Source organism: Macrotis lagotis, chromosome 1 (genome assembly GCF_037893015.1).
Source record: "Macrotis lagotis isolate mMagLag1 chromosome 1, bilby.v1.9.chrom.fasta, whole genome shotgun sequence".
In the NCBI taxonomy this organism is placed as follows: Eukaryota; Metazoa; Chordata; class Mammalia; order Peramelemorphia; family Peramelidae; genus Macrotis; species Macrotis lagotis.
Genome location: NC_133658.1, coordinates 440,732,249 through 441,308,964, shown reverse-complemented (window position 1 = coordinate 441,308,964; position 576,716 = coordinate 440,732,249). Strand labels below are relative to the sequence as shown.

At 35.9% G+C, this 576,716-nt stretch overlaps 3 protein-coding genes and 2 pseudogenes across 7 annotated transcripts; 4 read left to right on the top strand and 1 right to left on the bottom strand.

Annotated features, from left to right (window-relative positions):
• Window positions 1-54,293: 54,293 nt before the first annotated feature.
• Window positions 54,294-57,181, bottom strand: CFL2 (cofilin 2). The gene is made up of 4 exons (XM_074213323.1): window positions 57,073-57,181; window positions 55,569-55,876; window positions 55,374-55,450; window positions 54,294-55,289 (listed from the first exon to the last, which is right to left on the bottom strand). The coding sequence occupies exons 1-4, from the start codon at window positions 57,073-57,075 to the stop codon at window positions 55,177-55,179; spliced, it is 501 nt and encodes a 166-aa protein (XP_074069424.1). The 5' UTR covers window positions 57,076-57,181; the 3' UTR covers window positions 54,294-55,176.
• Window positions 57,182-59,196: 2,015 nt separating this feature from the next.
• LOC141519004 (interleukin-15 receptor subunit alpha-like) lies at window positions 59,197-60,033 on the top strand. The gene has a single exon (XM_074231441.1). It carries the CDS (start codon window positions 59,197-59,199, stop codon window positions 59,962-59,964), a length of 768 nt encoding a protein of 255 aa, XP_074087542.1. The 3' UTR covers window positions 59,965-60,033.
• A 77,487-nt stretch (window positions 60,034-137,520) lies between these two features.
• PACS2 (phosphofurin acidic cluster sorting protein 2) lies at window positions 137,521-480,517 on the top strand. Of its 5 annotated transcripts, XM_074213318.1 has the most exons (25): window positions 137,521-137,539; window positions 138,005-138,143; window positions 228,580-228,667; window positions 259,975-260,064; window positions 282,011-282,136; window positions 295,518-295,680; window positions 316,888-316,961; window positions 320,049-320,129; window positions 329,616-329,675; window positions 352,254-352,411; window positions 353,032-353,122; window positions 353,479-353,544; window positions 368,669-368,805; window positions 390,378-390,510; window positions 394,672-394,776; window positions 395,883-395,989; window positions 403,094-403,248; window positions 409,241-409,351; window positions 413,909-414,017; window positions 444,461-444,503; window positions 447,765-447,807; window positions 448,901-449,036; window positions 462,346-462,572; window positions 471,998-472,111; window positions 474,029-480,517. In XM_074213318.1, exons 2-25 carry the CDS (start codon window positions 138,025-138,027, stop codon window positions 474,145-474,147), a joined length of 2,655 nt encoding a protein of 884 aa, XP_074069419.1. In that variant the 5' UTR covers window positions 137,521-137,539; window positions 138,005-138,024; the 3' UTR covers window positions 474,148-480,517. The 5 variants fall into 5 exon arrangements, with proteins under 5 accessions (XP_074069419.1, XP_074069421.1, XP_074069422.1 ...); XM_074213320.1 differs by lacking the exon at window positions 137,521-137,539 and having other exon boundaries at window positions 137,600-138,143; window positions 320,049-320,105; XM_074213321.1 differs by lacking the exon at window positions 137,521-137,539 and having other exon boundaries at window positions 137,601-138,143; window positions 320,049-320,105; window positions 353,482-353,544.
• LOC141506501 (NADH dehydrogenase [ubiquinone] 1 alpha subcomplex subunit 1 pseudogene) lies at window positions 327,345-329,609 on the top strand (annotated as a pseudogene).
• On the top strand, window positions 449,043-462,339 carry LOC141506500 (PDZ domain-containing protein 11 pseudogene; annotated as a pseudogene).
• Window positions 480,518-576,716: the final 96,199 nt, after the last annotated feature.

Here is a 576,716-nt window from a genome sequence, read left to right as displayed (position 1 = left end):
AAAGAGATTTGTACTTTGATATACAATCATATTTTTAATGTTACATAAATGTTTTATTCCACAAATTATAAATAAAATAATTTTTAAAAATTTAATGGCATTTATTTGGTTCTTTGGGTGGTTCAAAGAAATAAAGAAGCCATAATGGTGGCTGAGTGTGTCATCAGGATTTTTTAAAATATGAATCAGCTAAAAACAATGGACCAATGTGTAAATTGAGGGTTTAATTGTCATTAGTAATTATAAGAAAAAAAATTAATTGAGTTGAAAATTTTGTACTGAAGAATCTAATCAATCCTTATTTGTACAAAGAGGATAATAATAATAATAATAATAATAATGCTGATTACTGTTTTGGGATTTAGGATAAAATAACATTTTATCTAGTTGAATAGATAGTCTTTAGACTTCTAGTTTTCTTGTATTATAGAATTTGGAGAAAAATTAGCCATATAATTTGAAATGTGAATTTTTTTGGTTTTTGCAAGGCAGTGGGGTAAAATGACTTGCCCAAGGTCACATAGTTAGGTAATAAGTGCCTGAAGTCAAATTTGAACTCAAGTCCTCCTGACTCCAGAGCAAGTGTTCTATCTATTGTGAACAGATGAAATTCTAAATGAGATTTTGAAGATATGAAAAAATAAATAAATAACAGCAATAATCTAGCCCTAAGGTGCAAGTAGTGAAATTTCGCTCTCTGAGAGAAAGATCTCTTGAGTCTTGAATTTATTCCTGTTCTAAATCTTAAATTTAGATATGTGTCTGATCCTTCATAAATTTGTTAGCTTATCATTCAAGGGAAATATTATGTGACCCTCTAACTGTACCACTGTCTTAGGTGGATGCCTGTCTCTAGGAAAGTTGAGAGAATGACTTTGCAAAGGCAAAAGATAGGATTCTCTATCCCCACCTTAGTAAAATCATAACATTCTGTCTTACGACATTCTGCCTATGATGCATACCTGAAAGTAGACAGAAATAATGCTACTATACCCCTGCCTTTCTCCTCACATAGCAAATTTCATTGATAAGGGCAAGTATAAAATAAAATGAAATTATCAGTGATTTTTGATACAGTAATATTTACTGAGAGATCATTTTGAATTGTCATTTGAACCATAAAGAATAGAGACCATGAAGCTTTATAATTGATGGGTTAGTTTATAAGAGATCATTCTTTAATATTCTTTGTTACGTTAATAAAATTAGTGGGAAATGCCACTTAGTGAGAAATGTGTCACAATTTTCAAAATTGGATTAAGAATTTTACATGTTTGAAATATCTAACATGTTTTATTTGAAACATCTATCTAATAATATTGAAAGAAACAGACTCATTTTCCAATTCAGGCCCTGAATGTAACAATTAAAATTCGCTGGAATTATGTTTTCTTAATATAATGATTCTTCTCTTATGACTCTTTTACATTGAGTTTGTTATAAGTCTTGGAACTTGGGAAGCAGGTATAGAAGGAAGAAGCTCCTCTAGATCTGAACTAAAAAAACTGGTTTATGCCAACAATATACAATTACAAAACAGGCTGAAAGAATTCCACAGTATAGGGTTTCAGTACAATATAGACCTTTGAACTTTTTTTCATCTGTATCAAGGTTATGTGATCCTTAATAAATGAATTCAACTAAATCTTTAAAGCTATGCTTATTGGAACTTGCTGTTAAGATCTCATGGGGGGTGGCTAGGTGGCACAGTGGATAAAGCACCGGCCCTGGAGTCAGGAGTACCTGGGTTCAAATCTGGTCTCAGACACTTAATAATTACCTAGCTGTGTGGCCTTGGGCAAGCCACTTAACCCCACTTGCCTTGCAAAAACCTAAAAAAAAAAAGATCTCATGGGACTGAACTTTATATTATTTTGAGTCTGATTCCAAGAATGATCCTCAAGGAATTCTATTAGGTCAGTGATTAAGCCTGGATCAATACTACTGACTATCTATATGACTCTCCCCTGGGATTGACATGAAACTAGGGAAGCATCATTTCCCTTAATGTATAGTGTCCCTATTTTCTTTCCATGAAAAATTTCTAAAATTATAGTAGATTATCAGTATAAATATATATTCTATTATATCTTTATTTCACAGGTTAATATACTATAGTAATCTGACCTATTATAATAATATACAAGTATAAGATTTGATCTATTTAACCTAGAATTTTAGTCCTTTTAAAAATTATTGTTCAGGAGCAGCTAGGTGGCAAAGTGGATAGAGCACCAGCCCTGGAGTCAGGAGTACCTGAGTTCAAATTCAGCCTCAGACACTTAATAATTACCTAGCTGTATGGCCTTGGGCAAGCCACTTAACCCCATTTGCCTTGCAAAAACCTAAAAAAAAAATTATTGTTCAGATTAGGAGAGGGGGGTAAGAAGAGAGGGTGGAAGAAAATTGTCTAACAACAAATATACAAGTGGAAGAATGTTAGAAAACTTTCAAAAATATACAATTGGAAAAATAAAATATCAATAAAAAATCAATGTGAGAATAATTAGACAGTGATGAAACACTTGATGGGACCAAATTGTTCTATCAATTAGAAAGCCTAAAACAGAAACATCTTCAGATTTGGTTTGAAGAAAAAAAAGTTAGAATAAATTGTGTTACCTAAATGGGGTAAGCCAATTTTATTTAGATTTATTATTACTATTTGAATAATGAGTATGTCTTTAAAAACAAACATGTTGAATATGTGCTGTCTTAAAATTGATTATCGAATGTATTCATGCATACTATCCCAGAATCTTCTGCTACACCTCTCAACTCTTTCCAAATTCATTTTTGTATCCAAAGTCATCTTATGAAAAAAAGTGTTCTGTTGATAGTTCCCTAGCACAATCTCATACACCTAATATGGAAATTAAGGGAAGAAATAAGAGATGAATAAACAGCTAAAAGAAAAAACAGGAGGCAGAGTAAAGGAAAGAACTTATTTGAATTGAGTCCTCACATCCCTCCAAATATCCAAATAATAACTCTAAATAAATTCTAGGGGGAGACTAGGTGATGCAGTGGATAAAGCACTGGCCTTGGAGTCAGGAGTACCTGGGTTCAAATCCAGTCTCAGACACTTAATAATTACCTAGCTGTGTGGCCTTGGGCAAGCCACTTAACCCCATTTGCCTTGCAAAAGCCTAAAAAATAAGTAAATGAATGAATGAATGAATGAATGAATGAATAGATAGATAAATAGATAAATGAATGAATGAATGGATAGATAGATAGATAGATAGATAGATAGATAGATAGATAGATAGATAGATAGATAAGTTCTAGAGTGCCAAAAAGGTTGGCTGAAACAATTTTCCAGCCCAAGACAACTTGGAAGATGGAGGAATTTGGGGAGAGGATCTGCTACTCAAGAGTGAGAAAGGAGTGCAATATAGCAAGGGCCACACAGGAACTAACCAGCTCCAGCAGTCCAGGAACAGATCATGGGGAAGACTGGGTCAGTAGCAGCAGTGGTGGTTTCTAGATCTCTCAACACAGAAATTGCCAAGGACTACTTAGAAGGTCAACAGGAGAAATCTGTCACACCTGATGAAAATGGAGCATATTCCAGCAGACTAGAAGTAGACTTCAGAAGTCACTGAATCAGTGGCAGCTTCTTCTGGAGTTCTCAGTCCACAAATGGAAAGGGAATCAGAAGAAAATTACAGAGGCCTCTTTGCTTTTTACTGAGGCAGGACTCTTTGATCTGCCCATACTCAGATCTAGGTCACCATCCTGGGTCCTGATCCCAGGAAAAAGCCGAAGCACAACAGAGGTTATTGCCACAGTGGAGCAGGGACCTTCCTCTCACAATACCAGGGCAGAAAAGGAGTGTACTGAGAGATAGAGAAAGGGAAAGATAGAATGGGGTATATTGTTTTACTAAAAGAGGTGAGAAAATGGTTTTGCAATGGAGTGGGAGAGGGAGGAATTGAGGGGGAGGGATTGAGCTTTATTCTCCTTCAAATTGGCTTAGAAAGGGAATAACACCTACACTCACTTGTGTTTAGAAATCTATCTTACTCTAGAGGAAAGTAGGAGAAAGGGATGGGATAAACAGTAGGGGAGGGTGCATTGGGGTGGGGGTAGATGATAGAGAAGTTTGTGGGAGGAGGTAGTCAGATGCAAAACATTTTTGAGGAGGGGCAAGATGAAAGAATATGATAAGGTAAAAGGATTAGGATGGAGGAAAATACTAGCAACAAGAATAACTGAGGAAAAATATTGAAACCATTTCTCTGATAAAAGTTCTCATTTCTCAAACAGAGAACTGAGTCAAATTTATAAAAAATAGGAGCCATTCTCCAAATGATAAATGATCAAAAGATATGAACAGTTTTCAGATGAAGTTATCAATGCTAAGGACATATTTTTAAAATTGTCCTTTTGATTAGAGAAATGCAAATTCGAACAATTCTAAGGTACTACCTTATACAAACTATTGAATTAACTAATAGTACAGAAAAAGAAAGTGACAAATATTGGAGGAGATGTAGGGAAAATAAGACATTAATGCATTGCTGGAGGACTTGAAAAATGATTCAACAGTTCTGTGGAGCAATTTGGAACTATGCCCAAAGGGCTATAAAACTATGCATACCCTTTGACTTAGGAATGCTACTACCAGGTCTATATTCCAGAAGAAATGAAAAACAGAAAGGAAAAGGACCTATAGATATAAGGATATTTATAGCAGCTTTTCTAGTGACAAGAAACTGGAAATTGAGAGGGGTGCCCATCAGTTGAAGAAAGGTTGAACAAATAGTAGTATGTGATTATTATGGAATACTCTTCTGCTATAAGAAATGATGAACAGGTTGCTCTCAGTAAAACTGAAAAAGAGCAGATGCAATAGGAAATGCACTATATAAAATAACAACAATATTGCAGGATGATCAGCTGTGAATGACTTAGCTTTTCTCAGTATTTCTGTGACACAACTCTGAAGGACTTATGATAAAGAATACTATCTATCTCCAAAGAAAGAGTTGATGATTTCTGAATACAGATTGAAGCATACATTTTTTTACTTTATTTTTTCTGAATTTCTCTTTTTTAGTAGGTAGAAATTATGTTTACTTTCACATTATATATGACTATTATAGTAATGAAAAAAATCTTTAATGGCAAAATAAAAGCAGAAAAATCTAGAAAATAGACTGAAAATTTTCAGGGGTTTTTTTTTTTTACAAAATTAAGTAATTACATATGCCAAATATAAAATTTGTGTTTAGAATTTTCTAATTTTTCCAGATATTTGAATTTGACAACCTAAAAATGTAAATTCTCTGGTCTGGTGATGCTATTAGAGTTTTCTGCTTTGATCTTACTGCCTGACCTGATTATTGGCCAAACAACTTGGAGGAACTTTGCTAAATTGCATTAAGAGATATGTTAGAGATTTTAACTGAAAAGGGGATCTCTGCAAGTGACTTGAACTAAAGAAGCAAATGCACTAGAATCTGTTCTGAAACCCCACTCATTCCAGTATGCCCAAGAAGAGAGATCTCCAGAAGACCAACACTACTGCATCAGTTTCAAAAAACAGACATTCATGAGATGAGATGTCTAAACTTTATGTTATGATGGGCTATGATGAAAGAATGGGCTATTTACAAACAAATTGTGTTACTATCTTCTATAAGGCCTACTTGGCAAAGGGAACTGCATACAGTGGCTTCAGTCAAAACATTGACCAATCTCAATCCTCTTTCCCTTTGCATTAAGTACCAACTCTGATTTTGCATAGCCATTAGAAAACTGCTCTCTGTGCATTTGGATTGTGATGATCCACCTTTGTGTAGAACACATCCTAAAGTGCAAGCAATATCTAGGTATACAGCTCATTTGAAATATATACTACTCTTTATATACAATTTGAGATTGAGTTCTAAGCATATTTATATAGGAGGCAGCTAGTGGTTTAGGAGATAGGGCCTAGAACCTGGAGTCAGGGAGACCTGTGTTTAAATCCAGCCTCAAATCTTCACTAACTCTAAGACCCTGAGTAAGCCACAACCTCTATTTCCTTAATCTACAGGAGGAGGAAATGGAAAACCATTCCAGCATTTTTGCAAAGTAAACTCCAAGGACAGTATTAACATATGGTATACATGGTCACAAAGTTCGACGAGACTGAATAATACCACCATATACTTTCATATTCTGTCTTTTGTTGTTTATTACAGTTGAAGTTAAATAAGTACCTTTTACATAAGTCCATTTGTTAACCAGTGAACACAGTTATGAAAGTCATCTACTTATGTATTCATGTTTAATATTAGATTTCTAAAGTATCTCATCCTCCTAAGGGGGATAATTAGCTGTAGTAGGAAAAAGTCTGAGAAAGCAACAAGAGCAGACATGCATCAGACAAGATATATGTCAAATGAAAATGACTTTACTGGAACATATAGGCCTTGATCATGTTCTAATAATAAATTCTAAAACTATTGGGTTTACCATTATAAAATGCAATATGGATAATTTTGGTAGCATTAAATTAAAATTTTTTTGCACAAATAAAATCAATCCAACTAACATTAGAAGGAATGCAGAAAACTGGGAAACAATTTTCACAGTCAGTTTCTTATAAAGAATTCTCAAATATATAGAGAACACAAGTCATTCCACAACTGAAAAATGGTCAAAGGATATGAAAAGGCAATTTTCAGATGAAGAAATAAAAGTTCTATGAAAAAAATGCTCTAAATCACTATCGATTAGAAAAATCTAAATGAAAACAATTCAGAGGTATCACCTCACACCTATCTGATAAGTAATATGATAGAAAAGGGAAATGATAAATGTTGGAGGGGTTGAAGGAAAACTGGGACACTAAACCACTGTTGCTGAAGTTTTGGACTGATCCAACTATTTTGGAGAACAATTTGGAACTATGCCCAAAGGGCAATAAAACTGTACATACCATTTGATCTAGCAATACCACTACTAGATCTATATCCCAAAGAGATCATAAAAGATAGAAAAGAAACCAAATGTACAAAAATATTTATAGCAACTCTTTGTGGTGGCAAAGAAATGGAAACTGAGAGGATGGCCATCATTTACAAAATGGCTGAAAAGGTTGTGGTATATGAATGTAATGAAGTAGTATTGTTGTGTAAGAAATCATGAACAGGCAGCTTTCAGAAAAATCTGGAAAGATTTGCATGAACTGATGCTGAATAAAGTGAGCAGAATCAGGAGATGCTGTACACATTAACAACAACAATCAACTATGACGGACTTTCAGCAGTGAACAAGGACAAATCTAAAAGTCTTGCAATAGAAAATGCCATCCACATCTGGAGTCTGAATGCAGAACAAAGCATATTATTTTCACCTTTTAAAAAATGTTTTATGTTTTTTTCTTTTTCTCATGTTTTTTCCACTGAGTTCTGATTCATCTTTCACAACATGACTAATATGGAAATATGTTAAACATGACTGTACATGTACAAACGGTATCAGATTACTTGCTGTCACATGGAGGGAGAAGAAAAGCAAGAGAGGTAGAAAAATGTGGAACTCAAAATCTTACTAAAAGATGAATGTTGAAAACTATTTATGCATGTAATTGAAAAAATTTAGTTCAAGACATTTTATATATATATATATATATATATATATATATATATATATAATAATATTGTTTACTCTCTGAGTAATTCAGGTATGTTTTCATTTTTGTTTTATTTGATGCTTGAATAAGAAAATGAAGTTTTCTTATAAGTTCTCTCGAGCCTGTATGAGGATGTGCCTTCCTCATGAATTTACCTCCCCCCCCCAGACATTCCATAGGTGATTTGGCCACATTTCAAAGACTCCAGGAGCCAGCCACTCCTTGGAATACACAGGTAGTACTGGGGAGAACTGGCTATTCTCACAGTATTGACCTTATTCAAAGTAAAATCTTCTGGCCCCCTATGGCATTTCCTTGAAGTCTTCTAACTGCCAGACTTATAGGCTTTTCCCATATTACTGTTAAAGGAACTCCCTCCCAACTAAATTAGCATCTAGCCTTCTCTGTTCTCCACTGATAAATACTCTTAGGCTCCAAGCATTGGCAGGAATCTCACCCATGGAGAATTGATTCTGACTGGGACTTTTCTCTCTCTCTCTCTCTCTCTCTCTCTCTCTCTCTCTCTCTCTCTCTCTCTCTCTCTCTCTCTCTCTCTCTCCTTCTTTCTTCCTTTCTTTCCCAAACCAGGACTTAACAGAAAGGCTGGACAAGAACTTGGGATCCCACCAGCCACGGACTGTTCAGAGTTGGTGCTCCCCCGAATTGGTGATGTTATCTTTATCTTTTTCTTCTACTTTGATTATAGTATTACTAACCCATTGTCTTTAATGTATTAGTTGCTGTATTGGATGTTATTGTAATCAATCTATTCCTTGTGTTGTGTAATTAAAATACTTTTATTTTTTACGAGTGTCAGTGAGAATGTCATTTGCAGGAACGAATCTGAACCTCATTTAAAATCACAATACAATGCTTAATTTAAAAAAATTTACAAATTCTGTCTTCTATGGTAATATAAAATGCTTCATTTCTTAACTTAATTTCTATAATTCTCAACATAACAATTTACTAACTCACATTAGAGGACAGTTATAATTATAAAACTAAAGATTTTTGGGGCGGCTAGGTGGCGCAGTGGATAGAGCACTGGCCTTGGAGTCAGGAGTACCTGAGTTCAAATCTGGCTTCAGACAAATAATTACCTAGCCATGTGGCCTTGGGCAAGCCACTTAACTCCATTGCCTTGCAAAAACTAAAAAAAAAAAACAAAAAAAAACAAAAAACAAAACTAAAGATTTTTCTTGATTAGACTCAGATCTGAAATAATGAAATAAATGGATTCCATCAATTTTAGGTTAAAAATATACTATAGAAAAAACTTAAATTTTTAAATTTTTGATATTCTTTTATATATCCCTACTAATAGGATCAGAGTCATAACATCTGAGCTGGTTTTCCACATAAATTAATTATTGGAAAAGTAGAATTTAAGGGGCTGTCCTGAATTGTTTTGAATTTTGTAACTAGCAGATTTTTAAAAAAATATCTAGCAATCTCTGCAAATGACTTAGAATCAGAAAAGCAAACTACAGAAGAAAAGCCCCCATTTCAGAGTTGCCCTCAGAATGAGATATATTCAAGAATATCCAAGACATTCTAGGGACCAAACAACTTATATGGGACATCTGAGATCCAAGATGAAGTGTGCTAATTATACAGACATTGGGAGTGGGCTACCAGGTTACAAGGAGACTTGATATTAGTTAATATTGATGATTATTACCACATTATTTTGGCTTTTGGATTCATGGCATCTGTTTATTGAGTTTTCTTGGTTACATATATGGTGACATACATAAATAGTGATGTATAAATGACATATAAATGTCCCTTCTAAAAGTAGTCTTAATATGACTTGTGCTACGATTAATCAGTCTTATTGTTCTTACATTAACCAGTTAGTAGATACTGTGACAAGATTATATGACATCCAACACATTATAGCAGAAATGTAACTACCTCTCTCATGGGACCCTGGATAGAATCCTTCCTCTTGGTTCACTTGACATTAGGGAAACAGCTTGTTAACTTCTCTTGGTAAATGAACTGTTCTTCTTTTTAGACTTTATCCTAGTTACTGTATTAAAGCCTCTTCTAAACTTATGCCAGAAAAGTTCATGTTAGTGTTTATGCTTATGTTAAAAATCTTATAGAATTGACTTATAAATGTTTCATAGGAGTTAGGTTTCCCATTGATTGAAGGGGGCAATTAAGAAAATCAAAAATTGTATCAAGTATTTGATTCAACTCTGCAACTGATTCTATTCTGCAACTGCCTAAATCATGTTATTTTTTCTAAGTTAAGTGCAGATGTTCATGAGTCTGGAAACTCAAGTTAGTTTAAAATTCAATTGTCATATAATTCTCCATATCTTAAAGAAATATGCAATCTATATACATTCTTGAATACCCATGTACAATTAAGGGAGATCTATTTTCTTACTGAGAAGTCTTATAGAATGCAATTGCACCATGAAATCTATTGTCTCTCTTCAATAACAAGTAGATGGATTCCTATCAATCAACCTATCAATCAAAAGAAGGGGTTGTTGCTAGCTCCAAATGTCCTGTCAGTTATATTGCTTTGGCTCCTACAATACTCCAGACTTTGTAACCAATCATAATGTTTCCCATCTGTGATGCTTCCTGAGTTTTGTTATCTTCTACTTCCAAAAACTACATGTAAGCTAATAAGTCCCATCTTGTGGCCTTGGTTTATGAAGAGTCCAAGATCTATTTTGTTTTGATAACGATAAAATTAATATGTTCATGACTTTATTTCCTCAATTTACCTTAATTTTCAAATATAACACCTTTCCCCCTTCCTCAAGGGAAATGTAGCCTCCTTAGTTTAGGAGTCTGTTTCATTTTCATCTTTGTATTCCCAAAACTTACCAGAGCACATATTTGGAATTATGCTAAATTAATCACACGTACAAAAAGGATGACTAAAATATTTGACCTAAGGGGGTCAAAGATTAAAACATAAAACATGCAGCCAAATATTTATAGTGATCATTTGTCCAGTTACAAAAAACTTGAAGGGTGTTTAACAGTTGAGCAACAGATTAACAAATTGTGGCATATAAATAGATTACTACACCTTAAGAAACAATGGGAAAAATTCAGAGAAATATAATTTAATTTATATGTTCTAATAACAAAGAAAAAGAACTAGTACCAGGAAAACAATATGTATATAATCAACAATGTAAACATTATGAACAAAAACAAACTAAATGTTAATTATAAAGATTGAATTTAGTCTGAGAAAAGAGTTAATAAATTTCACCTCCCTCACTTCATTGCAGAGGTATGGAATGCTTTTCAACAGATTTTTGGGGGAGGGAGTATTGTTTTCAGTAATCTTTATTATAAAAAATGACTCACTGGGCAGAAAGAGTGGAAGATACAATATCTTTGAAAGCAATTATGAAATAAAAAGGAAAATTTAGTAATACGAATAAGAAATTTTAAGGGAGCACCATTAATGTGGAGAGTGGAGGAACAAATTGTAAAATATCAATATAATAGAATACACTAAAATTTAAGAAATGAACATAATTTTTTCAGAAAAACATAGATTTATTTGAATTGACACAGTTAAGTTAGACCAGAAAAAAGAACACATACAAAAATAAATAAATAGAAATATTAAAAACAAAAAGAAACTGACCTAAATAGAAGAAGTCAAGTGACTTGCTCAGGTTCACACAGAGGTCAAAAACTCAAGACTTCTTGACTACAGGCCCAGTGCTCTATCCACTTATATTATGCAGCTGGAAGAAATATATATACCTCCCTATCTTCATATAAAGAGTCCATGGAAAACAACTGTGGAGAATGTTGCTCAAACTGTCAGAGAAAATTATTGTCTATATTGGTTTTGTTCTTTGCTTCTGTTGTTAGAAGGAGACAGGAAATAAAAGATAAAAATAATAGTTACCAACAAAACAAAAGTTTTAGAATGTACCTTCATGTACATTCATGTACATCTGCTGGGTATCTAAATAACACAAAGGATAGAATGCTAGGTTTTGAGTCAGGAAGAACTGAGTTCAAATCCAGATTCAGACATTTATGAGCCGTGTAACTTATACACATATGCTTAATCTCTCCTAGCTTCATTTTTCTCATTTGGAAAACAGGAATAATAATAGTACCTATCTCATAGTGTTTCACAAGAACCAAATGAGATAACATATTCAAGTATTTTATAATTCTAATATTTTTAAATACCAAATTAAAATATCATAATTATCAGATTCCAGTTGTTGACATAGTATATCCCCTAAAGACCTGGTTTTAAGTTGATCTCTGATACAAACTAGATCAGTGACCAAATCATTAAAGTTCAAGGTCCTCAAACAAAATTCTAGGATTATAAATTACTCATCTGCATTGATTAGAGGGACTTTCCTCAACAGGAGCTTCCTATATTAATAAGACAACAGACTTCCAGCCAAGATGGCGGAGAGAAGACAGGCACAGTTCTAAAGTCTCCTGATCTCTTCCCCATCTATCACATGAAACAAACCTCTTAAAAGAATTTCGAACCAGGAAACCCAGAAAGAAAAGCCAGGAGAGGAAAATCTACCTCAGGATTTGTCTCCCTCAGCAGCCTTCGCTGAGTACCAGCAGGTGAGTCTGGGCTCCGAGGGAAGATCAGCCTGGGATCAGCCAGATTGACAGCTGAATTGGAACCAGGAGTCTGAGGGCCCGAGAGCCGGACCTGCTGGATCAGCTGTGGGGCTGTACGAGGGGGGCTTGGGTCTGAGGGGAAGCAGAGGCACTGGTGTTGGTGCTGTCCCCCTGGAGTTTGGGGACCAGGCTGGGGGAAGAGTTCTGGTGCAGGAGAGCTGTGGACACCATCCCTGGGCTCCTCAGGTCTGAGAAACTCTGAGTCTACACCTCCATTGCACAGAGGCATCCTCCCAAACAAATGCAAACTAATTCTGCCTCAGGCCCAGGTGTGTGAGCAGAAGAACCAGCCCAGCTGAGGAATGATCTCAGGCCAGGGTAAAGCCCACCAATGATTGAAGGCAAAAGAATTCAATAGTTCCAACTCCTCCCTTTGGGCAAAGGGAGAAGGCCTCCCAACCAAGGTCACAGACACTCCAGAGAGGGCAACCAGCATGTCCTACTGGCCAGCCAGAGAAACTGCACTCAGTAAAGCCTTTAGCGATCCCAAGCCCAGGTGAACCAGCCCCCCCCCCCCAACTCAAGGTCTTAGCATAATGAAGAAGGGTCAGCGAAAAGGTGGATCCATAGAAAAATTCCTGGAAGGGAAAGACCCCAACTCAGAGAGACCTGGAACCTCGGAGGAGAATACAATCTGGTCTCCAGCACAGAAAGACTTCCTTGAAGAAATAAGGAAGGAGCTTAAAAATTTGGGAGAGACAATTAATACCTTGCAACAAGAAAAAAAACCTTAGAAATTACAATTGGACAAACACAAAAGGAGAATAAATCTCTCAAATCCTCAAATGAGCAAATGCAAAAAGACATTAATTCTCTCAAAACCTCAACTGGTCAAATGGAAAGCTCTTTCAAAAGTAGAATAGACCAATTGGAAAAGGAGTTGCAAAAGGTTAATGAAGAAAACTCCTCCCCCCAAAAAAAGAACAGAGTCTACAGAAACTAATGACTCCATGAGACAGCAAGAGTCAGTTAAACAAAATCAAAAAATAGAAAAAATAGAAGCAAATGTAAAATACCTCATCAACAAAACAACTGACCTCGAGAATAGATCGAGAAGGGACAACCTGAAAATTATAGGACTTCTGAAAACATTGAAGAGAAAAAAAGCCTGGACTTAATATTACAGGATCTAGTGATGGAAAACTGCCCTGATATCATGGAATTGGAGGGCAAAGTAGTTATTGAAAGAGTACATCGATCCCCACCAGAAAAAGATCCTAAAATGAAAACACCAAGGAATGTTGTGGCCAAACTCCAGAACTATCAGATAAAAGAGAAAATCCTGCAAGCAGCCAGAAAGAAGCAATTTAAATATCAAGGAGCCACAGTAAGGATCATGCAGGACCTAGCTGCATCAACTTTAAGGGATCAAAAGGCCTGGAACGAGATATTTCAAAGAGCACGGGAGCTTGGAATGCAGCCAAGAATCTACTTTCCTGCAAAGCTAAGCCTTCTCTTTCAGGGGAAAAAGATGGACATTTAACGAAATGGAAGAGTTCCAAAAATTTCTAATGAAAAGACCAGAGCTAAAAAGAAAATTTGGATATCAAACAGGAGGTTCAAGAGACACATGAAAAGGTTAAAAAAAAAGGGGGGGCGGTAAAAGGAAAAAAATGCAATCCAGTAAGTTGAAACTGGCTATATTCCAGCATGGGGGGTGGGGGAGACTCTCATAAATCCTGAGAAATGTAACTCTAACAGAGAGAATATACCTAGCCAGAAATGATGGACATCCATGACCTATCCATGAGACTGCTATCCAATGGGATGTAACTGGCTTTAACCCCACTTGGGAGAAAGACTCTAATAACTCTCAGGAATTTTTACTATATCCAATAGAATATACTGAAATAGAAGGGACAGACACTCAGAATTTTCTATGACCTAGATAGAATGATCTAAAAAAATACACTACCTCCCTAAAAAGGGGGACAGGAAAGAGACAGGAGGAGGGAGGAGATTGAATGGGACAAATCTCATTACACTAAGAGGTACAAAAAAACCTATGGTAATAGAGGGAAAGAAGGGAGCAGAGGAGAAACACCTGATTCTTCTTCTTATCAGACTTGGCTTAAAGTCAACCTACACATACACAGTTAACTTATAAAACATCTAACCTTTCAAGTATTAAAAGGGGAAAAGGGGATGGGGGACAGAGAAAGGGAAGGGGAGTGGGGGAAATAAGGGGAAATAACAAAAGGAAGGAAAGGGAAAAGGGGAAAAAGGGAAAGGGGAAAGAAAGGGGAGGGTGTGATATAGGAGGGCAAAAACACTGAAGGGGGTGGTTTTCAGAAACAAAAGACTGGGGAATATGGATAAAAGGGGGAAAGGGGAAAAAATACAAACAGAGGGAAGATAGCACAGAGGGCAATAAAGAATTAGTAATCATAACCTTAAATGTGAATGGGATGAACTCTCCCTTAAAAAGTAAGCAAATAGCAGAGTGGATTAAAAACCAGAATCCTACAATATGCTGCTTACAAGAAACTCATTTGAAGCAGAAAGATACATATAGAGTAAAGGTGAAAGGTTGGAGCAAAATATATTTTGCTTCAGCTGAAGTAAAAAAAGCAGGGGTAGCAATCCATATCTCAGACAAAGCAGCAGCAACAATAGATAGCTTTAAAAGAGATAAGGAAGGAAGCTTTATTCTCCTAAAAGGTACCATAGACAATAAAGTCATTTCAATATTGAATATGTATGCACCCAGTGGGACAGCACCCAAATTCTTAGAGGAGAAGCTGAAAGATAAGCTGAAATTACAGGAAGACATAGACAGCAAAACTCTACTAGTAGGAGACCTCAACCTCCCACTATCAGATCTAGATAAATCAAATCATAAAACAAACAAGAAAGAAATTAGGGAGGTAAATAGATTGTTAGAAAAATTAGATATGGTAGACTTATGGAGGAAACTGAATGAGGATAGGAAGGAATATACTTTTTTCTCTGCAGTACATGGAACTTATACAAAAATTGACCATGTACTAGGACATAAAAACCTAATGATCAACTGCAGAATACATCTTTCTCAGATCACAATGCAATAAAAGTCATATGCAATACTGGGCCAAGGAGATATAGACCCAGAACAAATTGGAAACTGAATAACCTCATTTTGAAAAATGAGTGGACCAAAACACAAATTACAGAAAGAATTAACCATTTTATCCTAGATAATGATAGTAATGAAACAACATACCAAAACCTATGGGATTCATTCAAAGCAACTCTCAGGGGATATATTATAGCTCTAAGTGCTTATATGAATAAATTGGAGAAAGAGGAAATCAATGAACTAAACATGCAACTAAAAAAATTAGAGAAAGAACAAATCAAAAATCCCCAATCAAGTACCAAATTAGAAATTTTAAAAATTAAAGGAGAAATTAATAAAATTGAAAGCAAAAAACTATTGAATTAATAAATAAAACCAAAAGTTGGTATTATGAAAAAATCAATAAAATTGATAAACCTCTGGTCAATTTGATTTAAAAAAAGAAATAAGAAAACCAAATTGCTAGTATTAGAAATGAAAAAGGTGAACTCACCACCAATGAGGAGGAAATTAAAGTAACAATTCGAAATTATTTTGCTCAACTCTATGCCAATAAATTTGATAATCTAAGTGAAATGGATGAATATTTACAAAAATATAAGTTTCCCAGGTTAAATGAAGAAGAGATTAAATACCTAAACAACCCTATCTCAGAAAAAAAGAAATTCAACAAGCCATTATTGAACTCCCTAAAAAAAATTCTCCAGGGCCTGATGGATTCACAAGTGAATTCTACCAAACATTTAAGGAACAATTGGTTCCAATCCTATATAAACTCTTTGGAAAAATAGGGAAAGATGGAACTCTGCCTAACTCTTTCTATGAAACCAATATGGTACTGTTACCTAAACCAGGAAGAGTTAAAACAGAGAAAGAAAATTATATACCTATTTCCCTGATGAATATAGATGCAAAAATCCTAAATAAAATCTTAGCAAAACGACTACAACAGGTCATCACTAGGATAATACATTATGATCAAGTAGGATTTATTCCAGGAATGCAGGGTTGGTTCAATATTAGGAAAACTGTTAGTATACTCAATTATATCAATAACAAACCTATCAGAAATCATATGATCATATCAATAGATGCTGAAAAAGCTTCTGACAAAATACAGAATCCATTCCTATTAAAAACACTAGAGAGTGTAGGAATAAATGGATTGTTCCTTAAAATAATTAGCAGTATCTATCTGAAACCACCAACAAGCATTATATTCAATGGGGAGAGGCTAGAGGCATTCCCAATAAGATCAGGGGTGAAACAAGGGTGCCCATTATCACCACTACTATTCGATATTGTATTAGAAATGTTAGCATCAGCAATTAGAGAAGAAAAAGAAATCGAAGGAATTAGAATTGGGAAGGAAGAGACAAAACACTCACTCTTTGCAGATGACATGATGGTCTACCTAGAGAATCCTAAGAAATCATGTAAAACACAACCGGAAACAATTAGCAATTTTAGCAAAGTTGCAGGTTATACAATAAACCCCATAAATCCTCAACTTTTCTATATATGTCTAGCAAGAAACAGCAGGAAGAGCTAGAAAGAGAAATCCTATTCAAAGTAACCTCAGACAGTGTAAAATATTTGGGAGTCTATTTGCCAAGACAGATTCAGAATCTTTTTGAAAACAATTATAAAACACTTCTCACACAAATTAAATCAGATTTAAATAACTGGGCAAATATCAACTGCTCATGGATAGGGAGAGCTAATATAATAAAAATGACAATTCTACCAAAACTAAACTATCTGTTTAGTGCCCTACCAATCAAAATGCCAAAAATTACTTTAATGAGTTAGAAAAAAATTGTAAGTAAATTCATATGGAGAAATAAAAAGTCAAGAATTGCCAGGAGCTTAATGAAAAAAAATGCAAATGAAGGTGGCTTAGCACTACCTGATCTAAAATTATATTATAAATCATCAGTCATCACAACTGTTTGGTATTCGCTAAGAAATAGAGTGGTGGACCAGTGGAATAGACTAGGTGTAAAAGCAGGAGAAGAGTATAGTAATCTGCTGTTTGATAAACCCAAAGAGTCCAGCCATTGGGATAAAAATTCCCTTTTTTGTAAAAACTTCTGGGATAACTGGAAGTTAGTATGGAAGAAACTTAGATTAGACCAACACCTCACACCCTTTACGAAGATAAGATCCAAATGGTTACAGGACATAGACATAAAAAACAATATTATAAGCAAATTAGAAGATCAAGGACTAGTCTACCTGTCAGATCTATGGAAAGGGGAACAGTTTATGACTAAGGAAGAGTTGGAGAACATCACTAAAAACCAATTAGATGATTTCGATTACATTAAATTGAAAGGCTTTTGCACAGATAAAACCAATGTAATCAAGATCAAAAGAAAAGTAGCAAATTGGGAAACAATCTTTACAATTAATGATTCTGACAAAGGACTCATTTCTAAAATATACAGAGAACTGAGTCATATTTTTAAAACAAAAAGCCATTCCCCAATTGACAAATGGTCAAAGGATATGCAAAGGCAATTTACAGATGAGGAGATCAAAGCAATCCATAGCCATATGAAAAAATGCTCTAAATCATTAATTATTAGAGAAATGCAAATTAAAGGTTCTCTGAGGTACCACCTCACACCTCTCAGATTGGCCAGTATGACCAGGAAGGATAATGATCATTGTTGGAAGGGATGCAGGAAATCTGGGACATTATTACACTGTTGGTGGAGCTGTGAACTCATCCAACCCTTCTGGAGAGCTATTTGGAACTATGCCCAAAGGGCAACAAAAATGTGCATACCCTTTGACCCAGCAATACCACTACTGGGTCTATACCCTGAAGAGATGAGAAAAAGGGTAAAAACATTACTTGTACAAAAATATTTATAGCAGCCCTGTTTGTGGTGGCAAAGAATTGGAAATCCAGTAAATGTCCTTCAATTGGGGAATGGCTTAGCAAACTGTGGTATATGTATGTCATGGAACACTATTGTTCTATTAGAAACCAGGAGGGACGGGATTTCAGGGAAACCTGGAGGGATTTGCATGAACTGATGCTGAGTGAGATGAGCAGAACCAGAAAAACACTGTACACCCTAACAGCAACATGGGAGTGATGTTCAACCTTGAAGGACTTGCTCATTCCATCAGTGCAACAATTGGGAACAAGTTTGGGCTGTCTGCAAAGGAGAGTGCCATCTGTATCCAGATAAAGAGCTGTGGAGTTTGAACAAAGTACAAGGACTATTCCCTTTAATTTGGAAAAAAAAACAGATATCTTATTATCTGATCTGGTTACCTCTGAGAATTCTGTTCTCTTTAAGGATATGATTTCTCTCTCATCACACCCAATTTGGAGCAAGGTACAACATGGAAACAAAGTAAAGACTGACGGAGTGCTATCTGTGGGGTGGGGGGTGGGGGGAGGGAAGCAAGATTGGGAGAAAATTGTAAAACTCAAATATCTTTAATAAAAAAAAAAAAGGAAGGAAGGAAAGGGGGCAGTTAGTTGGCGCAGTGGATAGAGCACCAGCCATGGAGTCAGGAGTACCTGAGTTCAAATCTAGTCTCAGACACTTAATAATTACCTAGCTGTGTGGCCTTGGGCAAGCCACTTAACCCCATTTGCCTTGCAAAAAGAACCTTAAAAAATGTAGCATAGAATAAGGACCTGAACCTAAAACCAAAAGTCCTCAATTCTTTCACTCCCTAGTTAATTAACCTTTGAGAAGTTATCTAACCTTTCTCCAGGCATCAGTTTCCTTAGATCAAAATTGAAGGCACTATAGAAATGTGAGTTATGCCCAAGCATAAGGCAGTTCTGGAATAGAATCTTTAAAAAGTGAGACATGAGACCTCTAAAAAAATGAATAAGAATAGAAAGGACTGTATATTTTTCTAAGCACTTGAACAAAAAATGTGCATCTCTTTTAGGATGTAAAAACTTCACAAATCAATACAGAAAAGCAGAAAAATTAACACCCATTTCAACTCATAATTGAAACATTCACTATAGGGTCTTTGAAACATGGTTTAAAAATTAATTGTAAACTAATCTAATTCTAAAGAATGAGTGGATCAAAAGACAAATTATAGAAAGAATTAATAATTTCATTAAAGAGAATGACAATTAGACAATAGCAACATTTGTGAGATACAGCCAGAGAAGTACCAAGGAAATGTAAATAAGAGAAAAAAGGAATAGATCAATGAATTGGGCATGGAACCTAAGCAAACAAACAAACAAAACTGAAGAACAAATTTCAAAATTCCTAATTAAGGGTTAAATGGAAATAATGAAAAAAATCAAAGAAGAGATTAATAAAATTGAAAATATAAAAAATCGATAATAAAATAAAATTAGCAGTCACATTTATGGGAGAAAAAGATAAACCATTGATTAATTTGATTTCATAAAAAGAAGTAGAAAACAAATTAGCAGTATCAAAAATGAAAAAGGTAAATGTACTACTAATGATGATGAAACTAAAATAATTATTAGAAGTCATTTTGTCCAATTATATGTCAATAAAACTTACAATATAAGTTAAATGGATTAATGTTTACAAAACTATAAACTGCCCAGATTAATGAAAGATAAATAGAATTATTAAATAAGCCTAAGTTAGAATAAAAAATAAAATAGGCCATAAATTAGATGCCTAATAAAAGATTCTCAGGACTAGATGGTTTTACAGGTAAAAAACCATTGATTTACAAGTAAACATTTAAGGATTAATTCAATACTATATAAACTAATTGAAAAAAAATGTAAAAGTCCTGCTAAACTCATTTAATGAAATAAATATCATTTTGATAAGCAAACCAAGAGAGAGAAATCATAGAAAGAAACTATGGGCCAATTTCTTTAATAAATAGGATGGAAAATTTAAAATACTAGCAAGTTGATTATAGCAATAGATCACAAAGATAAGCTATTAAGTATATATAATCATATGAATATAAAAAACAACAAAAATCATATAATCCATATTGAAAAAAACCTTTGACAAAATTTAACTCCTATTCCTATTAAAAACACAGGAATCAACAAAGCCTTTCTTAAAATAAGCAGTATCTATCTAAAAAGAACAAGTTTTATCTGTAACAGGAATAAACTTTCTCTTCCAGTAAAATCAAGTATGAAGCAAGAATGTCCATTATTACCACTACTACTAATTATTATACTAGAAAAGAAAAAGAAATTGAAAGAATAAAAATAAGCAATATGGAAAGGAAGCCATCATTCTTTGCAAATGATATGATAGTGTAATTAGAGAACTAAAGAGAATCAACTAAAAAACTAGTGAAAACAATTAAAAACTTGAGCAAAACTGTAGAATATAAATAAACCCACATCAAATCATTAACATTTCAACATACTATGAATAAAATTGAGCAAAATGAGATAAAAAGAGAAATTTCATTTTTAAAAAAAAACCTGTACACAATATAAAATATTTGGGAATTTACTTTCTAAAACAAACCCAGGGACTACATGCACACAATTAAAAAACATTTTTCACATAAATATAAAAAAATTGGAGAAAAAAGAATGGGCCAAGCCAATATAATGAAAATGATACCTATTATTACATCTATTAAATTACTTATTGAGTGTCATACCAATAAAACTACTAAAATAATTTTATAAAACCATAAAAAGTAATAAAATTCATTTGAAAGGACAAAACGTCATTTTAAGATGATCAGTTGTGAATGAGTTAGCTATTCAGCAATACCCAAGACCAGTTCTGAAGGACTAATGAAAAATTTTATCCATCCCCAGAGAAAGATCTGATGGTGTCTGAATACAGATTGAGGCATACTTTTAAAACTTTATTTTTCTTGAGTTTTTTCTTCTTTTGGGGGGGCAGAGGGGGTGTTTTCTTTCACAATGTGACTATAGTAGGAATGTATACTACACATATGTATACCATATTGAATTGCCTGTTTTCCCAATGGGGGAATGGGAGAGGGGAAAGGTAGCTAATTTGGAACTCAAAGTTTCAAAAAGGAGCATTTAAAATTGTCTTTGTGGGTAGCAGTGCCAAGATAGCCAAATTAAGGCAGACAACTCACTCACCTGAGCTCTCCGCAAACCTCTCCAAATATCTTTAAATAATGACTGAGCAAACAGAACTCATAAAAAAAAAAAAAGACAGTAAAACAATTTTCCAGACCAGGACAGCTTAGAAGGTCAGCAGGAAAGGTCTGTTGAGAGGGTAGGGAGGAGTACAGTTTAGCATAACCCACATCAGCCCAGAGACAGCTCCAGAAAATCAGGAACAGACAATGGGGTTTCTGAATCAATAGCAGCAGTGGTAGTTTCCAGATGTCTCAGCCTATGATCTACAAATACAGCAAGAAAGCTTTGTCCCACCAGACTGAGAGTGGAGTTCAGCCCAGCAGAGGCTGCAAAGTCCCAGCACCAGCAAAAGTAAGAGCACTGAATCAGCAGTGGCTGCATACAGTTACCGGGGTCTCTTTGCTAGCACTGATGCAAGACTGTTGCTTTTCTCATATTCTGATCTGGATTGAAGTTCTAGGTGGCAGTTCAGGCCAAGGAGGAACAGCAAAGGGCTAGGGCTTGCTGCCACAGAGGAGCAGGGACTCTCCTCACAATTTCAGAAGGGAAAAGAATGCTAGTGGTCACTCATAGACTAGAACATGGGCCAGAAGAAGAGTACACATCTCTTCCTGGGCAGCTAGGTGGTATAGTGGATAGAGCACTGGCCTTGGAGTCAGTTCAAGTCCAGCCTCAGACACTTGGTACTCACTAGCTGTGTGACCTTGGGCAAGTAAGTCACTTCACCCTGATTATCTCACATCCAGAGTCATCTCCAGTTGTCCTGATCCATATCTGGCCACTGGACTTGGATGACTCTGGAGGAAAAAGTTGAGGATGTTGACTTAGCACAGACGCTCTTCACTAAATTCCAATCAATGTGCTTGTCATGTCATCACCTCCCTGATGTCATGGTCTTCTTTTAAAATGAAGGACAAACATCATCCTCAAACATCTTTCCTTATATCATTCCACCTTGGAAGAACTAAAAATTTGCAGAAGTATCTCTGAAAATAAATGCATAAAAGCCCAGAAACTTGGGATAGTGCACCCTACATCCTGAAAACAGAGTCCTAGTCTAGGACAATGGGCAAATAAAAGGAAAAAGAAATCTAACCACAGAAAGTTACTATGCTGACAAGGAAATCAAAACATACACTCAGAAGAAGATAACAAAGTCAAAGCTCCTTCATTCAAAGTCTTAAGAAAAAATATTAATTTCTTCATGGAAAAGTATTTCAAAAAGGATTTAGAAAATCAAGTAAGAGAGGTAAAGGAAAAATTGAAAAAAGTAATGAGAGGGTGGCTAGGTGGCGCAGTGGATGAAGCACTGGCCCTGGAGTCAGGAGTACCTGGGTTCAAATCCGGTCTCAGACACTTAATAATTACCTAGCTGTGTGGCCTTGGGCAAACCACTTAATCCCATTGCCTTGCAAAAACCTTAAAAACAAAAAGTAATGAGAATGATGCAAGAAAATCGTGAAAAATAAGTCAACAGACTGGTAAAGGAAAACACGAAAAAATACTAAAGAAAATAACACCTTAAAAGCCAAATTAGACCAAATGATACAAAAAGTCCATGAGAAAAATGCCTTTAAAGGAGAACTGGCCAAATGGAAAAATAGGCAAAAACTCATTGAAGAAAAAATTCCTTAAAAATTAGAATTGAGTATATGGAAGCAAATGAATTTATGAGAAATCAAAAAGCAATAAAAACAAAACCAAAAGAATGAAAAATAGAAAACAATGTAAAATATCTTAGTGGAAAAAGAACTGATGTAAAAAACAGATCCAGGAGAGATGATTAACAAGAATCCATTGATTATCCACTGAAGGAGATTCCCAAAATGAAAATTACTAGGAATATTATAGTCAAATTCCAGAGCATGCAGATCATGGAGACATTATTGCAAGACAGGATAAAAGACAGGATAAAACAAGATTTAGCAGCTTCTATGTTAAAAGATCAGGGCTTAGAATGATATTCTAGAACACAAAAGAGCTTGGCTTACAACCAAAAATCAACTACCCAGCAAAATTGAGCATTCTCTATCAGCGGAAAAGATGCTCAGTGAAATAGGGAACTTTCAAAAAGACTAGATGAAAAACCAGAACCAAACAGAAAATTTGATCTTCAAGTACAAGACTCAGGTGAAGCATAAAAAAGTAAACAGCAAAGGGAAAGCATAAGGAATTGAGGGTGAACTGTTTATATTATTACATAAGAAAATACTGAATAATATGAACTTTCTTCTTATTAAGGCAGTTTGAAGGAATAAATATTGAGAGAGGGCACAAGTTTGAGTTGAATATGAAGGGATGATCTCTAAAAATAAAATTAAGGGGCAAGAGAAGAATGAACTGGAGAAAGAGAAAGGGATAGGTGGCAGAATAGGATAAATTACCTCATAAAAAAAGATAAGAGAAAGCCTTTATTGTGGAGCAGAAGAGTTGGGAATTGAGGAGGAAGAGAGTGAATCTTACATTCATCAGAATTGGCTCAGAGGGAATGATATATACCCAACTGGGTATAAAAATCTTTCTTTTCCTACAGAAAGGTAGTAGGGGAAAGGTATAAAAGAAGAAGCAGGGTAGGGGTGATGAAAAAGAGAGCAGTTTGGGAGAGAAGATAGTCAGAAGCACCTTTAAGGAAGGATAGGGTCAAAGGCAAATTAAAATTGCAAATTTAAACAATTCTGAGGAACTTCCTTATGTATATTAGATTAGCTAATAGGACAGAAAAGGAAAATTGCAAAAGTGGAGGAGAAGTAGAGAAAATGAGATATTAATGCCTTGGTGGAGATGTGAACTGATTCAACCATTCTATAGAAGTTTGAACTATGCCAAAAGAGAATGCCAGTACTAGCTCTGTATCCCAAAAGAGATGAAAAACTAAAATGAAAAGGATATTTATAGTAATTCCTTTCTGGTGGCAAGAAATTAGAAATTGAGGAGATGGCCATCAGTTGGGGAATGGCTGAACAAATTGTGGTATGTGATTATGATGGAATGCTGTTCTGTTATAAGAATTGATGAGCAGGATACTTTTAGAAAGTAAAGATTTACAAGAGCTGAAGCAAAGTGAAATGTACTGTGTACAAAGTAATAATAATAATGTAGGATGATCAGCTGTGAATGACTTAGCTTTTCTCAGAAATAGAGTAACCCAAGACAACTCTAAAATACTTAAGATGAAGAATCCAACCCCAAAGAAAGAGCTGGGAATGTGGGAATACAGACTGAAGCATACTTTTTTACTTTATTTTTCTTGAGGTTTCTTTTTTTGGTGGGAGGGGGTAAAGGGGATCTGTGTTTTCTTTCACAACTTGACTATTAAGGCAATGTTTGTCATAACTATATATTTAGAACCTATATCAAATTGTTTGCTAAGGGAAAATAAAATACTAAATTAAATTTTATTTTTACATATAACTGGGAAAAGTAAAATACTAAATAAATTAAAATTCAAAAATTAAAGGTCAAGTATATCAAGAAGACAAATGGAAAAAATTGTAAAGGGAGGTTCTCTACCAGTAACAGATTCCAAACTATATTATAAAGTAATAATAATCAAAACAATCTGGTACTGGCTGAGAAATAGAATGGTAAACCAATGGAATAGATTAGGTACACAATATTGTTATTGCTATTCAGTTGCTTCAGTCTTGAAATTCCATTTTGTTTTGGGGTTTTGTTTTTTTGACAATGATACTGGAGTGGCTTGCCATTCATTTCCTTCTCCAGCTCATTTTACAGATGAGAAAACTGAGGCAAACAGGACTGAACGACTTACCCAGGGTCACATAGTCAGTATCTGAGGTTAAGTTTGAAATTAGGAAGATAAGTCTTCCTGATTCCAGGTTTGGCACCCATCCTCTGTGCTACCTACTTGCCCTAGATACACTATTTTTTGTTGCTTTTTTTTTTCAATCATTTTACTTGTGTTCAACTCTTCAAGACCTCATTTTGGGGTTTTCTTGGCAGAGATACTGGAGTTGTTTGCTATTTCCTTCTTCAGCTCATTTTACAGATAAGCAATCTGAGCCAAATGAGTCAAGAGACTTGCCCAGAGTCATACAGCTAGTAAATGTCTGAGGCCACAATGGAACTTAGAAAGATGAGTCTTCTGTATCCAAACCCAATACTTTAGCTGCTTAAGCACCCAATATATAATAATAATATTGTGCTTGACAAACCCAAAAATCCAAATCTTAGAGGTAAGAACTCAACATCTGACAAAAATTGCTGGAAAAACTTGAAAGCTGTTTAGTAGTAATTAGGTATAGATCAACATTTCACACTACCTACAAAAATAAATGATTTAGCTATAAAGGATGATGTTATAAGTAAATTAAGGGATCATAGAAAAATGTAGCAAATATATAAATATATGTTTATATTGACTTATTTATATATATCTAATTGTTTATGTTCAAAGAGATAGAGTATCATAGGAAGTAAAATGAATAATTTTCATTATATGAAACTTAAAAGCTTTTGGACAAACACATCTAATGTAGTCAAAAACAGAAGATAAACAGGAAACTAGGGGAATTTTACAAATTTCTCTGATAAAAACCTCATTTCTCAAATATACAGGGGATTCATATACATGTGTGTATACATATATATATGTATACATATATATATATATATGTATATAACATTTTTCCTTTATTCTCGAAGAAGAACATGACAACAGGGAGGTGATGCCCATGACAAGTACATGAATTGGATTTGGGTGAGGGGGTGCTGTGCTAAGTCACCAACCTCACTTTTTTCTCCAGAATGATGTGGTTCCAGTGGTTGGACATTAATCAGGATACCGAAGATGGCCCTGGATGTGAGGTAATCAAGAGACTTGCCCAAGGTCACACAGCTAGCGATTATCAAATGTCTGAGGCTGAATTTGAATGCTCATCTTCTTGTCTCCAAAGCCAGTGCTCTATCCACTACATCATCTAGCTACCCTTTTTATTTTCCTTATAGCTGCATTTGTAATTTCACAACTTTAAAATAAAAAATAATTTTGATACTCTAGAATTTAAAATTTTCTCTTATTTCTGTCTTTCTCTATATACCCAAACACACACACATATCTGAATCCAACTGTAAAAGGGTCAAAAGATAAAAATAATTGCTTATCAGAAAAAGCTATCAATAATTATATAAAAAAACTCTAAATCACAGAGAAATACAAGTTAAAACAATTCTGAAATACCATCTAGGAAAATGACAAATGCTGAAGGGATATGGAAAAATAGGGACATTAATACATTGTTAGTAAAGTTGTGAAATGATCCAGCATTCTAGAAAATAATTTGGAACTATGCTCAAAGGGTTGTAAAATTGCACACACCCTCTGACCAGAAATACCACTAACTAGATCTACATCCCAAAGAGATCAAAATAAAGGGGGGGAAAGAAGCATTTATACGTAAGAATATTTATGTATATAGATAATAGATTTCTGAGATGGAGCCAAGATGGCAAGCATGAAACGTGCTTCTGGAGCTTTCTCATCGTAATGTTAAAAGAAGCCTCTAGTAAGAGATTAAAAGTACAGATCCTACCCACCAAAAAAAGATTGAAACAAATTTTCAACTGTAGATGTCATGGAGGATGTTGAGTGAAGATTTGCCTCTGTGGGAGAAAAGGGGAAGTAAAGCCCAGCTAGGTAGGAGAGAGGAAAAGTCAGTGGGACACTTCAGTGCAGCCTAGGTTCTAGCAGTTAGTTAGCAGACCAGCAGAGAGGGACCCATCCCCAGACAAAGTTTGAACCCTGGGAACACTGGGGCAAAAAAAAAAAACAAAACAGGACTGGGGTGGGAACAACTGCTTAGGTAAAGCCTGGACATAAAGGAGGAAACAAACCTTTGGTTTGCTAAGCAATGCCTGTGCTGCAAAGGCAACATCTTGGCAAATGATAAGCCAGGGATCAGACCCCAGCCCTAGCAAAAAAAGCTCAGGACAATATTTCTATACCCCAGGAGCAAAACTCAACAATTCAAATGAACCAAAAAAAAAAAAAAAAAAATAGTGCTGACCATAGAAAGTTATTACGCAGACAGAGATTCAGAAGAAGAAAGCAGTGACGAATTACCTACATGGGAAGGAGTCTATGAATTAGACTCAAATCCAAAACCTCACAGAAGAGAGATTAAAAAGATTTTAAAAACCAAAGAAGAGAGGAAAAAGGAAAATAGAAAAAAAGGAAAAAGAATCATGCAGGAAAATTATGAAAAATTGATCAAAGAGATCAACTCCTCTAAAAGTAAAAATAACCAACTAGAAAAAGAATTAGCTCATCAGAAAATAAAATCGATCAAGTTAATTCAACTCATTTAAAAGTCAAATCAACCAACTGGAAAGGGAATACAACTCAGTAGTGTCAAATTAACCAAATGGAAAAGGAAACACAAAAGCCAGCTGAAGAAAATAAGACCCTAAAAATTATAAGTGGACAAACAAAAACTAAAGAATCCATGAAACACCAAGATGCAATCAAACAAAATCAAAAGGTTGAAAAACTGAAGAAAATATAAAGTGGTTTTTTTTTAGGATTTTGCCAGGCAAATGGGGTTAAGTGGCTTGCCCAAGGCCACCCAGCTAGGTAATTATTAAGTGTCTGAGACCAGATTTGAACCCAGGTACTCCTGACTCCAGGGCCGGTGCTTTATCCACTGAGCCACCTAGCCACCCAATAACCTAATTTTTTTTTTAGGTTTTTGCAAGGCAGATGGGGTTAAGTTGGCTTGCCCAAGGCCACACAGCTAGGTAATTATTAAGTGTCTGAGACTGGATTTGAATGCAGGTACTCCTGACTCCAGAGCCGGTGCTTTATCCACTGTGCCACCTAGCCGCCCCCTATAAAGTATTTTTTACAAAAAACAAACAACTTGGAAAATAGATCCAGGAGAGATAATTTATAAATTATTACCTACTAGGAAGCCTAGATCAAAAAAAAAAAAAGAGCCTGGAAAATATTTTTCAGGAAATTATCAAAGAAAACTGTAGATAAAGAAAATAAAATGGTCCTCGAAAGAATATTTAGGGGCAGCTCATTGGCACAGTGAATAGAGCACCACCCTGGAGTAGGAAGGACCTGAGTTCAAATCCAACCTCAGACACTTAATAATTACCTATCTGTGAGACCTTGGGAAAGTCACTTAACCCCATTGCCTCGCAATAATGAAATAAATATATATATATATATATATATAAAACACCTCCATATAGAGACCCCAGGATAAAAACTCCAAGGAATATCATAGCCAAATTCCAGAATTCTCAAATAAAAGAGAAAATACAGCAAGTGGCCAAAAAAGAAGCAACTTACATACAACAATTCACAATCAGAATTGCACAGGATTTATCCATTTCAACAATAAAGGATCAGAAGGCCTTAAATATGATATTTCAGAGGGCAATGGACTTTGCATTACAACCAAGAAATAACTACCCTGCAGAATTCAGCATATTTTTTCAGGGGGAAAAGATGGATTTTCAATGAAACAGAGGACTTCCAAAATTTTCTGATAAAAACACCAAAAAAAATTGATCTTCAAATACAAGACTCAATGGATGCACAAAAAAGGTAAATGGAAAGGGGGGGAAAAATGCTAGTCAAGCACATTAAATTGTAAAAATCCCTACAAGAGAAGATCACACTTGTAACTATTGAGAATTGTATTTCTTTTAGGATAGTTAAAAGGTTGAATACAGTTGAAGGGATTGTACTTAGAGGATATGGATATGGTAGGTTCTAGTCCTTAGTTATCAAAGAAAACCAAAATTCCATTACTATGATTGAGACAAATTATAGTGTGTTGGATTGCATCTGATCAGACCAAAACAACCTCAGAATGCTCTACCACAAATAGTCCAGGTGCACATCTGGGGAGTTTACTCTAAACTTACATATCTCATTTCCTTTGTTTCACTCTAATTTTGCTCACAGAGCTCAGCACTTTTTCTGATGAGAGCATCCTATGCTGGGTGGTCCTGTGTCTCCCATGCCTTACAATCAATGCTAAAGTTCTTAAGTGAAACCTTTAGGGTGTTCCAGTAATTAAGAGTGCTTAGAGGCCCTATACATAAATAAATCAGAAGTGACTTTATTTCACTAGATATCTAGGTTAAGGAGGGTTAGAGTATAATAGGGGCAGAAAGTGAGAAGGCATACTTAGAAGGGTCAGACATAAATAGGGAAGTGATTTTGCCTTAATCTGTACTTTAGTTAATGAGAGTTTTAGTACCATAACTGGGGTGCCAAAGGGACAGAGGGAGAGAGTGTACCCAAGACTTTGATTGCAGATGGTTGTAGGGCTATAGTTGCAAATCTAAGAGAAGGAGGGAGAGTATACTTAGAGGGACTGGACATGAAAACATCATGAAGAGATTTTGCTTTGTTTGGCACTTTGGCTACAATTAGAGGAAGTGTGCTGGGGGGGTGGTATAAATGGTTCATGATATGATTTCAGTCTGCATGATGCTTTGGTTCATGAGGATTATGTGTCAATGAAGGGTACTTGTAAAGGGTGTAAAATACAAAGTGATTATAATTTGATGTGATTTGTGATTCTTAAGAAATGTATTTCTAATGAGACAGAAGAGGGCAGGGTATGTAGTGACTATGAAGCAATGCTGCTTATCAATCAATCAAGCCATCCACATTTGGGAATAATACTTATATCAGATAAAAGGAGTATATTTTGAAAAAGGGGCTGTAAGTACAAGACAGTTCAAACAAAAATAAACAAACAAAAAGGTTATACTAGGAGAAGTTAGGCATTAGTGGATAAATAACACCAGGAGATGATGATGTTTGCCTTTGTTATCGAAGAAGGCTTTGAAATCAGGGAAGTGATGCCATGAGAATCACATGAATTAGATCTGAGTGGGGGGAGCTATGATAAATCACCAGCCTCAGTTCTCCTCCAGAGCCATATGAGTCCAGTGACCAGATATAGATTAGGACAACTGGAGACAGCTTTGGATGCAAGGCAGAGTCAAGTGGCTTGCTCAAGGTCGCTCACAGCTAGTAAGTGTCCAGTGTCTAAGTCTGGATTTGAATTTACATCCTCCTGACTCCAAGGCCAGTGTTCTATCAACCGCATCATCTAGTTGCCTCAACATCAGGAAAAGAAGCACAAAGACCTATTATAAAGAAGGGGAAAAGGGAGAGTGTGAACACTGAGTAAATCCTATTCAATAGGTTTGGCCCAGATAGGGACTAAACATACCCAAATGAGTTTAAAAATCCATCCAACCCTATAAGGAAGTAGGGGTGGAAAGTGAAAGAAAGGGGAAGAAAGGGCTGATAGAAGGGAAGGTAAAGGTAAAAGTAAAAGAAAAGTTAAAGAGAGCAAAAAAAAAATTTATAATGGGTCTTTTTGTCATGGTGGAAATCAAAGAGATACCCATCACCTGAGGAATGGCTGAACAAACTGCACTGTATTATTATAAGAGGATACTATTGTCAATAAGAAATATAAGCAGGATAATTCCAGGGAAAATTAACACAAACTGATATAAAATGAAGTGAGCAGAACAAAAACATTACACACACAGTAACAGTAATATTGAAACAATGATCAATTGTGAAAAACTTAGCTACTCTGACCAAGATAATGATTTAAGATAGTTCCAAAGGAACTCTGTAGATTGAATTACACATTTTTTAAAAAATCTATTATTCTTGGTTTTTTTGTCTGTTTTCTTTTGCAGCACTGCTAATATGGAAATGTTTTGCATGACCTCACAAGTATAATCTATTTCAAATTCTTGTCTCTCATAGAAGAGAGAGGGAAGAGAAAAATAAAATTTGAAACTCAAAAGAAAAACCTGATCAAGATGGTGGGTCATAATTTCATTTAGCTGGAAGAAACACCCATACACTTATCTGGTGCTCTGTCCACTGTGCCACCCAGTTGCCCCTCATACACTTTTTCAAATGCAAAGTTCTGCATATTTGGAATATCTGGAGTGATTCAGAAGTATCACAATAGCTATTTGTCTCAGAATCCAAATAAAATACATTTCATATAGCATGGAATAAACCAGGGTTGTCAAAAATGTGGCCCTCGGCTGCATATAGGGCCTGTAGTGCAAGTTTATATGACCTGCCTGTGGGCTTACTAAATGCTTTAGTAAACGAAGCCAAGCCACCACAGAGCTCTCACTAAAATGACAAATCAAAATATATTGTCTATTGTTTCAATAAAAACTTTTAAAAGTAAGGTTGGATAGGCTTTGGAACAACACCCCAAAAATATATTTTTTTCATTTATGATTTTAAATTGGGAAAAATTTATTCTGCATGACTTCAATTTTTTAAAGAAATCTCACTTTTTAAGTGATAGTAGGCTCTGGTTTAATGCAAAAAGTCTAAATCAAAAGATATAGTTCATTTTTATAGGACAAGATAACTAGTACATAATTAGTTTCATCCAAGTAAGTATTAGGAGGACTTCAGATAAGTCATAGCTTTTTTGAAATGCTTTTGTGAAATTATTTTTTTTAAATGAATGGGATGTATTGTGAAAGGAATGGCAAAATGATACAATGGTCAAAATGGAAAGGACCAGTAATTGATCATTGCTTTGAAAAAAATATAGAAGGAAGGACTTCAGGGGCAGAACCAAAATTGGGGCAAGAAGTTAGGAAGTATCTCAGATACTTAATAATTACCTAGCTGTGCAAAAAAAAAAAAAAAAAAGTTAGGAAGTACCCAGAGCTTTACCTAAACTAAATTTGAATGAAACCACTAAAGAGATCTTAAAGTATAAGAATCCACAAAAATGTAAAACACTTTTCACAGAGATATATCTTGGGGAAATTCATGTGGGTAAAAGTGGAGTGTAGCCCAGTATAAATGGGAGAACTGGAAAGTGAGGAAGGGCCTCTTAACTGCAAAAAAACAACTTCTCTAAAATAAAAATTAACCAATTAGAAAAGGAAACATAAAGGCTAATGGAAGAAAATGAATCCTAAAAATTGCAATTGAACAAATGGAAATGAATGATTCTATGAAACACCAAGATTCCATCAAAGAATAGCCAAAGGCTGGAAAAAAATACAAGAAAATGTAAAGTACTTCTTAGGTTCTTAGGTACTTAGGATCTTAGGAAAAAGATCAACCTGGGAAATAGATCCAGAAGACATAATTTACAAATTATTGATTTACCTGAAAGACCTGATCAGAAAAAGAGCCTGGACATTATCTTGCAGGAAATTATCATGGAAAATTTTTCTAAGATCCTAGAAACAAGAAGTTTAAAATAGTCCTCAACATGATCCATTGATCACTCCCAGAAAGAGATCCCAAAATAAAAACTCCAAGGAATATTGCAGCCAAGTTTCAGAATTCCCAGCTAAAGGAGAAAGTAATGTAAACAGTAAAAAGAAACAATTTAAATACCAGGGAGTCATAGTCAAGATTATGTAGGACTTATCAACTTCAACATTAAAGGATCTGAATCAACTAACCCGAAAAATTCAACAAATTCTTTCAGGGGAAAAGATGGATTTTCGGGGGGGGTTTGCTTTTGTTTTGTTTTTTACAAGGCAATGGAGTTGACTGACTTGCCCAAGGTCACACAACTAGGTAATTATTAAATATCTGAGGTCATATTTGAACTCAGGTCCTCTTGACTCCCAGGCTGTTGCTTTAGCTACTGCATCATCTAGCCACCCCTGAAAAGATGGATTTTCAAGAAAATAGAGTATTTTCCAACTTATCTGTAAAAAGAACAGAACTGACAGAAAATCTGATCTTCAATTATAAAAATCAAGAGATGCATAAAAAGGTAAACATAAAGGGGAAAAAATGTTAGACTAAATTGCATACTTTCCTACACAAGAAGACAATACTTGTAAAATATGAGAATTACATTTCTCTTAGGACATGAAAAAGGAGCATACTTAAGACAGATGGTATGGGTATAAATTGATTGTGATGTGATGAAACTTTTAGTTGAGTTATAGTTTTGCAGAAAGTATACTTGGAAAAAGGGTGTGGATATGCATTGATCGTGATATAAGGATGTTTATGGATCTTGGGAATTTTTTTTCTATAAGGACAGTTGAAAGGAGTACACATTGATAGAGGGAGTGGGGTAGAAGACAGCTATAAAAAAAATTAGGACATGGAAAAAACCAGATTATACTGGAAGAAAGCAGATAAATCATACTACATGAAGAGGCACAAAGGATATAAAGTAGTAGAGCAAAAGGAGGCAGGATGTGAACCCTGAGTAAATCTTTCTCTATATGTATTTGACTCAAAAAGGGAATAATATATATTCTCAACTAAATTTAGAAATTTATCCTGCAAGGGGGGGGGGGGGCTAGGTGGCACAGTGGATAGAGTACCAGCCCTGGAGTCAGGAGTACCCGAGTTCAAATCCAGCCTCAGACACTTAATAAGCTGTATGGCCTTGGGCAAGCCACTTAACCCCATTGCCTTGCAAAAACCTAACCAAAAAAAAAAAAAGAAAGAAATTTATTCTGCCCTACATGGAAGCAGTTAGAGAACGGGAAACAAAGGGGAAGAAGGGAGTGAATAAAAGGGAGGGGAAAAGTAAAAGTAAAAAAAAATTTAAAGGAGTAAAAGGAGAAAAGGAGAATAAAAAGGAAGTTGCTTGATAAAAGGGAAGGAATATTGAGGGAGGTAGCATTTAAAAACAAAACACTAGTGAGAAGGAACAAGGGGAAAGGGGAGAGAAACGTACCAACAGAGGTAGTAATCTTAACTGAAATGTAAATGGGATAAACTCTCCCAGAAAACAGAAGTCAATAGCAGAGTCGATTTAAAACCAGAATACCATAATGTGTTATTTACAAGAAATGTTTGAAGCAGAAAAATACATGCAGGGTAAAGGTAAAAGGATATAGAGAAGAATATGTTATACTTCAGCAGAAATTTAAAAAAGCAAAAATAGACCAAATTAAAAGGGATAAGGAAGGAAATCACAGCTTCCTAAAAGGCACCATAGCCAATGAGGCAATTTTTAAATTATTAAACTTATATGCATCACATGGTATAGCATTCAAATTCTTAGAGGAGAAACTAAAGGAATAAGACATAGACAGTAAAATTATATTAGTGGGAGACCTCCCTCTCTCAGAATTAGGTAAATATAACCATAAAATAAACAAGAAAGAAGTCAAGGAGGTGAACAGAATTTTAGAAAAGTTGGATGTGATAGACATCTGGAGAAAACTGAATAAGGTATTTTTCTGTGGTTATATGGCATCTACACAACATTGTCCAGTCTTTATCTTAGGGCCACATTAAAATAAAATAATTACTCAAGGGATGCACCCCGAATAAAAAAAATACAGTACACATTAATATAATAGGTAATTTGTAGTTTTACCTTAGATTTAGCAAGTTCTAGGAAAACTCATGATACTTTTAACTTCTTAGAAAGTAGGGGAATGTGCATCATCAGTATGACAGGGGAAAGCAAACACAAACAAAGCAACAACACAAAAGTATAAAGGTAGGTACAAACTGACTATTCTGCATTGGACAGATGAAAACCATCCCACAGATCAACTGAAAATTTCATGTAATATGTTCCATCTGTAATATTGTTTAATAACACCAAAGAAAATTAACATCAATGACATATTAGTGATGTAATTTAAAAATCTAATATGCATTCCATGCAAATTATTACTTTTTTACTTGTGAAAATTAATAACCACAGGTAGGTTGCATAAAATCACACTGAGGTCTGCAAGGAGTCCATGGGTCACATTTTGAACAGCCCTGTATTAGGGCATAAAAACCTCACAATCAAATGCAGAAAAGCAGAAATATTAAATATGCCATTTTTAGATCATAATACAGTAAAAATTATGTGTAAAAAAAGGATGGTAAGATAGACAAAAAATTATTTGGAAACTAAATAACCTGATTTTTTAAACACTTTATTTAAGACAATGGAAGTGACTTGCCCAAGCTCACACAGCTAGGTAATTAAGTGTCTGGGGTGAAATTTGAACTCAGGTCCTCCTGACTCCAGGGCCAGTGCACTTAATAATTACCTAGCTGTATGGCCTTGGGCAAGCCACTTAACTCCATTTGCCTTGCAAAAACCTAAAAAAAAGTGAGGGTTTTTTTTTAATTTTTCAAGGCAATGGAGTTAAGTGACTTGCCTAAGTTCACATAGCTAGGTCATTATTAAGTGTCTGAGACCGGATTTGAACTCAGGTCCTCCTGACTCCAGGGCTGGTGCTTCTATCCACTGTGCCACCTAGCTTCCACAAAACTATTGTTTTATACTATGAATACATTTAATTTACTTTGAAAAATCTAAAATAGTACAAATTTATAGATGTAGGTTAAATTTATTGAGACTACCATGCCTTCTGATGGCACATGAGAAAGAAGTCAATAGTCTCAGATCAACTGATATATTTTATAATTACATAGTTATTGTGTTTGCCAAATGTCAGTTGATAAACACTTTATAAATGTACTTCTATAAGTACATTGTATAAGTAAACTATCCACTGCAACGTACTCTTTCAAAAAAATATATCAAGGGGGCATCTAGGTAGCACAGTGAATAGAGCATCATCCAGGAGGACCTGAGTTCAAATCCCAATCTCAGACACTTAATAATGACCTAGCTGTGGGACCTTGGGCAATTCACTTAACCCACTGCCTTGCCAAAAAATAAAATCAGTAGGAATAAATTTCTTTACACTGTTTCTTTTGAGTCTCTAAAAAAACCGGAAAGGTCAGCACACATTTATTTTCAGTATTTCCTTCACAATATAAAAGAACATACACATGATTGGAGGCAGCATAGTACAACAGAAAGGACAATGGCTCTAGAGTCAGAAGACTTGAGTTCAAATTCTCTTAACTTCACTGGGTCCATTTCAACAACTGTAAAAAAAAAAAAATGGTTGGCCTACATGACCTGAAAGCAAGGTTCCATCCAAGCTCTTATGGTCCTATGTTTAATAACACTTCTGTCTTATGGAACTTAGCCAACAATTTCTCTTATCTGAACAAAGTAGAGTATCAAGAAGAAAACATAAAAGGTCTTTGGGCAGTCATAAAAAAAATATCAATCTATATTTTACAAATATACTTCACTAAAATTCCATTTAGTTTTTCAGTTATGAAGAATCCTAAGAATTAAATTCAATATACATTAAATGCCTGCTCTGTATAAAGTACTGCTTCAGCCACTGAAGACATAAAGAAGAAAACCAAGTCCCTGATCTCAAGGAGCTTATAGTCTACTGGGATGAGGAAAGGGGGGAGGGGGGAATAGAAAATGTCTGTGCTCAGTTTTCAGTTTAGCTTTAAGCTAAATTACTAGAAGGTATTTGTTTAAAATTACAAAGTGAATTTCATCAAATAATCCACTTAATTTTGTAACAGTTCTTTGAATATTTGATGGAATTCACTTGTGAATCCATTTGCTCCAAAAGTACTTTTCTTTGAAAACTTAATTTTATGCATTGTTTTTCCTTCCCCTGAAATTGGTTTGTTTAAATTCTTATTCTTTTAATTTGAATATCTTGTTTTTGTAAATATTTTTCTATTTCATTTGAGTTGGGTAAAGTAATGTCTAATAAATTTTTTTCTCCTTTAAAAAATAAAAAATAAAATTACAAAGTGAAAAATAGACTGCTTCTTACTTAAAATGTCAGACTAGTACAGTGAAACAATTCCCAAGAAAAAATAAAATAAAATTTGACTTTAAAATTTAATGTTACAAGATAAAAACTAAAAAAAAAAAGTAAAAGTACTAAAAAAAAAAGGCCACATTAAGAATACAGGCTTGGGGGCAACTAGGTGGTGCAGCGGATAGGGCCCTAGCCCTGGAGTCAAGAGAACCTGAGTTCAAATTTGATCGCAGACAATTACCTAGCTGTGTGACCTTGGGCAAGTCACTTAACCCCAATGTCTTACAAAATAGAAAAAGAACTGTGTGACCTTGGGCAAGTCACTTAACCCCAATGTCTTACAAAATAGAAAAAGAATACAGGCTTAGGACGAGTTCTAGTCTTAGCTTTTCCTAACTTTGAAGGAAGTCACTTTTTTTTTAGGTTTTTTGCTAGGCAAATGGGGTTAAGTGGCTTGCCCAAGGCCACACAGCTAGGTAATTGTCTGCGATCAAATTTGAGTGTCTGAGACCAGATTTGAACCCAGGTACTCCTGACTCCAGGGCCGGTGCTTTATCCACTACACCACCTAGCCACCCCTGAAGGAAGTCACTTTTAACACCTTTATATCAGTTTTGTTTTTCATCTGCCTTCCTCAGAATCATAGCTTTACAGATGTGAACAGGCTCCAGAAAATCTTGTCCATCTTACTCTCACTTCAATTTTAAAAGATTAAACTGGCTTGATAAAATAAGAGAAATTATGTCAGAGGACATGAAAAAATGTAAATACTATAGACATAGCAGTACACCTGGATTGAAATCCTGACCATAGAAAAGTCAATTAACCTCTTGGGGAAAGTTTCTTCATCTGCAAAAATGAGAGGAATTAGAAAAAAATTAGCTCTAATATAAGGTGTTTTCTATAACTAAAGGTATATAATGTGAGCTACATTACTATGAGTAATACAGATTACTAATGACCTATAGGCAAACTCATAAATTCATATCAAAAGATTTTTAAAAACTTAAAAACTCTGAAATACAGGGTTATAAGTGAAAAGTTTTAGAACTTCTGCATTTCCTGTGTGGAACCAAGATGGTAGAGAGAAGTTAGGAAGCACCTGGAACTTTTTCCAGCTTCTCTCTGAAATAACTTTAAATGAAGTCTCTAAAGTGAAAGAACCCACAAAAAGACAGAGTGAAACAACTTTTAAGTTCAAGATATCCTGGAGGGACTTCTGGAAAGGTTTGTCTCACATGGGGAAAAGGGGAGTGCAGTCAAACATGGGGGCAGGGAACTTGGAAGCCTTTAGGAGGTTCTTAGCCACAAAGCAATTCAGTAATCAAGAAAACAGGGTCCTACTTCAGCAGAAAGGGTCCCAGCCTCAAGGCATAAGGCATACTGAGAGCTGAATGCTGGTGCAGCAGGCAAAGCTGGGTCAGGCTAGCCTCTTAATACAGGAAGTAAGTCACAAGCACTGGAGAAAGCCAGGGACCAGACCTCAAGGTCCTAAAACAAAAAGCTAGGGATTGTACCCCTTGTGCCCAAGGAGCAGAGCTTAATTTTCAAAATGGGACCAAAAAAAGAGATCATGAATCATAGAAAGCTACTATGATGACAAGGAAGATCATAATATCATTTTAGAAGAAAAGTGACAAAATGTTACATATAGAACCCTCAAAGGGGATTTTGAATTAATCTCAAATCCAAAAGTCCTCTTGGAGGAGCTCAAAAAGGATTTTTAAAATCAAATAAGAAAAGTGAAAAGAAAAACTGAGAAAAGAAATGAAAGTCATGCAAGATAATTATGAAAAATTGAAAAAGAAAACATAAACAATGACTGAAGAAAACAACTTTAAAAGTAGAAACTGGTCACATGGAAAAAAGAGAACAACTCCTTTAAAAGCAAAATTGATGAACTGGAAAAAACACAAAAGTTAACAAGAATAATATAAATCCTCAAAAATTAGAACCAGGCCAAGTGGAAACTAATGACTCTATGACACATCAAGGCTCCATCAACCAAAATCAAAAGATGGGGAAAACAGAAGAAAATGTTAAGAAGCTCTTCAGAAAAATGACTTACCTGAAAAATAGATCCAGAAAGGATAATTTATGAATCACTGGTCTACTAAAAAGCCATGATCAAAAAAGAGCCTGGACAACATTTTACAGTAAATTATCAAGGAAACTTGCCCTATTATCCTTGAAAAAAAATTCACCAAGAACCTCTAAGAAGAGATCCTAAAATCAAAACTCCAAGGAATGGAAGAGGCAAATTTCAGAATTATCAGCTAAAGGAGAAAATACTGCTAACATTATTTGAAACAATTCAAATACCAAGGAGTAAAAGTCATGATGATGCAGGACCTAACAGCTCTAACATTAAGGGACTGAAGAGCTTGGAATATGATCTTCCAGAGAGCAAAGGAGCTTGGATTACAACCAAGAATCAACTACCTGGCAAAAATCAAGCAAGATTCAATGAAATAGGGGATTTTCAAACTTACATGATAAAGACAGAATTGAATAGAAAATTTTGTCTTCAAACACAAGACTCAAAAGATGCATAAAAATGTAGATAGAAAAGAAAAAAAGTCAGTCAATAAGATAAAAATCTGAGTATATCCTTACAAGGGAAGATAATACTTGTAATACTGCAACTTATTTCTATTAGGACAGTTGAAAGGAGTATATTAAGAAGGTTTGGGTATAATACAGGTATGAAACAAAACAAGAAAAAAATTATACTGGGAGAAGAAGGGGGAGGGAGGCAAAAGAGGGTAAATAATATCACAAGAAGAGGAACAAAGGGAGGGTGTGAGAGAAAGGGAAGATGTGAGCACTGAGTGACTCTTACTCTCAACAGACTTGGCTCAAAGATGGAATAACATATATTCCCAATTGAGTTTAGAAATTTTTCCTCCCCTACAGGGCAGTGGAGGGGGAAGGGGGAAGAAAAGGTTGGGCAGATTGAGGGAGAATACTGGTCAGAAGCAAAACAATGGTGAGGAAGGAAAAAGTATAAGGAGAAAGAAAAGCAAAAACAGAGGGAAAATAGGATGGAAAGTAATACAGAATTAGCAATCATAATTGTGAATGAGAATGGGTTGAATTATCCCATAAAACAGAAGCAGCTAGCAAGAGTGGATTAAAAAACAAACTCCTACAATATACTGTTTACAAGACATATATCTGAAGCTGAGAGATACACACAGAGTAGAGAAAAAAAGCTGGAGAATATATTATGCTTCAGCTGATGTAAAATAAGGAATAGCAATATTGATTTCAGAAAAAGAAAAAACAAAAATAGATCTAATTAAAAGGGATGAGGACAGAAGATACATCTTCCTAAAAGTAATCATAGACAATGAAGTAATACCAACACTAAACAAATGCACCATCTGGTATAGCATTCAAATTCTTAGTTACAGGACAAAAGATGGCAAAATTGTACTAGTCCCTGTTTGTACTTTTCTCTCTCCTTTCATCTCTTCCTTCCTCATCATTGTTGTGTTTCTGACCAGTGCCTCCCTCAATCTGCCTTCCCTTCTATCAGTTCCCTGAACTTTCCTTTCCCCTTTTCCCTCCACTTCCCTGTAGGGTAGGATAAATTTCTAAACCCAATTGAGAATGTATGCTATTTACTCCAAGTCAAATTTGTAGAGTAAGACTCACTCAATGCTTGCACCCTGCCTTCATTCCCTCTACTATAAGTCCTTTGTTCCTCTTTATTTCCTCTTTTGCCCTCTCCTTTTGTCCCTCTTTTGCCTCTCCTTTCTTCTCCCAGTATGTTTGTTTTCTTGTCTTGTTTCATACCTGATTTATACCCACACCCTCTATAACCTCAACCTCCCTCTCAGAATTAAATAAATCTAAGCACAAAATAAATAAAAAGGAAGTTAAGGAGGTGAATAAAAGTTTAGAAAGAAGAAAACAAAATTGCTAGTGTCATAAATGAAAAAAGTGAACTCACCACCAATAAGGAGGAAATTGAAGTAATAATTTCAAATTATTTTACTCAACTCTATGCCAATAAATTTGATAATCTAAATAAAATGGATGAATAGTTACAAAAATGTTGTCTAGGTGAAATGAAAAAGAAATTAAATACCTAAATAACCCTATCTCAGAAAAAGAAATTTCTCAGAAAAAGAAATTCAACAAGCCATTATTGAACTCCCTAAGAAAAAATCTCCGGGGCCAGATGGATTCACAAGTGAATTATATCAAACATTTAAGGAACAACTGGTTCCAATTCTATATAAACTATTTGGAAAAATAGGTGAAGATGGAACTCTGCCTAACTCTTTCTATGACACCAATATGGTGATGATACCTAAACCAGTAAGAGTTATAACAGGGAAAGAAAATTATGGACCTATCTCCCTGATGAATATAGATGCAAAAATCTTAATTAAATTCTTAGCAAAACGACTATAACAACTTATCACTAGGATATGACCAAGTAGGATTTATCCCAGGAATGTAGGGTTGGTTCAATATTAGGAAAACTGTCAGTATAATTAATTAAATCAATAGCAAACCTATCAGAAATCATATGATTATATCAATAATAATAATAATAATATCCTTAAAAAGCTTTTGACAAAATACAGCACCCATTCCTACTAAAAACACTAGAGAGCATAGGAATAAATGGATTGTTCATTAGAATAATAAACAGTAACTATCTGAAACTATCAACAAGCATTATATGCAATGGGGATAGGCTAGAGGCATTCCTAATAAGATCAGGGGTGAAACAAAGATGCCCATTATCACCACTACTATTCAATATCATATTAGAAATTTTAACTTCAACAACAAGAGAAGAAAAAGAAATCGAAGGAATTAGAATAGGAAAGGAAGAGACAAAACTCTCACTCTTTGCAGATGACATGATGGTATACCTAGAGAATCCAAAAAAAATCATCTAAATAACTATTACAAGTAATTAGCAACTTTAGCAAAGTAGCAGGATATAAAATAAACTCTCATAAATCCTCAACATTTCTATATATGTCTAGCAAGATGAAGCAGAAAGAACTAGAGAGAAAAATCCCATTCAAAGAAACTTCAGACAATACAAAATATCTGGGAGTCTACCTGTCAAGGCAGACTCAGAAACTTTTTGAAAACAATTACAAAACACTTCTCACTCAAATAAAATCAGACTTAAAAAACTGGGCAAATATCAACTGCTCATGCATAGGCCAAGAAAATATAATAAAAATGACATTCTACTAAAATTAAACTACTTGTTTAGTGCCCTACCAATCAAAATTCCAAAAAATTAATGAGTTAGAAAAAATTGTAAGTAAATTCACATGGAGAAATAAAAAGTCAAGAATCTTCATAGATTTAATCAAAAAAAAGTGCAAAAGAAGGTGGCTTAGCCCTGCCAAATCTAAAATTATACTATAAAGCATAAGTCACCAAAACTGTCTGGTATTGGCTAAGGAATAGAATGGTGGATCAATGGAATAGACTAGGTGCAATAGCAGGAAATGATTATTGTAATCTGCTGTTTGATAAACCCAAAGAGTCCAGCTATTGGGATAAAAACTCTCTCTTTAATAAAAACTGTTGGGAAAATTCAAAGCTAGTATGGAAGAAACTTAGATTAGACCAACACCTGATGCTCTATACCAAGATAAGCTCAAAATGGATACAGAATCTAGACATAAAAAAACAATACTATAAGCAAACTAGAAGATCAAGGAATAGTTTACCTGCCAGATGTATGGAAGGAAAGCAATTTATGACCATGGAAGAAATGTAGAACACTATTAAAAATAAACTATAAAATTTTGATTACATTAAATTAAAAAGCTTTTGAAGAGATGAAATTACTGTAACCAAGATCAAAAGAAATGTAAATTGGGCAACAATTTTTGCGACTAGTATTTCTGACAAAGGACTCATCTCTAAAATATACAGAGAACTGAGTCGTTTTTTTTTTAAAAAAGACAAGCCATTCCCCAATTGACAAATGGTCAAAGGATATGCAAAGGCAATTTACAGATGTGGAAATCAAAGAGATCCATAATCATATGAAAAACTGCTCCAAATCACTAATTATTAGAGAAATACAAAGTGCCACCTCATACCTCTCAGACTGACCAATATGACCAGAAAGGACAAATGATTAACGTTGGAAGGGTTGTGGGAAATCTGGGACAATAATACGTTGTTGGTGGAGCTGTGAACTCATCCAACCTTTCTGGAGAGCAATTTGGAATTAAGCCCAAAGGGCAATAACAATTTGCATACCCTTTGATCCAGCAATACCACTACTAGATCTATACCCTGAAGAGATTATGAAAAAGGTGTAAAAACATCACCTGTACAAAAATGTTCATAGCAGCTCTGTTTGTAGTGGCAAAGAAATGGAAACTGAGGGTATGTCCATCAATTGGGGGAAATGGCTTAACAAATTGTGGTCTGTGTATGTGATGTAACACTGTTGTTCTATTAGAAACCAGGAGAGATGGGATTCAAGAAAGTCTGGAAGGATTTGCATGATGCTGAGCAAGATGAGCAGAACCAGAAGAACATTGTACACCCTAACAGCAACATGGGAGTGATGATCAACCTTAATGGACTTGCTCATACCAACAGAGCAACAGTCAGGCACAATTTGGGGATATCTGCAATGGAGAATGCCATCTGTATCCTGAGAAAAAATTGTGGAGTTTGAACAAAGACCAAACACTTTCTATGTACCTTTAATTTTTAAAAACTTGTCTTATGTAATTCTGCTATATCTCATATTATATGTTTCTTCCTTAATGATATGATTTCTCTCTCATCACATTCAACTTAGATCAATGCATACTATGGGCATAAAGTAAAGCCTAACAAACTGTCTTCTGTGGGGGGTGAGGGAGGGAAACATGATTGGGGGAAAATTCTAAAACTCAAAATAAATAAACCCTTCCTAAAATTAAAAAAATTAAAAAAAATAAAAAACTGTGGTCAGATTTTAGAGAAGTATGGAAAAAATATACGAACTGATGCTAAGTGAAGGAAGAAGAACCAAGAGGACATTGTAGACACTAACAACAACACTGTGAGTTGACTAACTGTGATGGATGCTGCACTTCTCAGCAATTCAGAGATCTAGGACAGCCCTGGAGACCTTTTTATGGACAATGGTATCACATCCAGAGGAAAGCAAAAAACAAACAAAAACCCACAAAATCTGAATGGATATTATGCTCACCTTTCAAAAAAACCACTCTCTTATGTTTTTCCTTCCTATCCCATGGGTTTCTTTCTTTTTCCTTAGTCCCAATTCCTCAAACATAAAGTGACTAATATGTAAACATGCTAAACAAATGTATATGTACAACTTTTATTAGATTGTCTCTTAGGGGAAGGGGCCAGAAAGGGAGGGTGGTAGAAAAATGTGTAACTCATAAATATGCAAGGGGATAAAAGTTGCAAAACTTTCATAATATGTCACTAGAAAAATTAAGTTAAATTTTAAAAAATAGAATAAGTGGATCAGATAACAAATCACAGAAATAATAAGTTCATTCAAGACAATGACAATGATGAGATGTGGGATACAGCCAAAACTGGAGATCAATGAACTGGACAAAACTGGAGATCAATGAATTGGACATGCAATTTAAAAAGTTTTAAAATGTACAAATTAAAAATCCTTAATTAAATACAAATTAGAAAATCTGAAAATCAAAGGAGAAATTCATAAAATTTAAAGTGAGAAAACCATTGAACTAATAAGTAGTTGGTTTTGTGAAAAAACAATAAAATGGGTTAATTTGATTTTTTTAAAAAAGGGAGAAAATCAAATTACTAATATCAAATATGAAAAGGGTAAAATCACCACCAATGAGAAGGAAATTAAAGTAATTAATTCAGAGGTATTTTGCCCAACTTTATGTCAATAAATCTGATAATATAAGTGAAATGTATGAATATTTACAAAAATATATATTTCCCAGATTAACAGAAGATGAATAAAGTAATTAATAATCCCATTTCAGAAAAAGAAATCTAATGAGCCATCAGTAAACTCCCTAATAAAAAATCTCCAGGGCCAGAATGTACAAGTGAATTCTACCAAACATTTAAAAAACAATTAATTCCAATTCTATATAAAATATTTGAAAAAATAGGCAAAAAAAAAGGAATTCTGCCAAATTCCTTTTTTTGACACCAATATGGTACTGATAACTAAACCAGGAATAGTCAAAAGAAAGAAAATGATAGACCAATTTCCCTAAAGAATATTGATGTAAAAATGTTAAATTAAATATTAGCAAAGAGATTACAGCAACTTAACATTAGGATAATACATTATGATCAGGTAGGATTCATACCAGGAATGCAGGGATGATTCAATATTAGGCAACCAATCAAAATAATCACCCACATCAATAATAAAGCTAACAGAAATCAAATGATTATCTCAATAGATGCTAAAAAAGCTTTTGACAAAACCCATTCTGATTAAAAACACTAATAGAGATTAGAAATAAATGGAATTTTCCTTAAAATGACATGGAGTATCTAACACCATCAGCAAACATTATTAGTAATGGGGATAAAGCTAGAGCATTCCAAATAAGATCAGGGTTGAAACAAGGATGCCCATCATCACCACTAATATTCAATATTGGATTAGAACTCTTAGTTTTGGCAATGAGAAGAAAAAAAAAATTGAATAAAATAAGCATTGAGAAAACAAAAATCTCACTCTTTGCAGATGATATGTTATTATACTTAGAGAATCCTAGAAAATCAACTAAAATACTACCTGAAATAAGTTGCACAATATAAAATAAATCCCCATAAATCATCAGTATTTCTATATTATATCAACAAAATCCAGCAGCAAGAAATAGAGAAATTACATTAAAAATAACCGAAGACACTATTATAAAATACTTTTCACATAAATTTCTAAACAACTGGAAAAGCATCAATTGCTCTTGGGTAGGCCATGCTAATGTATTAAAAATGACAATTCTACCTAAATTAAATAACACATGCAGTGTCATAACAATCAAACCACCAAAAATTAGGAGCAAAATTCATCTTGAGTAACAAAAGATCAGGAAAAAAAAATGCAAAGGAAGGTGGCCCAGCCATACTAGATCTTATAAAAGCAGTAGTTATCAAAACAATTTGGTTCTGGCTAAGAAGTAGAGCCATGGATCAGTGGAATAGACTAGGTTTAAAAGAAATGGTAATAACTGACTATAGTAATCTGTTTAGTAAAGCCAAAGATTCCAGCTATTGGGATAAGAACTATTTCACAAAAACTGGGAAAACTGTCAAATTGTATGGCAAAAACTAACATCTCACATCCTATTATACCAAGATAAGGTTGAAATGGGTATGACAAAAAGGGAAAATGATTAGTGTTGGAGATGTGGGGAAAACTGGGACACTAATACACTTGTGGAGTTGTGAACTGATTTAACCATTCTGGAGAGCAATTTAGAACTGGTTTTTTTTAGGGGGGTTTTTTTGCAAGGCAAACAGGGTTAAGTGGCTTGCCCAAGGCCACACAGCTAATTCTTAAGTGTCTGAGACAGGATTTGAACCCAGGTACTCCTGACTCCAGGGCCGGTGCTCTATCTACTGGGCCACCTAGCTGCCCCTATTTAGAACTATGCTAAAAGAAAAAGAAAACTGCATATCTTTTCATCAGCAATTCTATTACTAGGTCTGCATCTCAAAGAGATCATTAAAAAAAAAGTTAAAGACTCATAAATACAAAAATATTTCCTCTAAGAAATCATAAGCAAATGGGCTTCAGAAAAGCCTGAAAGGACTTGCAAGCACTGCTGCTGAGTAAAATGAGCAGAACCAGGAAAACATTGTATACATTAACAGCTACATTAGGTGATGACCAACTATAATGGACTTAGCTCCTCTCAGCAATTTAGTGACCAAGAACAATTCTAAGACTGGAAAATGCCATTCGTGTCCAGAAAGAAAACTATGGAACCTGAATCCAGACAAAGTACTCTATTTGCAAGCTTTTTAAATCTGCAAAAATGAATGCTGAAAGCTATCTTTAAATATATAATTGAAAATAAATTAAAATTTAGAAAACTAAATATAGATCTTCCATTTTTAAAATTCTATCAAAAATTATTTTGAAGGGTATGGTTTATGATATGAACTGGTCAAGATGGACAGAGATATATAAATTATCCTCAAAGCACACACAAGAGCATCAATTTCTAGGGAATTCTACAATTTAATATGAGTCAATTATTTAGGATGAATTTATCATTTATCACAGCTTCTCTTACAGATACAAGGTAAAGTGAAGCAGAGCACTGTGCAGCAATATTGTAACAACTGTTAACTGTGAAATATTCAACAATGTAATCAATTCAATGATCCAAGACAATTCCAAAGGATTTATGATAAAACAATGAAATCCACTTACAGGAAGAAAACTGATCACCTGAGTACATTTTGAGGTATATTTTTTCACGTTCTTTTTCTTTCCTATTTTTTTTTGGTTACATGGTTAATGTTGAATTGTTTTACATAAATTAAATATGTAATTTATATCATATTCCTTGCCCTCTCAATGGGTAAGAGAAGGGATAAATGGGAGGATAGACAGGAATTTAAGAAAAAAATTTTAATTAACTGAAAAAAGTAAATAAAACCAACTATCACAAATGAAAATTTATCATTATTAACTTATCATAGGTCACTATGTAAAATCATCATTTAATGAAAGGCAGCATGGTACAGTAAAAAAAAAATAGAATCAGGAAGGTCCAGGGTCAATTCCTAACTTGATTATTTACTATGAGGCCTTGAATAAGTGATGAGTCTTTTTCCTTTTTTGAAATATGAGTTGGGGGGGTCATAAGTAGTATCTTAGAGCTCTGAATCCCATGAGGAAGGTAGTAGGAATCAAGAACAGGAGTCTAAATCTATGATAAGTATTTTTATGAGATGGTTGGCAGAAATAAATGGAAAAGCTTAGTCATAAATAGCTACCTAGTGGAAAATGGTTTAGGAATATTCCTGTGATTATTAGCCACACTGAAACTACTTCATGAATTCCCAACAAGTATTTTTTACAAAGGGAAACTACAAGTACCTGCTTCATTGAATGAAATCTTAAATCTTAAACTTTAATGCTCATCTTTTCCTAAAGTGTTCTAGGATTCAAATAGTAACATTTATATATAAAAATTTTCAAAGTATATACATAATTCTACACATGATCACAAAGTGATCTTCAAAAGTATAGCCTGCATTTCTTCTCACTAGATAAAGATCACCTTTTAAAATATTTTAAAATAAACTATAGAAAGAGAAAAAAAGCATTAATTTTCCTTTATATTACCAAAGGTTATCCTTTTTCCAGAGACAAATTTCAAAAGTGGTCAATTTTCCAAAAAGAACTCAAATTCAACCTGTCAATTTTAAGTCTACATGATAAGAGGAATTTTGAATTTGTAGTAAAATGGGAAAAGAACTACTTTAGGTACAGAAAGTATCTGATTTCGAACATATAGGTTCTAGGGTTTATCATAATCTCTCTAAACTTTGTATTTCCTTATCAATAGAATAGAAGATTCTTTTATCTACCCATTCCAACCTTTATCAATGGATTGTTATGAGTCAAAAAAGAAATATGTCAAAGAGTTCTGGAAATAAAAAGTGTTATTATTATCTAATATATTAGAATTCATGCTACATTTATTATTATTATTAATAAATCTCTTATTTCTATAAATTCTACTTTTCTCATTCACAAAAATAAATTTTCATATATTCAAAACTTTAGCATTTTATGCAACAGAAAAAATGCTGTTTTCTCAGTGTAAAAGGTAAATTATAGAAGCCCATATCTCTACTAAAATTTGACAGTTGCAAAAAAAAAGTGCTAACTACAGCAATAATACAAGGTACAAACACTGACAAAAAGGAGACAAAATTATCCCTCATTTGCAGCTGAAAGCTTATTACATGTTGTCTTCTCCAGTAGAATTTGAGCTTCTTGAAAGCAAGATCTTTGTTTACTGAGTGCTTAGTGCAGTACTTTACAGTATTTGATAAATGCTTCATTTGTTCATTCATTCAAACGACATTATGGTATACTCAGAAAACCCAAAATAATCAGGAAACTAAATGAAAAAATAAATCCACAAGTCATTAGTATTGCCAAAAAAAGTAACAAAAAAAAAAAAACCAAAACTTCCATTCAAAACAAATTATAGAATGCATAAAGCATCCTGAAGTTAACACACACACACACACACACATACACACAGAGCTTTGATAGACAGGTAGGTAGGTAAGATAAAGAGGAGAGTTGGTGACTCAAAAACCAAGAGAAAGGAGGGAAGCAAGGAAAAAAAGGTGATTAGTGTCAATGGCTGAAAAATTCAAGAATGAGGGCTGAGAAAAGGTCATTGGACTTGGTGATTAGGATATCATTGGTAATTTTGCTTGAAAGTTAAGGTCAGAAGTCAGATTTTAGGGTAATCTACAGAAGAGAAAGAGGGCACTCTACCTATTGTAGATGGCCATATTAAGAAATTTAGCCACAAGTGAAATAAGCAATTTATCTGAGATGAAAAGATCAAGTGGTTTTTTGAGGATGCATGTTTTTAGGCAGTTAAGAAAAGATGCAGTACACAGAAAAACTGAAGAGCAGAGATGAGGGCAGGAATTTGTTGGAGAGATAGAATAGGATCATTTGTATAGTAGTTTCCCTTGGTGGGAAATCAAGTTGGACCACCTCAGTGTGAGACAGGATTAAAGAGGAGACATTGGCAGAAGACATCTCAGGTCTATGAGAAGAGGGATAGAAAAGGGCAAAGTACCTCAACTTTAATAAAATATGAGGCAAAATTCTCAGATGAGAATTCATAAAGGATGAAAAAGTTTATTGAGTCACAGTAGAAACTGGGATAATAAGCCAAAAAAAGATTTAGGATCATCAAGCAACAGTGAGAGATCAGTTGAATTTTTGTCGTATAGATTTGTAGCAGACCAAATTAAAATACTTGTATGATTTCTTCTACCTTTCATTAAGCAACACCTGGGCAGCAGATGATAGGAGTGATCCAAGGTTGAAGCTTGGGAACTAGATAAACAATCAGTCAGCCTACAAAGTGTTTGATAAAGTCCAAAATGTTACTGAAGGAAGAGCTCCTCCTCAACCTTTTATTTATTTGTGAGTATTGCAAAGAAAACTGAAAAGCAATTTGGTGGAAATTAGATTAGGGTTAAGTATATCATACACCATAATAAATTCATAACCCAAATATAAAAGATGGTATTTTTTAAAAAATTTAACTCCAAATCTTTGATGACAACCAGTTATAAATCATAAAAGACAAAACAAATAAATTCAATTATACAAAAGATTCTGCATGAATAAAAATCAATGGAAGACAATGAAATTGTAGATCAGAAAAAGGTTTAGATCAAATAAAGTCTGATAAGCAAGGTATATGGGGACTTAGAGAAATATTCTAACAATCGTTTCAAAGAGTGCTGGGTCTAAGTGACAGGAAGACCATATTTTAAACTCAGCCTTGACACTTTCTATCTGTGTCTGCCTCAGCTTCCTCAACTATACAATGGAAATAACAGCACCTACTTCATAAGGTTGTTGTGAGGATCAAATGAGATATTTATAAAGTGCTTTGCAGGGGTGGCTAGATGGCGTAGTGGATAAAGCACCGGCCTTGGAGTCAGGAGTACCTGGGTTCAAAATCTGGTCTCAGACACTTAATAATTGCCTAGCTGTGTGGCCTTGGGCAAGCCACTTAACCCCGTTTGCCTTGCAAAAAAAAAAAAATCTAAAAATAAATAAATAAATAAAATAAAGTGCTTTGCACAATGTCTGGCGCATAGTAAATAATTATTCTTTTCTTTTCCCCTCATTCCCTAAATAGAGAGAAGGGTGGACATGAACAGCTTTCAAAAGAAATGCAAGCCATGAATGACATGAAAATATGCTCCAAATCATTAGTAAGAGGAATACAAATTAAAACAACACTGAGACTTCACCCCATACCCCAAACATGGACAAAAATTACCAAAACCAATTACCAGTTCAACCAATTCCATGTCAACTTATAATGAAAAGTGACTAGCTAGCCATATCCTCTGACCCAAAAATCCAACTCAAAAGACAGAAATAGAGGTATAATATATACCAAAATGTTCATAGTAAACTCTTTATAGAATAGCAGGAGTGTAAACAATAGTATCATTTGGGGAATAGCTGCAAAAATTATAATTAAATGTAACGGAATGATATTGTGCAGTGGGAAATGACAAAAAGCATTCATAGAAACACGTGAAGACTTTGCCATAGAAATAAACACCCAAAAGCTATTTGTAGTTTTGTCAAAGATTCTCTAGGAATTTCTATTTAAGCAGCACAGATGATAAATGACAGGCTTGGAGTCAGAACACTATCTCACATTTTCTAGTTCTGCCATTCACTCTCCAAGGTAGTTTCTAGCTCTAAATCTATGATCCTATAATTTATATGAAGTGCTTAAAAAGGAAACAAGCAGAATTAGGATATAATATACAGGTGATAGGGTCATAGATTTAGATTGACAGGGACCTTGAATACCATTTAGGGACTTTCAAGGTTTTATAATTGGCTTCACAGAAAGGATTTGAACCTGGGTCTTCTCACTTCAGTCAATGTTCTTTCCACTATACTGCACTGCTTTATTATTATGCAATATCAAATGAAAAGATAAATAACATAAAGTCTACCTCTGAGAACAGAAAATAAAAACATCTCCCTCTTTAAGGACACAATGTCATAGACATTGTTGGATATAATCAGGATATTGAGATTTTCTTTTGGCATAATTTTCTGTCATAAATGAAAAGTTCAATAGGGATGGGGCAAAGTTTAGGAAATGATTCATGTGGGGCAGCAAGGTGGTGCAGTAAATAGAACATGGGCACTTGAGTCAGAAGGAACTGAGTTCAAATCCAGCCTCAGATACTTAGTAATTGCCTAGATATGTGACCTTGGGCAAGTCACTTAATCCCTTAATCCATTGCCTTAAATAAAATCTTTTTTAAATGATTCATATAAGTTATCAATAAACTATATTAAAAAAACAATAAATATGATATATCAGACAATCCAAATATGATATATCAGACAAGTGGATATAAAAAAATCCCTATCTTCAAGAAGTTACACATACATAAGCTTCTTGATAGGGATGTTTTATTTTTATCATAGCTTTACTATTGCCTAACAGATTACCATGCATATAATAGGCACTTAATAACGATGTATTGGAGGAAAAAATCAATTAAATCCAACTATCAATATCCAAGTTAAAAAGCAAAACTTTTTAAAAAATAATTCTCTATAATTGCTATTTGTTTCTACAAAGCAGGAACCATTGTGCAAATGATGCTTACAAGGGGACACAAGACAGTGAAGGCTATTAACAAATTTTCAATACCTTGATTATACAATATCACAATGTAAGATTATTGCCATTTTAAAAAGGAAACAACTGACAGCCAGTTTGGGACAAGAGCCAAGCAGTATTTTCTTGATAATGCTGAGAAGCATAGTAGTGAAAACAGTACTGCCTTTGGAGTCAAGAGAATAAAAATTGAAATCCTATGACCTTGGACAAGTCACAACTTCCCCAAGCCTGTTTTCAAAATGAGAAGGGTGTCCAGATGGTTTCTGTGGATTGTTCCAGTTCAAGATTTATGATCCTATCAATTTTTCAAATAACTTCTACAACATACCCTTCCAAAAAAAACATCTAAGTCAGATTTCAAAGTAACCCTTCAAAACAGATTTTAAGATAGGCTATGCCTCTTGGATATGTTAGCTATTTAAGATATTTTTAATACTTTGAACCTTAAATAAGCACATTCCAACTGCTTTCTATATTATGTACAAAGACATGTTGTTCACGAGTGAAATGGCATGTTTTAAACATGCCAATTTTCTTGGTTTGTAACAAATCAATCACAAAACAGCATAAAGCAAAGATAAGCTAAAACTATCAAGTCCTTATATAATTCTAGTGCTAGAATGGTTAAAGAACAGAAATGAAGTCAAATGTAGCTACAGTACTTCTCTAACAGTCTCTTATTTTGTTTCAAGCAGAAAGAGGGAATTATTTATAGAAAAACTTCATGGTTACAATAACAGCTATATGATTTAAGCACATCAGTATTCAGATGCTCTTCTTAGGAGAGTTTAGCCCTGTCAAAAAGGCATTAAAAAATGACCAGAGTAATTCATAAAAATAGCTGAAAGCCTGAAATAAAATGTCTATATTAAAAAAAAGTTCCAAGTCATTCATGCAATTTAAAATTGATATCTGAGAATTAACCTTATAGTTTCCTTCTGAAAAAATTCCAAAATAAGGAAAAAGTATCTTAATTACACTCAGTCATCAGTTTTGCTTGATCATTGAAAAAAATTTTATATTTTTCAGTTTCTTCCTCTTAAAAATATTCTTTATAGCTATGTTTCAAGCCACAATCAGTCATGTCTTTTTTCATACCAGTAGAATCATGTCCAGTTTTGCCATTTGTGGATAACTATGACAAGATACAAAAGCATGTGTTTGCCATAAATAGCTCTGGCTAACAGTGAACTGCTCACACAAGGCAGATCAAATTCTCTATAAGGAGAATAGTCTTTGGAACTCTACCAAATTCCATTTCTAATGTGAAAACTTGATTATCAAAATCTTTTTCATTTAGTTTGCAGAATTTAATAACAGCTTATAAAAGAATCCCTATACTTAAAAAGCATTATTATACTCTTTAGAGAAAGATTGTTTTTCACAATCTCTGCCCATCGTAACAAAGGAAGACAAAGATTGCTTATTCACAATGTGAATACATGAAAACAGAAGTTGTAGCTACTATATTTTAACAAGAAATTAGATAAGAATTCATGTAAAAGAGCAAAAGTAATTTCTTATTTTCAAATTTAAAAATTTGAAATATTATACTATTACTGAATTAACAGTAGTATTCGTTAATTTAGTGGTTTATATGCTTAAAAGCAGGATTTCCAATTAAACCAAAACCTGTGGTCATGAAAAGTTACAATTATACAGAAAAATTTCAAATTAGCTCTGTTGAGATGAACAATTGTTTATCTTTACAATACTTTCCACATAACATTTTTTAAAAATATGCTTAGCAGAAGCATACTTAATATTTCCAAGGAAAACAAGGCAACATTCTGTAATAAGCCACAAGTTTTATTGCAACGTGGCCAATTTTGTGGGGGTGGGGAGTTTGATTTCAAAAACAATGTTCCATTTAAGGCTCTTTTCATACAGAAATTGTCATTATAACTACATTATTCAAAATATCTTTAGTGTTGCAAGACTTTACAGTAAACACTTAACTCCTATTCCTGTTCTGTAGTGTACATTCAATGGAAAATAAAAAGGCAGTAACTACTACTTCATTTAGGAAAATATGTAGATAAACAGGAATGAAATCGAGGTACAATAATTTGATGATGATATAACTTAATTGGCATTCCTTTTTGAGGGGGACCTAATTACATAAAAGTGCTTTCAATGCATAGTTACACATATAAATATATACATTTATGTGTGTCTACATATATGCGTGTATATATAAATATACATTTATATATATGTATATGCTGCCATGTCACAATAGGCATGTTAAAGGCAGGTTAGGTGTACAAAGCACAAGAACTCAGGAACTGCAATCAAGTGCAACTCTAAGTAATACTGAATGAAGTTTAGCATCTGACCAGTGGATCATACTTTCAAGGCATTCAATTAGCTAACCCTTTGCAGTTTTCTAAACTATTCATATTGACTATCATATTCATCTTAGTTCTGCAAGGGATGCATATAATGCCATTTGTTTTGGCTAAAATGTGATGTGAAGGCATTCCTCAAGTTCTACATATAACTACCAGGATGAAACAGTTTAACGGCAATCACTGGTAGGCTGTTTAATTTATTGACATCTTCTTTATGTTTTTTGGGAAGGTATGGTAAGGGACAAAATTCTAACACTATTCCAACTGATGGAGCTGCAGAAATGGAAGCTACTTCCGGATGGCACTTCATTGTCATTTTATAAAGGTCTTCCTTCAAGTGAAACTACTACATTGCCTCCCAATTTCTCTCCAAGCGTTGAACGATCCTTAATATCATCCAAGCCATTTACTTGCCACTCGTGTTTAATACCTAAAAAACAAGACAATCACAATGTCCATTACCTTACTGTTAAGAAGAAACAATAATTGCTTTATGTGAAATATTTGTTTGTACCTGTAAATTTCTTTTTAATGGCATCTTTAGAACTAGCATAAATCATCTTGCTTTTTAAAGGTGCACATTCTGGAGCCCTACAGAAGAAAAATAATTATTCAATCCCATTCATGTGAGAAACAAGAGCAAAACTACCTAAGTTAACAACAATCCTTGTATTTTAAAATGCTTTTTTTTTCTTTTGGTTTTACACACCAGAATATAAAAACTAGGTCTTCTTTCTTAGACTCTTTTGTCTCGTATGTGGCATCATACAAAGCATATCGGCAATCATTCAGAGGTAGCAACTTCACAAAAGATGTGTAGGGGTCCTCTACAGTGTCACCAATGTCACCCACCAAGATCTGCTTTGCTTCCTCTACAATTATTTGTTTTTTGTCATCACTCAAACAGAAGAGAACAGCTTTCTTTCTTTTTTTGATCTCCTCCTGTGTAGAAGATTTCCGTACTTTCATATCATTAAAAACTTTGATTACTTCATCATTCACAGTTACTCCAGAAGCCTGAAAATAAACAAAGAACAGCAAGTTAGAAAAAAGCATTTTGATTTTAAACAGCTATTTATTGGGGTATAACTAATGAAATATAAAATGAATGACTTCCCTAAGAGGGCAAGTTATTCATTATAAGTCTGAGCATCAAGTACTATCATAAAATTTAAACAGATGGTAAATCAGGAGGGCCAACCTATCTCAATCTGATTCTCTGCTTTATCAACTTTTTAAGGAGTTAAAAAAGGACAAATAAATCAAGAATTACTATCCCACTCGGAAAAAAATCTTATTTTACTTATTGATGTCAGGGCTGAAAAAGCAGCAGCAGAAATATGCTCAGTATTTACTATCAATTTTATATGTGTGTGTGCCGTCAATACCACTTAAATAAATTTTGGGTTACAATTAATGCATCCTACAGAAAAAGGGGAAGAAGGGGAGGGAAGAATCACCCTATGCAGTGCAGTTTCCTCATAAGGAGAGGGAATCAAAAGAGCAAACTTCCCAAGGCATGAGCCTCCTCCTTAAACCCAAACAGTCCACACTGGAGGCGGGAGGCTCGGCCAGGTTGGTGGGCGTTTTGGGTCCTTCTGCCCCTCTACCCTCGTCTTCTCCCCGGAGGGGATAGCGCAAGGGTCCTTTACACGTCGGGCTCTGTCTGAACGTGGGGTTGTCCGTTCTGATTGAGCACAGCGTCAAAGAGAAGCTGAAGGGCAGCGCCAGGGCTCCCGGCGGGTCCGGCTGCCACGCCCCGGCCCCAGGGCGGCGTCGCCAGCCTCCCTCCGGCCGGGGGCCAGGGTGCTGGCCCGGCGCCCGCGCCCGCCGCCGGCCTCAGTTTCCTGCTCTGAAAAACTGCTGCCCGCCCCTGTGGCGCGATCGCGGGGCCTCGGTCGCAACCCCGAGGCCGGCGGGCAGCCCTGGCCCGGGCGAGCCAAAGGGGGCCTGAGGAGCCCCTGCACCCCGCAGCCCCGCCTACGAGGCCGGGGGCCGTCAACTCGGGGTCCCGTCCGCTCCGCGGGCCCCGCGGGATGGGCAGGGCGGGCGAGTGGGGGATGGGACACGGCCAGGGGCTGGGGGCGACGACCCCGTGGGGGCTAAAATTAGGTTAAAATGGCGGCAGCGGGCCTAACGGGCCGGTCGGGGTCCAGGGGCCACGGCCGCGGGCCTGCCCCCCGGCCTCCAGCCCCCGCCGCCGCCAGCCTTACCATGGTTCCCGGGGAGGGAAGGTTGCAGCGGCAGGTCCTCGCTCAGTGGCACTGGCAGAGAGAAGGCGAGCAGGACGAGGAGAGACGAGCGGAGGAGGAGGAGCCGGAGGAGGGGCGGCGGGCGGAGGAGCGGGCAGCGGGGCAGAGGAGGGGCGGCGGCGGAGGGCGGCGGCCCCGGGGCGGGCCCAGGCCGAGCAGCTGCACGCGCGGGGCACTGTGGGAAGGCGGCCCGGGCGCTGGGGCAGGGGCGGCTGCCGGGCGCATGCGCGGTGCGGGGCCGGAGGCCGCGGCTCTGGGGGCGTTTCCTGTCGCCCGAGCTCGTGTCCATCCCGCTCGGCCATTGGCTCCCGTTTCCCCATTTCTATTTGGTGGCTGAGTCCTAGAGGCCGCTAAGTCCTCCCTCGCCGTCCCGGAGGGCGAGCTGGTCTGCGCGCGCACACACACACACACACACACACACACACACACACACACACACACACACACACGGACACGCACGCACACACACCACACACACACGAAGACACACAAACATTCACTCAATTTCCAATTCTTTGCCACCACAAGGACGGCTGCTATGAATATTTTTGTACAAGTGATGTTTTTTTACCCTTTTTCATCATCTCTTCAGGGTATAGACCCAGTAGTGCTATTACTGGATCAAAGCATATGCACATTTTTGTTGCCCTTTGGGCGTAGTTCCAAATTGCTCTCCAGAAAGGTTGGATGAGTTCACAGCTCCACCAACAATGTATTAGTGTCCCAGATTTCCCACAACCCTTCCAACATTGATCATTGTTCTTTCTGGTCATATCGGCCAGTCTGAGAGATGTGAGGTGGTACCTCAGAGGTGCTTTAATTTTCAGAATCTCACATTCTACAAAGGTATAAAATGATACACATCATCTCTAAGGCTAAATCTCATCTATGTACATATAGATACTCTATGTGTATCTATATGTACTCATTTAGCTCTTACATTAGAATATAGGCTTGTTAAATCCTTAGATACTTTTCAGCGTAGTCTTAACTCTGTTAGAATTCAACAAGCAATGCCTAATGTGGAAATGCAAAATTTAAGTAATTATGGGAAGATGGTGACATAGTAGGGTATAGAATGGTACAGATGTCCTAGAAGCAATCCTTTGGAGCTTAGAAATGCACCAATTTAAAAAGAATTAGGAATCACCTGTAGACCCCAAGATCTATAGAAAAAAAAAGCCACAGAATCCTGCAGAGACCCTAAAATAGACAAAACAGGGGAGGCAGAAAGTTTAGTATAGGTAAGCCCTGTGGCAGTTATGGTGGGATCTCCTCCATACTAGCAACAGTAAACCTTCTGGAAAAAGAGTCCAAGCAAAGAACAACCCAGTCATCCCTAAAGTCTATGGTAGAAAAACCTAGTACACAGGAAAGGCATAGGGAGTTCCACAGTCTAGCACAGAGCTCCATAGGAGTCAAATGTAGCTTCCCCAAAATTTGAGGCAAAAAGATCCAAGAATGCCAAGAACCTTCAGTGTCCCATATTCAGAACCAAAAAGACTTTGACCACATTTCTCATAGGTAGAGTCTGGCCCAAGCACATTCCAAATTCCACCCCCAACCCCATTCTAGATGATGAGATGGCAAACCCAAGGAAAATTTCAAAAAAATGATGAAAAAAATACCTCAAGAAAACTACGGAGAAGACAGTGACCCCACAGAAATTCCAGGTTAAGCTTCAAGGGGGAAAAAATGTCCTGCTATAAGTATTACTTAAGTCCTAGGAAGAAATGAACCAAAAGGAAAAAAGATGGAATTGGCAGGGAAGAAGCAGGGAAGAAAGATTGGAAAAGGAGAATTGATATCTTAGAATAGATGGTACAAAATCTCATGCAAGAACTAAATGCCCTGGAATTAAGAATGGCCCAGACATAAAACTCAACAAAACAATAATAAATATTAAATATTCATATAAAATTTATCAAATATTTGAGAAAAGATGATGTAAAAACATGATATCTAAAACATTGACTTGGAAAACAGGTCAAAAAGTGATACTCTAAGAATAATTAGAATATATGAATATCTAGACTCACCCCCATACCTAAAAAAATCTGGAAACCATATTTCAATAAAATGTAAATGAAAATTGTTCTCCTGCTGCTGCTGCTGCTGCTGCTGCCACCCAGCGCCGCACCAGAAGTAACATGTCCAACTCCCAAATCTGTTGAACATGCAGATATTCAGGTCAAGAGTCACAGTGTGAAATCCAGGGAGCACTATGTTTGTGTTTCAGGCTTCAAACGTCAAGCTGGGACATCCAATCTTATTCAGTGTATACTTGACCAGAAATTGAACACTGCCTACTGGACAGAAACCAATCTGAAATGCATCAGAGATCCTGCCCAAAAGTCACCTTTCTCAACAGTATCACCAAGGGAACTTCTCACCTTTCCTGGAAAAGACATCTCTCTAGAATCAGAAACTTCCAAGTCAGACACCACAGTGGCAACAGAGATACTCATAGTGACAAGCTCTATCTCCCTCTCATCATCCCCACACACAGCATCTCCAGAATTAACAGGTATGGTCTCAAAGCCAGTCTCCAAGGAGATATCATCTGAACCACCTTCTACAACAGTCATATTAACAACCCAAAACTGGTCCTTCACAGTCCTGGCTCAAACAACACAGACATTGGAACAGTCCTCCCCCAGTACCCATGGGAAAATATCAGGTAAACAACATGTTTTAATACCTGTTTCTGTTTTTGCGAGTTTCCTAATAGTTCTTTTGGAACTTTGGCTCTGCATCAAAAGAAGGAATTCAGTCCCAGAACCACTTGATGAGACGGAAGATATGCCAATGGCAGGGCAAACTGACAGCAAAGAAGAATTTGTAGGCAGCTAACTATAAAACCTGTATGGCAGAAACAGAAAAACAAATTCCTTCACTCCTATGAAGCAAATTCTGGGGTAAAGAAGCAAAAAAGAGCTTTCTTTGGCTTAAAAAAGGGAGAGAAAAACCAGAATGAAAACTGTTCAAAACAAGAGAACCAGAGGGCAGTGTGAAAACATAAAGAAGGGACAGCTAGGTGACCCAATGGATGGAGCACCAGCCCTGGAGTCAGGAGTACCTGAGTTCAAATCCAGCCTCAGGCATTTAATAATTGCCTAGCTGTGTGGCTTTGGGCAAGCCACTTAATCCTATTTGCCTTGCAAAAACCTAAAAAACAAACAACAAAAAAGAAAATATAAAGAATCCACTGGTAACTTGAAAGAAATTCTAAAATGGAAACTCCTAGGAGTCAAAATTCAAAGTTTCCAGGTCAAAGAAAAAAATATTACAAGGTGCCAAAATGAAAACGTTCATGTGCAAAGAAGGCACAAGCAGGATCACATAAGACTTAGTGACTGCTACTACAAAGAAGAGAAAATAGTAGGATACACAATTAAACCTGTATGCATGTTGGACTTCTTTTTCATTTTTTAGTCAGCAATTCAAAAAGCCTAATGTGAGATAATGAAAAGTCAGAATTAAAGAACTTGAGAAGTATACTAAAACAGAGCAGGATGTAGCAGATTTCTGTGGAGATGTGTTCAAACAAAGAGAAACATCCTCCGCTTGAGGAACTATACTGTAGCTTGAAACAAAAACAAGATCCTTAACTGCATTGATTGACATTAAGAATAAGGCAAGTTGGGCTATATAGACCTAATGTGTAAATCAATCAGCTGCTATCCCAAAAAATATTGGAACTCTTTCACAAGTGTCCTATTTAATGTGCTTGAATGAAGCAATACTTTCATTACTTTGTAATATTCTTCCAACAAAAGATGTTTGCTGCTATTTCCCCTATTCTATTCAAATTCAGAGGATATCCTTTCCAAGGTAAAGTGTTTTTTTCATAGCAGAGTAAGAAAAAGACCATTAAGACCATTCATAACACTGCCAAATCTAGAAAATAATGTTTACATTTATTTTTAAATATTAGAATGATAAGTAGTATAACTTGTATAGTTTCCACCCTGGTTGCATTATTTTAACTGAAATAAGCCTGTTTATAGTCCCTGCACTTTAATGCAGAAAGAGTGCCATTACTTCAAGATGTCTTTGCTGCACATTGACTAGTTGCATTTCATTAACTAGAAGCTTGGAATCTCTTGCATTTAAATGTGCACATTAGATTTCTTTTTTCATTATAAGCCAGAAAGAATTTTCCTTCATAAAACCTTTATTGAAAGGCATTACTTGCTGACAACTCAAAAAGTTTATTGAAACCTTATCAAAATTGGGATCCAGTAGGCAGGAGTCCCCAGGCATGGGTGCTGAGCCTAGGTAGAGGAATGGAGGGAGACTTCTGAGGTCTGTCCTCTGTCCCTGGAACAGGACTCTGGGGCTCTGACCACATTCAGATCCTGATCACAATCTAGATCCCCCATAGAACAGCAGCACCCCCCCACCTCAACCCCATGGCAGAGGGGTGCGCTTGTGGTCATTCACAGACCAGGAGGAAAGACAGAGCCTCACACACGGAGATCCTTGTGTGTGGGGGGGGGGGGTGTCCCAATAATACTCAAAAACTCAGGAAGCACCCCAAAACCATGCACAGGCTGGAGAAATGAGTAAGCAGAGAAAAAAGAGGAACACAATTGAGAAATACTTTGTCTATGATTCCAAGAAGGATCAAAGTACTCAATCTGAAAATGAGGACATAGCTCCTGCATCTAAAGACTCCAAGAAAAACAGAAATTGGGCTCAGGCTATGACAGAGCTCAAAAAAAGACTTTGAAAATCAAGTGAGGGAGATAGAGGGAAAATTGGGAAAAGAAATGAGAGAGATGCAGGAAAAACATGAAAAAGAAGTCAGCAGCTTAGTCAAGGAGATCCAGAAAAAATGCTGAAGTAATCTTATCAAAATTAAGGAACTCAAGAAGTGTGCTGAAACAGTGGAGGGTGTTCCAGATTTGTTTAGAAATGTATTCATATATAAGGAAACATCCTTTGCCTGTAGAGCTTTAGCATACCTTGAAAGTAAAGTCAGCTACTTAACTGCCTTGATTGACATTAAGATCAAGACAAGTTGGGCTCTTATAGCCCAAATAGGGTAAGTCAATCAGCTGCTATCTCAAACAGTACTGGAACTCTTTCAAAAAGAACCCTATTTGAACTACTGAAATGAAGAAATATCTTGATTGCTTTGTGATAGTCTTCCATCAATACAAATTAGCTTCTTTAGAAGGGAAACTCCCCAATATTCTTCCTATCATTCTCTTTAATACTAGAAGGAAACTCATTTTTGAAAATTTGCATTCTAATAAATATGCAACAATGTCTTTTGTCTTATTCTTCTATGAATATGCTATTTTTTGGACTCCTTAATTTAAACATACTTATGGTGATTGCAACTATCTTTGATGAAAGTTATTGCTTCATTTAAGTAGATCAAATAATATTCTTTGTGAAAGTATTCTGGGAGTGGTTGCAAAGGCTACTCATTGACTTATAATAAAGATATAAGCAAGAAATGTATTCTGTGATTTTGTGATTGTCAAATCCTTGGAAACCTGACCTGATGACTTCTGAGTATCTCATATCCTAACCCATGTTTACATATCTGATATATGACACTAGATGGTAAGGTGCATATTAGATCTTTTTCACTACAATGCAATCGAGGGCATCATTCTGAAAAAAATATTTGGGTGAGAAAGCTATTCTTTGTTTTTAAAAAGGAGGAAATTGTTTTTTTCCACTGAAATTTTTGAAAAATCAGATATTTGTCTATTAGATCCAAGGATGGATTTTTTTAGGCTTTTTGCAAGGCAATGGGGTTAAGTGGCTCTCCAAGGCCACAAAGATAGGTGATTATTAAATGTCTGCGTCTGGATTTGAACTTGGGTCCTCCTGACTCCAGGGTCAGTGATCTAGAGATTCACTGCAAAGCTGCCCCTAGTTCCAAGGATAGATTGACCAAAAAACCAACAGCATCCCCTGGGGTTGGCCAGCTTTTATCTATGGCAGGAGGCTTAAACTCAGATGTTAGATCCATCACCCTACCCTTCTGATATGTATACTTCCTTGATTAGAAACCAGAAAGACAGTGTATAATTTATTATCCTCTCCAGAGCATCAGTGTTTAGTTAAACATGGCAGTTCCTCATCAGCCATGTCATGATGTGATTCATCATATGGAACTTAGTCTATAGCAAGTTCTTCCCAAGGCAATAAGTGTCTTTTTACAATATGTCACCTGTCTAAAACACTAAAGCACAAACTCAGGACTAAGAAAGGCTCTCCATAAGGACAACTCCATGTGCTTTTTCTAATTCTTGCATAGAATTGTAGGTTTCTGGTTTTAGGGAAGGCAATCTTAGGGTCCTTCTAGTTCTATCCACTCAATAAAAAATGAGAACTCACAAGGTTTACCAGCAGAATAGTCCATTCATTTCTAAGAAGGCAGCATTTAATTCCATCAAAAGTTAATCCAAGTGAAGCTTAGAGTGATACAGGACTCTTGACTCAGTAAGAAGGCAGATGAAATTCACTTTTATATAAACAGTAACAAACCAAAATGCTTTTATGATGCCCTGAAGGCTATTTATGGGTCAAAGATATATGGTGAATCTCAACTACTCAAGTGCTGATGGATACGCATTGATTAACCACAGGAACATAAACCTTGAGAGATGGGCTAAGCACTTCCATAGTGTTCTTAATAGACCATCATCAATAAATGGAGAAGCCATTGACCATTTACTTGAAGTCAATCAGTTCCAAGCTGAAATTCTAACTGAAGAAGAGGGTTTTTTTATTAAAGATATTATTTGAGTTTTACAATTTTCCCCCAATCTTACTTCCCTCCCCCCACCCCCCACCCCACAGAAAGCAATCTGTCAGTCTTTACTTTGTTTCCATGTTGTACATTGATCCAAATTAAGTATGATGAGAGAGAAATCATATCCTTAAGGAAGAGACAAAAAGTCTAAGAGATAACAAGATCAGACAATAAGATATCTGGGTTTTTTTCTAAATTAAAGGGAATAGTCCTTGCACTTTGTTCAAACTCCACGGCTCTTTATCTGGATACAGATGGCACTATCCTTTGCAGACAGCCCAGAATTGTTCCCAATTGTTGAACTGATGGAATGAGCAAGTCCTTCAAGTGAACATCACCCCCATGTTACTGTTAGGGTGTACAGTGTTTTTCTGGTTCTGCTCATCTCATTCAGCATCAGTTCATGCAAATCCCTCTAGGCTTCCCTGAAATCCCATCCCTCCTGGTTTCTAATAGAACAATAATGTTCCATGACATACGTATACCACAGTTTGCTAAGCCATTCCCCAACTGAAGGACATTTACTTGATTTCCAATTCTTTGCCACCACAAACAGGGCTGCTATAAATATTTTTGTACAAGTGATATTTTTACCCTTCTTCATCATCTTGAAGAAGAGGTTTTGAATGCCATTAGACTCCTTTCAAGTGGCAAAGCACTTAGTGCTAATTCTATTCCTCAGATCTACAAGGTGGAGGGTCCATTGCTCATCCAAAAACTGACTGAAATTTTCCAGATTATATGGCATGAAGAAGTTATCCTCCAAGAATTCAAGGATGCCTCCATTGTCCATCTCTATAAAGGTAAAGAGAATAGGTTGCCCTGTGACAATCACAGGCAAGGTAGCTAGATGATGCAGTGGATAGAGCATTGACCCTGGAGTCAGGAGGACCTGATTTCAAATCTAACCTCAGATACTTAACAGTTATCTCACTGTATAACCTTGGGCAAGTCACTTAACCCTATTGCTTTGCAAAAAAGAAAAAAAACAATCACAGGAGTGTTTCTCTTTTGGTCATTGCTGGTAAGTAAGATTCTTGCCAGAGTCCTTCTCAATAGGCTGATCCTTCACTTGGAAGTTGGTCACCTTTCTGAGAGCCAGTGTGGCTTGAGAAAGGATAGAGGACTGGTCAATATGGTGTTTGCTGCCCAACAATTCCAGGAAAAATGCCAGGAACAGAAGAACAGAGGTTTGTATACATTTGTAGATCTGACCAAGGCCTTTGAAGCAATCAGTTGCAAGGGTTTATGGAAAAATATGGAAAAATTTGGTTGCCCAGAGAAGTTCATCTGTATTGTACATCATTGCCATGATGGCATGCATGCCCAGTTTCTGGATAGTGGACAACGCTCTCAAGATTTCCCAGTCACTAATGGAGTAAAACAAGGATGTGTCCTTGCTCCCATGCTTTTTAGCATGATGTTTTCAGCCATGTTGTCAAACACTTTCACTGAAGATGGATATGGCCTCAAGGTCAGTTACCTCACTGATGGCAAATTCTTCAACTTGAAAAGTCTGCAAGCCAAGTCCAAAGTGGAGGGAGTGTTGGTGTATGATCTGGTTTGCAGATGATTGTGCACTCAGTGCAGCCTCTGAAGCTGAGATACAACAAAGTATGGATCAATTCTCTGCTGCTTGTGATTGTTGGGAGCCAGGGTCTCTAAGCTGTTTGACACAGTCACAGCAAGAAGAGACTCAAGGCAGTCACACCACTTGATGGAACATTTCCTTCAATATATATATATATATATATATATATATATATATATATATATATATATATATATATATATGCATATATATATATATATGGATTCCATGCATACCAATATTTATAGGTCTATTATTGATTGCAATACTTACTCATCCTAATAGTGGAATGACTATAAAGGAAGGATTTCAGAGAAATTCCTTGAATAAAACAGATTGTGAACTCTGTCCAAATTTAACAGGACTGCCTCTCCCTGAGGCACACAAAAGGCTTCAACATTATGAAATCTTTGGAAAATACAGCTCTGGGAGTTCCAGGGAGACGTCAGTATATATATATATATATATATTTATATGGAAAACAGATACAAGATGGGTCAGATAGAATTCCGGGGAAATTAACAGTTTTGCCCCCTTCACCATACACAGGAATATATGAAAAAGATGGTGAAAGAATAGTTCGTATAGGTGACTGATATGTGAACTCTTAACAGCCTTAGTTTCTTGGGAAAGAATAAAAAAAGTCACAGTAACCGTGGTTTCTACCAACAAGGCCTGAAAGGAAAATTGGTTATTGTAAGAGTTAACGGATGGGTGGACAAGCATAACAATCCTCACTATAGATTGTTAAGGGAGTGTATTGAAGAACATTACTTACACAGAAAATATAAAAAACTTTCCATTAAATGAATTGATTAATTAATAACTTTAAATGAATTAATAATTTTATAATGCAGCAACAAACTAGGTAGCAGACAGGTTGAGGTCATCATGGCCTGAGCAGGGATAAAAATTAACTACATGATCAAACTTGTAGCCATATGAACTATATGATTGATAATGAAAATTGTACACTTTTGTAACCAAGGAAATGATCTTAGCTTGCTTGCTTGATGCATACATGATTCTGATACTATAAAAATAAATCCAAGCAGCTGACAGTCAGTCAGTCTGCTCCTGCCTTTAACCCCTGTGTTGATTCAACTCATTTTGCCAACTCTATCCCTCCTGTCAGGTTCCAATGACCCCATGGAGGCTGGACCCCAGCTTGTGATAATTTTGATCTACCAATTAACACTAAGAAAACACAGGTGGGGGCGGCTAGGTGGCATAGTGGATAAAGCACCGGCCTTGGAGTCAGGAGTACCTGGGTTCAAATCCGGTCTCAGACACTTAATAATTACCTAGCTGTGTGGCCTTGGGCAAGTCACTTAACCCCATTTGCCTTACAAAAAAAAAAGAAAGGAAACACAGGTGCTCCATCAGCCAGCACCACACTATCCATATGTGGAATCATTGATTACAGCAAATGGAGAAGTTTTGAGTACTATGGACAAGTTCACTTCCTTTGACAGTGTCCTTTCCAGGGAGGTACATTTTTGACAAGGAGGTTGACACATGCATTGCCAGAGCTATCTTAGTATTTGGGAGACTCCAAAAGAAAGTGTGAGAGAGAAGCAGTATTAGTCTGATTACCAAATAGAAGATCTACAGAGCCATGTGTTGACTTCATTGCTATATGCCCATGAAATTTGGACAGTCTAATAGCACTATGTCAGGAAACTGAATTGCTTCCATTTAAATTGTCTAGGAAAATTCTGAAGATCACCTGGCAGGAGAAGATACCAGACACTGAGGTCCTTTCTTGAGCTAAACTGTGGAGCATTCCAAAATAACTACAGAGAGTGCAACTATGATGGGCTGGATATGTTGTTAGAATGCCAGACATATGCTTGCCAAAAAAACCTATTTTATGGAGAACTCACACAGGACAAATGGTCACAAGGGGGTCAGAAGAAGGGATACCAAGACACCCTGAAGGTCTCATTGAAGAACTTTAGAACAGATTGTACAAGGGAGACACTGGCACAGAACTGCCCAGCATGGTGTGCCCTCCTCAGTGAGGGTGATGCACTCTTATGAGGAAGGCTGAATGGAAGCAACTCAAAGGAAACATAACATATGTAAGTCTAGAGTATCCACCCCAGATGTTCACATGGACCATTTGTGCCCAACCTGTGATTAAGCATTCTGAGACCCTATTGGTCTGATGAACCACAGCAGAACACACTGTAATTTGTCTCAAACATAATGATGTCATTTTGGTCTAATTTGATAATGAAGACAAGAAGAAGAAAATTCACTCAGTTGACAGAGTAGACCAAGCACAGGAAGAGTACGTGACTTGTTAAAGCCTAACATGCTAGAAAAGTGAGAGAACTGGAATTTTGTTCTCAGGCCTTACCCCAAATCTTCTGTTTAGTTCAGTAGGGGATTTCCTTCCCTGATCTGTGCCATGTTACCTCAAAGTCAAACCTCATCAGGGCAGCTAGGTGGTGCAGTGGATAAAGCACCGGCCCTGGAGTACCTGGCTTCAAATCCGTTCTCAGACACTTAATAATTACCTAGCTGTGTGGCCTTGGGCAAGCCACTTAACCCCATTTGCCTTGCAAAAAAAAAAAAGTCAAACCTCATCATGGGGCAAGGAAGAGGAATATGAGGGGCCTGAGTATGCCACAGTCCACTGAGGACAAATAGAAGAGAAGAGATGGGAGATTTAAGCCTGGGAGTAGAGCCACCCAGTTTTCCAAATTCCTGTAGTGCTATGTGGCCTGCCCATGTAATCAAAACAATGATAGAAAAGACCTAGGATTTTGGGTGGACCTCACTGTAATGAACAAATGTTAAAAGACACCTAGAGTGGCATATACATTGTAGCAATTCCACAACAGCAATTAGGTCACAGATACTTTCCATTTTAAAGCAGCTCCCCATGCACTGGTCCTGCCCTTCTCTAGTTTATCAAACAGGAGGGGGTCTTTTTTTTCTTGAGTTGGGCTTCAATATTTAATGTATGTTTATTTTTTATTAATATTTTATTTGTTTTCCAATTATATACAATAGTATATACAATTATATACAATAGTTTCTACCTATCATTTTTGTAAGGTTTTGAATTTTACAATTTTCCTCCTACCCTCCCTTTCCTCCTTCCACCCCTCACAGAAGGCAGTATGATAATCTTTACATTGTTTCCCTGCTATACATTGATTGCAATTGAAGAGAGAAAAATTATATCCTTGAGGAAAAAATATAATTTTAGAGAGATGGCAAAATTATATAGTACATAAGACATTTTTTTAATTGAAGGTAATGGACTTTGGTCTTCATTTAAACTCCACCTTCTTTCTCTGGATACAGATGGTATTCTCCATTGTAGGTACTCTAAAATTGTGCCTGATTGTTGCACTGATGGAATGAGCAAGTCCATTAAGGTTGATCATCACCCCCCATGTTGCTGTTAAGGTGTACAATGTTCTTCTGGTTCTGCTTATCTCTCCCATCATCAGTTCATGCAAGTCTTTCCAGGCTTCCAGGAGGAATCTTAAGGAACATGTGTGCCTGATGGTCATTTGCTTAGAGTAACACTGGTTACCTTACCTTCTCTTTTATAGGAGAGGGAAGAGGGAAGAGGGAAGACAGTGGATTCAAGATTGGGATGATTGGAGCAGCTTTCAACTGAAAGCATCAGTCATTGAATTATCACACCCTATATATCACAGTTCTTGAAGTCATACATTTCATTCTAGAGAAACTTGTCCAGAATTACAAGGGGTGGGGACTAAAGAGAAGCAAACATCTACCAATCACAACTGCAACTTAAGAGGTTTGGATACAGGCTTCCATGGAAAATGTCCCTATTCCTGATGTAGGCAAACTTCACTTATTTTTAAGGTTTTTGCAAGGCAAATGGGGTTAAGTGGCTTGCCCAAGGCCACACAGCTAGGTAATTATTAAGCGTCTGAGGTCAAATTTGAACTCAGGTACTCCTGGCTCCAGGGCCAGTGCTCTATCCACTGTGCCACCTAGCCACCCCTAAACTTTATTTTATGTTGGTGAGTGTCACTCATTTTTACAGCATTTCCTGAAAGAATATATTATTGAATTAAAAATTTTAATTTACTGCTTCCATTTTGTTGAATTCATCCCATTCATATTCTAAGTTATAATTACTTGTTTTATTTTCCTCTTTCCTATATTCCTCACTATACTTTTTCACCCTATCCTTATCCATTCATATGGTATCACCTCCCTGATTCCATGGTCTTCTTTGATAACTAAGGACAAATATAATTTATCCTCACTCCTCTGCTTTATCTCCACCTGCTATCTTGTCTACCTATTCCTCAACCTCCCTCCCTCCAAGAATCTTTCCTTTATCCTCTCCCCACCTTATCCTCTTGCCCTCTTGCTTTTATCTGAACTTGGAAGTCTTTTATACTTTTCCAAATATGTTGTTCCCCTTTTTTAAAGATTTTATTTATTTTGAGTTTTACAATTTTTCCCCTAATCTTACTTCCCCACCCCCCACAGAAGGCAATTTGCCAGTCTTTACATTGTTTCCATGGCATACATTGATCCAAATTGAATGTGATGAGAGAGAAATCATATCCTTAAGGAAAAAACATAAAGTAAAAGAGATAGCATGATCAGACAAGATATCAGTTTTTTGGGTTTTTTTTTTCTAAATTAAAGGTAATACTCCTTGGTCTTTGTTCACATTTCAAAGTTCTTTCTCTGGATACAGATGGTATTCTCCATTGCAGACAGCCCAAAATTGTCCCTGATTGTTGTTGCACTGATGGAATGAGCAAGTCCATCAAGGTTGATTATCACCCCCATGTTGCTTTTAGAGTACAATGTTTTTCTGGTTCTGCTCATCTCACTCAGCATCAGTTCATGCAAATCCCTCCAGGCTTCCCTGAATTCCCATCCCTCCTGGTTTCTAATTTTGCTAAGCCATTCCCCAATTGATAGACATTTACTTGATTTCCAATTCTTTGCCACCACAAACAGGGCTGCTATGAATATTTTTGTAGAAGTGATGTTTTTTTACCCTTTTTCATCATCTTTTCAGGGTATAGGCCCAGTAGTGGCATTGCTGGATCAAAGGATATGCACATTTTTGTTGCCCTTTGAGCATAGTTCCAGACTGCTCTCCAGAAAGGTTGGATGAGTTCACAGCACCAACAATGTATTAGTGTCCCAGATTTCCCATAACCCTTCCAACAATGATGATTGTCCTTCCTCAGAGGTGTGAGGTGGTACCTCAGAGATGCTTTAATTTGCATTTCTCTAATAAGTAATGATTTAGAGCAATTTTTCATGTGACCATGGATTGCTTTGATCTCCTCATCTATAAATTGCCTTTGCATATCCTTTGATCATTATTTGTCATTTGGGGAAATGGCTTTTTTTTTTAATTTGACTCACTTCTCTTTATAGTTTAGAATGAGTCCTTTGTCAGAAATACTAGTTGTAAAGATTGTTGTTGCTCCCTCTTTATTCCAATCCTGTTAATTAACAAACCTTTCTATGATTCCTGTTATATTCTCTCAACCCTCTTATTTCTTTTAGAAGTCTTTTATATCTTCCAAATCTAATGTAAGTAGGGTTCATTCTTTAAAAAAAAAACTCCCTTATCCTCTCCCCCCTTACTCTCTTATTTCTTTCTGCACTTAGAAGACTTTTATACCCTCCTGAATATATATATATATATATATATATATATATAGTTTCCTCTTTAACCCATTCCCAGTGAGAGTGAGATTCCAGAACTACCAACTCATCTGTATTATCTCTTCCAGTCTCACTTCATTTGTGATAAATAATTGCTCTTTACCTTTTCTTGAATCATTTTTCTTTTTAGAATTACATCATATTCAGCTCTACCTCAATCTTTCTTTTTTGGGGGGGGGGGAATGGGTTGTAATTCAAAAGTGAATTTATAAAAAGTTTCCTGATTAACTTCAGCCATAACAAAAGATTCAGGGATGGTATATATATATCAAGTAAGTTATTTAAAATATTCTCACCCTTTAGTCTTGTTTAAAATGAATAAAATCCCTAGCCAAAAATGAATCTCTCTTTAAGACATTTTCATCGTAGCCCACAGGTCATTCTTCTCTTGTTATAACTAACTTTGATGATTTTTCTTACTTTAACTTAAAGCAGAACTGAGACTGTTATGATAAAGAATCAAATCCTGATGTCACAAATATTAATTATTGGCCTAAATATTCCTGTAGCATTGTAAAAAATTGAAGAATTTTGATTAACATAGGAATATGTAGTTTGTAACAATCTTTCTTTCAAAGTACCTGATCACTGATGACAACTTTAGACATAGCTTATATATCTCTGTATTTTAAAAAACCCAACTAATTTGCCCTTGTTGAGTACTTTTTAATGATGTTTACCTTATATTTCTCTTGTATTTTGAATGTCAAATTTTCTATTAAATTCTGGTCTTTTTGTGACAAAATCCTGAATGTCTATCCACTTCATTGAATGTTCTTTTTTGGGGGCAGCTAGCTGGCCTTGTAGTCAGAAGCAACCTAAGTTCAAAACCAACCTCAGATACTTAATAATTATCTAGCTGTGTAACCTTGGGCAAGTCACTTAATCCCATCGCCTTGCCAAAAAAACAACAAACAAATTTTAAAAATGTTCTTTTTTGTTTTTTCAGAATTATACTCAACTTTGCTGAATATATTTTTGGCTTCAATTTTGACTTTTGCTCTTCAGTATATGACGTTCCCAAACCTGCTATCTTTAGTGTAGCTGCTACTAGGTCTTCTGTAATTCTAATTGTGGCATCAGAATACTTAAATTGTTTCCATAATGAGAATCTTTAACCTGTTCTAGTTCTGATGGAATCAAGAACAGGAAAAAGTCATGACTACTCAGTTCTATCAACTCCTGGTCCATGGAACATTCCCATCAGAACCAAGATACTTACTGCATTTTTGGTGGGGGGTAAGGGAGGGAGAGCAGGGTTAACTTGACCCTTGTTCAAAAGAAGAAGGGAACATTTTGTATCCTCCTTTTGGTTAAGGGCTAATTAGAAAAGGAGATAATCTGGATTGTTGACAGTGTGAACACCTGGAAATATTTATTACCCCTTATTAATGAATAAATTGATTTCTGGAACCAATTAAGTTTCTTACCCCTACTAACAGTTTTATTTTCTTCCCAAGCAAATGGGATGGTGAAATCCAAAGGCAGGACGCCATGCATGCAGAAAACCCTCTTGAGCTGAGTTAGGAATGGGCAGGGAAATATCAATCTCAGTCTGTACTTACAAAAGAGGGGGGCCATTCATGAGGCAGCCAGAAATTTGCCTCCAGACTCATTCCTGGAGGCTTCAGCTTAACTTGAGCATAGAGGATGCAGGCTAGCAACTACCCCTTAGTCATCATAAACACCTCCCTCCATCCCCTGGTGAGTGTCTCATCCACCATTTTTCCTCTTTAAGAAGTTGTACTCCTTTTTGGTAGAGAAGCTAAAAATCATATCTAGGAAGTTCTGGCTCTTTGATCACAGAATATGAACACAGTGCTGTATCAGTACAGTGTTGTATCTGTGTACATGAGGGGAGCATCCCAAGTAACCAAAGTCAGACTTTACAGAATTTTAGTATGACAATGTGAAGAAAAAAAATGGAAGGAATTTGTGGATACCCGAAGGATCTAGGCTATGGAGGTTTGGCAGTATATCTTAAGTTCAAAGGCATGCCTTAAGGTGACAAGCTCTTCTTTTCATTTTTGGACTCTCCAAGAAGCCTGCTCCTCTTCCTGAGGAGGGCCCTTTGTGGCAGAGTAAGGGTAAGTTTTCCATTGCTCCCCAGGCTTCCATATGTCCATAACATTGGAGTTTGTGTCACCATGATAAGCAGAGAAGGATGTCTGGTAGCACTTGAGGGCCACTCTCAACAGGGAAAAATTTCTTTTTTCCCCAAGACTTGTAGTCATTCTCTGATGAGCTCCCTGCTAATAAGATTGGTCATGATCCAGAGAGCCTGGGTATGTTCCAGGCTTGGCAGCAGGCAGCTTAACTTAAGGACATCAGAGATAACTAGGGCTTACCAAGGTTACCCCCCCTCATACTCACTGAAGATAGTTTCCAAATCTTTGGTTCACAGATCTGATGAGGCAGAGTATGTGCAGTCTTTGTCCAGAAAACTCAAGGGAGATAATCATATGGCTCTAATTCATATCCCCTGGACCTCTGATTTTTCCTAAAATCCCTCAGGAAGGTTGGGCCTAAAAATAGATCTCCTACTCCAATGGATGATGCATTGGGGGGGGGGGGCATCTCATAGGGAAAATAATAAAACAGTACTGACTATGTGGAGGCCTTTTGAAAGTCTGTTTGGAAGATGGGAGGAGAGGGATAGTCCTAGAAGCCTTGATCTTCTCTCTGGGGCTTGCAGCTCAGAGTGGCTCATAGAGTTTACTACAGGAAGAAGTCTTCTGTTCATTAGGAGTGAAAGTGAACTGTTCTCCAGTCTATGAGGACACCCAGACTTAGTTTCATTTTAGTCACTGGAGCTATGAAATAAACAAACATTTCTCTGATCTTTCTGTCTGCCATCTCAGGATAAAAAGGAGGGAACAATAAAGAAAGTTGCTGGACAGCTTTGGAGGAGGGTCATTCTTGGTTCTTCATGGAGGAAGAGTCAAGGATCCTTGGGTCCTCAGGCCCTCCATTAGGATTCCCCACCCAGGAGGTACCTAGTGTCCAGATCCAATTCCAAAGTCTCCATGGAAACTAAAGAGAATTTTCTTTTCAAGTAAAAACTAACAAAAACAGCTGGGCTCTAATCCACAGCAATAAAAGGATGAAGGAAATCTTGAGCCTGCACTCTGAGCCTTTTTTTGTAAAAAATGAGGATTGGGAAACATAGGAAAGAGGGAAAAAAGAACAGGGCATGGAAGTAGGATCTGGTCCAAGATTCATTCTTTAAAAATGGGAGGACCCTGTGTACCTGGCAAACACTGACCCTGCCCAGAGTGGGGGAAATCAGACTTTCATCCTACCCTGCTTAGCTTTCCATGCAGCAAAGATGAAATAATATTTAGATTTGTAAGAATAACCAAGACACATGCAAGAAAAGAATAAGCATTTATTAAGTGCCTGCTGTATACCAAACACTTTACTCATGAACTATTTCCATAAGAAGCACAAGAATACAAAATGATGCAGAGAATTATGAGAGAATTATAGATGTAGCAAAAACAAAATTATGTAATCTTAAATGCTGTTAAATCTTGTTAAATGGGTTGAGGTTCCTTGCTCTTGAGATGTAAATTGCCTCCCATTATTTCATTGTTTAATGTAAATTTTGTATCCAATCTTCTTATTTACAAATCCCAGTCTTCAACCCTCCACCTGAATGGGGTGGGGAGGTGGGGGGTTAAGGTAAGAGGGAAGGGAGTTCCCCTATGCCCACAGATAAATTGCAGGGCTATAAAACCTGAGTTGAAACTCCTCTGGAGGTCACTCCTCTCTTTCTGGCCCAGTCAACTCTGGTTGATCATTCCTTATCTCTGTCTCTCTTTCTCTCTCTCTCTCTCTTTCTTTCTTCACCTCTCTCTCTCTCTTTCTCTCTCTCACTCTCTACCAGGCAACTCTGCTACCTTTTGTTGTCTTAAGTGCTTGGTGACCCTTCAGGAGGAAGTTTTTAAATCTGTTTACTTTGTTATATTTCATAATAAAATCCTAAGCAATTTTAACATCCCAGGAAGAGCATGAAAATTCCTTTGCTTTTCAGTGGCCCCCAAATTCCTATGCTTTTCTGGTTACTCCAAATCCCAGCAGCTACACAAGGAAAACCTTTCCAGCCCCAGAACTTCTCATGGATTATCAGGTCTAACCAGCATGTACATCTGGGCAATCTTCTGCCAATTACAAGAAAGTCACAGTAGGAAATGACTGGTATTCAGACCTAAGTACATCAAGAAAACATTGATTTTACAAAAAAAAAACACTGAGGAGCAAGGATTTTCCTTTTACTCTAGTCTTTTTGTTTTTTAATTTTTTATTTATTTAATGCAATGGGATTAAGTGACTTCCCCAAGGTCACATAGCTAGGCAATTAAATGTCTGGGTCTGGATTTGAATTCAGGTTCTCCTGACTCTAGGGCCAGTGCTTTATCTACTGTGCCACCTAGCCACCCCTACGCTAGTTTTCTAAATGAATATGGGAGTAAGAAGCAAAAGTCAAACATAGTTCATTTAGAAACATCTTATAAAATAAACACAGAATCAGAGATCTCAGCCTAGAAGGGTCATCAGAGGTCAGATTGTCCCTTCATTTTTACTGCCAAGAAAACTATAGGTCAGAGCAGGTGAGTAACTTTTCAAAAATTCTATAGTCAATGGCCAAAGTGGAATTGGGACCCAAGCTCTCTGATTCTAGAGCCAGTTCTTTCTCCTCTGGATCCCAGTGGCTCCCTAGCACAGTGAACATTTCTCCACCCTGTATCATCAGTCTCTGGTTTCCTAGAATTTCACGGGGGCTCAGTCCTGATAACACCTTTCCTTAGCCCTAGGAATGAAAGGTCTTTCCTTCTTTCCCAAGAGACTTTATTAGGTTCTGGCAGCAGGCACTAGAAAGGTCAAATTTGGAAAGTAGCTCAGAATTCACTGGTTTGGGTTTGATGGACTTGATATCTGATCCTACCCATCTCAAGGGAAGATTGATCAAGGGGAATAAACTAGACCAAAGACATAGGCTGCTCCTGATGATTTCCCTAGAAACATGGAAGTTAAAGAGTTATAACCACCTTGATCTATGGAATAGCTACCTGTTCTCTAGAGAAAGTATGTGCCTGGTGATTTATTAAAACCTTGCTCAGAATGACTTTGTACATGTGCATGAGACCAGGCACCTCAGCTCCTAGAAATAAAGTCAACATGGAATTTTGCTATGCTCACCATCCTCAGTTTAAAGGAGCTAGAGTATGGCAGTGTATCAAGAGGGATGCTCAAAAAAGGTCAAGAAACTGATCCAGAACCCAAGAGTCCACTGCCTAAAGGCATTTGCTGCTTTCAGGTCAGTATAATTGCCACCGGAGAGTTCACAGGGAGACAATAAACACATTGAGGATTGCTCTAACTTTGTACCTCTTGTGGATATTAGCATTAAAAAGGAGCTTAATATTAGCTAGGTGAAAAAAAAAATCATCAAGAAAAAAAGGGAAGAATGATCAACGAAATATTACCCAATGCACAGAAATGACCCAAATGAATCTGATGACAGGCTTGAGCATGTGTGTGGAGATCGTATGTTCTGGTCTCTATCACGTCATAATAACAACTAGCATCCACCATGTTTTGGGCACCGTGCTAAATTCTTTACAATTATTATCTCCTTGAATTCTCATACTTCCAAAAATTAAGTTATCCCTATTTTATAAATGAGGAAACAGAGGCAAACAGATTAAGTGACTTACTCAGAGTCATATAGCTAGCAAGGACCTGAGGTCGTATTTGAACTCAGGTCTTCCTGACTCTACCACAAGACTGTCAAGATGTCACCTTCTTTCTACTCGAGCTTATAGATCAGAAACATCTTGTTTTGCTTTGTTTTGTTCTTTAAAAAATATTTATTTAATATTTATTTTCTCCCAGTTACATGTAAAAGCAATTTTAACATATGTTTTTAAAACCTGGAGTTCAAATTCTCTCCCTCCCTGCCCAGCCCCCTCATTGAGAAGGCAAGCAATTCAATACATATTTCCATATTACTCACGTTGAGGGGTAAAAAAGACCAAAATAAAAAAAAAACTTCAAGAAAATATAGTAAAAAAGTATGTTTCAATCTATTTTTCAGACACCATCAGTTCTTTGGGAATGGATAGCATTGTTCACATAAGTCCTTCAGAGTTGCCTTAGGTATTGCTAAGGATAGCTGTTATTCACAGTTTATCATCTTACATGTTGTACTTCACTTTACATCAAATCATGTAAGTCTTTCCAAATTTTTATAAGAGCATACTGCTCCACCTTTTCTGATAGTACAATAATATTCCATCACTATCACATAGCACAATTTGTTTAGCCATTCCAAATTAATAGGCATTCTCCCAATTTCCAATTCCCTATCACCAGAAAAGTGTTGCTATAAATTTTTTTTGTATATGTAGGTCTTTTTCCTTTTTAAAAATATTTTTGGATACAGAATTAGTAGTGACATTTCTAGAGTATACAAGGTTCTATAGCCCTTTGGGCATAGTTCCAAATTGCTCTACAGATGGTTGAATCAGTTCACAATTCCACCAGCAGCATATTAGTGTCTTATTTTCCTACATCCCCTTTAATATTTGTAATTCTCTTTTTATGTCTTCTTAGTCAATCTAATAGTACTTCAGAGTTGTTTCAAGATTTAGAGCTCCTCATTTGCCTATAAAGAGTTTTAATTACTTCATCTGAAAGGTTCATTTCTCTTGATAATTTATCAAGCCATTGAGGAATCACTCCTATTTTCTATAAATTTGACTCACTTCTCTATATATTTGAAAAATGAGCCTTTATCAGAGAAACCGGTTTCTAATTTTTTTCCAGTTACAATTGCTAATTGTATTTCCCTCTTTTTCTTCTATTCTCTCTCTCCTTGCACCCTTTCCCTCCTCAAAAGTGTTTTGTTTCTGACTACAGTCTCCCCACATTGACCTCCTCTTATCATTCGACTTACTCCCTTCCCCTCCTACTTTTATGTAACTCCAAATGTTCATTCATTTAATGTAATTGTTGAGTTTACTGTGTGGGGGATATAATAGTTTCTAATTTCCTTTGCTTGCCTTTTCATCTTGATACTAATAATTTGATTTTCACTCTATTAAAAATAGTTTACTTTTTAAAAGCAATTTATACTTTTGTAAAAATCATGGAAGAAGACAGAAATGAAAGAATTTTGATCTCTTATTTTTCTCTTTGCTTAAAAAGTTGAGAGAAAATTTCAATTATGCCATTCAGGGCATTTATGCCAAATATTGGTATTCATTTTCTAGCATACCTTTGAGAATCATTTTTATCTCTCAATAAGGTTATTTTTCCTATTGCTTTGTATAGATGATTGCTATGCCTACTTTTTCCTCTTTTCACTTGCTCTCCATGGAGATGGAGGCAGAGAGGATAGAATCAAGGCTTGATACCACACTCTAGCTTCTAATGTCAATTTGTACTGTCTAATTCTCCAGCTCATAACATGTCTTCTCAAGTGTCTTCTGCCTCACCTGACCTTCCTTGTGTATAATGTTCTCCATTTATCTTTAGTAGGGAAACCACTAAACTGTATTTCTATCAGATAAGACATATCAACATATAATTATTCCATAGTCCCAGAAAAGTCCTTTAATTCCTAATTTCCCAGTTCTATTTGGTATCGCCCTAAAGAGTCATGTAAAATAATTGCTTGGATACTATATAACAGTAGTCATGTATACTATCAGTCAGAGTTTTTGTTTCTGAGAGTTAGAAATTAATTGTATTAGGGTTAGTTTGAGTTTAAATTTACTCAAGTTTTCTCAAAAACTTTTTGTCATCAAACTGGCTTTCTGTCTCATCCCATTTAATAAAATAATATGCCCTCATTAGAAGAAAGCATTAATATAGATTAATCCTTTCTCCTCTCCTTGTCTTATCATTTGTGTATATTACATAATCTTACATTTTTTCTATTATCTTCAGATGGACATTTCCGTTTCAATCATTTTCCAATGCCTGTGGCTCCACACATTGCATAAAAATATCTAAGGTTCTGTATCTGAGGATTTTATTACATCAACAAGTACTTTATTAATTGTTTACTATTTATCAGACATTGGGATATAAGGAGAATAACAACAACAACAACAAAATCCCAACCTAAACCACTCCTTACTTGAGGACACAGTCTAAGTCAATATTTAAGCAAAAATTTCATTATTGTTTCTGTGTGAGAGATAATGTAGGGGCATAGCCAAGCTTGTTATCTTGTATCAGATTTCCCCAGTAGATAAATGGGCCTTCATCCAGAGATGGTTGACCATTATGGTCAATGATATTGATACCATGTCATATAAGGAACAGATGAAACAACTGAGCCTTTTAGCCCACTTAGAAAAACATTAGTGGAACATGAAAACTTTTTTCAAATATTTAAGGGGCATCATGTGGAAGAGGAATTAGTTGTGCCCTTATTTGCTCCAGAGGACAGAAGTAAGAGTTAGGAGGTGATGGAAGCAGAAGCAAATTTTAACTCAATTTTTACAAAATATTAGACATGTGAGTTCATTAGTGCATGTAATTCCTAATGAGAAAACTCTTTCTATCAATACTGTTAAATCCCTCACCAGTAACCTTCTGCAGTATCCTTAATGTGTAGTCATCCAACCTCTAGATCAATAGCTCCAATGACAAGATAGATGGAGGACACTGTTTCCTAGGAGTGCCTGCTCAACTAACTAACAAACCTTTCAATCTTCTTCCAGAACTAGGGTCCTCTCATATTGTTATCCATCTCATCTAGTCTTCCTAAATTAAACTGTGGATGCTTTGAGGATTGCCTCAGATTAAGTGACCATTATGTGTCAGAAGCAGATTTTAAAACTAGGCTTTCTGACTCCTATGACAACTCTAATCCTTTATAACAGAATGCCTCTAATTTAACTCAAAACAAGGGAGAATAATGACTCCACATCATCTTAAGAGAAGTTACAACTGTGAAACAGACTGACTTTTTTTTAACGTTATTTTATATTATTTTTTCAATTCAATTCAATTACATGAAAAGATAGTTTACAATATACATCTTTTTGTAAGCTTTTAAGTTCCACATTTTTCTACTCCCCTCCTTTCCCTGTTCCATCTCTTTGGCAGTGAGTAATCTGATATAGGTTATATATGTACAATCTGTTTAACATTTCTTTAATTGGTCATATTGTGAAAGAAGAATCAGAACTAAAATGGAAAAATCATCAGAAAAAGAAGTTTTAAAAAGTGAAAAATAGTATGCTTTGATCTGTATTCAAATTCCATAGTTTGTTTTTGTTTTCTGTGTTGTTTTTTTTAAATGTAGATGGCATTTTCTTTTACAAGTCTTTTGATTGCCACTCAGTTGCTACTCAGTGTACAGTGTTCTCCTGGTTCTGCTCATATAACACAGGATCTGTTCTTGCAAGCATTTCCAGACTTTTCTGAGTGTGCTGGTTCATGATTTCTTACAGAAGAATAGTATTCCATCACATTCATCAATACTTGTTTAGCCATTCCTCAATTGATGGTATCTCCTCATTTTCCAATTCTTTGCCACTACAAAAAAGAGCTGATATAAATATTTTTGTAAATGCATATCTTTCCCCCTTTTTTAGAATCTCTTTGGGATGCAGAACTTTTAGTAGTATTTCTAGATTAAAGGGTATGCCCAGTTTTATTGATCTTTGTACATAGTTCCAAATTGCTCTCCAGAATGGTTGGATCAGTTTGTAACTCCACTAACAATTCATTATTGTTATTTTTCTCTCATCCCCTCCAACACTGATCATTTTCCTTTTTTTGTCAGTTTAGTCAATCTGAGAGATGTGAGGTGGGACCTCAAAGTTGGTTTAATTTGCATTTCTCTAATCAATAATAACTTAGAGCATTTTTATATGACTATAGATAGCTTTAATTTCTTCATCTGAAAACTGAAAGGATTGACTTTGAAAGCAGTAAGCTCCCACCTCCCACTCTGGATGACTGCCTTGTCACTGCAGAGAGGCTTTTATGTAACTTAATGAAACTAGGAAGTATATTGTACAAGTTTAGAACAGGTCATAAATGGAGAGTTCGGGCAAAAGGTAATTAACTGGAGAAGGAAATAGCAAACCACTCCAGTATCCTTGCCAAGAAAACACCATAGACAGTTCACAGGATCATGAAGTCATACACAACTGAATGACTGAACAAAGGTCCCTCCTACTACAAGTATACATATAAAGGCTCAATAACTTGCAAGGATGTTATAGGAAAGATACCTGCATTAGTTGGGCAGTTGAACTAGTGGATCTCTAAGTAAAACCTTCTAGTTCAAAGCTATCATTCTACTCATGGAATTTAAGAATGGGTTGTTAAGTAATCTGAAACCAATGTTTATTTTTTTTTTCTTTTGAAAGATTTTATTTATTTACAAATTTGCCACTATTCTTGTTTCCCTCCCCCCACCCCCCACAGAAGACAGTCTGTTAGTCTTTACATTGTATCCATGGTATGCATTGATCTAAGTTGAACGTGATGAGAGAGAAATCATATCCTTAAGGAAGAAAAATAAAGTATACGAGATAGCAAAATTACATAAGACAACAGGTTTTGTTTTTTTTTTCGAAATTGAAGGTAATAGGTTTTGGGTCTTTGTTCAAATTCTGCAACTCCCTCTCTGGATATAGATAGTATTCTCCATCGAAGATAGCCCCAAATTGTCCCTGATTGTTGCATTTATGGAATGAGCAAGTCCACCAAGGATGATAATCACCCCCATGATGCTGTTAAGATGTACAATGTTTTTCTGGTTCTGCTCATCCCGGTCAACACCAGTTCATGCAAATCCCTCCATACTTCCCTGAATTCCCATCCCTCCTGGTTTTTTCTTCCTTCCTTCCTTCCTTCCTTCCTTCCTTCCTTCCTTCCTTCCTTCCTTCCCTTCTTTCTTTCTTTCTTTCTTTTTGATTAATATGACTTTATTTAAATATCACTAAAATATTCTTGTTTAAGAGTAAACATAATACCCCCTCCCCCACAAAAATATAGAACCTCATGAGAAATAAAGTAAAAGAAAGAGAAAGAAAATGTATTTCATTCTGTGTTCTGATACCATCAGCTCTGTCTCAGGTGGATCACATTCTTCATCATAAGTCCATCACAGAAGTGACTTCATATTTTTCCACAGTTGCTATTGCTGATTGTAATTCCCTCCATCCATTCCTCCCCAGTACCATATATTATATTTTCTCTCTCTCCTTTCATTCTGTCTCTCTTCTAAAATGTGTTATAGGGTAACGGACTGGTGCAATGGACAGAGCACTGGCCCTGAGGCCAAGAGGCCCCAAGGCCACATGCCACCCCAAAGACCCAGTAACCACCTGGACCCATCCATGGTCCTGGACAGGTCACCCAATCCCAGCACCTTGCAAAAATAAAAAAAGAAAATGTGTTATATCTGACTATCTTCTCCTATGATCTACCCTCTCCTCTATCACCCACATCCCCCCTTCCCCCTATCCCCCTTCTTTCCTTTTTACTCTAGATGTCTATACCCTATTGAGTGTGTATACTGTTTCCTCTCTGAGTCATTTCTGATGAGAGTGAAGGTTCTCTCATTCCCCCTCACCTTCCCCCTTCCATATCATTGCAAAACAATACCTTTTATATGAAATATCTTAGCCTATTCCACCTCTCCTTTCTCTTACTCCCAGTACATTTCCCTTTTAGCCAATGACTCCATTTTTACAATATATTATATCTTCCAATTCAGTTCTTTCTTGTGCTTCATCTATAAAAGCTCCTTCTACCCATTCTATTAAATGAGAAGATCCATATGAGTATTATCAGTATCATTTTTCTATGCAGGAATACATGCAGTTCATCATCATCAAGTCCCTCATAGTCTACCCTTCTCCTCCACTCTCTATGTTTCACCTGATTCCTGTATTTGAGGGTCAAGCTTTCTGCTCTGTTCTGATCATTTCAACAGGAATATTTGAAATTCGCCTGTTTCATTGAAAGTCTATCTTTTCCCCTGGAAGAGGATGTTCAGTTTTGCTTGGTAGTTGATTTTCAGTTGCATTCTAAGCTCTTTTGCCTCCTGGAATATTATATTCCAAACCCCACGAACCCTTAATGTAGTTGCTGCTAAGTCCTGTGTGATCCTGACTGCAGCTCCATGATATTTGAATTGTGTCCTTCTGGCTGCTTGGGAGCTGGGAACTTGGCTATAATATTCCTGGGTGTTGTTTTTTTGGATCTCTTTCTGGGGGAGATCAGTGGATTCATTCAATTTCTATTTTGCCCTCTACTTCTAGGATATCAGGGCAATTTTCCTGTAGGAATTTTTTTAAAATGAGGTCAAGGCTCTTTTCCTGATCATTATTTTCATGTATCCCTATAATTTTAAAATTATCTTTCTTGAATCTGTTTTCCAGATTAGTTATTTTTTCAATGAGATATTTCACATTTTCTTCTAATTCTTCATTTTTTTGGTGTTGAAGTATTTTGTCTTGATTTCTTGTAAAGTCATCAGCTTCCTTTAGCTCCATTCTACATCTTAAGGATTTTTTTTCTCAGAGAGCTTTCTTATGTCCTTTTCCATCTGGCCAATTCTGCTTTTTTTTAAAAGCATTCTTCTCCTCAATAACTTTTTGAACTGTTATCCATTTGATCTAAGCTAGTTTTTAACATATTATTTTCTTCAGCATTTTTTTGGATCTCCTTGACTAAGATGCTGTCTTTGTTTTCATGCTTTTCCTGCATCTCTCTCATTTCTTTTCCCAATTTTTCTTCTATCTCCCTTATTTGATTTTCAATATCTTTTTTGAGCTCTGTCATAGCTTGAGCACAACTTCTATTTTTCTTGGAGTCTTTAGATGCAGAAACTTGTACTTCCTCATCTTCAGACTGAATATTTTGATCCTCTTTGGGATCATACACAAAAGTATTTGTCAGTGGTCAGGTACCTTTTTTCATTTCTGAGTGTGGTTTTTGGGGTGCTTCCTGAGCTTTTGAGTTTTATTGGGACATCCCCACAAGGACCTCAGTGTGTGAGGCTCTGACTGTTCTCCTAGTTTGTGAATGACCACAAGCACATCCCTCTGCCATGGGGCTGAGGGGGGCGGGTCCCTGTTCTTTGTGGGACCTAGACTGTGATCAAGATCTGAATGTGGTCAGAGCCCTAGAGTCCTGTTTCAGGGACAGAGGACAGACCTCGGAAGCCTCCCTCCACTCCCCTACCTTTGATGGGCTGAGCACCCAGGGCACAGCTGCCTAGAGGCTCCTGCTTGCCAGCTCCATGAGTCTGCTTCGATTTACTGGATCTGAGCATGTGCCACAGCCATGCTGAGTGTCACAACTGGCTGAGGACCTGGGCTTCACTCTCAATCTGGCAGAGGTCTCCCTGCTGTTCATCCAAGTTTTGCTTTGTGTTTCCTGGGGTGTAGGTAAGGAAACTGTTTCTGCTGCTGGGAGCCACGGCTCTCAAGCACCCTGGGGCTGATCCAGGGAGGCTGAAGTTTCTTCACTCAGGCAGAGCTACCCCTCTAACCCCATGGAATAGAGTTTTCCCACTATTTTCCAGGTTACCTTGGGCTGGAGAGTTGCCTCATTGGATTTTTCTGTGGGTTTTGTCTCTCAAAAATTTAGTTAGTCATAATTTTAAGATTTTTGAAATATTTTTGAGAGAGCACCTAGGAGAGGCTCTTCTGTCACCATCTTGGCTCTACAGAAATTAATTTTTAGAACTAAGACCTCTCACCTGTGATCCCACTCCTATTCTCACATTTACTAAAGGAATACATTACTCTCTCCATGACTCTTTGATAACTACTTCTTCTGAAAGGATCTGGTAACTGATTTTTATAACTGAATATTGATATAACCTTTTTGTATATCATGAAACTCTCTGGGAGTCTGGAAATGCCCATGGACCCTTTCTCACAATAATTTGTTTTTAAATCATTAATAAAATGCAAAAGTTACAAAGAAAAACAATTACTTTGAAAGAAAAAATATACTTTTTTCTCCATTCAAGTTCACAAACCCCAACCTAAAATTTAAGAAACTTTGAGTTGAAAATCACCAAATTTTCTCTCCCAAGATTATTTGTATTTGTATCATTTGCTGGGATGAAAGGATCTGTCTACTGTTAAAGGTATTTCAGTCGGCAGCAAGCACATTGGAAATGTTTTTCTCTTTGGGAAAGGGTATTAATGAAGGGATAAAACAAAAATTAACTGGAAACTAATAACATAACTTTAAAGATTGAGGATCCAACAAGAAATCATAGAAATAATGAACCATTTCATTCAGGAAAATGATAATAATGAGACATCATACCAAAATTTCATGGGAAAATTTTATATTCCTAAATGCTTATATGAATAAAATAGAGAAAGAGAAGATCAATGAATGCAAGTAAAATAGTTTAAAAAAGAAGAAATTAAAGATTCTCAATTAAATACCAAATTAGAAATTCTGAAAGTCAAAGGAAAGATGAATAAGCAAGACAATCATTGATCTAATAAATAAAATAAGAGTTTTATGAAAAAATCAGTAAAATAGATAAACCTTTAGTTAATCAGATTAAGAAAAAGAAAGAATACCAAATTACCAGTATCAAAAATGAAAAGAGTGAACTCACCACTAATGAGGAAGAAATTAAACAGATAATACAGAACTATTTGCCTAGGTGTATGCCAATAAATTTGCTAATCGGAGTAAAATGGATAAATATTTACAAAAATACAAACTGCCAGATTAACAGAAAAGGAAATAAAATACTCAAATAATCCCTTTTCAGAAAAAGGCATTGAAGAAGCTATCAATAAATTCCCTAAGAAAAGGTCTGCAGGCCCAAATGGATTTATAAGTAAATTCTACCAGACATTTAAGGAACAATTAACTCCAATTCTACCTAAACTATTTTTTAAAAAATACGGGAAAAAAGGAGTTCAGCCAAATTCCTTTTATGACACCAATATGGTGCTGATATCTAAACCAGGAACAGTCAAAAACAAAAAAAAAATCATAGACCAATCTCCCTAATGAACATTGATGCAAAGATTTTAAATAAAATTTTAGCAAAGAGATTACAACACGTTATTACTAGGATAATTCATTGTGATCAGGTAGTATTTATACCAAGTAGACAGGGATAGTTCAATATTAGGAAAACATCCAACATAATTGAAAATATCAATAACAAAACCAACAGGAAATTATATGATTACCTCAATAGATGCTGAAAAAACTTTGCCATAATACAATATCTAGGGGCAGCTAAGTGGGGCAGTAGATAGAGTACCAGCCCTGGAGTCAGGAATACCTGAGTTCAAATCCAGCCTCAGACACTTAATAATTACCTAGCTGTGTGGCCATGGGCAAGCCACTTAACCCTATTGCCTTGCAAAAACCTAAAAAAAAAGTCTCAAAATACAATATCTATTCCTGTTAAAAACACTAGAGAATATAGGAATAAATGAATTTTTCCTTAAAATAAAATATATCAACAGGAATTCTATGTAATGCTATTAAACTAGGAGAACTTCCAATAAGATCATGGATGAAACAAGGATGCCCATTATCACCATTACTATTCAACAGAATATTAGACATATTAGCTTTAGCAGTAAGAGAAGAAAAAGAAATTGAAGGACCTTTCACTTTTTGCAGATGATATGCTGGAAAATCCTAGAATCTTAAATCCTAAAATCTTAGAAAATCCTGCAAAAATCATCTAAAAACCTACTTGAAAAAATCAACAACTTCAGCAAAGTAGTAAGATTTAAAATAAACTCACATAAATCATTAGCATTTCTATTTGTGAACTACAAAGCCCAAGGACAAGAGATAGAGGAATTCCATTTAAAGTAACTGCAAAAAACAAAATATTTGGAAATCTACCTCTCAAGACAGACTCAGAAGCTTTGTGAACTCAATTACAAAGCACTCTTCACATAAAGACAGACCTAAACAGCTGAATAAATATCAATTGCTCTTGGTAAGGCTAAGCTAATATAATAAAAATGACAATTCTATCTAAATTAAACTACTTACTCAATGTCATACTAATCAAACTACCAAATAACTAGTTTATAGCACTAGAAAAGTAATGGGGGTAAGGGGCAGCTAGGTGGCATAGTGGATAAAACACCGGCCCTGGAGTCAGGAGTACCTGGGTTCAAATCCGGTCTCAGACACTTAATAATTACCTAGCTGTGTGGCCTTGGGCAAGCCACTTAACCCCGTTTGCCTTGCAAAAACTAAAAAAAAAAAAGTAATGGGGGAAACTAGGTAGTGTAGTGAATACAGCACCAACCCTGGAGTCAGGAGGATGTGATTTCAAATCCAGCCTCAGACACTTAATAATTACCTAGCTGTGTGTCTTTGGGCAATACACTTAACCCCACTGCCTTGCAAAAACCAAAAAAAAAAAAAATAGAGTAATGGACCAATAGTTTAAGATAGGTATGAAAGACAAAGTAGTAAATAACTATAATAATCTATAATTTGACAAATCCAGAGACATTAGCTTCTGGAATAAGAATTCACTACTTGACAAAAACTACTGGGAAAACTGAAAAATAGTATGTTAAAAACTAGGCTTAGACCCAATCTCACATTCTTTACCAAAATAAGGTCAAAATGGGTATTTAGATACCATACAATCAAGAAGGATACCATAGAATACCATAGAAATAAAGGCAGATAGTATAGAATCAAGAAATACTCATCTGTTAGAACCATGGAAAAGGAGAATCTATGACCAAATAAGAAATAGAGTACATTATAAAAGATAAAATGGATGATTTTGACTATATTAAATTAAAAACATTTTGCACTAATAAAACCAATGTTGCCAAAATTAGAAGGGAAACAGAAAAATGGGAAACAATTTTCACAACCAGGGATTCAATTAGAGGTCTCATTTCTTTCTTTTTTATATTTTATTTAATATTTATTCCCATTTTGTACAAATAATGTTTTTTTACATTAATAAAATATTCTTGTTTAAGATTAAACGAAATACCCTCTCCCCCCATAAATATAGACTTGCTCGAGTGATAAAGTAAAGGGGAGAGAAAAAAATTAAAATAAAAAAAATAGTGATAATTGTAGGTATGGCCAGGGGGCACAATGGATGGAGCACCAGCCCTAGAGCCATGAGCATCTGAGCCCACATCTGGCCCCATACACCCAACAATCACCCAGCCTTGTGACAGGCAAGCCACCCAAACCCCACTGCCCTGCAAAAAAAAAAAAAGAAAGAAAGAAAAAGAAAAAAATACCCAAAATAAAATAAAATAGTAATAATAGTAGGGGTGGCTAGGTGGCAGACAGAGCATTGGCCCTTGAAACAGGAGCACCTGGGTCCAAATCTGGCCTCAAACACCCAATGATCACCCTGCTATGCGGCCCCAGGCAGGCCACCCAGCCCCATTTGCTCTGCACCCCCCTAAAATATTAATAATAATAATAAATATGCTTCAGTCTTTGTTCCAACACCAACAACTCTGTCAAGGGTGGATCACATTCTTTATGATAAGTCCATGGCAAAAGTTACTTCCATATTTTTCCACCGTTGCCATTGCTGATCGCAACTCCCTCCTTTCGTATTTCTCCACTACCATGTACTATATTTTCTCTCTCCTTTCACTCTGTCTCTGCTGTAGGGTAGCTGAGTGGTGCAGTGGACAGATCCCTGGCCCTGGGACCAAGAGGCCCTGAGCCCCCATACTACCCCTTAGGCGCAGCATCCACCTGGCCCTATGGTCATGGACAGGCCATCCAATCCCAGCCCCTTGCAAGAAGTAAAAAAGAAAATGTGTTATATCTGACCACTCTCTCCCCATGGTCCATCCTCTCTTCCATCACTCACATTCCCCCCCTTCCCCCTGCCCCACTCCTTCTTACTCCAGATGTCTATACCCCATTGAGTATATATGCTGTTTCCTCTCCTAGCCACCTCTAATGTGAGTGAAGTTTCCCTCATTCCCCCTTGCCTTCCCCTTCCATATCATTGCAATAGCTCATAGTAATAAAGAAAAATCTTATTATATGAAATATCTTGGCCTATTCCCCCTTCTCCTTTTTCTTTCTCCCACTACATTTCCCTTTTTTTCTATTGACTCTATTTTTATACCATATTTTATCTTTGAAATCAGCTTTCTCCTGTGCTTCAACTATAAAAACTCCCTCTACCTGCTCTATTAACTGAGAAGGTTCCTATGAGTATTATCAATGTAATTTTTCTATACAGGAATACATGCAGTTCATCCTCATTAAGTCCCTCATATTTCCCCTTCTCCTCCAGTCTCCATGCTTCATCCAAGTCCTGTATCTGAAGATCAACCTTCTGTTCAGCTCTGGCCATTCCAAAAGGAACATTTGAAATTCCCCTGGTTCATTGAAAGCCCATCTTTTTCCCTGGAAGAGGACATTCAGGCTTGCTTGGTAGTTGATTATTGGCTGCATTATAAGCTCTTATGCCTTCCGGTATATTAGATTCCAAGCCCTACGAGCTTCCAGTGTAGTTGCTGCTAAGTCCTGTGTGATCCTGACTGCAGCTCCATGATATTTGAACTGTGTCCTTCTGGCTGCCTTTAATACTTTCTCTTCGACCTGGAAGCTCTGGAACTTGGTTATAATATTCCTAGGTGTTGTTTTCTTGGTTGTCTTTCTGGGGGAGATCGGTGGATTCACTCAATTTCTATTTTGCCCTCTACTTCTAGGATATCAGGGCAATTTTACAGTAGTAATTCTTTGAAAATGATGTCAAGGTTCTTTTCCTGATCATGACTTTCAGGTATTCTAATAATTTTAAAATTATCTTTTCTAAGTCTGTTTTCGAAATCAGTTCTTTTGTCAATGAGATATTTCACATTTTCTTCTAATTTTTCATTTTTTTGGTTTTGAAGTATTGATTCCTGATTTCTGGTAAATTCATCAATCTCTCTGAACTCTATTCTTTGTCTGAAGGATTTGTTCTCCTCAGAGAGTTTTCTTATCTCTTTTTCCATCTGGCCAATTTTGCTTTTTAAAGCATTCTTCTCCATAACTTTTTGAACTATTTTATCCATTTGACCAAAGCTGGTTTTTAGCATGCTATTTTCTTCAGCATTTTTTGGGTTTCCTTGACTAAGCTGCTGTCTTCGTTTTCATGCTTTTCCTGCATCTCTCTCCTTTCTTTCCCCAGTTTTTCTTCTATCTTCCTCATTTGATTTTCAAAGTCTTTTTTGAGCTCTGTCATAGCCTGAGCCCAATTTCTGTTTTTCTTGGAGTCTTTAGATGCAGGAGCTTGTGCTTCCTCATCTTCAGACTGAGTATTTTGATCCTTCTTGAGCTCATTTGCAAAATATTTCTCAATAGTCTTCGTTTTGTTTCTTTGCTTGCTCATTTTCCCAGCCTTAGTCTGTTTTTTGGGGTGCTTTCTGAGCTTTTGGGACACTCCCACAAGGGTCTCAGTGTGTGAGGCTCTGTCCTCCCTCCTGGTCTGTGAATGACCATTTGTGTCCCCCATCTGCTACAGGGCTGAGGTGGGGGGGGGGGGCTGCTGTTCTATTGTGGGGCCTAGACTGGAATCAGGATCTGAATGTGGTCAGAGCCCCAGAGTCCTGTTCCAGGGAGAGAGATCAGCAGTCTCTCTTCACTCCCTTCTCTCAGCTCAATGGGTCATGCCCTGGGGGCTCCTGCTTACCCGCTCTGCCTGCTTCTGTTCCTGGATCTGGGCTGTGCTGGCCAGGATGCTCGCTGTGTGCCCTGAGGGCTGGGCTTCACTTGCTGGCTCTGGCAGAGGTTACCTGCTGTTCCCCCACTTTGTGCCTGGTGCTCCCCAGGGCGTCACTCAGGAGACTCCCCCGCTGCTGTGAGCTGCGGCTCTCAGTGCCCTGGGACTGCCTCCGGGAGGCTGAAGTTCTTTCATTCTGGTGGGCCACCCCTCTGGCGGTCTGCCTCTCCAACCCCAGGGAGCAGAGCCTTTCTGCTCTTTTCCAGGTTACCTTGAGTAGGAGAACTGCCTCACTGGGTCCCTCTGTGGGTTCTGTCTCTCAAAAGTTTAGTTAGAGTTCTCAGCTTATGATTTTTATGAGAGAGCACCTAAGACAGGATCCTCTCTTGTCGCCATCTTGGTTCCACCCCTAGAATTACATTGAGGTCCCATTTCTAAACTATGTAGAGAACTGAATCAAATTTATAAGATTATAAGTCATTCCCTAACTGATAAATGGTTAAAGGATATAAACAGGCAATTTTGAAATGAAGAAATTAAAGCTAAAAATAATCATGTGAAAACTGCTTCAAATCATTATTTATTACAGAAATATAAATTAAAACAACTATGAGATACCACCTCATATCTATCAGGTTGGCTAAGATTAAAAAAAAAGGAAAACAATCAGTATTGGAGAGATAGTGGGAAAATTAGGACATTAATGCACTGTTGGTGGAGATGTGAACTAATCCAACAATTCTGGAGAACAATCAGGAACTATGCCCAAAGAGCAATAAAACTGATCATAACCTTTGATCCAACAATTCCAATACTAGGCTTATATCCAGACAAAATCATAAAAAATGGGAAAAGTCCCAAAATATATTTAGCAGTTCTTTTTGTGGTGGCAAAGAATTGATGATGGTGTTTGTCCTTCATTTTTGAAGAAGACCACTACATCAGGGAGATGATTCCATGACAAGCACAACAATTGGATTTGAGTGAGGGGGAGGAGGGGTGTGCTAAGTCTCAAGCCTCACTTTCTCCTCCAGAGCCATCTGGATCCAGTAATTAGATATGAATTGGGACAACTGAGGTTGCCTTGGAGGAGAGGTAATCAAGACTAAGTCACTTGCTCAAGGTCACACACCTTATAAGTGTCTGACACCAGATTCAAACTCCTGTCCTCCTGATTCCAAGACTAGTGCTCTATCCACTGCACCACCTAGCTTGCCTGGTAAAGAACTGGAAATTGGGGGGGCAGAGCCAAGATGGCGACAAGAAGGGATCCAGTCTTAGGAGCTCTCTGATAAAATTCATCGGCTAAGGACTCTAACTAAACTTTCGAGAGACAGAACCCACAAAGGGACCCAGTGAGGCAGTTCTCCTACTCAAGGTAACCTGGAAAAGAGCAGAAAGGCTCTGCTCCCCGGGGTCAGAGGGGCGGCCCGCCAGAGAGGTGGCCTGCCAGAGCTAAAGAACTTCAGCCTCCCAGAGCCAGCCCCAGGGCGCTGGGAGTCTCAGCTCACAGCAGCGGGGGAGTCTCCTGAGCTGTGCCTGGAGGAGCACGGGACACAAAGTGGGGGAACAGTGGGGGATCTCTGCCACAGCCAGCACTTGGAGCCCAGCCTTCAGGGCACATAGGGAGCAGCATGGTCTTTCCCCAGCCCTGATGCAGGAAACAGAAGCAGGCGGAGCCTGTAAGCAGGAGCCCCCGGGGCATGAGCCCATTGAGCTGAGGGAGGGGAGTGAAGAGAGACTGTGAGCTCGGTCCTCTACCCCTGGAACAGGACTCTGGGGCTCTGAACACATTCAGATCCTGATCGCAGCCTAGGCCCCCCTATAGAACAGCAGGCCCCCCCACTCAGCCCCATGGCAGAGGGGGGTTCTTATGGTCATTCACAGACCAGGAGGGAGGACAGAGCCTCACACACTGAGCCCCTTGTGGGGAGTGTCTCAAAAGCTCAGGAAACACCCCCAAACCAGGCCCAGGCTGGGAAAATGAGCAAGCAAAGAAACAAAACGAAGACTATTGAGAAATATTTTGCAAATGAGCTCAAGAAGGATCAAAATACTCAGTCTGAAGATGAGGAAGCACAAGTTCCTGCATCTAAAGACTCCAAGGAAAACAGAAATTGGGCTCAGGCTATGACATAGCTCAAAAAAGACTTTGAAAATCAAATGAGGGAGTTAGAAGAAAAACTGGGGAAAGAAAGGAGAGAGATGCAGGAAAAACATGAAAATGAAGTCAGCAGCTTAGTCAAGGAAATCCAAAAAAATGCTGAAGAAAATAGCATGCTAAAAACAAGCTTAGGTCAAATGGATAAAACAGTTCAAAAAATGATTGAGGAGAAGAATGCTTTAAAAAGCAAAATTGGCCAGATGGAAAAAGAGATAAGAAAACTCTCTGAGAAGAACAAATCCTTCAGACAAAGAATAGAATTCAGGGAGATTGATGAATTTAACAGAAATCAGGAATCAATACTTCAAAACCAAAAAAATGAAAAATTAGAAGAAAATGTGAAATATCTCATTGAAAAAACAACTGATATGGAAAACAGACTTAGGAAAGATAATTTTAAAATTATTGGAATACCTGAAAGTCATGATCAGGAAAAGAGCCTCGACATCATTTTCAAAGAATTACTACAGTAAAATTGCCCTGATATTCTAGAAGCAGAGGGCAAAATAGAAATGGAGAGAATCCACCGATCCCCCCAAGAACAAGATCCCAAAAAACCAACCCCTAGGAATATTATAGCCAAGTTCCAGAACTCCCAAGTCAAAGAGAAAATATTACAAGCAGCCAGAAGGACACAGTTCAAATATCATGGAGCTGCAGTCAGGATCACACAGGACTTAGCAGCAACTACACTGGAAGCTTGTAGGGCTTGGAATACAATATACCAGAAGGCAAAAGAGCTTAGAATGCAGCCAAGAATGAACTACCCTGCAAGGCTGAATGTCCTCTTCCAGGGAAAAAGATGGACTTTCAATGAACCAGGGGAATTTCAAATGTTCCTTTTGGAATGGCCAGAGCTGAACAGAAGGTTTGATCTTCAGGTACAGGACTCAGGTGAAGCATGGAGATTGGAGGAGAGGGGGGAAATATGAGGGACTTAATGAGGATGAACTGCATGTATTCCTGTATAGAAAAATGACACTGATAATACTCATATGAACCTTCTCAGTTAATAGAGCAGGTAGAGAGAGCTTTTATAGTTGAAGCACAGGAGAAAGCTGAATTCGAAGATAAAATATGGTGTAAAAATGGAGTCAATAGAAAAAAAGGGAAATGGAATGGGAGAAAGAAAAAGGAGAGGGGGAAATGAGCTATTGCAATGATATGGAAGTGGGGAGGCAAGGGGGAATGAGAGAACCTTTGCTCTCATCAGAGATGGCTAGGAGAGAAAACAGCATATATACTCAATGGGGTATAGACATCTGGAGTAGGAAGGAGTGGGGACCAGGGGGAAGGGGTGGGGATGTGAATAAAGGAGGAGAGGATGGACCATGGGGGGAGAGTGGCCAGATATAACACATTTTCTTTCTTACTTCTTTCAAGAGGCTGGGATGGGAAGGCCTGCCCAGGACCACAGGGCCAGGTGGATTCTGGGCCTAAGGGGTGGTATGGGGGCTCAGGGTTTCTTGGCCCCAGGACCAGGGATCTGTCTGCTGTGCCACTCAGCTACCCTGCAGCAGAGTCAGAGTGAAAGGAGAGAGAAAATAGAGTACATGGTAGTGGAGAAATAAGAAAGGAGGGAGTTGTGATCAGCAATGGCAAAGGTGGAAAAATATGGAAATAACTTTTGTGATGGACTTATCATAAAGAATGAGATCCACCCACGACAGAGTTGTTAGTGTTGGAACAAAGACTCAAGCACATTTTTTGTTATTATTATTTGGGGGAGGGTGCAGGGCAAGTAGGGCTGGATGGCCTGCCTGGGGCCACATAGCAGGGTGATCTTTGGGTGTCTGGGGCCGGATTTGGACCCAAGTGCTCCTGGCTCAAGGGCCAATGCTCTGTCTGCCACCCAGCCACCCCTACTATTTATTATTACTATTTTATTTTATTTTGGGTCTTTTTTTTCTTTTTTTTTGGTTTTTGCAGGGCAGTGGGGATCGGGTGGCTTGCATGTCACACGGCTGGGTGATTGTTGGGTTTAAGAGGCTAGATATGGGCTCGGGTGCTTGTGGCTCCAGGGATGGTGCTTCGTCCATTGCGCCACCTGGACATACCTACAATTATTACTATTATTTTTTCTATTTTAATTTTTTTCTCTCCCCTTTACTTTTTTCACCAAAGCAAGTCTATCTATATTCATGGGGGAGGATGGGTATTTTGTTTACTTGTAAACAAGAATATTTTATTAATGTAAAAAAACATTTGTACAAAATGAGAATAAAAAATGAATTAAAAAAAACATAAAAAAAAAAGAACTGGAAATTGAGCAGATGCCTATCAATTGGGGAATGACTGAAAAAGTTATAGTATATGAATGTTCTATAAGAAACCATGAATAGGGGTGGCTAGGTGGCGCAGTGGATAAAGCACCAGCCCTGGAGTCAGGAGTACCTGAGTTCAAATCTGGCCTCAGACACTTAATAATTACCTAGCTGTGTGGCCTTGGGGAAGCCACTTAACCCCATGTGCCTTGCAAAAAACAATCAAAAAAAAAAACCATGAATGGTCAGACTATAGAGAAGCATGAAAAGAATTACAGGAATTGGTGCTAAACAAAGGCAGCAGAACTAAAAGAACAATGTGTACATTAACAACAACATTGTGAATTGATCAACTATTATGGTTGCAGCTCTTCTCAGAAGTTCAGAGAGTTAGGACAACCCTGGGAGACCTTTTATGAACAATGTATACATATACAGATGGGGGAAAAAAAACAGAATCTGAATGAACTATGTTCACTTTTTTAAAATTTCTCTGTTTTTCCTTCATATCATTCTTCACGATTTTATTCATTTCCCTTAGTCCTAATCCCAATTTTTCGCCCTCCTCCCTTCCCCCCCCCCACAGAAGGCTGTCTGACAGTCTCTACATTGATTCCATGCCACACATTGATATAAATCAAATGTTATAAGAATAAACATAAAACCCCTCTCCCCCAAGAAGATGGGAAACCTCAAGAATAGAGAGAGAGAAAAAAGTGTATTTCAGTCTGTGTTCTGATTCCATTGGCTCTGTCTCTGGGGTGAGTTGCTTTCTTTATCATAAATCCACCAGAGAAGTTGCTTCAATATTTTTCCCTCAGTTGCTATTACTAGCTGTACCTCTACTCTATTTCTCCACACTCTCATTTATTCTATTCTCTCTCTCTCTCTCTCTCTTTTCATCCCAGCCCTGTCCAAAAGTGTGTTGCATCTGAGTACCCTCTCCCTCAATCTTCTCTTCTATCACTTATTCCCCCTTCCCTCCTTCCATTTCCCCTCATCCCATCCCTTTCCCCCCATCCTTCTCCAGGGCAAGATAGATTTCCTCACCCTATTAAGTGTGTATGTCATTTTCTCCCTGAGTCATTTCTGATGAGAATGAAGCCTCACTCATTCCCCCTTGCCTACTCCCCCGCTCCACTGACAAAGCTTTTTCTTGACTCATGTGAAATCTCTCAGCTTCTTCTTCATCTCCTTTTCCTCCCTCCTAGTACTTTCCCCCATTGCCCACTGACTCCATCCCTTTACCATATCATACCATTATATTCCACTCCTTCCTATGTCCTATCTATATATGCTCCTTCTAACAGCTCTTATAAATGAGTTATCAAAATCTTCTTCCCATGCAGGAATACAAACAGTTCAACATCATCAAGTTCCTCATACTTAGTCCCTCTCCCACTCATTCTATGGTTCACCAGAGTCCTGTACTTGGAGATCAAACTTTTTGTTCAGCTCTGGTCATCTCGATAGGAAAGTTTGAAAGTCCCCCGTTTCATTGAAAGTCCATCTTTTCCCCTGAAAAAGGATGTTCACTTTTTGCTGGGCGGTTGATTCTCAGTTGTAAACCAAAATCTTTTGCCTTCTGGAATATCATATTTCAATCACTACTAGCCCTTAATGTAGATGCTGCCAGATCTTGTGTAATACTGACTATGGAGCCTCGGTAGTTGAATTGTCTGTTTCTAGCAGCTTTTAGAATTTTCTCTTTGATTTGGGAATTTTAGAATTTGGCTATGATATTCCTGGAAGTTTTTCTTTTGGGATCCCTTTCAGGGGGTGACAAGTGAATTCTCTCGATTTCTATTTCACCCTCAGCTTCTAGGATCTCAGGGCAATTTTGCTGTATTATTTCTTGAACAATGAAGTCTAGGTTCTCCTCCTGGTCATGGCTTTCAGATAGTCCAATAATTTTCAAATTATTTCTTCTGGATCTGTTTTCAAGATCGGTTATTTTTCCAATGAGATACTTCACATTTTTCTTCTAATTTTTGGCTTTTTTTAGAAGAGTTTTATTTCTTTCTGATTTCTTGCAAAGTCATCAGCTTCCTTTAGTTCTATTTTCCATTTGAAGGAGTTATTTTCTTCAAAGAGCTTTTTTTAATCTCCTTTTCCAGCTAGCCAATTCTGCTTTTTAAGGCATTCTTCTCCTCATTTGCCCTTTGATTTGCTTTTTCCATTAGGCCTAAACTTGTTTTTAATATATTATTTTCTTCAGTATTTTTTGTATATCTTTCACCAAGCTTTTGATTTGATTTTCATAATTTTTCTGCATCGTTCTCATTTCTCCCCCCCAATTTTCCTCCACCTTCCTTAATTGCTTTTCAAAGTCTTTTTTGAGCTCATCATAGTCTGAGCCCATTTTCTATTTCTCTTGGAGGTTTTGGATACAAAAGCTTCAATTTTGTCATCATCTGAGTATGTGTTTTGATCTTCCATGGGTTTAAAGTAATTCTCCATGGTCAAATCCTTCTTTTTCTTTTGTTTACTAATTTCCACAGCCCAAGACTAATTTACAGCACTTACAGGTTTTGGGGTTTGGGGGACACCCCACTGGTACCTTTATTCCTCCAGGGTCTTATGCTCTCTTGCCTGTGCTTTGATATGTAGATCAACACAGCACTTTCCTCTGCCCTGGGACTATAAGGCTGGATCCAGCTATCTTCCTATGGAAGCCCAAACTACAATATAGGAGTGTAGGCAAACAGGAGAGTCCCACCCCAGGGAGAGCAGAGAAATCTCTACAGACTTCCCTTACTGTCTCTGGAGGTGCAGGCTGCTTTCTCCCTCTCACTGCAATTTCTGCAGCCAAGCTTTTGCCGGTGATCTCTGGGCTGCACTGGGCTGGGCTAGAATTTTTCTTTTTTGAGGGAATTTCTTCTATTTGTTATATCCTGAATATTCTTTTCATAATATCAAGGGTAGTAAAATTCTAGTAACTCTTCAGTATGGGTGCACCAGAAGCAAATACATTGTCAATTTAGCAAAAGAAAAAAAAAGTCTCTCCGATCTACAAATGCAAGATACTCCACAGTCTTTAGTTATTGCAATGGACTGAATCCAATGACACAAAAAAGTCTCAAGATAATACCATCCTTTCAACACCTAATTTTTTTTTTCTTTTCAGTAAAAGATCCTTTTGTAGCAACTACAGAGAATCATGAATTGATCAGCAAAAATAAAAGACGGAGTGAAACAACAACCATTATGCTTGAAATCTTTCTTCTAAACACTGCTTTTAAAAATCATTTTTTTGATTCTCAGTTTAATTTTAAGGTATATTTGAATTCAATGTCTTTTAATTGATTCTGGTTTGAATATTGTATTTCATTGAAAGAATGACTTTTTCATTGAGCCTAAAACATAAAGATTGTAGCACAAATTATTTAGTCAAAGAATATTTTTTTTTAGGCTTTTGCAGGGCAAACGGGGTTAAGTGGCTTGCTCAAGCCCACACAGCTAGGTAATTATTAAGTGTCTGAGACTGGATTTGAACCCAGGTACTCCTGACTCCAAGGCTAGTGCTTTATCCACTGCGCCACCTAGCCTCCCCTTAGTCAAAGAATATTTTGAGGATTGTTTCCAGTAGATCAAATTGAGTTCCTATTCTAAACTTTCCAACAATGGTTGAAAAAGTTACCTATTAGTATTCAGTGTAAGACATAGAGTACCTAACCTGCCTTTATCTCAAAGCAAACCAATGCAGGTCAGTATCTTGGTTTCCTCAAAAACTAGGCAAAAGCTATGGAAGCAAAGAAGCAACATGATTCCACAGAAATTCAGAACTTCTTGTTTTTGAGGGCATTTTTTTTTCTACTCACTATATCCTGACTTATTCTTTTCATTGTACCAGTTGTAGTGGTTACAATACATTTTTCCTTCTAAAAAGGTTTTTTTCTTTCAGTATATGTGTAACCAAAGCAAATCATTTATATCAATAAGGGGAAAAGAGAAGTCTTTCTGCACCTCCAAATCAAGACATGTCCCAGGCTCTAGCTATTGTAATACATTTAAACCAATGAAATAAAACAAGTCAAACTAGTAACATCTTTTTGATACATTTTTTTTTCCATCTGAGAAAAGGGTTCCCCCCACTGGAATAATTAGAGATAGTCATGAATTGATAGGAAAAATAGAAGAAAAAGACAAACAGTACAAGTCATTCTTCCTATCAAACAATACTTTTCACCATCAACTTCTTGATTCCCACTTTAATTCTAATGCACCATTGCATTCATTGTTTTTACTTCAAATATTCTATTTCACTGAAAGAATTGTCTTCTTCATTGAGCCTGAATTTTTAAAAATTGACTTTAATGTCTTTTAACTGATTCTGTTATGAATATGCTTATTCATGGAAGAATATATTCTAATTTCAACCTGAACCATAGAGATTGCAACAAAAGGCCTTTTATGACAAAATATTCAAAAGTTATGAAGATATTGCTTCATTACAGTAGATCAAATATAATGCTCTTTTTAAAAGGTTTCAAATACATGCAGTATAACATATAAACTCGAAGTTGCCTTAGATTCAATGTAATTCAATTCCTTGCAAGCTAAGCAAAAGATATACAAGCAGAAAATGTTTCCTTATGAATTAACACATCACCATAGAAATCTAGAATATTTTATAGTTTTTGAGGGCATTTCTTTGACTTCTAGATCCTGATTATTCTTTTAATAGTATCATGTTAGATAAGATTTCTTTACACTCAATTTATTTCCAACAAACAATGTCCTTTGTTAAAAATTTCAATAAGGCAAAATGTCAATGAAGTGAAAAAGAACATCTTAAAGGATTCTAAATGAAAGATTCATAGACTCTAGCTATTAAAATGCATTGAATATAATGGAACAAATAATACATGAGGTAATAATATACTTTCAACTAAATGTTTTATTTGGGAAAGTATTCTCTTTTTTGTAATAACTACAGATAGACTTACTTCATCAAGAAAAATAGACTAGGGAATGAAACAACATGCATTATATTACATATGACTATTTTTATTTATTATTTTTATTTTTATTGAATTTCAAAATTTTCCCTAATCTCATTCCCACCACTGACCCCCACAGAAGGCAGTCTGATAGTCTTTACATTGTTTCCATGCTACATATTGATCAAACTTGAATGTGTTAAGAGAAAAATCATATCCTAAAGGGAAAAAAACAAAATATAAGAGATAGTAAAATTACATAATAAGATAACTTTTTTTAAAATTAAAAGTCATAGTCTTTGGTCTTTGCTTAAACTCCACAATTCTTTCTTTGGATACAGATGGTATTCTCCATCACAGAAACTCCAAAATTGTCCCTGATTGTTGCAGTTTGTACAAGTGAGGTTTTTACCCTTTATCATGATCTCTTCAGGGTATAGACCCATTAGTGATATTGCTGGATGAAAGGGTATGCACATTTTTATTGTCTTTTGGGTGTAATTCCAAATTTCTCTCCAGAAATGTTGGATGAGTTCACAGCTCCACCAACAATGTATTAGTGTCCCAGATTTCTCACATCCCTTCCAACATTAATCATTGCCCATTCTAGTCATATTGACCAGTCTGAGAGGTGTGAGGTGGTACCTCAGAGATGCTTTAATTTGCATTTCTCTAATAAGTAAAAATTTAGAACAATTTTTCATATGACTATGGATCTCTTTGATTTCCTCATCTGTAAATTTCCTCTTCATATCCTTTGACCATTTGTCAATTGGGGAATGGCTTTTTTTATAAATTTGACTCATTTCTCTATATATTTTAGAAATTAGTCCTTTGTCAGAAATACTAGTTGTAAAAATTGTCTCCCAATTTACATATTTTTTGGTCTTGGTTACAGTGGTTTTGTTTATACAAAAGTTTTTTAATTTAATGTAATCAAAATTATCTAGTTTGTTTTTAATGTTGTTCTCCCTTTCTTCCTTGGTCATAAACTGCTTACCTTTCCAAAGATCTGACAGGTAAACTATTCTTTGAACTCCTAGTTTGCTTATTATATTGTCTTTTATGTCTAAATGCTTTACTCATTTTGATCTTATCCTGATATAGGTGTGAGGAGTTGGTCTAATCCAAGTTTCTGCCATACAAACTTTCAAATTTCCCAACAGTTTTTATCAGAGATAATTTTTATCATCCTATTCACATTCAAAGTTATAATACTAACTCTTTATTGCCCTCCATGATCTCTTCCATCTGTTTGTAATTTTTCCCTTCTTTCACTTTATCCATATTCCCCAGTATTTTTGTTTCTGAATACCACCACCTTCAGTGTGTTTGCCCTCCTATATCATCCCCCCTCCCCTTTCTTTCTCCTTTACCTTTTCCTCTTCTTCCTTCCCTTCCTGCTATTAGTTCCCCTTTTTCTTCCCCTCCCCATCACCATCCCACCCTCCCCTTTTCCCCTTTTAATACTTGAAAGGTAAGATAAGTTTCTTAACTGAGTGTGTAAATTAACTTTAAGCCAAGTTGGAGGAGAGGAAGATTTAGGTGGTTCTCAGCCCCTTCCTTTTTCCCTTCTCTTACAATAGGTCTTTTGTACCTCTTAATGTAATGAAACTTAAACCCATTCAATTCTCCTCCATCCTTGCATCTCCTTACTGTCCCCCTTTTTAAGGAGGTATTGTTTTTAAATTATTCTGTCTGAGTCACCGAAAAGTCATGTGTCCATTATTTCTAAGTATAATCTCTCTAATAGATTTACAATTCTGAAGAGTTATGAGAATCTTTCTCCCAGATAGGGATATAGCCAGTTTCATCTTATTGGATAGCAGTTTTTATCTTTACCTTCTTTTTTTTACCTTTCCAAATTTTCTATTTAGCTCTGGTCCTTTCAGTAGAAAAGGATGCAAGTCTCCCATTTTGTTAAATGTCCATCTTTTCCGCTGGAAGAAAAGGTTCAGCTTTTCTGGATAGTGGATTCTTGGCTACATTCCAAGCTCCCTTGCTCTTTGGAATATCTCATTCCAGGGCTTTTAAACCCTTAATGTTTATGCAGCCAGGTCCTTCGTAATCCTTACTGTGGCTCCTTGGTATCTAAATTGTTTCTTTCTGGCTGCTTGCAGGATTTTCTCTCTTATCTGATGGTTCTGTAATTTGGCCACAACATTCCTTGGTATTTTCACTTTAGGATCTCTTTCTGGAGGGGATAAATATATTTTCTCAATAACTATTTTGCCCTCTGGTTCCATATCAGGGCAGTTTTCCATCACTAAATCCTGTAATATTAAGTCCAGGCTTTTTTTCTTTTCAATGTTTTCATGATGTCCTATAATTCCAGGTTGTCCCTTCTTGATCTATTTTTGAGGTCAGTGGTTTTGCTGATGAGGTATTTTACATTTTCTTCTATTTTTTCAATTTTTTTTTTGGTTTTGTTTCACAAACTCTTGCTGTCTCATGAAGTCATTAGTTTCCACAGACTCTGTTCCTTTTTTTTTAGAGAAGAATTTTATTCATTTACCTTTTGCAACTCCTTTTCCAATTGGTCAATTCAATTTTTAAAAGAGTTTTCCATTTGACCAACTGAGGTTTTGAGAGAATTATTTTCTTTTTGCATTTGTCTAATTGTATTTTACAAGGATTTGTTTTCTTGTTGCAAGGTGTTAGTTTTCTCTCCCAAATTTTCCAACTGATTTTTAAACTCCTTCCTGATTTTTTCAAGGAAATCTTTCTGTGCTGGAGACCAGATCATATGTTCCTCAGAGGTTCTAGGTCTCTCTGAGTTAGGGTCCTTTTCTTCTAGGAATTTTTCCATGGACCCTCCTTCCTGATAGCCTTTCTTCATTTTCCTAAGACCTTCTGTTGGGGAAGGGTTGGTTCACAAAAGAGACTTTATTCACTGGGTTCAGTAATTCCAAGAGAGCCAATCAATAGGCTGTACTATTTGCTTTCTCTGGAGTGTCTGTGACCTGGATTTGAGGCCCTTTCCCTTAGACTAGAAGGGGTGGGTGAAACTGCTGAATACTTTTATCTTTGAACAATGGTGGGCTTTGCCCTAGGGCAAGGTAACTGTTCTCCCTAGTCACAGCTGATGGGATACTACTGCTCACATCTGAGCCTGAAGGAGGGGGGAGGGGGGCTGTAATTGTGTTTGTTCTGGGAAGAGGCTTCAGCTGAAATAAAGGTATGGACTCTGAGTTCCTCCAGACCAGACGAGCCCAGGGATTGATGTCTACAACTCTCCTGCATTTGAACTCACCCTCCACCCCTGCCAGTAAGCTCCAAGCCATCAGTGCCTCAACCAATGCCTCTGCTTCTTAGTTGGTCCACATCCCTGTGGCCCATCAGGCTAGTCCCTCTCTCAGGCTCTCAGGCTCTCACCCCTCCACTGACCAGACCAGTCCCACTCTCAGGTTCACAGTCTCTTGTCCACCCTGCCATTGATCAGGTTAGTCCTGCTCTCCATCTCTCACACTCTCATTCTGTCCTATGCTCCTGTCAGAGTCTGCCCTATGCACCTGGGCTCACCCATGATCCTGGAAGACAAACCTTGAATTGATGTTCTTCTCCTAGCTTCTCTTTCTGGGTTTTGCAGATCAGATTTCTGTTAAGAGGTTTGTTTCATATTATATGAGAGGGAAGATAGGAGACTGTGCCTGTCTTCTCTCTGCCATGTTGGCTCAATATTCAGAATTCAATTTGGTATTTTATTGGATGTTTTTAATTTGTTCTTTCTCTAATTTTTTTAGTTGCATGTTTAGTTCATTGATTTCCTCTTTCTCTAATTTATTCATTTAAGCATTTAAGGATATAATATATGCCCTGACAACTACCTTGGCCGCTTCCCTTAAGTTTTAGTATGTTGTCTTGTTATTGTTATTATCTAAGATGAAATTATTAATTCTTTCTATAATTTGTTGTTTGATCCACTCATTCTCTAAAAAGAAGTTACTTAGTTTCCAATTAATTTTAGGTCCATCTCTCCATGTCCCATTATTGCATGTGATTTTTATTGCATTATGATCTGAGAAGGATGTATTCACTATTTCTGCATTTCTGTATTTGATTATAAGGTTTTTATGCCTAGTATATGGTCAATTTTTGTATAAGTGCCATGTATTGTAGAAAAAAAGTATATTCCTTTCTATCTCCATTCAATTTCCTCCAAAGGTCTATCATGTCTAGGTTTACCTCCTTAACTTCCTTCTTGTTTATTTTATGATTAGATTTATCTAAATCTGAGAGCGGGTAGTTGAGGTCTCCTACCAGTAGAGTTTTACTGTCTATGTCTTCCTATAACTCATTCAACTTCTCCTCTAAGAATTTGGATGCTATACCACTACATATTTAGTATTTAAATTGCTTCATTGTCTATGGTACCTTTTAGGAGGATATAGTTTCCTTCCTTATCTCTTTTAATGAGATCTATTTTTGCAGCTGCTTTGTCTGAGATAAGGATTGCTACCCCTGCTTTTTTCACTTCAGCTTTTTTACCTTTATTCTGTATGTATCTCTCTGCTTCTAATGAGTTTCTTGTAAGCAGCCTATTGTAGGATTCTGGTTTTTAATCCAGTTTGCTATTCACTTATATTTTATGAGAGAGTTCATCCCATTAACATTCAAAGTTATAATTACTAACTCTTTATTGCCCTCCATGCTATCTTCCCTCTGTTCATAATTTCCCCTTTTTTCACTTCATTCATATTCCCCAGTATTTTGTTTCTGAATATCACCACCTTCAGCGTGTTCACCCCCTTGTATCCAAACCACCTCCCCTTTCTTTCCCTTTGCCCCTTCTTCCTTCTGTTGGTTCCTCTTTTCCTCCCCCTTCCCCTTTCCTCTTTTCATATTTGAAAGGTAAGATAAGTTTTTCAACTTAACTGTCTTTAGGTTTAATCTGATTAAAGTAAGATTCACGCAGTTCTCACCTGCTCCTTCTTCCTCTCTATTACAATAGGTCCTTTGTACCTCTTTATGTAATGTGATTTACCCCAATTAATCACCTCCATCCTCCTGTCTCTTTATTGTCCTCCCTCTTTAAGGAGATACTGTTTTTAAATCATTCTATCTAAGTCACAGACAAGTCATGAGTCCCCATTACACCTGGCTAAGTATATTCTCTCTAATAGAGTTACAATTCTTGAAAATTATTGGAATTTTTCTCCCAGGTGGGGATATAGTCAGTTTAATCTTATTGGATAGCAATTTTTTTCCTTTTCCATTTTTTTACCTTTGTTATGTTGTCTCTTGAGTCTCCTGTTTGAAGTTCAAATTTCCTATTTAGTTCTGGTCTTTTCATCTGGAAAAGCTGGAAGTCTATTTCATTGAATATCCATCTTTTCCCCTAGAAGAGAAGGCTCAGTTAAATTGTTTCTTTCTGGTTGCTTGCAGGATTTTTCTCTTTTATCTGATAGTTCTGGAATTTGGTCATAACATTCCTTGGTGTTTTCATTTTAGGATCCCTTTCCAGAGGGAATCAATGTATTCTTTCAATAACTATATTACTCTCTGGTTGCTTGATATCAGAGCAATTTTCTATCACTAAATTCCATAATATTGATCCAGGCTTTTTTTTGACTCTTCAATGTTTTTGGGAAACCCAATGATTATTAAGTTGTCTCTTCTGGATCTATTCTTGAGGTCAGTGGTGTCAATGAGGCATTTTACATTTTCTTCTATTTTGTTGATTTTTTTTATTTTGTTTAACAGATTCTTGTTGTCTCATGAAGTCAGTTTCCACAGATTCCATTCTTTTTTTTAAGAGAAGAATTTTCTTCATTTACCTTTTCCAACTCCTTTTCCAATTTGTCAATTCTATTTTCAAAGTAGTTTGGTTTTGAGAGAATTATTTTCTTTTTGCATTAGCCTAATTGAGATTTTGAGAGAATTATTTCCTTTTTTGCATTTTGCATTTTGCAATAGTCCAATTGTATTTTCTAAGGATTTGTTTTCTTGTTGCAAGGTGTTACTTTTCTCTTGAGTTTCTTTTCCCAATTTTTCCAATTGATTTTTTTTTAGTTTTTGGTTTTTGTAAGGCAATGGGGTTAAGTGACTTGCCCTCGTTCACATAGCTATATAATTATTAAATTTCTGAAACCAGATTTGAACTCAGGTCCTCCTGACTCCAGGGCCAGCACTCTATCCACTGTGCCACCTAGCTGCCCCGCAATTGATTATTAATTTCCTTCCTAATATCTTATCAGAAGTCTTTCTGTGATGCAGACCAATTCATATTCTCCTCAGAAGTTCTAGTTCTCTCTGAGTTAGCCTGGGAGTGGGGTGGGGAGGTTGTTAATGTGTTTGCTCAGAGAATATTCTCTTTCTCTCACAGGGATGGGGGGGATCAACTGGAAACACAAGGACTCCACTGAAAATACAGGGAATATGGCTCTGGTCTTCCCAGCCAGTGGAGCTAACTAGATTGATGTCTAGCCACTGCACTGGAGCTCTCCTACCTACTGTGCTGTTCTCCTACCTGCTCACAGAGCCAAAACTTCTAAGGCTGCCCCTGGTCTAGCTCTCTGCTCTCTGCCTCCAGCTCATGCACTTCCTCTGAGACAGACTTTGTTGGTTGATGTTCTCCCTTGCTCTTTCGGGATTTTGTGGATTTGAATTCTGTTAAGAGGCTTGATTCATATTAATTCTGCAGGAAAATCAGGGGACCTTAGCACAATTCCTGGCTTCTCTCCAGCATCTTGGCCAGAAGTATCAACTCCCCATACCATTCTTTTTAACACTGGTTTTAAACATCATCTTCTGGATTTGAATGTTAATGAATATGCATCATTGACTTCATTATATTTATGTTTCTTTGGACCAATGTCTTCTCAATTCAATTAGAGCCATGAGGATTGCAGCAAATTAATTTTTATGAAAGAGTATTGCAATGCATTGAAGTTATTCCTTAATTCCAGTAGATCAAATAAAGCTCTTCTTGGGCACTTTCCTTCTTTTATTTTTTGCAAGGCAATGGGGTTAAGTGAATTGCCCAGGGTCACACAGCTAGGTAATTATTAAGTGTCTTAGGCAAGATTTGAACTCAGGTCCTCCTGAGTCCAGGGCCAGTATTCTATCCACTGTACCACCTAGCTGCCCTGACATTTTCCAATTCTATTAGGAAAGGTTTCTGATTGACTTACATTATAAGACCTATAGGTCTTGGTGTCTATGGGAATCAATATAGTTAAGAAACTAGCTGTTCTCTCAAGAAATCTAGAATATTGGGTTGTCTTTGAGGACATTTCTTTGATATTTTAGAATCTGAAGATTCTTCAGATTTTATCAAGCTTAATAGAGTTTCAAAAGACTTTTTTTATTTCCAACAAGTAATGTCATTCATTAAAGGATTTAGTAATACATATCCTTTTTGTTAATGAAGGTAAATAGAACTTATTAAGTGCATCTTTAAATTCAAGAGAGTCACAGACTGTAACTATTAAAATGTATTGAATACAAAGCAACAAACAAGTCTTGAGATTATACTGTTCTTTCTACTGCACCTTTTTAAGGATTTGTTTTTGACCTTAATGTATGTTGACTATTCTTTTCATTGTATCAAGTGTAGTAAACTTGCAAGAGACTTTTTTTCATTCTAAACAGGTTTTTCTCTTTCAATATAGGTGTAACTGAAGCAAATCATCTTTGCAAATGCAGGGGAAGAGAAGATTCTATTTTTCCCTTGTATTTTATTTATTTATTTTAAAATTTAATTTATTATTAATTTTTTAAAATTCTAGCTACATGCAAAAGCAAGTTCCAACATTTACTTCCAAAATCTTGAGTTCCAAATTCTCTCCCTTCCTCCTATTCCATTCCCTCCATTGAGAAAGCAAGTTACTTGGTGAGGGTTAAAAACGTGCAGCCAAGAATCACATTACTACAGTAGTCATGTTCTTTTTTTTTAGGTTTTTTGCAAGGCAATGTGGTTAAGTGGCTTGCCCAAGGTCACACAGCTAGATAATTATTATTAAGTGTCTGAGGCTGGATTTGAACTTAGGTACTCCTGACTCCAGGGCTGGTGCTCTATCCACTGCACCACCAAGCTGCCCCTGTAGTCATGTTCTAAAAATAGATGTAATACACTCTTACAAAGAAGGAGAAACCTGAAGAAAAACAAAGTGAGAGAAAGAAAAAAAATGTGCTTCAGTCTGTATTCAGACACCGTCAACTCTGTCTTTGGGATGGATAGCCTTCTATATCATTAATCCATCAGAGAAATTGCTTCAATATTTTTTCCCACAGTTACTATTGCTAGCTGTATTTCCCTTCATCCTATTCCCCCCACCTTATTTTATTCTCTCTCTCTCCTATCACCCTATCCCTCCTCCAAAATTTGTTGTATCTGACTACTGTCCCCACAATCTTTCCTCTCTTCTTATCACCTACACCTCCCCTCCCCTATCCCTGTCCCCTTTCTCCTATCCCTCTCTTCACCTATTTTCCTCTGGGGTACATTAATTATAAAAGCCTATGAGGATTCATTATACTGTCATCTCCAGACAATGAAGGGATGGAGTGTTGCTATTCACACATCATTCTTGGAATATTTCTAACTCCTACTTCTAACAACACACAGGAGAAGGGTGGGGGATTTCTAAACACAAAATGTCACAATATGACAGAAAAGGAAAATGATCACTGTTGGAGATTTTGTGGTAAAATCAGAACTCTGAAACATTGTTGGTGTAGTTGTGAACTGATATAATAATTCTGGAAAGCAATTTGGAACTATGATCAAAGAGCATACCCTTTGAATACTATTAGAGTGTCTATATCCCAAAGATAGCATAGAAGAGCCTAAATGTACAAAAATATAAATAACAGTCCTTTTTCTGGTGGCAAGGGAATGCTGAACAAGTTGCAGCATGTAATTGTAATGGAGTCCTTTTGTGTTATAAGAAATTAAGAGATGGTGGATTTCTGAAAAAAATTGGAAAGATATGAACTGAGGCTGTGTGAAGTGAGCAGAAGCAGAACATTGTACAGTGTAACAGAAATATTGTCAATGATCTGACTTATTCAGTGACACAATGTTACAAGACAATTCCAAATTATTCATGATAGAAAATTCTATTCACATTCACTCCAGTCTTGTAACTGCTTCAATGCATTAAATTCAATGAAACAAACCAACAAAAAAAGTCTAGAGTAATACTATCCTTTCCACTCTGAGTTTTTCCTTCTGAGTGTAGCAACTCCAGATAGGCAATCAGCAAAAATTAGAAAGGGATTGACATAACAAAAATTTTCTTTCATATCAAAATTCCCAGCAATAGTTTTAAATGTCAATTACTTGTTTCTCACTTTAATGTCATTTCATCACTAAATTCAATGTCTTTTACTTGATTCTGCCCTGAATATGTTTTTATCTTTAAAAAGTTTTCTTCATTCCACCTGAACTATGTAGATTGCAGCAAAAGTCTTAATGTGTAGAGCATTTCAAGGTGGTGCAAACTATTTCCTTCCAGTCAAATCTGATTCTTCTGAAAAGCTTTCCAATATTATTTAGAAAAGTTGCCTGTTGATATCCAGGCCCACAGTTGCCTTAGTCTCAATGTAAATGCAGTATCTTGCCTTGCTCTGAAGATATACAAAGGCTATGCAAACAAAGAATATTTCCTTATGGATAAACACAACTCAACAAAAAGTTAGAAGTTTTTGTAGTTGCTGAGGGCACTTGTTCAGTCAACACCATTAATGGGCATCCCCTCAATTTCCAATTCTTTACAACTACAAAAAGAATTGCTATAAATATTTTTGTACATGTGCGTCTTTTGCCCCCTTTTAAAGATCTCTTTGGGATATAGACCTTGTAGTTGTATGGTTGGATCAATTCACAATTCCACCAACAACACATTAAATCTCTTAAACTCAAAAAGTTACCTCCAAACTTTTAAACATCTCTCTCAATATAAATATTCCCTCATAGTACTATTCTTCTGTAAGAAATCATGACTTCATGTGGCTGGTAAGGCTTCCATGAAATGATGCTAAGTGAAGTGAGCACAATCAAAAGAACATTGTACACATTAACAGCAACATTGTGTGATGATCAACTATTATGGACTTGTTCTTTTTAGCAGGACAATGATCAAAGACATTTCTAAAGCAGATATAATGGAAAAGGAACTATAGAGTCTGAATGCAGACTAAAACATACTATTTCTATTTTTAAAATTTGTCTTATGTTTTATGACTTTTACTCTCGTGTTTTTTCGCTTTTTAATGTTTTAATTTAATTTTTTTTAATTCTGATTTTTTCTTTCATGATTAAAATAGAAATATGTTAACATGGCTATACATTTTTTACTTATATTAGATTACTTACTATCAAGAGGAGAGGAAAGGGAAGGGAGTGAGGGAGAAAAATATGGAACTCAAAATCTTACCAAAATCGATGAATAATTGAAAATTATGTTTGCATGTAGTTGGTAAATAAATAAAATTATTAAATAAATAAATTAATAATAAATAAATAAATGCTCCCTCACTTAAAATCAGGAAAGAGGGGCAGAAAGGCAGATTGGGGTCCATATGCAATAGGCCTAGTTGAGCATTACTTTGCTAGTTGCCACATGGGTGCACCATGATGCATGATGAGAAAAGTCAGCTCTTTTCTACCACTTACTATGGTAGAAACTGTGATTTTGCTACCTAGAAAGCTAAAGGAAGACCAGGGTTCACTAACACCAATGGCTTGCACTAGCTAAACAAAACACTAAATATTTTCAGTGCTAGTTCACCATATGGCTAGAAATAGTTTCTGAAGTTCCTGTATGGGAAGACAACTCAAGCATGATGCACCTGTCCTGCAGAAATGATGGTAAATCATTGCCAGGTTAAACTTACCAGAGAAATAGAGTTTGCCCTCTAGTGTTCTCAAGAATCATTTGAAGAACAAAAATAAAACTCAGGTTTCTGGTGCTGGGGAAACTTAGTTATTTAGTCTCTCACAGTTGAGGAGGGCATCCTCAGATTAAACTAAGAATTAAACAAAAAACCATTGCCTTCTTTCTCTCCTTGTTCAGATGAAAGGCTGATGACAATATAGAACTTTGGTGTCTATATAAAAGGAAAAGATATAAAGAAATAGAAAGGAAAGGAAAGGAAATGTCCTCAACTTGATTTGATTTCCAGAGGAGAAGAGAGCAATTATGAGGTTTTGGAAACAAAAAGAAAAATCATTTTATGATGCCATGGATGACCAAGGCACAAACCTAGAAGAAGTTTTACTAATTAGAGAAACATAAAGTAAAGCAATTCTGAGATTCTGTCTCATTCCCATTAGAATGATGAAAATGACAAAAAAGGAATATGATAAATATTGATTTGGCTTTGTAAAAGCCAGAACAATGATGGTACAATCATTGGAAAAAGCAGTGTGGAATTATACACAAAAATTTACTAAATAGTACATGCCCTGTGACCAAATTATAACACTAGTAGGCCTCTATCACAAAGAGATCAAAGAAAGTGAAAAAATCCTATAAATACAAAAATATCTGCAGCAACTCTACTTGTATTGGCAAAAAAAATGGAATACTAAGGAAATGTCCTTCAAATGAGGAAAGACTGAATAAGTTTTGGTATATGGATTTGACAATAGTACAGTTATATGGTAAGAAATTAGAAAATTGATGATTTCAAAAATAAATGTAAAGACCTATTGAAGCAGAAACAAAAGAAAAACTTAAACAATAACAACCACAATATAAAAAACACTATTTTGAAAGCTACCAGAACTTTAATCATTCACTATTACAGAGGACTAATGAAAAAACATGAAAATTATTTTATAAGAGGTGATTGATTTAAGATGCAGAATGAGATAGGGGTGTAGGGTATATTCAAGGAAGACAAATATCTCTAGTGAGTACTGCCAAGCCCTTTTGGGGGTTGCTTTCCACCTCTGATGTCCATCTGAGTCATCTAACTCTCACCTGTAGCTCCAGCAAACTGCACAGTAACCAGACCCTGTAAATTCTTTCAGCAGAAGGGCTAAACAGGATTGAGGATAAAATCAAGCAGTTTCAAAACCTTTGGTGAGTTACTGGGGGTGTCAACCCCAAGCACTTCCCCTGGTGGAATTGATAATTGAGAACAATTTGTTCCAATGGTCATGAAGGCAGTGGAAACAGGCATTGTAGAGTGCTCAGAGTTTGGCTCTACATCAAAGATGCTAAGGTCATCCAAAGTACCTCAAGCCATCACTAGTTGTCTTCACTCTGTCTTTCCACTGAACTGTGATGACTTGGAAGAAAAAGTGAGACCAATGACTTTGTGCAAGTTTGCCTAAATTAAAGTTCAATTTATACAAAAATCAAAAGACATCATTTATATTATTTTACCATTATTACCTATCTCAAAAGTCTGGTAGCAAGTGATGAAGTATTAGGTGCAGATACCCTAGGAGTTGAAGTCACAACCCTGCACATAGTTGGCCCAGGCCATAGGTTCATCTTCTTACTGGAAGCAGTGTCTAAGCAGCCCTTTTCAGGATTGTACTGCTCACTCCTGAAGAAGAAGGAGCTAGAAAAGATGCCCTAAATATTGTCTGCTTACCTAATCCTAGTCTGATTACACAGCAGTTGGGGATCCCATCTAAGATCAAAACACAAAAAATGTATAAAAACTTCTTCAAAGATGATTTTATTTATCATCAGTATGTGCAATGTATGTAGCATGCATAAACAACACAAAATCCAATAGAACTGAAAGGACAAACAGTTCTTATTGCACAAAAATTCAGCAGATATCACATCCCAATAGTAGCCCTCAGTGAAATATGGCTGATAAATGAAGGCCAGCTTAATGAAGTCAGTTTTTCTGCAGTGACCACAATTAAAGGAAATGGGCTTTTTTTGCAACTAAAACTAATCTAGTCAACAAACTTGTATGCCTATCAAAAAGGAGAAAACAACAGACTCATAATAATGTGATTGCCACTTGGAGGAAAGCACCAAGTCATCATCATCATCAGTGTCTAGGCTCCCTCCATGATGAAACCTGTTGAGGTCAAAGAACAATTTTACGAAGACCTGGAGATACATCAATGTGCCAAAAGAGGATTAATTTATAATTCAGAGTGACTTCAATGCTAGAAAAGGCTCAGACTACCAGACATGGCAGGAAGTTTTTAGGAGGAATGAAGCTGGAAACAGTAACAACAGTCTCTTACTACTGAAGACTTATGACCTTCTCATCATGAACACAGTTTTCCTTTTATCTAAATGCAATAAAACTTCAGGGATGCAACTTTGCAGAAAACTATGTGATTGTAAGGGAATCTTACAGCATCTAATAGACTGGGATTGTAAGGGAAAAGAGAAAGGATGTGAGAGGGATGAAGGTAAAGTGTTAGACATCAGTTCCAAGCTAAATATTCACATTCAACTGAAGTGGCTTCCCAAGGCAAAATAATTACCAAAAGAATTAATTCCAAGAGATTAGAGTCCTTCTCTGAGTGGAAGTAGTTTCTTGTTAACTTGGAGGGAAAGTTGAGCCAAAACACAGCTTGCAACAGTGGAGTAGAAAAGGAATGGGCAGTTTTCACAGATCTGGTACAATTTGCTCTTCTAGATTAGAACACTCACAAACATCAAGATTAGTTTGATGAAAATGATGAGGAAATACAGAAGCTGCTAAATGAAAAAATGAGAACTCCACAGGATTTACCAGCAGGTCAATTTATCCATTTCTAAGAAGGCAGTATTTAATTTCCAAAGAAAGTAAAAGTGAAACTTAGAGAGCTGCAGGAATCTAGGCTCAGCAAGAAGACAGTTGAAATTCAGTTTTATGCAGACAGTAACAATCCAAAGTGCTTTTATGATACCCTGAAGCTATTTATGGACAAAAGATATATGGTGTATCACAACTACTCAGTACTGATAGAGCCACATTGATTAGTGATAGGGATATGATCCTAGAGAGATGGGTTGAAACACTCCCATAGTGTTCTTTTTTTGTTTGTTTTTGTTTTTGCAAGATAAGAGGGTTAAAGGGTTTGCTTCAGTTTGATGATCCACTGCTCTACCCACCTAGCTTCCCCTATATTGTTATTAACAGATCATCATCAATCAATATGGAAGCTATTAATCCTTTACTTCAAGTGGAAGTCAATTCATCCCTGGCTGAAATTCAACTGTCATTAATTAGACTCCTTTCCTGTGGAAAAGCACCTTATACTGGTTCTATTCCAGTTGGAATTTACAAGATGTGTGTGTTGGGGGGAGCATTGCTCACACAAAAGCTGATTGAATTTTCCAAGTAATATGGCATGAAGGGATTATCCCTCAGGAATTCAAGGATGCCTTCATTGTCCATCTCTAGAAAGGTAAAGGAAGTAGGTTGTCCTGTGACAAATCCCAGGGTTGTTTCTCTCTTAGTCATTATGGGCATGATTCTTATCAGAGTTCTACTTAATAGGCTGATCCATCACCTGAAAGATGGTCACCTCCCTGAGAGCCAGTGGGGCTTCAGAAAGAGTTGAGGAACAATAGAAATGGTGTTTGCTGCCTGAAAATTCCAGGAAAAATGCCTGGAGCAAAACAAAGGTCAGTATACAATATTTGCAGATCTGCCCACTGCCTTTGATACTGTCAGTAATGAGAATTTATGGAAAATTATATCAAAATTTGGTGACCCAGAGAAGTTCATTATTATTTTTTAAGATTTTATTTATTTTGAGTTTTACAATTTTTCCCCTAATCTTGCTTCCCCCCCACCCACCCACAGAAGGCAATTTGCCAGTCTTTGCATTGTTTCCATGGTACACATTGATCCAAACTGAATGTGATGAGAGAGGAATCATATCCTTAAGGAAGAAACATAAAGTAAAAGAGATAGCAAGATCAGACAATAAGATATCAGGTTTTTTTCCTAAATCAAAGGTAATAGTCCCTGGGCTTTTTTCAAACTCCTCAGTTCTTTCTCTGGATATAGATGGTATTCTCCATTGAAGACAGCCCCAAATTGTCCCTGATTGTTGTACTGAGCAAGTCCATCAAGGTTGATCATCACCCCCATGTTGTTGTTAGGGTGTACAATGTTTTTCTGGTTCTGCTCATCTCACTCAGCATCAGTCCATGCAAATCTCTCCAGGCTTCCCTGAATCCCCATCCCTCCTGGTTTCTAATAGAACAATAGTGCTCCATGACATACATATACCACAGTTTGCTAAGCCATTCCCCCAATTGAAGGACATTTACTTGATTTCCAATTCTTTGCCACCACAAACAGGGCTGCTATGAATATTTTTATATGAGTGATGTTTTTAACCTTTTTTCATCATCTCTTCATGGTATAGACCCAGTAGTGGTATTGCTGGATCAGAGGGTATGCACATTTCTGTTGCCCTTTGGGCATAGTTCCAGACTGCTCTCCAGAAAGGTTGAATGAATGCACAGCTCCATCAGCAATGTATTAGTGTCCCAGATTTCCCACAGCTCTTCCAACAATGATCATTGTCCTTTATGGTCATATTGGTCAGAATGAAGTTCATTATTACTGGATGTCAATTTCATGACAGCATGCTTGCCTGGATTCTGGATAGCAGATAATGCTTTTGTAATTTCCTAGTCACCAATGAAGTAAAACAAGGCTGGATCCTTGCTCCCATGTGTTTAAGCATGTTTTCAGTCATGTTATCAAATGCCTTCACTGAGAATGATCACAGCATCAAGGTCAGCCACCACACTGCCAGTAAATTGTGGAACTCAAAATTCTTGAACTCAAAAAGAACAAGACCAAGGTGGTGCACTGGATAGAGCACCAGCCCTTGGAGTCAGGAGTACCTGAGTTCAAATCCAGCCTCAGACACCTAGCTGTGTGGCCTTGGACAAGCTACTTAACCCCATTTGCCTTGAAAAAAACCTAAAAAAAAAAAACAAGACCAAAGTGAAGGCAGTGTTGGTGTATGGTTTTCTGTTTTCAGATGACTGTACCCTCAGTGTAGCCTCTGAAGTTGAAATGCAACAAAGTCTGGATGAATTCTCCGCTGCTTGTTCTAATTTTGGCCTAAAAAGCAAAACCAAGAAAACACAGGTGCTCTGTCAGCCAGTACCACATCATTCATATATGGAACCATTGGTCCCAGAAAATGGAGAAATTTTGAATAATAAAGATAAGTTCACTTACCTTAGCAATATACTTTCCAGTGAGATACACACTGATAATGCAATTGCATTTGCCACGTGTTTTGGTACACATTGATAATGACACATGCTTTGCCAGAGCTATCTCAGAGTGGGGGAGGGTGTGTGAAAAAGTATGGAATAGAGATAGAGTGATTACCAAACTGAATTTCTATAGAGCTGCTGTGCTGACCTCATTGTTGTATATCCGTGAAACTGGATAGTCTACCAGTGCCAGGAAACTGAATCTGTTCCATTTAAACTGTCTTAAGAGGGACAGTTAGGTGATGTGGATGGAGCAGAGGCTCTGGAGTCAGGAGGACCTGAGGTTCTTTCTTGAGAAAACTGCCAAACATTCAAACATAGAGCACAACTACAATGGACTGGCCACAAAATTTTGAATATCAAACATATGCTTGCTAAAAAAAGACTATTTTATGGAGAGTTCACACAAGGCAAGCACTCACGGCAGGATCAGAAAAAGCAATACAAAGACACTTTGAAGGTCTTTCTTAAGAACTTTGGAATTGATCTTGCAGAATGGGAGATACTGGAACAGAACCACCTACCATAGCATGCCCTCATCAGAGAGAGTGCTGTGCTTCACGAGTAAGGCAAAATTGAAACAGCTCAACAAAAACATGAGATGTACAAGTTTAAAGAATGCCTAGTGTTCACATGTACTATTTGTGACTGAGCTGAGGGCTAGATCATTTTGAGCTCACATTGGTTTGATAAGTCACAATCTGACACACTGTAATTTGTCTTTAACTGAATTGTTATTTTGGTTTTCTTCAATAATGAAGGATAAGAATCAGAATGAGACGTATATTTATATAAAGCCATATAGAGAACTTATTTTGCTTGGCTGAGCACATTTGTCACAAGATATTTTCCCTCCTTTTTTAGGGTTGGGGGATGGAAGGAGAAAAAATATATTTTCTTTTAAATTTTTTAAAATAGAGAAGTCAGGGGCATACTACATATATGAAATGTTGCTTTTTTTTTTAATTCAGCATTCTTCCCTCTAATGATGAAGTCATTAGATCTCTTATGAAGTGGGAACAGAAGCAATATATAAATGAAACTTTTAAAAAGTATTCCTAAAAATATATATGCATATTTGTAGAGTCCCACTTCCTGGACTCTCTCAATCTTCCCTAGGGAAGGGAGCATTGGAGGGATAGGAGACAAGGATTACAAATTCTCCAAATGCTCCATTTATTCACCAGAATAAAAGTGCTTAAATACCTTTCCAGTCTCTAATCCACTCCCACCCCTGTGGTAATTAGGAAAATAACCTTCTGATGCTCAAAGGCACAAGGTGATAATAATAATTTACAACAGTTCCCAAAACATATTAGCTGCAACAAACTTTAATATATAGGTTGAAAATGAAAAAAATTCATTATTAATGATTCCTGTTTCTCCTATGCTAAAACTTAGATAGTAAAAACATTTCTAATTTATCATTTTGACAGTCCTATCTATCTTTTTTTCCTTATTTTCTTTTGTCTTTCTTTGTTAATTCTTTAACCTTTAGATAATGATGTTTTTTTCTAGTGATTATACCTACATTATATATTTAGATTTTTTTCCTTTTTTATTTTTGAATGTTTATTTTTGTTTTGACAGCATAATGTCAATTACTGCTTTTTTTGAATTTATTTGAACCATTGTAAATTTTTTCCATTCCCCTCAGTTCTACTTTGTGTACATGCTTTTAAAATGCTTTTATTTTAAGCAACAGATTGTAGGGTTTGGGTTTTTTATCCAATCTGCCACTCTTTTCTGTTTCATTGGATTTTAAAAATCCATTTACATTTAAAATCATATTTTCCTCTAAAATTATTTTTTCAAGTTATATTTTTTCCCTGTTGTAAACATATTATATTCCTCCAGTTACTATACTTAAATCATGCTTTAAAATGACCCTGTTCCTTAAAATGACACTCTTCCTTTCACCTATGATCTCCTCTTCTTATTTGTTCCCCATTTCTCTTTAGAGTTTTGTTTGTTAGTTCTGCTCTCCTGCTTTTATTTGGTTATATTTTGCTCCCTACATTTTTTACTCTTAAATAGGTAAATACCCACTTCCTCTCCTCCTTTTTTAGTTATTCCTGTTTGTTAGGGTTTTTTGTATTTCATCTTTTTTTGCATTCCTTTCTTTAAAGATTTCTTTCATTTTCTCATTATTCATCATCTCTTTCTGTTTACTACAGACCATCATTCTCTGATCCCATAGTCTTCATTCAATCAAAGCTTCTAGAATATTCATTCTTCCCTCTAAGCATTTTTTCTTTATTTGCCTGGAAATCTCTCTTCAGGTGCTAATTGCCCAACTTTCCTCCTTCCAGAACAAGTGGATTTTTCAGTTGCCAAATTCCCTAGGCTTTATCCAGTGTAAGGTCTTTTATCCAGTCTAAGTATGCATCAGTGGAACCCCCTCCTACCTTCAAAGGAAGGCCTCCTTCCTTTTCTTCCTCTTTTTAATATTTTCCCCCTTTTCTCTTCACCAACAGACCCTGAGATCACTAGTACCTCCCCCTTATCCTACACTACCATCTACATTAGTAAAGTAAGAGATATGACATTGTGTGAGTACAGAGGTCATATTCCATTGAATGCTAGCCCTTGATTTGAACCCAGTGTCTCTTCTGTATTCCACTGTCCCCCCACCCTTTTATGTTCCTTCCTATGTTGTAATATAGACCCACAAAAGAAGTATTCACTTTTGGCAAAATGTTGACAGGTTCTGTGCTGGGATAATGGTCCTTGTTTGCCTCTTTAATTTTATATCTACCAGATTTCCATCTTCACCCCTATCTTCTTGGGAACATTTAGAAATGTTTTACTGGTCTTTCTATTGTCACTCTGTTGCTATTGTTGTCTGCATTTATTCATTTATTCCTATAGTTTAGGATTTTTGAGAAGCAAATAATTTCTTCAAGTCTGTTTTTCTTTCTAAAATTATTTCAAACTCAAATTCTTAATGTCCATCTTTTGTCCTGAATGCTTAAGCTTAGATTAAGTTAGCCTGAGTTGTCCTTTATTTATGTCTTTTCCTTTGTAATTGAAGATCTTTCTCGGGGCAGCTAGGTGGCGCAGTGGATAGAATACCGGCCCTGGAGGCAGGAGTACCTGAGTTCAAATCCGACCTCAGACACTTAATAATTACCCAGCTGTGTGGCCTTGGGCAAGCCACTTAACCCTATTTGCCTTGCAAAAATCTAAAAAACAAAACAAACAAACAAAAAACCGAGATCTTTCTCCTGATGGCTTGCAGTACTTAGCTGCAAGAACTGTTAAATTAACAACTATGTGTCTGTAGCTTTCAGGTTTTTTTTTCCTGGAAGTGAGCTGTAAATTCTTTCAGATTTTAATTCTTGAGATTGGAATTTCATTTTCTGTGTTCAATAGTTTTGGATAGTTCTTTATCTATTATTGCCTTCAATTTGCTGTTAGGGTTTCCTGGTATGTCAAGATATTCTGGTAGACCTGTGATCCTTAGGTTGTCTATATGAATCCTGTAGTCAAGATCTATATACAGTGCTTGCATAATGATAATCTTTTCTTTTAATGTTTTGAATTTTTTGGCTTCTCTTATTCCAGGTTGTCTTTCAATTCTGTATATTTGCATTTCTAATCTAATGTTCTCTCTTTTGTTTCTTTGGTGAGACTAGCCACTGAAGATTCCATTTTTTTCTATTTTTTTTTTAAGGTTTTTGCAAGGCAAATGGAGTTAAGTGGCTTGCCCAAGGCCACACAGCTGGGTAATTATTAAGTGTCTGAGGTCCGATTTGAACTCAGATACTCCTGACTCCAGGGTTGGTGCTCTATCTACTGTGCCCCCTAGATGCCCCACCATTTTTTCTATTCTGTTCATTATATTGTGGGTAGGACATATATTCTGTTTTCATAATTCTCATTTCTCTTTTGAACTACTCAGGAACAGTAAATTATGGTTCCATATTCTTACATTCTACAGGATCCTGTCTCATCAAGTATTAAATCTTTTCCTTCCTTTTGTAATACTTATATGTGAAAACTTGAGCTCATTGAGTAGATATGAAGATCTTATTTCCTTCTATTTTAGGTTGTTGTTGCTATTTTTTTTCTGCTGATTTATATAATTTTTTAATGTTTTTGAGATTTTTTTTTTCTGGAATCTTTGGTGTTTTTAGATTTTTCTCCCCCAATTTCTTTATTACTGACTTCTGATTCTCTCCCTTCTGATTTTGGCTTCATGAGGGTCTAGATCTCATATTGTCTCAGCTTCCTTCTATTCTGGATGATTCATGGTTCACCAATCTAGTCCCTTCCCCATTTGACTTCTGGGTGCTCAGAATTAACCTAGCTGGATGCTGTGCTCCTCCCTCAGGCTTGGTAGAGGGCTATGCAGTTCTCACACACAGTGTCTTTTCCCCACTCCCTTGTTTCTTTTCTCCCCCCTCCCAGTTTCTTACTTCTCTGGCCCAGTACTAATAAATTAGAATCTGATGTCCCTGGCATTAGCAGTTCAGAGCTTTGCCGTATTAGTGCTTCCAGGTGGCAATCCCAGGAGACTTTTGTTCCTTGAGGACTGTGACAAAACTGGCTATTGAGGCCTGATGAAATTTTCAGTCTGGAACTCTCTATAATAATAGAAAGAGGGAGAAGGGGAAAACAGAATGCAGCATGAATTTTAAGATAAATCTGTGTCATATCTTAGTCTGCTAATACAGATGGTGGTATGGGAGGTAAGGGAGAGGTGCTAGTGATCTCAGGGTCAGTGAGCATCAGTACCTGGGTTTGGATTATTTTTTTCAACTTTCTCTTGGACTCCAGGTGTCTTACACCATAGAAACAGATGAAGTTGTTTCATCTTTGGCATATAATGTTTTGGAGAGATTGGAGAGATTGGAGAGAAAAATGACCAAACCACCATCATTTTGCTCATGATCAAGAAGTCTTCTTTGATCTTTTCCTTTTTTTCTTTTTTTGATTTAATATATTTATTTATTTTTCCAACTAAATGCAAAGAGCTTTCAACATTCACTTTTTTGAAAGGTTTTCAGTTCTAGATTTTTCTTCCTCCCTCTGTTTCCTTCCCTCCCTCTCCCCTTCCCTTGACAGAGAGTAATCTAAGTATGTTATAACAGTATAAGCATGCTAAATATATTTGCATAATAATAATGTTGTTAAAGAAGAATAAGAACAAAAGGTAAAAACATGAGAGGGAAAAAACTTAAAATTTAAAACATATTAAAAATTGAAAATACACCAAAAAAATTGAAAATAGTATGCTTTGGTCTGTTTTCAGACTCTATTGCTATTTCTCTGTAAGTGAATGGTATTTTCCATTACTTGAATTTTTTTTCTTAAAAGAATGAATTTGATAAAGCACCAGCCCTGGAGTCAGGAGGACCTGAGTTCAAATCCAGCCTCAGACATTTAATAATTGCCTAGCTTTGTGAACTTGGGCAAGTCACTTAGCACCATTGCCCTAAATTAAAAAAAAAAGATATGACTAAAAAAATAGGAAACATGTGATCTGCTGTAGAATCATAGTAGTATATCATAAAAAATAAAAAGTTAAGGATATTTTTTCATTTGAGTTTTGGGCAATAATTATTTTATTCTTTAAATTATGAATTTAATTATCAGCATGAACATTTTCATATGTAAAAGACAGGAAAAAAGGATTGCATACATAACCATGACTCATTTATAGAGCTTGTTTTTAGTTTGGTTTTTTTGGTTGTTGTTTTGCTTTGCAAAGCAATGGGATTAAGTGGCTTGCCCAAGGTCACACAGCTAGATAAGTATTACCTGTCTGAGGCCAGATTAGAACTCAGATACTCCTGACTCCAGGGCAGATGTTCTAGTCACTGCGCCACTTAGCTGCCCCTATAGCTTGTTTTAAAAGAATATATACATTTTAAGCAGTTAATAACAAAATCCTTATTATCCTTGCTCTCACTTATTTTTTTTTCATGATTCACTGATGTTTTTCTTTCTTTTTTTTCCCATTGCTTTGGAACATATCTATCACAATTAATTTTCTGCAATAAAGAAGTCCTGATGACATTAATAGAAATCAGACCAGAAACTCATGTGGTTCTTATAGGACAAAGAAAGGTCAGTTCAATTCCTTTGCTTGAACAATTAATCAATAGTTTTAATTGTAGCATCAAAAAAAATTATAAAAGACTATGACAAGACCATAAAAGCAGCCTGGAAAAGAATTTGAAAACTCAGAAAGTGCTGTGGCAGCACTTTATTTTTTCAATTAGGAAACTGAAGCTTTCAAATATCAAAATAACTTGCTGTAAGTTCCTGTATTTACAATGTACTTGAATGTAAGTACTTCAATGTACTTTCTGTAATAATAGCAGGATCTAAATTCCGGATATTCATAGTACTATGAATCAGAATAGAAAAATTCTCAATTCCACCTCAAAATATACTAGAAATTATATCTGAAGAGAAACAAAAGATTAGGAACTGGAGTAAAAGCTGTCAAGTTGAATGCTGTCTCTGTTTCTTTGATTTCTTTGACAAAAATATTTTCATAAAGATTTGAAACAATACCTTATTCTCCCTTTCCCCAAATTATTTGAATGTTGAATTTTTATCTGTTTTTGACACAGGATGTATTTATTTATAACACCTAGTGACAGTATGAAAAGAAAAAAATCAATTTATCTTTAGATGTAAAATCTATGTCAAATAAACATTTATATAATATTTACTATATGGTTTACAGGTATTTTATAGTTCTTTTTCTTCCTTATGACAGTAGAGAAGCCATGTACTATAGTGGATATGAAACTACCTTTAAAATCAGTACAACCAAGGCTCACAACCTCCCTCTGACACAAATACTCTGAGACTCTACACAAATCACTTTCCCCTCTAAGTGACACAGGCAATTCTCTAAAAATTCGAGTTGCAGATATGCCTTGTTAAAGGGAGTTTCTTGTCGTGAAACTCCTTACACTGATGCATAGGTACAAGGAAACAAAAAATGTGACCTGACACGTTTCCAAGACCCAGAAATGCATTTAGATGACTTGTATTTTGTGGAACTTAGATGGCTATGCAAAATGATGGCATATAACTGTGGAATGTGGGAAATGTCAAATCATGCATAAAAAATAAAAAAAATCAAAGTCTGTGAAAATAGTCTTTGCCTAAAGTAAAGGCATAATTTATTCATCTACAACCATTTATTAAATCCTGCCATCATGTATCTAGCACTATGCTAGGTACTGGGAATATAAAGACAAAAATAAAATAGTTCTTGATCACAAGGAGTTTATAGTCAGTCAACTGGGAGCAGTAATATGGAGGAGGCACTAATAAAACGAGGGATCAGAAAGATTTCATGTAGGAGTAGTGGTTGAGATGAGCTTTGAATAAAATAAAATACTAGAGGCATAAATAAGGAGGGTCCCGCTTTCCAGGCCTGCCAAGGACAACTTGAACAAAGACATTGCTATGTGGAATGATGTATTTGGGGAATAATAAGAATGAAAGCTTGATGGAAACACATGGGGAATAATGTATAATAAGACTGAAATGTTAGACCAGAGAGTAAAGGGTAAAGACTTTAAAATATCCATTAGATGAGTTTGTATTTGATCCTGGGAGTAATAGAGAGATACTTGCATTTATGTGTGATTTAGGAATGCCACTATGACAGGCATGTGATGGGGGCTGGCTTGGTAGATTAATGGCTGAATGGAGAGAACTGAGCCAGGGAGAATGGAAGAAAGTAGAATTATACCAAGGTGAAGATATCATTGGAATGTTATCTCAAAATATATGAGGTTAGCTAAGTGGAGCAATGGCTTTGGAGTCAGGAGGACAGGAGTTCCAATCCAATCTCAGAAACTTGACCCGTACTAGTTGTGAAACCTTGGGTAAGTCACTTACCCCAATTGCCTCGCATCCAGGGCTCTCTCCAGTTGCTCTGATTCATATCTGTCACTGGACCCAGATGGCTTTGCAGGAGAAAATGAGGCTGGGGACTTAGTACAGCACCCCCTCATTTAAATCCACTTCATGTCAAGACAGCATCTCCCTGATGGTCTTCTTCAAAATTGAAGGACAAACATTATCATAATATGGTTGTTGGGTTGGTTGGTTCTTGTCCTTCATTATCAAAGAAGACCAAAAAAATGACATCACTATGTTTGAGAAAATTATAGTGTGTCCTACTGTGGTTGATCAGAACAATTTGAACTCAGAATGCTGTACCATAGTTGGGGTACAAACCGTTCATGTGAATAGCTGGGATGGGTACTCTAAACTTACAGATGTCACATGTCCTTTGAATTCCTTTAATTCTGCCTTCCTCATAGAGTGCAGCAGCTGGTCCTGTGCCGGTGTCTCCCATGCTGTACAATCAATTCTAAAGTTCCTCAGTGAGACTTTCAGGGTGACCTGGCATCGCTTTTCCTGAACCCCTTGTGAAAGCTTGCCCTGTGTGAGTTCTCCATAAAAATAGTTTTGTTTTGTTTTTTTGGCAAGCGTGCATTGGCATTCTAACAATGTCTCCAGCCTATCATAGTTGCACTCTCTGTAGTAATGTTATAATGCTTGGCAATTTAGCTTGAGAAGGATCTCAGTGTCTGGTATCTTCTCCTGCCAGGTGGTCTTCAGACTCTTCTAAGACAATTTAAATGGAAGCAATTCAGCTTCTTGACATGGTGCTGGTAGACTGTGCAGGTTTCAAAGGCATGCAATAATGAGGTCAGCACAATAGCTCTGTAGACTTTCAATTTGGTAGTCAGTTTAATACTCCTCTCTCCCATGCTTTCTTTTGGAGCCTCTCAAATACTGAGATAGCTCTGGCAATGCACATGTCAACCTCCTTGTCAATGTGTACCTCCTTGGAAAGGATACTGTCAAGGTAAGTGAACTTTTCCATAGTACTCAAAACTTCTCCATTTGCTGTGATCAATGGTTCCACATATGGATGGTGTGGTGTTGGCTGATGGAGCACCTGTGTTTTCTTTTTTTTAAAATTTTTATTAAAGATATTATTTGAGTTTTACAGTTCCCCCCCAATCTTGCTTCCCTCCCCCCACCCCCACCCCACAGATAGCACTCCATCAGTCTTTACTTTGTTTCCATGTTGTACCTCAATCCAAATTGGGTGTGATGAGAGAGAAATCATATCCTTAAAGAGAACAGAATTCTCAGAGGTAACCAGATCAAACCATAAGACATCTGTTTGTTTTTTTTTTTCTGAATTAAAGGGAATAGTCCTTGTACTTTGTTCAAACTCCACAGCTCCTTATCTGGATACAGATGGTACTCTCCTTTGCAGACAGCCAAAAATTGTTCCCAATTGTTGAGCTGATGGAATGAGCAAGTCCTTCAAGGTTGAACATCACTCCCATGTAGCTGTTAGGGTGTACAGTGTTTTTCTGGTTCTGCTCATCTCACTCAGCATCAGTTCATGCAAATCCCTCCAGGTTTCCCTGAAATCCCATCCCTCCTGATTTCTAATAGAACAATAGTATTCCATGACATACATATACCACAGTTTGCTAAACCATTCCCCAATTGAAGGACATTTACTGGATTTCCAATTCTTTGCCACCACAAGCAGGGCGGCTATAAATATTTTTGTACAAGTAATGTTTTTACCCTTTTTCCTCATCTCTTCAGGGTATAGACCCAGTAGTGGTATTGCTGGGTCAAAGGGTATGCACATTTTTGTTGCCCTTTGGGCATAGTTCCAAATAGCTCTCCAGAAGGGTTGGATGAGTTCACAGCTCCACCAACAGTGTAATAGTGTCCCAGATTTCCCACATCCCTTCCAACAATGATCATTATCCTTCCTGGTCATACTGGCCAATCTGAGAGGTGTGAGGTGGTACCTCAGAGAAGCTTTAATTTGCATTTCTCTAATAATTAATGATTTAGAACATTTTTTCATATGGCTATGGATTGCTTTGATCTCCTCATCTGTAAATTGCCTTTGCATATCCTTTGACCATTTGTCAGTTGGGGAATGGCTTTTTGTTTTAACACCTGTGTTTTCTTAGGTCAAAATGAGCACAAGCAGCAGAGAATCGGTGCATACTTTGTTGCATCTCAGCTTCAGAGGCTGAACTGAGGTCACAATCATCTTTATACAGATGATCATGCAACAATACTCCCTCCATTTGGGTCTTGGCTTGTAGCCTTTTCAAGTTAAAGAATTTGCCATCAATGTGGCATCTGACCTTGAGGCCATGTTGATCCTCAGTGAAGATGTTTGATAATATGTCTAAAAACATCATGCTAAAAAGTATGGGAGCAAGTTCACATGCTTGTTTTACTCCATTGGTGACTGAGAAATCTTGAGAGCATTGTCCTCTATCCAGAACCCAAGCATGCATACTATCATGGAATTGATGTACAATATTGATAAATTTCTCTGGGCAACCAAATTTTGACATAATTTTCCATAAACCCTCACAACTGACAATATCAAAGGCCTTGGTCAGATCTACAAATATATTCAGGCCTATGTTCTATTCCTGGCATTTTTCCTGAAGTTGTCAGGTAGCAAACATCATATCAACTGTTCCTCAACTCTTTCTGAAGCCATACTGGCTCTCAGGAAAGTGACCCCCTTCCAGATGAAGGATCAGTCTATTGAGAAGGACTCTGGCAAGAATCTTACCAGCAATGAGTAAAAGTCCTGTGATTGTCACAGTTGTTTGAGAGTGTTCTAACCCAGATGAGCAAATGCTAAACACCAGATCTCTGAAGGCTGCCCACTCCTTTTTTGGCTCCACTGTTACTGAAATACAATAGCAATGTTTGTGAAATTCCTGTATAGAAAGGGGTTCCTGACATCCTTCTGGGCTTGGAGAAATTCCTTAGAAATATAACTTTGGCTAGGCGCCTTTGGGTCTGAAAATAGTCTGATAGGACCCAAGGGGTCATGGATATACCATAAAGATTTACAAAGCACCCTTGTTAGCCTAATTATCTTGCTGTATCTGTTAAATTCCAGGACTGCCTCCCCCTTCCCCAGGTGCAGCTGGAACCATAAGATAGTAAATTCCTGACTCCCTCCATCTCAGAAAATACGTTCAAACATTACACAAAGACCCTGACCCCTTCCCACCCCTATCTATATGGAACCCTATGTTTACATATGTATATGTCAACATAATATATCTAACTGCTGTCTTTGCTTCTCTGTATCCTGTTTGTTCTCAGTACCCCCTCCCCAAAACACTATAAAAACCCTATCCCCTGAACACTCAGGTACTGTCTGATTTGGGTACTCAATCCCCAGTCAGTCTCTAGGAATAAAGATCTCCAACCTTATCAAATTCTGGTCTCCCTCTCACTCTTTGGGTGTGTTTGCTCAGTTTTCCCTCCAAGTTAGCAACAAACTTTTCCCACTCAGAGAGACACCCTTACTTTTTGACTTAATTCTTCTAAGTATTCATTTTTCCTTGGGATCTTTGCTTTGGCTGAATATGAATAATTAGCTTAGAGAGGATGAGCCTATGATCAGTCCAGCATTCTGCACCATTCAATGCCTTTGCCATTCTCATATCCTGTCTGTCTCTTCTCACAATCATATAGTCCAATAGATGCCAATGTTTGCTACAAGGATGCATCTAGGAAGTTTTATTGTGTTTAGATAAATGGAAGTCAGTGTTTGTGATGAGAACGTCATGAGATGCACAAATATTCAGCAGTAGATATTCATAATATATGAATATCTCAGAATCATATCATTTAAAATGGAAAGGAATCTTTGGAGAGACCCAGAAAGTATAAAAAGGTTTCAGGGTCATAAAGGTGTTAAGTGACAGTGCTGTTATTCATGCACACACATATCTTCTAGCTCATTTCTAGTAATTTTACATATTTCTTTAGAAGTCAAAAAGATTTGGGCATTTTTAAAAATCTTATTTTTCTTATGTGTTTCCTTTGCATCTGGTCATTTTGGCCAAGAATTTAGATAGCTAATTGGAAGAAAGCAGTTTGACTGCTAATATATGACAAAGAACATTCTGGTGAGCATAGAGCAAGGTAGTTTAGGCTTCTTTGAGGGAATACGCATGTACAATACTTTTGAGGCTTAGCAGTGTTGTACCCAAAGAGTGAGATGGAGACCAGGATTTGACAAGTTTGGAGATATTTAATATTCCCGGGGACTTTCTGGGGATAAAGAATACCCAAATCAGACAGCACCTGAGTGTTCAAGGGATAGGGTTTTTATAGTGTTTTAAGGGGAGGGGGTACTGAGAGCAAGCAGGATACAGAAGAAAAGACAGCAGTTAGATATATTATTATTATGTTGACATATACATATGTAAACATAGGGTTCCATATAGAGAGGGGTGAGAACTGGTCTGGGTTTTCCTGTAGTGTTTGAACATATTTTCTGAGATGGAAGGAGTCAGGAATTTACTATCTTATCATTCCATCTGGGGAATGGGAGGTAGTCCTGGAATTTAACTGATACAGAAAGATAATTAGGCTAACAAGGGTGCTTTGTAAATCTTTTTTTTTTTTTTTTAGGTTTTTGCAAGGCAAATGGGGTTAAGTGGCTTGCCTAAGGCCACACAGCTAGGTAATTATTAAGTGTCTGAGATGGGATTGGAACCCAGGTACTCCTGACTCCAGGGCCGGTACTTTATCCACTGCGCCACCTAGCCGCCTGTTGCTTTGTAAATCTTTAGATGATTTATGGTATATCTGTGACCCCAGGGTCAAGCATTTGGATCCAGTCAGCCTATACATAAATATTGATATTGCAAATTAATGGAATATCTGTGACCCCCAGAGTCAAGCATTTGGGTCCTGTCCGGTTATTTTCAGACTCAGAGGCGCCTAGCCAAAGTTATATTTCTAAGGAGTTTCTCAGGGCCCAGAAGGATGTCAGGGACCCCTTTCTATACAGGAATTTCACAAACATTGATATTGTATTTCAGCAGTACTGGTATTTTTCTGATATTTGTGATACAGAGGATCTTAATTCTTTACTGTTTGGAATGGAGTTTGTGATTTCTTCTCTGAAGAGTGAATTACACTCCTTTGTTGGAATATAATAATTAGTCATATGGAACTACCCTTTTGAAGACTATCTTTCTATGTTCCTCTGGGGAGAAATTGCTTTTCCTTCTTTGAATCCTGTACAAAACTTTGGGCTTCTATTCATTTCTCATATCCTCTTCTATATTATACCTCCTATATAATCGTATAAGTTTTTCAGTATGCCTCATAGTTTATAATCTTCATAAAGGACAGGTTTTTTTCCCTTTCTGTCAGTTCATAGTAAGTGCTTGAAAAATCAATGAATGAATGATTTTCTTATAAAAATCATCAGTTTAAATACTAAATTTTTTAAAAAACTAGTTTAAATAACTTATATTTTTGCTTATGAAAACTGTTCATATTGCTCTTGTATTTGCTCAGTCTGGCAGTCTTTTCTTAATCTTTGTCTTTCTTAATCATTTTGTTTCATTTGACAATGTAGACTACCTGGATAATTTCTCCCTTCTAGATTTTTCTTACATAGCTCAACAGCTGTCTTCTAAATGAAGCCTTTCATGATTATCCCAACTATTAAAATCCTCCCTCTCAAAGTACTTTACATATACATATATACTTTATATAAATTTATATTTTTTATGTGTATTTGTTATTATGACCAGCTTTAAGTCTGGTATCTCACAAAATTGTCCTTGGAGATCAGTCCAATCCCTGTATAAACAAGAATTTCCCCTTAGAACATTCCCCAACTAACAGTCAATATCCCTCTATTGAAAACATAAGTGGAAAAGGAATTCACTACCTTTTGTGTTAAAATAAGTTTTATTTTTCCTCTTCTTTTTCATGTATCATCAGAGTTATGTATTCCTTCCACTCTCCTTCCAGAGAATCATCCCATTTAACACATAGCATTTTTTAGAGAAGGGTAGTTAGGTAGCACATTGGAGAGAGTACCAGATCTAAAGTCCAGAAGACTCATCTTCATATAAATATAAATATAAATATAAATATAAATATAAATATAAATATAAATATAAATATAAATATAAATATAAATATATGTATGTAGTCTTAACCAAACAAGGGATCAAGGAAAATACAAAAAATAAAATACATAATTACATTTAACTGAAATGTTTCTGCATAGATAAAAATTAATGCACCATAAAAAGGAAAATTGTCAGAGGGGGGAAAATCTTTTTTCTAAATTTCTCTGAATTTTTAAATCAAAGATATATATAAACTATTAATAAATATATCATACTAATAGCCAACCTTTAATAGTCAGAAAACATGAACAAATAAATTTCACAGGAAAAATGCTGACAAAACACTAAAAATATGGGAAATGCAAGTCAAGACAGTTGTGAAAATCACATGCTGAAAATAGGCAAAAATGACAAAAATGGCAATAGTCAATTCTGGAGGGTTTAAAGAATGATAGACAAGGGGCATCTTGACTTGGAATCAGGAGGACCTTAATAATAACCTAGCTGTGTGAACTTGGGCAAGTCACTAAACCCCTCATTGTCTTGAAAAAAAAAGATAGGTACACTAATACATTGTAGGTAGAGCTGTGAAAAAAGTAACTGGGATTAAAAAATTTTCATAGCTTTTGAATTTTATTTTATTTTTTTATTTTTTTTGTTTTAAATTTATTTTATTCTCATTTTGTACAAATTTTTTTACATTAATAAAATATTCTTGTTTACAAGTAAACAAAATACCCCTCCCCCCATGAATATAGATAGACTTGCTTGGGTGAAAAAAGTAAAGGGGAGAGAAAAAAATTAAAATTAAAAAAAATAATAGTAATAATTGTAGGTATGGCCAGGTGGTGCAATGGACAAAGCACCAGCCCTGGAGCCACGAGCACCCGAGTCCATATCCAGCCTCGTAACCCAACTATCACCCAGCCATGTGACATGCAAACCGCCCAATCCCCACTGCCCTGCAAAAACCAAAAAGAAGAAAAAAAAAGACCCAAAATAAAATAAAATAGTAATAATAGTAGGGGTGGCTGGGTGGCAGACAGAGCATTGGCCCTTGAGCCAGGAGCACCTGGGTCCAAATCCGGCCCCAGACACCCAAAGATCCCCCAGCTATGTGGCCCCAGGCAGGCCACCCAAAATAATAATAACAAAAAGTGTGCTTCAGTCTTTGTTCCAACACCAAGCTTTTGAATTTTAAAACTAAGTTTGAAGTTTATGCCCTGAGCACATCATCGATGTTAATAATGGTAATGATGTCTATAACAATAATAATGAACATTTTTGTAGTGTTTACTATGTTCCAGGCATTGTGCTAAGCACTTCAGAAAATATTGGTTCATTTAATCCTCACATCAACATTAAGGTAGGCGCTATTATATCTATTTTACTGATGAGGAAACTGAGGTAAATCTGAGGTTAAATGACTTGCTAAGGTTATACAGTTTGTGTCTGAGGTCTGATTTGAACTCAAGTCTTTCTGACTAGAGATTTGGTGCTTTATTTTCTGTGCCACCTAGTTGTTTCATGCTAACAAAATTTCCCATACCCACCAAGTAATTGTAGCAGCATTTTTTTTTTTGTGATAACAAGGAACTAGAAACAAGTCAGATATTTATTAACTGGGGAATGTCTAAACAATGAATTTAACAATATTATTGCGCTGCAAGAAATTATATATGTAATGAATATAGGGAAGCATGAAAGATCTTCATAAACTGTTGCAGACTGAAGAAAACAACAGACACAACTGCAAAAAAGCAAAATGGAAGGAAAAATCATATACCAAAAATTTAAGTGAATGCAATGAAATTGTAAAGATCAAGCATAACTTGAGTGAAGAGGTATGAGAAGGTATGTGAGAAGACACTGTCTGGGAGATGGGAAGTCTACAAATTGCACATGTTTTCAAACTTGATCATTCTGATTTTTTTTCCCTTTAAAAATACTATTAAAAATATAAGATGGCTCTCTAGGAAGGGTAGGGGAAAGAATAATGGGAATAACTGTGATAATGTAAAAAACAAGGTATCAATTAAATATATTTTTAAAAAAAAATTTTAAGAGGTAAAACTTCTTAGTTTCTAATAAACAGCTTCCCTGTTTTATTAGCAATTTTTGTAAAATAGTGATTTCTTGACCCAAAAGCTTGGATCTTTGGTTTGCTAAATACTAAATTACTGTGACCATTCACTATATTTACTGTATATTGTGTACTTAATCTATTCCACCATGACTCTACTTCTAAGCCAATACCAATTACTTTGAAAATTATTACTTTATAATATAGTTTGAAATCTGAGTGTCAAGTCACCTTCTTTCACATTTTTTCCCATTGAATTCCTTGATATTTTTTTACATATTTTTCTTCCAGATGAATTTTGCTGTTTTTTTTAAAGCTCTACAACATATTTCTTTGGTAGTTTGCACTGAATAATTAAATTAATTGAAGTAGAATTATAATTTTTAATATATATTGACTTGACCTACCTATGAATAAACATTATTCCTCCAATTGATTGTTTCTATCTGTATGAAAGTAATGTGCATATATTATATCATATCATAACACATCATGTTACATTATATTATAATATTAGGTATTATTTATGTTAAACTGTATATATGTAGTTCCTGAGAATGTATTGATATTTCCCAAATATTTCATATTATCTGCAGTTATTTAAAAAAGTATTTTTCTTTAACTTTCTATTGGGTTTAGTTGGTAATATATAGAAATACTGATGATTTATGGCAGGTTATTTTTATATCCTTCAGCTTTGCTAAATTTATTGCTTCAATTAATTTTTTAGTTGATTCTCTAGGTTCTCTCTAGGATCCATCACATTTTAAAATAGGGATAATTTTTGTATCCTTATTGCCTATTCTTTTTCCTTCAATTTATTTTTTTTTTGTTATAGCTAAAGCTAGCATTACTAGTATAATAATGAATAATGGTGAAAATAATGGGCATCCTTGATTCTCCCCTGATCTTATTGGGAAGGTTTCTTTTATTACAGATAATACTTACTGTTCTTTGTTTGAGATACTATTTTGAGTAAAAACCCATTTATTACTATATTTTCTAATGTTTCTTATAGGAATGGGTATTGTATTTTGTCATCTATTGATTTGTCAATCTATTGTATTTCTGCATCTGTTGAGATAAAGATATGCTTTTTGTTTTTATTAATGATACAGTTAACTAGTCTTACAGTTTCCCTAATATTGAACTAGATATGTATTCCTCGTTTAAATGTCATTTGGTCAAAGTATATGATCTTTGGAATATATTGCTCTAGCATCCTTGCTAATATTTTATCTAAATGTTATTCATTAAGGAAATTGGTCTTAAATTTTCGCCCTCTATTTTTATTCTCTTTAGTTTACATATCAAAATCATATTTGTATCACAAAAGTTAATAGGTTGAACTTTAGCTTTATTTAATTTTTAAAATAGTCTATATAGTAATGGAGTTAATTGTTCTTTAACACTTGTGGTTCCATCTGGTCCTGGGAATTTTTTTCTTGGGTAAGTCCATTGATTGCTTGTTCAATTTCTCTTTCTAAATATTTTACTTCCTTTCTTGTTATGTGGGTAACTTATAAACATTTGTCCATTTCACTAAGAGTATCAGTTTTATTTGCATGTAATTGGACAAAATTACTTATAATAATGTCTTTAATTTCCTTTTCATTAGTGATGACTTTTCCCTTTTCATTTTTGATACTAGTAATTTAATTTTCTTCTTTCCTTTTAAAAATAAAATTAATCATAATTCTGTTTTTTTATAAAACCAACTTTTAGTTTTATTTATTAGTTAAATTTTTTTCCTATTTTAGTATTTATTGGAGATTTTAAATTTGTTCTTTTTCCAATTTTTTTTAGTTGCACACACAATTCTTTGATCTGTTATTTCTCTCTTCTATAAGTATTTAGAAATATAAATTTTCCCTTATGTATTGCTTTGGCTGCATCCTATAAAACAATGTAATATTAGTTGTCATTATTTTAATTAAATTGTTTCAATGAATTGTGCTTTGATCCAGTTGTTTTTTAGATTTAGATCATTTCCAATTTTTTTTTTTTTAGTTTTTTGCAAGGCAATGGAGTTAAATGGACCAATTAGTTTTTAATCTAAGCTTCAAGTCCGTTGTTGAATGCAATTTTTATCGCATTGTGGTCTGAAAAGTGGGCATTTAATATTTTTACTGTCAATTATGATATTATTAGTAACTGGAGAGAGTAGTTTCAATGTAATGATGAGGTTGGAAACTAGATGCAAGGTGTTAAAAAGAGACAAAGTGGGGTGGCTAAGTGGTGCAGTGGATAGAGATATAGGATGACAGTAGGGAATGGAAGGATCAGGGATTTTTGAGATTGGTGAAACAAGTAGATTAGGGTAGCAACCAGTAGACAGACAGAGACTGGAAATAAATGATAGAGTGGGGATGACACAGGTGATAATCTATTTGAGGAGATGGGATGGAGTGGGATCACTTGTGCAGGTAAAGAGGTTAGCTTTGATAAGGAGTAAGGTCACCTCTTCATGTGAATCAGAGGTGAAATATGAGATAGTGCCAGTAGGTTGTGATAGGAAAATGAGAGAAGAGCAAGCTCAAACACATGACCTAATTTTTCCTGTAAAATATGAGGCAACATTCTCAACTGAGAGACTAGGAAGAAGGGGAATCATTGAAGATATGATAAGAATTGGATGAATTGAATAAGTTGATAATGGAATATGATAGAATTGCCTGGCAACAATGAAGGTCTAGCTGAGGTTATATATCAGAAATTTGTAGTGGATCCAGTATGAATGGTCATTATTTTTTCTACCTAATTAAGCAGCAAGTATGTGGGAGTGAAGATGGCAGATGGCAGGAGTGCCTTGGCAGGCACAATTGGCAAAATCAGAAGAAGGGTAGGGGCTCAAGACAAGAGGACCATTTATAGGTCAAAATGGAGAAGAAAGTGGTTAGTGCAAGTTTGATAGCTTAGGAAAGAACTGAGGGGTTAAGGGTACAAAGGTCATGGTGTGGAGGAAGTTTGAGTAGAGTTTGAGATTTGGTAAAGGAACACAGAGGGAGGGGTGAAAATCCAATCGATATAGTCGGACTAGGAGACTTCAAGATGGCAAGATCAAAGGTGTGACTATCTCTGAGCATAAAACAGTTGTTTAGAGAGGAACTGGTCACAGGAAATTAGTCCAATGTAGAAATGGGAAATTTTTAAGTTTTTCATGAAGAATAAAGTTTTCTAGTATAAGAGCAGGAGATGCAGAGGAAAGACAGTGAGTCAGGTACTGATTTCACTGAGGATGAACTAATAGAGGTCTACAGACAACATTTATCAGAGTCTTGATTGGTTTAGAAATATGGATTGAATAAATCTCAAAAGGAAGAGAGGTTGAGAGATGGTGTAATGGAATTCCCCCATCACAACCTGTGAGACAGGAGTAGAGGTAGAAGTTGAAGTGCAATCCAGTGCAGGAAATGGTAGCTAGGGCAACTTGATCATCAGGAGGGTGCCAGGACTCAGTGATTTCAAGTAGTATGCGCAAAAAAAAAAAAAAAAGAAAAACTTTAGCACGAAATCTGGTTTATCTGTCCAGAGAACAGAGTGGAAGAATGGGAGATCGGTTTGGAGTGCTCCTTTGAAGGGAATAAGAATAACAGATTAGTCAGTGGGGGATGGAGATTGGGGTTTCAATAATGTAAGGGAATGTTCAGAATCCTTTGGAAGGGATGGGAGAAATGAATTCAGGTAGATTTACCCATATCCACAGAGAGTATAGGCTCAGGAGTTGTCCCAGGTCAGGCAACTGTTTATGTCAAGCAAGGGGGTGAAATGTGGAAAAATTTTAATTATGGGGAAAGCAAGCTTTGTGAACCTATAGGTGACTGGAAAGTGTGCCTTCAGCACATGGTCAGCCTCAATTATCCGAAAAAACTATTATTTTTCCTTTTTTCCAACACCCTAACCATGTGAGGATGGATCTTTTTCACCGACTTCCACCAAAACAGTCTTGCAACAGACTGAATTCAGAAATTCAGTTGTCTTCTTTGAGACAGACATTAATGAGATTTGCAAAAATATAAAACAACACCACTCTTCTAAATTCTTCTGTTTTGGAAAAATAGTGATTTTTCATGAAAATGTTGTGATAAAATGTAATGGATTTATCATTTTAAATAATATTTTTTAAGATGGAGACGTGTCTCACAGCGCTAAGGGAGGCAATAAATCAAAATCAAAAAATAAAAATAAAGAGGCAATAGATCAAACACTCCCTTATCTTCAAAAATTTCACAGTCTAATGGGGAAAAACAAATCCAAACAAACAATATACAGGATGAATAGGAAATAAAAATTAACAGAGGGAAGGTACTGGAATTAAGTAAACTCAATCAACCTATCGTTAGATATATATCACAAGTTAAAAAATATCTTTCAAGTCCTCAGTCAATTTATTAAAAGCAAAGGTCTGCGACCAAAAAATTTTAAGAACAGCTGCTCTAATTAGTAGTGATTCGGTTTGGATTTCTCCCCTTAAAATCAGTCTGTTGGTATTCCTGGGCCATTTGTCATTTCAGGAAGTCATCTTCTAATTGTTTTGGGGCACGCTTTTGGTGTAGACCTCACTACACCCGATACCTAGCGCTGCTTCAGGCTCCCCCATAGCTCCGGATGGGGCTTTCCTGATCCTGATGGCCAGCGTAGGCCTCCTCTGGGCTCCGAGGTCCGTCCCGCTTTCCATCTCCGCTCCAGCTCCAGGCATGTCTAAATCTCGGTAATTTTGTAAATCATAAATTACCGAGGCTGCCAGGAGCTGTATTTTCTGCGAAATGTGCCCACAGGCAGCCTTGTAGGCACGCACGGCCCTCAGGGGCGTAGCTCGGCCTGGGGCGGGGGCAGGTCAGGGGAAGGCCGGAGAGGGGCCGGCCACGGAGCGTAAGGGAGGGATTATTGGAGACTGCTGAGAATAGGTGCTAGAAGGGGGAGGGGGAGAGAGGCAACCAGCCCTTACCTCATTTCCGGCGGGCGATCACTTTGTATCTCGATTGGTGCATTGGTTCGGCCAGCTCAAACTGGGTTCGGCCAATCGGTCGACGCCGAGGCGGCTACCAAACAACCGAGGAGCTCGGAGTAGGTTGCTTATTCTCATGTTGGGAGTCCCCCCCTCCGCGAGTCCGAGTGCGCAGGCGCTTGCGGCCGGTCCAGATTTCGGCTCTCCAGTAGCTAGTGGGGCGGGGCTCGGAGCCTCGACCACTGCTTAGTCTGGGCTGTTCCGTCCCTGTTGTGACTGAGGGAGCGGGCGCGCGCCGAGCGGCCACTGCCTTCTTCCACCAGCTGTGTGGATCCAAGTGCCTTTCTCCCCCCCGAAGCCCCTCCGCTGATCCGCAACCACCCACAGCCATGTAAACCCCTTTTCTCTGCTCCCCCTTGCTTCGGGCCACAGCCCCCAGCCTAGGGCCGTCGCCTCCCCTAAACCCCCACCCAGGCCGCGGCGAACGAGGGCCTCACCAGCTGGCCGTCCCGGCTCCGACCTCCCCGCCTCCTCCCCTCACCCCCTGGCTCAGGCTGCAGCTGAAACAGGGACTTGGCCCACAGAGTCCGGCCCCGCTTGCACCATGGCGGAGAAGAGCAGGCTGAGCTTCCCTGCGGGGCCCGGCGCCCTGAACACGCCTGTGCCCATGAACCTGTTCGCCACCTGGGAGATCGACGGCTCTAGTCCCAGTTGCGTTCCCAGGTAAGAGCTGCCGGGACACGGAGGGGCCATGCCATCACCCGGCCCGGGCCTAAGCGCACGACTCAGCTGGAGTCTAGGTGGGGCCGGGGGAGGTGAACACTGGCCGAATTTGTAAAGCGCCGGGCTAGGGGTGGGGGGTGGAAAGCCTCTGGAATCTTTAATGCACTTGAGTGATGGTGGGAGGCGGGGAGAGGGGTTTTTCCTCCAAATTGAAAGTATAAATTTCATGAAAAAGAATTTAATTCCTTTCTTCTTCTTCCCCATCTTTGGGAGGAGCGCTGTAAAGCTTCTGCAGCACATTAGCTCTAGACTCAATTGTTAAAATATACCAAGAGCTGAGATGAGATCACGGAGGCCAGATAATCTTAGAATTTAAAGGCAATGGACTTGTTTGGTAGATCATCTCAAGATCAGTGATGAAGTTGTTTCTCGATTGCAAATGATTAATTGTTTAGAAATCTGTAATCTATGTGCGTGGCTTCTTCAGATGTTCCATCACTAGGAACCAGGGTTATTTTCCTAGATGATATATTACTTAGTAACAGCTTAGTTTTTGCTTCTCAAAATTCAGCTTCCAACGTTACAGATAAGCTTCTTTGTAGTAAGACTTTGTTTTTTCTGTGCTTTTGTTTAACTGTGCTGCAGTTAAAAAAAACTGCAGCAATTGTCACAATCCATTTAAATATTTATTAAGCCCTTGGTATGTTCAAACACTGTGTCAAACATTAGGGATGTGAATAGACAGTCAATAAGAATTCATTAAGCACCTACTATGTATCAGGCTCCGTGCTAAGTACTGGGAATACAAAGAAAGGCAAAAGACATTTGCTGCCCTAAGAGCTCACTATCTAATGAGGGAGTCGACTTGCAAACAACTACATACAGCATGGTAGATATAGGAAATAGAAAATAATCATCTGAGGGACTAAGAGAGACTAGGAAAGACCTCCAGCAGAAGGAGGATTTTACCTGGGTCCTGAGGGAAGCCAGAGAAAAATAGGAAGCAAAGATGAGAGAAATCAATCGAGGCATGATGAAAATGCTCACAGCAGGAGTATCTTGTTCATGGAATTGTAAGGAGGCCATTGCCGCTGGATGCAAGACTAATGGAAATGCTAATAGGATATGTAAAGTATAAGAAGACTGAAAAGGTAGAAAGGAGGCTTTGTTTTGAACATCTGATGATTTTATCTTTAATCCTGGAGTTGATGGGAATTGGATCTGTGCTTTAGGAAAATTACCTTGATGACTGAATGGAGGAAGGATTGGATGGGAAGAAATCTGCAGCAGGTAGACTAGCAGCATTTGCAGTAATCCGGATGTGAGTAGGTAAGGGCCCATACTAAGGTGGTAGCAATATCAGAGATGGGGGAGGTGTATTTGAAAGATGTTGCAAAGGTGAAATTGACAGACTTTGACAACAGATTGACCCTAGATTGTGGGCCTGGGGGACTAGGAGGTGGGGAAGTTTGGAAGGGGGAAGATTTTGGGGAAAGATAATGAGTTCAGTTTTGGACTTGTTGAATTTAAGATGTCTATATGACATTCAGTTTAAGATGCGAAATACAAAATTGGAGATGTGAAATTGGAGGTCAGCAGAGAAATTAGATTTGAGATTATCAGTATAGAGATGAAAATTGAATTCATGGGAATTGATGAAATCACCAAGTGAAATAGTTTAGAGGGAAAAGAGAAGAGGATCCAGAACAGAGCCCAGTTGGTAGTCATGGTCTGAGTAAAGGGAGACTGAGGAGTGTTTAGAAGGGTGGGAGGAAAACCAGGAGAAAGTAGTACACCAAAAAACCAAGAGAGAATAGAATAATGAGAAGAGGGTGACTGACAGTGTAAAAGGCAGCAAAGATTACTGAGAAAAGGTTATTGGAGTTGACAATTAGGAGGACATGGATAATTTTGGAGAGAGCAATTTCAATTGAACCAATTAAGTTGGAATCCAGATTGTAGTTCTACAAAGAATGAGAGGAGAGGAAGGTACTACTCAAAGAATTTAATCAGGGATGATATGCTAGGTATCCGGCATGAAAGGATCTGCAGGGGTGGGTTTTTTTTGAAGATGAGACATTTTTGGTTTTGTTTTTTGAGCCAATAGGGATGAGACATGAGTATGTTTGTTGTAGGCAATAGTCTGGAGGGTGAGATTGAAGATAAATGAGAGTGGGGATGAAGGAGGGGGGGGCAATCTTTTTTTTTTTTTAGGTTTTTGCAAGGCAAATGGGGTTAAGTGGCTTGCCCAAGGCCACACAGCTAGGTAATTATTAAGTATCTGAGGCAGGATTTGAATTCAGGTACTCCTGACTCCAGGGCCCATGCTGCATCCACTGTGCCACCTAGCCACCCTGTAGAAGGGCAACCTTGAAAGATTAGATGGATTGGTGAATATATAGTTATATATGTCTATGTGTATGTTTATGTATCATGTATAAATATATATGTTGTATATATATACACACATATAAAATGACATAGACACTACCCTCAAGAAACTTAACATTATATTAAGAAATCAACATGTTCTCACTCATGTTTCTGTGTTTGTGTGTGTGTGTGTGTGTGTGTGTGTGTTTATGTCAGATAGAGGTAGTTCAGCTACACTGGCTTTACCTCAAACATCCCCTTTTAGAAACACTTAGATTCTTTGAAAGCTCACCTCAAGTACAACCAACTATGATATTTTTCCTGATTCCCTATGTCTTCCCTTGAAATTGCTTTTTTAAAATTTATTTTATAGGTATTCCTTCACACATACATACATACATACTTTTCCTTTATAGACTCTGAATTTCTTGAGGGCACAGAATATTTCGTTTGTTTTGTATATCTAGCACTTAGCATGCCTCCTGGTATATAATAGGTACTTAGTAATGCTTCCTGAGGAATTGATTAGCTTTGCTGAGGGAATAGCTTTAAGTGAAGGGTTTTTGGTTTTTTTTTTTAATAGAATGAGAGACCTGACAATGTTTGCTTAAAATGAGGAAAGGCTGGTAGATAAGGAGAGCTGGAAGAAGAATGAGCAAAGGTCACACAAGCCAAGGGTAAGCTCATTTATGAGTTAACAATCCAGAGAATAGGTTGACTGTTTTAACTATCATCAAAAAGTAATGAACTGACTTGGAAGGTTATTAGGTGCCTTTAATTGAAAGAGAGGTTTGTTGCCTTTCTTGTTAGGAATATTATTAGCGGTATCAAACTGAAATAGAAAAAGATTTCACAAATTAATTTATGTTTTTCGTGTGTTTTGATTTTCCTAAATGGTTCCATTTAGCACTTGAAAGTTTAGGAAGGACATGGGGACTGGAAGTTTGACACTTCAGTTTTAGAAGATTTTCTTTAGGTACAGTTGTGGACTAATGTCTTTGGAGTTTCTTCCAACTCTGGGATTCTGTGACATGTGGGGGAATAGGATTAAGGTCAGTGTCATATCATCCTTTTGACTGGAATAAAGGAGATCTAGTGAGAAGCATGGATTAAGGGATAGGGAGTTTACAAGGTATAGCTTTTAATCTCATAAGTAAGTTTATTTACAGGGTAATGGAGAGTGGGGTTCCAGGTGGATGTTTGAGGAAAGAGATGATATGGAATAGTTAGTTAGGTGTTGAAAGGAGAGACTAATAAGTAACACAATTGCCATAAACTGTGAGGGCCCTATTGAGGTTAAATAATAAATTTGTAGTGCACTGACATGCAAAATATTGTGACTTCCCCCACTAGTATTTTAGATTGTCAGGAGTGGAAGAAGATGTGGGAGGTGGTAAAGGAGGTAACCCACTATCTAGGATTAAACAGCATTGAACTAGTAGTAAGAAGCAAGGCTTTCAAGAATGAAACAGTGTTTGTTGGACTAGTTAATTAGTCAATATTGTGAAGGGAGGATAGTGAAGTCAATTCAGGTCTTTTAGAAGAAGGGGGAAGAAAGGAGAGATCAGAGATCACTTTAAGGAATGAGGAATAAAAATAATAACTAACATTTAACTGTGAATGTGAAGATGTTTAAAACAGTTTACTATTATTTTTTGAACTCAACTGTTCCTTGAATCCAAGTTCACTTTAATCACAATAGCACCTATCAAAAGGGTAATTTCTGAGCTTAAAAATATTTGAGGTGAAACTGATTTTCGTGATGATAGGGTTAAGGTGTTAATGCTCTCTGTAGGTGACCAAGATAGTTTGAGCCTGGAATTCATGTGATTTGAGGAAGTACATGTCCTGAGATCAGACACAGGATGTTTGAAAATTGATCAACGGACTAGTAAATCCCCCAGGTTTGAGAACAGAGCAGGGATTCTGAGCCAAAGATTGAATTTATTGAGGAGGAAAAGGAATAGCTTCTTGCAGGCTGGCACATGGCAACAGTTAGGATCTGAACAAGTCATTCAAATTTCAAAAAAGATTGCGGCTTGAAAGTTTCCTGAGGGGATGATTTAGAAGTGGCTGTGGAAAGAGCAAGGAATTGCTGACTTGCCTTGTTGCTTTGATGGAATGCATGATTTTAAAAGAGGTTTTGTATTGGAGAAAATGGCAAGGAATGTGGTATCTTTATAAGAAAGTAAGATTTCATTTGCAGTATTGTATATGAGGCAGCAACAAAATACTTCTTGAAGAACAAGAAGAGCAAGAAAGCATTTGATGAGGTTTTATAAATAGCTGAGGAAAGAAGGAAAGCAAAAGGGAAAGGAAATAAGGAAAGCTATACTCAACTGAATCTACAGTTCCACATAATAGCAAGAATAGCAACATAAAATTTTCTCAAATGAGTAATGCAAAGAAATAGAAGAAAACAAAAAATGGGAAAGATTACAGAGAAAATTAGAGATAAGGGGATATTTCATGCAGAAATAGGCACGAAAAAGACAAAATTATAGGGACTTAACAGAAGCAGGAGAGATAAAGAAATGGCAGGAACTATACAAGAAAAATCTTAACATCACCTTTTACCATAGTATGATTACTAATCTAGAGTCAGGCATCCTAGAGAAGTCAAATGAGCCTTAGGAAACATAGCTAACAATAAACATAGTGGAAGTGATGGAATTCCAGCTTAGCTATGTAAAACCCTAGAAGAGGATGCTATTAAATTGCTGTACTTAATCGGTCAGTAAAGTTGTAAAACTCAACAGTAGCCATTGGATTGAAAAAGATCAGTTTACATCCCAGTCCTAAAAAGGACAATGCCAAGGAATATTCAGATTACCAAATAATTGGATTTATTTCATATACCAGCAAGGTCATGTTTAAGATTCTAAAAGGTAGACAATGTGTTCTCAAAGAGGTAGAAGAACTAGAGATCCATGTGCCAACATTTGCTGGATCATGGAGAAGGCAAGGGAGTTCCAGAAAAACATCTATTTCTGCTTCTTTAAAACTACACTAAAACCTTTGACTATGGATCTTAAAACAAAGAACCTGTATGCAGGGCCAGCAAGAAAACAATTCATTGATTTAAGATTGGAAAAGGAGTATAACATGGCTATATATTGTCAATTTACTTAATTTATATGAAGAGTATATCATACCAAATACCAATGCTGGGATTATTCAAAAGCCAGAATTAAGATCTCTGGGACAAATATCAACAATCTCAGATATGCAGAGGATTACCACTCTGATGGCAGAAAGTGAGGAAGAAGTAAGAAGTCTCTTGATGAGAGTGAGGAGAATATAAAAACTGGCTTAAAAATTAATACCCCAAAACTAACAAACATTTTGACAAATGGTCACATTTTATATTCTTTTTGTTTTTAGGTTTTTGCAAGACAAATGGGGTTAAGTGGCTTGCCCAAGACCACACAGCTAGGTAATTATTAAGTGTCTGAGGCTGGATTTGAACTCAGGTAACTCCTGACTCCAGGGCTGGTGCTCTATCCACTGCACCACCTAGCCACCCCTAGATTCTATATTCTTGGACTTGTTCACTGCAGGTGGTGACTGCAACCATAAAATTAAAAGACACTTGCTTCTTGAAAGGAAACATATTTCCACATTAGTCATATTGTGAAAGAAGTATTCAAACAAATGGGAAAAACCCTGAGAAGAAATGAATAAAAAAAAAGTGAAAGTAGTATGCTTCAATCTGCATTCAGACTCCCTAGATACTACTCTGGATATGGACAGCATTTTCCAACATGAATCTTTTGGAATTGTTTTGGAATCATTGTATTGCCAAGAAGAGTTAAGTCTGTCATAGTTGATCATCACAATGTTGCTTTTACTGTGTAAATTATTCTCCTGGTTCTGTTCACTTCTCTCAGCATCAGTTCATGTAAGCCTTTAGTTTGTTAGTTTTTGTTTTTGAAATCCATCTGCTCATCATTTCTTATAGAACAATAGTATTGCATAACATCCATATACCACAGCTTTGTTTAGTCATTCCCCAGTTGAGGAACATCCCTCAATTTGAAGTTTTTTTGCCGCTGCAAAAATTGTTGCTATAAATGTTTTTTTATATATATATATATATATTTTTTTCTCTTTTTCATGATCTCTTTGGAATAATGTGGTATTGCTGGATCAAAGGGTATGCACAGTTTTATAGTCCTTTAGGCATAGTTCTAAATTGCTTTCCAGAAATGTATTAGTGTTCCAATTTTCTCATGTCTTCACCAACTTTTATCATTACCCTTTTCTGTCATATTAGTCAGACTTTTAAGTGTGAGGTAGTACCTTAGTTATTTTAATTTGCATTTCTCTAATCTTGAAAGCATTTTTTAAATATTACTAGAAATAGCTTTAATTTCTTCCTCTTAAGAAATTCCTGCTCATATCCTTTGACTATTTATCAATTGGGGAATAACTTGCATTATTATAAATTTGCCTCAGCTCTCTATGTATTTCAGAAATGAGACTTTTATCAGAAATACTTGCTATAAAAACTGTTTTCCCATTTTTCTGCTTTCCTTATACTCTTGGTTATATTGTTTGTGTTTATACAAAACTTTCTTAATTTAGTGTAATCAAAATTATTTTGTATTTCACAATATTCTCTATCTCTTGTTTGGTGGTAAGTTCTTCTCCAAGGATCTGATGAGGTAAACTAATCCTTGCTCTCTTAATTTGCTTATGGTATCACCTATATGTCTAAACATGTATCCATTTTTACCTAGTTTCTGCATGATTTTCCAGTTTTCCCAGAAGTTTTTGTCAAATAATGATTTCTTATTCCAGAAGCTAGAGTCTTTGGGTTTAGCAAACAGTAGATGACAATTATTGTTTACTACTGTGTCTGATATACCTAATCTATTCCACTGATAATCCACTCTATTTCTTAGCCAGTACCAAATAATTTTGATGATTGCTCTTTATAATATAGTTTGAGATCAGAAATGACTTGGCTACCTTTCTTTGCATTTTTTCACTAATTCCCTTGATATTCCTGACCTTTTTTTTTAAAGAGAAATTTTGTTGTTATTTTCCTAGCTCTTAAATAATTTTAGTAGTTTGTTTGTTATGGCCCTGAATAAATTAATTTAGATAAAATTGTCATTTTTATTATATTATTATTTTATTATATTAACTCCCCATGAGTAATTGATAATTTTCCACTTATTTAGATCTGACTTTACTTGTGAAAAGTGTCCATATAGTTCCTGACTTTGTCTTGGCAGGTAGATGCCCAAATACTTTTTTTTTTTTAGTTTTTTTTTCCAAGGCAAACGGGGTTAAGTGGCTTGCCCAAGGCCACACAGCTAGGTAATTATTAAGTGTCTGAGACTGGATTTGAACCCAGGTACTCCTGACTCCAGGGCCTGTGCTTTATCCACTATGCCACCTAGCCACCCCTGCCCAAATACTTTTATGGTTATTTTAATGGAACTTCTTTTTCTAGCTTTTGCTGCTGGGCTTTGTTAGTAACATATAGAAATGCTGATGATTTATGTGGGCTTATTTTATATCTTTGCATCTTTGTTAATGGCTTCAAGTAGTTTGTTGATTCTTTAAGTATACCATCATGTCATCTGCCAAGAGTGATAGTTTTCATATTATCTTTTCTAAATCCTTCAATTTCTTTTTCTCATTGCTAAAGCTAACATTTCTTGTATAATAATGAATAATAGTGGTGATAATGGGCATTCTTGTCTTGGAATCCTTTTAACTTTTCCCCATTACATATAATGTTTGCTCATAGTTTTATATAGTTACTACTTATAATTTTAAGGAAAATTCCATTTATTCTGATGCTTTCTAGTGTTTTAAATAGAAATGAGTACTGCATTTTGTCAAAACCTTTTTTTGTATCTATTGAGATAATCTCATGATCTCTATTAGTTTTCTTATTGATTTGGTCAATTATGTTGATAGTTTTCCTAATAATGAAAAAAATCCTACATTCCTGGCATAAATCCTATGAGGTCATAGTGTATTATCTTGGTGATAAGTTGCTATTATCTCTTTGCTAATATATTATTTAAATTTTTTTCATAAAGATTCATTAGGGAAATATATCTAAATTTTTTTTTCTCTTTTTTGGTTCCTCCTGGTTTAGATATCAGCACCATATTCATGTCATAAAAGCAGTTTAGTAGGACTCCTTTTTTGCCTTTTTTTCTCAATAATTTATATGGTATGAGAATTAATTTTTTTTAATCAAATTAACCAAAGGTTTATCTATTTTGTTGATTTTTTTCATAAAACAGACTCTTAGTTTTATTTACTAGTTTGTTTCTTTCAATTTTATTAACCTCTCCCTTGATTTTCAGGATTTATAATCTGGTATTTTATTTGGTATTTAAAATTTGTTCTTTTTCTAGTTCTTTTAGTTGCATGCCCAACTCATTGATCTCTTTCTCTATTTTATTCATGCAAGCTAGAGATATGAAATTTCCTCTAAGAATTGCTTTGGCTGCATCCTAATAAGTCTTGGTATGTTGTCTCATTATTGTCATTCTCTTGAATGAAATTATTGATTGTTTTTATGATTTGGTTTTTGACCCATTCTTTAAAATTAGGTTATTTAGTTTTCAATTAATTTTTAGACTGGCTTTCTATGACCTTTTACTACATGTAATTTTTATTATATCATGATCTGAAAAGGATGCATTTAATATTTCTCCCTTTCTGCATTTGATTGTGAAGTTTTTATACCTTATTTTATGATTAATTTTTTGGTAGGTTCCATGTACTCCTTTCTATCCTCACTTCTGGTAATCTGTCATATCTACTTTTCTAAAAACTCTTTTCAGCTCCTTAACTTCTCTCCTGTTTATTTTGTGGTTAGATTTATCTAATTCTAAGAGAGGGAGGTTGAGGTCCCCTATTAGTATAGTTTTGCTGTCTATTTCTTTCTGTAACTCACTTAACTTCTAAGAATTTGGATACTTAACTATTTCATACATATATGTTTAGTATTGTGATTATTTAATTATTTATGGTACTGTTTAGCAAAATGTTATTTCCTTTGTCTCTTAATTAAGTCTATTTTTCCTTTTTGCTTTTGTCTAAGATCAGAATTGCTACCTGCTTTTTTACTTAAGCTGAAGCATACATAATATATTCTGATGCAGCCACTTAACTCTGTGTGTCTGTTTCAGGTGTTTCTTGTAATAGCACTTTGTAGGATTCTAGTTTTCTATCTGCTTCCATTTTATGAGAGAGTTCATTCCATTCATAGTCACAGTTAAGATTGCTGTATATTTCCTTCCATTGTATTTTTCTCCAGTTATACTTTTATTCTTTCACCCTATCTCTCTGGTTCTCAGATATTGGTATAGTGTTCCTTGATGATTTTCTGAAAGATATTATCTAGGCTCTTTTTTTTGATGATGACTTTCAGGTAGTCTAATAATTCTTAAATTATTTCTGCTAGATATAATTTTCTAGGTGAGTTGTTTTTCCTCTATTTTCCAGTCTTTTGATTTTTGTCAGATGGATTCTTGAGATCTCATTGAGTTAGTAATTTCCACTTGTCCAATTCTAATTTTTACAGATTTATTTTGTTCATTTAGCTTTTGAATCTACTTTTCTATTTGGCTAGTTCTAATTTTAAAGGCAATATTTTCTTCAGTGGATTTTTTTTGAGGTGTTTTTTGAGGTAGTTTTTGTTCTTCCTTTTCCAGCTATTTACTCTTTTTTCATAATTCTGTATAATTCATTTCTTTCCCCAATTTTTCTTCTCTCTTACTTGATTTTTTAAAATTCTTTTTGAGCCCTTCCAAGAGGAATTCATAATCCCTTTTGAGGTTTTACATACAGGCATTTTACTACTGATTTCCTGTTTTGAGATGGTATTTTGGAACAGGGAGAGAGCCAAGATGGCAAAGAGAAACCCAGTAACTTTCTTAGCTCTTCCAAGTTTTCCTCAAATATAATGTTGATCAAGCCTCTGAACAGATTCTGGAACAGTAAAACACACAAAAAGACAGAGTGCAACATTTCTTGGAAGAACTTTAGGAAAGGTCTGTCTCACTTGGATGGAGGGCAGATGGGAAATGGATAAAGCTAGAGAGAGGCTCTCAACCATAGCAAAGATCAGCACCTGATACCCTTAGGTCCTGGCTTAGCAAACCAAAGACATAGTAGGCCAGCTGTGAGAACTCCAACATTGGTGCAAATGGCAAATTGAGAGCTCTAGAACCCTTACTCAGCTAGGCCAGTCAACCCCAGCACAGTAAGTAAGCAAATGGTCTGTGAGCAGGCCTCTCTCCCAGCACAAGAAGCTTGGGACAGAGCCTCCTGTGGCCCAGGAGCACAGTTCAAAATGAGAAGAAAAGTCAGAGGAAAAGCCCTAACCATAGAAAGTTACTATGGCAATTAGGAAGACCATAGCATTATCCCAGCAAAGGATGGCAGAAAAAGAAAAAGTACTTCTTGTGAAGCCCCAGAGAGGAATATGAATTGTCTTAAACCCAAAAAGATATCTAGAAAGCTGAAAAAAGATTTTAAAAATGAAGTGGAAAAATTGGGGGAAAATGCTAAATAAATTCAACAGCTTGGAAAAGGAAATACGTGAATTGAAAGAAGAAAACAACTACTTTAAAATTACAATTGGGCAAATGGAAACAGAATAATTTTTTTTAATTTTATTTTTTAATTCTCATTTTGTACAAATGTTTTTTTTACATTAATAAAATATTCTTGTTTAAGAGTAAACAAAATACCCCTCCCCCCATGAATATAGACTTGCTTGGGCGATAAAGTAAAGGGGAGAGAAAAGAATTAAAATTAAAAAAAGAATAATAGTAATAATTGTAGGTATGGCCAGGTGGTGCAATGGATGAAGCACCAGCCCTGGAGCCATGAGCATCCGAGCCCACATCCAGCCCCATAGACCCAACAATCACCCAGCTGTGTGACATGCAAGCCACCCAAACCCCACTGCCCTGCAAAAACCAAAGAAAAAAGAAAAAAAAGGCCCAAAATAAAATAAAATAGTAATAATAGTAGGGGTGGCTGAGTGGCAGACAGAGCATTGGCCCTTGAGTCAGGAGCACCCGGGTCCAAATCCAGCCTCAGACACCCAAAGATCACCCTGCTATGTGGCCCCAGGCAGGCCATCCAGCCCCATTTGCCCTTCATGCTCCCCCAAATAATAATAATAAAAAATGTGCTTGAGTCTTTGTTCCAATACCAACAACTCTGTCATGGGTGGATCGCATTCTTTATGGTAAGTCCATCGCAAAAGTTACTTCCATATTTTTCCAACGTTGCCTTTGCTGATCGCAACTCCCTCCTTTCTTATTTCTCCACTACCATGTACTCTATTTTCTCTCTCCTTTCACTCTGACTCTGCTGTAGGGTCGCTGAATGGCGCAGCAGACAGATCTCTGGTCCTGGGGCCAAGAAGTCCTGAGCCCCCATACCACCAATTAGGCCCAGAATCCACCTGGCCCTATGGTCCTGGACAGGCCTTCCTATCCCAGCCGCTTGCAAGAAGTAAAAAAGAAAATGTGTTATATCTGACCACTCTCCCCCCATGGTCCATCCTCTCCTCCTTTATTCACATCCCCACCCCTTCCATCTCCATGCTTCACCTGAGTCCTGTATCTGAAGATCAAACCTTCTGTTCAGCTCTGGCCATTCCAACAGGAACATTTGAAATTCCCCTGGTTCATTGAAAGTCCATCTTTTTCCCTGGAAAAGGACATTCAGCCTTGCTGGGTAGTTCATTCTTGGCTGCATTCTAAGCTCTTTTGCCTTCCGGTATATTATATTCCAAGCCCTACGAGTTTCCAATGTAGTTGCTGCTAAGTCCTGTGTGATCCTGACTGCAGCTCCACGGTATTTGAATTGTGTCCTTCTGGCTGCTTGTAGTATATTCTCTTTGACTTGGGAGTTCTGGAACTTGGCTATAATATTCCTAGGGGTTGGTTTTTTGGGATCTCTTTCTCGGTGGCATCGGTGGATTCTCTCCATTTCTATTTTGCCCTCTGCCTCTAGAATATCAGGGCAATTTTCCTGTAGTAATTCTTTGAAAATGATGTCAAGGCTCTTTTCCTGATCATGACTTTCAGGTATTCCAATAATTTTTAAATTATCTTTCCTAAGTCTGTTTTCCATATCAGTTGTTTTTTCAATGAGATATTGCACATTTTCTTCTGATTTTTCATTTTTTTTCATTTTGAAGTATGGATTCCTGATTTCTAGTAAATTGATCAATCTCCCTGAATTCTGTTCTTTGTCTGAAGGATTTGTTCTCCTCAGAGAGTTTTCTTATCTCTTTTTCCATCTGGCCAATTTTGCTTTTTTAAAGCATTCTTCTCCTTAGTAACTTTTTGAACTGTTTTATCCATTTGACCTAAGCTGGTTTTTAGTATGCTATTTTCTTCAGCACTTTTTTGGATTTCCTTGACTAAGCTGCTGACTTCATTTTCATGTTTTTTTCCTGCATCTCTCTCATTTCTTTTCCCAGTTTTTCTTCTAACTCCCTCATTTGATTTTTAAAGTCTTTTTTGAGCTCTGTCATAGCCTGAGCCCAATTTCTGTTTTTCTTGGAGTCTTTAGATGCAGGAGCTTGTGCTTCCTCATCTTCAGACTGAGTATTTTGATCCTTCTTGGGCTCACAGGCAAAATATTTCTCAATGGTTTTCCTCTTTTTTCTCTGCTTGCTCATTTTCCCAGCCTGAGTCTGGTTTTGGGGTGCTTCCTGAGCTTTTGGGACACTCCCACAAGGGTCTCAGTGTGTGAGGCTCTGTCCTCCCTCCCTCCTAGTCTGTGAATGACCATATGCGCTCCCCTCTGCCACGGGGCTGAGGTGGGGGGCCCTGTTGTTCTATGGATGGGCCTAGACTGCGATCAGGATCTGAATGTGGTCAGAGCCCCAGAGTCCTGTTCAAGGGGCAGAGGACAGAGCTCTGCACTCTCTCTTCACTCCCCTCCCTCAGCTCAATGGGCTAATGCCCTGGAGGCTCCTGCTTACTGGCTCAGCCTGCTTCTGTTTCCTGGATCTGGGCTGGGGAAAGACCAAGCTGCTTGCTGTGTGCCCTGAGGGCTGGGCTCCATGTGCTCACTCTTGCAGAGGTCCCCTGCTCTTCCCCCACTTTGTGCCTGGTGCTCCCCGTGGTGCAGTTCAGGACACTCCCCCGCTGCTGTGAGCCGTGGCACCCAGTGCCCTGGGGCTGCCTCCAGAAGGCTGAAGTTCTTTTGCTCTGGCGGGTTGCCCCTCCGAACCCGAACCCGAGGAGCAGAGCCTTTCTGCTCTTTTCCAGGTTACCTTGAGTAGGAGAACTGCCTCACTGGGTCCCTTTGTGGGTTCTGTCTCTTGAAAGTTTAGTTAGAGTCCTTAGTTTCACGTTTTATCAGAGAGCTCCTAAGACTTGATCCCTTCTTGTCACCATCTTGGCTCCACCCCCATAATTATCTGAGAACAATTCTTTAAAAATAGAATTGACCAAATGGAAAAATTCATGGAAGAAAACAAAACAACTCCTTTACGAATACAGTTGGCCAAATGAAAAAAGAATTAATTGAAGAAAATAATTCTTTTAAAACTAGAATTGGGTAGGTGGAAACTAATGACTTTATGAGATATCAAGATGGCATTTTGATCTTCCCTGTCACCATAGTACATTTCTGTGGTTAGGTTTCTCTCTCTCTCTCTCTCTCTCTCTCTCTCTCTCTCTCTCTCTCTTTCCTTATTTTTTAATATTGAGGGCATTTTTAATATAAAGGTCTCCTGGTTCACATACCCAACCTTCTTGTGCTGGGGACCAGCAGTGTGGTTACTTGTGCTTTCCACACTACGGCCTCCAGTGCTGACAGCTTGTTCCCTGAACTATAGTAGCCTGACTCAGTCTTGTATGTGACTGGCATTCCAGGGCTTTCAGTATGCCATATATGCTGGGACTTGGAACAAGGTCCTTGCTGCTGTCTTGTTAAGCCAGAAAAGTGGGAATTTAGCTTCTCTCCTTCATCTTGCCTTCATCCTTTTTTCTATAATTGTTCTTTAAATGTTTGGTAGAATTCATTTGCAAATTTATGTTACCCTAGAGACATTTGATGGGAGTTCATTGATTCTTTTTCTAAATGTATCAATATCTAACTTCTACTTTTGCTTTCCCCTCTTCCTTTCATTGTAACAGCCTCCCTTCCTTTCTCTTTGCTCTTTTCTTTTTTACTTCTAAAGAGGGTGAAATAAATTTCTGTACCCAACTGAGTTATTGATTCAAACACTGCTCACCCCTCTACTGTAATAGGTCTTTTGCACTACTTTCATATGATGTTACCCTATCTTGCCTTCCTCTTTCCAGTCCAATCTTTTTATTCCCCTTAATGTTTTTTTACATTATCACATAAAAGTCAATTTATACCCATAAACTTTGCTTATGTATATACCTTCTAACTGCCCTAATAGAGATAGTTTTTAAGAGTTACAATATCATCTTCCTGTGTATTGTTTTAAAGTATGTAATTTTATTGAATAACAGGTTTTTTTTCCCTTTCCTGTTTAACTTTTATATGTTTCTCTTGAGTCTTGTGTTTGAAGATTGAATTTTCTGTTCAACTTTGATCTTTTCATCAGGAAAGTTTGAAAGTTCCTTGTTTCATTGAATGTATATCTTATTCCCTGAAGAATTATACTCATACTCAGTTTTCTTGGGCAATTGCTTCTTGGTTGTAATCTAACTTCTTTTGCCTTCTAGAATATCATATTCCAAGCCTTCTGATCTTTTAATTTAAAAGCTGCTAAATCCTGTTTATCCTGACTCTGGCTCCTTCATATTTAAATTGTTTCTTTCTGGGTGCTTACTCTATTTACTTCTTGAGCTGATAATTCTGGAATTTGGAATTTTCATTTTGGGTTGCTTTCAAGAGGTGATTGATGGATCCTTTTAATAACTTTTACCCTCTTGATTCTAGAATATCAGGGCAGTTTTCTTGGATATGGGGTTAAGTGGCTTGCCCAAGGCCACACAACTAGGTAATTATTATGTGTCTGAGGCGGGATTTGAACTCAGGTACTCCTGACTCCAGGACCGGTGCTCTATCCACTGTGCCACCTAGCCACCCTCTTTGATAATTTCTTAAAGGATTTTGCCTAGGTTCTTTTTTTTGATCATGGTTTGCAAGTAGTCCAATAATTCTAAAATTATCTGTCCTGGATTTATTTTTCAGGTTAATGGTTTTTCTAATGAGATATTTTATATTTTTTTTGGTTCTTTTGATTTTGTTTGACTGATTCTTGATGTCTCATAGAATCATTAGCTTCAGCTTACCCAATTCTAATTTTTAAGTGATTATTTTTTTTTAGTTTGCTTTTGTTCTTCATTTTCCATTTGACCAATACTATTTAAGAGTCCTATTCTTCAGTGAATGTTTTTTTCCCCATTTGATCAAAACTTTAAGAAGTTTTTTCAGTTAATTTTTGTACTTCCTTTCCTAGCTATCCTTTTTTTTTCATAATTCTGCTTTGTAACTTTTCCCCCAATTTTTCATTTACTTCTCTTAATTGATTTTTAAAATTCTTTTTGAGATTTTCCAAGAGGACTTTTTGAACTTGAGACCAATTAATATTTTCCTTTGCACCTTCACATGCAGGCATTTTGAAATTATTGTCTTCTTTTGAATTTGTGTTTTGATCTTCCCTGTTACCATAGTAGTTTTCTAGTCAGGACTCTGTTTTTTGTTTTTTTTTTTTTTGCTCATTTTTTAAGATTGAGTTCTGCTCTTGGACACTGAGGATTCTGTCCCAAGTTTCTTGCACTGGACCCAGGGTTCTATTCGTTGACTTTCTGCACCAGATCACTGGGGTTGGCTCTGCTCTTGGGATAGCCCAGCATAGTTCTTGTTGTGCTAAGGTTTCTGGGGTTGACAATTTACCTTCTGTGTTAGGCTTCTGAACTGACCTGCTATGCCCCTAGCCTGCTGAATCAGAACAGAGGGACTTCAGTTTCTGATCTGTTCTGTGACACAAGCTTCGCTAGCTTTACTTTCTATGCTGGGCTTCATTCCCCCCTTTATCCAAATAAGATAGATCTTTCCTGAAGTCCTTTTAAGTCATCTTTATCTGGAAATTATTTTACTACATCTTTTTTGTGGGTTATGTCCATAATCTTTTCTAGAATCTGTTTAGAGGCTTGATTTTACATTATCTCTGAGGGAATCTAGGGAAGAGCTCAAGCAACTTCCTGACTTCCCTCAGCTATATTTAAACGTTGGGACATTTAACAATATATTGGGGTTTAAGACTGAAGTACACAGAAGGTAGATAGAGTAGGATTGGGACTTCAGGGAATTAAAGCTAGGTCTAATGGTCTAAGATAAAAGTATTGGTTGGAGAACGAAGGACAGTAATTTTTTTAGCTTTGAATCATAGGGATTAGGAGACTTCCTCAGCCTGTATTGGACTAAGTACTTTACAAGGTTCTTTCTAGGTCTAACAATCTATGATTCTTTGTAGATACATTGATTTTCGTATTTTGGTACATATCTAGGAGAATTGTGTCTCACCTTTTTTTGGGATATCACCCAATCAGTCATGATTTATTTATGATTGGTTTAGAGTTCTGAGTTATTTTATAGTTTTAAGGAAGGTGAGGTCCAGAGGTTAATTAGTCAAGGGTGACACCCTCAGGGGGAGGCCTATGGTTTCATTTATAAAGGGAGTTCTTTTTATGGGCACTACTATCAAAGCAGATCATCAACTGCTTTGTAATTTATTTAGAGATTCTAGATTCTCTAGGTTCTCTAGATTTCTCTTCCAAGAGATTAAATTATTTGCCCATAGTCACATAGCTGGAATGTGTTAGAAGTTAGACCTGAACTCAAGTTACCTTGATTTCAAAATTAGCCCTCTATCTATCATACCAGGCTATATACCTTTTCTGCAGATAATTGAAATATCATTTTAAGGTTTGGTTCATTTTACTTTACTAGTAGAGTCTAGGCAGGAAGGTGGTGTAATGGATAGAGTGCCAGGTCTGGAGTCAGAAAGATCCGAATTCAAAACTTGCCTCCGATACTTTCTATGTGATCCTCAGGAAGTTACTTAACCTTCCTTGTTTCAGTTTCCTCATCAGTAAAATGAGAAAGAAATGGAAAAGCTCTGCAGTCTTTGCTAAGAAAACCCTAAAGGGGGTCATGAAGAGTTGGACACAACTAATTGACTAAACAACAACTTTAGCAGAATTTCTTAATGTTATTTGAAAATATAAAAACTTATTTTTAAATCATTTTCATTCACTATTTCACAGCATATGGCTTAGAATATAGCATATAGTAAAGGTTCAATAAATATTTTGGGAAAGAATAGTTGAACTTAGTTTTTAATCTGAAAGAAATCATTTTAGTTTTTAATCTGAAAGAAAACACTTTCAAGTCTTTTTTACATTATCACCAATTTTGTTTTATGTACTCATAGATACTATGGCATGATTTTTAGATGCTACTGGTACAGTTGGATGTTGATAAAATTTTTGCTGTGATGCCCTTTTGGTTTATAGCCTGAAGAAAAGTGATAAAAGTATTTGTCTTTTTATTAAAGTAATTTTTGAATACTAACATGTTACCCTTTCTTTAGTGCATGTTTTCATGGTCTGAGGTCATATCTCTGTGTGTGGCAAGCATGCCTGATGGTCTGCTACTGTTGCATAGGGTCATTTATTTATTTTTTCTTTAGAGAGATTTTATTAATTTTGAGTTTTATAATTTTTCCCCCATTCTTGCTTCCCTCCCCCACCCCCCTACAGAAAGCATTCTGTTATTGTTTCCATGGTATGCATTGATCTCAGTTGAATGTGATGAGAAAGAAATCACATCCTTAAAGAAGAAAGATAAAGTATAAGAGATTACAAAATTACATAGTAAGCTAAGGTTTTCTTTGTTCAAACTTCTCAATTCTTTCTCTGGATACAGATGGTATTCTCCATTGCAGATAACCCAAAATTGTCCCTGGTTGTTGCATTGAAGGAATGAACAAGTCCATTAAACACCCCCATGTTGCTGTTAGACAATGTTCTTCTGGTTCTGGTCATCTCACTCAGTATCAGTTCATGCAAATATTTCCAGGCTTCCCTGAATTCCCATCCCTCCTGGTTTCTAATAGTGTTCCATGACATACATATACCACAGTTTGTTAAACCATTCCCCAATTCATGGACATATACTTAATTTTCAATTCTTTGCCACCACAAACAGGGCTACTATATTTCTGTACAAGTGATGTTTTTACCCTTTTTCATAATCTCTCCAGGGTACAGACCCAGTACTGGTATTGCTGGATCAAAGGGTATGCACATTTTTGTTGCCCTTTGGGTGTAATTCCAGATTGCTCTCCAGAAAGTTTGGATGAGTTCGCAGCTCCACCAGCAATGTAATAGTGTCATAGATTTCCCACATCCCTTCCAACACTGATCATTATCCTTTCTGGTCATATTGGCCATAGGGTCAGTTATTAATAGATGCAAGGCAGAAATCTATCAATTCTTTTTTTTTTTTTTTTTAGATTTTTCAAGGCAATGGGGTTAAGTGGCTTGCCCAAGGCCACACGGCTAGGTAATTCTTAAGTGTCTGAGGTCAGATTTGAACCCAGGTACTCCTGACTCCAAGGCCGGTGCTCTATCCACTGCGCCACCTAGCTGCCCCATAAATCTATCAATTCTTTTAAAAATTTTGTTCTTTGTTGATTTCTAGTATCATCAAGAGAATAGTAATAGAACTGGGTTTGAAATCTTTTAAATTATTCTTTGGGGGGAAAGGAAAATGAAAGTTAAAGACAACACAGTACATTTTTGCAGGGGGAGCAGAGGATTAAAACTATTGCATTATTGTCTAAGTTATATTTGAGAATTTTCCTTTATCTCAGATACCCACATAAACTTGATGTGAATAAAAAGTTGCATGTTTTCAGAGTGCTTCATATCTGATCAATTAACTCTCTCTGATATTTCTGAAATAGAGATTTAAAAACTTCAGAATGGTGAGGACCTTCACTGTAATTTTTCGGTCAAGTATTTATGGCACATTTGTCTAGCTATGACCAAGTGCCAAATAACCTTGTAATATGTTACAGCCCATAATGTCAATTTCAAAGGATTTACAATAAATGTTAGAAGAGAAAGGCTAAAACCCATGTTAAAGAATACCACATAATACGATAGGAATAGAATCTGGGCTGTAATTTCACTGGTCTAGAGAACTCCTCCAGGACAGAACTACTTCTGCAGATACATACCAATACCTGATCTCTGACTTATTTTAAATCACTGAATGATGAAGTGGTCTAGCCAGAGGTAAGTATATCAAAAGTGAGATCTCAACTTGGGTATCCCAATTTTGAAGCCTACTCTTTATTCATGACATCAAACTGCTTCTTTACAAGATTGTAGAATGTGGTTAATTATCAGTAAGTATAGAGTAGACTTTTAAGTGCTACAGAAGTTCAAAGAATAGAGAAATTATGGGGGACTTGCATCTTTTTTTTTTAAAGAAAGATTTTACTTATTTTGAATTTTACAATTTTTCCCCCTAATCTTGCTTCCCTCCCTCCCAGCCCCCACAGAAGGCAGTCTGTTAGTCTTTACATTGTTTCCATGGTATACATTGATCTAAGTTGAATATGATGAGAAAGAAAAATGCATTCTTAAGGAAGAAACATAAAGTATGAGAGAGCAAAATTACATAATAAGATAATGTTTGTTGTTTTTTTTTTTTAATTAAAGGTAATAGTCTTTGGTATCTGTTCAAACTCCACATTTCTTTCTCTGGATACAGATGGTATTCTCCATTTCAGATACCCCCCGATTGTCCCTGTTTGTTGCACTGATGGAATGAGCAAGTACATTAAGGTTGACCATCACCCCCATGTTGCTGTTAGGGTATATAATGTTCTTCTGGTTCTGCTTATCTTGCTCAGCATCAGTTCATGCAAGTCCTTCCAGGCTTCCCTGAATTCCCATCCCTCCTGGTTTCTAATAGAACAATAGATTCACTTACATCTTGAGGGAAGCTTAAGATTTCTATAGTCAAAGTTCTGAGAAGACTTTCCATGAAAGAGAAATGTGAATGAGACTTAAAAAACAGGAGTAATCAGCAAATAAGAATTGAGAATTTTCTCAGTGTAATACAGTATTAGACTGATAACTATTCACATTTTTGTAGCCTTTTAAGTTTTATGAATTGGTTTTCTTATACTTATTTGTTTTATATATAACAAAGCTATGACTTGCCTAGTTTCACAGTAATTATGTAACCCTCTGTTCAAGTTCATTTAAGGCATATGTGAAGGTAAATTTCAAGTAGTATTTAGCTCCATAACTCATATGCTCTTTACCCCAAAACCATATTATATGGTCTTTTATTTTTTTTAATGTAGTACATTTTTTTAGGGTTCTCTTATAGATGGAAGGTGAGTGCAAGTAAACTGCAGCATGTTTCCAGTGAGGATAGGATCATAGAATGTTATATCATCCAGGAAATGGTTGGTAAGAGGAAGGGCTAACATTGGACAGGACCATTAGAACTAAAGTATAAAAAAGACCAAGAAGAAAGAAATATGAATAGGGATTGCTTGAGATAACAGAGCCTTGTGTGTGGGTTGAGATTTCAACTGATAGAGGGAATACTCATCTATATTTGTTTGCATATAGTTGAGCAAAATAATACTAATAATTCCTCTTGTCCTCTTCATTCACTATAAATATTTCATCTTGGATTTTGGATGACAATTTGGTGTTTCTCTTGAATCATATTAGCTAATGGTTAATTATATTTTACTTTTCAGAAGACTTGGTTCATTCTTTGTGACCCTATGCTATGAAGTTTTTTGGCCAAGATACTGAAGTTGTTTGCCATTTTCTTCTCCAGTGGATTAAAGCAAACAGAGGTTAAGTGACTTTGCCAGGGGCCCACAGCTAGTAACAAGTAAGAAACTGAACCTGGATTTAAACTCAGGTTTTCCTGGGAGAACCAGTGCCAGGTTATTCACTGAGCTACCTGACTACTTCTAGGGCAAACAGAGGTTAACTGTTTTTCCTAGGCTCACATACAAAGCTAATAAGTATCTGAGGACAGAGTTGAACTCAGGACTTCCAGACTCCAGGCCTAACTCTCTTATCTATTGGGTCATCTTAACAGCCTTAGAAGACTAGTTCCTTTTATTTATTTGTTTGGGACTTTTTGCTTTCAATTTTAAATTCTTTGATTTTTCAGAATTTCTATTTTTTGTGTTTAGTTTTGGTGTTTATTTTGGATGCCCAGTTTATGGTTTATTCTTTGTTTCTCTCTCGTTGATTAAAGTGTTTGGAGATTAAATTTTTCCCTTAGAACTGCTTTGACTGAATTGCAAACAATGTTTCATTGTTGTTATTTTTGGGGATGCAATTATTCATTGTTTCTGTGATTTGTTGTTCCATCCAATAGTTCTGTAGGTTTGGGTTATTTAGTTCAATCATTCCTTCAAAGGCCTTTTTTAAAATATAGTTTTAATTGTTTTGATTGATAAAGAATTTAACATTTTTATTTTCTGCATTTGTGAGGGTTTTGAATGCTATGTAAGCATAGTCAATTTTGACAAATTTATGCATAGTTGAGCAATATACATGTTCCTTTCTATTTTCATTCAGTACTCGTACCTTTTTTTAAAGAAATTTTTTATTTATTTTGAGTTTTACAATTTTCCCCCTATTCTTCCTTCCCTCCCCCACTCCCACCCCCCACAGAAGGTAGTCTGTTAGTCTTTACATTGTTTCCATGGTATACACTGATCTCAGTTGAATGTGATGAGAGAGAAATCATATCCTTAAGGAAGAAAAATAAAGTATAAAGTATAAGAGTATAAATAAAGTATAAGAAATAGCAAAATTACATAAGATGTAAGGTGTTGTTTTTTTTTTCCTAAATTGAAGGTAATATTCTTTGGTCTTGCTCCAAATCCAATTCTTTCTCTGGATACAGATGGTATTCTCCATTGCAGATAGCCTCTAATTGTCCCTGATTGTTGCACTGATGGAACAAGCAAGTCCATCAAGGTTGATCATCACCCCGGTGTTGCTATGAGGGTGTACAGTGTTTTTCCGGCTCTGCTCATCTCACTCAGCATCAGTTCCAAGCTTTCCTGAATTCCCATCCTTCCTGGTTTCTAATAGAACAATAGTGTTCCATGACATGTATATCACAATTTGTTAAGCCATTCCCCAGCTGAAGGACAGTTACTTAATTTCCAATTCTTTTCTACCACAAACAGGGCTGCTATGAATATTTTTTTTTGCAAGGCAGTGGGTTTAAGTGGCTTGCCCAAGGCCACACAGCTAGGTAATTAAGTGTCTGAGGCCAAATTTGAACTCAGGTACTCCTGATTCCAGGGCTGGTGCTCTATCCATTGCACTACCTAGCCGCCCCCTGCTATGAATATTTTTGTACAAGTGATGTTCTTACCCTTTTTCCATAATCTCTTCAGGGTACAGACCCAGTACTGGTATTGCTGGATCAAAGTGTATGCACATTTTGTTGCCCTTTGGGTGTAATTCCAAATTGCTCTCCAGAAAGGTTGGATGGTACTCATACCTTTATAAAAATTAAAATATGTTTTTGTCAGCATTCCACCTTATCTCTCTTCTATCCCCTTCTTCCAGTTGGGGTGAAAAGAAAAAAACCCTGTTTATCATATAGCTAATATGTTTCATCATGAATTCTATGGAATTGAGGTTGGTGATTTTGTTGTTCAGAGTTGCTAAATCTTTCAAAGTTGTTTATCTTTTCATAATTATTTTTTGATTACATCGCTTTCTTCATTCCAAAAGCAAAATAATATTCCATCATACACCTTATCTTGTTCAACCATTCCCTAATCGATAGACAATCCCTTCTCCCACCCCTTGTTTCAAGTTCTTTTCTACTACAGTTTTTATAAACATTTCATATTCATAAAGTCTGTTTTGCTTAGCACCTAATCTATCTTTTCTTTTATTATCATCGTTTTTTTATATCTTTCCCTTCTCATCTTTCTTCCTATTTCCCTTTTGAAATGTATTTCTGTGTCTAGTTTTCCCTCCTTTGACCAGGTCACTTGAGTGAGGTTCACTTGTCACTAGATTCCTCTATCCCTTCCACCTTTTTGTTTGTATAGATTTCTGTTTGTTCAACAATGATTACTTAAGATAATTTCCCCCATCTTTCTCTTTTCTTCTATTCCCCCCCTCCATCCCTCCCTTTCTTTTTAGGTTTTTGCTAGGCAATGGGGTTAAGTGGCTTGCCCAAGGCCACACAGCTAGGTAATTATTAAGTGTCTGAGGCTGAATTTGAACTCAGGCATTCCTGACTCCAGGGCCGGTGTTCTATCCACTGTGCTACCTAGCTGCCCTCCCCCTTCTTTTTAAGATCTTCAAAACATAACAACACTTCCAGGTCTTTTGTCTATCAAGATGATGCTCATGTTTACCTTTTTTATGTTTCTCCTGATCTCCTTTATTTTTATGAATCTTCTGTCTTTTCATTAGGAATGATTAGAAGTGCATTTGTTATCTTTTATTCCATCAAGGAACATTCATCCCCCTTTTCTTTCCTCCCCTCTCTTTCCCCCCAATCCCACTACCCCAACCCCCCAAGGATTATACTCAGTTTTTCAGAGTAAATTATTCTTGGTTATAAGGTTATATTCAACTTTTGAAAAATTGTTCCAGTTCTCTGCTCCTTTATAGTAAGGACTGCTAAACTGTGCATGATTCTGACTGCTTCTTCCTTATTTCAATAATTTCTTTCTGACTGCTTCCGGGATCTTCACTTATTTATTTATTCGTTATCTCCTTATTTATTTTGACTTTGTCTGGAAACCCTGGATTTTGGCTGTAACCTAAGTGTTTTCATGGCATTTCTTTCAGAAGGTGACAAGTAGATTCTTTTTATTTCCATTTTGACCTGTGCTTCTGAAAGATTGAGCAGTTTTCATTTATAATTTCTTGAAATAGGATGTCTAGACTGTTTTGGTTGTGGAATTTACCCACTCCATTGATTATTAAATTATCTCTCCTTGATTTGTTTGCTGGGTCAATGGTTCTTGCTTTGAGATAGCTAGCATTTTCTCTTTTTTTGAATCTTTTGATTTTGCTTTAATATTTATTTTTGTTTCATAGAGTCATTGGTTTCTATTTAGTGTCTTTAATTTTCAGTTTTATTACCTGCATTCTTGTTTCTCTTATGCCAACCTATTCTTTCTTCTGTAGCTCTCATTTCTTTTTCCATTTTTCCCTGTAGAGTTCTCATTTTATTTGTACATTCATTTTTTTGTTGTTTTTATGACTCCTTTGTTTTTTCCAGTAATTCTAGTTGAACTGTAGTGAAGTTGTTTTTTTGAGATTTTGTTTATAGATGCTTTGAATTCTCTTCTTCAGTATTTGTATTCTGAATTTCTCTATATAATTATAACTTTATATGGTAAATATTTTATTTTCTTATCCTTCTAGCATATTTTGTGACTTCAGATTTTGTTAGGGGTGGGTCTTACATGCTTTTGTAGCAAATATTTGCTTTCTTTGGTGGATATTAATTGTTTTGTTATTCTAGGTTCTCAGGGACAGCTCAGATTGGGTATCTGCAAATTTTCATTCTTGTCAGGGTCTTCTAATCCAGAGTGAAATATCACATCCTCCCTCCCCATCTGTAAATTCTTGATTTGAGCTTGGATCTGAGCAACACACTTGTGGGATTGTCTTTCATTGGAGCTTTAATCTGTTGTTGCTGAACTCAGTCATCTGGAAAGCTCTTCAGGTTCTTATGGTCTGGTTGTTTTGCTATAGGCTTCATCAGACTGTTGAGCTGAAATGTATAATGAACTTGTTCCTTTCTTGGTACACAACCTGCAACCCTTCCTTATCTTGAAATTCTATTTTAGTTAAATGTCTCTTCCTCAGTCCCTTTCTGAATCTTTTGACTCAGAACTGGGTAATGTGTGTCAAAGGTGCCAACTGGCATCTGTTTCTGTGCCTCTCAGAAGTTTAGGTACATTTTTTCTTGATCTGAGATTTCTTTCTTGTTCTGTTTTACAGCTATTTCTGGCTAGCTCCTAGCTCTAGTGTCTGTAGAACTTTGTTTCCGTATGCCAATTTGAGATGGAAAAATCACCTGTTGATTTATTTCCCTTGGATTCCCCCCCCTGCCCCCCCAGGAATTTTGTCTGGTGTATTTAGATCTTTGTGAAGGGGTTCTCAGGAATAATTTAGCTTATACTTCTTCCTTCTATTCTACCATATTGTCATTAACTTTTAAAAAGTTTTATTGGGGTCCAAAGAAATCTTTGCTTTTTTTTTTTTTTTTGGTTAGATATAGCTAGTTCTCAGAGAGACACATTTGAGTTCCCCAACTCTTATTATAATTTCCCTGTTTATTTTTTCCTTGTAATTTGATTGTTTTTCTTTATATATTGTGTTTCCCCATGTATAAGATGCATCTTAATTTTGAGGCCTGAAATTTGGAAAAAATGTATTACATAAAGTTATTGAACTCAAGTTTTATTCATCATGAAATTCAAGGACCTTCTGCTCATAGATTTCAGACATCTTTTGGGCAAGTCTGGTGCATGAACAACATGCTCAGTCCACTCCGTTTCTTGAAACTGACACCCATTGTGTCCTCTTTTAAAATCAATAACTTATTTTTCATCAACAGTTCTTCTGGCCTCCCCTGAACCATCTTTGTGGACATAGAATTCCAATGGCCTTTGCTCTTCAATCCATCTCTTCAATACCCTTTCTAAATCAGGCCATTTTGCTGACTTGCCTCTCCTGGCATTTTCAGTAGGGTTTCTTCTTCCTGTAGCCAGTCTCAGGTTGTTTTCTCAGTTGGGGGAGGACCAAACTAACCTTCAGTAGCACTTTTGCAAACTGGATCACTTTGAACTTGAATTCAGCATTCTATGAAAATCTTTTCTGAGTCATTTCTGGCCAGAAGGTGGCAAAATGTCACCTTATATACTTGTAACGAGTGTGAAAAAGCAGGAAATTCAAGTAAAAAAATCTACAGTGAGTGCAAAAACAAGCAAAAAAAAAATGGGAAATGCAAGTATAAAAAAGCTTCAGTCATTGTGTAAGACTCTCCCAGTTTTCAGATCCCAAATTTTTTGAAAAAGGGTATGTCTTATACATGGGGAAATATGGTATTTAGATGCTGTGTTATTTGGTATACACATATTAAGGATCGATAATCATTGTCTGTGATGTCTTTAAAACATAATTTAACATTACTCCTTATTTCTTTTTACTGTCAGTCTTTACTCCTGCCTTATCTAAAGAACATGATTGCTATCTTTGTGTGGCGATGTAGCACCTGAAGCATAATAAATTCTGGTGAAGCCTGTTATTTTACCTTTTTGTAATCTTTTTGTTTATAAACTATTCTTTGTTAATATCTTGTTTCGAGTCTGCTTTCTATTTTCCTCAGAGGTATGGTTGAGGTTGTCATTAATATTTACAATTATGATTACTAATTGTGTATTTTCCTTTATTATATATCCTCTTTGCCTTTTCTTTATTTGAATGAGAGTAGGTAGTGTAGAAGGCATGTGATGAGTACTAGAGATCTTTAATTGAAGCAATTTGCTTCTATTCCAGTATCCCAGTTTTCTTACTTTTAGGCATAAATCCCTGGTTTTTATACTTATTTTCTTCTAATCTTCTTTCTAAAGTTATTTTAACTTTCTTAGTACCCTTTGAAGGCATTAAAGTTTTTGTGAATCCTGACTGTGGTTCCTTAGTATCTGAACTACTCATTTATGGCTATTTGTAGTATTTTTTCTTTGTAATAGGAGTTCTGAATTTTATCTATCCATTCCTAAGACTTTTCCTTTTATAAAAATAAATGATGTAATCTTTATATTTTTGCCTTGCTCTCTAATTCTACAAGATTTGGGAAATTTTTATTTATGATTTCTTTAAATAGAGTTTCTAAGTTTTTTTAAATCATGTTTGATGTGTCTGACTCTTAAATGATCTCTTCTTGACCTCTTTTCTAGCCCATTTTTTTTCATTATATAGCTTATATTTTCTTTGGGGGAGCTTGATTCTAATATTTCTTGCAGTTTCAAAATAATTGACTTTGGTTTATTTCTATTTATTGGATCTATTTCTTGGTTAAGGTTTATACATTGTCTTCTAGTTATTCTAATTGTTTTTTCTTCAAGATCTTTAAATCTTTAATTTCTGTGGTAATTTTTTGGACAATTCTACTTTTGGTTCTGCTTTCAGTTGTTAATGGAGTTAGTTTTACAATAAAGTTTTTTTACTGGTGGCTAATTTCTTTGAATTTATTCTTTTCTTTAGCTTTAATTCTTGAATCAGGGGTTTGTGCTACCTCCTGCTATACTTTTGCATGGGATTTTTCATCCTATTTGATGTTTGTCCTTCATTTTCAAAGAAGACCATGACATTAGGGAGGGGATGCCAATGCAAGTACATGAATTGATTTTGAGTGAGGGTATACTGTGCTAAGTCATACGTACCGCATTTTCTTCTCCAAAGCCATCTGGATCCAGTGACCAGATATGAATTAGATGCCCTGGAAGAAAGGCAATCAGGGTAGAGTGACTTGCCCAAGGTCACATAGCTAGTGTCAAGTTTGAATTCCCATCCTCCTGTCTCTAAGGCCTGGATTCTATCCACTGCACCACTTAGCTGCCCTGTGCAAGGATGGCATGTGAATCTGTGAAGCATTCCATATTTTTTCACCCTACTTAGTCTTTTTTAAATACATATTTTTGTTTTAATCAGTCAAGATACTTTTTCTCATCTTCACAACTACACCTTCTACCCCCAGTTGAGAAAACAAGAAAAACAAAATTCATTACAAATATATAATTTCCCCATCATTGTGTCCATCAAAATATTTGTTTCATTCTACATTCTGAATCCTTATGTCTTGCTGGATCTTGACCTGGATTTCATGGAATCTTGGACTGAATTCTACCTCTTGAGATTTGGCCACCTTAGATTTCTGAGTTTTAGAGCAGTGGATCTTTAGGGTCCCCCCTCTCGAATCTCAGAATAGTCTTGGAGACTCAGAATTCTTGATTTGTGCATGACATCATCTTTAAATTCACAATGCTAGTAACTGTCTTCTATTGCTCCTCAGGGATTCTAAGATAACCCTCCCTTGAGACTTTTTTAGGGTACCTTTCTATCTTGCTGGCACAGAGCCATAAACTACATCTGTCCCTGTCTCTGGCAATTCTGAGAGACTCACTCTGCCAGCTCTGATGGGCCCTATTTCTTCTTGCCCTCTGCCTTTTTGAGTAGTTGTTGGGTAAGAGAAGTGATTTATTGCAATTTCTCCTTGAATTTGTTTTTTTTCTTTAAAATAAAAGTTAAATTTCAGTTTCTGATTTTTTCTCTCCTCCCTTCCTTACACCATTTGACAAGGCAAGAAAAATAAATTTACATTCATATGTAGTAAATAAAATTACATTTATATGTAGTTTTTAAAGACATCTCACATTATATTATGTCTAAGAAAAAGGAATAGAAGAAAACGTGTTTCACTCTCTTGAGGTTCTTAATATCTCTTGTCTAGAGATGGCTAGAATGTTAAATTGTGAGTTCTTTGTAATTATGGTTGGTCATTGTGTTGATTACTATGTTTTTAAAAGTTGCTATTATTTTATAAATTGTTCTCCTGGTTCTTTTCATTTCACTTTGCATCAATTTATATAGGTTATCTTAGGTTTTTATGAACCATCTACTTTATTATTTCTTAAAACACTGGAGTATTTCATTACCTTCATACACCATAACTCATTCAGTCAATCCCCAATTGATGGGTATCTCCTCCATATACAATTCTTTGTCCATAAGAAGAGTTTCATAAATATTTTTGCTCACCATAGGTCTATTTCCTCTGTTTGATCCTTTGTGGGGTACACACCTGTAGTGGCAGTGCTTGGTCAAAGAATGATTGGACTAATTTATAGCAATGCATTAATATGCCTGTTTTGCCATAGACATTCCAACATTTGTCATTTTTCCTTTTTTGACAGTTTAGCTAATCTGTTAAATGTGACAGAATTGCTTTAATTTGCATTTCTCAAACTTGGAATTTTTTTCTTAGAACTATTGCTAGGTTGGATTTTTTTCCCCAGAGAAATGATCTGAGAGAAATGATCTTTTGACCATTTATCAATTAGAGAATGGCTCTTATTTTTGTAAATTTATTTTTTGTTGTTGTTAACCTACTCTCCTCTTTAGTTATCACTACCAGATCTTCTGTGATCTTGTGGTTTCATAGCATTTGAATTTTTCTTTCTAACTATTTTGACTTTTGTCTGTGATATGTCTAGCAAGTTTATTTTATTTTATTTTTTCCTTTTTTTTTCAGATTGTGGGTAGACTCTACTTTCACTTTACTCCCTGACTGTAATAGTTTTCAGTTATAAAATGTATATCTAGGCTTTTTACTTTTAGATGATTTTTCTTTTAGTTTGATTTTTTAATTGTACCTTCTTGATCTATTTTTTTTAAGTCATTTGTTTTAGATAGTAGTATAGTACATGCTCTGCATTCACTTTTCATCTCCCACTCATACTGACAGGTCAGGCCTCCAGAACTAGACAACAGTTGAATTAATAGTAGCAATTAGAAGTGAAGGATGTCTTGATTGTTATAGCTTAAAAAAACCTCTGTCCGTGTGCTATCCTTCATTTATATCAATAAGTCACATTCGATAACCTTTTTTAAAATGTGTATTTCTTGCAGTGGTTTAACTAGTGCAAATTATCTTCTCCAAAACCTTTTATAATGCATTTTCATACTAGTACATGTTAAATCCAAGGAACTTGGAATGTTCTACCACAGGTAGGGCACAAATAGTTCCATGTGAATACCTGGGATGAGTACTCTAAACTTTCAATGTCATGTTTTTTTTTTTTTTGAGCTGCTTCAATTCTGCCTTCCTCATAAAGTACAACAATCTTTTTGATGAGGTCACGCCATGCTGGGTGGTCCTGTGCCAGTGTCTCCCATGCTATACAATCAATTGTCAATGAGATCTTCAGGGTATCTTGGGATTGCTTCTTCTGACCCCCTTGTGAATACTTGTCTGTGTGAGTTCTCCATAACATAATTTTTTTGACAAGTGTATGTCTGGCATTCTAATAATGTGTCCAACCCATTGTAGTTGTACTCTCTGTAGTGTTGTTGGAATGCTTGGCAGTTTGGCCCGAAAAAGGACCTCAGTGTCTGGTATCTTCTCCTGCCAGATGATCTTCAGATTCTTTCTAAGACAGTTTAGATGGAAGCAATTTAGTTTCCTGATATGGCACTGTTAGATTTCAGAGTTATATAGTAATGAGATCAACACAGTAGCTCTGTAGACCTTCCATTTGGTAGTCAGCCTAATACCTTTTCTTTCCCACACTTTATTTTGGAGTCTCCCATATACTGAACTAGCTCTGGCAATGTGAGTGTCAATCTCATTGTCATTGTTTATCTCCTTGGAAAAGACACTGCCAAGATAAGTACTCTTGTCCACAGTACTCAAAACTTCTCCAATTGTTGTAAATTGATGGTTCCACATATGGATGGTGTGGCGCTGATTGATGGAGCACCTGTGTTTTCTAGGTGTTAATTTTTAGATCAAAATGAGCACAAGGAGCAGAGAATCTATACTTTGTTGCATCTCAACTTCAGAGGCTGCACTGAATGTGCAATCATCTGCAAACCAGAAGATCATGCAACAACACTCCCTCCACTTTGGTCTTGGCTTATAGCCTTTTCAAGTTGAAGAATTTGTCATTAGTGCAGTAGCTGACCTTGAGTTCATGATCATCCTCAGTGAAGGTGTTGGTAACATGAGTGAAAGCATTATGCTAAAAAGTATGGGAGCAAAGATATATCCTTGTTTCATTCCAATGGTGACTGGGAAATCTTTTTTTTCCCCCATTTTATTTATTTATTTTTTCCTTTCTTTTTTTAATTTATTCTCATTTTGTACAAATAAAGTTTTTTTACATTAATAAAATATTCTTGTTTAAGAGTAAATGAAATGCCCCCTCCCCCCATAAATATAGACTTGCTTGAACGATAAAGTAAAGGGGAGAGAAAAAATTAAAATTAAAAAAATAATAGTAATAATTGTAGGTATGGCCAGGTGGTGCAATGGACGGAGCACCAGCCCTGGAGCCACGAGCCACCCGAGCCCACATCCAGCCCTGTACACCCAAACAATCACCCAGCTGTATGACATGCAAGCCACCCCAACCCCACTACCCTGCAAAAACCAAAAAAAATAAAAAGACACAAAATAAAATAAAATAGTAATAATAGTAGGGGTGGCTGGGTGGCAGACAGAGCATTGGCCCTTGAGCCAGGAGCACCTGGGTCCAAATCCGGCCTCAGACACCCAACGATCACCCTGCTATACGGCCCCATGCAGGCCACCCAGCCCCATTTGCCCTGCACCCCCCCTCCAAAATAATAATAAAAAATGTGCTTGAGTCTTTGTTCCAGCACCAACAACTCTGTTGTGCGTGGATCACATTCTTTATGATAAGTCTATGGCAAAAGTTACTTCCATATTTTTCCGCCATTGCTGATTGCAACTCCCTCCTTTCATATTTCTCCACTACCATGTACTATATTTTCTCTCTCCTTTCACTCTGACTCTGCTGTAGGGTCGCTGAGTGGCACAGCAGACAGATCCCCCAGCTCTGGGGCCAAGAGGCCCTGAGCTCCCATACCACCCCTTAGACCTAGCATCCACCTGGCCCTATGGTCCCAGATAGGCCATCCAATCCCAGCCCCTTGCAAGAAGTAAAGAAGAAAATGTGTTATATCTGACCACTCTCCCCCCATGGTCCATCCTCTCCTCCTTCATTCAGATTCCCAACCCTCCCCTTGCCCCCCCCCTTACTCCAGATGCCTATACTCCGTTGCATATATATGCTGTTTTCTCTCCTAACCACCTCTGATGAGAGTGAAGTTTTCCTCATTCCCCCTTGCCTTCCCCCATTCCATATCATTGCAATAGCTCATTTTAATAAAGAAAAATCTTATTATATGAAATATCTTCTTTCTCCCATTACATTTCCCTTTTTTCTATTGACTCCATTTTTACACCATATTTTATCTTCAAATTCAGCTTTCTCCTGTGCTTCAACTATAAAAGCTCCCTCTATGTGCTCTGTTAATTGAGAAGGTTCATATGAGTATTATCAGTGTCATTTTTCTTTATAGGAATATATGCAGTTCATCCTCATTAAGTCCTTTATATTTTCCCCTTCTCCTCCAATCTCCATGCTTCACCCGAGTCCTGTATCTGAAGTTCAAACCTTCTGTTCAGCTCTGGCCATTCCAACAGGAACATTTGAAATTCCCCTGGTTCATTGAAAGTCCATCTTTTTCCCTGGAAGAGGACATTCAGGCTTGCTTGGTAGTTGATTCTTGGCTACATTCTAAGCTCTTTTCCCTCCCGGTATATTATATTCCAAGCCTTACGAGCTTCCAATGTATAGTTGCTGCTAAATCCTGTGTGATCCTGATTGCAGCTCCATGATATTTGAACTGTATCCTTCTGGCTGCTTGTAGTATTTTCTCTTTGACTTGGGAGTTCTGGAACTTGGCTATAATATTCCTAGGGGTTGGTTTTTTGGGATCTCTTTCTTGGGGGGATCGGTGGATTCTCTCCATTTCTATTTTGCCCTCTGCTTCTAGAACATCTGGGCAATTTTCCTGTAGTAATTCTTTGAAAATGATGTCAAGGCTCTTTTCCTGATCATGACTTTCAGGTATTCCAATAATTTTAAAATTATCTTTCCTAAGTCTGTTTTCCATATTAGTTGTTTTTTCATTGAGATTTCACATTTTCTTCTAATTTTTTCATTTTTTTGTTTTTGAAGTATTGATTCCTGATTTCTAGTAAATTCATCAATCTCCCTGAATTCTGTTCTTTGTCTGAAGGATTTGTTCTCCTCAGAGAGTTTTCTTATCTCTTTTTCCATCTGGCCAGTTTTGCTTTTTAAAGCATTCTTCTCCTCAGTCACTTTTTGAACTGTTTTATCCATTTGACCTAAGCTGGTTTTTAGCATGCTATTTTCTTCAGCATTTTTTTGGATTTCCTTGACTAAGCTGCTGACTTCATTTTCATGTTTTTCCTACATCTCCTTTCTTTTCTCAGTTTTTCTTCTAATTCCCTCATTCGATTTTCAAAGTCTTTTTTGAGCTCTGTCATAGCCTGAGCCCAATTTCTGTTTTTCTTGGAGTCTTTAGATGCAGGAGCTTGTGCTTCCTCATCGTCAGACTGAGTATTTTGATCCTTCTTGAGCTCATTTGCAAAATATTTCTCAATGGTGTTCCTCTTTTTTCTCTGCTTGCCCATTTTCCCAGCTTGATCCTGGTTTTGGGGTGCTTCCTGAGCTTTTGGGACACTCCCACAAGGGTCTCAGTGTGTGAGGCTCTGTCCTCCCTCCCTCCTGGTCTGTGAATGACCATATGCGCTCCCCTCTGCCATGGGGCTGAGGTGGAGGGGGTCCTGCTGTTCTATTGTGGGGCCTAGACTGCGATCAGGATCTGAATGTAGTCAGAGCCTCAGAGTCCTGTTCCAGGGGCTGAGGACAGAGCTTGGCAGTCTTTCTCTCTCCTCACTCCCCTCCCTCAGCTCAATGGGCTCATGCCCTGGGGGCTCCTGCTTGCCAGCTCTGCCTGCTTCTGTTTCCTGGTCTGGGCTGCAGAAAGACCAAGCTGCTGGCTGTGTGTCCTGATGGCTTGGCTCCATGTGCTCACTCTGGCAAAGGTCCCCCACTGTTCCCCCACTTTGTGCCTGGTGCTCCCCGGGGTGCAGCTCAGGAAACTCCCCCGCTGCTTTGAGCCACGGCTCCCAGCGCCATGGGGCTGCCTCCGGGACCCTGAAGTTCCTTCATTCTGGCGGGCCACCCCTCTGGCGGGCCACCCCTCCGGTGGGCCGCCCCTCCGACCCTGGGGAGCAGAGCTTTTCTGCTCTTTTCCAGGTTACCTTGAGTAGGAGAACTGCCTCACTGGGTCCCTTTGTGGGTTCTCTAGGCTCTGTCTCTTGAAAGTTTAGTTAGAGTCCTTAGCTTATAGTTTTATCAGAGAGCTCCTAAGATGTGATCCTTGTCCGGTGACTGGGAAATCTTGAGAGCATCATTCACTGTCCAAACCACAGGCATGCATACTTTCATGGAACTGATGTAAAGTTCTGATGAACGTTTCCAGGCAATCATGTGAATATCTAGGATGGGTACTCTAAACTTTCAATGTCATGTTTTTTTTTTTTTGACCTGCTTCAATTCTGCCTTCCTCATAAAGGGCAACAGTCTTCTCTGATGAGGACACGCCATGCTGGGTGGTCCTGTGCCAGTGTCTCCCATGCTATACATCAATTCTCAGTGAGATCTTCAGGGTATCTTGGGATTGCTTCTTCTGATCCCCTTGTGAGTATTTGACATAATTTCCCATAAACCCTCACAACTGACAGTATTAAAGGCCTTGGTCAGTTCTGCAAATTTTGGAAATAGACCTCTGTTCTGTTCCTGGCAATTTTCATGGAGTTAACAGGTAGCAAACACGATATCAACTGTTCCATGACCCTTTCTGAAGCCACACTGGCTCTCAGGGAGGTGACCCATCTTCCAGGTGAAGGATCAGCCTATTGAGAAGGACTCTGACAAGAATCTTACCAGCAGTGACTAAAAGAGGAATAACTCTGTGATTGTCATAGGACATTCCATTCCCTTTACCTTTATAGAGATGGATGGTGGAGACATCCTTGAATTCTTGAGGATAATCTCTTCATGCCGTATAACCTGGAAAATTTCAGTCAGTTTTTTAGATGAGCAATGAACCAGTCACCCCCCTTTCCCCACCTTGTAGATCTCAGCTGGAATAGAATCAGCATCAGGTACTTTGCCACTTGAAAGGAGTCTAATGACATTCAAAACCTTTTCTTTTGTTGGATCTTCAGGTAGGGACTGATTGAGTTCAGGAACTATGGAAGTGTTCAGCCCATCTCTCCAAGATCATGTCCCTATGGTTAATCAGTGTGGATCCATCAACACTGAGCAGTTGAGATCCACCATATATCTTTGGCCTATAAATAGCCTTCAGGGCATAATAAAAGCATTTTGATTGGTTATTGTCTGCATAAAAGTGAATTTCATCTGCCTTCTTACTGAGCCAAGAGTCCTGCATCTTTCTTACCTTCTTAGAAATGGATGAATTATCCGGTTGGTAAACTCTGTGAAGTTCTCGTTTTTCATTTAAAGCTTCTGTATTTTTCTCATTATTTTCATCAAATCTATTTTGGTGTTTGCAAGTGTTCTAATCTAGAAGAGCAAATGCAGTGCTGTACACCAGATTTCTGACAGCTTCCAACTCCATTTCTTCCCCATTGTTGCCATTTGTGTATATGCTCAATTTTCCCTCTAATTTAACAACAAACTGTTTCTGACTCAGGGAGACACTCTTATCTTTTGACATTAATTCTTCTAGTATTCATTTTGTCTTGTGAATATTTAGCTTAGAGAGGATGAGGCTGATTAGGCCAGCACTCTGCACCACACAATACCTTTGTCACCTACATTCTGTCTTTCTGTTCTCCTTACAATCATAGTCTAATAGATGCCAATATTTGCTATGAGGGTGCATCCAGGAAGTTGTATTGCATTTAGCTAAACATAAGACAGTTTTTGTGATGAGAAGGTCATGAGATGAGCAAGTCTTCAGTAGTAAATGACCATTGCTGTTGCTGTTTCCAACCCCATTCCTTGCCAAGGACTACTTGTCATGTCTGGTAGTCTGATCCTGCTCTAACATTAAGATCACCCAGAATTATAAGCTTATCCTCTTTTGGTACATTGATGTTATAAGAGTCTCCAGATCTTCATAAAATTTTTCTTTGATTTCATCAGGGTTTGTCATGGTGGGAGCATAGGCACTGATGTTGGTGGCATGGTGTTTTCCTGTAAGTGGCAGTCTCATTGTTATGAGCCTGTTGTTCACTCCTTTTGGTAGGCATTCAAGAATGTTGACTAGATTAGTTTTGATAGCAAAATTTGCCTCAGCTTCACAGCATTCTCCTTCACTGGAGCCACCCCAGAAAGACGTTTATCCAGCTCTGACTTCAGTAATGTAGCAAGATATCCCTATGGCTTTTTTGTTGGATTCCCTATAGAAAGAATCTTGATGCCTTTCTCTATTGTGTTCCAACACAAACACTTGTTTCCTGTAAACTAATGAGCTACAGGAGTCAAAAGTCAGAGAATGTGACCTCAACCAAAATATTATTACAATTCATCTAATGAATTTCAAGAAAATCTAAATTGATCAAGAAGTTTCTCTTGGTCAATGTATTTGTTCATTTAAATGCCTTCTCAATTGGCTCAATTACATCCCCCTGCCTCATATGACTTGTGTTTTCTTCTATTTTTTCAGTCTTTTTTATTTTGTTTCATCATTTCTTATTTCTAGAGTTACCCGAGTTTTATTTTGTCTATTCTGATTTTTAGGGAGTATGATGTTTGGATTAGATTTTTCTGTTTTAAGCATTTTGCCCTCTACTTTTTCCCTCTACAACTCATTTCTTTTTTTTTTTAATTGAAAATTTATTTTTCTTTTTTTATTTAAATTTATTTTTATTAAAGATATTATTTGAGTTTTACATTTTCCCCCATCTTGCTTCCCCCCCCCCCCCCCCCCCACAGAGAGCACTCTGTGAGTCTTTACTTTGTTTCCATGTTGTACCTTGATCCAAATTGGGTATGATGAGAGAGAAATTATATCCTTAAAGAGAAGAGAAGTCTAAGAGGTAACAAGATCAGACAATAAGCTATCTGTTTTTTTTCTAAATTAAAGGGAATAGTCCTTGCACTTTGTTCAAACTCCACATCTCTTTATCTGGATACAGATGGTACTCTCCTTTGCAGACTGCCCAAAATTGTTCCCGATTGTTGCCCTGATGGAATGAGCAAGTCCTTCAAGGTTGAACATCACTCCCATGTAGCTGTTAGGGTGTACAGTATTTTTCTGGTTCTGCTCATCTCACTCAGCATCAGTTCATGCAAATCCCTCCAAGTTTCCCTGAAATCCCATCCCTCCTGATTTCTAATAGAACAATAGTATTCCATGACATACATATACCACAGTTTGCTAAACCATTCCCCAATTGAAGGACATTTACTGGATTTCCAATTCTTTGCCACCACAAGCAGGGCTGCTATAAATATTTTTGTACAAGTAATGTTTTTACCCTTTTCCCTCATCTCTTCAGGGTATAGACCCAGTAGTGGTATTGCTGGGTCAAAGGGTATGCACATTTTTGTTGCCCTTTAGGCATAGTTCCAAATAGCTCTCCAGAAGGGTCGGATGAGTTCACAGCTCCACCAACAGTGTAATAGTGTCCCAGATTTCCCACATCCCTTCCAACAATGATCATTATCCTTCCTGGTCATACTGGCCAATCTGAGAGGTGTGAGGTGGTACCTCAGAGAAGCTTTAATTTGCATTTCTCTAATAATTAAAGATTTAGAGCATTTTTTCATATGGCTATAGATTACTTTGATCTCCTCATCTGTAAATTGACTTCCCATATCCTTTGACCATTTGTCAATTGGGGAGTGGCTTTTTGTTTTAAAAATATGACACAGTTCTCTGTATATTTTAGAAATGAGTCCTTTGTCAGAATCATTAGTTGTAAAGATTGTTTCCCAATTTACTACATTTCTTTTGATCTTGGTTACATTGGTTTTATCTGTGCAAAACTTTTTAATTTAATATAATCAAAATCATCTAATTGGATTTTGGTGATGTTCTCCAACTCTTCCTTAGTCATAAACTGTTCCCCTTTCCATAGATCTGACAGGTAGACTAGTCCTTGATCTTCTAATTTGCTTATACTATTGTTTTTTATGTCTGTCCTGTAACCATTTGGATCTTATCTTGGTAAAGGGTGTGAGGTGTTGGTCTAATCTAAGTTTCTTCCATACGAACTTCCAATTTTCCCAGCAATTTTTATCAAAGAGGGAGTTTTTATCCCAATGGCCAGACTCTTTGGGTTTATCAAACAGCAGCTTACTATAATCATCTCTTGCTTTTGCACCTAGTCTATTCCACTGGTCCACCACTCTATTTCTTAACCAATACCAAACAGTTTTGATGACTGATGCTTTATAATAAAATTTTAGATCGGGTAGGTCTAAGCCACCTTCTTTTGCACTTTTTTTCATTAAGCTCCTGGCAATTCTTGACTTTTTTTATTTCTCCATTTGAATTTACTTACAATTTTTTCTAACTCATTGAAGCAATTTTTTGGAATTTTGATTGGTAGGGCACTAAACAGATAGTTTAGTTTTGGTAGAATTGTCATTTTTATTATATTAGCTCTCCCTATCCATGAGCAGTTGATATTTGCCCAGTTATTTAAATCTGATTTAATTTGTGTGAGAAGTGTTTTATAATTGTTTTCAAAAAGATTCTGAGTCTGTCTTGGCAAATAGACTCCCAAATATTTTATACTGTCTGAGCTTATTTTGAATGGGATTTCTCTTTCTAGCTCTTCCTGCTGTTTTTTGCTAGGCATTTATAGAAAAGTTGAGGATTTATGAGGGTTTATTTTATAACCTGCAACTTTGCTAAAATTGCTAATTGTTTCCAGTAGTTTTTTACATGATTTCTTGGGATTCTCTAGGTAGACCATCATGGCATCTGCAAAGAGTGAGAGTTTTGTCTCTTCCTTCCCAATTCTAATTCCTTTAATTTCTTTTTCTTCTCTAATTGCTGCTGCTAACATTTCTAATACAATATTAAATAGTAGTGGTGATAATGGGCATCCTTGTTTCACCCCTGATCTTATTGGGAATGGCTCTAGCCTCTCCCCATTGAATATAATGCTTGTTGATGGTTTCAGATAGATACTGCTAATTATTTTAAGGAACAGTCCATTTATTCCTACACTCACTAGTGTTTTTAATAGGAATGGATTCTGTATTTTGTCAGAAGCTTTTTCAGCATCTATTGATATGATCATATGATTTCTGATAGGTTTGTTATTGATATAATTGCATATGCTAACAGTTTTCCTAATGTTGAACCAACCCTGCATTCCTGGAATGAATCCTACTTGATCATAATATATTATCCTAGTGATGACTTGTTGTAGTCCTTTTGCTAAGATTTTATTTAGGATTTTTGCATCTATATTCATCAGGGAGATAGGTCTATAATTTTCTTTCTCTGTTTTAACTCTTCCTGGTTTAGGTAACAGTACCATATTGGTTTCTTAGAAAGAGTTAGGCAGAGTTCCATCTTTCCCTATTTTTCCAAAGAGTTTATATAGGATTGGAACCAATTGTTCCTTAAATGTTTGGTAGAATTCACTTGTGAATCCATCAGGCCCTGGAGATTTTTTTTTAGGGAGTTCAGTAATGGCTTGCTGAATTTCTTTTTCTGAGATAGGGTTGTTTAGGTATTTAATCTCTTTTTCATTTAACCTGGGCAACTTATATTTTTGTAAATATTCATCCATTTCACTTAGATTATCAAATTTATTGGCATAGAGTTAGGCAAAATAGTTTGGAATTATTACTTTAATTTCCTCCTCATTGGTGGTGAGTTCACCTTTTTCATTTATGTTACTAGCAATTTGATTTTCTTCTTTCTTTTTTTTAATCAAATTGACCAGAGGTTTATCAATTTTATTGGTTTTTTCATAATACCAACTTTTGCTTTTATTAATTCAATAGTTTTTTTGTTTTCAATTTTATTAATTTCTCCTTTAATTTTTAGAATTTCTGATTTGGTACTTAATTGGGGATTTTTGATTTGTTCTTTCTCTAATTTTTTTGGTTGCATGTTTATTTCATTGATTTCCTCTTTCTCCAATTTATTCATATAAGCACTTAGAGCTATAATATATCCCCTGAGAGTTGCTTTGAATGAATCCCATAGGTTTTGGTATGTTGTTTCATTATTATCATTATCTAGGATAAAATGGTTAATTTGTTTTTTTGGTCCACTCATTTTTTAAAATGAGGTTATTCGGTTTCCAATTTTTTCTGGGTCTTTATCTCCTTGGACCAGTATTGCATATAACTTTTATTGCATTGTGATCTGAGAAAGATGTATTCACAATTCTGCCTTTCTGCAGTTGATCATTAGGTTTTTATGTCCTAGTACATGGTCAATTTTTGTATAAGTTCCATGTACTGCAGAGAAAAAAGTATATTCCTTCCTATCCTCATTCAGTTTCCTCCATAAGTCTACCATATCTAATTTTTCTAACAATCTGTTTACCTCCCTAATTTCTTTCTTGTTTGTTTTATGATTTGATTTATCTAGATCTGATAGCGGGAGGTTGAGGTCTCCCACTATTAGAGTTTTGCTGTCTTTGTCTTCCTGTAATTCTTTCAGCTTGTCCTCTAAGAATTTGGGTGCTGTCCCACTGGGTGCATATATATTCAATATTGAAATGACTTTATTGTCTATGGTACCTTTTAGGAGGATAAAGTTTCCTTCCTTATCTCTTTTAACACTATCTATTTTTGCTGCTGCTTTGTCTGAGATAAGGATTGCTACTGCTGCTTTTTTTACTTCAGCTGAAGCAAAATATATTTTGTTCCAACCTTTTTACCTTTACTCTATATGCATCTCTCTGCTTCAAATGAGTTTCTTGTAAGCAGCATATTGTAAGATTCTGGTTTTTAATCCACTCTGCTATTTGCTTATGTTTTAAGGGAGAGTTCATCCCATTCACATTCAAGGTTATGATTACTAATTCTTTATTGCCCTCTGTGCTATCTTCCCTCTGTTTGTATTTTTCCCCCTTTCCCCCCCTTTTATCCATATTCCCCAGTCTTTTGTTTCTGAAAACCACCCCCTTCAGTGTTTTTGCCCTCCTCTATCACACCATACCCTTTCTTTCCCCTTTCCCTTTTTCCCTTTCCTTCCTTTTGTTATTTCCCCTTATTTCCCCCACTCCCCTTCCCTTTCTCCGTCCCCCGCTCCTCTTTTCCCCTTTTAATACTTGAAAGGTTAGATGTTTTATAAGTTAACTGAGTATGTATAGGTTGACTTTAAGACAAATCTGATGAGAAGAAGATTCAGGTGTTTCTCCTCTGCTCCCTTCTTCCCCACTATTACCATAGTTTTTTTGTACCTCTTAGTGTAATGAGATTTACCCCATTCAATCCCCTCCCTCCTCCCATCTCCTGCAGGAGACAAATCTTGAGGTAGCTGTTCTTCTGGCTTTTCTTTCTGGGTTTTCTGGATCGGATTTCTTTTAAGAGGTTTGTTTCATGTGATAGATGGGGAAGAGATCAGGAGACTTTAGAACTGTGCCTGTCTTCTCTCCGCCATCTTGGCCGGAAGTGTACAACTCATTTCATTTTTTTCTTTTCACTTCTTCCAAGTACTTTTGTAATATTTGTGACCAAAGACGTCCAAAATAAGTGCATCTAGATGCAGAATGAGATATCTGAAAAGCTACTTTCATGGTACTATCTTAAGCAAAAATCATGAATTCATTTTATTTAATCTCGCCTTGAGCCTGGGTGTTAGATAAGAAATAATTCTATTACTTTTTTCTACTTGGTCATTTTTCCCTTTTATTTTAAGATGTTCACTTTATATTTTTATATGTTATATTTCATATTCCTTTATTGCCATATCCTTCTACTTTCATTTTATATTCCTTTATTGCTATATCCTGCTGCTTTCCCCTGTAACAAGAAAGCAAAGAAATTCAGTAAAACCAGCTGACCATATCTAACAGTATTTAACATTTCTCTCTCATAGTTTCCTAGTCCTTTTGAAAGAAGAATAAGAATTTTCTTATCTCAGATTGGACTGTCATACATTATAATTATGCTATCTTTAGTTTTGTCTTATTCTATACATTTGGGCATTGTAGGTATCATTTTCCCCACCACAAAACAATTTAGAAAAGCTGTTATAGTAACTATAATGAGTCAGTCAGAGAAATGTGAAGTACTGTGTGATACATTCCACATCACAGGAGTTAGGAGCATATGGTGCCCCCCTGAACTGGAAAATCCATGTAAAATTTTTTGGCTCTCCCTTCTTGCTGAGAAATCTGATTTTTTTTTCTTTCTGGGTGTTTACAGTGCTGTATTGTAAAATTTACATTGATAGTATACAGTAATACATGTATGTATACACATACAGTATGCATTTCAGAATTTCTAAGCTTTTTCTGTATTTTGGGCTTTATGTAATCATCTGTGGCTTCTGCTTAACTCCTTCAAAATTCCCATTAATTTTTTTATACCAAATTGTGATATGTCAAAATCATGTTGGGGAAAGTCTCACAGTGTGGAAAAGATAGCTTTATTGCCTTGCTTCAGTGAGAACCCCGTTGAGATTCTATAATAAAAATTTAAATTTGTAATGGACCCATTCTGATAAGTTTTGTCATTTTCACTAGTGTTTTTTTCAGCACTGTATGAACAGAAGATATAAGGTAGAGGTGTGATCATCAGGAGGATATGGAGGAAGGTGCCTCTGGTTTAGAGGTTAGTTGTTAGTTCAGCTTGTTCCCTAAAGATGTTAAGATGGAGAAGGAAGGAGTACTGGTGTGTGGTCAGTACTGGAGTAGTGACTTGAGGAAGAACTAAAAGATGGAATAATTAGAGGGCAAGATGATTAAAAAAAGGGTTAAGGAATATAAAGGGAAAGAGAATGATAAAATATGATCAAATAAAGGAATTTCAGAGTTCCTTAACATGAAAGTAGAGTCCTTATATATCATGAAATGATCTTTTTTTTTGCCTTTAACTCCTCCTAAAAAAAAAACTTTTTTTTTAGTTTTTTTTTGCAAGGCAAATGGGGTTAAGTGGCTTGCCCAAGGCCACACAGCTAGATAATTATTAAGTGTCTGAGACCGAATTTGAACCCAGGTACTCCTGATTCCAAGGCTGGTGCTTTATCCACTACGTCACCTAGCTGCCCCTAAAAAAACTTTTTAAAAATAGTTTTATTTCCATTTTAGAATTCTCCTTTCCCTTTCTCCTCTATTCCTCCCATCCATTGAGAAGGCAAGAAAAACAAAATAAAGTTTTTTAAAAAAATATTTTAAGATTTTATTTTGAAATTTACAATCCCCCCCATCTTCCTTCCCCCCCCAACAAAAGGCAATGTTTCCAACATTGATCTAAGTTGAATGTAATGAGAGAGAAATCATATCCTTAAGGAAGAAAAATAAAGTATAAGAGATAGCAAAATTACATAATAAGATAACAGGGTTGTTGTTTTTTTTCCTAAAATAAAGGTAGTAGTTTTTAGTTTTTGTTCAAACTCCAGGATTCTTTCTCTGGATACAGATGGTATTCTCCATTGCAGGCAGCCCCAAATTGTCCCTGATTGTTGCACTGATGGAACGAGCCAGTCCATCAAGGTTGATCATCACCCCCATGTTGCTGTTAGGGTGTACAGTGTTTTTCTGGTTCAGCTCATCTCGCTCAGCATCAGTTCATGCAAATCCTTCCAAGCTTCCCTGAATTCTCATCCCTCCTAGTTTCTTAATAGAACCATAGTGACATCCATATACCACAGTTTGTTAAGCCATTCCCCAATTCAAGGACATTTACTTGATTTACAATTCTTTGCCATCACAGAGTAGCTGCTGTGAATATTTTTGTACTAGTGATGCTTTTACCTTTTTTCATAATCTCTTCAGGGTATAGACCCAGTAGTGGTATTGCTGGGCCAAAGGGTATGCATATTTCTGTTGCCCTTTGTACATAATTCCAAATTTCTCTCCAGAAAGGTTGGATGAGTTCACAGCTCTACCAACAATGTATTAATGTCCCAGATTTCCCACATCCCTTCCAACATTGAAAAAAACAGTTTTTTGACAAAAGTCAAGTTCAAGAAAGAAAGAACTTTATATTTGTATGTATATATGTGTTTATATATAAACACATACATACATAAATTCAAGTCTGTACTCTGAGTCCATTAGTTGTCTGTCTCAGAGGTGGTTAGCATGTTATGTGAAGACATAGTCAAGGACCCTGGATAGCTAGGTGGCCCAGTGAATGAAGCATTGGCCTTGGAGTCAGGAGGAGGAGTTCAAATCTGACCTCAGACTCCTGCCACTTACTAGCTGTATAACCTTGGGCAAATTACATAACCCTAATTTCCTTACATCCAGGGCCATCTCCAGTCATCCCTGGTCACTGGACTTAGATGACCTGGAGGAGAACATGAGATTGATGACTTAGCATAGCACTCTCCCCCTCAAATTTAATTCATGTGCTTGTCATGGTATCACTTCCCTGATGTCATGGTCTTCTTTAGGAAGGAAGGACAAAACATCAGCAGCAGTCAAGGGCATGACCTCTGTGTAGTTGACACAGGTGAAATGGAGGAGTAGGTCATGAGAAATGAGTAGATTGAAGAACTAGGAAGTTACAGTATTTAAAAGAGTCTCTCTCTCTCTCTCTCTCTCTCTCTCTCTCTCTCTCTCTCTATATATATATATATATATATAATATATTATATATATATATTTATGTATGTGTATATGAATGAAGTAAAGTAAGTAAAAGGAGACAACACATACACACACAGAGTTGGGGTAGAGACAAAAACTGCAGCCAGGCACTGAACATAATGAGGAAGGAAAGAGAGTGTCCTGGAAGTTGGTAAATAACAGCTACCAGTGTGAACCTTGGAAAGCCTAGAAGTGCCAATGGGTAGCAAGGAGCAATCAGATCTTCCCATTGTGATCATTAAATTTTAGGGGAGAAATCAAAGTGGAATTGATGGTGGAAAGTGTGTCCTGGCATGTGCCATTACTGTGAGGGAACCACTTCTCATTGAGAACCAGTAGGAAGAAGTGGGAAAGGAACAAGAAAATAGCATGTTTGTTCACTTTGGAGCAGGCTTTCAGGAAAGCATAGTGAAAAGGGTTGGGCAGATCCGGAATGGTTGAGGAAGGAGTCAGAGTATCCTAGAGGTCCCTTGAGGGAGGCAGATGGTGAGGCTTAAGAGATCCAGTTTATTACAAGGAAAAAGAAGTAAAAGGTATAGGTATGAACTAGTAACTTAAGTTGGTTTTGATTACTGGGAAGTAATTGGTCTGGAGGCAGAGACTAGTGCCTTAGACCTAAAACTGACACTGGATGACTACCTGTGAAGTCTCTGACTGAACATATTAGTAGGCAGATCCTTTGACTTCAAATCCAGTGCCATTTTCAATATAACCTGAATTGTATTTGGTACATTTTGCAATGTTTCTAATGATCTTAAGCTGTAATCTTTTTCAAAAGCCCACCAATATTCTTTGTGATGAATGAATGGGATAAAGTATTTGTTAAATACTCCTTATGTACTGAGCTAAGAACTGGGGAACTTAATAGAAAAGTTACATAGTCCTTTTTTTCTAGGAGTTCCCATTCTAATGGGGAAGAAGATCTATACCCTGCAAATCAGGTCCTTTAGGTGGTAAAGAGAAAGCACATGATAATGCCTCTTCAATGCTATTTCCATTGATAAAAGTCTTATTAGTTTTTGGTGTTAAATTAGTTTTGTTGTTGAGTTTTCAAAAGATATGACCTGTAGTACCCGCAAGAGTTGTCAGGCTGCCTCTCCACAAGGATTGCTTTTAGTATAATGACTTTGACACTGATCTGGTGGCATTGCTGTTCCCTAGGCTCTAGAATTCATGATCCTGGGGTGTCTCCACATTCTGAGGGTTGGTGGTGGTAGTTTTATTTGCTTGGCACATGTTCCTGTCTGTCCCTAAGGATGCCTTGATGTTTGAAATAGATTAGCTTGCTTGCCTTGTGAGTTGCATTTGGTAAGGATGGCTAATCCCTTTTCCACAGGAATTACTTCTGGAGATGAAGGCTCTGAGGCCTGGGCTGGAAGCAGTGGTCTAGAGGTGCTGCCACTCCCAGGGCTCTTGTGCTTATTCACCTATTGGTGGCTCTATTCAGCAGTTGTTGCTGGTGAAAGGTAGGTCCCTTCTCCACAATGATTTTTTCCCCTCAGTGATGAATGTGGGGGCTGGGCTGGAAGGAAGTCTGGTGATATGGGGGATACTGCTGTTCTCAAGGCTCTTAGGTTTAGAGTCCTGAGCTGTCTGCATTAGAGTTTGAGGAGAAATGGTGACCAAGGTGGTGGTGCTGGTGCCTTTGGTGGTTTGACTTGCCTGATGCTTGCTGTCTTCTTTATCCTCCCTCAGGGTGCCTTGCACCTTTAGATAGGTTGGCTTTTCTGCCTTGAGTAAGTGAATCATGAATTACCACAATCTCATTTATGGTGATCAGGGTTTAAGCAAATTACTGTATCTTACCAATAATGGCTTGTATGTGTGAGTAAGAAAATATATCATCCATGAGTGTGTATATATATATATATATATATATATATATACATATATATATACATACTGTGCATATATTTTTACAGAAAACCTAATGATACACTTTTTTTTTTGTTTAGTGAAGGATATCAGATGATTTTTCTAATGTACCATACTAATTGTCATGAAATTTCAAGAGAAAAACAAGAAAAAGGTTTCCAACTTAATGACTCCATTCTTTGTGATGGCTTTAGGTAAAGATTAGATAAAATCCTCTTAAAATTAAGACTCAACCAACTAGTTTTATTTATTTATTTAATAGTAATTTTTAAAAACTTCCTTTTCCAATTACATGTAAAGATACTTTTCTACAATCAATTTTTGGTAAAGTTTTGAGTTCCATATTTTTCACCCTCCCTCTCTTTCCCCTCCCTTCCCCTCGACAGAGAGCTATCTGTTTGGTTTATACATGTAAAAACTATGTTAAACATATTTCCATGGTAATCATGTTGTGAAAGAAGAATCAGAACAAAAGGGAAAAATGAGAGGGGAAAAACTATAAACATAAAATAAATTTAAAAAATTGAAAATAGTGAACTTTTGCTGCATTCAGACTCAATTATTCCTTTTCTGTGGATGGTATTTTCCATCACAAGTTCTTTAGACTTGTCTTTGATTATTGTATTGCTAAAAAGAACAAGTTCATTATAGTTGATCATCATACGATTTTGCTGCTTATATATACAAAGTTCTTCTGGTTCTGTTCACTTAGTTCAGCATCAATTCATACAAGTCTTTCCAGACTTTTCTGAAGTCTGACTGTTCTTGATTTCTTATAGAACACTAGTAGTACTTCCATCACATTTATATACCATAATTTGTCCAGTCATTCCCCAACTGATGGACATCTTGTCAATTTCCAATTAGTTGCTACTTCAAAAATGTGCTGCTATAATTATTTTTGTATATGTGTTTTTTGCCTTTGTGATCTCTTTGAGATTCAGACCTAGTAGTAGTATTATTGGATCAAAGAATATACAGTTTTATTGCCTTTTAGGCATAGTTCCAAATTGCTCTTCAGAAAGTTTGGATCTGTTCACAACTCCACCAATGATCCATTAGTGTCCCAGGTTTCCCACATTCCCTCCAACATTGATCATTTTCCTTTTTTGTCATATTGGCCAGTATGATAGTTGTGAGATGGCATCTCAGAATTTGCATTTCTACTTTAATGATTTAGAATATTTTTTCATTTGGCTATAGATAGCTTTGATTTCTTCCTTTGAAAACTTAACCTGTTCATATTCTTTGATCATTTTCCAATTGGGGAATGACTTGTATTCTTATAAATTTGACTGTTTTCTATATATGCTTTAGAAAAGAGTCCCTTATCATCTATAAAAATGGTTTCTCAACTTACTGCATTTCTCTTAATCTTTGTTGCCTTGGTTTTATTATCAGTCCTTGGGATTTTTTTATTTAGCCTATTTTCCTCCAGTTCCTTAATTTTATTCTTTAAAAAAATAGAGAGTGATTGGCAGAAATTTTTCTACTATATGAGAAAGATTTTCTTGAAAAAATTTGTTTATTGCTTTGTTGTTTAAAAACCCTGAGCATTACATACTGTAACTAATATAGCAAAGAAACAATACTGGGGAAATTATTGGAATAAATATTTTCTCCCCTTTCTTGGTCAAAGGAAAACTTGAAATCTATATTTAAAAAATTAAAAGATTGGTATCAATCAAACTTTGAAGGCAGATAGAATAATTTATAGCTAGAATTTTCTACTTTATGAATATTTGGCCTTTTTATTGGCCTTTCTTATTTTATGAAACAAAAATCTCAGTCATAAAGGCTTTCTTTTTATCAGGTATTTATTAATTTTTAAGTCCTTATAATTTTTGTTAAAATAGAAAAATCTTTAGAATTAAACTCAAATCTCAGTTAATCTGAAAGTCATTGGATATTTGAAGAGTTTTTTTTCTGTTGGACTTCTAATAAATTGTAATTGGGTCAACTGTTACAGCCTCATAGAAATTTGCTTTTGAGTTGATTCTTTTTTTTTTTTTTTTTGGCAAGGCAATGGAGTTAAGTGGCTTGCCCAAGACCACACAGCTAGGTAATTATTAAGTGTCTGAGGTTGGATTTGAACTCAGGTACTCCTGACTCCAGGGCCGGTGCCCTATCCACTGTGCCACCTAGCTGCCCCTTAATATTTGCTTTAAACAAAAACCATAACATCAATATCAGACAGCAAGACTCTTTCATCAATGTGGAGAACTATAACTACTAGTGTAGGAAAAATATAATGATTAAAAAATATCTAGTTTTAGGAAGTTACTTGAGTTACTTAGAGGTTGCAATTTACTAGATAATGTCTGAGGTTGAATTCAAACTCTTTGTGACATCAAGTCTAGGACTCTTTTTATTTAATAGTTAAGATTTACAAAGGGCTTTGCACCCGTTGACATTTCAGCACAGTTGCCAATTGAGCTCTACAGTGATGTTGATGATACAAGAGATAACTAAAGTAGAGATGGGAAAGCACACTGACAGCTGAAGGGACCAAAAATTGTTGGAAAAATAGTATGGCAAAAACTAGACATAGACACATCTTACACTGTATTCCAAAATAAGAAAATGGGTTTGGGATTTAGACACAGACCATAGATAAACTAATAGTCCAAGAAATACTCTATCCATCAGACCTATGGAAAGGGGAGAAATTCATGACCAAACAAGAAATGGAGTACATTATAAATTGCAAAATGGATGATTTTGACTATATTAAGTTAAAAAAAAGGTTTTGCACTGATAAACTCAACACTGCCAAAATTAGAAGGAAAACAGAAAGATGTGAAACACTTTTCACAGCTAAGGATTCTGATAAAGGTCTCATTTCTAAAATATATGGAGAATTGTATCAAATTTATGTTACAAATCAATCCTCAGTTGATACGTGGTCAAAGGATGTGAACAGACAGTTTTCAAATGAAGAAATTAATGCTTTATATAATCAGATGATAAAATGCTCCAAATCATTATTGATTAGAAAAATGCAAATTAAAACAACTATGACATATCACCTCACACTTATCACATTGACTAAGACGAGAAAAAGGGCAAATGATCAATGTTGAAGAGGTTGTAGGAGGATTGGGACATTGATGGGTAGAGTTGTGAACTGATTCAACCATTCTGTGGAGCAAAATGGAGCCATGTCCAAAGAGAAATAAAACTGATCATACTCTTTGACCTAGCAATTCCAGTTCTAGGCCCATATCCAGAAGAAATCATAAAAAAATGGGAAAAGTATCACATGTTCAAAAATAGTCATAGCAGCTCTTTTTTGTTATGGCAAAGAATTGGAAAATGAGGGATGCCCATTAATTGGGGAATTGTTGAACACCAATGGGTGAATGTTATGGTATACTATTGTTCTATAACAAACCATAAGTGGTCAAACTCTAGAGAAGCATGGAATGAATTCCAAGATCTGATGCCGAACAAAGGGAACAGAACAAGAGAACATTCTACATGTTACCAGCAATATTGTGAATTGATCAACCTTGATGGAAGCAGCTCCTCTTAGCACTTCAGAGAGCTAGGACAACCCTATTAGATCGGCTTTGGTAAATGCTAGCCCCATCCAGAGGAAGAAAAACCAAACCAAACCAAAAAAAAAAAAAACCCTTCAGAATCTGATGAGCACTACATTCACTTTTTAAAAAAATTTCTTTTATGTATTTCATTCCCTTCATCTTAATTCCTCATGCCAAAAATGACTAATCTATAAACATGTTTAACACAGATTTGTATGCATAATATTCACTTGATTTTGCCACAAAAGGAGGGTAGGGAGGGTAGAAAGAGATTATGTAACTTAAAAATATGCATATACATATGGATGAATGTTGAAAATCTTTCTTAGCATGTATATGGAAAAATAGGGCATAGTAGTATAGTGTATAGTGGTTTGTGGTAGAGTTAAAGAAAGATATTCTTTTTTTTAAATACTTCTAGCCTAGACTAATAACTAATAGCCTAGACCTTGGACCCCACTGATGGTGCTTTATTTCTGGTACTCCTGATTCCAGGGTCGGTGCTCTATCACTGTTCCACCTAGCTGCCCTATGGTGCTTTATTTCTGGTTCATGATCATGGGTATCGGAGAAAATGTCTAATTTCTCATCTAGTTGGTCACATAACCTGGAAATCTTGAAGAAAGCCAAGAAAACCAGAAGAGGAGATGTAGAGATTCTTGCATGTGTGAGATCAACCAGGGCTAGATCATAGAAATAATGGTATCAGATTTGAGAAACTGTTAGTAATCATGTAGTTGGATGTTATAGAATTCATGGAGAGTCATAATGATTAGAAGATGGAAAAGACAGGAAGGGACCAGGCTATGAATAACTTTAAATGCTCAAGGACATTATATTTGATATCATAGGTACTAGTAAGAGTCACTGGAGCTCAGTGAACTTGAAGAAAACATGGTAATACCTATACCTCAGAAAAATCTTCTGGGCATTGTGACAGGTAAAAGATTAAATGAATGTGGGGTGGCTAGGTGGTGTAGTGGATAGAGCACTGGCCCTGGAATCAGGAGTACCTGAATTCAAATCTGGCCTCAGACACTTAATAATTACCTAGCTATGTGGCCTTGGGCAAGCCACTTAACCCCATTTGCCTTACAAAAAAAAAAAGAAAAGAAAAGGGAAGGGAAAAGATTAAATGAATGAAGAAACAACAATTTAATTATTTGAGCATGTTGATTTTATTAAGCAATATGTAATGATTGCCAATAAAGTAGGACCAGTCCTCCTCAGTTTAGACTTGGAACTTGAATATGGGGGAAACATGTTTACACTTTAAAAACAATCAAATAAGAGAGTCAACTGCACCAATCTAGGCTCTAACTTGTGGCTGGCTGCAGCTGAATAGAGACATGAGAGTCGGGAATAAGCAGAAGTTAATTTTGAAAGTTAGGGAAACTGGTTACAAGCAAAGAGGGAACAAGACACATGTGCTGGGGCCCCACCCCTATTGGAGGTTCCCACCTTAGTGTAACTGAACCTTGATTTATATTCTTGTGACTAGACAAAAAGTCAAACATTGTAGTGGAGCAACAGTGGTGAAACAGCTAAAATAGAGGAACAAGATTGTCTGGTGACAAGATGTCTGCAGGGCTTCATGTTTGAACCTATTGGTTGGTGCTTCTCCTGAGCTCAAGGATTCTTCAGATTTGTGATTTAGTTGCAGTAATGATCATCCAGAAGGTAAATGCAAAGGTTTGTTATGGCATTGCTCAGGGCATAACCTGCGCTGGAAAATAATGTGTCCCTTTTGGTAAAAAACCCTTACCCTTCCTGTCAATAAAGGAGATGCAGGATAAACCAAGATACCAAAGAATCCAGTTGGGGCCAGGGCAAGATAATGACTTGAATAGCTCTTGCCTATCCACTGTTTGCTTGCAAGCAAAAAAGAGAAGGGGAGCCAAGAATGTAGAGGGAGAAAATGCCAACACGTGCTTGAAGCAGGACCTTGGTGATTGGGGAGAAAAAACTAGGCATTTTACATGGAGCCCTCCTCTGGGTATCTCGGAGAGCTATCTAATCTGGGTATCAGCTACTTCTGGGTCCATACTAGATGAGCGTTGAGGTCCCTGGAGGGTTTTGCCTTCCCCTTAGGAGCAATGCTTTTTTCAGATGATATAGGAGTTTGACAACTATGGAAATAATCAGAAGGACCTGTAGGGGCCCTGAGAAACAATGATTGATAGACAATTTTGAGAAAATTCCTCTCATCAATCTTTGGATCTGAGTTTCTGGTCAGCATCTCTATTTTTTAATTTTTTAAATGTATTAATGACTCTAAGCCCAACACCACCTAATTACAGAATGTCTACACAAACTTCAGTCTTTCTGTCCAGGGTCTTTCTCTTACATATTGTGGCAAGACCAGGGTTTTCCATCCTAACCCCTATTTCCTTACCACAGGAATTAGTTCCACCTAAAAGGCTAGAAACTAATTGGTCCCTGCCTATCATGACACAGCTTCCTGTTCACTTAAGGGCAAAAAAAGTCCCACTCAGGTAAAGTTGGTTGGGTCCCCTCCAACTTCTTGGGTGTCTGAAGACTGCACAGCTTACTATACTCTGCTCTGCCTGGTCAGCATCTCTAAAGAACACTTAGAGATGGTTCAGTTTCCCAGTCATTGAGGGCTAGGTTCAAATAGTATAATAAGATTTTCTCACAATTTCCATAATTAATTACATTGTCAGGTACCAATCAGACAATTTAGAGGGATCACAGTGGATTAGTTTTTAGAAGGGAGATATACAGATATTCTAGAAATTCATTCTCAATATCCTTTTAACCAGCATATTTTGAATTCCAGATGTCTCATGTGTGTATTTGATTCCTAGATGTTTTTTCTTGGACAATAGGCTTTATTTTCAAGACACCTCTGTAAAGGACTCTGCTTCTTTGATTCTAAATCTACAGGTTCCTAAATGATTCTGACGTTAATAATTTAATAACTTTGTTTTTGTAATCTTGAAACTTCAGAAAATTTCAATTCATATACCAATTGCTATTTCTATCCTTACCTAAATCCTATACCTGATAAAAATTCTTTTTTAAATAATCTTTATTTTTATTTTTTGTATGTGATATTTTTTATATATTACTAAAATATTCTTGTTTGAGTAAATATAATATGCCCTCTCCCCCAAAATATAGTTGCTCATGAGCAATAAAGTAAAGAAAAAATGAGAATGAAAATGAAAAAAATAATAGGGGCAGCTAGGTTGCACAGTGGACAGAACACCGGCCCTGGAGCACCCGGGCTCAAATCCGGCCTCAGACATGCAACAACCACCCAGCTGTGCAGCCCTGGGCCAGCTACCCAACCCCATCTGCCCTTCAACCCCCCAATAATAATGATGATGAGGATGATAATGATAATAATAATAATAATAATGATATAATGATAATGAATGTGCTTCAGACTGTGCTCCAACACCAGCTATATCATCTGTTGCAGGTGGATCACATTCTTTATGATAAGTCTGTCATAAAAGCTGCTTCCATATTTTTCCACTGTTGCCATTGCTAATCGCAACTCCCTCCATTTATACTTCCCCACTACCATACACTATATTTTCTCTCTCCTTTCACTCTGTCCCTCTTCCTAAATGTGCTGTAGGATAGCTGAATGGAGTAGCAGACTGATCACCGGCCCTGGGGCCAAGAGGCCCTGAGCCCACATACCACCCCTAAGGCCCAGAAACCACCTGGCCCTGTGGTCCCGGACAGGCCATCCAATCCCAGTCCCTTGCAAGAAGTAAAAAAAGAAAATGTGTTACATCTGACCACTCTCCCCCACAATCCACCCTCTCCTCCATCACTCACATCCCCCCCCCTTCCCTCTGTCCCCCTTCTCTCCTTACTCTAGTTGTCTGCCCCATTAAGTATATATGCTGTTTCTTCCTTGAGACACCTCTGATGAGAGTGAAGATTCCCTCATTCCCCCTTGTCTTCCTGCCTTCCATATCATTGCAATAGCTCATTGTAATAAAAAAAATCATATTATATGAAATATTTTAGGCTATTCCACCTCTCCTTTCTCTTACTCCCATTACATTTCCCTTTTAGTCATTCACTCTATTTTTACAATATATTTTATCTTCAGATTCAGTTCTCTCCTGTGCTTCATCTATAAAAGCTCCTTCTATGTGTTCTATTAAATGAGAAGTTTTTTATGAGTATTATCAGTATCATTTTCCTGTGCAGGAATACATGAAGTTCATCATCATTAAGTCCCTCATATTTTACCTTTCTCCTCCACTCTCTATGCTTCACCTGAGTCCTGTATTTGAAGATCAAGCTTTCTGTTCAGCTCTGGCCATTTTAACAGAAACATTTGAAATTCTCCTGGTTCATTGAAAGTCCATCTTTTTTCCTGGAAGAGTGCATTCAGTTTTGCTGGGTAGTTGATTCTTGGTTGCATCCTGAGCTCTTTTGCCTTCTGGAATGTTATATTACAAGCCCTACAAGCCTTTAATGTAGTTGCTGCTAAGTCCTGTGTGATCCTGTCTGCAGCTCCATGATATTTGAATTGTGTCCTTCTGGCTGCTTGTAATATTTTCTCTTTGACTTGGGAGTTCTGGAACTTGGCTATAATATTACTGGGAGTTGTTTGGTTTTTTTTTTGGATCTCTTTCTCAGGGAGATTGGTGGATTCTTTCAATTTCTGTTTTGCCCTCTGCTTCTAGGATATCTGGGCAATTTTCCTGTAGGAATTCTTTAAAAATGATGTCAAGGTTCTTTTCCTTATCATGACTTTTAGGTATCCCAATAATTTTTAAATTATCTTTCCTGAATCTGTTTTCCAGATCAGTTAGATTTTCACATTTTCTTCTAATTTTTTATTCTTTTGGTTTTGAAGTATTGTGTCTTGACTTCTCATAAAGTCAGCAGCTTCCTTTAGTTCCATTCTACTTCTGAAGGACTTGTTTTCCTCAGGGAGCTTTCTTTCTTCTTTTTTTTTTTTAGGTTTCTTGCAAGTCTAATGGGGTTAAGTGGCTTGCCCAAGGCCACACAGCTAGGTCATTGTTAAGTGTCTGAGACCAGATGTAAACCCAGGTGCTCCTGACTCCAGGGCTGGTGCTTTATCCACTGCGCCACCTAGCCGCCCCTTTCAGAGAGCTTTCTTATCTCTTTTTTTCCATCTGGCCAATTGTGCTTTTAAATGCATTCTTTTCAATAACATTTTATTTTAGTTTAGTTTAGTTTAGTTTAGTTTAGTTTTTGCAAGGCAAATGGGTTTAAGTGGCTTGCCCAAGGCCACATAGCTAGGTAATTATTAAGTGTCTGAGGCTGGATTTGAACTCAGGTGCTCCTGACTCCAGGGCCAGTGCTCCATCCACTACACCACCTAGCTGCCCCCCCCCCCCAATAACTTTTTGAATTGTTTTATCCATTTGACTTATGCTAGTTTTTAACATGTTATTTTCTTCAGCATTTTTTTGAATCTCCTTGACTAAGCTGCTGACTTTGTTTTCCTGTTTTTCCTGCATATCTCTCATTTCTTTTCCCAATTTTTCTTCTATTTCCATGACTTGATTTTCAGAGTCTTTTTTGAGCTCTCATAGCCTGAGCCCAATTTCTGTTTTTCTTGCAGTCTTTAGATACAGGAGCTTGTATTTCCTCATCTTTAGACTGAGTATTTTGATCCTTCTTGGGATCATAGACAATGTATTTCTCAATGGTGCCCCCCTTTTTTTCTCTGTTTACTCATTTCCCCAGCCTGTGCCTGGTTTAGGGGTGCTCCCTGAGCTTTTGAATATTATTGGGCCACCCCTCCCTCCACAAGGATCTCCGTGTGTGAGGCTCTGTCTTCCCTCCTGGTCTATGAATGACCACAAGTGCCCCACCTTTGACATGGGGCTTCAGTGGGGGGGGCCCTGCTGTTCTATGGGGGGCCTAGACTGTGATCAGGATCTGAATGTGGTCAGAGCTCCAGAGTCCTGTTCCAGGGACAGAGGACAGAGCTCGGCAGTCTCTCTCCACTCCTTGAAAGGAGCCTAATTACATTCAATCTTCTTTAGTTGAAAGCTTCAGCCAGGATTGATTCACTTCAGCCTGATGTAAATGATCAGTTACTTCTACATTGATTGATGATGTTCTGTCAAGAAAATGGAAGTGTTCAACCTATCTCTCTAGGATCATGTCCCTATTGTTAATCAGTGTGGTTCTATTATCACTGAGTAGTGGAGATGCACCATAAGTTTTTCCCTCATAAATTCAGGATATCTTAAAAGAACTTTGGTTTGTTACTATCTGCATAAAACTGAATTTCATCTACTTTCTTTGTAAGCCAGGAATCCAGCATCTCTCTAAACCACTATTATTTTTACCTATCCTGCTGGTAAACCCTGTGGAATTCTTTTTTTTTTTTTTCATTTAGCAGCTTCTGTATTTCCCCAGTCTTGATGTTTGTGAGTGTTCTGGTCCAGATGAGCAAATGTACAGGAAGCTGTACACCAGACCTCTGAGAGCTGCCTACTCTTTTTCTGTTTCACTGTTGCCAGTGGTATGTAGGTTCAGTTTTCCCTGTTCTGTCTCAGAGAGACACTCTGATTCTTCTGGTAATCATTTTACCTTGGGGCTACAGCTTTGGTTGATGAGTCTGTGATCAGTCCAGCACTCTCTACCACACATTACCTTTGTCACTCAGATCCTGTCTGTCTCGTCTCCTTATAATTTCATAGTCTATTAGATGCCAGTGTTTGCTATGAGAATGCATCCAGGAAGTTTTATTGGTTTAGGTAAGCAGAAGAGACAGTGTTTGTGATGAAGTCATGAGATGTGTACATCTTCAGTAGTAGATGACCATTGCTGTTGCTGTTTCCAACTTCTTTCCTTCCAAGGTCTCCCTGCCTTTTCTGGTAATCTGAATCTACTTTGGCATTAAAGCCACCCAGAATTATATGCTTATCTTTTTTTGGTACATTGATCATAAGGTCTTCATTAAATTTTTCTTTGACTTCATCAGGGTATGTCATGGTGAGATCATAGGCACATCAGTAGCATGGAGTTTTCCATGAGACTGTTGTTCATTCCTTTTGGTAGTTATTCAAGAATATTGATTAGCTTAATTTTGATTCAAAAACTTCCCCTAATTTCATTCTCTTCACTCTGGCCACTCCAGAAAGTCTCACATCTAACTTCAGTCCCAGTAAGCTGGCCTTCATTTACCAGCCTTGTTTCACACAGAGCTGCTGTTTGAATATGATACCTGCTGAGTTCTCTTGCAGGAAGAGCTGTTCATCTTTTAGGTATATTGACTCTTGTGTCATGAATGTGTGCATGTTCCATACACTGATGGTGAATGGAATCTTCTCTGAAAAAGATTCTTTAGATTTTTTTTTGTGTTGGCTGTTTTGGTTCCCCACCTGCTGTGGTGCCAGGGTTAGGTTAGATAGTTTTTAGGGCACCTTTTCTAGCCCCTTCCTCATATTAGGTGGTGATCAGTGCTATTCTTCAAAGGGTTGCTCAGTCACCCAGGGGCTGCTGAATCCCACTGCTACTTCCAGTGTAGCAACAACCCTATGGCCTGGATTGTCTCTGTGCAGAATTGTGACTATAGCTCCCAGTATATCTATCTGCACGTGCTGCTTCATCACTTGCCTGTTGCTATAGGACTTTGAGGAATGGTAGAGTGGTATGGATGATGTCTTATGATTTGTGCATAAATTGGATTTATGTGAGGTGGAATTGCATGAAATCACTGGCCTTACTCTCTCTTCAAAAGTCATCATGATTAAACAGCAAGCTAGAGTCAAGACAACTAGTGATGGCTCTGGATGCAGTGGATGACATTGGTATCTAATCAATGTCTAACCAAGCTCTAAGTGCTCTCTAGCACCTGCTTCAACTGCTTCCATCTTCCCATTCTACCAGTGGAAGACTTCACATACTTGGGTAGGCATCCCCCTTCCCCTAACTCACTGATGACTTCCCTCAGTTACCTTCAAACTGGTTTAGCCCACCTGCTATACAGTTTACTGAAATGTGGCCACTGTGTATGCTACAGCTTCTTGGGGCCACAGGTGAGAGTTAGGTGACTAAGGTAGACATCAAAGGTGGACAGCAACCCTGAAAAGGACTCAGGAACCCTCACACCAGAGGTGCTAGTTTTCTTTGAATATACTCTACACTCTAAACTCTAGCTGCATTTTAAATCTTTCAAGGAAACAGAATCTATAAATGGCATAAATATGACACAGATATTTTACATTCTACAAAGACCCAAACAGAGATAAAACAACAAGACAGATACAGACAGGCAGAAGCAGTTCTATCAGAGTATGCAATAACTTTCCATTATTGGGCATGTATTTATCAGAGGCACAGAGCTAACAGGACATTCTCTTAGCCTGAGAAGGGAGTATAGATGGGAGAGTGGAATGAATTGAAGCTGGAATAAAGCTTTGGAGGCTGGAGCCAAGCAGAACAGGCAGGAACAGTTGCTTAGGAGAAGAGAGCTTACAGAGGTGTTATCCTCATAGATATCAAAGAATGATGAACTCTTACGAAGCAGGAGCTCAGAGATTGGAGCAGGGACTCACGAGAGGAGGGGAGGTCAAGAAATAGATTTCCAGTGTTGCCTAGTCTGTTCCCACTGGTACCAAAGAGTCCAATCCATGTTCTGTGTCTAATCTCACTTCTGACCTCAATTAAATGTCATTTGGACCAACTAGTCTCAGTTGGACCAACTAGTCTCTAAACTGTGGGTGGTAGCTGAATAGAGCAGACTAGAGACAGAAAAGTCAGGAATCAAAGTGAGGGAAATGGCTTGTAAGCAAGAAGGTTCTGCTCTGAGGACCCACTTTAATGTAACTGAACCTTCATTTATTTATTTGTGACTAGACAAAAAGTCAAGCCTTGCAGTCTTGCAGCAGTGTTGAGGCATATCAACAACAGTGAGGCAAAGTTGCCTAGTGATAAAAAGACTATACATAGCAGGACTTCATGTCTGGGCCTGTACAGGTGCTTGTCCAAGCTCAAGGACCTTCAGTTCTGTGATTTAGTTTCAGCAGTGTTCATCCAGAGAGAAAACACAAAGGATTGTTGTTTGTCATGCTCAGGGTACAGCTTACCTGTTAGACCTTAGCTTTGGAAACCATATATACCCCCTCCCCCAATTGCATGTTTAAAACATTTGAGTTTTTTTTAAACTTTGCATTCCAAATTCCATCCCCTCCGATAGAGCTTATACATGTAAGCTCTTTTAAGACATTTCCATATTAGTCATTTTGTACAAAAAAACTTGAATAAAATAAAAAGAATGAAAGAAAAATAGTATGCTCCAGTCTGTTTTCAAACAATATCAGTTCTTTCTCTGGAGGCAGATTGTACACTTCAACATTGTCTTGTTTCATTGTGTTGCTGAGAATAGCTAAGTCATTCCCAGTTTCTCATCATACAGTATTGCTGTTACTGTGTACCTTCTGTCCACTTCACTTTACATCATGTGTACCTTCTGTTCACTTCACTTTACATCAGTTCATGCATATTTTTTATATTTTTCTGAAATCATCCTGCTTGTCATTTTTTAATAGCACAGTAATATTTCATTAAAATCATATACCACAACTTTAGTCATTTCCCAATTTACAGGCATCCCTTTGATTATTAGCTACCACAAAAAGAGCTGCTATAAATATTTTTGTACAATTAGACTTCAACCCCCCCCCCCCCCACTCCCTCCCTTTTTATGTCTGGACCAAAGGGTATATATAGATTTATTGACCTTTGGGCATAGTTTCCAATTGTTGCCCCTAATGATTGAACTGGTTAACAGTTAACAACTGTTAATAACTCTATGGACAATATATTAGTTCCCCAGTTTTCTCATATCCCTGACATCCATCATTTTCCATTTTTGTCATACTCAATCTTATAGGTGTGAAGTAGCACTTTAGAGTTGGTTTAATTTGCACTTCCCTAATCAGTCATGATTTAGAGTATTTTATGACTTTAAATAACTTTGATTTCTTTGTCTGAAAACTTTTCAAATCCTTTGACCATTCATTGAGGAAAATAAAGCCAATTAATTAAAAGGAAATAATTCACCATTAAATAATCTGATTTCTAATTGGATAAGAGATTAGAGACTTTCCAGCTTGGGAGAGAGAGGGAGAACAGGAGCAATTCCCTAAATTTAGAAAAAGAGGTGTCCCACTCCCCCAAAGCTACTGTGAATAATCAAAGAAACATGGAAACAATAACTACAGGGCTACTTTTCCGATAAGACATAGTGAATTACTTGGAGCCATGAGGGCCTTCCCTTGGGTTTTTCTTAATAGGTTATGCTAGTCCCATTTTATAGATGGGGAAATTGAGTTTTATTTTAAACAAAAAACACTGCATTGTATGTTTAAAGAATCTTATAAATAGAAATAAAGTGATAAACCTTGAGATGATGACAGTTGTGTAAATTAGGATTTAAAAGGATATTTTAAAGCAGTTTTAAGTCTAAAAAGAAATTACTAATTTTAACTAAAAATGACTTATTTGGAATGTATTGAATTATTTATTAAAAATGAAAACTTGAATTTTAACTATCACTCTGTGTTTCTGAGAACTGGCTTTCCATAAAAAAGCTTTTGTTTCACGTTAGAGTCCCAAATTCTAATTTTCTAGAGTTTTAACCATAGTGTACTTGTTTTTCATTGCATAAAGTTGCTTTAAAAGAACAATAGTGTTAGAAAAAATTGGCCCTGGCAAAGACCCAACCATAAAAATCTACCACAAAAGCCCCAGTGATTGCCAAGTTTAGTTTGTGAATTATTTCTCTATCCCATATATCCTTTCCTATAAATGTCATTTATGTTATTTGAAGACTTCACTGTTCTCCTACCAGCTTTCTCATCTTTAATTCAATTCAGGAAATATATTTCATAGTTCTGTTGGGTGGCAGCCACTGTTGTTCAGTCTTAGTTGTGTACGATTCTTTGTGATCTCATTTGGAACTTTCTTGGCAATGCACTGTAGTGTTTTGCCATTTCCTTCTTCAACTCATTTTACAGAAGAGAAAATCTAAGACAAACAGGATTAAATGATTTGTCCAGGGTAACACAGTAATTATCTGAGACTAGATCAGAATTCAGGAAGATGGGTCTTTCCAACTTCATGCCTAGCATTTCCTGGGCACACTGTCCCACCAAGCTGCCCATCAAAAACTGTAGATACAAGAAAAAATGCAGCAGTTTCTGTCCTTAAAAAGTTTAACAACATGTATACACAGATATACAAATTATGTACAAAATCAGAAGTAATTTCAAGGTGATCTGGAAGAAAAGCCTACGAATTCTAAGAGACAGAAATAAGGGAGAGAGTGTGAGGAAAGTACTCCAGGCTTGGGGAATGGTCTTTGGATAAGGCAAAGGGTCAGAAGACTAGTTTGGATAGGATGTAGAACTCTTGATGTGGAATAATGTGCAGCAAACCTCAAAAAGCAGTCTAGAGTCTAGTTTTAAAGGTCTTTAAATACCAAACATAGGAAACAAGCATTTATGATGCAGCTATGTATGCCTACTTTTCATTATCTCATTTGCTCCTCACAATGAGGAAACTGAGGCAGACAGCTTTGCTAGTAAATTTTCAAGGCTAGATGTGAACTTAAATCTTTCAGATTCCAGGTGCAGCTAGCTAAACTCCATGGTTGATTCTAGAAGAAATAGGCAGCTGCTGAAGGGTGGATGGAATATTGAATTGGGGAGATGTTAGTGGTAGGAAATCCAGTTCGGAGAATATTGTAATAGTTTACAAAATAGATAAGAGGTTTTGAATTAAGAGTGTGTCCATGAGTGATTAAAATAATAATAGCTGACATTTATTTAGCACTTACTATGTGCTAAGCATTATGCTAAGTACTTTACAGTTATTATCTCATTTGAGCTTTACAATAGTCCTGTAAAATGTCAAAGTAAAATGAACATAATTTGACAACTGACAGGGGGAGGAGACCTTTAGTATAATTATGAAAATGTGAACCTCAGTAATTGAAAGGATAGTAGAGGGGGCAGCTAGGTGGTGCAGTGGATAGAGCACCGACCTTGGAGTCAGGAGAACCTGAGTTCAAATATGGCCTCAAACACTTAATAATTACCTCGTTGTATGACCTTGAGCAAGTCACTTAACACTACTGCCTTGCAAACTCCTCCGCCAATAAAAAAGATAGTAGAGCTCACAGCAGAAAGGAATTTTTTAATGACTGATGAAATTTAATGGGAAAGATTATAGGTTTTATTTTGGACATGTCAAGTTTTGGATGCCTATTGGCATTAATCATTTACACTTATTCTTAATTGATATTTCTCTGATTAATAGGGCTTTTGGTTATTTTTCTAGGTAGTTATTGATAATTTGTACTAGGAAAAGCTGCAGAATTTCAAAGAAATTCCTTTAGAAAGCAGTTAGGGTGACTTAAATATATAACTTGAAGTTAGACTTTTTTAAAAAAACAAAACCACTGTGATGTAACAAGCCTCTTGCTATGAATGTAATCTTTGTCATGTTATTGAAATAATGAAAACTTTTATTGCACATGTCCCAAATGTGACTCAGAAAAACATGCTGACAAATTTGAGATATACACATGAATGTTCATAGGATTACAGATCTAGAGCTAGACAGGATATCAGAGCCCAGTTCCTTCATGTTAGGACAAGGTCACTCAGGTGTTCATTTTATCAGAGACATGATTTGAACTAAGGTCCTCTGCATAACTTGTGTTCTTTCTATTGTATCAGAAAAGAAAGTGGCTTTAGTACATATTTGCTGTTTTGAAAAATTTCAACTACCTTTTGTATTAATTTTTGTTTCCAAAATTTTTGAGATTCTTTGAATAAAGCATTCATTTTTTGAATGAAAATAGAATACACGCATTGCAGTGATAGAAGAGCAGCATCAGCCATTGTTGTTTTCTTCTTTGTATGTTTCTGTCTTTTCCCCCTTGCTGGGATTGCAGTCTTCAAAAGATGGGAGCCTGTGACAGGAAAGACCCTCAAATTATGGTCTGTCATGGCCATCCCAGGCAAAATCACAATAAATTTCCAGCACACAGGTGAAATCAATTCTGTGAATTTTAGTGTTATTGCACGATAAGAAGAGAGAGGCATTGGAGCTCCCAGTGTTGCTCAAAAGTCAAAAGTTTCAGTAAATTTTGAATGAATCATCAAGAACTTTGAATCACTAAGAATTTTAATCAACAAGAATTTTGTCAAAGATTTTTATTTAAATCTGATTAAAAATAAAGGCCAAAGACAATTGCTGAGATGAGGAAGCAAGCGATGCCTAAAGATTTGGAGCTTCTCAAGCTAAAGTTTCTCTATTGGATTGAATGAAAAGAGAGAAATATAAGCACACTAATTTCCACAATGCATATTGTGCTTTGAAAAGGAGAAAGCAGGTATAGACCTAATGACTCCTGAAGTAAAGAAGTACTATTGAAAGACTGTGCTGGTGGTTCATCTAGAGAAGGGGGCCAGACAACCATATGAACAGTATGCCAAAAGGGATCCAGTTCTCTTTTGTCAACCTCAGTTTTGGGGATTTTCAAAATACTTTGTCAGCAAGTTGGCATCTGAAGGTTTGAATGAATGTTCCTAAGATCTGAGAGTTTCATGAGCTCATGGTCATGTTGGAAATTCTACTCTTTTAGAGGGGGGTGTATTATAAAATGTAAATCAACAAAGGTCTCTAGTCATGTCACAATCATAACCCAAAGCGAACTTGTTTTCCCACTCAGTTTAAAAATGAAACAGATATTTAAAAATTAAACAGACCAAGGCATTCTAAAGGAAGACAACTCTTATACTTCTGTTATGTTTCCCTATATTTAGGGTCTCTCACCTTAGTCCAAGCTCTTTAGTACAATCACAAACAGTGAATTTACTAAGTACCATATTGTTCCCTGAGTCTATAAAACTATACATTTACATCTATATTTTATGTATTTATCCTAATAATCACTTTTGTATATCATTAAAATATTTTCTTATGATTAAAAACCCCATACAAACACATAAACCTACACAATTCTCATATAAAATAAAAATTTTCACATCAGTTTTGGAAATTGCAATTTTCATTTATGAAAGCAAAGAAATCCTCATTACTGTCCTGAAACTAGCCTAGAACTAAATGATTTTAGGACAGAAATAAGTTGAATGGAAATTTTTGCTTTCCTTTAAATCTCCAAATGAGAAGATTTTACATTGTACAAGTGAATAGCATTTCAGGGTCTTAGCATTAGACATATTAGGCATGCTTAGACATATTAGAAAAGGTAGCTAAACTTGTGGATTAAAGAGCTTACTTATAGTAATTTGCTTTTGTTTTAGTAATGTATTTTACAACTAAGCTACTTAAAGATCCATCACTAATATATTTTTGGTGGACTGGTCCAACTATTCCAGGGAACAGTTTGGAACTTATACACTAAGGGCAATAAAATTGTGCATGCCCTTTGACTCATCAATACCACTACTAGATAATCCAGAAAAGATTTCTTTAACAAGGCAGTGGGATTAAGTGACTTGCCCAGGGTTTCACAGTTAGGTAATTGTTAAGTGTGTCAAGTCAAATTTGAACTCAGCTCCTCCTGACTCCAGGGCTGTTGCTCTATCCACTGCGCCACCTCACTGCCCCCAAAGAGATTTTTTAAAAGGGAAATGACATATTTATTGCAGTTCTTTTTGTAGTGACAAAGAATTAGCAATTTAGAGGATACTCATCAACTGAGGAATGATTGAGCAAGTTATGATATATAATTATGATAGATACAATTGAACTATAAGAAATGTTGAAGGGGATGGTTTTAGAAAAACCTGGGAAGACCTTTATGAACTGATGCAGAATGAGGTGTACGGAACCAGATCATTGTATATAGTGACAACACTTTAGTAGTGATTATCAACTAAGAAAGACTTAGTTACTCTGATCAACATAATTATCCAAGAAAATTCCAAGACTCATTTTGAAAAACTACTATCTAGGGGCAGCTAGGTGGTGCAGTGGATAGAGTACCAGCCTTGGAGTCAGGAGGACTTGAGTTCAAATCCAATCTCAGATAGTTAATGATTACCTAGCTGTGTGACCTTGGGCAGGTCACATAACCCCATTGCCTTGCAAAAACAAACAAACAAAAAGAAAAACAACTATTTCTAATGAAAGAACTGATGAACTCTGAGTGCAATTTTTTGAGGTGTAATTTTCTCACTTTCTTGATTGATTCTGTAGTCCTTAGCTTTTCTGATACTCCTACAGGCATACATTGCTATTGATCTTTGTCAGCAAGGTGATACCTCTGTTTTTTAGTATCTTGTCCAGGATTTGTCACATCTTTTCTTCCAACAAACAAGAGTCTCTTAATTTCATAACTGCAGTCACCATCTGCTTTCCTGTATTTTGCCACTGGACTCAAGATTGCTTCAGAGGAGAGAGTAAAGCTGGTAACTTTGCACAGTCCTCCCTCATTTAAATCCAGTTCATTTGTGAATCATGACATCACCTTTCCTGATGTCATATTCTCATTGAGAACAAGGGCAAACAATGATAAAATCTGAAACTGCTGGCATTTCTTCTCTCTATATTTGCCAAGAAGTATTGTTAAGATCTTAGTTTTTCAGCAGCATTGTTTTATGATCAACATATGTTTTATGATCAACTATAGACTTAGCTCTCCTACAGAATAAAATGATCAAAGACAATTCCAAAGGACTTGTGATGGAAAATAACATCCACATCCAGTGAAATAGCTATGAAGTCTGAATATAGACCAAAACATATTTTCCATTTTTTTGTATTTTATTTTTCCCCAGTTAAATGCAAAAACAAGTTTCAACATTCACTTTTAAAACCTTGAGTTCTGAATTTTCTTCCTTCCTTCCTCTCACCCCAGCCCCCCCCCCCCCCAATTGAGAAAGCAAGTTATTTGATGTAGGTTAAAGATGTGTAGTAAGAAAACATTACCATAATGTTCATGTTGTAAAAGTAGATACAATACAACTCGCCCCCCCCAAAAGAAAGAAATCTCAAGAAAAATAAAGTTAAAAAAAAGTAAGATTCAATCTGCATTCAGATAGGGCATCGGAGGTGCTCTGTCTTTGGGATGAATAGTATTCTTTATCATAATTCCTTCAGTGTTCTCTTGGCTCAAAGCATGGCTAAGAAAAGGTACGTCATTCACGGCTGATCACCCTACAACATTGTTGTTACTTTGTATATAATACATTTCCCAATGCATTTGTTCATGCAAGTTTTTTACTGAGAGCATCCTGTCCATCATTTCTTATAAAAGAATAGAATTTTTATCTTAATTACAGACCACAATTTGTTCAGCTATTCCCAACTGATGGGAATCTTTTCAATTTCCAGTTCATAAATCCTTTTCCTTCTTGTTTTTCATCTCTTCTGGAATATAGACTTGATAGTGGTATTTCTAAGTCAAAGGATAGGCATAGATTTATAACCCTTGGGGCATAGTTCCAAATTGCTCAACAGAATTGTGGAGTCCTTTCACAACTTCTCCAGCAGTGCATTAATGTCTCATATTTCCTACATTCCCTCCATCATTTGTCATCTTTCTCTTTTTTATTGTATTAGTCAGTCCAATAGATACAAAGGTAGTACCTCAGAATTGTTTCAACCCACATTTTTGTTATTAGTGAGTTAGGACATTTGAAAAAAATGATTGAAATAGAAAAATCTGAAAACTGTTCATATCTACTGGTCATTTATTGAGTAATGACTTACAGAAAACTGAATCAAATTTATAAAAATATTTGATTCAGTTTTCTATGTTTGAGGAATGAGGTTTTTATCAGATCAATATTTATCAAAGGTTTGTTCCAATATTTGTTCCTCACAATTGCTATTGCTAACTATATTTCCCTCCATCCAATTCTCCCCACACCCATTTATTCTTTTTTCTCTCTTTCCTTTCATCCTTCCCTCTTCAGTTGTTTTGCATCTGATTACTCCCTCCCTTCCCCATCTGTCCCCACCCCCTTTCTCTCATCTTTTTCCTCTTGTATTTTCCTCTATGGTAAGATAGATTTCTATACCCAATTGAGTGGGTATTTTATTCCCTCTCTGAGCCAATTTCAGCGAAAGTAAGTCTCACTATTTTCCCCCAACTCCCCACCTCTCCCACACCACTGAAAAAGCTTTTTCTTACTGCTTTTATGTGAAATAATTTACCCCATTCTATCTCCCCCTTTCCCTTTCTCCCATTAACTCTCTCACCCATTAACTTCCTCTCTCTCACCCATTAACACTCCATCTTTTAAATATGTTATCCCTTCAAATTCAGTTCCCATCTGTATCATCAATATATGCTCCCTCTAACTGCCCTAATAAATGAAAAAGTTTGAGTTGTCGGTATCATCTTCCAAGTAGGAATATAAATAGCAGTTTGATATTATTTTATGATATGCCTTTCCAGTTTACTTTTTTATGTTTCACTTGAATTCTTGTATATGAAGATCAAACTTTCTGGTCATCTCATCAGGAAAGTTTGAAAGTCTCCTATTTCATTAAATATCCCTCTTTTCCCTGAAGAGTATATTCATTTTTGCTGGGAATTGATTCTTGGTTGTAATTTAAGCTTTTATGCCTTCTGGAATATCATACTTCTAGAATGTCATATTTCAAGTCCTAAAATACCAACCTGTTAAATTTTGTATTACCTTGACTGTAGCTCCATGATAATTGAATTACTTCTTTCTGGCTGCTTACACTATTTTCTTCTTGACTTGATTGCTCTGAAATCTGGCTATAATAATCCTGGCAGTATTCATTTTGGGATCTCTTTCAGTGATTGGTATATTCTTTCACTATCTATTTTACTTTTTGCTTCCAGAACATTAAGGAAGTTTTCTTTGATAACTTCTTGAAAAAGATGACTAGTATTTCTGACAAAGGACTCATTCCTAAAATATACAGAGAACTGAGTCAAATTTTTAAAAAAAATTTAAAAACCAAGCCATTCCCCAATTGTCAAATGGTCAAAGGATATGCAAAGGCAATTTACAGATGAGGAGATCAAAGAAATCCATAGTCATATGAAAAATTGTTCTAAATCATTACTTATTAGAGAAATGCAAATTAAAGCACCTCTGAGGTACCACCTCAGCACAGATTCTTTAACAACACCTTTCCTTTCACTAATACATTGTTAATGGAGCTGTGAACTCATCCAACCTTTCTGGAGAGAAATTTGGAATTATGCCCAAAGGACAGCAAAAATGTGCATACCTTTTGATCCAGCAATACCACTGCTGAGGCTATACCCTGAAGAGATGATGAAAAAGGGTAAAAACATCACTGGTACAAAAATATTCATAGCAGCATTGTTTGTGGTGGCAAAGAATTGGAAATAAAGTAAATGTCCTTCAGCTGGGGAAGGGCTTAACAAATTGTGATTATATGTATGTCATGGAACACTATTTTTCTTTTAGAAACCAGGAGGGATGGGAATTCAGGGAAGCCTGGAGGGATTTGCATGAACTGATGCTGTGCGAGATGAGCAGAACAACAATCAAGGACAATTTTGGGCTATCTGCAATGGAGAATACCATCTATATCCAGAGAAAGAATTGTGGAATTTGAACAAAGACCAAGGACTATTATCTTTAATTTAGGAAAAAAACTGATATCTTATTATGTATGTAATCTTGCTATGTCTTCTACTTTATTTTTCTTCCTTAAGGATACAATTTCTCTCTCATCACATTCAATTTGGATCATTGTATACCATGGAAACAATGTAAAGACTGGAACATTGCCTTCTTTGGGGGGGGCAAGCAAGATTAGGGAGAAAATTGTAAAACTCAAAATCTTTAAAAGGGGGAAAAAAGTAAAAATGATGTTTAGGTTCTTTTTTCGTCATGACTTTTAGGTAGTTTATTAATTTTTAAATTATCCCTCCTGAATCTGTTTTCTAGGTCAGTTATTTTTCAGTGAAATATTTCAAATTTTCTTCTAATTTTTATTCTTTTGGTTTTGCTTTTTATTGTTTCTTGATTTCCTACAAAATCTTAAACTTCTCTTTGCTGCATTCTGTATTTTAAGGAATTATTTTCTTCAATGAGCCTTTTGTATCTCCTTTTCCATTTGGCCAATTATGCTTTTTTCAGACATTCTTTTTCCTCATTGGCTTTTTTGGACCTCTTTTTTCCATTTGATATCCATTTAATATGCTGTTTTCTTCAGTTTTTCTTTTGTATCTCCTTCACCAGGTTGCTGACTCAGAAATAATATTATCTGCTGTGATTTCATGATTTTCCTGCATCCCTTTCATTTTTCTTCCCAATTTTTCCTCTTCCTCCCTTACTTGATATTCAGAATCCTTTTTGAACTCTTCCAAACCCTGAGTTCAATTTATATTTTTCTTGGAGGCTTAGAATGTGTAAGCTTTGACTTTATCCTTTTCTGAGCTTGTATTTTGATCTTCCATAAGACCACAGTCACTGTCTATAATTGGATATTTTTTTCCTTTTGTTGCTTGCTCATTCCTCTAACCTATGACTTGATTTTAACTCTTTGTTAAGGTGGGGCTCTACTTCCAAGGAAGCACTCTTCCAGGGGGACCTGCTAGTTTTCAATTCTTCTAAGATCTTATGAGAAGTTATGACTACTCTTCTTGTCTGTGCTCCACTCCTTTCTACCCTAAACTGTGAGGAGAAAGTCTTCTCTGTTGTGTTTTTGCTCCTCTTCCTGGGATTGGTGTCCTGAACTGCAACCCAGATCTGAGTAGGGACAAAGCAACAAAGCTTCATTGGCAGGACTGTAATTTCCTTCTGACACCTTTACTGTCTATGGGCTGAGATCTCCAGAAGCAGCTCTTGCTGCTGATTTAGTGGTCTCTGAAGCTTTTCTTGAGTTGCTGAGGACTACTCTGGTCTGTGTTCCAGTCTCATTCCAATGCAGCAGCATTTTCCTGCTGATTTTCTAAGTTTTTCTTGGCAATATCTGGGCTGAGAGATCTGTAAACCACCACCACCGCCAATGACCCAGTCACCAGACTAACTGTTCCTGGATATCTGGGGCCAGTTCTTAATTGCAGTGCTCCTCTCTTACCCTGACGCAACAGACCCTTCCTGCTGATCTTCCAAGTTGTCTTGGATTAGAAGATTGTTTCACTCAGTCTTTTTGTGGGTTCTGCCGCTTGAGAATTTATAGTCATTATTTAAAGGTATTTGGAATGGTTTGGGGGGAGTGCTCAGATCAGTCCTGGCCTCTGCCATCTTCACTATTTTCATTTTTCAAATTTGTTTTATGTGTTTGTTTTTTTTTCATGTTTTTTTCCTCTTTTATTGTGATTCTTCTTTCACAGCATGACTAATATGGAAATATGTTTAACATAGCTAAACATGTATAACCTGTATCAGATTATTTGTTGTCAAAGGGAGGGAGAAAAATGTGGATCTCAAAATCTTACCAAAAAAGAATATTGAAAGCTTAGCTTTGTAAATAGTTAAAAAATAAATAAATGGATTTATATTTTTTAAAGAGAGGTCTTAATTTTTTTCATGTTAATCTTTAAGTCATTTTTTACATTTTCCTCTTTCATTCTCATCAAGAGACTTCTTATTTTTTTTCACTTTCTGCATTCAGAGTAGTAATCATCTGCCTATCTTAGACTGTTGATATTTCTTCTGGCAACTTTCATTCAGAATTTTTTAACATCCAATATGGCTATAAATAAATTAAATATGGTGACAATATATGGCTATGCCATCCCCCTTTTCCCATCAAACACCAATAAACTGTTTCATGTCTAGTTCTATCTGGCTTCTTGTCCTACAAACAGTTTCCTCAGGAGACAAGTAAGATGATCATGTATACCCATCTCTTTAAGACTTTCCATACTTTGTTGTGATCCTAATAGTCAAAGACTTTCGAGTAGTTCATGAAGGAAAAGTATATATTTTTCTGGAACTCTCTTGCTTTCTTCATAATACAGAAGATGCTGGCAGTTTGGTGTCTAATTCCTCTACCTCTTCAAAACCCAGCCTGTTTTTCTTGTGAGAAAATTGATTATTAATAACTAATTATTTGGGGAGATCCAGAGGTCAGTCTCTGGAAGGACATTGCTGATGATGAGATTGGACCAACTTTCTTGTTCAGACCCACCCAGATAGACTAGCCAATATGTTCTACTCACAATTAAGAAATAGATGACATGATCAAAGTTCAGGTCCAGTCCCTCATTGTAATATTCAAGTTCTCATTAATTGCTAAACAATCACAATTGATCTCTACCCTGGGGAGCACTTACTCTTCAAATGCTATATAAACCGTGAGCCTGCTGCCATGTCTTTGGTCTAAGAAGAGTGGTCAAGTGTCTGTCCTTTTATTAATAAACGTGTTGACCTTATTAATAAATGATTAAATTAGTTAGAAACTTTGTTTCTTGAATCTTTTTAATCGCCACAGTTATGGCTAATCACAATGACACCAGAACCTTCCTTCAACATTCTTTTTGTTTTTGGCAAGGCAATGAGGTTAAGTAACTTGTCCAAGGTCACACTAAGAAGTAAGTACCACCTAGCTGCCCCCATTAGAGATTCTTCTTATTTTTAGAAAGATTTTATTTATTTTGAGTTTTACAGTTTTTCCTCATTCTTGCTCCCCCCCCACCTCCTACAGAAGACATTCTGTTAGTCTTTATATTGTTTCCATTGATCTCAGTTGAATGCGATGAGAGAGAAATCATATCATTAAGGAAGAAAAATAAAGTATAAGAGGTAGAAAAATTACATAATTAGATAACAGTCTCCCCCCACCCCCCCACCCCCCATTGAAGGTAATAGTTTTTGATCTTGGGGGCTGCTAGGTGGTGCAGTAGATAGAACACAGACCCTTGAGTCAGGAGTACCTGGGTTCAAATCTGGCCTCAGACACTTAGTAATTATCTAGCTGTGTGGCCTTGGGCAAGCCAAGTGGCTTGCCTTGCAAAAACCTAAAAAAAAATTGTCTTTGGTCTTTGTTCAAATTCCACCATTTCTGGATAGGGATGGTATTCTCCATCACAGATATCTCAAAATTGTGCCTGATTGTTGCCCTGTTGGTATGAGCAAGCCCATTAAAGTTGATCATCACTTCCATATTGCTGTTAGTGTATACAATGTTCTTCTGTTTCTGCTTATCTTGCTCTGCATCAGTTCACGCAGAACCTTCCAGGCTTCCCTGAATTCCCATCCCTCCTGGTTTCTAATAGAACAATAGTGTTCCATGAAATATGTTAACCAGTTTGTTAAGTCATTCCCCAATTGAAGGACATTTACTTAATTTCCAATTCTTTGCCATTACAAAGAGGGCTGCTATGAATACTTTTGTAGAAGTGATGTTTTTACCCTTTTTCATCATCTCTTCAGGGTATAGACCCAGTAGTGGTATTGCTCGATCAAAGGGAATGCACATTTTTGTTGCCCTTTGGCTGGCCATAATTCCTAATTGCTCTCCAGAAAGGTTGGATGAGTTCATAGTTCCACCAACAATGTGTTAGTGTCCCAGATTTCCCATATCTCTTGCAACATTGATCGTTTTCCTTTCTCGTAATATTGACCAGTCTGAGAGGTGTGAGGTGGTACCGCAGAGATGCTTTAATTGGCATTTCTCTAATAAGTAATGATTTAAAGCAGTTTTTCATATGATTATGGATTGCTTTGATTTCCTCATCTGCAAATTGCCTTTGCATATCCTGTGACTATTTGTCAATTGGGGAATGGCTTGTTTTTTTGAAAATTTGACTCAGTTCTCTCTATATTTTAGAAATGAGTCCTTTGTTAGAAATACTAGTTGTAAAAATTTTTTCCCAATTTACTACATTTCTTTTGATCTTGGTTACAGTGGTTTTGTCTGTGCAAAAGCTTTTTAATTTAATGTAATCAAAAATCATCTAGTTTTTAATGATGTTCTCCATCTCTCCCTTGGTCATAAACTGCTTCCCTTTCTATCCCATTAGAGATTCTAAATGAAAAAACTCCCCTTTATTGAGCCCATGTGGAGAGTTCTCCACAAGGAGAGTTCTTTGTTAAGACTCTGGCTGTAATCTGCTTCCCTCTTTTATCAGTAATTAGATTTTGATGTGTAAATTTATGTGGTCTGTCTTTGAACTGTAGTTTTCTTTCATTGTCACAGGGGGCCATTAAGCCAAGTAGATGCATCTAATGGAAAGTGATCTGAAGTAAGCTATACACAGATAAGAGAAAAATTTATGTACACAGTAAAGGACTAATTGAAAAGCTTAGGATACTTTGGACCTTAGCTTATGAAGAGCTAATTGATTATTATGATACTCCAAAATATAAACAATATATTCTGATTTTTTTTTTAGCAGAATAGGGCTTCAAAAAGGACAATCTGGGCTACTACCCAGAAAGAAAGTCTATAAAATGCAATCCTTACTTTCAAGTTTGGGGTTACATATAAATTAAACTCACTTGTGTAATTTTCAGGAGGAATTAGGCCAGATGTTGGAATGAGTATGAAAACAATCTCTTGAACAGAACAGAAGGCAGATATAGGTTTTTTTTTTAAAGCAAGTGAAGTAATTTTTATCTCAGTTTTATTTTTTTTTCTTTTGGACATGGCCCATATTTGCTTGGTGGGGGAACTATTGACCAATCTAATACATTTGATTTTAGAGCACTCTCCTTAAAACAGCAAAAATAAGGTTTTTTGACTTTTAAGACATTTTGATCAGGACTTTTCTATCATAGCCTTAAATGCAGTTACTTTAAGATTTCAGAAATTTGTTGAAAACCTATATTAACATTGTGAAAGCTGTTTTTATAAGTAATATTAGTGAAAGGTGTGAGAGAAATACAGCCCTTGATTTGTAAATTAAGTGTTAATCTTTCTCCAGATTGAAAAAGGTGAAGGAGTAGCAAGACAAAAAAGAAGAGTGTTGGATGCGATTAGAATTTGGAAAACTTTTTCTGATGCTAAGTAGACAGTCAAGAAAAAAAAATTTGAAATCAAAATGGAGGATACTGCATGTTCTAAGCACCTTCTGTTTTGTTACAGTGGGGGGGGGGGTTAGAGGAATCGTTCCTAAAAATTAAGATTATATTATCATCTGATTAATCATGTTTACCCACTTTCAGGACAAATCAGTAGGAAGACCCCTGGTTTTTATATAAAATTCTTAAGTTTTTCCTTGTTCTGTTCAATTATTTAATTATTATTTAATTCAAATATTTAGTTTACTCCCTCTGTGACATCTCTTGAAGGTTTCTGCCTAGGGAAATTTGTCATGTCCTGCCAGCATTAAATCAAATTCCTTAGTCTCTTTGCTTGAACGAAAAATAACAGTTCAACTTAGAATCTTAGGATATTTTCACTCAGTTCACTTTAAACAAATCTGATGATAGCAGGTGTGATTTCAAGTTTTTTATCTGATAATCTCAAAGAAAAGTAAAAGAGACCAGGATTGGGTATTTTTTTGACTCTTTAATAAAGAAGAACTGGGAATTGTCAGGACATTCATTAAAGAAAGGGTAGGTGGAAAATGTATGAATTTTTAAATAATAATTTTTTCTTTTGGAATGTTAAGAATACTGGGCATTTGAAATGAAAATATTTCCATTAGCAATAATAAATCCAAATTTGATTTGATTTAGGCCAAAATTTGTCCTGAAGTAAATAATTATTGGATCTGCTTGGACTTAACTGATCAGGCATAAACTATTAAGCTAGTTATGCTAAATTAGAATCCAACACAAGACATGAAAACATGAGTTATGAAGACTTATCTTACTGATCTTAAATCAAGCTTCCAACACTACTATCTATGTGACCATGGGCAAATTACTTAATTCTGTTTGTGTCAGTTTCCTCAATTGTAAAAGGAGCTAAAGAAGGATATGGCAAACTGCTCCAGTATCTTTGCTTAAGAAAATCCAAAATGGGGTCAGGAAAAGTCAGACAGAACTGAAGTACTTTCAGAAATGATTTGAGGGGGGTGAGCCAAGATGGTGGCACAAGGACAGGAATTCCTGTAAACTCATTCCCCCCCCCCCCCCCAACTCCAAAATTTGTCAAATTGTGACTAACCAAAATCTAGAGGGACAGAACACACAGAAAGACTGAGCAATACAATTTTCCAGTCTAAGACAACCTTTCAGGAGCAGCCTGCTCCTGGGTCCCTGGGGATACCTGAATTCATGACAGAGAGGGCAATATCTAGACCTCTTGACCCAGGGACAGCTTGAATGGGCAGTGAGAGAACTCTGCAGCACCAGAGTGTTCATGGACCCCTGGCCAATGCTGGCCTCAGAGCAACCTGGTGGTAGGAACCTGTAGCAGAAACCTGAGGAGCCATTCAGCTCTTCCAGCGCATGCAGCCCAGACTGTAAGGGTGTAGGGAGAGACTGCAGAGGGTTCCCTGCTATCCCTGGGGCAGGACTCTTTTGTTTGCCCACACTCAGGTCCAGGCTGTAGTCTGTGTCCCCATACTACCATAGTGGAGCAGGGACCACTCCTTCTCACAGCTCCAGGGCAGAGTGGAGGGCCTATGGTCATCCACAGACCAGAACACAGGCAAAAGACCAGTCAGAGCCTCTCATGAGACCTTGAAGAAATTAAGGTCCCTTTGGGACCCCCAAAGCTTTGGAAATGCAGTAAATCAGTTATAGGCTGAAGAAATGAGCAAACTGCAGAAAAAGAACTTGACCATAGGAAATTAATTTGGTCCCATGGAGGATCAAAATACACACTCAGAAGATGAAAAAATCGAAGCTTCTGTTTCCAAAGTCTCTAAGAGAAATAAGAAATGGGCTCAGGCAATAGAAGAGCTCAAAAAAGACCTTGAAAAACAAGGAAGGAAGATGGAGGAATGATTGGGTAGAGAAATGAGAATGATGCAGGTAAATCAAGAAAACCAAGTCAGCAGCTTGGTGAAATACAAAAAAAATACTAAAGAAAATAACATGTTAAAAACAGTTTAGACCAAATAGGAAAAAAAACAACCCAAAAGGCAAATGAGGAGAATACCTTAAAGAGTAGAACTGACCATCTGAAAAGGAGATTAAAAAAAATCTCTCTGAAGAAAATAACTCCTTCAAATGTAGAATGGAGCTAAAGGAAGATGATGACTTTGCAAGAAATCAAGAAAGAATAAAACAATATCATAAGAGTGATAAATTAAAAGAAAATGTAAAATATCTCATTTGAAAAGCAACTGGCCTAGAAAATAGATCCAGGAGAAATAATTTGAAAATTATTGGGTTACCTGAAAGTCATGACCATGAAAAGAGCCTAGACTTCATTTTTCAAGAAATAATGCAGCAAAATTGCCCCAAGATCTTAGAAGCAGAGGATAAGATAAAAATTGAGGGAATTCACTGATCACCTCCTAAAGAGATCTCAAAAGGAAAAACTTCCAGGAATATTATAGCCAAATTCTAAAACTTCAAGTCAAAGAGAAAATACTGCCAGCTTCCAGAAACAAACAGTTCAGCTACTCTGGAGCTACAGTCAGGTTTATACAGGATCTGGTAACATCTACATCAGGGGTTCATAGGACTTGGAATATGATATTCCAGAAGGCAAAAGATCTTGGTTTACAACCGAGAATCACCTACTCAGTAAAACTGAGCATCCTCTTTCAGGGGAAAAGATGGACTTTCAGTGAAACAGGGGACTTTAAAATTTTACTATTGAAACAATCAGAGCTGAACAGAAAGTTTGATCTTCAAGTGCAGTACTCAGGTAAAGCACAGAGAGGATGGGTGAGAAGGACTAATAATGAGTTACTTAATGATGTTTAACAGTGTGTATTTCTGCATGGGAAGAAGATGCTGATAACTCATATGAACTTTAAAATTTATAAGAGCAGTTAGAAGGAGCATATATAAGGCACTGGAGAGAATTGAATATAATGGTATAACAGACTATAAATATGGAGTCAATGGGTGTTAAAGGAAAGTACTGGGAAGAAGGGGAAAAAGGAGAGGTAGAATGGGCTAAGATATTTCACATAAAAGAGTCAAGAAAAAGCTTTTGCAATGGAGTAGAAGGGGAAAGGTGAGGGGGGATTGAGTGAGCCTTCATTCTCATCAGAAATGTCTCAGTAAAGAAATAACATATATACTTAATAGGGTTATCGAAATTCATCTTACCCTAGAGAAAAATGAGAGGAAAGGGATGGGAGAAGGGGAGGGGATGGGGGGGAATAGGTGATAGAAGAGAGGGAAGATCCTGGGAGAGGGTAATCAGATACAGCACACTTCTGAGTAGGGACAGGTGAAAGGAGAGAGAGAGAGAGAGAGAGAGAGAGAATAGAATAGAATAAATGAGAGTAGAGAGGAAGAGAAAGGAGTACAGCCAGGAATAGTGACTGTAGGAAAAGATGTAGAAGCAACTTCTCTGGTGGTCTTATGATAAAGAAGGCAACTCATCCCAGAGCAGAGCCAATGAAATCTGACTGAAGTATACTTCCCCCCCCCCCCTTCACTTCACTTCTCTTGAGGTTTCTCTGTCATTTTTGGGGGGAGAAGGGTTTATGTTTACACCAAAATTTTATTATAATAAATCGATAAACTGTAAGATGATCATTAAAAAAAAGAAATGATTTGAGGTTAATTAAAGTGAGCTCTCATGCTTTTAATCCAAAATCAATGAGTTTGATTTTAAATTGTTTTTAAAAAGCATTTTGATTCTTTTAAAGTATAAAGTAAATTTTGATTGATGGAAATCTAGTTGTATATTCATGTGAAGAAGATAGCTAGTATTCCATACTTTATGGTTTACAGTTTACCACCATTATTATTTGCAGATTCTGTATTTGCCAAATTGCCTACTTGCTAAAATTTGTGATTCCCAAATTTGTACACCATTTAATCATTTGACATATAGAGCAGCGAAGACAGTGCTTTGCCTTCTTTTTTTCAAGTCTCATCCTTTTTTGCAATCTACTTAGTGCCACATTTTCACATATCTGTGCTTTTTGCTGTTGATTTTGCCATTTAAAATGGTTGCCAAACATTGTGCTGAAGTGGTATTCTTAAATTCAAGAAGTCTGTAGGGACAGCTAGGTGGTGCAGTGGATAGAGCACCGGCCCTGGAGTCAGGAGGACCTGGGTTTGGATCCATCCTCAGACACTTAATAATTGCCTAACTGTGTGACCTTGGGCAAGTCATAACCCCATTGCCTTAATTAAAAAAAAATCTTTTTTAAGTCTGTGATGTTCCTTCCAGAGAAAATATTTGTGTTAAATAAGCTCCTTTCAGGCAGATGTCAAGGTGCTATTGGCAGTAAATTTAGTGTTAATAAATCAGTAATGAAGTATATACAGAAAAATGGAAGAGGAAATTTGCCAAACTGCTTCAGAAAGAGCTAAAGTAAATGTGACCAGGAATTTAACTGTATTTCCCTAGGAGCAATTCAGTATTTGCTAGTTCAAAGACTTTGTAGAACATAACTACTATGAATGATGAGAATTGACTATACGTGTCTGTTTATATTGGTACATTAATTCCTGGAAAATTAAGTACTATATTCTTTTTATCTTAGTAATCTAGGACCTAATAAAGTGCTTTTGCACATGACAAATAATAATTACTGAAGTTTATGGAAATTAGAAGTTTAATATTTTAGTGAAATTGTCAGATATCAACAAGGATTTTTTTGTTTGTTGTTTTTTTGTTTTGCAAGGCAGTGGGGTTAAGTGGCTTTCCCAAGGCCACTAGGTATTTATTAAGTGTCTGAGGCTGGATTTGAACTCAGGTACTCCTGCCTCCAGGGCCAGTGCTCTATCCATTGCACCATGTAGCCTCCCCTAAAAATAGAGATTCTTTTTAAAAGACATTTGTTATTATCTTTATTATAATTTGAGCCATGCATTGAGCCATAACAATAAGGAAAAGGAAAAGTTAACTAAAACTAACTAGGTGTCATTTGAGACTTGACAACAGTATATGTTACCTTTTTTTCCTTTTTTTACAAATATTCTTTCTTTTTTTAGATGGCTTTTTATTGAGGACTTTTGTTATTGTATTGTCTGCATTTCCCTTTTTATCCCTTCCCTTCTTCAGTGAGTCATCTTTTATGAGGAAATTTAAAAGAAAGAATAAGAAAAGAAAAAAACGCAGAAAACCAATCAAATTGAAAAAGATCTGTATACTTCCAAATTGATTTCCAGAAAAATCTTACTAATTCACAGCTCCACTAACAATGTTAGTATGCTGATTTTTTTGGTTTATGTATTTCATATAATTACAATAATCTTGTTGTGAGAGTAAATATAAACACCCCCCTCCCCCCCAGAAAGATGAGAAACCTCAAGAATAGTAAGAGAGAAAAATAAGTGTACTTCAGTTTGTGTTCAAATTCTAAAGATTCTGTCTCTGGGATGAGTTGCCTTCTTTATCGTAACTTCACCAGAGAAGTTGTTTCAATATTTTTCCCAGAGTTCCTATTACTAGTTGTAGTTCCCTCCACTCTACTCCTCCCCACTCTCACTTATTTTGTTCTCTCTCTCCTTTCATTCAGAAGTGTATTGTATCTGAGTACCCTCTCCCAATCTTCCCTCTCTTCTATCACCTATTCCCCACCCCCCCCTTCCCTCCTCCCATTTCCCCCTCATCCCATCTCTTTCTTCTCATTTTTCCCTGGGGTAAGATAGATTTCTACACCCTATCATGTGTATATGTTATTTCCTCTCTGAGTCATTTCTGATGAGAATGAAGGCTCACTCATTTCTCCTCACTTTCCCCATTCCACTCCATTGTAAAAGCTTTTTCTTGACTCTTACATGAAATATCTTGGCCCCTTCTTTCTCTCCTTTCTCTTCCTCCCAGTACTTTCCTTTATCACCAACTGACTCCATCTTTTTTTACTATATTATACCATAATATTCAGCTCTTTCCTATGCCTTGTCTATATGTGCTTCTTCTAACTGCATAAAATGAGAAAGTTCATATGAGTTATTAGTATATTCTTCCCATGAAAGAATACAAACAGTTCAACATCATTAAGTTCCTCATCATTAGTCCTTCTCATCCATCCCCTCTGTGGTACACCTAAATCCCATACTTAGAGATTAAACTGTCTCTTCAGCTCTGCTTTTTTCAATAGGAAAGTTTGAAAGTCCACTGTTTCATTGAAAATCCATCTTTTCCCCTGAAAGAGGATGCGCAGTTTTGTTGAGTAGGTTATTCTCAGTTGTAAACCATGATCTTTTGCCTTCCAGAATATCGTATTTCAAGCCTTATGAGCCCTTAATGCAGATGCTGCCGGATTCTGTGTAATCCTGACTATAGAGCTACAGTAGTTGAATTGTTTGTTTTCTGTCAGCTTTTAGTATTTTCTCTTTGACTTGGGGGTTTTGGAATTTGGCTATAATATTCCTGGAAGTTTTTCTTTTTGAGATTTCTTTCAGGAGGTGATCAGTGAATTCCCTCAATTTCTATTTTATGCTCCACTTCTAGGATCTCAGGGCAATTTTGCCATATTATTTCTTGAAAAATGAAGTCCAGGCTCTTTTCCTGGTTGTGACATTCAGGTATCCCAATAATTTTTAAATGTTCTCTCCTGGATCTGTTTTTGAGGTCAGTTGTTTTTCCAGTGACCTATTTCACATTTTCTTCTAATTTTTTGGGGGGGGGGGTTGTTATATTTTATTTCTTCCTGATTTCTTGTAAAGTTATTGACTTCCTTTACTTCCATTCTGCATTTGAAGGAGTTATTTTCTTCAGAGAGCTTTTGTATGTACTTTTCCAGCTGGCCAATTTTGCTTTTTAAGGCTTTGTTATTTGCTCCTGTGTTGCTTTTTTTCCATTTGGCATAAACTGTTTTTTTTTAACTTTTAGAAAGATTATATTTATTTTGAATTTTACAATTTTTCCCCTTTGCTTGCTTCCCTCCCCCACCCCCCACAGAAGGCATTCTGTTAGTCTTTACATTGTTTCCATGGTATGCAGTGATCTAAGCTGAATGTGATGAGAGAGAAACCTTAAGGGAAAAAAAATAAAGTATAAGAGATAGAAAAATAAGAAGATAATATTTTTTTAGATTAAAGATAATAGTCCACAATTATTTCTCTGGAAACAGATGGTATTCTCCATCACGGATACCCCAAAGTGTGCCTGATTGTTGCACTGATGGAATGAGCAAATTCATTAAGGTTAATCATCACCCCCATGTTGCTGTTAGGATATACTATGTTCTTCTGGTTCTGCTCATCTCATACAGCATCAGTTCAAGCAGATCCTTCCAGGCTTCCCTAAATTCCCATCCCTCCTCATTTCTTTTTTGTTTTTGTTTTTTAATTTTTGAAAGATTTTATTTATTTTCAGTTTTACAGTTTTTACCCCAATCTTAACCCCCCCCCCCCACAGAAGGCAGTTTGTCTTTCCATCATTCCCATAGTATGCATTGATCTAAGTTGAATGTGATGAGAGAGAAATCATATCCTTAAGGAAGAAACATACAGTATGAGATATAGCAGAATTACATAATAAGACAATTTAAAAAAAATTAAATTAAAGATACACAGAAATCTTTGGTCTTTGTTCAAACTCCTCAATTCTTTCTCTGGATAGAGATGGTATACTCCATCACAGATATCTCAAAACTGTGACTGAGGCATGAGCAATGTCCATTAAGGTTGATCACCACTTCCATATTGCTGTTAGGGTGTACAATGTTCTTCTGTTTCTGCTCATGTCGCTCAGCATCAGTTCATGCAAATCCGTCCAGGCTTCCCTAAATTCCCATCCCTCCTGGTTTCTAATAGAACAATAGTGTTCCATGAAATATGTTTACCACAGTTTGTTAAGCCATTCCCCAATTGAAGGAAATTTACTTAATTTCCAATTCTTTGCCATTACAAACAGGGCTGCTATGAATATTTTTGTACAAGTGATGTTTTTACCCTTTTTCATCATCTCTTCAGGGTATAGACCCAGTAGTGGTATTGCTGAATCAAAGGGTATGCACATTTTTGTTGCCATTTGGCCATAGTTCCAAATGGCTCTCTAGAAAGTTTGGATGAGTTCACAGTTTCACTAACAATGTATTAGTGTCCCAGATTTCCCATATCCTTCCAACATTGATCATTGTCCTTTCTGGTCATATTGGCCAGTCTGAGAGGTGTGAAGTGATATCTCAGAGATGCTTTAATTTGCATTTCTCTAATCAATAATCAATAATTTAGAGCAGTTTTTCATATGTCTATGGATCACTTTGATTTCCTCAGCTGTAAATTGCCTTTGCATATCCTTTGACCATTTGTCAATTGGAGAATGGCTTGTTATTTTGAAAATTTGACTCAGTTCTCTATATTTTAGAAATGAGTCCTTTGTCATTTGACACTTAGTATTTGTATGACCTTGGCATATCACTTTAACCTTGATTCCTCACATCCAGGACCATCTCCAGTTGCCCTGATTCACATCTGACTGCTGGACCCAGATGACTCTGGAGGAGAAAGTGAGACTGGTGACTAAGCACAGCACCACCTCACTCAAAACCAATTCATGTGCTTGTCATGGTATCACCTATCTGATGTTGTGGTCTTCTTCATCATCATCAATTCCCTTTCCAGTTCTTTCTTCTGTTAGCTCTCATTTTTTCCTTTTAGAACTGTAATTTTGTTGTAAAAACATTAGTTAACTCTTTCTAAAAGTTCTTGCTGTTCTGAATGTAGACCAAAGCATACTGTTTTCACTTTTTTAAAAATTTGTTTTATTTTTTCTCCTGATTTTTTCTCTTTTGTTCTGATCTTTCTTTCACAATATGACTAATATGGAAATATGTTTAACATGATTGTAGCATGTATAACCTATATCAGATTGTTTGCTGTCATTGGGAGGGGGAAGGAAAGGAGGTAGAAAAAATGTGGAACAAATCTTACAGAATATGAAAGTTGAAAACTTTCATTCTATGTTATTGGAAAAAATAAAAAATAAATAAATAGTATTTATTGTTTCATCTTTTCCAGTAATTCTAATTAAACTTTTACCTAATCTACATTTTTTTTTTCTCTGAAACGTTGCTTGTGAATGTCTTGGAATAATTCTTTTTGGGAATTTGTAGCTTCTTATGGTGGAATTCTTTTTTTTATTATTCATTTAATCTTCCAGATTAACTCCTATGATTTCTACCCTTTTGCAGAGATCTGTACTGGTTCTGTTGCTACTTTCTTTCATCTGGGGGAATTATTAAAGGATTTCTGGGACAGGTTTGGGAAACAGAAACTTAATGTTTGCAAAGTGGTTTGATCACCCCAAGTTCCTGACTTAAATTGGGTTTGAGCAATTGTAGACTGTTTTATGGACTCATGAGGCTCCTCATAGTCAGATCGGAAATGTTGCTGATTCAGAGTAACAGAATTGCCACCTTGCTCTGATTATTCCTTAAGGAAACATGATTCTCACACATTCTAACACATTCTAAACACAATTCTAACCCAGCTCCTGTTTCAGGCTTCAGAATTTTTTCACTCTGAAATTTTCTCTGCTAGATCTGAGGGCTTATAAGTTTTTAGTGCTTGAATAAGGTGTCATTGTTCAACTGGTCTGTGCTCTGGTTATTACTGTTGGGGTTTCTCCTCCTTTTCCCCTCCCTGGAACTTTGATTAGGGGCTCTCCCCTCAGCCCTGCAACGTGTAACTGGATATCAAGCAATGTAGTTGCCAAAAAACACCTGGTCTTTCATCCAGAGCAAGCATAGGGCTCTGCTCTAATCGCTTTCAACATTCTAATCCCCTTATCTCTGAGCTGAGAGTTTTTGATGCTTGCTTTATTTGTTACCTCAAAGGACTATCTATAGCTGTTGTTGCTGCCTTATAGGTTCTGAGCTACTTACCACTCCAGTGTCTCAGACTTCTCTTCACTACCTAAATTGTCTTAGGCTAGAAATGTGTCACATTCTAATCTTTTGTTTGCTTTGCTGCTCCAAAATTTAATTTGATATGTTATTCTAAAATTTTTTTGGAGGAGAATGTTTTGAACATTTTATTGGAATACTGACCCTCAACTTCACAATTTTGGCTCTGCTCTCCACTATATAATAATATATTAACATTTCTTCTAGCTCTATATCTGTGTCCAATTTGTGATTATAGATATGTATAGTAAGGAAAATTTCCTAATATTCAAGATATAATGAAATGTAATGAATTACTATTGTGGCAACAAGAATCCAATCAGTAAGTTCTTTTGGTATAAAAATTGGATGGGTCTGAGCAGATTCATTTGTTAATTGGTCAGACAAAATTACGTTTGAGATGTCTTATCTCAAATCTAGTGTTTTTTAAGGAATCTGTTATATTAGCTTTGTGTGTGGTTTTTATAACAGCATTCTTTTCTATTTCTATTTGTGGCAAAATATTCATTGTCTTTTGATTGAAGTGTCTTGGTAGGTAAAGAAAACAAATTGATTCTGTTTTTAAAGCTTTCCTTTGTTTTTAGAGAAAAGTTCTTTTTGATTCATAAAATACAATTGTTATAAAATAATAAAACTAATGCAGGAGATTTGCTCAGTTTGGAAATGATGTATTGAGAAGAAAGTGATGGAAGAAGAGGAATATGATTAACATTGGTGACATTTAATTGCTGTTTTCACCTTCTTTTTCACTGTTCCTCCTCTCCCTCATTCCCTGATTCTGATCATTGATTACACACACACACACACACACACACACACACACGCACACACACACATATATGCAGCACACATGTACGCTCACTCTCATATTATATATATATATATATATAGATAGATATACATAGCCCATCATTTCAAAATTGCAGTACCTTTGTACAGAAGTCTCTAAACCATATATGTAAATATCTACAGCTGTCTATATGGATATATCTTTGTATATCCTTACATACAAATGTACATATCTATATGTCTACTTTCACATATATATCTTTTTATTCTTAGTTTCTCCTTTTTTTCTGAGAAAATTTATTTTGGTTGTCATATTTGTTTAAGTTCCTCGTATTTCTGGTTTATAAGGGCATGTTTTGTCCTGTTGAACAAGGGTTTCCAGCCCTCAATGAAGTAAGAGAGTTAGGGAAGTTCAGTGTGGAACAGGAATTTTAGAGGGTGCGTGTGTAAAACAATTGAGGAAGGTTGGAGTGGAACATGGGTAGGGTAGGGTTAAAGGGAATCAGAATGACAATGAGAGGAGTAGATCTGAGGGGCATTTTTCTCCTAAGTAAATGATGCTTGATTATTAAAAGAGAGAATTTGGTAATAGTAGGTGACCTATGAATATTAAAACTCTCCATATCAAATAGTATTGGAGAGAGAGCACTTCACTTATGTTTGCTTCCTTATCTGGGAGACTTATGGAGAGGGATAAGACATTGCTACCTTTTCAATCTTGATACATATTACTTCCCACCTCGTAGTGGATAAGTCATTCATACTAGCCTATATTCTTTTCCTTACCCATTTTTACCACTAGTTCCTGAAATCTCTAGTTTCCTTTATAACGCATGTCATGCTACCTTCTACATGAAGTCTTTCCTGATCCCCACAGTCAGTAGTACTATTCCTCCTAAAACTACCTTTTATTTTTTTCCTTGTTAACATTTTATTTTACAGTATTCTGTACCTATCATTTTTTGTAAGGTTTTGAATTGTACAATTATTTCCCACCATCCCTTCCCTCCTCCCACAAAAGGCTGATAGTCTTTACATTCTTTCCATGCTATACGTTGATGTAAATTGAATGTGTTATAAGAGTAAACATAACCCCCCCTCCCCAAGAAGATGAGAAACCTCATGAATAGAGAGAGAGAAAAAAAATGTACTTCAGTCTGTGTTCAGATTCCAATGGCTCTGTTTCTGGGGTGAGTTGCTTTCTTTATCATAAGTCCACCAGAGAAATTGCTTCAATATTTTTGTCACAGTTGCTATTACTAGCTGTACCTCTACTCTGTTTCCCCCACTCTCATTTATTCTATTCTCTCTCTCCTTTCATCCTGGCCCTGATAAGTGTGTTGAATCTGAGTACCCTCTCCCTTGATCTTTCCTCTCTTCTATCACCTATTCCCTCCTTCCCTCCCCCCATTCCCCCTTTTCCCCATCCCTTTCTTCTTATTTTTCTTTAGGGTAAGATAGATTTCTTCCCCATTAAGTGTATATGTTATTTCCTTTCTGAGCCATTTCTGATGAGAATGAATGCTCACCCATTCCCCCTTGACTTCCCCCTTTCCACGCCTTTGAAAAAGCTTTTTCTTGACTCTTACGTGAAATTTCTTAACTTTTTCTTTATCTCCTTTCCCTTCCTCTCAGTACTTTCCTTCATCATCCATTGACTCCATCTTTTTACTATATCATACCATTATATTCAGCTCCTTCCAACAGCTCTTATAAATGAGAAAGTTCATGTGAGTTATCAAAATATTCTTCCCATGCAGGAATACAAACAGTTCAATATCATCAAGTTCCTCACAGTTAGTCCTTCCACACACACACCCCCCTCCCTGCCCCATGCTTTACCAGAATCCTGTACTTGGAGGTCAAACTTTCTGTTCAGCTCTGGTTGTTTCAGTAGGAAAGTCTGAAAGTCCATCTTACCAAATCTACGCCACATAATCTACATCCTTTAAGTTTACCACTGAACACAGCTGAAAATTTCATAATTATACATAACTGACACATTAAAATTCATGTTATCTTATGTCAACTGGGCCTTCACTTCTGCATGGAAATTCTTTTATTACTCCTAAAATGATTCCAACAAAAGTTATTCCATCCTTTCCTTGGGCCTTCCAAGTTATCCTGTGGCCCATTCTGGAGTATAGAGGAGTGGAGAGAATGAAGGTCACAGGAAGTTAAAAGAATAGTATTAGGGGTAGTCAGGCACTGGGAAAGATGAGATGATAAAAGATTATGATTACATAAAAGAATTTCAAAGTCTCTATACAGGAAAGTAGATGAGAATGATTTCCATATTAAAGGTTTTACTATATCTATGCACAGCTGAAATGGAATGTAGAAGATCATGTGAATTGAGTCCAGTGAAAAATTGTAAGTTAGAATATTTGAAGGAGGTAAGAAAAGAGAGAGAGAGAGATTATTTGTGTACATGTGTATACCTACATAAATATACACATACACACATATATGTATTTATGTATTTCTTCTTCGTGTATGGCAAGTTTCTTACTTGATAACAGTAGGAAGTAGAATGGAGAAAAAGAGTAAGAGTCAAGCACTTCATTCACTGAGAAAAGAAAATGTTGAGGTTTAGATAATGTCTACCAGGTCTGGATTGAATAATAATTGTTTTAGTGTGAACCTCACGGAATAAAGGTTTATTAGTGATAATAGATGGATGGAAAGTTTCAAAGTGATAAAGGAGAGAGCAAGTAGTATTCCATTGAGTTATAGTTTTGAGAAACTAGTTAGATCTTAGATATTCTCTAGTCCCACTTTCTCATTTTAAATATGAGGTAAGTGAAGCCCAAGTGAGATCTTAACCTAGATCCTCTGACTCCAACAGCCAGTGAAAATACTACTATAATAAATTTCTTCCCCATTCATATGATACACATCAGTATGAAATTTATTTATTATGTGTGGTTTTGATAAAGGATTCAGTTATCTTCTCAGTTCTGCCAATATTTCTATAAAGTTTTATTAAAAGCCAGCTAAACCTGTAGTTGTCCGCTATTTTTATTGTAGGGTTAAATTAACATTCTTATTGCTTTCTTTTGTTTTTATATCACCTATGTTTCCTATTGTATTCCTTTCCTTATCCCTCCCAGTAAAGTCATATCTGATAAGAAAGAAGAAAAAAAATTGAAAAGTTTTCCAAAAAAATATTGTCGACATATCAAATAACTTTGGTGCAATGCTTGATTCTCAAGTTTCTCCACATTTTGAAAGAAGTTGTAGTCAAGCTTTGTTATAATTTTGCAACTTTTCAGTTTTGATCAATTTGGTTTTTTTTAGTTACATTGTTGTTATTGTGTGTATTATTTTTCTGGTTCTGGTAACCATTTTGCATCAGTTCCTTTAAGTCATTTAAGGAATATCAGTACAGATTTTGGCAGTATAGTACAAAAGACTATACTAACTGAAATAAAGTTACAGATTTACTGCTGCATACCAAACTACCAAAAGGGTATCTTGCACAGGTTGAAAAAATAATAAAATAATTCAACTGATGGAACAAAAGATCTAGAATATCAAGGAAAATAATGAAAAGAAAAAGTAGGAATCAGGGAAGAGTATAATATCTTCTAGATCTCAGACTATTTTATAAAGTAGTAGTCATCAAAACATTTGGTAAGGAATCAGAAGTGATAGGAAAAGGGAGGATGAGAGATTTGAGGTTAGATAGCATTGTAGATTTAAATTATTAACTCTACAGTGAACATTGGAAAGGATATGAAAATCAGCTGAGCATGTGGCAGTACTGAAGAGAGGAGGTTTAAAGATTGTGATAAGGATGTCAAACAGGAGTAGTAGAGTTATAGGCGAGATATAAAATGATACGGCATTATATTCAGAGGGCGGAATGTCAGGCAATCTGATGATATAATATGAATGAAAGGGTTCATATTTTACAAGCCAAAACTGCTTTTTTTTCTTTTCAAAAAGAATTTTTGATATTTTAGTTTTCCTCAGTTACATGTAAAAAACATTTTTAACATGGTTTTTAAAACTGAGTTCCAATAGTTCTTCCTTATCCCCACTAATTGAGAAGGTAATTATTAGATATATGTTATATGTATGATCATTGAAATTTTTCCCTATTAGTCATGTTATGAAAGAAAACATAAATGCCCCCCCCTCAAAAGAACCTCAAGAAAAATAAGAATAAAAAAGTATTCTTCAATCTGATTTCAGACATCTTTAGTTCTTTCTCTGGGAATGAATAGCATTTTCCTCATAAGTTCTTCAGAGTTCTATTGCAGAGAATAGCTATGTCATTCACAACTGATTATCTTACAGTAGTGCTTTTACTTTTCACACAGTACATTCCACTTTGCATCAATTCATGTAAGTCTTTCCAAGTGCTTCTAAAAACATCCTGCTCATCATTTCTTATAGAATAATAGTATTCTATTATAATCACATACCATGATTTCTTCAACTATTCCCTGATAGACATCCTCTCAATTTCTAATTGTTTGCCAGCAGAAAAGAACCACCATAAAAATTTTGTGCATGAAGATTCTTTTCCTTTTTGTTTTTTTATTCTCTTTTGAATACACTCATAGTACTGGTATGGTTTTTATAGCCTTTTGGGCATCATTCCAAATTGCTTTACACAATGATTGAATCAGTTCATAATGCTACCAACAGCGTATTAATGTCTCATTTTTTCCCCACATGTCCTTCAACATTTGTCATTTTCCTTTTCTGTCCTATTAGCCAATCTAAAAGCTATAAGGTAATATCTCAGTTCTTCTAAGGTGGTATGATGTAAAGAGACATGTTTCCTACTCTGCTGACCTACAGGCACTCTCTTCTGGAACTGTGAGTAAGATTCTTGTTCCTCTGTGCCTGAATGTTTTGGTATGCTACCTCTCTTCTTCTCCTGGGACTGTCACCCAGGAAGTTACCTGTGGCCATCTGAGTATAGACAGAGCAACAGAATCCTGCCCCAGTGCCAGGAAAGAGACTCCTGTAATATCTTTCTGACCAGTTGTTTGATTACCTTATTGACTGTGGACTGAGAGCTCCAGAAATAGCAGTTGCTGTTAATTCAAAGATATCCAAGGTCTCCTGCTGTTTTGCTGTGGTCCAGTCTGTGCTGGCACAGTACTGAACTGCATTCAACTTTCATTCAGGGGTAACAGACCTTTCTGGCTGATCTATACATTTTTTGTGTAGTTATGTTTTGTATCTTTCTGGTAAATAAACAACCTGACATCAGGAGTTACTCTTTTAAGGTAGTAATGATTAAGAAAACTGTCAAAACTGAAATTAACTCATTTTGTATACTCATGGAAATGATTACTCTTTCTAGTTATTTTCCTTGTTTGAGTTTTCTTAATTTGTTTTAATCTGGTTGCTTCTCATTTGGTTTCTACATAAGCAAAGCTGCTAAATCTATCTGTCTGTCTATCTATCTGTTTATCTATCTATCTATCTATCTATCTATCTATTTATCTATCTGTATATCCTTGGTAGATCACTATTAAAGTATGTTCCATTTATTTGTTTTCACTTTCAGGTTATGCAGCCTGACCTTAAAAAAGTTGGTCGTTTTCAAGGAATTAGAAAAGGAACTCATCTCCGTTGTAATTGCAGTCAAAATGCAGGTAAAATGAAAGTTTGATATTAAACCCCCCCCCCCCCCCCACTACTAACCCTTTCTACCAGTCAATACATTCCACTGACTTCCTCTCCCTCATGACTTTGCATGTCTTCCTCACTTCCTGGCCCTGGCATAGGGCTTTATTAAGAAGAATGGAATATTTATTCTCAAGTAGGTTGAATGAGAAAGAGGATGTAATCTTTGCCCCAAAAAATAATTCCTTGAAAACCAGGATATACCTTACATATTAGAAAACATGAAATATTTGTGCAAAATGAAATAATTTTAAAAATAGAATATGAAAATTCTAGGAATTACGGGAGATAAAAATGATCTTTTAAAAAAGGAATATGAAACTTCTTAATTTCTGATGAAATGTACAGAGGTGAGTAAGTACTTTGAAATACAAAGACAAAAGTACGAGAAACCTTAAAGGTAAATTTGAGCAATAAAAGAACTTTGTGTTGGCATGGTACTGATATTCTAATAGTGTGATAAGTTAGAAGAGTTCCTTCAGAACTTTAGTATCTTCAGAGTATTTTTAGGTACATGGTAAATAAGAAGAACAGATTCTAGAAATGGATTTATTCCAATCAAGTGTTTAAAAAGGGGAAAGAAAAGGGAAGTTAAAAGAAATACACTAATGTAGAAAGGAAAAAGAAGGTGGTAGAATTTTTTACTCATAAATGGGGTATCTAAGAATAGTTCTCAGACAAAAAGGTTAGGGATGGTGGGGAGTGGGCATCATAACTCTTATCTGGTTTAAATGAAGGAGTATACATATGCTCACATACACAACAAAGAGTTTGGTGTAGAAATATATTGAATCCAACCAGTGAAAAAGGAGGGCAAGAGAGGATGATAGTGAGGATGAAATAACTGCAAATAAATAAAATTTTCTGATCCTTGAGGGTGGAAGTGCGAAGGAGGGAATGGGAGGGAAGAAAAGAAATTACAAAGTGGTTTCTTAGATTGCTTCATAAATTTTTGGTGAAGGATTGGACCATGGTACATTACTGTAACAGAATAGTTTAACCTCACAAGAAATGATGAAAAAGATATATCAAAGAAGCTTGAAGTTTATGAACTGATTTAAGTGAGCAGAATCAGAAGAAAAAATTTATATGGGGTAGCAACATTGTAACGAAAAGCAGCATTTAAAGACTTAAGAACCCTGATCAATGCAGAGACCAACCTTGTATCCAGAGTACCTGTGATAAAACATGTTACCCACCTCCATACAGAGGTAATTAACAGAAGGTATGGGGTACATTTTTGGACATGGGATTATGTGTATTCATTTTGCTTGGCTTTGCTTGGTCTCATTTTTTTTCTTTGTTAATTGGGATAAAGAGAATTAAAATTAGTAGTGTTACTTTTTTACTTATTTTGATTTTTAAAAAACTTCATGAAATATTTCCTAGTTACATGTAAAATTTTTTTAACATTCATTTTCGAAAACTCTGAGCTTTGAATTCTCTCCTTCCCCCCTACTTGAGAGGGCAGGCAATTTTATATCAGTTATACTTATAAACCTAGTAGCCATGTTGCAAAAGAAAACACATACCCAAATCACCTAGAAAAACAGCATTCACAGTTAATCAGTACTTTCTCTGGAGATGGTATAGCATATTTCATAATGGGTCCTTTGAAATTGCCTTGAGCAAAGTAACTAAGACCTTCCTTACCATATTGTTATTAGCATGTACAGTGTTCTCCTGGTTCTGTTCACTTTACCTTGCATAAGTTCATATACATCTTCCCAGATTGTTCTGAAACTACCCTGCTTGTCATTTCATAGAGCTCAATAGTATTCCATTATAATTATATATCAGAATTTGTTAGACTGTTTCTCAAGTGATAAGTATTCCCTTAATTTCTGATTCTTTGCCACTACCAAAAGCTGCTATAAATACTTTTATACAAAAAAGTTCTATTTCTTTGATCTCTTTAGGATGGACCTAGTAGAGATAATTTTTTACTTAAAGAGAAACTTTGAAACATTTTAAAGAATGCAAAGAAGAAAACTAAAGGATATTCAGAGGGAAAGAGAGACAAACAGGCAGTTTTGAAAATGACATGTAGAATTTACTGTACACACTTATAAAAAAGATCAAGTAGTAAGAAATGGAGATTTACAGGTTCATAGAGAATCCTGTTTATGTTCTGCTGTGTGTGTGTGTGTGTATTAATGTTCATGTCTGTGTTTGCATGTAAGTTCAGAATTTTAAAAATGAATAGGAAACAGCCATGTTAATTCTCAAAAGAGAAGAGAGAAAACACTACCAAACATTTTTATGAGTCAAATGTGGTCCTGGTACCTAAAACAGGAAAGAATAATGCATTGAGAGTATTATATACAAATGTCATTGATGAATATTAATAGCAAAATTATAAATAAAAACTAACAAGACCATAATAGCAAGATCTACCCCAAACTCTATATGACTAGATTAGATTTATGCCAATGGTAAATCTGTTAAGAAAACAATCAACATGATACTTTTGCCCAAAGGTAAGTCCCGAAAAAAAGGAGGCAAACTTTCCAACTCCCGTATACCTGTTCTAGCACCACCCTAAAGCTCACACTGGAGCAAATAATGATTAAGAAATCTAATGAGTAACTACACTGTAAGTGATTTCTACTCAAAATAAATCCTCAGCCATAAACTCTCTGGAAATAGTAAAAGGGGATTTCTAACAAAGTCATTGTCATTGCAAAATAGTCTCCCAGTTTGACCAATGTTGATCAGGAATACATATCTTGTAAGCCTCAGTGTTTGCAAGTTTTTTTGCTAAAGTTATTGGAAGATCAGAAGGCCCTAGGGTGAAGACTTTGGAATTCCTGGGGAGGCCAGTGGGCCACCAGCCATCTGTAGTATAGTGCTGTGGAACTGAGAATTAGGAAACCCCAGGTCTATGGTTTCTAGAATTCCTAACTCTCTGTATTGAGAAATCATAGGGGACTTTGAAAATACTCTGAAAATCAAAGAATCATGCTTGAGTCTGGGAGGTGATGGTTTATAAAGGAACCAAATGGGGGCTAACCACGCTACTCCCCAGGGTGGTAGATGCTGGAGCCAGAACACAAATCAGAAAATAAAGCTGAAAAGATAAGTAAATAAAAAATTATTATACATCTTGGTTTTTTGTTTTTTTATAGCACTGACAATTACATTACATTATGTATCATGATTTTTTTTGGCTATTCTCTTATGTATGGTTATCTTCTTTGTTTTCATTTCTTTGTGAATACAAAAAAGTACTGCTGTAAACATTCTGGTGTATGTGGAACCTTTCTTTTAACCAATTACCTTGTGTATATGCTGGGACAATTCCTGGGTCAAAAGACTTGAACATTTTAGTTACCTTATTTGCCTAATTCCAAATTGCTTTCCAAAATGGTTTTTGCTTATTCATAGCTGCACCAACAGTGCATGAGTGTACCAGTTTTTTCATAGTACCATCTTATATTGATGAAAAAGTCATTTTTTCAGATTGATTTCTTTGAGGAATTGGCATTTGAGACTTTAGAAGATAGTTCTCTACTATAGAGGCAGAAAGGTCCTATGTTTTTACTTTACTCAGAGGGCAAAGATAAGATTGGACTGCCAGTAATATAAAGGTTTCATTAGAAAGTGTATAGAGCTAAACTTTGAATACCTGTAAAGAGGCTATTATAATTGTCTGTTGATTGATATAATCAATAGGACTCGATAACTAAGTCAGTGTGAGAAGTGTGGGAAAGAGAAAAGCCTGGGTGAAAAGTACTATCACTTTACATAAATCCTCAAGTCAGAAATACCTTCCCCTAAATAAGAAAATCTGTTTTGAATCTCATTGTTTTGGGAATTACATGCTTAGTAGTAGTTGTCAAGAGAATATTAAGCACCTGATTCTAGGTGCCTTGCTGTATATCGACTGTATATATTTTTTACTAAAAATAAAAGAATCCTGTTCTCAAGGAGCTTAATATTTTTAATGGATGAAACAGTAAATACCTGTACCACTTACATTTGCAGATTAGGCCCCCATAAAGTATCTAACTACTACTCTTGGAGTTGAGGACATAATACTGAAAGGTTGAGGGGTTCTAGTAGTTACTGATGAATCTCTCCACTGATGAACCTAACATGAGTTAACCAGACTTGAACTAACTTTTCAAGTTGTTATCTTAAGAACATTTGGTATAAAACATCTTAGACTTCTAGGTCACAAATACAAAGCAGAGACTGAGTATAACTTAAATTTAGAGTATAATAATCAGGTACATATGTAAATAATATATTGGCAAAGGATAAATTCAACTCAAGAAAGAAGTCTTTTCTTGAGAATATAGCCAGCATTCTTTTCTGGGTCTCTGAAGCCACTTTTCTCCCTCAGGTGGCTATCTTTATGGTATTTGTTATTTGTGTATCCTCTGGATACCTTGTCTTATATAAAGTTAGTGACAATCTGAACAATGTCACTGTTGAAGACAGACATGAGTGGGGGCAGGGTTTGGAGGAGAGAAGTAGAAGAAACTCTTGCCCATATCCCCCATGTACATGTACAATTCTACCTTCACTTAACTACTTTTCCTCTGAAGTTTTCTTTAGTTATGTCACCCTAGGATCCTAGTGGCTGCTGTTTATTAATCTCCAAATAATTTTCCTCTTCTTTTATTCACATTAAAATGTCATTGTTTTTGGTTTGAACAAAAAAAAAAACCCTGGATGCATTGAAGAACAGAAAAAAATATTAAACTGTGACTTTTTCATACTGTTTGTTTTTAAAAGAAATATATGACAGACATCATGTATTTTTTTGGTTCATTTTATATTATTACAATAATCTTGTTATAAGAGTAAGCATACCCCCCCAAGAAGATGAAAAAACCAAAGAATAGTGAGAGAGAAAAAAATGTACTTCAGTCTATGTTCAGATTCCAATGGCTCTGTCTCAGGGATGAGTTGTCTTCTGTATCATAAGTCTACCTGAGAAGGTGCTTCAATAATTTTCCCACAGTTGCTATTACTAGCTGTATTTCCCTACTGACTCCAGGGCTGGTGCTCTATCCACTACGCTACCTAGCTGCCCCCTTTCCTGCTTATTTTACATGAAATATCTTGACTTATTCCACCTCTCCTTCCCCTTTCTCCCAGTACATTCCTTTTCCACCCATTGATTCCATCAATATATTATACTTTCAGTTGTGCCTTGTCTATATATGCTCCTAACTTTCTAATAAATGAGATGGTTCTCATGAGTTATCAGTATCATCTTTCTATGCAGGGATATAAATGGCTCAACATCACTAAATCCCTTATAATTAACCCTTCCCATCTACCCTCTCTCAGCTTTTACCTGAGTCCTGTACTTGAAGAGCTGACTTTCTGTTCAGCTCTGGTTGTTTCAACAGGAAAGTTTGAGAGTTCCCCTATTTCATTGAAAGTCCATCTTTTCCCCTGAAAGAGGATGCTTAGTTTTGCTGGGTAGATGATTCTCAGCTGTATTTCAAGCTCTTTTGCCTTTCAGAATATCATATTCCAAGCCCTATGAACCCCTTAATGTAGAAGCTGCTGAATCGTGTGTTATCCTGACTTTAGTTCCACAATATTTGAATTGTTTCTTTCTGACTGCTTGTAATATTTTCTTCTTGACTTTGGAGTTCTGGAATTTGACTATAATATTCCTAGGAATATTATTTTTATTTTTGTTTTTTATTTATTTAGGTTTTTGCAAGGCAAATGGGGTTAAGTGGCTTGCCCAAGGCCACACAGCTAGGTAATTATTAAGTGTCTGAGACCGGATTTGAACCCAGGTACTCCTGACTCCAAGGCCAGTGCTTTATCCACTATGCCACCTAGCCATCCCGGAATATTATTTATTATTATTATTTTTATAATTTTTAAATTATCTCTCCTGGATCTGTTTTCCAAGTCAGTTGTTTTTCCAATGAGGCATTTCACTTTTTCATATTTTTTCTAGTTTTTTATTCTTTTGGTTTTGTTTTTATTATTTGTTGATTTTTCACATAGTCATCAGCTTCCCTGATGACTATGTGAATTATTCCCTGAAGGAATAATTTTCTTCAGAGAGCTCTTGTATCCTGTTTTCCATCTGGCCAATTCTGTTTATTAAGGGTTTTTTCCCCTAAATGATCTTTTTGACTGCTTTTTCCTTTTGACATAAATTGGTTTTTAAGATGCTATTTTCTCCATTATTTTTTGGTATCTCCTTCACCAAGTTGCTGACTTGATTTTCTTGATTTTCCTGTATCACTCTCATTTCTCTTTCCAGCTTTTCCTCTTCCTCCCTTACTTGATCTTCAAAATCTTTTTTTGAGCTCTTCCATAGCCTGAGACCAATTCTTATTTTTCTTGTAGGCTTTGGATGCAGAAGGTTTCATTTTGCTGTCTACTGAGTGTGTATTTTGATCCTCCATAGGGCCAAAATAATTGTCAGTGGTTAGATTTTTTTTCCCTCTGTTTTTTGCTCATTTCCCCAGCCTATGATGTGATTTTAAGCCTTTGATAAAGTGGAGCTCTGCTCCCAGGGGAAGGATGCACTGTCCCAAGCTTTGGAGGGTTTTTGGAGGTTCCCCATAAAGGGCCTCAATTCCTACAAGGTCTTATAAGAGGCTTAGACTGCTCTCCTGCCTGTGCTCTGGTTTGTGGATGACCACAAGCACTCCCCTCTGCCCTGGAGCTGTGAGAAGGGTCTCTGTTCTGCTGTGGCAATAAAGCTCCTTTAACTGAGACTGGGACCCAGACTACAGCCTATATCTGAGCATGAGCAAAGCACAGAATCCTGCCTCAGGGATAGATAGCAGGCAAGAGACCTCTGCAAACTCCACACCTCCTTACTGTCAGTGGATTGAGTGCTCTGGAAGTAGCTTCCATGCTGGATGACTCAAAATGGGGTGGGGAGGAAGCTGAGTCTGTGCTGGATTGGGCTCTGCTCTCAGTGTGGTGCAGTTTTCCTGCTAACGTTCCAAGTTGTCTTTGGAAATCCTTCACCTAAGAAGTTTGGAAACTGTCCATCCTGCCCTCTCCTACACACTGGGACCCAGGTGCCCCTCCAGCTATTCCTGAATGGCTGGAACTAGTTTGTTCTCAGTACAGTGCTGGTGGCCTGTCTAGTCCCAGTGAAACAGACCTTTTCCATGAATCTTCCAATTTGTCTTGAACTGAGAAATTGTTTTACTTGGTCTTTCTATAGGTTTTGCCACTCTAGAATTTGGTTACAGTCTTTATTTAAAGATATTTGGAGTGGTTTGGGGGGAGAGCTTCTGGGAATTCCTGCTTTAACCCTGCCATAAGTCTTTTTAACGTTTTTTCCAAGTCTGTTGTTTTTGAAAGCAAATTTTACATTTTTTATTGTTTCTTTTATTTAATTTTTTCAATCTTTTGATTTTCTTGAACTTATTGATTTCTCTTGGTCTATTCTAGTTTTTTGGGAGTCTGCTGCCTGAAAAAGGTTTGCCACTTTATCTTCTGAACTTCAAACTCCTTCCTCAAGAATCTATTTTCTACCATATTTTATCACTTGCTCTATGTCTTCTGGGCTTTTCTATAATTCTTGTGAATCTCTGCTAATAGTTCTTTAGGGCGTATTCTCTCCTTTTGGGGAGTCTTTATATTTGCTGTAGTTTTTTTTTTTTTGATACTAATCATTGCCTTTGTTTAATTCATTTCTCCAGTTTTAGTTCCTGAATTATTAGCTCTCCTTGTGCTGTGCTTTGGATTAGGAGGTTGGCTCTGCTTGGTCTTGCCCTTGGTTACCTGAAATCCTGTGGAAACCTGTTCTTGGAGTTAGGCCAGTCTGTTTTTTTTGTTTCATTTGGAAAGGGCTTTCTTCAGGATCTTGGAGTCAGTGGGTCATGATTGCTTCCTGGAGCCTTACTATGAGCTTATATACATGCTAGGACTTTAAAGAAGTAATTTACTATAGTTTCTCATTGGATTTTTGATCATTATTCAGTCTTATATGAATTTCATGTTTTTTGTTATAGTATATGTGGGTAGATGCTAGGTAAGTTCTGTACAGGCAGCTACCGTGCCTGGGAGTCTACTCTTTTATCAAAGTTGGCAGTTGACTCATAACTTTTTTTCCACTTCACTTCCTGCCTTTTACTTGCTTTTGGGGGTTTTTTAAATTCTATATTATTAAAATTTTTCTGTTGTATTATTTTTCAAAATAAAAAATTATCATGCATAGCAAAAAGGGATTCATAATTTAAAACAATAAATTTAGGTTTCAAGAAAGCCTATTTAATAAAAATTAAACATTGTGTTCAAAATTGTCCATCATTTCTTTGCTTATTTCCCCCTCCTCCCAGGCTGGCTATAATTAAACATGGATATGTGTGTGTGTGTGTGTGTCTGTGTGTGTGTGTGTGTGTATAAAATTTCATAAACATATCACACATAATCACATATACATATACAGTACATATACCATATATAATGTTTATATCTGCATACATATAAATATATAGCACAGATACATATTTAGTTTGTGTATATCTCTCATTTTTATGTTTTCTGAAAGCAAAAATCCTTTCTCATTTCTCTCCTCTATTTCTACTCACTATTTTGCCTTCCTATTTCTTAATCAATTGTCCTTCAAACAATCCCTCCCTTATACACCCTTCTAAATCCCCCTGTCCAGTTAATCTACACACCTTTCTATATACCCTTATCCTTTTCCTTTATCTTCTAATTCATTAACCTCGCTGTCCCTCCTCTTAGAGTTTTCTGAATTTAGAAGATTTTTATAGCATTTTATTGATATATGTGTATTATTCCCTCTTTAACACATTCCTAAAGAGAATGGCTTTCCAGAAGTACCAGCTCTCCTTTCCCATCTAATATCTCTGTATTGATTCTTTTTCTCACACCTCTGGTAAGCTCTGTATCTTTTCTTAGATCATTTTACTTTTAAGAATCTCATCATACTCAGCTTGTCCCCCATTTTCCCTCTAACTACTAGTAACAATACTCTTAATATTAATAACAGTCTTGGACATATAGTTTACATTTCCACATAAAGATAGTAAAAAATTTGTCCTTATTGAGTCCCTTGTAATTAGTCTTTGATGTTTACTTTATATTTCTTTTGATTCTTGTATGTCAAATTTTCTGAATTCAGGACTTTTTGTACAAAATCCAAATAATCCATTTTTTTTTTCCATTTCGGCTTATGCTTAAATTTGCTGGTCATGTTTTCAGTTGCACCTCAGTTATTTGCTCTTCAATATATTGTTATCTAAGACCCGCAATCTTTTAAAGTAGCAACTGCTAGGTTTTGTGTAATTCTTTCTAATTGTGATTCCACCATATTGGAATTCTTTTTTTATTGTTGCTCTTGATATTTTCTTCTAACACTTCAAGAAATTTTCTTTAATTAATTCTTGTATTATTGTATCAAGTTTCTTTTTTTTGATTGAAGCTTTCAAGTCTTCCAATTATTCTTGTTTCCTCTTGATCTGTCTTCCAAATCTGTTGTTTTTCTTGTGAGTTGTTTTAACTTCTCTCTTCTATTTTTTTCATTCTTTACATTTTGTTTTATTTTATTTTTTTGTTTTTTATAATTTCACTGACTTCTTGATTATTCTAATTTTCAGAGTCATTTTCTTCCTTAATATTCTGGCCTGAACCTCTCTTGATTTTTTTTTTAAGTTTATCCCCCCCCCCCCATTACATGGAGAAACAAGTCTCAACATTCATTTTTAAGACCTTGGGTTCTGAATTTTCTCCCTTCCTCCCACCCCAATTATCCTCATTGAGAAAGCAATTTATTTGATTTTGGTTAAAAATGTATAATCATGAAAAACATTACCACAATAGTCCTATTGTGAAAGTAAACATAAGCCCCCACCCCCACAAAAAAAGAAGCCTCAAGAAAAATAAAGTAAATACACACGCGCGCACACACACACACACACAGACACACAAATACTCTTTATAATAAGTCCTTTAGCGTTCTCTCGGATTACAGCTTTGCTAAGAAAAGGTAAGTTATTCACTGCTGATCATTTTACAACATTGCTGTTACTTTGTGTATAGTAAATTTCTTCTGTTCATGTAAGTTTTTTCCCTCTGTTTGTTTATTTACTTGCTTGCTTACTTCTTTATTTACTTACATCCATATGCACATAAATATTTTAAGTTAGAAAATTTCCTTCCACCATTCCTTCCCACCCCTTCCCCTCAGGGGTGAACAGTCAGGTTAACATGGTACATACATATTTTTGGTAAACATGTTTACATATTAGTCATTTTCAGTATGAGGAATTAGGATTACAAGAAAGAGATGCATAAGAGATAATTTTTATAAAGTGTTCATCAGATTCTCAAGATTTCGTTTTGTTTTGTTTGTTTTTCTTCCTCTGAATGGAGATAACCTTGTCCATAGCCAGCCTGTCATGGTTGTCCTAACTCTGAAGTGCTGAGAGGAGTTGCTTCCATTAAGGTTAACATCTCATAATGTTATTGTTAATGTATACATTTTTCTCTTGGTTCTGCTCCCTTTGTTTAGCATCAGATCCTTTAAGTTCATTACGTGTTTCTGTAGTCTTACCATTTATGAATTCTTGTGAGATGTAGGTCTATGGCTATGATAATTTTTGTCAAATAGTGAGTTCTTATCCCAGGAGTTGATGTCTTTGTGTTTGTCAAATAGTAGATTGCTGTAGTTATTTACTGTGGTTTCTTCTGAACCTATCTCTAATCCACTAATCCATAGTATTCATGTACCATAACTTATTTAGCCATTCCCCAATTGATTGACATCCCGTCAATTTCCAATTCTTTTTGGAAAAAAGAATTGCTATGAATATTTTGGAACATGTAGGACTTTTCCAATTTTTTAAAAATTTCTTCTGGATATAGACCTAGAATTGGAATTTCTGGGTCAAAGGCTATGAACAGTTTTATAGCTCTTTAGGCATAGTTCCATATTGCTCTCCAGAATGGTTGGATCTGTTCACCAGCAATGTATCAATGTCCCAGTCCTCCCACAACCTCTGTAATATTCATCATTTCCCCTTGATGTGAGATGATACCTCATTTTTGTTTTAATTTGCATATCTCTAAACAATAATGATTTGGAGCATTTTTCATATAATTATATATAGATTTTCATATGATTATATATAGCTTTAAATTCTTCATTGGAAAACTGTCTATTAATATCCTTTGGCAATTTTCTATATATTTTAGAAATGAGACCTTTATTAGAAATCCTGGTTGTGGAGATTGTTTCTCAGCTTTCTGCTTTCCTACTAAGTTTTGCAGCATTGATTTTATTAGTGTAAACCCTTTTTAATTTAATGTAGTCTAAATCATATATTTTATAGTTTATAATGTATTCTAATTCTTATATAGTTATAAATTTATTCCCTTTTCATAGATCTGATAGAATATTTCTTGATCTATTAATTTATCTGTGGTGTCGCCCTTTATGTCCAAATCCGTAGCCATTTTGACCTTATTTTGGTATAGGGTGTGTGATGTAGGTCTATGCCTATGATAATTTTTGTCAAGTAGTTAGTTCTTATCCCAGGAATTGATATCTTTGTCAAATAGTAGATGGCTGTAGTCACTTACTGCAGTTTCTTTTGAACCTATCTCTAATCCGTTAATCCATTACTCCATTTCTTAACCATTACCAGACAGCTTTGATGACTGTTGCTTTATAGTACAGTATTAGATATGGTAGAGCTAGACTACCTTCCTTTCCTTTTTTTCCCCCCATCAATTCCCTTGCTATTCTTGACCTTTTATTAGTCCAGATAAATTTTGTTACTATTCTTTCTAGCTCAGTAGTTATTTGGTAGTTTGATTGATATGGCACTGAATAACTAATTTAATTTGGATAGAATTACCATTTTTATTATATTAGCTTGACCTAGCCATGAGCATTTGACATTTTTCCAGTTATTATTTGAGTGAGAGTTATTCAGTTTCTATGTATGTCTTGGGAGGTAGATTCCCAAGTATTTAGTGTTGTCTATAGTTACTTTAAATTTCTCTTTCTATCTCTTGCTTTTGGGCTTTGTTCTTCATATATAAAAATGCTGATGAGTTATATGAATTTATATTATATCCTACTACTCTGCTGAATTTGTTGTTTCAAAGTTTTTTAGATGATTTTCTCACAGTCTCTAAGTATATCATCCTGTCATCTGCAAAGAGTGAAAGCTTTGCTTCCTCGTTGCCAATTGTGATTCCTTCAATTTCTCCTCTTATTGCCATGGCTAGCATTTCTAATAATATATTGAATAGTAATGTTGATAATAGACATCCTTGTTTCACCCCGCTTTTATTGGAAATGCCCCGAGTTTATTCCCAGTACATATAAAATTTGTTGATGGTTTTTAGATAGGTCCTAGTTATTATTTTTAAAGAAAACTCCAGATGCTGAGTGAGATGAGCAGAACCAGAAAAACACTGTACACCCTAACAGTAACATGGGAGTGATATTCAACCTTGAAGGACTTGCTCATTCCATCAGTGCAACAATTGGGAACAATTTTGGGCTGTCTGCAAAAGGAGAGTGCCATCTGTATCCAAATAAGGAGCTGTGGAGTTTGAACAAAGTACAAGGACTATTCCCTTTAATTTAGGGAAAAAAAAAACAGATATCTTATTGTCTGATCTGGTTACCTCTGAGAATTCTGTTCTCTTTAAGGATATGATTTCTCTCTCATCACACCCAATTTGGATCAAGGTACAACATGGAAACAAAGTAAAGACTGACAGAGTGCTGTCTGTGGGGTGGGGGTGGGGGGAGGGAAGCAAGATTGGGGGAAAATTGTAAAACTCAAATAATATCTTTAATAAAAATAAATTTAAAAAAATAAAGAAAACTCCATTTATTCCTAAACTTTCTAGTGTTTTGTTTGTTGTTGGTTTTTTTTTTTTTTTGCTAGGCAATGGGGTTAAGTGGTTTGCCCAAGGCCACACAGCTAGGTAATTATTAAGTGTCTGAGCCAAGATTTGAACTCAGGTACTCTTGACTCCCGGGCTGGTGCTCTATCCACTGTGCCACCTAGCTGCCCCTTCTAGTGTTTTTAATAGGAATGGATATTGTATTTTATCAAAGGCTTTTTCAACATCTGTTGAGAAAATCATGTGATTTCTATTGGTTTTGCTATTGATATGTTCAATTATGTTGAGTGTTTTCCTAATGGTGAGCCATCTCTGTCTACCTGGTATAAATCCTACATGATCATGGTGTATTATCCTAGTAATAATTTGCTGTAGTCTCATTGCTAAAATTTTTTCAATATTTTTGCATCAATATTCATTAGGGAGATTGTTCTGTAATTTTCTTTTTCTGTTCTGGTTCTTCCTGGTTTAGGTGTCAGCACCATATTGGTGTCATAAAAGGAATTTGGCAGAACTCCTTAATTTCCTATTTTTTTAAATCACTTATGTAGAATAGGAATTAATTGTTCCTTAAATGTTTGGTAGAATTCACTTGTAAATCCATCTGAACTTGGAGACTTTTTCTGAAATGAGTTTAAGTAATTTATTTCCTCTTCTGTTAATCTGGACAGTTTGTTTTTTTGTGAATATTCATCCATTTCACTCAGGTTATTTAATTTATTGGCATATAGTTCAGCAAACTAGGCCCGAATTTTCTCTTTCATTTCCTCCTCATTGGTGGTTAGTTCACCCTTTTCATTTTTGATACTGATAATTTGGTTATCTTCTTTCTTTTTTTAAATCAGAATAACCAAAGGTTTGTCAATTTTATTGTCTTTTTCATAAAACCAACAATGTTTTTCGTACTTTCAATTTTATTAATCTCTCCCTTGATTTTCATTATTTTTAATTTGGTATTTAATTAGGGATCTTTAATTTGTTCTTTTTTCTAGATTTCTTCACTGATCTCCTCTTTCTCTATTTTATTCATATAGGTATTCATAGATGTAAAATGACCCCTCAAAACTTCCTTGATTATATCTGTAGGATTAAGAATAGTTTGGTATTTTGCACCCACAAAACAAGATGCCAAACACTTGTTTAGAGTGATGTTTAATAACAAATGTCATATATATATAGAAACAAGGAATAGATACTTTCTTAAATGTACAACAGAAACAGAAAAGCAATACTGATATAATAAATGAAATGATCAATGTAACTATCAATATACTAGAAAAATATAAAGAAAACTTCACCAATTCAGGGGAAGCACCAACTCCATAATCAGTGGCCAGGGTATCCCAAGTTGGGGGGCCATTGAGTCCTGAATGAGAAAGTAGCCCCAGGCAAAGAGTCCTTTCCTTGGGTGAGATTCCAAAGAGGGGAGCTTAGCTGGGGATTTTGTAGGATCTTAAACAAAGAAGGCATTCTGCCAGGGAACTGGAATATGGTTCAATTAATTGACATGAATTATTAAGGATGTGTTCTCAGGAAATTAGCATGAAACATCACTATCTGGAGCAAAACATCCTTGTTTTGAAATAGGCTTTGAGCAGATAGCCAGTCCCTCAGAATTTAACATGGTCTAAGAATGACTAGTTCAAGAGCTAACACAGATGGTGAGGTTCATGTAAAGGACAAATCAGTCCATACGGTTCATGGGCCTTCATAATATCATCCCTTATAAGGATATTAATTTATCCTTCAGTATGCCATAAATTTTGGTAGATGTCTCATAAGAATCATTTTCTTGGATATAAATATTGATTATTTTTTTCTTTCAGTTTTTGCAAGGCATTGGGGTTAAGTGATTTGCCCAAGTTCACACAGCTAGGCACTTATTAAGTGTTTGAGGCTGGATTTGAACTCAGGTCTTCCTTACTCCAGGTCCAGTGCTCTATCCAGTGTACCACCTAGCTGTCCTGATTATTTCTATTACTTACTGCTTGATCCACCCATTGTTTAGGATGAAATTATTTAATTTCCACTTAGTTTTTGGTTTGACCCTTTATTACATGTAATTTTTATTGCATCATGGTATGAGAAGTGTGTGTTTATTATTTCTGCCTTTCTGAATTTGATTAAAAGGTTTTTGTGTCCTAGTACATGATCAATTAGTAATACTATAACTTCTTTACCAATGGTACCTTTTAAGATGTAATTTCCTTCCTTATCCCTTTTAATAAGATTGATTTTTGCTTTTACTTTATCTGAGATCAGAATTGCTACCCCTGATTTTTTCACTTCAGCTGAGGCACAATATATTTGACTACAACCTTTTACCTTTACCCTGTGTGTATCTCTCTGCTTCAGATGTGTTTCTTATATATATGTATAAGACACAACAAGTTGCATGATTCTGGTTTTTAATCCATTCTGCTACTTGCTTCCTTTTTATGGGACAGTTCATCCTATTCACATTTACAGTTAAGACCACTAATTCTGTATTACCCTCCATGCCATCTTTCTCTACCTATATTTTTCTCTTTCCTTTCCTCTTCACCAAAATTTTAGTCCCTTTCCTCTTTGACTTTCCTTTTAAAATTTAATTTTCAGTTTATTTTCTCTTTTACCTTTGCCTTCCCTTTTATCATCAGTCCCTTCTTTCTTTATCTTTCCCTTTCCCTACCCCCCCCTTCCCTATAGATTAGGATAAATTTTTAAATGCAAGTCAGATCTTATTCCCTCTCTGGGTCAAATCTATTGAATAGTATTCAGAGTTCACACTGTCCCTTTTTTCCCTCTAAAATTATAAATTTTTGTGCCTCTTCACCTGGTTTTATTTATTGCTCTATTACTTTTTTTTTGCAAGTGAATTGTAACTTATTATTACTGTTATTATTATTGCTATTATTACATAACCCCCCCACCCAGAAGAATAGTGAGAGAGAGGGAAAAAAAAATGTAATTCAGTCTGTGTTCAGATTTCAATGACTCTGTCTCTTTATCATAAGTACACCAGGGAAATTGCTTGACTATTTTACCCACAGTTGCTATTACTAGCTGTATTTCCCTCCACTCTATTCCTCCCCACTCTCTTTCTCTCTCTCTCCTTTCATCCTGGACCTGATAAGTGTGTTGAATCTGAGTACCCTTTCCCTCGATCTTTCCTCTCTTCTATCACCTATTGCCCCCTTCCCTCCCCCCCATTCCCCTTATCTCATCCCTTTCTTCTCATTTTTCTCTAGTGTAAGGTAGATTTCCTCCTCACCCTATTAAGTTGTGTATGTTATTTTCTCTCTGAGCAATTTTTTTAATTTAACATTTATTTATTCTCATTTTGTACAAACAATGTTTTTTATACATTAATAAAATATTCTTGTTTAAGAGTAAACAAAATTCCCCCTCCCCCTAAAATATAGACTCGCTTGAGTGATAAAGTAAAGGGGAGAGAAAAAAAATTAAAATTAAAATAAAAAAATAATAGTAATAATTGTAGGTATGGCCAGGTGGTGCAGTGGACGGAGCACCAGCCCTGTAGCCAGGAGCATCGAAGCCCATATCCAGCCCTGTACACCCAACAATCACCCAGCTGTGTGACATGCAAGCCACCCCAATCCCATTGCCCTTCAAAAACCAAAAAAAGAAAAAAAAGACGCAAAATAAAATAAAATAGTAATAATAGTAGGGATGGCTGGGTGGCAGACAGAGCACTGGCCCTTGAGCCAGGAGCATCTGGGTCCAAATCCGGCCTCAAGACACCCAACGATCACCTTGCTATGTGGCCCCAGGCAGGCCACCCAGCCCCATTTACCCTGCACTGCCCCCAAAATAATAATAAAAAATGTGCTTCAGTCTGTGTTCCAACACCAACAACTCTGTCATGGGTGGATCACATTCTTTATGATAAGTCCATCACAAAAGTTACTTCTATGTTTTTCTGCTGTTGCCATTGCTGATCACAACTCCCTCCTTTCGTATTTCTCCACTACCATGTACTATATTTTCTCTCCCCTTTCACTCTTGACTCTGCTGTAGGGTAGCTGAGTGGCACAGCAGACAGATCCCTGGCCTTGGGGCCAAGGGGCCCCAAGCCCCCATACCACCCCTTAGGTCCAGTATCCACCTGGCCCTATGGTCCCAGAGAGACCATCTAATCCCAGACCCTTGCAAGAAGTAAAAAAAAGAAAATGTGTTACATCTGACCACTCTCCCACCGTGGTCTATCCTCTCCTCCTTCATTCACATCCCCACCCCTTCCCCCTGTTCCCCCTCCCTCCTTCTTACTCCAGATGTCTATACCCCATTGAGTAAATATGCTGTTTCCTCTCCTAGCCACCTCTGATGAGAGTGAAGATACCCTCATTCCCCTTTGCCTTCCCCTCTTCCATATCATTGCAATAGCTCATTGTAATAAAGAAAAATCTTATTATATGAAATATCTTGGCCTGTTCCCCCCTCTCATTTTTCTTTCTCTCATTACATTTCCCTTTTTTCTATTGACTCCGTTTTTACACCATATTTTATCTTCAAATTCAGCTTTCTCCTGTGCTTCATCTATAAAATCTCCTTCTTCCTGCTCTGTTAATTGAGAAGGTTCATATGCGTATTATCAGTGTCATTTTTCTATACAGGAATACATGCAGTTCATCATCATTAAGTCCCTCATATTTTCCCCTTCTCCTCCAATCTCTATGCTTCACCTGAGTCCTGTATCTGAAGATCAAACCTTCTGTTCAGCTCTGGCCATTTCAACAGGAACATTTGAATTTCTCCTGGTTCATTGAAAGTCCATTTTTTTTCCCTGGAAGAGGACATTCAGTTTTCCTGGGTAGTTAACTCTTGGTTGCATTCTAAGCTCTTTTGCCTTCCAGTATATTATATTCCAAGCCCTATGAGCTTTTAATGTAGTTGCTGCTAAGTCCTGTGAGATCCTGATTGCAGCTCCACAGTATTTGAATTTTGTCCTTCTGGCTGCTTGTAATATTTTCTCTTTGACTTGGGAGTTCTGGAACTTGGTTATAATATTCCTGGGAGTTGTATTTTTTTTTTTTTTTTTGGATCTCTACCTCAGGGGAATCGGTGGATTCTCTCCGTTTCTATTTTGTCCTCTGCTTCTAGGATATCAGGGCAATTTTCCTGTAGTAATTCTTTGAAAATGATGTCAAGGCTCTTTTCCTGATCATGACTTTCAGATATTCCAGTAAGTTTTAAATTATCTTTCCTAAATTTGTTTTCCATATCAGTTTTTTTTCAATGAGATGGTTCACATTTTCTCCTAATTTTTCATTCTTTTGGTTTTGAAGTATTGAGTCCTGGTTTCTCAAATTCAGCAATCTCCCTGAGTTCAGTTCTTTGTCTGAAGGATTTGTTTTCCTCAGAGAGCTTTCTTATCTCTTTTCTATCTTGCCACTTCTGCCTTTTTAAAGCATTCTTCTCTTCAGTAACTTTTTGAACTGTTTTATCCATTTGACCTAAGCTGGTTTTTAGCATGCTATTTTCTTCAGAAATTTTTTGTATTTCCTTGAGTAGGCTGCTGACTTCATTTTTATGTTTTTCCTGCAGCTCTCTCCTTTCTTCTCCCAGTTTTTCTTCTAACTCCCTCATTTGATTTTCAAAGTCTTTTTTGAGCTCTGTCATAGACTGAGCCCAATTTCTGTTTTTTGGGGAGTCTTTAGATGCAGGAGCTTGTGCTTCCTCATCTTCACACTGAGTATTTTGATTCTTCTTGGGCTCATAGGCAATGGTGTTCCTCTTTTTTTCTCTGCTTGCTCATTTTCCCAGCCTGAGCCTATTTTTGGGGATGCTTCCTGAGCTTTTGGGACACTCCCACAAGAATCTCAGTGTGTGAGGCTCTGTCCTCCCTCCTGGTCTGTGAATGATCATAAGCGCCCCCCTCTGCCACTGGGCTGAGGTGGGGGGGGCCCTGCTGTTCTGTGGGGGGGCCTAGGCTGTGATCAGGATCTGAATGTGTTCCGAGCCCCAGAGTCCTGTTCCAGGGGTAGAGGACTGAGCTCACAGTCTCTCTTCACTCCCCTCCCTGAGCTCAATGGGCTCATGCCCTGGGGGCTCCTGCTTACTGGCTCTGCCTGCTTCTGTTTCCTGGATCTGGACTGCCTTGGCTACACTGCTTGCTGTGTGCCCTGAGGGCTGAGCTTCAAGTGCTTGCTCTGGCAGAGGTCCCCCATTCCCCCAAGTTGTGTCTGCTGCTCCCCAGGCATAGGTAAGGAGACTCCCCCGTTGCTGTGAACCAGAGCTCCCAGCACCCTGGGGCTGCCTCCAGGAGGCTGAAGTTCTTTCGCTCTGTCGGGCCACCCCTCTGGCAGCCCACCCCTCTCGTGACCGCCCCTCCAACCTCGGAGAGCAGAGCCTTTCTGCTCTTTTCCAGGTTACCTTGAGTAGGAGAACTGCCTCATTGGTTCCCTCTGTGAGTTCTGTCTCTCGAAAATTTAGTTAGTGTCCTTAGTTTATAAGTTTTATGCGAGAGCGCCTAAGAGAAGATCCTCTGGTTGCCATCTTGGCTCCGCCCCCCTCTCTGACCCATTACTGATGAGAATGAAGGCTCACTCATTCCCTCCTGCCTCCCCCCTTTCCACTCTATTGAAAAAGCTTTTTCTTGAGTCTTAAGTGAAATTTCTTAACTTCTTCTTCATCTCCTTTCTCTTCCTCCCAGTGCTTTTCCTTTATCACCCATTGACCCCATCTTTTTACTATATTATACCATTATATTCCTTTGTCTCTCCTGGATCTATTTTTCCAGGTCATTTGTTTTCTCTAAGAGGTACTTTATATTTTCTTCAATGTTTTCAGCCTTTTTATTTTGTTGATGGAGTCTTGTAGTCTTGTAGAGTCATTGGTTTTCATTTGTTCGATTCTAATTTTTAGGGTTTTATTTTCTTCAATTACCTTTTGTGTTTCCCTTTTAAAGGTGTTGAATTCTATGGTCAATTTTTCATAATATTCCTGCATGACTCTCATTTCTTCTTTTTTTGGGGGTTTTTACATTCTTTTTTTAAACTCTTCAGTGAGCTTTTGCATTGAATCCAATTTATATACTTCCCCTGTGAGTGATTTTTCACTGTTTTCTTCTTCAGACATGGCATTTGCTGTCATCTTTGTCTATAAAGTAGTTTTCTATAGTGAGTGCTCTTTTAGCATTTCTGCTCATCTTTGTTTTAGCTCTGTTCCTGGGGTATAGTGAGTATAGATCCAAGATTTTTTTTTTTTTTTTTTTTTTTTTTTTTTTTGCTGGGACTGGGATCTGGTCCTTTCTTGTTGTTGGCCAAGATGCTGCCTATGCAGTGCAGAGGTTCTTTCCTGCCTTTATGTCCAGGTTCTGACTCAACAGAGGATTGTTCCCAACCCAGTCTAGTCTTTTGCCCCAGTGTTCCTGGGTTCAGACTTTGGAATTGGGATCCTCCCTGCTGGCTTGCTGTTTATCTGCTGGGACCTCTGCTATTGTCAAAGTCTGGGGACCTGGATTACACTGTGGCTAAAATCTCCTGCTGGCTTTCCTCACGTTCTCACCTCCTGGACTTTACTTCTCCTTTCCCCCCCAAAGAGACAGACCTTCATTAAAGATCCCCACATGGTGTCTACAGTTGAAAACTTGAATCTTCTTTCTTGGTGTTATCTGTAGCTGGTATGTCAGAGTAGAGGCTTAATTTATCTTTGGTTGGGAAAAGCTCCAGGAGCATATTAACTTCACACTGCCATCTTGATTCCCTGGAATTCCTCTAGTGCAACTTTGTTTTTTTTTTTTTTTTTTACTGAGAGCATACTATTCATTATTTATTATAACAGTATAGCATTTCATCTTAATTATGTATCACAATTTAATGACTATTCCTCAACGATGGAAATTTCCTTTTTCCTTGCCACCAAAAAAGGGCTGCTATAAATATTTGTATTCAAATAGGTCATTTTCCTCCTGTTTTTCATCTCTTCTGGCTTATAACCCTAGTAGTAGTATTGCTAACTCATATATCAGCATGGGTTTTACAGCCCTTTGGACATAGTTCCCAAATTTCTCTACAGAATTGTGGAATCTTGTAAAACTCAAAATAAGTAAAATGTTTGAAATGAAAAAAATTAATTGCCATGCAAATGGTGAATTATTAGAAGTATTCCCTTGAAAGGACATAATAAAGCATACCTATAGATTGTAAAAAAAAAAAAAAGAATCATGGAATCTTTTCACATCTCCAACAGTGCATTAAAGTCATTTTTCCTTCATGCCCTCTAGCATTTGTCATTTTTTCTTTTTTGTCCTAGTAGCCAATCCCATAGGAATAAGGTAGTACTTCAGAAATGTTCCAACCCACATTTCTCCTGTCGGTGATGAGATAGAACATTTTTTAAATGATTGAGATAGATAGCATTGATAACCTTATCTAAAAACTGTTCATTTTTTTTTATTATTTCTTACTTGGGGAATGGCTCTTATTTTTTTTTATAAATTTGACTCAGTTCTCTGTTTGATAAATGAAGTCTTTATCAGAGAAATTTGTTTCAATTTTTTTACCCACAGTTGTTATTGCTAACTATTTTCATCCATCCTGTTCCCCCAACCTTCTTTTATTCTATTCTCTCTGTCCTTTCCAGCATTCCCTCCTCAAAAGTGTTTTGCATCTGACTACCCCCCCACAATCTTTCCTCCTTTCTATCACCTCCCCAACTCCCCCAGCCCCTTTCTTCCAACCCTTTTCTCTCTTGCTTTCCTGTAGGTAAGATAGATACCCAATTGAGTGTGTATGTTATTCCCACTCTGAGCCCATTCCTGTTTATTTATGTATTTATTTTCCTTGATATGTACATACAAATTTCCAAGTTATCAAATTTCCCTCCACCCTCCCTTGTCACCTCCCTCTCCTCAGCAGAGACAGTCAGGTTAGCATTATACACACATATTTTATTAGACATGTTTACAAATTAGTAATTTTTGGCATGAGGAATTAGGATTATGGGAAAGAGAGACATAAGAATTTTTAGAAAGTATTCATCAGATTCAGAAGTGTTGTTTTTTTCTGTGTGTTTTGTTTGTTTTGCTTTTCTTCCTCTGGTTGGGAATAAAATAGTCTATAACCAGTCAAATGCAGTTGTCCTAGCTCTCTGGACTGCCAAGAGGTACTGTTTCCATCAAGGTTATTCATCTGATGTGTGTGCATTGTTCTCTTGGTTGTACTCCCTTCACTCAGCATCAGATTCTGTAAGTCATTCCATTTTTCTCTCGAGTCCTCCCCATTATGGTTTCTTATAGAACAATAGTATTCATATACTATTACTTATTTAACCATTCCCCTCAATTTCCAATTCTTTGGTACTACAAAAAGGGCTGCTTTGAATATTTTGGAACATTAAGACTTTCTCTCTCTCTCTCTCTCTCTCTCTCTCTCTCTCTCTCTCTCTCTAATTTCTTCTGTATATAGACCTAGAATTAGAATTGCTGGGTGTGAACATTTTTATTACTCTTTGGGCATAGTTCCATATTGCTGTCCATTTATAATTCCACCAGCAATGTCCCAGTCCTCCCACAACCTCCCCAACAGTGATCACCTTCCAATTCTGTGCTTATTCTGGTGAGTAATGCTCACTTACACCCCCTCAACTCTTCTCCCCCCACCCCCAACTCCACTGCAAAAGCTGTTTGTTGCCTCTTTTATGTGAAATAATTTACCCCATTCTACCTCCCCTTTTTCCTTTCTCAAGTATAATTCTTTTCTCACCTACTAACTCCATCTATATATATATCTTAATTAATGTATCACTTATTATATTATTCCTTCAGATTAAATTATTCCTTCAAATTCAACTCCCACCTGTGCCTTGTCTATATGTGCTCTAACTACCCTAATAAGTGAGAAAGTTCATTTGAGTGTCAGTTATTATCTTTCCATGCAGAAATATAAGTAGTGCAACATCAAGTATTTTATGATCTTCCTTAACTATTTACCTTTTTATGTTTCCCTTGAATCTTGTATTTGAAGATCATATTTTCTATTCAGTTTTAGTTGTTTCATCAGAAAAATTTCAAAGTTCCCTATTTCATTTTTCCCTGAAAGAGCGCATTCAGTTTTGCCCAGTAGTTGATTCTTGGTTGTAATCCACGCTATTTTGCCTTTCAGAATATTATTTTCCAAACCCTGAGATCCCTTAATGTAGAAGCTGCTAAATCTTGTATTAAATTGACGGTGAGTCTATGATAATTGAATTGTTTCTTCCTGGCTGCCTGCAATATTTTCCCCTTGACTTGAGAGCTCTGAAATTTGACTATACTATTCCTTGTAGTTTTCATTTTGGGTTCTCTTTCAAGAGCTGATTGGTAGATTATTTCTATTTCTATTTTACCTTCTGCGTCTAGAATATCAAGGCAGTTTTCCTTGATAATTTCTTGAAAAATGATGTCTAGGCTCATTTTTTGGTCATGACATTCAATAGTCCAGTAATTTTTAAATTATCTCTCCTGGATTTGTTTTCCACATCTACTGTTTTTTTCCCCAATGAAATATTTCAAATTTTCTTCTAGTTTTTAATTCTTTTGGTTTTGTTTTATTTTTTCTTGATTTCTCACAAAGTCATCAGTTTCCCTTTTCTCAATTGTATATTTTAGGAAATTATTTTCTTCTTTGTGCTTTTGCATCTTTTCTCTTTGACCAATTCTGCTTTTTAAGGCATTCTCCTCATTGACTTTTTGGATCCCTTTTTTCTATTTGAACCAGCCTGAGTTTTTTTTTCAAGATGTTATTCTCTCAGTTTTCATCATTTTCCTGAATCCCTTTCATTTCTCTTTCTAATTTTTCTTCTACCTCCCACACTTGATTTTTTGAATCCTTTTTGAGCTCTTCCATATTCTGACCAGTTCATATTTTTCTTGGAGACTTTGGATGTAGAAGCTTTGACTTTGTTATCTTCTTGAATGTGGATTTTGATCTTCCATATGACCATAGTAGCTATCTATAGTTAGATTTTGTTTTCTTCTTTGTTTTCTTCTGTTCTTCATTTCCCTAGCCTATGTCTTAATTTTAACTTTTTTTTAAGAAGGGACTCTGATTCCAGGATGGAGGACACAGTGTGCCAAGCTTTTGAGGTTTTTTGCCGCTGTTTTCAGAGATATATCTGGAGACCTGCAAGTTTTCAGTTCCTCCAAGTTCTTCTGAGAGTATTTGACTACTCTCCTTGCCTGTGCTCTGAGCTATGGTGACCACAAGTACCCTTTTCTGCCCAACAACATGAGGAGTGTCCCTGCTCCACTATGACAGTAAACTCTCTTATGCTTCTGCTCCTCTTCCTGGGCCTGGGGCCCCAGACTGTAACCCAGATCTGAGTATGGGCAAATCAACAGAGTCTTACCTCAGTGATAGAGAGACCCTTGTAATTTCCTTCTTATCCCCTTACTGTCCATGGAAGCTGCTGCTGCTGCCAATTCAGTGACTCCTGAGGCCTGCTCTTTGTCTGCTTGGGTCAGGTCTGTGCTGCTGAGATCTACTCTGGACTATGCTCAAATCTCACCCCATTTTGGCAGAGTTTACCTCCTGACCTTCCAAATTGTCATTGGCAATCCCTGGACTGAGAGCCCTGAAAACCACCCATGCACTGATGCAGTCACCTGACTTCCTTTTCCTAATTGGCTGGAGTTAGTCACTGTGGTGTGGCTCATGCTGCTCTGCATTCCTCTCATTCTGGTGCATCAGAATCTTCCCACTGATCTTTCAAGTTGTTGGGGTTGAAAGATTGTTTCATTTAGTCTTTCTGTGGTTCTGCCATAAAATTTGGTTCAAGTATTTGCTTAGCTATTGGTAGTGATTTGGGGGAGAAGTTGGGCATCCCACATCAGCCGAGATTCTTACTTTCCCTGACCAATCACCTAACTCCCCACACTGGGAAAATTTCTGTGGCTGAGGCCTAGACTTCCTCCCAACCTGGCTACTCCCAGGTCTTGTCACTTTCTGTTTCAGGGAGCTAACCTGGAAATCATTGCAGTTCACCCAGATAGGGGAACCTCAGTTCCACGATCTTTTTTTCAGATCTTCTTTGTTCTAGTGGGAACCCTAGATCTCTGGTTGTCCCAGAACAACACTGTTTTTTGGCAGCTGCTATCCTGTGTGGCCAGACTACTTTCACCATGAAGTACTTGGTTTGACATGTTAGTGGAGGAAATCTGAAGAGGTTAGAATTTTCTGACTTCCTCTGACATCTTCCCAGAACCCTCTTCTCAGTATTGCTTATACTTTTAGACTTTAATTGCCATATTATTACTCATGCTTCCTAGTTTATTGACCTCTTCTCCTCTCTTTGAAACCTGTAGGCCACTTCAGAATGCAGTGTTTCACATCCAGTCCATAACTTGGGAATAGTTATGCCTGACCACAATCTTCTGTCCCTCCAGCCTTCTATGGGTTTTACCACCTTCCAATCTATTTCTGACAACAACCCATAATCATTCTACCTGTATTTGCTTCACTGTCTCCCTTGAAAGCTTCAACCCCTCCCAATTAAATTGCTAAAAAATTATCTTATTTAGTTAGAATAAAAATATTAACAAAGTTCATTTGGAAGAAATAAAGGCCAGAAATTTCAAAGATACCAGGGTAAAAAGATATTAAGGGAGGAAGATGCTAAATAAAGACAGGGACTCATCTGAGGTCTCCCATAACTCTAAATAGTCTAAATAACTACTCTGAGCTAATTCTATAGTGATACGACCCATAAAAAGACAGAGTGAAACAGTTTTCTAACTGGACACAATTTAGAAAATTGTCTGGGAAAATCTCTTTCACCAGAATGAGAGAGGAGTGCAGGCTGCTGCAGCCTAGTCAGCATCACCAAACTGGGAACAAGCCTGGGGTTGACTGAATCAATGACACCAGTGACAGTTTCTAAAATTCCCAGCCCATGACACTAAAGAAAATTTAGAAGTTCAACAGAAAAAGGCTGTTATACCTGCTTGAGAGTGAAGTAAAGTCCAGTACAGACTATGCCAGCATAGACTGGACCCTAACAAAAGAGGAATGGCCTTAAGAACCACTGAATCAACATCAGCTGCTATTTTTGGAGCTTTCAAACCACAGACAATAAAGGGGTCAAACAATTGGTCAGAAGGAGATTTCAGGGGTCTTTCTGCTAGCACTGATACAGGACTCTGTTGTTTTGCTTATACTCAGATCCTGGTTGTAGATCTGGGTGTAAGTTCCAGGGAGAGGAAGCATACCAAAGCTTGTAGCCATTTTAGAACAGGGACCCTCCTCACAGTTCCAGGCCAGAAAAAAAATGCTTGTGTTCACTCAAAGGCAGAGTACAGGCTAGGAGAGTTGGAACCTTGGAAGAATAAAAGTTTCTAGTTCTCTAGAATTGATCTTTGAAAGCAACTTTATAGGGCAGCTAGTTGGCACAGTGGATAGAGCACCGACCCTGGAGTCAGGAGAACCTGAGGTCAAATCTGGCCTCAGACACTTAATAATTACCTAGCTGTGTGAACTTTGGCAAGCCACTTTACCCTATCACCTTGCAAAAATCAAAGAGGGAAAAAAAGAAAATAACTGCACAAAACCTGAAACGTGGGATAATGTACCCTTCATCCAGGAAGCAGAGTCCCACTTTAACAAAGGAGTTAAATGTCAAATAATAGATTAGAAAAATTAGCAAAGAAAAAAACTTCTGATCATAGAAAGTTAGTATGGTGACAAGGGAGATCAAAACAAACACTCAGAAGTCAAATGAAGTTATAGTTCTTACATCCAAAATCTACAATATATGAATTAGTCTCAAATCATGGAAGACCTTGAAAGGAATTTTGAAAAGTAAGAGAGATAGAGGACAAAGTAGGAAGAGAAAAGAGATTAAGGCAAGAAAAGCACAAAAAGCAAGTCAGTAACTTGGTAAAGGACACACACACACACACACACACACACACACACACACACACACAAACTCTGAAGAAAATTGTACTTTAAAAAAACAGAATAGGTCAAATAGAATTAAGAGGTATAAGAAACCAATTGGGGAAGATATCTTTAAAAGCAGATTTGGCCAAATGGAAAAAGAGTCACAAAAATTCAGTGAAGAAAAAACTGCTTAAAAAGTAAAATTGGCCAAATGGAAAAGGAGATCCAAAAATTAACGAGAGTAATTCCTTAAAAATTACAATTGAACAATCAAAAACTAGTGACTTTATGAGAATCAAGAAACAAACAAAACCCAAAGAATAAAATAATAGAAAACAATGTGAAATATCTCATTTGAAAAAAACAACTGACCTAGAAAAAAGATCCAGGAGAGATAATTTAAAAATTGTTGAGCATCCTGAAAGCCATGATAAAAAAAAAAACGAAAAACCTTAATGGATCTTTCATGAAGTTAAAAAGGCAAACTATGCTGATATTCTAGAACCAGGGGACAAAATAGAAATTGAAAGAATCCAGAAATCAACTCCTGAAAGAGATCCTAAAATGAAAATTCCCAGGAATGTTATAGCCTAATCCCAGGTCAAGGAGTGAATATTTCAAGCAATCAGAAAGAAATAATTTGGGTATCATAGAACCACAGTCAGGCTCACACAAGATTTAGCAGAATCTACATTAAAGAATCAGAGTGGGGGTGGCTAGGTGGTGTAGTGGATAAAGCACCGACCTTGGAGTCAGGATTACCTGGGTTCAAATCCGGTCTCAGACACTTAATAATTACCTAGCGGTGTGGCCTTGGGCAAGCCACTTAACCGCATTACCTTGCAAAAACAAAAAAACAAACAAAGAAAAGAATCAGAGGGCTTGGAATATGATATTCTGAAGGACAAAACTAGGATTGTAATAAAAAAATCACCTTTCCTGCAAAACTTAGTGTAATCCTTTCAGGGGAAAATGGATCTTCAGAGAAATAAAGGGCCTTCAAATGAAAAGACCAGAGATGGATAGAAAATTTGACTTTCAAATATAGGGGGGAAACTGCATAAGAAGGTAAATGGGATAGAGAAATCATGAAAGATGAAATAAGGTTAAGGTTAAAACCTTTACATTCCTTCATGAGAGGAAAATACTTGTAATGCATAAGAAATTTCTCATTGCTAGGACAGTTAGGAGTATACACACACACACTTAGACAGAGAACATGGGGATACACATTTAATATGTGATGATATCTAAAAAAATAAAATTTAAGTGATGAGAAAAAGAGAGGTAGAATGGAGTAAAGTATGTCACAGAAGAAGCAAGAAAAAGCTTTTAGAGTGGAGGGGAAGAAGGGAGAGGTGAAAGGAAATGAAGGATCCTTACTCTCATCAGTATTGGCTCAAATTGAGAACAGATAATATATATATATATATATATATGTATATATATATATATATATATATATACACACACACATACACACACACACACACACACACACACACACACACACACACATACTCAATTGGGAGTAGAAATCTATCTTATCCTACAGGAAAGTAGGAGGAAAAGTGGGAAAAGAGAAGAGCAGTGGAGCAGATGACAGAAAGGAGAATAACTTGGGGGAGATAGTAGTCAGAAGCAAAACACTTTTGAGTAGGGTAAAAGGGGAGGAAAGAGAGAGAGAGAGAGGAGAGAGAGGAGAATATACAGGTGGAAGAGTAGGATGTGGGGAAATACAGTTAGTCTAAGAAGCTGTGAAAAAAATTTGAAGTGTATTTCTCTGATAAAAACCTCATTTCTCAAATATAAAAGAGAATTGAATCAAATTTATAAGAATAAGAGCTATTCCTCAATTTGATAAATGATCATAAGCTATGATCTGTTTTCATATGAATTGATCATATTGCCATATGAAAAAATGTTCTTAATATTGATAGAAGTGTAAATCAAAATCATGCTACCTCAGACTTAGATAGGCTAATTGGACAGAAAATGAAAACATGTAGGAAGGAAGGTAGAAAAAAATGATACATTAATGTACTGTTGGAGATGGGAACTGAATTACCATTTGTGTAGAGCAATTTTGAATGATGCCTAAACAGCTATAAAAGCCTTTGACCTAGGTCTGTAATCTCTTTTCTGCTAGCACAGAATTGGAAATGGTGGGAATGCACATCATTTGGGCTGAACAAATTGTTTTTTGTGATTACGATGGAATCATTTTGTCCTATAAGAAATGATGAGTAGGATGCTCTCAGAAACACCTGGAAAGACATATAAGCTGATACAAAGTGAAACATACTGCGTACAAAGTAATATTAATATTGTAGTATGTTCAGATATTAGTATCTTAGCTATTTTCAGCAATGTAATGTTGATAAATGTGAAAGAATTATGATGAAAAATGCTATCCGTTCCCCGAAAAAAAGCTGATGATGTCTGAATACAGATTGAAGCATCTTTTTTTTTTTTAAACTTCTTTTTCTCTTGAGAGGTTTATTGGGGAGGGGGGAATTAGGACAGTGTTTTCTTTCTCAACATACCTATATTGGAAATGAGCATATAAGTATACTTAACTTATATAGAATTGCTTGAAGAAGGAAAAAGGGACAGAATTTGAAACTCAAGTTTTTAAAATGAATGTTAAGAATTGTTTTTATGTAACTTGTAAAAAATAAAATACTAAACAAATTTTTAAAAAAGAAAAAAATGAGGATGTCTTAAGGTGGGAAATGGCCAAGATTGGGCTAGAGACCTATCCCTGGAAACAGGTAAACAAATTTTGGTGTGTTAATGAATAATATTATGCCACAAGAAATGATGAAATAAGCAGTTTCAGAGGAGGGGAAAAGATATAAAGGAAGGAGATTCAGCAATATCAAACCTTAAGCTATATTGAAAGGTATTGTTGAAATGTAAAATCAATAATTTTGATTACTTTAAATGAAAATTTTCTGTATAAATAAATCCAATGAAGCCAAGAATAATATGAATTTAGAAAGTTGGTTAAAAAAACCAAAACTTTGATAGAAAATCTCTCAGATGGGATGTGATTATGTAAGAAATAGTGCTGTGATAGAGGAAATTATGACCTGGTTGCTTTAGAAAAACATGTAAAGTCTTAGTCCTCTGAAGGAAGGCACTCTCCATGTTTAGAGAATGATATAATGAGTGGAAATATGCATGATATAATCTTATATATGTTTGTTATTGTATATGTTTATATTTGTATATGTAGGTAAAAAGTATACAGCAGAGAAACAAAAAACCTACAAGGAAGTAAAAAAACTGAATAGCTTTAAAAACATGCAGAAGTTGGTTTTTTGGTACATTTTCTTGAAATGGAAATTAAGTTTTTTGTTGGACCCTCTCTTATGTTCTGCTTTGTACATGTCAATGTTCTTTTTTTCTTCCCTCATTTTGTATTTAAGCTTAAAAGGAATAAAAAGTTTCTAAAAAAAAAAAGAAACAATATCATCTTATTCTTCTTTTCTTCATTCAGGAAAGTCTATTGCCTGGTTGAATAATTTGAAAACCTAGAGCTACTTTTCAGCTTCCTTTTGATTGCACTAATGGGCGGGGGAGATAGCTGAGCAAGAATATCATATGATTAAATCTTCTAGATTCTATGTAAAGGCTTTACCATTTTTGGTTATAAGTGTTTAGCAAAATTCCCACATTTGGGCTACAGTGAAACCATTAGATTTTAGCCAGCACCACTTTAAAGTCCAGATTTAGACTTATTTTGTATTTCTCATTTAGTGAATTGATTGTTTCAATATATTGAAGATATTGCCTTGGTCAGCTATTAATAACAATGATGTATATCTCATATGACAGTGAATTTCAGAAAATAATTTACTTATAATTGTTCTTTGTTCCTGAAGAGGATCATGATATCAGGAAGTTTATGTTATTACTTGTAAGTGAATTGAATTTAAATGAGGGAGAACTGTGCAAAGACACTAGCTTCACTCTCTTCTCCAAAGCCCATCTGGGTCCAGTGGCTGGAAGTGACCCCAGATGGGATCACTGCAAGTGACAGCTACCACTAAACTACAATATTTGATCTTTGGGAAAAAAAAAAAAAAACTATGGCAAATCTGAACAACATCCTAAAGAAAGCAGAGACATCAACTTGATGACAAAGTCAAAGCTTTGGCTTTTCCAGGAACAGTGTTTATCTGTGAGTTGGACCATAAGGAAAGCTAAGTGCTACAGAATCCATGAAGAAAGTGAGATTCCTCAATTTGCATTCATTCTCTATCTGGAGGTAGTTAGTAGTTTTTCATCATGAGTCTTTTAAAACTGCTTTGGACCATTATATTGTTCAGTAACTTAAGTCTTTCTCAGTTTATCATCACAATATTCTCAGTTTATCATCACAATACCATGAAGTAGAATAAGGTGAGCAGAACCAGATCATTGTATACAATTTCAACAATTTTATAGTGATGCCTAGAATTGATTTTTCTGTCTAATTTTTTCATAACTAGATTCATGTTATCTCAGTCAGGAGACTGGCTATTCTTGTTTTTCTGTCTAGTAAGATTTTCTCTTTATTACAGGGCTCAAAACGAATATTGAGGTCCCATGAAATTGTGCTGCCACCCAGTGGACAAGTGGAAACTGATCTTGCACTAACATTTTCACTACAGGTAATAAAATTATTTCAGAGGTAAATGTGCAGTGATTAGATTTTTGTATTTGATTTCAATTTGAGGAAGTTTTCCTCAGCCTTAAAACTATTCATTATTGTAGGAATTTTTTTCAGTTTCACATCTTAATTTTTACTGTTTTGAGAATTTCTTTTCATTAACCTTATAAGAAAAGGATATGCAAATGAAGGACAAAATATGTATATGCAAAATTTTTTTAAGGAAATCAATAAAAAAGGAAAAGAGTTCACATAATTATTTCTCATATGTTAAGTATATATGCAAATGAGTATTTGCAAATGTGTATCTATCTACCTATTTATCCAGATAAACTATGTATGAAGGATTTCTATCTAATATGATAATGTAGAGGAGCCTAGCTTTTTCATACACACTGTGGCAATGTCTTAAGAGGGGCGGCTAGGTGGCACAGTGAATAGATCACCGGCCCTGGAGTCAGGAGTACCTGAGTTCAAATCCGGCCTCAGACACTTAATAATTACCTAACTGTGTGGCCTTGGGCAAGCCACTTAACCACATTTGCCTTGCAAAAACTTAAAAAAAAAAAGAGGGCACCAAGAGAAATCACCAAGCATTTATTATATGACATGTGGTTGTTAAGTACTAGAAAGACAGAAACAGTTCTTTTTCTTAATGGGAAGATAACATTTTTTTGGGGGGGGTTAGGTTTTTGCAAGGCAAATGGGGTTAAGTGGCTTGCCCAAGCCCACACAGCTAGGTAATTATTAAGAGTCTGAGACCGGATTTGAACTCAGGTACTCCTGATTCCAGGGCTGGTATTTTATCCCCTGCGCCACTGAGCCGCCCCATAGCATGCATGTTTCTTAATGGAAAGATAACATAGAAAGAAATGAGTATAAAAAAACAAGATATATGCAGGATACACTATAAATAATCTTGGAAGAAGTAACTAAGGGGGATTGGGATAAAAGAATATGAAATTTTAGTTGAAACTTGGAGGAAGTCAGGAGGCAGAGGTGGAGAGAGAGAGAGAGAGAGAGAGAGAGAGAGAGAGAGAGAGAGAGAGAGAAGATTTTAGGCATAAAGAACAGTTCTCAGAAAGCTGAGAGATAGTATCATTGAATTACAGAATATGTATGTGTATGGGATTAAGATGTTAAAAGAGTGGAAAGGTAAAAAGGATTATGAAATGCTTGAAAAGCTCAAAGGAAGATTTTATATTTGAATCTGGAAGGAATTAGGGATCCACTGGAACTTTTCGAAAAAAAGTGATGACATTTTCTTTAGGAAGATTAATTTGAAGCTAAATAAGACCAATCAGCTAAATAAGATTTAATTTTAGGATGATTAATTTGAAGCTAAATAAGACCAATAGTCTAAATGTGAGGTCATGAGGCTCAATTCTTTGATAGTAATAATATTGGAGCAGAGAAGGTGGTGTATAAATGAAAGATATTACAAAGAAATAAATAGAACTTTGTGACTTACTTCAGTACTTCAATATGATGTCTACAAGAGAATGAAGAATCAGGAATGTCATCCATGTTACAAGCCTTAGTGACTCTAGACATAGTAGTGTAATAAGGAAGTTAAGAAAAGGTGTTTAGGAGACTTCCGGCCAAGATGGCGGAGAGAAGACAGGCACAGTTCTAAAGTCTCCTGATCTTTCCCCATCTATCATATGAAACAAACCTCTTAACAGAAATCCAACCCACAAAACCCAGAAAGAAAAGCCAGGAGAAAGAACATCTACCTCAGGATTTGTCTCCTGCAGCAGCATTGGATGAATTCAGGCCGTTGACTCTAGGCTCAGAGGGCTGATCAGCCCTGGATCACCCAGATTAGCAGCTGAATTGGAGGCAAGGAGTCTGAGGGCCCCAGAGCCAGACCTGTTGGTTCAGCTTTGCGGGTAGACAGCAGGGGCTTGAGTGAACTAGGGAGCAGAGGCACTAGTATTGGTGCTGTCCCTCCGGAGCTTGCTGACAGGGCTGGGGGGAGAGTTCTGGTGAAGGATAACTGCAGACACCATCCCTGGATTCCTCTGGTCTGAGGAACTCTGAGTTGGAGCCTGCATTATGGCTGAGGCCTCTTCCCAGGACAAACAATTGCAGACTACTTCTGCCTCAGGTACAGGTGTGTGAGCAGAAGAACCAACCCAGCTGACAATAGCAAGAGGAATGACCTCAGGCTAAGGTAAAGCCCACCATTGATGGAAGGCAAAAGAATTCAATAAATTTGGGAGAGACAATTAATACCTTGCAACAAGAAAACAAATCCTTAGAAAATACAATTGTACAAATACAAAAGGAGACTAAATCTCTCAGATCATCAGTTGGACAAATACAAAATGAGAATAATTCTCTCAGATCCTCAATTGGGCAAATGCAAAAAGAAAATAATTTTCTCAAAACTTCAACTGGGTAAATGGAAATCTCTTTCAAAAGTAGAACTGACCAATTGGAAAAGGAGTTGCAAAAGGTTAATGAAGAAAACTCCTCCCTAAAAAAAAGAATAGAGTCTGCAGAAACTAATGACTCCATGAGACAGCAAGAGCCAGTAAAACAAATCAAAAAATGGAAGAAAATGTAAAATAGGTCATCAACAAAACCACTGACCTTGAGAATAGATTGAGGAGGGGCAACCTGAGAATTATTGGACTTCCTGAAAACATGGAAGAGAAAAAAAAAGCCTGGACTTAATATTACAGGATCTAGTGATGGAAAATTGGCCTGATATCATGGAACCAGAGAGCAAAGGAGTTATTGAAAGAATACATCGATCCCCTCCAGAAAAAGATCCCAAAATGAAAACACCAAGGAATGTTGTGGCCAAATTCCAGAACTATCATATAAAAGAGAAAATCCTGCAAACAGCCAGAAAGAAACAAGTTAAATATCAAGGAGCCACAGTAGGGATTATGCAGGACCTGGCTGCAGCAAATTAAGGGATCCAAGGGCCTGGAACGAGATATTTAGAAGAGCAGCCAAGAATCCTTTATCCAGCAAAGCTGAGCCTTCTCTTCCAGGGGAAAAAGATGGACATTTAACTAAATGGAAGAATTTCAAAAATTCTTGATGAAAAGACCAGACCTAAATAGAAAATTTGGACATCAAACAGGAGGTTCAAGAGACACATGAAAAAGGTAAAAAAGAGTTGGGGGGTGGTAAAAGAAAAAAAAAACTGCTATTCCATTAGTTGAAATGGCTATATCCCAGCATGGAGAAAAAGATTCTCATAAATCTTGAGAATTGTAACACTAACAGAGAGAATATACCTAGCCAGAAAGGATGGACATTCGTGATCTATCCATGAGACTGCTATCTAATGGGATGTAACTGGCTTTAAACCCACTTGGGAGAAAGACTCTAATACCTCTTAAGAATTTTAACTCTATTAGATAGAATGTACTTAGCTAGAAGTAACATACTCAGAATTTTCTATGACTCAGATAGAATGATCTAAAAAAAAACTACCTCCATTAAGGGATAGGAAAGAGATGGGAGGAGGAAGGGGATTGAATGGGGTAATTCTCATTACACTAGGAGGTACAAAAAACCTATGGCAATAGAGGGGAAGAAGGGAGCAGAGGAGAAACACCTGAATCTTCTTATCAGACTTGGCTTAAAATCAACCTACACATACTTAGTTAACTTATAAAACATCTAACCTTTCAAGTATTAAAGGGGGAGGGGGCATGGAGAAAGGGAAGGGAGTGGGGGGAAAAGGGGAACTAACAAAAGGAAGGGAAGGGAAAAAGGGAAAGGGGAAAGAAAGGGTAGGGGATGATATCGGAGGGCAAGCACACTGAAGGGCATGGTATTCAGAAACAAAATACTGGGGAATATGGATAATGGGGAAAATATAAACAGAAAGAAGATAGCATGGAGGGAAATAAAGAATTAGTAATCATAACTTTGAATGTGAATGGGATGAACTCTCCATTAAAATGTAAGTGAATAGCAGTGGATTAAAAACCAGAATCCTACAATATGCTGCTTATAAGAAAGTCATTTGAAACAGAGAGATACATATAGAGTAAAGGTAAAAGGTTGGAACAAAATATATTTTGCTTCAGCTGAAGTAAAAAAAGCAGGAGTAGCAATCCTTATCTCAGACAAAGCAGCAGCAAAAATAGATAGTGTTAAAAGAGATAAGGAAGGAAACTTTATTCTCCTAAAAGGTACCATAGACAATAAAGTTATTTCAGTACTGATATATATACAGATATATACAGATATATATACAGATATACATATAGATATAGATAGATAGATATAGATAGATGTAGATATAGATGTGCACCCAATTGGATAGCATCCAAATTGTTAGAGGAGAAGCTGAAAGAACTACAGGAAGACATAGACTGCAAAACTCTACTAGTGGGAGACCTCAACCTCCCATTCTCAGATCTAGATAAATCAAATCATAAAATAAACAAGAAAGAAGTTAAGGAGGTAAATGGATTGTTAGAAAAACGAGATATAGTAGACTGATGGAGGAAACTGAATGTGGATAGAAAGGAATATACCTTTTTCTCTGCAGTACATGGAACTTATACAAAAGTTGAACATAAACTAGAACATAAAAACCTAATGATCAACTGCAGAAAGGCAGAAATAGTGAATACATCTTTCTCAGATCACAATGCAATGAGTCATATACAATATTGGGCCAAGGAGTTATAGAACCAGAAAAAATTGGAAACTGAATAACCTCATTTTAAAAAACGAGTGGGCCAAAAAACAAATTATACAAAGAATTGACCATTTTATCCTAGATAATGATAATAATGAAACAACATACCAAAACCTAGGGGATTCATTCAAAGTGACTCTCAGGGGATATATTATAGCTTTAAATGCTTCCATAAATAAATTGGAGAAAGAGGAAATCAATGAACTTAAACATGCAACTAAAAAAATTAGAAAAAGAACAAATCAAAAATCTCCAATTAAATACCAAATTAGAAATTCTAAAAATTAAAGGAGAAATTAATAAAATAGAAAGCAAAAACACTATTGAATTAATAAACAAAACCAAAATTTGGTATTATGAAAAAAACCAATAAAATTAATAAACCTCTGGTCAATTTGATAAAAAAAAAGAAGAAAACCAAATTACTAGTATCATAAATGAAAAAGGTGAACTCATCACCAATGAGGAGGAAATTAAAGTAATAATTCGAAGTTATTTTGCCCAACTCTATGCCAATAAATTTGATAATTTAAGTGAAGTGGATGAATATTTACAAAAATATAAGTTGCCCAGGTTAAATAAAGAAGAGATTAAATACCTAAATAATGCTATCTCAGAAAATGAAATTCAACAAGCCATCATTGAACTCCCTAAGTAAAAATCTCCAGGGCCTGATGGATTCACAAGTGAATTCTACTAAACATTTAAGGAACAATGGGTTCCAATTTTATATAAACTCTTTGGAAAAACAGGGAAAGATGGAACTCTGCCTAACTCTTTCTATGAAACCAATATCGTGCTTTTGCCTAAACCAGGAAGAGTTAAAACAGAGAAAGAGAATTATAGACCTATCTTCCTGATGAATATAGATACAAAAATCTTAAATTAAATCTTAACAAAAACGATTACAAGAAGTTGTCACTAGGATAATACATTATGATCAAGTAGGATTTATCCCAGCAATGTAGGGTTGGTTCAATATTAGGAAAACTGTTAGTGTACTTAATTATATCAACAACAAACCTATCAGAATTTATATGATCATATCAATAGATGCTGAAAAAGCTTTTGACAAAATACAGCATCCATTCCTACTAAAAACACTAGAGAGTGTAGGAATAAATGGACTGTTCCTTAGAACAATTAGCAGTATCTATCTGAAACCATCAACAAGCATTATATTCATTATGGAGAGGCTAGAGGCATTTCCAGTAAGATTGGGGGTGAAACAAGGGTGCCCATTATCACCACTACTATTCAATATTGTATTAGAAATGTTAGCATCAGCAATTAGAGAAGAAAAAGAAATTGAAGGAATTAGAATTGGGAAGGAAGAGACAAAACTCTCACTCTTTGCAGATGCCATGATGGTCTACCTAGAGAATCCCAAGAAATCATCCGAAAAGTACTGTAAACAATTAGTAATTTTAGCAAAGTTGCAGGTTATAAAATAAACCCTCATAAATCCTCAACTTTTCTATATATGTCTATCAAAATATAGCAGGAAGAGCTAGAAAGAGAAATCTCATTCTGGGACACTATTACACTGTTGGTGTAACTCTCAGGAATTTTGACTTTATTCAGCAGAATATACTGAACTAGAAGGGGCAGACACTCAGAATTTTCTATGACTTAGATAGAATGATCTAAAAAAAAATACACTACCTCCCTAAAAGGGGAGACAGGAAAGAGATGGGAGGAGGGGGAGGGGATCGAATGGGACAAATCTCATCACACTAAGAGGTACAAAAAACCTATGGTAATAGAGGGGGAAGAAGGGAGTAGAGGAGAAACACCTGAATCTTCTTATCAGACTTGGCTTAAAGTCAACCTACACATACTCAGTTAACTTATAAAACATCTAACCTTTCAGGAATTAAAAGGGGAAAAGGGGAGGGGGGACGGAGAAATGGAAGGGGAGTGGGGGAAATAAGGGGAAATAACAAAAGGAAGGGAAGGGAACAGGGAAAGGGGAAAGAGGGGAGGGTGTGATATAGGAGGGCAAACACACTGAAGGGGGTGGTATTCAAAAACAAAATACTGGGGAATATGGATAAAAGGGGGGAAAGGGGGAAAATACAAACAGAGGGAAGATAGCACAGAGGGCAATAAAGAATTAGTAATCATAACCTTGAATGTGAATGGGATGAACTCTCCCTTAAAACGTAAGCAAATAGCAGAGTGGATTAAAAACCAGAATCCTATAATATGCTGCTTACAAGAAACTCATTTGAAGCAGAGAGATACATATAGAGTAAAGGTAAAAGGTTGGAGCAAAATATATTTTGCTTCAGCTGAAGTAAAAAAAGTAGGGGTAGCAATCCTTATCTCAGGCAAAGCAGCAGCAAAAATAGATAGCGTTAGAAACCAGGAGGGATGGGATTTCAGGGAAGCCTGGAGGGATTTGCATGAACTGATGCTCAGTGAAATGAGCAGACTCAGAAAAACACTGTATACCCTCACAGCAACATGGGGGTGATTTTTCAACCTTGAAGGACTCTCTCATTCCATGAGTGCAACAATCGGGAACAATTTTGGTCTGTCTACAAAGGAGAGTGCCATCTGTATACAGATAAAGAGTTGTGGAGTTTGAACAATGTTCAAGGACTATTCCCTTTAATTTAGGGAAAAAACCAGATATCTTATTGTCTGATCTTGTTACCTCTTAGACTTTTTGTCTCTTCCTTAAGGATATGATTTCTTCGTCATCACACTCAATTTTTGATCAGTGTACAACATGGAAACGAAGTAAAGCCTGACAGATTTCTTTCCATGGGGGGAGGTGGGGGAAGGGAAGAAAGATTGGGGGGGAATTGTAAAGCTCAAATAATAAGTTTAATAAAAATAAATTTGAAAAAAGTATAAAATTAAATAATATTTGTAAAAGAAAGGTGTTTAAAAGAAATATAATAAACTCAGTCTTGGGCATGTTGAGATATTTAATAAGTAGGTGGAGATGTGAAACTAGAGATCAGGATAGAGATGATAACTGAACTCTTGGAAGCTGATAGTATCATGAAGCAAAATAATATAATATAAATGAACATGAATATCAAAGACAAATAATAGTAAGTTCTGGTATCCAGGTTAAGCCTCCATACATAGATGATCAAAAATCTTTCATCACAAAAGGAGAAATAGGAAATAGTGTGAGCTTCTTCTGGAGCCAGCCCTGGCTGTAGGAGACAACTAAGGTAATCACAGCTCATAATATTGAGGGAACCCCCCCCCCCCAGAAAAGGGTTTGGGGATTATTAGTGTCAATTTATTTCCATCATTATTTCTGACAAAATGACTGGCAGGAAGATGAAGGGATCAGGGAGATGCTGATAATATGAACAGAGGAAAATCTTAGTAAAGCAAAGACACGCATTTGTTAAGAGAAGCCTATGTGATTAATCTAAAAGAAAACAATAATTTCATAAGTACAAGGAAAAGAATGATTTGACTCTCGTGATTTCCAGAACAACTTTTGGTACTGTTCCAATCTGCTACTTAATGTTTATGAGTTCATCTGACCATGCCTATCTGGTGGTAAATTGGGGAGACAGGAGAGTGAGAAAAAGGGACCATGATATCCTCATCGACATCATCTTTGCTAACATTTATATAGATTATACTTTGCAACAGGTATTGTGCTAAGTGCTTTACAATTATCCTCACAACTGTGCCAGAAAGGAGATGATATTATTCCTATTTTGCAGATAGGGAAATTGAGATAACTGTAGAAGATAAGTGACTTATCTGTGGTCACAGATCTCAGACACAATATCAGGATGAATTTGAATGATTGCAATCTCAGTGCTCTATCCAATGTACCATCTAGCTGCAAGTATTTATATGGCATCTACTTTGTTCCAGGCATTGTGATAATTGCTTTATAAATGTTATCTCTTCTTATTCTCACAACACTGGGAGGTAAATGCTATTAATATTCCCATTTCACAGTCCAGGAAATTGAGACAAATAGAGTTTAAGTGATTTGTATAGAAATCATATACCTAGCTGATATCTTAGGCTGGATTTGAACTTTGATCTTATCAGGCCCATTATTCTAGCTACTGTGCCCAGTGACATTGCATGGCATTTAACCACAAAGACAGAATCTCATTGCTTCTGGCATAGATTTGTCAGAGGAGGTACAGGAGAGGTTTGCTAGATTCATAGATTCAGTTCACCAAATTCATTTCTTTTAGGATTTTTACCCCATAGTCTGCTGATGCTCACTACTCTTCATATATCTTCAAGGCATAATCCTAAAAATAAAAAATTTATTCATATATGTATCTTATAGGAGGAATACTTAAAAACATTATCATTTCATTTTCCTTTTACTGGCAATCCAGCTTTTTAAAACCCTTTAGACTTTGACAGTTCTGGGTTTTATGATATTTTATTCTTGCTATAAAACCCCTTTGGGCTAATTCCATGAGAGTAAACATTTATTGTATTCTCCTACTGTAGTAAACACTGGACATATAGAAAGGCAGAAGATAGTAGTCTGCTCTCAAGGAGCTTGTAATTCATTGGAAGAGACATCAGGTAGATGATGTATAGGATAAGTTAAATATAGGATAGAAAGGGGATAGAATTTAGAAAGATTTGAAACATCTTCCTAAGGGAGGTGGGATTTTAGTTGAGACTTGAAGTCAAGAGGCAGAGATGAGGAGAGAGAACATTCCAGGCTTGGGGGCAGCCAGAAAAAAAATTCCAGTGTTGGAAGATACAGTTGCTCATGGAACAGCAAGGAAGTCAGTATTAGTAGATGGAAGAGTACATGAGAGATAAGGGGAAAGTAAGGTGTAAGTTTGCTGAACAGATAGAGGAAGGGCTAGGTCTGTGAAGAACTTTTGAGTGTCTACAGAAGTCCTTCATAGACCCAGCCCTTCCTCTATCTGTTCAGTAAATTTACACCTTCCCCCCAAGGTACCCCAGAATTGGAGGTGAAAATGAGCCCCTGGATGTTGTTTTTTTTTTTTTTTAACATGGGAGTAACATAATCAGTGCTCTTGAGGAAAATTTCTTTGGCAGCTTAATGGTGGATGGATTGGATTAGAAAGAGATTTTTAGTTGACTGACCAACTAATTGTAATAGTTATAATAGTCTTCAGTATGAGAGTATTAGTGCCTGCCTCAATGTGATGACATATTAGAGGATAAAAGGGGTCTTATTTGAAAGAGGTGAAATTGATGACAACAGATTGACTACAGATCAGGGGATAGTGAGAAATTGAAAAATTCACCTATGTTGGTGAGTCTAGAGGAACCAAGAAGTTGAGAGTTCCCTCTATAATAGGATTGTCTAATCTTTTTGCTCTTCTTGCCACCGTCACCCAACAAAAGCCCCTCAAGGGCCACAAACAGAATTTGGTACCCATTCATGAATACAATACAACCCACACACATCAAGAGTATACTTCTGCCTTCCCCCCAAGGTGCCCTAGAATTGAACATAACTGTAGGAAATTTAGAAGAGAGGAGGATTTGGGGGTGAAAGTTCAGTTTTGGGCTTGAGGAGTTTAAGATATTTCATGGACATTCTGTTAAAGATATTTAAATGGTACTTTGGAGATAAGGGCAACAGAGAGGTTGGAGCAAGATGGCTGAATCTGAGAATTGTTAGCATAGTGATGATAATTAAATCTATGGAATCTAATGTGATCCCCAAATGAAGTATTATGGGGGAGAAAGAAGAGGACCTAGGACAGAGCCTTTGGGACACCGCCATTAGTGGACATAATCTGGATAAGGATCAAGCAAAGAATTCTAAAAAAATAACAATCACTCAGGTAGAAGGTAAACCTAAAGAGAAGAGATTATCAAGGGGAATTGGGTGATTATTAATGTTAAAGGATGCATAAAGTTTAAGGAGAATAAGGATTGAGAATGTGAGTTGGGGTAGATATGAAGGGTTCATCAGTAACTTTGGAAAGATCAGTTTTGTTTGTAGGATGAGATTAGAAACCAGATTTTAGGGAATTTTTAAAAAATTATTTAATTTTTTCTTTACATCTGACAACCCTCTCTCATGATCTACCCTCTCCTCTATCACCTACACTCCTGCTCCCCTTCCCCTGTCCCTTTCTCCTATCTCCTTCCTCTCCTTTCTTCTCTAGGTAAGATAGATTTCTATATCCTATTACAAGTTATGTTGTTTCCTCCCTGAGTCATTTCTGATGAGAATGAAAACTCACTTATTCTCCCTCACCTTCCTCTTCCACTTTATTGCAAAGGATTTTTCTTGACTCCTTTATGTGAAATATCTTAGCCCATTCTACCTTTCCTTTCCCTTTCTCCTGGTACATTCCTTTTTTCACCCATTGACTCCATCTTTATAATATATTATACTTTAATATTCAACTCCCTAAATATGTTCCTTCTGACTGTTCTATTAATTGAGAAGGTTCATATGGGTTATCATTATCTTCTTTCCATGCAGGAATACATGCAGTTCAACATTAAATTCCTCATAATCCCTTTTCATCCACCCTCTCTCTGCTTCACATGAGTCCTGTACTTGAAGATCAAACTTTCTGTTCACCTCTGGTTATTTCAACAGGAAGGTTTGAAATTCCCCTATTTCATTGAAAGTTCATCCTTTCCCCTGGAAGAGGATGTTCAGTTTTGCTGGGTAGTTGATTTTCAATTGTAATACAAGCTGTTTTGCCTTCTGAAATATTATATTCCAAGTGCTGTGAGCCCTTAATGTAAACACTGCTTAGTCCTGTGAAATCCTGATTTTGATGCCATGATATTTGAATTGTTTCTTTCTGGCTCCTTGTAATATTTTCTCTTTGACTTGGGAATTCTGGAATTTGGCTATAATCTTGGGAGTTATTTTTTTAAATCTCTTTCAGGAGGTGATCAGCAGATTCCCTCTATTTGTATTTTATCCTTTGCTTCTAGGATATCAGTACAATTTTTCTGTATAAATTCTTTAAAAATGTAGTTAAGGTTCTTTTTCTGATCATGACTTTCAGGTAGCCCAAAATTTTTTAAATTGTCTCATGGATCTCTATCTCAGATCAGTTATTTTTCCAGTATTTCATGTGTTCTTCCAGTTTTTCATTCTTTTGGTACTATTTTATTGTTTCTTGATTTCTCTCAAAGTCATAAGCTTCCTTTAGCTCCATTCTACATTTGAAGGAGTTGTTATCTTAGAGAGCTTTCTTAACTCCTTTTTCATCTGGTCAATTTTACTTTTTAGACAGCTTTTTTCCATTTGAGCTAAACTGGTTTTTACCATGTTGTTTTCTTCAGCATTTTTTTTGTATCTCCTTCAATAAGCTGTTGAGTTGGTTTTCATGTTTTGCCTATATCATTCTTATTTCTTTTCCCAACATTTCCTCTACCTCCCTTACTTGATTTTCAAAATCTTTTTTGAGTTCTTCCATAGCCTGAGCCCAACTCCCATTTTCCTTGGAGGCTTTACATGCAGAAGCTTCGACTTTATCATCTTCTGAGTAGTTATTTTGATCTTCCGTAGGACCAATGTAATCATCTATGGTTAGATTCTTTTTTTTTCTCTTTACTCATTTCCCCAGCACATGCCCTGGTTTTAAGGTGCTTCCCAAGCTTTTGAGTATTATTGGGACACTCCTGCAAAGACCTCAGTTCCTTCAAGGTCTTATGAGAGGCTCTGACTGCTCTCCTGCCATTTGTCTGGTCTGTGGATGACCACAAGCAGTCCCTCTTTCCTGGAGCTGTGAGGAGGGTCCCTGCCATATGACAATGGGGGGCTCCAGACTGCAACCAGAGTCTGAATATGGACAAAGCACAAGAATCCTATTCCAGGGATAGCAGAGAGACCTTGACATTCTCCCCCGACCCCCTTATCTTCCATGGGCTGGGTACTCTGGAAGAAGATTATATAGCATGATGAGATTTCGTATTTCTTGAACATGAAGGTAGTACATTTGTGATGTCAAGATCAAGGGAGTGATGTTTGTCTTTGTGTGGTAGATGTCTTGGAAAGTGAGTAAGTAGGTTGGAAATTGAAAAGTTAGGGTATTTGAAGGAGTTTTATTATATGTGTTGAAGTCCCCTAATATGAGGGTAATAGTTGGAGAGGAAAGAAAGGTTGTGGACCAGATACCAAGTTGTTTCCTCCTTATTCCATTTAAAAGATTCCCTATATTCTGTTAAAATTGCAACCAACTACAAGGTATTTGACTTCTGTATCTATTCATCAGGTCACCTGGCCCCCTTTTCCTCAGCATGATCTTTCCTTCACTTAAGTCAGCAAATTAACCCTGAAATCATTGTAATCAAATTCTGCTTACATCAAATATTTTCAGCCATCTCTTACTCAGATTAATCCAGTGATTCATATTTAGGATCAAAATGCAGATTTGTTTATAATAAAAATTTTAGGTGCAGCTAGATGGCACAGTGGACCAGCCCTGGAGTCAGGAGGACCCAACTTCAAATTTGACCTCAGACACTTAACAGTTACCTAGCTGTGTGACCTCATTGCCTTGCAAAAAACCCCCTGAACTTGGAACAGTGCCTTCTCCATTTGGGAAGCAGAGCCCCACTTTAGCAGAGGGTCAAAAGTCAAGAGGCAGGCTGTAAAATGAACAACAGTGGAAAAGTTTCTCTGAAAACAACTTTACAAAACCCTTGAAATTTGGTACAGTGTACTCTCTACTCTGACTGCAGAGCTATAATTTAACAAAGAGATGAAAGTCAAGGTTGGGAAAGTGAGCAAATAACATGAAAAAAAATCTGACCATAGAAAGTTATGGTCACAAGAAAGATAAAAACACATACTCAGAAGAAGATAAAGTCAAAATTCCTGCTTTCCAAGCTTCAGAAAAAATATTATTTGCTCTCAGGCCATGGAATAGTTCAAAAAGGATTTTGAAAATCAAGTAAGTGAGATAGAAAAAAAATTGGGAACAGATATTACAGTGATGGAAGAAAATCATGAAAAAAGGGTCAATGGGTTGGTTAAATTGGTACAAATTTGGTACAAAGGCACAAAAAATGTTGACAGAAATAGCTCCCTAAAAGTAATGTTTGTCTTTCATTTTCGATAAAGATTATGACATCAGGAAGGTGATGCCATGGCAAACACATGAATTGTATTTGAGTAAAGGGGTGCTGTGCTAAATCACCAGCCTCACTTTCTTCTCTAGAGCCATTTGGAGTCAGTGACCAGTGTATGAATCAGGACAACTGGAGATGACCATAGTTATGAGGCAATCAGGGTGAAATGACTTAACCAAGGCCACACAGCTAGTAAATATCTGAGACTGAATTGGAACACATAATATCTTGACATAATATCCAAGGTCAGTGCTGTATCCACTGTATAGTCCAGATGGTAAAAAAAAGGTACAAAAATCCAACGAAGGGAATGTGTTGAAATTGGTAAAATGGAAAATTATATATACAAAAATTCACCAGAGAAGAACTCCTTAGAAAGTAGAATTGACCAGATGGAAAGGGAGGTACAAATGCTCACTGAAGAAAATAATTACCTTAAAGTTAGAATTGGGTATTTGGAATCCATTGATGTGAGATATCCCATGCCAAAATATTTTGGATATGTCCAAAGTTTCTCAGAGTTAAAAGTCCAGCAATCAGGCTGTATCCTATGCTTGGCATAACAGTCATTTCCACTTTGGATTATCTTATTCTCTGGCAAAGTGTATTGCTTTGGCCAGCACCAGGTGTTCATCAAGGGATTTATGATTTTAAGTCCCCCTATTTCTTAAGGATCTGAGAGCCAACCTCCTTTATCTCTCTTTTTTTAAGGTTTTTGCAAGGCAATGGGGTTAAGTGGCTTACCCAAGGCCACATGGCTAGGTAATTATTAAGTGTCTGAGACCAGATTTGAACCCAGATACTCCTGACTCCAGGGCTGGTGCTTTATCTACTGCGCCACCTAGCCACCCCTCCTTTATATCTCTTGACAAACTTATAATCTCTGTTTTAATGTAGCTGCCAAGTAAATTGAACTTGAAACTGTGTTCCTGTTCCCACTGGTTCTGTACCCAAGGACCACAGGACCCAAGAATGCCTACATTCTCCACATATGATCCTGCCATGGAAACAGCAGCTCAAGACCTGAAAATGACTATGTTATGGATCAACCTACTTGTAATTTATGTGCATAAATTCTGCCTTTCCCACAGCAGGACAAGCCCTCCCCCTCAGAAAGGCTTCTGCTTGCAAGTGTCATTTTCCTCACTCTGAAATTAATTAAAACGTATGTTTGATTTCTGATTCTGTTGCTTCTACTTGCTATTTGGCTTCAGCTAGCCACAAGAGTAGAGAAATCATTCTGGTCCAGTTGTCAGAAGAAATAATCAAGTGAAATCAAAAGAATGGGAAAGTAGAAGAAAATGTGAAATAGCCTATTGAAAAAAGCAACTGACCTGGAAAATAGATCCAAGAGACATAATTTAAGAATTATTAGACTACCTTCATGAAAGTCATGATCAAAAAAAAAGAACTTAGACATCAATAGAAATTGAAAGAATCTCCTGATTACCTCCTGAAAGAGATCCCCAAATCAAAACTCTACAGGAAAATTATAACCACATTCCAGAGCCCTAATGAAGGAGAAAATGTTACAAATGGCCAGAAACAATTCAGTTATGGTATTACAGTCAAGATAATACAAATTTCAGGGGCAGCTAGGTGACACAGTGGATAGAGCACCAGCCCTGGAGTCGGGAGGACCTGAGTTCAGGTCTTAACCCCATTGCCTTAAATAAATTTTAAAAAATATAATTCATATTTTAGCAGCTCCTACTTAAAAGACTGGAGGACTTGGAATATGATATTTGAAGGACAAAAGAGCTAGGATCACCTGCCCAGCAAAACTGAGTAAAAACCTTAATGGGAAAAATGAATTTTTCAATGAAACAAAGAAATTTTGAGCAACCTTGATGAGAAAAAAACTGAATAGGAAATTTGACTTTTAAATGCAAGATTCAAGAGAGGCATAAAAAGGTAAATAGGAAAGGGAAATCCTAAGGAACTAAATACGATTAAACTTTTATGTTCATTCATGGGAAGATGATACTTATAACTCATATTTTCCCATTGTTAGGACAGTTAGAAGGAATATGCATACCTTTTGACTAAGCAAAATTACTACTAGATCTGTATCCTAAAGAGATATATAAAAAAAAGGAAAAGGATCTATGTATACAAAAAAAAATTATAACAGCCTTTTTTTATTTTGACAAAGAATTAGAAATTTCCATCAGTTGGGAAGTGGCTAAACAAATTATTTTTAGTTTGTTGGTTCTTGTCCATTATCAAAGAAGACAAAAATAACATCACTGTATTAGAGATAAGTTACAGTGTGTCCAACTGTAATTGATCAAACCAATACAAACTCAGAATTCTCTACCATAGGACAGACTCAGATAGTCCATATGAACATTTGTATGTTTTACTCTAAATTTGCATCTACTTCAATTCTGCCTTGCTTATGGAGCACAGCACTCTCTCTGCTGAGGGCATACCATATTGGGTAGTCCTATGCCAGTGTCTTCCATGCTGCATAATCAATTCCTTGTATACTTGTATCATTTTTATGATCCCCCCCCCCATGAGCACTATGCCTGAGTGAGTTCTCCATAAAATAATTTTTTTGACAAGCATATAGTTGGCATTTGAACAATGTGGCTAGCCCTTTGTATTTGTGTTCAAAAGACAGTTTAGCTCAAGAAAGGACCTCATTGTTTAGTAACTTTTATTGCTAGGTGATCTTCACATTCTTCCTAAGTCATTTTAAATGGAAGTGATTCAGTTTCCTGGCATGGCACCGATACTGTCCAGGTTTCACAGGCATGTAGCAATGAGATAAGCTCAACTCTACAGACTTTTAGTGTAGTAGTCAGTTTAATACCTCTTCTCTTCCATACTCTTTGGAACCTCCCAAACACCAAACTAGCTCTGGCAATGGATGTTTCAACCTCCTTATCAGTGTGTACCTTCCTGAAAAGTATACTGCTGGGGCAGCTAGGTGGTGCAGTGAATAGAGCACCAGCACTAGAACATCAGAAGTATCTGAGTTCAAATATGACCCCAGATACTTAATAATTACCTAGCTGTGTGGCCTTGGGCAAGCCACCCCATTGCCTTGCAAAAACTTTTTTTGGTCATTTAAAGTCTGAAGTTAAAAAAAAATGTACTGCCAGAATAAGTGAACTTATCCATTGTATTTAAAACTTCTCCATTTGCTGTAACTAATGGTTTCACATTTGGATGGTGTGGTGCTGGCTGATGGAGCATCTGTGTTATCTTAGTGTTGATTGTTATGCCAAAATTAGCATAAGCAAAAGAGAACCAAGCCATCCTTTGTTCCATCTCAGCTTCAGAAGTTGCATTGAGTGCCCAGGCATCTGCAAACAAAAAATATGCATCAACACTTCTTTCACTTTGGTCTTGGCTTGTTCAAGTTGAAAAATATACCATCAGTGCAATAGGTGACCTTGATGCTCTGTACATTCTCAGTGAAGGCTGAAAAAATGTTGACAAGTATGGGAGGGAGGACACAGCCTTTTTCTCTCCATCAGCAACCAAGAAATTAAGAGTATCATTTGCTATCCAAAACTCCAGAAAATATGCTATCATGAAAGTGATGTATAATACTGATGAAGTTTTTGAGACACCAAATTTTGCCATAATTTTCCATAAGCTCTCATGACTCAAGGCCTCAAAGGCCTTGGTTAGATCTTCAAATGTTGTATATAGACCTGATCTGTTCCTGGTATTTTTCCTGGAGTTGTTGGGCAGCAAACATTATATTGACTCCTTTCTGAAGCCACACTAGTTCTCAGGGAGGCAAGGCTCTTGCTAACAGTGACTAAGAGAGAAACAACCTGTGATTGTCACAGTACAATTTATTTTCTTTACCTTTATAGAGATGGACAATGGAAGTATCCTTAAATTCCTGAAGGATAATTTCCTCCTGCCATAAAACCTGGAAAATTTCAGTTTTTTATGTGCAATGAACGTTTAATGTAGTAAATCACAGTTGGAATAGAATCAGCATCAGGTCATTTGCCACATGAAAGGAGCCTAATGTCTTTCAAAACCTCTTCTTCAGTTGGAACTTCAGCTAGGGACTGATTGACTTTAACTTGAGGTAGATAGTCAATGACTTCCACATTGATTGATGACTGTCTGTTAACACTATGAAGTATTCAATCCATCTCTAGGATCATGTCTCTATCACCAGTCAATATGACTCTATCATGTAATAGTTGAGATTCATCATATGTGTCCATAAATAACCAATAGGGCATAATAAAAATACTTTGGATTGTTACTATCTGCATAAAACTGAATTTCATCTGCCTTCTTACTGAGCCAAGAATCCCGCATCTCTTTGAGCTTTACTTACTTTTGAGACAGTTAAATGCTGCCTTCTTGGAAATGGATGCTGGTAAACCCCTGCAGAGTTCTTGTTTTTCATTTAGCAACTTCTATATTCCTCCATCATTTTTTATCAAGCCAGTCTTGATGTTTCTGAATGTTCTGACCCAGATGAGCAAATGAAGTGTTATGCACTAAATCTGTGGAAGCTGTCCACTCTTTTTCTGTTGTACTGTTGTCAGTTGTGTGTTGGCTCAACTTTCCCTTCACGTTAACATCAAATTTTACCTGCTCAGAGAAGCACTCTAATCTTCAGAGATTAATTATTAACATTATTAACAATTATTAACATAAATTATTCTGTAATTATTTTACTTTGGGATCACCACTTAGGTTGAATGTGTATATTTAGCTTGGAGAGGATGAGTCTATGATCAATCCAGCACTCTGTACCACACATTCTCATGTTCTTTCTGTCTCTTCTTACAATTGCATAGTCTTATTAGATGCCAATGTTTCCTGACAGGATGTATCCAGAAGTTTTATTGTGTTTAGCTAAATGGAAGACAGTATTATATAAAAATGTAATGGAATACTATTTTGTTCTAAGAAAAGATGAGAAAGTTGCTCTCAGAAAAACATGGGAAGACTTACCTGAACAGATGCAAAATGAAATGAACAGAACCCAGAGAAAATTGTACACAGAAACAGTAATATTATTTGATGATGTACTATGAATATATTCTCAGCAATACAGTGATCTAAGAAAATCTGTAGAATTTAGGATAAAAGTTACTGTCCAAAAGATACTTTTTTCTTTAGTTTCTTTAGTTTTCTTTTTTTTTCCCCACAGAATGAGGTACATGGAAATATCTTTTGCATGACTACACATTTAAATAAATTGCTTGCTTTCTCAATGAAGTGGGAAAGGAGAGAGAGAGAGAATTCAGAGCTCAAAATTTGAGAAAAAAGTCCAAAAGAATGCTAAAATTTTTCATTGTTAATAGTAAAAAATGCCAAAATTCCCCATATAATTGGGGGAAAGATAAAATGTTAAATAAATTAAGAATAGTGAAAGCCCTTTGTTCTGCCCATTGACTGAGATTTTAATTTGTGTCTATGTTCATGAATTTATGAAACTTAAATTCATGAACATAGACACAAACTAAAATTTTAAGTTTAATCATTAATGTCATGAGTTTATTTCCCTCTATCCCTTCTCCCAGGAACTGACTGTATTTTGTGTCAGACTCCATGAGCCATTCTTTCTATTAATGAGAATACTAATGCACTGCTGCACAGAACTTCTGAGCCCAAGCAATCTGCCAGCCTCAGTCTTTCCCAGCAGCAGGGATAATGGGTGTATATAATATCATATCTGATTCTTTTTCTTTTCTTTTCTTTTCAGATGTTAAAATATTTTAGTTTTAAATCCTTTTGAACCTTTTATGTTTATAAAAGACGTTGTCTTTACTAGAACAGTGAAATTAGTGGCAGAACAGAATTTTAATAGGAATGGGAATAATCATTTATTAAGTACCTACTATATATAAGTCATTCTTCTGAGCACTTTACAATTATTTCATTTAATTCTCACAACTGCCCTGAGAAATAGATATCATTATTGTTTCCATTTTGCAGTTGAGAAAACTGAGCCAGCCAGAGCTTAAATGACTTGCCCAGGGTCACATAGTCTGAAGCAGGCTTTTAACTTAGTTCTTCCTGCATCCAGGCCCAGCATTCTATCAGCTGTGCCACCTATTTGCTCTAGTTTTTAATTTCAGTGTTTCCATGATTTTTTTTAAGCTTTTGCAGGACAATGGGGTTATTAAGTGGCTTGCCCAAGGGCCACATGGCTAGGTAATTATTAAGTGTCTGAGGCCGGATTTGAACTCGGGTACTCCTTACTCCAGGGCCAGTGCTCTATCCACTGCGGCACCTAGCCGCCCCCACCCCACTTAATGATTTTAATGGATTTTGTTCCAAATCTAAGTTTTCAAAAGATTTTTTTTTCTGAAAAGATAAAATCCTTTTCAACTATTTCCTTTTTTTTATATCCTTCATCTCTCCAGCAAAAACTAGCTTTGTTACTTCTGCTTTTACATTACTTTGTTACTTCTGTATTGTACATTTTTACATTTGCTGATCTTGGAATTAGTAAGAGCGACCATTCTGTATATCATTTCCATTTCATATAAAATTTACACAGTTTAGTACAGAATTAGATTCTATCTTGTCCACCTATGGTGGGTTTTTTACTTTATTTTTAAATTTTAGAAAGAGTTGTTTGAAAGTTCTCTTTCCTTATTTTTTTTCCAATTACATACAAAGATAGTTTTCAACATTCATTCTTTTGCAAACTTTTGAATTCTACATTTTTCTACCTCTCTTCCTTCCCACCTCCCCATGGCATTGAACAATCTGATATAGTTTGAACGACTACAATCATGATTAACGTATTTCCATGTTAGACGCTTTATGAAAAAAGTTAACTAAGGGGGCAAACATAAAAGAAGTTTTTCAGATTAGAACATAGTATGTTTTGCTGTGCACTCAGATTCCATATTTTTTCCCTGGATATGGATGGCATTTTCCTTGACAAGTCTCTCAGAATTGTCCATAGTCACTGAACTGTTGAGATGAGCTGTATTCATCATAGTTGATCATCTCACAATGTTGCTTTTAATGTGTACAATGTTCTCCTGATTCCACTCACTTCACTCAGCATTTCTCCATCCTTTTCCATAGTCCATCCACTGATTATTTCTTACAAAAGCACAACCATGAGAATTGTTTCCCAGCTTTCTGTATTCCTTTTAATAATGGTTACATTGGTTTTATTTATGCAAAAACTTTTTCTTTCCATCCTATCTTCTCTCTATTTGTATTTAGCAAGAATTTTTGAATATATACTTATTTATTCAAATACAGAACAACTTTATATATGAATACAATACAGTATACCAATGTGTATGAATATGCTAAAATATATATATGTAGATAACCGGGTGATTGAAAGAGTCATTTGATGTAGGTGACAAACTACATGTGAAGCAATGCAAAACTTCATAGGAAACAATCTTTTTAGTTACATGCATAGAAATTGCATTTGTAAGCATGGGCATAATTAAAATGTAATTGAACATAATGAGCCTTGTTAAACTATAAAGACTGTATTTTAATGTGTGCTAATGAATTTCATTGACTATCTTACATTATTTTTTATACATACAATACATGTCTATAATATATACATATACATACAATTTACATACATTAAGCCATTTTTAGTCCTATTAGGTATGGATCACTTATAAATACAAGAAATAAATATTTTCACTAAGCTGAGAATACCTATTAATATGGAAAATAGATATGTAAATTACCTCTAAAAGGAACTGTAGTTCTTTTTATAACTCCTTTTTCTTCTATTGTGTTAAAGTTCATTTTAGTAGAACGAAGAAGAAATTAGATATATAAAGTGCTGAGCCATCATTTGTTATAAACTTTGAATTTCAGTTCTTTAAGTATAAGCCCTTGTGCTTATATCCATTTTTAAATGTGATGTTTATAAAAATATTTACTCTCTAAATCTTAACAGAGATTAAAACATTTAACTTCCCATATGTTAAAATATTGTCAGATACTGATTGTCTTGGGATTTGTTTGTTTGTTTATTTTTGATTAGACATGAGGTTTTATTCCCTGAGATTTACCATTACTGTTAGGTAGAAGCCATTCTAGTAATGACCACCCCCTTGGGATTTATATAGCTGTATTATGCTATTCAATTTGCTTCTTATTTACTTATTCCATACAATGGAAAGTCTTGATTTGTTTTGGGAGATAGATTTTTATAAACTTATAAAGTTAAATAGTAATGTCAGAAGTGTGGAAGTTTTAACTTTTGAATTGTATTGTACAGTATCCTCATTTCTTGAAAAGAGAAGGCAACAAACTTCAGATTATGCTGCAGAGAAGGAAACGATACAAAAACCGAACTATTTTGGGCTACAAAACATTGGCAGTGGGATCCATCAACATGGCTGAGGTAGGTTCTTAAAAATCTAACAACCGTTAGATGAATAATTGTAAATTCAGAGTTGTACATTAGAGCCTATTGCATTCAGTATAAAGTAAACCCCTCTTAGATTGTCTTAAAAAATTGGGACAATTGTATTAAAAAAAGGGGGGGCAACTAGGTGGCACAGTAGATAGAGTACTGCCCCTGGAGTCAGGAGGACCTGAGTTCAAATCTAGCATCAGACACTTGATACGTAGTAGCTGTATGACCTTGGCAAGTCACTTAACACCATTGCCCCTCTTCCTCCCTTAAAAAAGGCTACAAGACAATGAAGTTATTTTAAAACTATATAAGGTTGGAGGGAAGGAATAAAGTAAAAAATGTTTTAAAAAATTGATCAGAGAGAAAGGTTGTTACTAGAATCCCAGAAAAAAGTTTTTTTTTCAACATATGTTTATCAAGTATCTACTATGTTCAAGGTTCTCTACTGGGCTTTGGAAATATAAAATTGGAAAATTATACACTTTCTGTCTACTCATACAGGTAGATGATGTACCAATTTAGACTCATTACTAATACGAATAAGTTAATTACTGTAGTCATTATTAGAAATCCATAGGAAGTCAGAAATAGAAAATTAGAATTGTAAAATACTTTGAACAAGAGCAATATTTTTATGTTAAATGCTTGTTTTGTTTCTTAATCGCTATAAAGAGGCATAACATAGCAGGGATGTTGAGATAACTATAATCCAAAGTATTGTATGATGAGGGCAAAAGAAAGGGCCAGGTGGGTGCTCTTTATAAAAAAACCTGAGGAATAATAGAATGCTTTTAGCTGGGGGATCAGGGAAGGCATCAGCAAGAAGGTGGCCCTTGTGCTGCACTTGGAAGAAATAGAATTTTGATAGAAATCAAGAGGTACTATATGCTTGATAAGATAGGCAACCTTATCATTGATTTGACTGAAATGTAGAGTTGTGAAATAGGTCTGGGAATTAGAGCCAGATTGTAGGGGACTTCAAATGCTAGATTATGAAGGTAGTCACTGAGGGCCGTATTTAGGGGAGTATTGTGATCAGGCCAGGTCATCAGGATATTATTTCAGCAACTGTGAGAAGGATAAATTAGAGAGGATACTAGAGTCAAGAATATTATTTAAGAGCTTCTCATAAACATTTTTGTCATGGAGAAGGTGAAGGTCAGAAATGAATGTGCAAGAAAAATGTACCATACCAAGATCTCAGAATAGTCTTTAGTGAAGCAAAGAGGATTCTTTATTGTTACATTCTTAAGAACAGGTAAACTGAAAACAGACACTTCCTTAGAGAGCAAAGACTCAGCTTTTTATCCCTGTCCCAAAATGCAAGTCCCTTCCCTTATTCCCCACTGGCTCCCCAGAGGTCACAGGCTATCTGAAGCACCTGATTCTCTTACATGAATCTCTGCCCCTGATGACATTTCCCACTTCCCCTCTATACATCAATCTAATTATAACTGGTTTTCACAGTCACACATAACTAGTGTGGAAATGAAAAGTAATTGCTTCTTAATTCCTTCCTCTTCCTTCATCCAAAATTTCATTTCCACATCCTTTTTCAACTTCTCAAATTCAGTAATCATTTTTTCCTTTCTTGATCTTTTTTCCTTCAAGTAAGCAAAAGTTATTCTGCTTATACTATATAAGTATTTGGTAATGGAGGTTTCTATTAACCTTTGTACTAGTCCCCATACATAGGTTATTATAGTATTCATCCACTAATACTGCAACCCGAGCAGCTAATAGTATAAGGAGGTTAAGATAGAGACCATCATCCCTTTCATGTTTCTCACCATTAACCATTTTACCCAGACATTTGTGTCTGCATCCTGCTTCTATTCCTACAGTCTGTCTTAGGTTCTTAGCTTCAATTACCATCACAATTTGAGGGTCATTGGGAAATTTCCATTCTTCCACTGGGGACACTAAGGTTGAACATGGATTGTCCTGGACTGCCAGTGTTGTACTGCTATACTAAATCTTACTACCAGGTCCCTCTCTGTTATTTCTACTTCACATCTATAAGTCTGACACACCTCCCAATATACATCTTTTATAGTCATATTTATGGGATCACATTGTAAATCCTGGTAATCTAGTCCTGGTAATGGATAGGCAACAAACATGAGGTCTATGTAAAGTTAGATATCAAAAGGGAGCAATCCCCATTGATTAAATAACCCATACAAATAGATGCAATAGGGAGAAGGTAAACAACATAAACTTCTGCTGCAGTTTTTCTTTCTTCTAGAGACATCCTTCTGTATCTCTGGGGTCTGTTCTAGAAGTCGTCTTCAGTTGAGGTTACATGTGGAGATCATCCTTTCTAGTAGCAGAATATAACACAACTATTATACAGGCCAAAACTCATATTTTCATTACTAGAAAATAAAACTCTGGCACTTCTTAGATCATGGCAATTTATATTTTGACTTGCCCACTGTCATGTTGACATACTCAGAAAATTCAGTTACAAACAGGAATTAACCTAGTTTTGCTTTTGACATTATTTTCTTCCTTTTAGGTGAATGCTACTCCATTTAACAAAATAAACTTTAATAGTACAAAAGTAAATTCATTAAAGATTGCCAAATTAACTTGAACTTGTAACATAAACATTTTAACTTGAGCTGGTAACATATAATCATTTGAAAATATAGAGTATCCAGTAAGTGTATTACAAATAAAAGTTTTATCCTTTTTCTAATGTTTAAAAATGAATCAAAAGGGGTGGCTAGGTGACGCAGTGGATAGAGTACTGGCTTTGGAGTCAGGAGTACCTGAGTTCAAATCCGGCCTCAGACACTTAATAATAATTACCTAGCCGTGTGGCCTTGGGCAAGCCATTTAACCCCATTGCCTTAGAAAATCTAAAAAAAAAAAACATTAATCAAAAAATCCTTTAACGAAAATGAAATTATCTTTGAAATAATTTTAAAAATAGACCATAGTTCATCATTTTTCTGATATACTCAACATTCCTTTGCTTAAAATAGAACTTGAGACTGTCATAATAGAAAATAACATCGGGATGGCTAAGTGGTGCAGTGGATAGAGCACCAGCCCTGGAGTCAGGAGTACCTAAGTTCAAATCTGCCCTCAGACACTTAATAATTACCTAGCTGTGTGGCCTTGGGCAAGCCACTTAACCCCATTGCCTTGCCAAAAAAGAAAAACCTAAAAAAAACTGAAAATAATATCTTAATGTCTTAATGTTAAAAAAAAAAACTAAAGGACCTTAATTCTCACAGAAATATGTAGCTGACAACAAATGTCAAGGCTTTATTCTAACCTTATCTGGCTATTAGGATTTGATAAATGTAGGCCAAAGGACTTAAATTTATATACCTGATTTTAATATAGATCATCTGCCATGATTACAGCAATTTCCCACAAAAATCAAGGGCATCAGAATGAACAATTTGTTTATTTAAATGACTGTTTTTCCACACAGAGGTCATGTGTGTGGCCAGATGTCTTAAACCACATTTTAATTCTACCAGGTAAGACATTTTCCAAATGTCACATTTAGGAAACAGTAAGAAATCAAGCCTTAGAGCTTCAATAGAATATTGTTCCAAAAGCATTTCTTTCACTGATCATACCTAGAGTAAAATACAAAATAAAAGTGTCAATTAAACAGTACCATCAGATCTTAAATAGCAAATTCTAAATCAGAATTTTTAAGTGAGTTCCTTACAAGGATCAAACACTGACAACAGTCTCACACAGAAATAGCAAGTGATTATCACAAAAAAAAAAATCACAATTTTCACATGTTGCACACATGATTTTGGTTCAAAGCTAACAATAATAGGTGTGGGATATATAAACACAACAATTCCAAGTTGCATATGAAAATAGATTTTGTAGAGGTAGCTAGGTAGTGCAGTGGATAGAGCATCGGCCTTGGATTCAGGAGGACCTGAATTCAAATCCAGCCTCAGACACTTAATAATTACCTAGCTGTGTGACCTTGGATAAAGTCACTTAATGCCATTGCCTTGCCAAAAAAAGAAAGAAGAAACGATTCTGTAGAAACAATTTTCTCTATTAATATTTTTAGTTATTATCCATCTTCAAAGAGATGTAGACAACAAACCATTGCTTCCAGAATTCTTGAAAAACAGAACATTTTTAGGTGACTGTCAAAGAATTTGCATAGTGTTCTTCAAGAGTTCTAAATTACAGATATAGCAAACATCATGAAATACACTAGTTGGGAACATATAAAGTGATATCTTTCTATTTTCGTTGTTTTTGTTTTGTTTTTGCAAGGCAATAGGGTTAAGTAACTTGCCCAATGTCACACAGCTAGGTAATTTTTAAGTGTGCAAAATCACATTTGAACTCAGGTCCTCCTGACTCCAGGACCAGTGTTCTATCCACAGTGCCACCTAACTGCCTCAAGAGATATCTTTCTTATTCAACCTTTAAAGCAAAAATAAATCTTAAAAACAAATTATCAAACTCAAGTTGATATAAAATTATCTACAGGCTTCAGAAATAAGTCTTAAAAAATTCCCAAGACTTAAACAAGTCCCACTTACCACAAGTACTACCTTCCTTGAATCAAACAGTGTTTACAAAAGAAAGGGCATGTTTGTTTAAGATTGGGAGAACAAACCTAATTAAATTACTCATCACAAATAAAAAAGTTTAAGTTACATATGCCTAAAGATTTACTCAAATACAATTTGTCTTTACCTTATCTCTATAAATAATCTGACATTAAATCTTCAAATTAGCTTACATATGAAATACATTCTTAGCTGAAGTTTTGATGCAAAGATTTTTCCCTTTATTCCCTAGAAATTTTGCAGCACAGAGAATTCTTGATAAAGATTTATGATCAGAAGGTCCTAAAAGTCTCTTTTTATGATCACAAGGTTTTCTTTGTACTTCACTTAGCAATCTTAATGAAATTCATAAGTCATGGCCAAAAAACTGTAGTTACAATAAGCAAATATAATACATAAGAAATTTAGATTTTCTTCATCATTGCTAAAAGCAGAACTTTATACTTCCAAATGTTTAGTATATAAGAAATTTTATCCCTACTAGTAATTATAACTGATAGAATTATTGACCAACATTTCTTAATATTAGAACATTTAGGGGTGACTAGATGGTGCAGTGGATAGAGTACCAGCCCTGGAATCAGGAGTACCTGAGTTCAAATCCAGCCTCAGACACTTAATAATTACCTAGCTGTGTGGGCTTGGGCAAGCCACTTAACTCCATTTGCCTTGCAAAAACCTTAAAAAAAAAAAAGAACATTTAAGAACATCACTATCATAATCAAAACTTGAAAACTCCAGTTATTTTAGATTACACAGAAGATCAACCCATATAGAGTTATCTATCTGAAGAGATAATAAAAAGTTAACATTCACATAGCAGTTGTTTTTAATGTCAAACACTTTATAGTCATATAGGTTTTTATTTTCTCTTATTCTGTAAGAATAAAACAACCACCTTTTCTTGTATAGCAGATGATTTTCTCAATGCCAACTGAGTATTTTAAATTTCTTATGTGATATTATATTACCTAGCTGTGACATTGGGCAAATGACCTAACCCCATTGCCTTGCAAAAATGAAACAAAACAAAACCAAAAAGAAAAAGAAAAGAAAGATTTTTATCTCTTTGCAAGTTCCCAATTACTGTATTTCATGATGTTGTCTGCTACATCTAAAATTTTAGAACACTTGTAGAACAATAAGAATGGGGTTAGAAACCTGATTTCAAAGACTGGGGGGAATAAATGCATAGGAACGATATGATCCTGTCTTTTTTCAGTGATTGCACTGAGAAAGTATGACATAAACTCTTCAAGATAGAGTGAAATTTTCTTGTGTTTTTAGTTGACTTTAGCATTTCAGCAAGGCACTGCTAAAATATGGCTTTTATTTGTTTTCCCATGGCTCTTAGAGTACCAATTTCAATATAGATGGTTTGGGTTATGTTATAAATGAATGAAAAGAAAAACATGCTAGAGTGAGAGAAAATTGTACATTTTATTCACGAACCTTGCAAGATACACCTTACAAGGTATGGGTACTTTACCTAGGCGTGAAGTACGAATTAGTCTTCAAAGTCAGGTAATTTATGGTCTTCAGAAACTCTTTCCCCTCCCTCTTGGATGTTCATAGTTTGAATTACAATCTGAGAGGTCCACTCATTCCATGACATGCCCCTAATTTGATCCCCCCCACATCATCCCAGGCATGATATGCTAATGAACCCCAATCGTCACATGGGATATGTGGGTTAATATTCAATTACCTAATTGAGCAAACTCAGTAGCATTAGGTCAAGATCTCTAGGTCACTCTTTTTTTTTTTTTTTTTTTTTAAATTTTTGACAAGGCAAATGGGGTTAATTTCTAGGTCACTCTTGACAGGTTGAGAACCAGTTTGGGGTTTGGTATCCCTGTAATGGGAATAGGAAAAAAAACTCTTCCAGTCTTATGATTGGATTATGATTCCCCCTTTGTAATGGATTCCTTAAGGGCTCCTCTCCACATCCTGTGAAGACCAACACCCTACATTTCTCACAGGTTATATTTTGGGATTTTTTAGGTTTTTGGCAAAGCAGATGGGGTTAAGTGGCTTGCCCAAGGCCACACAGCTAGGTAATTATTAAGTGTTTGAGACCTGATTTGAACTCAGGTACTGACTCCAGGGCCTGTGCTCTATCTACTGCACCACCTTGCCGCTCTGGTTTAGGTTATATTTTAAAAGTATTCTCAGGTACATAAAATTGAAAAACAGTAGGAGGAAATGTGGTAGAAAACTTAGTGGTATTGTCACATTGAAAAAAAACAATTGTCATTTCATGTAGTTAGAAAAAATATATTTTTTTAAATAGTGTCAGCAGGGGCCAGCTAGGTGACATAGCAATAGAGCACCAGCCCTGCAGTCAGGAGGACCTGTGTGACTTGGGTAAGTCACTTAGCCAGGCACATTGCTTCAAGTAAAAAAATCCAAAAAAAAAAATAGTGTCAGCATTGGGTAAAGCCCAGAATGAGCGAAAGCTAAAATATGAAGTTAAACAATGAAAATAGATTTTTTTTTGAAGAAGAAGACATCCAACACCAAAGAAGGAACATGATTGCTGCTTGGGAAGGATGGGATAGGTGAGAACAGAAAGAAGGGAGAACATTATTTCTGTTTACCTTAGGAGAATGACCATGAGAGTGAAAATGACTAAAGAAAAATATCAAAAACCAAAATAGGGAGTTGATATCCAGGATGAGAAAGGCAATATTAAGAGAATACCTAGTTATCCTTAGTCATTTGAATCACCTAGCCTAAATGAACCAATCTCTGAATGTTGAAAAAAATGAATGTTACAGAATATTACTGTTCTGTCAAAAAATGACAAAATGTGAATACAGTGAATGGAAAGTATATGCACTGTTGCATACTGAAATAAATAGAAGCAGGAAAACCATCTACATTATAGTTGAAATAGCTGAAATTCAATTTTGCTTCAAAGAAGATGTATAAGAAGACACTTCTACTCTTGCTAAGGTTTATGTGTTGGGGACTAGGGGAAGATTCCCACAGTATGTAACATTTAATTTGATATCAGAATTTTTCAATGTATTGATCAGCTTTTTTCCCTCCACTTTTTTTCAGAACAATTCTTTATTATAAGAAATAGAGAGAAAGAGGAGGAATACAGGGGGAAATTTAAATAAGAGTATGTTGTGACACAGTGACCTTATTTTCTTTTATGAGGAAGCTGAGGTCCAGTGTTTGTTATTCACCTAGTGTCATAAAGATGGAATTCATTCCACACATTGTCCTAAGCAGAATACAAAAAAGAGCAAAAGAAAAATACTCAAACTAGTCCTGCTCTCTGGGAACTTTAGAAAGACAAAAGACAAACAGCTATGTCCAAATAGTGTGTGTTTGTGTGTGTGCGTGTGCGCGTGTGTGCACACACACACACACACACACACACACATGTCCTAAATTGAATATAATCTCAGAGGGAAGGTAAAGGAGAACTGGTGGTAGATTTTTTTAGGTTGTTTTTTTGGGTTTGTTTTTTTGTTTTTTTGCAAGGCAATGGGGTTAAGTGGCTTGCCCAAGGCCACACAGCTAGGTAATTACTAAGTGTCTGAGGCTGGATTTGAACTCAGGTACTCCTGACTCCAGGGCTGGTGCTCTATCCACTGTGCCACCCAGCCACCCCACCCCCCCAGTAGATTTTATAGAAGGATGGATTTTATCTGAGACTTCAAGGAGAAACCAAGAAGTAGAATTGGGGGGGGGGGGGGGAGAAAGTTCACAACATGGGGAAACAACCAGTGAAATTATCTGGTCAGGAAATGGAATGTTGTATGCAAGGATCAGCAAGAAGTACAAAGAGCAGACTAAAGTATAAGAAGATAGAAAAGGACTAGGTTATGAAAGATTTATAAAACCCATGCATAGCATTTTATGTTCAGTCTTAGGAGTATCCAGAATCCCCTGGAATTTATTGAATAGAGAAATAATCAGTCTTTGATTTAACTTGGTAGCTAAGTGAAAGGTGGACTGAAATGCAGAGAGACTTCAGACAGAAGACCAACCAGCAGGCTATTGCTGGTTGTGATGTGATGAGGTCCTTCTTGCATCAACATGGTGACTTTGTTAGTTGCAAAAAAAAAAAAGGCAAATATGGGAGCTGTTGCAGAGCTAGAAACTTTTAAATTTGGCAGCTAATTGAAAATGGAAGGCATGTGAGTATTAGAGGTGAGATCTGAATCTATATCCTCATCTTTCTTTGTCTTACCCTTCAACAGTTTTGAAAAAAAATCTTAAAAGTTTAGTGTAGTAAACTTATTAGGAATCAGCATAGTTATATTGCAACTACAAAAGTTAATTTTGTCTTTATATTGAGAAAACTTAGCTTCTAGAAATTCAGTCAAACAATATCTATAAATTTGTATTAAATTTTGTTTTAGGACATTTGACCATCAATATGGTGGAATAGCAGAAAGATTTATAGCTATCTCCTTGCCTCCCTCCCACACACACACATATCCAAACAGATCTAAAAACTGCATCAGACCAAGCCCTGATCAGACAATCTGAGATAAAGAAATCTTAGGAAGAAAGAGGATTTTGGATAGCAGTAAGATCGTTCTGCTGAGGAAGAGCTGTATGGTATTCCTAAGCAGGAAGAATCAGTGCACCAGGGCAAGAAGAGAGGTCCAACTTTATGCAGAGCACAAGAAGAGATACTGCCCAGCAGTTCTGTTGCTTACTACTCTCAAATCCAGGATTAACTGACTTGGAGACCTACACTTAGGGTCTGCATTCCAAGATAAAGAATGATTGCTTATCTTAGTCTGTGTCCTGAGCAAGGAGCAAGTTCAGAAGCAAACAATAGATTTTTGACTCTGACAGCAAAAACAGAATAGGGTCTTAGTTTCACTCATCATCTCAGTCTGAAACCTACAACAGAATAACCAAGATAGGTGTGAAGCCTGCTCCTCTCTCACACATGGAATAGAGCTTTCTATGTGACTGGCAGTAAATGAATCCAGTAGCATTCCATTGGAACTTTCAACAAAGGATAATCCAATAGAATTGTTGTATTTTGAGCCCAATTCAAGACCTTTGCAGAGTTTGGAACAGCAGAACAATGATTAGCCTTTATCCTGGATCAGACCACTTGAACATAAGTTCATTAGCTTTGAAATCATAGAATAATGTGAAACTCAGAACTCTTAAGAAAACATTATAAGAACCCAAAAGGACACAGATTCAGTTAAGCTACTCTCCCCAGAAATATTCAGAGCTCAACCTTAATATAAAGTTTGAAGTCAAGAAGTTAGTTTGAAAGAGCGAAAGAATAAAAGAGTTCTGAAAAGAAAGAACTCTCACAGTGACAATGAGGGTCAAGACCCAAACCTAGAAGAAGATAATGACTCCAAGTCATGTACAAGCAAAGCATCAAAGTAGAACACAACTTGGCACAAGTTCATCCAGAATTCCTGGAAAAAAAACAGAATGTAGGTTTGTTTTTTAAATGAGTAAAGATTACTTTTTATAAATGAAATGAGAATGCTAGAGGTGAAAAATGGGAAAAGAAATGAGTTGTAGAAGAATGAATTAGAAAGGGAAGCATTATCTTTCCACAAGAGATTAAAAAAAACCTTTCTCAAGAATTAGTCTCTCTACCAAATAGAAATTGCGTGAGAACACAATTTTTTTTTCCATTTTTTAATATTTTTATTTCATGTTTTAAGTTCCATCCCTCTCTGTTTCCCTCCCCTCACACTTCCCTGAAACAACAATCAGGTATAGATTATACATGTCCAGTTTTGTGAAACGTTTACATATTAGTTATTTTGTACAAGAAGACTTGAGAAAACAAGTATTAAAAGACTGAAAATAGTAGGGGAAACATGTTAGAGTATCAGAACTAAAGCAACTAACCTGGAAAACTGATCAAAGAGAAGATATATAAAAATAATTATACTACCTGAAAACCACAACCAAAAAAAAAGAGCCTAGACATCATATTTCAAAACATCTTAAAAAGAAATTATCTAGATGTCTTAGAACCAGAGGAAGGACAAAATGGAAATAAAATCTACCAGTTACTGCCTGAAAGAAATTTAAATTGTAAAATCTTAGGTATATTACTCAATCAGAATTTCCTGACCAAAGAAAAACTACTATAAACAGTCAGAAAGTATTCAAGTTCTGAAAATTCACTTTAATAGTTGGACAATTTTTATTTTTTCTTCATTTGATACCATGTGGTTAGGCCAAAATTCTCTTGAGTTATAATAAATATAATTTATGAATTCCACAGTATTCCAGGACTTGATGCATTTGCTGCAATGTCATCTCCAAATAGGAAAATGTGAAGGATTTCACCTGTTCTTTACTATCTACTGAGGCTCTCTTTTCAACTTGGACTTGGATTTCTTTTATAACTATAACTGTATATTTTTATAATTAAGTATATATATATTTATATATAACAATATATCCTTTCTGTTTTCAATTGATAATAATGCTCAGAGGTTTATCAATAAACAAAGAGTAAATCCTTGTTCTGTGCCAAGTACTGTGCTAGGTTGGAGCAGATGATGGTATAAAGATAAAAAGGAAAATAGCTATTGCCTTCATGGAGTTTGCATTGTACAGTTTTCCCTTAGTTAAATTATGATTCTTATATAGTTCAAAGAATCTTTTTTCTCACCCAGGTAAAGTGATTTTTTCTTTATAGACAAGTAAGACGTACAGAGGGATTCTATATTCCCTACATTTTTCCTGATTTATGTGATGGTAAAAATGTGGTTTACTTTTGAATGTCCCTTGTGATAGTTACTCTGTAATAGCTACTTGTGATACTTACTTTCTTTCCTGCTTAACTCTGACACCTTGATTATAACTACCAGGTTGAAAATCCACCCTTTAACTCCCCCATATTCAATGAAGCTTTTTCTACTTGCCATGAATCTCCTTTCTAAATAGTTGACAGCACAAAAGCTTATGATTATTAAATTTATCACTGGGTCATTTTGTTTTATCTAAGCTCCTATTTTCTACTAAATAACTCCAGCAAAGATTCCCTTGATGTTTGGTATAGATTTTTTTATAGTTTATGTAAATGGGAAAGTAAGCATATGAAATATTATTAATGTTTTCTCATTCACTTTTTAGAGGATGATAATAGGACCAAGATTTTTTTCCCCCTTTTTTTTGGTTTCTTTCCCCTTTTGAGGTAGCCTGAGAATCAATCATTCAGTGCCTCCAATAGCCTTTGTTTTTCTTCATTTCTAGTTACACTTTCTCCATAAGCATAACCATGACTCAGATGTTAGACTCCAAAGAAATAATTCCACTCTATTTTGTGGTGAAAACTTTGTTTTAAAAGTTGTATTAGTTTTTCCCCTTCATCATTTTTTTTTTGCTGTTATCTTTCTAATTTCAAGCTAGACTTTCTTTAAAGTTGTTTTTCATTCCACTACTTCTTAAAATTTCATGGGACAGAGCTGATCATAATAATCTAACATATTTCTCTTTTAAGATTTTACAAAGGAGTTTATATTCTAAACTACTTTTATCTTTGGCTGCCATACCTCTGCACAATTATGTATGATGACTGAATAATCTTGTTATAAAAATCAATTTGTATCAATTAAAATTCCTTATAAAATAATTGCACTAAGTGGGGATTTCTTTCCTACATATATTTCCATTTTTCAGTGTCCATAACTTACTTAGAATTAGTTGCATTTTTTTTGAACGCTTAGTTATAGTTCATGTCTAGGGATCTAGATCAGAATGAACAGGATCCCTATAAGTACTCAAAAGTGTAATATAGATATCAGAAAAGAGGACAGCTCCTTGTGCCACTGAAAGAAAAAACTTAAGATACAAAGATTAATAAAGTCAAATTAACAAATTTGTTAAAATTGTTAAAATATTTAACAAATTGTTAAAATATTAAATAATAAATCAATATCATTTTTATCTTTCCTCATGGCAAAGGCATGCTGTGGGACTGCTGACCTTTGTTGTCTGTTTTAACTTGTAATTCAACTTCTTAGTCATGCAGTTCATGGTCTGGGCTTTCTTAGTATTTTGTATCCTCTGGCAGTGGTGCATCTTCTCTAGAAGCAGTTTGGGCACTAATTCGTGAACTGTTAAACTTTTGAATTCATGAGGTAGCTACCAAGGCTAAAAATGTTCTTTATCAAAGGTATTCAAATTTATCAGGGATTCTGTAGAGCAAATTGCTCCAGTGTTTAGACAGCTGAATTATCTCTCCTTTGGTGCTCCAATTATGTCTAGGAAGCATTTGAAGGATAAACAGTTTTCTTGAAATAAGATATGCCAAAACACTTTTCCTCCTTAAGGGAACTAGTATTTAAATCAGTATTGCTTTGAGGATGAGACTTGTCCCTTATTCTTAGGCATATATAAACATCATCCAAAAAACATCCTTAGGAACATAGAAAGAGCTGATAAGACTTACTTGTAAATATCATTTTATGTATTCCCTTATTGAGAATCTAGAAGATTAAAGTAAAGGGGTAAAAGAACCCCACAAGCTTCTGATAGAAAAAAAAAAAAGACCTGAAAAAAATCTTATGCCATGGGAAAAGTGATTGAATGTTTCTGCTGCAACTCATGAATCACTTTCCTACCTCTGAACCCCAGGATTCCTTCTAAACTGCTGATTGGGCATTGACTCTTTATCCTTTTCCATAGCTAATTAGGAAAAGTCCAGTCACATACTGACAAACTTGAAAGATGTAGTAAATATTCCTAGATGTCTTTTAAAATATTTTGAGTTTTTATATTTAAATATACTGCAATCAACTATCTCAATTACCCAAACACAGGTAATGCAGCACCCAACTGAAGGAGGTCAGGTTCTGAGCCTTTGTAGCAACATCAAAGAAGTCACTGCTAAAGTAGCTGAAATCTGGATCTTCTCTTTGTCTAGTCAGCCAATAGACCATGATGACAGCACTATGCATTCCGGTCAGAAAATCAAATCCACAGGTGAGTTTTCCCTTCTCTCCTTTTTTTGTTCCCTGGCTCTGCTAATAATTCATGGGTTATTAAACCACTTTGTTTCTTCATTAACTCACATGGTTATGGGAATAATTTAAGGAGAGCTAGATTTCTCTAAATAAAAGTTTGAGCTTAAGTAACTCCAGGATAATATCTATGAGTAATAGCCTTGTTTCACATGTAGAGCTGTATTCCAACTTCTGGATATGAAGGTTTATAGTTTATGAGTTACATCTCATTTCTTTCCCCATGATATTTTTAGCTATCATTCTACAAATGTCATTCAAACATCAGGCTTAATGTGTAACAACTGTTATTTATTCTCATCATACAATTGTCATACCTTAACAAGTTCTATTATTCTTAGTCCATGTTCCAGCATGGCAGTTTTTCCTTTTTGTTGGCAATATGTACCCTTTGCTTATATAGTTGTGATTTGATTATCCTCTCTTTTTCCATCTAGTCTTTGTTTAACCTGCTGTCTGTACTCTCTCCCAGGTGTTTGATATATGCAAACACATTGACCTTCCAGTACCTAGGAGCCCTAAATCTATGTGATTCTAATTTATGCCCTTCCATCATTGCTCTGCAAAGAAGCTACCCAAATTGCTAGAGTTCTTCTGATTTTTTACATTTTATTTGTACCTTTGCAGCTCTTGGGTTATTTCCCTTTTTTTTTTAATTCCTAGACAAGAAATTGAGAAGAATTTTCTAAAATAGGAACAATATAAATTCTGGTTCTCATCATTCACAAAAAGAATAACTAGAATTTTTTATAAAATTGATCCTTTTAAAGTCAAGAATGACCAAAAAGATTCTGTTGTTAATTGCAGTTTTCACAAGATCACTCAAAGCTAAATGTGGAGTAGGTGATACAAAAGGAATTAGGGTCTTTTTTTTTTTTGCAAGGCAAATGGGGTTAAGTGGCTTGCCCAAGGCCACACAGCTAGGTAATTATTAAGTGTCTGAGACCGGATTTGAACCCATGTACTCTTGACTCCAAGGCTGGTGCTTTATCCACTACACCACCTAGCCACCCCACAGCTAGGTAATTATTAAGTGTCTGAGACCGGATTCGAACCCAGGTTCTCCTGACTCCAGGGCTGGTGCTTTATCCACTGCGCCACCTAGCAGCCCCAGGAATTACATTTTATAGAAGACTCTCCAATGATGTCTCTCCATTTAGAGCAACACTCTAAGCTTTGAGGGAAGAGAACAACATGAGAGAAGGAATGGCAAGAAAGAGCCAACCAATCCAGTTGGGAAGCTGGATATCAGGCACATATTCATTATCAGTCATTTATTTAGATCTTCAATTCTTCAAAAAGGAACACTAATTTATATTGGTTAAGCCTTGCCTAAATATGACAGATGCAGAGCTACTTCTTAAATCCCTCTTCTCATAACTAGAATGCTTTTCTTAGCTTTAAACAATCTACTTTGTTTTGTATCATACTGATAATGCAAAAACATTCAAATATAAATTCAGAAATGAATAAAACAATCAATCACATTCTGTGCCACTGTTCATTTGAAGACCTGAAATGTACATGGAGATTCTTAGGTATCATCCATGGAAGCCCAGGACTGAGTCCTCATGCCAATAAACTTCTGGCTTCGCAGTCACAATTTTGATGGAAATGACTGACATAAAGCTTGAGTTTATAACTGATGTCCACCTATTTCACTTTCCCAGCATCATCTGCTTCCAGAGCCAGATTATCTGTTGTCTCATTTGTTTTACCATGATAGTTCATATCCATCAGTGTTTTGAGGGTCATCCACATATCCATTATAAACTACTAAATGTTCTTGGTTGAAAACTTTGTGTAATTTTTCCTACTATAAATGTGATGTTACTTATGCATCTGCTCTATAAATAGATGTAAACATCAAGTTATTGGATTGATAATGTTCTGACTGTATTCCTTCATGTCCTGTTTCTTATACTGGAGTGAAAAAGCTTTATCCTAGAGAGCATATCTTAATTTGTAGAAAATCACAGGGATAGCAACAAATCTCTTTCAATGGAAGAGTATTGCAAAGCAATGAGACTGTTTATCAAACGGCAGATTACTATAGTCATTTACTGCTGTTTCTTTTGTACCTATCACTCTATTTCTTAGCCAGTACCAAACAATTTTGATGACTGATGCTTTATAATATAATTTTAGATGTGTTAATGGCTCGGCTTTTCCCTATACACTTTTTTCTTTAATTCCCTTGATATTCTTGATCTTTTGTTCCTTCATATGAATTTAGTTACTATTTTTTCTAGCTCAATAAAGTAATTTTCTGGAAATTTGATTGATATGGGATTGAATAAATAATTTAATTTAGAGAGAAATGTCATTTTTATTTTGTTAGCTTGGTGGCCTACCCATGAGCAATTGACATTTGCCTAATTATTTTGATCTGATTTTATTTCTGTGACTAGTGTTTTATAGTATTTTCATATAGCTTCTGATTCTGCCTTAGCAGGTAGACTCCAAAATATTTTATGTTGTCTAATGATACTTTGAATGGAATTTCTCATTCTGTTTCTTGCTGCTGTGTCTTTTTAGTAATACAGAAATGCTGTTGATTTATGTGGGTTTATTTTATGTCCTGCCACTTTGTTAAAGTTGCCGTTGTTTCCAGTAGTTTTTTAAATGATTTTCTAGGGTTATCTAAGTATACCATCATATCCACAAAGAGTGAGAGTTTTGTTTCTTCATTTCCTATTTGAATTCCTTCAATTTCTTTTTTTCCTCTTTTTGCTAAGGCTAGTATTTCTAATACAATGTTGAATGATATTGGTGGTAACAGAAAGCCTTGTTTCACCCTGATCTTATTACAAATGTTTCTAGCTTCTCTCCATTACATGTAATGCTTGTTGATGGTTTTAGATATATACTGCTTATTGTTTTAAGGGAGACTCCATATATACCTATGCTCTCTAATGCTTTAAATAAGAAGGTGTGTATTTTGTAAATAGCTTTTTCAAAATCGAGATAATCATATGATTTCTGTTAGGTTTGTTATCGACATGGTCAATTATCTGATAGTTTTCCTACTTGCATTTCTGGTATAAATCCTATTTGATCATAGTGTATTATTCTAATGATAACTTACTGTAATCACGTCGCTAATATTTTATTTAAAGTTTTTGCATCCATATTTATTAGGGAAATAGCTCTATAATTTTTTTTCTCTGTTTTGACTCTTCCTCGTTTAGGTATCAGCACCATATTGGTGTCATAGAAGGAATTTGACAGAACTCCTTCTTCATCTATTTTATCAAATATTTTATATAGTATTGGAACTAATTGTTCCTTGAATATTTGGTAGAATCACTTGTGAATTCATCAGGTCCTGGAGATTTTTTCTTAGGGTGTTCATTGATGGCTTGTTCATTTTCTTTTTCTGAGATGAATTATTAAAGTATTTAATTTTCTCTTATTTTATCCTGGGCAGTTTATATTTTTGTAAATATTCATCTATTTCACTTAGATTGTCGAATTTATTGGCATACAGTTGGGCAAAATAATTTTTCAATTATTACTTTAATTTCCTCTTATTGGTGATGAATTAATCTTTTTTTTTTTTTTTTTTGCTTTTTGATACTGGCAATTTGGTTTTCTTTTTTTTTTTTTTTACTGAAATTGACCAGAGGTTTATCTTTTTTATTATTTTTTTCATAAACCAACTTAGTTTTATATATCAGTTCAATAGCTTTTTACTTTTGATTTTATTAATTTCCCCCATTGATTTTCAGAATTTCTAATTTGATACTTAATTGGGAATTTTTTATTTGTTCTTTCTCTAGCTTTTTTTTAGTTGATACCCAATTCTTTGACCTCTTTTTTATTCATGTATGCATTTAGCATATAGTATTTCTTCTAATAACTACTTTGACTGTATCCCACAAGTTGTAATATTTTTTTTCTTTATGGTCATTGTCTTGGATGAAATTATTATTTATTATTATTATTATTATTATTGTTGTTGTTGTTATTGTTTAATGCACTCATTCTCTAAAATTAGATTATTTAGTTTCTAATTAATTTTAGGCCTATCCCTCCTTGGTCCTTTATTGCATGTTATTTTTATTGTATCATGATCTGAAAAGATTGCATTTAATATTTCTGCCTCTCTGCATTTGATTATGAGCTTTTTATGCCATAATGCATGGTCAATTTTTGTCTAGGTGCCTTGTACAGAAGAAAAAAGATATATTCTTTTCTATATTCATTTAATTTTCTCCATATGTCTATTATAACTAACTTTTATAATATTTTATTCACCTCCTTAAATTCCTTCTTGTTTATTTTATGGTTAGATTTATCTAATTCTGAGAGAAGGAAGTTGAGTTTCCCCATCAGTTTAGTTTTGCTGGCTATGTCTTCCTGTAGCTCATTTTCCTTCTCCCATAAGAATTTGAATGCTATTTCACTTGGTTATATACATGTTTAGCATTGAAATTACTTCATTGTCTATGGTACCTATTAGGAGGATGTGGTTTTCTTTCTTAATCCTTTTAATGATATCTATTTTTGCAATTGCTTTGTCTGAGATAAGAATTGCTAATCCTGCTTTTTCATTTCAACTATAGCATAATATATTCTGTGCCAGCCTTTAACCTTTTCTCTGTAGGATTCTCCCCACTTCAAACATGTTTCTTGTAAGTAAAATATTGGAGGATTCTGGTTTTTAATCCACTCTGCTATCTGCTTACATTCACATTCACAGATACAATTACTAACTTGTTATTACTTTCCATGCTTTCTCTCCTTCATTTGTATTTTTCCCCTTCTTTCACCCTATCCTGCATCAGCAGTGTTTTGTTTCTAAATACCACCTCCTCAATCTGTCCCCCCCCTTCTATTAGCCACCCTTCCTCTTCCCTCTTTCCCCTATGTGCCAAGTGGCACATTAGCTTTGGAGTCAGGAGGACAGGAATTCAGATTCAGCCTCAGGCACTTGCTACTAGCTGTGTGGTCTTGGGCAAGTCACTTAACCCTGGTTGCCTCTCATCCAGGACAATCTCCAGTTGTTCTAATTCATATCTGACCACTGGATCCAGTTGACTCCAGAGGAGAAAGTGAAGCTGGTAACTTAGCACAGCAGCCCCCTCACTCAAATCCAATTCATGTGCTTTTCATGGCATCTACTACTTAATGTCATGATCTTCTTTGAGAATGAAAGACAAAAAAACATAAAAACTTTCCCTCTGCTGCAGTAGGTCCTTTGTGCCTCTTCATGTGATATAATTTACCCCATTCTGCTTCCTCCTTTTCCCAGTCTCATTACAATACCTTCCCTTTTTTTAATGTCTTAATTTTTTAAATCATTCCATTAAAATCAACTTATGTCCATTCCTTCCACCTAAGTATACTCCCTCTAATAGTTATGATTCTCAAGATTTTTGAGAATTTTCCTCTCAAGTAGGGATGTCACCATTTTAATCTTATAGCAATCTTTTTCTTTTCCTCTGTTCACCTTTTCATGTATCTCTTTGAGTCTCCTGTTTGAATAGCAGATTTTATCTTCAGCTATGTTCTTTTCATCAGGAAAGTTTGAAAGTCACCTATTCTGTTAAATGTCCATCTTTTCCCCAGAAAGAGTATGTTCAATTTTGCTGGGTAGTTTATTCTTGGTTGTAATCCAAGCTCCCTTGGACCTCTGTGACAGCTATTCCAGGTCATTCTTGGTTGTAATCCAAGCTCCCTTGGACCTCTGTAACAGCTATTCCAGGTCCTTCAGTTGTTTAATGTTGATGAGCCTATGTACTCCTGACTGTGGCTCCTCAGTATTTGAATTGCTTCTTTCTGCCCACTTACAGGATTTTCCCCTTGATCTGATAATTCTGAAGTTTAACTGCAATATTCCTTGGTATTTTCACTTTGGGATCCATTTCAGGAGTTCTCAGTAGATCTTTTCAATAACTCTTTCGCCCTCTGGTTCTAAGGTGTCAGGGCAGCTCTCCTTGATGATTCCCTGAAGAATGGAGTCCTCTTTTTTGATCATGGCTTTCAAGTAATCCCATTATGTTTAAATTATCTCCTGGACCTATTTTCCAGGTCAGTTGTTTTAACAATGAGGTATTTTACATTTTCTGTTTTTTTCTTTTTTTATTTTATTTAACAGATTTTTGGGTTCTCATAAAATCTTTAGCTTCCATTAGTCCTATTTTATTTTTCAGGGAGGTATTTTCTTTATTTAGTTTTTGTGTCTCCATTTCCATTTGGTCAATTCTATTTTTAAAAGAGCTTTATCTTTTTTTAATTGTCCAATTGTATTTTTAAAGGATTTGTTTTCTTTTGTCACATTTTGTTGCAGGATGTTCATTTTCTCTTGCATTTCTTTTCTTAATTTTTCCATTTGATTTTTTAAAATTCTTTCTGAGCTCTCCTAAGAAATCTTTTTGGACTGGAGATCAATTATTATCCATAGCTTCTGCTCCCCTTTTCTGAGCTTGTGTTTTGCCCATCCTTGTCTCCAAGGTAACTTTCAGTGGATTTTGCTTTTCTCTGGCCTTTCTTCATTTTGAGTTTTGTTACCTATCCCATGGTTTTTATGTTGGGGAAGGGCTTGCTTTTAGACCTTTGTTGAGAGCCCTGGAAACTTACTAACTGCACTCTGCTGTTGAAGTCAAGAAGTCCTGGGGGTTGCTCAGTGGACTGTATAATGAGGGTAAGCTGAAGTTCTCTCTTTCTCTCTGGGCTGCCCTATACTGGGGATGTCAGCTACTGACTCCCTATATTGGAAATGTCTGAGGCTATCTCTTATGTTGTCTTCAGGCAGTCCAGTTACTTGGGTGAGTTGGCCAGGTTGGAAACACCAGAGGCGTTCAGTATGATGGAAGCCCCCCCCCCATCCCTATTGAGGGGGGTGGAAACACCTGAGGCTATGTCTGAGCTGTTTGCACAGGAACAGCAGGGACTCTCTTTCTATATTGGACTGTTAGTGATGTCCCAGTTGGCTGGCCTGTTGGGAAAGGTAGGAACACCTGGGGTCATCTCTGGGCTGTTAATGCCAGAGGCTTATTTTGTCAGGATCAGGCCAGACTAACCACCCAGGCTGAATGTGGGTGCTGGTACCCATTCCAGGATGCTTGAAGCCAAGTGCTACCTCCAAAACCTCTACTCCCACAACCAAGGATCTCAAGTTAGTTCCCTGCCTTGTCCTGCCACCTGCTCTGGGTCTTTGCTCTCTGTCTGAAGTCTTCTCCCCACCCCCACCCCCACCCCCAAGCTCCCTGTGATGTACATTTTGGAAGATGTTTCACTCTAACCTTTGGTGTCACATTCCATTGCTCCAAAATCTATTAAGAGACATGATTAATGTCAGTTCTTTTTTTCTTTTTTAAGGTTTTTGCAAGGCAGATGGGGTTAAGTGGCTTGCCCAAAGCCACACAGCTAGGTAATTATTAAGTGTCTTGAGACCAGATTTGAACCCAGGTACTTCTGACTCCAGAGCCGATGCTTTATCCACTGTGCCACCTAGCTGCCCTTAATTTCAGTTCTAAGGGAAACTCAACAATGCTTAACAGAAATCCTTTCTGCCACCTTGACTTGAAGTCAGTTGTCCATTTTCAATCTCATGCAAACCATTCTGGCACTTTCCTTCAATGTGTCCTTTTCATTACACTTGGAAGAAAAAAAAAATTTTCCCAGAATCTGCCCATTTTGGTTCAGCCAAGATAGAGACTGCATTATATTCCAAGGGCTTGAACTCCTACTACCCAATTAGTCACCCTACTTTCTTATTAGATTGGCTTTTGAACCTGGATGAGGGCATGTCCAAGCGATGTGAGAGTTTTCATTAGTACTCTCTGAATCTTGACTGGGCTGAGATGTAAAGCTGCCCTGAGCCCAGAAGCTGCAGAGTCCTTCCAGGTCACCCAAGATAAGCTCACAAATAGAAACAAGATAGCTAGGGTTTGAGCCAGGTCAAGCATAGCCATCCTTGTTCCAGAAGGGGAAGAGGGAGGCATGAGAAGAAAGGGTAGAAGCCGCTGAAGCTTTGTGGAGGGTGGTGCTAGGACCAATTACTTTCTAGTCCTGGTGGCATGGTCAGCGATGAAAATTGTCTGTCTCCTCTTCCTCCATCACATTAGCTCAGCAGTGGCAGGGGAGTCCCTCAGGCAACTATGGAGGCTCCTCAGGCAGCCTAGCCTCGCTGCCAGGAAGCATCCACTACCTTCACCCTCATGAAGACATTCTTGCTAAATAATTAGCCCACTTCCTTTTCCAGTAGTAAATTTCCATAGTGATTGGTTCACTGATGGATATATGCTATCACTTGCTTTTTCCACCATATATTTTCCCATGGCATTTTTGGCAAACTTCATCTTTGATTCCTTGGATTCTTAGGAGTTTGGAATGCTTTAAGATTCAAATTGTGACAGCAGGATTAAATCAGTTGATTGCTTAGAAAGTATTAAGAGTATTACACATGGACTTTGGAGATTTGAAGGCAATAAATGAAATAATCTTTACTCAAGATAAATTCTTTCAATGAAAACAACATGTGTAGATATTAATATTTGGAATAGGGATAAAGATTGAATCTATATTTTCATTTCTATAAAGAATTCTCATGAGTGAAGAAACTCTCCATCAATAAAAGTTCTCTGGACCTGATGGTCTTGGAGAATTCCCTTAAGTATTGAGATGTTAAGTGACTTAACTCACAGCCATGATGTATGTAATCAGAGTGCATAGAGGGCAACTCTCTGTCTATCATACTGCTTCTTAAAAAATTTACATGATAGACACATGCACAATAAAGATCACTTAAATATAAGATGGTAAAGGAGGGCACTAGGAGTTGAGTAAAAAAAATACTATTTAAAACAAGAGTGACCAAACCTTTTAGTTCTTCTGGGCCACATTGCCCAACAAAAACTTTTTCCCCAAGGGCCAAATGCCAATCCAGAAACAATTTATGAATATAATGCAATTCACATACTACCAGCGAGCACAACAACAAATAAAGCTAGGGCCTCAGGAACGGGCCCTGGACAGAAGGACAGACAGAACACACCTGATTTAGAAGATCAACTGGAGCTTGAAGCATATTTAGTGATGGAGAGCTGAACTTAGGCTACTTCCAGGACTGGGGTAAAAGCCTGTGCAAAAACACATATGGAGTAATTAGTCAAAAAGACAACATGTCTTAAGAATCAGAAAGACCAGGACAAAGTTCTATGTCAGACACATAGGGGTCAGGGATTCTAGAGATAGCCCTTACTCCAGAATGCAACTTCATGATCTTTGGTTATAGAACAATGGTTGATCTAAATAGAAAGGAATTTCTTTCCACGACATTTGTTGTGCTAATGAAATATAATGCTAGACAAAGAAGTAATCATAATCAAATAATCAATTAAAAGAGTCATTTCTGTGGGTAGAGTGAAATAAAAGCTCTGTAGTCTGCAAATTTTATCTAATATCTGTTGGAGACAGTTTATTTAATATACAGACTTTACTGCTTGGAGGAAGAACTAAACTGGCAAAGTTTCCTGTGCTGATTGGATTTTGTCTTTATCCAAGAATTATCCACTTATATTATTATGGTAATACTAAAACTAAAGACAAGATGACAAAGTTCAAGTTATTGGATTTATTTGAACTGAACAATAGTAATGTCAGTGTGACTTGACCCTTGGAGAAATGTCCCAGAATCATTCAATCTAAGCATGTGATGTTGTTCTTAAATGGATTACTCAAAAGATATTCCTACTCTTAGTATAGTTACCACTTTAGTCATAATTTCATGGAATTTAGATTCCTACAGGAACCTTGTCTTCTTGTAGAAAAGAAGAAAAATATTAAAACTGATTAAATCTGGGTTAAGAAATGAAACCAAGGTCTACCAAATAGAATTTTGCCTCCTTAGCATTGATAAGGGTTTTTTTTTACTCAAATGGGATCAAAGACTTCAAATAAAGAAAGTATTATAATATTATTTTTCAGTTTTCTAAAGGAGGAAGAAGAGGGCTTAATATTAGCATTCTTAACCTTTTACATTATAAACAACTTAGGTAATTGTATGAAGCCTGTGAACTCTTTTTTCAGAAAAATATTTGTTGCCTACATTCATCATTGAAGGAAATACCAAATTACAGTTAGATATAGGTGAAAATAAAGGCATAATTTTTCCCCCAATAATGTTACCAGACGTCCTGAAATTTATTCATGCAGATTTCATGGGGTCATGAAAAACTCTTGTCTTACAAAGAATCGGAAATTGAGTGAATGTCCATCAATTGGGAAATGGCTGAACAAATTGTGGTATACATATGTGATGGAACATAATTGTGCTATAACAAATCATGAGAGACAGATTTCAGAAGAAAGGCTTGCATGAATTGTTAGTGATTTGATGAGTGAATTGAACATGCATGAATTGATGAGTGAAATGAACAGAACCAGAAGAACACCCTAATAACATGGGGTGATCAACTATGATGAACTTGTTCATTTCAGCAGTAAAAACACAATTTTGGGAGACTTGGGATGGAAAATGCCATCCATGTCCAGAGAAGGAACTGTGAAGTTTAAATGAAGACAAAAGCTTATTACCTTCAATTTTTTGAAAGTTGTTTTATGTATTATGCCATTTTGTTATCTCTGATGTTTTCTTTCTTCCATTTGGGTCTGATTCTTCTCTCACAATTCATTCAGTTTTGATCTATATTTGACATGGTTACAGCTATAAAACCTATATCAAATTGCTTTCTTTCAGGGGCAGAAGGGGAGAGAAGGGACGCAGGGAGAGAGAAAAATTGTAAAACTTGAGTCTTTTCAAAAAAAATGATTGGTAAAAAACTACTACTCTAGGTAGTTGGAAATGTAAACAAAATATTTATTATTTAAAAACAAATTCTTGCCTTAGTGGATATACTTCCACAATACTCAACACAGAATGTTATAATCCAAACATGTATATGAGGAACTGTTTGTTGGAGGAGAGATTAGAAGGCTGTATTTTTATTTTCCAAATACAAAAAAAAGCAACAGAAATCAGAATTCTTTGTTTTTCGTTCAAGTTCTACAATTGTAAAAGAATACTCTGCTGTGGAAAATAGTCTTCAAAAGTTTGACTTTTCATATTAACCATGTTGCCAAAGAAAAAGAAAAGAAAATTTTAAAAAATATGCTTCAATTTTTCTCAGATTCCATCAGTTCTCTCTCTGGAGTTAGCGTTTTTCACCTGGATTTGTCTTGCATCATTGTCTTGATATTGATCAATCACAGTTGATAATTGCATAGTACAGTATTGCTATTATTCTGTACAGCTCCCCCCCATCTTTCTTTCCTTCCTTCCTTCTTTCTTTCCTTCCTTCTTTCTTTTTCTTTCTTTCTTTCTTTCTTTTGTTCTTCTTATTTTGTACAAATGATGTTTTTATATACATTACTAAAATATTCTTGTTTAAGAGTAAACATAATACCCCCCAAAATATATATACCTGCATAAATGATAAAGTAAAGGAGAGAAAAATAATAATAATAATAATGATAGTGGGTGTGGCCAGGTGTCACAGTGGACGGTGCACTGGCCCTGGAGCCAGGAGAACCCAGGTCCAAATCTGGCTCCAGACACCCAACAATCACTCAGCTGTGGAGCCCCAGGCAAGCCACCCAGCCCCATTTGCCCTGCAACTCCCCCCCCCCCCAAGTAACAATAATAATAAATGTTCTTCAGTCTGTATTCCAAACACTTCCAGCTCTGTCATGGGTAGATCACATTCTTTATGATAAGTCCATCACAAAAGCTACTTACATATTTTTCTACCATTGCCATTGCTGATCACAACTCCCTCCATTCGTACTTCTCCACTACCATATACTATATTTTCTCTCTCCTTTCACTCTGCCTCTGCTGTAGGGTAGCTGAGTGGTGCAGCAGACAGCTCCCCAGCCCTGGGGCCAAGAGGCCCCGAGCTCACATACCATCCCTTAGGCCCATCATCCACCCAGCCCTATGCTCCCAGACAAGCCATCCAATCCCAGCCCCTTACAAGAAGTGAAAAAGAAAATGTGTTATATATGACCACTCTTCCCCCCGTGGTCCATCCTCTCCTCAATCACTCACACCCCCCCCCATTTCCTTCTGTCCCCCTTTTCTCCTTCTTACTCCAGAAGTCTATATGCTATTGAGTATATATGCTGTTTTCTATCCTAGCCACCTCTGATGAGAGCGAAGAGTCCCTCATTCCCCCTTGCCTTCCCATCTTCCATATCATTGCAATAGCTCATTGTAATAAAAAAAAACTTATATGAAATATCTTAGCCTGTTCCACCTCTCCTTTTTCTTTCTCCCAAAACATTTCCCTTTTAGCCATTGACTCCATTTTTACATTATATTATATCTTCAAATTCAGCTCTCTCCTGTGCTTCATCTATAAAAGCTCCTTTTACCTACTCTGTTAAATGAGATTCATATGAGTATTATCAGTATCATTTTTCTATGCAGGAATACATGTATTTCATCATCATCATCAATAAGTCCCTCATATTTTCCCCTTCTCCTCTGAGTCCTGTATTTGAAGATCAAACTTTCTGTTCAGCTCTGGCCATTCCAAGAGGAACATTTGAAATTCCTTTGGTTCATTGAAAGTCTGTCTTTTTCTCTGGAAGAGGACGTTCAGTTTTGCTGGGTAGTTGATTCTCAGTTGCATTTTGAGCTCTTTTGCCTTCTGGAATATTATATTCCAAGCCCTACGAGCTTTTAATGTAGCTGTTGCTAAGTCCTGTGTGATCCTGACTGCAGCTCTATGATATTTGAATTGTGCCCTTCTGGTTGCTTGTAATATTTTCTCTTTGACTTGGGAGTTTTGGAACTTGGCTATAATATTCCTGGTGGTTGTTTTGGTTTTTTTTGGGGGGGAGGGGATCTCTTTCGCAGGGAGATCAGTGGATTCTCTCAATTTCTATTTTGCCCTCTGCTTCTAGGATATCAGGGCAACTTGCCTGTAGTAATTCTTTGAAAATGATATCAAGGCTCTTTTCCTGACCATGACTTTCAAGTATTCCAATAATTTTTAGATTATCTTTCCTAAATCTGTTTTCCAAATTAGTTGTTTTTTCAATGAGATGTTGCACATTTTCTTCTAATTTTTCATTCTTTTGGTTTGAAGTATTGTGTCCTGATTTCTCATAAAATCAGCAGCCTCTTTCAGTTCCATTCTACAGAAAATAGAAAAGTCATCAGCTTCATTTAGCTCCATTCTACAGCTGAAGGATTTGTTTTCCTCAGGTAGCTTTCTTGCGTCCTTTTCCATCTGGCCCATTCTGCTTTTTAAAGCATTCCTCTCCTCAATAACTTTTTGAACTGTTTTAGCCATTTGAACTTTGCTGGGTTTTTTTAAAATTTATTTTTATTAAAGATATTGAGTTTTACAATTTCCCCCCCCATCTTGCTTCCCCCCCGCCGAAAGTACTCTGTCAGTCTTTACTTTGTTTCCATGTTGTACCTTGATCCAAATTGGGTGTGATGAGAGAGAAATCATATCCTTAAAGAAGAGAAGAGAAGTCTAAGAGGTAACAAGATCAGACAATAAGATATCTGTTTTTTTCTAAATTAAAGGGAATAGACCGTGAAATTTGTTCAAACTCCACAGCTCCTTATCTGGATACAGATGGCACTCTCCTTTTAAGACAGCCCAAAATTGTTCCCAATTGTTGCACTGATGGAATGAGCAACTCCTTCAAGGTTGAACATCACTCCCATGTTGCTGTTAGGGTGTACAGTGTTTTTCTGTTTCTGCTCATCTCATTCAGCATCAGTTCATGCAAATCCCTCCAGGCTTCCCTGAAATCCCGTCCCTCCTGGTTTCCAATAGAACAATAGTGTTCCATGACATACATATACCACAATTTGCTAAGCCATTCCCAAACTGAAGGACACTTACTTGATTTCCAATTTTTTGCCACCACAAACAGGGCTGCTCTAAATATTTTTGTACAAGTAATGTTTTTACCCTTTTTCAACATCTCTTCAGGGTATAGACCCAGTAGTGGTATTGCTGGGTCAAAGGGTATGCACATTTTTGTTGCCCTTTGGGCATAGTTCCAAATAGCTCTCCAGAAGGGTTGGATGAGTTCACAGCTCCACCAACAGTGTAATAGTATCTCAGATTTCCCACAACCCTCCCAACTATGATCATTGTCCTTCCTGGTCATATTGGCCAATCTGAGAGGTGTGAGGTGGTACCTCAGAGAAGCTTTAATTTGCATTTCTCTAATAATTAATGATTTAGAGCATTTTTTTCATATGGCTATTGATTACTTTGATCTCATCTGTAAATTGCCTTTGTATATCCTTTGACCATTTGTCAATTGGGGAATGGCTTTTTGTTTTAAAAATATGACTCAGTTCTCTGTATATTTTAGAAATGAGTCCTTTGTCAGAATCATTAGTTGTAAAGATTGTTTCCCAATTTACTACATTTCTTTTGATCTTGATTACATTGGTTTTATCTGTGCAAAAGCTTTTTAATTTAATGTAATCGAAATCATCTAATTGGTTTTTGGTGATGTTCTCCAACTCTTCCTTAGTCATAAACGGCTCCCCTTTCCATAGATCTGACAGGTAAACTAATCCTTGATCTTCTAATTTGCTTATAGTATTGTTTTTTATGTCTAAATCCTGTAACCATTTGGACCTTATCTTGGTAAAGGGTGTGAGGTGTTGGTCTAATCTAAGTTTCTTCCATACTAACTTCCAATTATCCCAGCAATTTTTATCAAAGAGGGAGTTTTTATCCCAATGACCATACTCTTTAGGGGTTTATCAAACAGCAGCTTACTATAATCATCTCCTGCTTTTACACCTAGTCTATTCCACTGGTCCACCACTCTATTTCTTAGCCAATACCAAACAGTTTTGATGACTGATGCTTTATATTGTAATTTTAGATCAGGGAGGGCTAAGCCACCTTCTTTTGCACTTTCTTTTCATTAAGCTCCTGGAAATTCTTGACTTTTTATTTCTCCATATGAATTTACTTACAATTTTTTTAACTCGTTAAAGTAATTTTTTGGAATTCTGATTGGTAGGGAACTAAACAGATAGTTTAGTTTTGGTAAAATTGTCATTTTTATTATATTAGCTCTACCTATCCATGAGCAGTTGATATTTGCCCAGTTATTTAAATCTCATTTAATTGGTGTGAGAAGTGTTTTATAATTGTTTTCAAAAAGATTCTGAGTCTGTCTTGGCAAATAGACTCCCAAATATTTTATATTATCTAAGGTTACTTTGTGTTTTTTTAATTTATTTTTTATTCCCATTTTGTACAAATTTTTTTTACATTAATAACATATTCTTGTTTACAAGTAAACAAAATACCCCTCCCCCCATGAATATAGATAGACTTTCTTGGGCAAAAAAAGCAAAAGGGGAGAGAAAAAAAATTAAAATAAAAATAATAGTAATAATTGTAGGTATGGCCAGGTGGCACAATGGACGAAGCACCAGTCCTGGAGCCACAAGCACCCAAGCCCATATCCAGCCCCGTAGACCCAACAATCACCCAGCCATGTGACATGCAAGCCACCCAATCCCCACTGCCCTGCAAAAACCAAAAAGAAGAAGAAAAAAAGACCCAAAATAAAATAAAATAGTAATAATAGTAGGGGTGGCTGGGTGGCAGACAGAGCATTGGCCCTTGAGTCAGGAGCACCTGGGTCCAAATCCAGCCCCAGACACCAAAGATCACCCTGCTATGTGGCCCCAGGCAGGCCACCTAGCCCCACTTGCCCTGCACCCTCCCCCAAATAATAATAATAACAAGAAATGTGCTTCAGTCTTTGTTCCAACACCAACAGCTCTGTCATGGGTGGATCACATTCTTTATGATAAGTCCATCACAAAAGTTACTTCCACATTTTTCCAATGTTGCCATTGCTGATCTCAACTCCCTCCTTTCTTATTTCTCCACTACCATGTACTATATTTTCTCTCTCCTTTCACTCTTACTCTGCTGTAGGGTCGCTGAGTGGCGAAGCAGACAGATCCCTGGTCCTGGGGCCAAGAGGCCCTGAGCCACCATACCACCCCTTAGGCCCAGAATGCACCTGGCCCTGTGGTCCTGGGCAGGCCATCCAATCCCAGCCCCTTGCAAGAACTAAAAAAGAAAATGTGTTACATCTGACCACTCTTCCCCCATGGTCCATCCTCTCCTCCTTTATTCACATCCCCACCCCTTCCCCCTGCTCCCCCTCCTTCTTACTCCAGATGTCTATACCCCATTGAGTATATTTGCTGTTTCTTCTCCTAGCCATCTCTGATGAGAGCAAATGTTCCCTCATTCCCCCTTGCCTCCCCCCTTCCATATCATTGCAATAGCTCATTGTAATAAAAAAAAATCTTATTATGTGAAATATCTTGGACTATTCCCCCTCTCCTTTTTCCTTCTCCCATTCCATTTCCCTTTTTTTCCCTATTGACTCCATTTTTACACCATATTTTATCTTCGAATTCAGCTTTCTCCTGTGCTTCAACTATAAAAGCTCCCTCTGCCTGCTCTATTAACTGAGATGGTTCATATGAATATTATCAGTATCATTTTTCTATACATGCAGTTCATCCTCATTAAGTCCCTCATTTCCCCCATCTCCTCCAATCTCTATGCTTCACCTGAGTCCTGTATCTGAAGTTCAAACCTTTTGTTCAGCTCTGGCCATTCCAAAAGGAACATTTGCAATTCCCCTGGTTCATTGAAAGTCCATCTTTTTCCCCCGGAAGAGGACATTCAGCCTTGCTGGGTAGTTCATTCTTGGCTGCATTCTAAACTCTTTTGCCTTCTGGTATATTGTATTCAAGCCCTATGAGCTTCCAATATAGTTGCTGCTAAGTCCTGTGTGATCCTGACTGCAGCTCCACCATATTTGAACTGTGTCCTTCTGGCTGCTTGTAATATTTTCTCTTTGATTTTGGAGTTCTGGAACTTGGCTATAATATTCCTGGGGGTTGGTTTTTTGGGATCTCTTTCTCTGGGGGATCAGTGGATTCTCTCCATTTCTATTTTGCCCTCTGCTTCTAGAATATCAGGGCAATTTTCCTGTGGTAATTCTTTGAAAATGATGTCAAGGCTCTTTTCCTGATCATGACTTTCAGGTATTCCAATAATTTTAAAATTATCTTTCCTAAGTCTGTTTTCCATATCAGTTGTTTTTTCAATGAGATATTTCACATTTTCTTCTAATTTTTCACTTTTTTGGTTTTTGAAGTATTGATTCCTGATTTCTGGTAAATTCATCAATCTCCCTGAATTCTATTCTTTGTCTGAAGGATTTATTCTCCTCAGAGAGTTTTCTTATCTCTTTTTCCATCTGGCCAATTTTGATTTTTAAAGCATTCTTCTCCTCAATAACTTTTTGAACTGTTTTATCCATTTGACCTAAGCTGGTTTTTAGCATGCTATTTTCTTCAGCATTTTTTTGGATTTCCTTGACTAAGCTGCTGACTTCATTTTCATGTTTTTGTTTTTCCTGCATCTCTGTCCTTTTTTTTCCCAGTTTTTCTTCCAACTCCCTCATTTGATTTTCAAAGTCTTTTTTGAGCTCTGTCATAGCCCTAGCCCAATTTCTGTTTTTCTTTAGATGCAGGTGCTTGTGCTTCCTCATCTTCAGACTGAGTATTTTGATCCTTCTTGGGCTCATTTGCAAAATATTTCTCAATAGTCTTCTTATTTCTCTGCTTGCTCATTTTCCCAGCCTGGGTCTGGTTTTGGGGTGCTTCCTGAGCTTTTGGGACACTCCCTCAAGGGTCTCAGTGTGTGAGGCTCTGCCCTCCCTCTTGATGAGTGAATGACCATAAGCGCCCCCCTTTGCCACAGGGCCAAGGTGCGGGGGCAATGTTGTTCTATGGGGTGCCTAGGCTGGGATCAGGATCTGAATGTGGTCAGAGTCCCAGAGTCCTGTTCCAGACAGAGCTCTGCAGTCTCTCTCTTCACTCCTCTCACTCAGCTCAATGGGCTCATTCCCTGGGGGCTCCTGCTTACAGGCTCCCCCTGCTTCTGTTTCTGGGTCTGGGCTGTGGGCTGCGGAAAGGCTGCTAGCTGTGTGCCCTGAGGGCTGGGCTCCACGTGCGCCCTCTGGCAGAGGTCCCCCGCTGTTCCCCCACTTTGTGCCCAGTGCTCCTCAGGAGACTCCCCTGCTGCTGTGAGCCATGGCTCCCAATGCCCTGGGACTGCCTCCGGGAGGCTGAAGTTCTTTCACTCTGGCGGGCCACCCCTCTGACCCCAGGGAGCAGAGCCTTTCTGCTCTTTTCCAGGTTACCTTGAGTAAGAGAACTGCCTCACTGGGTCCCTTTGTGTGTTCTGTCTGTGGAAAGTTTAGTTAGAGTCCTTAGTTTATCAGTTTTTATCAGAGAGCTCCTAAGACTTGATCCCTTCATGTTGCCATGTTGGCTCTGCCCCCCCCCCCCGAAGTTACTTTGAATGAGATTTCTCTTTCTAGCTCTTCCTGCTGTTTCTTGCTAGACATATATAGAAAATTTGAGGATTTATGAGGGTTTATTTTATAACCTGCAACTTTGCTAAAATTGCTAATTGTTTCCAGTAGTTTTTTGATGATTTCTTGGGATTCTCTAGGTAGACCCTCATGTCATTGGCAAAGAATGAGAGTTTTGTCACTTCCTTCCCAATTCTAATTCCTTCAATTTCTTTTTCTTCTCTAATTGCTGATGCTAATATTTCTAATACAATATTGAATAGTAGTGGTGATAATGGGCACCCTTGTTTCACCCCTGATCTTATTGAGAATGCCTCTAGCCTCTCCGCATTGAATATAATGCTTGTTGATGGTTTCAGATAGATCCTGCTAATTATTTTAAGGAACAGTCCATTTATTCCTACACTCTATAGTGCTTTTAATAGGAATGGGTGCTGTATTTTGTCAAAAGCTTTTTCAGCATCTGTTGATATGATCATATTATTTCTGATAGGTTTGTTATTGATATAATTGAGTATGCTAACAGTTTTCCTAATATTGGACCATCCCTGCATTCCTGGAATAAATCCTACTTGATCATAATGTATTATCCTAGTGATGACTTGTTGTAGTCCTTTTGCTAAGATTTTATTTAGGATTTTTGCATCTATATTCATCAGGGAAATAGGTCTATAATTTTCTTTCTCTGTTTTAACTCTTCCTGGTTTAGGTAACAGTACCATATTGGTTTCATAGAAAGAGTTAGGCAGAGTTCCATCTTTCCCTATTTTTCCAAAGTGGAACTAATTGTTCCTTGAATGTTTAGTAGAATTCACTTGTGAATCCATCAGGCCCTGGAGTTTTTTTTTAGGGAGTTTGATAATGGCTTGTTGAATTTGTTTTTCTGTGATAGGGTTTTTTAGGTATTTAATCTCTTCTTCATTTAACCTGGGCAACTTATATTTTTGTAAATATTCATCGATTTCACTTAGGTTATCATTTATTGGCATAGAGTTGGGCAAAATAATTTTGAATTATTACTTTTATTTCCTCCTCATTGGTGGTGAGTTCACCTTTTTCATTTATGATACTAGCTATTTGGTTTTCTTTCTTTTTTTAATGAAATTGACCAGAGGTTTATCAATTTTGTTGGTTTTTTCATAATACCAACTTTTGATTTTATTTATTAATTCAGTAGTTTTTTCTTTCAATTTTATTTATTTCTCCTTTAATTTTTAGAATTTCTAATTTAGTACTTAATTGGGGATTTTTCGATTTGTTCTTTCTCTAATTTTTTTAGTTGCATGTTTAGTTCATTGAAGTGTCCCCATTTTCTTTTTCTTTTCTTTTGTTTTTAAGATTTTATTTATTTTGAGTTGTACAATTCTTCCCCCAATCTTATTTCCTTCCCCCACTCCCAAAAGAAGGCAATTTGCATTGTTTCCCTGGTATACATTGATCCAAATTGAATGTGATGAGAGAGAAATCTTATTCTTAAGGAAAAAACATAAAGTATAAGAGATAGAAAGAACAGATAATAAGATATCAGTTTTTTTTTCCTAAATTAAAGTTAATAGTCCTTGGTCTCTGTTCAAACTCCACAGTTTTTTCTCTGGGTATAAATGTTATTTTCCATTGCAGACAGCCCCAAATTGTCCCTGATGGAATGAGGGAGTCCATCAAGGTTGATCATTGCTCCCATTAGTGTCCTAGTTTTCCACAGAATTTATCAATTTCTGTTTTTGTCATGTTAGTCAATCTGATTATTGTAAGATAGTACCTCATAGTTTTAATTTGCATTTCTATAATCAATGGTGATCTAGAGCTTTTTTTTAATGATGTTTGAAATTCTTATCTTCTGTGGAATGAAGTGCATTCAGTTCCCTATATATTAGGGAGCATATGCTTAATGTGAATTTTTTTCCCATCTGTCTTCTTTCCTTTTTCTTGTCATCTTCCTGCTAATCTTCAGAACTGTATTTCAACTTCCTTGTAGTTTTTCTTTTTAGTAATTTTCACTATTAACCACTTGAATTATCTTCTGACTCTTCTTTCAAAAAAGTATTATATATGGATGAGAACTTTTTTTGTTATAAGTATTCAATATTTGCAACTTGGAGTATCTTCTGACTTCTTTCAAAAAATATTATCCATGACTGAGGTAGTATTTAATAAAATGTTTTTCTCAATTAGCTTTTGACAAGCTAATTTAATATTGTGTCATGTAATCTAACATACTTTGCCAACCTTTTTCTCATTTTAAAATTGAAATCACCAAGTATGATATATTTATATATATATACATGCATACATAGATATAGATATATAGATATAGATATTTATATATTCTCTTGGTTATAGAATCTTATCAAGATTTGTTGTTACAGAATTTCTTTGAGGGTTGGCTAGGTGGCTCAGTGGATAGAGCATCTGCCCTGGATTTAGGATTACCTGAGTTCAAATCCTGCCTCAGACACTTAATATGTACCTAGTTGTATGGCAAGCTACTTAACCCCATTTGCCTAGCAAAAACCTACCCCCCCCCAAAAAAAGAATTTTTCTGTTCATCCCGTGCAACAATTGTTATTGATTAAATAGTCTTTATATCGTGTTCAACAATCTGTCTTTATATATTGGTTAGTTGTAGAAGAAAATATACCAGTCTTTGTTGTATTTTGAAAGTTAGCCTTAAAACCACATGTAAACAATAATGCGTCTTGCTGAAGAAGAATCTCAGATATTCATTGTTCTCTTTCTTGATTCACAGATAACTATTCTGAGGAAGAATATGAGAGCTTTTCTTCAGAACAGGAAGCCAGTGATGATGCCGTCCAAGGACAGGTATTTCACCTTATTTTGTGACAATGATTGCTGTATATTCTGGCATGGAAAAGATTTGATGGCAGAAAATTAATACTATCCTGATAAATTATTTGATTGCAACTAGATACTAAAAAAATAATAAAAGAGTAGGCACAAAATCTTTGACATAATGCTATTTCTTATAGAAATATTAAATGAATTAGCTTATATAAAGAGCTTCCATAAGTTATTTATAAATAACTTATCATCATTTTCACATCATCATCATTTTTCCTGAGATATCAAATTGTATTTTGTATTAGTTGTCCCATGTGTGTCTAGGAATCTTGACCATTTGTGATCTTCTTTTTCTACTTAGTCTTTCTCTCAAGTAGCCCCTACATTCAGGAAAATTTTACCTGGTTCTCCACTTGAGGGGTTTGACTCAGGTAGACAGATGAGATTCTAAGGAAGTAATCATTTTTAACGGGAATTAACTGAATTCTAATCGTGATTCTGTCACTATCTTACTTATGAAATCCTTGTAATTCATTGTTCACTTATTTTAGTCTCCTTATTTTTCACATGACCTTTATTTTTTGAATGATAGAGATCTGTGATGAAAAATGAGATAATTTTTAGATGTCTTGAGATCTTAGAGTAAAAGGCAGTAGGAATAGGAGTAGTAGATTTACGTAAGACAAAATAAATAAGTATAGAATATTGATCTGTTCTCTGTGACCACACTGGTGATTTGTAAAAATAAATCAACATTCTTCTTAAGTTCCAAAACTATTTTCTTGTAAAATTAAGGTTTCTAAGATAATAAATGGCATCTCATGAACTAAATCTGCTGCTAATGTCTTGGAATCTCACAAAAAGACCCAAGCTGGTAAGGCCAGAAAAGCTGGAGGAAAAACCCAACTTATCCAACTGAACTAGAGATTGTGGGTCCAGGCTATGCCTCTGTCATCTGAGGGGTATCCCAGGCAAGTCCACAGGGGTTCATCGCTGAAAATTGAGAAGCCAGGAGACTTTTTTTTTTTAGCCATAGCAGCTCATCTAAATTAAGCAATAAGGCACAGAAAACTTGATACCTATGGTGTTTATCTTTTGCTCTCAAAGAAAATGATGGCATCAGGGAAATGATGCCATGACAAGCACATGAATTAGATTTGAGTGAGGGGGTGCTATCCTAAGTACCAGCCTCACTTTTTCCTCCAGAGCCACCTGGATCAGTGACAGATATGAATCAGGATGTCTATAGATGGTCCTGAATTCAAGGCAATCGTTAAGTGACTAGATTCAAACTCCCATTCTCCTGACTCCCAAGACCAGTGCTCTATTCACTGCTTCACCTACCAGCTCTATTGAGGCAGTTTGATCGCTCAATGGGTAGAGCACCAGCCCTTGGAGTCAGGAAGACCTGAATTCAAATGTGACTTAAGATACTTAATACTTAGCTGTATGACCTTGCAAAAACAAAATCATAAAAAACTGCAACTGTGCCTACTATGGTTCATTATATGGTACATGTTACCTATAGATGGAAAAGGAATACCAAAGTGGTGAAATCACAAGTTCTTTTGGTATTGAAGTCTAGTGTCTAGCTTCATGTCTGTCATTATTTATATTTATTTGAGACATTTCTAATTATATATAGTATTATTTTCCATTAGTTCTTGTGAACTTCAGAGCAAAACTAACGAGAATCATGAGAAATGGGTGCTCTCTGGAATCTTTTGACTTGTTCAAGTATGAATCAAGACATTTTTACCATTACTCATATAGGCAGTTACTCTAGATACCTTTGAGCATTACTATAGACAAGAATGATACAAACTGATTTTGAAGTCTACTTGAGAAAGCTGTTATATATACTAAGATGCCCTATGGTCCTAGAACTGTGATTTCAGCCAAAGGCCAGACAAGATCTGAAATCTCTTTCTTTCTCTCTCTCTCTCTCTCTCTCTCTCTCTCTCTCTCTCTTTCTCTCTCGCTCTCTCGCTCTCTCTCTCTCTCTTCTTTCTATTGCCATTCAATCTTTGATATTAACTCCAAATTAAGGTTTGCAAAAAACTTTTATCATATTATTGTTAGGAGTGAAGTCTTATATCTTTAATCAGATAAGGTAAATGAGGCTCCAAAATGTTAAATGAATTGTTAATGGATCATATAGCTACTGACACTAAGATTACTGCTCTTGACTCTATAACCTTGCTGATTTTAAATGCTTAGTAATTAACTAAAAAATGTGAACACCTTTAGAGTTAATAGAACATGAAAATCGTTTGATTTGAGTCTTTCAGGAACCTCATTTTTTCCCTCTGATTAAAAGACATTATTTCTCACTTCTGGAGTCTGCACTGTGACCCTTTAAGAAAGCATACGTGATATCTTAAGAAACTACTTAGTGGCTGTTAAGAGTTGGATGGAAGTTACTTATAGACATTCCAGGTATATGAATGAATAGAATATTATTCCACCAAAGACTACACTTTTAATTCTTATGTTTTCCATTATTCCTATCAGAAATAATTAGCAGAATCAGTCAGCTTTGAAGTGACATGTTCCTTAAATGACACTTTACCCTGAAGGTCGTCCTCTTTAACATTCACTTTGAAAATTCTTCCTGTTTTACATTGTAAGCAAGATATGGGGTTTTCTTAAGAAAAAATTTCTTTGAGTTGCTTATCTTAGGATCACGTACCTATATCCAGAAAGATTTTCAGAAACCATCTAATCCAATTTTTTTTTATATCATAATTGTGGAAATAGAGTTCCAAAGACCTTGCCAAAAGTCACATAAATAAGAATCAAAGGCAATATTTGAACACAGATCTACTGACTCCAGAGCTTGTGCTTTTTTTCCCACTGTACCAAACTCTCACTTGATATATTTCATTTGTCTGTTTTCTTCTCCATTGTTTTCTTAAGAGAGTAATCATTTCTGAATGCTTTACAACATTCTTGCTAGTCTAGGAAACTTGAAACTCAAAATTTGCAGTGAATTCACTCCACATGGTAGCACAGATACCAGTTTGTTTTGTACAGTATTGTTTGTGCTGATGAGGATTTTTAAATAAAAGAAGCATTTTTGTATCACTGACTTCTGTGTTTCTCTAGGATTTGGACGATGATGAGTATGATGTGGGGAAGCCAAAGAAACAGCGGAGATCGATAGTAAGAACGACGTCCATAACCAGGGTCGGTGGAAATTAGTTTTACTAACACTGTATTTGAGGGGCTTTGCCTAGGCTGTATTTGAAGCTGGTGAGCTCAATAAAGCTAAATTTGATTTGGGAAAGAGAGAAGTTTGGAAAAAAAGAAAAATTCTACTGAATGAATAGTTGAGGATAAGTTTCATGATAGTAATCTTAGACTTAAAAGGATGTAGACATTGCCTGTTTTTTTATATCTGAAAAAGACTAAGGTTTACTATCCTGAGATAAGGTAAATAAACATTTTGAGCAAAATAAGACTTATTATTTTGGTATCAGTTTGTGACATAATAAAGAAAGTTAATACGTCACAAACGGGGAAGCAGTTTATTTTGTGGGCAAAAACATTAAATGAGAAGTCAAGAAACAGTACATTCTAGTACCAGATCTGCTATCATTTCAGTCAGTGACCCTTGCTGATAAATCAGGTAATTTCTCCATCTATTAAACTGTAAAAATACCTGCTCTGTAACCCCTCTCACAGATGGTAGTTGAGGAATATATATTATTTTATATTCTTCAGAAGAGTGATACTTGTTCCAATTCTCAGATTACATTAATTCATTCACCTTGTTCTGAGGTTAAAATAGTCGGGTTTTTTTAAAGACATCCTATTTATAATACTTAAGACATTTTATAATAGTTGTATCCACAAGAAAGGTATCAAATATATATGTTATATTTGATTTTAATTTGGGGATGGAGGTAACATTTAATTATTACTGTTTGGCAGCTTTAGATTAAGAAAATACTTAACATTTGAGAAAAGAGAGCAGGATTGCTTAGATGTTCTTCATAGCAACACATCCCTTAAGTTCCCTTTCCAAATTCCAAAAGAGTTAAAACATGTTAAGTTAACCTCCATCTGCTGTCTCACTTTGGGGTTGTTGTTTTTAATTTAGTTTCACTTGCCTTGGTCTGAAATCAAACTAATTTATAGAATGCTAAAGGAAAAGGCAATGAAAGATAAATATAGAGAGCAACCTATGAAACATCTTGTCCTTTCTTCATTGACCCTATTAAAGGAATGTGCTAAGAAAATGAAGATGAGGTGTTGAAAATTTGCTTGTACAAGATACTATCCTGCATGTTGTGCCCAATTCTAATAGAAAAATATTATACTCTGGTGCCTTCCTAAGCAAGAGGTTAAAAGACAATCAGATTCCTGAAGTTTTTCTCCCCCCATGAGAAGAATGTATGTTGACCATTTTCGAAAACTTTTCTATGTCATTGTTGTTTCCTTCTCATGATATTAATACTTTCTCTTCTTCCATTCTTGTCTTGCAGCAAAAGTTGCTCAATTCATGAAAATCCAAATCCCAACACAATTTATGGTATAATCAGTGGTGCTCAATGTAGCATTACTTTATTTGGGGAAAATTAGCTTTTCTAAAAGGAGTTCTAGGCCTATTTATGAATTATACAAATTCCAATCTATTTAGACTCTTACAAATTAATTTCTTGATCTTTTCCTTGTACTCTTACAAGATTTTCTCTATTAATATTTTCCTTCAGTATTCAATACAAAGAGGCAGAACATATTCAGGTTCTATTGAAGCCCTAATAATTAGGGAATGAATAAGTAAGAGAACTATTTCTTCTTTTTCCCCCTAACTAATGATCAGGGTAGACAACCAGAAATTCTTAACAATATTTGATTACAAGTTTTCAAGTCTACTTTGTGTGTGTGTGTGTGTGTGTGTGTGTGTGTGTGTGTGTGCCCCCTTCTTCAACTTAATGTGTCTGAAAGTTCTGATTCTTTCTAAGGTTAGTGGAAATACTAAAATATAAAGCTAAAACAATGTTGAAGTTTCCCAAGTGATGGAATGGATTAATACTATATACACGAGCATTTTTTAGGTTGTCTAAAATTTAATTCTGAATTTATCAATAAACTGAATAAAGCCTTATTTTTTTCTTAAGTGTAAATATCTCTTAAAGCAGAACTTTAAATTTTAATTTTATTTCATCATGTGAAACTATATCTGATAGGGACCTCTAATTACATCTAGTTGAACCCTTGCCCTTTGATGCCTGAGATTACTTGTCTTTCTAAGAGTTTATTTAAGAGCAAGTGAAGACTTGATTGATAAAATCTTTAATTCATCTTTGCCACATTGGATGAAGAATAACATGGAAATCTGATGCACCCTACTTCAGCATCATGTTTGACTTATAAATTTAGGTATAATGCTAATCTTTGACATCAGAGAATTTCTTAAAAGCAAAATGAATTGTACTTCTTGATTAGTTGCCTTATAAAGTTACTTACTCTAGTGCTCTGGTATTCTGGAAATGGAGGTTTATAAAATAAAATTCTTTTTTCCTAGCATTTCAAAGAAAAAAAGTCACACAGATAAAAGAAAACCTTGATCTTAACTAGACAAGAAATTTTACAAGTTAAATGTAGATTTATGATTAAATACATATAAGTGGTATATTAAATATTGTAACCCCCTGAGTCATATAAAAGGCACAGAATGACCAAATCCAAGAGTTTGTTTCTTTTTTGAGGCTTAACATGAAGTTAAGAGTCACTAAATAGGGATAGAATTACTTCCCCTTTTACTGATTGATCCCAGAAATTAGCTCTTTCACTGATTAGATTTGCACATTTTACTATTATAGTATATAATTACAATTGCTTTGAAAATTCTTTTATAGTTTTGGATTTTTGAAAAGCAAATTGTAATTCATAAATATATTAGAGTATTTAACATATTTGCCACTGTTTAAGCCTTAAATGTAGCTCCAAATTTGACTATCTTAGGCACAAGAAGGAAAAAAAAAATATGGTTTGGGGAGAAAATTCATCTGATTAAGCACAGTACACCATACCAACAAACATGGTAAATCTATTTTTACACTAACACTAATTCATGTTATTTCATTTGGCTTCTCAAATGTCTTGACCAGAAAGTGTTTAAAACATAATTTTGCTATTGAATTGTCAGATTTGGGTTTGATATGATGCTTCTGTTTTATTTCAGAATTCTCTTTAAAGACCCTGGGATTTGCTCAAAGCTTACTTTTCCAACATCGGTTTTTACCTAATAATCTCCACTGTCTTTCACATGCTATTTAGATTTATAAGCAATTACTATAATTAATTGCTATAATTTAAGAACACCTGTTAAATACATGATTTACCTGAAAAAATTTTAGCATTTTAAGTGAAATTACCCAACTTAAAAATGAAATACACAGTTAGTTCATACTTTTTTTTTAACCATTCTTTTTACCATACCTGATTGCTTAATTTTTGTCTGTCTTGATTTAAAAAAAAAATCCAAACACTTCACCTCAGGCCATTTCCATACATATATATTACAACAGCTGTGTTGAGAGGGAATTTTCAAAGCAATCATATTATCTTTTAAGAGAAGTATGTTTCCTTAGAATAAGCATCTACATGGATTTTTTTGTTATTGTTGTTTAAAATACTGGTTTACTAATAAATCAGATCATAGCCTAGGAAAAGTGTCAGTTTGTCAGAGACTGTCTCATATAACTTAAAAATCTAACTCAAAATCAATTTTTATCTCTGAAGTAAACAAAATTTCCTCAGTTTATTTAACATTCTAGTTGACTGGGAGTTACAAATGATTTTTTCCCTAAATTTTTTTTTACTTTAATCCTATTTTTATTTTTTATCAGTAGCATTTTCTTTCAAAATGGCAACTCAAAAAATAACAAAGCAATCAAGATTGATGTAAAGTCATGAATGTTCCAATTTTAAATTTTACACCAGAGAGTAGCTCTGGTAAGTTCATTCAATGTGCTTCCTACCACATCTGATCATACTTTATCAGTTCAAGTCTGTTTTATCAGTTTTAGATTACCTTATAAAATTTTTATTTCTGTTTTCTATATATACCATCATTGAGATCCTCTACCTGGGTGAAATTATATCCTATAAGGCCTATTCTAAGCAACTTTTTAGAAGAATAAGACATAAACACTAAAAAGGAAACTCACTATTTGAACTGATGATATATAGATTGGCACTAAAATTGATCAGCTAAGGCCCCGTAAATAAATTCTCTTTCCTCTATTTTGTATGTGTGTGTATGCGCATATGCATATATATATATACATATATAAACACATACATACATTAAATTATTAAGCACTTACTACTAGGCACTTGGAATATAAGGATTCAAGTAGCTTTCATTCTGTCAATATGGAAAATATGTACATGCATAGGCATATAAAGAGTAAATACAATGTAGTTTTGAGAGACAGCACTAATAGCTTAAGAAGTCAGGAAAAGTTTCTTGTAGAAGGTGGAATTTGAGCTGTCTTAAAGGAAGTAAGGATTCTATTAAGATAGTAACATGATAAGAGGAAAGTAACTACGGTAGTTATGGTGTGGATGGAAAGACTTTAGGTAGGGTGAATCATTAGGACACTATTGAATTAATTCAACAAAGTAATAATAAGATAAAGTGGTAGCTTTAGTGAGCAGTGACTTGGAGACAGGTAAAAGATCATGTGGAGTTATAAATAGCAAAATTTGGCAATTGATTCAATATCTGAGATGAGGGGGAGTAAAGAGTCAGTGATAATGTCAAGGTTGTCATCTTGGGAGAATAGAAAAATGGTGATGCCTTCCAAAAAAATAGGGGAAGTTTAGGGGAAAGGTGGGATTGATGGTGGGTGGTGGCAGAAAGCTAATGAGTTCCATTTTGGACACATGAATTTTAGATGTCTGTGAGTCACTCATTTTGAAACTTTTAAAAAGCTGTTGGTGATGTGGTACTTTAGGATATGTACATCTGGGAATAGATCCATATTTGAATGGTAATTAAGCCTATGGGAGCTTATAGGACACCAACTTAGAAAGTGAGAGAAAACAGTGCCCAAGAAGGAACCTTGGTATAGCTACAGTTAGTGAATTTTTAATTTGGCTAATAATACAGCAAAATAGACTAAGGAAAAAATGATCAGGTACAAAGAGAACATAGAATAGTGCCAACAAAAACCCAAAGTAACTTCAGGGGTTCTAGAAGGACACGGTTAGAAATCATTAGTGACTTGGGAGAGAACAAATTCCTTTGAATGATGAGAACTGAAGCCATGCTGAACAGGGGAGAGAAATAGGGGAAGAGGTTTTAATCGGTTTTTCCTAGGAGACTGACTGAAGGGAAGAGTTATAGGATGACAGTTTGAAGGGTTGACACTGTATAGTGAAGTTTTTTAAGGACAAGTAGATTTAGGCCTGAGATTAGAGAAAGACCAAATGATTAACAGAGAGCAATTTACTGGAGAGAATGGGATCAGGGTCACATGCAGAAGAGTTAACCTTTATAAAGAAAAGGAGACCTCATCTCCAAAGACTAGAGAAAATGGGTACTGATGACACGGGTTTTTGAGGTATATCTTAGTAAAAAGTATGAGGTCATGTCCTCATGACTGGGGGGAGAGTAGACTTGAGAAAATTTGGAATAGTCTTTTGTGATGAATACCACAGAGAATCAGAGAGAAATAAAAGGATTGCCTTGTTACAGTGAGGGTCTAGTTGAGATTACAAATTTATGATGTAATCATCTCATTTGAGTAACTTCTGACAGTTTTATTTAGCAACACATAAGACAGGGCTAGGATACAATGAGTCAATTGGTGAGTGTAATACAGGGATGGGATTTGTCAAAACTTAATTGACAAAAAGACGAGAGGTAAGAAATTTGAGAGAAGAATTAGAACCAGTATGTACTATACTATGACATAAATTTGAAAATGAACTTCAAATGAGAGAAGAGGGAGGGAGGTGAAGAATGAAAGTGGAAATAAATACTTATAAAGTATATAATAAGCACTGATAATAAGGGATATTCTAGCTTCTTTCTAAGATTAGTTTCCAGGGCAGTATGAAAAAAAGGTACAACCAATGCTAGAGAGGATGGTTAGGGATGCAAGATAATGTCATGGATATCTTTTTATTGTGCGTTTTTCAGAGATAAGGTAAAAGGAAAAAAATCTCTCATTAAAGCAAAGGCACATTATAATATTTGTATATGGTCTCATAGATGCTATTAGGGTTTGAAATTGAGAATCAATATATAATTATGGAATTGGCCTACAAATTCCCCAATCATAAAATGAACGGATAAAAATTTCAGAGAAGAATAGAATTTCTCAGGCCATGTTAATTCTTTTAAAGATGGTTTTGGGGCTTTAACCATGTATAATTTTTTTATTTACTGTTTTCGTAAAAGGTTCTATCATATTAATAATAGCTGTAATGACAAATAAGATCATAAGTAATAAGTAATCAGCATATATTTGAGTGGTGCATTAAGGCTGCTATAGATACAATACAGTTAACTATGTAACTTTCACCACTTGCTGAAAAAGAAGAATATTTTCAGGTCAGCAAGCATTTAAGTGCCTTCTGTGTTTCACATACTGTGCTAAACTCTGGAAATAGAAAGAAAACTACTTCCCTCAAGGGCCTTCTAGAGTGTAATGGAGAGACAGCACTGAAGCTACAACCACAACAAGGGTATATACAGGATAAATTGGAGATTATCTTAGAGGGAAGAAACTGATATTAAGGAGGATCTGAAAAAAGTTTTTATTAGAAGGTACGATTTCAGTTGAGGCTCAAAGAAGCTAGGAAAACTAGGAGATGGAGGACAGAAAGGAAAAATTCCAAGCACAGGAGCAACCTGAGAAAAGTCAAGAGATATGGATAACTTGTGTGAGGAAAAGCAAAGAGCCTGGGGTCACTAAATTACAGAGTATGTAAAGTTAATAAGGGGTTGTGAAGATTTTAAGTCTTTAAAGCCAAACAGAGGACTTTATATTTGATCCTGGAAGTAAGTATGGAGCCACCTGGAGTTTATTGAGAAAATAAAACATTCAGACCTGCACTTGAAAAAAATCTTCTTTATAGCTGAGTGAAGGATGAATTGAATTGGGGAGTGATTTGAATCTGGGAGACAGGACTTTAATTGTAATAATTTGGACGTGAAGTAATGAGATCCCCTACCATTGTGATGACTATGTCAAAAGAAAGAAGGAAATATATATATATATATATATATATATATATATATATATATATATATATATATATATATATATACGAGAGATTGTGAATATAGAATTGATAGGATAAGATACCACCTAAATTGAGAGTTTTGGTGACTGAGGGGAGGAGGAGGAGGAGGAGGAGGAGGAGGAGGAGGATGCTCTTTCAGTCATAAAGTTAGGAAGAAGAAAAGAATTTGGGACAAAGATGAGTTCATTACTAGACATTTTGAGTTAAAATGTTTATAGAACATCCTGTTGTCCAGTAGACATTTGAAAATGCAAGACAGAAGAGATCAGGAGAAACCTTTGAGGATAATTAAATCTGACAGTCATCTTCATTGAGTTGATATGAGTTCATTTAAAAAAAATAGTTTATATGGAAAAAAAGAAAGGACCACCCAAGGTTAGTAGTCATAGTCTGGAGGATTCAGCAAACAAAACTGAGGAATAGATTGTCAGGGGTCAGACAGGTAGGAGAATTCAGAGAAAATAGAGGGTTCTTGAAAGTGTGTCATAAAAACCTAGAGAAATAATAGGACCAAGAAAAGATAGTTATCAACAGTATTAAAGACTTCAAAGAGATCAAGAAGGTGAAAATTGAGGAAAAACAATTAAGAAATCATTGGTACTCTTTCTCTCAGCTTGGGCTGCTCACGAGTTGCCTCTAAGATGTGGTTTGAGATTCTGCCAGGCCTGGCCGTCATGGGCATGTGTCTGACTATTCCAGGAATCAGCACTGCTCTCATCCAAAAGTACACCAATGGGAGCATGGAAAAGAGAATTGCCCACAATTGATACCAGTGGAATCTGCTGGAAAGGGACAGGATTCAGTCACTATTATGAGGCTAAGGGGTTGGAGAATATAACCAATGAAGCATAAAGAGGATACATGATGCCCGACTTCATGACTGCAGGACACTTATACAGTTCATTGACTGGTGTCCATTAAAGATATTATAACTAAAAAAAAATAAAAAAGAAATCATTGGTAGCTTTGGAGAGAACAATTTTAATGAAGGATGATGCCAGAATCTAGACTGCAGAGAATTAGAAAAAATAAAAGGAAAGAAATTGGAGGCATTCAACTTTAGATAAATTTCTTCAAAGGGTTTACCTATAACAATGAGGAGGGATATTGGATGATGATTTATGGATAGATTCAAGGAGAAAGAGGGGTTTTGAGAATAGTAGAGATGTGGGCTTGTTTAAAGGCAGCAAGGAAGCAACCGGTAGACAAGGACATACTGAAAATTAGTAAGAGTAGGAATGGTAGAAGGGGAAATCTGCTAGAGAAGATAACTTGAAATGAGATTACTTTTGCATAGAGAGAAACTTGCAAACTTGGCAAAGGGAAGGGATCACCACTTTCATTTGAGATGGGTAAAAGAGGAGTTGAGAATGTTGAATGACCTCAATTTCTTTAGGCAAATATCAGGCTAAGTTTTCAGCTGTAAGGGTTGGAGCTAGGGATAATAGGAGCTATGACAGATTTGAGCAGGAAATTAAAAAATTTGGAAAAGCTATTGGGCTGTGAGTGGGATAGTGAATTAATTAGGGAGATGTAAAAGAATTACCTTGCTAGAATTAGTGCCTGGTTGAAATTATAGAACATAAATATATAGTGAACCTAGTCACCATAGTTTTTTCTAGCTTCATTTAGCAACCCATGAATAGGAATAAAAGGAATAGATATTACATATATAGATTTGTTTGACTCATAAGCATCCATGAGGGGGGGATATCTTAAGAACAGGAAGTAAAGAGGGAGTTATAACCTCAAAAGATAGGAAATTATTCAATCTTCATATAAGAAACCACAGGTGTGCTCTTAAACCATTCAAGAGAATAACCTATTAATGGTATTTGCTTGGACTATCTAGTAAACTTAAATTGTTAATTTGTGTGCAAACACTTAGATGATAATTTAGTATTTTGATTAAAATGCTCTTGGATTTAATGTGCCAAAGTTGTGTTTTGGGTAATTCTGTCAATCAATGTTGGAATTTAATAAAAGCAATATTTAAAAGATAGTATAGAAAAATGGAAACATAAAATATAAAAACTATATGCATCCCAGCAGTTCAATAACATGACATTCCATATTGATTTGTCCTGAGTTTCTTTTTTTGCAGTGCTAATGACATTTTTCTAATGAGTTGAAGTTTTTTGTTGAGGGCCTGTGTTCTCCAAGTCAAGCTTAAGGGCTTCCCAATGTAGGGAACTATCCAAATGGAATTATTTATAGATTATTCCTGCTGCAGTGTATAACGCTCTACTTTATTAAGAAAAATCTTCTATGTCAATAAGAGAAAAGATCCTAAGGGATTAAAGTTACTTAAAGTTATCGTATCAAATTGACCAATATCTTGTGTACCATCAGAAGGATGCTGTTTCTCTTGATTACTGATTGTATTTTCTCCTTGGCTTACAGCAACAAAACTTCAAGCAGAAGGTGGTAGCATTGTTGCGAAGATTCAAAGTTTCTGATGAGGTATGTGAGCTAATTTTTTTTCTTTCATCATAATGATAGCATCATATTTGAATACATCCAAGCAAGTATTTTCCCAAGGCCTCTTTTTCTCTGTGCCAGATCTTTCTTTTTTTTTTTATTTTTTTAATTCTCATTTTATACAAATGTGTTTTTTTACATTAATAAAATATTCTTGTTTAAGAGTAAACTAAATACCCCCTCCCCCATAAATATAGACTTGCTTGAGCAATAAAGTAAAGGAGAGAAAAAAAATTAAAATTAAAAAAAATAATAGTAATAATTGTAGGTATGGCCAGGTGGCACAATGGTTGAAGCACCAGCCCTGGAGTCACGAGCACCCGAGCTCACATCCAGCCCCGTAGACCCAACAATCACCCAGCCATGTGACATGCAAGCCACCCGATCCCCACTGCCCTGCAAAAACCAAAAAGAAGGAAAAAAAAGACCCAAAATAAAATAAAATAGTAATAATAGTAGGAGTGGCTGGGTGGTGGACAGAGCATTGGCCCTTGAGCCAGGACCACCCAGGTCCAAATCCGGCCTCAGACAACCAACGATCACCCTGCTATGCATCTCCAGGCAGGCCACCCAGCCCCATTTGCCCTGCACCCTCCCCCAAATAATAATAATAAAAAATGTGCTTCAGTCTTTGTTCCAACACCAACAACTCTGTCACGGGTGGATCACATTCTTTATGGTAAGTCCATCGCAAAAGTTACTTCCATATTTTTCCAACATTGCCATTGCGGATGGCAACTCCTTCCTTTCTTATTTCTCCACTACCATGTACTATATTTTTTCTCTCCTTTCTGCTGTAGGGTAGCTGAGTGGCGCAGCAGACAGACCCCTGGTCCTGGGGCCAAGAGGCCCTGAGCCCCCTTACCACCCCTTAGACCCAGCATCCACCTGGCCCTATGGTCCTGGACAGGCCTTCCAGTCCCAGCCCCTTGCTAAAAGTATAAAAGACAATGTGTTATATCTGACCACTCTCCCCCCATGGTCCATCCTCTCTTCCTTTATTCACATCCCCACCCCTTCCCCCTGCTCCCCCTCCTTCTTATTCCAGATGTCTATACCCCATTGAGTATATATGCTGTTTCCTCTCCTAGCCACCTCTGATGAGAGCAAAGGTTCCCTTATTCCCCCTTGCCTCCCCCCTTCCATATCATTGCAATAGCTCATTGTAATAAAGAAAAATCTTATTATATGAAATATCTTGGTCTATTCCCCCTCTCCTTTTTCTTTCTCCCATTATATTTCCCTTTTTTCTATTGACTCCATTTTTATACCATATTTTATCTTCAAATTCAGCTTTCTCTTGTGCTTCAACTATAAAAGCTCCCTCTACTTGCTCTATTAACTGAGAAGGTTCATAGGAGTGTTATCAGTGTCATTTTTCTATGCAGGAATACATGCAGTTCATCATCATCATTAAGTCCCTCATATTTTCCCACACTCCTCCAAGCTCTATGCTTCACTTGAATCCTGTATCTGAAGATCAAACCTTCTGTTCAGCTCTGGCCATTCCAACAGGAACATTTGAAATTCCCCTGGTTCATTGAAAGTCCATCTTTTTCCCTGGAAGAGGACATTCAGCCCTGCTGGGTAGTTCATTCTTGGTTGCATTCTAAGCTCTTTTGCCTTCTGGTATATTATATTCCAAGCCCTACGAGCTTCCAATGTAGTTACTGCTAAGTCCTGTGTGATCCTGACTGTAGCTCCATGATATTTGAACTGTGTCCTTCTGGCTGCTTGTAATATTTTCTCTTTGACTTGGGAGTTCTGGAACTTGGCTGTTATATTGCTAGGGGTTGGTTTTTTGGGATCTCTTTCTCTGGGGGATCGGTGGATTCTCTCCATTTCTATTTTGCCCTCTGCTTCTAGAATATCAGGGCAATTTTCCTGTAGTAATTCTTTGAAAATGATGTCAAGGCTCTTTTCCTGATCATGACTTTCAGGTATTCCAATAATTTTAAAATTATCTTTCCTAAGTCTGTTTTCCATATCAGTTGTTTTTTCAATGAGATATTTCATATTTTCTTCTAATTTTTCATTTTTTTTTTGCTTTTGAAGCATTGATTCCTGATTTCTGGTAAATTCATCAATCTCCCTGAATTCTGTTCTTTGTCTGAAGGATTTGTTCTCCTCAGAGAGTTTTCTTATCTCTTTTTTCCATCTGGCCAATTTTGCTTTTTAAAGCATTCTTCTCCTCAATCACTTTTTGAACTGTTTTATCCATTTGACCTAAGCTGGTTTTTAGCATGCTATTTTCTTCAGCATTTTTTTGGATTTCCTTGACTAAGCTGCTGACTTCATTTTCATGTTTTTCCTGCATCTCTCTCATTTCTTTTCCCAGTTTTTCTTCTAACTCCCTCATTCGATTTTTAAAGTCTTTTTTGAGCTCTGTCATAGCCTGAGCCCAATTTCTGTTTTTTCTTGGAGTCTTTAGATGCAGGAGCTTGTGCTTCCTCATCTTCAGACTGAGTATTTTGATCCTTCTTGGGCTCATTTGCAAAATATTTCTCAATGGCGCTCCTCTTATTTCTCGGCTTGCTCATTTTCCCAGCCTGGGCCTAGTTTGGGGTGCTTGCTGAGCTTTTGGGACACTCCCACAAGGGTCTCAGTGTGTGAGGCTCTGTCCTTCCTCCTGGTCTGTGAATGACCATAAGCACCCCCCCTCTGCCATGGGGCTGAGGTGGCGGGCAGCCCTGCTGTTCTATGGGGGAGCCTGGACTGCAATCAGGATCTGAATGTGTTCAGAGCCCGAGAGTCCTGTTCCAGGGGCAGAGGACAGAGCTCTGCAGTCTCTCTCTTCACTCCCCTCCCTAGGTTCAATGGGCTCATGCCCTGGGGGCTCCACCTGCTTCTGTTTCTGGATCAGGGCTGCTGAAAGACCATGCTGTTTGCTGTGTGCCCTGAGGGCTGGGCTCCACATGCTCACTCTGGCAGAGGTTCCCTGCTGTTCCCCCAAGTTGTGCCCGGTGCTCCCTGGGGCATAGGTCAGGAAACTCCCCCGCTGCTGTGAGTCACGGCTCCCAGCACCCTGGGGCTGCCTCTGGGAGGCTGAAATTCTTTTGCTCTGGCAGGCCACCCCTCTGGCGGGCTTCCCCTCCGACCCTGGGGAGCAGAGCCTTTCTGTTCTTTTCCAGGTTACCTTGAGTAGGATAACTGCCTTGCTGGGTCCCTCTGTGGGTTCTGTCCCTCGAAAGTTTAGTTAGAGTCCTTAGTTTCGAAGTTTTATCAGAGAGCGCCTAAGACTCGATCCTTTATTGTCGCCATCTTGGCTCTGCCCCCCCAGATCTTTCTTGACTTACATTTTGGGTGGAGTGTCTTCCAATTAAACAACTAACTTGGTAAAATATTGAAACCAGGTTTGTGATTCATTTTATTTTATTTTTATTCATATTCCTTGTTCTTAAATGCAAGGAATGTATCTTTGTCCTCTCTTATACCCAGAAAATCATTGAATCATTGTTTCTAACAAAATGGGGGAGAAAATTTCTGAAAAATTAAGACATGATCTGCTTCTGGCAGTAAGCAATATTTTATACCCATAGTTTCCTACCTTAAGCTGTTATAAGGGAGTGAGTTACATTTTATTAACCCTTTTACAAAACTATATTATTTTACTATACAGTACTGTGATTCATTTTAAAGCAGTGATTCTAGAAATAACTTGTAGTGATTCTAAAAATAATTATTAGATAAAAAAATTATTTAAAAAACCCATTTTTTAAAAGCTTAAAATGAATATGTGGGTTGTATATCATAAGTCTTCTAATTGAGTGATTGCCTTGCCAAGGATGATTGCTAATAGAAAAATATCCTAGGAAAAACAAAGTTTCATCTTCATTTTTTAGACTAAGCTTCCAAAGTTGGTTAGACCAATTGGACTGTATTAAAAGCAGTAGGGCCACTTCTTGCAAAACAAATTTCAAGAAAATGACCAGCAAATAAGTGTTGGGTGACTGGAACTGTTCTAGATGCCATGGTCCACATGAGGTACTCACTACTCAAGAACTAGGAGGATCAGTAGCCAAAGATGATTTTTAAATCAAAGTCTATTAAAATCACAAAAATCTCAGAGTTAAAAGAATCTCAGAAGTCTCTAGTCCAATCTCCTTACATTATCACCAAAAAATCCTTCCAGCTAATGACAAAAAAAATATTGTTTCCTATGATAGCCTCTTCTATTTGGAGATAATTCTGATTTGCTAGGAAATTTTATTTTTATGCCAAAATTTCTCTCTGAATAGTTTCTTCCGTTATGTCTAGTTCTACCCTCTAGGTACCAAAAAAAAAAAAAACAAACTTAATTTCATTTCCATTTGATAGCTTTTCACATACTTAAAAACACGTATCATTTCCTGTCTTCAACTTCACTCTCAGTTTAAATATCCCCCAATCTTCTCATTGGGAATTGCCCTTTTCTAGGAGCATTCCAGTTTGTCCTTGAATTTTCCTAAGTATGTCATTTGCGGAAATCTGAACATAGTGATACATGTATCTTCTGACTATACTAGAACTAAAATTTGTCATTTTTAAAAATTTCTGTGTCTTTGTTAATGTAACTTAAGATTGTGCGAGGTCTTTTAGGTTTCTGTGATAAACTTTTGACTTATATTGAGCTCACAGTTTATTAAAAATTCCCAGAATTTTTTTATTTTGATTCTTGTTTATATTTGCCTCTTCTATCCTATACTGTTTGAACATAAATGTAAGACTTAACATTTATTCCTATTAAATTTTCTCTTACTAGATTAAAACTATTCATTCATAGAATTATAGCTTCTCTTGGGAAGGATTTCAAAGGCCAAACAATCCAAAACATTTGTCAACAAAAATTCCCTCTGTAAAATATCTAATAGCATTTACTTAAAGTCCTCCATTTAGAATAGTACCTATTATCTCCCAAGGCATTTCATTCAGCTTTGGCAGCTATAATTGCTAAGAAGTTATTCTTTATATCAATCTACATGTGCCTGTCAGATATCTTTATAAGCATCCAAACATATAGTTGCCTTGTTTGCCCTGCTCCCCATTCCCACCTCCAAGAGAAAACTCATTGGAGTTTTAGGGATTTGGTTTCCATGTTCCCATATCTCCACAATTTAAAGTGTGCTTTGTGCCATACACTGCTAGGTACTAAGGATAAAAAGGAAACAATTTCCTGTTATCAAGGAGTTTGCCTTTTGTCAGAGGAAAGAACATGAATATAGAAATAAATAGAAGACACAATAAATATAAGGTAGTTAATTGCAAATTAGTTATAAAGTAAAAGCACTAACTTTCACTGTGACTTTGTGTAGAAGGCAGTGGTTGAGCTGACTTTAAGGAAGTGACAGATTCTGAGGAAGGATGCGATACAGCAGAGTATACAGTCCATATGCAAAGGCATAGAGAAATAAAGCCACATGTGGCAGAGAGAGAAGGGCTCTTCATCTCATGTAGATTTATTATGGTTTGTTATTCCTTAGAAATCTCTTGTGCTTGAACAGCTTGGCTCCAGACCAAGTTGTACTAGATCTAACTAGAGCCATTTGTTAAATTTTCAGTTTGAGCATTTATACCTCAGAAATAAGAAAACCCTGCAAATCAAGACTTAATTTATTGTTTTGTTGATTGTGTAGAAAATGTTAATGATGTAAATTGAGCTTAAAAGTGTCACATATACTTTTTTTTAATTAGAGACAATTTTTAAATACTTACCAGCAAACAACTGCCTCCAGTAAACTAACTTACCACTGTGAATTCTCATTGTTCTTTACTTCCCTTCATCCTAAGGTCTAAGCACTCAGAGTATAAAAAAACTCACTCCAAGTTCAAGTCTTTATGAATTAATGGTAAATAAATAATAATCACCAATGAGATCAGTTCCAAGACTAAGTCTTCATCAGTAAGAGGCAAGGCTCCAAGATAGTGCCTGGTCACACTTAGTACAAACATTTTGCAGTCATCAGAATTAAGCTCATTGGGGGCAGCTAGGTGGAGCAGTGGATAGAGCACCGGCCCTTGAGTCAGGAGTACCAGAGTTCAAATCCAGCCTCAGACACATAATAATTACCTAGTTGTGTGGCCTTGGGCAAGCCACTTAACCCCCACTGCCTTGCAAAAACTAAAAAAAAAAAAAGAATTAAGCTCATTGGTCTGTTATTGACTTTGTTTTCTTACCTTTCTTGAAAATTGGAAAGAATTGTTTTCTCCAGTACTTCAGTACTTTCCAGTCTTTAAGATCTCTGATAGTGTTAACTATTCACTTCCCCTAGTGTTTCAGTATTATGTATTGAAGGTACTCTCGAATTCATCAAAGGAAGCTAAGTAATGTCTCATTATTGCCTTAGTAGCATCTTCCTAGTAGCCATTTTTGTTCTTTCCTGTTCAGTTATTATTTTCCTTGTCAAAAAGTTAGCAAAATAAAAGGTGAATAATTCTGCTTACTCTGTCATCTTTTATTAATCCATCCTCTCTGAACTACAATTCTATTGTTATATCAGAATTCTTTTTCCCTTCCATGTAGCTTTAAAAAATCACCTTTTTGTCATCCTTTTGTATAGAAGGATTAAAAACCTTACAAACAAATTAAGGAAAGCAGGAATATTAAATATATTTTTGTAGGCTATCATAGAACAAAATTTATATTCAGTATAGACTTTTTTTTTGCAAGGCAAATGGGGTTAAGTGACTTTGCAAAGGCCACACAGCTAGGTAATTATTAAGTGTCTGAGACTGCATTTGAACCCAGGTACTCCTGACTCCACAGCCAATGCTTTATCCACTACACCACCTAGCTGCCCCTTCAGTATAGACTTTTGAAGCAAAGATTTTAAATTAAGTTACCCAATAATTATTGGTTCAAAGATCAAATCATAGAAACACCTATCTCATTAAAGATAATGACAACAATGAGACAAATCACCAAACATTGATCTCCATATGCTTTCATCAGTGAGAGAGAGAGAGAGAGAGAGAGAGAGAGAGAGAGAGAGAGAGATCAAATCAATTATTCAGGCTAATCAACTAAAAGAATTTTTAAAATCAATAAATTAAAACCCCTTAGTAAAAAGAAAGTTAAAGCCTGGGCATGGAGCCAAGATGGCGGGAAGAGAAGAGCTTCTCCTAGGTGCTCTCTCCAAAATATTTAAAAATCTTAAAATTGTGACTCTAACTAAATTTTTGAAAGACAGAACCCACAGAAAGATCCAGTGAGGCAATTCTCCAGCCCAAGGTAACCTGGAAAGTAGTGGAAAAACTCTGTTCCATGGGGATAGAGGGGCACCCCTGCCCAAGGGAAGAAACTTCAGCCTCCTGGGAACAGCCCTAGGGCATTTGGGAGCTGTGGCTCCCAGCAGCAGAAGTAGTTTCCTGACCTGCATCCCAGGGAGAACCAACCACAACTTGGAAGATCAGCAGGGAGACCTCTGCCAACCCTGAGCATGGTTGTGGCACTCAGTACACTCAATACGGCCAGCAGCCCAGATCCAGGAAACAGAAGCAGGCCCACGGAGCAGAATAGCAGGAACCTCTAGGCACCTGCACCCTGAGTGCTTAGCCCACTGAAAGTAAGGGAGTGGAGGGAGACTTCCGAGGTCTGTCCTCTGTCCCTGGAACAGGAATCTAGAGCTCTGACCACATTCAAATCCTGATCACAGTCTAGGCCCCCGATAGAACAGGGACCTCCCTGCCTCAGCCCCATGGCAGAGGGGTGTGCTTGTGGTCATTCATAGATGAGGAGAGCAGTCAGAACTCACACACTGAGGTTCTTGTGGGTTGTCCCAATAAAACTCAAAAGCTCAGGAAGCACCCCCAACCAGGCACAGGCTGGGGAAATGAATAATCAGAAAAAAAAGGAACCTGACCATGGACAAATATGTTGTCTATGATCCCAAGGAGGATCAAAATACTCAATCTCAAGATGAGGAAGTATAAGCTTCAGCATCTAACGACTCCAAGAAAGATAAAGTTGGTCTCCGACTGAAACGTGCACATTTATAACGTGCACCCGAGCACCTACTTCTGCCTTGAGAATGAGCCTAGCCGCGGGCTTACCTCTCCCCGAGGTCTTCGGGTGCACTCTGGCTTCCGACCTGGGGGATGGGAAGGAAGTTCACAGCCACACACGAGCCTGGTTTACAGCAGAAGCATCTTTATTGATGAGCAGCAGAAAATGCCCCCCCGAGCCTTTGTGCAGCACACTTTTATCCAGTAACCCTTTCTTCTCCGGGGTACATGCTCCTCCCAAGTTCCAACCCATGGGCGGAGCCACATCCTGTTAGTGAAGCCGTCCCAGTACCCTAAAAGATTACCTTATAAGGCAGGTTCAGACTTCCAGGCGTCTCACGGCCCGGGTCATATGACCCTCATGGGTGGCCTCGGTCCAGAGCTTCCCCTTACATCCGACTATGACAGATCTCCAAAAAGATTTTGAAAATCAAGTAAGGGAGTCAGAAGAAAACTTGGGAAAAGAAATTAGAGAGATGCAGGAAAAAATATGAAAATGAAGACAGCATCTTAGTCAAGGAGATCCAAAAAATGCTGAAGAAAATAACATGTTAAAAACCAGCATAGGTCAAATGGATAAAACAGTTCAAAAAGTTATTGAGGAGTGGAATGCTTTAAAAAGCAGAATTGGCCAGATGGAAAAGGACATAAAAAAGCGCTCTGAGGAAAACAAATCCTTCAGCTGTAGAATGGAACTAAAGGAAACTGATGACTTTTCTAATGAAAAATTAGAAGAAAATGTGAAATATCTCATTAAAAAAAACAACTAATCTGGAAAACAGATTCAGGAAAGATAATTTTGAAATTATTGGGATACCTAAAAGTCATGATCAGGAAGAGCCTTGACCTCATTTTTAAAAAATTCCTTCAGGAAAATTTCCCAGATATCTTAGAAACAGAGGGGGAAAAAAGGAAATTGAGAGACTCCACTGATCTCCCCCGGATAGAGATCCAAAAAAACTAACCCCCAGGAATATTATAGCCAAGTTCCATAACTCCCAAGTCAAAGAGAAAATGTTACAAGCAGCCAGAAGGACACAATTCAAATATCATGGAGCTGCAGTCAGGATCACACAGGACTTAGCAGCAACTACATTAAGCGTTCGTAGGGCTTGGAATATACTATTCCAGAAGGCAAAAGAACTTGGAATGCAACTGAGAATCAACTACCCAGTAAAACTGAACATCCTCTTCCAGGGGAAAAGATGGACTTTCAATGAACCCGGGGAATTTCAAATGTTCCTGTTGAAACAACCAGAGCTGAACAGAAAGGTTGATCTTCAAGTACAGGACTCAGGTGAAACATAGAGAGTGGAGAAGGGTAAATTATGAGGGACCTAATGATGATGAACTTCATGTATTCCTGCATAGAAAAATGATACTGATAATACTCGTATGAACCTTCACATTTAATAGAGCTGGTAGAAGGAGCTTTTATAGGTGAAGCACAGGAGTGAGCTGAATTTGAAGATATAGTGTAAAAATGGAGTCAGTGGCTAAAAGGGAATGTACCGGGAGTAAGAGAAAGGAGAGACAGGATAGGCTAAGATATTTCATATGAAAGATTTTTTTTTTGCAATGATATGGAAGGGTGGAAGGCAAGGGGGAATGAGGGAAATTTCACTCTGATCAGAAATGGCTCAGAGAGGAAACAGCATGCATACTCAATAGGGTATAGATATCTAGAGTAAAAAGAGAAGGGGGATGGGGGAAGCGGGGGGGATGTGGGTGACAGAGGAGAGGGTAGTTTTACTTTTTTGCAACCATGGGTCCGAATGGTTATTGGGTCTCTAGGGTGATATGTGGGCTTGGGGTCTCTTGGCCCCAGGACCGATGCTCTGGCTGCTGCACCACTCAGCTATCCTACAGCACATTTTAGAAGAGCACAGTTTAGAAGAGGGACAGAATGAAAGGAGAGAGAAAATATAATAGATGCTAGTGGGGAGGAATGGATAGAGGGAATTACAATCAGCAACAGCAACTATGGAAAAATATAATATGGAAGTCACTTCTGTGATGGACTTAATGATAAAGAATGTGATCCACCTGAGACAGAGCTGATGGTATCAGAACACAGACTGAAACACGTTTTTTTCTCTTTTTTTTTCTTTTAGGTTTTTGCAAGGCAGTGGGGTTAAGTGGCTTGCCCAAGGCCACACAGCTAGGTAATTATTAAGTGTCTGAGGCCGGATTTGAACTCAGGTACTCCTGACTCCAGGGCCGGTGCTCTATCCACTGTGCCACCTAGCTGCCCCTTCTCTTTCTTTTACTTTATTTCTCATGGGGTTCTATATTTTTGTAGGGGAGGGGTATTATGTTTACTCTTAAACAAGAATATTTTAGTAATGTATAAATAAAGTCATATTAACCAAAAGAAAAAACGAAACCAGGAGAGATGGTAATTCAGGGAAGCATGGAAGGACGTGCATGAACTGATTCTGAGTGAGATGAGCAGAACCAGAAAAACATTGTACACCCTAACAGCAACAAGGGGGTGATCATCATCCTTGATAGACTCACTCATTCCATTAGTGCAATAGCCAGGGACAATTTTGGGCTATCTGCAATGGAGAATACCATCTGTATATAGAGAGGGAGTTGTGGAGTTTGAACAAAGAGCAAAGACCTTCAATTTAGAAAAACAAAACTGTTACCTTATTATGTAATTTTGCTATCTTTTATTCTTTATTTTGCTTCCTTAAGGATATGATTTCTCTCTCATTACATTCAACTTTGATCAATGCATTCCATGGAAACAATGAAAAGCCTAACAGACTGTCTTCTGTGGGGGGTGGGGGAGGGAAGCAAGACTAGGGGCAAATTTGTAAAACTCAAAATAAATAAAATCTTTATTCGGAAAAAAAAAATTTAAAGCCCTCCACATTAGTAAATAAAGCTAGGCTTTATCTTGCCAAAAAAAACAATAAAAGTAGTTGTCATTTGCCAACTTGATTCTAAAAATGAAAGAAAAAATCAAATTATTAGTAACAAAAATTAATAGGAAAAATGAATTAAGATAATAATCAAAGAAATTATTCTGAACTATTTTATCCATCTATATGGCAATAACTCACAATCTGATAAATAATAAATGAAATGGATGAATATCCACAAAAATAACAATTGTTCAGATTAATATAACAGGAAAAAGAATATTTAATATGAAAATATTAAATAAACTATAAATGAATTCCCAATGAAAAGTCCCCAATATCATGGATTTACAAGCAAAGTTTACCAAAAATTTAAAAGAACAATTAATTTCAAAACATATAAACTGTTTGGGAATAAATTAGGAAAAGGAGTTCTTCAGGTCTTTCTCTGAGAAAAAAATAGTGTCTTGATTCTTAAACCAGGGAAAGTCCAGAAAGAGAAACCATAGACCAATATTCCTGATGAATATAGATGCAGAAATTTTAAATAGAAAAGTTAGAGCAACAAAGCACAAATATTATACCCTGGATTTCATTAGAAATTCAGGGCTGATTTGATATTGAGAAAATTGTAAACATAACTGATAAATTAAAAAAATAAAAACAAAAATTATAATTATATTAATAGGTACAGAAAAAGCTTTTTATACTACACAACACTCGTTCTTGTGAAACAAAATACTAGAAAGCAAAGGAATCAATGAACTTTTCCTTAAAATAATAAATAATACTGTTTTCCCTGAAAATCCCCTTTTGTAGTAGGATATTCAAGGTTCCCCCAAACAAGAAGGGTCCAAGATGATACCAAAGTAAGAGTCCAGGAGCTCTAGATTAATTATATCAAGCAGTTTAATAATCAAAGTGGGAGGGACAGGTAGGTGATGGAGTGGAGAGAGTACTGACCCTGGAGTCAGGAGGATCTGACTTCAAATTTGGGCTCAGACACTTAATAATTACTTTGCTGTGTGACCTTGGACAAGTCACTTAGATCTTTGCCTTGCAAAAAAAGAAAAAATATTAATCAAAGTGGAATATTTACATCAGGAAAGGCCAGGGTGGTAACTAGATATGACATATTTGAATTCCTGCCAAGACCCCCAAAAACCACTGTGTTATTTTAAGAAATCCGACAAAGGGAAAAGGAGTTACAGAGTTTATTAGTATTGATTAGAATATATTTTGGGGTTTACCCTACTCATCACTGGGCTCGACTCTCAGACACCTGGGTGCTGTTTTGGCTGTAGTCCAAGATATGTGAGGCCTTTTACTGGTCATCATTGTCATGCCCCAGTCATTATGTTTTGGGGGCTTACATTATCCATTGTTTTAATTGATAGAGACTCCATGGCTTTCACTGATGGAAACTTTTGTGATAGAACCCACATTATTCATGACCTTTATTCCTAGAGACTTTTTTTTTTTTTTTGGTTTTTGCAAGGCAAATGGGTTTAAGTGGCTTGCCCAAGGCCACACAGCTAGGTAATTATTAAGTGTCTGAGACCAGATTTGAACCCAGGTACTCCTGACTCCAAGGCTGATGATTTATCCACTCCTCCACCTAGCGGCCCCCCCCTTTTTTTGGTTTTTATTTCTAGAGATATTTGCAAGGAAACCCATATCATGGCTTTTTCAGCCGAAAGGATTCACATGATTGTGGTTTTTACCAATATGAACCTCATACATAGCTATGTAAAAGAAAAGCCAGCATTATCTGTAATGAGCATAAACTAAAGATCTATCCACTAAGATTGGAGATAATGCATGGATTCCATTATCACCATTAATATTCACTATTATACTAGAAATTCCACCTTTTAGATAAGAAAACTAAAATGAGAGAATAAGCAGAAGAGGAAACAAAATTATAATTTTTTTTACAAATAATATACTAGTTTACGTAGCACTGAAAAATCAGCTGAAAACAATTAGCTTAATCAGAATTTCTTGAAGTTAAGCAACAAAAATCTAACAAAAGTATTTGGAAGTCTTTTGACTATATATATATATATCTGGGAATAAATTAGGATATATATGTATGTATATAGGAACTTTATGAACACACAATACACTTTTTAAACAAGGACAACTCTCTATAATTAGAAAAATTTTTATAGATAAGTTCAGACCAATATGATAAATAATAGTAATAATTCCTAAATTGATTTACTTACTTGGTGCCATACCACAGGATTATAAGAGCTAGAAAAAAATAATGAAAATTTATATGAAAGAACACAAGATAAAGATTATAAAGCAAATTATTAAAAAAAAGTAGAAAGGGGGCTTTGGTAGTACCAATTCTCAACCATTGATCAGAGGGATGAACACAGCCTAATAGACTTAATAATAATAATATTAATCAAGCACCATAACCTAGTATCTAATAAAAAAAAAACCCAAGTATCTCAGCTATTGGAGTAAGAACTCAACCCACAGTTCCTTAAAGAAATCAAAGAAGAGAAAAAGGACCCACATGAATAAAAATATATAAAGCAACTCTTTTCATTGTAGCAAAATTTAATTGAAACTGAGAATAAGCCCATCAATTGGGGAACGACTGAATAGTTCATGAAATGTAAATGTAATATATGTATTGTAAGAAATTATGAAGATGGTATTTTCAGGTAAATCTGAAAATATTTATCTAAACTGATGCAAAGTGAACTGAGTAGAACCAGGAGAACAGTTTCTACATTAAAAACAATGCTATAAGGACAATATTGAAGCTCTCTACCCAACAATCCTCATCCCCGTCCCTCCCAACCTTCCACATTCCAAGTCCTCTTCTTTTCCTCTTCTAGTACATGTATCCCTTCCCTATTATACTTAGGGCCTTCTTTAATAAAATCTTCAGTCTGTCTTCTTGAACTGATAAAACTTTCTTTGTCCAGAAAATACTGCATCTCCAGTCATCCTTCCATCATTCCCTCCAAAGAACTAGACTAAGAAGATAAAGCATATTCCTAGATTTCTGCTTTTAGACTATCCTTTTGCTACTATACTCAACAATCTGTTTTCCTTTGAGATTTATTCCATTAATTCATATTATCTACTAGAGATTTATTCCATTGATCCATATTATCTGCTAGTTGATACTATATAATTCATTCTCTTTCCTTTCTCATGGAAGTCAGCACTTGAATTATAGTTTTCATCTATATCCCACCAACTCCTGTGTTACTAGAGATTTTGTATTTTGTATCCCCTCAACCAATCTACCCTCCATCTCAATTTTTCACTCTCCAAAATTTCCATTATCTCTACTATCAGTTCACCTCATCCACACTAAAGGGGAAGAGGGATGATCATATCCTTGATCTGACCATCTCCCATGATTATTCCGACTTTATGATCCAAAAGTAACTTTACTTCTGAATCTGTTCTTGAGTTGATGACTTTGTTTGCCCATTGCATTTCCTACTTCCTTACTTCCTGTCACAGTCTTGACTGTGGATCCACCAATTTAGCCTTACAGTATTGGCTACCCTTTAATTCTTTGTTCTTATTCCTTTTGACAGACATTCCTTGGGCTAATCCATTTAACTTTTTAATTTCCATTCATAAGCTTCCCAAAGCTCCAGGAAAAAGTTGTGTAGCCATCCTGACAAGATTCACTATAAATTTCTTATCTAATGTTAACCCAGTCCACATTATAGCTTGGCAATCTTTTTATTCTTTCATAACTGATACTCTCCTACTCTCAACAGTAACAATCCTGTATCTTTTCTTCTTTTACATCTCTTAATTATTTTTCCCATGCCTTAAACAAAAGACTTTGCTGCCTTCTTTTTGAAAAAAAACCCTTAATTCTGAGGATTGTAAACTTTTTCTTTGCTTCTCTGTCTCAAAACTCATCTTCATCATCTCCCATTCTGTTTTTTTTTTAGATTCTGATGAAGAATGGGCCTTTTCTAGAACAACTGGCCTTAGAGTCAAGAGAACCTGGATTCAAATCTGGCCTCAGACCTTAATAATTACCTAACTGTGGGACCTTGGGCAAGTCACTTAACCCCATTGCCTTGAAAAAAACAAAAAAAACTTTACCAAGAATGGTCCTTTTCCTTGCCATTACCAGTCCTTACACATATATATGCCTTTAATCCCATCTCTCCCACCTCTTTCAGAAATTCCTCTTCTAGAATATTCTCATCTTAGTCTTTTAGTTTCTTCCCCAGTATCAACAAATATGAAGATTTCACCCATCCTTAAAAAAAGCCTTTCCTTGCCTTCATCCTCTCAAATTATTGTCCATCTATCTTCTCCCTTTCACAGCCAAACTCTGCAAAGTCAAAGTTTCCATTACCTGAACTACCAATTACTTTTCGATCCCTTACAACCTAGCCTCTGAGTTATTTTTACCTTTCACTATTTTTTTTTTTAGGTTTTTCAGGGCAATGGGATTAAGTGGCTTGCCACATGACTAGATAATTATTAAGTGTCTGAGGTCAGATTTGAACCCAGGTACTCTGGACTCTAAGGCTGTTGCTCTATTCACTGTGCCACCTAGCCACCCCTATCTTTCACTTTCGAAGAAATTCATGACATCAGAGAAGTGATGCCATGACAAGCACATTAATTAGATTTGAGTGATGGGGACTGTGCTAAATCACCAGCCTCCTTTTCTCCTCCAGAGCTATCTGGGTCCAGTGGCCAGATATGAATCAGTACAACAGGAGATGACCCTGGATACAAGGCCATCAGGTTTAAATGACTTGGCCAATGTCACATAGCTAGTAAGAGTCAAATGTCTTGGATTTGAATTCCCATTCTCCTGACTTAAGGTCAATGCTCTATCCATTGTGCCACCTAGCTGCCCTTAGCTTCTGACTTTACCACTTAACCAAAACTACCCATTTTAAGGCTATCAGTATTTTCTTAATTGCTGAATCTAAAGTCTTATAATTAATCTTTCTGCCTCTTTTTCTGCCTCCAGACAGCTACCCAAATGATATTTTTATAATACAGATCTAATCATGTCATTCTCCCCCTCTCATCACCCCACAGACATTCAAAAATCTTAATTTGTTCCCAATTGCTTCTAAGAAAATTATAAAATCTTAAGGACTTTGATAATCTTGTTCCTTACCTTTCCAATCTTATTTCATTTACGAGCCTTAAACATAATCTTCATTCCAGTTAAATTAACATATTGTTCAAATACATAATTGATCTCTTATTTCATTGATTTGGCAACCTAGTCTACCAATTGCATATTGTAATGTGTGCAATTTGATCGAGAAATCTTAGTAAGTTACTTGAGATAGATTGTGACTTGTCTTTGTGACATCAGTGTCAGAGACAAGATCTAAAAACACTACTTGACTCCAAATGTAGCATTTAACATTTATAGATGATGATGATGATATTTGCCCTTTGTTCTTGAAGAAGACCATGACATTAAGGGAGGTGATGCCATGACAGGCACATGAATTGGATTTGAATAAAGGTGAGCTGTGCTAAGTCACCAGCTTCTTTTTCTCCTCCAGAGCCATTTGGATCTAGTGACCAGATATGAATCAGGACACTGGAGATGGCCCTGAATGCAATGCAGTCAGGGTAAAGTGACTTGTCCAAGCTCATATAGCTATTAAATGTCTAGTATCTGAGGCCAGAGTCAAACTTTCTGATTGTAAAGCCAGTGCTCTATTCACTGTGCCTCTTAGTAACCCTTTCATTTATAGAAAATTGTTTCTTGTTATATATCCTACCTGAACTTTTTGTTTCCCCTTCATTAATTTTATTGAAAAACATTTTTAAATCCTGATGAGTTTCACAAATTGTTAATTTAAACCTTATACCAGTAAATTAATTTTTCATTGCTTCATTAAACCTCTTCCTTTCCATATGCATCTGTACACATGGTGTGTGTGTGTGTGTGTGTGTGTGTGTGTGTGTGTGTGTGTGTGTGTATTATACAAATATTATTCAGTACTAATTCTATTTAAGTTAAGAAAGAGAGGCAAAGACAAAATGATGGTTTAGGAGCAGTCACCTGACAACTCCCAACATTTCCTTCCAAATAATTTAAAATTATATCTCAAGACAAATTTTAGATTAGCACAACTGCTCCAAGACATTTTTCTGGCCTGTAAAAGCTTAAAAGGTAGGTAAGAGAAGTCTGTGACAATGGGTTGGAAGTCTGTATAGTCCACATGAATAATGGGGACAACACTTTTGGGAATTCTCAACCCAGAGTCTATGAGGAATTGGAAAAACTTCAGAAAGAGATTACAGGGAACCCTTTCTTGGCATTGGATACAGCTAGTGTACATCATAGGCCCAGGATTGAGAGAGAAGCATTGTTTATCTTTCACAAGAAAACAGGAACCCTAATCACAGTTCCAAAACAAAGAGGAGCACCAGCATTTGTGAAAGACCAGGGGCATTCTTGGGTAAAGACCAGAACACAGACTAGAAGCATTGTGACCACAACTCTCCCAGAATCACACCATCTTAGAAGTATCAACAATTTGCAGGCCTCTCAAAGTAGTTCCAAAAACAGCACCATGAAAAAGCCTAAGGCTTGGGATAGTGCCTCCCCATCCCCAGGTTAACAGCCCAATTTTAACATGAAGTTCAAAGACAAGAAATAGTCTGGAAAAATGAGCAACTAAAAAAAACAAGAATTTGACCACAAAAATCTACTATAGTGGCAGGGAAGATCAAGAAATAAACTAAGATGACAACATTAAAACAGCTACCAAAAAAGCCTCAAAGAAAAATTCTAATTAGGCTGAAGTCCAACAAGAATTTCAGAAAGAGTTAAAGAAAAAAGATGAGTATTAAAGAAAAAAATTTAGAAAAGAAATGAGAGTAATGCAAGAAAACTATGAAAACTATTGGTAAAAGTGGCAGAAAAATATTAAGAAAATTACAACTTAAACAGAATTTGCCTAATGGAAAAGAGGCACAAAATTCACTGAAGGAAAGAATTCCTTAAAAAGTAGAGTATGTTAAATGGAAAAAATAGGTACAAAATCTCATTGAAGAAAATAATTCCTTAAAAAATAGCAATGAGCGAGTGGGGCAGCTAGGTGGCGCAGTGGATAGAGCACTGGCCCTGGAGTTAAGGAGGACCTGAGTTCAAATGCAGCCTCAGACACTTTCAGACACACCTACTGTGTGATCTTGGGCAAGTGACTTAACCCCATTGCCTTGCAAAAAAAAAAAAATTACAAATGGGCAAGTAGAAGCTAATAATGACATGATACATATGAAGAAACAAAGCAAAATCAAAAGAATGAAAAAAATAGAAGAAAATGTGAAGTATCTCATTGGAAAAACAATTCAAATGGAAAATGGTTCCAGGTTTATAATGTAAGAATTATTGGTTGGAAGTTAATATGGAAGAAATTTAGATTAGAGCAACACCTCACACCCTATACCAAGATAAGATCGAAATGAATACAGGATTTAGACATAAAAAAACAATTTTATAAGCTAACTAGAAGATCAAGGAGTAGTTTACCTGTCAGATCTATGGAAAGGGAAGCAAGGAAGAGATGGAGAAATCATTAAAAATTAATTAGATGATTTTGATTACATTAAATTAAAAAGCTTTTGCACAGACAAAGCCACTGTAACCAAGATCAAAAGAAATGTAGTAAATTGGTATTTCTAGTATTTCTGACAAAGGACATATTTCTAAAATATAGAGAGAACTGAATCAAATTTTCAGAAAAACAAGCCATTCCCCAAATGACAAATGGTCAAAGGATATGCAAAGGCAATTTACAGCTGAGGAAATCAAAGCGATCCATAGACATATGAAAAATTGCTCTAAATTATTATTGATTAGAGAAATGCAAATTAAAGCATCTCTGAGATATCTCCTCACACCTCTCAGACTGGCCAATATGACCCGAAAGGACAATGATCAATGTTGGAAGGGATGTGGGAAATCTGGGACACTAATACATCGTTGGTGGAGCTGGGAACTCATCCAACCTTTCTGGAGAGTAATTTGGGATTATGCCCAAAGGACAACAAAAATGTGTATACCCTTTGACCCAGCAATACCACTACTGGGTCTATACCCTGAAGAGATTATGACTTGTACATCACTTGTACATAGCAGCCCTGTTTGTGGTGGGAAAGAATTGGAAATTAAGTGAATGTCCTTCAATTTAGGAATGGCTTAAAAAACTGTGGTATATGTATATCCTGGAACACTATTGTTCTATTAGAAACCAGGAGGGATGGGAATTCAGGGAAGCCTGGAAGGATTTGCATGAACTGATGCTGAGCAATATGAGCAGAACCAAAAAAACATTGAATAACCTAACAGCAACATGGGGGTGATGATCAACCTTGATGGACTTGCTCATTCCATCAGTGCAACAACCTGGGACAGTTTTGGACTATCTGCAATGGAGAATACCATCTGTATCCAGAGAAAGAATTGTGGACTTTAAACAAAGACCAAAGTCTATTACCTTCAGTTTTGAAAAAAAAACAAAACCATGTTATCTTATTATGGAATTTTGTGATCTCTTATACTTTATTTTTCTTCCTTAAGGACGTGATTTCTCTGTCATCACATTCAACTGAGATCAATGTATACCATGGAAACAATGACTAATAGACTGCCTTCTGTATGGGATGGGGGGAGGGAAGCAAGAATGGAGGGAAATTTGTAAAACTCAAAATCTTTCTAAAAAAATTAATAAGATCTGGGTTAAAATCCCATGTTAGACAATTATTAGTTCTCTGACCCTAGTCTATTAGCAATTCTATTAGCCTCTCAGTGCATCTCTTTGCTTATTTGCAAACTAAGAGGGTTTGGATAGATTATTACTACTGTTCCTTCTACTTCTATATCACCTTATTAAAAAAAAATATCATTTCCCCTACTGCAGCTGCCTTCAATTCTAAACTTGTGTGAATAAATTCCTGGTTATATGGCCAATGACGTTTATTCAATGGATGTTCAGAGTTAACTTAACTTGCAGTTGTTCCACATTTTTGAAGTAATGGAATGCATGGGCAGCATTCATGGTCTGAGAGTCATTGAAAGTGATATGAATTGTGGGGATCATATTGCACTGTTGTGAGAATACTGCATGCCAATCAGACTCCAGAGCAGAAAATTATTTGGAAGCTAAGAAGAAACTTAATTCCTAGAGCTTTTGTGTTCCCTCAACCCAAACTGGGTCACCGTGCAATTATGGTAATGAAATGAATTCTCGTAGGGCAGACACTCATAATGCCTGGAGACTTCAGGTCTACCTAGGCTAGAGCTACTGGAGCTGAGGACTGAAGGCAATAGGAAAATCAATGAAAGCTTGAACAGACACATGGTTTGGCTCAAATATCACATGCCAGATCTAATTGTGAACCAGTTAATCTGTGAAGGAATAATGTGACTGGCATCTTCACAAAAATAGGAGTTCAATTGAATGATTTTCCCCAATTTAAAAAAAAAGAATTATTGGGCTACATGAAAATCATGATTTAATGTGCCTGGACATCATCTTCCAAGATCTTCAAGATCTGGGGAAACTGCTCTGATATCCTATTACAAAGGATACAATAGAAATTGAAAAATTCACCAATCGCCTAATGAAATAGAGATCCCAAAATGAAAAATCCCATGAATATTATAGCCAAATTCCAGAGCTTCCAGGACAAAGAGAAAATAAGTCATTATAGTGAAGCCATAGTCAGGATCACATAAGATTTAGTGACTTTTAGGTTAACAGAGAAAAAAGCTTGAAATGTGATATTCAGGAAGACCAAGGAGCTAGGATTACAACTAAGAATTATCTTTCCTGCAAAACCGAATGTAAGACATTCACAAAAGTGGATATTTAGAAAAGGCATTATTAGGTCAATTAAAAGAAGTTTCCATTGACAGGACACAGGCATGAGTCAGGTATATTGGAATGCTCTCAAAAAAAAAAGTTAATGGTTTGAAAAGGAGAGATGCACTGGTAGAAGGAAGAGGTAGAATGAGGAAAATTTTCTTACATGAAAAAAGCATGCCAGAAAATTTTTCTATGATGGAAGCACTGAACCTTGAACCTCACTTCTAAATTAGTTCAAAGAAGGAAGAATATCTGCACCCTGGGATGTGTATAAAAATGTAATTCAGTAGGGGAAAAGGAGGGGAATGATAAAAGAAAGGACAGATTAAGGGAGGTAATAGAAGCAAAATAGACTTTTGAGCAGGGATAGGATAAAGAGAGAGAGGAAGAAACAGAAGAAAATAAGATAGAGGGAAATATACAATTAGTAATCATGACTGTACATGTGAATGGGATGAGCTATTTGCAGATAGATCCGAAATCAGAATCTAACAATTTGTCATTTGAAATAGACACCTTAAACAGGACACACAAAAGTTCAATTAAAGATCTGGAACAGATTCTAATATGTTTCAGCTGAAGTTTTAAAAAAAGTCAAGGGTCATAATCATGATCTCAGATAAAGCAATATAGCAAAATAGACTCAATGAAATGACATAATCAGGAAAACTACATTTTGCTGAAAGGTACTATAGACAAATAATATCCATTTTTAATAGAAATTCCTTGATAAAGACCTCATTTCTCAAAGATATACTGAATATTTGATTTTGATACATGATTGTGATTGAATACTATTGTGCTATGAGAAATCACAAGGAAGGGCAGCTAGGTGGTGCAACGCAGAAAGCATCAGCCCTGAAGTCAGGAGTACTTGAGTTCAAATTTGGCCTCAGATACTTTAGTAGCTTTAACCCAATTTCCTTGAAACAAAAAAGCAAAAAGAACTCAGAAGGGGGGGATGGTTTCAGAAAAAAATACATTGTTCTAAGACAATTACAAAGGACTCTTGATAAAATATTCCTATCCACCTAAGGAAAGAAATCTGATGAATTTGAAGTGCAAATTGAAGTATAATTTTCTTGCTTTATTTTCTTTTTTGTGATATGGTTAATAGGAAATATATTTTGCATGATTTAACAGGTATGATTGATTTCCTATTATCCATCTTCTCAGTGGGTGTAGGGGAGGGAATGAAATCCATAATTTAAAGAGAAAAGTATTTTTGAAATAAATAAAGAAATTGAAAATGAGATTTTTTAAAACTTAAGAATTATGAGAGTATTCAATTAAGAAACCTTATTTTCTTCAACTTTTTTCACAAATTTGTTTAAAAAATTTGACTAGTTCCTATTTTCTATTTTTGTGAGATGAAATATGTAAGAATTTATTATTTATGAAAGATCTGCTCATATAAAATGTATTTTAAAAATTAAAATGAGGTAAGACAAATGAATTTTTGTATTACTTGAATTCAGACATAATTTGTCTCATTCCCTAGCCCCATACACCCAATCTTGTTTCATTTTCCCTTTGTACTTCATGCTCTACTGTACAGGCTTACATTAAAATTACTTCAAAACAATACTTGAAATAATGTTGATCTGGGTTGTTTGCAAAATCTTTAATAGAAGGACATGTATATGAAATTTTACTTAGGCAGTTTTGCCTTTATTTCTGAAGATCAAATCAGCAGTGTATATCTTGGAAACTTCTTTTGTTTCCAGATAAAGCAAGTCACTACATTTATGATTGTTCCTATCCTATCCTATCCTATCCTATCCTATCCTATTCTATATTTATTGTTCCTTTAATTCTTTGTCCCTCTTTCTTAAATATAGGTTCTAGACTCAGAGCAAGACCCAGCAGAGCATGTCCCTGAAGTTGAAGAGGACTTGGACCTTCTGTATGATACCTTAGATATTGAGAATCCAAGTGACAGTGGTCCTGAAATGGAAGACGATGATAGTGTCCTTAGCACTCCTAAACCAAAATTAAGGTAAGGAGATTGATAGAGATTCACTACAGCTTGGCCAGATTCATTATTCCTGTCTACTGAGCTATTCTTTTTTCCTTTGAAACTGGTTAAGTTGCATCCCCTTTTTTCTTTTTTATCCTCAGAACAGAACAAGTCTGTTGGACAGGAGGTTCATGAATGTTTTTCCTTTTGTTAAGAAACTCTCTGACAAATTGTGGAACTCATAATCTTGCAAATGGATAAATGTTGTAAACTACCTTTGCATGTAATTGGAAAAATAAAATAAAAATTTCAATTAAAAAAAAAAGAAGCTCTCAGTAACCCTTCCCATGACCAGGTTGACACCTAAATTATGTTTGTTTGTTTGTTTGTTTCTTTAATTGATGAATAAATGAGAACTTTATAGTCTCACTAAACAGAGCTTGCAAGAGTATTTCAGTAATGAGATTATTCACAAGTTTCCTCTGGAGGAAAGCTGTCAGACTTGAAAACCCACTAAATCTAGTGAAAGTCCAACTTCAATTTTGCATTAAATTTATAATATGCTGAGAATTTCTTTTTTCATCAGGATTTTCTGGGGGGGAAATGAAGATCTTAAAATAAAGTTCTGAGATTACTATTTCTATATTCAAACTTCATAGGCCCTATTTTGAAGGTTTATCACACTCCAGTTCTCAAACAGAAATTGGCAGCATCCACAGCGTGAGAAGCCATAAGGAACCATCAAGTCCAGTAAGTAAATGATATTTTAGGGGAAAAATTGTATGTGTAACAATTATATAAGTAGAAACTGCAGCCCATAAACCTGCCTCCAGCCCTTTTATTCTAAGTAAAACTATGTCTCAGAAATTATTGTATCACATATATATGGAAGCTATATGACTTCTTATATTACCTATCTATTGCACCAATATTTATCCTGATTATTTTCTTGAATTTAGTTAGTTCCAGGTAGCTTTCTATGCCAGATTACTAATCTCCATCTTTCTTACATTTTCTCTGGATTTTTCCTTTTAGCATATGCCTTTTACCTTTCGATATTAAGTGCCCTGTTTTGAATTTTTTTCTGACTACTGTCTTGTTCCAAGCAGATGGAAGTACCTGAAAAGACAAAGAAGCATGAAGGAGACGGTATTTCGGACACCTTATCATACGTAAGTTTCTGATTCAAACCATTTTTCATTTGCTAATCATTTAATGGACCTTTGGCTACAGTTCATTTCTGGAACAGCATTGCTCCTACTCAGCTCTAGTCTACAAAAATTCAATATATCCTATTACTCATTTAGATATCTTGCTAAGGCTGAAATTCTTTCCAAGTTTGACTTCCAACTTTCTAATCTTATCTCCTCTTATTTCCCTTCATCAAGCCTTACTAGACTATTCATGATCTTCACCTTGGTATGGTAAACCACACATATAGCCTTCCTGCCCCTACCCACTTATCTATGCCTTTCTCTTTCCTTCTGGGCTCAGTTCTTACTCCTCCTTTGTAGACTTTCTCTCTTCTGTTATAAGACAAGCAATCCAGCCCATAGCTTGTTTAAGTACTATGCTCAAAGTCATAACTGAATTCTCATTCTATCTAGAGTACTTATTACCTTGGTGGTACATAGTCAAGTCACTTATACTCTCTTAACCATGGTTTCCTTATCTTCAAAATAGGGATAGTAATAAACAGTAAACATTTATTCAGCACCTGCTACTTTCCAATTACTGTGCCAAGCACTGGGGATACAATTACAAGTAAAAAAAACAAAGCACAGCCTTTCCCTCTTAGAGTTTATATTCTATTGGGAAACTGTTTTAAGAAGGAATGAACAAAAGAGAGCTGAAAATCAAAGCAGTGTAGCCAGGGGGAAAGTGGCAAAGATTATCCTGAGTCCCTCTCCTTAAATAGAGACCCTTGAGCTCATAGCCCTGCCCTTTAGTCTTAGGTCCAGTCAGAGGGCCACAGAGTAATGATGAGATATGAATACCAAGTAGATTCAATCTTGTAAAATAATGAAATTTTCCAGTGTTTCTTTTGAAGAGAAAGGGTAAAGTCTGAGAAGTCTTCTGTTCAGAGATGCCTAGTTTTATGCTCTGAACATCTTGAAGAGACACAAGCCTTTGTACTTTATGACTATGACATGCTTTCCCCCTAAGACTTTCTCCGAAAGGTCTCCATATCTAAGTGGTTCATTTATTTGTCTTTTGTGAGAGATTCTGGATTCAAATCCCCTCAGGATTCTATAATGGGATTTTATAGCAGTATTAACCAATTGAATTCTTTTCTCTTGAATGCCCTTCTTTAGTTAATTAGAGATCTTCCTAATTCCAGTTGTGTAGAACATTATATGTGAGAACTATTGAGAAAACTGAATGAAATGATGCAGGAGTAGGGGAAGGAAACAAGAATGACTGCTTTAGATTTTTCTAGAGAAAGGATAATAGGACACCCATTAAGCAGCTGAAAGAAAGTAATATTTGCATGAACTAAAAACCTGAAATAGCTTCTTCCTCATGTTATAACTACTATAATCCTGTTATCTTATTGCTCCATTCATTCCATGAGGATAAAAAACCCATGCTGCAAGATAGACTGTGGAGTTCTACAGAAACCTCAGGCAGAAATCCAGCTCTTAAAAAAAAAACCCTGTAAATTCTTGAGGGTATGAGATTTTTTTAAGTCTCCCCAACACAGTACTCAATATATAATCTTTTTAAAAAAATTTTTTTATTTAAGGCAATGGGGTTAAAGTGACTTGCCCAAAGTCACACAGCTAAGCAATTAAGTGTCTGAGGCATGATTTGAACTCAGGTCTTCCTGACTCCAGGACCAGTGCTCTATCTACTGTATCACCTAGCTGCCCCATATCATAATCTTTTAACAAAATGCTTATTGACTTGGTGAGAAAAAAGAAATACTGATTCTGCTACTTACTGCTTGTATGACCTTGAACAATTCACTGTAATTCTCTGGGACTCAGTTTTATTTCTGTAAAATGAGTGGGATCTCTGAAATCTAAATCTATAGTTCTAATTGATAAAATGGTTACCCATAATATGCACTATATTACATGATAAATAAATAAAAACCAAGTGCTAGGTAAGCACTCAGCAGGCAGGAGGGATCAGGACTGACTTCCTGGAGAAGGTAGCAGATTTAGATTTGTTGGGAAGAAGAAATCCAATTAAAGAGGAATAAAATCAGTAATGTGTGTGTGTGTGTGTGTGTGTGTGTGTGTGTGTGTGTGTGTGTGTGTGTGTGTGTGTGGATAGATAGATAGATAGACAGATAGATAGATAGACAGATAGATAGATAGACAGATAGATAGATAGATAGATAGATAGATAGATAGATATTACCTACCTGTAAGATTCGATTGAAATGTTAAACATAAAGCACTTTGCAGACTTTAAAGCTATATGTAATTATTAGTTATTATCTCATATTTTGTACTGAATTCTACTATGTTGTTTCAGTTGACAGCATAACCTATTTTTTTTACATGTGCTTTTCTTATCTCTAATAATGTTATGCTGGTGAATTATAATTATATAGCATTTTATAACTTTACAAATGCATATTAATCATTTATTTTGGTTTTCATTGCCACCTTATAAATTGTACAGGGAGATATTATTATTCCCACTTTTAGAGATAAGAAAAATAAGTCAGTGAATTTGTGACTTACTTATATTTGTATAGATTAGGAACAGAGTTGTGACTATGCCCTGGTTTTCTGACTCCTGCCAGTGCTGTGTCCCATATACAGTATTGACAAGAATTATGTCTCCTTTATTCTATAACACTTAAAAGTGTCTTAACTCTTGTTAAGTAATAGATTCTTATTGATGATGAATTCAATTCCTTCTTCAAGCAGTTATTGAGCATTTACTATGTGCAAGTTGCCCAGGATACAAAGACAAAGCATGACACAGTTCCTGTTGTGAACATAAACATATAGAAATATCCTTGATACGAAGTAAAATATAAGGGCAAGTGAGGAATTTAGACAAAAACTGTGAGATAGAGAAGTGGCTTTCATTTGCTCAAATCAGTGAAAATTTGAATGAGATAGCAACTAAGCAAAGATTACAACATGCAGGAATATGAGTTGTGTTGTGCAGCTGCCCAACCCTTTTAAGCTTGAGTATCTAAGTGTTCTAAATTATCTGTACCTGATACAATCAAAGGATTAGAAAGGAAGCCTTATTTAACATACATTTGTCACATATTGGGCAAGAGTGAACATTGATAGTTTAGGTTCTGATTCTTTTAAGTTGCATGCCAACGGTTTCCTTTGTCACCATTCCCCCTCCCGCATCATGATAAATCCACCAGGTCTGAGAAGGCAAGAGGTTACATCAGTGTACGCTTTTTCTATGCTTTTGTAATCCAGCATCCTTTTCATAAAGCCTTCAATTATGTATAAAATAAAAAACTTTTATGCTCCAATTGCCTATGTAAAGGGTAAGAATGCTGGAGAAATCAGAGGGAATTAGTTTATAAAGAATCGTTTAGTTCAAACAGAGTATGTGAACCTGGAGACGACAGGGAGCCACTTGAGTTTATTATTAGAAAAGTGACATGGGGCAGCTAGGTGGCGCAGTGGATAAAGCACCAGTCTTTGAGTCAGGAGTACCTGGGTTCAAATCCAGTCTCAGACACTTAATAATTACCTAGCTGTGTGGCCTTGGCCAAGCCACTTAATCCCATTGCCTAACCAAAACCTAAAAAAAAAGTGACAGTCGGACCTGTGCTTTAGGAAAACACCTTAATAGTTAATATGATTGTTCTTCTCCTCTGGAAACTTTCTTCTTTATGTTAACCAAAAACCAAAAAATATCGCAAATCAATGAGACATACATTTGCAACTAGATTTTTTTACAAGAGAAATGGAGGAAATGTGAAATCCTAATCCAAGGCAGAGTTCACAATCCAAACAGAAGCTTACATATTTATGAAATTGCAACAAAAAGAGGAGGGCAAGTAGAAATATACACTTAAATTCGTGTCAGAAGAAGAGAAATCATGAATAATTAAGATGGCAAAAGCATCATTCTAGGGCAGACTGACTTGTGCCTCTCACAGACACAGAGAAAGTCCATCTTGAGGGGCAAACAACAAATTATGTCAACTCAAGGGGATGGGATGAAGCCATCTTCAGTCTCTTGCATATGTCAAGTTTAGTGTTTCTGGAAAATATGACAATTCAAAAAGACAAGTTTAGGAGACCTCTTAACATTTCTTTTCACTTTTCACATCATTCTTAAATTATGTTGTCCAGATTTGAATACTCTACTGTGAGTGCAGATACATAGTGAGACTATCACCATCCTATATCTAAAAGCTATGCCTCTCTTGATGTAACTCACTTTAGAATTAGATTTTTTTTAACTTCCACTTCACAATATTGACTCATATTGAGTTCTTTCTATTCATTTCTATTCATGCTTCCTTCATCTTTTACTTGTGAATTTGATTTTTTTTAACCCAAGTGTAAGACATTAATCTCTTTAAATGTATCTTAGTATTCTCACTTTAAAGATCTTTTTAAATCTTGACCCCATCATGATTTCATAAGATAACCTTCTTGGCTTTGTATTATCTGAAGGTTTGATGAAGCATGTCATCTATGCTTTTATCTATGTCACTGATAAGTATTAAATTTCACAGGACAAAGAACAGATATGAGATATGCTACTACTGTAGGCCTTCTACTACATTGAGTCTTGCCATTCACCCAGGTTTGAATTCCTCTGATTGTCTTATCCATATCTCTTCATCTTCTCTATAAAAACATTAAGAAATACTTTTAAGTTTGCTAAATCAATATTCTCAGCATTCTCTTCATCCACCAGTTTATCAATCCTATCAAAAAAAAAGACATAAATATAATCTAGCATAGCCTGTTCTTCATACTTCAGCCATTCCTGCTTCTTTGTAATTACTACTCCCCTTTCTAGATATTCAACAACCATCTCTTCAGAAATATATTCTAAACCAGGAGAACATTTCACACATCAACATTGTGTGATAGTCAATGATGTTAGACTCAGCTCTTCTCAGTAATACTATGATCAAAATTTCAAAAGACTTATGGGAAATGCTATCTGCATCCAGAGAAAGAACTATGGCATCTGAATGCAGACCAAAGTATACTATTTTCAAATTTTCTTTGAATTTTTTTGTTTTTTCTTATGTTGTTTCTTTTTATTCTGATTCTTCTTTCACAACATAATTAATATTGAAATATGTTTAAGATGATTGTACACGTATAAGGTATATCAGATTACTTTCTTTCTTGGAAGAGGGAGGGAAGGAGAAAAACTTTGGAATTCAAAAACCTTACAGAAATGAATGTTAAAAACTATCTTTACATCTATTTGGGGGAAATTACAAAAAAAAGGCTATAGCAGAACATCAAGAAAAAGAAAGATTTAGATTTTCTGAAGAATCCTTCCTTTCTTCCTTCTTTCCTTCCTTTCTTTCATTAGGATATCATTTACCATTCTCCAGTCTTGGGGTACATCTTTGTTTTATCATAATCTTTCATTTAATTTTTTAATATTCTGAACTTAACAAAAAAATCACTTCCTTAAAATATACAGCACAAAGCCATCATTGTATTATCAAACTGAATTTTCATTTCATACTACTTAAATTTTTGGACAATCATATATACTTCCACATGTTAGTCTAAAACTGTCTTTACGTATTCATGCTTCCATTTCAAATTGTTTCTATTATTTTATGTGCATTTAAAAAATATTTTCAATTATCCTCTTTTTTTTTTTAAGGGTTTCATCTCTCTTGGTAATCCTCTACTACCCCAAGCCTCTCCCCTAACTAAAAATTAAGAGAAAGAAAAAGTAAAAAATTCTTATAACAAATAAACATAGTCAAGCAAAATAAATCCACTCGGTGACCAATTCAAAAATGCATTCTCTTTTTTTGCACCTTGTGTCTATCACAACTCCATCTAGTTGCAGATAATATACTTCATTATGGGTAATCTGGAAATACTGTCATTTTACTGATGACAGTCCTCAGCTCTTTCAAAGTTGTTTTTCTTACAAATGTCCAAGGAATTGAATTCTCTTAAATTGTCTCTTGTGTTCTTTTTTTTTAAACCAATATTTTGCTAAATTCATATTTCATAATTTCTCCAACAATTTCCCAATTAATAGATGTTACCAAGTCTATTCTCTTTTTCTTTTCAATCCCCACTTCACAATCAGGATGTTTATGTTACTTGCTAACTATTCCCTCCCTGCTATTTTCCTCTCCTAAACCTATACCCATCCATATCCCCATTTCCCCCCACTATTGAGTATGATGTATTTCTCCATAAGAGTTTGTGTTTATCTGGTCAGCCCTCTGTTGCCTTGTTTCAGATAACTGAGATTCAACTGATACTGTATTTTTAGGAAATGACAGATTCTAATGCCTTCTTCCTCCTTTTTATACTTGAATATTCTTTTTCCTATCTTTTCTTTTTCTATTTAAAATCTTCAGAACACAAGCAAACTATTCCTAGATCCTGTAGTTTTCTTATTTTATTTACTTTTTCTCATTGCCCTTTAAAGACAGTATGGTTCTGAAGAATCACTTATTCTCATCCATATCCAATTACTTAAATACACCTTTATAAGTTTTTCTATTTTCAGTATAATTGTTTTAAAGTATTCTATTATATTAAAGGTCTTTGTCCCACCCCCTGATTCCTGTAGTTTTTATTTATCTTGGCAAATAAAGCCATTCTTGGTTGGAAGCCTTGATTTTTTTGAATTTGAATATTGTATTGTATTGTATTGTATTGTATTGTATTGTATTGTATTGTATTGTATTTCAAGGTTCCCTCTCATTTAGTGGTACTTAAATTACTTTCTGAATATTTGTATGTTTTTCTTTGATGTACTAATTCTGCATTTTAGCAATGATATTCCTGGAACTTTTTCTTTTCCTTTTTTTCCTTAGGGGCTCATTAATCGTTTTTATCATCTTTTGCCCTTTGGTTCTTTTTATTTTCTTCTTTTTTAAATAAGTTTTATTAAAAATGCCTTTTTTAAAAAAGTTTATATAGCTTTCCCTAGTTTTTCTCCCCACCCTCTCCAAGACAGACATATCATATAAAAAATAGTATTTTTATACAAAAACATTAAAAGAAAAACATAACTGATACATTGAAAGAGTTGATGTGTAATAATTGTGAACCACCCATCTCTGCAAAGGGGTGCCCTGGAGTATTTTCTCATATCTCATCTTTTGATTCATGCTTGTTCTTTATATTTTGTAACATCTACTTTAGGATACTTTTGGGAGGGTGGGGAAGGAGGCGTTGTTCTTTCCATTTAAATTGTAATTACTGTATATATTATTTTCTTGGCTCTGTTTGTTTCACACTGCATCATTTCAGGTAGTCCTTTCCATGCTTCTCTGTTTTTATATTAGTGTCTAATATAATAAATGGTATAGTATATATATATATATATATATATATATATATATATATATATATATAATGCATCATGTGTCATAATAAGGATATTAATAGAATAATGTATCTAATTTTATAATATAATGGAATAAAATGATAAAATAATGTTATATTTTATATATTTATGTGCACATAATATATCTTATGTAGTATATTACATGGGATATTTTGATATTGATATTTTCTACTCTATAATATAGTTTAAAGCCTGGAAGTATTCTGCCTTCATCCTTATTTTAAATTTTTTCCTTTTTTGTTCTAGGTTTTAGTTTGTTGTTTGTTTGTTTATTTTGTCTCAACTGAATATCGTTAGTATTTTTCAGGTTCAGGAAGTATACCTTAGATTCATGTATCATTAAAAATCTTTGGTGGTATTTATAATTTGAAAGCCTTTGTAGCATAAATGTGTGTTGTACTTTGCCAGAGGGTTTTTCTTCATCTATAGAGATTATCATTTGGTTTTTGACGCTGTATTTTTAAATAGTTTTAGGGTGATTAATTATGTTGATGTTTTGATCCATCTTTGCATCCCAATGAATTGGATAAATCACTATAATCTGTGTCCTAAATTTTTTAAAAAAAGTTTTTGAATCAATATGTATTAACAATATTGATGTGTAGTTGTCCTGGGTTATATCTTTACCTGGATTAAATATTAGAACTCTTTCTTTCTTTTTTTTTTTTAGTTTTTTTTTTTTGCAAGGCAAATGGGGTTAAGTGGCTTGCCCAAAGCCACACAGCTAGGTAATTAAGTGTCTGAGACCGGATTTGAACCCAGGTACTCCTGACTCCAAGGCCGGTGCTTTATCCACTATGCCACCTAGCCACTCCTTCTTTGTTTCTTTAAAGGATTCTGGTAGAGTGTTTTTCTTTCTCAGTGTTTGAGAAATGCTTTTTCAGTATCTATTGCCATAAATCATAAGGTTTCCGTTAATTTTGTTATTGATATGGTCAGTTATGTTGATTATTTTTCTAATATTGAACCACATGCATTGCTATGTCCTACCTGATCATGGCATATTATCCTAGTAATAGCTTGTAATATCTTTGCTAAGATTTTATTTAGCTTTTTGCATGAATATTCATAAAGGAGATTAATCTATAAATTTCTTTGTCTGTTTTAGCTGGTTTTGGTATCAGTACCATATTGGTATGATAAAAGAAATTTGACAGAACTTCACCTATTTTTTTAAATAGTTTATATAGAATTGGAATTAATTATTCCTAAAATGTTTGGGAAAATTCACTTGTACATACATATGCTCCTAGAGATTTTTTCTTAGGGAGTTTATTGATGATTTCTTCAATTCCTTTTTGTGAAATGTGATTATTTAAAAGTATTTCTTCTTCTGTTAATCTGGATAGCATATGGTTTTGTAAATTCTGCTTTGTCAGATTTGTTAGTGTACAGTAGGGTAAAATAGCTCTAAATTATTACTTATTTTCCTCCTCATTGGTTGAATTTTCCCTATTCATTTTGATATTGATAATTTGGTTTTCTTCTTTCTTTTTTTAAAAAACAAATTAACCACAGGTTTATCTATTTGTGGGGGCATTTTTCCCCATAAAACCAACTCTCAGTTTTATTTATAATGGTCAACAGGTAATTTTTGTTCAAGCCTTTTTCCCCCATAAAACCAACTCTCAGTTTTGTTTATAATGATCAACAGGTAATGTTCAATTTTATTAATTTTGCCTTTTCACAATTTCTAATTTGATATTTTATTGGATATTTTTAATTTGTTCTTTTTCTAGCATTTTAAATTGTTTGCCCAATTTATTGATCTCTTTCTTTAATTTATTCATATTAGTTTTTAGAGATATAAAATTTCCCCTGAGAACTACTGTGGCTACATTCCACTAGTTTTGGCATAATGGATCATCATTGTCATTGTCTTGGATGAAATTATTTATTATTTCTATGATTTTTGTTTAATCCATTCATTCTTTAAAATTAGGTTATTTAGTTTCTAATTTTTAGTTTCGTTCCATGACCCTTTATTGCCTGTAATTTTTACTGCATCGTGATCTGAAAAAGATGTATTTAATATTTCTGTCTTTCTGCATTTGATTATGAAGTTTTTATACCCTAATACAAGGTCAGTTTTTGGGTAGGTGCCATGTAGAGAAAAAAGTATATATATTCCTTTCTATCCCCATTTAATTTTCTCTAGAGTTCTATCATATTTAAATTTTCTAAAATTCTGTTTGCCTTAACTTCCTTCTTGTTTATTTTGTGGTTAGATTTATCTAATTCTGACTGAAGGAATTTGAGGTCCCCCAGTAATGTGGTTTTGTTTTTTATGTCTCCTTGCAGTTCATTTAGCTTTTTCTGTAAGAATTGGGATGCTATACTACTGCATATATATATATATATATATATATATATTTAACAGATATTATTTCATTGCCATTTAAGATATAGTTTTCTTCCTTACCCTTTTTTTTTTAGGTTTTTGCAAGGCAAATGGGGTTAAGTGGCTTGCCCAAGGCCACACAGCTAGGTAATTATTAAGTGTCTGAGACCGGATTTGAACCCAGGTACTCCTGACTCCAAGGCCGGTGCTTTATCCATTACGCCACCTAGCCACCCTTCCTTACCCTTTTTTAATGAGATCTATTTTTGCCTAAGATCAAGATTACTACCCCTGCTTTTTTTTAACTTCAGCTGAAGCATAATATATTCTGTTCCATACTTTTACTTTTTGCTCTGTGGTATCTCCCTGCTTAAAATGTGTTTCTTGTGAATAACATTTTGTAGGATTCTAATCTACTCTGCTGTTTCCATCTTTTAGGCAAAGTCATCCCATTCACATTTGCAGTTATGATTACTGTGTTTCCCTCCATGCTTTCTTCCTCTGTTTGTATTTTTCTCTTTCCTTTCCCCTTATCCCTCTTCACCAATGTTTTGCTTCTGATTGCTGCCTCTTGAGCAGCCCTTCCTTCTATTAGCCCTTTTCCCTTTCCTTCTCCCTTTCCCCCTTTTACTTTTTTTTGACTGACTTTAACTTTGCCTTTATTCTTGCCCTCACTTTTATAAGTCTCTTCTTTCCCTTTCTTTTCCCCTTCCCCCATCCCCATTTGTTAGACCCTCTTTGGGCCAAATATAACAATAGTAAGATTTACTCAATGCCTATATGCTTCCTTCTTTCTCTTCACCCTAATAGGTCTTTGTCCCTCTTCATATGGTGTGATTTATCCTCTAATACTTTGTCTCCTTCCAGTATATCCTTCTCTTCATGTTTTAATTTTTTTTCATACCTTTCTTGTATTCATGACCTCTGTGAAGATATACTCTTTTTTGGGGGTGGCTAGGTGGCACAGTGGATAGAGCACTGCCCCTGGAGTCAGGAGTACCTGAATTCAAATCCAGTCTCAGACACTTACTTAATAATTACCTAGCTGTATGACCTTGGGCAAGCCACTTAACCCCATTGCCTTGCAAAAAAAAAAACTAAAAAAAAGATATATTCCTTTTATTTGTCTTGTTAGAAGTACAATTCTCGAGGGTGGATTGATTGATTGATTTATAAGCTTCTTACCTCATAATTGCTTCATACCCACTACCTTTATCTAAGTATACTCCCCTCAACTTTCTCAATAGCAATACAATTTTCAGGAGCCATAAGCATCATCAAATTATCATCCATTTATGCCACTTCCTCTTTCTAGGTACTCTCTGTAGAAATAAAATCTCATGAACTAAAGTAACATGTAAAGCAAAATCACTTCATGATCCATTCTTACCCACAACCTCTAAATATTCTCCTTCTAGCTGTCCCAATAGAAATACAATCCTCATAAACTAAAGTATCAGATAAAGCATTATCATTTTCTTGATCAATCTATAACCATATCTATATCTATATAATGATTAGTTTATATCCCAAGTATACTTCTTTTAACTATTCTAGGAGAAATTCAGTTTGCAAAGGTTTTAAGTATTATCTTCCTGTGTAGGAATGCATACAGTTTAATGTTATTGACTAATATTTTTCCCCATTCCATTTACCTTTTTATGTATCTCTTGAGTCTTGTATTTAAAAATCAAATTTTCTGTTCAGTTCTGGTCTTTTTATCAGGTAATTGTGAAAGTCTTCTGTTTCATCTTTTCCTTGAATATACTAAATTTTTCAGGGTTTTATAAATTCTTTTGCTCTCTAGAATATCATATTCTTAGGTCCTCCTATCCTTTAATGTTAAAACTATAAGTCCTGCATAATACTGACTGGTTCCTTGGTATGTAAATTGTTTCTTTTTTTAACAACTTGCAAACCTTTAGGTGAGAATTCTGAAATTTGGCTACAATGTACCTTAGAGTTTTTACTCAGGGGTCTCTTAGTTTCTGCAAGGTAAATGGGGTTAAGTGGCTTGCCCAAGTCCACACAGCTAGGTAATTATTAAGTTCCTGAGTCTGGATTTGAACTCGGGTACTCCTGACTCCAGGGCCAGTGCTGTATCCACTGAGCCACCTAGCTTCCCCTAGGGGTATCTTTCTAAATAGGACTATTTTGTATTCTTGTTCTAGGAAAGATATTTTCCAGGATCATTTTTTGATCAAAGCTTTCAAGTAGACTAATAATTCATGAATTAGCTCTCCTGAATCTGTTTTCCATGTTGGTCATTTTTCCTAAGAAATACATTATAAAAAAAATAGTACATTATATTTTCTTCTATTTTTTAGCCTTTTGGATTTGTTGGATGGAAGCTTGATGTTTCATAGACTATTAGTTTCCATTTGTCCAATTCTAATTTTTAGGATTTTATTTTCTTCAGTTAGCTTTATGTTTTCTTTTCTAGTTGTTAATTTAATTTTAAATGAATTTGTTTTCCTTTTCAGTTGGTTAATTTTACTTTGTTATAAGTTAATTACTTATTCAGTAGGTCGTTTTTACTTTAAAGGAGTAGTTTTCTTTTTTCCATTTGGTCAATTTTCCTTTTAAAGGAGTTAATTTCTTCAGTCAATTTTTCATCATTCTCCTACATGGCTCACATTTTTTTTCTCCATTTTTCTTCTTCCTTTCTTCTTTAAATCCTTTTTGAACTCTTGCAAGAGATTTTTTTTTTTTTGGATTTGTGGCCAATTGATAAATTCCCTTGAGGTTCACATGTAGGTATTTTGTCACTACTTCCCTCTTCTGGGGTGACATTTTTAATCATCATTTTTTAGAATAGTAGTGATCTATGGTTAACACTTTTTTTTTTTGGATTTTTGCTCATCTGAGTAGTTAAGCTCTGTTCCTGGGTTCCAGGGAGTTTAGTCCCAAACTTTTTGGACTGGGCAGGGGTCTAGTCCCTGGCTTACCACTTATCTATGGCATTGCCTATCCTACATTAGCATAGCCCAACCCACTACACCAGCATTACCTAGGCTCAAACTTTGTCTTCTAAGAGCTTTGTGCTGAGCTGACATATAAGTAAGAGCCTCCCTCTGACTCTCTAGTGATCTCACCTGTGCTGGACTATATTCTCCTTTTATCTAGATATCAATGACTCTGGTCAGTTAAACACCAAAGCCTTCCTTAGTCTCCCTTTTTTCCCCCTCAGATACAATACTCTCAGGTGATAACGAATGTGTCTGCACAAAATTGAGAATCTTGAGGATAGTATAGATTTGCTACTTCAGTGTTCACATTGTTACATAGTTATGTGTCCCATCATTTTTCAAAATTCATTTTTCTTGTATTTTCTTACCTGTTCCAATCTATTAAATTGAACAGTTTCTCCTCCCAAACAAATTTTTTACATTCTAAATTTGGTAAAGCATCCTTTAGGAAAATCTGCCAGGCTTCCTTAATGGGTGCTTTATCTATGCTAATTGGAATGCCTGGTACCATGTCACCTAGGCAGAGGCAAGCTCTCTTTACCTTCATGGCTTTTGAATATAAGCATCCCTTGATTCCTAGGTGTCTTCCTAGTCCTAATTCCTCCATAGCCTGTCTGCATCACATGGTCTAATCAAATCCAAGGAATATAAACTGGCCTGGCTTGAATATAAACCTACCATGGAATGCTTTCCAGGATTGGAATACAGTATGCACAAAAATATAGAGAAGAAAGTGAGCTCTTGGTATTTCCTTCTCTCACTAGTTTCAACTCTAGGATCAAGATGTCCCTCACAGGATAAGCTTATAACTCCTCATTTTATTACTAGGCTGCAAATTAAAGCCTTACCTGGCACAATTTTCCTTTGCCTCTTTCCCTCTGATCAGAGAGCTAAAGGGTAGAGTACCAAACTCCTTCCAGTTGCCTTTATTTTTAGAGAGACCTGAAACTGAACTTTCAGTTCTCTTCATTGCATCTGCTGCCTTGCCTGGTGTCTTCTCCATTATATAAGATGTCCCTGTGTTGGTATCCCATGGTATGCCATGCGTTCCATCCCTACTTTTCTGTCTCCTTTTATATGTTGTCTTCCCTATTTATACTGTAATTCCTTGAGAACAGGAAATGTCTTTCTTTTTTATTAATTGCATCAACAACACTGCACTTAATAAATATTTATTTGATTATATTGGAAAAAGAAGTAAAGGAATATCTAGTTGTCCAGTATCGCTAGCATAAAGATCAAAAAGAAGAGGCAGTTAAGTGAAATATAGCTGAAAAGCTAGAACTTTAAGATAGTGATAAATTTTATACAAAATATTTAATAACTATTTTTGTTTGAGGTTCAAAATGTGAATAAATTCTTATATGAATTTTGTGTGGTATATTGGATAGACTGATAGACTTGGGGTAGAGAAGATTTGGGTTTATCTCCCACCTCTAGAACATCCTTATTTGACCCTAGACAATCACTTAATCTTTCAGTACTTCCTGCAACTTTCTAAGAATGTAGAAGAAGGTGCTGACTTGTTTCCCATCTGGAAATTTCCCATATTAATTCCCAAAATTAAATGACAGTTCTAGTTCCTATTCCTGTGCTTAAGGCACTGATCATAGAAAGATGAAAAATACAGTTCCTGCCATCAAGGAACTTAATACTTTAGTGGGATGAAACATCACACAAACATAATTCAAGTTAAAATGATAAAAGTGCATATTAAAAGTATAATAGAGAGTCATAAAACTTTGGGAAAGGGGAACTTTTTTAGGTGGAAGAATCAAGAAAGCTATGTCAATAGAAAGTGATCAAAGTAGTTTCTCACCTAGTTTATAGAGAAAAAAGTATCCTTATGACTTTCTTTAGATCTATAAATGTTCTATTCACCTTCACAAGGGAATTTTAATCACATTCTCTAAGAAGCAACCTAAATAGGAACAACTGATAAATTTTATGAAACTTTAAGGGGATGGTGCTTTTGTTGAAGAATGATATGACATTAATGACATTGTTCCAAGATAACTTTTGATTATTTCTTCTATTTATTGACTTCTTTAAATGTTTGGGAATCTGTGCATCTGCAAACTCTACCTGTTGCACAAATAGGTATTCTGATCACTCTTGAATTAATTTTCTTCAGATTTTGCTACCTTTATCCTATATTTGAGAAAGCAGTTATTCTACCAATCTAGGTGTTTGGTTTCATTCCTGGTTTCACTAGACTTTAAGTTAAAGGAAAAATTTAAAAATAGATTTTTAATTCATGTAAGCCTCTCTAATCAAAATGACTATTAATTTGGTTATGGACTGGTTGTCTAAAAGGTAAGTGTGGGTGGTTGGGGGTGAGTCTGGGTGGATGTGGCAGACAGAAAAATATCGATACAATGAGAGAAGAAAATCAATTAGTATATATTTATGAATAAAGAGGTACAAGCTATGATATTCAAGAATGATTTCTCCTTTTACCAGAATCTGCTTCCACAAGAGGCCAGTCAACAAGAAGACAGCCAGGAAACTGAGCTTTCCACATTGGATGTATTCATTGAGAAACTTCCACCAAGTGGGAAGATTACCAAGACAGAATCGTTGATTATTCCTTCTACCAGGTAATATTTCTAATTACCATTCATAATGATGTCTCTCCCTGGCAAATCCACGCCATAGTAGAGAAATGTGCAAGATAACAAAAAACTTGACATTGAAACTTTTATCTGATATCCACAATGACTATATATATATATAATACTGATCTGTATTATTTTGCTTCATTGAGTTGCTGTTTGATTCATTTTGTGTTGTATGTTCACATAGGATTTTTTTTAATCATTGTTGTGACTTGAAGACAGCACATTTGACCCCACCTGGGAAAAATTCCTTCTCATCTAGAAGTAGCATCCAAAATACAGCTGTTTATGATGATGGTGCTGATAATGATGATTTGTAGCATTTAACTGAGATGAAACATAATTTTTGAAGTAGGCAAAATTGATTGATGTGTGTCCTTCATTCTCGAAGAAGATCAAGGCAAAAAATAAGCCATAGGAAGAAAGGAAAAAAGAAAAAAGAAAGAAACAAAGGGCATTTAAAAGTACATCAGAATTTACATGCTTCTTAGAGATAGTTCAGGATTTATACCGTATTCCTAAGGTAGGACAAATTTATTTTCTATAATGTTAACTTCTGAATTTAGGATGTCCTCAAAAACAGCCAAATAACCTTTACTAACAACCTATTTTAGTTCTGTAACTTCTACATTTCTTTGTAATCCCCATTTTTTTACCCACATTTATTATCATCTACTGTTCTCATTAAGCAGTTAAATAAATGAACAAAGCATATAACAGATATGCAGTCCTGTAAAACCAATTTCCACATTGGTCATGTCCAAAAAATATATGTCTCATTTTGTACTTTAAGTCCATCACTTCTCTGACATGAAATGGGATGGCAAGCAGCATGGCCAAGGCAGTCCAGATCCAGTAAATAGAAGCAGGCGGAGCTGGTAAGCAGGAGCCCCTAGGGGATGAGCTGAGCCAAGGGAGGGGAGTGAAGAGAAAATGCCAAGCTCTGTCCTCTGTCCCTGGAACAGGGCTCTGGGGTACTGACCACATTCAGATCCTGATCACAGTCTAGGCCCCCTATAGAACATCAAGGGCCCCACTCACTTCAGCACCGTTGGGGGGGGGGGTGGCGTTTATGGTCGTTCACAGACCAGGAGGGAGGACAGAGCCTCACACACTGAGATCCTTGAGTGTCCCAAAAGCTAAGGAAGCACGCCAAAACCAGGTTCAGGCTGGGAAAATGAGTAGGCAGAGAAAAAAACAGGAACACCATTGAGAAATATTTTGCCTGTGAGCCCATGAAGGATCAAAACACTTAGTCTGAAGATGAGGAAGTACAAGCTCCTGCACCTAAAGACTCCAAGAAAAACAGAAATTGGGATCAGGCTATGCCAAAGCTCAAAAAAGACTTTGAAAATCAAATGAGGGAGATAGAAGAAAAACTGGGAAAAGAAATGAGAGAGATGAAGGAAAAACATGAAAATGAAGTCATCAGCTTAGTCAAGGAAATCCAAAAAAATGCTGAAGAAAATAACATTCTAAAAACCAGATTAGGTCAAATGTATAAAACAGTTCAAAAGGTTATTGAAGAGAAAAATGCTTTAAAAAACAGAATTGGCCAGATGGAAGAAGAGATAAGAAAGCTCTCTGAGGAAAACAAATCCTTCAGACAAAGGATAGAACTCAGGGAGATTGCTGAATTTACAATAAATCAGGACTCAATACTTCAAAATCAAAAGAATGAAAAATTAGAAGAAAATATGAAACATCTCATTGAAAAAAACAACTGATATGGAAAACAGATTTAGGAAAGATAATTTAAAAATTATTGGAATACCTGAAAGTCATGATCAGGAAAAGAACCTTGACATCATTTTCAAAGAATTACTACAGGAAAATTGCCCTGATATCCTAGAAGCAGAGGGTAAAATAGAAATGGAGAGAATCTACCGATCCCCCCAAGAAAGAGATCCCAAAAAACCAACCCCCAGGAATATTATAGCCAAGTTCCAGAACTCCCAAGTCAAAGAGAAAATATTACAAGCAGCCAGAAGGACACAATTCAAATATCGTGGAGCTGCAGTCAGGATCACACAGGACTTAGCAGCAACTACATTAAAATCTTGTAGGGTTTGTAATATAATATACCGGAAGGCAAAAGAGCTTAGAATGCAACCAAGAATCAACTACCCAGCAAAACTGAACGTCCTTTTCCAGGGAAAAAGATAGACTTTGAATGAACCAGGGGAGTTTCAAAAGTTCCTGTTGGAGTGGCCAGAGCTGAACAGAAGGTTTGATCTTCAAATACAGGACTCAGGTGAAGCATAGAGAGTGGAGGAGAAGGGGAAAATATGAGGGGCTTAATGATGATGAACTCCATGTATTCCTGCATAGAAAAATGACACTGATAATACTCATATGAACCTTCTCAATTAACAGAGCAGGTAGAAGGAGCTTTTATAAATGAAGCACAGGAGAAAGCTGAATTTGAAGATAAAATATGGTGTAAAAATGGAGGCAATAGAAAAAAAGGGAAATATAATGGGAGAAAGAAAAAGGAGGGGGGGGGATAGGCCAAGATATTTCACATAACAAGAGTTTTCTTTATTACAATGAGCTATTGCAATGATATGGAAGAGGGGAAGGCAAGGGGGAATGAGGGAATCTTCACTCTCATCAGAGGTGGCTAGGAGAGGAAATAGCATATATACTTAATGGGGTATAGACATCTGGAGTAAGAAGGAGAGAGGGGGGACAGGGGGAAGGGGTGGGGATGTGAATGAAGGAGGATAGGATGGACCATGGGGGGGAGAGTGATCAGATATAACACATTTTCTTTTTTACTTCTTGCAAGGGGCTGGGATTGGATGGCCTGTCTGGGACCATAGGGCCAGGTGGATGCTGGGCCTAAGTGGTGGTATGGGGCCTCGGGGCCTCTTGGCCCCAGGGCTGGGCATCTGTCTGCTGTGCCACTCAGTTGCCCTACAGCAGAGTCAGAGTGAAAGGAGAGAGAAAATATAGTACATGGAGGTAGAGAAATACAAAAGGAGGGAGTTGGAATCAGCAATGGCAACAGTGGAAACATATGGAAGTAACTTTTGTGATGGACTTATAAAGAATGTGATCCACCCACAACAGAGTTGGTGGTGTTCGAACATAGACTGAAGCACATTTTTTATTATTATTATTTGGGGGGGGTTACAGGGTAAATGGGGCTGGGTTATCTGCCTGGGGCCGCATAGCAGGGTTATCGTTGGGTGTCTGAGGCCGGATTTGGACCCAGGTGCTCCTGGCTGAAAGGCCAGTGCTCTGTCCGCCACCCAGCTGTCCCTAATATTATTACTATTTTATTTTATTTTGGGTCTTTTTTTTCTTTTTTTTGGTGTTTGCAGGTCAGCGGGGTTGGGGTGGCTTGCATGTCACACAGCTGGGTGATTGTTGGGTGTACAGGGCTGGATTCGGGCACAGATACTCCTGGCTCCAGGGCTGGTGCACTGTCCACTACGCCACCTGGCCATACCTACAATTATTACTATTAGTTTTTTTAATTTTAATTTTAATTTTTTTCCTCTCCCTTTTATCGCTCAAGTGAGTCTATATTTTTTGAGGGGAGGGGGTATTTTGTTTACTCTTAAACAAGAATATTTTATTAATGTATAAAAAAACATTATTTGTATAAAATGAAAATAAATAAATATTAAATTTATAATGTTGTTATTGTACAAATTAACTCCCAGTTCTGCTCACTTAACTGTATTAAAGAGAGCTTCCCTGTGCCTTATGGAACTCTCCAATAATTTTTTATTACATTGATATACCATAATTTAACCATTTTCTATGAATGGGTACTCACTTAGTTTCTAATTTGGGGTTACTACAAAAAGAGCTGCTATTAAATGTTTGAATTATATGTCATATATGAAATTTATTTAAATTTTTAAATTCAACCTTTTTCACTCAGTTTGATAACTTATTGTGTGCCAGTAAATTACTATCTACTGTATAAGTAAATCAGTCAATAGATACCATGTAAAGAGAATGAAGACTTATGACTTAAAACATTTACTGTGTATTTTAGAAAAGAATTATGCTTTATGAAATAATTAAAATAATCTAAGGGCATAAATTATAACAGAGCATTTATTAAGCATTTACTATGTGCCAGGTATTTTACTTTGCACTAAGGATACAAATACAAGTAAAGAAGTTGATTCCTACCTACAAGGAGTTTACAAAGATCCAAATGAAAGGTAGGCAGTAAATGCTAGATAAATTCAGAGGGAAAAAAAGATTATTTTCCAGATAAAATGAACAGCAAAATGTTTAAAGAAACAAGAACTGGAATAGATGGTTAATCATAGCCCTTTTTGGTCTAGGAAATAATGTTAGTTACGACATGGAGAAAAACCATTGTACAATAGGTTTCATCAACTGTGAATGAGACATTTTAGCTGGAGTAAAGAGTTCCATATGGGATTTGTGGTAAATAAAGTTAAAAACATTGGTTGAGGCTTTTCACCTCAGAGAATTTCTAATAACACATATTCCTCTGAGCTTTAACAGCTTATGGATAAAGAGAGCGAAATAAGGAGTGAAGATGAGGATGATGATAGCATTCATATTGTATTTTAACCCTTTTGAGTCTTACACCTCAGTGAGGTAGTTAGTGTGCTTTTATTCTCCAAATTTTATGGATGAGAAAATTGATGCTAAAAGAGGTTAAGTGACTTGCACAGAGTCACACAGCTAGAAAGCATCTCTGGTAGGATTCAAACTCATATTGTCCTAAATCCAAATCCAATTGTCTATACACTGTCCTACACCTTCCTGTCTCAACCATTGCCAACACATTGGAAAGAGCAGAATAAGATTGTTCCAATCAATGGAAACTAAATACAGACTACATTGAATTTAAATATTACATAGAAAATGAAATGATCAATGTTAAATATGTATGAACTATTTGGTATATATCTAAATATTTTTTTAAATTTAACTGAATTAAAACATGGACTAGATTCTAAATTTAAACACCTCACAATTAAATAAGAAGGAAGCCAAACATCTAGTTTCAATTAAATCTGAATCTAAACTAAAAGGCTAGATAGGAGCTTGATCATTGCATTGACACCTAAGTAATATACAATTTTTCTGTCTTATATTGCAAACTTTTATTACATTATAAGAATTGAAAATATTTTAGAATATAAGGAACAGATAAATAATGAAGTCCTTAGTTTTAAATATATCCTTGGGAGACTATAGTATGATAAAAATCATTAATAAGTTAAATATAAATAATTATCATGTCAAAGGATAAATTATAGAAACAAATAATTTGTTTAAATACTGAGAGTGAGGCAAAATGCCAAAAACAATCCTTATAAGAAAATTTTTCTCTCTTGATTGTATGCAACTAAATGTAAGCAACTAAAAAGAAACTAGAAATAAATATTCTCAAAAAAGTACAGAATTCTGAAAATCAAAGAAGTAATCAACAGTTGAAAAATAAAAGGTTATAGACTTTAGAATAACAAGAGTTGTGTTTTGAAAATATCAATGAAATAATTAGGTAATCAGTTTTTTTAAGCAGAGAGAAAAAGCTAATTACCAAAAATAAATGAATTTTAAAAAAAGAGAATCATGTTTGATAAAGAGAAAATAAAGAAAATTAATCATAAGCTAGTAGTGATGAGTCATGTTTATATACTTACTTTAAAAATTGCATAGTCCTTCATATATATTATCTCATTTTAATCTCACAATAACCCTATTAGGTAGGTACTGGAATTTTATTCCTGATTGAAAGAGGTTTAGAGTAGTTGAGTGACCCAACTTTGTTTACACAGGTAGTAATTTTGAGAATCAGCATTTTCATATCTTTTTTACTCAGATCCCATGAATCTTTCCACTCTGCTATGCCTGTTATGAATAATTATATTCTAATAAAACTGAGAACTTAAATAAAATAGATGAATAATTTCTAAAACAGGCAGAAAATCAAATTGCTAAACAATGAATCTTATTAAGTCACAGAAAGAGAAATTGAACAAATTTTAAATAGAACTTTAAGGTAGTAAAATCTTGTATCTAAATTCATTTGCAAAGAAATTCTATTAAACACTTTAAGAAATTACTTTTATGCTACCTAAATTCTTTGCAGAAATTTTAAAAAGATCAAATACCAAACTTTCCTTCCAAAAAATATTATTCAAGTACTCAAATCTGTGAAAGAGAAAGTTAAATGACTAATGAATGTTGATATAAAAATATTAAAATGCTAACTGGTAATTTAGAAATTTTTCAAAAAATTATTTAAATGGGTAAGTTAGCTTTATACCAAGAATGTAAAGATGATTCAAATATTAGGAGAACTATAAAAAAAACAAATCTTATCAATTATAAAAGTTACATGATCAAGAGTGAAAAAAACCTTTGAAAAAATAAGCCACTTAAATTACAAACATTAAGAATTTCAAAATAAAATTACCTTAATTAGATCAAGGAGATCTTTGTTTTATTTTATTTTTTTAGGTTTTTGCAAGGCAAATAGGGTTAAGTAGCTTGCCCAAGGCCACACAGCTAGATTAATTATTAAGTGTATGAGGCCAAATTTGAACTCAGGTACTCTCGACTCCAGGGCCATTGCTCTATCCACTGCACCACCTAGCCACCCCTCAAAGAGATCTTTAAAGTTAATAGCCAGAAAATTTAAGGTAAATTACCTTCCCAGTAAGGAAGTCAAGAGAGCCATTAACTCTGCACTAATCATGAACTTCTATCTTCTTCCAAGAATAATAATGAAGAAGCAAAAAAGAGAAACACAAAACAGAAATTAAGACATCATCCTGGAGATAGAGATTAAATTCATATGCTGTTTGCAGGAGACTGGAGCCTAGATTATTTCCCCCTTGGGTGCCTACATCCATCATCTACTAGCTTCCTGCCTGAATTGAGTTAATGGAGCCAGAGTTGTTAGGGCCTCTTTCCTCCTATACACCCACTAGCTGGGGCCTGTCAGTTTTAGCCATTCATTCAATCAACAAACCTATATTATGTATCATTTCTGTCAATTGCTGGGTTTCAGTGGTGAGACTGAAACAAACTATTAGAGGAAACAATGTATATAATTATATGGAAAATAAATATGTATGAATAAATATAGAATAAATACAAGAAAAATTAGAAAGGAGGACTACTAGCAATTTAGTCAGTGAATTGACTCAGTGAATAGAGCACCGGGCCTGGAATCAGGAAAACTTGAGTTCAAATGTAGATCTTGCTATATGACCCTGGGTAAGTCACTTAAGTTACCATAATTAACTTTAGAAGGAAATGGCAAACCAGTCTAGTATCCTTGCCAAAACCCATTGACATTGTTGTCTATGGGGTCATAACTATACTAACAGTTTGGGTAATCAGAAGAAGCTTCTTATAACAAGTAGCTCTCATTTGTGTCTTGAAGGAAGTACAATTCCAATTTTAGGGGATGACCAGTCTAAAGGCACTGAGATTGGAGATGAGAGGAACAGAAAAAAAAAAGCCAGTTTGGCACCCTTTAGTGTGAAAGGAGAAATATTGGAAACATAATTGGAGTTATACTATGGAGGGCTTTAAGATTGAAAAGACAAGTTGGTATTTTATTCTAAAATAAATAGAGGGCCACTAGATTTTTAATGGGGAAATGACACAATCATAGCTACATTCATGGAAAATCCACTTTGGCAACTATATGGAGAAAATTGAAATAGAGAAAAACTTGCACTGAAAGACCTATCAGGAAGATTGTTAGAATAATCAAGATGAGTGCTGTGACCATGTGAATAGAAAAAGGGGGAAAATTGTAAAAGGGTTCTGGAGATAGATTGATAACTGAATAATCAAAGTTAATAGGGTTTGGTATAGATGGCAAACCAGGAAAGAAGAAATGTCAGATAGATATAGGGAGAACCAATCAACAATAGTGTCATGAAAACTCAAAAAAACAGAGAACATTCAGGAGATGTAAGATTGTCAACAATGACAAACACAGCCAAGGTCAAGAAGAATGATAACTTAAAAGGTCATCAGCTTTAAAAGTTAACAAATGTCCAAGACCATTATGCATACAGACAGGTATAAATAGTGGAGCCTTCATAATTTTCTTTCTCAACTTTGGCACCCAGCTTGATATAAGTCTTCAAGTCCTTGGCACATACATTAAGGGCACCAAAGCCCAATCAGTTACGTAAGGAACTGTCTCATTCACTTCTAAATCAACTTGGACCATATGGAATCATTATTCCTACCCTCTGCCCATGCTAACTAAAAGCAAAGTCATAATGAGATTTTTTTTCCCCTTAGCCCAATAAAAAATATCTTAACATAAGATCATAGATAATACAAGAATACCAAACTCTCACCACTTTTATTTGACATAATATTGGAAATTCTAAGAATTTCAGGAATAGTGTAGTAGAGGAATCAGTATTGGAAAATAAATCACAACTTTATCATTTGCATGGGGCATGATGTGATGGTATATCTAGATTCTATTTACTTTCTGGATTCTAGAAAGTCCTACTTCAACTACAGGATTAATGGATATAAATGAGTTCTTCAAGAGTTGCAGTATATAAAATTAATCTAACCTCAAAAAATCAAAATACTTTTCTAATAATTAAGAGTAAGTACACATAACAAATTTGTTTGCTTTTAATCCATTAGCATTAGCAACAAAAACCATCAAATATTTGGAAAATGAGCTATCTAGAATAAATTGAGCCTTAAAATTTTAATGGTCAAAATAAAGGAAGGCCAAAAACCTGGAGAGCTATTCATTGACTGTTTTTATTATTTTGGGGGGAATTTTGCATGAAGTAATTGAGGTTAAATAATTTACCCAGGATCACATAGATAATATACTGTTCATTTATTAGGTTATATTAATATAGTAGAAATTATTATATGCCAAATTAATTTATATAGTTATTGCAATTCCAATTAAAATACCAAGAAATTTCCATATAAGACCCAAAGTACAATGAAAATGTATATGGAAAAACAATCAGGCAAGAATATCAAGGAGCAAAGTAAGAAGAAAAGCTGATAATCCTAGAACTCAAACCAAATCATCCATTGTCCATGGACCAGAATAGTTATACCAGATACTCAAAACGTTAGTGTTTCATACATCTACAAAAAATAAAAACTGCAGAAAAAATTCATCATACATTCAGACAAATGTTCTTGGGAAAATTGTGGAGTCATTTGGTAGGAAAAAAGACTTAGATCCATATCTTGCAAATGTAGGCCAGTGAATTCTAACTAAATAAAAATTTTAAGCATAATGTTTTAAAACAATTGAAAAGGTGAAAGGAAATGGAATACAGTGCTCTCCTAATCTTGCTTACTTCACATATATATTTTTCCAGATTTTCTAAATCCATGCTGCTCATTACTTCTTATAGCACAGTAGTATTCCATCACAATCATATATTGTAACTTGTTCCACTGTTTCCTGGTTGATGCACATCTCCTCAAAAAAAGAACTACCATAAATATTTTTGTACATACAGATGCTTTTCTTTTTCTTTTTTTAATCTCTTTAGGATACATACCTAGTAATGGTATTGCTGAAGCAAGGATTATGCAGTTTGATTAGCCCTTAGGCATTATGTTCAACTCCCTCCTGGGCCTTGTTTATATATATGCTTCTCTTAACTGCTCTATTAATTGAGATGGTTCATATGAGTTATCAGTATCATCTTCCCAGGCAGGAATACAAACAGTGCAATGTCACTAAGTTCCTCATAATTAGTTCTCATCCATTCTTCATTCTTTATTTGACAAAATATTGGAAATTCTAAGAATTTCCAATAGTGATGAATAGTATGATAGAGGAATCAGTATTGGAAAAGAAATCATAACTTCATCATTTGCATTGGACATGCTTTGATGGTATGTCTAGATTCTAGAAAGTCCTACTTCAACTATAGGATTAATGGATATAAATGAGTTCTTCAAGAGTTTGCAGTACATAAAATTCTTCAAGAGTTGCATTATATAAAAATAACTCCCATGCAGGAATACAAATAGTGCAATGTCATTAATTTATTCATAATTAGCCCTTCTCTTGAATCCTGTACTTGAAGATCAAACTTTCTGTTCAACTCTGGTGGCAAGTTCCCTGTTTCATTGAAAGTCCATCTTTTCCCCTGAAAGAGAATGTTCAGTTTTGATGGGGAGTTGATTCTCAGTTGTAAATCAAGCTCTTTTGCCATCCCAGGCTTATCCTGTTTTTTTTTTAAAGAAAGATTTTATTTATTTTGAGTTTTACAATTTTTCCCCTAATCTCGCTTCCCACCCCCACACAGAAGGCATTCTGTTAGTGTTTAGATTGGTTCCATGTTATACATTGATCTCAGTTGAATGTGATGACAGAGAAATCATATCCTTAAGGAAGAAAAATAAAGTATGAGATCATAAAATTACATAGTAATATAATGCTTTTTATTTCTAATTTGACAATAATAGTCTTTGGTCTTTGTTCAAAGTCATAATTCTTTTTCTGGATACAGATGGTATTCTCCATCGCAGATAGCTCAAAATTGTCTCTGGTTGTTGCACTGAAGGGATGAGCAAGTCCATCAGGATTGATCATCACCCCCATGTTGCTATAAGGGTGGGTGTACAATGTTTTTCTTGTTCTGCTCATATCACTCAGCATCAGTTCATGCAAATCTTTCCAGGCTTCCCTGAATTCCCATCCCTCCTAGTTTTTAGTAGAACAATTGTGTTCTGTACATATACCACAATTTATTAAGCTATTGCCCAATTGAAGGACTGAATTCACTGAATTCCCAATTTTTTGCCACCACAGACAAGGCTGCTATAAATATTTTTGTACAAGTGATATTTTTACCCTTTTTTATTATCTCTTCAGGGTATAGACTCAGTAGTGGTATTGCTGGGTCAAAGGGTATGTGCATTTTTGTTGCCCTTTGGGCATAGTCCCAAATTGTTCTCCAGAAATGTTGAATGAGTTCCCAGCTCCACCAGCAGTATATTAGTGTTCCAGATTTCTCACATCCCTTCCAACATTGATCATTGTCCCTTCTGGTCATATTGGCCAGTCTGAGAGGTATGAGGTGGTATTTCAGAGATGCTTTAATTTGCATTTCTCTAATAAGTAATGATTTGGAGCAATTTTCATATGACTATGAATTTCTTTGATTTCCTCAGCTGTAAATTGCCTTTGCATATCCTTTGACCATTTGTCAATTGGGAAATGACTTGTATTTTTGAATTTGACAGTTTTCTGTATATTTTAGAAATGAGTCCTTTGTCAGATATACTAGTTGCAAAAATCATTTCTCAATTTACAACATTTCCTTTGATCTTACATCTACACCATCTTACAGTGGTTTTGTCTATGCAAAAGCTTTTTAATTTAATGTAGTCAAAATTATCTAGTTTTTTTTGAATGACGTTCTCTATCTCTTCCTTGGTCATAAACTGTTTCCTTTTCCATAGATCTGACAGGTAAACAACTCCTTGATCTTCTGGTTTGTTTATAATACTGTTTTTTATGTCTAAATCCTGTATCCATTTGGATCTTATCTTGGTATAGGGTGTGAGATGTTGGTTCAATCTAAGTTTCTTCCATACTAACTTCCAATTTTCCCAACAGTTTTTATCAAAGAGAGACTTTGTATCCCAATAGCTGGACTCCTTGGGTTTATCAAACAGCAGATTACTATAATCAATTCCTGCTCTTGCACCTAGTCTATTCCACTGATCCACGACTCTGTTTCTTAGCCAATGCCAGACAGTTTTGAGGACCAGTGCTTTATAATATAATTTTAGATTTGCTAAGGATAAGCCACCTTCTTTTGCACTTTTTTTTCCATCGAATCCCCGGAAAATCTTGATTTTTTTTATTTCTCCATATAAATTTACTTACAATTTTTTCTAACTCACTAAAGTAATTTTTTGGAATTTTGATTGGTAGGGTGCTAAACAAGTAGTTTACTTTTGGTAGAATTATCATTTTATATTAACTCGACCTATCATGAAAAGTTGATGTTTGCCCAGGTATTTAAAGCTGATTTTATTTCCATGAGAATACTTTTATAATTGTTTTCAAAAAGTTTTTGAGTTTGCCTTGGCAGGTAGATTCCCAGGTATTTTATGATGTCTGAAGTAACTTTGAATGGAATTCCTCTTTTTTAGATCTTTTTGCTGTATCTTGCTAGTCGTATGTAGAAATCTTGAGGATTTATGAGGGTTTATTTTATATCCTGCTACTTTGCTATGGTTGCTAATTATTGCTAGTGGTTTTTTAGATGACTTTTTGGGATTCTCTAGGTATACCATCATGTCATCTGTAGAGAGTGAGAGTTTTGTCTCCTTCCCTATTCAAATTCCTTCAATTTCTTTTTCTTCTCTTATTGCTGAGGCTAACATTTCTAATAGGATATTGAATAGTAGTGGTGATCATGGACATCCTTATTTCACCCCTGATTTTATTGGGAATGCCTCAAGCCTATCCCCATTGCATATAATGCTTATTGATGGTTTTAGATAGATACTGCTTATTATTCTAAGGAACAAACCATTTATTCCGACACTCTCTAGTGTTTTTAGTAGGAATGGGTGCTGTATTTTCACAAAAGCTTTTTCAGAATCTATTGATATGATCATATGATTTCTTTTTTTTTAGGGGTTTTTTTTTTTTGCAAGGCAAATGGGGTTAAGTGGCTTGCCCAAGGCCACACAGCTAGGTAATTATTAAGTGTCTGAGACTGGATTTGAACCCAGGTACTCCTGACTCCCAAGGCCGGTGCTTTATCCACTACGCCACCTAGCCGCCCCTGATCATATGATTTCTGATAGGTATGTTATTGATATAATTGAGTACACTAACAGTTTTCCTAATATTGAACCAACCCTGCATTCCTGGGATAAATCCTACTTGATCATAGTATTATCCTAGTGATAACTTGTAATCATTTTGCTAAGATTTTATTTAAGATTTTTGCATCTAGAGGCGGCTAGGTGGCGCAGTAGATAGAGCACTGGCCTTGGAGTCAGAAGTACCTGGTTTCAAATCTGACCTCAGACACTTAATTACCTAGCCATGTGGCCTTGGGCAAGCCACTTAACCCCATTGCCTTGAAAAAAAATCTAAATTAAAAAAACGATTTTTGCATCTATATTGATCAGGGAGATAGGTCTATAATTTTCTTTCTCTGTTTTAACTCTTCCTGGCTTTGGTATCAGCAACATATTGGTTTCATAGAAAAGAGTTAGGCAGAGTTCCGTCTTTACCTATCTTTCCAGAATTTATATGGAATTGGAACCAATTGTTCCTTAAATGTTTGATAGAATTCACTTGTGAATGCATCTGGCCCTGGAGATTTTTTCTTAGGGAGTTCGATAGTAGCTTGTTGAATTTCTTTTTCTGAGATAGGGTTATTTAAGTTTTTAATTTTCTCTTCATTTAATCTGGGCAACTTAGATTTTTGTAAATATTCATCCATTTCACTTAGATTGTCAAATTTATTGGCATAGAATTGGGCAAAATAATTTTGAATTATTACTTTAATTTCTTGCTCATTGGTGGTGAGTTCACCTTTTTCATTTATGATACTAGCAATTTGGTTTTGTTCTTTCTTTTTTTTAATCAAATTGACCAGAGGTCTATCAATTTTATTGGGGTTTTTTTCATAATACTAGTTCTTAATTTTATTTATTAGTTCAATAGTTTTCTTGCTTTGGATTTTATTAACTTCTTTAATTTTTAGAATTTCTAATTTGATATTTAATTGGGGTTTTTTAATTTGTTCTTTCTCTAATTTTTTTAGTTGCATGTTTAGTTCATTAATTTCTTCTTTCTCTTAATTTATTCATGTAAGCATTTAAAGATATACACACGTGCCTTGAGTGTATCCCATAGCTTTTGGCATGCTGTTTCATTATTGTCATTATCTAGGATGAAATAATTAATTCTTTCTATAATTTGTTGCTTGATCCACTCAGTCTTTAAAATGAGGTTATTTAGTTTCCAATTAGTTTTGGGTCTATATCTTCCTGGCCCATATGCATATGGGTCTATATCTCCCTAGCCCATATGCATATGATTTTTATTGCATTTTGATCTGAGAAAGATGTATTTCACTATTTCTGCCTTTCTGTAATTGATCATTAGGTTTTTTGGTCTTAGTACATGGTCAATTTTTGTGTTAAGTGCCATGTACTGTAGGAAAAAAAAGTATATTCTTTTCTATCCCCATTCAATTTCCTCCATAAGCCTATCATATCTAGGTTTTCTAACAATCCATTTATATCCTTGACTTCCTTCTTGTTTATTTTATGATTTGATTTATCTAAATCTGAGAGGAGGAGGTTGAGGTCTCCCACTAGTAGAGTTTTGTTGTCTATGTATCTCCTTCATCTTCTCTAAGAATTTGGATGCTGTCCCATTGGGTATGTACATATTTAGTATTGAAATTACTTTATTGTCTATGGTACCTTTTAGGAGTATATAGTTTCCTTCCTTATCTCTTTTAACACTATTTTTGCAGCTGCTTTGTCTGAGATAAGGATTGCTACCCTTGCTCTTTTTCCTCTTCAGCTGAAGTAAAATATATTTTGCTCCAACCTTTCACTTTTACTCTATATGTATCTCTCTGCTTCAATTGAGTTTCTTGTAAGCAGCATATTGTAGAATTCTGTTTTTTAATCCACTCTATTTCCTTTAAGTTTTAAGGGAGAGTTCATCCCATTCACATTCAAAGTTATAATTACTCACTCTTTAGTGCCCTCCATGCTATCTTCCTTCTGTTTGTATTTTTTCCCATTTTCTCTTTATCCATATTCCCCAGTGTTTTGTTTCTGAATACCTCCAGCTTCAATGTGTTTGTCCTCTGAAATGGACCTCTCCCTCCACTTCCCCCTCCCTTTTTCCCCTTTTAATGCTTGAAAAGTACAATAAGTTTCTTAACTTGATTAAGTGTGTCTAAATTAACTTTAATCCAAGTCTGATGAGATGAAGATTCAGGTGGTTCTCACCTCCTCCCTTCTTCCCCTCCATTACAATACCTCTTTTGTACTTCTTGATGTAATGAGATTTACCCCATTTAGTCTCCCTCAAACCTCCCTTCTCCTTACTGCTCCCCTTTTTAAGAAGGTATTGTTTTAAATCATTCTGTCTGAGTCACAGAAAAGTTATGAGTGTCCATCACTTCTGGCTATGTGTATTCTCTCTAATAGAGTTACAATTCTAAAGAGTTATGAGACTTTTTCTCCCAAGTGGGTTTATAGCCAGTTTCATCTTATTGTATAGCAGTTTGGGGTTTTTTTGTTTTGTTTTGTTTACTTTTTCGTGTGTCTCTTGAGTCTCCTGTTTGATGTCCAGATTTTCTATTTAGCTCTAGACTTTTCACCATGAAATATTGGAAGTCTCCCATTTCATTAAATGTCCATCTTTTTCCCTGGAAAAGAAGGATCAGCTTTTCCAGATGGTAGATTCTTAGCTGCATTCCATACTCCCTTGCTCTTCGGAATATCTCATTCTAGGCCCTTCAATCCCTTAGTATTGCTGTGGCCAAGTCCTGCATAATCCATATTGTGGCTCTTTGGTATTTAAATGGTTTCTTTCTGGCTGCTTACAGTATATTTTCTTTTACCTGATAGTCCTGGAATCTGGCCACAACATTCCTTGGTGTTTTCATTTTAGGATCTCTTTCCAGAGGGGATAGATGTATTCTTTCAATAACTATTCTGCCCTGTGGCTCCATGATATCAGGGCAATTTTCCATCATTAAATCCTGTAATATTCTCATCAGTGTTCTCAGGAAGGCCAATAATTCACAAATTCTCCCTTCTCGATCGATTCTTGAGGTCAGTGGTTTTGCTCATGAGGTATTTTACATTCATTTCTATTTTTTTCAATCATTTGGTTTTGTTTAACACAATGTTGTTGTCTCCTGAAGTTATTAGTTTCCACCAATTCCATTCTTTTTTATAGGAGAAGATTTTTCTTCCTTTATCTTTTGCAACCCCTTTTCCAGTTGATCCATTATATTTTTGAAGAACTTTTCTATTTGCCCAAATATAGTTTTGAGAGAATAATTTCCTTTTTTGTATTTGCCCAGTTGAGGATTTGAGAAAATCATTTTCTTTTTGCATTTGCCCAATTGAGGATTTGAGATAATCTTTTTCAGGGGCAGCTAGGTGGGCCAGTGGATAGAGCACCGGCCCTGGAGCCAGGAGTACATACCCCAGTTCAAATCTGGCCTCAGACACTTAATAATTACCTAGCTGTGTGGCCTTGGGCAAGCCACTTAACCCCATTGCCTAGCAAAAAAAAAACCTTAAAAAAACAAAAAGAGAATCATTTTCTTTTTGCATTTGCCCAATTGAAGATCTGAGAGACTTATTCTCATTTTGTATTTTTCCAATTGTTTTTTCCAAGGATGTTAATTTTCTCTTTCAATGTGTTAATTTTCTCTTTTTCTTTTCCCAATTTTCCCAATTGATTTTTAAACTCCTTCCTGATTTCTTCAAGGAAGTCTTTCTGGGCTGGAGACCAATTCATATTCTCCTCAGCAGTGCTAGATCTCTCTGGGTTAGGATCTGTCTCTTCTAAGTATTTCTCCATGGGCCCCCCTTTTCTCTGGCCTTTTTTCATCTTGTGTTGGGTGGGGAGAGGAGCTGGCTCACAGAGGTTTGCTTTTGAGGATCCTAGAGGCTTTCTTCACTTGCCTTAATAATTCCATGGCCTAGTTAGTAAAGGGTGCTGGTTGCTTTCTGTGGAGTGAGGTGCTCAGGAGCAGGGTCTGAGTTGACCTTGAAAGCTGGACTGGGCCCTTGAGGGAGGGAGTTAATCTCTTTCTGTTGAGTGAACTCTGCTACCCTGAGGGGTTGGGGGGGTTGTTTATTATTTGTTCTGGGCAAAGGGCTCCACAGAAAGTATGGAGCTCAGGTCCCCAGGCCAGCTGGTTGTTCTTCAGGTGTGCCCTGAGACTCTGTGCTGGAACTCGCCCTCCTGTAGCTCTTCTCCCCCTGACCAAAGACTCCTCAGCTAAAGCTGGATCTCACACCCTCCACTCACCAAAGTCTTCATGGCTGAGGTTAACCCTCTGACCTCCCCCAGCTGCAATCCCTGAGCTGATCCTCCACTCTTGTCTCCTGGTTACCCACAGTCCCCTGAGACAGACTTTCTTGGTAGGTGTTCTTCTCCTACCTTCTCTTTCTGGGTTTTATTGATCAAATTTCTATGAAGAGATTTCTCTCATGTTATTTCTGAGGGGAAAGAGAGAGCTCTATCACAATGTCTGTCTTCTTTCCACCATCTTGACGGCAAGTCCAAGGCTTATCCTTAATGTAGGTGCTGCTAAGTCCTGTGTACTCCTGACTGTAGCACCACAGTATTGTTTCTTTCTGGCTGCTTGTATTTTCTCTTTGACTTGGAAGTTCTGGAATTTGGCTATAACATTCCTGGGAATTTTGGGGGGGGTCTCTATTAGGAGGTGATTGTTGCTTCTAGGATATCAGGGAAATTTTCCTGGAGAATTTATTGAAAAATGAAGTTTTGAAGGGCAGCTAGGTGGCACAGTGGATAAAGCACTGGCCCTGGAGTCAGGAGTACCTGGGTTCAAATCCGGTCTCAGACACTTAATAATTACCTAGCTGTGTGGCCTTGGGCAAGTCACTTAATCCCATTGCCTTAAATAAGTAAAAAAATTTTTAAAATTATGTCTAGGCTCTTTTCCTGGTCATTACTTTCAGGTAGCTCAATAATTTTTAAATTATTTTTTCTAGATCTGTTTTCCAGGTCAGTTGTTTTTCCATTGAGACATTTTACATTTTCTTCTAGTTTTTCATTCTTCTGATTTTATTTTCTTGTTTCTTGATTTCTTGCAAAGGCATCAGCTTCCTTTAACTACATTCTGCATTTGAAGGAGTTGTTTTCTTCAGAGAACTTTTTATCTGCTTCTCCAACTGACAGCTCTGCTTTTTAAGGCATTCTTCTCCTTATTTGCCTTTTGACCTATTTTTCCATTTGACCCAAATTAGTTTTTAATATGTTATTTTCTTCAGTTTTTTTTGTATTTCTCTCACCAAGCTTCTGACTTGGTTTTCATGATTTACCTCAGTCTCATTTCTCTTCCTAATTTTTCTTCTACCTCCCTTACTTGCTTTTCAAAGTCTTTTCTGAGCTCATCCATAACTTGAGCCTATTTTCATTTTTTCTTGGAGGTTTTGGATAAAGAAGCTTTTACTTTGTCATCTTCTGAGTGTGTATTTTGATTCTCCATGGGACCAAAGTAATTTTCTGTGGTCAGATTCTTCTTTTTCTATCGTTTCCTCATTTCCTCAAGCTATGACTGATTGAGACAGCCCACAGAGACCTTAATTCCTTCAAGGTCTTTTGAGAGGCTCTTAACTTGTCTACTGGCCTGTTTTCTGGTCTGTGGATGACCACAGGCACTCCTCTCTGCCCAGAACTTGTGAGGAGGGAACTTAAACAAAATTTTAGGCAGCCCCAAAATTTTAAAACTATCTCTTCTAGATCTGTTTTCCAGAACTGTTTATATGTTTATAAATTTAATAAAATTTAAGCTTTCTCCCAAAGTAAAAGGACCTTCTTATTGCTATTTTCAGAGCTGACTCTGGAGATCTCTAGGTTTTCATTTCTTTCAGAATGGTATGATTGAATGAAAGGCAGTACTCTCCTAGCCCTTGCTCTGAAGCTACCACAAACACTCTTCTTTGCCCCAGAACTATGACTGAGGGCCCCTGCTCCCCTGCAACTACAAGTGCTAATAAGCTAGTATTATTCATAGTTCTGGGACTGGGACCCAGAACTTGTATGAGCAACATGACAGAATCCTGGCTCCTTATGATTAGATAGATATCTTTCTCCTTCACCATCTATGGGTTGCGAGCTCCTGAAGCTATGGCTACCTCTAACTGATTATAACTGACTACATCCAAGGCCTTGCTGCTGGACCTGATATGACCAACCCTGGGCAATCTGAAGTATAATTTTAAAACTGTAGGGGAATTTGGGAACACATAGGTGAGACCTCACCTTTACTCCATTCTCTTCTTGGCTCTGTCTTAGTTCAATGAATAAAATGAATTTATAGGAGAAATAATGTGTTTTCAACTATTATATATAAAAAATGTATAATTGAAAAAAGGGGAGGAAGAATATATATGGCAAATATAATAAAATGTTGCCTTCTAAAATATTTAAGGAAATATTAAAAATTTATAGTTGTAACTCCTAATAAATCAGCAAACTATTAAGTACCCATAACAGACTTAGCACTGATAATTCAAAGACAAAAATGTATAAATAATAACTGATTAAAGGATATATAATAATTTTCTAAGGAAGAAACAATTTTTTTTGTAATTTCTAAAAACCTCATCATCCAAAAACATAAAAAATGTAAATGACTTTGAGGAACTACCTCACACCTTACACATTCATTCACCTTTGATTTCATTAGTATGAAGAACTCCTAGAAAAGAAACTACTTGCATTGATATAGATTGGCATTTTATCTTCTCCTAGCAATTTGAAAGACATTGAGCAGTTAAGTGATTTATCCATTAACTCACAACTACTATGTATCAGAGACAGGACTTCTCATCTACTTCTGTCATCATATAAGAAGGAAAGTGATTGAGAATGGAAAAACAAAGTAACCCTAAGTTGGTTTAAAAGGAATAAGCAACAAAATCTAATATTGTTAAAATTATTGTGTATTAAAATTAAGTGTAGACAATTATTAAATAAGTATAGATGGTAGAACTGATTTTCCATAGTAATATTTTAGTTAAGTGTTTAAAACCAAAAACTAGCATTAACTGTAATAGAGAAATACTGGGAACTTTTTCACTGTTTATGGTCTCCAAAAATATTTGAGAATGCTGAAATGCTAGCTATAACAGTAACAAAAAAATTGAAGTTAAAAGTTTGGACAAAAACCAGATAATTTATTTTTATTTCAATTCAATTTAAGAAACTTTTATTAAACAGCTACTATATGCCATTCAAGAAACAGCGATGTATGATGGATAGAGCTGGCCTCAGAATCAAGCAGTTGCAAGGAATGAACTGGCATGCATTTGTAGAAAAAATTTTTCAGGTACTCGCCGTACCAATAAAGTCATATGTTCATATCTCTCCAACATTTCCCACCCTACCCCACCCCATAAAAAGGTACCAAGTGCTGGGTATACAGAGACAAAAAAATAGACCCTCTCTACTATGGGGACTCACGTGTACCAACTTTAGTACTGACTTGGGAATAATGATGTTATGCTAAGAGACTACAAAAATTTAAGACAATAGCTTCCTTAAAATGGCAAAGTATATAGTAAATCTGTAAAAAGCATTAGCCTTTATTTTGGTAACAAATCCAAGAGAGATAGGAAAAGAAATTATATAAAATAATTAACAATTATTTATTAAACACCTGCCATATGCCAGAAACTGGATAATGGGGATATAATTAGAAAGAATGAAATAAAACAGAATAACTATAAAAGAAAAAATACAAATGAATGCAAAGTAATATAAGAAAGGGCTCTTCTGTGAGGAAAGACCATTCAATTATAATAACTATAAATTGAATCTACAAGCAATTGTTTGTTTTGACCAGAAACCTTGGGGATCTTCCCCTTCCAGAATAATGCAAAAAGAGTCCTTTATTTTCTTCTTTTCTATTTTACCTGCTTTAATGAAAGAATGGGAGTTGCTTCAGTGAAACTGAGAATAAATAAATACTTTAATTTAAAAAGTCCAAAATGTCCTTCTAAATCCAGGACCACCAGATGTCTCTGGAGGAGAAAGTGAGGCTAGCAACTTTGTACAGACTTCCCTCATTTAAATCAAATTCACATACCTAACATGGTGTCTTTCTCTCTCTCTCTCTCTCTCTCTCTCTCTCTCTCTCTCTCTCTCTGTCCTTTTTCTAAAAGAGAGTGGGGGGAAAATACATTCTAGCACCACAGAATCCTTTCTATCAGGTACTAGTAATTTATCTTTTTATTAAATTGTAGATGTAATAACAGTAATGGTTTTATGGGCCTTTCTATTTTCATTGTCTATGATTCTTCTCTTGTAGAGCTATCTAATATATAATTACTTTATAGTTTAATATTTCTCTGGTTTTCATTCAACTTCTTGAAATATTCCTGTCAGGGAGATGATTTCAGTGAAAACACAGGGAAGAATTTTGAATAAGTTCATCAAATCTGTGAGGTCATAATTTTTTCTATACTAAAACTCTTACATACCGTGGAGGGGCAAGTTTTTGATGATTAATGGGTATATCTGAACACATTTGTGTCATTTTGAAGTTCAGGGTGAGCCCTAAACAATATTTGGGGGACGGCGGCTAGGCGGCACAGTGGATAGAGCACTGGTCCTGGAGTCAGGAGTACCTGAGTTCAAATCCGGCCTCAGACACTTAATAATTACCTAGATGTGTGGCCATGGGCAAGCCACTTAATCCCATTTGCCTTGCAAAAACCTAAAAAACAAAATCAATATTCTTTGTATGATCAAACAGTTTTTTTCCCCTCAAAACTATCCTTTATTGTCTTTGCAGGTCAGAAGGAAAGCAGACTGGTCGACGTGGTCGAAGCACTTCTTTGAAAGAAAGACAGCCCGTGAGGCCACAGAATGAAAGAGCTAACAGTCTGGATAATGAACGCTCACCAGACACTAGGAACCACTTGCAGGTGAAGAAAATTTAGCCCATGGTTCCATCTCTCCCTCTGGTTTGGGAGGGGAAAATTGACCATTTGTCTAAAGAAGTTGTAGTAACAATTGAAATACATGTAAGGATAATGCTTACCCCTGAGGAAAAACACTAAGAAGAAACAGGAAAAAAACTCTTACTTCTAGCAAGAAATGTACTGAGCTTGGAGCTCTGTGATAACTTGAATTAGAAGGCATCTCTCCTAAGTACTAGAAAGAGAACAACTTTATAGAACATGAGAAGAACATGAGCACTCTTTAAATTTTCAATTTAAGGAAAAAGTAGAGGTTGGCAATTGTATGTAAGTTTTCTTTGGCCAAAAGATTGTGCCTTGACGAAAGAGAAGGGATGCTGTGAACCTGGGATTCAGGAAGGAATGCATTCCATGTCTTGCTGACAGTCTCTCCAAAGGAATAAGATGTTGGATAAAGAACAATGAGAAAGTCATGTAAAATTTAAAAATTTAGGGTTAAAATAAAATAACAGAAAAATAAATTCAACATGAAGTTTATTCTCTAAGATTCACCATAAAGCCTATAGCTGGCAACCATCTATTCAAGGTGACCACAGGATAAGAAAATATATTAAACCTCCTTAGGGGCCAGTCTATTAGATTGCACAATTGCTTGTCAAAGATTATCATTTTTATACCATGCTATCTAGTCTAAAGGAGAATGTATTATTAATCTCTTCTTAGATTAAAGTACAATGAGGGCAGGACAAGTTTTCTGACTTTCTAATCATTTATCTTCCTGAATTTGTAATTAATATATGGGGAGGATAATATTCTTTCTTGCAACAGAAAGAAATCAGACTTTTGACCAGGAATATAGGTTTGGAATTTCTCATTTCCCCACTTTTGCTCAAAGTTGACATCACTAAGTCAACTTAAGAGGTGTAGAAAAATAATAAGGGGCATATTGGAGGGAAAATTAGTATCTCTTGGAGACCTAGAATTTCTAGAAGATGGACAGGCAACAGAAGATCTCTTGGGAGCATAAGGATGGATGACACATTTTCAGAGTCAAAGAGGCAAGTTAAAGAGATAGAAAGGGGGAGGTCCCCTTTGATTAAATAACCTTGTATAAATAAGGAATAAGTACAATTTGATTTGCTAATTGTTACGCAGAGAACTTAGTTTCAAAATAGGGAATTTGTAAACCAAATCAGTTTCATACACATCAGTTTTAGAAACTCTGTTTTATATTTGGTTTTTCATTTATTTACCTCCTTTGGAGAATACTTGTTCCACTAATAAAATATTTCCATAAATCAAATGATTCTGCTTAAAAATTTTCCAAATGGGGCAACTAGGTGACAAAGTGAATAGAGTACCAGCCCTAGAGTCAGGAAGACCTAGGCCTCAGATACTTAATAATTACTTAGCTGTATGACCTTGGGCAAATCACCTCACCCCCCCCCCCCCATATACAACAGACACACACACACACACACACACACACACACACAATTGCCTTGCAAAAGAAAATTTCAAATTAGCTTGAATTCTTAGCATATACATTTGATAATCATTTTAAAACTGTATATATCTAGTAAATGATTTATAAGTGAAGTAGTTTTATTTACAATTTTGCCCATGTTTAAAAAAATCAGTCTTCTAAAAATGAATTTCTCTTTTAAAAACATTTTTTTTCAGATATACTTAAGATTTGTTTTCTTACAACAGAACCTGAGATGGTTATGATAATCATATCTGATGTCACAAAATCTTTATCATATTTTCTTAAATGTCTTGAAAAGCTTAAATGATCTGAATTCTCAATGGCATGAATTAATATTATTATTTTCATTCATGATTACAGAAATGACCAATATAGACCAGGGACATTGGAAAGGAAAATTTTCAGGAGGATCTGAATTCAAATATGGCCTCAGACACTTAATAATTACCTGTATGATCTTGGCCAAATCACTTAACCCCATTGCCTTTTTAAAAAAGTCAAAAAAATTTTTGATAAGGATTTACAACTAGATGCCTCTAAAGGTCCCTAACAAGAATATAAGATTTTCTTTGTATTTTAGTTAATAATCTTAAAAATTTTATAAATCATAAACAAAATAACTTTAAAATAAGTTTATATAGATATATTAGTGACAAAATAGTAACTTTTTTTCAGAACAAAAAATGATGTTCCTTTTAATATGTAGGGTAACACTGCATAGTACAAGGATATATTATATATATACATATATATGTGTGTGTGTGTGTGTGTGTGTGTGTGTGTGTGTGTGTGTGTATATATATATATATATATATATATATATATATATATATATATACACATGTCTTCTATTGAAAAAAAGACATGATTATCACATATACTGCAAAAGAAAGTCAGTTACATCCCCAAAGGTTTTTTACCCCACATGTAAAATATCACCAATCACAACTTAGGGCTACATACAGATACATTTTAGTTACAATAACCAATAAACAAAATGATGTTTATTTAACTTAAATTTTCATCATTCATTCTGTTGTCAATTTTAATCTCCCCTTGTTTAGTTTGTGAAAAATCTATCCTAATAATCCTAGTTACTATAATTATATATCTATATTTCTCCATTTAGGTGAATATTGCAGTAATCTGCAGAAGTGATGAAAGTTTTAATGAAGGAGATTAAATGCAGACCAGAGTATACTATCTTAAACTTTTAAAAGTTATCTCATGTATCATGTCATTTTTTTCTCTCTAATGTCTTTTTTCTTCCATTTGGATGTGATGCTTCTTTCACATCATAATTGATATGGATATGGATCTATGTTTAGCAAAATTATACAGGTGGAACCCATATTAGTTCACTTTCTGTCCTGGGGAAAGGGGAGGGAAGGAGGAAAATGTAGCATTCAAAACCTTGCAAAAAAAAAAAAAGATTTGTGAAAACATCCATTGTATGTTATTGGAAAAAATAAAAAATATGCAAAAAAAAATTTATAGCAGAGAAACAGAACAAAGAGGTTTATAAATAAGAGAGAGCAAGGAGAAAAAAAATTTTAATCAGTTTAATTTGTAAATTCATCTGCAAACATTAGGAGGAATCTACTCTAGAATTTACAACTAGCTGGGAAATGCTTATAATAAACTTCAGCCAGAAATTCATTTACCTCTAGGCAGTTATTAACTGGGTTAAATCTTTGAAGATCTCAAGCTAAATTCCACAAGAAAAGAGAAGCGCCATTCAGTTAAATGGGTTTTTTTTTTGTTTGGGTTTTTTTTTTCTTTTTTCAAGGCAATGGGGTTAAGTGGCTTGCCCAAGGCCACACAGCTAGGAAATTATTAAGTGTCTGAGGCCGGATTTGAACTCAGGTACTCCTGATTCCAGGGTCATTGCTTTATCTACTGCACCACCTAGCTGCCCTAAATGATTTTCTTATCAAATAAATTGGCCACTTTGGAACTGTATGAAAAGAATTTTAAAACATATAGCAACATTAAATGTAGATTAGCATCAGATAATCAAGGGACTCTGCCTTTTGAAGACTGATAAATGACTTTGCCTCTGTACAATGAGATTAGAACCATAAATATGTCATAAATAGAATTTTAAATGAAAATATACATGAAAAGGAGGCTCTTTCAATCATACAGTAAGAAAACTAGCCCATAAATTCAAACACTTAAGAGGAAGAATCAATTTACTGCATCTTTCTTTGTCACCCATACCATCATTGATCTATAGTTGCAACAAAATTTAAAGATCATCTAGTCCAAATTATACAGATGAAGTAACCGAGGCACTCAGAGGAAGTAATTTGCTCATTGTAAGGGTTTATAAAATAATACTGTTGCCTATTTGAATATCTTCTATACCATCTTGCCTGTAATTTATTCGTACAGTTTGTGGGGCAGCTAGGTGGCGTAGTGGATAAAGCACTGGCCTTGGAGTCAGGAGTACCTGGGTTCAAATCCGGTCTCAGACACTTAATAATTACTTAGCTGTGTGGCCTTGGGCAAGCCACTTAACCCCATTTTCCTTGCAAAAACCTAAAAAAAAATTATTCTTACAAACTACTTGATATGTATGCTGCTATTTTTATTATGGGGGGGGTGTTAAACTTCGAAAACGTAGAAAAATAAAAAGGAAGAGCTGAGTTGTAAGCATTTATTTTTTTTAATAGATCCCAAGAAAAACTGTATATGACCAATTAAATCACATCTTAATTTCTGATGACCAGCTGCCTGAAAATATAATTCTTGTTAATACTTCCGACTGGCAGGGACAGGTAAGAAGAAAAAATTGTTGTTTATATCATTTTTCTTTTTTTTCCTTGAAAGTCAGGATTGACTCTAGGGTAGGTAAGGATAAAAATAAGAAAATAGATGCAGATTCTTCTGATAAGATTGAACAAGATTATCTTCAGATTTTCTGTCCACCATTGGCAGTACCTAACATAATGCTATCTGCATTGATGATGATCTGTATTTGATTTGACCCACCCTACCCATTAGATTGATATCCTAATTCTATACAATGTGAATGTCCTTTGCCCCAGCCAAAGTTCTAGCAGTCGGAAGCTGACCTAGTGATGTCATCATTTGTATACCACTTTTTGTCCAGGGATGTTATATAAAGCCATCCACCCCTTTGTCATGATGCCTTTCAGTTCTATGATCCTGTAATTAATTTCAGCAAGCATCAAATGTATGTCTTGGGACTAAGGAAACAAAAACACAAATGAAACAGTCCTTGACCTCAAAGAACTTACAATCTCTTGAACAGATAGAACAAATACACAAAAAAAGCATAACATAAAAGAAAATTCTTTCCTTTCTCAACTATTAAGCTATAAGTTCCTTGAGGTCAGGGACTTACTATGTTTTATATCACTTTGTATCCTTCATAGAACCTAGCATAGAGTCCTGAACAAGAGAAATTTTTTTTTAAGTGGGAATCAGTAATCTTAATTAGAAGAAAACATAAGTAAATCTAATCAGAGCTCAAAGACAAATCCTATTTGGTTCATTTTCTTTGGTAAAATTAGCCTTTAATTTTTTTGCCCTTTTGAAGATGTAGATATTCTTCATCATCATCATCATCATCGTCATCATCATCATCATCATCATTATTATTATTATTATTACTATTTTACTACTACTACTACTACTATCATCTCAAATCTATAAAAAAGATAAATTTCACTTAATTAAGGAAGTCCTTGCTGGGAGGGACTTCAAAAAATTTTTAACAGGAATTGCTCGTGTATGAGTGTGTATACACTAAGAGTATCATATATATAAGCATACATGAGATTATGTGCATTATTAACACAAACAAGATTTTATGTATACTCATATGTGTTTTTCTATATCTAATACTGTTTAATCTTAGTTCCTTTCAGATGTCTTACAAAAACACACCCTCCCAGTGGTCTGCACATGTTCTTCAGCAGATATTCAGGCAGCTTTCAGTACTATTGTCTCACGGATCCAGAGATAGTAAGTTCTTACAATTGTTTCTTTGATCATCCTTGAACTAAGTATATCAGCTCTATAAATCAATTTTAATGTATAGAAATTGCTTCAGGAGAAAACATTTACTATCCTGTTACTTAACTTCCTTTCCATAATCTTGACATAACATTTCATGGATGGATATTAATGATGTCTTTTCTTCCCATGATAAATGTAAGAAACCTGTAGATATTCACTTTCATAGCACTTTCATTCCTACTACAAAATATATGCTTTTAAAGTTTGTGGAAGGGGCAGCTAGGGGGCGCATTGGATAGAGTACCGGCCTTGGAGTCAGGAATACCTGAGTTCAAATCCAGCCTCAGACACTTAATAATTACCTAGCCTTGTGGCCTTGGGCAAGCCACTTAACCCCATTGCCTTGAAAAAAATCTAAAAAAAAAAAAAGAAAATAAATTTGTGGAAGACAGTGGGGTTTTTTTCCATTCAGATCTCCTAAAGCACACTCCTGAGCATAATCGCAGCAGTACCAAGGAATGCAGATTGAATGACTACTATTCTTTAGTCTACAGCAAACAGGGGCAAACATATTTCAGCAGCAACTACTATTACTGTCTGGAAAATTTCCACAGAAATAGCTGCATCATCACCAGTAGCAGAAGTTTTTGACTGCAACCATTAAAAGTTGTACTCAAATAATATGCACTGAGAGATTTGTTCCATTCTTCGGTTTTCAGTGAATATAGTAACCACAACTGATGCAATAATCACCTTAGACTCTTATCTCCTCTCACTTGAACTGCCTTCCAATTTATTTCTCTGCTTCATATGTCTTCAATCTATTCTCTAGACTGATTTTGTTAAAGTACAACTTTAATCATATCCTCACACACACACTTTTGTGTCCCCTCCCCCCACTCTTACTCAATAAACTCCAGTGTCTCTTATTATCTCTAGAATCCAAATATAAACTTTTCTGTTTGGCATTCAGAGCTCTTCACAACCTGACCTCTTCTTATCTTTCCACTCTTTTTACACTATATGCTTAAGCCACATTGTCCTACTTACTTTTCTTCACACGTGATGTTCCATCTTCTTTCTCAACACATTTACACTGGCTGTCTCCTATGCCTGAGTGTTTTCTTACTCCCGCATCTTAAAACTCTTGGCCTCTTTCAAAACTCAAAGACCTTTTCTGGTTCCTTGGTATACTAGTACCTTCTCTGAGTATGTACCTGCATCTATTAGTACCTCTGAGTATGAAAAATAAGATGATATTTACATGGTACTTTCAGATCTGCAGAATGTTTCCTACATGAACAGCCAGCATTAACCTCACCCTCCATTTACCACTATCTTTTGGACATCATATTTGATGAAGTTATCTTATAGAAAATAACCATCTATAGGTTTCCCCCACAAAGATCTAGAAAATACTTAATTCAGTATTGATTGATAAAGTCAAAAAAAAGTAGTTATTTTTCTGGACTGGGCCCACATAAGGAGAAACAGGCCTACTGAGGACAGTATTTACCCTGAAGCAAGACATATCCTTGGCTGTGTACCAAACCAAGAGAGCTCACATCCAGCACAGTAGTAGTACCTGAGACTATGGAGAGAGGAACAAATCATAAACCACATAATCCAATACTGGGCCACCTATCCATTGCAGCCTGACGAGGAGACCTGTGTCTGGGGCAAGTCCTGGCAATGAGCTAGTGCAGGTCATAGATGTGTCCTAAGCTTTCAACCAAGTACAGAAGCAGACTGCAGCTATGGGGCTCTGATTCTGAAAGTAGCCAAGAGTCCTGGACCTATTTCCTAACATAGAACATAGAATATTTCTTAGCCTGCAACAGCATCACCAGGGCAGGAATCCTAGACCAGAAGTTAAGTTACTTTGCACCAGCAGAGCTTTCTAGTTGATTCTCAGTGGCTGAGTTTTATATCAGTCTTTTGAAGCTACACCAGGAGCAAACCCAAGAGTTTTTCCAGTCAGACCTCGGGTCCAAACTAAAGTCAGGAACTTAAGATACTCAGATCAGGATGACAGTCCTCAAATTTCTCCCTTGATCAAAGCACATTGGGCAGTTCCACATTTTGAGTTGTCCCTGAGATGCTAGAATGATACAACAGAACCCAGGAGCACACAAATCACTACCAAACAGTTCAGCTATTCCCTCCAGAAGTATACAGAACTTGACAAACAAAAAAATGGAATTAAACATTGAAATTTATTATGATGAAAGGGACACTCAAGATGCAAACTCAGAAGAGAATGTGTTCAACAATAAAATATCTTTGGTACAAGTTCAACTTAGAATTCTTGGAAGAGGTAAGGCAAAAGGATTTATATTTTTCTTTCAAAGAAACAGCTAAAAATTATTATACAAATAAAATGACATCACAAAAAGAAATACTTGGAAAGGAAATAAGAATCCAGAAGGAAAAAATGAAAAGGAAGTGAGGGCTATAGAAGAAAGAATTGATTTATTTTCTTTAAAAATCATTTTATTATTTACTTATTTTCAGCATTCTTTTTAAAGTTTGTATAAATTCTCTCCCCTTCACCACCTACTGAGAAGGCAAGTAAAATATTAATATATGAGAAATCATGCAAAGCATATGTCCATATTAGCCATATTCCCCCCCCCCAAAAGCAAAAAAATAAAGTGAAAAAATTATACTTCAATTTTCACTCAAGAGTTTATCAGTTCTCTTTCTGGAGTAGCTTTTTTTTATCATGAATCTTTTAGAATTTCCTTGGATCATTGTAGTGATCAAAATAAACAAGTCTTTCACAGATGATCATTACTACTACATCACTTTGTACATAGTGATCTCCCAAGTTCTTATCACTTCACTTTGCATCCATTCATATAACCATGTTTTTTCTGAAACCATCCCCCTTCATTATTTCTTATAGTGCAGTAGTATTCCTATCACAATCACATGCCACAATTTGTTCAGCGATTCCCCAGCTGATGAATTTCCCCTTGATTTCTAGTTCTTTGCTACCACAAAAAGAACTAATATAAATATTTTTGTACATATAGGTCCTTTTTTTTCCCTTTGATCTCTGGAATATAGACCTAGTAGTGGTGTTGCTAGATCAAAGGGTTTATACAGTTTTATAGCACTTTGGGCATAGTTTCAAATTGTTCTTCAGAATGTTTTCATTTCTCTAATAAAAGGTGATTTAGTTTTTTTATATGTCTGTAGATAACTTTGATTTCTTCTTCTGAAAACTGCCTATACTTTGTCCATTTATCAATTGGAGAATTGCTTTCTTTAAAAAAATAAAGTAGCCTCAGCTCTATTTATGCTCAATATATATTCGAGAAATGAGATCTTTATCCAAAGAAACTTGCTGTAAAATTTTTGAAATTCATTGCCAATAGTACCTTTTAGCATAAGGTAGTTTCTTTGATTATCTCTTTTGATTAGGACTGCTTTCGTTTTTACTTTTTCTGAGATCTTGATTATTATCTCTCCCTTTTTCCTTCAGCTGAAACTTTTTTTTTTCCAATTACTGGAAAAGATGGTTTCAATATTCATCGTTTTGTAAGCTTTTGAGTTCCATATTAATTAACATTAATATGTTAATAAACATATTAAATTCTGTTTCCCTTCTGTACTTTAACTCTGCATCATTGTGTTTTAAGTATGTCTCTTGTAAATAACATTGTTAAAGGATTCTAATCTCTTCTGCTTTCTGCCTCTGTTATATGGGTGAGCTCATTGCATTCACATTCACGATTATGATTACTATATTTGTTTCTCTACCCCATTTTCTTGTTTCTTCCTTTGGCACTTCCTTTTCATCCTATCTGCCCTTACATTTCTATTTTGATTCTAACTAGTCCCTCCCTTAATACACCCTATCTCTTTTCATTTTCCTATTTCTCTAAGTGATTTCTAAATGCAACTCTGTGTGTGTGTGTGTGTGTGTGTGTGTGTGTGTGTGTGTGTGTGTGTGTGTGTAGGAAGATAATTGATTCACACTTATGCCTTCTTTCTATCAAGCTCCCTTTAACTGCCCTAATAATGGTAAAGTTTTAGGAGTTACATTTATCATTTTCTGATATAGAACTATTAAACAGTCCAAATTTATCAAGTTGCCTATGATTAATTCTTTCATACTTCTCTTTTTATGCTTCTCTTGAGTCTTATGTTTGAAAGTCAAATTTTCTTGCTGAATATACCTAGTTCTAGTCATTTCCTAAGAAATGCTTCTAAATTCTTTATTTCATTGAAGATCAATTTTTCTCCTGAAAGATTCCACTCAATTTTTCTAGGTGAATTATTGTCGACTGTAATAGCTCCTTTACCTTTCATAATATCATATTCCAAACCCCTTGCATTTTTATCATGAAAGCTGCTGAATCACTAACTGTAACTTCACAATATTTGATTTGTTTCTCTATGGCTTCTTGGAAGTATTTTCTTTTTGAGAGTTCTGAAATTTGACTAATATTCCTGAGAGTTTTCATTTTGGGATCTCTATTACGAGATGATCAGTGAATCCTTTTAATTTCTATTTTTCCCCCTCTGGGTTTGCCCACTTATCCAAATCTAATTTTTAAGGAATTATTTTCTTCAGTATGATTTAAGACCTCTTTTCCATTTAGCCAACTTTTCCATTTGGCCTATTCTGCTCTTTAAGGAGTTTTTTTTCCTTCAGTGAATTCTTGTGTCTTTTGCCATTAGACCAATTCTGTTTTTTTTATGGTATTATTTTCTTTAGTATTTTGTGTCTCTTTTTACCAAGCTATTAATTCTCTTTTCATAATTTTCTTGTATTACTCATTTCCCAGTTTTCCTTCTACCACTCCTATCTCTTTCTTTAACTCTCAATAATTCTGGTAAGGTTTGGGTTCAAATAGCATTTTTTCTTTGAGTTTTTTTTTTGGTAACTGTTTTCATGTTGTCACTTCTGAGTTTATGTCTTGGGCTTCCCTGCCAACATAGTAACTTTTATGCTAAGATTCCGTTTTAGTTGTTTGTTCCTTTTTGTAGCCTATTCTTTGATTTTTAACTTTATGTTAACATTGGACTCTTCTCACATAGGGATGGGGCATCCCAAACTTCAGGCTGTTTTCAGAGTTGGTTCTACAGGTCCTCAGGTTTTTGGTGATTCCAAAATGATCTGACCCTGGGAGAGGAATAGTCTACTACTCCCCTGGTCTGAGGTCTGGTACCTAGAAAGGGTTCCTAATTCCCTACAGCCATAAGTTTTAGCATTTCTCTTTATATTGGAGCTATGTCCAAGTCCCTGACCACCAGAGCTTCTCTCTTGCAACCTAGACTACATATTGCATATGGGCAATAGAGTTTCCCAATCAATTCTAACTGAACCCAGTGCCAGCAAAAGGTCTCTTATAACCTTTTTCTCACCAGTTGTCTAACCCCCTTACCATCTCTGGGCTAAGAGTTCCTGAAGCTACTGCTGCCACTATTGCCACTGCCTCACATGTGCTCCAGTCAGGCCTCCACAAATTTCTCTTACTGAGCTCTTAAGTTTTCTCAGGTTGGAATAATGTTTCACCTTGACCTTTGCTTGGCTCTGTCACTCCAAAATTTGATTTGAAACATTATTTTAAAGTTATTTGGAGGGGAACCAGCAGAGTGGCTGCCCCAAATTGGGACTCCCCACTTCAACAGTAAGAAATATTAAAACAAAGTTAAAAAAACTAAAAAATTTCTTGAAAGTATTATATATTTATCTTTGTCAAAAACAACTAACTTGAAAAACAAATCAAGGAAAGGTAATCTAAGAAGAATTAGATTCACTGAAAACCTTGATAAAATAAAAGATCCCAAATATTACATTTCAAGAAATCATAAAACTGCCCTAATCTTTTAAACCAGAGACCAAAACATACCTCAAAAGAATCCATCAATAGAAACTGCAATATATAAGTTTTCAAGAACATTATAGCTCAAATCCAGAACTTATAGGTCAAAGCAAATAATAATACTGCAAGCTGCTAGTAAACTAAAAGTATTTTTTATAAATGGGCCGCTAGGTGGCAGAGTGGATAGAGCACTAGCCCCAGAGTTAGGAGGATTTGAATTCAAATCCTACCTCAGACACTTAATAATTACCTAGTTATGTGACCTTGGGCAAGTCGCTTAACCCCCTTGCCTTGCAAAAACTTTAAAAAAAGATATTAAAAAACCATAATCCAGATCACTTGTGATTTAGCTCTCACCATAATACAGGAAATATTAAAGAGGGAAGATCTTGAAATATCAGAAGACAAAAGATAAAGACGTATAGCCAAGAATAATTTACTCAGAAAAACCAGTTTAATCATATATGGTGAGAAATATGCTTCTAGGTATAGGCAATCATGCCTGGTGAAAAGACTAGAGTTGAGTAGATATATTGAAATACAAACTCAGGAGTCAAGAAAAACACAAAACAGTAAATATGAATGAGCAGATAATAAAAAACTAAGCAAGGATAAACTGTTTACATTCCAATATGGGAAAATAATGCATGTATCCTTTTTCAGGACCATATGTTATCAGGGTTCACAACCAAATGAGAAAAGATCAGTGGAAATAAATGGCCATTTTTGGTTGCATACAGTTAAAAAGTTTTTGCTCAAACAAAATCAATGGAGCTAAAATTAGAATAGAACCAGATAAAGTTTATATGAATTAATGATTTAAAATGAAGGGAACAGACCCTCACAATTTAGACAGTAAAAATAGTATCACAAAGAAAAAAATTTTTGAAAGACTGCAAAACTCTGATCAATGCAGTTAATCAACCATGATGCTAGAGGACTCAAAATTAACCTACCACTCATCTTCTGACACAGAGAGGTAATAGAGTTAGGGTATAGATTAAAACAAAATATTTTGTTTCTTGCATTACCATATATGAGGAATTTGTTTTCCTTGAAAAAAAATCTTTCAAGGATTTTGTTATCTTTATCCTTCAAGGTGGGGAAGGATATAGAAGGGAAAGAGTTGAATTTTCATTAACTAATAAAAATAAAATTATATTTAAAAATAGCAAATGTATCTGGTAAAACTCCTAAAAAGTACTTATTCTTTTCAACACTATATACAAGACATAGTAAGCACTTAATTAAGTTTGTTGATTGATTTCAGTTGTAACTGCAATTCTCAGCCTCCAAATCCAGTGAAGATTGCTATAGCAGGAGCTCAGAACTATCTCAGTGCTGTATTGAGACTTTTTGTGGAACAGTTGTCTCATAAAACCCCTGACTGGCTTGGTTATATGAGGTTCCTGATCATCCCATTAGGTAAGTAAGAAATATCATGCCATTCTTGTATATGTACTTTAGCATGTTGTATTATAATTAATTGTATATGTTTTTTTCCTCCTTAGATTGTAAGCTATTTGAGGGTAGTCTGTATACATCCTCTAATGCCTAGCAGTATATACTTATACTTAATCAATTTATTGTATTGATTTTTGTGTAAAAATTGCATGAGCTTATATGCAATATTGAAGGAGGAGTATAGGTAGAGTTAAATATATTCTTATATTTGTGAGGCAATTAGGTGGAACATTAGATAGAGCATCAGGCCTGGGGTCCAAATGTGGTCTCGGATACTTAATAACTGTGTGACCCTGGGAAAATCACTTTAATACTCTTTGCCTCAATTTCTCTATTTGTAAAATGTTCTGGTTAAGGAAATAGCAAAATACTTCAATGTCTTTGTCAAGAAAACTCCAAATGGAGTCAAAATAACTGAAAAATAACTGAAATAAGAGCAAAATAGAATATACTTACAAGCTGATTTTATTAAATAGTTCACATACTTTTCTACTTCCAGTCCTGAAATGCAAAGTATTAATAATGCCTAATTCTCCAAATATTGTGAAATAGAATACAATATCAATTCTATTAGTTTGTAAACACATTTTTAAAAGTATATAGTAATCTTATAAGATTGAGTTCCAGAAATGTTTTACCAGAAATTTTAACCTGCTGGAAGTAAATTACATGCCATCATAATCTCTACTCAGAACTGCTACTAGGCAGTTACAGGACATATCAATCTCTCCTAGTAGGTTTCTGCTTGTGTTTGCCATGAAGCAGGTCTGCCCTTTTCCAAGGTTTGCAGTTTTGCTACAAGTCTGCCCTTATGCATACCATTTCCTGCCTCTTGGCTGGGAATATATCATCTCCTGCACATGCCTACCTCAAGATGTTTCCTAAGATGACACCAACATGAAAAATGAGCAATTTTAGACTGTGCCAAATTCATAAGAGCCAAATTTGAATTTTCTACCAGCTTTTATCCATGTACTTCATTGATATTCTACCTGGACTCCTCTAATACTTAGCATTCTTGCATATTCTCCTATTTTAACCCCTTCCAGGATAATAAATCATCCTCTTCTTTATTCATCATCTCACATCACTCAGATGCCTTCTGCTACTATGTTCTCCTTCACCTCTGTTTCACATGAAGAGGTAGCCCTTTCCTTTGACCTCTCCATATGCAAGTGGTCCCATTCCATCCTGATTTCTTCATCCCTACTTTCTTACTAATCTTCAACCACTTCCCCATCTACTGTCTGGTCTCCTACTGCCTATAAACATGACCATGTCACCCTTATCCCTACAAAAAAAAAATCTTCATTTGAGGTTTCCTTCACTTAACTTGCTACTAGCTTTCAGGTTTTATTATCTCTCCTTTTTTTTGGTAGATAAATTCCTTGAGAAAACATCTACAGTAGGTGCTTCCACTTCCTTTCTTCTGTACTTAACAGCTTTATAATCTGGTTTCCAATCTTATTCAAATGAAACTCTTGGGGGGAGAGGCGGCTACGTGGCCCTGGAGTCAGGAGTACCTGAGTTCAAATCTGGCCTCAGACACTGAATAATTACCCAGCTGTGTGGCCTTGGGCAAGCCACTTAACCCCATTGCCTTGTAAAAACCTAAAAAAAAAAAAAAATGAAACTTTTCTTTCAAAAATTACCTATGGTCTTTATTAACTCTAATGAACTTTTCTCATTCCTCATTCTTCTTGACTTCTGCATCGATGTTGTCAATCACTCTTTTCTCCTAGATACTATCTCTCAATTTCTTGACACTCTACTTTTTTCTAATTCTTGTCTAACCTCTCTTTCTCTCTCTTCTTTGCTGGATCTTCAAACCACCTTCTAACCATGAGAGTACCTCAAAGACTCTTGAGCTATTTACCTTGGTAATTACAGCTTCCATGAATTCAGTCATCATTTCCATGCAAATGACTCTCAGATCTACTTGCCCAGTTCTAACCTCTGTCCTGACCTCTAATCTCATACCTCTAGTTGCTTCTTAGACATCTCAAACTGCATGTCCTAAAGAAATTATAAACTCAAAATATCAAAAACTAAACTCATTTTCTTTTCCCAAAAGAAAATGTCTTTCAAACTTACAACCTAGGTGATATCCTAGACTCCTTACTTTCTCTCACCTATCATATCCAGTTACTTGTCAAGTCTTCTTGTTTCCTACCTTTTTAACATGTCTGATATATGCCTCCTTTTCTTTCCCAATATTACAGGGCTTCCTCCCTTCATGCCTGGACCATTAGAATAACCAGATAATTTCTACTCCAAACCATCTTCCTCTCAGTTCAAATTGATCTTAAATTTTGCAAATCCAATTGTTTATATTGTTCACTAAATTTTTACTATTAGTTCCAGGATTAAATATAAAATTATTTATTTGGCTTTTAAAGTCTTCATAACTTGTCACCTTCTACCTTTCCAATCTTCTTAAATGTCATTCCCTCACCACAGACTCTGCAATGCAGTGACACTGGCCTCCTTGCTGTTCTTCAATCACGACATTCATATCTTCAAACATTTAAAAGTGTTTTCTCTGATTGTCTCCCACTATATACAAATTCCAACTAGATACATGATTTAGACATAAAAAATTATAATGATAAATTAGTACAACTACGAAGAAATGATCTATCATTTATTTCTTTGGATAGAAAAAGAGTTTATAACCAAACAAGAGATAGAAAAGATCACAGGAGAAAATCTTTGATCACATACAATAAAGTTTTTATACAAACAAAACCAATACAACTAAAATTAGGAGAAAAGGAAGTAAGCTGGGAGAAAATGTTTATAAATTTCTTTTCCTAAGACTAAGATTTTTAAAAATTGTTCACAAGAAAAAAAAAAACTTTTTCCCTACTGATCATACCCCTGACCATTCCATAAAGTATTCCTCTTCCATGTTCAAGAATATCAAAATTCCTTTTATCTTTCCATTCTCCCTGTGAGTTACTCCTCCTAAGCTTATTCTTTATCTTTTACCATCACTTTTACTCTCTTCATTCCTCAGTAGTTTCCTAGGTCATTAAGCACTGTTCAGGCTACCTTCTCTTCCCATTGTTGATTTCTTGGTGAACCAGTTCACTTCTTTACTATCCTCTGCTACTAAATCCTTTGTCCTCTTAGCCATCACTAATTATACATTGCTAACCCACAACTATGGATTTTTCTCACTATCAGCTTCCTTTGTTCCTTATCATGTACTACTGAACAGAACTAAAAGAAATCATGAAAGTTAGCTGACAGGGTCCCTTACAGATATACTCTCTAATTTGAACCGAGTCCTTTCTGTGACAAAGTAATCCTACTACTCTTCCCATTTCTTTGATTCATTCACTGCAGCAACTGTTTCAAATATTCTCTTGTTTCTTTAAGCCTTTCTTTACCTCCTCCTCCTAAATCTGTTTACAGTGGACCTTGCCTTATATTTTACCAAAACAAAAATTTACTTTATTCACCTTAAGCTTCTTCACCTCTCCTTATCTTACATCTCTGATTCCATCCTTGTCTTCTCTCTGAAGAGAAAGTGGCTTTTCTCCTTGCCACAGAAATATGTAGGGTATTCAGGGAGGACTGATACCTCTGTGTGAGGGCTTGCCAAACCCTTTTCAAGGTTGCTTATCTACCTTTGATATCTACCTTTCACTCAGCTTTCACTATCTTATACTGTTAGCATATGCAGCAGCCATATCCCAAGTGGTCTTAACCAGGTTGAAAGTTACTGACAGACCTCAAAACTGTTATGGGGATGTCTCCTCTAAGCAGACTTCCTCAAGTAGAATACGTAGATGAAAACAATTTGTTCCAACAGCTGTGAAGCCAGCAGAAGCAGGCACTGTGGAATTTGGACAGTCATCAAAGATGCCATGGTCATGTATTGCTTCCCAGGCCATCGCCAGTCATCCTGACATTTAAATGAATTAAATGAATTGTCATTTAAATGAATTAAGTGTTTATCAGAATAATAGTTTTACCTTCGATCTATATGTATACTGGCTCTTTCCCTGCTGGCTATGATCATGCCCAGGTCTGCTTCATTTTTTAAAAAGAAAAAAAAACCTTACTACATTCTGCCATCTCCACCAGTTTTAAACTTGAAAAAGACCTCTACACTCAATGCCTCCACTCTCTAGTAAACCTTGTGAAATCTGTCTTCTACTCATTATTCGATTGAAATTACTATCCTCAAAGTTATTAGTGATATTTTTATTGCTAGGCCTTTTCTCCTTTTTCCTCAAACTCTTTGCAACATATGCCACTGTTGACCACCTTCTCTCCTTAACTCCTTGTGTAGTCTCTTTGTATTTCAGCTGATATAGTAATTTTCCAAAAGCATAGGACTGACCATATGACTGTATGTCCTATTAAATTCCAGTAACTTGTTATCTTTAGGATCAAATTAAAATACTTTTTCTGTTAGTAATTTCTCTTACATTTCTATCCTTTGCAAACTTGGCTCCTTCTTCTTATTTTAATATTCTTATACCTTATTCTCTCCTCTATACACTGTACTTTCCAACCATATTGATATACTTATTGTTCCTGAAACATAATGTTCTATCTCCTATGTCCATGCCTTTTGATTGGCTATCACTCATGCCTGAAATACTTTCCCTCTTAGAATAGTGGTATCAAACTCAAATAGAAATAGATCCTGCAGCCCATATTTTGACTTAAAAAACAACTAATTAATATCATCTATGTTATGTTCTATTTTATGCTTTTGTTAAACATTTCCCAATTACATTTTAATTTAATTTCAGCAAGACTTGGGTTTTGCAGGTCACAGTAGTGGCCATAGTTTGAACCTGCATCCTAGAATACTCCATTTGCTTTAATATTCAAATTCCATCTTCTATAAGAGGCCTTTTCTTGTTGCTCTGTCTGCTAGTTCCTTCCCCTCTAATGCAACTTCATGTATTTTATACTTAAGTGTAAGGGCAGTCAGGTGGTGCAGTGAATAGAGCACTGGCCTTGGAGTCAGGAGGAAAGGAAGTTCAAATTCAGCCTCAGACACTTGATTCTTACTAGCTGTGTGACTTTGGGCAAGTGCCTTAACCCTGATTGCCTCGCATTCAGGGCCATCTCCAGTCATCCTGACTCATATCTGGCCACTAGACCCAGAGGGTTCTGGAGGAGAAAGTGAGGTTGTTTACTTAGCACAGCACCCCTGACTCAAATCCAGTTCATGTGCTTGTCACGACATCACTTCCCTGATGTTGTGGTCTTCTTCAGAAATGAAGGACATATATTACTTATATGTACTTATATTTTCTAAAGCAATCCTCATGTTCCCTTATATATTATATACCTATATGTTTCTGTTATATACATAGTGTCTCTACCATTAAATAATAAGTTTCTGGAAAGCAAGGATTGATTTTCACTCTTCCCTTTTATCCCTACAACTTAATCCTGTCTGACACATAGAAAACACAAATACAGCTCATAGGAAAGTAATAAATGTCTGTTACTAAGCTTAGATTAGCAGCTTTGATTTTTCACTTTTTTCCCCCTAGAACCACTCTTCTATATCTGTGTTAACTAAGAATAGTATTAACACCTTTATATGTGATATACTTAATTCATTTAAATGTCAAGTGACACTTATTTCAAAAACAATCTGGCTTTTTTCAGATTTTCTCTTGAAAATCCAAAAGCAAATATAAACTCTAATGATCTACTAAATGAAGTAACATATCAGTGCCTATCAGTTTTGCTGGCATTGAAAATTATAAGTTATATAGGAAAGAGCTTCTTCCAGAAGACTTATTGGTGACAAACAAAATGACCATCAGTTTCATAAACTAATCTGAACAGTCACAGTGTTAGGTGTGCTAGAAAAATGCCATTTAGTCTCTATATCTTTACAATTGCCATTATGCATATGAAATTTGTATTTCATATTCATTAAGTGACTCTTAGTTCATTTTCTTTGCTCTAGGTTCTCATCCAGTGGCTAAATATCTTGGTTCGGTTGATCACCGGTATAACAACTTCTTCCAGGATTTGACCTGGAGGGATTTGTTCAGTAAACTTGAAACACATACTGCTGGTAAGAAGTTATTTCTAAATCATATCTGATGCAGCAAATGATATGAATGTTATACACTGGTAAAAATGCAAAGCAATGGAAAATATTAAAGACAATACTTTTGTCAACCCCTGTATAAATAAAGTACTCAGATCTCTCTCTAGATTTTCATTTTCTCCCCTTATATTTCTCTTCCGTGTCACACCTTTTCTTATGCCTTCTAGTAGATCCTTAGAATAGTATCACAAAATTCTACCTTTGATAACACCTCCCCACAAGTCCTAACTTAGTATTGCTTTAAAGCTTTTTTAATTGAAACTTCTTCCTCCAAAGTAAGCTTAATTACCAAATCTGATACTGTTATCTCCACCCTGAGTCTTTGTGATCTCTTTGCTTCATTTGACCCTTTTAAAATCCTTTTTCCTTCTCTATACTTATCATTTCCTTTCTTTCTTGATATTCGTGACATTTTTATTCTCCTGTTTTTTCTTCCTACTCCTAACTATTCTTTCTCTTCCATTGCTGGTTCATTATCCTTATCACACCCCCTAACCATGGATGTACCTTAAGGATCTGTCATAGGCCTTCTTTTCCTCCCTCACTCTATTGGTTTCCCTATTGATGAACTCATTAACTCTCAGGTGTCTTGTTTTCCTCTCTTTGCAGTTGATAACCAGATCTATATTTCTAGCTCTATTCTTTCTCATGAATGTAGTTACATATCATCAACTAGACATTTCAAACAGGATATCCTGAAGACATCTCAAATTCAACTTATACAACAAAAAACTCATCTTTCCCCCCAAATATACCCTAATTAACCCCACTTCTCTTTTTCCATCTAAAATATCATTATTTCATTCTTTTGTGTTTGTACTCTGATTGATACCTTGACTTCTCATTCTCCCTCACCCTAATATCTAACTAGTTGCCCTATTTTGTTATTTTCCTTCTCTCTACTAACCAGCCATCATCTCAGCTTAAGCCATTTTTACTTTAAAAAATGTCATTATAATAGGCTTTTTTTGTTTTTGTTTTTTGCAAGACAATGGGGTTTAAGTGACTTGTCCAAGTTTCTGAGGCCAGATTTGAGCTCAAGTCCTCCTGATTCTCTATCCACTGCATCACATAGTTGCCCCTTAATAGACTCTTGTCATTCCTGCCTCAAATCTTTCTCTACTTAAAAATACTCTTAAACATAGCTGTGATTTTAAGTGCAGATATAATGATTCACCTACTCATTATATTCTAACTGTTCCATATTGCTTCTAGGATCAAATTTAATTTCTGATTGGCTTTTAAATTTCCTTCATAACTTGGCCCCTACATATATCCTATATATGTCATATATCCTACTTCTCCTCTGTCTGCCCTCCTCCACTAGCCTCTTTCTGCTCTTTACACACAGTATCCATCTTCCACTTCCTTTTCTTTGCACTGATTATCCCCTAGTAAGAAATGCATTTTCATCTCCTTATCTATATAGAATCATTACTCTGCTCAAGTACTACTTTCTTCTAAAATATTTCTTAGATTCTCCCTCTACTACTTTGACCCTTCCTTCCCAACTACTTTGTATTTATTTTTATTCAGTACATACTTTTTCCAGTTGATATTTTATTTTCTAATTACATGTTATGAAAGTTTTTAACGTTCTTCTTAATGCATATACGTTTTTTTAAGTTGCATAATTTCTTTCCACCCTCCCTTCCCACTCCCCTCCCCTCAGCAGAAAGCAGTCTAGTAAATATTGTACATGAACATTTGTGTTTAACATGTTTACAGATTAGTCATTTTCTATATGAGGAATTAGGATTAAGGGAAAAGAAAGAAAACCATGAGATAGGAAAGAAAAACATAAGAGAAATTTTTAAAAAGTGAATGTAGTGTTCATTCATATTCTTTAGGGTTTTTTTACTTTGTTATGTTTTGTTTTTCTTCCTCTGTATGTGGATAGCATTGTCCATGGCAGGTCTCTTAAGGTTGTCCTAGCTCTCTATACTGCTGAAAGGAGATGAATCTATTAGGATTGATCAACTAACATATGTTGTTGATAATGTGTACATTTGCCTCTTAGTTCTGCTCCCTTTGCTCAGCGTCAGTTTCTGTAATTCATTCCAAGCTTCCCTAGAGTCCAATTATTCATGGTTTCTCATAGAAAAATAGTATTCTATAATATTCATGTATCATAACTTGTTCAGCCATTCCTCAATTGATGGGCATCCCCTCAGTTTCCAATTCTAAGCCACTTCAAAAAGAGCCACTATGAATATTTTGGAACAGGTGGAACTTTTCCCATTTTTTTATGATTTCTTCTGAATATAGACTTGGGATTGGTATTGTTGTGTCAACAGTATAATCGGTTTTATTGCTGTTTGGGCATAGTTCCATATCTCTATCCAGGATGGTTGAATTAGTTCACAACTCTACCAATAATGCATTAATATCCCAGTCCCCCCACAAGCTCTCCAATATTGAGTGTTTTCCTTCTTTTTTTCATCTTAGCCAATCTATTAAGTGTGAAATGGAATCTTGTAGCTGTTTTAGTTTGCATTTCTTTAATCAGTAATGATTTGGAGCATTTTTTCAAATGAATATATTTAGCTTTAATTTCTTCATTTGAAAACTTATCTGTTTATATCCTTTGACCATTTATCAATTGGGGAATGACTTGTAATCTTAAAAATTCGATTAAATTCTCTATATAATTTAGAAATGAGACCTTTATCAGAAGATCTAGCTGTGAAAATTGTTTCCTAGCTTTCTGTTTTCCTTCTAATTTTAGCATTATTGGTTTTATTAGTGCAAAACCTTTGTAATTTAATGTAGTCAAAATCATCCATTTTGCAATTTTTGATATACTCTATTTCTTACTTGTTTATGAATTTCTCCCCTTTCCATAGATCTGACAAATAGAGTATTTCTTGGTCTGTTAATTGATCTATAGCGTTGTACTTTATGTCTAAAGCCTATACCAATTTTGACCTTATTTTGGTATAGGGTGTGAGATGTGGGTCTATGCCTAGCTTTTGCCATACTATTTTCCAGTTTCCCCAACAATTTTTGAACAATTGTGAATTCTTATCCCAGAAGCTAATGTCTTTGGGTTTGTCAAACAGTAGATTTCTGTAGTCATTTACTGAAGTTTCTTTTGAACCTATCCTAATCCACTGATCCATTACTCTGTTTCTTAACCAATACCACTATCAATGACTGCCACTTTATAAGTATAAGTTATAGATCTTTGTTTTTTTATCAGTTCCCTCGATATTCTTGATCTTTTGTTGCTCCAGATGAATTTTGTTTCAGTATATAATTTTATATGTATGTGTATATGTGTGTGTGTGTGTGTGTGTGTATGTCTATGTCTGTTATCTATATGTACATGTTCTCTCCCCCCAGGAGAGGGAGAACAGAAATTTTTTGATTGTTTTTGTCTTTGTATTCCTTGCACCTAGTACAGTATCAGAGACTGATGACAATAAATATTTGTTAAGCAACTACTACATTCCCAGCATTATGCATAGTGCTAGGGATGGAAAGAAAAGCAAGCCCTCTGAGGAGCTTGCATTCTAATGAAAAAAGACCATACACAAAGGAAGCTGAAAGGAAGATCTGAAGTGGAGGCAAGGGAATGAGGTTGGAATATTTAGGTTGAAGAAATGCTGGTATCTGTCACCAGGGAATTAGAAAGACGTTCAGATGAGTGCAACTGGTAAAATGGAGACAAAGTTGACCTCAGTGCCCTCCTTCAGTGGAAGTTCTGAAAGGAACTCTGCACCCTCCAATCGGGGTGGGGGAGTTCAAGGTCAGAGAGTACTAGTGAACTCTCCATGTCAGAGACCGAAATAATATCCAGAAGAAGTTTCCTGAGGCATGATGGAGAAGTCTCGAAAAATATTTGCTGATTGATTAGTTGAAAAGTAAACACTAATTTGATTTGCATGTAAGGGAAATCTTTAGACACTTTTTGAAATTATACTTATGAAAATATCTCTAATCCTTGCCCTCAGTAAGGTATTATTCAACATTTCCACTGGCTATCTTATTTTCATTCTAATTCTATTGATCATACTCTTAAATCCAGATATCAAATGACATTGGTTTGCTTACTATTTCACAAAAAGACATTTCATCTCTCAGCTCTGGGCATTTTTCTGTCTTATTTAGAATGCTCTCCCTCTTCCACTCCCAACTACTGACCTCGTTTCCTTTAAGTCTCAACTAAAGTCCCACCTCCGGCAGGAAGCCTTCCCCAACCCTTATTAATTCCAGGACCTTCCCTCTGGTAATTATTTCCTATTTCTCCTGTATAGGGTTTAGGGTATGTAGTCTGTGCACATGCACACATATGTCTCTGTGTGTGTGTGTGTGTGTGTGTGTGTGTGTGTGTGTGTGTGTGTGTATGTTATCTCCCTTGAGGGAGTATCTTTTACCTCTTCTTGAATCCTCATATAATATCTAGTATATGGTAGGTACTTAAAATATGTTTATTGAATTGAAAATTAATAGCATGTAAATTTTGCAAACCTTACCCAGGAGTAATCCTGATTGTCTGTCCTTTTCATTCTCTTTCAGTTCAGGAAACCCCAGATATTGTATCAAGAATTACACAGTATATTGCAGGGGCTAATTGTTCCCATCAGTTACCAATCGCAGAAGCAATGTTGACATATAAACAAAAGAGGTAAAATCTATTATTAATTCTTATTCTAAAAATAGTATTGGGGTGAAAAAATGAAGTGAAACATATGTAAATAAAATACAAAAACTGGACTGATCTAAAATGGTAAACTTTCATTGGGCTGACTTTTGTCCTTTGTAGATCACTTTCAATAAAATGTGCCCCAAATCAGAACTCACCTACAATACCAGCACAGAAATACATACATAAAGAGTTGTTTAAATTACTAAGGGGACAGACCATAATAAGTAAAATGTATTGACTTATATAGAAAACTTTACAATTTTTTACATCTTTCAAAATGTTGCAATTTGTAATATCCTCAATTTACTGTAATTACCTGTTTTACATATAACATTGAATTTACAATATTTTGTTACATTCTTTAATTTTTTTGTTCATGAAACCAAACTTACATTCATTAATTGTATAGTAAATGTAATTTTAACAAACTATCCATTTTCCAAATCTAGTTTTTATTATATAGCTCATCATTTTTCAATTGGATTTAAATCATTAGAGTCTCAAGTCATTGAAGCTTATTTATCTCCTCTTGATTCTTATTATTAACTTAAATTCTTTTGCTGTGTAACATAGTTCAGGATTGTGTTATAATATTCCATCTGGGAATTTCTGTAATTCTGGAATTATTCTGCTTCTCAGTATATAAGGATATCTACCAAAGCTTCTAACTTTTTTCAAAAAAAACAATATTTCTAGACCTATTTAAAAAAAACTCCCCAAAATATTTTTGAGGTAAATATACTGCTTGATAAAGATACCCAGATCTTATAGTCATAGTTGAATTTCTTGTGCATGAATTTTATCAGAAAAAAATTTTTTTCCAATTTTCATTATACCAGTCTTTATATTATTTTGCTTCATAGCAGTGATTAAACAAATGTTTTTAAATATTTTTAAATTTTTTTTGTATTTTTCTAACTTGAAAGAATTCTATTATAAAAAAATAAATAGATGCTTTGCTTTATTTTCTGAGGATTAATTAAGTTGTTTCACAACAATACATTTTCAGTTATTGCTGGTATTTTTCGTTTTTGCCTGCATTTTTCTTTTGCATTTTGGTGTGATTCTTTTTCATTATGAACTTTACTGATACCTGAAATACTTGACCATACCCATTCTAATAACTGCTTGAGAATCTCCACCTTTTTTTTCTTTTGGTTTTTGCAAGGCAATGAGGGTTAAGTCACTTGCCCAAGGTCAGCTGGGTAATGATTAAGTGTCTGAAGTCAAATTTGAACTCAGGTCTTCCTGAATCCAGGGCCGGTGCTCTGTCCAACCACACCAACTAGCTGTCCCCTGCTTGAGAATCTCTAATCATTATTGAAATGTACTGTTTAAGAACTAGAACTCTTTCACTGTATTGTTCTTTATACAGTATCTTGAGTTTTCTGTGTTGTCATAGAATTAAAATAAAAGAACACGAATCTTCCTTAAAGTGGCGCCTTTTCATAAAAATAACAACTAAAAACATAACACCAATTTGTATGATAGAAGTCCAGCCTGTCAGTTGACACAGAACTAAACAAATGTGGAAATACCAACTCAATTCAATTTTATCTAGTCAAAATCAGATGTTTTTAGTTAGTCTTGTGAAAAAATGTCTAAAAATGACAAAAAATACGTCTAGCTTTGTGTCGCAAAATGTCAATCAGAAAGCATGTTTTAACCTTCTATCTTTCAGGCACTGTGCTTAGATCAGGAAACACAAAGGCAAAAGAAAATTCCTGTTCTTAATAGATTCACTTTGATGAAACCATATCAGAATTATTGTTTAACCCAAGCCATTTTCACTCTATTGTACACATATTTCAAAGGGAAATTAGGAGCTTTACAGGAAAGGAAAAGATGCTTTGTTTATTTATGAATTTCTGTTGGCAAATCAAGCTCCTTTTGGGGAAGCCAGTATACACATTTTTGTGGTCATTGTGTATATCATTTTCTTGGCTATGCTTCCTTCACTCTGTAGCAGTTTCCATAGTTTTTTTCCACACTTCTCTGTATTCGTAACATTTGTCATTTCTTACAGATTAATAATATCCTATTAAATTCATGTACACAACTCATTTAGGTATTCCCAAATTGAAGGCCATCTATTTTGTTTCCAATTCCTTGCTGCCACAAAAAGTGCTACTGTAAATCTATTCTGGTGTACTTTGGGCCTTTTATTATATCAGTGACATTATGTAATTTTGCTTAGCAGTGGAATTTCAAGGGGCAAATAGTAGGGACATTTTAACTCTTTTATTTGGATAATTCAATGTTTCTAGATGATTGGAATTATGAATGCACACTAGTGCAGTCTAATCTTGCACTATTATGCCTAACTTCCTCTGACATGTATTTTCATTTTTTGTCATCTTTGCCAATTTCTGAGGTCTAAGTTGTTCTTAGTTGTAGGTTTTTAGTAATGATTTGAAGTCTTCTTTTAAATGGTTCTTAACAGTTTGCAGTTCTTTTTTTGAGAACTGTTTGTTCACATCCTTTGACCCTTCCTCCAGTGTATTTCTAAAAACTTAAGTGTACTAAGACTCTAATTTTCTCAGTCACATACCCCTCATCTGATCTGAGATCTTTCTCACTCTGATATTATCCAACTTAATCAGCATTACCATTGTCAATATAGCAGCACACATCAGTACCCTCAGGAAAAATGGGATCTCTTTCCTTTCCCATCACAAAACTGTGACAGTATAAAAAATAATTCATATAACCCTGTAGAAGGGCACTGAACTCTTTCTCAAATAAAAGCAAACTTTTTGGTTAGTCTCAAGTAGAAGCCTGAAAAAGGTATTAGTGAAATCAAAAATTTGTATTACCCAGACCCTGTGCTTCTTGGTCTACCATGTTGACTAGGTCAGGAACAGCTACAACAATCATGACTTTATTCAGCTCCCAACAATCTACTGCCATTTGTCAGATATCACTTGTCTCCTTTAAAGATCACCAAAAGTTATAATATGATAAGGGAAGTTAGTATGTCAATGTGCTTTCCACACACCTACTACATCTCCTCTGTTCCTAGGGAAGTCAAAAGAGAAGGATAGTTGATAGTAGAAGGATTGTAGAAAAACAGGTACACTAATGAGTTGATGAAGCTGTGATTTAGTACAAATATTTTGGAAAGCAGTTTGGAGTTATGCAAATGAAGTGGCTAAAATGTTCATATCCTTTGACCCAGAGATTCCACTACTACAGACATTCCTCAAGGAGGTTATTGATTTAAAATTTTTAAAAAATGGCAGGGTGAGATTTACATCAAAATATTTATAGCATTCCTTTTCTGGGTAGTGAAAAGAGCTAGAAACAAAATCTATATTCATCAGTTAATGTTGTGGTCCATCAATGCCAAATTTAGAGAAACTTGGAAAGATATGAATTGATATGGAGTAAAATAAACAGAGCCAGTAAAACCGTATGCACAATGAGTACAAGGTAAATACAAAAAAATATCCAAAATGACTGTTGTGTAATTAAAAAGAAAAAACTAGACTTATAAGAAGTTATGAGAAGACACTTCCCCTTCCCTTTGCAGAAGAGGAGGGTCAACAGACCTCTTTTCATTGTATTGATCAGTTTTCCTGGATTATTTATTCTTTCTCATAGTCTCTATTTTAAAAATTCTTTATTATATGAGATGACTTTTTTAGGGGGAGCTAGAGAGGCAAATTTGTATTATCATTGGTATTTATTAGTAGATATAAAAAGAAATTCTTTTGTAACCAGTGGAAGAGTGACTTGCAGATGGTGTTTTTTATGATTCTCACATCATCTTAATGTATCTCAATAGTTCAGCAATAATTATAATTATCTAGATTCTTGTATTATTCAATATTGCATCTTGATAACATTTTCAATCCTTCAAAAACTATGAAGGTCCTCCTAAATTTAAATTCTTAGGGAGCCCATGATTTTAAGATGCCATTACATAATCATTTCTTTAGCATATTAGTTAGTCTTTCAGCCAACCAGCATTTATTAATGACCCTATCATTTTCCAGGCACTGTGCTGAGAGCATGGTTATCAAGAAGACAAAAGACAGTTCCTGTTGTCAAGGAGCTTATAAGATCTAATGAGGGAAGCAACTTGCAAACAATAATGTATGAGCAAACTATAAACAGGATAAAATAAGAGTCGCCTCCAGGAAGCTACTTATTAAGATGGACTAGCAAATAGAAGGTCAGATTTTACCTTGAACTTTAAGGAATTCTGGATCCAGGCAGGAGAATTCTAGTTATCATAGTCAGTCAGTGAAAATGCTCAGTCAAGAGTCAGGAGTACCTGGGTTCAAATCCGACCTCAGACACTGAACAATTACCTAGCCGTGTGGCCTTGGGCAAGCCACTTAACCCCATTGCCTTGCAAAAGCTAGAGAGGGAGAGGGAGGGAGGGAGGGAGGGAGGGAGGGAGAGAGAGAGAGAGAGAGAGAGAGAGAGAGAGAGAGAGAGAGAGAGAGAGAGATAAAATGTCTTATGTGAGGAATAGCAAGGTCAGTGGCATTGGATTGCAGAGTATGTTGAAAAGTAATATAAAAAAAGACTTCAAAGGTAGGCAGGGCTAGGTTAGGAAGAATTTTGGAGTTCAAAGACAATGTTATATTTGATCATGGAAGTTTTACAGGGAGCCTCTGAAATTCATTGTATAGGGGAAGTGATATGTTTAGGCCTCCACTTTGGGAAGATGATAGCTGAGTGAAGGATGGTCTGGGATGGGGAGAGACTTCAGACAGGATACCAACCTAAGGACTTAAAATAGTCCAAACATGAGATGATAAGGTACTGTACCAGGGTAGTGGAAATATCAGAGGAGAGAAGGAAGTATATGTAAATGTTAAGAAGGTAGAAATGAAAGAACTTAACTGATGGGATATGGAAAGATGAAAGGGGGAAAATTTGTTATCCTTTGTTCTAGAAGAACCAAGTGAATGGGATTTAAGTGAGAGAGGGCTATGCAAAATCAGGGCTACTGGAGTTGCCCCTGGATAGAGTGGAAGACTGTTTGACTGGAACAATAGCCATTCAGTGATTAGGCTAGGTTAAAAAACTAAAGGAAAGGAGAGAGAGAGAAGAGGGGGAGAGAGAGAGAGACAGACAGAGGGAGGGAGGGAGAGACAGAGACAGGCAGGAGAAATGACTGAGCTGAGACTCAAGGTAGTCTTTGTGCCACAAGGGGAGTCCATAGTCTTGCCCACTCTGGGTAAAGAAGGGTTAAGAGACTAGGAAAAGGGGAAATCCCTTCCTGACTGAAATCCGGTAAAAGTTTGGAAGCTGGGGGCTGGAAATAAGACCTTTCAAATTTACATTTAACAGTGAAACAGTAAGAGATAATTTAGATCACAGGAGCAGATAACATTTATTCTAACTGGACAAAATTTAACAGTATAAAGAATTACAAAAATCTGTTTCCAATTACAAGTTTCCTAAGTCCATAACTCCCTGCATCAGTTATACTATATTCAAGACCTGACTTCCTTCTTAGTTCTCAACCAGAGACAAAGGGCAATGTAAAAATATGAAAACATTTCAGCCCAACTAGGTGATCAGTAAATAGAGTGAAGCATTTTTTCAGGGTAAAAGAATTACAATTTGGGATAACATGCTGCCTTATTCAGACAGGGATACCCAGGGGAAAAAGAGAAGGGGATTCTTTTAGGTAATAGTCTTTGGAAACAGCAGGAGACTTGTGTTGAAAGTGTTGAGGGATTACAAGATCAAGGTCACAAGATTGTGCTTGGAACTACCTCTGTCCAGAAACAGGGATTGGTCAGAGCAGGTTAAGACCCAGAGTTTCTGAGACACTGACAGCAGAATGAAAAAATTTACTAAAAGATGATTCTGACTGTGCTTTAGAAAGCAGGTTATCAATCTGGATTGACACATCCAGCAATAGGAGCAAAATCAAAATACAGCTCAGCTGATAAGGTGGGAGGAAATTTCTTTTCATTTGAAAAGCCTGGACAAATCAGTTCTTATTCTCTGGAGGTAGTGAGGAGCAACAAATTAATCAACTCAAAGGGAAGTTATCAATATAGCATCCAACTTGCAGTTACCATATTTCCCCATATATACGACAGACTCTTTTTCAAAAAAATTTGGGGTCTAAAGATGGGAGCATCTTATACAGTGGTTGTAGATTTTTTTTACTTCATTTCCCACTTTTTTTGAGCTTGTTGTTACCAGTATATTAGGTTACATTTTTGCCATGTTCTGCTCAGAAATGACCCAGAAAAGATTTGCATATAGTGCTGAATTTAGGTTCAAAGTGATCCAGGTTTGCAAAAAAATGCCGTGCTGCTGAAGGTCAGTGTGGTCCTCCTCCAACTGTGAAAACAATCCCAAGAGTGGCTGTGGGAAGAAACCCAACTGAAAATGCCCAGGCAGAAGAGGACCAAGAGAGGCACTGCAGCCAAATGGCCTGAGTTAGAGAGGGAAGTGAAGAGATGGATTGAAGAGCAAAAGACCAATGGAATTCCTGTGTCCACAAAGATGGTTCAGCAGGAGGTCAGAAGAATTGTAATGTAAAAGAAGTAACTGATTTCAAAGAACAAAATGGGTACTTCAGGTTCATGAAAAGGAATGAACTGAGCATGTGTCCAGTGCACCAGACTTGCCCAGGGAGAGCTTGTGATCAACCCCAGACCAGAACCTCTCCTAAGACAGGGATTTGTCATCAAACAGATAACAATGAACTCATGGATGGGAGTTCTGATAGTGATGAAGAGTTGTATGAATTTTATGATGAATAAAATTTGAGTTCAGTAACATTATGTAATACATTTTTTTTCAAATTTCCAGCCCCAAATTCAAGGTGTGTCTTATACATGGGGAAGTACAGTAGTACCAGTAAATTTGCAAGAACATTACCTTAGATTCATGTGACAATAATGGGTGAGATACTAAAAATAAAAAATTCTTAAGGTACTTATCAGAAAAGGAAACTCTAAAAATTAAGACAGATTTTTACAGTTTATAATGCCAGATAAGATTGTCAGATTATATTGGGCAAAATAATTCCTTCTTCACAGTACTTGACTTTAAATTATGCTAGAGCAAAGTAATCATTTTAATCTCTTATACATGGATTCAAAAAAGGAAGCAACAATTTAATGAATTGCAAGGTTTTCTGTGACAATTTTTTTCCATGTAATGAATTCTTTCCTTGCTCATTGTTTTATTTTTGTTCATTTATTTCTTTCTGGAACAAAATAAAACAATGAGAAAGAATTCCTCCATGTATTTCTTTCTGTTTGGGGAGATGAAAGATTTATCAGTTTACAATCACCATTGACAGTTATGATAGTTTAGGAATCAGGTCAAATGTGGCCATGTCTATTCTGCAGTCCCATAAAAAGAAAGATACTTAACAAGGACTAGCTACCTGAGATTATAGCCATAGTTATAATAAAAAGCTTAGTTATTGTATTCTGGTTTTAGCAATTTCAATATTTATTTATTAATATATTTTGTTTTTATATTATCTTCCTTTCTGAATGCATGTCTGTATCCTTCCCTACCTAGTGAAATATCCCTTGCTAAGAAAAATAATAAAAAAGGAAAAAATAGCAGCTCATTAAACCAATCAATACATCAACTTTGTCTAATAACAAATAAAATATCCCCCATATATAGTTGCTCACTTCTGAAAGTAAGAAAAAAAATTTACATATTCCCAATACTTCTTTCTCCCAGAAGAAGCATGGTTACTATAATTAAAGAACATTCAGGGTTTTTTTGTTCTTTGCTTTTACAATAGTACTTATTACTTTCCCTATGTATTAGTTCATATGAATTTTTGCATGAATTCTTCATATCTATATTTATGAAATAGTCTGGTTTTTTTTTTTAAATTTGTTTAGGCCTCATTATATCAATACATAAAACTTACAGACATTTGCTCAGTGTATGAACCTGAGTAAAACAATACAATATTTCATTTGATTCTTACTATAATCTAGAAAGATAGAGTTGTCATTCCAATTTTATAGATAAAGACTCTGATTAAATTATATTTTCAAGGTGATACATTTAGAAAATAATCAAGGCCTGATTTGGACCCAGGATTTAATTTCAAGGCTACTCAGCTGCCCCAAAATTCAAAATTCTTTCCACTCTGCCATAATCTGACATTTTATTTCAGTATTATAATTAAATATTTTTATTATTTAAATAAATAATTATTCGTTATATAATATTGTAAAATTGATATTAAGTATCAGTAGAATAAGTTACATTAACTTTGTAACTATTTACTTTTTTTTAGTTTAGTGCATGAAGTGTCATGACAAATATTAATATACACCTTGGTTTTATTCCCCTGATATCCAGGATTCCCTGTAGGACCTTGGGAATTTTCAAATGTTCTTAACTTATTGCAATACCAATTCTGATCCTTTTCCACTCACAGTTTTGGTGATTTTTAATCTTTTCCCAGTTCTTCTTTAACTAATTAATATCAATCGGTTTTTTCAATTTTTTTTCAATTCTTAATTTATAGAATGAAGCAAATATTTCCATTAATATAATAATGAATATATAATATAATAAATGTATATTATTTATATAATAATAAAAAGATACATCAAATTGCAAATCTACTGTGTAGATGTGCTATTCCCTTTAAATATGTAATAAAGTTATCATGTAAATTTCTTTTTCCTTTTTTTCTTCCCTCCTCATAGAGATGATCACCAATAGATACAAATAGATATATGTGTGTGTGTGTATATGTATGTATGTATGTATGTATGTATGTATGTATACGTCTATGTTTACACAAAGGAGAAACCAATAGTTTCCTTCTAGAGAGGCATCTTCTATATGGTCTTCACCAAGATGAAAGAAATTGCTGGAACTTAGCACAAATGAGGACTATCACAAATGCTGTGGTCACAGTACTGACCTTTTTCATCCATGTTCACCAGCATCTGTATTTTGTTGCCCACTTTTGTTATATTTTTAACTTTATCTTTTTAAAGGAGTATGGGGTAGCTAGGTTGCACAGTAGATAGAGCACCAGCCCAGGAGTCAGGAGGACCTGAGTTCAAATATGACCTCAGACACTTAATTGACCTTGGACAAGTCATTTACCACATTGCCTTGTTAAAAAAAAAAAAGTATTACTCCAAAGATATGTGCCAAAGTTATAATTCTGCAAGATACTTCAGTAGCTATTAGTGTAGGAAAGTTAACCTTTTTTCAAGTCATGCAAACCCAAAGAGTGCATTGAAAATGAAAATTGACACTAAGAATGACACTCTGTTACTTTGAAACAGCTTAATTACTCCTCAGAAAACAAAGCAAAGGCCTTCAGGGGAATTAGTATTTGAAGGAGTTGTTATTGCTTCCTCTATAGTATGTATATAAGCTTCTCAAAGTTAAAACAATATGGAAAAGACCATTAAAAAAAGAAAACAGCAGCTAATCATTGCTATGAAAACACCACTTGTCACAAGTAAGACAATAAATAAAGTCTGGAGTAGTGAAGATTGCAAAATAGTAATTTTTGCTAATGAAACTCCTCTGTTCATTCAAAGACGTTTTGACATGAAAATGTTTGAAACCCAGGAATTCATGTAAGATCTGGCTATCTTTTGGGGGTTTTTTATGTTTTATTTTTAGTTTTCCAACTACATATCATGAAAACCTTTCAACATTCATCCATCTGTATATTCATAAGTTATACATTTTTCCACCATCCTCCCTTTCAGCCTCCCCTCACTCCCATACTGCCCAATGGCAAACTGTCTGGTAAAAGTTGTATATGTACACCCCTGTTCAACATGCGCACATATTAAAGAAAACCATGGGATACAAAGGAAAAACATAAAAGAAGTTTTTTAAAAAGAGAACAGGATGGGGAGGGGCTAGGTGGTGCAGTAGATAGATAACCTGCCCTGGAGTCAGGAGTACCTGAGTTCAAATGTGGTCTCAGACACACCTAGCTGTGTGACCTTGGGCAAGCCACTTAGCCCCATTGCCTTACAAAAATCCTAAAGAGAGAGACAGAGAGAGAGAGAGAGAGAAAACACGGTATCCATTCAGATTCTGTGGGAGTTTTTGTTGGATTTTTCCCCTTCTGGATGTGGATGGCATTGGCCATAATAGGCCTCCTCCCAAGTTTGTTCTAGATCTCTGAACTGCTGAGAAGAACTGCACCATCATAATTGAAGATCTGGGTATCTTAATCACACTGTAAATCATCCTCCCCAAAAAATGTTGTGAGGATTTTTTTTTATTTCCAGTAAGTATGGAAGTTTTATTTTCTTTGATGGAATTAGAAACTTTGATAACTATTCTGATATACTAAGAAGCAGAATAATTTTAGAATCATTCTAATTCCTAAATGAAGATGGAAATGGAAAACTGTAAAACAGTCTTATAAACTCTAGTCATGAAAAGTTAAGAAATGTATCCAAGAGGAGTAGATAAATCTGTTTTAATGACTGGAGAACTCATATAATTTAAGCACTATTAAAAATCTGTGGGCTATACTCAAGACTAGATTTGAAGAAAATAGTTAATGTGTTTAAAATGTTAAATGTGTTAAAAAAAAAGTTGCATGTTAAAAATGTTTTTAAAAATAGTTTCATGATGAAGAATTGAAAAGTATCTTAAAATGTTGTGAATTCAATTCCAAATTGTATAAAACAGATAAAGTGAATGGAAGATGGTACAATCTTTAAAAATGTTAAAGATGTAAAAAGTTTAATGTATATTATAAAAATCAATATAGTTAATTATTTTCCTTTTTCACACATAATTCATCCTATTTTTTATAGTCCTGCCCTCAAAGATACAAAACATTCTAGTCGGATGAGTAATATTTATCTATATATATATATATATATATGAAAGCAATAACATCTAATATTTATAGCACTTTTATGTTTTGCAAAGTACTGTACTCATGTTGTATATCATTTGATAATTTAGAATTTATTAAACATTATTGATAATCTTATTTAAGGGTTGTTTTAAGGCCTAATGACAGAGTTCTAATTTCAGGGGAAAGGTAGGTTAAATTCCCTTTTAACCAGAATTGTGATTCTGCTTAACCAGCATGCTTGATGTGATATCTCCTAGAAGTTCTGTTGCTTAAGGATTCTGATTCAAAGGGCCTTTTTTAAAGATAGCCAAGAAACAGACTATCTCATTTCTTAATTGATGAGTTGTTTTTTCTGGTAAGTGTAATAACTTGTGTTTTGTTTTGTTTTTTCTTTTGGTGGCTTTCTGAAAAGGAAAAAGAACTTTCATTTTGATTTTACCTTAAGGTATTAATCTAAGTTCACTCTCCCTCCTCTTTTTTTGTGCTTTCCTCAGGCTGGTCTTTTAAGTCTTGTTTAACAGTTTTTGCAGGTTGGGATACTTCATTTATATTTTGCATTCCAAATTCAATTTTTTTGTCCCGGTATTTTTGCCATAAAATAACTCTATATTTTATCTCCTTTCTAGAGTAATGGACACTTTGCTGTCAACAAATTTCAAGCTTGATTTCACTGGCTTTAAATTATAAAAATGGAAGTATGTATAATATCATAGTAAGTTAGTTTGGGAAAAGTACAAGAGATAGCTTTATGAATGCTGCTGTTATAGATAAGAAATTATGAGGAAAGATTACGTACATAATATTTTTGTTTAGTTGTGCCTTCACAGAGTTTCTATTTAATTTGAAAAGCAATACAACTTTTTTTCTGTTCCCTTAACCACAGAGAGAAGTTTATATGAAGAAAAATTTGTAAAAATTTTGAATGCATTCCTCTAGTAATACAGATAATGAAGATCTTTGGAACCTCAGGATTCAGATTTAATGCTGCTAGAATTTTGCAGCAAGATATTCTCTTGCCTTTACATCAAACTCATTTAAAATCAGAAAACAAAAAAGTCTAGTACTTTATTTTTACCAGAAAGAAAGGAAGAGTTTGAGATCAGCTATAGACTCCAAAGGCCAACCACAGATAAAGCTTTGTTACTGCTAATTTATAATGTTTTCTAAGTATTTCTCTTAGGTGAGCTGGAAAGTTTTGATAGAAGTGTAGAAAAACAGGGTAGATTATGTGACTCTTTTTTGATACATGGAAACATACATACATACTTGCATGCATGCATGTGTAATGATGGTGCCCAATTTAATGTGTGGGGAAAAAAATTACCAAAAGTGTAGCAAAAAAAAAGAGATTTAGAGAATTCTATTCTGGAGGATGAACTCCTTGAAGGCCTAAAGCATGAATTTAATAACTTCACTTACTTCCCTGGGGCTTAGTTATAGAAGAAATTTAAAAGATGTTTTATGTTTTTATTTCTCTATTTATTCTTCCATGGTTTCTCTCATGCTTTTTGTACTCTGAATGATGAATTAAAGAGCATTATCCTCTACCTTTTATAGTTTCTATCAGATCTTTTCAGCCTACTTCAGAGAATTACTCAGATGCCAGGTAGACTATAACTGTTAATCTATAGCCATAAAAAGATAAGGAAATGATGGTATCTAATATCACCTATAAGAGTGAATAGCCATACTATAAACTCTATACTATAAAAATGATCTTTCTCAACAAAAAATTTTTCTAAGGGTAGCTTATGAGAACTTTCTGTGTTCTCAGAGCTGATATGTCTTCTAGAATAGAATTGACATTTTATTTTCAACCAGGATTGATTCTTCTTGCCCAGAGATTAAGAAAAACTCTTCACTTAAATCACAATAATGGATAAGTCCCTTTCTGTCCTATTGTTTCTTTGGGTTTTTTTTTCCTTAAATAATTTGAGGATTGTCTTAAAGTTGAAAGTTTGATTTGCTCTTACTCTGGCCATAATATGCTGTTCTCCCAGTAGCTGACATATTTGAAAGTGTGATGTAACATCACACTGGTAGCTGAGTTCCAGTTTGATCTCAGAAACTTAATAATTACCTAGCCATGTGACCCTGGACAAGTCACTTAAACACATTGTTTGCAAAAATAAAAAAAATTAAAAAAGAAAGAAAGAATAACAAATTTAGCCTAATTTTTTTTTTCCATCCAGCATTCTTACCCTCTCAGCTCTCAGATTTTCTTTGAAGGCTGTGTTTTCTTTGAGAGGAGCTACTTACTGGAAGTGATTTCTCTTTTATAATTTAAAAAAATATAAAGTAGAAATTCAACTTGGGTATCCCTACATTTGCTCTGATAAACAAGCCTTTATTGCCCTGGGGAAAAGACCAGTCATGGTATGTACCTATCCATGTATTTTTTTCTGACCCTCCTGGAGGTTTGTACTGATTAAAACTATAGCTCTTTTTACAAGCTGTTCTCTCCTAATGGTTCTCAAATCAAGAAATTTCAGTTGTATTATTTCCTCTCCTATCTCTTTGTTTGGTATGACAAGAGACTTGAAGCACGTGCTGCTTGTGAATATGCTGTATATCATGTGAAAGTTTTTTTCTTACTCTTTCTTTTATTTGACCAAAAAAAATTATACAATAAGGAGAGGATGGGCTCTAGGGAGAAAAATAAATAAATGTATTTCCCTTCTCTGTCTCTCCTGTTTTACACTGGGTGACATATTGTGATGAGTGGAAGGTTTCATAGGTATTGAGTCATATCATTCTCAAATCCTGACTAGTAGGTAGCAGTGAGATATATGAACTGGAAGAGAAGCTCATATGTTAATAAGATGTGCTGTTTTGATGCAAATTCTTAGTCTTGACATGTGAGATGTCAGCCTCCTCCTATTAGAAAATGTTCATTTCTCTGTCCCTCTATTTTTACCCAACCATACTAACAAATTAATTTCATAATATTTAAACCAAGACCTCTCTCCAGAAGACAGTGAGAACAGAAAAACAAGGTCCTTATTATAAAATAATACTTACTTCTTTGAGAAGAAAAACTGATTATGACATTTGTACTAAGAATTACCAATGTTAGGAGTGATAAATGATCAGGTCAGTGTTTTCACTGTCTGAATTAGAAATTTGTATGCACCCAATTGAATACTTCATGGACATTGTTTTGTTTTTGTGTTTTCAGAGAATAAAGCAGATAATTTTGCAACAATTAAAAAAAGAAACCAACTTCTGTGTATTCTTGTCAAAACCAGTTAGTCCTCCCCTGAGACATTTAAGTAGTACATTCTTTTTTTTTGCAGATATACAAAATTAAAGCTTCACAGAACAAAGAAACCTATAAAAAATTCAAAAAGGAAGAAATAATGATCCATATTGATAATATTGTGTTGTATACTTGCTAGGTTTTAAAACGTCATTTGATACTTATGGGGGAGGGGTGGAATATCTATTAGAGATTAATAAGTGGTTATCTTAGAAAAGGTAGAGAATATAATGACTTGTCTAATGCTTGGCTCTTTCTCTCATGCCACAAATACCATCTCAAAAACCTATAAGAAATAAGAAAACAGACCAAGATAATTAATACTTTCCTAAAGGTATTCAAGAAACACTGACAGATTTGTATCCTAGGTTCCCTATCTAGTAAGCACAAACAATCCCATTTTTCTCTTAAGTCATTATTACAAAATTTCAACAGATTCTGTGTTCTCATTTTTGTGAGTATTCCCTCCTCCAACAATGCAGATGAAAATTCATAAATACTATCTTATCCTGTACAACTGGAGAAAAAATTCTGTCCCCTTTTCTACCAGTCTATCTCTATCATTGTAAAGGTGAAAGGGGGCTACGAAGGACTGAAATTCATTTTTATTTTTCTTTGTTTCTTGGGTTGTTATGACCAAAGAATTCATAGTCAAATGACTAATCTACTGATGGTGAAGCCTTTTTATTCCTAGCGAATCTGACCCTTGGACATCTGATATAGTCTGTTGTGAGGACTACAACAAATCTGCCAGAGTTTGGATTTGTCCAGTGTAGTCTTGAAGAACCCAGGATCACCTCGCTTCTATGAAACAGAATTAGGACTTGGAAGAGGTGACCCTTCACAAAGGCTGTATCAGCAGAGTATAAGCTTTGACAGTTCTACTATGAAATAAAGTTTGGAGTATAGTCTTGTAAACAAATTATCTACTTGTCAAAGCTCAACATAGCTAATTATGGAGAATCAGCAGTAGACTGGCCACTTGGCAATAAGTTCTTTGGAACAAAGAAAAATATTAGTCTTCATTTCTCTAACAATGTAAAAGTAGTAGGATAGGGGGACCAACCTTTTATATAACTTGTTTTAAGAAATTCCCAATCATTATTTAAAATTATCATGGAATATCAATAATTTTGATATCTCCAATAACAAGATTAGTGATTTTAGTAGTCCCCTTTACATTCCCCCATAGAAGGGAAGGACAAGATAAAACATCCTTGGAGAAATTCACTTTTTGTCTTGGTACTTCCAGTCTTTTTGCCCTCAGTAAGTCTATATTTATTCTGGCTTTCTAAAGTATACATTAAAGGATGCTTTGCCTTCATCCAATCTCAAACTTGATTTCATTCATTTTAAATTGTAAAAATGTAATAGTACTATAAGTTAGGAGAAGGCTAGGTATGAAGAAATAGTTTTGAGGAGAAGATGATACTATTATAAATAAGAAATCAAAAGAAAATATTACAGTCTTTGTCATCATTAGTTGTGCCATTACAGTTCTGCTGTATGATTTGAAAAGCAAAACAGCCACTTGCCTTATTTCTGTCCTCCTTATTTTAAACCATAGAGAGGCGATAGATAGATGGATAGATAGATAGATAGATAGATAGATAGATAGATAGATAGATAGATAGATATAGATGGAAGGATAGAAGGATAGATGGATAGATGTATATGTCAATTGGGCATTAGGTTGACTTTACAAAACTTTTATTTATCTACATAAGCACCAAAGAGTAATATTTTCTCGAGATCTTCTAACTTGGAAAACATATTTTTGTTTAACCTGAAAAAATATAGACAAGAATACAGATAATTTTTGAGTCTCTTCATAAAGAAATATGGCCTATTTTGAATTTTGGAAGGATGGAGGAGTTATAGAGTCTCTATGTCTAAATGGCATGTCATTTCAATGACTTGTCAATTAAAACATCTTATAAACTCTCTGAGCATTTGTTGGGTTAAAGATGACCTGGATCTGTAATTTCAGGAAACTAGTAGGTGAGAAAATGCTCTCTATCAATTCAAGTAGATACCTTCTCTGCAAATTTTATTCATAAAGAGTTGTCTATAGCACTGAGAACCATTATGTATTAGAGCTAGGATATGAACTCAGATCATTTTATCCACCGTGTCACTTCTGTCACCCACTGTAATTCAGAATCCTTTATTATAACTCCTGGATGTTGTCTGCATGAACCTTGAGGTGCAGCTTGGCTTTTGAAATTTGAGCAACTTCCCTGTCATTTTGGTGTATTCTCCATATTTAATATTTATCATACTAAATATCTTATTGTTCTTTTTTCTGTGCCTTACCCAGGAGAGAAGTCTTATAAAGAAAATGTTACTGCTATAGTAATCCTCACTATGAACTGATTTCATATTAGTTTCCACTGCAAATGATAATCAGTTTGTAAGATGGAAGAGAGGGAAGGAAGTGGTGATTGAGAGGCAATATGATCTTAGGATTTTTATCATATTCTAACATTAATTCTTGTCTTTGGAATACCCAAAGCATGTACAAATATGATGATTCAACATTTGTATGCCCAAGGAAGCATCTACAAATTACTATTGAATTTCCCTGTAATTACTAAATAGGGCAATTGCTAACTTAGAAAGGAAAAACCTAGTTCATTGCTTAAAATTCAATCTAGTGTGTGCTATGGAAAGTGATGTAAAAATTAAAATTAAAATATATAAATATCTTCCCCACTTTATCCAAAAGCAGATAGGAAATGAACAGGGAAATGAAAGAGAAAGAATGTGAGTTATTTAGATATTTCATCTAAAACTGATTTTTCCACTTTATAATAATAATGACAAAATTTCACATTTTTTGGTTAATATCTCTTACTTTAAATTTGCATATTTTTGCTTTACAGACTAAGGGTATGTTGTCCAAGTTCACTTTGGAATTTTGTACTCACTAAGTTTTCATGATGTGGTGCTAAAAATAAACATGTTTATTTATCCTCTTGTAATGCTTCATCATGTTATGAAGATGACCTTTGGTAGTATAGTAGTGACTTTGTTTCATTTTTTGTTCTTTTTTTTATTGCAATTCCAAGAGAGCACAGTCATGTTCAACTAGAAAAAAATTTGAGTATGGGCTTAGTGTCTGTCACCCAAAGAACAGTCTAGCTAAAAACAGAAATGATTATGACTACAAGATGATATGTTTCTTTGGCTTCAGAAATTCATGAAACAACTTTAAGGCATTTACAATATGAGTTAGGAGTAAAACTTATACCAGTGAAGCCATAGACCTTTTGACTCAAGTATTTGAAATTTCAAATTGAATAAAAAGTAAGCTTTGTAGGCAAGAGAAATGTGTGACATTAAATTCTTATTGATTCTCTTTTATTTTTCCTGGAGATTTTTTTTTTTTGACTGGAGCTGGGGGTGGAGGGCAGGGTGCAGCTAGGTGGCACAGTGATAGAACACTGGCCCTGGAGTAAGGAGGACCTGAGCTCAAATCCAGCCTCAGGGACTTAATAATTACTTAGCTGTGTGACCTTAGGCAAATCAGTTAACCCCATTGCCCTGCAAAAAATAAATAAATAAATAAATAAATAAAGATAGTTAATGGTTATCAGATTTCCATTAACAAAATTCTTCACACTTTCCAGAAAGAACTTTCCATCAACAAAGGCTAAAATCTGGGTCATATGATAAAATCCCCAAATTTACTACTCTGTTGACCAGGTGCAACAACAGAGCTATTTAAAATAGCAGTGTACAGTTCATCCTTGCCTTAAATTCTTTATAGCATGAGAACAAATCTCTCTCTCTCTCACATGCACACACACAAACTCTGTGTGTCTGTTTGTGTGTGTGTGTGTGTGTGTGTGTGTGTGTGTGTGTGTGTGTGTGTGTGTTAGAGAGCCAGGCACAGACACAAAGACATTAACATTACTAGAACTGTGTCTGTGTGTTTGTGTGTCTGTGTGTGTGTGTGTGTGTGTGTGTGTGTGTGTGTGTGTGTGTGTGTGTGTGTGTATAGGCTACCAATACAAATTCCTTTACCATACAGAAGTAGATTCAGAATCCTTTTTAAATTACAGATTTAATTTTGGCATTAAAGATTTATCTTAGAACACTAACTGCTGAGAATAAAGTTACAAATACATGTTCAAATAACTGGCATTGCAAATAATGAACTTATTCAGATTAGCCAGGCAGTTTTCATTTGAAAACTTCTTATTTCTTTTTTTTAATTAATTTTTATTAAAGATATTATTTGAGTTTTACAATTCCCCCCACCCATCTTGCTTCCCTCCCCCCCCCCACAGAAAGCACTCTGTCAGTCTTTACTTTGTTTCCATGTTGTACCTTGATCCAAATTGGGTGTGATGAGAGAGAAATCATATCCTTAAAGAAGAGAAGAGAAGTCTAAGAGGTGACAAGATCAGACAATAACATATCTGTTTTTTTCTAAATTAAAGGGAATAGCCCTTGAACTTTGTTCAAACTCCACAGCTCTTTATCTGGATACAGATGGCACTCTCCTTTGCAGACAGCCCAAAATTGTTCCTCATTGTTGCACTGATGGAATGAGCAAGTCCTTCAAGGTTGAACATCACCCCCATGTTGCTGTTAGGGTGTACAGTGTTTTTCTGGTTCTGCTCATCTCACTCAGCATCAGTTCATGCAAATCCCTCCAGGCTTCCCTGAAATCCCGTCCCTCCTGGTTTCTAATAGAACAATAGTGTTCCATGACATACATATAGCACAGTTTGCTAAGCTATTCCCCAATTGCAGGACATTTACTTGATTTCCAATTCTTTGCCACCACAGACATGACTGCTATGAATATTTTTGTACAAGAAATGTTTTTACCCTTTTTCATCATCTCTTCAGGGTATAGACCCAGTAGTGCTATTGCTGGGTCAAAGGGTATGCACATTTTTGTTGCCCTTTGGGCATAGTTCCAAATAGCTCTCCAGAAGGGTTGGATGAGTTCACAGCTCCACCAACAGTGTAATAGTATCTCAGATTTCCCACAACCCTTCTAACAATGATCATTATCCTTCCTAGTCATATTGGCCAGTCTGAGAGGCATGAGGTGGTACCTTAGAGATGCTCTCTAATTAATGATTTAGAGCATTTTTTCATATGGCTATGGATTGCTTTGATCTCCTCATCTGTAAATTGCCTTTGCATATCCTTTGACCATTTGTCAATTGGGGAATGGCTTTTTGTTTTAAAAATATGATTCAGTTCTCTGTATATTTTAGAAATGAGTCCTTTGTCAGAATCATTAGTTGTAAAGATTGTTTCCCAATTTACTACATTTCTTTTGATCTTGGTTACAGTGGTTTTATCTGTGCAACAGCTTTTTAATTTAATGTAATTGGAATCATCTAATTGGTTTTTGGTGATGTTCTCCAACTCTTCCTTAGTCATAAACTGCTCCCCTTTCCATAGATCTGACAGGTAAACTAATCCTTGATCTTCTAATTTGCTTATAGTATTGTTTTTTATGTCTAAGGAGGACTCCTTATTTCTGCACATATCCTGAAAAAAAATTTAATGTCTTTTGGTGACATTTTGCATTGTCTTTCAAATGAGAGATTCTCTACTTTGGAAGCCCATGTTTCTTGTTTTTAATACTGAGCTTTGCATAGATTATTGAGTGGTAATACTCATGTATTTTACTTTATAAATATATTGCTAATGATAGTCTTCATTGTTGAATGACTAGAGATTTCCAAAGGGAATCTACAGGTCATAATGATATTAGTCTATAATGCTAATTTGAGAGTAGTCATTTATTGCTTAGGGCATATAATGTATAGAAGAGCTTGACTTTCATAATTAGCGTCCTCCAAATCTTCATTATGTCATGGAATTAGTCTATTTTCTCAAATATTCTGCCAGCATAACCAATGCTTTCATCAGTCCTAAACTGGAAAGGTTTCAGGTATGGGCACAGTGTACCTGTTGTCTGAGAACTAGCCTAGCTAAACTTGGAGATATATCTCACCAGATTATCTGCAGTATATTGAACCATTAATAATTTTTTAAAATCAACTGCTAAATTGTAGCCACAATGGACAGAGAACTCATTATGAGGAAATCACAAAACCTTGAAAGGAAATGCAAGATGTCATCATAGAGACAAACTGTTTTAGAGTTGGAAGGGACATTAGCTATCTTCTTGTCCAGTTCCTGACCAAAAGAATTCTTCCTTTGTAATACGCCTCCAAAGTTACTCACTAACATCCTGAGAAAGAGTTCATTCTACTTTTAGATATTTTTACTTGGTAGGAGGTTTTTTTTTTATTTTTTCCCCCTGAAATAAAAACTAAATTTGTTTCTGAATAACTTCCAACTATCGTCCTTGGTCCTGTCTTTTGGAGTCAAAAAGAGCAAAGTCAAAAAGAAGTCTAATCCCTCTTCTGAATGAGAATCCTGCAGATATTTGAAGATAGCTATCATACTCTCCTTAAGTCTACTCTTTTTCAAGCTGAACATCCCCAATTCCTTTGAACATATTTTGTATAGAATGGATGTAAGGCTCTTCACCTACCTGGTTGCCTTCTTTTGCATCCTCTCAAACTTATCAATGCCTTTCTGAAACTATGGCGCCAATAATCAAAAGCAATATTTGAGATGTGTTCTGATCAGATTTTCTTATTTTTTCCTTATTTTCCTAGAAACCATGTCTCTCATAAACAAGTCCAAGTTCACATTAACTTTTTGATTCCTACATCATATAGTTTACTAATTGAACATGCAATCCACCAGAACAAATTTTTCAAATTGTTTCTTAATCATTCCTCCCCTATGTTGTACTTGTGAAGCTGATTTTTTTAAAACCCCAAGTATAAGACTTTACCTTTGATTGGAGACCAGTGCTCTTTCCTACCAATAGTTTTGGAATTCTGACTCCATTGTCTAGTATTATTTACCCCTCTCCATTTAGCATATTATCTGTGCTTTACCCAAGTTATTAATAAAAAGTGTTAAATAGCAACATCAAATACAGATCACAGAAATTTCTAGAAACCTCCTGACCTGTTGACAGTAAACCAGATCTTTCAACCTGATCTTAATCTAATTAAATTTGTGCGGCTAGGTGGTGCAGTGGATAGAGCAATGGCCTTGGACTCAGGAAGATGAATGTTTGAATTCAGCCTCCAACATTTGACTTATACTAGTTGTGTGACTTAGGCAAGTCACTTAACTCTGATTGCCTCACAGCCAGGACTATCTCCAATTATCCTGATTCATATCTGGTCTCTGGACCCAGATGGCTCTGGAGGAGAAAGTGAGGCTGGTGACTTAGCACAGCACCCCCTCACTCAAATCCAATTCATGTTCTCGTCATGGCATCATCTCCCTAATGTCATGGTCTTCTTCAAAAATGAAGGACAAAACTTTATTAATATTAAAATCTCATCTGACATCTCTCTTATCTTTTGTCCAAGAATGGCATAGAATATTTTTGAGGGACTAAACTTATTGCCCCTTTAAAAAAAATTAGATAATTTGCCCTTCTTCAGTCCTGCAATACCTCTCCTATTCCGCACAGCCTTTCAGTTATCACCAGCAGTTAAGTATCTCAGCAGTTACATGCACCAATTCTTTTAGTCTCTAAGAATATTAAGGGCAACTAGATTTTTACCTGCGCCTTACTTACCTTGTGAACTGTTCTCTATTAGCCTTTGTATTTTCTCACTTTCAGTTCAGAAATCATTCCCCTTTGCTTAGAAAACAGGAACAAAATATGAACTGGTTTCTCTGCTCTTGGTTATAATTCACATCATGCAGCTGTACCTTCTTTTTTTGTTTGTTTCTTATCTTTCTCCAATTTTTTTTTTTAGTTTTTGCAAGGCAATGGGGTTAAGTGACTTGCCTAAGATCACACAGCTAGGTAATTATTGAGTGTCTGAGGTCGAATTTGAACTCAGGTCTTCCTAACTCCTGGGCAATGCTCTATCCACTCACTGTGCCACCTAACTGCCCCATCCAATATGTTTTTAACAAATTTTTGTTTTCTTCACTTTTCCTCAACTGCCTTGACTTGCTCAAAGCTCCTGATGGTACTTTTATAGAACTATGCCTATTCAAATATATTGAATTCATCTTTTACTCTTGCCCTTATTTCTATTTTTCTATACATGTTTTCAGAATCTAAATTTATTCATCAGTTACCATTGCATCCATATCATTCTCTTTAGGACACTCTTCCTTTTCTTCTCCTTGGAATTGTTTCCCTCTGAATACTCAGAATGTCCTTTTGTTTGCCCATCCCTCTGAAGCTGACTTGCCCCCACCACCTTTCTGTTTGTCCTTGTTCTAATTTTCTCAACTCTGCTTTCCAAAAATCTAGGGTAAACATCAGTCTAAACCTGATTTTTCTCTATCATAAATTCTGTATGTCCATACAAGTTTTCCCTCTTGACTAAGTCAGACTGAAGTCCAAAATAATTGTCCTTAAAAGATTTTTCTACCATTTGAAAGATGACATTATTATTTAGGCAAGACAAGAAACTACTAGCTATTCTCATAATGTATTATCTGCTTATGATTAAAAGTAATTAATTGTAATTCTAATTAAAGTTTCCCATGGCTACTGAATCATATCTCTATACCAGGGTTGTGATTTGTTTCCCAAATTCCTTATGCATTTCCTTTTCCTGTATAGATGGTCTTTTACACTCATCTTATATTTCTCTTTCATTTGCTCTTGTCCTCTTTGGTTCCTGGTTTTCCTCAAATACTGCTGTTCAAATGTTCTTTGGGATAAAAATAGAGTCAAGCCTTACAACCATCAGAATCATAAAGGGTGGCATTCAAGTATCATTTTAAACAGATATAATCACCAGACTTATCCTTTGTTCTCTTGTTGATTGACTGTCCTCAAAACTAATCTGAGAGATTTTTTTGGCCTTTGCCTAGAGGTATAATTCAATAGTAGTGAGATACAATCATCTGTTGCAAAAAAAAAATAAGATACATGTAAGAATTAATGAGAATTAAAATCTTAGTATTTGGTAGGGTTTACTAACATTTAGATAATTGCATGAGATTATTGTTTATTTCTTTTCTTTCCCCAATCCCCATCCTCATTATATAACATTTGCCCTCTGGGCATAGAGGTCTTGATTGTCAATCTTCCCTCTCCATCTATAAAGCACACTCTTTTTTTTTTAAGATTTTTTTGAGTTTTACAATTCTACTCCCAATCTTACTTCCCTCCCCCACCCCACCCCCCTCGGAAAGCAATCTGTCAGTCTTTATTTTGTTTCCATGTTGTACTTTGATCCAAATTAAGTGTGATGAGAGAGAAATCACATCCTTAAGGAAGAAACAAAAAATATAAGAGATAACAAGATCAGGCAATAAGATATCAGTTTATTTTTCTAAATTAAAGGGAATAGTCCTTGAAATTTGTTCAAACTCCACAGCTCTTTATCTGTATACAAATGGTATTCTCCATTGCAGACAGCCCAAAATTGTCCCTGATTGTTGCACTGATGGAATGAGCAAGTCCATCAAGGTTGAACATCACCCCCATGTTGCTGATAGGGTGTACAATGTTTTTCTGGTTCTGCTCATCTCACTCAGCATCAGTTCATGCAAATCCCTCCAGGCTTCCCTGAATTCCCATCCCTCCTGGTTCCTAATAGAACAATAGTATTCCATGACATACATATAGCACAGTTTGCTAAGCCATTCCCCAATTGAAGGACATTTACTTGATTTCCAATTCTTTGCCACTACAAACAGGTCTGCTATGAATATTTTTGTACAAGTGATGTTTTTTACCTTTTTCATCATCTCTTCAGGCTATAGACCCAGTAGTGATATTGCTGGATGAAAGGGTATGCTCAATTTTTGTTGCCCTTTGGGCATAGTTCCAAATTTCTCTCCAGAAAGGTTGGATGAGTTCACAGCTCCACCAACAGTGTAATGGTGTCCCAGATTTCCCACAACCCTTCCAACAATGATCATTATCCTTTCTGGTCATATTGGCCAGTCTGAGAGGTGTGAGGTGGTACCTCAGAGAAGCTTTGATTTGTATTTCTCTAATAATTAATGATTTAGAGCAATTTTTCATATGGCTTTAGATTGCTTTGATCTCCTCATCTGTAAATTGCCTTTGCATATCCTTTGACCATTTGTCAATTGGGGAATGGCTTGTTGTTTTAAAAATATGACTCAGTTCTCTGTATATTTTAGAAATGAGTCCTTAGTCAGAATCATTAGTTGTAAAGACTGTTTCCTGGGGCAGCTAGGTGGCGTAATGGATAAAGCACCGGCCTTGGAGTCAGGAGTACCTGGGTTCAAATCCGGTCTCAGACACTTAATAATTACTTAGCTGTGTGGCTTTGGGCAAGCCACTTAACCCCATTTACCTTGCAAAAACCTAAAAAAAAAAAAGACTGTTTCCCAATTTACTACATATCTTTTGATCTTGGTTACAGTGGTTTTATCTGTGCAAAAGCTTTTTAATTTAATGTAATCGAAATCATCTAGATTGTTTTTGGTGATGTTCTCCATCTCTTCCTTAGTCATAAACTGCTTCCCTTTCCATAGATCTTCATCTTCTAATTTGCTTATAGTATTTTTTTTATGTCTAAATCCTGTAACCATTTGGATCTTATCTTAGTAAAGAGTGTTTAAGTGTTAGTCTAATCTAAGTTTCTTCTTTACTAACTTCCAATTTTCCCTGCAGTTTTTATCGAAGAGAGAGTTTTTATCCCAATAGCTGGACTCTTTGTGTTTATCAAACAGCAGATCACTGTAATCGCCTCCTGCTTTTGCACCTAGTCTATTCCACTGGTCCACCAAGCCCCCTTTTATAAAGCACACTCTTAAGGACATCTTCTAAGGAAGCTAGTGTTCACTTTTGAATTTGAGAACTTTCAAATTTGGCATTATCTATAAGGTAATCACCAAGTCTGAGAAAACACAACATTGGTATCTTTCTTCTCAGTCTTTGTGTAAGCACATGACTATCTCTGCACAAACCCTTATCATTGCCTCAGCTTCTTATACGGGGCTAAGTCTGTCCTCAGACCTGTGCCCATAAAAGGAAATAAAACTGCAGATGATAGAAAGTATTCAAGGTCTGTTAACCATAGACCCAGTTGGGGAAGCACATAAAATTCTTAAGATGTTTTTCCAGTAAGTCTTCAATAGTTGTTTGAGAAAAAAATAGAGACAGAAATAAATCTCATACAAACATACATACATACATACATATACCAGAACAAGGATCTGCTTGACTATGATTTCTGCTTGAAAGGAACATGCATAGAATATTGCATTGTAACCTGGTATTAACTGAAAATTAGTATCTAGTTGTGTTTCACAGTATTTTTCCTCCTAATGCAACAAAGACTTCAACTTAGTGTTTGTCTAGCTGTAATCATTGATCATAAACCATAGACATTCCAGTTGACTTTTTCCTATTTAACTCTATGCTCTATCACACCCTCTTGGCAGAGGATTATTTTTTAGTGACTTGGTTGTGATAATTCTATTTTGATTTTGAAAATCAGACTGTGAGTTAGCAACTTTTATTGAGTTCGTGCTTTTTAAAGAGTGAGTAGAATAGCAAAAAGACAAAGTTGGAATCTCTTATTTTTCCTAAAATTAAACTCTTCTTTCTTTTGATAGAAGGATTGTCCAAATATCTATTCATTGTCCTTACCTAAAGGTCTAGGTATTTATCCTTTTAGTACATCTTTATGTCAAGGATAAATTTATTACCATCAGTGAAGCTCAATTAAAAATTTTAAGAAAAAAATTTTGTTTTTCATATTTTTGAGTATCAGAATGCAAAAGTTATATTGTTTCACTGTCTTGAACTTTAATTGAGGGAAATTTCATTGACCACTCTTTGTTTCTCATGTCTGTTGGTGAAACCTGGTTCATTAGACTATTGTTTTGATGAAATATCACTCTCAAGCAATCCAAAGTGTTTTAGAAGTTTCACAAATAATTTATTGCTGATGTTATTATTGTAGTTATTTCAAAGTTTTCCACACCTTCCTACAAATTATCATATGTACAATCCTCTTGTGTTTTCCTTTCATGGTGGACCTCCAAATTTGAGGTCCAACTTCTTTGATATTAGGAATTTTTTCTTTATCTTTTTCCCTTCTCCTTCTCTACTCCCATTAAGAAGAACCATATTTCCGAAGAAGTAAGTGAGCTTCAGGACTTAGTGATGTTTATATCTGTCCATCTGCTTTCCTTATGCCACTTTTTTCTTTCTTGATATTAGCTCTGTCCAAAGATTTCTCAACTATAATTTCACCTGTATCTGTCCTACAAATTGGAATCAAAAATTCAGCAGAAGAAAATGAGCAATATTGCCATTTTGATGTTAAGATAGCCTAAGAATTTATGCATAAATATTTTTTGCTTTAAAAAGAATATACAAGGGGAGGCTAGGTGACATAGTGGATAAAGTACCGGCCTTGGAGTCAGGAGTACCTGGGTTCAAATCCAGTCTCAGGCACTTAATAATTACCTAGCTGTGTGGCCTTGGGCAAGCCACTTAACCTCATTTGCCTTGCAAAAAAAGAATATGCAAGGCAGAGAAGCCTGAGTCCCATAAAGGACTATTGACACAATCATATAATTCAGTTGTAATTTTTGAGTTGCTACTGTGGTTCTACAGATTAGATTTTTGAGAGATATTACTTGTCTCTGTTCACTCTTATGGATGAATGAATTTATGAATGAATGGTTGATTGATTCTTACCCTTCATTATCAAAGAAGACCAAAATGACATCACTATGTTTGAGACAAATTACAGTGTGTCCGAATGTGGCTGATCAGACACAATACAGTATAAGCTCAGAATGCTCTACAATGCACAGTCTGTGTGAATACCTAGGGTGAGTACCCTAAAGTTAGGTATGTCACATTTCCTTTGAACTGCTACAATTTTACTAGCAATTTAAAATTTATAAATACATTGCTAAATGTTTTTTGAATTGTTAAATGCTTTATCATAATTCTGATCTTTTCCATTTACATTTCTGGTTTCTTCCACTACCACCCCTGACCCAAACACCATCCTTTTCAGTGTTTCTGCTTTTTGCCCAGGAGTTCTAGGCTCACCTAAAGCTGACACAAATTCAAGTTTCAAAATTGACCTCGAAGCCAAGATTTAGAAGACTCCTTAGGGACTACATTCTCCAAGAGATACACCTGAAAAAAAAAAAGAATTATTTTTGCAACATGCCTAATAAATAAAATAAAATAAAGCCATTGCTTCCAGACCTCAAATGAGTAGAAATATTCTTTCCCAAGGCAACTCATTCCACTTTTAGTTAACTCTAATTTTTTAGGAAATTGTTCCTCCCATGAAGTTTAAATTTGCTTCTCTGTGACTTCTACCTATTGTTTCTTGTTCTCCCCTTCATGACCAAACAGAAAAAGTCTTACCTCCTCTTCCAAATGAGAACCCTTTAAATACTTGAAGGAAGCCATCATACTTCCTTCTGTGTCTTTTCTAGTGGTCCATCCCAATTGCTGGTCTTTAATTGGAATGGACTCAAGGCACCTCACCATCCTATTTGTCCTCCTCTGAATACACATAAGTGCCTCAAAGGTACTATCATTCTTCCAGTATCTCAGTTCATAATATCATTGTCATTTTTAACTCCTCATGCTCTCTCATCCCACATAACCAAATAGTTACCAAATATTATATTTTCTATTTAAGACATCCCTTGAATCTGTTCTATAAGTAAAACTCTCTACTCACAGAATCACTACTTTAATTGAAATCATCACCATCTCTCATCTAGATTGTTGTAATTACCTCTTAATTGGTCCCCTTGCTTCAAATCTTTCCCTACTACTGTCCATACATCACACAGCTACCAAAGTGATTTTTCTTTAATATAATATCTGACCATGTTTTTCCCCTTTTCATTAAATTCCATTGGCTTCCTAATATATCTTTGATCAGAAAATTCTATTTGGCTTTTAAATACCTTCACAATAAAAGTCCCAGCATATTTTTCCAATTTGATTATATATATTATCCATCTTTCTATCCTTTTTTTAGCACTAAAATGACTTTCTGTTTCTTCATACATGCTATTCCCATCTCCCATCTTAGGACTTGAAACGCACTCCCTCTTCTGTTCCTAGAATCCTTTGTTTCTTTCAAGATAATTCAAACAGCACGCCCTTCATGAAGCCTTTCCTGATTCCCTCCTGGGTGGTTGGGGTTGGGGTGGGGTGGCAGGGGGAAAGAGAGAAGGAATTCTCTAACAACCTTGTATTTATTTTGTATTGTTATTTATATAATTATATGTGACTTTGTTTTCTTCTCTAATAAAATGTGTGCTTTGCAGGAATAGGGATTTTTTTAATAATCTTTTTATCCCCAGTACCTAGTAAAGTGCTTAGCACATTTAATAAATACATGTTAATAAATTAATTTAAAATAGATCCCAGTCTATGGAAGTTCCTTCTTCTTCTTCCAAACTTAAAATGCATTGATGTCATGCCATTCCCTTCTCTGGTGACCCTTCTCACCAAAGTCAACACCTCAGTATGTAACCATGATCCCATCCCTTCTTGTTTTTTACCCTTATAACCAGCCTCTCTCTAATTTTCAATCCTTCCCCATCTTGGGGTTCCTTTCCTAATACTTGCAAACATGTTCATGTCTTTTGCTTCATTAAAATTATGGGGGGTATTCTCATTAGTCTACCATTCTTTCAAGCTGTGCTCTTGTAGATATCTCCTTTCATATACCAATTCAAAGAAAAAACTATCTACGTTTACTGTCTTTACTCTTTTTCTCAGTCTTCCATTACAGTTGACTTCTCACCTCATCTTTATCTAATTTATAAATAATCTCTTAATGCTGAACTACTCTAGAAGGGAGAACAAAGAAGGGAGACCTTGGACAAATTGGACATTAACTCACTCATTTACTCATGGCAGATATATGCACTGATGGATTTAATGAATAAAGACTGAAATATCAGTTAACATTTATATTTGACCCCAGGGAGACTAATCATTTTCTAAATGCTATATATAGAATCAGGAAGACCTGATTTCAAATACTACCACAGACATTTACTATGACCCTGGGCAAGTCATCTTGTCTGCCTGTCTCTTTCATCTTGTAAATGGGGATAATAATAGCCCGTTTTCCAGAATTGTTGTCAGGATCAGATGATACTTACTACCCTCTCTTCCTTGATACTGTTTTCTCTCTTTTTGTGACATTTTTCTCTCTTGACTTTTCTCCTGCTAATCTGTTATGGCCTCAATTCCTTTTCTTAGTTCAATAGCCCTACTCTTAATTGGATCTGATGCTCTATCCTATAGAGATCCTCCTTTCTATATAATCTCTTAAAGACCTCATCTTCCCCATGGGTTTATCATCTCTATGAAGATAACTCCCAAATCTCTTATCCTCTCTTTCATTGTCATCCTCTCTCCATTTAGCTCAGTTATATATTCCAATTACTTATTGAATGTTTCAAACTTAATGTCACAGGTTACCTGACTAGTGCAGTAACCTCCCATTTGGACTTTCTGCCTCTTATCTCTCCCCACTCCAGCCAGCTGCCAAATGATTTTCTGTAGTATATGTCAGACCATTTCATTCCATTGCTTCCTAATATCCCTAGGATTAAAGATAATCTCCTCTGTTTCATTTTCAAAGCCCTTTGCAACCTCTCCCATCCTACCCTTCCAAACTTTGTGTGTTTGTGTGTGTGTGTGTGTGTGTGTGTACGTACATACCCCCTTCCTACACTCTGTGGTTTGACCAAACTGACCTCACCCTAACTGGTATCTCACACATGGTCCTTCCTTTCCAGTCTCTGTACCTTTATAACTGTTTTCCCCAATGTCAGAAATCTCTTTTTAAATTCCTTATTTCTTTCAAAACTGCTCAATATGAAGCTTTCTGTGGTCCATTCCCCCATCCACAACTCCCCCAATTTCTAGTGCCTTTCCTCCCAAAACATATTACCTCGTCTTTAATTAATTATATATGGCTCCCCTGTGACAAAATGTAAATTTCTTGAGGGCAGGAATTATTGCATTTTTTTTAATTTTTGTATTCTCATCACCTAGCATAGTGCTTAACTACTTAGAAGGTTTTAAATTAATACTTATTGATTGGTTGCTAATAATATTTATATTGACCAGATAGGTTACTGCTGATAAGTTTCTCTCTCTCTCATTGCTGGCAGTTGAATGCTGAAGAAAGAATTCCAAACCAGCACTTGTACCTTTTGCATTTACTTGCTGCATGCTTTATAGACAGATTGTTTTCTGGATGTAATTTGAAATCAAGTACTAACTACCTATATTTTCCTTGCTCTTAGCCCTGATGAAGAATCTTCCCAAAAGTTCATTCCCTTTGTTGGGGTGAGTATTTCTTTGACGCAATTGGAGTTAAGTATATTTCCCAAGATGGTTGTAACCAAACTGCCGAGATTTTCTTTTTTTTTTTAATTTTTATTTATTTAAAGCAGTGGGGGTTAAGTGACTTGCCCAAGGTCACACATCTAGGGAATTATTAAGAGTCTGAGGTCGAATTTGTACTCAGGTCCTCCTGAATCCAGGGTCAGAGCTCTATCTATTGCCCCAATTAGCTGCCCCTGAGATTTTCACTACAGTCAAATAGCCCCATTTTGAACAAAGGACTTACATGTAAATCACTAAAGCTTAAAAACTCTTTTTTCCTTACTTCAGCAGCCTCTGGCACTGGTTTTGATTGGTCCCTTTGATTTCTATTCACAGTAGGAAATTAAAGTGTAAAAGCATTAATTACTGATTTTTTTTTGAGACTAGATTTCCTTATCTCTCCTAGACTAGAAGTGCATTGACTACTCACAGGGCTACTCTCAAAACAGAGTTTGTAAAGCATTAACCTGTTCCATTTTTCTAACTAAGGCTAATTCACCCTTCCTTAAATAACTTCTTGACAAAATTATCACAAGCACCCACTTACCTTCACTTCTACTATGTAATTCAGCAATCCTGAACTCAAGTGATCCGCCAGCTTCAGCCTCCCCATCAACAGAGACTAGGCATATATTATCATTATTGACCTCAAACTATTATTTCATATGTCCATAGGGTATTCACCTCAAGAAACAAATGAGAGGCAGCTAGATGGCGCAGTGGATAAAGCACCAGCCCTGGAGTCAGGAGTACCTAGGTTCAAATCCGGTCTCAGACATTTAATAATTACCTAGCTGTGTGACCTTGGGCAAGCCACTTAACTCCATTTGCCTTGCAAAAACCTAAAAAAAAAAAAAAGAAAGAAAAGAAAAAAAGAAACAAATAAGAGGCTAAACTTGTCTTTTTAATTAAAAGCGTCTTTTTGGTTGTTTTTGTTCTTGGTGAGGCAATGGCTTTAAAGAATTTGCCCAAGGTCACACAGCTAATGTCTGAGGCCGAATTTGTCTGAGTCCTCCTAACTCCAGAGCCAGTGCTCTATCCACTGCCACCACCTAAATGCCCCTAAACCTGTCTTTTTAATTAAACTTTCTTTTTCAAGAGTTTAATTTTATTTTTCATGATTATAGATTAAAATCATAATTATATACATATGTAAATGTATGTGATTTGTTGCTTAAAATATTTGATTACCAGATCAATTACTGCTGATAAATTTCTCTCATTGCTAAGATGGAATGCTGGAGATGAAATAAAAAATTTATACATGCTTATAAATACATATTAATTCATATATGTGTGTGTATGTACATGTCCATATATTGATATTTGCATGGCATGTGAACACAATTTATTTTTAGGACCCAAAAAGTTTAGGTTTTTAAAAAATTCTTGGTGTAGAATTGTTGTAATTCTTTCCTATTTTCAAGAATTTAAAATAATCAATCAAGGAGGTATGTTTTCTCTCTTTACCATAAATCTTTTAAGACATTTTCAAATCCTATTTTATGAAGACTATTTCACCCTTCAAAAAAATTACTGCTTTGTAATGGTTTCCAGAATATTGAATAGAAAAGGTTTTCACAATTCAGATCCTAGTGTGGTCTCTTGAAACTATGGGAATTAATGATCCTGCTGCTTTGAGGAAAACAAAACAAGGTCTTATAGAAAATAATATCATTATATAATAATCAGTATATGCTAAAAATATGGCCAAAATTCCTCTGGACCTTAGGCTCCTCATCTGCAAAGAGCAGATTATATTTAATGCTCTTCTAGTTATAATAATTCCAAGATTTTATCATTCCATTTTCTCTTGATAGCATTCAGGTGGATTTAACTTTGTGAGATTTGCCAAAATGTAAAAGGGGATTGTGGCTCTGAACAATATTCCCTTATCTTTTTTTTTCCACTCCTTCTGTTTTTTTGCTTATAATTTCCAGTGCTCTGGTTTCTTTTTCTAATACAGATTTTACTGGTCATGATCTGATTTTTAATCATTTGGTTAATTTCATGAAGCCTTCACTCTGTAAAGTTTACTCTGTAAACTATATTGGATTCCCTAATGTTTTTAGTTAAATTCACTTGTGTGTTAATATTTTTACATTGAGTTTTATTGAGTAGGAGATGACAATATTAGCAAACATTTATATAGAACTTGAAGATTTGCAAAGTGCTTTTTACTTGTTGAATATTTCAACAAGCATTTATGAAATACCTGCAGTGTCCCAGAATAGAATCAGACCAGGATATATGGAAAATCAGCCTCATGTTTAGGAAGACTTATTAACTGTAAGATACCCCCTGGGCAAGTTACTTAACCTCGAAGTGGCTCAAGCAACTCTCTGATAGTTAAGTTTCATGAGCCTTGCTGATTGCCATCAGCATAGAGAATATCCTCAGGTCCAATCCATTTGCCAAACATTATTTTTAAGTAGTCAAAGCAGAGTCATGAAATATATGGATTAAACTGGGAAAATATCAAGACATTTATGAATATAACTACTTAAATAATATTACTACTACTAGTATTACTTAGTATTAGAATAGTGACTAGCAGGGACCTTTAGTCAGTCTTAGAAATTTTATCATACTGCCTAAGAAATTGAAATTTAACAAACTTTTTCTGACTTGGTATAATATAAGACCAAATCCCACTTGCCCAAGTGTTCCCAAGGCTTATGATTTGGCCCATATATCAGTCAAGTTTTTGACTTGCCCTTGTAATCCTAGCCATGTGAAGAATACAAAAGTTGCAGATCTGAGTCTTGCTTTTATGGTTCAGTGAGATAGATATAAAATATTTCATTACCTAGGCAGACCTCACATCAGTGGTGTCAGACTCAAAATGTAAATGGATCATTTTGGGCCATTTAGTAACTTAGAAAATCACAAATTCACATTATCTCTGTTGTAGTGTACTTTTATTTTGTTAAGTATTTTCCAATTATATTTTAGTTTGGTTTAGGCCCCACTTCAGGGTCCTGGAACCAGACACCTGAGTGGTATATATAACTTAAGATACAGAGTAACAATACACCTGGGACTGTCTAGTAGCCAGGTGTAACTTTTTAATACTGCTTCCTATATGGAGGCATAATCTTCTATGGAAAGCAGTGAAACCTCAAACTAACACCAGTGCTATGACATTCTCCAGTGCTTTTTTAGATTCAAGCCCATTGTTATATATTTTTGTAACTCATTAGTTATACAATTGCTTTCTAGGTGGTGAAGGTTGGAATAGTAGAACAATCTTCAGCAGCATCAGGTAAACTGATTCATATATACATATATACATATATATATATATGTATATATATAATTTCTTGCTTCTGCTAAAATGAAGGTTTTATGATATATAATTTTATTCCTAATGTCTCAGGGTCTCTGGTTCTTGGTCAGGTCCTATAGAACTAAAAGCAAACCTAAGTACACAGTCATTGTATATTTGTGGTGAGATTGGAAATCTTGAATCTTGTTCCTTTTCTTTCCAAGAAATACCAACTCATTCTTTTGGAAGAAAGGAATGTCTTGTTTAGTTTTATAGCTCAGTGGAGCTATTAGCAATACTTTTTAGTTCTGTTCCCATCCATCCTTCCCCCTACTCTCCACTCCCCAAGGATATGAAACTAAGCACAATTACTCATTCAGAATTTCATCTTATTCTTTCATGATTCCTAAGATCAGAACTAGCATTTATTTTCAGTTAAATTAAACAAATATATGTATATGATGAATGCAAAGCATTAAATAAGTTTAGATAAGAGTCCTAGCACTCACGTAATACAGTCGGGGGGGGGGCAGAAAAAAGAAAGATAACTATAATATATAATAATATGAGACAAGTTAATTAGAGAAGAGCAAAGTGCTCCATTAAGTATTTAACGCTGGGGGCAGCCAGGTGGTGAAGTGGATAGCACCAGCCCTGGAGTCTGGAGGACCTGAGTTCAACTCCAACTTCACCCACTTAGTAATTGCCTAGCTATGTGACCTTCTGTAAATCGCTTAACCCTATTTCCTTGTAAAAATAAACAAAAAAAAAGTATTTAACTCTGGGCAAGGTCTGGAGGAATCAAGTTGTAATCTACTTTGAAAAAAAGTTTAAGTGGAAGCACATAAAAGCATTTTGATTTTTCCAGCGTATACCTAAAATTAATGACAAAATTAGGTATCATAATCCTCAAGGACATCCCTTTACTTTCACCGTCCGGGAGATAGGTTTAAAGACTCAAAGAATATTGACCTTTAACTATCTTCTCTAGCTGGAAGGTAAGTTCTTGTCCTGCCTTGAATAGAGGTAAAATTCCAGAATGATAATAAGTTATGGTCTGGCTGATTATATAATTCCTTCTCTTTTAAAGGTGATTCAGATGATGCAGCTCCCTCTAGTTCAAGTATTCTTTCCTCCACCCCACCTTCAATGTCTCCTGCTGCAAAGGAAGCCTCACCTACCCCTCCCTCCTCTCCATCTGTGACAGGCAGCTTTTCTTCCCCCAGGTAAATCAATCCACTAATATTCTCCCCTCAGGAGAAATGCACCAAAATAAAGAAAAAGTAGGCATTGGGTTGTGGCTAAGCACTAATAATCACCTCTTTTACTGACTTTCTTTCCTAAGCTGGTACGTACTCCAATAAAATCAAGGCCTCTCAAAGTTTGGAAGTTATAATGCTCTATAGATTCTTGGTTTGGTTCATTATAATTTCAAATAAAGCTTCTAGTTTGTACTTCTCTTTTTAATCTGCTTTATTTAAAAATAATTTTGTTTTCAGTATATTGTATCATCACAAAAACAGGATGCATTTTAAGAAAGACCTATCTCATCAGTACTAAGTTTTGAATTAGATTTTGTCCCTTGGCTTAACTAAGAATAATACTTCAAGAAAGGTATAAACTGGAAAGTTGTGAGATCTGTGTCAAAACGGTGAAAAGTCTTTGTTGCTATGCCTCCTCAGAGTCAGAAGCAGTGTTTTCAGCATTTTTCTATTACAAATAGAAATGTTGTGAATATTTTTATATTCATGGGTCTTGTTAATTATCACTCCCTTTGCATAATTCTAAATTGTTTTCTACAATGGTACTTTTCTTCTATATTCCTTCACTAGCTTTCTCCAGATCATCTATTCAACTTTCATGTTCTCAAGTATCTAGGCTAATTAAAGATAAACTTAGTCCGCAGTCTGAGAATCAAAAATCTAAAATAGAATTAATCCAGTGAAGAAACATAGACAAAACCATACACATACATGTTCCCTCAGAATACTGAAGATAAATCCATAAAGTTTTTCTGTGGCATCGAGAAACAAAATATTCTGAATAATAGGTTCTTTGGGGTAAAAGAAGTGTTGTTCTTTTCTTCTGTGAAAGGGCCAAAGTCAAGGATGTTCTATCACAAGGTGGAAAAATCTGCTAGCACAAACAAACTAGATATGACTCAGTTATGTAAGTGTAGAAAAGCAGTGCTTATTACCCTTTAGTAGTTAGTTTGATAACAAACAAATCAAATGCATTGAACACACTTTGACAAAGGTCTCATACAAGTTCAAAATTCAAGGTAATGTGTCTTCTGGATGACATTGGCCAAGAACAGGGTTCTGCTGGAGCCAATTTGAACTAGCTTGCATTTCAATAAAACTACACCACAGATATCAGCTACTGCTCCAAATCAGGGCTTGATTTACTGTTTTCTGAATTGTCTTGACTTAAGAAAGTGTTAATATTACAGTGATAAAAACTATTAAATTAGAGCAAAGACTTGCCATATTCAAATATTTGAAGAATTATTATGGAGAAAAATATCTTTCTCCCAGCAGCAAAAAATAGAACTAAAGCCAGCAGAAATATAGGGACCTAGATTTCAATTTAATATAAAGGCAAACTTTCTAAAAATTAAAGGTGTCTAAAGTAGAATGGTCTCCCTGAAGAGAGGAAGATTTTCAGATGGAAATTCGATAACTATCTATGTTGAGGATATTGTGGCAGAAATTCTTTCAAAACTACCATCTATGTTGAGGATATTGTGGCAGGAATTCTTTCAAAACTTAAACTAAATGACCGCTAATCTCTCATTCAGCTCTGAGATTAAGATTCCATGAAAACAAGTCTAAGAAATCAAGTATTAACAATTGACAGAAAGTTAGAGAAATTGGAAAAATTAGAGAAATTGAATGTCAGAGCAGAAATACCATAGATTTAGAGCTGAAAGGAATCTTAGGGGGTCAGAGAGGTTAAATGAAGAAAAGTACCGTTGTAGAGAACAATTTAGGATTATGCAAAGGGAGTTATAATTAACAAGACCCATGAATACCAAAATATTCACAACATTTCTATTTGTAATAGAAAAATGCTGGAAACAAGCTACCTAGTGACTTAATAATGATAGAATAAATTGTGGTATATTATTGTAATGAAATAGTATTGCATTGTAAGGTATAATTATGAGGATTTATATAAGCCAGAGATTTGTATGAAGTATTTCAGAGTAAAGAAAGTAGATCTAAAACAATATACATAGTGTATACAACAATATAAAGTTAATTTTAACTAGTGGCATCATGCAGGTGCAAACCAGTGTTCAAATCAAATTGTAGTAGTACATATGCTTCTTTTCTCTTAACAGATGATAAAGTATAAGATTGGAAAATGAACTATGCTATAGATTAAATTCAACAAACATTAAGTGCTTATTATGTGCAAGGCACTATATTAGATATTCCAAATAGAAAGATAGAAATAAAATTGTTTCTGTTTTTAAGGAGCTTATATTCTATTAAGAGCATATATCAAATAAATATTCAACAAGGGAAATTGAGGAGAAAAGAGTACTAACTACTGTGGGGTCATATATGAGTAATTTAGAACTGGGATTTGTATTTAGTGCATTTAGAAATAGAATAGCTTGTGCAAATAGAATGTTGTATTTGGGATGAGATAGCAATCCTACACTAATTTCCTAATGCATGGAGTGGTAGACACATAAAGTTACTCATCCTGGGCTCCTTCATCTTCTCGCCAGGTATAAGATCTCATGACCTAAGTTTATTTCATTCCTTCCTTCTAAATGACATGCCTTACTCAATATTGACCCAACTAAAATAGCAATAAAATTCCAAGTTGAAGCATGAGGGCAGTCTTACTATTTTCTTATCTAACCTGCTCTAGTAGCAAGAAGGAAAGGTCACTCAGTATATAAAATCTTTGTCCTGCTAATTTTTCCCCCTTTATACCAGTTATCCAGGATTCATCATTTGCCCCAAGAACCAGAAGTTGGAGCCTTTGAGCAACTATGCTAAGAGAATCATTAATTAGGGTTCCTTCCACCATCTGTAGGAGAGGTAGTGAGTGTCTGAATTTCCCTTTATATACTTATAATAAATCTGTCCTATTACTACTTACTGTGAGTAGTTTGTGTTTCTTCCTCTCATAGAATCCCTAAACTCACTAATATACCCATATAACTTTTTAAATTAAATATTATTTAATTAAATATTTTGTTTATTTTTCCAGCTACATGAAATGGTAGTTTTCAAGTCATTTTCTTGCATAGTTTTGAGTTTTACATTTTTCTTCTTCCTTAGTCCTCTTTGGAACATAGGGCTGTTGAAGTATAGTAGTATGAAATAAGGGTAGAAGATAAGTATGAGGTAGATTGTGGGGTACCATAAATTTGAAACTAAAGATTTAGTATGTTATATCAGCAATTTTCAAATTGTGGTTCACAAGACCTCAGAAGGTTAAAACTATTGTTTTGGTTAATTTTTATTTATTTAAGGCAATTATTAAGTGTCTGAGGCCGCATTTGAACTCAGGTCCTCCTGAGGGCCAGTGCATTATCTACTGCACCACCTAAAACTATTTTCAAATGATACTTACCTGTCATTTCCTTATTAAAATACTTCTCACTTTTCCAAGTATCTTCAGATACTTCAACCAAAACAATATATCACAACAGATTGAATGCAGAAGTAAATATTAGCATCCAACGGCCAGGCATTTGAGATGTCTGCAAAAAAGAAATTTGTAAAAATATGCCTTACCTTTCTCACTAATTTTTTTTTGTTTTGAAAAAGTTACTCTTCGTGAAAAATGTTATGTTAATATGTAATGGTTTATTATTGTTATTAATGAATTAATAAAGATTTTAAAATTTATCAGTTTTAATTTTGGTAAATATTAAAATAAGCCACATAAACAAAAACTTGTTAAGGTCATTAATAATTTGTAAGAATATAAAGGAATTCTAAGACCAAAAAGTGAGAATCACTAATTTTTTTTTAATCAAATATTTTATTTATTTTTCCAACTACATGGAATGGTGGTTTTCAAATCATTTTTTTTTGCATGGTTTTGAGTTTTACATTTTTATTCCTTCTTATCTTCCCTCCCCCCCTCCTCTGACAGAAAGCAATCCAAAATAGACCATATATGTATAGTCATGATAAACATAGATCCATGTTAGTTATATTGTGTGAAAAGAATCAAATTAAAATGGAGAAAAACATAGAGAAGAAAGCAATACTTAAGGCAGCTTTTTAAAAATTGAAGATAGGAAATATTGGTCTGCATTTAAATTTGACATATCCTTCTCTGGATATGAATGATATTTTCCTTCACAAGTCTTTTAGAATTATCTTTGATAATTATACTGTTAAAATGAATAAATTCATCATAGTAGATCATCACCTAATGTTGCTTTTGGTGTGTATAATGTTCTTCTGGTTCTGCCTACTTCACTCAGTATCAGTAATAGTATTCCATCAAATTCATATACCATAGTTTGTTCAGTCATTCCCCAACTGATAGGTATCCTCTCAATTTCCAATTCTTTGCCACTACAGAAAGTTTCTATAAATATTTTTGCATATGTGAGACTTTTTTACCCTTTTTTCATGACCTCTTTGGAATATAGATCCAGTAGTGGTATTACTAGATCAAAGGGTATGTGTGCATCATTTTATTGTCTCATGGGTGTAATTCTAAATTGCTCTCCAGAAAGGTTGGATCAAAGAACAACTGTTTAATACTATTGACAAACCACTAAAAAAATTTTGACCAGAGTTTTGATATGGTCATTACTTTATAAAGTTTATTTTGCAAACTTCATGGAAAGGACAAAAATAATGAATAGAAAGAAAAAAGAAAGCATTTACTAAACTCCTAATCTATGTCAGGTCCTGTGCTAAGTATTGCTTGTTTTGTTTTGTTTTGAAAATTTTAAAAGAGAGTCTATATACTTATCTCAGTTATAGAAGGAAAATAAATTTGTTATCTATTAAACAAGTAGAAGAAATGATTAATGACATAAAAATGTCAAGTGACTGTAGAAAAGAAAAATATTTTCAAGATAAAAATAGCATACCAGGAATGATAACTATAGCACAAAACTACATTCCTGATGGATAAATGATTAAAGGATATGAAAAGACTGTTTTACAAAGAGGGAACAGAAATTGGATATTATTGAAAACATACTTGGTCTCACTAATTGTCAAAGAAATACAATATAAAATATCTTTAAGATATCACTCATCTAAATGACAAAATTTGTTAAATAAATTAATGCAATGCTGTGAGGTCTGCTAAAATCTCAAACTGAGAGAATCTGTTTATAAAGTACTCTTATTCTCGTCTTTCAAAAGTCACTCCTTGGGGTAGCTAGGTGGCATAGTGGATTAGAGCACCTGCTCTGGAGTCAGGAGGACCCGAGTTCAAATTCAGCTTCAGAAATTTAATAATTACCTAGCTGTGTGACCTTGGGCAAATCACTTAACCCCATTGCCTTACAAAAACAAAAGTTACTCCTTAACTCAACAATTCCATTATTAGGAATGTAGCATTCTAAAAAATATGTTTTCTAGAAAGAAAACATTCTAAAAATAATAATTATATGTTTAAAGATATTTGTGTTAGCATTGGTTATCATTGCCAAAAAGAATGACTATAAAGAATAGGAAAAGAATGAATAGAAAGGACTGAAATGTCCTGCAGTCAAAGTATTTTTTGTATATTCATGTGGTAAAACTTCATGTAGTGCCCCTTCTGAGGTACCCTCACTCAATTTGCATTTGTAGGTGAGATAGTTAAGATAATGAGTAATCCAGGTACCCTGTGCATTTGCATTCATAAAATTTTATATCATGCACTCCCACCTATGAATTTACCAGTTAGCCAGAGAAAACAATAGCATAGAGCAAATAATTACTGAAATAATTTACAATAGAAAATTTCTCTCTCCTATAAATGTTGAGAATACTTTCCCACATTCACATCAGCTGGGAGAAATAGCAAGTACAGAGATTGTGGATGAGGAGCCTACATGAGAACAACTCAAACTTAGACAAGTCAATAGCATTCCAGAACCCCTGATGTTCTCTCATAATGAGCCTGATGGAAGAACAAAATCTCTTGCCTAACTGGTCCTGCTTTCTACATTGCCCCACTAACTGGCCATAGACTGATAATACTGCTGCACTCAGGAGCCAGAGCACTTATCTGAGGATTTCCAGGAATCTTCACCATGTCTTGCTTCCTCCTCTGAGACTTACCCATTTCCCAAGAAGCAGAATCCCAGTATAGCTACCAAGTTCTTTTTCCTTAATTTTCTTCACTAGAAAAATGGGCACCAAGAAAATGGGAAAAGATAGCATATTAAAAATTTGGATTCAGCATTATTTTGCTTTCAGTGAAAGATACACACAAAGTAGAATTTGTTATGTAAATTCATTATGTAAAATGTAAAATTTATTATGTAAAAATAGGATAGTAATAATCATGATCTCAAAGTTAAAATTAAAGCTAAAATAAATTTAATTAAAAATAGGGAAATCAAACTATATGTCAGCTATATTAATATTGTTTTAGACTATTTCAAATAGCTATAAGGTTGAAATATTGCTGAGGTGTAGGAAATAATAAGCTGGTGAATTTAGGAAAATATGGAAAGCTTTGAAACTGTGAAGGAAGATGGCTATCCTTCAGAGAAACAGAGGACAAGGTAAAATCCTCTTACAAGTATTCCTATGCATGTATCTGTACTATATATATATCATGATGATGATGATGTTTGTCCTTCATTCTTGAAGACGACAGTGCTTAGTATTGCATTTATTTGTATTATATTGTACTATATGATACAAATAATGAAATAAAATAAAATGTAATGCATCCAGGCCATCTCCTTCATATCTGGCCACTGGACCCAGATTACTCTGGATGAGAAAATGAGACTGATGATTTAGCACAGCATCCTTTCACTCAAATCCAATTTACTTGCTTTTCATATGATTATAGATATAGATATATCTACATATCTACCTCTTGATATGATTACAGATATCTATGTATATATGTGTATGTATGTATATACTAATACATATGTGTGTATATATGTATATATGTGTGTGTATGTCCAACCCTTTCATTTTAAGGAATAATTTTAAGGATAAGGAAAACAGCGTCCAGAAAGATCAAGTGACTTCTCCAGAGTCACAAAACTAGTAAAGTCTGTGAAAAAGAATTTAAACCTAGGTCTTCTTGAGTCCAAGTCAAGTCTTCTGTCTGCTTAAGCCATGCCTTCTCATAAATTTAATTAAGGACTCCCCCTGATCTGCATCAGTTTCAATGCATTGATCACTTACCTGCATTGATTGATGATGGTCTGTTAAGAACACTATGGAAGAGTTCAGCCCATCTCTAGGTTCATGTCTCTATTGTTAATCAATGTGAATCCATCAGCATTGAGTAGTTAAGGTACTCCAACACAGCACCTCATCACACTGTCTTCTGTTTATTTAAATGCAATAAAACTTTCTGGATGCACCCTCATAGCAAACATTGACATCTATTTAATTATGCAATTGTAAGAAGAGACAGAAAGGATGCAAGAGTGACAAAGATAATATGTGGTATATAGTGCTAGACTGATCACAGATATCCTCTCATACATTTTCACATTTAACCAAAGTGGTGACCCCAAGGCAGAATTAATACTAAAAGAATTGTCAAGATATTAGAGTGTCTCTCTGAGTGGGAACAGCATGTTACTAACTTGGAGGGAAACCTGAGCTAGCACACAGTTAGAAGTTGGCAATAGTGGAGCAGAAAAAGACTGGGCAGCTTTCAGAGATCTGGTGTATAGCACTGCATTTGCTCATCTGGGCTAGAACACTTTACAAACACCAAGACTGGTTTGATAAAAATGAAAAGGAAATACAGAAGCTGCTGAATGAAAAAACAAGAATTCCACAAGGTTTACCAGAAGAATAGTACATCCATTTCTAAGAAGGCAGCACTTAATTCCACTGAAAGTAAAGTTCAAGCAAAACTTAGAGAAATGCAGGACTCTTAGCTCAGTAAGAATGCAGCTGAAATTCAATGTTATGCAGACAAACTAAAATGTTTTTATGATACCCTGAAGGCTATCTTAATCCAATAAAGGAAGACTGGATGTAATTATACACACAATGATTTTATTATAGTATTACACTAATCTGAAAAGAAAGAGAAAGAAAAGGGAGATAATGATTTAAGAGGAAGACCAGAAATAGGTAAAGGGAATAGTCTTAACCAAAATAGCAAATATTGCAAGGGAAAATGTGAAGATTAAAAGGAAAGAAGAACTGTGATAAGAAGAGTAAGCTGCAATAGTGAATAAATAGACCTAGATCACTTAGATCACATCAGACTTCCTCATTTCTACCACTTTTTTGTTAAAAGGAAGGTGGGGGAGGGAAGTACAAGAGGAGAGTATAGAGGAAAATGCACAATTAACAATCACAACTGAATGAAAATAGAAAAACTCATCCACAAAAATAGAAAAGGGTAACAAGATGGATTAGAAAAAATAATCCAAAAAGATGTTTCAAATACACTTGAAACAGATAAAAGTTGATATAGAGTTTGCTGGGGTGGGGAGCAAAAATCTATCATGCTTCAGCTGTACCAAAGAAAAAGAAGTAGTATCCAGCATGATTTTAGTTAAAGCTGTATTAAATATATACAAGATTAAAAGATAAGCTGGAGGGGCGGCTATGTGGTGCAGTGGATAGAGCACCAGCCTTGGAGTCAGGAGTACCTGAGTTCAAATCTGGCTTCAGACACTCAATTACCTAGCTGTGTGGCCTTGGGCAAGTCACTTAACCCCATTGCCTTGCAAAAACCTAAAAAAAAAAAAAGATAAGCTGGGAAGTTTTATGTTTAAAGGTATCAGATAATAAATTAGTATCAATACTTAATAAATATATAGCCAGTAGCATAGTATCTAAATACTTATATTAAATTGGAGGAAGAAATAGATAGTAAGCAAATATATTAAGTGACCTTTTTAAACCTAGAGAAATCTAACCAACGGATAAATAAAAAGTTAAGAACCTGAATTTCACTTTAGAAAAATTAGAAATGGTAGACCCTTGATAATTATGAAAGAATAGAAAGAAAATTTGCTTAATGTTCACTCTATACAGTACCATTACAAAAGTATAGAAAAGCCAGATCTACTAAGCATATAATTTCCTCATCATAATGCAAAAATCATATACAATGAAGAAAATTTAAAGAGTTAAAAAAAAAGCAATTGGAAGCTAAATAACAACTCTAAAAATTTTGTATCTTCAAATTCTTTCATCAATAAATAAAAGAACAAATCAATGAATTGGGCAGCCAACTAAAACTGAGTAAAAAATCCCCACCTAAATAACAAAGTAGAAATTCTGAAAATTAAAAAGTATTAATAAAACTGAAAGCAAAAATACCTAGGTTATATGGCATAAAGAGGTTATCCCCCCAAGAATTCAAGAATGAATCATTGTCCATCTCTAAAAAGATAAATGTAATTGTCCTGTGACAATCACAGAAATATTTCTCTTTTAGTCTCTTTTTAGTCTTATTTAAAAAACAAAATGAACTAGGAGTTATTTTCTTAATAACTTGTTTTAAATCTTGTTTAAAAGAGAAAAAAACAAAATTGCTTATATCACAAAACAAAAAGAACTTAAAGCATCTGAAAAGGAAGTAAAGGAAATTATCAAAAACTACCTAATGATGTGCTAGCAAAAATAATAAATTGGAGGAAATTAATGAATATTTAAAATAGTTAGATTAACAAAAAGAGGATGAAGGGAGACAGGAAAGAATCAATATATGAGTGAACTCCCGAAGAAAAAACCCCAGGGCTACAATGGATTCATAAGTGAATTTTATCAGACATTAGAAGAACTATTCCAATAAATTATTTGCAGTAGTAAGAAAAACAAGACTGTCCTATGCCAAAGAACTCAATACCTAAAGTAGGGAGAGACAAAGCAGAGAAAGAAAACTACAAACCAATATCCCTAATGAACACTGATGCAAAAATGTTAAATGTTAGGAAGTAGGTTAAAATAGCATAGTTGATTATATACTATAATAAAGTTGCATTTATACCCTAAATGCTTGTTGGTTAAGCATATAGAAGATTATAAAAAGCAGAAATTATATTAATGTAAATAACAAAATTCCATTCACAGAGGCTAAAAAGACTTCTCAAAATTTTTTTTCTTTTTTTTTTGTTAGGTTATTGTAAGGCAAATGGGGTTAAGTGGCTTGCCTGAGGCCACACAGCTAGGTTATTATTAAGTGTCTGAGACCAGATTTGAGCCCAGGTACTCCTGACTCCAGGGCTGGTGCTTTATCCACTGTGCCACCTAGCTGCCCCCGACTTATTAAAATTTAATCATGTTTTTATTTTTTTTTAATTGAGAAATCATAGCAATAAATGGATCTTTTCTTAATATGGTAATTAATACAATTCTAAATTCAAGAGCAAAATTTTTTTAAAAAGTAAAATGAGATGGGCACCTGAAAGTCCAAGCTGGCAGTAGTGCCAGAGCCCCAGTCCAGATTGAACTACAGAATTTTAGAGCAAGAGCTGGAAGATGCTGCAGAAGTCATCACTTTGATTTTCCAGAGGAGACAACTAAGAACTTGAGAGAGGCAGTGATTTCCTCAAGCCCCCTCCAGAAATGGAATGCCAGATTCCTTATGATGATTACCCAGTAATCCTTTGCAACCCTACAAGAATCCCCCAGCCTGCATTCCTCCTCATGAGAGGGTCTACCATCCAGACTACAACAATGAATTGACCCAGTTCCTGCCTTGGACCATCATACCAAAGAAGCCCCCAGGAGCTCAGTTGGGATTTAACATCCATGGGGAAAGGCCTCCCAGCTGGGTATCTTCATCTCCAAGGTGATTCCTGATTTAGATGCCCATGAACAGGACTCTCAAGAAGATCAGGTCCTAGCTGTGAATGAAGTGGATTTCCAAGATACTGAGCACAGCAAGGCTGTGGAGATCCTGAAGCCATTCCCAGAGATCAGCGAATTAGTCCACTTCTTCCCCTACAGTTACCATCTCCAGGAGAGGACTGTGCATTGGGTAGGCCCTGCTCCTTCCCCTGCATGTAGACTGCCTGGCTAATTTAAGAAGCACCTGAGAAATCCTGCACTGAGCCAGATCTTGGCCTGTAATGCCCTGGACTAACCTGAACTTGGCTTCATTTTCTGGGTGGCCTTCAGGCCTAATAAAGGCAAGGGAACCTTTTGAGGGTCAATCCCTTTCTGTGCCAGTATTGATCTGAGATAAGGAGCCCAATGGAAGCCTCATTTCACTCTCATCCTCCCCACCCCAAGCAAAATAAAAGAAAAATCTGGGGAGGGGGTGTAAAATGAAATGAAGAAACAACATATAATGGAGAAAAAGTTATAGTCCTTTCTAATAAAAGTGAAGTTCATATAAAGGAAGAAAAGATAAAAAATATCAAGGATAATAATGAAAAAAGTGGATAGAAAGTGATGGGTGAAATGAATCTATCACTAACTCTTCACAAAGTACCATATAATTCACAGTTCATCATTGTACAATAGTGGTTACTGTGCACAATGTTCTCCTGGTACTGCTTTCTTCACTTTGCATCAATTCATGTAAGTCTTTACATGTTTTTGTGAAATCAATATGCTTGTCTTTTCTTATGGCCCAATAGCATTCCATCACCACATATACCACATATTCCATATACCACAACTTGTTCAGCCACTCCCCTATTGATGGGCATGCCCTTAACTTCAATTTTTTGCCACCATGAAAAGCTGCTATAAATATTTTTGTACTTATAAGTCTTTTTCCTTTTTAAAAAAATCTTTTTTGAGAAACAGACTTAGTAGTTGCTGGCCAAAGGGTTTTTATATCCCTTTGGGCATTGTTTCAAATTGCTCTCTAGGTTGATTGGATCAGTTTACAACTTGAACAGTGAAGTTTTCTTACTTCAACATTTGTCATTTTCCTTTTCTGTCATATTAGCCAATCCAGTTGGAGTAGGTAGCATGTCAGAATTCTTATCAATAATGAATTAGGACATTTTTTAATACGATTTTAGATGGCTTTAATTTTATAACCTGAAAATAGGCAATTTTCTTAGGTGCTTAAGCAGTCAACAACAAGCACATGAAAGAAAACTTGATACCATCAATAATTAGAGAAATGTAAATTAAAGCAGCTCAGAGACTTTATCTTTATGTCCATCAGATTGGCAAAGATTTTTAAAAAAGGAAAATGGCATGATGCAGGAACTGTGGGAAACATTGATGATGGACTTATTAATTGGTCTAGGCATTCTGGAAAATAATTTGTAGCTATGCCCTAAAAATGTATACCTTTTGACCCAGATGTACTACTTCTACTATTTTAATATTCCAAAGAAATAAAAAAGAAAAGCATTTATATGAAGAAATATATTTGTAATGACTTTTATGTGGTAGCCAAAATTCAGAGATTAGTGGGGTGTCCTGTTGGAGAATGGCTAAATAAATTAGTCTATTAACAGAACAGAATTAATTATTTTTGCCATGATAATAACAAAATGAACAATTTCAGAGGAAAACAGGAAGACTTCAGCTGATGCAAAGTAAGAATAACTAAGATAATATTTTATATAAAAATTACATTATAACAACTTTGAATATGGGCGGCTAGGTAGTGTAGCGGATAAGGCACCAGCCTTGGAGTTAGGAGTACCTGGGTTCAAATCCGGTCTCAGACACTTAATAATGACCTAGCTGTGTGGCCTTGGGCAAGCCATTTAACCCCATTTGCCTTGCAAAAACCTAAAAAAAAAAAAAAACTTTGAATAACTTTGGAATTTTGATCAATTCAGTGATAAATAAATCCATAAAAAAATGAAGATAAAATACACCACTTCTTTACCTCTTGACAAAGATGTGATAAACTTAAAACCCTAAAAGAGACATAGATTGTTTTGTTCACGATTAATTAGGGAATTTCTTTTGCCAGATAATCAGCAATTTATTTTTCAGGGTTATTATTATTTTTTTTTTTTGTTTTCTCATTGTGAGGGAGATGTGCACTGGGGAAGGATTAAATTAATTTAAAAAAAAGGACTTATAAACTCTAACCAAGTCTCAGCTTGGAAAAATGGACTATTTATCAAAGGTATGCTTATTATCTAATGTGATAAGGTATTAAAGAATTAAAGAACATGTTAAAAAATAAATGAAGAGAAGAATTAGGGTATGCATTTATGTAGAATTATTCATATAAAACATTATTTAATGAAAAAATAAATTATATATCCACATTAAATTATAATATTAGCCACATTTTCAAGAATTAAAATGTCTTAAGATGTTACTAGAAAAAATATGTTGACTAGTTTATAAAGCTTAAATGATTAAAATTATTATAAGTGATATTTGGTCAGCTATTAAAAGTTGGAAATATGGTAAAGTAACTAGCTTCTTTTCCCCTTCCCTTTTCTAGTCAGAGTGCTGGTGTTGAATTAATGGGGCTACAAGTAGATTACTGGATTGCTGCTCAGCCCGTTGAAAAAAAGAAGGACGCAGAAAAGAAAGATCCTTCCTCTGCCAAAAACACACTGAAATGCACTTTCCGGTCTCTCCAGGTTAGCAGGCTTCCTAGTAGTGGTGAGACGGTAGCCACTCCAACAATGTCTATGACTGTTGTAACAAAGGAGAAAAACAAAAAAGGTAAGAAGGCAATCATGAACTAGGTGTGTCTTATATACCACTGCAGGCCCTGGATCTGTCTTAAGACATGGGACATTGTTAGAGATCTCCCTCTAAGTACTATTCCATTCCATTCTAATTGATTCTATTCCCCCTTCTCAATAAAAACATTCTCAAACCATTCTTTTTCCCATTATACTATGATCTCATATACCCAAACATACTTCCACTTGTCATATAGATGACTTAACCACCAATATCTCTGTTCTTCTCAGAAATTCTCAATATTATCACCCATCTTCTCCATCCCTACTATCTCAGGTCATCACAATACTAAAAATGTCTTCCTTTGCCCCTTCCTACCTAACCAACTAACATGTCATCTCCTCCTTTGTATAACTTCTTATATAACCTGGCTTCTCCATGTTTTCACCACTTGGTCTCTTCTTCTGGCTTCTCCTTCCACTGATTCCTACTTATTTCTAAATCCATTCTTATATTTCATCCTTATCCTTTACAGCATTTGGCACTATTTGCTACACCTCCTTCTAGATACTCTTGTCTTTTTCTCTTTCTCTCAGTTCTTCTCCTAATATCATGTTAGCAGAAATGATTCCCCAAAAGAGATCTTTTTGCCCTATTTCCTTCCTCTCCTCTTCTCTTTCCTCTTTTCTTCTCTTAAAGTCAGCGAGCACTTAAGTGCCTCTTATGTGCTAGGCACTGTGTTAAGCACTGATGATAAAAAAAAAAAATAAAAGTCCCTGCTGTTATCAAATTCAAAGTCTTCTTGTTTCAACATCCACTCCATATCCCCAGTCCCAACTTCTGTTCTAAGCTTCAGACTCACATTTCAGTCAAATCAATATGACCACTATACCATAAATTCCTTGAAAACCTCTTGTGGCACAGTAGATGGAGCATTGGGTCTGGATTCAGGAAGACCTTAGTCCAGTCCTACTTAAATAACTTCTGACTCTGGGTGACTAATTTAATAACTCCTATCCCTCAGTTTCCTCTCTTCTATACAATCAGAATAATAATAATCACATCTGCCTTCACAGGTAAAGATAAAATATGCCTGACATGGTAGTTATCACATATATGTATATATATATCCTATATACATACATATGATATGTATGTATATGCTCAATGTAAATGCTAACTACTATTGTTATTAAATTAGGATTTTTCTGGTTTTTATCTTTGTATTCTCAGTACCTAGCACAGTGCTAGCACATATTAGGTGATAAATAAATACTAGTTGAATGAATGAATGAATGTACCAGACTGAGCTCATTATCATTTCCCCTGATCCTTTGGCTCTTAATTTTGTCTCTCATGTTAAAAAACAATACTATTGGGGGCTGTTAGGTGGTGCAGTGGATGGAGTACCAGCCCTGGAGTCAGGAGTAGCTGAGTTCAAATGTGGTCTCAGACACTTAATAATTACCTAGCTGTGTGATCTTGGGCAAGTCACTTAATGCCATTGCTTTAAATAAAAACAAATTAAGAAAACAATAGTATTCCCTTTGACTTTTCCCTTTTCTTCACATCTTAATGTCCTTTCTACCTTAACATTTTTGCAAACCTTGCAAGCCATATGTATTATTTACTAAAATCTGCTGATCCTTGGCCCAAAATAGCTCTTATTTATGTTCTTTTGTCATTTTAATACAAACTGTCTTTACTACCTACATGGGATATTGCAATAGCCTCTTCCATTATTTGTACACTGTCATCCCCCTGTCATTTTACTACTAGATTTACATTGTTTCTGTAGATCTAGTCATTGCACAGAATTCTTCATTGAGTCCCTGTTACCTGCAGTCCAAAGTCCTTTGCCTAAGTTTCAAGCTTTATCGGAGATACAATTTTATGTAGATCTTTCTCATACTTCTTTTTTTCTACATATATTATGTTAGGGACAGCTCAGTTGCATAGTGGATAGAGCACCAACCCTGGAGGTCACAGGACCTAGGGTCAAATCCAGCTTCAGACACTTGACATGTTCTATCTGTGTGACCTTGAGCAAGTCACTTTACCCTGATTACCTTGCCACTTGACTCAAGTGACTCTGGAGGATAAAGTGAGGCTGGTGACGTAGCATAGACCCCCCCCCCCCCCACTCAAATCCAATTCATGTGATTGTCAACAGCATCACTTCCCTGATGTCTTGGTCTTCTTCCAAAAGAATATTACTTTAGCCAAATTGAACTTCTTGACATTGCCCAAGTATACCCTGTTCTTTTCTAATCTTTTGACTTAGCTTACACTGTTCTCTAAGTTTTGAGTGTAATGTCCCCTCAACATATTAAATCCCTTGCTATTCTTTATATTTCATATTCCTCTTCTAAGAAGCCTTTCTAATTTCCCACAGATGGTTACAACCTTTCTTCCTTCAAATTATACTTTGTAGTACACACTGCTTAATATTGCAGGTAATTGTGTTATGTTGTATTATATAATGCAAATAAAAAATAAAATAAAATGTAATACATCCAGAGTCACTTCTAGTTGTCCTGTTTCATATCTAGTCATTGGACCCAGATGACTCTGGATGAGAAAGTGGGGCTGATTTATTTAGCACAGCATCCCTTTACTCAAATCCAGTTCACTTGCTATTCATGGCATTACTTCCCTTGATGTCATGGTCTTCTTTGAAAATGAAGTACAAACATCATTATCATAATTTTCCTATAAGCCAAGTTTCATGACCATATTTTTTCTGATTTTTGTATCTGAGCTTGCACTTGGTACATTACTATGAATGTAGGTAAATTGAGGTTTTTTAAGAAAATAAAATCAAGGAATCATTCTTTTTATTTCATTTGGTAAATAAGTTATTAATGCTTTTTTAATTTTTAATAGTCATTTTCCAGTTACTAGGACTCCATAGAGTCCCCTTAGAAAATTTCCTTGGAAAAAACAGTTCATCAAAATCAACTTACATAGTAATGAAATTGAATAATAAATACTAAATAATCTTCATTTGAATAAAATTATTCCTTAAATAATAAATGTTGAATTGAGGAATTACACATTAGACCTTTCAACCCTCTAAAATCTGTAGGAAGAATGAAGAACCTCCAAAATTTAGGGTGAGTCAAGGAGAGAGCTCTAGCAGGATCATAGGCAGCACATCATACCAACTCAAGGGATTAAGGTGATAGAAGATAATTGAGAGGATTATTCTAAAAGGGAAAGACTAGACTAGAAATATATAACAGAAATTATATCAGAAGTTTTTTAATTATTGCTGCTTTTAGGGCTCTAGAATATTGAAATTTGATCAAGAATTGAAGAATAGGTAAAAGGAGAGGGTAATTTTGGATATTAAGATAATCTCTTCTAAGGAAAGCAATATTGTCAGACCTACTGAATAAAAAGATAATGAGAATTCAGGAAATTGATTTCAAGACTCTTGTGTCATAATAGCATGTGTAGGAAATTGATTAAGAAAGCATGGTCAACTTGATGAGTTAGTGATAAGGGAGTTTTGAACTTTTTGGATTTGGATTATATGTAAAGATTGTATTTCTTAATAGGTACCAATATCCCCATAGAGTGATTAAGGCTTAATGTCAGGATAACTTCAATGACTTAGACTGCCATAAAGCATAGTCATACCTCTACTCAGGGGAACAGAAGAGCAAAATAAAGAAAAATCAAAAATTTGAAAGCAGACTTAGATGCTTAATTGAGATAAATCCTGCCTTTGGTAAAATACTCATGCCAAAATATTTTTGCAGTTGCCTCAGAAACCTTTACTTTGGCCCCAAAATTGACACTTGTTTCAGAGAATAATTATAGGGCCAAGTAATATGAGTTTCTGAACTCTGCCTGTCTTAGGAAAAATAAAAAGCAAGGATTGCAGAACCAAGTATTGAGCATGTGGCTTGGAGCTGCAGGAACAAAACATGGACTTTGTCTTCTGCCACAACTAATATGGTTCAGATCCAGTGGTAGGAGAGCTACATTCTTTAATAATCCTAAATTCCTTTCTCTTCTAAGAGGGTTCAAATTTGAAGTAAAGGGAGGGTAATGTCGAAAGGCTAAAGGCTAATTGGATCCCTGGAGTGAAGGTTAGGTTTAAATGCAATTTACATCAAAATTTTAAGAACTTTTTATCTTTTTTGTGTTTGTATTACCTATGATATGAAATAATCCTTATTTCCAGGATGAACTTTGTTTTCTACCAAGGTTTATCTATGAAGAATGCGATCTGAGCTGTGTTCTGAAACTTCTAGAGGAAACAAGTCAAAAAGAATAATTTATTAAAAGTCTCCAAGATGGAATCCAGGCTTTGCAAACTCAGATCTTATAGTTTGGGGCCACAGATTGCATCTAATATACAAATAATGGGAAACTTATGTTTTTCCTCTGAATATCTTCCTTTGCCAAAATCAAAGCAATTTATAATTTCCTGATTTTTGAGATGAAATGTTCGAAAGAAGGCTAGGTAGGAGCCTGTGAACTGAAGATTTACAAGGACATCATCTTAGTAATATTGATGAAGAGCACTTAGGAATGGAGTTATGAAGACATGAATTCAGCAAAGAAAAGGGGGGGGGGGTTCAACTTGAATTTTTAAAAATAGGTAAATTTAAAACAAAAGATAGTAACAGAGGATAAATACCAAAATACTTTGAGAGTTTTTTCAGCTATTTTTTTTTAATCTGGAAGCATTCTGGGTCAAGTTACTTTCCCAGGATCACACAGTTAGTAAGTATCTGAGACCATATTTAAACTTAGGTCTTCTTGACTACAGTACCAGTACTCTAGTCACCTAACTTCCCTGCATTATTTTATATAAAAAAATAATGTTAAGGAAAGCTAAAACTCAGGATATCCTGTGGCTGATGAAGAATAATAAGGATAACATAAAGGGGAGATAGCAATAGAGAGAGAGAGAGAGAGAGAGAGAGAGAGAGAGAGAGAGTCATATCAAGGAAGAAATCTATTATTGCGCAGATTAAATGGAAAGATAATAACAAATGACAGAAAAGACAGAGCTGTCCCACATCTTTTTCTGCTTAGTTGTTTTTTTTTCTGACCACCAAAATTATCTTTGTACTGGAAGAAATGACTAATTATTAATGAATAACTGGCAACATCAAAAACGAATTATATCAGAATAAATTCTTTTCCTTTGTCAAAGATACTAGCCTGGTAAATCAAGAGTATATTGTGATTAGGTTTTAACAAAGAACTTAATAAAATCTGTCCTTCTACACTTGTTGGAAAGTTGGAGCATTGTGGGTTAAATGATAGAACAGTTAGGGATATCTAGAACTGGTTGAATAGCCCAAAGAGCAACCATGAATGGTTCAATATGAGAGATCCCTAGTGGACTTCTCAAAGAGATCTGTACTTTAGATTGAATGATTTAGATTTTGCCAATGACTTAGATGAAAACATGTTTATAAAATTTACTTATTGCAAAGTTACAAGGGATAGCACACTGAACGAAAAAATTAAGATCCAAGAGGATCTTAAAGGCAAGATCTTTTTGTCATATCTAATTAAATGAGATTTAATATCAGTAAATATATTATTTTCAAATCTGAGTACCTCATTTTTGGGAAGGATTGAAAAACTGGATTACACCTACAGGAGGACTACCAAAATGAAGAAATTCCTTGCATTCATACTATATGAGAATGGGTTCCAGGAATTGGAGTTGTTTAGTGTAAAAAAGAGGAAACTTAGAATAGGAAAACAGTCTTCAAGCATTTACTTACTTACTGAAAAGATTTGACTTGTTCTTAAAGAGCAGAACTAAGAGCAATGAATGGAAGTTATAAAGAAGCAAATTTAGGCTTAAAGTAAAGGAAAATGGAATAACCTACATCAGGATATTGGGGGGGTGTCTTCTAAAGGTCTTCTAGCAAAGCTTGTTTGTTAGGACTATTTCAGAATAATTTTCTATATTCTGTGACTTTCCGAAATCTTTTTCAATTCAGAGATTCTTAGTCTCTGTTATTTTGTGAGGCATTGTGACGATTACTAAGTGAGTAACTCTAATAGACTTGCATATTAATCATTTAATGAAAAATATTTAGGTTATTGATCTTTAAAATTATAATGAAAAGACTGTAGCCTGGAGTATCCAGCTGATAAAGTATGCCAAGACAGGGTAAAGCTATGTACCAGGGAAATAAGAGATTTCAGACTCAAACCAGAGTACTAAGACTTATACTGGGAGACTACATTAGGAACAGGTGCCAACTGGCCTCTTTTGTCACCCACTATCCAGTTCCAAGTCACAGATCCAGGGTAGACTAAGAAGGAACTTAGAGATGCAGAAGGGTCAATGTGACCTAGGTCTCAAAAGCAGGTCAGGGTATCGGTTTCAGCTTCTAGCTCAGTCTGAAGCCTGCAGAGGAATAACCAGGGAAGGAATTCCAAACTAGTGGGAAATGCCAAAGGGAAACCTGAAGTTCTGTTTTTCTTAACAAACAGAGCTTCCAAACTGGCTGATAGTGACTGAGACAAGAAACAGTCTGCTTTTACATCAACCCAAACCTGTTAGAAACTTGCTCATCAGGGTGACTAGCTAGCAGGAGTGCCATAACCTTAGCTGCCCCTAGAACAATACAAATATCTCCATGAAAACAGGAACAAGATCGGCTCAGATCTTTCTTTCAGAATTGCACAGAGCCAAGTCTTAAGATGAAGCCCAAAGTCAAGAAACAATATAGAAAAATTATGAAACAACAGGAAAAAGAATTTTATCATAAAAAGTTATTAAGGTAACATCGAGACTCAGGATACAAACTCAGAAGAAAATAATAGCTCCAAATAGTCTACAAACAGCTTCAAAGAAAAACACAGCATGGATTCAGATTCATCTAGAGTCTCAAAATAGATGCAGTTGAATTTTTTAAAAAGTTTTAAAGTTTTTATCAATGAAATGAGAATGCTAGAAAGAAAAATGGAAGAAGAAAGAAGAGTTGTGGACAAAAAGAATTGGAAAGGGGGCAGCTAGGTGGCACAGTGGATAGAGCACCGGCCCTGAAGTCAGAAGTACCTGAGTTCAAATCCGGCCTCAGACATTTAATAATTACCTAGCTGTGTGGCCTTGGGCAAGCCACTTAACCCCACTGCCTTGCAAAAATCCTAAAAAACAAAAAACAAAAAAAAAAGACAATGGAGTGGGGGAATGAGAATAGATTTCTTCTGATTGAAAAAAATAGAATTTTTTAAAAATATCTTTTTTATCTCTTTTTGAAGTGGCAAAAGATGACAATTTTGAGGAGGTTCCCATAAATGGGGAATGGTTCCACAAGTTATAGTATATAAATGTAATGGGATACTGTTTTGCTCTAAGAAATGATGAAAGGGATAATTTTGAAGAAACCTTGGAAGGCATACAAACTGATGCAGAGGAAAATGAACAAAACCAAGAGAACAATTTATAAAATGGCAGCTTTATGGTAAAGATCAACAACTTGAAAAGAATTAGGAACTCTGATCAGTGTCATGGGCAACTACTTTTTCAGAAGATTGCTGATAAAATATGCAATCTACTTTCTATTAGAGAGGTGAATAGAGAAGAGAATGATGTATAGAGAGATATATTAAGTATACATTTATATGTGTGTATATATTATATGTAGATATAATACTACAAATATATATATACAACATGGCCCATGTGGAAATTCGTTTTGCTTGATTATACATGTTGGCAACATTGGTTTTGTGTTTCTTTTGTTCTCAGTTTGGGGCAGGGAATGTTGGGGTAGGAGAGAGAGAAAAGGTAGATTTTAAGTCTTGAAAAATAAAATATAAATTAAAGAAGAAAGTAATAAAAGTTTATAAGAATTCAATCCAAAAGACATTTATTGTCTTCTGTAAGCAAAGTACTATGATAGGTATTGGTTCCTGTCCTCAAGGTCTGGAATATAATTTTTTCAGGTAATACTACTATATAAAATGTAGTTAAAAGAAACAAAAACAATCATATATCCAAACAAAAGGGAAATGGGAGGTTTGTAACGGAATCAGAATTCATTTCATCTCTGTAAAGAACAACATGAATGTGATTGAATTGTCCATATGTAGTGTTAAGTAGCCATGTTTTTGTTCCTTAATCCAGTCTTTAGCCTTCTAGTATAGAGCTCCATGGACTCCTGAGTTTGAGTGTATAAATTTCAAAGGGTCTGTGAATTTATATCTTCATTTTCACTAACCTCTGATTAAAATTTAATACTTTCCTTTAATTATGATTTTAAAATAAAAGAAAACATTCAGAGATCCTACTATGTACCATAGACTTCACCAGACTGCCAAATAGGTCTGAGATAAAAAAGATTGAGAGCCCATGCTCCAGAAGCTTATACCCTATAATATGCTAAATTTTTTAAGACAGTTATGGTGCTCTGGATGGGACATGACTTAGTGAAGATTTTTGGTAGTGGAGATAAACTATATTAAATCATATAAACCTTTTTACCCAATCTCCCTGAAGTAGCAATAAATTGTACAAGATTAGGCATATGGTCTCACTAATTGTGCATTCACTTGCCTATTTGAAGACTATTGATAAGACCAGGGAGTCTTCAAAGAAAAATTAGATGAACCATTCATTGATGAAACTAGTAAGTTTTTTGTTTGAGTGGAAGCCACGTGACATAACTGGATATACATAAGGAAAAATAAAAGGCTAGGCAGAGGCAACAAGAGAAGGGTTCTAGGACAGAATGCTGTCATAGTACATGATCCACATAACTTACCCTCCCCATCCCCGCAAAACAAATAAACAAAAAAACTGGGACAGCTGATCTCTTAAAAACTTGGTCCAGTACATTGGGAACTGGACTATGAATGCAAGACAGAGATTGGAAGTGAATGAATACAACTGATAGCCTCAGACTTTGTGATCTTTAGAATGTGGCAGGAATAGGAACTTATGATCCAACTACATCATCAGGCTAGTACAGGTGTTTTATAGGTGAATCTGATTTACTTCTCATTTCTGAGGTCATAGGCATAGATATAAATCATCTAGCAAGTTCAGATGTCTAGCCTGAAGATTTCTAGGCATAGTAGATAGAGATACAGAGAGCTACAGAGAAGGCACAGAGAAGGAAGAAAGTATTAGGCAAAAAAAAGAGGTATGTCTAGCACACAGACAACTTTTTGAACAGAAAGATTAGGCCATCCAAAATAGGTTTTTTCTAGACCATCACAAGGTTTGTATATAAATGCCTTATTTAAATTGACACCATTTCAAATTAATTAATATTGATTAGGTATCACCTTGTTTTTTTTAGGCTGTCAGTGTCACCTTCCACTGCTATAATTACATTTCTTAGTAATGAAAAGGAATGTACCTTATCTTCTCAATGCCTACCCACAGTTTCTCATCTACAAATTTGAGCTTCACAATTTAAATATTTAATTGATGGACAAGATAAAATTTGCTTTGTTTTTCCTAGTGATGTTTTTGCCTAAGAAAACAAAAGACAAGGAAATTGAGTCTAAGAGTCAATGTATTGAAGGAATTAGTAGGTTGATTTGCACTGCAAAGCATCAACAGAACATGCTACGGGGTAAGTATTGAATTATTTCCTGATTAAAAACTTGCAAAAACTTACAGAGAGATCTGTGTTTTCAGAATACTCATGAGTTCCTAATATGTGTTGGGGAAGCATTCTTAATATCTTTGTATATTCCTCATTATTTCAGTTTTGAAAGAACTATGATTTCATCAGGATTGGTATTTGACGATTGCTTCAGCTTAGCTTACACTTCTCCCCTCTGACTTATTGTAGATCAGGGCTGTTCAAAATGCAGTCCACAAGTCCGCTTGTGACCTGCAGTAAATATGTTGTCTATTGTTTCAATAAAAACTTTTAAAAGTAAGATTGAACAGTCCTGTAATAGATGATCAAAAAATCCTTTAATTAGTGGCCAACCTACTGATAGTGAACTTCACTGAATTTGAGTTGGTCCTTGAAAATCAGGCAAAAAAAAAATTTCACTACTTCTCAGTTTAAAATATTTCTACCTGGTGTAGGTTCTGCCAAAGTTTGTATTCCACTGACATGGTCTCTAAGAGCACAGCATGCCCTCCGTGCCATAAAAAGGCACTGAAGGAAGTCAGTGGAACCAGTAATTCGACTCAGATTAAGGTGACCTTTTAATCATGTTTCAGGTGATAAACACTTCTTTTGAGATTAAATCTAGTATATTCTCTGTTATCTTGATACATCACTTAATAAAAATCAAACCTACCATTATACTACATTTTCATTCCCAATTCTCTAAGGGGAAAAATTATAACAGTAATTTTAAAAAAACTGTTAGATATGAAAGGAAGAACATTCTGAAAATCTCTAGCAATTAGTTAATTTAGGTTTGTTTTAATGGTTCATAAGTAAGTACATGATCCCCCCAAAATAGCATAATCCTGGGTGTACAGTTGAGCTAGAAAATTAACAAAATGTCCTTTACTGAAACAAAAAAAAAAAATGGATTTCCTGTTATTTTTTTTGTGGGGGAGAAAAATCCACTTTAAAAAATATAGAGATTCCTCTGAACAAAAAAGTTTATTTTTGCTTTTCTTGAGAAAAGGGCATACTCCAAGTCTCACTAAGGTAGTGAAGAGCTGCCCCAAGGTGACAGTCAAGCAAGATTATATGGCCTAGGGGATTCCCCCCTCCCTAGCCCCCTCTCTTCCAATCTGATTGGTTAAGATTTTCAGAGTTACAATCTTTACACAAAAAATCTACCTGGTAACAAAAAGAAGAACAAAATGTTTTCATAGAATATTTACCTCACTATCCAGATGGTGAGGATATCAGAAGATTTCTAATGACCTTTTGTTGTCTATCTAAATGAATTAATGTCCGAGTATGCAAGGCCTTCTTAGTACTTATCAACAAGAGGAGGCAGTCTACTGTTTTCTCAGTCTATCATCAAATAAGTGGCTAACTAGGAATGCAAGGACTCTTCTCTGGAAATAGTCCAGTTTCCCTCCCTAACAGAATCGGGAGGGTGCCTGGCTTGGAATGCAAGGTCTCTCTCCCTCTTTCTTCTAAGAATAGTCTAAGAGTAATAGTCTGTCTTTGTTTTAATGATTTTTAACTTTTGCAAGGCAAATGGGGTTAAGTGGATTGTCCAAGGACACACAGCTAGGCAATTATTAAGTATCTGAGGCCATATTTGAACTCAGGTACTCCTGGCTCCAGGGCTGGTGCTCTATCCACTACGCCACCTAGCCATCCCAGAATATTAACTCTTAAGAGGGAATATTCCACTCACTTTTTTACATTGTATACCTCTCAGAGTCCCTTGCTTGGGTAGTAGATTATGAAAATGAGATGGATACTAAAAAAACTAATCTTATTATTTCACAGTTAGAATGGTATAGGCCAGGGATATTGAATCAAAAGTTCACCAGTGCAAGAAATTTGATTTTACTTAAACTTTTGAAAACCTGAACTCTTGTTTCCCTTTCTACCTAGTTCTCATTGATGGAGTAGAATGGAATGATGTCAAGTTCTTTCAGTTGGCAGCACAGTGGTCTTCTCATGTCAAGCATTTCCCTATCTGCATTTTTGGACACTCCAAATTCAATTTCTAGACTCCTGAAATGTGGCGAACAAGCAAGGAAAAAGTGAGGGATGGTCATTCTCACTGGAACTGTCAAGTGCTGCCTGTTTACTGACTGAAAGCCCTTCTGCTTTCTAACTGCAAATGATTGACTGCTTTGCTGGAATGTTTTATGAATTACTTTTCTATTAATATTTCAGTTTACTACAAGGGACATACCCTTAAAAACACAAAGAAAAAGTCTTAAGTATGAATGTACTTATAAGCTAAAAATTAATTCCCAAACTGGAGAGCAGAGTAACTGCACTGCTTATTAACATGTTTGAGGGAAGATTTTGGGGGGAGAGAGTAAGGCCAAGATTAAGATTTGAAAATCTCATTTAGGATTTTTTGTTTGGTAGGAAAGGGAAAGGGGGAAAAAAAAACATGCAATTTGAGATTTCAAAATGGTTCCTTACCACGCAGAACTTCAGAAACAGGAAATATTTTTTGCTCTCCACTATCCTTTCCATAGGGAAAACAAGATATGAAGATTTCTCAAGTAGCAATAGTATAAAAGGGTAAGTGACTTGCATCAAGTTATAGATTCCATCTGGCCTACACAAACTGGGAACCACTCATTTCATTACATCTCAAGGGGATAAAATATAGAAGAAAAGGAGTCTCCAAGATAAGAAGTTGAGTGAGAATTGCCAAGGGTGACTCACAGTCAAGATGGAACCTCCATCCTGGTGCTCCTATTTGGAGAAAATATGAAGGGCAAGAGACTCAAGGACAATGCCACTCCAATTCAATCCACCCATGTTCCTCCTGCTGCCAGGAAGCTACTGCCAGTGCTTGGTCGTCAGCAGGCTTGCTGCTATCCTTTAGAGTTTTCACCAACTCATTCTTTTCAATAAAACCTCCAGCTTCATAAAGAAACTTAATATTTTAGTAGCAGTTTTTAATGCTTTTAAATATCTATATTATAATTTAGTTGATGAAAAAAGGGATATTTCATTTCTTAAGTTTCAACATTACTTTGGTGACCAGTACCTGAGCCGGCTATAATCTAAAGTCATATTTCTGCATCCCCATTGTTTGAGGAGAACCAACCATATTAATATCCAAACCCTGCAAGCCATCTTCCTTTAAACCTCACAGATCATGCAGCTTTTCCTGTAGATCTTACCTCCCTAAGTTTGGTTGAAAAGCACTATTATTACTTTGTGACTTGTTAGTTAAATGACCTAAAATGGATGTTATACACGTTATCTAAAATCGATCTGTTCACCTCTAGATAAGTGTTTTACTAAATTGTTTTCTCTCCCTTTCTCACTCTCAGTACCCCAATTCATTTGTTCTGATAGGTTAATGGGGATAAAGTTTATCTTAGCTAGTGCTGAATCCAAGGAGACCCACAGACTCTCCTAGAAAAGAAGGAAATCTTTGTCTAGTTTTAATATTTCTTTGATTACTGTGGCATTCATTTCCTCTGAAGAGCTTGCATTTCTTAACCTTTCTATTGTAAGCACTTAGGGTTATTTTCTTGGAGATTGTCCAGTGAATCTTCAGAAGTAACTGTCCTGTATTTGTGATTATTGACATATGAATGTGTCTTCTACACTTAACATGATTATTAAGGCATTAGGTAAAATCTGTGTTTGACTGACCAAAAGAAATATACCAGTAGCATCAAAGTCTACAATCCTTTAGAGCAGAGGTGGGAATTTTTTTTTATGCCAAGGACCTGCTTTATTTGGTCAAACATTTAATTAATTCACCCCTAAAAATCTAGATTTATTGAATTTCAAGTCCCACCAAATGTCAGACCAAATGGCCTATGGGCCAGATGTGCCCTACCCTTGATTTAGAGAATACCTTATGCTTTTCTGTATCAATTTTATTTTTTAAGGCCGCAGAATTAATGTCTAGGGTTTCTTTAAAATTGTATTTATGCTATTGGTACTTCTACAGCATATTTACAAATTGTTGAATTGTCCCCTCCAAGAAAAATGTATTTAAGTAAAGTCTTCAACAGATTTTTCCTAAGTTTAACAGTCTCCTTGATGTTGTGAACTGTATACTTTTAAAGCCTACAATATAAATCTTACTAGATAGCAGTGTATACCTTCTGCAAAGTCATTTGGACAGTGGAGAGGTTAACAGGATAAAATTTCTCTGAACCAACATACTCCAATTTTAAATTTAGATATTTAGCATTCTAAAAGATGCACTCCTGCCCTCCACCCTTGTCCTCTAACTCCTACAGCACTGTCTGTTGAGGTTGGTAGTTCCAGAATTAGTGTATTAGAATTGCTATTTTCACTGGGCCTGGAAGGAATGAGTAGTGATAGTTCTATTCATTTATGCTTTAGGCAAGAACTGAGCATTTCTGATCTTCAAGAATATACTCAAATCATTTGTCAGGCTTAAAAAAAAAAATCTCTACACTCATCTTTTTTCCTTTAAGTTTTTGCAAGGAAGTGGGGTTGAGTGACTTGCCCCAGGTCACACAGCTAGGTAATTAAAATGTGCCTGAAACTGGATTTGAACTCAGGTCCCTCTGACTCCAAGGCTAGTGCTCTCTCTATCCACTATGCCACCCTCCTTGCCCCTACACTCATCTTTCTTTTTTTCTTTGTGTGTGTGTGTGGTTTTTTTTGTTTTTTTTTTTTGTTTTTTTTTTTTTTGTTTTTTTAGTTTTTGCAAGGCAATGGGGTTAAGCGGCTTGCCCAAGGCCACACCACTAGGTAATTATTAAGTGTCTGAGGCCGGATTTGAACTCAGGTACTCCTGACTCCAGGGCCAGTGCTCTATCCACTGCGCCACCTAGCTGCTCCTATCTTCTTTCTTTATGTTAAATACTCCCCAACTTTTTTTCCCCTTTATAATCATTTATCTGGATGGAATTAAGGGAAAATATGTCTCAAAGACATAATGCATGCCCTTGTGTCTCACTTAAGAGAAGAGGGTAAACAAATTGTCCCATTACCCTTAGGACAGCATTCTGGTCTATGAAGGAAATAAATAGATGTTTCCATTGTCCTTTAGAGTGCCACAAGCCAGCTTTGCAGGATTGTCATTGAATCTAATACATTTAATCTAAAAAGAGCCTTTGCTGTAGCTAATTTTTAAAGAAATAAATAGGAAACAGCATGTTCAAAACACAAATCCAAAAGATCTTGGCTATCATGCTTCCAAAAGAGATTATTTCCAGCTTTATCAGAAAATTCATAACCTAGTAACTGGAAGACATCTAGACTGGAAAGGAGAGGATAGCATAGAATCAGAGGTGAAGGGCAGCTGAGAAGTCATCTAGTTCAACCTTTACTGAAAGAAGTGCTTCCTTAAGTCTTCCTTTTGCTTTCACTACCTACTTCCCCAACAGACACCCTAAAATACATCTAAAAATCAGCTGTGTATACTTGATTAACAAAAGAAACATTCTTGTACGGACAATGACTCTGATTTCACATTTAATTGATCTTTCATGATTAGAAATAATTGTGAGATCAGAAACTTATGTCTATAATTCAGTGAGGCTTAGCCCTAATTTTCGTTGACTAAATGGCCATTCTAAGAACAAATCAGCAGAGAGATTGGTGAAAAGCTTGGAAATTTTCATCTTAAGTGAAGAGATAATATTTGTAAAGTACTTGGCACATAGAAAGTACTAACTAAATGTTTATTCCCCTCCACTCCCTATTGAGTACAAATATGGGGAGAACCAGATAAAGAAGGATGGAAGTTGATATTTATAATAAGTTGATATTTTATAATAAAGGTCTATTTTGTCTATTTTAACTAATTTCTCATTTAGTTAGGGTATTTTCATTGTAAGAAATAGAAACTTTACTTTGAGGATTCAAAAGTTTCTATTTACCAAAAAATTCTGCACACTATTATGGGACAGTAGAATTTCCTGAAAGCCACAGGTTCAGGAAAACCTGAAAAACATTTCTGTTAAGGCAGTGTGCATTTATAATATTTGTTAACTGAAAAGCTCACTTCTTCCTCTCTTTCCTCTTCAACATTTCAGCAATTATACTGAATCTCCCTGGTATGTCTCTAGAGTTTCATGTTAATCCAACATCAATAACAGAAGAGCAATATTGTCTGATAAATTGCAGTGGGTTGGCACTACTATGAAATGCTTATTCACAGAATCAGAGACTTCAGGACTAGAAGGGTAGCTGGGATTGTGTATTTCTTTAAAAGATAGGAAATCATTTTTGCACTTGAGGAAAACATTGAAAAGATGAGATTCCCAAATTTCTCTGACTCTGTTGTCTTGTTTGTGGCTTTCTGATGGCACTCCCTCCTACTCCTGACTGACCTTGTTAAGTTCTTTGAGGACTTGATATGCTTCTTATATCTTACGGATGAATTTTCATTTCCATTGGATTGAATTTCATTCAAATGGAAAGAATTCTCCAAAAGAATTCATGGAATTTCTTGCAGAGTCTGGTTGAGATAGATAGTATTCTGAAATAGTTTTGATTTTAAATTTTTTATAAAGAGCTAATATTTGGGGACTTCAGGGTATCATTTTTTTAGAAGCAGAACATCTTTAAAAAAAATGGACTCCAACAGTAGCTCAATAGAATTTGATTCCTCTAAAGTTGGCATTGGAGAGCCATACTTCAAGATCTTTGTACCAGGGTGAAGGGAACAAGAATGTTGACAAGGTAAATTAGAAATGTTTCAATTCCTGTCCTAGATCACAGGAGCACTATATCCAGAGTTCTTTCTTGCTGTTTGAGTTGGATTGCATCATGTGTTTTCCAAAAAACTATCATTTTATTAATTCTATTTTATTTCTTCATAGGCTTAATGTTTTTGACTACTAATTGGGAAAAAGAAAAACTCAGTCCACAAGAGAAATTCGTTCTTGATGCTGCATTTTCAAGACTTGACTCTTGTACATGCCATCTTTACTCACTTACCTTGAAAACCAGACCTTTAAACATCATTAGATGCTTAATTGGAATTAGATTTGAGAAAGAAAAATGTAAACAAAAGATCAAAGGTTGATTGGGACAACACAAATAGGAAAAACCATTAAATTATGCTTGGGAAAGAATCCCAACTTGTGTGGCCTCAAAACTTACTGCCAGAGCAATATGAGTCAAATTCAAGTCCTCTGATAGAGTTTCTAGACTTGGCAACTGTCGTTGAAGGAAGTGCATTTTACCATCAGAACTACATCTAGCCTACTCATTTAATATTTTCATTGTCTCCATTCAAAGACATTTAAATATCCTGTTTGTGGTCCTTCAACCAGTTTCTATTCCTATTACATTATGGTCTCTAAAGAATATATTAATTATTTCTGCCTTTTAACATTTGTTTGTGGTGTCTCTGTGCTCTAGTATATGGTCTTTTTTTTTTTATAAAATTTCTATGTGGTGCAGAGAAATATCTCTATTGTTTTGCTCACCCATTTAGAAAACACCATACATCTTTTAACTCCCTAGAAATTTATTTATTTCCCTTTTGTATAAATCTGTTTGACTTATCAAAAGTGACAGAAGAATATTGTCAAGATTGCATAATTGCTTATGTTTTCTTGAAGCTCAGATAATTTTTCCTTTGTAAATTTGGAAGCTAATGCATTTGGAACATCTAAGTTCATCAGTGATATTGGTTTATTGTCTATGGCTCCTTTCAACATAAGATAGTTTTCTTATTTCTCCTTTTTTATTTTTTGAATATTTTGTTTTGTTCTGTCTGATAGCATGATGGCAACTCCTACTTTTTTGAATTTACTTGATGCATAGTAAAAAAAAAAAATTCCCAGTACACTCAGCTTTATTTTGTGTAGACCTTTGTTTTTTAAAATGTGTTTTTTATAAACAATAGATTATAGGGTTTTATTTTCTTACCCATGTGTCACTCTTATTTTATTGAATTTAATCCATTAAAGTTATAAGAATTAGGTTTTTATTTCCCTCCATCTCAAAAATTGGGCTTTTTTTTTTCAAGTTTTCCCCCTCTTCTGCCACATCCCAGGGTTAGAGCAGAGTACCTTTGCAATCTGGAAAATCCATCTAAAATTTTTATTTTCTTTTAAGGAGTGTTTCAAATACCTTATTGTAAAATTTGGCTTAAGTTTTTGATCTATGTCATCTACTGACCTTTACATGTCATCTGTAGCTTCTGCAAAACTTCCCAAAAAATCCATTTAATTTCTTGACTGACCTGCAATATATCAAAACTGTGATATGTTAAGTCACAATTTGGAAGGGATAACTATATTATGTTTGTTTAGTTACTTAAACCTTTTTTTAACCCTGTTAGCACTGACCCTTCACCCCAATCCTCTCTTCTCATTTTTACCTTTTTTCCCTTTAAGATTTTCTTTATACCTTTTTTCTACTTTTATATAGTCATATATTTTTACTCTCTATTTTTTTACTCTCAGGTAAATTTCTCCTTTCTTTTAACTTAATTTTTTTTGGTACCACTATTGAAAAAGAATTTCGTTCTCTTCATTATCATTTCTTTCTCTTTACTCTAGACCCTCATTCTCTGATTTATGATCCCTATAATCTTTCTCCTCTATATTCTTCATACATTCAAAGTTTTCAAAGCATCCATTCTAGGCTCTGCCCTCTAAGTGCTTTCTGCTCTTGCCTTGTCAGGCTAAACCCATGGATTCCCCCTTTTCATCATGTCTCTTAGAACAGTTACACAGGTGTTAGAGAGTACACTACCTCATAGTAAGGCACCTCCCTCCCACTGATGTATGCACTCTCATGTTGACCTTTCCCAGCTTCCCCATCCCCACTGTATCTGTCTGAAAATCTCCCTGGATCCATGCTCTCCTACTCCTCCAGGTTCTAATTATTGCAGGGATTCCAACTCCATCAAGACAAGTAGATTTTTCTAGGCCTTACCCAGTGTAGATTCCCTGTCTAGAAGCATTCATCAGTGGAAGCCCCTCCCACCTCCAAAGTAAGGTCTTTTTTCTTTCCTCAATTTTTTTCAATCTTTTCCCCTACTCCTCACCCACTTCTCTGTAGGCTTTTCTCTTTCTCAGACCATAGAAGTCACCTTTCCCTCATTGCTAACCTTTGATTTGACCTCAGTGCATCACTTTTATTATTTATCTCCCTAATCATCTTCTCCCCCAACCTTACCTGTACCCTCTCATATATAATGTAGTCCTATAAAAGAATTCACTTGTAGGCATCATATTTCCACATTTTCACTGATGCCTCTCTCATATACAATTAGGAGTTTCTTACTGATTTTTCTGTCATCACTCTGTTGTTGGTAATGTCTATATTTATGCATTCCTTCTGTATTTATGTTTTTGAATATGTCTGAAAAGCAAATAATCCTGGGGGGGAGGGTCCTTAAAGTTTCAAACTCTCTATACCTGAATACTCATCTTTTGTCCTATATGGTTTGGGTCAGATTTGCAGGATAGATCACCCAAATAGCATCATGAGCTCAAGTGCTCTTTGGAACCCATTATTCCATTCCTTCCTTTTCCTGGTGTGTGTATATATATATAATAGTCTCCTTTGTACTTAAGGGTCTTTTTCCAGAAGGCTTGCAAAAATTTTCTGAATTGAATTGTTAAATTTAACCACTATTTGTCTTAAAATTTTTAGCCTTGGCTGATGTTTGTTTTTTCTGAAGACAGTCTGAGAATTCTTTCAATTGAAATTTCATTGTATATCTTTAGAAGAACTGGACACTTCTCTTTTATTATTACTTTAATTAAGGTGTTAAAGAATTTGTCTTGTCGTAGTTCTTCTGGGAGACCTGATCCTTAGATGGTCTCCATGCATCCATATGTTTTGCTTCCTAGTGAGCATATTTTCTTTTTAATGTTCTTACTTTTTTTGGTTCCTCTTTTCCTGGAGTGTCTTTTATTTCTGTATATTTGCATTCCCAGGCTTTTGTCTCTCATTTCTTTGATGAGGCTTGCCTTAGCAGTGTCAAGTTTTTTTATTCTGATTATTATTTTTGGCAATATAAGACATTAATTCTGCTCTCACAAATTTATTTGTCTTTTAAACCACTCAGGATTATATGTTATGGTTCCATGTCCTTAAATTCCACTGGGTTTTCTCTCTCTCATCAAGTGTTGGGTCATTTCTCTTCATTTTATAGTTTGTATTCATAGCTGAATTTATTCTTTAGAACTGGAAACTATATTTTCTTCTGTTGATAGTTTTTTTTTCCTTTTGATTTATTTGTTTGTGTTCAAAGCCTTTGAGATTTCTTCATTCTGGAATCTTTAGTACTTTCAGTTTCCCATTCTACCCCCTTTTATTTTTTTTTTTATTGTTCATTTCTGACTCTCCCCCCTGGTTGTGGTTTTCTTCAGAGCAAGATCTCAGAGCATCACAACTTCCTCCCACACTGGGCAGTTTCTAGCAAGGTTTTGCTCCTGAAAGCCTATGGTGAAGCTAACTTTTGAACTGATTTTGTTCTGTAAGCCTCTTAATAGAATTTCCTTCCCTTATTCTTTAATAAATCAAATGCAGAGAATAAATATGTATTTAACTGGATGAAATTTCACTACAAATAACAGTATTAATCCTTGCTGCCAATTTAAATTTTAATAGTTCATTATTAAAGTAGTTTGCATTTTATTATAAGGATCTTGGGCATAGCCTTTCCTAGAAAAGACGAACCTAAGCCCTACTTTTAAACCAAGTACTAACAAGTAGGAATGGTTTTGCTTTTGTTAAGTTTCAGGGTTCTTTGATCCAGAAATGACTGAAACACTTAGCTGTCTTTCCCTTTTTATTTATTCTAGCTTTCTTTGGACTATATAATTTACTCTAAATCATTGTGCTTCAGGAAAGAATGGTAGATTTTCACTTTTTTTTTTTTTTATCAACTGTGCCCTTATTTTCCTCCACTCAAGGGGATCAAGTCCAATCAGAAGTGATCAGAGCTATGGCCATCTTGTATAATACTTGAAAGATACAAAAGCAAGTTTCAGCCTCCCTGTCATCTCACTAGCTTAACTGAAAATTGGGTCATTTCTGAATTCATCTCTCAAAAACTGCTATGTTGAAGCCTTTCTAAACTGCTCTGATTCCCATATCCATCAAGATATAAGTAATGATGTAAGTGGTTTTGTTTTTTTATAATCACCAATTCATCTCATCCACCTTTGTTCCTTTGTGGAAACATAGAGAAAACCATTAGCAGTTCCTTTCTGATCCTACTCTTTGCAGCAGCAAACTAAGGGATCAAGTAGTCCAGTCCTAGCCTGATTCAATCATTATATGATTTGGGCAGTCATTGTGCTTCATTTCCTTATTCAAGAAGTGAAAGTAATAATGCTATATTTACCTCTGGAGATGGCCTGAGGACTTGCACACTTCAAAGGAAAACCATAGAAAATAAAAGAAATTCAGTAAAAGATCACCAGCCTTCCAAGAGCTTCCATGTAGGAAATAAAACCAAGTTACTGAAAAGACCTAGCCAGAATTAAGTAGGCAGACTCTGAACACCCTCAGGACAAAAAGCTAGTTCTGTCTGAATAATCATGCATGCATGACACTGGAGGAAAAGGACTTGCTTATATTCTGGACAAATTATAAGTCCCCAAGGTAAGATACAGTTCTTTGCCCTTGGTTCTGGCAACTAATGATCACACCTCAGTAGTTTTGTATTGAATTAGTGAAAGGGAATGAAAATTTTCCTAAATAATATTACCAGGTACCTGGAGTGGCAGAAACCGCCTTTAAATGAAAAGGGTCAGAGATTTATTTCCTATCCAAGCAACTTTCTGTTTTCATCAAGCATTATTGATTGGCTTTCTTTTTTTCCCAAATTATTCTATTGTGTGACTTTTTATCTAAAATGTTATCTTATTAGAATCATTGCATAAGATTATGTTTTAAGTTGGCTATTGAATGGGGTAAGCAAAAAATTGCTTTTTCTAAGTAATAAAAGAAGTATCTCTCAACCTTAGCCTAGGAAGGAAATAACCATTGCTTCTATATGGTAGTATTTATTGCTCAGTTGTTTCAGTCATGTGAGGCAAACAGGGTTAAGTGACTTGTCTGGGGTCACACAGCTAGTAAGGCAGATGAGTGAGACCCAGCATTCTATCCTCCCTGCCACTTGGCTACCCCAGTACAACATGGTAATGGTATTAAAGTGTGACTCTGCCCTCTCTGTCCCATTGTCCTGTGTAATCTTGAGTCATTCACTTAGGCCTTGCTGTGTTAATGAAACTTGATCATATCAGAGTGAGCCCTCATTCTCCTGTTTAGGATCATTCCATAGGTTCTGTGCCCTCCCTCTCCCATGGATCCTGCTTCTTGAGAGTGACTCCTGATTTATAGTCCACCTCCTTTTCACAAGACCTTTATCCTTGACCATTCAAGGTTCTCCTCAATTCTTTTAGCTTTTTTTTTTTCTAGTGACTAAGCACCGGGGACTTTCCATGGTGCCTGAACATCAGTTTTGCTTATGCTAGGAGAAAGTGTAATACTGAGAATTGCACGTGTTCATAAACATTCAAAGAACTGAGTGGACAAGAGGCATATTAAATTCAAATATCCATGACCATTCACTTTGACAAAAGGAATATGTCATTACTATTTTCTCAGGTCTATTTCACCAATGGGTAAAATGATTTCTCATCTCTGAATTATGTGGGCCTTTTAATGCAGGGTGCACTTAGATAAAAGTTGTAGTTGAGGAAGGTGGTTGACAGGTGATTGACAAATGAAGGAATATTTATCTAGGGTTATTCCCCTCTTCACTAGTGTTGTGGGTGTGTGTATTTTTAGGTTTTTTGGGGGGGGGGCGCGGTTTGCAAGTCAGGGTTAAGTGGCTTGCCCAAGACCACACAGGTAGGTAATTATTAAGTGTCTGAGGCTGGATTTGAACTCAGGTACTCCTTATTCCATTGTGTGTATTTTTAATGAAAACAAGATTAATATAAATAACCATTTAAGGAAATTCTTAAATCTATATTGTACAAGCCAGTGGACTCTACTGGTGCTGTAGAATCACCAATAAACCTGGAAAGGAAAGCATCCTGATCTGATACTTCTTAGTTCTCTCTCTCCTGGGCACTTCATGATCTCCCAGTAAATGGAGGCCTCCATATAAACACATTTAGTTTTTGCCTTATTGTAGGTTTTCACTTGCATACCATATTTTTGGGACAACATAAGTATCTAAAACTTAATGTGGTTCAGAATCTCTATTTCCTGTTAGCTGCTATCTCTCTGAGGTCAGAAAATAGGAATTATGGGGTTTTTCTTAGGGAACTATTTTTTCATCAAGAACCCAAGACTGATTTAGGTCATTGAGAGGCGCTCTCATCCCACTTTATGCCTAAATACCTATACTTTGTCTCCACCACAAATATGATTGTAAAATTTAGTCTGTGCTTCACATCAAGATCAATATTAAAGGAATTCCTAGCATAAGAAACAAGTACCTCACCAAGAACTCAGAACATCCATTGGTGAAGCAAAGAGTATATTTTATTATAACTTTCTTAAGAATGGGTGTCCCTAAAAGAAATAGTCACACCTGGGGCACAGAATCAAAGCCTTTTATCTCCTGTCTAGATAGGAGTCCCTCCCCTGTCTCCAGTTGGTTAGATATTGCAGAGGTCAAAGGTCTAACTGAAGTGCCCAGTTCTCTCCCCATGTGGGTACTAATTACTTATCAAACCTCCCTTGCCCCACAATTTGATAATGAGGAGTGAGTGACACCAAGACTGGCATCCATTTATTCAGTAATTTACCCAATATTCTATTTCTATGATTTCTTGCTTTCCTGTTGCAAGTTTATCTACTTCTCTATAGAGATTCTTCTTGTTTAGTAAATTAGCTTGATTTATATCCTGTAAATTCAGATTCCTCAGTTAGTTGTAAATTAGTTTGTTTTTAGCTTATAAATCTACCTTCCTCACTCCATAACCTCTGATTATACATCAATCCACTTTTTTCCTTCCTCCTCCCAAGCTATTTCTTTGTAAGATATAGACTCCTTTCCTCAGTTTCTTATAAGTAATGTAGAAATGAAAACTAATCCCTTATTACACCAGCTTAGAGAAATGCTTAATGTAGAAAATACATGAAGCCCAAGGTCTGCAGCTCCCAGATCTTATGTCCAGATCTGCCAACAGTGCTCTGCTCTTACAGATTCCCTTCTCCTCCCCCCCACCACCACCACCTTCCTACTTTCCAAAGCTGTAAGGTCTTTAATGATTGCATTTTGCTCTACATTTGATAGGCAGGGCAGAGAAAGCTCCATGCATGTGTTGCCTTTAAAGATTGAGAACTCTTGTGAAGTAAAAGAATTCACAACTAGCCCTGGAGTTGAATAGCTCCAGATTTATTTAACAAGCCTGAAAAATTCGTGGATTAAAACTTTTTTACTGAAGAGATAGCAAGCTGCTTGTAACTGACTTGAGGACAGTGCCTGAGGAAAGGAGTGAAATGAAAAGAGGCTGTAGTTCTCCAGCCATAGAGGGAGCACATGGTTCTAGCTTAGAGAAAGAGGAGGTGCCCATCCTGTAAAGGGGAGGAGAGAAGAAAGAAGAAGTTCCTCTTCGACAACTTCTTCAGTGCATTTCCCTGGGGGGTTGGACAAGAGTGGCACTCATACTGTCCGATATGCGTGCCATAGGCACAACCCTCCAAGCAGTGGCCAAGACAATACTCATTGCAGGGGTGACTACCTATGGTCTACACGCTCAACTTTTCTGTCCCAAAGGCTGTGACCTTTAAGTCCAACGTCATTTCCTCTTTCCTACAAAATATATTTTGGGACTGATGTACTCTTGTCCCCACTATAATTCTCCTTATGATCATGTGAGCCCTGGGCTACTTCTATAATCAGCCGTAATTCTGCCTAGACATGGTGTGTTAAGAAGAGACCCTGAGAAGAGAAAGGGTAGTCCACTGAAACTTGAAGGAGCTTATAGGAGTGGGGTTGATGCTTTGGGGGCACAAAGCTTGGATAAGGCAATTTCACTACTGGAGTTCTACAAAAGGGAAGATGAGCAGAATCCATTGATGCACCTAAGGAGTGAGCTGTCTGTGGGTAGCTTTATGGAAGGGGGAGTCAATTGATGCCTTGGCTGAAAGGGATTTTGTATATATGAGGTAGGGAATGTAGGGGCAAATGGTTAGTGTCCTGGAAAAGCAGAAACTGAGTGGGAAGAGTTAATCTATTTGTTGTTGCCCTTGGGATAGGTGGGAAGGGATTAGGTAAAATCCCTTTAGTGCTTCTGGAGGCAAAGTTGGGAGTAGGATGTGAGCAAATTTCCATTGCTGGAAGATGCAGGAGAATGAGACTATCAACACCCTTCTAGGCCACAAATCCTCAACCTCCCAACCAACACCCTTTAAACCTTTTAGGCTTTTTTCCTCTAGGCATTAATTTCCTTAGAGTTATTCATGGCCTTCCCCAAAAAGTAATAGAGGATATCCATACCCCTACTCTTACAAAATGTCACCTTCCCTCAAAACAACCATTTGACTCCTTTCTGTGTTATGTTCCTTCCCATGTCCAGGACAAGAGACTTGGCTCTTCTGGACAGATCAAATTGCTACACAGGGAGAAATTAAGTGACAGATTTTCCTTAAACTGACAAACCTGTTGAAGGGCCAAACCCAAGCCTTAGCTTTGGACCTTAAATAGATATTTAAATGCCAAATGTCCTCTGACTCTCCCCTCTAAGGACTCTTCTCCTTATCCCTTTACTAACTTTATCTCTTCACAGACTCCTCAACTCATTGTCCAACTCAAACATTCTTCCCTCTACCTTCTTACTGCCTCCTATTCCTTCCTTACTCATGGAATTCATGCTAATTCCCAGTTGTCCCCAACCATCCCTTTACTTCTCTATAATGCTTCTTCCCTTTTTCTGTTTTTCCTCACCTCTGTTTTTTTCTTACTATCCTCATGTAATTAACCCACTTACTATTTTTCCAACTGTCCTCCCCTTTCATTCTTCTCTCATCAGCCCTGACTTGTATTTTTCTTCTTACTCTCCCCCTTGGGATTTTCCTGTATATTCTAACTATCCTCTTCATTCCCTTTCTTATTCCTGTTCCAACTACCTATTATTCCCTTTCCACTTGGCTCCCTCAATTACACCAATCACTATTATTTCTCCCCATCATCAGCTTATTGTAGTCCTTATTTCTTCCCCTTCTTTACTCCCTTTTATTTCATTTCATTTTCCTTTCTATTTTCTTTAATTTATGCCATATAGAGGGCATGAGTCTTGCCTTGATTGCGATAGAGAGGGAGTTCCCTTCCACTGAAGCATAGCCAACCACATCCTGGCCCTGGTCAGTGGTTTATTGATCAAAAAGATAAAATAGAAGGGGAAATCTGTTCCTGAGGCAAGCAGTTCAGGTTCTGGCCCATGTTTTCTTTGGTAAGAGCAGGAAATTCTAATGCAGAAGCATAGGGGCCCTAGTCACAGCCTTGATTAGCATCCATGTATCCATGACGTAGAAGAAACTGTAATTGAAACATGAAAGCTTGCATTTGAGTCTTGAATCTTGGAACAATGCTCACCAGGATTTTGAGAAAGCTTTCTGGCTTACTAATTCCAAGTAAACTGGGGAATTATGGATGAGGAATTCTCTACCATTGAAACATAACTTCCAGTCATTTTCACAGTAATGGTCATATGCCAATTGTAACAGGTGAAAGATGAAATAACTGGAAACAAAGGTTTAAGTTTCCAAGCATATTGATTTATTAAGCAATATGTGCCAATTGTATAAAAAAATCAGGATCAATAGCCTTCCTTAGTTTTAGCACTGAACCCCAAATTTGAGAAAAAGAGACTTTCATACATTAAAACCAATTAAATAAGACTAATTAATTAAAAGAACCATTTAACCAAGATACAAAATTAGGATATTTGATTCCTAACTAGAGGGAAATTTGAGGATTTCCAAATTGGGAGAGAGAAAGCAAACAAGCCAATACCCTGAAACCAGAAAAAGAGGTGTCCCACTCCCCCCCCCCAAATTGTTGTAATCAAGCATAGGAATATGGAAACAATAACTAACCAATATGGCACCAATTTCCAGATAAGATATATGAATTGCTTGAGATGAATAATTATGAGAAAACTTGCTTCAATCTTCAAATCTGAGTGGGTTTCTGGTCAACAAAATCTAGTCCTTAGTTAAAGGTCTCTAAACAACAGATAGAAGTTGTCCAGTTTCCCCAACCTCACAACTAGGTTCAAACAATGCAATAGTCTTCTTACAATTCTCCCCAACTAAGTCACAAGATGGAATCAGTGTGGTTAACTCAGTTTCCTCTACCATTCAATGTTCTAACCCCTCAATTTCCTCCCAAGTATTAGGGCAAAGGATAGAGATGGCTTAAGGTTGGGGGCTTCAGCAAGCTAGCTAGTAAATTTCTACAGCAATTAAAATTGCATCCCAAGTCAGAATTACTAGATGCTTGCCAAATGACAAAAAGGAGTTTAAGAAATAGCAAAGGATAAAACACAAAACCATAAAACATTCTCTCCACATTCTCCTTTTACTCTTTCCCTTACTTCTTGCCCACAGGATCTCAGAATCTGAAAATCTGAGTTGGAAAATACCTGAACAAGAAACGATTCAATGAGCATTTATTGAGCACCTGTTATGTGCAAGAAACTATTCTACAACATATCTTCTAAGAATCATGAAGGCTTGATCAAACATCTGTAATGAAAGGCAACCTACTACTAAATATATTTTTTGATAATTGATAAGGAGCTTTTTCCTTTTTTAATGCAGCAAGTGGCATCATCAGTAGAGTGGAGTGGAATTTTTAAACTACATAGAGTTCACTTTTTAAAACTTCTTTTTTCTTTCCTTCTCATGGTCCCCCTCCCCCTTAGTTCTAATTCTTCCTTCACAACATGACTAATACAGAAATATTTAAACATGATTCTACATGTGCAAAAACTAAAAAAAAAGAACGACATAGGTCTCAAAATGTAATGACAATCATGGTGTTGTGGTTTGGAATATAATGGAAATGTCATATGGTACATTTTGTCCCTCACAAGTAGATATCAACACCCTCAATCTATCCTCACCCAAGCAGGTCTCAGTTCCCAGATTATAACCATACTCAAACTCTTAGCTGTTACCCTATACACTTAGCTACTCCATAATCAGAGTAATTATATATTTGTATAATAAACCTAGCCATTTACTTACCATCAAGGCAAATAAATAATATTTTATATATTTAATATATTAAAGTAATTGTATAATGAATAAATATATCACAATATCATTTATATCATTTTCTCAGCAATGCACACAGTATCTATTGTGAAGAGTGAAAATTCATAAGAGCCTGGTAGGGAAAGCACAGGAGAAAGGAAACCTAGAATGTTTAAGATCACTCTCATTGATCCATTTAATAATATTTTACATAAAGGCAGAGTCAAGATGGTGGAGTAAAGGCAAAAATATCTTTACACAAAACTATTAAGAGAAACAGTCACATTCACTGCTTTACTATTGGTCCTCACTTCTCTTCAACTTGAAAAATTTTCTAACCAATATCTACCATTTACAGGCTTTGTTAAAAAAAAACCTTTTGATTGTTTTTTATATTATCATTGTTTACCCCATTATTCCTCCCATTCCTCCCAGAGATCTAGCCTATATAACAGATAGTATTTTAACTCAGAAAAAGAGGTAAAATCAAGTAAAATACTAGGAAAAATCCAAAAATGTTCAATTTGCAATACCTGGGACCTCTCACATTCACAAAGGGATAGGTTGGGGATATCCTCTCATATCTCTTTTTACAAGCCTTTTCAACATTCTATCACCTTTAAGAGACTTTTGCTGAGAGACCTTGGGTTACTTATTCCCCCTCTCTGGCCTCAGTTTCTTCCTTTGTATAACTGAGAGGGTAGCAGGATCAAGGTGAGAGTAAAAAAAGAAACACTTTGGCTTATCTTGCACAACAAACTTCCCCAACAAAGAAAATACAATAGACCAAATTTTGATCAGGAAAGAAAGGAAAACAGTCACAGTGAATCATTTCTAGCCCAAGATAGCTCAGGATTCAAAGAGTTTTGTGGATATGGGACAAGGTCTATCCAGGAGTGCATGTAGCAGCAGGGAATATTCCAAGCACTCAGGGACTGAAAGAAGGCCAAGATAAGAGGACAAGAGCAATCAGTGCCAGGGCAGAAAGAGATCCCTGACTCAGATTCTCTGGATGCAGGACCAGAAGTCATGTGTCAGCTCTGTTGCCTCACCTCCCATTTCCAGTAACACATCCAAAGCAGAAAGAAGTTAACAAAAGCTTGTTTGTTTAACAAAACCCTTGCTGTATATTGAGAAAGGAACAAGTCCTAGAAACAAACAATAATGAAAGCTAATTTCTAACCTTTAGTCCAACATGGGTGCCTGCAGTGGAATAACAAAGGCAAAAGTCAGTTTGGTTTGTTGTAGTGTGCAGAACCATCCAACCATCCAACAGGAGTCCAACAGCCCTCTGCTGAAATTCATAGGAAGCTGACAGATCCAAATCTGAGACATGAATTTAGACAGCCAGGGCAGTGAACAGACCTCATCCCAAATATACCACCATGGAAGTACTAAAATTGAATACTGCCTGAGTGACAAAAAGAGAAAAAAAAAAAGACATAAGAGGACAAAAACTCAGGTCAGAAGCTCCCCCCCGAAGAAATGTGTGCAGATCCCAGCTCTAACCTAAAGTCCAAAGTCAAGAAGTAAGCTTGGGGGTAGTTAGGTGGTGTAATGAATAAAGCACCAGCCCTGGAATCAGGGCCAGGAGGACCTGAGTTCAAATTGGACCTCAGACACTACCTAGCTGTATGATCCTGGGCAAGTCACTTAACCCCATTGCCTTAAATAAATAAAATTTTCTAAAAAAGTAAGATTGAAGGATGAGCAAAAAAACACACAAACACAAAAGAACCCAACCATAAAAAGTTATTATGGTGACAGTGAAGATCAAGAAATAAATACAAAAGAGAATGACTGAAAAAATCCATAAGCAAAATCTCAAAGATAAAAGCAGATTGAACATGAGTCCATCAAGAATTAAAGTAGCTTAAAAATTATTTTAAATACAAAATAAGAGCAGTAGAGAATGGAAAAAGAGGGAAAGGCTCAGTAAGAAAAACATGAAAATAACTTGGAATACATGAAAAAAAATTGACAGCTTCAGAAAAGAGTTACAAAACCTTTCTGAAGAAAACTTGAAAATTAGAATTGGCTAGATAGAAGCTATTAATATAGAGAAATTGATTAATAATGATTTAAATATGTTTTTAAAAAAGAAGAAAATGTAAAATGTCTCCTAGGATGGAAAACTGGTCTGAAAAAAAGATCACAGAAATTTAAGAATCATCAGATGACCTAAAAGTCATAAATTAGCAAAGATCCCAGACATAAAATTTCATAAAATCATACAATATAACTGACCAACTATCTTATAAACAGAAAGCAAATTAAATATTTAAGAATTCATCAGGATGTAGACATCCAGCCAAGATAGTGGAGAAAAGACAGGCACTGTGTTAAGTGCTCCTGGTTCCCCTCAAAAATAACATGAAAGAAACCTGTTAACAGAAATTTGATTAACAAAACCCAGAAAGAGAAGCTAGAAGAACACATAGCAACAAGGTCTGTCTCAGGGAACTGTGGGTAAACCAGAAGATGAGAGCAGAGGGCCAATGCTGGGACAGCAGCTTGGGGAAGACAAGAGCAGAGGGCCTCAGGCTCAGAGATTTTGGAGAGTGGTGGATGTGACAACCAAATTTAGCTGCAGAATCTTTGCTGGGGGGAGAAGAACTACAGCAAGGTGAGTTACAGTACAGAGAGTTTCAGAGCATACCTAGGAAAACAAACAGCTGGGCAAAGGACATGAACTCCATACTTTCAGTGGAGCCCTCTTCCCAGAACAAACAGTAAATAAATCCCAATCTCCTCAGGCTCAGGTGTGGGCAACAGAATTCACTCAACTGAAAGGGAAATTAACTCCCTCCCCAAGGCTCAGCCCACTGTTCAAGGTCAACTCAGACCCTGCTGCTGACAAAGCAACCGGTGTCCCCTACTGACTGGCACTTGGAATAACTAAACCAAGTGAATAAAGCCTCTAGGATCTTCAAAATCAAACCTCTGGGAGACAGCCCCCCCAAAAAAGATCCTGGGAAAATGAAGAAAGGCCAGACAAAAGGGGGGCCCATAGAGAAATAGATTCTAACCCAGAGAAATCTAGCACTTCTGAGGAGAATATGATTTTAACTCCACCCCAGAAAAACTTCCTTGAAGAAATCAGGAGGGAGTTTAAAAATCAATTAGAAAAATTGGGAAAAGAAACTCAAGAGAAAATTAACACGTTGAGGAGGGAACTAAGATGGGGGGGGAATTGTAAAACTCAAATAATATCTTTAATAAAAAAAAAGAAAGAAAATTAACATTTTGAAAGAGAAAATTATCATCTCACAACAAGAAAACAAATCCTTGGAAAATAAAATTGGACAAATACAAAATGAGGATAATTCTCTCAAATCCTCAATTGGGCAAATTCAAAAAGAAAATGATTCTCTCAAAACTACACTTGGGGGTGGCTAGGTGGCACAGTGGATAGAGAACAAGCCCTGGAGTCAGGAGTACCTGAGTTCAAATCCAGGCTCAAACACTTTCTAATTAGCTCTGTGGCCTTGGGCAAGCTGCTTAACCCCATTGCCATGCAAAAAAAACCTCAAAAAAAAAAAACTACACCTGGGCAATTAGAAAACTCCTTCAAAAATAGAATTGACCAACTGGAAAAGCAGTTACAAAAGGCAAATGAAGAAAATTGTTGTCTAAAAACAAAAAATGGAATTGATGGAAACAAATGACTTCATGAGACAACAAGTTCTGTTAAACAAAACCAAAAGATCGAAAAAATAGAAGAAAATGTAAAATAACTCATCAGCAAAACCACTGACCATGAGAATACATCAAGAAGGGACAACCTAAGAATTATAGGATTTCATGAAAACATTGAAGAGGAAAAAAAAGCCTGGACTTAATATTACAAGATTTAGTGATAGAAAAATTGCCCTGATATCATGAAATCAGAGGGCAAAATAGTTATTGAAAGAATACATTGATCCCCTCTGGAAAGAGATCCTCAAATGAAAACACAAAGGAATGTGGTGCCCAAATTCCATAACTATTAGATAAAAGAGAAAATCCTGCAAGCAGCCAGAAAGAAACAATTTAAATACCAAGAAGGCACAGTAAGGATTTCACAGGACCTGGATGCATCAACATTAAGGGATTGAAGGACCTAGAATGAGATTTTCCAAAGAGCAAGGGAGCTTACAATGTAGCCAAGAATCCACTATCTGGCAAAGCTGAGCCTTCTCTTCCACTGGAAAAGATGGACACTTAATGAAATAAGAGACTTCCAACATTTCCTGATGAAACGGCCAGAGCTAAATAGAAAATTTGGACATCAAACAGGAGGCTCAAGAGACACATGAAAAGATTTTAAAAAAAAGGAAAACAAAACAAAACTGCTATCCCATAAGATGAAACTGACTATATCCCCAATTGGGAGAAAGATTCTCATAACTCTTGAGAATTGTAACTTTATTAGAGAGAATATTTACTTAGCCAGAAGTGTTGTTCACTCATGACTAATCTATGATGCTGTTATCTAATAAGATAAAAATGGTTAATTGCCTACCTGGGAGAAAGACTCTAATAACTCTCAAGAACTTTATCTCTATTAGAGAGAATACACTTAGCTAGAAGTGATGGACATTCATAACTTTTCTATGACTCAGATAAAATGATGTAAAACAATATCTCCATAAAATGGCGGATAGTAAGGAAATGGGAAGAAGGAGGACATTGAATGGAGTAAATCTCATTACATTAAGAGGTAAAAAAAAGACCTATTGTAATAGAGGGGAAGAAGGGAGGAGCTGAGAACCACCTGAATCTTCATCTCATCAGATTTGGCTTAAAGTTAACTTACTCACATTCATTTAAGTTAAGAAACTTACCTTACCTTTCAAGTATTAAAAGGGGAAAGGGGGAGATGGGGAGGGGGAATAAAGAGGAACTAAAAGAAAAAAGGGTAGGAAGAAGGGGAAAAGGAAAAGGGGAAAAGAAAGGAGAGGGGGGTTGATATAGGGGGCAAACACATTGAAGGTGGCAGTATTCAAAAGCAAAACACTGGGGAATGGGGATAAAGTGGAAAAGGGGAAAATACAAACAGAGGAAAGATAGCATGGAAGATAATAAAGAGTTAATAATTATAACTTTGAATGTGAATGGGATGAACTCTCCCTTAAAATGTAAGCAAATAGCAGAGTGGATTAAAAACCAGAACCCTACAATATGCTGCTTACAAGAAACTCATCTGAAGCAGAAATATACATATAGGATAAAGGTAAAAGGTTGGAACAAAATGTATTTTGCATCAGCTGAAGTGAAAAAATCAGGGAAGCAATCCTTATCCCAGACAAAGCAGCTGCAAAAATGGAAACCATTAAAAGAGATAAGGAAGGAAATTATATCCTCCTAAAAGGTACCATAGACAATAAAGTAATTTCAATACTAAATATGTATGCACCCAATGGTATGGCATCCAAATTCTTAGAGGAGTCTACTAGTGGGAGACCTCAACCTCCTCCTCTCAGATTTAGATAAATCTAATCATAAAATAAACAAGAAGGAGGTTAAGGAGGTAAATAGATAGTTAGAAAACCTAGTTATGATAGACTTATGGAGGAATTGAATAGGGATAGAAAGGATATACTTTTGTTTCTGTAATACATGGCACTAACACAAAAATTGACTATGTACTAGGGCATAAAAACCTAATGATCAACTGCAGAAAGGTGGAAATCGTGAATACATCTCTCTCAGGTCATAATGCAATAAAAATCATGTGCAATATTGGACCAGGGAGATAAAGACCCAGAACTAATTGGAAACTAAATAACCTCATTTTAATCTCCAGGGTCTTATGGATTCACAAGTGAGTGCTATCAAACATTTAAGGAAGAATTGGTTCCAATTCTATATAAACTCTTTGGAAAAATAGGTGAAGACAGAACTCTGCCTAACTCTTTCTATGATACAAATATAGTGCTGATACCTAAACCAGGAAGACTTAAAACAGAGAAAGAAAATTATAGACCTATCTCCCTAATGAATACAGATGCCAAAATCTTAAATAAAATCTTAACTGAATGATTACAACTTTTATCACTAAGATGATACATTTGGATTAAGTAGGGTTTATACCAGGATTGCAGGGTTGGTTCAATATTTAGAAAACTGTTAGTATAATAAATTACATCAACAACAAACCTATAAGAATTCATATGATTATATCAATAGATGCTGAAAAAGCTTTTCACAACACCCACAGCACCCTACAATACCCATTCCTGCTAAAAGCACTAGAGAATGTAGTAATAAATGGATTGTTCCTTAGAATAATAAGCAGTATCTGTCTGAAACCATCAACAAGCATTATATGCAAAGGGGATAGGCTATAGGCATTCCCAATAAAATGAGGGGTGAAATAAGGATGCCCATTATCACCACTATTATTCAATATTGTATTTAAAATGTTATCTTCAGCAATAAGGGGAGAAAAAGAAATTGAATGAATTAGAATTGGGAAGGAATTCCTCTTTGCTCACTCTTTGCAGATGACATGATGGAATACCTAGAGAATCCCAAAAACTCATCTAAAAACCTACTACAAATAATGGGCAACTTTACCAAAGTTACAGGATATAAAATAGACCATCATAAATCTGCAACATTTTTATATGTAACTAGCAAGATACATCAGAAAGAACTAGAAAGAGAAATCCCATTCAAATTAACTTCAGACAATAAAATATACCTGGGAGTCTACTTGCCAAGGCAGACTCAAAAACTTTTTGAAAACAATTACAAAACACTTCTTACACAAATAAAATCAGATTTAAATAACAAGCATCAACTGCTCATGGATAGGCTGAGCTAACATAATAAAAATAACAATTCTTCCAAAACTAAATTATCTGTTTGGTACCTTAACAATCAAAATCCCAAAAAATTACTTTAATGAGTTAGAAAAAGTTTTAAGTAAATTCATATGGAGAAATAAAATGTCAAGAAATTCCATGGATTCAATGAAAAGAGTGCAAAAGAAGGTGGCTTAATGAACTGATGCTGAGTGAGATGAGCAGAACCAGAAAAACACTATACACCCTAACAGCAACATGGGAGTGATGTTCAACCTTGAAGGACTCACTCATTCCATCAGTGCAACAATTGGGAACAATTTTGGGCTGTCTGCAATGGAGAATACCATCTGTATCCAGATAAGGAGCTGTGGAGTTTGAATAAAGTGCAAGGACTATTCCCTTTAATTTATTTTTTATTCTCATTTTGTACAAATTTTTTTTACATTAATAAAATATTCTTGTTTACAAGTAAACAAAATACCCCTCCTCCCCCATGAATATAGATAGACTTGTTTGGGTGAAAAAAGTAAAGGGGAGAGAAAAAAATTAAAATTAAAAAAATGATAATTGTAATAATTGTAGGTATGGGCAGGTGGCGCAATGGATGAAGCACCAGCCCTGGAGCCACAAGCACCTGAGTCCATATCCAGCCTCGTAAACCCAATAATCACCCAGCTGTGTGACATGCAAGCCACCTGATCCCCACTGCCCTGCAAAAACCAAAAAGAAAGAAAGAAAGAAAGAGACCCAAAATAAAATAAACTAGTAATAATAGTAGGGGTGGCTGGGTGGCAGACAGAGCATTGGCCCTTGAGCCAGGAGCACCTGGGTCCAAATCCGGCCCCAGACACCCAAAGATCACCCCGCTATGTGGCCCCAGGCAGGCCATCCAACCCCACTTGCCCTGCACCCTCCCCTAAATAATAATAACAAAACATGTGCTTGAGTCTTTGTTCTAACACCAACAACTCTGTCATGGGTGGATCTCACTCTTTATGATATCACAAAAGTTATTTCCATATTTTTCCACCATTGCCATTGCTGATCGCAACTCCCTCCTTTCTTATTTCTCCACTACCATGTACTCTATTTTCTCTGTCCTTTCACTATGACTCTGCTGTAGGGTCTCTGAGTGGCGCAGCAGACAGATCCCTGGTCCTGGGGCCAAGAAGCCCTGAGCCCCGCTACCACCCCTTAGGCCCAGAATCCACCTGGCCCTGTGGTCCTGGACAGGCCTTCCATTCCCAGCCCCTTGCAAGAAGTAAGAAAGAAAATGTGTTATATCTGGCCACTCTCCCCCCATGGTCCATCCTCTCCTCCTTTATTCACATCCCCACCCCTTCCCCCTGCTCCCCCTCCTTCTTACTCCAGATGTCTATACCCCATTGAGTATATTTGCTGTTTCCTCTCCTAGCCATCTCTGATGAGAGCAAAGGTTCCCTCATTCCCCCTTGCCTCCCCACTTCCATATCATTGCAATAGCTCATTGTAATAAAAAAAAAATCTTATTATGTGAAATATCTTGGACTATTCCCCCTCTCCTTTTTCCTTCTCCCATTCCATTTCCCTTTTTTTCCTATTGACTCCATTTTTACACCATATTTTATCTTCGAATTCAGCTTTCTCCTGTGCTTCAACTATAAAAGCTCCCTCTGCCTGCTCTATTAACTGAGATGGTTCATATGAATATTATCAGTATCATTTTTCTATACATGCAGTTCATCCTCATTAAGTCCCTCATTTCCCTCCTCTCCTCCAATCTCTATGCTTCACCTGAGTCCTGTATCTGAAGTTCAAACCTTTTGTTCAGCTCTGGCCATTCCAAAAGGAACATTTGAAATTCCCCTGGTTCATTGAAAGTCCATCTTTTTCCCTGGAAGAGGACATTCAGTCTTGGTAGTTCATTCTTGGCTGCATTCTAAGCTCTCTTGCCTTCCGGTATATTGTATTCCAAGCCCTACGAGCTTCCAATGTAGTTGCTGCTAAGTCCTGTGTGATCCTGACTGCAGCTCCACAATATTTGAACTGTGTCCTTCTGGCTGCTTGTAATATTTTCTCTTTGACTTGGGAGTTCTAGAACTTGGCTATAATATTCCTGGGGGTTGAGTTTTTAACAGCAACATGGGAGTGATGTTCAACCTTGAAGGACTCACTCATTCCATCAGTGCAACAATCGGGAACAATATTGGGCTGTCTGCAATGGAGAGTGCCATCTGTATCCAGATAAGGAGCTGTGGAGTTTGAATAAAGTGCAAGGACTATTCCCTTTAATTTAGAAAAAAAACAGATATCTTATTGTCTGATCTTGTTACCTCTTAGACTTCTCTTCTCTTCTTTAAGGATATGATTTCTCTCTCATCACACCCAATTTGGATCAAGGTACAACATGGAAACAAAGTACAGACTGACAGAGTGCTTTCTGTGGGGGGCGGGGGGAGGGAAGCAAGATTGGGGGGAAAATTGTAAAACTCAAATAATATCTTTAATAAAAATAAATTTAAAAAAAAGAAGGTGGCTTAGTCTTAGCAGCTCTAAAATTGTATTATAAAGCATCAGTCATCAAAACTGTCTAGTATTGGCTAAGAAATAGAGTGGTGGATCAGTGGAACAGACTAGGTGCAATAACAGGAAATGTATAGTAATCTGCTGTTTGATAAACCCAAAGAGTCCAGCTTTGGGGATAAAAACTCTCTCTTCAATATAAACTCTTGGGAAAATTGGAAGTTAGTATGGAAGAAACTTAGATTAGACCAGCACCTCACACCCTATACCAAGATAAGATCCAAATGGATACAGGATTTAGACATAAAAACCAATATTATAAGCAAACTAGAAGATCAAGGAGTAGTTTACCTGTCAGATCTGTGGAAAGGGAAGCAGTTTATGACAAAGGAAAAGATGGAGAATATCATTAAAAATAAACTAGATAATTTTGATTATATTAAATTAAAAAGCTTTTGCACAGATAAAACCACTGTAACAAGATCAAAAGAAATGTAGTAAATTAGTAAACAATTTTTACAACTAGTATTTCTGACTAAGGACTCATTTCTAAAATATACAGAGAACTGAGTCAAATTTTCAAAAAACAAGCCATTCCCCAATTGTCAAATGGGCAGAGTATATGGAAAGGCAATTTACAGATGAGTAAATCAAAGTGATCCACAGTCATATGAAAAAATGTTCTAAATCATTACTTATTAGAGAAATGCAAACTAAAAGCATCTCTGAGGTACCACCTCACACCTCTCGGACTGGTCAATATGACCAGAAAGGACAATGATCAATGTTGAAAGGGATGTGAGAAATCTGGGACACTAATGCATTGTTGGTGGAGCTGTGAACTCATCCAACCTTTCTGGAGAGCAATTTGGAATTTTGCCCAAAGGACAATAAAAATATGCATACCCTTTGATCCAGCAATACCACTACTGGGTCTATACCCTGAAGAGATGATGAAAAAGGGTAAAAATATCACTTGTACAAAAATATTCATAGCAGCCCTGTTTGTGGTGGCAAAGCATTGGAAATTAAGTGAATGTCCTTCAATTAGGGAATGGCTTAACAAACTGTGGTATATGTATGTCATGGAACACTATTGTTCTATTAGAAACCAGGAGGGATGGGAATTCAGAGAAACCTGGAAGGATTTGCATGAACTGATGCTGAGCGAGATGAGCAGAACCAGAAAAATATTATACATCCTAACAGCCACATGGGGGTGATGTTCAACCTTGATGGACTTGCTCATTCCATCAGTGCAACAATCATGGACAATTTTGGGCTATCTGCAATGGAGAATACCATCTGTATCCAGAGAAAAAATTGTTGAGTTTGAACAAAGATCACAGACAATTACCTTTAATTTAGGGGAAAAAAACCCGTTATCTTGTGCTATCTCTTATACTTTATTTTTCTTCCTTAAGGATATAATTCAAGTTAGATCAATGTCTACCATGGAAGCCATGTAAAGACTAACAGATTGCCTTCTGTAGGGGATGGGCAAAGGGAAGCAAGATTAGGGGGGAAATTGTAAAAATCAAAATAAATAAAATCTTTCTAAAATATATAAATGTAAGTGAGAGAATATAAAGGAGTAAATAGTTAAATTGATTACATTTTTATTTGGGGTGATGATACATGTAGAATCTTAGAACTCTTTCATTATTAGGGATCCTAGAGGAAATCTAATCAGACAGAGCGTTCTGGAGTCATTCTATTATGTTATAATCTCAAAAATAAAAATGGAAAGGGTAAAGCAAAAAAATGCACTAGGAAATAAGGAAGAGAAGAGAAAGAATGATGGGAAAGAAGGTGCCCAAAGAAGAGTTTATACAACAAAAGGAGGATAATGGAAGGGAGCAGATGACACTTAAACTTCACCCTCATCTGAATTTATTAGAGGAGAAAAGAAAACACCTACACATTGGTTGAATACAGAAATTCATGTCACCCACAAGGAAATAGGTAATGAAAGAATTTAAAGGGAGGAAGAAGAAATAAGAAAGGAAAGCAAGGGAGGCATTAAAAAAATATACTCTAGGGGGCAGCTGGGTTGCTCAGTGGATAGAGTACCGACCCTGGAATCAAGAGTACCTGAGTTCAAATCTAGCCTCAGACACTTAATGATTACCTAGTTGTGTGGCCTTGGGAAAGCCACTTAACTTCATTGCCTTGCAAAAACCTAAAAATACATACACTCTTAAAGAGAAAATGGGGAAGAAAGAGAAGGAAAAGTTTAAGTGGAAAGGATGAAGAGAAATACACAGGTTGCAAAAATTACTATGAATGTGAATATGATGAACTCACCCATAAGATGGAAGAGGATAGCAGAATAAATTAGAAAACAAAATCTAACAATATGTTGCTTATTATGAAATACAATTGAAGGGGACAGAGCCAAAGTGACTGAGAGAAGCAGGAACTTTGCTGAACTTTTCCCAGTTTCCCTCAGAAATAATATTAAATCAAACCTCTAAGTGGATTCTGGAGTAAGAGAACCTATAAAAAGACAGAGTGGATCAATTTTCTAACTTAAGATAACTTGGAAGGACATCAAAAACTGTCTGTCTCACTTGGGTAATGGAGGAATGCATCCCAGCATAAGTGGGAGTAGGGGAAGCCAAGGAAGGCTCCTTGTCAGAGCATAGAGGAGCAGTGTGGCCTCTAGACCCAGGTCAGGTGCCTAGAGGTCCAGAAGACCAGCTGTGATAGCACCAACACAGTAGACAAATTGTGGGCTCCTAATACCCTTGTGCTGCTGGTGGTCCTAAGCCAGGCAACCTCAGTGCAATGGATAAGCCAGCAGCATGTAAAGTCAGTAAAAAGGTCTCTGACCCCCAACAAAAGAAGCTTACGACAATTTCCCCTGTAGCCCAGGAGCAGAGATCAACTTTAAAAACTAAGAACTAGGCTAAAAATGAATAAGAAACAGTAAAAACAGGGGCAGCTAGGTGGAGTAGTGGATAAAGCACTGACCCTGGAGTCAGGAGTAGCTGTGTTCAAAGCTGGTCTCAGACACTTAATTACCTAGCTGTGTGGCCTTGGGAAAGCCACTTAACCTCATTTGCCTTGCAAAAAACTAAAAAAAAAAAAACAGTAAAAGCTCTGACTACAGAAAGCTACTATGATACCAAGGAATGTCAAAACATTAACTCAAGAGACAACATTGGAAAAAAGCCTACATGTGAAACCCCTAAGGGAAATATGAATTGATCTCAAACCCAAAAAGTTCTGGAAGACCTCAAAAAGGATTTTCAAAATCAGGTAAGAATGGTAGAAGAAAAATTGGGAGAAGAAATGAGAGGTATGCAAGAGAATTGATAGCTTGAAAAAGGAAGCACAAAAACTGACTAAAGTAAACAACTCTTTTAAAAATAGAATTGATTGTTTGGGGGGAAAAAAAACAACACTTCAAAATATAGCATGGCCAATAATAAAATATGGCCAAATGGGGAAAAAAAATACACTGAAGATAATAACTCCTTTAAAAACAGTTTTTATGACATTAAGAATCAGGTGAACAAAATTTTTTTTAAAAAAAGGAAAAAATAGAAAAAAATATATAAATTGCCTCATTGGAAAAACACCTGAGCTGGAAAACAGATTCAGGAGAGATAATTTAAGAATTATTGAACTACCTGAAAGCTATGATCAAAAAAAGGGAAAAAACCTAGTTAATATCTTCAAAAAATTTTCAAGGAAAACTGCCCCAAACCTAGAACCAGAGGGTAAAATAGTCCTTGAAATAATCCACTGATCACCTCTTAGAAGAAGTAATGAAAATTCCAAGGAATGTTATAACCAAATTACAGAATAATCAGATCATGGAGAGACAGGCAGAGAAAATTCAAATACCAAAAATTCACACTCTGGATTACACAGGACTAGGCTTCTTAAAGCATGAAAGAACCTAAACTATGATATTCTGGAGGACAAAGGTGCTTGGATTTCAATCAAGAATCAACTACCCCCAAAAAATGGACATACTTTTTTGGGGGAACAGATGGATATTCAACAAAATAGGGGATTTTCAAACTTTCCTGATAAAAAGACCAGAACTGAACAGAAAATTCAATCTTCAAATACAAGACTCATGAGATGAATAAAAATGTAAACAGGAGAGGGGGGAAAATGCTATACAGTAAGATTAAACTGTTTACATCCTTACACAGGAAGTAGATACTTGTAATACTTGAGAACTGTATCTCTTTTAGAAGAAGTATAATTAGCCATGATGTAGGCATAAGTTTACTTTTATGTTAGGGAAGGGGGAAGAAAAATAGGGAAAATTACATCACATAAAAATACAAAACCCCTATTTCAGAATAGGGAAAGAAGGAAGGGGATGAGAATAATTTGGATTTTATTCTGGCTCAGTTGGGTTTAGAATTGTATACTACTGTACAGGGGCTAAGAAAAGGAAAGGGGAAAGAAAAGGGAGAGGGGCTATTAGAATGGAGGGCAGACTGAGGGAGGTAGTGTTCAGAAGCAAAACAATGGTGAAAAGGGATTGGGTGAAAGGAGAGAGAAAAGTACAAAGGGAAGAAAAAAAGGATGCAATGAAATATAGAATTAAAAACCATAACTGTGAATATGAATGGGATGAACTCTCTCATAAAAAGGAAGCAGATAATAGAGTGGATTAAAAACGAGAATCCTGTCTTCTGCCCAAGAGGGCAGAGAGAAGACAGGCACAGTTCTAAAGTCTCCTGATCTTTCCCCATCTAGCATACGAAACAAACCTATTAACAGAAATCTGACCCACAAAACCCAGTAAGAAAAGCCAGGAGAAAGAACATCTACCTCAGGATTTGTCTCCCTCAGCAGCATTGGACGAATTCAGGCAGGTGAGTCTGCAACAGAGGGTGGATCAGCCCTGATCAGCCAGATAAGTGGCTGAATTGGAGCCAGGGAGTCTGAGGGCCCAAGAGCTGGACCTGCTGGATCAGCTGTGGGGCTAGACAGCAGGGGCTTGAGTCAACTAGGGAGTAGAGGTGTGCTGACCCCCTGGACCTTGCCAACAGGGTTTGGGGGAGAATTCCAGTGCAGGATAGCTGCGGACACACCATCCCTGGGATCCTCTGGTCTGAGGAACTCTGAGTCCAGGCCTCCATTGTAGCTGAAGCCTCTTCCCAGAACAAACAATTGCAGACTACTTCTGCCCCAGGCACAGGTGTGTGAGCAGAACAACCAGCCCAGCTGACAATACAGAGAGGAATGACCTCAGGCCAGGGTAAAGGGCACCACTGATTGAAGGCTAAAGGATTCATTAGCTCCAATTCCTCCCTTCAAGCTAAGGGAGAAGGCCTCAATCAAGGTCACAGACACTCCAGAGAAATCAACCAGCACCTCCTACTGGCCAGCCAGAGAAATCACACTCAGTGAGGAAAGCCTCTATTGATCCTAAGCCCCTGTGAACCAGCCCCTCCCCAACTCAAGGTCTTAGCAAAATGAAGAAGGGTCAGGGGAAAGGAGGATCCATAGAAAAATTATAGGAAGGAAGAGACCCTAACTCAGAGAGACCTAGAACCTCTGAGGAGAATACAACCTGGTCTTCAGCATAGAAAGACTTCCTTGAAGAAATAAGGAAGGAGTTTAAAAATCAACTGGAAAATCTGGGAGAGACAATTAATACCTTGCAACAAGAAAACAAATCCTTAAAAAATAGAAAAGGACAAATGCAAAATGAGAATAATTCTCTCAAAACTTCAATTGGTCAAATGGAAAGCTCTTTCAAAAGTAGAATGGACCAATTGGAAAAGGAGTTGCAAAAGGTGGCGACATGAAGGGATCGAGTCTTAGGAGCTCTCTGATAAAAACTCATAAACTAAGGACTCTAACTAAACTTTCGAGAGAAAGAATCCACAAAGGGACCCAGTGAGGCAGTTCTCCTACTCAAGGTAACCTGGAAAAGAGCAGAAAGGCTCCGCTCCCCGGGCCGGAGGGTCGGCCTGCCAGAGGGGTGGCCCACCAGAGTAAAAGAACTTCAGCCTCCCAGAGGCAGCCCCAGGGCGCTGGGAGCCTCAGCTCACAGCAGCAGGGGAGTTGCCTGAGCTGCACCCAGGGGAGCACCGGCACAAAGTGGGGGAACAGTGGGGAACCTCTGCCAGAGCGAGCATGTGGAGCCCAGCCCTCAGGGCACACAGCAAGCAGCATGGTCTTTTGGCAGCCCTGATCAAGGAAACAAAAGCAGGTGGAGCCAGTAAGCAGGAGCCCCCAGGGCATGAGCCCATTGAGCTGAGGGAGAGGAGTGAAGAGAGACTGCAGAGCTCTGTCCTCTGCCCCTGGAACAGGACTCTGGAGCTCTGACCACATTCAGATCCTGATCCCAGTCTAGGCCCCCCCATAGAACAGCAGGGCCCCCCCCAACTCAGCCCCGTGGCAGAAGGGGGCACTTATGGTCATTCACAGACCAGGAGGGAGGACAGAGCCTCACACACTGAGACCCTTGTGGGAGTGTCCCAAAAGCTCAGGAAGCACCCCCAAAAAACAGGCTTAGGCTGGGAAAATGAACAAACAAAGAAACAAGAGGAAAACCACTGAGAAATATTTTGCAAATGAGCCCAAGAAAGATCAAAACACTCAGTCTGAAGATGAGGAAGCACAAGGTCCTGCATCTAAAGACTCCAAGAAAAACAGAAATTGGGCTCAGGCTATGATAGAGCTCAAAAAAGACTTTGAAAATCAAATGAGGGAGTTAGAAGAAAAACTGGGAAAAGAAAGGAGAGAGATGCAGGAAAAACAGGAAAATGAAGTCAGCAGCTTAGTCAAGGAAATCCAAAAAATGCTGAAGAAAATAGCATGCTAAAAAACAGCTTAGGTCAAATGGATAAAACAGTTCAAAAAGTTATTGAGGAGAAGAATGCTTTAAAAATCAAAATTGGCCAGATGGAAAAAGAGATAAGAAAACTCTCTGAGGAGAATAAATCCTTCAGACAAAGAATAGAATTCAGGGAGATTGATGAATTTACCAAAAATCAGGAATCAATACTTCAAAACCAAAAAAAATGAAAAATTAGAAGAAAATGTGAAATATCTCATTGAAAAAATAACTGATATGGAAAACAGACTTAGGAAAGATAATTTAAAAATTATTGGAATACCTGAAAGTCATGATCAGGAAAAGAGCCTTGACATCATTTTCAAAGAATTACTACAGGAAAATTGCCCTGATATTCTAGAAGAAGAGGGCAAAATAGAAATGGAGAGAATCCACCGATCCCCCTGAGAAAGAGATCCCAAAAAACCAACCCCCAGGAATATTATAGCCAAGTTCCAGAACTCCCAAGTCAAAGAGAAAATATTACAAACAGCCAGAAGGACATAGTTTAAATATCGTGGAGCTGCAGTCAGGATCACACAGTACTTAGCAGCAGCTACATTGGAAGCTTGTAGGGCTTGGAATACAATATACCGGAAGACAAAAGAGCTTAGAATGCAGCCAAGAATGAACTACCCAGCAAGGCTGAATGTCCTCTTCCAGGGAAAAAGATGGACTTTCAATGAACCAGGGGAATTTCAAATGTTCCTTTTGGAATGGCCAGAGCTGAACAGAAGGTTTGATCTTCAGATGCAGGACTCAGGTGAAGCATGGAGATTGGAGGAGAGGGGGGTAAATACGAGGGACTTAAGGAGGATGAACTACATGTATAGAAAATGGTACCAATAATATTCATATGAACCATCTCAGTTAATAGAGCAAGTAGAGGGAGCTTTTATAGTTGAAGCACAGGAGAAAGCTGAAGTCGAAGATAAAATATGGTATAAAAATGAAGTAAATAAGAAAAAAAGGGAAATGGAATGGGAAAAAGAAAAAGGAGAGGGGGAATAGTCCAAGCTATTTCACACAATAAGATTTTTTCTATTACAATGATATGGAAGGGGGGAGGCAAGGGGGAATGAGGGAACCTTTGCTCTCATCAGAGATGACTAGGAGAGAAAACAGCAGATATACTCAATGGGGTATAGACAACTGGAGTAAGAAGGAGGGGGGAGCAGGGGGAAGGGGTGGGGATGTGATTAAAGGAGGAGAGGATGGACCATGGACCATGGGGGAACAGTGGTCAGATATAACACATTTTCTTTTTTTATTTCTTGCAAGGGGCTGGGATTGGATGGCCTGCCCAGGACCATAGGGCCAAGTGGATGCTGGGCCTCAGGGGTGGTATGGGGGCTCAGGGCTTCTTGGCCCCAGGACCAGGGATCTGTCTGCTGCGCCATTCAGCAACCCTACAGCAGAGTCAGAGTGAAAGGAGAGAGAAAATATAGTACATGGTAGTGGAGAAATAAGAAAGGAGGGAGTTGCAATCAGCAATGGCAATGTTGGAAAAATATGGAAGTAACTTTTTTGATGGACTTATCATAAAGAATGTGATCCACTCACAACAGAGTTGATGGTGTTGGAACAAAGACTGAAACACATTTTTTGTTATTATTATTTGGGGGAGGGTGCAGGGCAAGTGGGGCTGGGTGGCCTGCCTGGGGCCACATAGCAGGGTGATCATTGGGTGTCTGGGGCCGGATTTGGACCCAGGTGCTCCTGGCTCAAGGGCCAATGTTCTGTCTGCCACCCATCCACCCCTACTATTATTACTATTTTATTTTATTTTGGGTCTTTTTTTTCTTCTTTTTGGTTTTTGCAGGGCGGTGGGGATCGGGTGGCTTGCATGTCACATGACTGGGTGATTGTTGGGTTTATGAGGTTGGATATGGACTCGGGTGCTCGTGGCTCCAGGGCTGGTGCTTCATCCATTGCACCACCTGGCCATACCTACAATTATTACTATTATTTTTTTAATTTTAATTTTTTTTCTCCTCCCTTTACTTTTTTTTGCCCAAGCAAGTCTATCTGTATTCATGGGGGGAGGGGTGTTTTGTTTACTTGTAAGCAAATATATTTTATTAAAGTAAAGAAAAACATTTGTACAAAATGAGAATAAAAAATAAATTAAAAAAAGGTTAATGAAGAAAACTCCTCTCTAAAAAAAAGAATGGAGTCTGCAGAAACTAATGACTCCATGAAACAGCAAGAGCCAGTTAAACAAAACCAAAAGACAGAAAAAATAGAAGAAAATGTAAAATACCTCATCAGCAAAACCACTGACCTTGAGAATGGGTAGAGGAAGGGCAACCTGAAAATTATTGGAATTCCTGAAAACATGGAAGAGGAAAAAAAAATGGACTTAATATTACAGGATCTATTGATGGAAAACTGCCCTGATATCATGGAACCAGAGGGCAAAGTAGTTATTGAAAGAATGAATACACCAAGAAATGTTGTGGCCAAATTCCAGAACTATCAGATAAAAGAGAAAATCCTGCAAGCAGCCAGAAAGAAACAATTTAAATATCAAGGAGCCACAGTAAGGATTACACAGGACCTGGCTGCATCAGCATTAAGGGATGGAAAGGCCTGGAATGAGATATTTCAAAGAGCAAGGAGTGTGGAATGCAGCCAAGAATCTATTATACTGCAAAGCTCAGCCTTCTCTTCCATGGAAAAAGATGGACATTTAACGAAAAGGAAGAATTCCAAAAATTTCTGATGAAAAGACCAGAGGTAAATAGAAAATTTGGACATCAAACAGGAAGTTCAAGAGACACATGAAAAGGTAAAAAAAAAAAATGGGGGGGCGGTAAAAAAAAAAAACTGCTGTCCAATAAGTTGAAATATATACTCTAGCATGGGGAAAAAGATTCTCATAAATCTTGAGATTTGTAACAATAACGAAGAGAATATGCCTAGCCAGAAGTGATGGACATTCATGACCTATCCATGAGACTACTATCCAATGGGATATAACTGGCTTTAACCCCATTTGGGAGAAAGACTCTAATAACGCTCAAGAATTTTAACTCTATTAGACAGAATATACTTAGAAGTAACAGATACTCAGAATTCTCAATGACTCAGATAGAATGATCTAAAAAACACTACCTCCTTAAAAAGGGGGACAGGAAGGAGATGGAGGAGGGAGGGGATTGAATGGGGTAAATCTCATTACACTAAGAGGTACAAAATACCTATGATAATAGAGGGAAAGAAGGGAGGAGATGAGAAACACCTGAATCTTCTTCTCATCAGACTTGGCTTAAAGTCAATTTACACATACTTAGTTAACTTAAAAATGTCTAACCTTTCAAGGATTAAAAGGGGAAAAGGGGAGGGGGCACAGAGAAACAGAAGCGGAGTGGGGAACAAAAGGGGAAACTAACAAAAGAAAGGGAAACGAAAAAGGGAAAGGGGAAAGAAAGGGGAGGGGTGGTATAAGAGGGCAAACACACTGAAGGGGGTGGTGTTCAGAAACAAAACACTGGGGAATGCAGATGAAGGGGGGGAAGGGGGGAAAACAAACAGAGGCAAGATAGCACAGAGGGCAATAAAGAATAAGTAATCATAACCTTGAATGTGAATGGGATGAACTCTCCCTTAAAACTTAAGCCAGGGGCAGCTAGGTGGTGCAGTGGATAGAGCACAGGCCCTGGAGTCAGGAGAACCTGAGTTCAAATCCAACCTCAGACACTTAATAATTACCCAGCTGTGTGGCCTTGGGCAAGCCACTTAACCCCATTGCCTTACAAAAAAAAAATGTAAGCAAATAGTAGAGTGAATTCAAAACCAGAATCTGACAATATGCTGCTTACAAGAAACTCATTTGAAGTAGAGAAATACGTACAGAGTAAAGGTAAAAGGTTGTTTCAAACTATATTTTTTTTCAGTTGAAGTAAAAAAAAATCAGGGGTACAAATTCTTATCTCAGACAAAGCAGCAGCAAAAATATATAGCATTAAAAGAGATAAGGAAGGAAACTTTATCCTCCTAAAAGGTACCATAAGACAATTAAGCAATTTCAATACTGAATAGATATGCACCCAATGGGACAGCATCAAAATTCTTAGAGGAGAAGCTGAAAGAACTACAGGAAGACATAGACAGCAAAAGTCTACTAGTGGGAGACGTCAACCTCCCACTCTCAGATCTAGATAAATTGAATCATAAAATAAACAAGAAAGAAGTTAAGGAGGTAAATAAATTGTTAGAAAAACTAGATATGGTAGATTTATGGAGGAAATTGAATGGGGATAGAAAGGAATATACCTTTTTCTCTGCAGTACATGGAACTTATACAAAAATTGAACATGTACTAGGACATAAAAACCTAATGATAAACTACAGAAAAGCAGAAATAGTGAATACATCTTTCTCAGATCACAAGACAATAAAATTCATATGCAATATTGGGTCAAGGAGATATAGACCCAGAACAAATTGGAAACTGAATAACCTCATTTTAAAAAATGAGTGGACCAAAAAACAAATTATAGAAAGAGTTAACTATTTTATCCTAGATAATGACAATAATGAAACAACATACCAAAACCTATGGGATTCACTTAAAGCAGCTCTCAGGGGATATATTATAGCTTTAAATGCTTACATGCATAGATTGGAGAAAGAGGAAATCAATCAACTAAACATACAAGTAAAAAATTAGAGAATGAACAAATTAAAAATCCCCAATTAAACACCAAATTAGAAATTCTAAAAATTAAAGGAGAAATTAATAAAATTGAAAGCAAAAAAACTATTAAATTAATAAATAAAGCCAAAAGTTTGTATTATGAAAAAAAAAACAATAAAATTGATAAACCCCTGGTCAATTTGATTAAAAAAAAAGAAAGAAGAAAATCAAATTGCTAGTATCATAAATGAAAAAGGTGAACTCACCACCAATGAGGAAGAAATTAAAGTAAAATTTCAAAATTACTTTGCCCAACTCTATGCCAATAAATTTGATAATCTAAGTGAAATAGATAAATTTACAAAACTATAAGTTGCCCAGGTTAAATGAAGAGGAGATTAAATGCCTAAACAACCCTTTCTCAGAAAAAGAAATTCAACAAGCCATCATTGAACTCCCCAAGAAAAAATCTCCAGGGCATGATGGATTCACAAGTGAATTCTACCAAACATTTAAGGAACAATTGGTTCCAATTCTATATATAAACTCTTTGGAAAAATAGGGAAAGATGGAACTCTGCCTAACTCTTTCTATGAAACCAATATGGTGCTTATACCTAAACCAGAAGAGTTAAAACAGAAAAAGAAAATTATAGACCTATCTTCCTGATGAATATAGATGCAAAAATCTTAAATAAAATCTTAGCAAAAGGACTACAACAAGTCATCACTAGGATAATATATTATGATCAAGTAGGATTTATCCCAGGAATGCAGGATTGCTTCAATATTAGGAAAACTGATAATATACTCAATTATATCAACAACAAAACTATCAGAAATTATATGATCATATCAATATATGCTGAAAAAGCTTTTGACAAAATACAGCTTCCATTCCTCCTAAAAAAGACTAGAGAGTGTAGGAATAAATGGACTGTTCCTTAGAATAATTAGCAGTATCTATCTGAAAGCATCAACAAGCATTATATTCAATGGGGAGAGGCTAGAGACATTCCCAGTAATATCAGGGGTGAAACAAGGATGCCCATGATCACCACTACTATTCAATATCGTATTAAAAATGTTAGCATCAGCAGTTAGAGAAGAAAAAGAAATTGAAGAAATTAGAATTGGGAAGGAACAGACAAAACTCTCAGTCTTCTCAGATGACATGATGGTCTACCTAGAGAATCCCAAGAAATCATCCAAAAAGCTACTGGGAACAATTAGCAATTTTAGCAAAGTCGCAGGTTATAAAATAAACCCTCATAAATCCTCAACTTTTCTATATATATCTAGCAAGATACAGCAGGAAGAGCTAGAAAGAGGAATCCCATTCAAAGTAAGCTCAGACAGTGTAAAATAGTGGAATAGACTAGGTGCTAAAGCAGGAGACGATTATAGTTATCTGCTGTTTGATAAACCCAAAGAGTCCAACTATTGGGATAAAAACTCCCTCTTTGATAAAAACTGTTGGGATAATTGCAAGTTAGTATGGAAGAAACTTAGGTTAGACCAACACCTAATACCCTTTACCAAGATAAGATCCAAATGGTTACAAGACTTAGACATACCATAAGCAAATTAGAAGATCAAGGACTAGTGTACCTGTCAGATCTATGGAAAGGGGAGGAGTTTATGACTAAGGAAGAGTTGGAGAACATCACCAAAAACCAACTAGATGATTTCAATTACATTAAATTAAAAAGCTTTTGCACAGATAAAACCACTGTAACCAAGATCAAAAGAAATGTAATAAATTGGGAAACAATCTTTACACAACTAATGATTCTGACAAAGGACTCATTTCTAAACTATACAGAGAACTGAGTCATATTTTTAAAACAACAAGCCATTCCTTGACAAATGGTCAAAGGATATGCAAAGGCAATTTACAGATGAAGAGATCAAAGCAATCCATAGCCATATGAAAAATTGCTCTAAATCATTAATTATTAGAGAAATGCAAATTAAAGCTTCTCTGAGGTACCACCTCACACCTCTCAGATTGGCCAATATGACCAGAAAAGACAATGATCATTGTTGGAAGGGTTGTGGGAAATCTGGGACAGTATTACACTGTGAACTCATCCAACCTTTCTGGAGAGCAATCTGGAATTATGCCCAAAGGGCAACAAAAATGTGCATACTCTTTTATCCAGCAATACTGGATAAATACTAGATCTATATCCTGACGAGATGATGAAAAAGGGTAAAAACATTACTTACAAAAATATTCATAGTGCCCCTGTTTGTGGTGGCAAAGAATTGGAAATCAAGTAAATGTCCATCAATTGGGAAATGGTTTAGCAAAATGTGGTATATGTATATCATGGAACACTATTGTTCTATTAGAAACCAGTAGGGATGGGATTTCAGGGAAACCTAGAGGGATTTGCATGAACTGATGCTGAGTGAGATGAGCAGAACCAGAAAAACATTGTACACCCTAACAGCAACATGGGGGTGATGTTCAACCTTGAAAGACTCACTCATTCCATCAGTGCAACAATTGGGAACAATTTTGGGCTGTCTGCAAAGGAGAGTGCCATTTGTATCCAGATAAAGAGTTTTCTGTATCCAGATAAGGAGTTTGAACAAAGTTCAAGGACTATTCCCTTTAATTTAGAAAAAAAAGAGATATCTTATTGTCTGATCTTGTTACCTCTTAGACTTCTTGTCTCTTCCTTAAGGATATGATTTCTCTCTCATCACACTCAATTTGAATTAATGTACAACATGGAAACAAAGTAAAGACTGACAGATTGCTTTCTCTGTAGGGTGGGGGTAGGGAAGTAAGATTGGGGGGAAATTGTAAAACTCAAATAATATCTTTAATAAAAAAAATTTTTAAAAAACCAGAATCTTATAATATGTTGTTTACAAGCTGCACATTTAAAGCAGAGATAAAAGGCCAGAGCAGAATATATACTTCAGATGAAGTAAAAAAAAAAAGCAGTGGGAATAATCCTGATCTCAGACAAAGCAAAAGCAAAAACAGATCTCATTAAAAGGGATAAGAAAGGAAACTACATCATTCTAAAAGGTACCACAGACAATGAATATCAGTACCAAATATATATGCACCAAGTGGTATATTTACCCAGATTCTTAACAGAGAAGTTAAGTGAGTTACAGGAAGAAATAGACAGCAAAACTATATTAATGGGGAACCCCAAACTCCTTTTCTTAGTAATGGTTAAGAAAATGAATGGAATTTTAGAAAGTTCAATTTGATAGACCTCTGGAGGAAATTGAATGCGTATAGAAAGGAATATACATTTTGCTCAGTGGTACATGGCATCAGCACAAAAATTGACCATGTATTAGGGCATAAAAATCTCACAATCAAATGCAGAAAGGCAGAAATATTAAATGCATCCTTTTCAGATAATGATGCAATACAAAATTATTTGTAATAAAGATAGCTAAGAATTAATTAGAAACTAAATAAACTATCTTTAACATTTTTATCTATTTTGTGTTTCCCAACTACGTGTAAAAAAGCAATTTCTTATTCTTTGAGGCTCTTTGAGTTTTTTCCAATATTTTTATTTAAAGCTTTCAGTTTTGCATTCTATTCCTCCCTCCCTACTTTGCCCAACCCCCCAGTTAGTAAGCAATTAGGCTTAGGTTATACATGTGTAATTATGTAAAAAATTTCCATATTAGTCATTTTGTACAAAAAATTCAGATAAAAGAAAAAATAAAGAAAGTCTGTATTCAATCAATATCCTTTCTTTCTCTGGAGGTGGATAATATGTTTCATCCTTAGTCCTTTCGGATTGACTTTGATCATTGCATTGCTGAGAATAGCTAAGTCATTCAGAATTCTTCATCTAAAAATATTGCTGCTAGGGTGTCCAACATTTTTCTGGCTCTTTTTACTTCACTATACATCAGTTCATGAGACTCTCATCAGGTTTTTCTGAAATGATCCTACTTGTCATTTCTTATGGAACAATAATATTCCATTGCAATCATATACCATGGGCTTAATTGACTATTCCACAGTTAATGGACATCTTTTTATTTGGGACACAGATCTAGCAGTGGGATTACTGATTTAAAAGGTATGCAGTTTTATGGTACAATGGGCATAAGTCCCAAATATTAATTGTCCTATATACCTTTCAACAATCATCATTTTTCTTTTTTCTCATATTAGCCAACCTGATAGATGTAAGATGTACCAGGTGTTTTAATTTGCATATTTTTGTGATTTAGAGCATTTATTCATATGACTTTATCTTTGATTTCTTTGTCAAAAACTACTGGGTTTTTTGACCATTTATCAAATGGGGAATGAATTAAATTTATATGAATTTAAACTCTCTCTGTAGGTCTGAGAAATGAGACTTTTATTGGACATACTTATTACAAATTTTTTCCTGTAGTTTTCCGCTTTCCTTATTACATTCAAAGATAATTAAACAGTCATCTTTCTTTGTGTGAATTCTGATCTATTCATTCATTTGTTTTTGTTTTTGTTTTTTTCTTTATTTATTATTTTTCCAAACACATGTAGCAATAATTTTCAAGAATCATTTGTTTTACATTTTTCTTTCTCCTTCTCTTAACTTTCCCCTCCCCTGACAAAAAGCATGCAATATAGGCTCTACATCAATAACACTGTAAATCATAGATCCATATTATTCATACTGTGAAAAAAAGAATCACATCCAAATGGTAGAGGAAAAAGAAATAGAGAGAAAAAGTGATAATTCATAAGACAACTTTTTTAAAAAAATTGAAAATAGTAAACTTTGGCCTACATTTAAAGACCACAGTTCCTCCTCTGGATATAGATAGTATTTTCCATCACAAGCCTTTTTTTTTTTTAGGTTTTTGTTTTGCAAGGCAAATGGGGTTAAGTGGCTTGCCCAAGGCCACACAGCTAGGCAATTATTAAGAGTCTGAGACCGGATTTGAACCCAGGTACTCCTGACTCCAAGGCCAGTGCTTTATCCACTACACCACCTAGCCGCCCCACAAGTCTTTTAAATATTGTTTTTATGATTTATTGTTTCTTTTCTTTAGAAAGATTTTATTAATTTTGAGGTTTACAATTTTCCCCCAATCTTGCTGCCCTCCCCCCATCCCCACAGAAAGAATTCTCTTAGTCTTTACATTGTTTCCAAGATATAGATTGATCTCAGTTGAATGTGATGAGAGAGAAATCATGTTCTTAAGGAAGAAAAATAAAGTATAAGAGATCACAAAATTCCATAATAAGATAACAGGTTTTATTTTTTTCAAATTGAAGGTAATAGTCTTTGGTCTTTGTTCAAAGTCCACAATTCTTTCTTTGGATACAGATGGTATTCTCCATTGCAGATAGCCCAAAATTGTCCTTGGTAGTTGCACTGAAGGAATGAGCAAGTCCATTAAGGTTGATCATCACCCCCATGTTGCTGTTAGGGTATACAATGTTTTTCTGGTTCTGCTCATCTCACTCAGCATCAGTTCATGCAAATCCCTCCAGGTTTCCCTGAAATCCCATCCCTCCTGGTTTCTAATAGAACAATAGTGTTCCATGACATACATATACCACAGTTTGTTAAGCCATTCCCCAATTAAAGGACATTTACTTGATTTCCAATTCTTTGTCACCACAAACAGGGCTACTAGGAATATTTTTGTACAAGTAATGTTTTTACCCTTTTTTCATCATCTCTTCAGGGTATAGATCTAGTAGTGGTATTGCTGGATAAAAGAGTATGCACATTTTTGTTGCCCTTTGGGCATAATTCCAGATTGCTCTCCAGAAAGGTTGGATGAGTTCACAGCTCCACCAACAATGTATTAGAGTCCCAGATTTCCCACATCCCTTCCAACATTGATCATTGTCCTTTCTGGTCATATTGGCCAGTCTGAGAGGCATGAGGTGGTACCTTAGAGATGCTTTTAATTTGCATTTCTCTAGTAAGTAATGATTTAGAGCAATTTTTCATATGACTATGGACTGCTTTGATTTCCTCATCTGTAAATTGCCTTTCCATATCCTCTGACCATTTGACAATTGGGGAATGGCTTTCTTTTTTTGGAAATTTGACTCATTTCTCTGTATATTTTAGAAATGAGTCCTTAGACAGAAATACTAGTTATAAAAATTGTTTCCTAATTTACTACATTTCTTTTGATCTTGGTTACAGTGGTTTTATCTGTGAAAAAGCTTTTTAATTTAATGTGATCAGAATTATCTAATTTGTTTTTATTGATGGTCTCCATCTCTTCCTTGGTCCCTTTCCATAGATCTGACAGGTAAACTACTCCTTGATCATCAAGTTTGCTTATAATATTGTTTTTTATGTCTAAATCCTGTATCCATTTTGATCTTATCTTGGTAAAGGGTGTGAGGTGTTAGTCTAATCAAAGTTTCTTCCATACTAACTTCCAATTTTACCAACAGTTTTTATTGAAGAGAGAGTTTTTATCCCAAAGGCTGGACTCTTTGGGCTTAGCAGCAGATTACTATAATCATTTCCTGCTATTACACCTAATCTATTCCACTGATTTACCGCTCTATTTCTTAGCCAATACTAGACAGTTTTGAAGACTGATGTTTTACAATATAATTTTAGAGCTTGTAAGTCTAAGCTACCTTCTTTTGCACTTTTTTCACTGAATCCATGGAAATTCTTGACTTTTTAATTCTCCATATGAATTTACTCACAACTTTTTCTAACTCATTAAAGTAATTTTTGGAATTTTGATTGTTAGGGAACTAAACAGATAATTAGTTTTGGAAGAATTGTCATTTTTATTATGTTATCCATGAGCAGCTGATGTTTCTTATTTAAATCTAATTTTATTTGTGTGAGAAGTTTTTTGTAAATGTTTTCAAAAGGTTTTTGAGTCTGTCTTGGCAAGTATACCCTCAGGTATTTTATATTGTATGAGGTTACTTTAAATGGGATTTCTCTTTCTAGCTCTTTCTGCTGTATCTTGCTAGTCATATATAGAAATGTTGCAGGTTTATGGGGGTTTATTTTATATCCTGTGACTTTGGTAAAGTTGCTAATTATTTGTAGTAGGTTTTTAGATGAGTTTTTGGGATTCTCATGTTATCTGCAAAGAGTGAGAGTTTTGTCTCTTCCTTCCCAATTCTAATTTCTTTTGGGGGAAGCTAACATTTCTAATACAATATTGAATAGTAGTGGTGATAATGGGCATCCTTGATTCACCCCTGATCTTATTGGGACTGCCTCAAGCCTATCCCCATTGCACATAATATGTGTTGATGGTTTCAGACAGATACTGCTTACTAAGGAACATACCATTTATGCCTACCCTCTAGTGTTTTTAGTAGGAATGAATGATGTTTTTGTCAAAAGCTTTTTTTAGCATCCATTGATACACTCATATGATTTCTGATAGGTTGATATTGATGTAATTAATTATACTAACAGTTTTCCTAATATTGAGCCAACCCTGCATTCCTGGGTTAAATCCTACATGGCCATAATGTATTATCCTAGTGATTACTTGTTGTAGTGATTTTGCTAAGATTTTATTTCAGATTTTGGCATCTATATTCTATATTCATTAAGGAGATTTCTTTCTCTGTTTTAACTCTTCCTGGTTTAAGTATCATCACTATTTTAGTGTCATAGGAAGAGTTAGGCAGAGTTCCTTCTTCACCTATTTTTCCAAAGAGTTTATATAAAATTGAAAACAAATTGTTCCTTAAATGTCTGATAGGATTCACTTGTGAATCCATCTAGCCCTGGAGATTTTTTCTTAGGAAGTTCAATAATGGCTTGTTGAATATCTTTTTCTGAAATAATTTGTTTAGGTTTTTAATTTCCTCTTCACTTAACTTGGACAAATTATATTTTTGTAAATATTCATCCATTTCACTTATATTGTTAATTTATTGGCAAAGACTTGGGCAAAATAATTCCCAATTATTACTATAATTTCCTCCTCATTGGTGGTGAGTACACCTTTTTCATTTATGATACTATTAATTTGTTTTTCTTCTTTCTTTTTTAATCAAATTGACCAGAGGTTTATCAATTTTATTGTTTTGGCATAAAATCAACTCTTGGTTTTATTTATTAGTTCAATAATTTTCTTTTTTGATTTTATTAATTTCTCTTTTAGTTTTTAGAATTTCTAATTTGGTATTTAATTGGGGTTTTTTTATTTGTTCTTTCTCTAATGTTTTTAGTTGCATATTTTGTTCATTGATTTCCTCTTTCACTAATGTATTCATGTAAACATTTAAAGATATAATATAGCCTCTGACAGCTTCCTTGAATGAATCCCATAGGTTTTGGTATGTTGTTTCATTATTGTAATTGTCTAGGATGAAATAATTAACTCTTTCTTTAATTTGTTGTCTGATCCACTCATTTTTTAAAATGAGGTTATTTAGCTTCCAGTTAGTTCTGGGTCTATATCTCCCTGGTTCAATATTGCACATCATTTTTATTGCATTCTTATCTGAGAAAGATGTATTCACTCTTTGTACCTTTCTGCAGTTGATCATTGGGCTTTTATGCCCTAGTACATAGTCAATTTTTGCATAAGTGCCATGTACTACAAAAAACAAAATTTTTGTTCAATTTCTTCCTTAAGTCTTTCAAATCTATCATATCCTCCTATTCAAGTTCCTCCTTAAGTCTATCATATCTAGGTTTTCTAAAAATCTATTTACCTCCTTAATTTCCCTCTTATTTATTTTATGATTAGATTTGTCTAAATCTTAGAGTGACAGGCTGAGGTCTCCCACTAGTAGAGTTTTGTTGTCTATGTCTTCCTAGAGTTCGTTCAACTTCTCCTCTAAGAATATGGATACTATACCATTGGGTGCTTACCTATTCAGTGCTGAAATAATTTTATTATCTATGTTAACTTTTAGGAAGATATAGTTTCCTTCCTTATCTCTTTTAATGGTTTCCATTTTGCAGTTGCTTTGTCTGAGATAAGAATTGCTCCCCTGCTTTTTTCACTTCAGCTGAAGCAAAATATATTTTTGCTCCAATCTTTTACCTTTACTCTATATGTATCTCTTTGCTTCAGATGAGTTTCTTGTAAGTGGCATATTGTAGGATTCTGGTTTTTAATCCACTCTGGTATTTGCTTACATTTTAAGGGAGAGTTCATCTCATTCACATTCAAACTTATAATTGCTAACTCTTCATTGTCCTCCATGCTATCTACCTCTGTTTGTATTTTCCCCCTTTTTTCCCTTTATCCATATTCCTCAGTATTTTGTTTCTGAATACTACCACCTTCAGTGTGTTTGCCCCCTATGCCAGACCCCCTCCCCTTTCTTTCCCCTTTCCCTTTTCCCCTTCTTCCCTCCTTTCCTTCTGTTAGTTCCCCTTTTTTCTCCCCCTCCTGTCCCCTCCTTTCCCTTTTCCCCTTTTAATACTGGAAAGGTAAGATTAGTTTCTTAACTTAACTGAGTGTGTGTAAGTTAACTTTAAGCCAAGTCTGATGAGATGAAGATTCAAGTGGTTCTCGGCTCCTCCCTTCTTCCCTTCTATTACAATAGGTCTTTTGTACCTCTTAATGTAATTAGATTTACTCCATTTAATCTCCTCCATCCTCCCATTTCCTTACCATCCCCCTTTTTAAGGAGGTGTTGTTTTTAAATCATTCTATCTGAGTCACAGTAAATTCATGAGTGCCCCTCACTTCTGGCTATGTATATTCTCTTGAATAGAGTTACAATTCTCAAGAGTTATTAGAATCTTTCTCCCAAGTGGGGATATAGCCAGTTTCATCTTAGGGGACAGCAGTTTTTCTTTCTTTACCTTTTTTTACCTTTTCATGTGTCTCTTGAGCCTCCTGTTTGATGTTCAAATTTTCTATTTATCTCTAGTCTTTTCATCAAGAAATGCTGGAAGTTTCCTATTTCATTAAATGTCCATCTTTTCCCCTGGAAGAGAAGGCTCAGCTTTGCCAGATACTGTATTCTTGGCTGCATTCCAATCTTTCTTGCTCTTTGGAATATCTCATTACAGGCCTCTTCAATTCCTTAAATTTGATGTATCCAGGTCCTGTGTAATCCTTACTTTGGCTCCTTAGTATCTAAATTGTTTCTTTCTGGCTGCTTGCAGGAGTTTCTCTTTTATCTAATAGTTCTGGAATTTGGCCACCACATTCCTTGGTGTTTTCATTTTAGGATCTCTTTCCAGAGGGGATTGATGTATTCTTTCAATAACAATTTTGCCCTCTGATTCCATGATATCAGGGCAATTTTCCATCACTAAATCCTGTAATATTAAGTCCAGGCTTTTTTTCTCTTCAGTGTTTTCAGGAAAACCCATAATTCTCAGGTTGTCCCTTTTTTAATTGGTTCTCAAGTTCTGTGGGTTTGCTGATGAGGTATTTTTCATTTTCTTCTATTTTTTCAAATTTTTGATTTTCTTTAACACATTCTTGCTATCTCATAAAGTCATCAGTTTCCACAGACTCCATTCTTTTTTTTAGAGAAGAATTTTCTTCATTTGCCTTTTGTAACTGATTTTCCAGTTGATCAGTTCTATTTTTGAAAGAGTTTTCCATTTGACCAATTGAGGTTTTTTAGAGAATTATTTTCTTTTTGCATTTGTACAATTGTATTTTCCAATTATTTGTTTTCTTGTTGCAAAGTGTTAATTGTCTATCTCTCTCTCAATTTTTCAATTGATTTTTAAATTCCTTCCTGATCCCTTCAAGGAAGTCTTTCTGTGATGGAGATCAGATCATATTCTCCTCAGAGGTTCTAAGTCTCTCTGAGTTAGGGTCTTTTCCTTCTTGGAATTTCCCTATGGATCCTCCTCTTCTCTGACCTTTCTTCATTTTCCTAAGAACTTATGTTGCAAAGGGGCTGGTTCCTAGAAGTTTGGTGTTGAGATCCCCTAGAGGCTTTACTCACTGGGTTTAGTAACTCCAAGTGGACTGGCCAGTAGGCTGTGTTGGTTGCTTCCTCTGGAGTGTCTGTGACCTTAATTTGAGGCCCTTTCCCTTAGCCTGGAGGGGGTGCATGAATCTGTTGAGTACTTTTCTCTTTGTCCAATGGTGGGTTTTTCCCTAGGGCAAGATAATTGCTCTCCCTATTCACACCTGAAGGAGGTCTGCTGCTCTTAGCCTGGGGCAGAGGTGGGCATCAATTGTGTTTGTTCTGGAAAGATACTTCAGCTGAAATGAATGTATGGCTCTCCTGCAATGGAACTCACCCTCCAACTCTGCAAGCAAGCTCCAGATTGTCAATGCCACAACCATTGCATCTGCTCCCTAGTTGTCCCCCTTTTAGGCTTTCAGGCTCTAGTCAGCCCCACTGATCAGGCTAGTGGAGCTCTCAGGTTCTGACCCTGTCCTGTGCTCCTGGCAGAGTCCACTTTCTGCACCTGGTCTCATCCACAATCCAGGAAGAAAATCCTTGAGGTAGATCTTCTTCTCCTAGTTTCTCTTTCTGGGTTTTGTAGATCAGATTTCTGTTAAGAGGTTTGTTTCATATTATATATGAGGGAACATCAGGATAGAAGATCAGGAGACTAACTCCTGTCTTCTCTCTGCCATCATGGTGAGAAGTCTGATTATTGATTATTTCTAACAATCATCATTTTGCAAACTTTTGAGGTCTACCTTGAGCAAATATAATAGAAATAACAATTCTCCCTAAATTAATCTATTTATTCAATGCCAGATCAATCAAGCTATCAAAAAATTATATTACAAAGCTAGAAGAAATAGTAACAAAATTCATTTGAAGGACCAAGATTTCATCTCCATATTAGTCATGATTTTTTTTTTAAAAAAACTAGAACTAAGGGGGAAAAACATTAGAAATCAAAAAAACAAATCAAATTTTTAAAAGTGAATATATGCTTTGTTCTGCATTCAAGGTTTCTGCTGAATGTGGATAACATGTTCCTTAACAGGTCTCCCAAGATTTTTGATGGTAACTGCATCCATCATAGGTTGATCATCTCACAGTCTTGCTGTTATTGTGTATAATGTTCTTTTTATCTTATTTATTTTGCAAGGCAGTGGGGTTAAGTGGCTTGCCCAAAGCCACACAGTTAGGTAATTATTAAGTGTCTGAGACAGGATTTGAACTCAGATACTTCTGACTCCAGGGCTGGTGCTCTATCCACTGCACCACCTAGCCACCCCTTGAGCAGTCTTTAAGATCACAATTGTTTCTGTTATAATCATAATTCTCTACTTCTAGTCAATTTACATTTCAAGAGTAGTTGGTAGTCAATTTACATCTCCACCCAATTTCTACATTCACAATTCTCTTCATCTTTCTCCTTTATCATTCTCCCCTCAAAATTATTCAGGAGCCAGATTATTCTGGACTTTTCAGAGTCCATTTGGAGATGAATGCATTTTACAGCAAGGGCTTCATTGAGGCAGGGTCCAGAGAATGATTGACTGGCACATCTGTTTGGCATCCTGCAGAGGCTGGTCTTGGAGCTATACAGCTAGGTAGCTCAATCCAGTTTCCCAGTCTCTGTAGAGAGTCTACTAGCTGGCTCAACATTATGCAACTGCTGGGTACTTGAGTTTGGATCTTCCTATGAGGAATCATTATTCAGACTCAGGAAAGCAAGGGAAATAAAACTAAAATTTATTTAAAAGGTTACAAGACATAGGATGGGAGAGAGAGAGAGAGAGAGAGAGAGAGAGAGAGACAGAGAGAGACAGAGAGAGACAGAGAGAGAGAGACAGAGACAGAGAGAGAAAGAGAAAGAAAGAGACACAGACAGAGGGACCGATGAAGAGAGACAGAGAGTGACAGAGAAAGAGAAAGAAAGAGACAGAGAGAGAGAGAGAGAGAGAGAGAGAGAGAGAGAGATAAAAGAACAGCCAAGCAGCACTGACTGGGCCAGCAGGTCAGAGAAGACTGTGGCCTATAATGTTCTTTTGGTTCTACTCACTTCACTCAGCATCAATTCATACAAGTCTTACAATGCTTTTCTGAAGTCCAGTCACTCATGATTTATTACAGCACAATAGTACTCCAAAACATTCATATACCCTAACTTGTTCAGTCATTCCCCCAATTGATGGACATCCCCTCAGTATTCAGTTCTTTACCAGTACAAAAAAAGAACTGCTCTGAATATATTTGCATATTTGGTTCTTTTTCCTTTTTTGTGATCTCTTTGAGATATAGACCTAGTAGTGGGATTACTGGATCAAAGGGTATGCACAGTCTTTAGGCACAGTGCCAAATTGCTCTCCAGAATGGTTGGATCAATTCACAACTCTATCAACAATGCATTAGTGTCCCAGTTTTTCCACAACCCCTCCAACACTGATCATTTTGCTTTTCTGTCTTTTTAACCAATCTGATGTGGTGATACCTCAGAATTATTTTAATGTGTATTTCTCTAATCAATAATGATTTAGAACATTTTATATGACTATTGATAGCTTTAATTTATTGATCTGAAAACTGTTCATATGGAGAATGATTTGTATTCTTATGAATTTAACTCATTTCTATATATAGTTTTGAAGTGAGTCCTACTAAAAGAGTTGCTATGAATATTTTTGAACATGTGAGACTTTTCCTGTTTTTTATGATCTCTTTACAGGATATAGACCTTATAGGACATAGACCTAATAGTGGTAATGCTGGAACAAAGGGAACCTACAGTTGCTTTAAATGGAATTTCTCTTTCTTTTGTTGCTGGGTTTTGTTAATAATATATAGAAATACTGATTTATGTGGGTTTATTTTAGATCCTACAATTTTGCTAAAGCTGTTAATTGTTTCAAGTATTTTTTGATTAATTTTCTAGGGTTCTCTAAGTATTCCATTATATCATCTACAAAGAAGTGAGATTTTTGTTTCCTCACTCCCTATTCTAATTCATTCAATCTATTTTTCTTCTCCTATTGCTAAAGGTAACATTTCTAATACAATATTGATGGGAATGGTTGTATTAAGTCAAATATTTTTTTCAGCATCTATTATACAAACATATGATTTCTATAAATGTTATTATAGATTTGGCCAATTATGTTGATTATTTTCCAAATGTTGAACCATTCCTGCATACCTGATATAAATCATACCTGATGAAAGTGTTTTATACTAGTGATAACTTGCTGTAATTTTTTTTTGCTAACATTTTATTTAAAATTTTTGCATGAACATAAATAACCTAATTTTAAAGAATAAGTGGATCAGGGGAGTTAGGTGGTGCAGCGGATAGAGCACCAGCCCTAGAGTCCACCTGGACCTGAATTCAAATCTGGCCTCAGACACTTAATAATTGCCTAGCTGTGTGACCTTGGACAAGTTACTCTTAACCCCATTGCCTTAAATAAAAAAATAAAATAAAATAAAATATGGTAAAAAAAAAAAAGAATGAGTGGATCAAAGAACAAATCACAGGAACAATCAATAATTTCATCAGAACAATGAAAATAATGAAACAATCTACCAAAATTTTGGAATGCAACCAAAGCAGTCAGTAGAGAAAATAGAGAAGAGGTGCAGATAGGTGGTACAGTGAATAGAGCACCGGCCCTGGAGTCAGGAGTACCTGAGTTCAAATCCAGCCTCAGACACTTAATAATTACCTAGCTGTGTGGCCTTGGGCAAGCCACTTAACCCCATTTGCCTTGCAAAAACCTAATAAAAATAAAAAATAAAAAATAAAATAAAATAAAGAAGAGATCATTGAATTTGGCATGCAACTAAAAAAAGTTAGAAAAAAAACAAATTAAAAACTCCCAATTATATGATAAATTAGATATTCAGAAAATCAAGAAGAAAGTAATTTATTGAACTAATAAATAAAATTAAAAGTCAGTTTTATAAAAAGCAATAAAATAGTTGTCTTTAATTAATTTTATTTTTTTAAAAAAGAGAAAATCAAATTAACAGTAGCTAAAATGAAAAGGATGAATTTACTATCAATGAAGAGGAAATTAAACAATTTTGTCCAACTGTATTTCAATAAATCTAAGTGAAATGATTAAATAGTAACAAAACTATACATTGCCCAGATAACAAGAAGAGGAAATAAAATTCTTAAATAACCCCATTTTAGAAAAAGAAATTGAACAAGTAATCAATGAATTTGCTAAGAAAAAAATTCTAGGTTCCAATGCATTTACAAGTGAATTCTATCAAATATTTAAAGAACCAATTAATTCCAATTGTACATAAACTATTTGAAAATATAGGCAAATAAGGAATCCTGTCAATTCCTTTTATGACACAAATATGGTGTTGATACCTCAACCAGGATGAACCAAAACAGAGAAAGAAAATTAGTCTAATTTTCTTAATGAATATTGATGGAAAAATTTTAAGTAAAATATTAGCAAAAAACTAGAACAATTTATTACTAGGATAATATAGTATAGGTAAAATTTATACCAGCAATGGAGGAGATGGTTCAACATTAGAAAAACAATCACATAATTGACCATATTAATAGCAAATCTAATTGAAATCCTATGATTATCTCAATGAATGTTAATAAGTTTTTGACAAAATTCAGCACCCATTCCTATTAAGAACACTAGAGATGGGGCGACTAGGTGGCATAGTGGATAAAGCACCGGACTTAGAGTCAGGAGTACCTGGGTTCAAATCTGGTCTCAGACACTTAATAATTACCTAGCTGTGTGGCCTTGGGCAAGCCACTTAACCCCATTTGCCTTGCAAAAAAAAACCTAAAAAAAAAAAAGAACACTAGAGATCAAAGGAATAAACAGAGTTTTCTTTTAAATGATAAACAGCATCAGCAAATGTTATATGTAATGAGGATAAGCTAGAAGCATTCCCAATAAATTCAGGGGTAAAACAAGAATGCCCATTGTCACGACTATTATTCGAAATGTTACCTTTAGCAATAAGAAAAGAAAAAGAAATTGAAGGAATTAGAATAGACAATGAAGAAATAAAACTCTCCCACTTTGCAGATGATAAAATCCTAAAAAAAATCCTTGAAAATAAATTGAAAAAATACTTGAAACAATTAACATCTTTAGCAAAGTTACAAAATATAAAATGAATTCACATAAATCATCCACATTTCTATATATATATAGCACTGGTTTTGGAGTCAGGAGGATGGGAGTTCAAATCCAGCCACAGACATTTACTAGCTGTGTGACCTTGGGCAAGTCACTTAACCCTGATTGCCCCACATCGAGGGCCATCTTCAGTGTCCTGATTCATGCCTGGTCACCAGACCCAGATGTCTCTGGAGGAGACAGTGAGACTGGTGATTCATTCCTTTGGGAATGAAGGACAAACATTATTATCACCAACAAAGTCTAGAAGCAAAAGATAGAAAAATTCCATTTAAAGTAATTGCAGACCACATAAAATACTTTAGAATCTACCTGCAAAGGTAGACCCAGAAATTATATGAACACAATTTCAAGACACTTCATACAAATAAAGTCAGACCTAACAGTTGGATAAATGTCAATTGCTTATGGCTAGGCCAAGCTAATATAATTAAAATGACAAGTCTACCTAAATTAATCCACTTAATCAGTGCTCATAAAATCAGATTACCAAAAAATTTTTTACAGAATTAGGAAAAAGAGTAACAAAAGGTCAGGAATATCAAGAGAATTAATAAATGGCTGGTCTACAGCTAAAATTATTATAATGCTTCAATCATTTCTGCCTAAGAAATAGAGGAGTGAATCAGTGGAACAGATTAGGTACAAAGGAAACAGTAATAAATGACTATAATAATCTATTATTTGATAAACCCAAAGACTCCAAATTTGACAAAAACTAGGTACAGGATTTAGACATAAGTGGTGATATCATACCAATTAGGAGAACAGGAATAGCCTATCTGTCAGATCTATGGAGACAAGGAGAATTTATGACCAAATAAGAGATAAGAAAATATTATAATAAAATGCAAAAAAGATAATTTTGAAGACATAAAATTAAAATTTTTTTTAACAAATGAAACCAATGCAAACAAGATTAGAAAGAAAGAAGAAAGCTGGACAAGTTTTTAAAGTGTTTCTGATAAAGGCCTTATTTCTAAAATATATAGAAAAATGAATAAATTTATAAGAATACAAGTCATTCCTCAATTGATTAAGTCAAAGGATATGAACAGGAAGTTTTAGAGAAAGAAATTAAATCTGTCTATAGTTATATAAAAATACTCTAAATCACTACTAATTAGAGAAATACAATTTAAAACAAATCTGAAATGTCTTCTTACACCTATCAGATTGGTTAATATGACAGAAAAGTAAAATGATCAATGCTGGAGGGGATATGGGAAAACTGGGACACTAATGGATTTTTTTTAAAGAAAGATTTTATTTATTTTGAGTTTATTTGAGTTTTACAATTCCCATTATTCCCCCACCCCCCACACAAGGCATTCTGTTAGTCCTTACATTGGTTCCATGTTATACATTGATCTCAGTTGAATGTGATGACAGAGATATTATATCCTTAAAGGAAGAAAAATAAAGTATGAGATGGTAAAAATTACATAATAATATAACATTTCCCCCCCCAATTTGACGGTAATAGTCTTTGGTCTTTGTTCAAAGTCCATAATTCTTTCTCTGGATACAAATGGTATTCTCCATTGCAGATAGCCCAAAATTGTCCCTGGTTGTGCACTGAAGGGATGAGCAAATCCATCAAGGTTGATCATCATCCCCATGTTGCTGTTAGTATGTACATTGTTTTTCTGGTTCTGCTCATCTCACTCAGCATCAGTTCATGCAAATTGTTCCAGGCCTCCCTGAATTCCCATCCCTCCTGGTTTCTAATAGAACAATAGTGGTCCATGACATACATATACCACAGATTGTTAAACCATTCCCCAATTGATGGACATTCACTTAATTTCCAATTTTTTGCCACCACAAACAGGGCTGATATAAATATTTTTGTACAAGTGATGTTTTTGCCCTTTTTCATAATCTCTTCAGGGTATAGACCCAGTAGTGGTATTGCTGGGTCAATGGGTATGCACATTTTTGCTATCCTTTGGGCATAATCCCAAATTACTCTCCAGAAAGTTTGGATCAATTCACAGCTCCACCAACAATGTACACTAATGGATTGTTGGTGGAGTTGTGAACTAATCCTGGAGAGTAATTTGGAACTATACATAAAGGACAATAAAACTAAGCACACCCTTTGATTCAGCCCCCACTACTATGTCACAAAGAGATCATAAAAAAGGAGAAAGGATCCACATGCAGAAAATATTTATTTTTGTGGTAGCAAAGAACTGGAAATTAAAGTAATGCCATGAAATGGCCGAACAAGTTGTGGTATATCAATGTGATGGAATACTATTGTTCTGTAGGAAATTATGAGCCTGCAGATTTCAGAAAAACCTGGAAAGACTTATATGAGCTGATATTGAGTAGAGTGAGCAGAAATGGGAGAATATTGTTATGGAAACAACAATTTTGTGTGATGATCAGCTATGACAGACTTGGCTCTTCTCAACAGTACAAGGAACAAAGATAAATTCCAAAATAACTGTGATAGAAAATGTCATTCTCATGCAGATCAAAGCATTTTTAATTTTTTTTTAATTTAAAAAATTTTTCTTTCTCATTTTTTCTCTTTTGTTATAATTGTTCTTTCACAATATGGGAATACATTTAGCATGATTGTATATATATATATATACATATATATATGTATATACATATATATGACTTATATCAGATCGTTTGTTGTGTGGAGAAATGGGAGGGAATGGAGGGAGGGCAAAAAAGTTTGGAACTCAAAATCTTGCAGAAAATTATCTTTACATGTACTTGTAATTTAAAACAAGAAAAAATTTAATTGAAACAGAAATATATATATACAGAATTGAAATAAATATCTAGAGCAGAATCTATTGTGTTTCAGCTGAAATTTAAAAAGGCAGAGGTAGCGATAATGATCTCAAAGCAAAATAATATCAAAGGAACTTAATTTATACCTCTCAGACCTACACACACACACACACACACACACACACACACACACACACACACACACACACCACCTATATATATTATAAAAAATAAAGAAGTTAATTACATGAATAGAATTTTTTAAGTTAGTTCTGGAGGAAAAGAGCCCCTCCTAGGTGTTCTCTCCATAATATTTCAAACGTCATAAAATTATGACTAAATTTTCACGAGACAGAATTCACAGAGGGATCCAGTGAGGCAATTCTCCAGACCAAGGTAACCAGGAAAATAGTGAAAAGGCTCTGCTCCATGGGGTTAGAGGGGTGGCCGCCAGAGTGAAGGAACTTCAGCCTTTCAGAGGCAGCCCAGAGCCATGGCTCATGGCAGTGGGGACAGTTTCCTGACCAATACCCTGGGGAAGCCCAGGCACAACCTGGAAGATCAGCAGGGGGACCTTTGCCAGAGCAAGTACCTGAAACCCAATAAGCAGTGTGGCCATGGCAGCCCAGATCCAAGAAACAGAAGCAGGCAGAGGCGGTAAGCAGGAGCCCCCAGGCAACTGAGCCTTGAGTGCTCAGCCTGCCAAAGGTAGGGGAGTGGAGAGAGAGACTTCTGAAGTCTGTCCTCTGTACCTGGAACACGACTCTGGGGCTCTGTCCACATTCAGATCCTGAGCATAGTCTAGGCACCCTATAGAACAGCAGCCCCACCTCAGCCCTGTGGCAGAGGTGGGTGCTTGTGGTCATTCACAGACTAGGAGGGAGGACAGAACTTCACACACTGAGATCCTTGTGGGGTAGTGTCCCAATAATACACAAAAGCTCAGGAAACACCCCAAAACCAGTCACAGTCTGGGGAAATGAGTAAACAGAGAAAAAAGAGGAACACCATTGAGAAATGCATTGTCTGTGATCCCAAGAAGGATCAAAATACTCAACCTGAAGATGAGGAAGTACAAGCTCCTGAATCTAAAGATTCCAAGAAAAACAGAAATTGGGCTCAAGCTATGACAGAGCTCAAAAAAGATTTTGAAAATCAAGTAAGGGAAATAGAAGAAAAATTGGGAAAAGAAATGAGAGTGATGCAAGAAAAACATGAAAAAGAAGTTAGCAACTTAGTCAAGAACATCCAAAAAAAGTGAAGAAAATAACGTTAAAAACCAGCATAATAAGTCCAAGGGATAAAACAGTTCAAAAAGTTATTGAGAAGAAGAATGCTTTAAAAAGCAAAATTGGCCAGATGGAAAAAAGATAAGAAAGCTCTCTGAGGAAAACAAATCCTTCAGATGTAGAATGGAGCTAAAGGAATTCATTGACTTTACAAGAAGTCAAGACACAATACTTCAAAACCAAAAGAATGAAAAATTAGAAGAAAATGTGAAACATCTCATTGAAAAAAACAACTGATCTGGAAAACAGATTCAGGAAAGATAATTAAAAATTATTGGGATACCTGAAAGTCATGATCAGCAAAAGAGCCCAGATATCCTAGAAGCAAAGGGCAAAATAGAAATTGAGAGAATCTACTGATCTCCCCCAGAAAGAGATCCAAAAAAACAACCCCCAGGAATATTATAGCCAAGTTCCAGAACTCCCAAGTCAAAGAGAAAATATTACAAGCAGCCAGAAGGACACAATTCAAATACTGTGGAGCTGCAATCAGGATCACACAGGATTTAGCTGCAACTAGGGTAAGGGCTCATAGGGCTTGGAATATAATATTCCAGGAAACAAAAGAGCTCAGAATGCAACCAAGAATCAACTACCCAGCAAAACTGAATATCCTCTTCCAGGGGAAAAGATGGACTTTCAGTGAACTAGGGGAATTTCAATTTTTCCTGTTGAAATAACCAGAGCTGAAGAGAAAGTTTGATCTTCAAAACAGGACTCAGGTGAAGCAGAGAGAGTGGAGGAGAAGGGTAAAATATGAGGGACTTAATGATGATGAACTGCATGTATTACTGCATAGAAAATGATACTGATAATACTCATATGAAACTTCTCATTTAATAAAACAGGTAGGGGCAGCTAGGTGGTACAGTGGATAAAGCACCGGCCCTGGAGTCAGGAGTACCTGGGTTCAAATCCGGTCTCAAACACTTAATAATTACCTAGCTGTGTGGCATTGGGCAAGCCACTTAACCCCATTTGCCTTGCAAAAATGTAAAAAAATAGAACAGACAGAAGGAGTTTTTATAGATGAAGCACAGGAGAAAGCTAAATTTGAAGATATAATATATTGTAAAAATGGAGTCAATGGCTAAAAGGGAAATGTAATGGGAGTAAGAGAAAGGAGAGGTGGAATAGGCTAAGATATTTCATATAATAAGATTTTTATTGCACTGATATGGAAAGGGGGGAAGACAAGAGAGAATGAGGGAAACTTCGCTCTCATCAGAGGTGACTCGGAGAGGAAACAGCATATATAAATACATATATATATATATATATATATATATATATATATATATATATACACACACACACTCATTTGGGTATAGACATCTAAAGTAAAAAGGAGAGAAGGGGGACAGGGGGAAAGGGAGGATGTGAGTGATGGAGGAGAGGGTGGTCTTTGGGAAAGAATGGTCAGATATAACACATTTTCTTTTTTACTTCTTGCAAGGGGTTGGGATTGGATGGCCTGTCCGGGACCACAGGACTGGGTGGTTGCTGGGCCTTAGGGGTGGTATGTGGGCTCAGGGCTTCTTGGCCCCAGGGCTGGTGATCAGTCCGCTGCACCACTCAGCTACCCTACAGCACATTTAAAAAAAGGGACAGAGTGAAAGGAAAGAGAAATATAGTATTTGGTAGTGGGGAGGTATGAATGGAGTTACGGTCAGCAAAGGCAATGGTGGAAAAATATGGAAATAGCTTTTGTGATGGACTTATCAAAAAGAATATGATCAACCTGCAACAGAGCTGGTAGTGTTGGAACATAGACTGAAGCACATTTTTTTATTTTATTTTTATTGTTTTCTCTTTCCTTTATTTTATTGCTCATGAGGATCTATATTTTTTGGGGGGAGGGGGTATTATGTTTACTCTTAAACAAAAATATTTTAGTAATGTATAAAAAACATCATTTGTACAAAAATAAAATGTATATATTTATATATAAAATGAAGGATCCAAATTAGATGACCTCCAAGGTCTATGCTAGTTTTAGCATTCTATAATTCGACCATCATTACTTAAATATATTATATGTAAAATCATGATATAATGTATAATACAATAAATATTATATATTAAATATGCCCTATTTAAAGCAAAATAAATGAATAAATAAATAAATGAATGAATGAATGAATAGATAAATAAATAAATGAGTGGATAAATAAATAAATAAAAGTTAGCTCTGATATACCTCTGGAGAGTACTGATTGTCACCAGAAAGGCATATACTGTTATCTCAGCCATGCAAGGCCTAATCCTGAAAAATGATCATTGATTTTAAAACTTCACAAATAAATGCTGAAATATAAAATGCATTTTTACAGGCAATATTGCAATAAAATAATATTGAAAAAAGGGCTTTAGAAGCAACTAATTGAGGGGCAGCTAGATGGTCCAAAGGACAGAGCACTAGTCCTAGGGTCAGGAGGAACTGAGTTCAAATCAGATCTCTTACACTTAATAATTACCTAACTGTGTGACCTTGGGCAAATTACTTAACTCCACTGTCTTGCAAAAACCAAAAAAAAAATAGTATTAAAAAAAATTAATTAGAAACTAAAAAGCTTAATCCTAAAGGAAGGGTGGGTCAAAGAATAAATTAAAAAGGATGGGTCAAAGAATAAATTAAAGAACTTTAGAGCTGCAGACAGAGCAGTATCTAGGGGAAAACCTATTTTTAAATGAAAGTTCACATCAAAAATTGAATATGAAATCTTAAAAACTCAGAAAACCAACCAATTAAAAACTCCCAATTAAACAATAAACTAGAAATCCTGAAAAATCAAAGGGGAGATTAACGAAACATAATATCTGCATATATACATATATACACCTAAATATTAAACTAATAAATAAAACTAGGAGTTTTTTAAAAGGAAAAAATAGATGAATCATTTGTTAATTTGATTGAAAAAAGAAAGAGAAAAACCAAATTACCAGTATCAAAAATGGAAAACATAAATTTACAACCAAAGAAAAAAGAAATAAAACCAATTTGGCCAACTGTGTACCAGCAAAACTGATCATCTAAATGAAATGGAAGAATATTTATAAAAATATAAATAGAAAAAGAGAAATTTCATTTAAAATAATTACAGATAGCATAAAATACTTGGAAATCTACCTGTGAAGACACAAACAGGAACAATGTGAACATGATTACAAACTCTTTTCACTCAGAGATAGATTAAATAATTAGAGAAATATTAATTGCTCATGAGTTGGCTGAGTAAATAGGTTATAAATAAAAATACCACCCAAATCAAATTACTTATTCAGTTCAATTACAATCATGTTATTATATAATTGCTTTGTAAGTTAGGGGGAAAAAACAGAATTTATTTGGAAAAACAATTTTTTTAATTATCAAAATACTCAACAGGAAAAAATGGGAAAAAATGGGAACTAAGTAGAACCAGATTCCAAACAATACAACAAAACTGAAATCATCAAAACAATTTGGTACTAGATAAGAAATAGAGAGGTTGGGCGACTAAGTGGCTCAGTGAATACAGCACCGGCCTTGGAGTCAGGAGTACCTGGGTTCAAATCCGACCTCAGACATTTAATAATTACCTAGCCGTGTGGCCTTGGGCAAGCCACTTAACCCCACCGCCTTGAAAAATCTAAAAAAAAAAAAAAAAATAGAGAGGTTGATCAGTAGAACTGATTAAGTATACAATATACAAAAACCAAGTGAGTACAGTAACATAGTCTTTGATAAATCCCCAAATCTCAGTTATTGAGGCAAGAGCTCACTATTCAATAAAAACTGTAGGAATACCTGGAAAGTAGTCTGGCAAAAAAAAAAAAAACAGGTTTAAACTATTATCTCACACTGTATACCAAGATAAATTCAATATGGGTACATAATTTCAACATAAAAAGTGGCATCATAAGCTAATTAGGTTAGGATAGAAGAAATTATTTGTCAGATTTACAGATAGGGAAAGAGTTCATGATCAAACAAGAAATAGAGGTTTCATGAGAGGCAAAATGAACAATTTTGATTACATAAAATTTTAAATATTTTTCACAAATGAAAACAATGCTACTAAAATTAGAAGAAAAGTAGATAAAAGGCAGACTGGAGACAAATCTTTTCTGTGGATTTCTCTCTTAAAGATCTCATTTCTAAGATATATAAGGAACTGAAAATTCAGTTCTTTATATTTCTTCCTCCCTGTGATTTCCATCTAAAGGTTATAGTTCTGCCCCATGGGACCAATAAAAATAAGTCTGCCTCCTGACAGCAAAACTTCCAACAATATATAAAGATAAATATCTAATCACCTTACAAGTCTTATTTTCTGAAAGCTAAACTTGGTCTTCTCAAAATAGATTAATCATATCTAGGAAGGTCCCATTCTCTCACATCCCTTCCAAAATAATGATTTACAGAACAGAATGCAGTATCACAGCAGACAATGGTATTACACCCTTCTCAGCACATATAGTCAGTGTAAACTCCAGAGGAGTACGCTTTCTGTTTTGTTATCATTGGCACTTTGACACCACATCCATCTACACAGTTAGCATTTGTTAAATGGAAACAGAATTAAACAACTTTTCCATGTAACCTAAAATCATGTACTCCCAATGTTGAACACTATATCTACTGTCCCCTCTTCTGCCTCCTCCTCCTTTCCCAAAATTTACTCTAAAATGGAGAGAATTAGTGTGCCCAGGACATCTACGTTTGCAAAGTCCAAAAAAAAAGCATTGTAGTGTCTGTCTGGACCTCAAGCCCTACAGATTGCTTTCATTAGAAGAGTTCCATGTCTACAGAAACTTTGGACAAAAGCTCTCAATGCAAACTGTTGCATAACTGCCCAAATATTTTTCTAATATCTAGATTTTATCATGTCCTTCTCAAAAACCTTCAGGAGTTCCCTGTTGCTGGGAAGAAAAAATACAACTTCTTGGCATTTAAACTTCTCCCAGATGTGACTCCAATCTAACTTCCCCATCTGATCCCAGAGTCAAAAATATAGAACTGGAAAGGGCCTTAGAAATCATCTAGTTCAAGTGACTCATCTTACAAATGAGGAAACTGAGGTTCAAAGAGGTTAAATGACCTACCTAAGATCACTTAAATAGTAAGAAAATAGTGAATATTTGAATTCAATTCTACTAATTAGACATTCAAAATTCTTTCTACTGTACCAATCAGTCTCCTAATACTCTTCTTTAGCCAACCCCCAAATTTACCTTACTGTTTCACATCAGTTTGGTCAAACAGCCTGATTTATGTTCTCTATACAAGTCCATCTGTTAAAAAAAAAAAAAAAGTCAAAGCAAATATGTGCTTGAGCCATTCTAACTGGCTCTGGGAAAGTTGATTGATTTTCTAATTTTCAGTGCAAACAGTTAGACCTTGGGATTCAGCAAACATTAAAAATTAAAGCTTGATTTATTGCTTTATTCATTGACTATAATCAAAAATATGTTGGAGAAAATATTGATAATAGAAATTTAATTTAACATTTCCCAATGTATAAGATGCATCTCAATTTTGGGGCCTGAAATTTAAAAAAAATATTACAAAGAGTTATTGAACTCAGGTTTTATTCATCATGAAATTCAAGGACCTTCTACTCATAGCTTTCAGGCATCTTTTGGGCAAGTCTGGTGCATGGATGCATGCTCAGTCCATTCTATTTCATGAACCTGAAGCACCAATCGTGTCCTTTAAAATCAGTCTCTTCTTGTTCATCAGCAATTCTTCTGGCCTCCTGCTGAACCATCTTTGTGGACATAGGAATTCTACTGGCCCTTTGCTCTTCCATCCATCTATTTACTTCTCTCTCTACCTCAGATAATTTGGCTGCCTTGCCCCTCATGGTCTTCTTCTGCAGGGGCATTTTCAGTAGGGTTTCTTCTTCCCATAGCCAGTCTCAGGTTGTTTTCTCAGTTGGAGGAGGACCAAACTAACCTTCAGCATCATGATTTCCATTCTCTTTTGCAAGGTGAATCACTTTGAACTTGAATTCAGCACTGGACAAAAATCTTTTCTGAGCCACTTGTGGGCAGAACATGGCAAAATGCCACCTAATATATACCAGTAACAAATGTGAAACAATGAGTGCAAAGACAGCAATCTCAAAAAAGCCGGAAATGCAAGTAAAAAAATCTACAACCACTGTATAAGATGATCCCAGTTTTTAGACCCCCAAATTTTTTGTAAAAGGGTGAGACTTTTACATGGGGAAATACAGTAATAGTGTTTAGAAAAGGGCACATTCAAAGAACCACATGTTAAACATTCACCAACATACCCTTGCTTCAGGTTTCCCCTCAAAAGAGATTTTTCTACATAAAACATTTCCCAATCCCTTACAAAGATGAGATCTTATTTCTCCTCTGAATTTCTATAATACATTTTAATATCTTTTTTGTGTATTATTGCTTTTATATTATAGTGATTTATGACTTCTCCAATTCCTCCCCCAAAAACCCACAATGGAAATTTCAGAGGAGAATCAATTCTGGAAAATTAATTTAATCTAAATAAAGATATCTTAAATCATGCATCTTACCCATTCTTTAACATATTTACTTCAGGAGGATTAGTCTCCTGCTCAATTAGTTCCCAGCTCAACATTATCTAGGATGTAAGATTGGTGGAATGGCTAACCTAGACCAATTCAGAATAAAAAGAGCTTGAAAAATCTGTACCCAGTTGTTTCTGAGGAAACTACTCTCTTCTCTTAGACCATCTCCAACTCTATCATCATCTTCCCCCTGACAAACACCTTTTTTTTTAGTCCTCCCTAATTTATTATATTGTTTCTCCTACCACAGTCTCCTCCCTTTTCTTGAATCTCCTTTGACTCAAACTCAATCTCCCTACCCTTTTACAATTATCTTTCACCCATACTGCCTCATTCATTAATCATATAAATTGTCTTCATATTTCCTCTAGGTAGAGTCCAACATCTAACTTTTTTTTTAGATCAAAATGGCAGAATGGAGACAGTACCATAGATGAAATAGTAGTCAAATATTCTAGAATTAATCAACACACTTCATTGTATTTTATTAATGTGTAATCTAAAGGAGCAAAAATCTAGAGCTAGAATGGACTACAGGGATCAATTAATTCAATCCCCTTATTTTACAGCTAAGGAAAATCAGACTTGGAGGTTGTGACTTAGAGGTAATAGACATTGTTCTTAAAAATTCTTGTCCATGTTATTCTCTCTCTCTTTTTTCCCCATGTTCTTCCATACTCTTTCATGAGGTCCACCTCTCGAGCTTGTTCAATCTCAAGTTCTTGATATTATATGGATACCTTTAGTCCACTGAGTGTTCCAACTCAGCAATATCTGAGGTTTATTCCTCACTCTAATCACATGGCTTCTACCTTACTTTCCAATCATACACTTCTCTAATGACTTCTTTTATGTTTCTTCTCCTACACAGATTTATCTGCTTTCTCATGCCATAAATGGCAACCCACAGTTAGGACAATATAAAGAACTAAACCCTAGAGACTAATGGTAACATACCAAAGAATTTTAAGGGATTTGTCTACCCTGAAAATAAATGACCACAAGGGGCGGCTAGGTGGCATAGTGGATAAAGCACCAGCCTTGGAGTCAGGAGTACCTGAGTTCAAATCCTGCTTCAGACACTTAATAATTACCTAGCTGTGTGGCCTTGAGCAAGCCACTTAACCTCATCTGCCTTGCAAAAAAAAAAAAAAGAAAAGAAATGACCATCTGTCAACTCTGAAAAATAAAATACCAAAGAGTTCACAGAGGTTATAAGCAAAAAGCTTTATTTATTCTATTAAAGGGGTGAATTAGTAAAACTAATCCTTGGTAATATCAAACAGTGAAGTGTAGCAACAGTGGTGAGTTATAATAGTAAGTCAAAGTCGCCTAGTGACAAAAAAATCTATTTATAGAAGGGTTTCAGGACTGAGTCTGCTGGTGCTTGCTCAATTCCAGGGACCATCAGTTCTGTGATTAGCCATAGCAGAGTTCATCCAGAGGGTGAGTGCAAAGGATTGTTGATGTGCCACTCTCAAGACCTATGGGCTCTTAGCTCTGGAAAACAGTGTCTCCTAACAATAAAAAGAGGAGTGGTCCTGGGGTGGAGGTCCTGAGAAATTCAAAGATATTGTGAAGTTTCTGGCAATCATGTTACCAGTGGGACTACTGCTCTCTAAGAGTGATTTAAGTTACTGATGTGACATTCTTCTTTGAAGAGTTCTTAAGGGAAGGCAGACAGCCATGTGGACGTGACCTATTTATGTAGCTGTTAGCAACTATTAATGAGACCATTAGGAAATAAAAATTCATTAGAAAAGATTTCTGATGATGTAGATCATGATTGGCATGATGATGCAAAATATGGTCTCTAGGTAGTTTGTGATAGCAGGGATGAGGGAAAAGAAATGCCTGTGTTTGAAAGAGAATAGAGTGGATATGAAGAAGGAGGTGCTTTAAGTATGAGTCCTAAAGGACAATTGTATATTTAAAATGTTTAATGACATAAGAAAATCCAAATGGGGCTCTGCAAAACCAAGTCTATATTCAGTTGATAAAAAAATATATTCTGTGGGACCCAGTCTCATGGATTGATATAAGTATTTTGGGAGCAATGGCCAATCCTTAACAGATAGAAATATCTGCTTGGCACAATTCTGAGCCCCCAGTAGTCTTGCCATAGGAAATAAAATATTCAGAGAAAATCTAAAAGGTCCAGAGTCTAGATATGAATATTATAACCTAATGGAAAGCATATTGATTGTAGAGTCATTTAAAATCCTACCTCTGGGGGTAGTTAGGTGGCACATAGGACAGAGCACTGGCCCTAGAGTCGGGAGGACCTGAGTTCAAATTCAGATTCAGACATTTAGTGATAACCTAGTTTTGTGATCTTGGGCAGGTCACTTAACCCCATTGCTTTGAAAAAAAAAGGAAAAAAAATTCTACTTCTGATGTTTATTATCTTTGTGACTTTGGGAAAGTAATTTAACCTCCTTGAGCTTCAACTTCTTCATAAGGGAATTTGACTAAATGTTTTCTGACATCCTCTCCATCAAACAAATCTGTTATCTTCTTCTTAAGATGGGATTGTTTAGTTTATTCAGTCAAGTCACCCATCTCAATTTAAAAAAAAAATTATAAAATTTCTTGGTAACTTAACCAGATGAAAATAATCAATTAATCATAGACTGAAAAGTCTTAGAACTAATACAATATTGAAATGGACTAATAGAATATAACAAGGAATCATGTTAACAAAGCCTCAAAAAAATTGGTCACACTCTAGAATCTAAACATTATCAAGAAAGACCTGAGACATCATGTCTTTTTTATTTTTTTTCACCATATGCACACCTATCTCTTTAAGTTACAAAATTTCCTTCCACCCTCCCTCCCTTTCTACCCTCCCTCCCCTCACCAGCAAACAGTCAGGCTAACATTGAATATACATATTTTTAATAAATACATTTACAGATTAGTCATTTTCAGTGTGAAGAATTAGGATTAAGGTAAAGAGATATATAAAAGATAATTTTATAAAGGGTTCATCAGATTCTGAAGGGTTGTTTTTCTTTTGTTCTGTTCTGTTTTGTTTTGTTTTGTTTTTCTACCTCTGATGGGGATATAATTGTGCATAGCCAGTCTAATATGGTTGCCTAGCTCTCTGAACTGCTGAGAGGAGCCGATTCCATCAGGGTTGATCATCTCAAAATGTTGTTAATGTGTACATTGTTCTCTTGGTTCTGCTCCCTACACTCAGCATCAAATCCTGTTAAGTCATTCCATGCTTCTCTAGAGTTTGACCATTTATGTTTTCTTATAGAACAATAATATTCCAGAGTATTCATGTACCATAACTTCTTTAGCCAATTCCCAATTGATGGGCATCCCCTCAATTTCCAATTCTTTGCCACTACAAAAAAAGCTACTATGAATATTTTGGAATATGTGGGACTTTTCCCATTTTTTATAATCTCTTCTGGATATAGATGTAGAATTGCAATTGCTGGGTCAAAGAGTATGAACAGTTTTATTGCTCTTTGGGCATAGTTCCATATTGCTCTCCAGAAAGGTTGGGCCTATTCACAACTTCACCAACCATTGTCCCAATCCTCCCACAATCTCTCCAACATTGATCATTTTCCCTTTTTCTCATCTTGGCCAGTATGATAGGGGTGAGATTGTTGTCCTCATTGCAGTTTTAATTTGCATTTCTCTAGTTAATTATTTGGAGCATTTTTTCATATGATTATATACAACTCTAATTTCTTCATTTGAATATTGTCTATTCATATCCTTTGAGCATTTATCAATTGGTAAATGACTTGTAATCTTATAAATTTGATGCAGTTCTCTATATATTTTAGAAATGAGACCTTTATCAGAAGTTTTAGTTGTGAAGATGGTTTCCCAGCTTTCTGTTTCCTTCTAATTTTGGCAGCATTTATTTTGTTAGTGCAAAAAGTTTTTTAATTTAATATGCTCAAAATCATTCATTTTGTAGTTTATAATATACTCTAATTCTTGTTTGGTCATGTAGTTTATAATATACTCTAATTCTTGTTTGGTTATAAATGTATCCCCTTTCCATAGATCTGATAGAAAGAGTATTTCTTGGTTTTTTAATTTATCTATGTTGTTGCTCTTTATGTCTAAATCTTGTGCCCATTTTGACCTTATTTTGGTATAGGATATGAGATGTGGGTCTATGCCTAGTTTTTGCCATACTATTTTCCAATTTTTCCAACAATTTTTGTCAAATAGTGAGTTCTTATCCCAGAAGCTGATATCTTTGAGTTTGTCAAATGGTAGATTGCTGTAGGCATCTACTGTAGACATTTCTTTTGAACTTATCCTAATCCACTGATCCATTACTCTATTTCTTAACTATTACCAGGCAGTTTTGATGAGTATAGTTTTAGATCTGGTAGAGCTAGGCCTTCCAGTATAGTTTTTTTCATCATTTCCTTGGTCTTCTTGGCCTTTTGTTGCTCCAGATGAATTTTGTTATTTTTTTAGTTTGGTAAAATAGTTATTTGGTAGTTTAATTGGCATGGCACTAAATAAGTAATTTAATTTGGATACAATTGTCATTTTGATTATATTAGCTTGACCTAAACATGAGTAATTGACATTTTTCCAATTACTTAGAACTGACTTTTATTTGGGTGAAAAGTTCTTTATAATTGTGTTCATATAGTTTCTGGGCTTGTCTTGAGAGGTGGATTCCCAAGTATTTAATGTTGTCTATACTTACTTTAAATGGAATTTCTCTTTCTATCTCTTGCTATTGGGCTTTGTTGTTCATATATAGAAATGCTGATGATTTATATGGATTTATTTTATATCCTGACACTTTGCTGAATTTATTAAATGTTTCAAAAAGTTTTTAAGATGATTTTTCAGACTCTCTAAGTATACCATCATATCATCTGAAAAGAGTGAAAACTTTGCTTCCTCATTGCCAATTCTGATTCCTTCAATTTCTTTTTCTCCTCTTATTGCTACAACTAGCATTTCTAATACTTCATTGAATAGTAATAGTGATATTGGAAATCTTTGTTTCACCCCTGATTTTATTAGAAATGCTCCAAGTTTATTCTCATTACATATAATGTTTGTTGATGGTTTTAGATAGATTTATCATTTAAGGAAAAATCAATACATTCTTTTTTTTGTAAGAAAATGGGGTTAAGTGGCTTGCCCAAGGCCACACAGCTAGGTAATTAGTAAGTGTCTGAGACCGGATTTGAACCCAGGTACTACTGACTTCAAGGCCGGTGCTTTATCCACTATGCCACCTAGCCACCCCTAAAATCCATACATTCTTAAACTTTCTAGGGGTTTTTTTTGATAGACATACAGTATACAGAATTTTACTATATATTGTATTTGCAAAGTTTTATTGGTATTTTGTTTTTACATTGTAAACATGCAGATTATTGTAAGAACAATTTTTATTATACATATATATACATATATATATATGTTATTTGCTTTCCAATTACACATATACAGTGGTAGTTTCTACCAAACATTTTTTCTCTTTTTTATGTTGATTTAATTTATTTATTTTTTATTAACATTTTATTTGTTTTCCAGTTATATACATTAGTAGTATCTACTTATCATTTTTTGTAAGGTTTTGAATTTATAATTTTCTTCCATCCACCCTCCCTTCCCTCCCTGCACCACAGAAGGCTTTCTGATAGTTTTTACATTGTTTCCATGCTATACAATGATCGAAATTGAATGTGTTATAAGAGTAAACATAAGTGAAACAACCCCCCCCCTCCAAGAAGATGAGAAACCTCAAGAATAGAGAGAGAGAAAAAAATGTACTTCAGTTTGTGTTCAGATTCCAATGGCTCTGTCTCTGGGGTGAGTTACTTTCTTTATCCTAAGCCCACCAGAGAAGTTGCTTCAATATTTTTCTCACAGTTGCTATTCCTAGCTGTACTTCCATGCTATTCCTCCCCACTCTCTTTTATTCTACTCTCTCTCTCCTTTCATCCTGGCCCTGTACAAAAGTGCATTGTATCTGAGTACCCTCCCCCTCGACCTTCCCTCTCTTCTATCACCTATTCCCCCTTTCCCTACCCCCCATTCCCCCTTATCCCATCCCTTTCTTCTCATTTTTCTCTAGGGTAAGACAGATTTCCTCACCTTATTAAGTGTGTATGCTATTTCCTCTGTGAACCATTTCTGATGAGAGTGAAGGCTCACTTATTCCCTCTTGCCTTCCCCCTTTCCACTCCATTGAAAAAGCTTTTTCTTGACTCTTATGTGAAATTTTTTAGTTTCTTCTTCTTCTTCATCATCTCCCTTCCCTTACTCCCAATACGTTCCTTTATCATCCATCATCTTTTTACTGTATTATACCATTATATTCTGCTCCTTCCTATGTCCTGTCTATATATGTTCCTTCTAACAGCTCTTATAAATGAGAAAGTTCATATGAGTTATCAATATCTTCTTCCAATGCAGGAATACAAACAGTTCAATATCATTAAGTTCCTCATAGTTAGTCCTTCTTTTCCACCTCTTCTATAGTTCGCCAGAGTCCTGTACTTGGAGATCAAACTTCCTGTTCAGCTCTGGTTGTTTCAATGAGAAAGTTTAAAAGTCCCATTTCATTGAAAGTTCATCTTTTCCCCTGAAAGAGGATGTTCAGTTTTGCTGGATAGTTGATTCTCGGTTGTAAACCAAGATCTTTTGCCTTCAGGAATATCATATTCCAATCCTGATGAGCCCTTAATGTAGACGCTGCCAGATCCTTTGTAATCCTGACTATGGAGCCTCAGTAGTTGAATTGTTTGTTTCTGGCAACTTTTAGAATTTTCTCTTTGATTTGGGAGTTTGGAAATTTGACTATAATATTCCTGGAAGTTTTTCTTTAAGGATCTCTTTCAGGAGGTGACTGGTGAATTCTCTCAATTTCTATTTTACCCTCTGCTTCTAGGATTTCAGGGCAATTTTGCTGTATTATTTCTTGAAAAATGAAGTCTAGGCTTTTTCCTGGTCATGACTTTCAGGTAGCCCAATAATTTTAAAATGATCTCTTCTGGGTCTGTTTTCTAGGTCAGTTATATTTCACATTTTCTTCTAATTTATTGTTCTTTTGGTAGTGTTTCTTGATTTCTCACAAAGTCATCAGCTTCCCTTAGCTCCATTCTACATTTGAAGGAATTATTTTCTTTAGAGAGTTTTTTTGCAAGGCAATGGGGTTAAGTGGCTTGCCCAAGGCCACACAGCTGGGTAATTATTAAGTGTTTGAGGTCGGATTTGAACTCAGGTACTCCTGACTCCAGGGACAGTGCGCTATCCACTGCACCACCTAGCCACCCCCTTTAGAGAGTTTTTAAATCTCCTTTTCCAGCTGGCCAATTCTGCTTTGTAAGAAGGCATTCTTCTCCTCATTTGCCTTTTGAGTTATTTTTTTCCATTTGGCCTAAACTAGTTATTTTCAACTATACGTATATATATATATATATATATATATATATATATATATATATATATATATATGTATGTATATAGGTTTTTTGCAAGGCAAATGGGGTTAAGTGGCTTGCCCAAGGACACACAGCTAGGTCATTATTAAGTGTCTGAGACTGGATTTGAACCCAGGTATTCCTGACTCCAAGGCCAGTGCTTTATCCACTATGCCACCTAGCCACCCCTTGTGGTCATTTATTTTCAGGGTAGACAAATCCCTTAAAATTTATCCACTGTGCCACCTAGCCTCCCCAACTAGTTATTTTCTTCAGTATTTTTTGTATTTCTTTCACCAAGCTGTTGACTTGATTTTCATGATTCACCTACATCACTCTCATTTCTCTTCCAAGTTTTTCTTTTACCTCCCTTACTTGTTTTTCAAAGTCCTTTTCGAGCTTTTCCATTGCCAAAAGTACCTTTTAAAATTGACATTGCCTCCCCCATCATTTAACTTTTGGTGTCCATGTATTTCATCCTTCATCTCAAATTCAAATCCTAGAATGGGAAAAAACTTAGTACTACCTTGTGGTTTGAGTTAGCAAACTATTATGTTGACATAGTTAAAAAATTCAAATAACAACTAGCCCTCTTAGATTTCCTGATTTGTACAGAGAGTGAACAATACAATTGCATATGTATAATTATGAACTCATTTCCTAGAAATTGTTATTAGAAGATGCTTAAGACTTTAGTATCCTAAAAAAGACATCAATATCTAACGTATATATAACCATCTGATCTTATTTTCTCAAAAATATTTCATTCTAGCTATTTACTTTATTTACTCTAATTATTCACTTTAAGTTGCTCATTCCTGCCTTAGTGAACAAGATTCTTCTATAGAATTTAATCCTACACAAGAGCACATAAGTAACAGGCAGATATGACAACAAATGAATTTACTTAAAAGAAATTTATTTTATTCCAATTGTAACCAAAGTAGGTGATTCAAGTGAATTAGGTCATACACCCACATAGACATTACTCTCAAATCTTTTTCAGAGACATGCAATTTGTTTGCATTTGAGAGCATACTATATATACAAGTGTTAAGTGCATTTCTAACAGTGTATCTGCACATGATATACAGTTGAAATATCAAACAAAATTCATTCTAGTCTTGTGAACCCAATTCAGTTAATTCCCTTACACAGAAAAACATTCTAAAAAAATTTAAATGGAATTCACTTCCTAAACATAAACTAATCTATAAAGTTTCCCATTCCAACTAGGTGTGAATGTTTCTTTTTACTTCTATAACTCTCAGATTTAAGCATCAAAGAACCAGCAAGTTGAAAAAAACTTATAGCAATGTCAAACATCTTATCAGACAAAACAATGAAGAATTTTTTCTTATTGTAATCTTAATTAAATACTTTCTTTTACCAAAGTTAGCAGCCTTTAGGCAACTCTAACAATTGAATTTATAACCTATATAAAATGCAAGAGAATTTATTTTCCTTTGCTGATATTGCAAATTTACTGGAAATACAAGAAAATACATAGACAGCTTTTCCAGATTGAATTCATACATGTTATTACCAGCTAGCTTAAAATACGCTGAGTACTCTAAGATTCTAGATGCCACATTTTTTGGCCCAAGCAGTAAAACTCTAAGGAATAAGGGAAAGACTCCTTATAAGGGATTTAATTAAATAATTCTCGATTTGCAGGGGAAACATTTAAGATATTATACAATAGTCACAGATCACAGTAACCAACATTTATATAGTGTCAGACATATAATATGGGCAGGGCCAGAAGCTAAGCACTTGATGAACAATAGCTTCATATAGCCCATCTTGAAAAGAGTAGATATACACAACTACCAAATGCTTATCTGGGGATTAAAAGTAAAAAAAATATATAAAATATTAATTTGCTCACTTAGTCACAATAAATGAAAGCCTGTGGGATTAAAAAATCTATTAAGATATTCTTAGAAACAATTTGGAGGGGCAGCTAGGTGGTGTAGTGGACAAAGCACCTGCCCTGGAGTCAGGAGTACCTGGGTTCAAATCTGGTCTCAGACACTTGATAATTACCTAGTTGTGTGACCTTGGGCAAGCTACTTAACCCCATTTGCCTTGCAAAAACCTAAAAAAAAACCCAATTTGGAGTACGAAGTAAAACTCATATGGTAGAGTAAAGGCAGGACCCACTGGAATTCTCCCCAAAACACCTTCAAATATCTTTAAATAACGACTCCAAAATTCTAGAGTGGCACAAGAAGATGGAGTAAAACAACTTAGAAAACTGTCTGTTGCACCAGAGAGAGAGAGAGGAGCATACCTCTAGCAATTCAGTACGAGGCAGCAGGGTGACCACATCAGTGGTGATTTCCAGACCTCTCAGCCCACAGAGGCCAAAGACAACTTAGAAGGTAAACCAACCAGAAAGGTCTGTCACACCTGTGTGAGAGTGAAGCACAGACCAGCACAGTCTGCAGCAGCATAGACTAGACCCTAGCAAACCAGGACCTTAGGAGTCACTGAATCAGAAACAGCATGGCAACAGCTGCTTCCAAAACTCTCAGATGGTAAGTGATGACCCAGATGGTAAGTGGGTCAAACAAATGGTAAAAAAAAAAGGATTGCAGGGGTCTCTTTGCTAGCACTAAGGCAGGACTGTGTTGCTTTGTTCATAACAGTATCTGGGTCACAGTCCTGGGTTGCAATCCCAGGGAGAGAAGCACACCAGGTTTGATGTCCCAGGGGAGCAGGCATATTCCACACAGTCCCAGGGCAGAGAATAGTGCTTATGATCACTCACAAATAAGACTACAGGCCAGGAGAGTGGTAAATACCTCTCTTTAGATTATACCACCTTGGAAGAACTGAAAACTTATAGATCCCTAAAAGTATCTCTGAAAGTAGTTGCACAAAACTCAAAAAATTTGAGATAGTGTGCCCTTCACCCAGGAAGCAGAGTTCTACATCAGCAAAAGATTTAAAACTAAATCATAGACTGAGGAAATGAGGAAACAACAGAAAAAAAAATCTGATGATAGAAAGTTACTATGGTGACAAGGAACATTAAAAGACACTCAAAAAATATAGCAAAGTCAAAGTTCCTATATCCATAGCCTTCAAGAAACATATGACTTGGTCTCAAGCCATGAAAGAACTCAGAAAGAATTTTGAAAATCAAGGTAGAGAGGTAGAGGAAAAAATGAGAAGAGAAATAAAAGTTGCAAGATAATCATGGAAAAAAGTCAACAGCTTGTAAAGGAAACACAAAAAAAATACTGAATAAAATAACACCTTAAAAACCAAAGTAGGCCAAATGAACAAAAAGCTAATGGGGAGAAAGGTGCCTTAAAAAGCAGAATTGGCCAAATGGAACAAGAGGCACAAAAATTCATTAAACAAAAAAATTTTCTTAAAAAGCAGAATTGCCCAAATGGAAAAGGAGGTACATAAGTTTACTGAAGAAAATAATTTTGGGGCAGCTAGGTGGCACAGTGGACAGAGCACCTGCCCTGGAGTCAGGAGTACCTGAGTTCAAATCTGGCCTCAGACACTTAATAATTACCTAGCTGTGTGACCTTAGGAAAGTCACTTAACCCCATTTGCCTTGCAAAAACCTAAATAATAATAATAATAATTACTTAAAAATTAGAATTGAGCAAACAGAAGTCAATGACTTTATGAGAAATCAAGAAATAATAAAACAAAACCAAATATTGGAAAATAGATCTAGAAGAGATAATTTAAAAATTATTGGACTATCTGAAAACCAATATCAAAAAAAGAGTCTAAATATCATCTTTCAAGATATTATCAAGGAAAACTGCCCTGATATTCTAGAGCAAGTGGATAGAATAGAAATTGAAAGAATCCACCAATCACTTCATGAAAGAGATCTCAAAATGTAAACTACCAGGAATATTATAGCCAAATTTCCATGTCATGCTAAAAAAGAAACAATTAAAATATCAGGGAGCCACAGTCATCACAATAAAAAAATCATTGAACTTGACATATGATATTCTGGAAGGCAAACAAGCTTGTATTACAACCAAGAATCACCTACTCAGGAAAACTGAGCATACTCTTTCAGGGAAAAAGATGGCCATTCAATGAAAAATGATAATTTCAAATTTTCTTGATGAAAAGACAAAAGTTGAACAGAAAATATGATCTTCAAATATGATATTCAAGCAATGCTTGAAAAAGTAGATAGGAAATGGAAATTATAAGGGACTTAATGATATTGAACTGTTTATATTACTACATAGGAAGATGATATTGGAAGCTCATACAAGCATTCCTATTATTAGGAGAGATGGGAAGAATATCTTTAGACAGAGGGCACAGTTGTGAATTGAATATGAAGAGATGATATCTAAAAAAATAAAACTAGAGGTAAAAGAAGAATATACTGAGAGAAAGGTAAAGGGAGAGGTAGGATGGGGTAAATTATTTCATTTTTATAAAAGAGATTTAAAAAGACTTTTACAGAGAGGTATGTTTAAAGGGAATGAGTGAACCTTACTCTCACCAGAATTAGATCAAAGAGAAAATAATGCACTCAATTGGGTTTTGAATTCTATCTTCCTCTATAGAAAAGTAGGGAGAGCAAGGGAATAAAAGAAAGGGGTGGAGGATGTTGATGAAAGGAGGGCAGATTGGGAGAGGGAGTAGTCAGAAGCAAAACAGTTTTGAGGAGGAAGAGGTGAAAGGAGAGAATAGAATAAATAAAAAATAGAATCCCACACCTGGCCCAGGTTAAAGGATGGAGCTCAGCATGGGAAGGGCTGTATCTCTGATACAGAATCTTCAAAGAGCTACCACCAGTTTTAATGTGAATGACTGCAAGGCAGAAGCTGCACTTGTATCCGAGCAAAAAAACTGAAGATGCAAACAAATTCACTTTGACCACCTGCTTAGTAGTAGAAGTCATTATTTTAAGTCCTGCTGAGAGCTGCTTGATCTCTCTTTATGAATGAAGATAGCAGATTTTCACCAACAGCTCTAAATGGATGAATCATCTTGCATAAGAACCTGATAAAATTTCTTCAGATTTTCTTTTGCAAGGCAATGGGGTTAAGTGATTTGCCCAAGGCCATACAGCTAGGTAATTGTTGAGTGTCTGAGGCTGGATTTGAACTCAGGTACTTCTGGCTCCAGGGCCGGTGCTCTATCCACTGAGCCACCTAGCCAACCCCGATAAAATTTCTTTTTTTTAATTTATTTTTTATTCTCATTTTGTACAAATGTTTTTTTACATTAATAAAATATTCTTGTTTACAAGTAAACAAAATACCCCTCCCCCATAAATATAGATAGACTTGCTTGGATGAAAAAAGTAAAGGGGAGGGAAAAAAATTAAAATTAAAATAAATAATAGTAATAATTGTAGCTATGGCCAGGTGGCGCAATGGACGAAGCACCAGCCCTGGAGCCACGAGCACCCGAATCCATATCCAGCCTCGTAAACCCAACAATCACCCAACCATGTGACATGCAAGCGCTGCAAAAACCAAAAAGAAGAAAAAAAAAGACCCCAAATAAAATAAAATAGTAATAATAGTAGGGGTGGCTGGGTGGCAGACAGAGCATTGGCCCCTGAGCCAGGAGCACCTGGGTCCAAATCTGGCCCCAGACACCCAAAGATCACCCTGCTATGTGGCCCCAAGCAGGCCACCCAGCCCCACATGCCCTGTACCCTCCCCCAAATAATAATAACAAAAAATGTGCTTCAGTCTTTGTTCCAACACCAACAACTCTGTCACGGGTAGATCACATTCTTTATGATAAGTCCATCACAAAGTTACTTCCATATTTTTCCAATGTTGCCATTGCTGATCGCAACTCCCTCCTTTCTTATTTCTCCACTGAGTGGCACAGCAGACAGATCCCTGGTCCTGGGGCCAAGAAGCCCTGAGCCCCCATACCACCCCTTAGGCCTAGAATCCACCCAGCCCTATGGTCCTGGGCAGGCCTTCCAATCCCAGCCCCTTGCAGGAAGTAAAAAACGAAAATGTGTTATATCTGACCACTGTTCACCCATGGTCCATCCTCTCCTCCTTTATTCACATCCCCACCCCTTCCCCCTTCTCCCCCCTCCTTCTTACTCCAGATGTCTATACCCCATTGAGTATATTTGCTGTTTCCTCTCCTAACCACCTCTGATGAGAGCAAAAGTTCCCTCATTCCCCCTTGCCTCCCCACTTCCATATCATTGCAATAGCTCATTGTAATAAAAAAATCTTATTATGTGAAACATCTTGGCCTATTCCCCCTCTCCTTTTTCTTTCTCCCATTCCATTTCCCTTTCTTTTCTATTGACTCCATTTTTACACCATATTTTATCTTAAAATTCAGCTTTCTCTTTGACTTGGGAGTTCTGGAACTTGGCTATAATATTCCTAGGGGTTGGTTTTTTGGGATCTCTTTCTTGGGGGCATCGGTGGATTCTCTCCATTTCTATTTTGCCCTCTGCTTCTAAAATATCAGGGAAATTTTCCTGTAGTAATTCTTTGAAAATGATGTCAAGGCTCTTTTCCTGATCATGAATTTCAGATATTCCAATAATTTTTAAATTATCTTTCCTAAGATTCATCAATCTCCCTGAATTCCATTCGTCTGAAGGATTTGTTCTCCTCAGAGAGTTTTGTTATCTCTTTTTCCATCTGGCCAATTTTGCTTTTTAAAGCATTCTTCTCCTCAATAACTTTTTTGAACTGTTTTATCCATTTGACCTAAGCTGGTTTTTAGCATGCTATTTTCTTCAGCATTTTTTTGGATTTCCTTGACTAAGCTGCTGACTTCATTTTCATGTTTTTCCTGCAACTCTCTCCTTTCTTTTCCAAGTTTTTCTTCCAACTCCCTCATTTGATTTTCAAAGTCTTTTTTGAGCTCTATCATAGCCTGAGCCCAATTTCTGTTTTTCTTGGAGTCTTTAGATGCAGGAGCTTGTGCTTCCTCATCTTCAGACTGAGTATTTTGATCCTTCTTGAGCTCATTTGCAAAATATTTCTCAATAGTCTTCCTCTTATTTCTCTGCTTGCTCATTTTCCCAGCCTGGGCCTGGTTTTGGGGTGCTTCCTGAGCTTTTGGGACACTCCCACAAGGGTCTCAGTGTGTGAGGCTCTGTCCTTCCTCCTGGTCTGTGAATGACCATAAGCGCCCCCCTCTGCCTCGGGGCCGAGGTGGGGGGGCCCTGTTGTTCTATGAGGGGGGCCTAGACTGGGATCAGGATCTGAATGTGGTCAGAGCCCCAGAGTCCTGTTCCAGGGGCAGAGGACAGAGCTCCGCAGTCTCTCTTCACTCCCCTCCCTCAGCTCAATGGGGGCTCCTGCTTACCGGCTCCGCCTGCTTCTGTTTCTGGGTCTGGGCTCCATGTGCTCTCTCTGGCAGAGGTCCCCCCGCTGTTCCCCCACTTTGTGCCCGGTGCTCCCCGGGGTGCAGCTCAGGAGACTCCCCCACTGCTGTGAGTCGCGGCTCCCAGCACCCTGGGGCTGCCTGCAGGAGGCTGAAGTTCTTTCGCTCTGGCGGGCCACCCCTCTGGCTGGCCGCCCCTCCAACCCCGGGGAGCAGAGCCTTTCTGCTCTTTTCCAGGTTACCTTGAGTAGGAGAACTGCTTCACTGGGTCCCTTTGTGGGTTCTGTCTCTCGAAAGTTTAGTTAGAGTCCTTAGCTTATGAGTTTTATCAGAGAGCTCCTAAGACTCGATCCCTTCTTGTCACCATCTTGGCTCCGCCCAGCCTGGACCCCTTTGATCCTCCCATTCCCATCCTGGCTTCTCTGATTTTCTGTAAGACTCAGCTCAAATCCTGCATTCTGCAAGAGGCCTGTTGCAGTCTTCCCTCCTGCTAGTGCCTTCTCTAAGAGATTCTGATAAAATTTCTTAATATTTGATATTGTCAATTAGTTCTGTAAATTAACCAATTTTAAAATTAATAGTATTTGGATATGCTTTGAACATTTTTCTTTATGGGATACTTTTAAATGAAACAACTATGTATAACTTATATTTTATAACTTGGAACTTAATAAGTTCATTATAATTACATGTCTAACTAGGAGAGTCGATGGAACTCAGCTCCCAGAAATAACTATTTTGTTTCTACCTAATTTGAGCATGGTATTCCTAGGTGACTAAAATGCTTACTTTGTGATGTATGTGTACCCTATGTCTGTATAACAAGTTCAGGAGTGCTTTTTCTCCATGTGAGAGACTTCATTATTACTGTGTGAAAGATTTTGCTTAATGTTCAAAAGGAAACATTTCCATCCTAATATATACTAAATAGCTTTCCTGTACATTTTATGTAAGATTAAGTAGCATATATAATTTTCAGAAGGCTATTTATATGTCTTGTTTTGATCACTATCAAAAAAAGAACACATTTGAACATTGTCAAAAGTAGGCTTGAAAATTAGGTTATACTTAACAATACATTTAGTATTTGACAGTGTTTTATTTTTAAATGGATCAAATTTCCTTTGTCAAAGCAACTTGGAAAATTTTAAAGGGAGAATATTTCAAATTAGTAAAAAGCAATGATAATAAAGAATGAAACATTAAAAAATAGAATGAAGGCAAATACAATTGACAATAATAACTGTGAAAAAAGTTTTGAAGCATGTTTCTCTGATAACAGCCTCATTTCAAATTTATAAAAATAAGAGCCATTCCTCAGTTGATAAATGGTCAAAAGATATGAACAGTTTTCAGATTGAAGCTATCAATGCTAAGTCCATATTTTTAAAAATATCCTATTGATTGGAGAATTGCAAATTGGAACAATTCTGAGATACTAACTTCTAGAAATTATTGAATTGACTACAGTGCTATCTATGGCCATATTTAAAATGTTTTCTAAAAAATTCTTTAATCATTATTTTTTGTATAAATGCAAATTAAAACAATTCTGAGGCTCTACCTTATACCTATTAGTTTGACTAATAGGACAGAAAAGGAAAATGACAAATATTGGAGGAGATATAGGGAAAATAAGATATTAATGTACTGTTGGTAGACTTGTGAACTGATTCAACCATTCTGGAGAGCAATTTGTAACTATGACCAAAGGGCCATAAAATTAGGCAGATTCTTTGACCTAGCAATGCCACTACTAGGTTTGTATCTCAAAAGAGATAAAAAAAAAAGGTAAAGGACCTATAAATAGACAAAAATATTTATAGAAGTTTTTTTTCTGGTGGCAAGAATTGGAGAGTGAAGGAATGCCCATCAGTTAGGGAATACCTGAACATATATACCTTATGGTCTGTGATATGGAATGCTATTCTGTCATAAGTAATGATGAACAGGATACTCTCAGAAAAAATCTGGAAAGAATTACATGAATTGAAGCACAGTGAAATACTGTGTACAAAGTAATGGCAATATTGTAGGGTGATAAAACTATGAATGACTTAGCTTTTCTCAGCAATACAAAGAGCCAAGACAACTCTGAAAGACATATTGAAGAATGTTTAACAAGAGATAGAACTGATGGTGTCTGAATATAGATTGAAGTTTGCTTTTTTCAACTTTATTTTTCTTGTGGTTTCTTTTTTTGTGGTGGTGAGGGTCTGTTTTTTTTGCAATATGACTATTATGAAATGTTTTGTGTGACTATACATTATCTTTTCTCAGCAATACAAAGACTCAAGGCAATGTGAAAAACGTATGGAGGAATGCTTACACAGAGAAAGAGCTGCTGATGTTTAAATATAGATTGAAGTTTGCTTTTTTCTTAAACAGTTTTTACAATGATAAATTTACATTTTAAACATAAATTGCTGAAATTCTAAATTGGTTGCATTTAAGGCCTCTTATAGAGAATCATTTATTCAAAGTTTTACATTGTCTTCATGTCAGATATTTGGTGGAAATTGTAGGGAACAGAGTATCATCAGAGAGAAGGAACTGGCACTCCTAAGTTTGCAGAGGAGATCTTATATCCCAGAGAGGGGTTTAGGCATCCTGTGAAAAGATTGTTTCTAAAAACTGAAAGGAAGCTTACCCTTTAACAAAATTTCTTTTCATCTCACTTTCAGTTAGTCAGTTAACATTTTTTATTCCTACTTATTGAGAGGAAGAGCAGTTATTCAACTTCTAAAATTGGTGGGAATGTAAAGGAACACCTAGAGAAAAGTTGGAATTAGGATTTGGGGATGAGGAGAAAAGAAAATCTCTATTTCAGATCTTACATTCCTTTCCCTTCATTCATTACTGCTCCTTAGGGAGCCTACAGCTACTATTTATTTTTTTTTTAATTCTGAGACCTCAGTTTTTTTCTTTCTACAGTTTTGAGCAATATGATCCTTTTTTCCATAGTGAAGGCACTTATGCAGATCTTGTTCCTTTGTCAGAGCCTCTGAGACAAGAGGTAAGAGTTTGGACAGCCAGGGCTGAGATTTCCTGTACTGAGATAACATCTTTCTCTAATTTCTGCCCCCCTTTCCCTTTTATCTCTGTTTATTTTTCCTCATAGAGAGTGCACTCAATAGGCATATATCATGGCTAAAGGGTGTTTAGAGTCACATATAGTTTAGCACTTTTGCTAATAGATTCTTGCATTGTCTCCTGAAACTTATTCCAGTTTGCTGAACATATTGCACAAATATTCATACCTTCAAGCAAAAATTATCTGGTCTGCTATAATAAGCTGTAAATATCAGTTTTATTGGGATCCTAATTTGAGTCCTGTAAAGGAAATGGTAAAATCTCTAAGTTGGGTGGAGTTCTGCCCAGATGCCTTGACTCCCCTTTCTATTGGAGCTAATCTTTTAACTACCTCTCTCTCAAGGAGAGCACATCACCATTAAATCAGTTACATATTTCTAAGTAGAATTATAACCTTTAAAATATGGTATTAAAATTATCTAGGAACATTGCTTCTCGAGGTGGAGAGATTAGAAGAAAAGAAAGGTTTGTATCGTCTAACAGAAATTGCATTATCCTGATTAGACAGAGGGGAGAAGTTTTAGATGTCCTAATTGTCTTTTCATTTTCTAATTTCTCTGGCTCATTTAACAGAATCCATTCAGTGATGATGGTTTTGCTATTCTTAAATTCACATTATACATAAAAATTCTTAAGCTTATCTAAACTTGAATCTTTCAGTTTAATTTCTAACTTGTTTTTTTTTTGAATGGCAAAAAAAAATCCAGATGTCTTTTGAAGTCCCATGTCTTGTGAGGATCTAATATACACTATGCAGTTGGGATTGGTAGACAATGCATTAAATCCTGAGATGGCTAGTAATTGTAATATATCTCCCTGGTCTACTTTCAGATATCTATTCTATTGAAGACCCAACTCTGAGAGTAGCCAATTATTAAAAGCGGCAGTGAATTGAAAACATTCAGGACAGACACAGAACATATATTATTCTTACCTAGAGAAGATCTAACATGGAAATAGGAAGAGAGTCAATCCACAGAGTCCCTAACAGAAAATTCCCCCTTTTGAACAAAATTCTCCACTTAGGCCTCAGAATATGGGGGGGTTTTCTGATAAGAGCTCTGGGTCCCTTTTGTAGTAAATAAAACCCCAGAAGACAGTTTCCAGACATTAATAATCAGCTAGCCAATAATCCATATATAGATAATTAGGAATTTCTCTCAGTCAATAAAGATGCCAAGGGAGATTCTGAAAAACTTTAAATCAGGAGTGCTCCTTCTAATTCAGAACTTTCCTAACAAATGAAATTCAACTCTGATTGGTGAATATTTAATAAGGAAAAAGGTTAGAAAAATCTCCAGGTTCTCCTCCTGAGGACATAGCTTGATTATGAAACTCAACAGCCTACAACAATTGAGCGGGAGAAATTCATTTCTATCCTCAGCACTCTGGCTAGTTTTCTCCTTCATGACCTTAGGGTCACCCTAAACTCTAATGAAAAGGATCAAGGATAGGAATTCCTTTCCCCAGAGAGAGGATTCATCTAGAATGCATTCTATTTATACCCTAAAGAGAAATCAAGTTCCTAGTTGGGTAGAGTCCTGTCCAGATGCCTTGAGAATGCTTCTGACATTCTTTAGACAGAGAGAGGCTTTTCTCTAAGTCAATATTGTTACCAAAAAAAAATAGCACAAATTACTATTAGCCATTAAATAATAAACCATTAAAATTAATTTATCTCATTGGTCTATACCTACTTTCTTCCAAAATGCTTTCCAGTTTTCCCAGTAATGTTTGTCAAATAGTGAGCTCTTGGACCAAAAGCTTGGATCTTTTGTTTATCAAATACAAGATGACGATGGTCCTTTATTACCATGTGTTACATAACCACCACTCTATTTTTTAACCAGTACTAGATTGCTTTTATGCTTACCATTTTGTAATACAGTTTGAGATCTGATACAAACTTACTATTATACAATCTTCCTTCAACTATTCATTAATTCCTTTCTTGATCTTTTATTATTTTTTCTAGCTTTATGAAATAATTCATTGGTAGTTTGATTGATAAGGCACTAAATAAGTATTACAATTTTTATTATATTGACTCAGTGTATTTGTTAGCAATTATTGTGTCTCCAATAATTTCAATCTGACTTTATTTTTGTGAAGTGTTTTATAATTGTTTTGTAATTATATAGTTTCTGAATTTATCTTGACAGGTAGACTCCCAAATATTTCATATTATTTTACAATAATTTTAAATGGAATTTCTCTTTTCTAGTTCTTGTTTTTGGACTTTGTTGGTCATATACATATATATATATATATATATATATATATATATATATATATATACAAATCATATGATTTATGTGTATTTATTATAGGTACTGTAAATTTGCTAAAGTTGTTCATTATTTAAGTAGGTTTTTAGTTGGTTCTCTAGGTTTCTCTATACCATATTGTCTGCAGAATGAGAGTTTTTTTCCTTATTGCTTATTCTAATTCTTTTAATTTCTTTTTCTTCTCTAATTGCTATAGCTAAATTTCTAGTAAAATATTGAATAATAGTGATGATAATGAGCACCCTTGCTTCATCCTTACTTTTATTGGGTACCCTCATATAGCACATCATTATAGAACATATTTGCTGATGGTTTTAGATAAATACTACTTATTTTAATAAAAGTTCCACTTATTCCTTTACTTTCTGGGGTTTTTAATAGGATGAGTGTCAAAAGCTTTTTTAGGATTTATTGAGATGATCATATGATTTTTGTTGGTTTTGTTATTGATATGCTCAATTTTGCTGATAACTTTCCTAATATTGAACATTACATTTCTGTTATAAATCCCACTTGATCATAATATTTGTTCTTTGTGTTTAATTGCTGCAATTTATTTTCTTTAAAATTTTTGCATCAATATTTATAGTGGAAACTGATCTATCATTTTCTTTTTCCATTTTTGATCTTCCTGGTTTAGGTATCAAAGGATTTCGTAAAAGACATTTGAAAGAACTGCTTTATCTATTTTTCCAAATAGATTACATAGTTTTGGAATTAATTGTTCTTTAAATGTTTGGTAGAATTCACTTGTAAATCCATCTGGTCCTGGGATTTTTTTGCTTAGGGAATTCATTGATGTCTTGTTCTTTTTTCTTGTCTTTTTAGTGTAATATTTTTTTTGCATGTAAAAACAATTTTAACATTTGTTTTCAAATTTTGAGTTCCAAATTGCTTCTCTCCCTTCTTTATTGAGAAAAAAAGCAATTTAACAGCAGCTAGGTGCAGTCAGGAAGATAAGAGTTCAAATCCAGTCTCAGACAACTGATACTTGTTAACTGCGTAACCTTGGGCAAGGGACTTAACCCTAATTGCATTTCCTCCAGGGAATCTCCAGTTGTCCTGATCCATATCTGGCCACTGGACCCAGTTTGCTGTGGAGAAGAAATTGAGGCTGATGACTTAGCACAGCACCCCCTCAAACCCAATTCATGTACTTATCATGATATCACCTCCAAGATGTCATGGTCTTGTTCAAGAATGAAGGACAAACATCATCAAGCAATTTGACATAAGTTATACATGTATAGTCATTTATTATTTGGGATGCAGATCTAGTAGTGGTATTGCTTGTAAGGGTGTGAATGGTTTTATAGCCCTTTAAGAATAGTTCCAAATTGTTCTCCAGAATGGCTGAATAAATGCAAATTCACCAAAAATATATTAATGTCTTAATTTTCCCATATCCCCTCCAACATTTGTCATTTTCCTCTTCAGTCATATTAGCCAATCTAATAGGTATGGGATGATAACTCAAAGTTATTTTGTTTTGCATTTCTCTAATCAATAGTGGAACACTTTTCATATAAGTATGAAAACTGTCTTATACTATCCTTTGAACATTTATCAATTGAGAAATAGTTATTTTTTCTATGAGTTTAACTTGGTTCTTATATATTTGATCAGTCAAAGAAACTTGAGGTAATATTTTTCCCTACAGTAATGGTTGCTATATATTTTCCTCCATCCTATCCCCCCCAAGTTTATCTTACAGTCTTCTTTCACCCTATCTTTCTCAAAAGCATTCTACTTCTGACATTTACTTTTTCCAATCCATCCTCCTTTCCATCTCTTCTCTTCTTTATTCCCTCTCCACTCTTACTTTTCTGTATAAGATAGATTTCTACACCTCAGTGAATATGTTATTCCCTCTTTGGGAAATAGGAAATAGGAAATAGGAAAATAAAATGTTTCCCTATTTCTTCCACCTTTCTCTCCTCTGTAAAATCTCTTTTGTATCTCTTTTTTGTCAAATAATTTATTCTATTCTACCTCTTCCTATTCCATTCTCCCCATTCTTTTTTTCACCCCTTAATTTTATTTTTTTAGATAATCATTCCATCATATTCAATTCAACCTATGTACTCTTTCCATGTATATCCTTCTAACTACCCTAATAATGAGAAAAATTTTAGTAATTAAAAATATTGTTTTCCTATGTAGGAATAAAAACAATTTAACATTACTAAATCTTTATGACTATGCTTTTCTTATTTACCTTTTTATGCTTCTCTTCAATCTTATATTTGAAAGTCAAACTTTCTATTCAGCTCTGACCTTTTCATCAGGAATATTTGAAAGTTCTCCTTTTCATTGAATATTCATTTTCCCCATATGGATCATACATAGTTTTTCAGAGAAGTGATCCTTGGTTGTAATCCTAGCTCTTTTGTCCTCTGGAAAATAATATTACAAGCCCTCATCCCTTTAATCTTGTGTTATCCTGACTGTGATTACTTGATATTTGAATTGTTTCTTTTTGACTACGTGCAATACTTTTTTCTTTACATGAAAGCTCTGGAATTTGTCAATAATATTCCTAGAAGTTTTCATTTTGGTGTCTCTATCAGGAGATGATCAATGGATTTTTTAAAATTTCTGTTTTACCCTCTGGTTCTAGAAAATCAGGGCAATTTTCTTTGACAGTTTCTTGAAAGATGAAATCTAGGTCATTTTAATCATGACTTTCATGTAAGCTAATAATTGTTAAATTATCTCTTCTGTAATGATGAACATGAGAAAAACTTACATGAGCAGATGCAATGGGAAATATATTTCATACAAAGTAACAGCAATAATACAGAATGATTAGCTGTAAATGACTTACCTTTTCTCAGCAATGTTTTTACCCAAGAGAACATTGAAAGACTTATGACAAAGAATGTTATCCATCCCAAAGACAGAGCTTATGGTGTCTGAATAAAGATTGAAGCACATTTTTTTCTCTCACTTTATTTTTATCAGTTTCTCTTTTGTGTGTGTGTGTGTGTGTGTGTGTGTGTGTGTGTAAGGAGGTTATGTTTACTTGTACAATATGACAATTGTAGTAATATGTTTTCATAGCTACACATTTTTAACCTAAACCAAATAACTTCATTTCTCATTGAGGGGGAGTGGAATGGAAAGAAATGAAAGAATTTGGAAATCAAGGTTTTGGAATCTGGGGGAAAAATAAATAATAAATAGATTAATTTTAAAAAGAATTAACTCTGGGGTTGGAGTCAAGATGGTGGAATGAAGGCAGGAAATCCCAGTGGCTTCTCCCCCAGACCACTTCAAATGCCTTTAAATTATGACTTTAACCAAATTCTTTTTGAGTGACAAAACCACAGAAAGACTGAAACAATTTTTTTGGCCTAAGACAACTTGGAAGATTCACGGGAAGGGTCTTTTCCACTGGGTTGGAAAGGACTGCAGTGCAGCACGGGTCATGTTGTCCCCCAGAGCAAACCCACTCCAGTCATCCAGGAACAATCCACAGGGCATCTGAGTCCCTGGAGGAGCCTTGGGTTCATGACAGTGGGGGAGGTTCCCAGCCTTCTCAGCCTAGGGATTGCCAAGGACTACTTGGAAGAAAATTCTACTGCACCAGAGTGATGATGGAGCCCAATCCAGTGCAGGTCTCAGCACAGTCCTAGCCCCAGAAATCAGAAGCAGGTCTGTGGAGCCGCCCAGCCGCTGCTTCCAGAGCACTCAGCCCATGGACAGCAAGGGAGTTGGGGGGAGACTGCAGAGTTCTCTTTATTATCCTTAGAGCAGGACTCTGTTGCTATGCCCATATTCAGATCCAAGTCACAGTCTAGAGCCCCATACTGCCATTGCAGAGCAGGGATCCTCCTCACAGTTTCAGGGCAGAGGAGAGTGCTTGTGGCCATCCACAGACCAGAGCATAGACCAGGAGACCAGTCACAGACTTTCATAAGACATTGAAGGAATTGAGGTCCCTGGTTGGGGTGGGGGTCTCAGAAAACAGTTGTAAAAACCCCTCAAAAGTTTGAGACAGTGTGTCCTCCTCCCTGGAAGCAGATCCTTACCTTAATAAAGAGTTAAAATCAAGTCATAGACTGGGTAAATGAACAAACAATAAAAAAAAAGAAGAATCTGACCATAGACAATTACTTTGATCCCATGGAGGATCAAAACACATACTCTGAAGGTAGCAAAGTCAAAGTTTCTGTATCCAAAACCTTCAAGAAAAATATGAATTGATCTCAGGATATGGAAGAACTCAAAAAAGATTTTGAAAATCAAGTAAGGGGGTGGGGGTGGAGCCAAGATGGTGACATGAAGGGATAGAGTCTTAGGAGCTCTCTGATAAAAACTCATAAACTAAGGACTCTAACTAAACTTTTGAGAGACAGAACCCACAAAGGTACCCAGTGAGGCAGTTCTCCTACTCAAGGTAACCTGGAAAAGAGCAGAAAGGCTCTGCTCCCCGGGGTTGGAGGGGAGGCCGCCAAAGGGGTGGCCCGGCAGAGCCAAGGAATTTCATCCTCCCGGAGGCAGCCCCAGGGCACTGGGGGCCACAGGTCGCAGCAGCGGGGGAGTCTCCTGGGCTGCACTACGGGGAGCACCAGCACGGAGTGGGGGAGCAGCAGGGGACCTCTGCCGGGCAAGCACGTGGAGCCCAGCCCTCAGGGCACACAGCCAGCAGCCTGGTCTTTCAGCAGCCTAGACCCAAAACCAGAAGCAGGTGGAGCCGGTAAGCAGGAGCCCCCAGGGCATGAGCCCATTGAGCTGAGGGAGGGGAGTGAAGAGAGACCGCAGAGCTCTGTCCTCTGCCCCTGGAACAGGACTCTGGAGCTCTGACCACATTCAGATCCTGATCCCAGTTTAGCCCCCCCCATAGAACAGCAGAGCCCCCCCCCCCCAACTCAGCCCCGTGGCAGAAGGGGGCACTTATGGTCATTCACAGACCAGGAGGGAGGACAGAGCCTCACACACTGAGACCCTTGTGGGAGTGTCCCAAAAGCTCAGGAAGCACCCCCAAAAAACAGGCTTAGGCTGGGAAAATGAACAAACAAAGAAAAAAGAGGAAGACCATTGAGAAATATTTTGCAAATGAGCCCAAGAAAGATCAAAACACTCAGTCTGAAGATGAGGAAGCACAAGGTCCTGCATCTAAAGACTCCAAGAAAAACAGAAATTGGGCTCAGGCTATGATAGAGCTCAAAAAAGACTTTGAAAATCAAATGAGGGAGTTAGAAGAAAAACTGGGAAAAGAAAGGAGAGAGATGCAGGAAAAACAGGAAAATGAAGTCAGCAGCTTAGTCAAGGAAGTCCAAAAGAATGCTGAAGAAAATAGCATGCTAAAAAACAGCTTAGGTCAAATGGATAAAACAGTTCAAAAAGTTATTGAGGAGAAGAATGCTTTAAAAAGCAAAATTGGCCAGATGGAAAAAGAGATAAGAAAACTCTCTGAGGAGAATAAATCCTTCAGACAAAGAATAGAATTCAGGAAGATTGATGAATTTACCAGAAATCAGGAATCAATACTTCAAAACCAAAAAAATGAAAAATTAGAAGAAAATGTGAAATATCTCATTGAAAAAACAACTGATGTGCAAAACAAACTTAAGAAAAATAATTTGAAGATTATTGGAATACCTGAAAGTCATGATCAGGAAAAGAGCCTTGACATCATTTTCAAAGAATTACTACAGGAAAATTTCCCTGATATTCTAGAAGCAGAGGGCAAAATAGAAATGGAAAGAATCCACCGATCCCCCCGAGAAAGAGATCCCAAAAAACCAACCCCTAGGAATATTATAGCCAAGTTCCAGAACTCCCAAGTCAAAGAGAAAATATTACAAGCAGCCAGAAGGACACAGTTCAAATATCATGGAGCTGCAGTCAGGATCACACAGGACTTAGCAGCAGCTACATTGGAAGCTCATAGGGCTTGGAATACAATATACCAGAAGGCAAAAGAGTTTAGAATGCAGCCAAGAATGAACTACCCAGCAAGGCTGAATGTCCTCTTCCAGGGAAAAAGATGGACTTTCAATGAACCAGGGGAATTTCAAAGGTTCCTTTTGGAATGGCCAGAGCTGAACAGAAGGTTTGATCTTCAGATACAGGACTCAGGTGAAGCATGGAGATTGGAGGAGAGGGGGGAAATATGAGGGACTTAATGAGAATAAACTGCATGTATAGAAAAATGATACTGATAATATTCATATGAATCATCTCAGTTAATAGAGCAAGTAGAGGGAGCTTTTATAGTTGAAGCACAGGAGAAAGCTGAATTCAAAGATAAAATATGGTGTAAAAATGGAGTCAATAAGGAAAAAAGGGAAATGGAATGGGAGAAAGAAAAAGGAGAGGGGGAATAGTCCAAGCTATTTCACATAATAAGATTTTTTTTATTACAATGAGCTATTGCAATGATATGGAAGTGGGGAGGCAAGGGGGAATGAGGGAAACTTTGCTCTCATCAGAGATGGCTAGGAGAGGAAACAGCAAATATGCTCAATGGGGTATAGACAACTGGAGTAAGAAGGAGGGGGGAGCAGGGGGAAGGGGTGGGGATGTGAATAAAGGAGGAGAGGATGGACCATGGGGGGTCAGTGGTCAGATATAACACATTTTCTTTTTTTACTTCTTGCAAGGAGCTGGGATTGGAAGGCCTGCCCAGGACCATAGGGCCGGGTGGATTCTGGGCCTAAGGGGTGGTATGGGGGCTCAGGGCTTCTTGGCCCCAGGACCAGGGATCTGTCTGCTGTGCCACTCAGCGACCCTACAGCAGAGTCAGAGTGAAAGGAGAGAGAAAATATAGTACATGGTAGTGGAGAAATAAGAAAGGAGGGAGATGTGATCAGCAATGGCAACGTTGGAAAAATATGGAAGTAACTTTCGTGATGGACTTATCATAAAGAATGTGATCCACTCACGACAGAATTGATGGTGTTGGAACAAAGACTGAAACACATTTTTTTGTTATTATTATTTTGGGGAGGGTACAGGGCAAATGGGGCTGGGTGGCCTGCCTGGGGCCACATAGCAGGGTGATCATTGGGTGTCTGAGGCCAGATTCGGACCCAGGTGCTCCTGGCTCAAGGGCCAATGCTCTGTCTGCCACCCAGCCACCCCTACTATTATTACTAGTTTATTTTATTTTGGGTCTTATTTTCTTCTTCTTTTTGCAGGGCAGTGGGGATTGAGTGGCTTGCATGTCACATGGCTGGGTGATTATTGGGTTTACGAGGCTGGATATGGACTCGGGTGCTAGTGGCTCCAGGTCTGGTGCTTCGTCCATTGCGCCACCTGGCCATAGCTACAATTATTACTATTATTTATTTTAATTTTAATTTTTTTCTCCCCCCTTTACTTTTTTGCCCAAGCAAGTCTATCTATATTCATGGGGGGAGGGGTATTTTGTTTACTTGTAAACAAGTATATTTTATTAATGTAAAGAAAAACATTTGTACAAAATGAGAATAAAAAATAAATTAAAAAAAACTCTGTTCACTTCTCTAATGCCATTAAAAAGAAAATAGGAGCTTAAGAGAAGGAAATATAAGAGAGAGACAAATGCAGAGGGGTGGAGGAATGAAGTGTGCATGAAATGGATATGGCTAGTGGAGGACAGAAGCAGAGCTCCAACTAGGATGGAACAAGTGGAACTTTGTCCCAGAATGCTGAAATTAAGATGGTACTGATAAACATTTGTGTTCTTCAACTGTGAAGAAACAATTGAGTTAAGTACTAAAACAGCAAAAATTACAAAAATAGTTAAATTTTCACTTTTTTGTTTTTTGTTTTTTCTTTCTCATGGTTTTTTCCTTTTGTTCTGATTCTTTTTTTCACAGCATGACTAATGTAGAAATATATGTAATATGACTGCACATGTATAACCTACATCAGATTGTTTCCTGTCATGGGGAGGGGCAAGGGAACTGTGAGAGGAAGAAAATTTTACAAAATGAATGTTGAAAACTATTTAATGTAATTGGGAAAAAGTTTTAAAAACTATTACTTTTTTTAAAAAAAGAATAAATAGTTAAAATACAAAAAAAAAAGAAAATCAAGTGAGGAAAAATTGAGAAGAAAACTGAGAGTAATGCAGGAAAATCATGAAAATCAAGCCAGCAACTTGGTGAAGGAGATACAAAGAAACACAGAACAAAATAACTTGTTAAAAACAAGTTATATTAAATGGAAAAATCAGTCCAAAAGGTCAATGAAGAGAAGTGCGCCTTGAAAAGCAGAATTGGCCAGATAGAAAAGGAGATTTTAAAAAATCTCTCTGAAGAAAATAATTCTTTCAAATGTAGAATGGAGCTAAGGGAAGCTGACAATTTTGCGAGAAATAAAAAAAATAAAACAGAACCAAAAGAATGAAGAAAATGTGAAATATCTCATTGGAAAAACAACTGACCTGGAAAACGGATCCAGAAGAGATCATTTTTAAATTATTGGGCTACCTGAAAGTCATGACCAGGAAAAGAGCCTAGGCTTCATTTTTCAAGAAATAATCCAGCAAAATTACCATGAGATCCTAGAAGCAGAGGGTAAAATAGAAATTGAGAGAATCCACCAAACACCTCCTGAAAGAGACCACCTCCAAAAAAACCTTCCAGGAATATTATAGCCAAATTCCAGAACTCCCAAGTCAAAGAGAAAATACAAGTAGCCAGAAAGAAACAATTCAAATATCGTGGAGCTACAGTCAGAATTACATAAGATTCATGAGGCATCTTCTACATTAAGGGATTGTAGGGCTTGGAATATGATATTCTAGAAGCGAAGGAGCTTGGATTACAATGGAAAATCAAGTACCCAGCAAAACTAAACATCCTCTTCCAAGGGAGAAGATGGACATTCAATGAAAAAGGGGACTTTCAAACTTTCTTGTTGAAATGACCAGATCAGTCAAAAGTTTGATCTTCAAGCATAGGACTCAGGTGAAACTGAGAGAGGATGGATGAGAAGGGCAAATTATGAAGGATTTAATGATGTTGAACTGCTTATATTCATGCATGGGTTAGAAGGAGCACATATAGATAAGTCACATGAAAGAGGTGAATATGAAGGTATAATATATTATAAAAATGGAGTCAATGGGTGAAAAAGAAACGTCCTGGGTGAAAGGGAAAGGAGAGGTAGAATGGGCTAAGTTATTTTACATGAAAGAAGCAAATAGTTTTTTTTTTATTTTTTATTTATTTTTTTATTTTTTTTTTCAAGGCAGTGGGGTTAAGTGGCTTGCCCAAGACCACATGGCTAGGTAATTATTAAGTGTCTGAGGTCGGATTTGAACTCAAGTACTGGGGCAGTTAGGTGGCACAATGGATAAAGCACCAGCCCTGGAGTCAGGAGTACCTAGGTTCAAATCCGGTCTCAGACACTTAATATTGACCTAGCTGTGTGGCCTTGGGCAAGCCACTTAACCCCATTTGCCTTGGGAAAAAAAACCTAAAAAAAATATGAAGTTGAACTCGAGTACTCCTGACTCCAAGGCCAGTGCTCTATCCACTGCGCCACCTAGCCACCATAGAAGCTTTTTCAATGGAGTGGGAGAGGGGAAGGTGACAGGAAATGAGTGAGACTTCATTCTCATTGGAAGTGACTCAGAGGAAATAACATACTCACTCAGTTGGGTATAGAAATTTATCTTATTATCCTAGAGAAAAAAAGGAAAGGAAAAGGATGGGAGAAAGGAGACGTAGGACCGGAGGAAGGGTGTAGGTTATAGAAGAGAGGGAAGATCGTGAGAATGGATTGTGAGATGCAACACACTTTTTTTTTTGCAGGGCAATGGAGCTAAGTGACTTGCCTAAGGTCACACGGTCAAATAATTATTAAGAGCCTGAGGTTGAAGTTGAACTCCTGATTCCAGGACTAATTTTCTATCCACTAGCAGCCCCCCCCCCCCCATATAACACATTTTTGAGGAGGGATAGGGTAAAAGGAGAGAGGGAATAGAATAAATGAGGGTGGAGAGAAATAGGATGGAGGGAAATATAGCTAGCAATTGCAGCCATGGGAAAAAATATTGAAGCAATTTTTCTGATGGATTTATGATAAAGAATGTGATCCATCCCAAAGACAAGCTGATGATGTCTGAATGCAGGTTTAGTTATAGTTTTTTTCCCCCTCTCATTTTATTTTTCTTGAAGTTCCTCTATCTTTATCATAAGACTATCGATGTAAGTAATGCAAAATAATAAATAAATTGCTTTCTTTAAAAAAAAAAAAGAAGGGCAGCTAGGTGGTGCAGTGGAAAGAGCAACAGCTCTGGAGTCAGGAGTACCTATTTGCCTTGCAAAAAACCTAAAAATAAAAAAATAAAGAAATAAAAATAATTATGTCTCCTGTATCTTATTATCTGAGTCAATTGGTTTTTCAATAAAATATTTCACATTTTTTTCTATTTTTTTATTTAACAAATTTTTATTGCTTCTTAATGTCTCAAAAAGTCATTAGCTTTCACTTGATGAATTATAATTTTTAAGGAATTATTTTCTTCAGTGTCCTTTTGTAACTCTTTTTCCATTTGGTCAATTCTTATTTTTAAGGAGTTTTAAGGAGTTCTTCAGTGAATTTCTGTACCATTTTTTTTAATTTAACCAGTTTTGCTTTTTGTGAAATTCTTCTTTTCAAGGGATTTTGGTGTCTTTTTTTTTTTTTTACCATTTGACCAATTCTATTTTTAAAATGTTATTTATTTCAATATTTTTGTATCATTTTTACAAAGTTATTGACTCATTTCATACTTTTCTTATGTCACTCTCATTTCCTTTTTCTATTTTTCCTTTACATCTCTTATTTGATTTTGATCTATTTTGATTAAGATAAAGAAAAAATATAAAGTCTTTTTTGAACTCTTCCAGGAATTCTAAGAATTTTTATTAGACTTCTGTCCAATTCACAATTTTTTCCTTTGAGACTTAGCTTATAACTATTTTGACACTGTCTTCTGATTTTGTGTCTTGATCATCCTTGCCATCATAATACCTTTTTATGATCAGGTTCTTTTGTTTGTTCATTTTTCCTGCCTATTTCTTGACTTTTAGCTTCATGTTAAAATTGGGCTCTGCTTCTATGGTAGAAGGTTACTATCCAAAGATTCATATTTTTGCTGTTTTCAGAGCTACTTTTGGGGGTATATAAGTTTTTGTTCTTCCAAGGTGATATGATCTAAGGGATATGGTGACTACTCTTCTGGTTTATATAACCTTGTTCCCCTGCTAGTGCTTCTTTTGCCTCTGCAACTGTGACCAGGTCCCTGTTCTCCTGTGTTCCTACTCTCACTAGTAAGTGAGACTGACTGCAAGCTCACATTTTCCTCTTTACCCTAGAATTATGATAATTTTTCAGGAATTATTTTCATTAGTGAATTTTTATCTCTTTCCCTTTGGTCAATTCTGCTTTTAAATGAATTATTTTCTTCAATAATTGTCTCTTTTACCAAGCTGTTGTCTTTTCATTATTTTATTCCTTTGCTTTCATTTCTTTACCTAATTTTTCCTACAGTATTCTTATTTGGGGGTGGCTAGGTGGCACAGTGGATTGAGCACTGACCCTGGAGTCGGGAGTACCTGAGTTCAAATCCAGCCTCAGACACTTAATAATTACCTAGCTGTGTGGCCTTGGGCAAGCCACTTAACCCCATTTGCCTTGCAAAAACCTAAAAAAATACTCATTTGATTATTTTTAATTTATTCATTTTGAACTGAAATTTTGTAAAAAGCAACCCCCAACATATTTTATATTTATGTATCAGCACTTAACTAATAAGAGGATTCAATATAAAACCATGAATTTCCATTTCACACTGTTTGCTTTTTTTGGAAAACTTTATAATTAATCATAAACATTTTCAAAGCAACCATGCTTTTCTCTGCTTCCTTATGAGTTTTCTGACCTCTACTTAGTATTTTTCACTTTCTTCTCCTCACCCTAGAGAAAGTTAGCATAAGACACAGATGTATATATGTATATAAAACTATACTATACATATTTCTATTTATCAGTTCTTTCTCTAAATGTGGAGAGTATCTTCTTCCATAAATATTTTGTGGTTGACATAAGGATTTATAATACTCAAAATGATTTAGTCATTCAAAGTTATTCTTAGAACAATATTACTATCACTGTATGCAACATTCTCCTGGATCTGCTCATTTCACTCCTCATTGTTTATCATTTCTCATAATTGCAATAATATTCCATCACAATCCAATACTACACTTCTTTAGCCATTCACTAATTGACAGACATCCCCTCAATTTCCAGTTCTTTGTCACCACAAAAAGATCTATAATAAATATTTAAGAATCTGTAAGTTCATTTCCCTTTTCCTTAATCACTTTGGTAATAGTAGTAATTGTTGGGCAAGGGTATACACAGTTTTATACCTCTTTGAGCATAAATCTAGATTGCTCTCCAAAATGGTTGGATCAGTTCACAGTTCTACCAATAGTGAATTAATGTCCCAGTTTTCCCACATCTCTTTCAACATTTCCTCTTCTATCATTTTATCCAATTTGATAGGTGTAAGATAATATCTCAAAGATGTTTTGTTTTGTATTTCTCTAATCAAGAGTAATTTAGACCATTTTTTCATTTGACTTCTATATGCAAAGTTTTAACTTCTTGATCAAAAAGCTGCCTATTTATATCATCCTGTGACTATCAATTGGAAAATGACCTTCAATAAACATTTCCTTCCAATTTCCTTTTTCCTATTCTCATTTGACTTTGAAAATCATTTTTTACCTCCTCCAGGACTTCTTTGGGGTTGTGTTCAGTGTACTTTTTTGTCTTGGTAAACACAATATAAATATTAATTACTGTTATTAATTTAATTGAATCTGATTCATATAAAATGGAAAAGGTAATAAGATGAATTTGGAAATGAATTTGACTGATTTGATATTACCTGATTAGTAATAAGTTTTCATGGTTTCATAGTTTAAATTCATGATATTGTAAATTTTATTGTGTTTCTAAATTTTCTTGTACTGTAAATTCTGGGAAATCTTTGGATAAGAAATGATGTTGAAAGGATAAGATTGTGTCATTGGAGTATTTAACTTTTGAATTTGACTCTGTGCTATTAATATTAGAAACTTTGTAGAATTTAACTTCTTTTGATTTTTATTCTGTGAAATTATTGTTAAAGACTCTTGTCTTAATGTCTGCGACAGAGAAGGGCACCAAAGTGCTGGCACATAATTGTCTTGATCTATGATGCTGCTCTTTCTTCTATGCTTTTAAAAAGTAGCTATACCTCTTGGTCTAAATCATTGATCTAATCAAGGTAGTCATTTGACCCACTTTGTTAACAGGTTTGTATCCTGCCAATAAACTGATAAAGTTCAGAATTCTTCATTAAATTCTTTCAAGATAAGTCTCTACCTTATAAGGAAGCTTTCAGAAGGAAAACCAATAATGCCTTGTTAACTATAAGAGTTTTCTTGTTGCTGGTGGTGTATAGCTAATGTATATTAGATGAATCTGACAAATGAATTAACAAATATTTATTCAGCACCTATTAAGTGCCAATCAATTAACTGCTATGCTTAGAGATACAAGAACAAAAGGATGAAACAATCCCTACTCACAAGGAGTTTATATATTCTACTCTAGGAGACATAAAGTAAATAATACAAAGTAGTGTCAAAATATTTGAAGATACACTGTAGGCAAGCAGGCTGTGCCCTGAGCGTGGCAAAGTAATAACATTGCTTTTGTTCATGATATAGATTGGATAGAATATCCACAGATACTCTTTGCTTGTTCCTGGTTTACCTATGGGGGTTTGGAAAACTTATTTCTAGCCTGTGTAACCCAAAACCTTGTAATAGGAGATGACAAAGAGAGGCTACTGAATCAGAAGAACTGATATAACTGCTATAAACTGATATAACTGGTATAAAAAGTGAGCTACTTGTCTCTAGCTTTCTTTCCCTTTCCTTCAAATCAAGAACCATTTATTAAGTGCTTAATGGGTACAAGCCACTATATTAAACAATAGAAATACAAAAAAATTTAGAACGTCAAACTTTTGCCCTCTAATATCACTCGAAATACTTCTGATGTGGTTCTGGACATGAATTTCCAAGAGTCAGGTTGGGTAGACAAACATATCCAAACACAAAAGGTTGGGAAGTGAAAATCTACCAACTTCATTTTTGGAAACTCAGACTTTTTATAGCAAAAACTTAGCTCAGGAATGACCGGTTAAAGGAGACCCAGTTTCACAGTTCCCTGGGTAAATTTACTATATTTGTTCTTAGAAACCTGCATACTTCTCTATCAAAGAAACCTTTTACAACCACCTTGGGAGCCACAGATTATCCTAGGTCAGGATTCACTGGTGAGCCAACGGATCCATACAATGAGCAATAATCCATGCATATCTTTGATGAAGAAGATCACCAAGGATATGTGAATATCACTCCCAGGGGCTGGCCCTCTACACTCTAGGAGGTTACATTATGAAGGAAGATAATATGTGAAAGGAAAATGAAAAGCAAGATGGAAGTGAGGCAGAGAGGAAGGATGATGATACCATTGACTAAAAGTTTCTTTGAGTTATTTTTGAAGTCTTCCAACTCAGAGATAACACGTTTTTGTGACAGCTGCCAGAAAAAATGGGGGTCATCAAGATGTGTTGCTCCAAACATGTATGCCATATCCCATTTATAAAGAGAGAATTACCAATACAGTAAATTCAAATGAGCTTTTTAAATCCTCAGTCAATGGCAAATCAACAAAATTGAACCTCTCTGGAACTGCTTTTAAAACAGAGAATTCAGAGCTCTTTTGTTGCTTTTTTTCCCCTAGTAGCACCTGTCTGCTTATAAATTTCTGCTCAGAAATCATAGTGAATTCCAGTTCAATTCCTACATTATTCTTCCAGTACTTTGATGAAGATGAAATTTGTCCAGTAATAATGTTAACTGGGTCTATGACTTTCTTGCTGGACCTTGCCATTGCAAGAATATCATTGAAGCTTATGGACTGTCCTTTGATTATCCTTCATTATTAACATAACCAATCTCTTTTTTCACTCAAAAACATATTTTAAAATTTTTTGACTTATTGTTGACACCTATATTCATTCCCAAATATATCCACTTCAAGGAAAAATTTAAAAAAGAGTTTATTTATTCATCTATTTATTTGTTTGTTTGTTTGTTTATTTTTGCAAGGCAGTGGGGTTAAGTGGCTTGCTCGAGGTCACACAGCTAGGTAATTAGTAAGTGTCTGAGGTCAAATTTGAACTCAGGTACTCCTGACTCTAGGGTCGGTGCTCTGTCCACTGCACCACCTAGCCACCCCAAAAAGAAAGTTTTAAAAAAGGAAAAATGAATCAATACATAAACATCCTCTTATCATTTATGCAATATTCCATATGTAGGGTCATCAACCTCTGTAGAAAAAGGGAAAGAAGAACATTTTCTCAATTTTTCTCCAGAACCAGGCTTGAACATTATAAAATGTGACTTTTTTTCTTTTTGCTATTTAAATTATTGTAATTATTGTGTATATTGTTTTTCTGATCCATCAAAGTCTTCACACACTTTTCCACATTATTGCTATTCAATGTTTGCTTTAGTGAAATAATATTCTATTATAATTCATGTGCCAACCTTTATTTAGCCATTCCCTACTCAATAGGCACTTATTTTTTCTCCCTAATTCTTTCCTACCACAAAAAGTGTTGCTATGAAAACTTTGGTGTCCACACCCAGAGGTGTGTATATATATATATGTAGATATGTAGATATGTAGATATATATAATATACATTTATATGAACATGCATTTATGCATGTGTGTACTTGTATGTATTATATGTATTATATTTGATCTGCTCATGCATTTTATGACATTAGTTAATCATTCATCCTTCATGATTCTTTGTAATGTGTGATGGACTGCTCCTGACCATCATACATATCCTTATTGCCTTTTCATGATGATCATTGTAAGTTTTTCAGCAACCATAGTTCACACTGGAAAAATCTGGGTGTTCAGAATATATGAGGATATAAATTAACACTCAGTAAAAGTAACATATTCCTTGATGTTCCTTTTATTCTATCCTCCAAGGAGTCATTAGAACTCTCTTCCTGACCTAACCCCTCCCATTCCAAGGGGAAGAAGAAACTTTCCCAGAGCAACAAGACCTGAATAGAGCTAAAGTGAGTGAGGAAAAGGTTCATGAGGGGTCCAGGAAAAAATTAAGGTTACTACCCAAGCCTGACTAAAAGCAGAGATACAAAAATTACTGCTACCACTGTTGCAACCAGAAGAGCAAAAGCTTACACAATAGATGATGTTTGTCCTTTGCTCTCAAAGGTCATGATATCATGACTGACATGTGAACTGGATTTGAGTGAGGGGACGCTATACTAAGTCACCTATCTCACTTTCTCCTCTGGAGTCAACTGGTTCCAGTGGCCAGATATGAGTCAGGATGACTGAAGATGGCTCTGGATGTGAGGCAATCAGGGTTAAGTGACTTGCCCAAGGTCACACAGCTAGGTAATTATTAAGTGTCTGAGGCCAGACTTGAATTCAGGTCCTCCTGACTCCAGGTTTAGGGCTCTATCCACTGCCACCTAGCTGCCCCTATGTTTATTTTTAAGCTATTATTGAGTCTTGTGTTTGAATGTCAAATTTCTATTCTGGTTTGGTCTTTTCAACAGGAAGACTTAAAAATCCTTTATTTCATTAAATATCCTTTTCTCTTGTAAAAGATTACTCCATTTTGTTGGAAAGGTTATTGTTGATTATAAATCCTAGCTCCTTTGCCTTCTAGAATATCAGAATTCAACCATCTGCTCCTTTAACATGGAAGCCACTAAAAGATACCCAAAATGAAAACTCCAAGGAATATTATAGTCAAACTTCACTTGAGCTGAGACTTGAAGGAAGTTAAAGAAGTTGGCAGATGAAGAGGAATAATATTGAAAACATAGAGGATAGCCAATAAAATCTCCTCAATCAGGAGATAAAATGTCTTGTGAAAGAAATAGCAAGGAAGTCAGTAGTAGTCACTGGATTAAAGAGGATGTGGAGGGGGATAATGTATAAGAAAACTATAAAGATAAGAAGAGCCTAGTTATGAAGGGCTTTGAATCAAAAAGAGGATTTTATATTTGATTCAAGAGGTGAATGAATGATAGAGTAGAATGGGAAGATAATAAGCTGGGGGTGGGTGGAGGTTGGGGGGGGAAGACCAACTTACAGGCTATTGCAATAGTTCAAACATGAAAAAATTATGGCCTGCCCAGAATGGTAGTAGTGTCAGAGGAAAGAAGAGAGCATCTTCAAGACACATTAAGAAGCTAGAATTAACAGAACTTGACAACTGATTTAATTTATGGGTGAAAGTGAAGAACTGAGAATGACACCTAGGTTATGAGACTGAGATAGTCATACTTTCAATAGTAATGGCAAAGTCAGGAAAAGGGGTCAGTGGGTTTGGAGAGAAAGATATTGTTTTCTATTTTGAACATGAACTTACACTATCTACAGAACATCCAATCTAAAATGTCTAGAAAGTAGGAAGTATAAGACTGAAAATCTAGAAGAAACAGAGTCATATAAATAGCGATTATAATTGAAAACATGGGAGGTGAGGAAATTACCAATTTAAATGCATGTGCATTGTTGGTGGAGTTGTAAAGTGATCTAACCAATATGGAGAACAATTTACAAGTATGCTCAAAGGTTTATAGAACTGTGCATTCCCTTTGATCCAATAATATCACTACTAGGTCTGTATACCATGGAGATTATAAAAAGGGAAAATAACTCACATGTACTAAATATTTATAATAGCTCTTTTTGCATTGGCAAAGAATTGGAAATTAAGGGGAAATTGAAGTAGTTGTGGTATATGACTGCAATGGAATCATATTGTACTATAAGAAATGAGTAGACAGATTTGAGAAAAATCTCGAAAGACTCATGGTAACTGATGCTGAGTAAAGTGAACAGAAACAGCAATAGCCACATTGTGTGAAGATCAACTATGATTGACTTAGTTCTCAGCAATACAGTGTTTAAAGAATTTTAAATGAATTGTAATGGAAAATGCCATCCACATCTAGAGAAAGTGGAGTCTAAATGCAAATCAAACCATTGTTCCCTGTTTTTCCTTTCCCATGGTTTTCCCCTTTTGTTCTGATTCTTCTTTCACAACATGAATTCTGTTTAACAGGATTATTCATCTATAACCCATATCAGATTGCTTGCTTTCTTGGGGAGAGGGAAGAAAGGGAAAAAGAAAAAATTGCAACTCAAAATTTTCCAAAAATGAATATTGAAAACTATCTTTACATGTAATTGGGAAAAAATATTATTAAGATTAAAAAAAAAAGAAATTGCATGTACCAGTAGCATTATAGCATTTGATAGGCATGTGACTGAGTAAAAAGGGACAGGTCAGTGAAGAGGAATGGCTTATGGATTTATAGGAGAGTTGAAATTTGCTAAGCCAGATGTAACATGGCAAACTAATTTGCAAACACCTGAAAAGCATTTTGAGGGGGTGGTGAAACACCAGGTCAAACATATGCTGTGTATCTTGAATCTACATTTCAATCGTATAGGGGAAAAAAACATCTGTTTTTGTAGTTCTTGTGAATTTCATCTTGTTTTTGTTTTTTACTTTTAAAAAAATACTTAGTGTTATATTTTCCCTCAAGTATATATATATATATATGTAAAAATAATTTTTAACATTCATTTTTAAAACTTTGCATTTCAAATTCTCTCTTCCTCTCTCCCCACCCTCCTCATTGAGAAGAAAAGCAATTTGATATAGATTATACATGTGTAGTCATATAAAATATTTGTGAATTTTATCTGAGAGAGAATGATATCAATGGGCACAATAAGATCTAAAGATGA

Excerpts from the sequence above, each read along its gene's own strand:
- CFL2 (XM_074213323.1), bottom strand. Across the intron at positions 55,451-55,568 it reads GACCTAGTTTTTATATTCTG|GGCTCCAGAATGTGCACCTT; the intron begins GTGTGTAAAACC and ends TTTCTTCTGTAG. Across the intron at positions 55,290-55,373 it reads CATTAAAAAGAAATTTACAG|GTATTAAACACGAGTGGCAA; the intron begins GTACAAACAAAT and ends CTTGTTTTTTAG.
- LOC141519004 (XM_074231441.1), top strand. The coding sequence starts at position 59,197 with ATGAAAATTGTTCTCCTGCTGCTGCTGCTGCTGCTGCTGCCACCCAGC.
- PACS2 (XM_074213318.1), top strand. The coding sequence starts at position 138,025 with ATGGCGGAGAAGAGCAGGCTGAGCTTCCCTGCGGGGCCCGGCGCCCTG. Across the intron at positions 260,065-282,010 it reads CACTAACATTTTCACTACAG|TATCCTCATTTCTTGAAAAG; the intron begins GTAATAAAATTA and ends TGTATTGTACAG. Across the intron at positions 409,352-413,908 it reads ACTTGAAACACATACTGCTG|TTCAGGAAACCCCAGATATT; the intron begins GTAAGAAGTTAT and ends ATTCTCTTTCAG.